Source organism: Equus przewalskii, chromosome X (genome assembly GCF_037783145.1).
Source record: "Equus przewalskii isolate Varuska chromosome X, EquPr2, whole genome shotgun sequence".
In the NCBI taxonomy this organism is placed as follows: Eukaryota; Metazoa; Chordata; class Mammalia; order Perissodactyla; family Equidae; genus Equus; species Equus przewalskii.
Window position 1 is genome coordinate 3,302,530 of NC_091863.1, and position 576,716 is coordinate 3,879,245.

The 576,716-nt window shown below is 38.3% G+C and overlaps 1 protein-coding gene across 12 annotated transcripts; it reads right to left on the reverse strand.

The window, feature by feature from the left end:
- Nucleotides 1–93,967: 93,967 nt before the first annotated feature.
- Nucleotides 93,968–390,281, reverse strand: NLGN4X (neuroligin 4 X-linked). Of its 12 annotated transcripts, none has more exons than XM_070605421.1 (9): nucleotides 389,896–390,264; nucleotides 358,809–358,976; nucleotides 355,643–355,732; nucleotides 316,386–317,188; nucleotides 212,889–212,948; nucleotides 209,124–209,276; nucleotides 110,244–110,429; nucleotides 105,220–106,009; nucleotides 93,968–97,577 (listed from the first exon to the last, which is right to left on the reverse strand). In XM_070605421.1, exons 4-9 carry the CDS (start codon nucleotides 316,855–316,857, stop codon nucleotides 96,728–96,730), a joined length of 2,511 nt encoding a protein of 836 aa, XP_070461522.1. In that variant the 5' UTR covers nucleotides 316,858–317,188; nucleotides 355,643–355,732; nucleotides 358,809–358,976; nucleotides 389,896–390,264; the 3' UTR covers nucleotides 93,968–96,727. The 12 variants fall into 12 exon arrangements, with proteins under 12 accessions (XP_070461522.1, XP_070461523.1, XP_070461524.1 ...); XM_070605422.1 differs by lacking the exon at nucleotides 389,896–390,264 and adding an exon at nucleotides 389,367–389,657; XM_070605423.1 differs by lacking the exon at nucleotides 389,896–390,264 and adding an exon at nucleotides 389,028–389,175.
- Between the last annotated feature and the right edge of the window lie 186,435 nt (nucleotides 390,282–576,716).

Sequence of the window (576,716 nt, forward strand, 5' to 3'; positions counted from 1 at the left end):
CCCCAATGATAACAGCTCTGGAAACTCACATACAATATTTTACAAATTTCTGCATAAAAGGCTTAACAAAATGAGTTTCTTGCTAATTCCAGGTTCAGAAAATTACACATTTGTGTAGTGGGGACAAAAAAACATTTTTCACTAGTCATCTTTACATCTTATGACTGTATATCAGAGAATATTTCATGCCAACTTCCCCTTGAAACTGATGTTCCCTTTCTATTTTCTCCATACATATGTATTCAGAAAATTTTGTCTTATCTGAATCAGAGTTGCTATGCCTTCATGTAAGGATGCTGAGTATTTTAAGATCCACTGAATATAATATGTGTGCAGTATTTCAGAATAATGGGCACTTTCCTAAACTTAATGTTCAGATAATGTATCATATAGGGATCAGAAAATGCTACAAATTTTTATGAATTAACCTGTATGTCTTACGCATGAACTTTTGCTTTCAAAATGTGCAATGCATACAATTTGAACTTTTGTGAAAACATGTAATGATCACTATCTATTGAATTAAAGTATGCTATGCTATGGCAGGCATGCAAGATGCCTTGATAATATCCAAATAGAATAAACAAAGACCGAAGCAATGGAAGAAAGCAATAAGAGGCTATACTGCTGCTCTCCTTTGATTGAGGTTAGAGAAAGGTCGGCAACACCATATGTACTGCATTTCAGAGATGCTGAACATGTTCACTCCCCAAAGTGCATAAAGGTATCATTTTATTATAGGTAGGTCACAGAGGCCAGGATTAGGAAAAGTCCCTAGGGACACGGGAGAGGAAAGATATCACATGGACTCCATAGTTTTTCCAAAGGATTCAGCCAAATACCCTCCAAGTCTTATCATTCCCCCATCCCTGCAAAGTGAAGCTGTTGATGACTCCTTTCAGATTGGGTGGGAACTACCTTACTAAAGAAAACTGTAATAATGACCTTAGTTTCCTTGGCAACTAGGAGTAGAACAGAAGAGAAGATAGAATTGACAGATCATAACTACATCTTCATGAGCCTAAGGTCAACACCCACATAGCTTTATGGAACAAGGAGCTGCCCATTCCAAATGCGGCTTTGGTCAAATGGAGAAATGTCACAGCCAAACAGTGACTTCCCAGGAAAACTCTGGCATCATTTCCTAGGAAAATTTGGGTCTCCTAGGCAAGAATCCTTGCATTAATGCAATAGCCAAATGCAAAGGAATGTGTACAGATATGTCAACTATCCCTGAACCCACACCTCTCAGCCACCCCTTGCTCTACACAGATAGAACACACTGCTTTGGGGAGGCAACTCCGGATGGAAATTTTCTCTCAAGCCCTGGTTTGGAGACAAATTGGGAAATGAAATTGCACAGTTGTTTAGCCTCACTGAATCTCAGATTTCTCACCTGTTTAATCAGGAGGAATTGGCATTGATCTATGAATTAAATGGTATGTCTCATGAGTGCAACTTTGTCCTTTTTGTTGATTTCTGCTCAAAAATCACCTAACCTTTGGGTGTCATTTTCTATAGCACAGATTCACTTCTTTGCTTGGGTCAAACTTGAAACCTTATATTCTGTAAATAAATAGAAGTCTCTTATTTACAATCTTCATGAGAATCTTTGCTTCCTCTTGTCCCAGGGAAGGCATATATTTGGAATATTTCAAACATTCATTATTTGTGCATGCCCCTTAAAATAATTTGTTATCAATGCACTCTATCAGAATTCAATTTCATGTTTATCTTTAATTCTTATCAATACATTATGTGGATTTGTTTGTACTGAAGACCCAATTGTGCCATAAAATTAAAATTCAATGACAGGATTGAAATTATCTTTTATAAAACTGCATGACTAAAACATCTCACTTTAATAAACGTGGGATTTTAATCATTACTTTCATAACAGGTGTAAATGTTGATATCAAAAATTCAAACATACTCAAATATATTTTGAGCACAAGAAGGCACATTTTGGCTGATTTTTTTTCCACAAAGGGTTTTAAAACACCTAGTCCTAACCACTCTTCTACTTTTAACACATTAAAAAGCACACGGTGACCTTCAAAGAAGCTATTTGTGGTAGCATCAGAAGCGCAATATGGAGTACAAAATTAAAATGTGAGATGTGAAAATATTGAGCAATTTGTCTCCCATAGTCCATCACTCCGAGGCATCCAGCTTCTTAATCACAGTTCTAAATTACTATCTTTATGTAAGCAAGTCTGCCCATGAGGAAGGGGTAAATTAGTAACATATAAGAAATTCATTACTTCTCTCAGATAGCTTAAACTCATTTATTAATTACGTCTCGTTCTGGACATTCAGTAGCTTCACGGTAGTGTGGAAAGGCAATGAAAGTAAAAAGAGTGAAAACTGTTTACTTATGTCTCCTTGAGGGGAATGCCTGATGGATTCCAAATCGAGGTACTTACCTATGAAGATCAGACTCAGGTTCATGACCAAAAGCCAAATCAGGTGAAAATAAACCTGGACTCTAAATGCTTCAGCCTCATGAGCTACTTCCATTCAAGACAAAAGACATGCAGGATTCATCACCCTAGTCATCAAATCTAACATAAATTCAGCTGAGTTCAGTAAGCCTTCATGGGGCATCCACAGTTACAAAGGCAGCATGTCTCAAACTCTATTGTGCATATGAATACTAGGGTATCTCCTTATAAAACAAATGCTGATTCACAAGATCTTGGATGGTGGGGCATAAGAACAACGTAAAATCATATTCAGTGCCATATTCTACCCAGGACACAGAATATCAAATATCTTCTGGGAAAAGAGGAAAGTAAAAAGACACAGATGTACTTATTGAGTCATCCTGGAGGAGTCGTTTCCTCTTCACAAATTAAGTCCCTATACTTGACACTTTTCTTTAGTTTTCTGCTTGACTGTATCTACGGTGACATACCTAGTTGTAGGTGATTTTTGGGTTGTTTATTTTTACATTTAATGTAAATCTGAGCAACTGCTTTCCATTCAGGTTATCCTACGCAATTGTAGAGAATGGGTTTGCTCTGCGCGGCTCAATTTAAACTCCCTTCAACACAGGACGTTTGCAGAATGGTGTTTCTCACTAAGATGGTTCTACAGACCTAAACTGGATCCTTATCCAAACAAATCAAGTATAAAAAAGTTGTTTTTGGACAAAATCAGGGAACTTTGGAAGTAAGTCTGAGATGACATTAAGAAACTAATGTGATTGTTTTGTTAGATGTTGTATTAGTTTCCTGGAGAATGCTGTACCAGTACCCACAAACTGAGTGACTCAGAAGGACAGAAATGCATTCACTTACTGTTCTGGAGTCCAGAAGTTTGAAACCAAGGTGACAGTAGGGTGGGCTCCCTCTACAGGCTCTGAAGGAGAATCTGTTCCATGTCTCTCTCCAAGCTTCGGTGTCGGCTGAAAATCTCAGCTTTCCTGGGCTTGTGGCAGCGTCACTCCAATCTCTGCCTCTGTTTTCTTGTCACCTTCCTTGTGTATCTTTCTTCTCTTTCTCTGTCTCTTATAAGGACACTTGTCATTGGGTCGAGGGCCCACTAGTTAATCCAGGATGATCATCTCAAGATCCTTAACTTAATCATCTCTGCAAAGACCCTTTTCCCAAATAAAATCACGTTCATGGGTTCCAGATGGACCTATTTTGGGGAACACTGTTCAAACAAGTTCTGATGTGATGGTAGCATCATCTTTATTCATAAACTTCATATCTGTCAGAGATGAGAGCTGAAGGGATGACAGGTAGAAGCATCTGTTGTCTGGAACCAGGTATAACAGTCTTTCAACAAAGACACACAAATGAAACAGAAGTAGGAGGTTAAGGGAAAAAAAGGTTGGAAAATATTTATTGTGGGACATCCATGACAGGTCTGTGAGAGTCTCTCTTTTTTTCTTTTTGCATGTGTTTGGGAGTTTCCATAATAAAAAAGTTATTATGGAAGTATTAAAGACAAGAATGGCATTAATTGTTTTCAAGATCAGCCATGTGGAGTTAAAACAAGGTAAGTGGAATGACTTGCTTTTATTTCTTTGTGACAAGATAATATCACATGCATACACATGCATGCATACACTCATGCAAGCCAGTGGCTGGGGAAGGCATAATGAGGAGTGACTGCTTAAGGGATGTGGGGTCTCATTTTAGGGTGATGAAAATGTTTTGGAACTAGATAGTGGTGATAGTTGCATGACATTATGAATGTACTAAATGCTTCTGAATTGTACATTCTAAAATAGTTAATGTTTATGTTATCTGAATTTTACCTCACTTTAACAAAACACTATATTTCAGCAAGTAAAACATAGCATATTTAATTTTCCCTACTAGCCTACCCCAGACTTGTCTAGATTTATTCAACTTCTATTTCTGTTAGGGATAGAATGCGAGAAGCTCTTTAAATTTTCAGATTTACTCACACATACTAGCTTTTCCAACTGAGCTACATTAAAAGAATAGTATAATCAATATTTCATTGAAACTGCAACTAATGTAGTTCTTTCACACCTCCCCGTAGCGACCTGCTGCTGATGTTTCCAACTTCCAAGCGCAAATAGATAGAGGAATGGAAAATGGTGATGGAGAAAGGCAGATATAATTGCCAACTGGGTCTTCTTACCAGGATCAGAGCTGCGGTCTGCAGCCGCTATCCCAGTGTGACTTAACTGTTTCTCCCTCTCCATTCCCTTTTATCGTTTATAGCAAGGACATGATGGTGGCTGGCATTTGAGGTTTCAAGTGGAGTATGAACAAACTGGTCTCTACCTCTAATGATATGGAGGTGGATGGGAGACTGAAGCCAGAATGTTGCCCCAGATGAAGGATGAATGTGGAAGGGTGTAGAGGGTGCATAATGCTGGAAGTCCCATTCACACACACAGATACACTCACCTCCCTTCACCTTGCTGCCTGCCCCGAATGGAGGCGGACCTGTATGGATTCTATTAGTAGGGTCCCTGACTCTGGTTTCGCTTGGATTTGGCCAATGGGAAGCCCTGCCAAGACATCAGGGTGTGGGGAGAAAGGAACATGATTTGAGGGTGTTTAACCTCCTGCTTTCTCCCTGTGATGTTTCTTAGGGTGAGAGGGTCTCTCAGCAAAGGCAACTCATCGTGATCCTCCTTTCTCTATAGGACCCTCTCCTTTTGGTTCTGGTAATTTTCTTCCCCTTCTCCCTATGGGCTTCTGAACAGTCAGATCTCTGCTATTATGAATTCTTGCTGCTTCTTTGTGGCTCCCTTATAACCCAGCCACCTTTTCGTATGTAGTCCTGGTGTACAGTAGGCAGCAAAATGGACTCCCAAAGATATGACATTCTAACCCCAGAACCTCTGAATATGTTATGTTACGTAACAAAAGGGACTTTGGTGATGTGACTAAAGTTCTGGATCTTAAAGTAGGGAGATTTTAATCACAAAGCTCCTTATGAGAGGGAGGCAGGATGATCAGAATCAGAGAGGGGACACAAAGATGAAAGAAGGGGTGATGTGATTCCTGGTTCTGGAGCTGGAGGAAGGGGCCACAAGACGGGGGTGTGGGCAGTTACAGAAGCTTGAAGAGGAAAGGAGATGGATTCTCCTCCCCTAGAGCCTCCAGAAATAATGCAGCCCTGATGAAAACTCAATTTTAGTCCACTGAATTCCATTTCTGATTTGACCTCAAGAATGACCACTTCTGATTGTAAGATAATAAATTCGTGTGGTTTCAAGCTGCGAAGTTTTCAGTAATTTGTTATAGCTGCAATAAGAAACTAATAAGCCATGTAACTACCTCTTTTAAATTATCCTAATTTGGGCATCATCTGTTCTGAGTTGGGACTCTGAACTAAACGGTAACTAATTGATAAAAATAGATGAGATATAAAGACAGGGATTCATTTTTTGCACTGCTAGAATACTACAATATACACTGTTAATAAATTATGAAGACTCACCTCATTTAATGTTTGCTTTTTGTCCCTCAAATTCATAAACCTGTGAGATGATGCGTGCCTTTGTGACATCATGCATGACATAGTCATTGTTGCATGTTGAATTGTTACCAAGGAGATGCTGAGATGGAGGTTGGAGCAGGGTATTTGGGGAGTCAGGCAGAAGAAGCAGACTGAGAAGAAAGAAAAGGGAATTTAGGAGCTGGTTCAACAAAGTGTCAGTCAATCCAGGTGAGTTCTGGAGTGTCTAAGACCCTGTCGAGGGGCCTCCTTGGGGGAGGAAGACTGGGCTAGTCAGACTTTTATGCCCCCCAGCACAGAAGGAGTGTACCCTTTTGAGGTGACTCTATGCAGCTGAGCCAACCATGAAGTTGCTGACAGCTGCAGACTGTTGATAGTTTGGCAAGGTTCTCCCTGAAAGGACAACTAAGTGTTGACGATACCCTCTTAAAAAAGAAACGGCTCCTCTGGAGTGAAAAATACAATCACTACTTAATAATGGTGATAATCAAAAGGGCAACAGCTCATATAGCTCTTACTATATTTCAGGCAATTGTTCCAACTCTAGGAGGTGGATATGGTCATTATCCCAAATTCTTACAGGTGAGGAAACTGAGGCCTGTAGATGTTGAATTATGAGTCCAAGATCACAGAGCTGGTGACAAACACAGGAAGCCTGGCTCCAGTCAATGGGCTTGGCCATCATGCTATATTGTCTCCAGGAAGGAGTTACCTTTGCTCCATTGACGAACCCAAAGGGAGATGTCTTCATTTCATCCCACTGGCTTTATTTCTTTACAATATTATTCCAAACAAGTAGTAGGCAAGATTATTTATTTGGGATTCTGTCCTTGTCCCTCTTTTTTTCTTTTTTTCCCTCTAAATTCTCTCCTGAGATAATTACACTCATTCTTATGACTCCAAAGGAACCAATATCTCGATGACGCCCTCCAAAAGTATGTCTCTAAGCAGATAACTGGAACTGTAGATGTTCAAAAATGAAATTTGTACAACTTCTTCCAAGGTTGGTCCTCCTGAGTTGCCTTATCACGGGTGAATTGCCCCACTGTCCACACAGTTGCGCAGTGCCACTGTGGATCATGGTTGACTCTCCCTTCTCCATCTCCCTACATTCAGAGGGTCACCAAATGTCATTGAGTCAAGCTTTTGTTCCCCTATATTTTGAATATCTTGGCTCCTTTCCCTCTCTGCTGCTTCGATGCCTGTTCCCAACACTCCGCCCTCGATCCCTGGATAATCTTCCTAAATACAACTCCTTGTCCAGTTTTTATCCCATCAAGTCTTCCCCACTGCATCCACACAAACACAAAAGGCAATTCTGATCACAATACTTATATGTTGGAAAGTATTTCAGGGCCCTCCAGCCCAGAAAAAAAGTCTTTAGCAAGATGCTCTGTGACCCTGTGATCGTCAAGGTTTGGTCCCTCCCTTCCTCTTAATCTTGTCTTGTTGTTTCTGCCCCACATCTCTATCCTGACACCTCAGGAATTGCAATCACACTAAACTAGTTTCATATCTTAGGGCGGGACCTGTTCAGTCTTTCCTTATACCAGCGCTCCTCAAACATTACCATGCATACAAATCACCTGAAGGTCTTGATAAAATGCAGATTCTGACTCAGGAGGTCTGGCATGGAGTTGGGGTATCTGCATTTCTAACCATCTCCCAAATGATGCCGATGCTACCAGTAGTGGGCTGAATCATGTCCCCCAAAAGACATGTTGTAGTCCTAACCTCAGGTACCAGTGAATGCGACCTTATTTGGAAATAGGGTCTTCACACGTAATAATCAAGTTAAGATGAGCTCGTATTGGTTAGGGTGGGCTCCATATCCAATGACTAGTGTCCTTCTAAGAAGGGGGATTTGGATGCAGAACCACAGAGGGAAGAAGGCTATGTGAAGATGGAGGCAGAGATTGCAGTGAGGTGTCTCTAAGTCCAGGAAAGCCAAGGAGGGCTGGCAATCACTAGAAGCTAGAAGCAGCAAGTTAGGATTCTTCTTTAGAGCCTTCGAAGGAGCTTGGCCCCGCCAACACCTTCATTTCAGACTTCTGGTCTCCAGAACAGCAAGAGAATCAATTTCTGTCGTTTTAGGCCACCCCATTTGTAGAAGCTTGTTACGGCAGCCTTAGCAAACTAATGCACTGCTGTTCCCCTAGCCATACCGTGAGTACTGAGAATCTATACTTTTCTATCTAGAAGCTGGAATAAGCTTTTCCTCTAAACTCTCCACACCTGTGTCATGCTTCACACCACACCTAGTGCTGGTTCTAGGAAATGTTTGGCAGCTCATGTTGATGGCTCTCAGGACACTTTGCACACAGCTTAGCAACCGTCCAGTCACTTGTGTGTTTCCTGCACACTCTGAGCATCTTGAGGTAAGTGTCTCAGGTATTTGCATCTTTTCCTGTACTGTCCTTACACTTACTAGGTGCTCCCTGAGCCTTTCTGAATAAATGAAATGTGTCTAGAAGCTGAATAATAAGCACAGATGATTTCTACAACCATTTTGGAAATAGTGTAACTACTTTCTCTTTTGGCACTGAAACAGTTAAAAAATCAGGAACAATCTATTAATATACTTATGAAATCATTAGAAGTCATAGTTTTTTTTCAGCCTTCGAATTATGGGCTGTTAAATCTCATTCGAATGCTCTTCTTCTGCAATTGTGTTAAATTGGTCCTTCGAGTATGGTAGATACAGCTTTGTTATTTCTATAATTCATAAAGCAGTTAGGAAAATATTTATAAATATATTGCATCGCAGGACCCTTATTCTATACAATATGCAAGATATCATCCATTTTCCATGCCTGGAGAGCTGAATGATCATTTGTGAAAGCAATCGCCCTTTGAATATTGCTTCTAATAATCCTGTCCATCAATCATATATTTTTTATTAATTCATCCATACAGCATTTTAAATGCAAATAAAGATCACCTTCCCAATACCTATGAAAATTAAATCCCATCATGAATGAAAATTTACAGCCCTAGCTTATATTAGTTCATAGAGCTATATTCCCGATAGTCAAATATCTCCAACACAGTAAAAGTTAAGTGAGAAGTCTAATTTGGTGCTTGAGTTCAGCTTTGCGCTATTTACGGCTCTTATTCACTGTGTAAACTGAAAACCATCAAGGGCCCACCTTGGCTGCTTACATAACTTGGGCTCAGACCTGGGAATGGACTTGTGATGATGTGGAACTGAATTATCGGGCAAGGGAAAAACAAAAACAAAGCACAAAGCATGAGAGAGAGGAAAGACCATTGCATGGTTCTTTGTGGGCTTGAAGCCTCATACAAGGACATATCCCCTCTACTCTGTTGCACATAATTGATTGACAAGCATCTTCTCAAGACAGGGAGACTGGGGTTGATTTGTGCCTGTCTCCTGGGTAAAGCATTTACAGCAAGCAGCATGAACGCTGATATTCCTTCATTCTAACCCAAGCAGCATAATCACAGCTTGATGACCGGTCGCCCCACCTAATCCTTGGCCTGTGCCTCCGTGCACCCCAAGACAATTCAGTCCCTGGGCCACCCGCTCAGTTGTAATTGCAGCCTTGATGAAGATAAAGCATGACTGGATCTTTGCTATCAAGCAAGATATCATTATCCAACCGCAAGGGTATCACTCTCCCAGGAGCCAAGGGTCAGCGTACCTCGTGAGTGATGCATCTCTGTCCCTCCGGCTGCAGGCACTCTGCAAATATGAAATATCTATGAACCTCCTCGACTCCAATAGGTGGTTTCTAATCGCAGGGGAATTGTCTTTGAGATGTGTTTTCAGGGTAGAAACAGTAGCTGCACAGCAAAATAATTTATGGCAGGGGAAAATATTACTCAGAAATTATCTGGCTCCACAAAACATATTTTTAAAAATTACCAAAGATAAATTCTTATATTCACAATGTCCTCTATAGCATCCTTCACAAATATCTGTTCATAGAAAGGAAGCATTGCACTGAAGTTAAATGGCTTAACAATAAATCAGGGTTTTAAATGATACAACCAAATGTTCAGTAAACAATATCTTTTCTCCCTAAAAGAATAAACCATATAAAAATAACGCAGTTCAAAAACTATGAAGCATGTAAAATAAAGCAGACATCTTTTTTTTTAACTTTGTTTTTAAGTTACGCTTTTTTTTCTGGTGAGGAAGACTGGCCCTGAGCTAACACCTGTTGCCAATCTTCCTCTTTTTTTGTTCTCTCCCCAAAGCTCCAGTACATACTTGTATATGATAGTTGTAAGTCTTTCTAGTTCTTCTATATGGGACACTGCTTCAGCATGGCTTGATGAGTGGTATGTGTAGGTCCGTGCCCAGGAACCGAACTGGCAAATCCCAGGCAGCCAAAGCAGAGTGTGCAAACTTAGCCACTATGCCACCAGGCCAGCCCCAAAGCAGACATCTTTTTGGCAATTTTTTTTCTTAAAGAAAGAGAATTGGGAAGAGAAAATCTGATTTTAATTATGGAGTCAGCATGAAGTTGCTGCATGACCCTGGGTCTGTCAACTACTGCTAAAAATGCTAAATTCTGGTATTCTAATCTTTAAAACAATGGCCTTTCAGTTAATATTGGCAAGTTCTGCTATTTATGCAGAACTCAATATGACCCACACACTGGGCTGAGGAATATATATGTATTGTGTGAATGCATTATAATATACATATTTTTATAATGACTTTTATATATAATACACATATTTATTTACATATGTACAACACATGTATGCATATTTATATTATGTAATAGTATATTAATATAATACATAAAAATTACATTCATATGATATAGTATAATGTACAATATAACTTTATATTGCTTACAAATGTATACATATGTGTTCTTTAATTGATCTTTATGTCAATGCAAGGTGTTAGCATTAGTTTTTCCCATTTTACAGATGAGGAACTGAGGCCCACAGAGTTAGGTTAACTTTGCAATGAGATGTAATTGAGAAGGGTCAGAACTGGAACATAAATATGAGATGGTTCTAAGAGCAACATCCTATTCAATCAACCTGTCTCCGGCTCTCCTGGGTCCTCACTCGCGTACAGCTGTCTCACCCCAGACCTGCAGAATCAGGATCCTGGGCAGGGCTGGGATCTCCATTTTTGTTTTGTTTTGTTTTGTTTTCTTGGTTTTTTTTTTTGAGGAAGATTAGCCCTCAGCTAACTACTGCCAGTCCTCCTCTTTTTGCTGAGGAAGCCTGGCTTTGAGCTAACATCCATGCCCATCTTCCTCTAGTCCATACGTGGGACGCCTACCACAGCATGGCTGCCAAGCAGTGCCATGTCCGCACCCAGGATCCGAACCAGCGAACCCCGGGCCGCCGAGAAGCGGAACGTGCGAACTTAACCGCTGCGCCACCGGGCCGGCCCCTGGGATCTCCATTTTTAATGCATTTTACAAGTAATTTGTAAGTATCCAAAAATCTGACAATTGCTGTTTCCCAATTAAATTGGTCTCTAAGCCACTTTTTGGTTTTACATTTTAAGGACCTTATATGTTAAATGACAATTTTGCAAGGATATTCACAGATCTTTTGCCTACTTATATACTATAGTTTTCACAGATTTATAAACTGTGAATATTAATACTTTTAAAACCATCACTCGGAAGAATAATAAGAAACGCATCGCAGATTTGCCTTGTATTTTTAAAGTAAACTCAAAACAAGAGAAGACAATTTAAATTCTACATCAACTTGGATATACTGAAGAACTTCTATTTCTTCATCAGATGTGAAGTTACTCGTTATTATATAGACCTAATATGCCACCAATAACTGCACTAGTTTCCTAGGACTACTGTAACAAAGTACCACACACCAAGTGACAAAACAAACAAAATATTCTCTCACAGTTCTGGAGACCTCAAGTCAGATGAAGGTGTCACAGGGCCGTGCTCCCTCTGGAGGTTCCAGGGGAGAGTCCTTCCTGCCTCTTCCAGCTTCTGATGGTTCCTGGCAATTCTTGGCATCCCTTAGCTTGCACTGCATCACCCCAATCTCTGCCTCTACCCTCACATGGCTATCTTCCCTGTGTGTGCATCCAGATTCCCCTCTTTTCATAAGGACAGCAGTCACTAGATTAGGGCCCACTCTGACCCGGTGTGACCTCACTTAAATTGATGACATCTGAAAAGACCCTATTTCCAAATAAAGTCGCCTTCACAGGTTCTAGATGGACACCTTTGGGGAGATACTGTTCAACCTAGTAGGTTGACCTTCAAGATCAAAAATAATTACAGAATATTTACATAATTGTAAACAACTTTGAAAAAATGGATGACGGCACTTATTTTGTAGAGGAGACCATTTTCAAAAACAGATGTCCCCAGTTCTGCTGTACACTGCAGTGCCTATAGTTAACAACACTGCATTGTACACTGAAAAATTTGTTGAGTAGTTCTCAAGTTAAGCATTATAATCACAGAAAAAGGAAAGAGGGCAGGAGGAAACTTCCGAAGGTGATGATGGATATGGTTATTACCTTGATTGTGGTGACGGTTTCACGGCTCCACGCATATGTTCAAGTGTACCAAATTGTATATATTAAATATGTGAAGGTTTTTTGTATATCAATTACACATCAAGAAAGCTGTTTTAAAAAAAAAAACCAGGAGAAAATGCAAATCCCTGTAGGTCAGAGGTAAAACTTCATGACGGCATGAGTCAGGAGCAGAGGGGCAATGTGGGTCTGAGCACACTGGGTTCCCATGTGGGCAGATGGCACACATGGTTGGGTTCATTTTCCAGGGTACATTCATTTTCTGATACTACCTACAAAGTTTCCCTGGGTGTTCCATTGACCTTTCCACAAATCTGTTATTTTTCTCACATTCTTCTCCACAGACCCTTTTTTGTTCCAACGGTATTTGTAGAAGGAAGGCACAGAAATCTATTACAGCTTCCTTACTGTAGCCTTTTACTTAAGGGAGTTTTTTTCTTTTCTGCAGTGTGATGGCATCCTTTCTCTAAGTGGAAACCATGAAAGGGCTTCATGTCCAATTGACTTACGTGAATGTTTATTATATAACCAGTTCTATCAAAGTTTTGTAATCCTGCTAATCAACATAAATCCCTGAGGTAAGATTTGAAAATATAGCTAGATTTTCCTGTTGATTGAATATTTCATATCGCATGTATTTGGTCCTTCTATCTAAACATATTTGCTTTAACTTGTTTTATCACGGTAACTAGTTTGTTTTTCAGGACACTAGGTGCACAGTGCCCTTACCTTCTACCTCACAAATTGATTTTCTAGGTGTGAAATTATATCGTCACATGAACGAATCTGGTTTTTTTTAAAGATTGGCACCTGAGCTAACATCTGTTGCTAATCTTATTTTTATTTTATTTTTTCCTTCTTCTCCCCAAAGCCCCCCCAGTACATAGTTGTATATTCTAGTTGTAGGTCCTTCTGGTTGTGCTATGTGGGACGCCGCCTCAGCACGGCTTGATGAGCAGTGCTAGGTCTGTGCCCAGGATCTGAACCAGTGAAACCCTGGGCTGCTGAAGCAGAGCACGCAAACTTAACCACTGGGCCACGGGGCTGGCCCCATGAAGGAACTTTAAACAACAGCTTACCACACCTTCTGATGGATGCTATACTCCCACTACTAAATCCAGCTTCTTCTGCTATATTGAGAATAAAATCATTAATGAGTAATTTCTGAATATGGCTTATAACATCATTCTATATTTCCTAGGAGAAAATTAATTCTACACGTAGTAAAGTAAGCTTATCTGTCATATGTTAAAGTGCTATTTAATTCTGAACCAGAATTTTGTTCAAAATTGCAGTCGTTTTAGATCATGGTTTCTCCCCTGGGAGGAAGGGACCATTGTAAGTGTTTAATGGACGATCCATAGGTCCGCGGAAAGGTGACAAGGAGAAAGGTCTATAACACGGGACATTCTACATCTTTATCTGGCCTCATGTCCATACACAACCCTGAGCTCAACTCCACAGGGATGAATAGCCTGCAAATGAGAACTGGGTCAAAGGTGATAGCCCATTGCAGGTCTATTAGCGTTATATTTGCTCCAGAGACTTAACCCTGGTCAGCTCTTTTACAAATGGATGCTCTTGCTCATAAAGAGAATTGGGCAAAGGAGAACGGATAGCTCAATGCCTGAAACCCCATTATCACCATTGAAAATTATTTGCATCAACATTTGCAGACAGCTGTGGGGACCCCATTTGAAGCACATATCTATTTCTACAGTAAGAAGGTGGCATCGTGGAAAGATCATGGAATTCTGATGGTTTATTTCACCCAGGGGCAGCCAGTTTCTTGGCCAGGAAACGATTATAGAACAATTTTGACTTCCTGCATCTACATCTTGTACAATCATATCTATATCAAAAGAAATAAATGGGCATCAAATGCACCATCTTAGGTAGTTAAATTACTATGTAGTTATTTAAGAGCAAAGGAAATAGAATATCATCAACTTGTTTCCCATTTCAACTCCTCCATTGACTCCTCATGAGACTTTGGACCATTGTCCATGTGACCTTGCACCATTTATTTAAAATTTTTGTGACTCTATTTCCTCAGCTGTGAAATGAGGAGGATAATTGGACTTTTCTCATGGTGTCACAAATAAATGATACTGAATGTTTAGAATCACGTCTGCTGTATTTTAAATACACACATATTTTATTTATTATTTGTACAGAGGAAACCCTAATTGTGATAGCTTCCCTCATTTGTCAGTTTTCTCAGGGACAAAATAAATTTTGGATGGAAAGAGTAAATTTCTGCAGTGGTGTCTCAGAGGATACCAGTGAGCCTCTTATTGGCAGATAAAAGAGACACATGTCATCAATGGTTGTACTTGGAGGATGGAAGAGGAGTCCTTGTTATCATCAAAAAGTGGAAATGGTTTTTGGCATTAATTTTTTATTATGAATACACTTCTCCCAAAAGGAAAAAATATCATTAGAGAAGAAAGTATCTATTGTTTAGTTATAAAATAAAAATGTAAATACATAACTTGGCAATAAGCTTACAGCAGTTGTTAAAAATTAACATTAAAAGAAAAAATTGCTGTTTCCAAATAATGATTATTGCCAAAGTACAGATTTTTGGTTTTGGGGTTTTTTTCTTAATAATTGTCCTTTTGAGAGAGTGATTAAATTGAATTATGTTCAATACTGTATAATGTTTTAATAAGCAAATAGAATCTCCCCAAATGGTATTCGTGAGACTAAATTGTTCATAATATGCTCTTAAACCATTTTTACAAAGGAAAACTAAATCCTGTTTAAGTTCCTATTTAAACGATTCCTGAATTTCTTATGAAAATCACATTATACTGAATTTTTTTTTTTTTTGAGGAAGATTAGCCCTGAGCTAACATCTGCTGCCAATCCTCCTCATTTTGTTGAGGAAGACTGGCCTTGAGCTAACATCCGTGCCCATCTTCCTCTACTTTATTTGTGGGATACTTGCCACAGCATGGCTTGACAAGTGGTGCGTAGATCCACTGCCGGGATCAAGGATCTGAACTGGCAGAGCCGGGCTGCTGAAGCACCCGGCAGGCCTGCGTTATACTGCATTTTTATTCTGGTATTCAGAGTTTTACATACACACACAGTATGCATGCCCACACAAGTACTGTCCATTAAGTTAATTTTTAAACTGTGTTTTCTTTTATTTTAAATATCCTTTCACTATCAGCTGTGAAATCTCTTCAATGCCCCCGTCTCTTATCTCCACATTGAGCAATCATGCCACTTAAAATATCAAAGATCTACTGAGGGGGAAAGAGACAAGGCATCAAAATGTTAAGTTGTGTAATTAACATTAGCTATTTTAAGAACTGCAGGATAATGCTGATTTTTTTTCTTTGTACATTTTCTGCATTTTAAAAGTGTTCCCCCTTTCACTTACATCACTTAGAAAATAAAAGATTCATGTTTTTCCCCTACAAATTCTTTGTCTTCATCTGGTAGATACAGGATTTTTGTCGTATTGTGATCATTTGGAATTGATGTATTTTTTCCCTTGAATTCTTTACCATTGTAACCTGTACTTCAACAAAATTCGAGGACAATTTTGGGGCTAACTATAGGGTAACCTGTATCAGTTAATACACTTGTATTTTACACGTAGCCCAACAACCTGTGCATTTTTTACATAAACTCTCCTTTGTCATTAGTTCCGTTACATTTTGCAAAATGCCATCTCTCTTGCCTTTTCAGGAATGTGCCTGGGAATATCTAACGTTAAAAACAAACCCTCTCACCGTGAAATGGCAAATATTAATTGAAAGAAAATGTTCTAACACATGTACCCTATTTTGAGGATATAGCTCTCTTGACAGGCATAACGAAGACTTTGTCTTTTCAAACTTTATATTGTGAAGGTACTAGAGAGAAAGAGGGAGAGAGGGGGTCAATAACATTTGCAAACATGACAGAGAAACTGACGCCTACATATCTGGGAAGAATTCAGAATATGAACCAAAACAAATTGTTTTGTAGGAAAGAAAAGAAAAAAAAACAAAGAAAGGAGAAAATCCACCCAGATTTTTGCTCATAACAAACCCCAGCTTCATTTTACAACATAGAAAAAGTATCGGCATATTTTTCTACAACGGGACTGATAATATTTTTGGCTTTGCGAGCCAGGTGGTCAACTCTGAATAGGGGTGGCTGAGTACCAATAAAACTACGAAACGGGTCCTAAAGCCAACTACCACTTTGTAGTGTAGGGGAGGAAAACATTTCCTCTTCCCAAATGTGGGTTCGTCTGGCTGGAGAATGAATTAAATTCACATGAGACAGAATAGCAAGAGAAAATTAAACAAAGCTTTATGAGGAACCATGGCCCAGGGTCCTTTCTTCCCACCGAAGAAGTGGGGTGCACAGAGTGGTTATATACCCCCAAACAGGGTGTTTCACATGTGATTGAAATGTCCCTTTTACAACAGTCATGAGGCTGTTCTGTCAGCACAGATCTTGATGGAAACGGCAGATAGGTCTGCTGTCTCAGTGAACACCGCGGGGTGGCAGGTGTGCTACCTTGGGCTGGGGGGTCACAGATGAGTGCTGCAATTGGTTCCTCGCCTAAGGAAAGATGCTTAATCCTTAAAGAAACGCCAACGTTGGGAGGGGGAGGGAAGTTAGTTACAGGAGGTTACCAGACAAGCACAATAAAATGCAGATTTAAGTCGTTGCCTTTGGTATTGATTAAGAGTTTCTAGAGAGAAGGTCATCTCCTTTCTTCTTCCAGGTACAGAGAGGGAGGCACCTTTTACAGATAGAGATTTACCTTACAAATGTAAATGTGTCCTAACGAAGGGCAAGTTCCATTCCTCAGAGCCTCCTTCCCTGTCCCAGTTTATCAAAAGCAATCAGCCTCAAATAATCCTGATGCCAAAGAGACATATCTTGGGATGGCCAATTTCGGGTCCCTACAGTAGTTACCAGCCTCTGTTGTTGAGTCCACCTAAGAAGGGTGCGAATGTGCTTCTCACCATTTATGCAATGCCGAGGCTTAAATTAAAGTCAAAAAACAAAGAAACCAAAAACGAATAAACTGCAGAAATTCTCCAACCCTCCAGAGCAGAACGCTGGGTGAGCGTCTCCCATTTGTTTCCACGTTTCTGCTTCTGTTTCCTCCATGCAGAGAGAGGGTGCAGATCCTGGATGCACCAGGCGCAAGGGTGCAGAATGTTAGCGGCAGAGCACGTCCTGGGAGCGAATTTTACTCTAAATAGAATGCTGTATGTTACTAAGGGCGGAGAAAAAGAACCCCAGTAGCCATGCATGCTCTGAATCTGGGAGTAACTTTTAAAAAATTTGTTTAAGTTCAGCTCAGAAAAGTAGGGAAACAGACTGAGGGAGTAGGAGGACAAAGAAACAGCCGGAAAACGTTGGACAAGTGCTGCTTGGAACAGAGGGGACTTGAGACTGTCCATGTCAGGCTGCCACCACATTCCAGATGGGAGCAACTGTGAGACAATGAGGTTCAGACACTCTCCTCCACCAGCCTGTTGACAAGCTATCACCTTATTCAAGATGAGTAAGGGAAACCCACACACACACAAATACAGAATTAAAGAGCGGGAACTATACCCACGGCATGAGAACAAAGAACTTAAATCTAAGTAGCCCAATGCAGCAGAATAGCAAACAACAACAACAACAACAACAACAACAAAAACTGCATTCGAATCAGGATTCCATACATCTAAATTAAATCTAAAATGTAGAGAATAAAACTTGACATTTCATTATGTTATTCAATAACTCTTTGGCAGCATCCATGGTGCGGTTTTATGACAAGGCTGTTCATGAGGGGCAGGGCAGCTACAATTGCAAATGAGATATCACACCACTCCTTGGGGGACATCCCGCCTAGTGGGGAAAACAAATGGTTTGTAAAGGAGCAGCCAGGCAAGGGAGATGAAAGGAGACTTCCTGGAGGAGATAAGTCTCTGCTGAGACCTAATGAATAACATCAGACAAAGACAGTCCCTGGGTGACTAGAGAATTTCTCATTTCAGGGGTTCCAATCATGGGAAATGTGACATGGATCCAGTGACCAGACTTGACTGACAAAATGGAGACTACAACTAAGAAAGGAAGAATCCATACCATCATCAGATTTCGAGGTCCATGAAGGATATTGTAACCTGATGGTGAAAACCAGGGTTGAAACTGCAGCATCTTCAATTGCTAGTCCAGATAAGGGTCAATGGTCACCAGAAGTGAGGAAGATAAATTGTAAGGACTGAAATCTGAGTGGAATCTGATAAAGAAATTCATTGGTATGTCTTGGGAAATGTTCATTGGACATACAGTGGACACATTTAAAAAATTTTGCTCTCTCAAGAAATTGTGTGAGTTGCAATTCTTACCCACACAAATAGTTTCATTTAAATATTGTTATTCAATAGAAATAGCTGTACAGTCATGTGCCGCATAACAACATTTCAGTCCACAACAGACCACATAGATGACTGTGGTCCCATAAGATTAGTACCATATGGCCTAGGTGTATAGTAGGCTGTACCATCCAGGTTTGTGTAAGTTCCCTCTATGATGTTCACACAATGATGAAATCACCTAATGATGCATTTCCCAGAACGTATCCTTTTCATTAAGTGATGCATGAATATACTTCCTAATTATCCAGACAGTAGCTCCCTTACTGCAGAACCCAGTCCGAAGTGTGTTATTCTAAGCCAGTGGGATGAACGAAATCACAGATACAGGTCAGGTTTTAAAAATTAAACTTTATTCTATGAGTTAAGGGAAGCTAAACCAGCAGAAAATGAAATCCTAGCAAAAAAGAATTGGAAAATGAAGTTTGAGCCTCAGGGGAAATATCAGAAAATGATTAATGAAATGAAAAAAACCATATCTCAAACTTAGAGTGTGAAAAAAAAGAAAAGGAATGGAAATCACTAATCAAAAATGTATGACATAGTGTTCAATAATAAATGATGTGTAAACACTAAACTAATGTGACCTGTGTACATTGTGGTTAAAAAGAAGAGGAAAAAATGAAGAATAAGAGAAAATAACTACTACAAGAGAAGGGAATGTATTTGTCAAGATAGATGATATTTTGGCTACAGAGCAGGACAAAGGTTTCTATTATGAGCAATGAAAGGGACAGGTGGCCCCATTGGGCTTCTGCCAGATGGATTCTGTTACTTATGATGAAGATGCTCTTTCACCTAAGACTACTGGTCTCAAGGAAGAACAAATAGATCTCCTGTCACTTAGAACTGCCTTGTTCTCCTGCCTGAGAACTGTCCAGGTATCTTGGAGGTTGGATAGCTGGAGGATGGTTTAGTAAGAGTAACATGAACTCAATCAAGTTATGGGTAGCTTTGGTCAAAGACTGATAGAGCTTCTTTTGTTTGGGTGATTTTCTTGGTGAATTTGTTGAGTGTTTTGTATTCTTCATTCAAGCAGATGGGAAACATTTGGAAAAACTCTTCCAATAGGTACAGCTAATCCTTCAAACAGCCCAGGGTGGGTTGGGAGAACCTGTGAGTTTTAGCCAAATGGATTGGGGAAACTATGTCAACATTAACAGCAATCCAGCAAGTGACCAGTCTCCAAATCCTGGTGGAGAGTAGTCAGGCCCTCAGATGGACAATTACCAGATGACCAGATTGCTTAGTGTTTAAGAGGCAACTCACTGTTCATTCTAAAGTTTTCCACAGCTGTGGATGAAACAATATACTATAGACAGTCAATGAATATATATGAAACACTATTGTTTCTCTTTGCTTCACTACCTTGGAAAGGATATTTTCTACTATTTCTGGAAGAACTGGGGCCAAGGGGTCAACATTACACATAATTTCCCTTTTGGCCTAAAGTAAAACATTTGTAAAAGGATTTAAGACTAACTGTGATAGTTAATTTTATGTGTCAACTTGACTAGCCATAGAGTGTAGAGTGTCCAGATATTTGGTCAAACATTATTCAGGGTTTGCCTGTAAGAATGTTTTCGGATGATCTGAATGTTTGAATGGGTAGACTGAATAAAGCAGATTGCCCTCCTAGACACGAGTGGGCCTCATCTGATCAGTTGAAGGTCTGAATAGAACATAAAGGCTGACCCTCCCACCAATAAGAGGGAATTACTCTGTCTGACTGCCTTGGATCTGGGACATAAATTTTCTCCTGCCTTCAGACTCAAACAAACACATCAATGCTTCCTGGGTCTCCAGCCTGCTGGCCTCAAGCCAGAACTGTACCATTGGTTCCTCAGGTTTCAAGTCTTTGTACTCAGAATACAGTTACACCATTGGCTCTCCACGTTGCCTCATGGGATTTTTTTCTTTATAAGAATACACAGGAAAAGGTCACTAGAAGTGAGAATAATAAATTGTAAACACTGAAATTCAGGTAACAAAATAATTTCCAACGACGTAATAGGATAATGACTATCAAAAAGGTGGAATAAATAGTATGTTTGAATTCAGAAGAGAGAGAAAGCACTGTATCGGGGTATATAATGACTCTACTGAAGAATACGCTGAGTTGAGCATTGAAAGAAATTTAATAGTTGCAGAAATGAAGACATATTGTAGAGATATGAGAGAAAGTCACTATGAGATAGAAAGCATTCTATTTCAGATCAATGGTGCTCCTTTCAACTCTCCTCAAAATTTTCCTTCAAACGTTACTGCATATTACGTCCAGGATTTTCCTTTCATAGATGAAAACACTTTTACTTTCTTCAAACATTACATCACTTTTAGAGCCTGAAAATCCTTAGTTCCTGCAGAATCCTATGCAGAAGCACAATACATAAAATAGATTACAGAAGAAATTACCTAGTTGAGGAAGGAGTAGGAAAGCCAACTGCTGTCCCTACACACATGCTATCAGGATCCCATGTATCCATTTTCTCATCATCTACACCCTAGGAAACCTATACATAATATCTATGGGTCTAGAAAACACCATTTGAAAACCACCAAGTCTGACTGTTTATTTGTAGTAGTGGGAAGGAAGGGGTTAAGTTACAGATCTGCAATGCATTCTTTCTCTTCTCTGGTAAAGAAAGAAGGAAGGTAAATGGGTCAAATCCTCTTGAAAGCATGCTCATGAGAAACCTCCTGGGAAGCACTCTATTGTTATCTCAGAGGGAAAATCTTTATCTATGGAATGCTTTTGGTAGGATGTACCTAGCCTGACTGGTGTTGCTTAAGGTAAGGAAACCTGGACTCCATCAATTTATAGGACATGACCTTAGGGAAAATTTTATGGAGGCTATGTAACTGTATGAGTAGAAATTGGAGAAATTTCATAACCAAAATGGCTCCCTTCTGTGTAAGTAATGTGACTGCATACATCGATGAGTGAACTCCTATATATCTAACCAGAGCTTATCCTGATATGGTAAGAAACACTTCTCGGACCATCCCTGTTTCAAGCTGTGCCTCATCTGCTATTTGCAGGTGGAGAACAACATGAACAGACCTGGAGGATATTACGCTAAGTGAAATAAGTTAGAGAGAGAAAGACAAACACTGTATGATCTCACTTATACGTAAAGTCTAAAATAAGGTCAAACTGACAGAAACAGAGAATAGAAAAGTAGTTACCAGGGACTGGGACCTGGGACATGGGGTAATGGGGAGATGTTGGTTAAAGGGTATAAGCTTCCAGTGATAAGATTAGTAAGTCCTGGAGATCTAATGTACAGCATGGAGCCTATGGTTAACTATAGTGTATTGTATACTTCAAAGTTGCTAAGTCAATAAATCTTAAATGTTCTCATCACAAAAAAATTGTAATTTTGTGAGGTAATGGAGGTGTTCACTAACCTTATCGTGGTAATCATTTCACAATATATACATCTATCAAGTTATCACATAGTACACCTCAAACTTACACAGTGTTATATGTCAATTGTATCTCAATAAAGCTGGAAAAAATTTAAAACGTTAAATGAAGAAACCCATAAGTTGTCCTCTGGGTTTTTGTTTTCTCTTCTCCTCTCTTCCTTCTTTCTTTCCTTCCAACTTCCATGGTAACTTTCGATTCACAAGTCCCAGTTCTTGATTAGTAATGAAGGGTTAATATGTCAAGTATCTTCCTGATTATCAATTTTTTTTTTTTTTGAGTAAGATTAGCCCTGAGCTAACATCTGCCGCTAATCCTCCTCTTTTTGCTGAGGGAGACTGGCCCTGAGCTCACATCTGTGCCCACCTTCCTCTACTTTCTTTTTTTAATTAGTTAATTTATTTATTTATTTTCAGAGGTACATCATAGTATATTTTGAATTCTGTGTAGATTACATCATGTTTACCACCCGAAAACTAATTATAGTCCATCCCCTCACATGTGAGCCTAATCACCCCTTTTGCCCTCCCTCCTCCCCCCTTTCCCTGTGGTAACCACCAATCCAATCTCCATTGCTATGTGTTTGTTTGTCGTTGTTTTTATCTTCTACATATGAGTGAGATCATATGGTATTTGACTTTCTCCCTCTGACTTATTTCACTCAGCATAATACCCTCAAGGTCCATCCATGTTGTCGCAAATGGCTGCATTTCATCATTTCTTATGGCTGAGTAGTATTCCATTGTGTATATATACCACATCTTCTTTATCCATTCGTCCCTTGATGGGCACCTAGGTTGCTTCCAAGTCTTGGCTATTGTGTATAATGCCGCAATGAACATAGGGGTGCAAGTATCTTTATGCCTTTGTGTTTTCAAGTTCTTTGGATAAATAGCCAGCAGTGGGATAGCTGGATCATATGGAAGATCTATCCTTAATTTTCTGAGGATACTCCATACTGCTTTCCACAGGGCTGCACCAGTTTGCACTCCCACCAGCAGTGAACAAGAGTTCCCTTCTCTCCACATCCTCTCCAACATTTGTTGTTTCCTGTCTTGTTAATTATAGCCATTCTGAAGGGAGTGAGGTGATACCTCATTGTAGTGTTGATTTGCATTTCCCTGATAGCTAATGATGTTGGGCATCTTTTCATATGCATGTTGGCCATCTGTATATCTTCTCTGGAGAAATCTCTGTTCAGATCTTTTGCCCATCTTTTAATTAGATTGTTGTTTTTTTTGTTGTTGAGCTGTATTAGTTCTTTGTATATTTTGGATATTAACCCCTTAAGTGATACACGGTTTGCAAATATCTTCTCCCAATTGTTAGGTTGTCTTTTTGTTTTGTTGATGGTTTCATTTCTGTGCAGAAGCTTTTCAGTTTGATGTAGTCCCATTTGTTCATTTTTCCTTTTGTTTCCCTTGCCCGGTCAGACATGGGACTTGAAAATATGCTGCTCAGACCAGTGTCAAAGAGTGTACTGCCTATGTTTTCTTCTAGAAGTTTCATGGTTTCAGGTCTTACATTCAAGTCTCTAATCCATTTTGAGTTGATTTTTGTGCATGGTGTAAGAGAATGGTCTACTTTCATTCTTTTGCATGTGGCTGTCTAGTTTTCCCAACACCATTTACTAAGGAGACTCTCCTTTCTCCATCGTATGCTCTTGGCTCCCTTGTCGAATATTAGCTGTCCATAAACGTGTGGGTTTACTTCTGGGATCTTGATTCTGTTCTATTGATCTGTGTGTCTGTTTTTGTGCCAGTACCATGCTGTTTTGGTTACTATGGCTTTGTAGTATGTTTTGAAATCAGAGAGTGTGATACACCCAGCTTTGTTCTTTTTTCTCAGGAATCCTTTGGCTATTCGGGGTCTTTTGTTGTTCCATACAAATTTTAGGATTCTTTGTTCTATTTCTGTGAAAAATGTTGTTGGAACTTTGATAGGGATTGCGTCGAATCTATAGATTGCTTTAGGAAGTATGGACAGTTTAACTATGTTAATTCTTCCAATCCAAGAGCACGGAATATCTTTCATTTCTTTGTGTCTTCTTCGATTTCTTTCAACAAAGTTTTATAGTTTTCGCTGTACAGATCTTTCACCTCTTTGGTTAAGTTTATTCCTAGGTATTTTATTCTTTTTGTTGCAATTGTAAATGGGACTGTATTCTTAATTTCTCTTTCTGCTACTTCGTTGTTAGTGTATAGAAACGCAACTGATTTTTGTACATTGATTTTGGATCCTGCAACTTGACTGTATTCCTTTATTGTTTCTAAGTTTTTTAGTGGAATCTTTAGGGTTCCTAGATATAAATCATGTCGTCTGCAAAGAGTGACCCTTTCACTTCTTCTTTTCCAATGTGGATCCCTTTTATTTCTTGTTCTTGCCTGATTGCTCTGGCTAGGACTTCCAATACTATGTTAAATAAGAGTGGTGACAGTGGGCATCCTTGTCTGGTTCCTGTTCTTAGAGGGATAGCTTTCAATTTTTCTCCATTGAGAATGATATTTGCTGTGGGTTTGTCATATATGGCCTTTATTATGTTGAGGTATTTTCCTTCTATACCCATTTTATTTAGATTTTTAATCATAACTGGATGCTGTATCTTGTCAAATGCTTTGTCTGCATCTATTGAGATGATCATGTGATTTTTATTCTTCATTTTGTTAATGTGGTGTATCACACTGATAGATTTGTGGATGTTGAACCATCCCTGCATCCCTGGAATGAAACCCACTTGATCATGATGTATGATGTTTTTAATGTATTGTTGTATTCGATTTGCTAGCATTTTGTTGAGGATTTTTGCATCGATGTTCATCAGTGATATTGGCCTGTAATTTTCTTTTTTTGTGTGGTCCTTGTCTGGTTTTGGTATCAGGATAATGTTGGCGTTGTAGAATGAGTTAGGAAGCCTCCCCTCTTCAATTTTTTGGAAGAGATTGAGAAGGATAGGTATTAAGCCTTCTTTGAATTTTTGGTAGAATTCACCAGGGAAGCCATCTGGTCCTGGACTTTTAGTTTTGGGGAGGTTTTTTTTTAAAGAAAGTTTTTTTATTTTTTTCCTTTTTCTCCCCAAAGCCCCCAAGTACATAGTTGTATATTCTTCGTTGTGGGTCCTTCTAGTTGTGGCATGTGGGATGCTGCCTCAGTGTGGTTTGATGAGCAGTGCCATGTCCACGCCCAGGATTCGAACGAACGAAACACTGGGCCGCCTGCAGCGGGGTGTGCGAACTTAACCACTCGGCCACGGGACCAGCCCCTTTTTGGGAGGTTTTTGATTGCTGTTTCGATCTCCTTACTGGTGATCAGTCTATTCAAATTTTCTACTTCTTCTTGGTCCAGTTTTGGAAGGTTGTATGTTTCTAAGAATTTATCCATTTCTTCTAGATTATCCAATTTGTTGGCGTATAGCTTTTCATAGTGTTCTCTTATTATCTTTTGTATTTCTGAGATGTCCATTGTAATCTCTCCTCTTTCATTTCTGATTTTATTTATTTGAGCCTTGTCTCTTTTTTTCTTGGTGAGTCTAGCTAAGGGATTGTCAGTTTTGTTTATCTTTTCAAAGAACCAGCTCTGGGTTTCATTAATTTTTCTATTGTTTTTTAGTCTCTATTTCATTTATTTCTGCTCTGATTTTTATTATTTCCTTCCTTCTGCTGATTTTGGGCTTTGTTTGTTGTTCTTTTTCCAGTACCTTTAGATGTGCTTTTAGATTGTCTATTTGGGATTTCTCTTCTTTGTTGAGGTAGGCCTGAATTGCTATAAACTTCCCTCGTAGAACTGCTTTTGCTGTATCCCACAGATTTTGGCATGTCGTGTTTTCATTTTCATTTGTCTCTAGGAATTTTTTGATTTCTTCTTTGATTTCTTCATTGACCCAATTGTTGTTCAGTAGCATTTTGTTTAATCTCCACATTTTTGTGGCTTTTCTGGTTTTATTCCTGTAGTTGATTTCTAGTTACATACCTTTGTGATCAGAAAAGATGCATGGTATTATTTTGATCTCATTACATTTATTGAGACCTGTTTTGTGGCCTAATATGTGATCAATCCTGGAGAATGTTCCATGGGCATTTGAAAAGAATGTGTATTCTGTGGTTTTGGGATGGAATGTTCTATATATATCTACTAAGTCCATCTGGTCTAATGTGTCCTTTAAGGCCAGTGTTTCCTTATTGATCTTCTGTTTGGATGATCTCTCCATTGGTGTAAGTGGGGTGTTAAAGTCCCCTACTATTATTGTGTTACTGCCTATTTCTCCTTTTATTCTGTTAATAATTACTTTATATATTTAGGTGCTCCCGTGTTGGGTGCATAGATATTTACAAGTGTTATATTTTCTTGTTGGATTGTTCCCTTTATCGTTATGTAGTGCCCATCTATGTCTCTTGTTACAGTTTTTGTTTTAAAGTCTATTTTGTCTGATATAAGTATTGCTACCCCTGCTTTCTTTTCTTTGCCATTTGCAAGGAATATCTTTTTCCATCCTTTCACTTTCAGTTTGTGAGTGTCTTTAGGACTGAAGTGTGTCTCTTGTATGCAGCATATACGTGGGTCTTGTTTTTGTATCCAATTGGCCACCCTATGGCATTTGATTGGAGCATTTAGTCCATTGACGTTTAAAGGAGCTATTGATAAATATATGTTTATTACCATTTTGTCCCTTTTTTTTTTCCTGGGTGTTTTAGTAGTTCTTCTCTGTTCCTTTCTTTTTCTCTTGCTATCTTCCCTTGTGGTTTGAGGGCTATCTTTAGTAACATATTTGATTTCTTTTGTCTTACTTTTTTTCTTGCTTGTTATAGGTTTCTGATTTGTGATTACCATGAGGATCTTATTTAATATTCTATGCATATAACAGTCTATATTGAGTTGATAGACTCTTTAGCTTGACCTCTTTCTAAAAGCTCTACTTTTTCACTCCCCTCGTCCCACATTTTATGTTTTTCAAATCATATATAGTTTCTTGTTTAGTGTGTGTCTATCCATTACCCCCTTATCATCGAAATAGGTGATTTTAGTACATTTGTCTTTTAACATTCATATTATCTTCACAGGTAGTCGATCTGCTACCTTTACTATACTTTTACCTTACAACTGACTTTATTGCCTGGTTTTTTGTTGTTGTTGTTTTGTTTTTTTTGATAATTTTTTTATCTCTATTTATGGTCATTGCTTTCCCACTTAAATAAGTCCCTTCAGCATTTCTTGCAGAACTGGTTTCTTGGTGATAAGCTCCTTTAATTTTTGCTTGTCTGGGAAGCTCTTTATCTCTCCTTCCATTCTGAATGACAACCTTGATAGATAGAGTATTCTTGGCTGTAGGTTTTTTCCTTTTAGCACTTTAAATACGTCATGCCATTCTCTTCTCACCTGTAGGGTCTCAACTGAGAAGTCCGCTGATAGCCTAATGGGCTTCCCTTTATATGTCACTTGTGGCCTTTCTCTTGCTGCTTTTAGGATTCTCTCTTTGTCTTTAATTTTGGACATTTTAATTATAATATGTCTTGGTGTGGGCCTCTTTGGGCTTATCTTGTTTGGAGCTCTCTGTGCTTCCTGTACTTTGATGTCTGTTTCCTTCCTTAGGTTGGGAAAATTTTAGGCTATTATTTCTTCAAATAAATTTTCTACTCTTTTGTCTCTCTCTTCTCCTTCTGGGACACCTATAATCTGAATGTTAGCATGCTTGATATTGTCCCAGAGTTCCCTTAGACTGTTCTCATTCTGTCTAATTATTTTTTCTTTTTTCTGTTTTGTTTTTGTGATTTCCTCTAGTCTTTCATCTAGCTCGCTGATCCATTCTTCTGCATCCTCTACTCTGCTATTGAGTCCCTCTAGTGAATGTTTCATTTCCAGTATTGTATTCTTCATTTCTGATTGGGTTTTTTAATAATATCTTCCACTTCTTTGCTGATGAGCTCACTATATTCATCCATTCTTCTCCCAATATTTGTGAGCATCCTCATGATATTTTGTTTGAACTCTTTGTCAAGTAGGTTGCTTGTTTCTGTTTCATTTAGTCCTTTTTCTGCTGTTTTGTCCTGTTCCCTTGTTTGGAAAGTATTCCTTTGTCTCCTCATCACGCCTCTTTCTCTATGCTTATTTCTATGTATTAGGTAAGTTGGCTATGTCTCTTGATCTTGGAGAAGTGGCCTTATGTATGAGATGCCTTATGATGCCCAGCAATGTGCTTCCCTCTCGTCCAGAAGATCCAGGAGTGACCCCTTTGTGGACTACTTGTGTGCTTCTGCTGTGGCAGGGTTGCTCCCACTGCAGGTATCCAGGGAGTCTAGTCTTTCCTTCCTTGGCCAGCTGTTTGTAAATCTGGTTTGGGGAGCCTCAGCACCATTGGTTACCAAGTCTATCAGCACACTCCTATTGCAGTTTTTCTCTTAATTGTGTTGGTACTCAGCGTAGCTGGTTGCTAGGCTCAGGGGCTTACAGTTGTGATAGGCCTCAGGCCTACAAGGCTGTTGTCAGTTCTGTTAGGAGTGCAGCTGAGTGGGGCTGGCCCTTAGCCCAGGGTCACTCAATTGTTTCAGGCTTTGGAAGGTGGGGCTGATCCTTTTTATGGCTATTTTTGAAGCATGACCAGCTGATTAGCCTCATCCCTCACAGGACCACACACACCTTCAACACAGTCTTGCTCTGTGCACACTTCTCAACCCCCTGGAGCGTACCCTGATGCCACACTGCAGAGGCCCCCACCTCTCCACCAATGCCCCCCACAGTTCACCTGGTCCTCACACAGGCCCTGCCCCACAGAGGCAGACGCCCTTGCCTGCCTGTAGAGGATCAAGGCACCCAGTCAATGCAGGCTGAAAAGTAGCCTGAGGGCTTGCTGTTAAGTGGGGCGATCCCTAGGGCAGGTTGCCTGCCCCAGCTGAACTGGGTTAAATCTGTGCTCTATTGGGCGTGGCAGACCCCTGGACTAACAGGCCTAGGGATGAACCTCAATGGCACCCACCGGGGTCCATGTCAGCACGCCTGGACCAGCTCAGAACAATGGCCCCCACCAATGTCTCAGTCTCCGGAGACGTCCCTCATCTCACCAAGATGCCCCCAGAGCCCACCAGGTGAGTCTCGTTTCACCTAATGACTGTCAGCCTTCTCTCTGGTGATTTTAGGTTGCTGCAAAGAGTGAGTTTGTGCTTGGGCCCTTTAAGAGCTGGGTCTTTTCTGCTTTCGGGCCGATAGCTTTTCTCGGGGTATCCTCGCTGCAGTTAATAGCCAGCAAAGTCAGACAGTAAGACCCCTGTCTCAGTTGGACTGAGTCTGAAGGATGCTTATAGCAGTATCTCCCCTGCTCCGGACCTCACTCATCCAGGGAGGGCTGCGTACCTTAGGGTGGCTCCTGCCTGGCCAGCTAAGAAGCTCCGCTGCTCCCAAAAGTGGCTCTTTTCCTCTCCAGCAGGAATTACTGCCTCTTCTGCCTTCGTCGTGACTGTCCCTTGTTGCTGGGGTTCTTTTTATCCAGTTTTCAGTTTTCGATCCAGGGTAATTTTTCCAAAAATAGTTGTAACCTGGTTGTGCTCGTGGGAGGAATCGAGCTCAACATCTGCTCATACTGCCATCTTGACGAGATCTTCCTCTACTTTATATGTGGGATGCCTACCACAGCATGGCTTGATGAGCGGTGCCTTGTCTGCACCCGGGATCCGAACCGGCGAACCCCGGACCACCGAAATGGAACGTGTGAACTTAACCACTGTGCCACCGTGCCAGCCCCCCTGATTATCAATTTTTTTATAGTAGTGGAAAATGCTCTTTTTCAAAATACACAAATATTACTTAAAATATTTCTTAACGAAATATCAGGTGCTTTTTCGGGAAAGAAACAACACAATACTTCCAGTATGCATTTATTCTCATTGTTTAGTCTGATTATAATTTTATATATATATGTGCATATATATATACATATATGTATATGTAATGTGCTATATATTATATATTATAATATACATACACAATGTAAATTCTAACTATCATTGACGTGAACTGAAAAATAAAGAAATAAAAATATAGAGATATATAGATTCTTTTTCCCTCACAGATATAGCAGATTTTCCATAAAACCCACCAAAGCCATTGCTGTACGATATGAAGTGGTTCCAGGACAGCAGGTGCTGTTCCTCCTTCTCTATATACATAATTTCATATTCCATGTCATCTCCTACTCATGGACAAACAGTCTAATTGTCACTAGATCATTTTCATACTTCAATATGTAAATATCTATGGCAGAGTTCAAAGGAGACGCTTCTTGTGCAGAAACGTGTTTTCGGGGTACTGTTTTTTCCAAATTTTGAGTATACTTTCCTTTTATTCATTATAAGATGCCCATGGGTTACAAGGGCAACAAATGGCATTTAAATATGTCAGTCAGGAAAAGGCCTGACAAAGAAGATTCGTGCGTTCTTTGCGTTCATTTATGATGTTTTAGGACAAAGCTCATCTAAACATGTGCGTGTGTGAAATTTTAAGATCTTCTTGTGTATACAATTGGGGGATGGACACAAATCGACTGAGTACCTAGATAAGGGCATTATCTGCCTAACCTAAACATTTATTTAGAAGATTTTTTTTTATATAATCAAAAAACTGGTAAATATAGTGCAGTTAAGAGAGATTTATAATACTGCACAAACTTCATTTTTAAGCCTCTGTCTGAGGGTCCAGATAGAATCAAATATGTTTGCGTTCTTTGAAGAATATAAATTGTTTCCATTGTGGGTCATTCTCTGGGACTTTGTTAGTCACTGTCCAAGGATCAGAGATAAGGACTGTGGTATGAAGCTGATATGAGAGGAATGTACACTGTTGATAAAAATCAGAGTGCCCTTATGATACTAATGGTGCTATCAAGCGGCTCACTGATACAAATAGCTTCACAGTCTCTTTGGAATCAAACAACTTCACTTTCTCAGAGAGAAGTAATTATCCTGTCTGACCTTCCTTCCAAGCTGTGGCCAGGCTTCCGAATATTATGCAGTTAGCTTCTCTCGGGCTTTTAGGAGCTTTCCTTCAACATGTCTCCTGGAAACCACAAAGATTTTTAGGATTCTGCTTTGGAAGCCTGACATTATTTACCACTCAGACCAGGGAGAATGAAAGGGAACTCTTGATCTCTCATGTATCTTTCTGCTGTAGTATTTGTGTAGACATGGGTTTCAGGAGGAAATTTATGGGTGTGGATTCCTTCTAAATAGTTTCCCTCACCAGTAACGTGTTCAAACTTGATTAGTAATGAGATGACCTATAAGAGTACATTCTTAATTGTGGCCCATTCTGGCTCAAAGTGCCCTTTGCTAATCAACCCAGACTGTTTTGGAAAATGTTGGTGAGTCCCTCCTAAAGGGGAATTTAGCAAGTTTCTTAACATTTGTCCTAGTTTTCGTAAGTCATATGTAAATATTTACTTTTGTTCTATATTTACTTTTCTGACCCGGCCAATATTATCATTCCTTTGCTTACAATGAATGATGCTAAGCTCTTGAGAATTTTGTAGCAACTTGAGAATAGACACAGATTTAGATATACATTTACAAATATTAGGTGACACACACACAGTTAGGGATTTGGCATAAATGCCAAATGTTGACCCACCTCTCTCCATCAACAGCCTCAACTCTCCTGTTCTCCCATCAACCCCACTCCATATTAACACGCACACATCACTTTCCTAAGTCAGTGCCACTCATTATTTGCTTTTCTTCTCAGGCTTGTCAACACATACGGCTCATGTGGAGCCAGGGGTCAACAGAAGTGACAGCTGGAATTTCTGAGCTCATGTAATTAGTCCTCACCCTTCAGAGGAGAGAAAAGGAAATTAGAATAATGTGTGCTGGGCCTGTAACTGAGCCCCATGGGTGAAGAGATGGTTAAACTAGAAAGAATTCTTGTTAAAAAAAAAAAGAGAGAGAGAGAAGAAGAAGAAAGAAAAAAGAAATTGTCTCTGCCCTAATGGCATTGAGGGAGACAGAAAGGAAGCAAGAAATTCAAATGTAGTTTAAGTTCTAGTGTTGGGGAAATACTGGCTTTGGACACTGCTAGCTACCCCTGTACTGCCTTAGTGGATCGTAGGAAAAGTTATAATCCATGCCAGCCTATATCCTCAAAATAGGCTAAAATTGGATAATGCATGTCCAAGTTGCTGCCTGGTATAAAATGGGTACCTCGTTAAAAGTAATTCCCATTTCTTTTCTTTTTTACTGATTGTACAAATTCAATAAACCATATAACCTGACCTCACCCAGCCCAATGCTCTAGTAACATAGAAATATTAGATCAGAGAGAAGGCAGACTTTCTTCAAAGATGTTGGCAACACCTGGAGGATAGTTTTTACAACTACTCCTCCATCTCCTGTATAATTGGGAGTATTTTCTATGATACTGGCAACATCCTTATATAAAAGTTGTAAACTCCTGAAGAGAGAGTTCAAGGGTGCCCATCATGTGGATGTCTGTCTCCTTCTAGGCGATAATCATATCCTGCTGGAATCCTATTTCCATGCTTGCTCATGCAGCGCATGGCTAACTAGCCCACTCAGGACGTCCACGCACATCAGCCATACTCTTGAAGTGTCCATACTATTATGCACCACAAAATAAGTTGGTAAAAATGAATGGAGAAAGACTTCCAGTTTCTGCTACGACATGTAATTAGCTTGAAAGTGTCCCAAACTGAAATTGAGAAAAGAGAATGATAAAAAGCAACAATAGAATGACCAAGAATTGCAGGACAAATCCAAAAGTTGTAGCTTACTCGTACTTGGAATACCAAAAAGAGAAGAAAGAAAGAATGGAGTGAAAAAAATATCGAAGTAATAATGACTGAGAACTTACCAAAAGCAATGACTGAGATTGACCACATAACACCAGGCAGGACAAATATCGAAAACTACATCTAGGCATTTCATATTCAAAGTTTAGAAAACCAAAAATAAAGAAAATCTTGAAATAAGCCAGAGAGTAGGGGAGAAACACTTTACTTGTATATAGACAAAGATAAGAATTAACAGTGGATTTGTCATCAGAAACCATGCAAGCAAGAAGAGAGTGGAGCAAAATATATACAGTGTTGAGAGAAAACAACCACAAATACAACATTTTATATCTGGTGAAATTACATTCCAAATGTGAAGGAGAAATAGACTTTCTCATAGAAACAAAAGCTGAAGGAATTCATCGACACAGACCTGCTCTGCAGGAAATGCTAAAAGAGGGTTTTCAGGTTGGAAGAAAGTGATATAGATCAGAACCTCAGATCTGATAAGGAAAAGAAAGCTTCAGATAAAGAATAAATGAATGTAGAATAAAATAGTTTAATATTATATGTGTAATTGAGCTAATAGACAACTTTTTACAGTAATTATAGTAATATATTGGGTGATTTTAACATGTAGATAAATGAAATAAATTATGCTATAATGCACAAGAGAGAGGAATTAGGAACACTTTGTTATAAGTTACTTTCACTCTACATGAAGTGATACAGTGATAATGACGGTGAATGTAAATTAGTTGTGAAGGTATATTTAAAATTCTAGAGAAATGGATACATTTTTAAAAAGAAGCATAATTGACGTGGTAAGAGGAAAGATAAATAGGAATTACATAAAATGCATAATTAAAACCAGAGAAAACAGGAAAATATGGAGAAAAGAAAGAACAAGTCACAAAAAGAAAACATTTACAAATGTGGTAAATAATCTTTCTATGTAAATAACTCCTTTAAATGGAGATGGTCTAAATATATCAATTAAATGACAGAAATTGTCAGAATGGATAAAAAGAAGACCCAAATATGTTGTTTTCAAGAAACTCGCTTTAAGTATAAAGACACAGAGAGGATGAAAGTTAAGGTAAGGAGAAAGATAGACTATGGGAACGATAATCAAAAGAAATCTAGAGTAGCGATAGTAATTTCATACAAAGCAGATTTCAGAGCAATGAAGATTGTCAAGGATAAGTATACGCATGTAATGACAAGGAGGCCAATTGTCTAAGAAGACATATGGTCCTTATTATGAATGTACTTAGCAACAGAACATCAAAACGCATAGGGCATACACTGATAGGACTGCCAGGAGAAAGAGTCAAGTCCCTTATAATAATTGGAGAACTTCAGCACCCCTCTAGTAACTGAGAGAGCAAACAGGCAGAAAGTCAGTAAGAATGTGGCTGACCTGAGCCGGACTGTCAATCAATTTGATCTAATTGACCATAAAACACACCCTGAAAGATTTAAAATCATAGAAATCACGCAAAGTATGTTCTCAGAAAACAACAGGATTAAACTTAAAATCTACAAAAGGAAGATAGCTGGAAAATCCACAATTCAGAAGAACACATTAGTCTAAAGAAAAGTTTCAGAAAAATTAGAAAAGATTTGGAAGTAAATCAGAATAAAAAAAAACTTGTCAAAATCTGTGAGATGCAGTGAAAGCACTGTTTAGAGGGAAATCTTTTACTAAATTCGTCTATTAGAAAAGAAGAAAGATCAGCAATCTGTAATCTAGGTTCCTAGCTTGGTGACCTAGAAAAAGAACACTAAATCTAAAGCCAGCAGAAGAAAAGAAATAACAAAAAATAAGCACAGAAATCAATGAACTTGAAAACAGGAAATCATTACAGAAAATCAATGAAAGTAAAAGCTGGCTATTTGGAAACATCAATTAAATTGACAAGCCTCTAGCCAGGCTAGAGGCCATAAATGTTGAGTCCATATTATGTGTATAATGTGTGTCTATATACATTGTATATATTTATAGACGTAAGTATAAATGTAGTTTTACATGACACATATTTTATATTTAATATGTATAAATATTTGTATATCATTTAGATACATAAATATATATTTATATGCAATACATTTGAATATACATACTCATATACATTGTACATAGTGTATATATACACATGATATACATATGTATACACTTGCATGTGCAACAACGAATCACACTTCATGTTTTTATGATACCACCCGGACTGCAGCCTTCTGAATTTTGTGAGGCAAATCCATTCTAACCATATATATTGAGCATTGACATCTGCCAAAACGTATCAGACAGAAAGACGAAAGGAACATTTGTGCTGATTCCAAGTCATCCACAATCCAGTGGACAGAAAGAGCCTTTTCTGTATTGTCAGGCTATGCACATAGATGGATTTCAGGTGTGGTAGAAAAAAGACTTATGAGATTAGGGACTAAGGGCAGGCCCCAAGTGCCAAGTTGAAATAAACCAATATTCAGGCCAGCCCTGTGGCTGAGTGGTTAAAGTTCTGCACACTCTGCTTTGGCGGCCCGGGTTCGCAGGTTCCACTCATCAGCCATGCTGGGAGGCATCCCACATGTAAAGTAGAGGGAGATTGGCAAAAATGTTAGCTCAGGACCAATCTTCCTCAAGCAAAAAAAACAAAGAGGATTGGCAATCCATGTTAGCTCAGGGTGAATCTTCTTAACAAAAAAAACCAAAAAATTTAAAAAAAACCCAATATTTATTGATTAAGGGCCAGTTATGTGCCAAGTGCTTTCTATGTTTTATCTCATTCTATAGTTTTTATAACTCTTGGAGATATCATTACCCCAGTTTTACTGGCAAGGAAACAACCACACAGACCACTGACATGAAGCCAGGAATCAAGGATTGCTTAGTCGGGCCATTATTTAAATCCAGCTGTGCTTGCCTATAACTGCCATGTTCTTCCCTACACCAGTAGGTTCCAACACATGTTCATGGGAGATATGATGTCCCAGCGAGGAGGGAGCCCCAGCGGCCAGAGCAGAATGAAGACAAGAACTAGCATATACCCTGATTTATCTGTTGCATGCATTTGGCTCAGCATAAAGTTCAGTTGAGAGACAATATTGCTCCTACATTTACATTTGGAATCCACCGCACGGCACAACATGAAGGTGAGAGAGACACTTCAGACATCCATCTTCACCTGGGTTTCCTTGTCCTTTTAGAATTATTCAGCCCCTGCTCTCTGCATAGTATGACATCATGCTGTTCATTTTAGGAGAATATTTTTAACCTTCAGTGTCCCCACTCAATGATTTATTGTCAGTTAATCAAAATACACTTTTCCTTTTTTATTGGTTATTATAGTCATGTTTCCAAGATCCCTGAGTTCCAAACCTACGCTGGAAATACTAATGACTGACGATCCTCATCAGAACTGTCTAAATGTGCACCATGGTGATCAAAATTGATTCTATGGATAATAGCATTTAAATTGTTGGCTAATTGCACTACTCTGATGGATTTTAGTTTTACAGGAAAAAAGTATGTACACGTTTCACTGGCTGCCCACTGCCTTACATGAGGTAGATTTTGGACTCTGCATTCAAAATCATTTAACCCTTATATGTTTATCCTCAGAAGAATTGTTCACATGCGATACAGTCCATTCCCACCATTGCCCCAGTGTGGAATTAAAGATGAACTCTATTAAAACAAAACAAAGAAAAATGCATTTTTTTCTTAAAGAATTGAACACTAATAATTCACTTTCACATTCTTCAGTGAATTCTCTCACCTAATCTAACCTAAATTGAATATGAAAAATGCGCCATTTACCTTGGCAGTTTATCAAATAATCTCATAGTTATTAGTTAACACAAAACATACACAAAATTATGTGGTTTAGGTAAAAGTTTCTTTTTCTCTAGGAGAGTGAAAAGAAGGAAGGAAAGAAAAAAAGATGAGAGGCAAGAGAAAAAAAGAAGAATCTCTGGAAAAATAATGAGAGAAGAAAAAACAGACACACCTGCATGTTTCTCTCCAGATGTCACATGATTTATCTGTCCTGGCTTTGTGAATGAGTTTTTGAGATGTGTTTAACTGAGGTCGTGATATCCTCCAATTGGGCTGCCGTTGACTCCACACTGCTAATTCCACCTGCCTATTGAAAAGTGATTTCTTCCGTGTCAGTATGTCTGAAAAAATACGTAAGGTATCTTTAAAAAATGCCTAAAATGTTTTTGCTGAATGAAAGGCAAGTTTACACCTACCCCAAATTATAATTCTTGGAATATCAGTTAATTTTATGGCTTTTTGATCTTTGATATTCCAAAATTATGATATAATGTATAATATATAAATTTAGGTAGAATATGATATTTAATTATAGATGTTTCATTATGATAAATAATTTATCTATCTAGGTACCTATCTATCTACCATCTATTTGCTATATGTCTACCAGCTATGTAAAGAAAATTCACTTTCTACTTGAAAGTGAATTCAGCATGCAGGTGTCCCCGGAAAGATTTTCACCCAATTTGGAGAGTGTTTGAGACATTCTGACCAAAACTACAGGAAATGTGTCACACCAGAAGCCATTTGAGGGGTTCTGAGGGGACCTTCAAGGGACATTCACTCAACTGCCTTTGCAACCGAGATGGACACAGAACAAGCAGTGTCCGCTCTGGTAGGGAGAAATGCGCCTGTTTTCAGAGAGCCTGGACGAAGAAACGAACCTGGAGGTTGTTATAGAAGCCCCATGTTGCAGGTCTCACCAGGGAGTGAGCTCTGATTTGCAGCTGCTCCTGACTGGGCTGGTTCCCTCTCTGTCCCCTCCCTCCACAGAGGCTGCCTTGGGGAAAGGAGCAACAGGATTTATTTATGAGGCAATGGCAAATGATTCTCCCAGGCAACGTTGCCATGGCCTGCTACTCAGTAAATAAAATGCAATCTTTTCAGTCTGCCGGTGTTGCCTTGCAGAACTAATATCTACCTGGAGGCTACAGACTTCTACGCAATTTTGACCAGGAGGCGATATATTCCAGATTGGATGATTTGGACACAGAATGCCATATTCATGAAATAATGGCCGGGGTTACAATGGTTTATGTTATAACTCTATCTCCCGTTGTTTAAAAAAAAAAGTCTTTCTCAAAATAAAGATATAGTAGTATCAGATCAAATGTGCCAGACAACAGACAGAAACACGCGGGTCCAGGAACAGTGACAAATGAGCACAAGAGATTGTTCAGAATTTAGAAATATAAAGAGCTTGCTTGCTGCAGATGTTCATGGATTTTAAAGCAGGAGATGAGCCTGGAAATAAACACATGAAAGCAGGGGACTTTAGCCTTCATTTGTTCTCTCCTTCAAGTGAGACACCTTCAGAATTGGTGAATTAAATTATGGGGTTGCAAACCCAAATGTAATGACATATTGTGCACCTCAAGACCTCTTGCATACAATCGAAGCAAACAAAAAGTTCAGCTCAGATTATGAAACTAGTTACCGGATGGCCCCTCTGCAAACAGCCACTCTTGAGTTTCTGAATGTGAAAAAATGGGCACCAAGTTGGATTTTAGATCTGTGGGAACTCATGTTTTCAGGTCTGACCACATGCTCTTTGCTGGGGTTTTCAATTCATCTTATGAGTACACACACAACACACACACACACGGTAATTCATATATAATATAATATGTGCTCCAGATATTTCTGCTTCTGTCCTAACAGATATTTGCCTTTAGAAATAGCCTTTGCATACTATTTGAATCTAAAGAGGAAGGAATAATAAAGACAGTTACGTATTTGTGGGAAATACTATGTGTAATTTATTTATTTTTATTTATTTTTTATAAGGAAAAGATATCTTTTTTTCTGCTTTTTCTCCCAAATCCCTCCAGTACATAATAGTATATTTTTAGTTGTGGGACCTTCTAGTTGTGGCATGTGGGATGCCACCTTAACATGGCCTGATGGGCAGTGCCATGTCCGTGCCCAGGATCTGAACCAGAGAAACCCCCGGCCATCGAAGCGGAGCATGTGAACTTAACCACTCGGCCACAGGGTCGGTCCCTAATTTATTTTTAACTAAATCTTCGCACCCTTGTCAGGTGGCAAAATTAATAAGTAGAGCACTTTAGAGTCTGGAAAGCTCTTTTGCAATGCTTATGTCCAGAATTATCTTTTCAAACGTGGGGATCTAATGCACCTCCTGTTTGTCATGACTCAGCCATAAGTCTGTAGGCAAGTTTCTTCACCCTTCTGGTGTTCCCTGTTCTTGTATATAAGGAGGTTAGGTGGATAAGAATTAACATGTGTAAAATATGGGATGTAATATCTGGTGCATAGCACCTATAAAGATGATGATGATGATAATGATGATGAAGAGCAAGAGGAAAAATATGAAGATATTGAAATATTTTGTTCTCTTGGGCTGAATTCCCTGGAATTAGCACAGCACCCGTGTGATTTATTGAGGGTGTGGTATAGTTCAAGAACAGCTTCTAAGGGACTAAGGGAAGCGAGAAGGGCAGGGCAAGATGTTAAGCAAAGTTGTAATTTCCGTTGGAGTCCAGCTTCACCTCACAGAGAGCTCTAGGGTGTGGAGAATATCTCAAGGTTGTCCTGCTTGGAGGTAAGGCTAGAGTTTGGCACCCTCTTATTAAGCAGTCACTGATTTTGGACTAACCCGGGGGAGGAGTGTATAACCTTTTAGACATTTCCAGGCAATGTAGCACTCCTCAGTCTAGGGCAGCATTTCTAAACCAGGGCTGCTTTTGCCTATCAGGGGACATTTGACAATATCTGAAGACACTTTTGGTTGTCGCCCATGAGGATCCTACTGGCATCTAGCAAGTAGAACCCAGGAATGGTACTGACATCTTACAATGCACAGAACGGCCCCCACAACCATGAATGATTCTGCCTCAAATGTCAATAGGCTCGAGGTTGGAGAACCCTGGAGGACATTTTTCTGGAGAAGAATGAAGTTCTGTGTGTTTAGCAGCCAACACACGTGGCAGCTGGTGAATATGTGCACTGACCCAATGAAGAGAACCTGGAGGGATGATAAAAGTATCCACTGGAGTCAGTTTGTATAGGGCAACTATTTCGGAAGAGGAACTCTGTTCTACAGTGGTTTCAAACAAATCTCAAGATAGCAATTCTTTCAAGGTAATGAACTTATTTTTTAGTCCATGAATGGTTTCAAACGATAGATAGCAAGCTGATGCTAACCCAAGGTAGGCAGAAACTGCATTTTGCCAAAGACATAGCACCAACTGCAAAATTAATGGAAGTGCTGCTGGGAAATTCTGAAGGAGCTGACGTGCCTTGAGGAAGTGGTGACAACTCACTGCTGTGATGAGGTCTCTTTGTAAAGTCCGGCTGTTTAATCCCCTACTGCTTTCATTAACATAATTGAAGGGAGGATTTATATATACTGTGCTGGTTAAGTGGAATTAAAGAGAGTAATTATATGCTGCCCTTCTTGGAACATTAATTTGGTCTTGGAGGGAGGGCATGCTTAAATATTATTCATAGTATACTTCTCTGGTTCTCTTGAGGAAAGGAATGATGGATTCAGTGCATTTGAATTACTAACGAATCCATAGTATTTTTCTGTGCATTTAAGTAGTGAGACTATTTCCTGTTTTTCTCCAAGATTAATAGATCACAAACAGGAAAAATAAAAGGAAGAATACTTCATGGGAGGTATATTGGCAGTGACTTGCCAGAATGATGTGATGGCTTAGTTTTTTTCTATGTGACCTGGAAAATACACAATAGAAAGTAGAATAATGCCTTGATTTTTATTATTAAATGATGTTCAGGTCAATTGCCCCAGATAATTTCTGATTTCACTTATTTCTATGCCAACATGTTAATTTAAAAATATGTATTAAATAGATAATGTAAAATATATTAAAATAAAGATATATATATATATGAAAACTAATTGTTCCCTGGTTCTTAAAGGGAAATGTTTTTGTAAAAATATATCAATTTCATTAAAGAACTAAAAATGGGAACTATTACTAATGACTCTAGTTCAAGAGTAAAAAGAAATAAGTCAGCAGGAGGTAGCACAGCAGGCAAGTGGGAGACTCTTCTTACAAAAGTATTGATGCAATCCAAGAAAAAAATTTGCTTCAAATTTTATCATTTTTTAAACTTATGAGACTCGAGTTACTTGTGTCTCTCTCCAAATGACCTGGCTGTTCTCAGAAATCTAGTTATAAAAGTTTGAATTATGGTGTGTCATTTGCTAGGATGTTCTACTCTAGACAAAATTCAAAATGGTAGGGTTGCACAAAAAGTGATGTCATGAGATCACAGAAAAAATAATAATTCAGAAGGACTGAGATGAGAAGGATCAGACATAAGTGAAGCTGAAAGACATATACTGGGTACAGGGAAAGGAAGGAGTCAAAAAAAATAAGCCTGGGGAATTGATTGCCAAACTATTAAAGTCATCTTCCAGGGAGAATTAACACTGATTTTTTAAAAATTATTTTATTGAGGTCATAATACTTTATAATATTGTGAAATTTCAGGTGTACATTATTATTTGTCAATCACCAGATAAATGTGCCGCTTTACCCCTTATGTCTACCTCCAAACCCCCTTTCCCTCTGGTAAACACTAATCTGTTCTCTTTGCCCATGTGTTTTTTTATCTTCCACATGTGAGTGAAATCATGCGTTGTCTACTTATTTCACTTAGCATAATACCCTCAAGGTCCATCCATGTTGTTGCAAATGGGACAATTTTGTCTTTTTTATGGCTGAGTAGTATTCCATTGTATATGTACACCACATCTTCTTTATCCATTCACCAGTCAATGGGCACTTGAGTTGCTTTCACATCTTGGCTATTGTGAATAACTTTGCAATGAACATAGGGGTACATAAGTCTCTTTGAATTATTGATTTTAAGTTTTTTGGGTAACTACCAGTAGTGGGATAGCTGGGTTGTATGGTATTTCTATTTTTAATTTTCTGAGGAATCTCCATGCTCTTTTCCATAGTGGCTGCACCAGTTTGCATTCCCACTAGCAGTGTATGAGGGTTCCCTTTTCTCCACATCCTCTCCAGCATTTGTTATTTTTTGTCTTGGTGATTATAGCCATTCTAACAGATGTAAGATGATATCTCACTGCAATTTTGATTTGCATTTCTCTAATGATTAGTGATGTTGAACATCTTTTCATGTGCCTATTGGCCATCTGTATATCTTCTTTGGAAAAATATCTGTTCATATCCCCTACCCATTTTTTGATTGGGCTGTTTGGTTTTTTGTGGTTGAACTGTATGAGTTCTTTATACATTTTGGAGATTAACCCCTTGTCAGATATATGATTCACAAATATTTTCCCTGGGAGAATTAACACTTCGATTTTAACAGGTGAATTATAACTACTTAGTAGCTTAAAATAATCTGTGTTCTTGACTCAAGTCTCAATATAATCAAGCTTCTTGATTGATGTTTGATCGTCTTGATATAGTTAAGAAGTGTTTGTGAGCATGGTTGGCATATCGGGTAGCATGTGAACATCATCCTATCTTGGTGATGGGTCTGGCTCCTGACTCCTAGGTGGCAGGTGTACAAAATTGACTTCATTCATTCACCTGTACTTCATCAGATAGCAAGGGGAGAGGCAGGGGGCTTTGGGACACAAACACTGTAATTAGATTTAGAGGAGACCCGCACATCCAATAGGATGTCCTTCAAATGAACTCTCCTGGTCTTCATAATCACTGGGAAGTTAAAATAGTAATGACATGTGTATTTGCGGAGAAAAAAAACGGGGGGCCAGCCCTGTGGCGTAGCAGTTAAGTTTGCGCACTATACTTCAGTGGCCGGGGATTCACGAGTTCGGATCCTGGACGCAGACCTACATACCACTTATCAAGCCATGCTGTGGCAGGCGTCCCACATTTAAAGTAGAGGAAGATGGGCATAGATGTTAGCTCAGGGCCAATCTTCCTCAGCAAAAAGAGGATTGGTGGCAGATGTTAGGCCAGGGCTAACCTTCCTAAAACAAACAAACAAACAAAAATCAAAATGAAAGGAGTCAGATGAGACTGACCACGAATAATTGGGGCTATGGAACATTTTAAGTGGACATCGCTCAATCTACAATCATTTGTGCTTTTTCAGAGCAGGCGCCCACGCTGATGTGATGGTTAGCTTTATGTGAAACAAAAGGCTGGCTTCCGAGAGGTCAGGACTTGTTTGCTTATGAGTTTCAAGTAAAGAAAGTTCCACTTGAAATAAGCACAAAGGTTTGTCCCATCATTCACAATTCTAAATAAAAGTCATAGAATTTACTGAAATAAAAGCTGAACACAACTCAATTTTGATGGGCCTTATATTTAAACTACTTTTTGATAATCGTAGTATACTCTTTTGTTATCATTTTTCAAATGGCCATAAACTTAGCAGCACCGCCCACAGGGAGCAGAGATTGATTTTTCATGAATTTATGGTTTCAATCTGAGTTTACCCACTGGATTACTGTTTACTGTCTGTTGTAATCCACAGGGAAAAAAGCTTTTATTGTTAATGATTCAGGTCACATATTTCTTGGTCAGCCGTGAAGTTTTATCTTGGGAATCATAACTTTTCATATAGTCTTTGAAAGTCACAAAATTCTGAAGGAAAGAATGATAAAGAAGGAAAATCAATAGACTCCACTAATCTTTTCAATATTTACTTAGCACCTATTGTGTGTCAAAAAACTAAGCAGTGGGGATGAGAAGAACCAGCTTCTAACGCTTAAGTTCTCATTCAACCAGAACCACTAATAGCACTCAGCATTACTAGATGGATCCTAAAAGGTATTCTAAGTTACTTTCTAGTTTTTATGAGTCCTGGCGCTCGTGTTGATATGCTAATTTGAACATGTTGGTTGATCAGTGGTTTTCTGTAGTCCACTGGGTGAATCTAGGCATGTTTTTACTTGGACCAAAGTCCTGGCTCTGGTGGGCTGCGCCACTGGATAATTTACACAGTAGTAACTGATTCGACGGCCTCTGATGCCTGATGGAGGTCCCAGGAGGAGACAGATTGCCAACTCTAGGGCAAAGGGGAACAGAAGGCATCTGAAATACATACCACAGAATTTTAATGGACTTCTCCCACTTGGAGATGTGTGAGTTCCTAATGTGTATGGTGTTGATTGAGTGGTTTGCTTGATTTTTTAATTTTCTAAAGGTAGAATTCCTCAAAGCAAAACATTATTTATAAATTGTATCTATATTAGGGAAGCTTGTATCATTTATATTTTTGAAATATCTGGTTATTGTTGAAGGGCTTCAATGTCTTGTTTAGGAGCATGGACGTCCAAGCCAAACCTCCCAAGTCCAAATCGTTGATACAACACACCCTTGCAGTGTGAGTTCAAGCCAGTTACTCCACCTCTTTGTTCCTCATTGTCCTCATCTGCAGAATCTGAATAGACCACTAACTGCCTCATAAAGGCTACTATAGAGATCAATCAGATGGCTAAATGTATGTAAAGTGCTTAGAAGAGTGACTGGCTCCTATTAAGTGCTATAAAGTGTTACCATAACCATTATTACCATCATCATCATTATCCTGTCGACACTAGGAGTAACGTCCTGCCTTGGTTCCGGGTTTAGTTCATTCATTCAACCCACAAATGTTTATTTCACTGACATTTGTGTCAGGTACCATGCAACTTAGAAATAAAATGAGGAGTTAGAACTTGCATGCTTGGAATGGCACTAGGAATGTGCTTCTAAAGAATAAAATATGAGAAAATATATGAGATATGACAACACTTCTGAGATTAAGTTATACTAGACTCTGTTTATTACTGACTATCTCTCATGGCACCCATCCTCGGCTACATACTCAGTACACATTCACCCATGGACATGTGCCATTTGAATCCTTACGTCCACCTCAATCTATCCTCTGGCTCATTTATTGCACTGTTGGCTGTTTTATCTTTCTCTCTGACTAGAATGTGATGTCATAAAATGCATGTGTCATGTATCTTTATGCTCAGCGAGTGGGCAGTGCTTAAAACTTGTTATATAAATGTGTGAATAAATAAATGAATGGTAAAAAGACAAAAGGTAGTGGAGGGCCCTCTGAAAAGCTATGTTCAGAGACGTATTTTCAAATCTTAGCCAGATCCATGCCTCGGCCACAGAGTAATAGCTGCACTTTATTGAATAGCTACCTTGTGCCAAGACTTTCAGCTTCATTAGCTCTAATTCTCACAATGGACACTCAAAATAGGTGGAGTTCAGTCAACTGGCCAAGAATACACAGCTAAGAAGTGCCAGCATTAGGCTTTGGATCCTGGACGATCTGGCTGTGAAACCTGAGGGATTATAATTCATACATGATTCTTTTAAGAGATAAGAAAATAATTCGTTTAAAAATATATTCCTATATACGCAAATCACCATCTCTAAATATAAGGCAATAGTAAGCCAACTGTAAGGAATCAATGGACCTTTTCTTTTCTTTCAATCTCAGCACCTGTTCTGACCAATATTTTTGTGACCTTATTAATCCGGGTTATACTTTGTGTGATAAAATGGCTATTGAAACGTATAGGTGTTCAAGGTCCAAGTCTCTTTTCTCACCAGCAAACATTAACACCTTACATGACAAAAGTAACAAGTAGGTTAATTAGCCAGTGTTTTAAAAATACTTTGTGCTGCTGCCTAATTCTAATTCTTTTCTTCAGTGTGTGGTGGAGAGCAGAAAAAATGATGAGTTCTGGGAACACTGCCTGGAATATTATCAAATTAGCCTTGTCCTGTTCAGTGATTTACAACCTGTGGGACTGCAAACTTTCAGACCATTTGTGTTCCAGGGATATTCCCAAATTTCCACCATTGTATCAATTTCCCTTTGATTTAAAATGTACATTGGTGTTAAAGTAAGATTTCTTTAATACACGGCACAAGCTAAAACCACCATTATGGCTCATTTTGTTTCTACGTAAATTTAGGGACTATGGCACTACCACATAATAAAGGAAGTTGGAAGTTAAAATCATGATATCTGAAATCATTCTATTTGTCTTTTAAGAGGGGTATTATAATTTATTGCATATTTATCTAATTTTCACAATTCATTTGATTCTTTCTCTCACCCTTATTTTGTTGGACTTAATTTATCTCGTATATTAGAGGCATTAGAATCATTAAGAAATAATTCACACCACAGGTAATAATGAGAAGTTAATATGCTCCAATAAATTATCTTTATTTCTTCTGAAATTATACTCAAAGATATATGCTATGTGCCACCAGTCAACAAAGTAAGAAAGATACTTTCCTCCAGGCGCACAAAACACAAACTCGACAAGCTATTGGAGTTTCATGGAAGTGAAAAATTAAAGAAGATGAGTATAAGTAAATTGTCACTATTTTTCAGCCCTTTATGAAGTAATGGATCTAGACAACGATTATCAAGGTCTTCTAACACCTCCAAAAGAGAGACAACCATGCACTATGTAGATCCTGATGGAAGAACTCAATGCCACTTATGAAGCAATCTTGCTAAAAATTAAGACTTAAATCTGATCAAAATCCTAGATCTTGCCTACAATTGCAACAGAGACTCTGTGTACCTGTTCGGGAGCTCTGAAGCTAGAATCAGAGTTCTCTCAATTGAAGTAAATGGCCAAATGCTTTTATCTTCACACCCATCCATCATTGGCCAAGATCCACCACTTGAGGGATGTGCAAACTTGAGGGTAGATAATGCTCTGAAATCCAGGACAATTTTCAGAAAGAGATGAAGCTGAGAGAAGTGAGAAGGTAAAATTTCCAGAAGATGAGAGATGAGTGTGTCACTCTGAAGATGGGATTAGTTAAGGTCACCACAGTCTCTACCACCAACCCATGATAACTCTTCCATGGGAAGCTCTCCCAAGCCTGAGATTTTCCTTAATAAACTCACGGCGACCATTCAAGGCCAATTTAAAGGGTATTCTGAAGGTTACATATACGGTATATAAGGTAAGAAGACCAAAGGAATATGAACGAAAGAAGAAGTTGGGAGAGTGTTGTTTTCGTGTTAATACGCTTTATAGTCTCGTCTAATAGTTATTTCTTCTCCATGATTTATTTCAAATTGGATATGACTTTGTTTATTCTTTGTTAGCTTTAATCAGAAAGGATTTCAACTATGTATCATCTTTTCCCCACCATCATCCTCCAGGCATTAATGATCTAGGAAGGCAAAGACGATTCTGAAAATACTAAAGAAAGAGTGGATAGTATTGTCACTATATATTAAATTTTAACACACCACCCGTATGTTTCTAGACCCACAATCCTGTGCCTATGCTCTCGAATTAAGCTGTTCAAAATAGCAGCAATGTACATTTTTAAATACTTATCTTCAACACCATTTCGCTATTTTATCTCATTATATGGACAAACATAGACATTGTCAAAAAATCTGCAAAGGACCAAAAAACCCAAAGAAAAACATAATCCTCTTCTACTCCTTAGAGATAACAATTTGTTTTATATATATATATATATATACCTCCATGCTTTCTCTATGGTTAGAAACACATATTATGTGATGTTTTACCATAATATTTATATGCTCTACACATTTTTTGAAATATTCCTTTTTTCAGTTGATAAATAATATAAGCAATCTCCTTTGCTATTAGATGTTTTTCTGTATTATCACAGTAATTGATGGAATGCACAGATATATATATAGATGGAATATGTATATATAATATATACAAATAATTTATACAACTCTCTATTGCTATATATTTGGAAAGATGAGGTATAATTGTGTGATAATAAATATCTTTGCTGAAATCCTTAATCCTTCTTCCATCATTTCCTGAGAAAAATCCCTAAAATGGACTGTATCACCTATTTTTTTTCCAAATGACAACTGTGTAGAAGTCTCTTCCAGAAAGGGCAAACCAAAAAAACACAATGCAGCAAATCTCACTAAACTTGAATTAGGATAGATAGCTCTTGTCTATGAGTCTCAGGAAAATAGATGTTTGGGCTTAAAAAATTGTGATGTGTTAACAAATGTACTGGATTTTGATTATTTTGAATGAGAGCAATATATATTATTTTATGTATTTTTAATTATTTCACGGAAGTTTGGAGAAAATTAATATGTAAAATAAATTTAAGGCATTTACACTCTACTTTTCCTGTGAACATTTAAAAGGTTAAAGACCACTTACTATGTATCAGTTTGTCTGTAACAGGAAATTAACTACACACGCAATTAAGGCCTCTGCTTGGAGTTCCCTCTGACTTTGAAGTGCTAATAAAACAAAATTACTTAAGTCCAGGAAATAAATTAAGAAACGTAAAATGTTAATTAAATTCAGAAACAGAACTAATAGGAAAACCAATGTGAAATGGAAATTAAACAAGGGGAAATAAATGTATGTATATTTCTGTTTAGATCGCAGGGAAAAAGAATCCAAATGAAGTACAGAATTAAAAATAGATCTTTAAAATTGCTTCAGGTGATTTTGCCTACTTTTAATAAATTCAATCATGGTTTCTGAGAAAGTAAATAAGCACCCAATTACAATGATTTTGTGGATGTTTCCTTCACAAAACTAAAGTCCCATAATCACATCTAATTAAAACGGAAAATCAGCCTGTTGTGAGAGGTGAGTGAAGTGCCTTTTTTGGATGAAATTTGGTGGTTAAGATCATTGAATAATCACTAAATTCTTTTCCAGAAATGAGAATCATAATTCTAATTAAACAGAAGCTATGTAAGTAAGGTCTACCATGTTATCCTCTCAAGGGGGTCAATCCATGATAACAGTTCCATAAACTTATTTACTTGCTTTATATATAAAATATATATTATATATAGCAATGAGATATATATTCCAATGAGATATCTATATCCTTATAGGAATTATACATATATATATCGGTATATATGCACACAGTCATGCACCACATAATGACATTTCAGTAACAGCAGACCACATATATGATGGTGGTACCATAAGATTAGTAACATATATATATATAGCTATGATATATATGTATGTGTACATATAAAGCAATAAGATATATTTATGTGTGTGTGTATAGAGAGAGCAGTGAGAAACAACGTGGCCACCTATTACATCATGACATCATGATGTGTTTCCTTAGGAAAGTATAAATATATAAGTATAATCAATTTTTTATTCTAAAATTGTATATATTCCTCTTCCTACTGAATCCATTTCCTTTCATATTAATTTTTTAGGGACGGTATTATTTTTGTGTGTGTGTGTGAAGAGGTTTTTCTCTGAGACAACATCTGTTGCCAATCTTCCTCTTTTTTCCCTTGAGGAAGATTAGCCCTAGGCTAAAATCTGTACCAGTCTTTCTCCACTTTATATGTAGGTCACCACCACAACATGGCTGCCAAGCAGTGTAGGTCCGTACCTGGATCTGAACCCATGAACCAAGTCACGGAAGCAGAGCATGCCAGACCTAACCACTTCACCATGGGGCCAGATCTGGGGATGGTAATATTTTAAAAATTAAGAATTAAGCATACCTGCACAAATTATATTCTAAAACAAGTGTATGTGTTCATAGTGAAATTTCTGAAGCCCTGTCAATTAGTTTAGAAATACCCTCCCTTCTTAAGGATAATATATACATCTGTCAGTCTGAGAAAATGGGTGTAGGCTGAAGGCATTTCCTGTTGATTCATCATGATGGACATTCTGGGACATATCCTGGAGGGGTAGAAATAATATTGGCTCATTGAAAACTGTCGCTCCTCATTGAGGGTTCTGATGGGGCAGGGGCATATGGAACATCAGTGCTTTCTACAGTGTGTTATTACTCAGAACATTCACTTAAGGGAATTCTCTGAGGGAAAACACTAGGGGTATGTTCTGGAGTCAAATAAGATTTGTGGATTTGCAATATACATTAGAATATTAAATCTCTGAAATATCTTGCAGGAAAGAATCTTGCTCTCCTTTGTCTTTCCCTGTATTTACACACTTATTTTTAAAATGGAGAATTTTCTCCTCATTAATAAGTATGAACATACCTTTTTGAGAAATATAGTAATAAAATGAAAAAATTGCTGAACTGAGAATAAAAATAAAATGAAATATTTGTCCTCAGCTTTCTCCTGTATATATTAAGTGGGTTGGCTAAAACACTTTGTAAGTTTCCTTTTACATTTGAAGAGTTGTATCTGATGATAGTAATTACCTGATTTGATGCTAATTATTTTTTTCTACAACATAGCACATAACCACATAGCCCTAACTTTGTTTATTTTGCATTAGGCAGATTCATTTCTGATAATAGGATATGTCATCTGAAAATGTGTTAATATTTTCTTTCTTCCACATGACCATACCTTTCTCCAATTTAGTAAGAACACAATGAAATGCGTCCTTTAGAGTATCTTCAGTTGAATTTTGAAATCTATCCATTAATACTAATTTTACCAGTTGAAATTTAAACATCATGAACACACATGCATATAGAGATCTTGAAAAGATCTAAGACTTTGAAATCTCCCATCCTTCTGGAAATTGCCAAAAGAACATTGTCTTTAGTTTCAAATCTGTTTCTCTTCTGGAAAAAGAAAACTGTGAGAAAATGAAACAGTCTAATTAACTCTCAGGTTTGTGGGAGACACATGTGAAGTTAAAAAAATGTGAGACGTGGCACATTTCTGTCTGCATATATAACACATCTTGTCATCCACATGCAAGGTTAGTTATTTCCAAATATCTCACCTGGAAATGTAAGTCAGCTCTCACAAAAGTATGCAATGATGCTCAATTTAAACGTTATTTTAAGTGAAGGAGTGGCTGAGGTTTTCTTACAAAAGTGCATAAAACAATTGGTTTTACCAAGTTTTTTATTCCACTGCACACAGCATTGATTTAGATTGGTAACAATGATAATTGATTAATATCTAACTTGACTCCAAAGCAGTCTAACAATTCCAGCGTTTCCAAAAGGTTTGGGAAAATATTTAAGGGAATGTATTAGAGGCAACTGTCCATTGTTGGAGACAATTACTGTCACAGATCTATAGGCAAGTGCTGTATCATCTGATCTAGCAAGGTTGATAATCTAATGCCAAGGTGTTAAGTAGGAGAGGTGATGAAATCAACATCTGAAAGAGGTATCTGCACCCCCATGTTCACTGCAGCATTATTCATAATAGTTAAGCTATGGAAACAGCCTAAGTGTCTGGATGAATGAATAGATAAAGAAAATGTGAGATAGATAGATAGATAGATACACACACAATGGAATATTATTGGGTCTTTAAAAAGAAGGAAATCTCGCCATTTGCGACAACATGGATAAACCTGGAGGCCATTATGCTAAGTGAAATAAGCCAGACATAGAAAGACAAATATTGCATGATCTCATTTATATGTGGAATTTAAAAAATATTGAACTCATAGAAGCAGAGAGTATAATGGTGGTTTCCAGGGACTGGGGGTGGGGTAAACGGAAAGATGTTGGTCAAGGGGTACAAAGTTTCAGTTACGCAAGGTGAATATGTTCTAGTAATCTAACTTACATCATGGTGACTATAGTTAATAATACTGTATTGTATATTTGAAATTTACTAAAAGAGTAGATCTTAAGCATTCTTTGCACACACAAAAAATGGTAACTATGTGAGGTGATAGATATGTTGATTGTGGTAATCATTTCACAATGGATACATATTTCAAATCATCATATTGTACACCTTATATAGATAAAGTTTTAATTTGTCAATTATATCTCAATAAAGCTGGAAAAAAGAATAGTACATTGCACCAGAGCATCTTAGCAGGATATATGTGTCACAGATTTATATCCAAATCAATATGGTAGGAGATTTATAATAAAACACTCACACTCTGTCATAAAGGTCATGGAAAGAAAAATCCCAACAAGCAGAACAAATGGTATTTCCAAGAATTATCAGGAATCCTGATATGATTATTTGCCCATTTTGGAAGCATTGGTTCCACATTTTTGATCTTCCATTGATTCATTAAGTGACTTCAGCAAATTCATTAAACTCTGAGGGTCTCTATATCATCACTGCAATTTGTCAGTTCTTCCATGAAGTTGTTAATCCTGCTTTAGGGTAGGTGAAGCCTACAAAGTCAAGTCACCCAGATTTACTATCCTCACAGAGAATACTGATTCTCAGAGGTATAATCTGATGAAGGTAGACCCAATATCCCAATGCTCGTCTTCTGACTCTGAATTCTATGCTCCTCCTGAGATCTCACTTTTCCTTCAAGCTTCCATATTTTGTGTAAATGTATGCCCTTTGCTTGTAGATATCCCATTTCCCTTTCACATCAATTCATGATTTCCTGTTTGGAGCCATGGAAGTATCAGGCCAGTGCCTCAGTCTTGGACATTTCCATATCCAATGCCTGACTCAAAACAGTTTATTCAATGAGTTAATGCTAATCATGTCTGATAGCCCCTTACTGATCAATCTCTCAGAGCTTAAGTGTATGTTTTATATTTGTTTATCAGTGAATATTTTATTGTCCAAATTACACAAGAAAGCACTTGAGGAAGGAAGATTCAGTAATCATCCCCAATTTTTCACTCTGCTGCCATGAATTATACATCCACAACCTTGCCATATATCTTCATCCCTTTGACTTTGGGTTGGACCATACGAGTTTCTTTGGTCAATGGAACATGAGTCTATATGATATGAAGAGAGGATGAGAAAGTGCCTGCACTGGTAGGCTTATGCTTGACTTCCAGTGATATGCCACTCTCTCCTCCTCCCTGGACTCCAGAATAAATAGAGATGAAACACACCTGACACAAACCACAGCCTTGACCCTAGATACAGGCTGGAGCAGCACATTCAGGCTAGCCATATCGACCACCACTTTCAGGGTTTGAAAGTAAGGTCATGTAGGAGACTTTTATAGCACAGGTGCCAAATAGAGTGCTTATAAATGCATTCTGAGGTCATAGACACACACTTTCAAGGAGTGGCTTTTTCTCTTCACACCTTGTATAGAATATCAACCTGTACTTTTGCCCTAATAAGTAGCCGCTTCAAAGCAGGAAAACGTATTGGTGACCAGGATCTACCACTGTGTTTCCAGGAGATCTGATGAGCTAGGTTAATGTATATGTAATCTATCTGAAGTCTTCTTAGCTCTTGAGCATGTGTTAACCATTTTAGCTTTGGCATTTATAAGTATCAGCCATAAGAGAAGGGAAGAGACTTATGCATTCTTTGAAGGCACAGGCAATGAGTGTACGTAAGTAGCTCACCTAAGTGAGATATTTTCATGACTTCAGAATTGTGGCCAGCACCGGATGTCATGTTAATGTCCCTTTCCCCTCAATTATGTGGCAGCCGCTGCCTTTAGGTTCTTAAAGAAAACATCAGTACAAAATTTAGTCTGAAACATTATCTGAGAAAGCAAGTACTAGGCTACAGCACCTCCTCCTCAATTTTCCCTGGACGTGATCTCCTTTTCCAAGCAACTGCTGATAAGACAAAGGCCAACTCCTCCCCACCATCCAAGTCCGTCTTCAATTGGGCAAAAACTTCCTGTCAATGAGGCAATCTTTTAATCTACTTTGGAAGGCAACATCTGTCAATATTAGAAACCAAAATGGGATTTCTCCAAACAAAAAAAGGAATCTCTAATTCAGCTCGTCATCTACTGAAATCAACCAAATCATGCATTTTTGAATGGCGTACACATCTCTTTTTCAAGAAAACATGAGCAAGTTCATTGGAAAATCTACAACAGAATGATTCACCTAATTATCCTAAGGACGTGCGGATAACCATTGCAGAATTTCACAAAATATTCTCCTCAGATAAGAAGAAGTCACCTGTCCCAGGACAAGCAAGAAATTAGTGGTGTATAATCTTCACTTGACCACCTGTTGGGTATATAATGCTTCAGCTGTCACTCTGTGAAAAAGGCCAAAATTGGCACTGAAATCAGCTTGATTTCTCTTCCACTCAAGTACTACCCAGAGTCCATTGAAAACTGGACTTCAGTGTCAACTTGCTGTTTGCTAACACTGAACAGGTAACTAAGGCATATGGCATAAGGCATAAGGCATAAGGGTCATTTTGAGGAACAACCTCCAGCCCTTAAATAAATTTAAACTAAGACACATAGAGAAAGCTGATGAGGCTACACCATCACACTTCAGCTTTATGTGATGTGGTTCCAGTAGTTTATGCAACAATTACGCCCTTAGTAAATACTCTTTAATCCACATGATCAACAAGAGAGGGAATGCTTTCAATAACAGAGCAGCGAGCTAACCAATCACTCCCTGGACAGAATTCAAAATGGAGTCTCATGCTTTTTAAGAGCAAGTCATGAAATTATCAACAGTTTTGGTTGTCCAACTGAGGCAATGTCATTCTCTCTTCTTGGTTATTAATAAAGACAGAGAGTATCAGAGTGACAGGGCCTATTTTTTTCTCTGCCATTTTGCAATGACAGAGGCCAGCTATAATCTCTTCCATTCAAAGCTCCATACTCTCTGTCTTTACCAATGATTTGGTTTCTCTTTTTGAAATTGTACTCAATGGGAATATCTTCTTCTTGGTACTCTTTGCCATCACAGAGTAAGTTCAACAGTGAGCAGCTTAAGAAACATGGAGATTTTGGCACTTGGAGTCCCAGGTTAAAATATGGATAATTAGAATATCCATGATTAATTAAAAAGTATGTGAATTTAGTGGCTTTCAAAGAACTAGGACAATAGAGTTCAGAGTTACAAAACCTGCATGGGCCAATAGATCCCTGAAACTTTCTAACAGAAAGATGTCAGGGGTGGGCCCATCTTTGTTTTCCCTTAGCCAGAACCAAAAGACTGGAATTATAGTCACCAGTCGTTAATAGTTTCAGAAGTTCTATGATTAAGTGATTTACATATCCCCCAACTATGTACCTCAGCAACGTCCAATAGAACTTTCTGTAAAGATGGAAATATTCTACCTCTATGTCACCCATTGTGGTAGGCATGAGGCACATGTGGGTCTGAGCACAAAGTGTGGCCAGTATGAATGGAGACCTGGATTTTTAATTTTTATTTAATTTCAATAGATTTCACTTTCAAAGTAAATAGCTACATGTTGGATGCACTGGACAATACAGATTTATACTTTTTCATACTTTTTTTAAATTGCAGGACTCCTTTTTTTCTAAGTAGAAATTTGATACTAGGAATGCTTAATGATGTATTTGGAGGAATGGAAATAATTTTACATAAAGGTAAGGAATAATTCAATACATTGAAAGTCCCTCATTTTATCAGTTCCTTTCCCCCAGGAAAATCTTTACTATTAAGCTTATGGGTCCCACATCAAGCCAGTATTATCCACTTGAATTATTTCATTCTAAATCGTATATTAACTACAAGGACATAATCACTGATTATACAATTGTCCTTGAAATGGAAACTTGCACACCATAAAATCCTATTTGGGACTAGTAGGGATATATAATTTATGCCAAGGAGAGGTTAGAATAAACAGGGCAATCCAGAATGAACCAGAGCATGCGACTGAGGTAGGGAGTGACAAAGTGGAAGGAAGGAGGTAGTCAAGAATATCAGCTAGACTGAAGGAGTATTCAGCTTGGTGGATTGATTGTAATCTTGGCCATGGTTTTCACTTTTCTTTATATCCATGCCCTTCCGATGTAAATTCCTTCTATAAAGATGTGCAATCTATTTCCCCATCTCTCTCTTGAATCTGTACTGTCCTTTGTCACTCCAGACAAATTGTCCCATCTGGGGCTATCCTAGACCAGGAATCCTTCAGTCAACTGCCAGCCAGCCTCCAGGAGGACAGCCAATTGGCTTGACATGTACTGGCCAAAGCCATGGAGCAGCCCAGCCCAGAAGAACCAGGCAGCTGAACCCACCCTAATGGATAACTCAAAGAATGGCAAACTAAATAATAACGGTTGCTGTTTGAACAGCAGCAGATGTGGAAGAAACAGACAAGACTGATGTTTAGCTAGGCAAATTTAGTCAAACAAGGAATGACATTAGGCAGTGTTTGTGTTAAAATAGAACTATAAAGCATCCATAATTCAGTTAGGAATGCCGAAAAGAGGGAAGTGTGTGGAAGAGAAGTGAATTCAACCTCTGGTCCTGGGGAAGATGTCTTTTTCACTTTTAGAGTGTCTGAGCTGGGAGGGTATGGTTTCCATCTACTCTTAAATAGAGAGGGTCATAGACACTATAATTCCCAAGAGATTCTCCTTCAACAGAAAATTCCTAATACCTTTTATCTTCATCCTACATGTGCATTCTCCAATTTATAAAGTGTTATATGCCACATTCCACTTTTGTAAAAATATAATTATTTGAACTTTTTAATATGTGGGGTTACAAAAGACTGAATGCATTCCTAAGATAGGAATTTTGAATAAAACCTATTAAAATAACTTTATGGAGACTTGAATAAGCAGGGATTACAAAATGGTCTGTGAATTGAAGCCTCTAATGTGGAAAGCTTTAAGTAGCCTCTTTCTTCTACATTGCTAGGTCATATAATACTGAATACCAATAAAAAAACTTCCATTATTGTCCTCAATGGTTAGACCTTACATTATGTCATAAATACAAAAGACTTCAGCAGGTTCACAGGTATGAATTTCTATATAAGTATACAAGCATATGTGTGTATATGTATAAGTAAGTATATACTGTATATAAGTATATACATTATAAGTATATAGATGTATATATGTAATATATATACACAAATATATATGTATACTTGTATATGTATAAATACTATATAGAGTATATACTATATAAATATATATGTGTGTGTGTATATATATATATATATCTCCATGTACTTATACCAAAAATTATACCAAAACATACCAAAAGAGAAACATAAGTTAAATATAAACTTATATTTCTATACAAGTATATAGACATATACATATAAAGTATGTATACTCACATACATTATATACTTGTATACATACACTTATAAATATGCTTATATAAAATATTCATATATATAAACCACAATTGGTTAAATGAATATCTTCCCTCATTTCCTTTTTGGTAAGCATTCAATTTAAATTTTATATTTGGTCTTCTGCTTCCATTGAGTATATAGAAAGTAACAAGAGAAAATCACTCTTACTCTATCAACCAAAACAAACTAGGTATGGTTCAAATCACATTTATTATAAACACATCTGAGATTTGAAGAAGCCAAGAAACCTACTTAAATTAAATTATAAAAGAGATGAGCTGTTTGTATGAGAGAAATGACCAATGGCTATTCTTATCCCTGATGGAATGAAAGAAGAAGTGGGAGAAGGCAGACAGCAAGAAGACAAAGGGAAAGACTCGTTCAAAAGTCAAAATTGCAACTAACTTTCTATAACCACGTAGGCTGGTGAGATGCATTAGAATTCTGAGGAGGGTCAGCCAAAAAGGGAATCTGCATTTCACACTAACTCTTAACACCAGGTCTCTGTTGAATGTACAAACAGCGTGCGCATGCCAGGGGGCAGGGGGAGACAGTTGGTATATGTCCCCTACAGGGTATTCAAACCTCTCTCAGGTATCACATAACCACACTCTGAAGGCTGGAGCATGGAACAAGAGCGTAGAGAGTTACTCCAAAGCATTCCTGATATTCAGAGATCGTAGGACAATGGTCCTCTAAAGGCTGGGGGAAAGGCATCAGTGCAAGGGAGCTCTCTCAAAAACACAAATGTAGAAGCAGGATTAGAGAACAAAGGGAAAATCCTTAGCAAATCTAAAAGCTGTAAATAAGAGAGACCACCCTGGAAAGAAGTCATGCAAGTGCTCAGCTGTAAAGTATGCTGAAAATAAAGCCTAGAGCATGCTCTTAAAACATTTGAAGCTGTTAGTAAATTAAATCAAACCAAAGCTGCAAAAAGCATAGATTTCTTTAAGCCAGAGGTCAGACTGACTCAGACTCACACTCTAGGGGCTTGATAGAAAAAATGGACACGTTTTTCCCTGTAGTAAAAGATTATATTTCACATTCTACTATTCTTTTATGCAGAATTGCTGGCATGCAAATCAAAGATCAAGAGAAATCCAAAGAACTAAAAATGTGTAACCCATTCTTAATAGAGAAGACAGTTAATAAAAGCAGACCCAGAGATGGTCCAGATATTCAAATTATAAGGCAAAGTATTTAAAATAACTAAGATAGATAGATAGACAGATAGATAGATAGATTATAGTAGATAATGTAGAAGATGAACAAAAGAATGAAGAGTGGATATTTTGATAGAGACACAAAAACTATAAAAAGTCACCACAAGGAAATACTGCAAATTAAAAACTATAGTATGAGAAATGACGTATTCACTAAATTTGTTCAACAGGAGACTGAAACAGCAAAAGAAAAAGTATATGTACTTTTGACACATCAATAGAGAAGTATTCAAACCAATAAACAAAAAATTTAAATAAAAAAATTAAAAAAACCAAAATGGAGCGTGTGACATCTGATGGACAATACTGAATGCTGTAATATATGTACATTCGAATTTCAGAAAGAGATGAGACATGGAACGGGGCAGAATAAATATTGGAAAAGAAAATGGCCAAAAAATTCTAAAGTTGATAAAATACATCACCCAAACAAGGCAAGAAGCTAGACAGTCCCCAAACAGGATAAATATAAAGGAAACTGCAGCCGCCACACCATTGTCAAACTGATGAAAACCAAAGTTAAAGATAAACTTTAAAGCTGTCAGAGAAAGAAGACACATTATATTCAGGGAAACAAAGAGGGATGAAATCTGACAATTCACCATATACAGGGGAACTCAGAAGATAATGAAATGAAAAGTGCAAATTGCTGAAAAAATTGTTCCCCAGCAGACTTGCAATGTAAGAGATGTTAATTACGAAGCATTAAAATGTAGGAAATAATGTAGTTCTAAAGGGAGAAATAGGAAAAATTCACTCACATTTAATAACAGATGGAACAAGCAAACAAATATTCAGTAAAAATATGGAAGATTTGAACTACATTATCAATGAAATTTACCAAATTGACATTATGTAACAGTATACCCAGTAACTTTAGAATATACATTGATTTTCAAGTGCACATGGAACATGCACTAAGAGTAAGTGCTGCACCTTAAAAAAAAGCTCAAAGTTCATTAAAGGATTGAAATCATACTGAGTATATTCACTGACTAAAAGGATATTAAATTATAAACTAATAGCAATTAAATTGGTGAAAAGTCTCCAAGGCACTTTAACAAAGCACGAGCAGTGTATGTGGGTGTGTGTGTTTTGTGAGAGAGAAAGAGACAGAGAGAAACAGAGAAAATCGATATATTTGGAAGCAAGAAAATATTTTTAAAAACCTGGAAGTTGAAGAAAACATCACAAGAAAAATTAGAAAATATTGACCTGTGTGACGACGTAAAGACCACAAATCAAATACGTTGGATGCAGATAAATAGTGCTTAGATTTAAGGAAAAGTATTAAACAAGCAAACTCAGATTCCACATTAGCAAGCCAAAAGAAGAAAAGCAAAAGAAAACTAAAGCAAGTTGATATTAAATGATAAAAATAAATACAGAAATTAATATTTTAGAAGACATGCAAAATCGAGGTATAAAGATTGTTAAATGCTTTTCTGAAAATTTAATAAAATTGATAAACATTTACAAAAAGTGATCAAGAAAAAGAAAGGAGACAAATTTTTAATGCCAGGAATGATAAAGGGATCACAGATGTTAAAATGATGATTAGGGCATACTTTGAATGGCTTTATGATAATAATGGAGGAAACAGATAAAAATAAGCATTTCCTTGAAAGACACAATTTGTCAAAACTAACACAAGGAGAAATAAAATTGAAACAGATATATAACTATTAAGTTAGTTTGATACATAATAATAAAAAATACCATAAAAAATCTCCAGGTCCAGTTAGATTTATTGGTAAATTCTCTAAAACATTTAAAGAAGAAAGGATACCGATACTGCATAAACACTCCTGAAAAATAAAAATAGAGAACAATTTCCACTTTGTTCTAAAAAATCTAGCATTACCTTGAAACCAAAATCTGATAAATACATTACAAGAAAGGAACATTATGGAACAATAACTTCATGAATATAGATGCAGGAATAGTTAACAAAATATTAGGCAATTGAATTCAGCAACATAGAGAAAGGTTGTTGCATCACTGCTTTGAAAATGAAGAACAAAAGGCGGATAGCAAGACCTACCATACTACTACTATCAATACAGTGTCATTGTGGCATAAAGATTGATAAGTAGACTACAGGAAGAAATAGAGTATCCAGAAATAGACCCAAGCATATTTAAATGCTTTCAATAAATGATGTTGGAACAACTGGTAAACTGTAAAAAATGTGAGCCTAGACTTCTACCTCACAGCATCTAATAATTAATTCTAGATAGGATATATACCTGAATTTAAAAGAAAGAATCTGGAAGAAAATATAGGAGAGTTTCACTTTGACCATGGGGTAGCAAGATTTCTTGGACAGGACACAATAACAACCAACTATAAAAGAACAAATGGAAAAATTATACTCAATCAAAATTAATGACTGCTTATCAAAGATACCATTGTAAAAATATTTAGGCTAACCATAGATGGACAAAATTACATATATATAACATATTTGTTAATATATTTATATTTGTTATATATACGTATATATAACAAAAGACTCATATCCAGAATATATAAACAACTCTTACAAATACACAATGAAAGATAAACAATGCAATAAAATGGCTAAAGACTTGAATAGGTAATTCACAATTCAATACATAAAAATTACCAACAAGCACCTGAAAATTTGCTCAACATTAAATTGAAACCATATCTATTAGAATGGTCTAAATTATAAAGACTGACAGTTCCAAATATTGGTGAAGACCTGGAGCAACTGGAATTTTCATACACGGTGAGGGAGTACAAAATTGGACAACCTTTTTGGAAAACTATATGGTAGTTTCTTATAAAGCTGAAAGTATAAAAACCGTATGACTCAACAAGTCCAAAATAACATGAAGAAATACTTCCATATGAAAGACATACACACAAATGTTTATAGAATCTATATTTGTAATAGCCAAAACCTGGAAACAACCCAAGTGTCCAACATCAGAAGAAAAATTACAGCGTCTATTGCCCAAGGCAGTACTAACATGCAATGAAAACGAGTGATTTATTGATACACACAACATTATGATGAATCTCAAAAATGTCATATTGACTTTAAACAAGACAAATATATGGTATTATCTAATTAATAAGAAATACAAGAACTGGGAAAACTTTTCCAGGGCAACAGAAGCTAGTCAATCGTTGCCTCTGATGGGGAGTGAACTGACAGGGCATGGGTGTGTGTGAGGACCTTCTATGGTAATGGACATGTTCCGTGCATACATTGGCTAATTGTCATATGAATGTATACAACTGACAAAAAGTATCAAACTGAGTCCTTAAAATCATGTGTTTTTTGTGTGCAAATAATACCTCCATAATTACGTATACTTTAATCCACATTCAACGCCTCTTTATAAAACCTGAAAGAAAATTACCTCTCTCAACACAAGGTGATGAAAGAAAAAAAGACAGAAACACAGAAGCAAATGACTTAATATCTAGCACAAATTCTATTTAAGAACCAAATGTAAACGAGTGTATCAACTGTGATACACTTGAGATTTTAGAATGAGAATTAGCTTGCAAATACAAAAAAAGAAAAAACCCAAACCTTCCAGTCTGAACCCTACCAATATCTCTGGGGAAGTTTCCATTCTTCGTTGGGTTATATTTTTCTACAAATGATATGTAAAACATATTATTTTATCTATTGGCATGTTCTGCTGTGTTTTAGGAGTAAGAAACAAAAAAAAGTGAGAATGATTGTGATCTCTTGTTCAGCCAGTAGCCAAAAGATGTATGGAATGAGTGGCGATTGGTGAGAGCAAGTTTACTTCCAGATTCAGATCCTATTAAATCATATCCCATTTTTATTCAGGCAATGTCAGCTTCATATATTTTAATGTACTCTAATTGAATGCTAAAACAAACCACAGAATTTAAATGGTTTCTTGTTCAATTTGTGATGACAAATGTGAAATCACTAATTATTTCTGAGTAAGCTGGGTGTTCAAGGCTCCAGGGAGAACATATCCCTGACCTCCTGCCAAGTGTGGGCTGTAGCTGATATAAATAACAGACCTGTTTACCAGTGACAGACAAAAATGGAACTGCGGTCCTAGTTACAAATGTCAGAGAACAATCTGTTGAGACAAGAGACAAGCAGCGATGCAAAGATCAAGTTAAAAGGGTCTGTCACAATCCTCATCACACATTACTTTGCTAAGAAAGTATAGGAAAGCATTTCAGCCTCATTTGGAAGCATCCAAGTTTTCAGATTTAGTATGTCTTGAGAGTTTAAGGGGAAAGATCCACTTTCATGAATTTTCATGAAATGAGTAGGCTTAAAAATGAACCACTACCGATTTAACGTGGAATATCACAGAATTCTCAAATCTAAAATGCACTCAGGAGATCCACAGCATTATATTGTTTTCAAAGAGCTGAAAGTTTCACATTTTTCTCCCAAAATAATTACAATTATTTAAGATGTCTACCAAATGGAAAGATAATTTTTCTAGGCTATCATGATTTTGTAGGTAAGATAATCAAATTAGATTAACAATTGAGTCCTTACGTCATGCATTTCAATATGTATGACATTATATATGACATTTCATCATGTCATACATTTCTAAGTGTGCACTTGTGTTCATCTAAAGAGTCATTAAATCATCTATTCATGTGCCAGAGAGTCTGATGCTCTCAATTAATTTTAAAAGAGAAAAATAAAGAAAAGATATTTTCATAGCATCATTAAGAAAATAAGCAACCGGATTTCTTCTTTATTACCAGTCTATTACACATGTCTTAAGTTAGTGGGTGAACAAAATAAACAAATTTTGTTTCATTTTTTGATTAGTTCTATTCACTGAAATTTAGTTTTTTGGAATGAGTTTGATGGTGCAAACAGTGAAATTCAAATCTTTACTTCTTCATCTATCTGCAGTAAGTGTCATTTATCTGGAATCATTAATCAATGAGCTCTTCCACTCAAGTCAGTTTTCCAAACTCTAAACATTTTGGAGGGAAACACTTCTGAAAAAGCAGGTTATAATTTAATGTCTTCTTTAAATACTCAGTGCTGCTTAAGCGCGTTTTTCAAATTGTGTTTTCAGATACAATAGTCCCATAGGGTATTATCTGATGTAGAAAATTTATTGCATAACATCTATTAAAACCCTGTCGAATTGCTGCTTCCATAAATACATTTTCGCAGATGCTAACTCAACTTATTATCTTAAAAATGGTATCTCAATAAGGTACGATACATGCACAATAGAATGCATACGTCTTAAGTACGTAACTTCATGAATGTGGACGAACAGATGTATCCTTGTGAGTATCACGCAGAACAAGATATAAAACATTTCCATCATCCCAGGAAGGTTCTTCATGCCCATTTCCAAAAGATTCACTATTTCAAGATAATCGTGGATTAGTTGTGCCTGATCTTGGACTTCCTATCGCTGGAATCACTCAGTAGATACTAGTGGTGTTGGGCTTCTTTCACTGAACAAATACTTTTGAGGTTCATCTACGCTATTGTCAAATCAATACTGTTTTTGTTGGTTTGTTTAATGCCTGAGAGGTACGCCATTCTATGAACATGACACTGTTTCTTTATCTTTTTAACGTTTTTTTTCCAGTTTAATTTCACTTATTCTTGTTAACTCAGGATCACAATCGTGAAGATCATTGATTGTATAGTGTGTTATCAAACATAAAAGAAACATTAATTTTGAACCATCATGCTAATCCATCTAATTGTAACTGAATTATCTACGTGTATTTGATTTTAATATTGTAAGAAATTACAATATGGAACAACTCAAGGAAGCAGACATGAAATCTAAATGGTCCAAAGTAAAGTGGAATCCCCTTAATATTACTTAAAATATGTATTTTTTCTATTGACTGAATATTCTTAGACAGAACTTGGTAAAGAATCTGAAGTCTCAAATCAGCAACAACAAAAGCCAACTCGCCACTGTGGTACCCACCGGGAACCGACTGAAGAACCCATTGGTGTTGGATACTACTTAGGACTTTTACCTAAGAAACATCCACCTTTGGAAACTTCTGTTTGAGCATTCAGAGCTGCATATTATTCTTATAACATCGACATGAACACTAAGGCCATGAAAAATCATTTTCTTTTATGTGCAGACATTTCAAGGAATACTGGTAACACATTTTCATTGTGAATCATTGCTGGTAGTTATTTCTTTAAGTTCGTCTTTCTCCCAAATTAAGAAAGGCAGCTTGTTCTTCCAAGGATATTTTATTTTCTGAAGGGAGCATTCTTAAGCAGTGATCCACATACAGGCTGAAAATCCCTGAAGTTGTCTTACATGCAATGGCACATATGTATATTTTTCTGATCAAGGTAAATAATTTTGGTCAGATACTCATCGGTATTTGTGACTCAAAAGATGTGAATAATTGCTGCTTAAATGATGATATCTTGTCTAACCTTGCTGATATCATGAGAAATGTCAAAAAAAATAATTTCTTATAATTTAGGAAACCCATATGTCAATTCCTAAAATAAAGACTAGTAATTACTGTTTTCAGATGGTAGCAAAGATTTCTGTAAAAGCAAAGATTTCACCTTCTGATAAATCCTTTCAAGGTTCAGAGTGTTCAAAAACTAAGTAGAAAATTTAAAGAAAACAAAAGCTTTCGCCAAGTTATTGAATCCATGCAATTGCACAACCTTGGTTTCAGACTGTCTAACCACAAAGATGTACAAAGTACATCCCTAATGTGATTTTATGTTGAGACAGAGCAGAAAAGTCATATTCATAAGCTTCTTTTCAGAAGGATATATAATAGTTTCATTAATATTATAATTTCATACTTAGAAGGGGGCATTAAAATATTTTTCAATCTAATTTTATTTCTAAGAGCTAGTTTACTCTGACAGTCCACTGATTTAGGATAAAGATGGTTAAATTTCAATCTGGTCTTTACAAAAATAACAAGTGAGAACATTTGGGATTACAAATCTTGTTTCAAGAGCCGCATCACTTGAAGCTGAAATTAAATATGTACATGTTAATGATTTATTTTACACAAATCAAACTCACATAAGTGATTTCATATTAACATATGTACAAGCAATTTGTTCTTATTGACCCTAATAGGTTTATCAACTCTCATAAATGTTGACTCACTTATAGGACACAGACACACACATTCTTTTAATCATGGAAATGTAAGAAGTCTCTGAATGAATTCAATCTGGGGTGAAAGAAATGACTATAATTTTAATACTAAAATTGCATTTTTTATTTCCTAGCAAGGAGAAAAAAGATGTGAAAACAGGTATTACCTTAGATCCTTTGGTTACACACTCCCCAGGGGAGAAATAATGGGTTGATTTTGCTAGAACAAATGATACTTATTTAGATGCTCCTGAAGCATCTCAAATGCTTAAGAAATTACATGAAACATTTACTTGTGAGCAGCCAAGTCTCCTTTGTAAACAAAAGTGAGGAAAAAAGAACAAGGTATCTCATTTAGGAATAACAAACTCCTTCTGATGTGGCCATACGTCTGTAGCCCTACTTAGCTCCCTTCCTGAAGAAGCGGCTTATGTCTCAGCCATGCCTAACGGCCTGTGGCAGCCAACTTCATTCTTGGAAAGAATGTCATATTCGTGGATCCCTTCTCCTCCTTAATTCATTGTCTTTCCTCCAAATTCACCTTAGGCTCACTTTCTCCAGAAACAGTGCCCTGATCCTCTTTTCTATCCCACTCCAAGCTTTGCTAGATGACAATCCTCTGAACTTCAGTTCACACACCAGGTATACTTAAATTACGATACTTTCTCCATTGTGTTTCAACTGTTTGTTGGTTCTTAACCTTTACATTGTAGACTGTTTGAAGGCAGCCCTGTATTTCTCATCCCTTACATACTTAGTCTCAGCACAATGTCTGGTCATTTGCTAAATACTGTTGGCCATGAGTTAAAAAAACAATGAAAAATAATTTCACTATCTTACCTTCATAGTTTAAGGACATTGAGAAGATTATTTAATTTCCTGGCAATTTATCTTGTTTTTTGAAAATCTATTCCTGTTCATCAAATCCATATTTATTTACTATGTTGAAATTTTGACATCTGCATTAATAATCCTTGAAAGAAAGCAACCCTCAGATGAATGATTTTTGTTACATTGACAATTTGAGTTGCAATAAAATCTGAAGTATAGATTAGTTTCTTAAAAAAATCTATCAAGTGCTTCAATTGCTTTAAAGAAAGACATAATTGGGACCATTTTTTTTAATTAGTATTCTTTTTCTTCCTTTCCTTGATCCTGCCCCAATCTGTCTTGTAGTTTTGTATTTTTCAGTGAATTTCTCCTATAGTTTTTTTTCTTTTTTTCTAAAGATTGGTACCTGAGCTAATAACTGTTGCCAATCATTTCTTTTTAATTTTTTTTAAAGATTGGCACCTGAGCTAACAACTGTTGCCAATCATTTTTTTTTTTCTTTCTGCTTTTTCTCTCCAAATCCCCCCAGCATATAGTTGTATATTTTAGTTGTGGGTCCTTCTAGTTGTAGTACATGGGATGCTGCCTCAACGTGGCCTGAAGAGTGGTACCATGTCTGCACCCAGGCTCTGAACCAGAGAAACCCTGGGCCGCCATAGCGGAGCATGCGAACTTAACCACTGGGCCATGGGGCTGGCCCCTCTCCTATAGTTTTACTTTCCATTTCATAGATTTCTATTCTGTTTCAGATTCTTGACACTTCACTTTTCAATTACTGCATAAATGCTTTTGCTCATCTCTCTATGCTGTATCTCACTCTTCACCTCACAATATGTATTCCTTTCTACATGACACTCCAATGTTTAATAACTTTAATTAGTCCTCATTATGAAATTCCTTCCATTCAAGCATTCCAACAACCTTGGCATCATAAAATGGTCTCAATTTACCACTCAGGTTACACATAATGCCTTTAATGAAACCTGTACAGATTGAAATGCCTTTGGCTGAAAGTAACAAAAATCCCCAGTTCAAAATGGCTTTAACTATGAGAATAATCGTATTATCCTACAAAGAATTAACTACCAAAGCATGAGGCTCCCATGTTGACAAATCCAGTGACTCAACAATACTTGCAAAGACTCATGCTCCTTCCGTCTTTCCACTCTGCCATCTTTCTCCTAAAGGTAGCTCCTTTCCTTTCCCAAGATGGCAGTTCCAGTCCTACACACCATACTATACATCATGGAACAATACAATAAATACACAGTACACACAATAACGTCTAGTGGTAGAAGAGAAGCTGTCTCCTCTTGCCTTCCCCAGAAGTCCCACAATATAAGCTATTTAAACTTTCTATTGGTTTTAGATTCTCACTCCTAAAGAATCTCAAGAAAGAGTGGTGAGATGTCTGAGAATGACTTACACCGAGAATAATCATCCTTGGATCAAAGAATAGGATCATGATTCTTTGAAACATGTTAGGATTGGGTTCATATCGAGAAATACCAAAATTATGAAAAATATCTTTTACTTGCCTCTTCAGACCCATTGTCTATTCTTCTCTCTCCCTTGTGGCTGAACCGTATGGATTACATCAGTGGGCTCCTCAGAGAGCTGGAAGCCTGGTTGGTAATTCCAACAGAAATCTCTGGCAGGAAAAAGGGAGTTCGTGTTTCTAAATCTGTGAAGTGGCCTTATCATGATTTTTCAGAAGGTCACATCACAGCTACCCCTACCCAAAGCTTCCTCTTTCGGGCATTGATAACCTCTCTCTTTCTTCATTTCTTTGGACCTAGTGACAGCTCTGCTGCTGCTAGCCCTGGGTTCCTACACTAACATTTGTGGTTTCACTATTCCCTTAAATGATTTGTAAAGAAATCCCCCTGCAGTGCCTCCTGCTACAAGAGTTCCTCCACAAAGAGAAAGAAGAGTTTGCTAGTTGGTAGGGAACCAACAGTGTACTATGCTTCTGTCTTTAATTACAGTTTCTTGATCTTGGATTTTGTGTCTTCCCTACTAAACTGTAAACTGGAAGTTCTCTATCTGAAGCCCATGAGTGTGCACATTTTTGTATGTATGTGCATTAGGGCATTTTTCTGAAAGTCCACCTACTTTTAGTCAAGGAATAATCATGGAGATATATGCCAAGTAAGCTCTTAGCCACAAGACGGAGTTCGTATATAGTTTCTTAAAGTTTAATACCCTTTATGATAAATATTTTAAAGTCATGTATATGTGTTATACCGACTTGGCAACTGAATGGGAGTCACTTTTACTTAGAAATATTTATTTAGAAATATTCTTCACTCATTACCTTTAAGCATAAATAAGTTTCCTGTTTCCATATTTCTGAATATAATTCAGTTTAATTACCAAATTACTTACTATTTAGAAGAGCTTTCTGAACTCCTTACACTATGGCCCATAACTTAGACATGGCATTTGTAGGGTATTATAAAAAAAAAAATTGCTATGCATTTACATGAAAAATGTTTAAAATAATTAAGAGATTCTAATCAATAGAATTAGCATTCAGAACACATTAGAACACAAAGCTTGGAGAAAATGTTACCAGAAATATATAAAGGGCAGTGATTATGCTAGGAAAACTTTCCAGTCAAATAAGTCAAGTTGCAAGGCTATACTTAGGGAATTAAAAATGCAGACAACCCTATTTTGTGAGTAAATTAAGATTAACTTTAGGGATTACTATAACAAAAAAGAGACCAAATGTGTAGACTGCAGAATTAAAGTTCATACAACAAAATCTAAACGCTACTGTCAAGGGAAATCATATAAAATGTAGCCAAATTACTGATTTTAAGGCTTAGAATAATGTAAACTAACATGTTCATATAACCAAAGCATGATTAGTTTTTGGGTCAAAAAGTTTTGAGAACCTTTACAGAATATAAGTTCTCACTAAGGAGGTGAGTGATAAATGATTTGGGAGGGTTTGGGAGGAAATTACTTTTTAATGACAAAGGCATGAGGAATGATTTGAAGGTTATTTCATGCTCTGTTCTCTATTTTGAAAATAGTTTGGAGAATAGCTTAATGGCAACACTCGACCTGATTGGACCCAGCTGTGGTTATAGATAAAGACAACACAGTAGAAAACAGCTGGAATTTATGTCAATGTGATAATTCTGAACTAGTTCCGGCGTCATTAAATGCTGTGTTAATCGAATGTGAAATGGGTCTTTGAGATGCTGTGCTGTGTTTAATTAAGACTTAACTCTTCTTTTTTCCAATGTCACTTCTGACATTCTGAGTTCAAAATATCACTCTATATAATAAATTAATCTATTAATCACAGGAACTGGTGTGGATATGTCCCAAGCCTTTATCCTTCACAGCAAAATTCTATTATACCAGAAATTACTACTGCTATTTTGGACAATCGCATTCACAAGCCCTGGTGTGGGGAAAATAATAGAACTGCCTTTTATCTAGATAGCAATTGGAATTCTTCTTTTAAGTGGTTAGATAGTAAATACATTTGGCTCTAGCTGCAAACTACTCGATTTTGCCATCATAGTGAGAAGGCTGTCATAGATAATACATAAACACATGGGTATAGCTGTGTTCCAATAAAACTTTATTTATAAAAACGGCGTGGGTTGCACTGGACACCTGGGCCTTAGGTTGCAGAGCCCTGATAGAGAAGATGCAAAAATCTACAATGCCAACATCATTTGTTTTTATGAGGTCTGGAGGTGGAATGAAGATTGCTTTGTTGATTAAAGAGAGTTGGAACTGTACCCTGTGGTCCATCAAAATGAGTGCAATACATTTCCAAAGGGGGCTTTAATCTCTTACATGATGTCCAGGTATTCTACGCTTACTCTCTAATTTCTGAAAATTCTTCAGTTCTCACTAAATTGCATTCTGAAATCATCAAATGTTAAGACTTACTTGGAAGTCCACTTGAAAACACTCCAGCGATGGGTGTACTTTGCTGAATTTTAACAATATGTTGTAACGACTGAATTGTCTTCTCAGTATATTAGCAACCACTGAAGACAGGACCAAAGCATAAGACAGTCAGTGCATTCTCGAAGACCAGATTCCCCCAGACATCATACTACTGCATTTTGAGTTTGCCAAAAGCTGTCACAAAGTTCCCATGACAGAGCAGGTAAAGCACTAAGGGATCTATTTTTGACACGGATGATCTGTCCTTTGTAAAACTTTTTTTCTTGAAAGGTGATAGCTTGTGAGCTTACATGTAGAAGGAAAACATAAAGCATTTTGCAATACCAACACTATTTTTTAATAAACCCCAATTAGGAACACATTCTTGATTTATTTTTTGTTCAAATGTCTACCATTCCAAAGTGTACTCCTTTAATATAAGGATATTATCAATATTTTGTTTAGCAAATAGTATGTGTGGAAACACAGACCCTTTGGTTTACTTTTATCCTTAAACTGTTACTGTGCACCATGACATATCGTGCGTGTGTGTGTTTATGAGTGTGTTGTGTGCGTGTGTGTTTTGTTCAACTCCCCACTTCTGTAACTCTTGAGAAAACTACTCTTAGGCTGCTGAGATCTCCATCCACAAGTGCAGAAACCCAGAGCTATCTTCGAGTTACTTCCCGTAGGGTGACCATTAGCGCATATGAAAGTCTATCCTCCTTGATTAAAACTAAGAACAATCTTGATTTACACTTCAGAGTTCCTGCAGATCATGCTGAGTCTGAAATGTTATGTTACTACCCTCCTTTCTGGTTCTCCCTGGGGCACTTCCTCAACATGACACAGGATTTCTCCTCTCTTGGCTCGCTTCTTTACTCCACCTATTATGGTTAAACCAATACTATAAATTCTCTAGTAGACAATTAAATACGAATCACCGGATTGGGTGAGGTTTAAAATTTTCAACCATGAGACATGTTGACATAATTATACTAAGCTAGAGGTTAGTTTTCTTAGATTAAAAATATGAAGAATCACAGTGCTAAAAATTACCAAATTATCATCCTCTTTTTCAACTTGATCTCTGGAATTTGGGAGATGAAGTAATCAAGTGCTCTTTCTGGGGCTGGAGTGTTGTGGTATTTTGAGGGAATAAAATGGACTCAGCTCTTTTATGCAAAGAACGCTCGTGCCTGGCTGGTTTGAAAGAACCATGTCAAAATGATTGTGTCAAATTTTAAATTTGTTCTCCTTTCATTGGTAAGACATATGGGAAACGGCCATGGTGATTTGCAGAATAAATCCACCTTTCAACTATGTCCATGTCCTAGCCTTCAGAATCTGTGAATACCTTAGGTTACATGGCAGAATGGTAGTGAGTTTGCCAATGGAATTAAAATTGATAGCTGACTTAAAGACAGGGAGATTATCCTGGATTATTTGAGCGGGCATCATGTAATCACTTCCTTAAATGTGGAAGAGGGAGGCAGAAGTTAGTATCACACAGATGATATTGTGAGAGAGATTCAAATGCTCATGGCTGACGTTGAAGGTGTAAGGGGCCATGAGCCCAGGAATGCAGGAAGCCTCCAGACTCTGGATAGGGCAAGGAAAGATATTCTCTTCTACAGACTCCAGGAATAAACATAGAACTGCCAACATCTTGATTTTAGCCTCACGAGGCATCCAGAATGCCAGAACAAGATATACACTTGCAGTGTTTAAGACACTAAGTCTGTGGTAATTTGTTACAGCAGCAACAGGAGATTAAAGCAGTCATCACTGAGCCTCGTGCAAGCCCTCACCTTCTCCCAGAGACAAGGGTTAATGATCGGACATGTGATGATGATGATGGAATGAGATGGGATGAGCTTCAGGGGTGAATGAAGAAGTTAAAGTTATTTTATACACTAGAGGACTTTCTTTCTTTTTTTCTTCCTGGAATCATCCATCCACCCTTTGGAATTATACTAGTTTCCATCTACTTACAATATTTAATTAGGAATCTTTTTTACCTTATCATCAAGGGTCGAGTGAATGATTCAGTTAGGTAAAGGTATCAATGTCTCCCATCTCACATCTATTAAATGGGTTATTCGTGGGAGCCGAGCATGGACTGAATGAAACCCACCAGAAACAAGCAAACTCTGAGACATCTGTGAGCACAGCGCCAGTGGTTCAGGGCTCCACCTGAAGGCTGCGTGGAGGAGCTTAAATTGACACCATCTGTGGAAAAAGGCTGCTACCAAGGTAAAGACACAGGAGAGATGATTCCAACTTTGACTGAAATTAATGAGTTCAGTTTTATGTGAACTTGAGGTAAAGGCAAAGCATTCACATAGAAATGTATTTTCAGCAGTAGAATGCACAGTACTGAAATCTGAGAGAATGCTGAGCACTTCAGATGGAATCTTAGGTGCCTGCTGTTTGGTGGTACTGTGAGTAGTACTGTGCTGGGTGTCAAGTTGGAGACATTCTTGGTGATATTGTTTCATGTGAGGTGGTAAATGCCTATGATAGAATTCAAAAGTTAAGCAAAAACAAAGAATACTCTAGAGTTGGTTCCTTTTTTTGAATAATAGACTTAAAATTATAGAGAACTACTATTTCCATTTTCCATGGAAAAATTACAGGTGCAACACATAATTTAAAGCAGGAATGAAAAGGTATATCTATTTTGGTCCTCGTTTTGCTGCTTTTTTTTCTTTAAATAATCTTAATCAAGGTTTATATGTTAGTCCAGGCACTCTGAGAAACAGACAAAACAGGATTAGATGTGCAAAATATTTATTAGGGGGATGCTTGTGACAGAACATGGGGAGGGGACCAGGAGGTACTGGGGGAGCCATTGGACCGTAATGAGTGTCTGACCCATGGAAGGAAGGAAGTGTAGTGGTGAGGAAATATCTTAGCTTGCAGCACAGTTGAAAGAGTTCCACAAATGTGTCAGAAGGTTCTCAAATCAGTCACAAATCACTGACAAAGGCATCCTGTGACACCCAGAAATAAGCTTGCCTTAATCTTCCTGCTACTTTCAAGCACTGAAAAGAAGCAGACCCTGCAAGGCTTACATTTGATTCAAATGCAGTGGTATGATAAATTCCAGAGCTCAGCAGCTGGAACCCTCAATCAATAGTGCTCTCAAAGATGTGCCCGATACATTTTTATGGCTGCCATAGCTGGCTGCCACTCACTTTTAACTTCTCATAGTTAGTCATGTCCTATGAAACTAATTTTTATATTTTGGAAACATGAATTTTAGTGTTGCTTTGGATTAAACTCAAAAGAGTTCATCTGGATGGGAGTCAAATTATAACCACCGATGGGAGTTCTTAGCTGAGTCTCACTAAACCAACTCTTTACATAGAGAGGGTGGTACGCAAGATGTTCTCAGCAGCTCACTGGGGAAAGCCTCTGTGTCTCATCTTGGTTCTGTAAGTAACGAAAGAAGAAGTGAAGGTGAAGGATACTTAGATTGTTCCCTATGGAACACCTGACTCTCCTAGATCAGGATGCTAGCCCTCCTGTATCGGGCCCTGAGTCTCCTACCTGCGGGTTCACAAACTGGGCTCGTCTGGATTCCACAACTATTTCTAAGCGAGATTTCTATAAAGAGTTTTCTCATCCTTTATGATATGACCTTTTGAATATAGTAGAAGAAAAACCTGGTTATGTCCCTTGAAGAATCTCAATTTCTTTGCATTCAGAGAACTGTTGAATTAATTGTTAACAAAAAAAGATTAGTATGATAATGGTGATGATAGTAATAATGGTGGTTATGGTGATGATGAAGTTAATGATGATGATGATGATGGTGATGATGATAATGGTGGTGACGATGATGATAATAATGATTCCGCAAGAGAATGGGAATGTATACATATTATATATTATATATGTATACATAATATATACTGCAATATATTATATATTATACATAATATACAATATATATTATACAATATATACTATATATAATATACAATATATATTATTTATATGTATCATACATATATAAAATGTATATATATAATGTGTGTGTGTGTGTGTGTATATATATGTATATATATATATAGGAGGAGATGAGATAAAATGAGTAGAAAGTAATAACCAAGAGAATTTAGAAAAAAGGAGTAGAATGAAGGAGTGAGGGTCCCACATTGTTAAATATTGCTTAGCACCTAGGAGAGAGCTGCCTAGGTCATAAGTGTCGTAAGTTGCCCTGTTAATGCACCTTTTCTTTTAGTGTTTGGACACCTAGTTTTTCTGAGTGTTATTTACATTCCCCAGATGGTGGCTCGTGAAAGTTGGTATTCCAACCACAAAACTTTTGTGTTGAGCACATTTACATGTGTTTTGAAGCAAACTGTTCATCTGAGTAGAGACTCTCACAACATTCCTTGAGTGAATTACTGAGAACTTGGAGAAATTCTCTCTCTCCCCACCATTTCTAATATCTTCAAAGTTTTTGTTAAGTTGTTCCTCTTTCAGTTGAAACTGTCATTGTAAAGTCTACTTGAGAACCTAAGAGAATATAACCTAGATCTGCAGTAAAAGATCTATATGATATACAAATTTGTGAGGTGAATAGGTTTAAAAAACTCCCACTGTCTTAGTCCATTTAGGATGCTGTCACAGAATACCATAGATGGATTGGCTTATAGACAACAGAAATTTATTTCTCACAGTTCTGGAGGCTGGGAAGTCCAAGATCAAAGTGCTGACAGGTTCAGTGTCTGTAAGAGCAGAGCTTGTTTCCTGGTTCACAGACAGTCATCTTCTAACTGGGTCCTCACAAGGAGAAAGGAGAGAACTCTCTGGGGTCTCTTTCATAAGGGCACTAATCCATCATGAGGGCTCCACCCTCATGACCTAATCACCTCCCAAAAGCCCCACCTCCAAATACCCTCACATTAGGGATTAGATTTCAACATATGAATTTTCTTGGAACACAAACATTCAATTCAGTCTCTAGCACCCACTGAGCAGCCTCATTCATTTTGTAGTAATTTTGTTACATATCAAATGTATACATAATATCCTCTTTGGCAAGAAGGAGTGACATTCTCATAGTACAAATTGTCAATAAGTCCAAAGAAATTGCTTCCTTCTCAGACAACAGTGATTTCCTCAGACTTCGAGCTCTTTATTTCATGCCTTTTATATTTTTCAGAATAAACAGCTGGTAGGACAGCAACATTCCCAATCATTGAAGCTTCATCATGCCTGGCTCAACACTATTTCTTCATCTAGCTAAAGAGAAATTTCTTGATTTGTCATTTAATCTTCTGTAATTTATAATCTACTGAAAATGGCATAACTCATAGTATCTGCTAACTGTGGATTTTGTGGTATGTATAGTTTCTGCTTCCTTCCTGTATATTATAAGTAGAATTCTGGAATCTTCTTAAAATCAGTCCTGCCTTAAGATTAGTTTTTGATATACAATATGCTAGTACTCTTAAAGTGAATCAACAGATCCAGCTTTTAGGTCCTAACACAGCCTTTGAGTATCTGTGGAAACTCTTAGGGCTCTGTTTCATCATTGGGAAACAAAAGAGGTTTACGTGGCTCCAAATCCTGATATTTGAATTAATATTCATTGTAGACTTGAATGCAATGTCTTCCATGTGACTCAAAATGTACTCATTCAATCATCCATCTTCTTTACACCTTGAAACGTGAAACAATACCTAAGTAACGAGGGAATGAATTACCATAGGAAAAAGAGCAATAATTTGGGGGCGCTACAGATGTGAATATCAACCTCAAACTGGCCATAGAAGAGCTCTGTAACTTTAGGACATACATCATCGCTCTGAATATCTATTACCTCAGATGTACGAAAAAGTTAATAATACCAACATGATAATATGATGAGTGCTAGATGATAAAGTGGAAGTAAAGTTTCAGGCAAGTAATCGGAGCCTATTAAGAAGCTTTTCTTCTTATTATTGAGAAGATGAAATAATGACCTCATCATGGCTCTCCAGTTTACTCTAATGGAAATGGGGAATTGAAAGGCAAATATTTAGCATTGTCTTAAACATCTTTTTAAATTGTGAAGGAATTTAAGGATTTTGGAAGTCATGCATGCCATCAATGATTCTTTGAGGCTGTTCACTAGAAATATAAGTGAAAATTGATCCCCTCATTGAGAACCATCAATAGATACTGATAATAATTCTCATATTTCCTCAACATGTTGAAGAAAGAGTGTCATATTCCCGATATTGTTGTCTCATTGCACATGGATTATGGCCATGTTAGATTATATCATTACACAATCAGAAAACCTTCATCCAACATGTAACAATAGTGGAAATTACATAATCATCAATGCTTATTTTTTCCCTTGCAGATGCTTCAGGTTAGTTCAACAGACAAAGAAGAGTCTACCATAAGCCAGGCTGGGCAAGGCTTTGAGACAAGACATTGTTCATGGAGCACCTGAGCTCTTAGAGGACCAAATCAAATATTCAGAATTGATTTGCAGCCCAGTAGACTTCTTTTATATTTCATTAAATATAGACATGAAAATAATCTACAGGAACAACACCACCATTCAGCTTTCTGTGGACAAACCTCAGCTTATGTGCTTCTGCACAAGAAGCCCCTTTTATGCTGATGAAGAATAGAAGAGGACACATATTGACTCATTATCCCCAGTGGATAAGCTCTCTTTATTATATGATTTAGTTTGATTATATGATTATATTGTTATATGATAAGAAGGGAGACCAGAGCTCTCTCCTTCTCCACACACACAAAGAAGAGATCATGCACATACACGAGGAAATGGTGGCCACCTGCATGTCAAGATAAGAAGACCAAGAATGAAACCCTAGTTTGCTGACACCTTGATCTTGAACTTACCAGTCTTCAGAACTGTAAGAAATAAATGTCTCTTGTTTAAGTCACCCAGTCTGAGGTATTTTGTATACACAAATTATATACAATTATATTGTATATTATATACAAATGTACCCTTCTAAATAAAAATTTTAAAACTTTGACATTTAAGTAGACTCCAACTAACTGTACGTGGCCAAGATGAAATTATGTTTGTGTTCATTGTGTAGGAACATACAAGTGGCACTGAGATGTTTGCATGGCCATAACCGACATGAAATTTACAATAATTAAAAGAGTAAATAATCATTATAATAAAATTTATAAGAAAATGTGCTATAGAATAACAATGGGACAAGAATTCTAGAGAAGGTGTCACTGTAACTTTATTTTTAACTTGAATTATCTCAGAATTGAGGTGTCTGATTATATACTGATAACAGACTTAAACTTCACTGTGAATTTTACAGAGAAGAATGAACGGTGTTTCTTTCAAATTAGACAGTGGGTAGGTATCATTTCTCATTTTTTTGTATCAATTTGTAAATGTTTTTCTTCCTGTATTACTGTGTGCATTATCCTCCAAATTTTTAGTCATTGTTACAAATTTGAAAACTTTGTTTTTATTGGTAGTATCAATAGTAAATTTCATAAGGTATTGTACATTTCAAAACAGTTGCTATCCTGCAGCTTTGGTTTCTGACAAATATATCATTTAAGATCACCCCTGAATCTTGACGCCGTTATGATTACTTTTGATGGTTGTTATTGATTTGTAAGCTCACAGGATTGATCCATTGAATTTCCATGTCATAAAGAAATGGTACTTCAGTTGGTTTCACAGTCAATGAAAATATTAGAAAGTTTTCCTTACTGTTGACAATTTTCAACCTCAAGTCTTAAAGCATATTTTATGAGATTCTTTTGAGCAATCTAAATTGAGTAAGATAACAGCAACAATAACAATAACAAAATTATTTTTGAAATCATGTGACCAAATATTTGTAAAATTTTAATCTTAAAATAAATTTAATCTCATGGAAAGTTGCAAAAATAATATCAAGAGTCCTTGCATACCCTTCACCTGCCTGTCCCTAATGTCAACATCTTGCGTTGCATTTAGTTTGTGTGTCTTCTTCCTCTCCTCCAAGCTCTGACAGTTCCTTAATTTTCACTTGTCTTATTTGACTTTAACACATTAGAAGAGTACGGATCAGTTATTTTGAGAATGTCCCTCACTTTGGATTGTTTGACATTTCCTCAACATGTTGAAGAACGAATGTTATATTTCTCACACCATTATCTCATTGCATGTGATCCATCGGGTATTAGTTTTGGTGGCTCCAAAAGGAGCAAAAGGAGTGAGTGAGTTTACCATCAGATTTTATCTGGAAAGGGCGAAGGGCAGGATCAATTAGTTACTATCTTTACAAGAAAAGATTTGGGGTTGCGGCAAAGAATATGGAAGAACCATTCCTTTCTGTAATCCTTGAAGCATTTTTATGGGGGTGTGGTTAACATTCTTCAGCTTCTAAATTCTATATGAGTAGTTTAGAGTCCATCATTTTTATATATCCTTTGATTATCTTTTGGCCTGTGGAGATACCATCAACAGAGGATGCCAGGCTGAGAGGCAGACATAAACTGGGGGCATCCTTTATCTCTGTTCACTTCTCAACCTCACCCAGATAGTATCAAGCTGAAGGGTTTGGTAAGCTCCCTGTGGAAGTCTGATTCTAAGATAAACCTTGATGAACCCCAGATCCTGGTGTTCACATCTTCGCATAATTCTGTCCCATTGAGTGCTGGCTGTCTCAGTGATTTCCTTCTAACCTGCACAAGAGGGCAGATGTGATAGGATGTCACTTTTGTGATTAGTTCAAAAAGACTCTGATTTCTGTCTTGCTAGCCCTCTCTCTATCACCTTCTCCACTTATAAGGTTTGATGAATTAAGCAGCCATGTTAGAGAGGTCCACACAACAGGGAAATTAGGGTAGCCTCTGGCCGATTGTAATGGACTGAATGCTTGTTTCCCACCCAAATTCATATGTTGAAGCCCTAAATCCCAATCTGATAGTATTTGAGGTGGAGTCCTTTGGAAATAATTAGGTTTAGATGAGGTTGGGGCCACCATGATGAGTCACTGCCCTTATAAGAAGAGAGACCAGAGCTCTCTCCTTCCCCATGCACACAAAGAAGAGATCACGCACATACACAGGGAAATGGTGGCCACCTGCATGTCAAGATAAGAAGACCAAGAATGAAACCCTAGTTTGCTGACACCTTGCTCTTGAACTTACCAGTCTTCAGAACTGTAAGAAATAAATGTCTCTTGTTTAACTCACCCAGTCTGTGGTATTTTGTTATGGCAGCCTGATCAGGATACAACACCAGTTGAGATCTTTAATCCAACAACACCCAAGGAACTGAGTTCTGCCAACAGCTTGATTGAGCTTGGCAGTGGATCCTTCCCTAATCAAGCCTTCAGATGAGACTTCAGTTATGGCCACACCTTGATGGCAGTTTTGTGAGAGACCCTGAGACAGATGACCCAGCTAAGCCATGCCTGGACTCCTAACCCACAGAAACTGTGAGATAATGTGTGTTGTCTTAAGCCACAAATTTGTTATAATTTGTGATGAAGCAATAGATGACAACTCATAAGGATGCAGGATGCAAGGAGCAGGTAGAATCATGAGTTTCAGTTGAGAGGATGATTGCTGGCCAATGTTTTGAAAAAATAAAGTCCAGCAGATAATTGTCCAAGGCAGTAAGTCAGAACTGGAGAATGTGTTACAAGGACCCAAAACATGTCTCATTATTTGCTCAAATATCTGAGTCTCTTCCATTTCCTATTTCATTTCTGTCTTATTTGACTCATCCCCAATACTGGCAGAAGCCAACCCCTGAGTTCAAAGTATCTTGTTTGCAAATGCAGCCCTCTGGAATTCTGGTAGTTACTTAGGTCTTTCCTGCCATTCTCTTGAATATTTGCTTTCAGTGCTCTTGCCAAAAGTTAGAAAATGAAAGAGGATAGTTTTGACGCTGGAACAAAATGATTGGTCCCTACCACTGGGTGTAGAAGATGGGTCTTATATAGGAAGGAGCTAGAGGGATCTGGATTGGAAAAACTGCTACTATTGCTAGGAAAGAACTGTTCTGGAGTGCAAATCAATAATTCACAATCTTCATCTGATAAAATTATTGTTAAGTAAGTCTTTCCAGTCAGGAAGAGGAGTCATTCATTCATGAGGCTATGAATAAAATCTGGAACAAATTTATGCAAATAGTGATTTTGCTCCTTTAATCAAACTTACTCTGGTAGGTGATAGCACTCAATAAAACATTAAATATCTCCCTTCCTTCCTTTGATGTTCTAAATCTCTTGTTCGTTATGGCTATAACACGCTCAATGCAACTAACTACATGAGAATCATATAGAACTAAATTATGATAAGAGGACTTAACTCACTTTAGCCCATTAAATAGCAAAGGAGACTGTTCTCATTTATATTTCAGTGGGCTATATCTGTGCAGAGCACAAATGTCATCACCGCATTTAGCAGGAGGCTAAGAAGAGATGTTAAGGAGGTAGAAGAGGGCAGTTTCTTTCAACCATCGCAAAAGGCAGAATGAGGAGAGTTGGTCTTAAATTCAGCACAAATGAGTTAAGCAAATTTCATTAAAACATTTGGCATGAGGAAGTGTGGCCAAGTTCTGGAAATCTTCACATGGCAGAAACGATAACCCTTTCATTTTCAACTGCACATCAATAAAAAGATGAAAGACATATCATTGCCATTACACACGAATGAAAAGGGATGCTGAATGATATTTAACTATTCCATCACAGTTTTGGATTATAAACTGTAAACCTAATAAAAGAGAAAGAAAAATTAACTTATATTTCAAAGATTTAGTCGGAGAGAAATCACAGAATATGTGAAGCCTTACCTGGCCCCTACTTCCTTACTCCATTTCAATAGATTTGCTAGAAAGATGATGATAAGTTCGAAAATAATTGAAGAAATTAATTCATATGAGAATATTTTTTCCAGTAATTTTGCAACTTAAAAGAGGCCCATTGAGAGGAGGCAGTTTCTCATAAAGGGATGACTTGTTATAATGTGATTTCAGACATCTGTGTCCTGTCAATCAGAGCAGGAGATGGGGGCAGGGGTTTCTTTGGTGCTATGCCCTAGTAGCAAACAATGTGACCAAAAATACTGTTCCAAAAGAGTGACTAAGTTAAAGGAATCAGCCCATGGCCATTATAAAGAATAAAAGCAGATCATAGTACATTATTTCCTTGAGAGCATGTGTTATTCTATGGTCAAACCACAGATTACACTGTTGGTATCTGTCCAATTCAAAACTGCATCAAAACATGACATATGTTAATAACTTTGCTTTCTCAGTCCAAAAGTCCATGATCAAAAAAGGCAGGCCAGTGTACACCTTTGAAACAAAAACATTTGATTTAGGAATGAATATCCTCACCAGGACAAGGGAGGGATATCTAGCTGTATTTTACAAACATCTTTTGGGTGTTCATCTTTAATCCCCATGCCCTTTGATTTATTTTTCTTCCATCTACTTAAATTTATTTCCCCCACTATAAGAAACTTTAAGGGTAGATTCACTCAGCAATAACAAGACAAATAGCCCCATTAAAAAACAATGAACTAAGGATTTGAATAGACTTTTTTCCAAAGAAGAAATATAAATGGCTATTAAATACATAAAAAGATGCTCAATATTGTTAGTCATTAGGGAAATGCAAATCAAAACCACGACCCCAGGGTGGCTGAAATTAAAAAAAAAAAAAGATGATAACATGTGTTGACAAGGATAAAGAGAAATTGGAACCCTGATACAGTGCTGGTGGGAATGGAAAATGGGGCAGTTGCTTTAGAAAGCAATTTGGCAGTTCCTCAAAATGTTAAATTCTGGATTCTCCACCTACACATACTACTTGAACAATGCGTTTCTTCAGAAATGACGTCTAGGCACTTCTAAATCTGGTGCAACCATCCGTTCTCTGGGTTTTAAATACCATGTACTGTTGAAGCTTGCTAATTTTACCTCTTCTCTGAGCTCTGGTGTCAGACACTTGACCTAGGCACTCAGATATCTCACAAGATTCCCCGTTTCTCGTGTTCAGAACAGATATTTTGATTTCTTCACTAGAGTTCTTTTTTCCCTTCCTAATGACAAGAATGCTTACTCGCTTCTGCTCATTGAGTAAACTTTTGGTTTATTCTCTTCCATACCTGCCCTTGCCCATCCAAAAGTAAGCCCCTGAGCTTCCACGCCCAGAACACGGATGGAAGCCATCTGTTTCTCTTCTTCTGTACCATTTCATGCAAGCCACCTCCTCCCCTCTTGGCACTGCTGCCTTGACTTTAAACTGATTACCTCGGGCCGGCTGGTGGTGCAGCGGTTAAGTGCCCATGCTCCGCTTCGGTGGCCCAGGGTTCACCGGTTCAGATCCCTGGTGCGGACATGGCACTGCTTGTCAAGCCTTGCTGTGGTAGGCGTCCCACATATAAAGTAGAGGAAGATGGGCATGGATGTTAGCTCAGGGCCAGTCTTCCTCAGCAAAAAGAGGAGGATTGGCAGCTGTTAGCTCAGGGCTAATCTTCCTCCAGGAAAACAACAACAAAAAACAACTGATCACCTCACTGACCATCTTGCCCTCCCCACTCATCCTCTGACCTCTGCATGCTTTCTTGACCTGTTGATGCATGCCTCATGTCACCATTCTGTTTAAACCAGTAGTTTCCCAGTGACTTTATAGGAATCTATCAATCTCTCACCAGGACTACAAGGTCATAGATTTGGCTCCTGCTCACATTTACAACCTCACCTTTTGACCTACCCATTCCCTCTGCATTCCAGTCCCCCAAGATTTCCTTCAGTTCTTATACAGGTCCTGACCTCCTCTAATGAGTGCTCTTCTGTTTAGACATTTCCTCCCTCCCTGCCTTTAAACATTTTCAAGATGGGCTCCTTCCCATCCTTCAGGATTCAGCTCTGCCAAACTGTCACTTTTCCTGGCCAGTTCCAGTCCAAGTATGCAGGCCACTCACCTATTTTATTCCATCACCAAATCCTGTACAATTAAGAACACCTCAGTTTGAAACTGCGATTCTTTATCCTAATTCCTACTGTATACCTTCTCAACTAAACTGTAAACTCTTCTTCTCTCTGAAACTTAGTGTGTCCCAGAAGCTAGCAGGAAATCAGGCACATAAAAATCACTAAATAAACATCGCTTAAATAGACTGATTTTAAGAAAGAGCTTTTGGTACAAATCATTTGGCACTTCAGGACATTAGTCTCCTCAGCTGTAAAAACAAGAACATCTCATAAAGGATCACGTGTCAATATATTCTAACAGTACGGAATTCTTTTAGTGGTGCCATGCAATAAATTTCATGGTAAAATAGAATTTCAAAGGAAATTTCCAATGAAAAATGTAATATAAACTAGGCATTAGAGCTTTTATGGAACACAATCTTTTGTATGATGCAAAATTCACGTGTCCCAATTGAGCATTCTACATCGCATAATTCACTTCTTTCAAGAGCCGTAGTTGAGAATGACGTAGTTCTGTATATTCCTCTTCCCATCATTTTGAAATAATTATCGTCTTTTCCTAGAACCGATTTTACAAGAACTAAATACAATAATTCTCCAATTTGTATTGAAAGCAGTAGAAATTTCCCCAGTTTGAGACGCTGTAAATTCCCAATATACTATTTTGGAGATTTTTTTTAACTTTCAGAGGATGTACCATGAATCCAAGGACATTAACAAAATAGACATGCATATACTCTTGTTAAAAGTTCCACTTCGCTGCTGATTGAGAGTAAAATCCAAGTTGGGTTGTTGCTTCTGTTTCTTCCGGGAAATTGAATGAAAGAAGTGTTCATTGAGCTGGAAAGGATTCTACAAAACCGTAGAATCTTCCTCTTTAAAATAAGTTCAACTGTCATATGGCTCTACATGCAGGATGGTGATAAGTGCCTTAATAGAGCTTTTGGAAAGATTGATGGAAAGTCTTGTCATCTGAGTTACATTTCCTACGTCAACACACTCCCTGTGTCACATCATCCACCATCCTTTTCTCTTCTTTTCCACCTCAAGCTTTCACTGTCTGCTGACATAGAGCAGACAGCACCACCTACTGGGTCACTTGCATGGCTTCACAGGACACATTGAATTTATTTGTACTTTTTCTCTGTTAAAATATTTTTTCTGATTGTAGTATTAATATACATGCAGTTAAAAATAGGGAAACCTAAATATGTTTACATTATTATTTACATTATTTATATGACATTATTTATGTTATAATCCTAAAAACACATGAGGGAAGAAATGAAGAATGTTAAGTAATTTATCCAATGTTAAGCAGCCAGTAAGTGTGGGAGCTGGAAATTGAAATCAGTCTGGTTTGACACCAAGTTCTCTCGCCTCGCACAAAATATTGTCTCCAGGTGAGAAAAGTGGAAGATGAGAGAATCATTGTCTAATGTTCTTATAATAACACTTTTTCCAAGGACCTCGATCAACTTCATAGAAAGAATTTTTAATGGCTTAGTAAAACATGTACATATGTAAAACATATATATGGTAAAATTTATATGTGTATATTCTTTATATTTATAAGTGTATAATATACATTTATTTATATATTTACATATATAAACACATACGATATATATTTACCATATACAGTATATGTTTTACACACACACACCCCCCCACACACACTTCCTTAGCCATACATAATATAGTCTCTGTGTGTGTGTACGTCCTTCAAGTAAAAATATTTTCTAAAACAGTGAGCGAAATTTAGCCTTTGATTTTCCTCCAAGAAACAATAAAGACGTAGATCCCAACTGGATTGAAGAAAATTGACCTCAGTTATAGCCTTTTTACATTTGCAAGTACTGTCTTTTATGTTGCTGGAACAAGGATGTGAAAAATGAGACATTTGCCACATTGGCTGTCAACAGAGCTCTAATCTGGTATTTGTTCTGCTTTGATGGAGGCATAATGCCATTATCTAGACCCCAAGTTTCAACAAGATGCTAATACTAAAAGACTAACTGCACACCCCAAGTATTTCCTTTTAAATATTTATGTAGGCTTAAGTTACTTTGATATACAGGATAAAGATTGTGCTTATCTAAAGATCATTCAAATAGCCCAAGGAAAGTAAATATTTATGTTCAAATACTGTCTATAGCATTTACAAGAGTAAATCAGAGCAAATATACAATTGTTATGTTTCAAAAGAATAGTTTATATGCTCTACAGACCTTTTTCTCCCCAACAATTAGTTACGAATGTGTATATATATATATATATATTTATACTGAATATGTGTGGGTGTGTGTGCAATATTTACTATATATTATATACTATATATGTGTCAGTATTTTTGTATAATATATAAATATACAGCCATCTTAGATAATAAAATTATATATAATTTAATTTTTATATATTATATATAATATGCATTACAGCCAGTATAACAATATATATATATACACATGTATAGTATACTTACTACTATATATGAATATATATGTATACACACATATGTAAAGACCTCTTACTGATCAAGAAATTTAAGGAAAAATTTCTAATCACTTTTTGTTCCATAAAAATCTTGCAAAATTGCCCAAATCATATTTCTCCACGTCATCACTTCTCTTTCTCCTTGCAGGCAGATTATTAGGATTTCAACATCCTCCTGTAGTGCCTGTGAGTGTGGATATGTGTGTGATAATCATAGGGATGAAGGGTTGGCAGTTGCTCCTTAACATTCACATCCCCTGCTTCCTTTAAGATCAGATGTACCATGTCTGGGCTGCCTCCCACCTACTCAATGCAACTTTCTCTCAATTTGTTTTATGGCCTCCTCTAAATATAGTTCAGTATTATATTCTAAACGTTCTCATATTCTCTTTTTCCTTACAGTGTGTCTGCACAGTCTCCCAAGAGGTGTCTTTCCTCCTAAGGTAGATAAACAAAGCATGCTCTTGTATTTGTGTATATCCTCACAGGACCTAGTTGAGTGCTAGATGTAAAGATGCCAAATGAATAGAGAGAAAATGAAAAACAAATGATGCCAGGCTGTTAGCAGAGTTCCCAGAAGTCGGCAGGATAGAGTGATGGTACCACTTTCTTCACATACTCCCTGGGAACAAACTTGAAAAGGAATCAGATTACCCAGGACCCTGTGAGATTTATATGAGTTTATAATAAATTCTCAAATCTGCCATTTTGTTTTATCTTTAAGTGGATTCTGGGGTGCAAGCAGCAGAAACACAGTCTCTCATTAGCTGATGAACACATGGAAATTAAGTAACTTGTTCAAGGTCACTTGACCTTCATTTGGCCAGAGGAGCAGAAAAATTCAGACCTGATTTTGGTCCACAGCTCCCGATGCTTCACTCTTATTCAGACACATGGCTTGTAGGTTAACTAACCAGCTTCCTTAGCACAATGATACACAGCTTTCCCTTGGGAGGTTGAATGTGGATTTATTCCCATCAGTGACAAAGGAAAACTGCTTTTATTTTACTTATTGATGTTTCTCTTGTGATTATTCATTGATAATAAAAAATACATGTCCTAAAATTGCTGGCCTTATTTACAATTCTGCAAGAAAGTGCCTTGTCATTTACTCTTCTGTACACACATCTTAAGAAATACCAATGAGACCACCGTTGGTATCAGCATCCACTCCTCCCAAGAAACACAGTATCTATGCTCCTTAGGCTGCAAAGTAGTTTCCACTAATAGCTCAGTCCTAAATAAGGGGTCAAGGGGAAGCTGGAGCAAGGTGCATTTCCCTGTTTCCCCTCATTGGCACACTTCAGATTATATGGCCTCTACCATCTATACAAAGCGAGGAGGCTAACAGCTAGTTTTAGATTGAAAATGTGCACAGTAAAAACAGACATTCTGCATAACCGTATTCTATATAGTACTATTATTTTAACAATTGACCCTTAGTACTATATGTTCTGTGCATTAGGCTAGCAACAACTACACTTTTTTTTTCCATTAAAAATCTATAAGGTGTTGTTCAGACCACAAACTGCATTACACTTTCTCTTCAACACACTTCTTTTCAGAGTGCTGTTGACACATGTCCGTTCCAACAAATTTACAGTCCTCTCCAATTTGATTCTTCTGGCTGGAGGAAGTGGCCTTCCAGTCCAAATTGGATTTGTTATTGGAAAGAACGGGCAGGTGGCGTACCTTGCTCTCTGTCATTTTGTCGCACTATTGGTCTTATGGAGCAATCATTAAAAATTTAGGATGAAATAGAATAGGATTCATGACAAATTTATGTGTATGCCTCATATGAAACTCCCTTCTGAGGTGATTTTGCTATTACAGTTCAAAAAAAAAAAGAAAAAGAAAGATGCTATTCCAAATAGGATGTGTTGTAGGATGAAGAAAAATGACGTGAAGTGCAGAGCATAGGAACATAGGTTTGGGTTTTGTGGAAGTAGAATATTCAGTGAGAAAAATCCCCATAAGATGTTCAAAGGAATGAGTACTGAGTTAATTGAAGGGACGAAGTACCACTGTCATCCACTTATTTCTAATTTCCTCTCTTATGTAGCCTTCATTGGAGTTCATGATATCCTTAATGAAGTGCCTCAATACCCTACAACAGGGCTAAAATCTAGGGGTAAGGGAGGAGTTGTGAAATCTATGGGCATCCAAATAGTGCTTGAGTCATGAAAAATCTTTGCATGTATAATGATGATTTGTCTTTGATTTTGGATGTTCTTGCAAGTTAAAGAGACCCACTAGGCAAGAGCTGTTACAAGGCTAAACTGCATCTGGAACAGGAAATTTCAATCAGGAATGTTCCTTCTCTGGCACTCTCTTTCTACTTCTTCCCTCCTTCTCCTCCCAGGGTTGTGTGCTTCCTCTCAATTCACATCATCTTGTCGTGTATTTGACTTGATCTTGCTACTGCAGGGGTCCTAAGCTAACCTCATGGAATCTCTCTGCCTTCACCTCTGCTTCAAACATGCCCATTTTGTGTTCCTTTTCTGTTTTTATTGTGAGAGACTCTCGTTCATCTGGATCGCCATTATTATTATTATTATCATCATTATTATTTTGTAATGGAGGCGTTGAGCTTTTCTTACTGAGCAGCCCACAGGCTATACTGATGGAGAAAAATTGGGGGAAAAGAATTAACATTTGAAAAAGTGATTAAATCTAAGAACCCCCCCCCCCCACACACACACACACACACACATTCACTGCATGATCTGCCTCTCTATCAAGACAGGAAATAAGAGAAATGACTTAAAATATGCATGAAATTGAACTATTGTCCCAAATTATATTGAGTTCAAGACAACTACTACAGCATACGACTGTGTGGACATGTAGCAGGGGGGGCTCCCATCTAAGATAAATAAAGGTGACATGGGCTCAGTCATACACTGTTTGCTAACGGGATTATGGTGGTATTTACTTATATTAATTGTATGGTGGGTTGATATAATGAAAGTCAAATTTCTGAGGATAATTCATAGAAATCTTGTATTATGTGGTTCCAATGTTTCTCTCAACGTAAGCAGGCAATAGAGTGTGATGTGGTCAATGAGAGAATTAAATATAAGGCACCTACAGCTTCTCGGTGTAAACACCAAGATGAGAATCCATGCATTCTAGGAAACGTGGCTCCAAAGTGGATGCTCTTTCTATTAAATTATTTTTCCAAGAGTTCCAATTTTTCCAAAGAGTCCATAAACCCAAGAGTTCAAACTCCTTCGAGGACAAAGGTAAAGGTAAGATTTAATTTTCATGGCCACAGCTGAAAGTCACATTTCGTCTGACTTTGTACACTAAAACACTTACAAAGATAGCATAATTTTGAAGTCACAGACCATTTCTTCAAAATCAGAGAAGACAAAATCATCCATTTCTCTCTTTAGCCCAAGGCTGGAAAAATATTTCCAGGGGCCATTTTAGACAATAACTGTCATCTGCTAATTTTTTTTATAAAGGGAATGTTAATTTGTTTTTCCAGCACACACAGATCACCAAACGCTCACATACTTTTGCATACTTTCTGAACACATGATATCAATTGTTATTTTCTCTGGTCATCCCAATAATTAGTTCAAAATACAAAATGTTAGTTGTCCACATGACATAATATCTTATATATGCCCCCAATGAACAGAGAGACACACCTTAAAATGTTAACTTGTGCCTTATTTCTGAGAGTGCATGGGATACACGTAAAAGTGATTGCAAAACGATTTGGAAGAACAAGGTTAAAACTTCTTAGGTGATGAGTAGCATTTAGGTCTGTAATAAAAATGTACCTAAAGGGAGTCAAAGGTGACCAGATGCCCCCTTAATTTCTCTTTCTGTTAGGACTATGCCAGCTCATAAATTAGAATGGCAGAGGTAGGGAGAGACAGGATGGAAAACACCACATATAAACATGTGATAGATATTAAAGAGGGGATTAGTTTTCCTAAATGACAACAATAAACAGTAGTAATTTTTTTTCCAGAAACTGGGATCTGGTCTCAGTCAGGGTCTGGTTGTTATTCCAATGCCATGAGGGCAGAAGAAGGAGCTTCTGAAACAGCCATGCGGGATTGGCCGCTGCAGTCAGATCAGATAATGAAGGTTCCTCATGCTGCCTAAGTCTGGGGAAATGGGGTTCCTGCTGCACTTGTATGGGGACAGCTCAGTGCATTGGGGCTCACTCGGTTCTTCTCACAGGCACATATTTCACAAAACCTGTGCTGAGGCCACGCCATTTAGGTAGCGAGTACAGGAAAATCTTTGGCTACGAACAGGTTTCTCTCTGCTTTCTCGTCATTCAAACGTCGCTTCTTTCAAAACCTGGTTTTATAACACGTTTGGCAAACATTCTGCAGAGGCACCCTTTTCTTTTCCTATGTGATAAATTATTTACAATGTGTCCTTGTGTGACTCTCTCTCCTTTTTACTCTCCAACCTTCATATGCCAAGTTCCTGTTCTATGTTCACCCATTCAGGTGAGATGCAGGGAGAGCAAGCGTTTGAAAATGTTATTTCAGCAAAAATGAGATCCCAATATTTAATGACACGAAATGGACCTAACATCGTAGGAAAAACAATAAGAAAAACAGATAAGTTACTTTTTTAAAATAAACTGACACTCCTCAAGATTCTATATGCATTCTGAACCTAATCTGTTTGTGTGCACCAGTGTGTGTGGGGGGGGGGTGGGGCGGTGTACATGAAAAGAGTTTTAAAAGTTAAAGCTATCAGTTTTCTCAAGGCATAGAGAGATGACAGTATTTTTTTATTTTCCAAAATCCCTCTAAGGGCCGTATGTTTCCTACGGACCAGGTACATCAGATGATAGCTGATAAGCACTCAAGAGCAAAACTGACTTTACCACTGAGACATAATAATGCTTCTAATATTGGAAATGGGGCACCATCTGATTTCCCGGTTATTATGGGACATGTTTAGGGGTGTATTTTCTGGTGCCAGTAATGTATCTTCCCATTTTCTTCCTACATCAACAGTAACACTCAAGTCCAAGGTCCTGCATTCAGGACCTGGCAGGAGGGGCTTAGAAGAATTTTTCTGCCAAGGCTTCTCCTAGCCCTAACCCCTGGCCATTTTTCTCAATTCCCAGCAGCCTGCGGTCAGTCCTCTTGGGAGCTAATGACTGCAGGAGCTAGTCTGAAGACTTCCCTTTAGGAGATTCCACCTGTTCCTTCGGACCAGGTTTTTCTCCTTTTTGGCCAATTGTGCACTAGAAGGCAGTGTCTCCCATTTTCCCTAAAGCTCTGGCCTCCAAAAAACACAATTATTTGTAGGTTTTCTAAGAATTTGTGCTGATAGTCACTTTTCAGAAACATAGGATTGTAAAAGACCTCTCTTTGTATATCCATTTCCATAAATATAATAATGAGAATCTGCAGAGAAAGTATCACTTTTACTTCCCTTGCAGAAGGTAGATTTTTTTCTTCCCAATCAGGCAGACCAAAATACGTGAAATAATGAGTACATTTCAAGGAAGCTCTGAGAAAGTAAAAACAGGTCTGGCATGTGTCAGCTAGTAACTAGCCTGATAATCAATGGCTAAGTCATGGAGGGGGTGGCCCGCACTACATCTAAAAATAATTCAAGACAACCTCACATGAAGGTCATCCACAACCATCAAGGGATAAGACAAAAACAGGGACAGTCTGTAACCACTAAAAGTGACCCAACATTGTCTTTTATTCCAAGATTTCTTTAGTGATAACTCTAGCCATCCTCTGTTCCTCTTACTTCCAGCTGAAAGTTATTGACATCCAATTATCCAGAAAACAACCAATCCAGAACAAATTCTTGCTCCATTTAGCCCTCCTAAAACCACACAGCATAAGCCCAAGCCCTTGTCTACCCATCTGAACTCCTCAGCCAGGTGGCTCACTGGTCTTGCGTGTGCCTTGCCTTTGCTGCAGCAAGTTACCAAACTTGACTCAAATGTGCTCAGGGTCATCTTTGATCATTGCATTTTATCACTTCTAGAATGTGCAGCTATAACTATGCAATGTTTGGTTTTTTTTTCACTTTTTGCTCACTCCTTATCCCTATTCCCACTACCTTTGAAAGGATGATAGTAATTCATTTCTCAAAGAGATTGCTCTAGCTGCCTACTTAACTCTTTCTCTGCACCCAGGACCCCCTGATTCAGACCATCCCCAAGCTGCTTCTAGAGTGAATGATCTCGAATCATGCTCCCCAAAACACTTGAGGATAGTTGGGAACCAGCAAGATCTGCATTGCTTTGAGGGCTTGTTAGAAATGTAACTGTCATCCACCCAACCCCTGTTGAATCAGAATCTGCACTGTAGCCCAATGTCCAGCACATTCTTGGAAGAGTAATCGTTGAAAAGTCCTGCTAACTATCACAAATATGCTCACACCACTTTTGTGCAATCTTTCATCGCCTCCTGCTTGAATTCAGGAGAATGTGCAAACTGTGTATCTTGTGATTTGAGGCATTTTATCAGCTGGACGATGTAAACGTCATTCCCTACACCTTTCCAAACAACACCTTCTATTTTTGAGCCCATGACAAAAAAGCCATGGTTCCCCAAATTTCCTGTCTTCACACTTCAAAGGCACAATTTATGTCTTCCAAGAGCACCCACCACCCTTGTTGCATGAGCATGGACTCCCACATATTTGGAGACACATGGCTTGGGGTAGCATCCTACAGAGCGCTCTCCATTCTTACCAGATGAAGTTAAGGGTCTGTGTCTAGACTTCCACTGGGTACCATCTCCAACACCCACTGCCACTCTCATTGCTGTACTTCCCTGTCTTCCACTTTGAGTTCTAGAATGGTAAAAGCTGTTTATTTCATTCTTAAGGCCAGCCCCAGCACAGGGCTGGGATGAAGGAGATGCTGGGTAAAGGTTTACTGAATGAATGAATGAGTGAGCGAAAGAGTGAGTGAATGAATGAATGAATTTATACATTTTTACCATTCCTCAAGTTATTCAGAATGGCCAAGAATGCATAAAATGGTGCAAAAAATAATGACTGCCTCTCTGCCTAAAATTTACTAAAGATTCAATTTTAAATCCATGACAATTTTCATTAAACATATATGTATACTATATATGCATATAAAACATTGCTTATATATTTATAAAATATTTATAGATATGATACATACTATGTATGAGATAATATACATATATTTACGTGTTGCATATATAATGATATATATACATAGAAGTAAAATATACATATTTACTATATGTAATATATAAAATATGTATATAAATAAATGTAGAAAATATATATTACATATTGTATAATATATATGGTATATATTATACGTGATTTTATATATAAATGTTTGTTTCATGTAAATATTTTATATTATTTCTATATTTATTTCTAATTATAAATATAATTATATTTTCTACATAAAATATATTCATATATTTGTATTATAATAAATTAAAATAATATGATATATTATTATTATTTAAATAGATTATATTTATTATTATTTACATATAATATATATCCTTTGTGCCTCACATACAGGAAATGACCTGAGTCCCACATCTAAAACAATTCAGAGTTCAAATATAGTAACAGTCACAGTATTTACTGTTTTTCTTTATCTGATAATTAGCTAGTATTACCATGACGTGCGTGAACTTGACTTAGCAATTTTTGCCATATCCCTTATTGGTGAAAAGTTTGGGCTCTGAAGACACACTATCTTGCTTTGAATCTAAGTTCTGCTTCCTCAAAGCTTAGTTTCCCGTTCTCAACTTCTTCAGTTGTCAAATAGGACTAACACAGGTGCCTGCTCCTTAGGGCCACTGTGAATTGCAAGTTAGAAAAGGAATGGTGACATGCACAGTAAGGGCTTGACAAATTAGCTCTCATTGACGGGATAGTAATTTTCTGCCTCTTGAATTTTATTTGGTAGAATTTTTTGCTGTAACTTGAAGATATACTCAGATAAGGCTCTCTGAAAGCTTTAACGCATTTTATGTCAAACACAACTCAAAACCCAGCAACATAAGAATCGACTGTGGTAGAAGTAATGAATCCAAGTGTTCCACTGCAGAAAACATCTTATCATGAGTTTCACCATCCAGGGCTTCCTTTTCCAGTGTCAGGCCAGTAGAAGTTCCCCAACAGTGGCATGAAAACTGTGCCAGGACAGACTGTAAGAAACCGATCTGTTACAAACTGAGTTTTCCATTTATAGTCTATGTCAGATGTACCACTTAGCTTTTAAAATTAAAAAGGCATTCAAAGAAGGAAGGAAGCAAATGAAATAGGCCACCTACAAAAAAGAACGGACGCATAATTATCTGCACAAAGCATTAGAAAATACTGTGATATTTTATTATTAAAAATGCTGCTGAAAAGTTTATACATATGTGTCCAGCCATATATATCTTCTATCATTACTTAAGGCAAAATCAAAAACAAAATCGCAAAATAATAACCCAAGAAACCATTAAACCCTGCGTGCCTTTGAAGGTCAAGAATAAAAGCCTAGGAAAGTGTTTTTTTTAACTTATTTTTTTCTCATTTTTTTCTATTTTTTCTCTTTTTTATAGATAGCAAGTATATTTTATTCTCATAGAACTCTATGAAGATTCTATAACTTCTTTCCATGTAGAAATAAGATATTATTTAAGGTGTATTAAATTGCTTTTGAACATAATCCTCTGTAAAAGCTAAAGTTATTCACTTAACAAGAACTCTTTTTTTTTTCCTTATCCAAATATCACAAGCCTGATACATTACTGTGCATATTGCTAGCAGAAGACAATTGGAAATACTAAACAAATACTGGAATTCACATTACAAACATACTGGACCAACATTGATGCCAAGCATCACTTCCTTTGTGGTTTCATGGAGAGCTTATTTGCCATAGCCCAGCTGGGGTAATACATAGCTTGCAGAAATGGCCTGACGATAGCTTTAGAAAATGATGAATGGGGGACAAAAATCTTATCCATGACACCTCTAGCTGCAAGAAAGGAGTGTTGCTTCACTGTGTGCAAAGTTGGGATTATATTTCACATATGTATATACAGAGAATCACTCTCAAATTCAAATCAAGATAAAGAACAGAATTTATTGTGTGACTTTTATATGCATTTCTAAGACCTGTCTTGTTCTAGAGGGCATTTTCAAACACTCTGATATCTATCGCTACAGTTTTAGTTTAGGGGTTCTGTATTCAAAGGTGTGTGATGGGGCAAGGAAGTTGGACTACCTTTGTGGAGAATGCCCAACTTAGCAATGACTTTCAAGACTGGGTTTCTAGAATAACCACAATCAAGCCCAGAGACATTATCTTCAAATATCTTTGGCTACTATTTCCTGGTGTTGCAATAATTTTTAAAAGGCAAATATAATCAGTTGTTATTTTTTCCTTCCATTTTATGACGTTCAAAACATTCCTTAAGGTAAATTGAAAGGACAGTGAGAAGATGACAAGTTGTCGGAGGGACAAATATGTGGTCACCAAGTTGTCAATTTAAAATAAGTGAATAATTTCCATATGTAATCCTGACAGTGAAGCTAACCTAACTTCCAGGAAAATCCATGCAAAGCACTTTAATGTTCTGTCTTTTTTGTTTTCTTTCTATAATATTCATTGATCGGTGACTGATACACAAACCCACAAAAAGCAGTATTTTTAGACAAGCATATGTTTTATCCCATAAATGATATAAAGAATTAAAAAAACCCTGCTTACTGATAAATAAGGGATTTACTGCTTCAAAAAAAAGGGAAAGACACATGGCCTCCTTCAATCTGATTAGCTAAGCTGAGCAGGTACTTCACCAGCCAAACTCTTCCGCAGCTGCTGGGGAACACAGAGCCGTATTTACTCGGCAGGGCATGGCCCCACCAAAGGCAAGCTTTCTTTCCTTTTTGGCAGGGTCCTGGGGTGGGAAGCAACTCTTCCTAAACATAGTCAGAGAACCAGGACTACAGAATGAGATTTGTATTTTGTTTTTCCTGCTGTCTCTCTGCATGTGCGTGTCTCTAATTCAGAAAGCTTTAAAGAGACTCCACGTTGGGGATCCATCTTTGTGTTGCAACTTCATGAAGGCTTAACACACAAAAATGAAAGTTTCCTAAAACAACAGTCTCCTAAAAATGCTGTCGCATGCACTTGTGCAACCAGAAAAGGGGAAAGAGCCCAGTCACACAGAGGGTCTGGGTCTGCTGTGTGACACCACATCTTCCTACAAATGAAATGTGTTAGAAAACCCCGTGTCTTCATTTACCACAAGTAATTAAGAAGAAAACCCTCCTTTGTCCTGGAGGAAACAGAGGTGATATGACTAATGTATATATATATATTTATATACATACAGACCACAATGGAAAGCACAATCTTGCTAAAAGCTCTTTCAAACTGAAAACACCAATAAAAGCTTTTTTGTTCATTTTTTGTTTGTTTTCTGTGTGTGTTTTTGTTTAAACTCACAGCTATATACATTTTTTTTTACAAAGTTTCTTAAATATAGTTCAGGCTGGCAAAACATCTCTTTGCACAGAACTATACGTATGTTACTGCATAGTCAGTTCTTTTATTTTAATAATAAAATTCTACTTTTCCTTCTCTCTAGATTACAGCTCCATATGCTGGGTAAAAGCCCATAAACTCTTTCTTCACTCAAGTAGAGCCATCCATCATATGGCACATAAAGAACTTTTTTTTTCCAATCATAATTTAAAAAAAAAATTTTGTCCCTGGCTGAGTTCCAGAAGTGTCAGCTTCTATTGTTATGTTGGAAACAGGAAACATCCAGGTCCTTGAAAAGGTGATGTCCTAGTCACACTAAACATTTGCTGGAGTGGTGGAGATCTTAAAGCAGTATTATAACAGCAATGTATACTTTTCACATTTCATAGGGTCAGAAGTTGATGTTGTCATACTGGGAAATGCCAATGGGATGGGTCTGCAGGGACACAATGATGACTCTTTAACTTTTTTGTCCTAAGTCAGTGGGATGGAGAACATTCCTTGTGTAAAGATGTTGCTTCTCTCTTCTTTCTCTCTTCAATGTTGCTGAGAGGAGGAGCAGAGGGAAGGAAGGGAAACGGCAAAGCTATACTCTAGTGGTTGAATGTCCGTGGGGTAAATTTGTACTGTTTTGTCCTCCACTGAAGGTATTGAAGGTGTGCAAAGGCTGCATCCCCGTCAGTGTGTTTGGAATCATGGTGATGGTGTTTGGTGTCATAAGTGGGATGTCATCTGGGGACCTGCGCAGCGTGAGAGTGTAGTCTGGTGGACAGGTGAGCCTCAGTGTGTCATGAGCTTGGAGGGATTCACACTCATGATCGTGCTCCAGCTGTTTCATCTGCAGTGACATGATCTCTTCATTCTGGATGTGAGCAATGTCATTCGTTGTATTTCTCTGAGGACTGGGGCGCCTGTGCGTCTCATGGCGTCTCTTGTCCTTCTTGTAGTACAGCGCAGCAAATGCCAAAATGTTCAGGAAGAGTAAGGAAGCCCCTACGGCGATGGTGACACTTAATTCAGTGGAATAATCCCGTTTGGTTTCAATGAGGACGGTTGTGTCCTCAGGCCCTGTTTTATGAGGGTCCTTGGAGTGTTTGGGATTGTTAGCAGGAGTGATTGCTGGGCGTTTGGTTGTTGGCCATATCTTGGCAGGAGATCGCCGGGTTCCATAGGGAAAGGAGGTCATGTCAGGAGGAGGGACCTTTGTGGTTGTTGAAACATACTGGAATATCTCATTCAAGTTGTGCAAGTGAGGGACAAGTTCCAACCAGAAAGCCACTTTTGTAGCTCGATAGTGATCCCTCACTCTGGGTTTCAGGCCAATATGCAGATATAGCTGGTCTTTGGGGTTATACTTGGACCAGGCCACTTCCTCAAAGCGATTGGGTTTTGTGTGAATGAACTTGGTATCCTGAGGAACTGGCTGATTAGGGTCACTGGGGACAGAAGGAAGAAAAAAGAGAAAGAAGGTCACATTCTTCCACATGTGACAAGTAAATCTCTTAATCAAATAAACCAGGAAATTATGATCAGTTAATCACACATGTTTATTGATGAGCACCAAGTACCCAAGTAGCAATAGATACATCCTGCTTTCATCCAAACGAGGCTACCATTTTGTCTTTTCCCTAAAATCCCCTCTAAACTTTATTTTAAAAATAATTTCTGATGGCAGTATTATGGCGTTTTCATAACATTTCTACTATTTTTAATTGTATCAAATTATCTTCAACAATGAAGAAGGAAAACAAAATGTGACTAAGAAAATTTTCAGTCTCTCAAGTTGAACTACTTTTGAGCCATAAATTCCAACCAGCGGTGACTAGCCCCACAAGGACATTTGGCAGTGTCTGGAGATGTTTTTGATTGTCATAAACGGAGAGGAGTGTTATGCATTCATATGCATTCCACCCATTTGTAGAGGCCAGGGGCACCACTGAACATTCTCCAATGCACAGGACAGCCCCTCACATGCGAAGAAGTATTGGGTCTCAAATGTCTATAGTATCGGAATTGAGATATCCTGATTAGAAGCTATTGTTCAAAAACTGGGGCATTCTCTTTCTTGCTTAAGAATTGCTTCCGAGGTCACTGAATAGACATTGCAGTTTTAACAACTAAAATATGTTAAAAATCCAATCAGAATAGGCTTTTGTAATTTAAAAATGCTAATAAATAGAACTATGCATTATTTGTTTGCTCTCTATTTGAAAGAGAAATACCTAAATACTTGAAAATCTTTTGAAGACTGAGTCATGTAAGGGTCAAACAACACTCCACTAATTCTAAGAATTTTGATAACATAGTACTTTTAGATGTGGTGACGTTAACATGTTTAGGAGAAGTAACACAGTGCAAGAAATTGAGGGTTTTTGTAGATGTTAAGTGCACTTGGCAATTACGAAGAACAAAGAATTGTCTTGTTATTTACAAAAGTGGGCACAGGCAGAAGGAGAATCATCAAAATTAAAAGACAATCCACAAAACATTGTGCTTTAAACATCTTTGCAACTAACTCTTTCAAGATAGCAAACAACTCCCCAAAGATATCGAATTCTCATTTCTTCCAATTTTTTAGGGTTGGTAAAGTGTAAAACAGATTTCATCTTAATGTTTATTTGTTTAAAACAATTTGGGATTACGCATGGAAAAAGTCCCCTAGTGGATAGCATTGAACATTCAGAACGAGTTGAATTTGCAGCACCTGAATCCGGTGCCCTGGGTGCTGTACCTTCTACCTTCCAGGTAACAACTTCTTGGCTGCACTTTTCCAAGGCTGCCTGCAGCCACTGCCTATTTGCTCACATGCCAGAAAGCTGGGGGACCAGAAGGTCCTACTTGAAGATTTCAAGTCTACAGATATTACCAGGCACTGTGCAGGCTGCAAACAATATACTTGACCAACAGGTGCAACATCTGCTGAAGGAAGGACTTTAGCCCTCCATCAGAGGCTGCCAAAATCTCTTGCATGTATTAACCTCTGCTGCTTTCCCTCTTTACAGCTGTGAAATCTTGAGCAAATTCTTTGGCTTCTCATAGCCTAATCTTCCTCATCTATGGAATAGATAAGAACATTGGCATTGGAAGTGATGAAGGTTAAATAGTAACTACAAAATTCCTGGCATAGAGTAAGAGCTTCATAAATATTATCCCTTTCTGCTAATATATAAATTAGAATACCCAAAAACTTCTTAGAAAGAGAAGACTATAAAGTGTACTAAAGTACACTATAAAGTATATAGCCAAGGTATATACAGTGTGCAATACACTGTATATAGTATATGCTGTATAAAAGTATACTGGATACCACTGTATGTACAGTATACTATATACAGTATATCATATATGCTGTATAAAAGTATGCTGTGTACCACAGCATGTATGGTATACAATATACCATATATGCCATATACTGTATAAAAATATACTGCATACAAGAGTGCATATGGTATACTATATGCTGGATACATATACAGAGATATATAGATATATGATATAAAATATGATTATATATGTGGTATACAAGAAAAATAAAATTTACCTCTTAACTGAGTATGCACTAACTGCTGTGCTTTTATTTTACTAAAAGGATGAAAAAACAAGATATAAAATTACAGGTCCTAATGCCATGAAGTTTCTTATTTCTGTGTTCTACTATAAACATTAATGTATTTAAAGTAATCTGCTTTTTATTTATTTTCTAAATTGTTGTATGTTTTTAAAATATGTTGGATTCAGTACAGCACCTCATGTTTCTTTGAGTCTTCTGAAATAAATTTTTTAAAAATTCCTATTTAATTGGAATCTGCCATGGAAACACGTGTCATCAATTTTTACTGCTCTAAAAGCAACGAAAGGTAGTAAGGATTCCAACTAGTTTTCCATTGATCTGATTTCACTGCAATGGGCCTATTAGATGTATTGACCTTTTATTAAGGAGCAGGCATTTGGGAAAGAGAGTGTTCTGTTCATGCAGATATTAGGCTATTTTTGATGGAATTCAGCATATATTTGAAAGGTAAAGAACCACATTTATTTTGTTCTCAAAGAATAGAGCAGAGGATTTTGAAAATCCAAGTAAGTAAGCTTTAGCCTGATACAGTCTATCTATTAAAGCTCTTGGAGATCCACAGTCAGAAGCCGTAAACCAAGATAAACTCACGGAGCTTATGAAATCCCATCATTTTCCCTTGTCAAACACTCCAAAAACTGTATGATCTCAAAGTGGGATATCAGCATCTTGTTTCTAGACTTTACTTCAGCATATAGTATGTTTTAATTCCCATGAGTAAAACTGATGATTATAACGAATAAGGATAGAAAGAAACAGACATGTCTTCTCTCCCTACTAAAAGCTTCCATGCGTATCTTCAGCCAGATTTCCCAATGCCTAACACATACGTTTTCACCTGTCATATTTCATTTGAGACACTATCTTGGCAGCGGATAGTTAAATGTGTTTCTAAGATTTTGTGGTTCATTTTATTTGCTAGAGATAGGTAATACAATCGATTTCTTTAAATGTATCAGTAAACCCTCTGACATGCTCCTTTCAGTGGTATAAGGTTCTCCTTACATGTGAAACAATGTCGTGGTTGACTCTTTGTTACTGACCTCTAACAAGAAAATGACTTTATGCACCAAGAATATGTGTTTGGTGACTCCTGTACAACAAGTGGAGATGTTCATTCATTCAGCTCAAAAGACTTTTTGGCAATAAAGGTCACTTTTAAAACCAGATTTATGCTGCAACTCTCTCTAAGCCATCCTCCCTAAGTGTCTCTTTCCTGCTTTTTGCAAAGATTTTTCAAAGGTTGAATATAAATTAATCATAGGATACCAGCAAATTCAAAAGTAGAGATGGCATCTCAAGCATATGTACACCAAAGTCCTGTGAACAAAGTCAAAAAATCAAAATATACGTTGGATTCAGTGACCATTACAGAACTATCCTTCCATCTCTGAATTCTAGTAGCATTTAAGGCCTTCACTATACAACGCATCCTTTGATTGCTTAAAGTGCTACTCGTGACCATACCTTCTATAGAGGCCAAGTTTCTCTCTTGTTCCCTTTTTATGCACTTCTTTCCACAAAGAACTCAAATTGCATTGGTGTTTGATTAATGAGCACCTTAATTCTGTGGACCAATTAGGTCTCATTACCCAAGAGATTTTATAAGACAGATTTTAATTCTTTGTATTCCTTTGCAAGCATTGAATTAGTTTTAATTTTTCCTTGACATTACTTCTCATTTATCAAACTCTCAAAGTCAGCCTCATTTCTATACCAGTACTTAATGTTTTGGCCTACATTGTTCTTTTCCAGCATCATTTTGTTTAGTCTTCTAAACTGGATTGTTGAAACAGCCTCCAAGCTACAAAGGAACTCTCCTCTGTCCTTCCTCCCTTCCTTCCTTCTCCTTCTCTCCCTCTCTCTCTCCTCTCTCTTCCTTCCTTTCTTCTTTTTTCTTCCTTTTCTTCATTCTTTCCATGCTTTCCACGTGCACATTCCCAACATTATTTTTCTGTGCTCCACAAAACACACAAAAAAGTTGGCGTAACAGATATATGTACATTTAAACCTAGAGACAAGGTCAGAACCGTTAGCTTTTGGATGTATGAAAAGAAGTATCAGTGTACACTTTGTCTTGCCAAATTTATGAACAATTAGGAACATCACGGTACTGTTTGTGAGGTGTAAAAGATTTGAAGTACCACCAAATGATAAGGCAAGTCCTGATGCAACGCAATCCTGTCTCCATAGCAATGTGTTGTGATAGCTGATAGCAAGATATTCTTATAATCAAACTCCTATTTCTCTAGTGCTTACAGGGAGCATTTGAAGTTACTGACGTGTTCCCTCATATTCTATGGGTCATGCCCTTAGTATGTGTTCTGGAGAACAGAGTTAAACATCTCACCTCACATAGAGAGATATGATCTATCCTATGCTGTTCCCTTACTGGAACCATTTTGGCTCATTCTCCTCATGTGGACTACATTGAAGCTGCCCCTTGGGGACAAGGATATCCTCCTCTGCACAGGGCTGATCATGCCACTACCCTATTTAAAATAAATAACTAGCAACTACCTTTCATCCTCTCTCATCCATTGACAAAGATCTAAATCACTAGACTCTGCCCATCAGCTCAATTCCCTGTTTTCTTACTAAACCAATTGTCATTGAAATGTTTCCCCCTATTTCCTTACATTTGCAATGCAGGTTAGAGAAAGTTCTGAGCATCTTTCTTTAAGGATGACTTGGGTCATTCCAACTACCTTCTCTGAATTAATGAAATTAAGAAAACTCACTGCACTGATATCCTTAAGTATGATTTCAGCTCTGCTCCACATGGACTGCAGGAACAAAAAGAGTTCCTGTTTGAATAAAGTCCAGATTCTTCAGACCGACACCCAAGGCCCTCCATTATCTATATCCTGTTGCCTCAGTGAGATCTCTATCTGAAGTTTTGGACGCTGGTGAGATCAGAACTATTCCTTCAAATTGAAGTCCTTTCTCCTTCCCCATCTGTTCTAGCTACTTTAACACCTTTATGAAAGCCAAATCACCCTAAACACATACCGCTAATGGCCACATGAATATGTTTAGCCAGTGACTAATCGCGGGCTATTTGACATCTCCATGTCTGTGTTCTCCATGTAAGGAGCACGAGCCGCAGGCACTAGGCAACGTGATTTTAGGAAATAGAGTTAGGGCATTAAAAAGCACTCAATAACTGAATATTGTGGTATTTTCAATCCTGGCTCAGCCTTTGATAGGTCCCGGTGAAAGTATCCACTTGGTGCTAGCAGTTCTTTACCATCTGATGACACTAATTAATTGCCTTCATCTTTTGCTTTCTTTTAACAATGAGAGAGCATCAGCCTCAGAGCCTTTGGCAGGCAAGAAGAGTTAAAAAGAATTTAATGGCTTTATTTGGATTTCACAATTTTTTTAATTGTTGAGTTAAATTGATGAATGATACCAACTTCCCATTTAAGAAAATCATATAAAGTTTATTTCCAACATATGTAAGGGGGAAAAAAGTATGTGTTAAAAAAGTTTTAACAAAAGTAAGTCATGACGGTGTGTTTAGATATTATGTAAAGAATGATATGTTTGGATGCCAATGTAGTGAGGAAAGAATGGGCGTCGCCATAGTTTGGGAAATGCCCATATGAGTCTTTTTGCTTCGAGAGAATGCCAAACTTTGCAAGAGTAGGCATCACTTATCTGAGTTCTATGACACAACTGGGCATGGTCTTGCCTCTAAAAGACGTTATGAGTTGAACTTTTCCCTCTCAAAGTAAGATATGCTGAAGTCCCACCCCTAGTACCTCAGAATATGACCTTATTGGAAATAGGGTCATTGCAAGATAAGATGAGGTCATACCGTAGTAGGATGCACTTCTAAACCAATATGACTGGCACCCTTCTAAGAAGACAACCATCTAAAGACAGACACACAGAGAGACTGCCATGTGATGACAGAGGCGGAGACTGGAGTGATGTAGCTACAAGTCAAGCAATGCCAAAGATTGCCAGTAAACCTCCAAAAGCTAAGAATTGTGAAAATATTCCCCTAAAGGTTCTAGCGTGAGCTCAGCCCTGCCGACAGCTTCATTTTGGACTTCTAGCATCAAGAAACGGAACAATAAATTCATGTTGTTTTAAGCCACAGTGTTTTTGATACTTTGTTACAGTAGTTTTAGGAGTGTTATAAACAAAAGTTACTTAAAATTACTTGTAAACTTGATTTTAATTATTTCCTTGTTGAAGAAAGAACCTACTGGTGACAGGCAAGCATCTCTCCCAAGTGGTTGTACCTTCTCCCTTCTCCATTGCCCTAAGAGCCTTTCTTTGACCAAATTTGCAAAATATGATGCTTCAAAGTAGGCATCAATACGATACATTTTCCACTCAATAAACATGCCATACTTTTGCTAAGACAAAAAAATATTCTGAAATCATTTCTCACCAAAGAATATTTGGAATCATTGTAAAGAAAGATATTGCTAAACCCCTGAGCATGGGAACCTTCAGCATCTCCCAATCCTCTTACTAGAGCTTCATAAGTTCCAGGCAATGCAGGGCTGCTGCAGTGGGGGAGCCTAACTCCGCCATCCAGCATTCCGCAGGGAGATTTACCACCCCTCAGAGCTATGGGCATCTTCATTTTTAATTCAGTACAAGAGGCTCAAGGTTAATGACAGAAGCACATGCAGGTAGAACAGAATGATACCTCATTAATTTCCACAATTATGCTATTAGACAAGAGAAAATGCAAAAATGCCATGATATTTGTAGCTATTTAAGATGTTGGGGAGCCTTTTCTGTCATTGTTTGCAGAGAATCTGCTCAGCAGAATATTGGTGGACCCTGTTGTATGTGTAGCTCTTGTATATTTTCTACTACATTTAATCAATGAGCTTTCCTTAGATGTATATAGATAGATATCTTGTATATATACATATACGAAATTTACATTTATTTATGAAATATGTATAAATGATTTATAAATGAATAAATATATTTGTAAATATATGTAGATATATGAAATAAATCTCATAATTATAGAGAAATACTATCTTGTACATGCATATAAATATATGTATACATATTATATATATACACACACACAGAGATTATTTCTCTATAGTTATTATGAGATTTATTTCATTCCTGTGGCTACACAATAAACACAATTAGTTATGTGGCCCGTGTATTTTGATAACCCTATTATTTACCAAATGAGCTAAAGTCCTATTTAGATTTGAAACTCTGGGATCAGCTTTCAACAGAATTGCCAAATATGTCTAAATCCTGCCCCAGCAAGTAGGAAACAGAATTTTCAATATGCAACTAGCACTCTGGTAAAAATCTGGTTTGACAAAAAAAATTTAGGAGTGAAAAAAACACAAGGGCCCCATAGATTTTGGGGGAAAGTGACTGTTCTTGTGTGTGCATGTGTGTGTGCGCCTGTATACTGTGGTGTATTCAGTCATGGAAACACACTTATATAGAGGAAGCAGACAAGCTAGAAGGAGGGAGATAACCTGATGTGGAAAACAACATACCCGGTTTTGGCGAAATTTGTCCAGTACGTCATGACCACTGCACTGAGCATAACATCATTCTTAGAGAAGTTACAGCTGAAAAGTTCAGTAGGGCCAATCATGGGGATCCCAAAGACATAGGGTACTTCGTCGCCATGGGCTGAGTCTGCCCAGCTGGGCTTCATTTCGCTTTGGCAGTGGTGGTAGAAGGCATAGAAATATGTTGGAGACCCATACTGAGCGTGCAGGTCAGCTGTGGCCACAGCGGGGGCCACCCACTGGTGATCAGTAAAGAGAGCTACCAGAGTTTTCCGTCGAGTTTCAGGGTTTTCCTTATCTGCCCAGTCTGTGTACATGAATTTGATGGTCTCCCGCAAGGTGTCTTTCCCCTCTGGATAGCCATAAAGGTTGTCCACAAAGTTGGACACAGAGAAGTCAAAGTCATTGGGCGTCACGCCATCTTCATTGTCTACAATGCCGTCAACAAACTTCAAGCCTTCCCCCTGGTTGACACCAAGCATGATGTCATAATTAAGGAATTCCCCCTGCTCCATCAGGATCTGAGGGTCGTCTGGGATGACATCCCCATCAATGACAGGGCCAAAGGAAATGTGGTATGTAGCTGGGGTGATGGTCTGCTGAATGAGCTCTTTATAGTTCTTATTCCGAAGGCATTCCACCATGTCTGTGGTATCCAGCATGTTGCAGCCGACTTTATCTGCCAATATCCGAGTGTACTTGGCAGGCTGGTAGTTCACTGCCCAGCTGGACAGGGCAGTCCCGCTCTGGATGATCGCCTTCTGGAATAGACCTGCAGGTGCAAAATTGTGGACATGCAAATGAAAACCCAAAAGATAGAAAAGCAGCTTTTACTTAGCAAAGAAGGCTCAGATTGTCTCTCAGGCATGTGAATTTCTGGATACAGTGGCATTCAGCTCTTTCAGGATCTCCTTCACTCATTTCCATCTCGTTTTCCCTACCCTCCCCCTCCTGCAGGACACTGGTTTTATGGGATGTTCTTACACACACACACACAAATGCTGTTTAAGAAAATGAAACTACATTTACACTTTCACTTCAGTAAAAGCATGCAATCTCTTTATCCTTCCACAATTTAGAGTAGTCTTTGCTTGCTCATCCCCAGATGCTATAAATAAAGCCTCTCAGAGCAGTCACATCCCCCATCCCCTAAAAATATGCTTTGTGGCAATAAGAGGTCAAAGGACATTTGTCTCACTGGCAAAACCATGTACCACTTCATTACGGGAAAAAACATATCCGCTGAAATAAATTTCAGGGTATAAATTCAGAGATGTATTTCTGTGTCCACCCTCGATATACTAGAGGTATTAACATTTTACAGTTAAAGTAAATTAAATTAGCTATTCCTAAAGAAATCCTCACTTGGATGCGCAACTGAAATGTATTTTTCAAAAAATCATTTATTTCAAAATTGATCCATCCAAAGCCTAGACTTTTGTATAATTTATTCTGCCACATATTAAAAACATATGCTTGGTGAGAAACTTGAAAAATCTTGAGCAATTTTGCAGGGGAAAATTTGAGGAGTAAAATTCTGTGTAGTTTAAAATTCTCCATCGGGTCAGTCTACCACATGAATGTCTCGAAGTAAAGAAACAAAACAAAACAAAACTCTATTTTTAACTACTATAGGACAAGAGACAATGGACTATAAAATCATGGCCTTCAGTTTTGTGTCTCTTCCTGCCCTTTCCTTGAATTCCAGCATGATCTAGCTCTGACGTCTCCTGAGTTGCTGGAAGAATAAAGCATTCAAGCTGGGAGTCCAGAAGTTCACGCCCTGTCGATTTTTAAGGTCATGCAAGCAGTCAAGTATGAGGAAAACATGATTGCAATCAGGAAGACGTGGTTCTAAAGATTGGAGGATTGCCCAAAGATGACACACAAGACTGAGACTTTAAATTGATCTGGCTTTGCCCAACACATCATCAAAGTCATTTGGGGGCCAGTTTCCCAGTGTTTATAGTTCTGTTCGAAATGTGCAAGTATTGACTTGTGTGTTTGGCTCTAAAGATTAATGTTTTAGAACACCTTAAAGAAACACTGTCAATATTTGATCTATTGAAGACACTTATAAATTAAAACAACCAGAATTAGGAAAATGTTGCTAGAGGTTACTTTTTTTTCCCCCTCTCACAACTATTGGCCATGATTGAGTTAGCAGTGTATATATATTTGTATGTTAGGGAAGTGATATAACCCAGGATGAAACTCTAAAACTTCGATAAAGAAAAAAAACTACCTATAATTCTTGCTAGAAAATGCAAGTTACCCTAGCATTTTAGTATAATTCTTTCTTGGCTATTCTCCCTCACCAGATTGGTCTGTTTTGTATAACTGTGTCCAACATATGCATAGCTTTTACATTGCATTTTCCAGGCTATTGTATACCTTAAGCACAATTCTTAAAACAATTATTGTTCCTTTGAATAAATGCACATGTTCTTTATAACTTTCCTCTGTTTTTAATCTTTTAGCTTTTCATTTTACTCTTTGCTATGAGAAGACGGTGGTGAATATCTTCATGAAAACAACTTTTCCTATGTGTGTATTGATTTGGTTATACTATATTGCTAGAAATGGAATTCCTAAGGCCAACTGCCTAGGTATTTTTGTAATTCTTGATTCTATTACCGGGTTGTTTTTGAAAAGTTGCTTTGCAGAAATGACCCATGCAAGGCATTGTCACAGAGTGTAATCATTTCCAATCTGCTGATTTAAGTAATTAATAGCCTTCTTCCAATTAATTTTGGCTCATATGTGTTTGGTTATTACTGAAGTTGGTCGAGACTGCTTTCTAAATCTAGAAGTGTGTATTGATTAAGAAATGAAAAAGTCTTTTCTAAAATGCTATAGTAATCAATATTATCAATGATTCAACTGATTATTCACTTTTTCCTTTTTTTTCTAAATAAAGGGTAATATAATTATAAGCCTTTAATTCCACCTCTCCTTAGCCATTATGAAATAATCTACAGCCTTGTCACCGTGATTTGGCTGATGGTTGCTTGTCTGTTTCCTGCATGGAGCATCCTATTGAAACATGAGTTGCGAATCTCATTACTAGGGTGAAAATGTACTTGTCAAATCGGTGCCTATGACTACCTAAAATTTCTACTCCAGCTGAACATTTTTACTTCCTCGGGCCTGCTAAATACCTTCAGAGGAAATGTGAAGCTCAACAATACAAGTTGAAAGTGAAAAGGCAGTTGGTAAGTAAAATATCAAATATGAGTGGCAATCAGGGATTTCCTAATAGTTTCTCTTCACAGATATTCATAAATTCATAAGTCAGTTTATTCCACCTAGAAGACCAAGACTACATCTATTCTTCCCCAATCTTTAATAGGTAAAGAATAATGGGAATAGGTTTGAATCCAGGTCTAGGAAGCCTGGTTTCTTCCCTGGCTCTATCACTTGCTGTGTGACCTCAGGCAGGTCATGCAACCTCTCTAAGCCTCAATTCCTTTATGACAGTTTTGGGGTAGGTGGGTTTCAAGGTTCCCCTCAGTGCTGCAGTTCTTTGATTTTATTTTATTAGAATTCTACACAATTTTATTTTTTAAATCTTTTATTTTACCTTTTGTTCCCTTTTCTAAGACTCTTTAAAGAAAAAATAATTCCTTAGAGTTTCAAGTGCTTTTGATGTAAATGGTTCAAATGGGTATGGTGTAATTCTTAAACCAACCAATGACACAGAAGGAAATATAACACAACCTTGACGATTTGGATTCTTATTATGAACATTCATTTGCACTTGCCAAGGTATTCCAGGGCTGGTTTTCCTGTTTCTTTCTTTGTGGGGAGAGCCGAGATGTTATTACGGTGTTTCCAGAACCGACTGCATCCAATCCCTATTGACTTCTCTTTTAAATCTCCCATCTGATATTTCTTGGAACTTCCATCACCAATGGACAAGAGGCGATCACCGTGAGTTACCCCTGGGTAAAAACCTCAGGCTCTACTGCAATATGTTGAATATTACTTCCAAGTGTACGCCCAGTTTGAGTTTTCATTATATTCATGTATTTTTGCTTTTCCCCCTCCTTCTGCTTTGCTATAAGCAGTTCTCCCAGGATATTAGCAAGGCCGTGGTGGGGGGAAGAGGGAGTATGGAACCTCTACAGGGATAGGAATAAGGAAGGGGACCTGGTGGTCACAACCAAGCTCTGCATACTGGCCCCACCAAGCAAGCCTCTCAGCTCCTTGTACATCTGGCTTCCAGTTGGGTCTCTTGCTGTAAATTATATTTCTCAGTAAAAGAGAGAGAGAAATGGAAACACTATTGTCTACTTCTACATGAATACAACATGTTCTTAACATTTCCAAAAGATTTGAACAATGAACATGAATCAGAGAAGTGACTTTTAAAATCACATGGCCACACACCTTGTTCATTATGAAATCTACAAATCTGCATCCATTATCCAAATACTGTGGATACTCCTTCAGATTACATTTACTAAGTTGAAATTAGAAATTAATAAATTTTAAAGTTAACTAAATAAAGTCAGAAAGGCGAGCAAGTGTTGGCCTTTCTAAAGAAGTTATTTTGCTCCAATTGTTGTAACCAACATCTAATTGTCATAAGTGTTAAAATAGTTAATAATATTGTACTGTATATGTGAAAGTGGCTAAGAGAGTAGATCTTAAAAGTTCTTATCACGAGACCAAAAGCTTCGTAACTATGTGTGGTGACGGATGTTAACTTACTGTGGTGATCATTTCTCAACATATACAAGTATTGAATCATTATGTTGTACATAATGAAATGAATATGTTACGGGTCAATTATACTTCAATTTAAAAAAAAATGGAAAGAAAGCTGAGTTACGAGAATGTGAATATATGTCATTTGCAAGATTTTCTGTGGCGGTTTCAAGAGAATTCTGGCAACCTCACCATGCGCTTTGGGTATGAACCATGCACCTTGGATGTGAACTGTGTGTGTTCATTCCTCAGTCCTGGTGGTCCCTGGCCCACCATGAGGCTGACTTTATTACCTTCTGAATAGTGGGACAAGGTCAAGAGACTGACACAAGAGGCTCCCGCGCCTGAGCCGAAGATGGTCACCCTCTTGGGATCCCCACCAAAGGCGCCAACGTTCTCCTCGATCCACCGTAGCGCTTGGATTTGATCCAGAAGCCCATAGTTTCCCTTAGCTGCCTGGTCACCGGTACTCAAAAACCCTACAAGAGAACACAGGATATTTTAGATTGTCAACCAGAAAAAGTACATAAACATCGTCACTGTTTGAAAAGATACCTCATGGTTGACGTTCATTCTTTTCTTCCTATAAATGAGAAGCAACATTGAAGAACAATTTCATGGCAGAAAGGATGTAAATAGGACGTAAATAATAGTTAAAATACTTATTGTTTTTGTTGACACTATGATAAAATGTCTCATCTGTGAGTATGTATGGGGCTAACATACAAGGCAAAGTCAATCTAAAATATTTAAACCACATGACAAGACCAGGGACTCTAAATTTTACTAGATTCAAGTTATCATTCCTTTGCATATGTTCATTTTCCTTGGAAAAATACAGAAGACTCCTAAAAGAAGTTTTTCAGGGAAAAAAAAGTATATGTGTGGGGCCAGCCCCATGGCCGAGTGGTTAAGTTCGCACACCCCACTTCGGCGGCCCAGGGTTTCGCCAGTTCCACTCCTGGGAGCTGGCATGGCACCGCTCATCAAGCCGTGCTGAGGTGGTGTCCCACATGCTACAATTAGAAGGACCCACAACTAAAAAATACACAACCATGTACCAGGGAGCTTTGGGAAAAAAAGGAAAAATAAAATCTTGAAAAAAAAAAAAAGTGTATGTGTGTGTATGGGGGTGAGGATTTGTGTGTTGGCATCTGTGTATAAGAATGTGTACATGTATACAAACGCAGGTTTTTCCCATTGAATTTATTATCAATATTTTAATTTAACTAATTTTAATGCTTAAGTTTCAAATTACAGATATAATAAGATCTCACTCTTAGTTTAGTATGCTGTATTTAGTATATTTTCCTATATAGAAAATAACTGCAGTTACATACAAAAACATAATTCTTTGATCTTACCCAAAAGCCAATGCATATTCAAATCTCCCCAATGTCCTCAAAATAGCATAAGCTGGTACACTGAATTTTAAAAAGGAGGATTCTGTAAATTGAGGGACTAGATTTCACTCAAGGCATCACATTTTAATTCTGCCTTAAAAGCTACGTTGGGCATGTATTGTAGCAAAGTGATCGTTTTAGATATCTTTCGCATTCCCTGTTCCTCTCACTTTTAGAAAGATCTCGACCTGGAAACACTGCTTTCCTCTGACAATTGAAGTCATTTTGCTGGAGAGACATACACTCTCCTAGTCACATTCAGAACTATAAATATTTTCTAAAGCATTCTCCAAGCTTAAATTATTGCACAAACTTTAATCCGACTTTATGTCCAAATCTGCTTGGATAAAGCCTTCTGAAAAATAAAGAGTCATAAAAAGTTTTTACCATTTCACATTCTTATTTGCCCCTACCCAAAATACCCAATTATGATCATTTCTCTTTCTGTACCATTTCTTTAGTCTCAGGGGTATGCCATTCACTCATTTAAATTAAGGCTTATTAAGGTCCTATGGCCACCTACCGAAGCGTGTATATGAAGATAGACTGATTCAGGCCCTGAAATAGCATGAATCAGATCCAATTCCTTCATACACATCCCTAAAGAAAGCTGATAGCATGCCAAGAAGCTCTTGAGTGCCAGCTTCTAAAATCTAAAACATAATCAGTAAAAGATGAAGGCATATGCCAACTGAGGGGGTGAGCCTTCCTTCCCTGAGCTTTCCTGGGGACCCGTGGAAAATGCTCTATGTGAGCCAAGAGGGGATCAGAAATGAATGGCCTGACAAGAACGAAAGCAGCAGGAAGGGGTTTTTTGCTCTGAAATTACAATAATCGAGACTCACAATCTCCTGAACCTACAAATACATGCAAGATGACAACTGCCAGGTTATACATTTACGGCACATCCCACAGATCCAGCCCTCTCTAAAATTCATATGGATTGAGGTGAGTAGCTATGATTAGTGGAAATATTCGGATGTTACCAACCCCTCCCTTATTTAATTAGTGATTACTAATTAGCGTTTCATGCCAGCGAATGTTCTGTAGCTCCAGTATTCATCACTAAACCTTTTACACAGTTTCTCATAAAATAAGTCATGCTTTGCTTGGGAGAAAAGCCCCTTTCATGCGGTTTTATGTCTGAAAGGGGCTGATAATGGCAGTTTGGGTGTCGTATAATAACTGCAAGAGAAGCCTCTCTTCCCCCATTAAGGAAAGAGGTGATTAATTCCTAAAGCCTTCAGTAATTTTCTGGCAAAACTGTTCTGTCTTTAACACATTCCTCCTCCATCCGCCTCTCTCCCTCTCTCAAGTCTCTCAGAATGACTGGTGTGAGGATTTGCAACATACGGTAAATCACTGGCCTTTATTAACGCAGAACCCCTCCCTCCCTAGCAAAACGTGACTGTTGTAACCTCTCAAATGGCAGGCTAATTAATCTTATGTACCCTGGCAAATCTTAGTTCTTCTAAGAGCATCCTATTGAAAGGTTTGATCTTTGTGATTCTGAATTCCTTCCAAAAGTCCCGAGGGAAACAGCTCTCCATGCATCTCTGAAGTTTAGAAAATGAACGTGGTTCTTTTGAAGCTGGTGTTTCCATAGTTTCTGCCATGGAATCTTCATTTATTGCAACATCTAGGAATTTTCTTTTTTAATCTAAGTGATTAAGAGAGCAGAGTTTCCACTGCAGGTACAGAATGAATGCAAGCAACTTTATTTTCTCTACACGAGCACATTTCTTTCCTATTCTGATTGTCAAAATACGGTGTTTGAAATAATCCAAACATATGATGTGTGTGTGGGTTTATGAGCATGGAATCCTATGAACAACAAAATGATAGCTGCTAATCAATTTGGAAGCAGCCACACACCCTACCAAAGATGAGTGCTAATAGAAACCTCTTTAGAAGTCTGTTCCCAGGGAAGGATGTAAATTTCCATACATGTTCTAGATGAATTAATCGAACCGGCCCCTTGACTAGATAAAACCAGAGATGTCAAATAAATGGCTCGTTTCATTGACAAGCATGCTCAGCTCCAAACCCTGTAAGCATTTCAGCTGATAAAACATTTGGTTTTTGAGATTTACTGTCTCTAAAATGAAGCTTGTAAATCGGCAACCTCTCTCTCCCAACAACTGAATGATGAAGAGAGATACAAAAGAAACCATTTGAATTCAGACATATTCGTGACTAGATTGATGTGCAGTTTCATTAAATGCACTGGAAGGGACAAATATATATACACACACACAAGAGCTAAGCTCAGTCGTTGTGTGGTTACTTTAAAATGCAGTTCATAGAAAAGATGCCTAGAAAACAGAAGTCACAGACTGGCCAGCTGTCACAGTGGTTTAAGTTCGCACGCTCCACTTTGGTGGCCTGGAGTTCACAATTTTGGATCCTAGGCGTGGACCTACACACTGTTCATCAAGCCATGCTGTGGCAGGGTCGCACATACAAAATGGAGGAAGACTGGCACAGATGTTAGCTCAAGGCCAAACTTCCTCACCAAAAAAACCCCCCAAAACCCACAGAAGTCACATTCCCCCCCTGCATGTTGAATGAAATGGGTATCAAGTAAAAGTGGGCACTGTATTTGGTCTTAAGATTGCTACTAGAATAGAAAGGATCAGGTGTTTTTGATAGGTAATCATAATCTAAAGGTTTCTTGTTCTTTTGAATTGCAGGTCATGTGGCTTTCTATGCACTGCAAATCAGTGCCAAGAAACCCACTGGGGTCAGGTGTGTTTGCCATTTTGTTCATTTCTAATGACTTTAAAGTCACAATCCCTTTTCTTTTAGGAGACAATTCATTACATAAGCACAGTAGGTATTTTCTGGGTGACCATTAACCAGGAGATAATTACAAAGTGAATATAGAAGGATGCTTTTATATTTTTAGTGTGTGTATTCACCTGTAATTGGTAGAATTAATTAATTCTTTGAGAAATGCAGTGGAGACTCTAAATTAATTATTATTAACTATACCTACACATATATGTATATGTAGGTTATATATGTATAAATATACATATTTGTATAATGCATATGTATAAATATACAGACACATATTTGTATACATATACCTATATGTATAATTAGGTCACTCTGTGAGAGTATACATTTATATATAAATACATGATACATATATATATATATATATATGTGTACAGAGTAGCATGAAAATTTGCAATATAGGGCAAATCACTAGCCTTTATTAAATCAGAACATCTCCCTCTTGTGTGTGCACTTACATATTTAATTGAATGGAGTAAAAGCAAAAAAGAAATGCTTAAATAAAAGTTCTTTAATAAGAACAGATAGAATTTACTTTAGAACATGTAAATGAGCCCGAAAAGAAATCTGTGTGATGAGAATTAGAGAAGAGGTATAAAAACAAACACCAGTTCAATAAATGCAAATCTACATTCTTTGGGGTTTATAGGAAATCCTTCACTGAGTGCATTCATTACAAGGAAAACTTAAATTTTCTTATTGGAATCATTTCAACAGATCATTCAACAAAAGTGCATATACTTATAAAGGATGGGTTGGAAGAAGAGAAAAGCTATATGTTCAAATTCTGTAGGTCTGAGAGGCAAAGCTGATTGAAATTTAATGTCTTACTTTTAGTTTTTATTTTTCTTTAAAATGACAGGACTAATAACTGACCCTCCTTCTAGTATGTCTAACTGTCACATCAATATTGCACAGGGTCAAATTCCATTTCCACTATCAGTAGGATAAATCTAAGACAAGTATGAAGGACACATGATTTCTACAGCACAAATTTCCAAAATTGGCGCCCATTAAATTATTAATGGGATTCCTTGCATTATTTCCATAAAGTGTATTATATCGCCACACAATTATTTCGAGTGAGGCTATGCAGGAATTTTAAAATACTTTAGTTGAAATTATATTGATTCACAAAAATAAAATCGATTATATTTTAGAAACAAAATATAAAATAATAAAGTTTATTACACAATATAGATCAAAATATGAAGATAATTGCTAAATAAGTTTTACAGTGATGAAAATTTGGGAATGGCCAGTCTGGAACCAAATGTCCTTTGAACCAACTTTAGATTTTTTTTCAAGGCAAAACCTCATACTTGAACATTTCTCCACATTTCTTGATGGTTTCCCTTCAGTTGGCTGTCAAATCCTTTTGGTTTTATTTCTCAAATAGGTCATACACCTTGTCACTCCTCTGTGTCCACATCCCTGTGCCTGAGATAAGAGCTTAAATTCACTCCCTCATCCTTGCTGCTTCCAATCCATTTCCACACCAACAATCTAATCATGGCACTCCCCAATGTATAAAAATTGACAAAATCCGTGAAAATGAAAACTTGAAGCCCTTTAACACAGAAGTTCTATTTCTATGACTGCTTTCTATGAAAACATCTTATTTGAATGTACAAAAATAACTACTCAGGGATCTACAATTTTTATTGACTGTAATTTTGAAAACAAGGGATAACACCTGTCTCAATGTCCACGGATAGCAGATTTGTTGCACGAATTCTGTTGGCTGAATCCATATAATGGGAGACTTTTATTTTGTATAAAATGATAAGGAGTAATTATATGTGGGGACATGGAAACACATTTAAGATCGTTCAAGAGAAAGCAGCGAGTTGCTGAATATCATGTCATATGATCCCACCTTTATTAGCATAATAAAATGAGTGTCTAAGATATAAACTCTGGAAAGAAATCAAAGAGTTAATAGTATTTCTTTCTAGGAGTGTGGTTATAGAGCATTTTCATACTTAATTTTAAATATCTGTTTGCATTCTGTTCACAATTTATAGCTCCTTCTTTAGGAATCACACATAGACACACACAACACAGCAAGTGTGTTTTAAAGTCAAATTCCCATTAGTGGGAATTCCAGGGCCATTCCTTGTGGTCCCAGCTCCACATCTCTGGCCATGCCCTACATATGTCTGTTAGTCAACAAATCTACCACATTACTTGTGAACGCCCCCCAGGATATGCCTTGCACTCTATGTCTCTTTGCCTTTTTATATGTAGTCTCCTATATCTAGGAGGCTCTTCACAGGGCTGTCATGAGCCTGTAAATTGCCTTGCATGCAGTGCCAAAATGTGCCTTCCTCCTGTAGATATGGCCTCACTCCAAGCTGCACCACTTGCCAATGGAGCACAGTGCCACCTGTAGACCAACCTCATCACCTCCCTGCTCCAAGGAACTGCCATTACATCTCTTTCCCTCCACCAATGCAGATCCCTTTTCAAAAATTTCCTGATTGTCTCAATTATCTCAACACAGTAAATGCTTTAAATGAATTTCTATTATAGAGCTTACCACTTTTTATGAAAGGTATCGGCTTGTAGGTCAATAGCAGAGTTATTGCTTGCACTGGATTCAGAGTCTATGGTGAAGCCTCAGGCATGTTACTTCGGATTTCAAAGCCCTAATCTTTTCAAACACGAAATTGAGAAGAGTAGCTATTCCATAGGAGTGCTAGGAACTCATTGGACGACACACATAGAAAAGCATTGCACCTGGTGTACAGTGTAGGCTCAAAAATGGTCACTGAATAAACTGACTTCCTTGATATCAGAAACACTGCCATTTAGTTCTGTTTCAGCTACACATGGCAAGTATGAAGAGGTGTCCTTTAAATAAATGAAATGGGTCCATAGAGAAAATTGATTACTAGTCTACGTAGACTCTGACATTAACATTATGCAGATGATAAAGAAAGCTATATGCTCTCTGACTGCAGATGCTGTTTGTGAATAATTTTGCATGAAGGTGATGCATATTTATTTTGCAAGGCAAAAAATACATCAGCTTTTACTCACGCTGTGAAAATTATGGAAATGCTTATTCAATCAACATTTATTTTGTACCAACAATGACCCAAGCAATGTGCTAAATACTGGGGAAAAATGAAACATTTGAGTGGATTTCTATGTATATCTTGAGAACTTACACAAAAATATTTTTACACTTGTAAGCTTCAATTCGTTAAATATTTTCAACAATATTTTAAGTATTAATATTTTAAACAATATTTAAAACATTAGAACTGAAAGTTATATGTTTTGCCATCAAAGTATATTTATAAAACACACATAAGATACATGTTTTGTACCTAAATGGTATTCAGGGCACTGTAAAGTGTGTATAAGAAACAAGATGACTTACACAACACTATGTTACAAATATGAAACATAATTTTCATAACTCCTTTTAAAGTGCACTAATTCAACATACATTGCTCTGTTTCCATATCCTCTTCTATCCTCAACTACAAAACAAGCATGGTGACAGTGACGGTGATTTTTCCTAGCACTTAGAGTTAGATGCTATCTGTGGACAGACAAGAATTAATTTGCTTGTTTTTATTTTTCCACAAAATAATCAGAATTGAATGAAATAAGGACAGTACATTCTTTTTCAACTCTATCAAAATCCAGTGTCATCCACCAGCTCACAGAATCTCTCTTGTACCCAGAAATATTCCCAAGCTTTCCAACATTGGTTTTCTCTGGCAAACTTGGAGCACAATTAAGAAGATTGTTTTAGTTAAGAAAAACAACAAGAAGATCTTAGATGAATAACACACACGAGTAATAAGTAAATGTGATGTATAAAAGAGCTAAAATCTCGATGGAACGATTAGTTTCAATAACAGAAAGGTTACTGAAGAAGATGATATTTTCCAGAAATGAGTGAGGGGAAAAAAAAAAAAGAGAGACTAGACTTTAAGCAACTCTAATTGTGCTGTTTCTCCACTTAAGAACTTTTATCTCACAAACTTTTATGGACTTCAACAAAGAAATTCTCCAGATTCAAAAACATCAACTCTTCTATGTACAGACAGCATTAGAGTCATGTTTGGTCCCTTGAATTTTGGCCATTACTCTTGGGTTCAACAAAATGTCATTAATCTTCCAATGGCCAAAAAACAGAAGCAGAACAAGTTGGAGTCAAACGTGGAAAAAGTACAGATTTTAAAATAATGAAAGTGTACTAGAGATAAAAAAATTAACAGGCATATGGGGTTAATTTCAACAGATCTTTATGGTTGCCTGTAATGTTCCAGACACTAATTGTGCTTGTGAAAACACAGGAATGAATGGGAAAAACTAGATCTTTAACTGCCTGAAACTCATACTCTAGCATGGGTAGATAGATAATAAACAAGTAAAAATTAAATCATGCAGTATTTTAGTTTACGATTGCTGTTTACAGTAACAAATTACCACAAACCTAGTGCCTTAATAACATATACTTCTTATCTTAACAGTTTTGGAATTCAGAAGTCTAAAATGCCTCTGGAGGGATGGGTCCTTCTGGCACCTCTCACAGAGAATCTGTTTGCTTTCCTTTTCCAGTTTCTAGAAGCCACCCACATTCCTTGCCTCATGGTTCCATCTTTCAAGCCAGTAGTATAGCATCTTGTCTCCTCTCGAACTCTGCTTCCAACTTCAGATATTCTCTGGTTCTGACCCTCCAGCCTCCCTCCTGTAAGGATCTTTTTGATTACATTGCACCCACCTGGGTACCTGAGGATGATCTCTTCATCTCAAGAGCCTTATCTTAATACATCTGCAAAATCACTCAGCACATAAGTTTACGATGTAATCCCTCTTACCCCACACTCTCAGGTTCTGGAGATTTGGATGTGGACGTAGGTGGTGGTGGGGGTGGGGGCTGTTATTCTGTCTCCCACAGCTTGTTTGTCTTATTCTGGCTGAGTGTGGTACATTATCAACAGTTCTATGACTATGGCAGGCAAGCTGAATCCAATCCAGCATTCTTCGAATGCCAAATGGCGGTCTTTTCCCATCCTGCCACTATCACAAAAGGAAAATGTTAGTAAAACGCCTTCAAACGATGACCTGGAATGAGAGGACGAATGTAAAAGCACTTCATTTGTTATAAAGCTCCATGTAAATGTGAGCTGCTATTCTGAACTTGCGCAGGAAAATACTTATTAAGGGCTTTGTAGTCATGATGATTACGAAAAAAGGGCCAATATCCCATTTTGTTTAATTTATCTTTAGCCAAAAGTACAATCCCTATTTTTAAAGCAGTAAGAGTTTATCCAAGTGCTTTTGTATATGAGGCATTTCAAACAAGACCATACATAATAAATGTAAAAGATATTTTAGTTAAAATAAAGAGATAGGCGTGTGGGTGTATCAAATGATTTCAAAGGACAAAGCACAGACTCATTTCATTACCATCACAACAGTTTCAAGGATGCCAAACTTGATAGACACGGGCACAAAGAGCTACAAGTAGGGACTCAGAGGGAAACGTGTTCGTTGCTTTTCCCTGGCGCTTCAGTCTGATGACTCCAAGCTGCATCTCAATATCTGACTCAGCTACAGTGAAAATGAACCAGAGAGAGAGGTGCCACTGAGAACCTCCAGGGGCAGGTGTGCCTTCGTCTCCTGAACTCATTTGTTAGGGGCAGCTCTGCAATCTGCATTGTGTTAGGTGGGTGAGCTGGGGCTATCCTCTCCCAGCCCTCATGGTGCTTAGAGTCAGGAGGGCTGGGCTATCTCAGAATGTGGGTCAAGTGTACGTCAGCATGACTCTGGGTTCTCAATAAAAATGGAAACACGTGGGCTCCATCCCAGACCACAGAATCAGAATCTCTGGTGGTACAACTGAGGAGTAGATGCTAAAAACCAAAATCGATTCCCAATTTGAGGAGCGCTGCTCTCTGCAATTGCAGTTGGCAGCTGTAGCTATCTGGGATTGATCTTTTAAGAATAAACTTAGCACAACCCAGGTAGTACTTTCCCAGGTTCAAGAGTGTAGGCAGTCATTACACATAATGGGCAGGGTCTGCCTTTAGGGAGGTTGTCTCAGATGTCAGTATATTATTCTTAATGTCATGGGTGAATCCGTCAGGCGCTGCAGAAGAAAAGGACACTGAGCCTTCCTTCACCGCCCCCTCTTTTATCACCGACCCCATAACTGCTCTTCATAAAGAGGCAGAAGGAAAAGGGAAAAGCTTTCTCCAGCCAGAAATATAAAAATCTCGAAACTAAATGTGTTTCTCTCTTTTTTATTTTGCTTTGTCTGCCAGAAGTTGTGAAGTCAAATTTATGCTCAACTCGGGTATCTGAAAGTCTCTGTTCCTTTTGTGTCTCTGTGATGGACTGTGGTCTGTATTATTTGGGGTAAAAAATGTGCGGGGTACTATACTCTTGGCTGTCTCAAACTGTCCTTAAATGGAGCAAAAGTTATATACATATACGGAGATATAGATATGATAAGGTATATACATGTATGTGTAGGCATATACTACACATTTTGTTTTAATCATTTCTAAGTGTACAATGCAATGGGATTAATTATATTCACAATGATGTGCAACCATCACCACTGCCTATTTCCAAAACTTTTTCATCACCCCAAACAGAAACTTGCTAGCTACGAAGCAACAAGACTTCCTTGGGAAATACTTTGAATCCTGGTGCCCATATGACGTGTTACCTACACACTGAGCTAAATCCACTTAATTAGGTATGACACCTGTATTTAATGACCAATGATTTAATGACACTCCCTACCATTTCTACTTGCATTGGACTGAATGTTTTTCTTCCTCCCAAAATTTATATGTTGAAATCTGAACCCTCAATGTGATAGTGTTAGAAGGTGGGGCCTTTAGGACGTGATTAGTCATGAGGGTGGAACCCTCATGAATGGTATGAGTGTTCTTATAAAAAAAGAACCCAGAAATAGCCATGTGAGGATAGAATAAGAAGTCAGCAGTCCTCGCTCTGGACCTGCAAAGTGTCCTCACCAGAACCCAAGCATGCTGGAACCCTGATGTTCCAGCCTCCAGAAGTGTAAAAAGTAAATGTCTTGTTCGTAAATCACCCAGTCTACAGTATTCTGTCATAACAGCCCAAACAGGCAAAGACAGCATGACTGCCCTTGCTGGCGAGGAGATCTGAACATACATTTCTCCAGGGAAGAGCAAGCGTCCTTTAACACGTATGCAATAGGGTTCCACTTGGAAGACCCCTTAAAATTATTTAGTTGTTACTGTTGTTGCTCTTTTGTAATCTACATTTACGTAAGTAAAGCAACTGTGAAGTGTGTTTACCTTAAGAGCAGAGAGAAAAGCGAATTATGGAAAACAGAATACTTTTGGTCTAATTATCCAAGATGGATTTGAATGATAAAAATCAAATAATATTCACCACCCTAGTGAGACCTCAGGTCAGCCAAGGTGTTTCTCTGTCCACAGCAATTTGCTGAATGTGGAATCATGGCTGACTTTCAACAGGATGCCTATGAAACAAGGCATAATGCTCAGTTTCCCAGAAAGGTCCTATTATATTGAACATATTTTTTTCATAGCTAAATTCTACACTCTTACACTTTTAAATATTTTCAAGGCAAGGAATAAAATGGAAAAGAAATTTTCTAATTGACCATCACATTTAAATAGAAACTTCAAATAACACCTAACCTCTTTATGCAAAACACTTTATAATGTACAAAGTCCATTTACATGTTATTTTATTTGTGCCACTGAAACTAAGGATCCTTTCAGTCACCAATATTTCTGGCTTTATAGGTTATGTTTGCGGCTGAATATATATATTATTTTAAAAGCATTGAGTAGCACCAAATAGTTGAATAATAGTGAGTTGTTTCACAAGTAAACAGCTGATTCTCAGCCAAGTTTTTTTTTATTACTTCTCCCCTGAGCGCAAATTACCTATCTGATAAACTGGGTTAAAAGATTTTTTTCTCTACCCTCCCCATCCACCCTAAACATTTGGAGATCTTTCAAGAAATACTCACACCTTAGCCCCAGGGGTAGAGATTCTGAATTAGTTCTTTCGGGATAGGGTGTAGGCACACATATTTTTTAAAAATTTCATAAGAAATTTTAATGAAAAACATAATATGGTCCACACATCTAAAGAGAAAAGAAATAAAAATAATGACACTGTCTTTTCTGTAATAAAATCTTCTTTCCATTTTTTTATGTCACTGATACTTTACAAAATTAGGTAAATATTCCTGTCTAGCAGCATTTCTCAAAGTTTAGCATAAAAATCACCTGGAGGGCTTGTGAAAACATCCGACCCTGAGCAGCCCCTACCCCAGCTTTCAGACTGAGGCGGTCAGGGATAGAAACCAGAAATGTACACTTCTAACAAGCTGCCAGTGTGATGTCACTGGTAGTCTGTGAACCACATTTTAGTTATCACTTCTACAGAATACCCAGAGTTGTAGAACACACTGGATGATTCCTACTCATGTCTTGTATTTCATCCCACTATATTTCCTATAAACTAGTCTTTAATTCACAGGTTTGATTAGATTCATATAGCCATTGTGGGCAAGAATGCTTCATAGAGAATGCTCTGTACTTCATATTGTATCCCATAAGAAATTATACGGCGCCCGATTGCCTTATTTTTAGTTATCGTAAGAGTGATTGATAATTGTATTCCGGTGGTGACTAATCCCACACTTTATTAGAAACACCTCCTAAGTGTTTCAACTGATGTTTTACAAACCACTGGTGATTATCAACTTGATCTATGACTTCATTTGGGGTTTCATAAAATGGTGATTGCATGATATTCCTTCTGCATTTATTATCTGGAATTCCACTTTCACGCCTCAATGTTTTTAGTTACGCTGAAATTCAGTATGGACAAGGAAAGTGAGAAAAAAGCATGATTCTTTTATTTTTCAGTATTTAGAGAAATGTGATTGTGTCCTAGTAATATGACCAATGAGTACTTTTTTAGAGCAGTTTTAGGTTCACAGCAAAATTGAGAGCAAGGTACAGAGATTTCCCCTATACCTCCTGCACCCATACATGCACATCCTCCCCCGCTGTCAACATCACTCACCAGAGTGGTATATTTATTACCAAGGATAAACCTACATCGACACATCAGAATCACCCAAAGGTCATAATTAACATTAGGGTTCACTCTTGGTGTTGTAAATTCCGTGGGTCTTGACAAATGTATAACGACATAGATCCACCATTATAGTACCATAGAGAGTATTTTGACTGCCCTAAAAATCCTCTGTGCTCCACCTATTCATCTCTCCCTACCCCCAACCTCTGGCAACCATAGATTTTTTTACTGTCTCCATAGTTTTGCCTTTTACAGAATGTCATAGAGTTGGAATGTAGCGTTTTCAGATTGGATTCTTTCATTTAGCAATATGCAGTTAAGTTTCCTCCAGTTCTTCAAATGGCTTGATAGCTCATTTCTTTTTAGCACTGAATAATATTCCATTGTCTGGATGGACCACAGTTTATTTATCAATTCACCTCCTGAAGGACATCTTGGTTGCTTCCAAGTTTTGGTAATTATGAATAAATCTGCTATAAATATCCAGGTGAAGGTTTTTGTGTGGAGAAAAGTTTTCAACTCCTTTGGGTAAGTACCGAGGAGGGCAGCTGCTGGGTCAGACGGTAAGCGTAGGGTTAGTTTTGTAAGAAACTGGTAAACTGTCTCCAAAAGTGGCTGTACCATTTTGCATTCCCACCAGCAATGAATAAGGGTTCGTGTTGCTCCACATCCTCACCAGCATTTGGTGTTGTCCGGGTTCTGGATTATAGCCATTCTAATAGGCATGTAGTAGTATCTCATGGCAGTTTTAATTTGCATTTTCCTGATATATAATGTCATATATTGATGACATGTATGATGACATATGACATCAGATGACATCTTTTCATATGCTTATTTGCCATCTGTATATCTTCTTTAGTGAGGTGTCTGTTGATGTCATTAGCCTCTAATTGTTTTCTTATTGTTGAGTTTTAAGAGTTCTTTGTAATTAGTGAGTTTTTATATTGAGTATCATGATGAATGCATGAGTTGTTATATATTTGTCTTGTTTCAATTCAGTATACGTATTCTTCTTAGGGACGTTGAAATTGTTCCATTATGGCCAATGAGGGCCCTTGCAGTTGACTTTTAGGGTCCTTGTGCTTCTATGGTTCCCCTGTTTTATATATGTACTTATACATATACATACAGATGTACATGTACATATACATATATACATTAACAATGGTTTTATTTTGCTGAAATAATTTTCTTTTTTATGCTCTTTGAAATTCTAAATTTGTGGCATTAATGATACATTGTTTCAGTAATCAATTAGAAAAATGTAAAATATTATACCTCAAGAAAGAAGATATCATCTGAAACAGAATTCAGACAGACAGTTCACACCTAAGGTATTTTACAGTCTTAGGATAGTTTCTAGAAGCAAGAAAAACGCACTGAAAGGATTGCTGTAGAGTTTCTGCAGCCAACTTTTGATCAACTGTACTTTCTATAGCAAACCTGGGAAACTACTGGGAGCAAATTATCTGTGGAGATGTAGCATGTGTCAACAAAGTTTAAGAAAAAGTCATTGTTTGGAACTTAGCCTAAAGCAAATATTTCTGTTTTATATGTTTTTCTAACAGATGGACAGTATTGGCAAATCAATATTATTCTTGCCCATCTCCTCAAAAATGTACCTAGGGGAGCATAAAGATAGGTAAAAGAGAATCTACATGAATTCTTGCAGCACTAAAGCAAATCCTTCAATAAGGGACTGCTCCTAACATGAGTCTGTGAACTCAACATGACACATCTCTGATGCTTCCACTACCAACGATCTGATACAATTCCCGTCTGTACCTTTAAGGTATCCCTTGAGCTCCTGTTTAAATTTCCCCAAGCATAGTGCAACTTCCCACTCAGATGTCCTACTTTCCCCAAAAGCTCAAAATTGAGCTAACCACCTTTATGTCCCTCAAACTGGTCTTCTTTCTTACGTCTTGGGTGCGTATCACAACCATGTTCCTAGCTCCTGGGTTGAAACATTCTAATTCATATTTTTGTCAGTTTCTCTTTTTAAAATCCCAATATTTGGTTAACATTTGGATGGCATTGATTTTTACCCTTAAAGCATTTGTCGCATCCATCCCTTTTTTCCCATTCCCAAGCCCATCTCCAACTCCAGAGCAAAGACCTTTATCTGCAGCTTCCTAGTTATTCACCGCCCCCTGCCCTATTCTAAACTTTCCTGAATGCCTTTGCTTTGTCCTCAGGCACTAAATCTTGCTGGCAGCTTCTTCTCCTCAGAATTCTTTAATAGTTGTGTTAAGCAAACAAGGTTAAGCTCCTGGTCTTGTCTTTCAAAGCCACACACACAAACTTGTTTTCTCAACTAATATTTGTTTACTATCGTCCCTCTGTTCAACCAAGTTAGTCCTATAAACTATATGTTCTTAAACTCGTATTATGTCCATTTTGTGCTCTCGTTAAATGAGTGTCAAATGAACAAATAAATGTCCTCTTAACAGGTGACAGGTGAACCCATCTCCCTTCTAAATAATCACTTTTCCAGTATCGGGGTGATTTGAGTGGAGGAAGGGGATAGAGGTTGATTAAGAGGATGGCAGAGGTGATTAAATTTATAAGGGCATACACAGGTGTTTGTTGTTCAATAGACAACGAATATATTTGAAATGTTATTCATTGATTGTCAACAACGTATTTGGCAAGAATGTGTGGCATAACACGTATGGCAGTGACTCCCAGCTGAAAATAATGTCTCTGAGCTCTACAGAAGCCCAAGTACCCTATCTTCCAAGCGATATGGATAGAGCTTGCGAACTGGAAACGTGAATCCCCTTTCAAAAATGTCACCTTAGCTTTGTCATAAAGTTGACAACTTTTCACCTTACGTGAGCTACTAATTAACCTGCTAGGTGGAAAATGCAATGCTTGTGATTCATCAAGATTTGTTTTAGAGACAGAAGCCTGTATTTTGAAACAAAATGTATACAAGATTTGTTAATAAACTACTGTATATTAACTTTTGTTTAATAGGTACATGTTATATATCATAATATCTTATTAGATATATAAACATATACTACAGTGATATTTTATATAATTTAACTTAAGCTAATATGTATAATCAGCAAATTGTTTAGAAAACTCATTAAGTAGGCTTTTCTTTGTAGTTATAGTCTGGAATAAATTAATTCTTTATAGCCTAATATAACATAGATATCGATTTTATGGACAGAGTGACTGGGGGGTTTACCAGCAATAAGAAGTAGAAATGACAATTCCCAATTCTTATGTTATCAGAGAGCTAAAGGCAGAACTACTATAAGAGGGTCCATGGATCCACAAAGGCCATATCGTGTGGGGACCAGTTAGATATGCAAATCCTCGGGTCACACCTCAGAGCTACTGAATCCAAATTTTGGAAGATAGGCTCAAGAATCTGCATTTCAACAAGCCCTTCAGGGGATTCTGATAAATGCTAAAGCATGAAAAGCATTCTGGTAGAATGTATTGATCATAGAAATAATTATAACCCCAAATGATCAATCTGGATAAATATATTAAGACACCTGACAAATCAATTAATTGAGTATAGTTCCGTGAACTAGAAAAAATATTTCAGCAAGAATGTCTTCAGACTTGTGAATAAATATGACTTATTATATTCTGTGCTGTTGGGGGAGGCAGGATGCTCCCTCTTCCATTTAATACCTGAAACTGATATTTGTATGAGGTCAGAGGGAATGAGCTGTGGGATAGCCATTTATCAATAAACATTTCTTAATCTGAAAAAGTTCATTTACCAATATCCTGCTCCAAATATTATACTTATGGTATAATATTAGAAGCTTTTCCTCTAAAGACAGAAAAAGTCAAAGACACACCGTCTCATTTCTAGCCAACATTGTATTCAGATGCCCTAGCCAGCTCTGTAAGAAAAACAAACAAAAGAGAGACAGGAAATGAGGATTGGAAATAGTAGCTATTGATACTGACAAATCATATTTTCTATTACAGATGAAACCCAACAGAATTGGAAAAATTATTAAAACTAATGACAACATTCAACAAGGTTTCTAGATACACCATGAACATATGAAATCCAATATTATTTCTAAATATCAGCAACAAAGTTTAGGAAAAAAAATTTTTTTAAAGATGTCATTTACCAAAGCAAGAAAATATAAAAACTGTATAGTTGTGCCAGAGAAAATATAAAACTACTTGTTAAAATTTTTCTTCAGAAAATTTTGTCAAAATATTGTCCAAAATTTTCCAAAGCTCATGGAATTGTGTACTTAAGTGGATTTTGTATGTAAATTGTATTTTTAAAAGGACATGGAAGTTTGCCGTCATCTGATTAAAAAACAAAAACAAAATTTAGACAATCCCTAGTCCAGTGAAAATAAAGAGCGATGGAAACTCACGTGCTATTCCTTGGAACATAAATGTGTCCAACCATTTAAAAAGTTTTGATGTTAGTATGTGCATCTAAACATACACATAAACTATAGTACAGTAAATCTCTTTATAGGTAAAGAGACTTGTGCACTTTTTCAACAAGGGACCCACACAAAATGTTCATGGCTGCAATGTTTACAAAAAGTCCAGTTGCAGGAAAAGAGGAAAATCCAGTGTGCTGTGACCATAGCATGGGGTTCTGTATAGCAGCAAGGCTAAGTGAACTGCGGTTTCAAATATCACCATAACTGAGTACCAAAAACAGAGTGTTCAGGGAAAATGCCAGTGAAGAAGAATATATGATGATTCAATTTCTAAAGGACCAAAAACGGACAAAACTTAATAAATTATTAGGATCATGCTGGTAGTGACAATTTTGCAGAGGTAAAACTTAGCAAAAGAAGGAAATGATGAATAAGATTCAGAAAGGTTATTATCCTTAGGGTGGGATGAAATGATATGTTTAGAAGGGAGAAGGGAGGGATCCAAAAATCTTCATTGTATTCTAATTGTACTTCAGGTTTGGTATCGGAAGATGTGCATTTAATTATTCATACCCATGTATGAAATATTCTCTAATAGTGAAAAAGAAAAAAAACATTAAAATTATCTTTAATAGCTGGAACCAGGACTGCATGCAGCAGCTAGAGATATAAAAAAGATACACCCATTTTGTACTTCAGGTCAAATCCAGCAATTCGACAACCAGCATAATCACCAACCTTAAATATTCTAATCCTAAGAAAGCAATGAGTTAAATTTGTGGTCTAGTTCCAGATAAAATAATTATTTATCTGGAATGAAGAAAATATGTATTCTAATTCTTTCATAGTCTTGTTCCAAATGCTATTTCTCATTAACTAGAACAAGGGAAGCTAAATAATGAAGTCTCGATTAGTATTTATAAAGGTATTTATTAAAATGGTTTTTAAAAGTAACGATCAACCATTCTCAGTTGCCAAGGCTGGAGAAATTATTACTTATTATAAATTTTACAAGTGGTTTCCAGACTTGGCTGAACAGCTGGGATGTATTTTGCAAGAAATTTCCCAGCTAAACCTCCTGGGGACTCTGACCTATTGACAGTGCTACTAGAACTGGTAGATGGTAATTATTCAAACTGTAAGCATAGCTAAGAGAAACCATACATCTTCTAAGGGGATTCTTCTGTGTATGCAGAACTATCTTAATAGAGGCACAAGTTTACTAGTGTTTGTAACAGAGGAGTAAAACTCATCTTAGGGAAAATACTGATTTTCATAGTATTCTTTCTTAAATCACAAGTGGCAGAGGGTGAATTCCAGAAGAAGAGCAGATTATAAATCTGCTTTAGCAGGTCAGCAAGTTTGATCAGTTGGAAGATGAAATATCCAGAAGAAAATCCCCAGTTTTAGGATGTCCAAAAGGTTGTTATCAAATAGGCTAGGAGATGTTCAATTTGGAAGATTTATCTTTCCATTAGTATGCTAAAATTCTCCCAGTTTCTTCTCAAGTTATAATTTAAACCTAATAAACACCACACACACACTCCTCTCCACACAGTTGAGTGGATTTCTGTATAAACTGAGAAGTAGCTGAGTTTCTCATGTTGGTACCCAAGGTGGAAAATACACCGTGCATAAATGGAAGTAGAGAAATTGGCTCCAGAAATAACCATGTTAACCAGAGTCCCCACCCATACTCTACAAGAAATTTGGAGAAATGTTTGGGGAGGAGTTAGGACTTCCACATGGAGTGAATCTTGGACTTGAGTCAGCACTCTCTCCATCCACTAAGGGAATGTCCATTCCACTGGGCCAGGTATCTGGGTCTCTTCTGCTTATGACTGTATCCAGGTGCCTGGCATGGTTCCTGGCACACCACCCGTAGTCCATAAATATTTGTTGAATGAATGGATTTTCAGGGACACAGAAGCACACAATTATCTCTTGATCACACAATTATGTAATTGGGAATACCACAGGTCAAGTCACATGTATTTCACCTCAGAATTTGTATAGAGGTCAACCATGAAACTTTAACACCTGGTTCTCTAGGAGCTCAGCCTTTTTCCAAAACTACATGTGAGAGTTTGTCCAAGTCTGTGCATCCGTAGGGCTGCAGGGCTGCAAATCCCACATCCACCTTCCAGGACCAAGACACTCATTTGCTCACGACAGAGTTAGGGACACGTTTTGGGTTCAGATTAGTGGCTAGGCAGGGTCAGAGATTGGGTTTGGATTATGATTCAAGTGAGAAAAAGGTCTTGAGTATGGATTTGGATTCCTTCCAGGTTCGTTCATTGTCCAGAATCAAGGGGTGAAAGGTAAAGGGTGGAAGATAAAGGGTCAAGGGTTAAGATAGGTTTAGAGTATGGATTCAGGTTCAAGTTAGGGTAAAGTTATATTTCTGATTGGATGTTGCCTTAGGGTCAAAGGTCAATGTTAAGATCAAGGGATCATATCCGTGTTAGGGACAGGGTCAAAGGTCAGGACTAGGACCAAAGGCCATGGGTCAGAGGCTCTCTTTGGGAGCTGGGTTTGGTGTTTGAGTCAGGGGTCAATAGTTAAGGATTATGGTCAAAGGTCAAGGGTAAGTTCAAAGGTTTATATTAAAGTTAGGGGTACATGTTTGGTTAACTTTTGAGTTTGGGTTCAGGTTTGAATTCATGTTCAAGTTGGGGTAGGATAAGGTATCATATGCAGCTTCCAGTTAGAATTTGAGATTGGGATTGAGTTCAGGTCCACATTCACTCGTTGGGTCAGCTCAATGGTCAAGAATCAAGGGGACAAAGTCCAGGGCTTAGTTTCAAGATTGCATCTTCTGGTTAGGGTTGGTGTTAAGTAGAGGTTTCAGATTTGGGTTCTCTGTTCAGATCAGAGGTCAAAGGTCAGGTTTCATATAGTGGAGGTTAGTGTCAAGAGTCAAAGGTCAGGTTTCATATAGTGGAGGTTAGTGTCAAGAGTCAAAGGTCAGAGGTAGGGTAAATAACTTGCATTTAGTTTAGGGATAGATTTCACGTTTGAGTCTGGGTTTTTGTAGATGCAAATTCAAACTTAACACATTTTTTTTCATTGTAGTAAAATATTCATAACATAAACTTTACCATTTTAACCATTTTAAACGTACAACTCAGTGGCATTAAATGCTTTCACAATGTGGTCCAACTATGACCCCTTTCTACTTCCAGAACTTTTCCATCATCCCAAACACAAACTCAATATAATTTACCTTTCTGTATGTCTATACAAGTATACACATGTGAATACACTCTATATAGATATATAAACAAAATGTGAGAATATATAAGTATATACGTATGCATACATATGTATACACATATGTATAGGCATGCATATATACACATACATGCACATACGCTTATTTATTCGTTCAATCATTCATTTTTGTACAGCATGTAATGATAACAAATGACCATTTCTTTAGACAAAGACATCATTCACGTGTGTCAAGTGTTCTGCTAATGTAAACTGGTCAAAGGTCAATGTAAAGAGAAAATTTATACATGCATCTCAAGTGTCCTGGTATCAGGATTTATCTGAAAACCCATAGAAAGGGGTTTATAAGTGCCTCTCAGTTCCGTTGCTAAAGATTGCCTCCTGCAGCACTGATTATTTCTAGCTGTTGGGATGTTTGCAAACCTCCAAAGTCCTCCCAGGAGAATTCTACTCCAGGATTACAAGTTTTTCACAACATAAATGTTAAAGCTTAGTTTTTGAGTTATTCAACACACCAATGTAGAGACACAAGTGGATGTGGGTGGATGCAGATAACAGATTTTGCCACCTCTGTAAACGGAAATGCATAGACTGCAGATGGGTCCCAGCAGATGTACTAGAACACACATATGGGGCAGAGAGAGGGGCATGAGAGTCAAGGTGCTTGGGGGATTTGCAGGAGTTGACAGGAAATTTGCAAAACACTGCGCACACAGGAAGGGAAGGTGCAGTGCTTCATATGAATACGTAAATATTTAAATTTGAGAGAGCCAAATTATTTACAATAAAGATATTATGAAAAATCTGATCACTCAGATGAGGCAAACACACCACACACACACACAGACACACATATGCGTGCACACACACATATACAATCTCTGTAGCTCCTATAGGGCTGGTCTAGGGTCAATTTTCTCTCTTAGCTACAAACAGGTCAAGACGTCCATATTCCATCAAGTAAATTGGCTAAATTACTCTATTTACAGAACGTCCATTTCCTGGTATCTTTTGTGCTCCAAAAACAAAATTCACTTTTTTAATAATCTTTCCCCTACCCTGCCTAATTATTGGATGGTTGATCTCTTTCCACTTTTCTGTTTATAGAAGTATGCAGAGGCTATTAAGCTTTTCTCTTTTCCATGCATTTTTTTCTAATTATGACTTTCAATCATAATGATGCAAGAGATAAGGATCCCGTGTGGTGTTCTCAGTTTCCAGTTATGTTCCAAAATTAAAATAACACAAGAAAAAAAAAATACCAGGAAGAATCACCTAAAATAATTTGGTTTACTCAGCAACACTGACTGTACAGGACGTGGTGCACCAGAAAGCTCCCCGTTTTTAAGTACCTGGGTGCTCTTTCTGCTTCGATGTTAATTTTTTTAGTCTTCCCTAGACACCTATGTTTCCTGCCCAGGTGCGTCAGCATTGAAATACAGGTGGAAGCCCAACGTCACTTGAGAATGGCCAAGTACATGCAGAAAAATCCAAAATGTCATCTCATCACTTTTCCTACCTCAGCTCAGCCATCTGGAAGGTGACGAGACCACACTGTTGCAACATTAAATACACTGAAATACACTGTTTCTCATACCATTTCTTCTATTAAAGGCTGCATTTCATTTAGAAAACAAACATTTCTAATACTCATTTATGGAAATAAAGTCATGCTTTTCAAGGATTAAATCAGCACCTATAACTTTATTTTAAATTTATTCTACTCTTTTATATCAATGATGGATTTAAATGTCATTTTCATATCCTATAACCACATTTTTATTACAATTTCTACTTTAGTCTAATTCTTAATTGAACTGAAATTTAAGAGAGAACTTTTGAGCGCTAAATAGATGAGGTCAAACCCTTCCTTAGAGTTTGTCTTTAATTTACTCTCTTATAAGAAGCTAATTTTGTTGCCTTTAGTAAAATGGCTTAATAGCTATTGTGCTGTTAACAAATGAGGGGAAAATGATAGAATCATATCCTTGGAAGATTTGGTGCTGCAAAGGATTTCTATTAATGTTCAATAGACTAAGAAGAATATATAACATGGGGACACTTTTTCGTTCTATTCTCTAGAAAAAAATATATTTTAGCTGAGTAAAATGGGATCTACAATTAGAAATTACTTTAAAATACTTTTCTTCCACTATTCTGTTATAATCTACCGTGGCACTGGAGAAGCTACTAAAACATGACGGACAAGAACACTAAATCAACAAAGCCCGGCTGTTGCTTGAGAAGTCTGCCTGAGATGGCACACGGTTATGGAAGTCTTACACTGAGAAACACAGATACAGTCATGTGTCGGTCAACAACACAACAGAGAGACATTCTGAGAAATGCGTCGTTAGGTTATGTCGTCACGTGCACATCGGAGAATGTACTTACACAACCCTGGATGGTGGCCTACTACATAATTAGGCTTACGGTGCTAATCTTATGGGGTCACCATTGTCTATATGGTCCATCATGGATAGAAACGTCAACGTGCGGTGAACGACTGGATGCTATGCTAACATTTTTTAAAACTATTGTTATGAGAGGCAGTTTAAAGACCATTTCATATTCAAAGCATTTCCTAAGAAATTAAAGTACCAGAGTGGCCTAAGCAAGAACTCACACCAGCAAATTAATACAAGGGAAAACAAATATCAGGAAAGTTCTATAGGTCAGATTGAGTTTTACAAATTCTCTGTCCTTACCTAGCTGTCTCAGGTTGCAAAGACACTTGAATACCATAGGTAAGGATCCATATAGAAGATAATGGGACACTAACTATGAATTTCAGTGAGGAAACACTGTAAATATCAACAGTGTGGACATCTGGGTCAGAGCATTAGAAAAAAGTCATTGTAACTTTCTTCCTAAGAACATAGGACTTCCGAAGAACAGGATGATCTCTCAAGGTCTCCCCGTGTTCTTTGATGTGATTGCAAGCTGATTAAAAATGCAAAGATTGCCAAATGGCTGATTTATGAAAGAAAATGCATCCACCTTTGCTTCACAGCTGGAAATTGATGAAGGGAAAAAAATTTAACTTGTGATTACCCAAAGGAATGGAAGAAACAAGATGGGAATTAAAGGGAGTGAAGTTATCAAGACCCTTTAAGGTGAGATAAAAATTGCACCCTAAATAGAAATATTAAAGTACCAACTGCCATATCACTAGAGTGGGGCAATTTCAGCGTAAAGAATTTTGAGAAAAAGGAAGTGCTTAACAGACAACAAAGTTAAGGGATAAAAGGATCTTGGTATTTTGAGTCTTTTAAATAAGAAAGCACAAGTAATTGGGGTGGTGGTCAGCCACATCAGAGATGAGTGGAGAATTTATTTGTCCTTGACTCTAGGTAGTGCCATCTGAGGATTATTGCTTAGACTGGGACAGGATGTGAAAATAATGGCAAAACCTTCCTCCACTGGGCTCTTCTTAGGAGAGTCTACTGGGTGAGTAGAGACCAGGTGGGTCTGGTGGCTACCTAAAGCCAGTTGTCAAAGGCATTTCAACCAACCTCAACAGTTGTTAATATAGGGGAATGTAGTAAGCAGAATTCTAAAGATCCCTCCCCAAGATTCTTGTTCCCCTGGTTACTCAATCAAACATGAATGTAGGTTGTGAAGGGACTTTGTAAATGTAATTAAAGATACTAAGCAGCTGACTTCAAGGTAAGTAGATTATTCTGGAATGTCCAAGTGAGTCCAATATAATCACATGACCCTTAAAAGCCAAAATGGAGACAGGACAATCAGTCAGAGAGATGCAATAGAAGATGGACAAGGAGAGAAGAGCCAGAAGGTAAGTCAGACTGATTCAAATCATGAGAAGCTGTCATTGTGGCTTTGAAGATAGAGGAAGGGGGGCCAAGAGACAAGGAGGGCTGACATCCTTTGGAAGATGAGAATGACCCTAGCCAAAAGCCACCAAGGAAACAGGAACCTTAACCACACGGAACTGAATTCAGCCAACAAACCAAACGTTCTTGGAAATGATTCATTCCTAGAGTCTCAAATAAGGAACATAGCCCAGCCCACACATTGATTTAGACTTTGTGAGGCTTGACATAGACAAACCATCCAAGTGACTCAGACTTCTGATCTACAGAACTGTAAGGTAATAAATTTGTGTTGTTTTAAGCCATTAAGTGCAGGGTTATTTGTTACAGCAGCCATAGGAAACTCATACAGGGAAGTGCAGGCAGTGCTAATCCCGTGGATGAACCTGAAGTTGCAAAGGATGGGATTTGGAGAAATAATTGTTAGAAATGCTCAGAAATATACTTCCATGGAGTCTGAGACTCTTAGTACCCACTAAGTGGTGAATTTTCCTTGTAAGTTAAAGAGATAATTTAAATACATAGAGTGACCAATTCTTACTAAGTCACTGTGCCTTCCCAATTAGATATCCACCCTGACAGAATGAATAACACGCGTACCAGCAGCTTGCAGTAACTGTTTGGGAACAAAACTATCCTGTTACTATATGCCTAACTGGTCATCCCTGGACAAGATCTCCAGGGACTAAAACAGGCCAGGGAGGTTTCAGAGGAAAATCCAACTGTGGGTATCATCTCTGACCATAAAGGTTACAAATTCATGATTCCATATCTTCTCTACATGATTGAGGTGACCCAGAATTTTAATGAAGAAGTCTACCTAGTTTGGGGGCACCCTGCCTGTAAGGTCAACCTTAAATCTTCACTGAAAAAGTGTGGCTCAGATCATCTGGCTTGTCCATGAAATTTCTATTTTGTTACAATGCAAAGAGTGGCTGTCAGTCTTACTCAAGGTGGAAGGCTTCCCTAACTTCTGCAGAACTCACAAAGAGTAGTGCTCTGAAACCCTTTGAGACAATTATGCATGCTTTGTTGTGGAGCAGTGAGCTGTTTTATGCTCTTGTTTTGTGCCTATCTTTTACAGGCTGCCCTCACCAGCACCACTGAGCAGCACCCTAAAGCTGCCCTTCATAATCAGTTTACATCAAAACAAATGAATAGAGCACACAAATCCACATTACTTAGGAAGACATCTGCATCAGTGGATCACCCCAATCTCAGAAGCTCTCTTGGTCTGAAAGAAGAAATCAGCCAAAGGAGAAATGCTACTGAAGCTCTTTTTAAGCTTTATTTTTAGTAGGATAATAGCAAATAGTATGGAAAGACCAATCAATTTGAAGCCAGAAGATAGAATTTAGATCCCAAGTTTTGTTGATTAGTGGCTGAGAATTCCTCGCAGGTTATGAAACCTTTTTTCATCATGTAAAATATGAGGGTAATAATAACATCTTCATCACAAAGTTGCTGTTGAGGACAAAATGAGGGAAAAAGCAGGAGAAAGCGTACTCAGTGCCATAAAGCCTTTGGAAATACTACCTATTAAAAGGAAATAAAAAGCAACACTGATAATAATAAAAAAGGATGAAAGTATATTAGAATATGTACTGGGCATCTCTCTTCACTGTCCAATATTCCAGACTCACAATAAGTAATGATAAACGCCAAATAGAGGGAAAAAGGGAAGCTCATAAACAAGCAGAGTAATGCTGTGAGAAGACAAGTATAGCAGTAAACAGTTTAGAGGATGCCTGGAGGCAGTGACAAGATTGATGGGTTATAGGTCAGCAAGCATCCTTATAAGAAACCACTGTGAGGAAGCACTGATAGTGAACTCGCTGGGAACAACAGTGAAACGGATGTAGAGCATGATTCAAACTCCCAGACTAGAATAAAATGGCATATGCTTCAGAAAGGAAAAGTGACATATGATTCATTTTGTGAAAGGTCCCAGCAGAAGAAAGTAGGCTGCCTGAATGCCTTGTTGGTCAGCCTGGAGCAATCAAATTTGGAAGTGAGTTTGACGAGGGTAAAAACATATTTGACATTAAAATGCAAGAGCATACACACAAATAGACCATTTCAGGGTCATGGTGCATGTGTTGAATCAGGAAGCAGGTGTCCCCAGGGAATGTAGTGGGCGCCATGTTGTCATTAACATGGGAGATTCTGGGGAGTAACTTGCCTGATATTCACCTCTCTGCTCCAATCAGAGGTTGCACAAACACACAGGAACACATCACTCATGAATTCTATACAACCAAGAGTTTATTTCTTCCCATGATCATTTTTAAATCAGGCATAAACCATGTAAGGAAAAAGCAGTCCCAAGCTGTACTTTGTGTTCATTAATATCGTCCTAGACCAGTAATCCTCAATGACACTAGTGATGTTTGAAGATGGATAATGCTTTGCTGTGGGGGGCTGTCCTGGGCATTACAGCAGCATTCCTGGCCTCTACCCTCCAGATGTCAGTAGTACCCCTCCTTCCATCTAGCTGGGGCAACCAAAAATGTCTCCAGATATTGACAGAATTCCCTGGTTAAGAACCACTGCCTAGAGAACTAGACATCTATTTAACTACTGTATTCCTGTAACCGACTTTCCAAAAATGTACCTATCCTTTATTGCAAGTGTTGAATACTATTAGACAACTAAAACTTTTTTTATAGTCTTGGCCCTAAAGAAAAAATAAGACAGCATGACACTATTGTATATGAAGAATCAAATTAGTAAGTAGTGCTTCTATGGTTTCTAAAGAATTCGATCAGCTAGGAAACTAGCAAAGCCGAAAGAAGTGGTGAGAGAGAGAAAGACTGATTGACTTATTATACGCACAAGTAATAAAAAAGAATTGAACATTAGGAGAGTGTCCTAAGGTGAAACTTAAAAAGAAAGTATGTAAATATAGTGGATAAAGATATATCATTTAGGATTAGGCAAGAATTCAGAAGCATAAGGGAAAATTTCCAAAGTGTTCCAGTCTGAGGTACAAAATGCATGCAAATTCATGAAAAGTTTGAAAAAGGAAATTTGAAATTTTTTAAAGAAACACAAGTAGCTTCGAGTGACTTTAGACCCTGGGGATGGTTTGATATTGGAGGCAGAAAATCTGTGTTCCATGCAGGGGAAGAAGGTATATTAGATGGATATAATGACATTTTGAAGGAGCAGGCATTTTTCAGAAGCTGATGGCATTTTGTATATATATATATATACATAATATATCACATATATCATACACAAACACGTGTGCATATGTGTTTGAGAGGGTCAAATGGGAAAATAACATACATTTATGAAAATAACATACATTCTACAAGAAGATATAGATGTCCTATCTTTATGTATGTCTTATCCTTAGAATGCAGATGTTTTCAGAATAACTTGAGCCTGAAAATGGAAATACGTGTCTATAAGTAGAAAATAAAATAAAGATGTAACTTAAATACCTGTTAGGCAGATGGAGATTGAAAAGAATTTGAAGGATATTTTCTAACCTTACAAAGCATTCAAGAATAGGTGGGGATGAACTGAACAAAAGAATAAATAGACAGACACATAGTAATAGAAATGAGAGAAAACTAGTTTAAAATTCAGTCTGAAAGGAAAGATATCAACAAACCGGGTTTCATAAATTGTTTTCTGTGGAAATATGTTTTTCAAAATTCATAATCTAAAGATAGATCTTTATGACTCAAACAATGGAAAAGGCATGGATTATAAGACAAAATAAAAATGGCATTCACGATTTACCTTTGACTAACAAACAGAAATCTATTATTATAATTTCATCCTTGACCTTTTGCTATACAATGGAGATTTACTATACTAAGATTACAAACAATATAAACCTTTGAAATTCATGTTAACTATCATGTTCTTTAGGAAGTTCTAATGACAAATATGTTCATTGGGATGCCATCTTTCTATTTTAAAAGACAAATACAAGTTTACACAAAATTGTACAATGCAAAAATCTATATTTTTTTCCTGTAAGAGTCTAGATAAATGACTCTTTCACTGGGTTCTCTTTATCCATCCCATTTTGCCAGCCTCCAATTTTCTTCCCTGTCCTTCAAGCTGGTGACCTCTCTGCATGGCCTTTCTAGCTTCCATCTACCATCTTGTCACAAAGCCAACACCATATAATTTAGGTTTTTGTTAGGACAGCACATCACTTCTGTTTCAATGTCTGTTCTGTTTAGCTAATGCTGTGTAACAAACCATCCCAAAATGTGAAGCTTAAAACAACAGTTTATGATCATTTCTCATGATTCTCTGGGTTGACTGGGCTCAACTAGGCAGTTCTCTATTGAGATCTCCTGGGTTCTTCTCATCAGCTAGAAGCTGGGGATGGAATCATTTGAGGGCTTAATGAGGTGAGATGCCCATGATGGCACACTCACATGGCTGGCAATTAATGCTGGCTGTTCACTGAGAGGGCAGCTGAAGTTATCCATGGGAGTATGACACATGGCCTTCCTATTTGGTTTGAACATCTTGCAATTTGGTGTCTGGATTCTAAGAGGAAGTGCCCCAAGAGGGAGCATTCCAAATGGCCTGAGTAGGAACTGCATGGCTTCTTATGACCCAGCCTCAGAATGCCCAGCACTTTACTTCCAGAACATCTTACTAGTGAAGAACACCACTGAGACCAGAACAAGATGCAAAGAGAGAGGGTTCAACTCCATTCCTAAGTTGGGAAAGCAGCTGAATATTTGTGTCAATTTCTATTTATCACATCCAGCATGTTAAATCTGTTTAATCATATGTGATGATTCTGATCGATGAGTAGCAGAACCTATAAGAAGAATTCACCTATTGACTCAGATAAACAGAATGCTGTGATCAATTAGTGATCTCTATCAGGTGCAAGGATGACTGGCCTATCAATTGAAGACCCTGATTTATTCTAAAGTCATCTCTTTATACTCAGGGAACTTGAGAGTGCAGATGAGTGACTGGCCCTCAAACTGTTCCAAATCATACATCATATGCGAAATTGTACACACATCGTTGATCAAGAATAGAACCCATGGGGTCAGCCTTGTTGCACAGTGGTTGAGTTTGTGCACTCTGCTTCGGTGGCCTGCAGTTCTTGGGTTGGATCCCAGGCACGGACCTATGTATTGCTGATCAAACCATGCTGTGGTGGCATCCCACATACAAAACAGAGGAAGATTGGCACAGATGTTAGCTCAGGGCCAATCTTCCTCACCAAAAAATAATCAGAAAGAAAAAGGAATAGAACCCAGGCCTCCATCAAGTAATCATGTGTGTTCAAACATACTACATTAACCATAAATTTCAACTGCAATACCGTTGAAATATTTTAGATTAATTTCCATAGTAGTAATAAGGATACAAATGGAATTTGACATTAGTTCATGACTTTTTTAAAACAAAAAAATAAATAACAACAGTATACACTGTCATCCATTACACTCGTGGATAAAATTTTTCATACTTCAACTCAATTAATGGAGTTTATCCCTGCTATGTTTTAGGCTCTGTTCTAGGCATGACAGTTGGATTGCCAGTGAAGAAGGGATGCATTATGCGTCATGGAGTTTACAACCCAGAACAGAAGCCAGATATACACTAGAGACCAAAGGCATGGGAAATGTGAAGTAGACATGCAAGGTGTTTGGAGGTTTAATCCAGAAAATCTAGAGTAATGGCACGGAAAGAGGCAGAATGGCTTGGCAAGGAATAGATCACTGTGAGTCTTGAATACCATGTATTGGAATGAGTACCCAATTATAAAGGGATTCAAAGACATAGATGAGTTTTGATCATCTATTGTTTAAAAGATCATCTGGTCATTCTAGAAGCCAATTAATTTGGTGGGACAGGAGTGTATGTCTAGAAACCAATCAAGAGGTCGTAGCTGAGGTGTAAGTGAGAAGGGATGGTCGAGAATGGTGGAAGTGTTCAGACTCTAATACCACGCTTTCCAATACGGTAGCCATAACTACATGTGTTTATTGAGCCCTTGAAATGCAGCTTGTCCAAATTCAGATGTGTTGTAAGTGTAAAATACACACTCAATATCAAACATTTGGTAAAAAATATGCAAAATATACAATTAATAATTTTGTCTCTATTACACATTACGTTAATAATATTTTGGAAATATTGGGATAAACTAAATGTATAATTAAAATTAATCCTACTGGTTTATTTGTACTCTCTTTACTGTTGCTACTAGAAAATTTAAAGTTATGTGGGTAGTTCACACAACATGCTATGGACATTGCTACTCTGGAGGAAATTTGTGGTTCTTAGATGTCTTGGTTTTCTACAGTTTGCAGAGGTTTCCATATATAAATAACTACATGTAACAGTTTAATGTATGTCACACAATGTTGGTCTATTTCCAGAGACTTTGGTGGCAATGATTCTTATTTTATTAAGGAGATGGAAGCATATAACAACGAAGGCTCCAAAGTTACCTACACAACTTGTTAACGGGAACCCCAAGCACTGAGCAAGCAGGCCACAAAGGTGCGCTGTGGAGGACGGGGGAGAAGTTCTGGAATTGATTATGCTCTTCGATCACTGTGACCTTGAAACTTCTGGTCATAGCAAGAACTATGGAAGTGACTGGGGTGTTTTCTGATCTGCCTTCACTCTGGCAAAATCTTTCCACTACTCTCAGGGGAGGATGGAGGAGGAATGCCCCCACCCAAGGTGAGTGGAAGAAGACTCAGATTGGCTGTGCTCTTTCTACTGCATTTTTCTAATGTTTCTGTCACTGCAAACCAGAACAAACTCTGAGAATTGTCATTCACTTTTAACAATTAGCATTCACCTATATCCAAAATAATATGTTTTTTTCTTTCTTGACGGTGAAATTTACAATGATTCACAGTGCTTTGAACTAATTATTCTTTTACAGAAGATGCTCATTCGCTTTGTATGAGTACTACCTGCCCCAAATTCTCAAGTACCAGGAATGTCATATTTATTTATGGCTCAATAAAACAAGAGCTTCCTCTTAGTCCAAGATTGCACCAGAGTCTGGCCCCTTGCGTTTCCTGTTTCTACTCCAGAATCCCAAAGAAGCCATTTGATTCATTTTTCTGACATTTGAGGAATTTGACAATTGATCAGATGGACCAAGAAAATTAGAAATATAAAAGCAGCTTGTTTGTCCTACCTGGTAGCCAGAGCATTGAGTTTAGACAAATGAAGCCCTGCTCTCCATAGTCCGTCTGTTGGGAGAATGAAGGTGCTGAACAGCACATGACTCAGTGTTTGTGGACGACTCCATCCCTTCCCAATATTTCCTGCTAACAAGTCCAACCTCTGCCAGAGCAAGCAGGATGAAGCCTGACAGTCAACTCCTGGATTTAGCGGCTGAGAGCCCAACCGTAAATTTGGCAAGAGGAGTTTAATGGAGTGGTGAGGGATACCTCCTGATTGGAGTAGATTCAAGGGAAGATAGGAGGAGAGTAACTGAGACCCAGGGAGAATTCTTCAAAGAGTAGGAGACTGATGCTGTAGGAACAAAGAAATTAGGCCACAGTGGGTAACCAAAGTGAGGCAAACTATAGTCATACAGCACATCATGATATTTCAGTCAAGAATGGACCCCTTATATGACAATGATACAACAACATTAGTACTATATAGCCTAATTGTGTGGTAGGGTATACCTTCTAGGTTTGTGCAAGTACAATCTATGATGTTCACACAATGATGAAATTGCCTAACAAGGCATTTATCAGAACATGTCTCCATCGCTAAGTGACACGACTGTATTTGCAAATGGGAAAAATAAGGGGATGCTTATGTGGTATTAGGTATGTCCAGTGGATATAAACAAATAGATGATGTGGGATTTGGGGGAGGATAGTGGCAGCAATGTTCTTGAGTAAATGCAAGAAGGATGGGCTTTCCTACTAAGATCATCCATGGTTGAGTGTCTTTTCCTGTATAAATTGCCTATTTTTATACTGGATTGCTGATAGATGTCTTTGTGAGTGGGTGTTTATATCTGTAACATATATGTCATACAACAGATTATATTTTAGTGTAAGTTATTCCAATTTCTCTGGAAACAGTAATATAGGAATCGCACCAAGGTGTATCAGTCAAAGTTCTCTGTTAATCTGTATTGGTTAAATTGATTAAAGCAATCTAGTTTAAGCAATTGGCTCCTATGATTGAGGGTGCTGGCAAGTCTGACATCTGTAGGACAGGCTGGGAGGCTGGAAACTCAGGCCGGAGTTGATACTGTAGACTTGAGGCAGAACTCTTTCTTCTTTGAAATACCTTGTTTTGCAATTAAGGCCTTGTCTGATTAGATGAGGCCCACCCACATTATGGAAGGTGATCTGCTTTAGTCGAAGTCAACTGATGTTGGATAGTAACCACATCTATAGGATACCTTCAGAACAACACCTAGATTAGTATTTCCTTAAATAACTGGGTACTAAAGTCTAACCAAGGTGTCACATACAATTGAGCATCACACTGGATAAAAATGAAAATTCCTTCACTATAAGTGAGCTGTCCAAACTTGCGTGCCTCTGGCAAATTACTAACCAATACTACATAAAGGAATGCCTGCTGGTTTTCACCTTGAAGTTTCCCACGACAGACCGTACATCCAAGTGCAAAGACCATGCCGCACCACACACCTAAAGTAAATTTGTATCTGGCCTGCACTCTATATTTAATTTTCATTGTTCCAAGATTAAGCTGCAAATCTGGTAAAAAATCACTGTGCCTATTTTTCTGCCAGTAGGTTAAGAGAACAACAGAGGTAACCTTGGTGTATTCATATAGATAATATAAGGTCACAAGCTCAGCTTAGCACTATTCTTTTTTGTTTTTTTGGAGGAAGATTAGCCCTGAGCTAACATCTGCTGCCAATCTTCCTCTTTTTTGATGAGGAAGACTGGCCCTGAGCTAACATCCATGCCCATCTTCCTCTACTTTATATGTAGGACGCCTGCCACAGCATGGCTTGCTGAGCAGTGCCGTGTCCACACCCGGGATCCAAACTGGTGAACCCCAGGCCGCCGAAGTGGAATGTGTGCACTTAACCACTGCACCATTGGGCCAGCCCCAGCTTAGTGCTATTCTGAGAGATCTTTTGAGTCACGAGTTCAGCTTAGTGCTATTCTGAGAGAAAGTTACCTCTTTCACTACCAAATATCTTTTAAAGCCCAGTAGTTGGGAGCCCCATCAAAAACCCAAGTCAAAGACACCATCGTGTTTATTTAAAAAGCAGCTTCTAGAATTAAAAGTTGAGAGGTTTCTTTTTCTTTTCTTTCTTTTTTTTTTTTTTTGCTCAGGAAGATTTGCCCTGAGCTAACATCTGTGCCAACCTTCCTCTGTTTTGTATGTGGGTCACCACCACAGCATGGCTGATAATCCAAATCCATGAACCTGGCCACCTAAGTGGAGAGCACCAACTTAACCACTACATGACTGGGCTGGCCTGGAGAGCTTTCTATTATAACTTAAATGTTCCAAATCCTGTTGACTAGGCTGGAATATTGCTCTTCTCTCTTCCTAGTTTGGAAATGCAATGAGTGATTTTTATACTGGGAGCAAAAGGGTGTTGGACCATTTGGTGTGTGTTTCACCATGCTGTCATCACCCATGATAGAAATGTCCTGAGGAAGCCTAAAGCAGACTATAGCCTGATGGCCTCACTCCCCTTTCATGGAATGTGAACTGGAATGAAACTGAAGACACTGTCTTTGCCAACAGACTGGGCCCTGGAGAGTCTCTGGTGGATAATGGCCATATGTGCTCAACCTAATAAAGTCGCAATTTATGCCCGCACCACAGAGCTTGGAGAAGAGGAAAGTGTTGGTGTTTTGCCAGGGATTCCAAGCAATGTGGACAGCTGTCATGAAAATTGAAATTCTGAATTCCATTTTCCCCTCAATTATCTGGGAATTCTAGAGAGAAAGCCAATTTTCCGGAGATTGTGAGGCATCTGGGGAAGAGAAAGGACTGAAGAATCAGCTCATAGTAACAGCAATTCCCAGTTAAATGTTTCCATGTTACTATTTCTTGGCTTCTCTCTCTCTCGCCTTATAATGTTCCTCAACTGATAGTTGAGTTTTAAAACAAATAGCAGCTATCTGTGCCTTGCTCAGAATCTAACACTTCAAAGGTCTTTGGGGATTATTCGTGCACTTCTTCCTCCTGCTTTTTAATATCTGTTTTTATTTTTTAATTGGATATACACAGGTAATTATCACAAGTAGAGATCCAGCTTCAAACAATACTACCATAAGTAATATCTTTAGATTCCCACTGGCAGATGACCACTCTATTATCAGATAACTTCCTAGTGATTTTTTTCAACCATTAAAATACAGGAATATAATTATGTCATAGGTGGTCTCAAAATTGATGAAAGTGTTGATTAATTCAATCAGGTATTTTCAATATAAGATTATTCAAAAACAAAATGTACAAACTTGCAAAGGTGCATTTTGACTTCATAGCATCTAAAGCAGACCCTACCATTATCAGCTTATCATATTTTTATAATATTTCCCAAATGAAAATACTTACCCTCTGGCAACACCTCAGAGTTTAGCTCAAAATGACCAGATTGTGCTATTACAATCCAATTAGCAGCAGAAGAAAGCCCTTTATTTCTTTATCAGTAATTGATATAGAAATCGTTCACCAATTTTAGCCACAGCTGATGTGTCAGGTAAGAAAAGAAAGGTATCCATCACCAATGAGAACTGCAAACTCCAGTCTTGTACAGACGGGTATTTAAAGCTTTACCATCGTCTAAAACATATCTAGTCATAAAAAGAAATATATTCTTTAAGAAGTAAAGTTTTCGCTGAACCAGTGGAAAAAAAAATCCAGTGATTTTTATCCTCATAGGGAAGAAAAAAAATTTAGGCTCAGGGTTAATATCTCAGAGGAAACAAGGCCAGTCAAATAAAAACCAGTTCCCTGTGCTAGAATCAAAAGAGGTTCTGAAATAAAAATACAATATAATATAAAATAATCATATAGTAAAAAAAATATTTAATCAGAACATTAACAAAATTTTCAAAGTACTGTTCTCTCAGAAATGCATGCTATAACGCTACCCTGGCAAAGAAAACTGCACTAAACTCTCGCTTCTGGTAAGACCGGTCTTAAAAATCTGAACTATTTCAATATTTATTAAATTAAAAAGAGAAATACAAGATCAAACAACAGACAAAAATCCTCTCTAGGGGCAAACCTACGCCACACTGCTCACAATGATTTTAAAAACAGTGGTTGTATAGTTACTTGTTTGAAAACCAATGCAAGATATTTGCAGACAGTCAGGACATTAAAAGCAGGCAGAGTCAAAGGAAATGAGCCAACTGTAACCACGTGCCTTCCAAATACTGTCACCATGTACCCTTTGCTGGATATCATGAATGAGGATTCCTGCCATGCTGGAAATCAAAGTGGAGAAAATAGAATGATTACTGGGCTTAATTTTTTTTTTTTTTTTTTTTTTGCCAGGGAGCAAAAGTTTTAAAGATAATAGCATAAAAGCTAAACGAGGATGAGCTGGTGTTTACACCAGCAAACATATTCTAAGACATACGCACATTAGGTATGGAACAATAAAACAAGTAACAGTTTATTGGTGGTGTTTTGGGGAGGTAATGGCCATAAATCATATGTTGGGTAGAAACTGAAAGGATGAGAAAAATTAGCAGCGTTGGAAGAGACTAAGAATCACCCAAACTCTCTCTCCCCTCTCCTGTTTCTCTGTCTCGTTGTCCTTCCACCACTTGAAACGTGCAGGGAATTAACAGATTAAGCAACAACTGGAAACCATGGAGGCAGGACACATAGTTTTCTGCAGGGAAGTAGGGGAAACCTTTGAAAAACTGATATAAAGTGAGAAAACAATCCACTATGTATTAGTTTTGGATGGCTGCAAATTTAAACATGACAAACTGTATCCTGATCTGTTTTAGTCTTGTTTATTTTTGTTTATTATTGTATCTAAAAGAGAGTTGAAGAGAAAGCCACTTTGGCTAGAAAAGAACTGCCAGTTTTGCCATCCTATTATCGGCATTTCTTGTTTGTACTGTGTGTTAACACATGAGAAAAGCCAGTGTGTGTGTAGAGGGAGAAGGAAGAGAGAGGCAAACGGATACAGAGAGGAAGCTAGAGAGAGACAGAGACAGAAAGAGACAGAGAAAAAAATAGTGACAGAAAGAGAGACAAAGAAGAGAGAGAAATCGTCATTTGTAAGGGACACCTCAAAACTGCCTTCTCATGCACCCACAAGCATCCTTCCCGAACCCTGGTTTTTAACAAAGGCAAGTTACTGACAAAAATCCAATACATTTTATAACCACTTGCATTTTAATGCACAAATAAATAAAATAAGATGTGCTTTATGACTCCCTCTATTTGGAATGGACCCTGCTTTCATGTGTTGCCATCTTTAGCACCAGAATTCCTGGGGGAAACTACAGGGAAGAAGAGGGCCCAGACCAGGATTTATAAGGTTTTCACACAAGTACGGTTTCACTAACTCTCACATTTAGCGTATATGGCATTAGGATATTGCCTTTGCATTGATACCATCAGTATCAAAGCTCCCACAGTTTTTGTTTGTTTTTTTTGTTTTTGCTTAGGAAGAAAATTTGTCACGATACAAAATATTCATTCAAACCTCCTTAATTCTACACCACAGCCCACGCCAGTACCTCCCACATGTACACCCAAGCAGCCATTGGTCAGTTCCACCCCATTTTCAGATCCTGTTAGTGGACCAAACAGAGAAAGTTATTGGTGAAGTAAAATTGCAGATGTTGCAAAGATGGCAGGATTTAGTGAAGTTAACAAGAGAGCTGAAATCACCTGCTGAACTACTGAAAAGTAGAGATGTGGGTGAGTCACAAGTCACATCCAAGAAGCAAACCATAGCAACAACAGGGACGCAACAGCACTGTCACTCTGGGTTGTCGAAGAATTTTCATAGTTTCATGTATAACTTGACCTTTCTTAAATATGAGATAAACAGAGTTAGAGTTTCATCTTTTCAAAAGCGTTTAAGACCAACGTTTTCCCCATGATGGAGGAGAAGAAAATGTTGGTTCTTTTTTTTATTTTTAGAGTGAGTTCCTTTTAAATGGACTTTTTCTGGTTTTTATTACTCTGGGGTAATGAAAACCACTTTTATACATTTAATATAACAATACTTTTTGTCTTCTCTCCCACGAAAAAGTTTCTATTTAACCAATCTTATATACATCTGAGGGACATGTGGAATGCAGTTAAGATAACTCCTGAGAAACTCCCTCAAACTCTGTGTCTGTTAATAGTGGAGGGTGTGGAGTAGTGAGGGAAAAAGTTGAACATTTCAACAAAAAGAGCATACAAGCATTTCACAAGAGTAATCATAATTCCATAACTTTTACAGACTTCTGGACAAAAAGGAAGATTATATTGTTAAATTTATCAGAGTGAGTTTAAACATATTATTTTCCCTAAAATCAGTGTTATTATTTATGTATCTATCCATCCATCTATTTATCTATGTATCTGTCTATATGTATATCCACCCATCCATGCATCTACCCATCCACCCATCCAGCCATCCATCCATCTTTCTTTCCACGTATCATTAAATGGAAGCAATGGAGATTGAGGAAGAACAGGGAGAATGACTAGCAATACAGAATGATTAATATCACACAATCCCAACCTCCCCGTTAAGTATCATTAAGTGTCATTAAGTGGATAAAAGCATATTGTTGCTACCTGAGGTTGGTGCAGCTATGCTAAGGCCATGGACTGTATGGCTTTTGTAGATCACACTGAATGCTTAACGTACTATTAGTATAACCGTAAACATAGTTTTCCAAAATCATTAGGCCTCCTAAATTTGTAATGGAACATGAATATTTGTACCATTTTAGCTCATATTCAACACTGCTATCTTATCCTTTCCCTGAATTTGATTTTCTTCCTGTTCTTACTTGGTCATAGTTTATTTAAGATTTGCCTACAGCAAATGTATGCAGCATTTCCCTATCCAGAAAGGATGTTGTAGAAAGCCAAGAGATACAGTATATTGCAATTTTATATAACTTGGATAAGTTTCATTAGATTTAGCCCCTGGGACAGCTGTGAGCCAAACTGTAAAGTCAACGTTGTGAAGCTGGCTGAGCCAATCTTCTTATGTAGAATTCTTAGGTTCATTTTGATAGGTAACAGAAACCCCAGAAGACAAATGACGCAAAACTTAGTTGTTCTTCCCCTCTGCCCATATTCCATCCTATAAATCTTAAATCCAAATCTGTCATACATAGAATTTAGACTCCCATTGCAGACACAAAACAGTTACGTGAATTAGTTGGTCTACAAACTTTCAAGAGGTCCAACCTCCATCTTTTAAATCCTCGAACTCCAAAATTTCTGAGGGTGGCATCAGTAGTGTTTTCCAAATATTATGGTAGACATCAAAAAATGAGAAATTTTCCTTAATCAATGGATTTGCATAGAACTAGTGGGGCTTCAAGCCATGGGTGATGGGGCCATGTCAATGATATGGGCAGCTCTGGATTTGTATACCTTGACCATGCAAAGTATGGAGATGGACTCTAAAATATTTTGGGCAATCCACATATCTTGAATATCTTTAATTTCACCAATGGAGTCCATCCTAATATTTGTCATGGCATGACAAGTAATTCATTTTGCATACAATGTATTTCTGACATGCTAATTACAAACAGTTCAGTTGATTGCACTGTGGATAGCTGAAGGACTAGGGTGTGAATTTTCTGATGTAGGGCTAGCTGACCACTCCTGGAGTGTGGACATGCCATTAAAATAATAGTGTCCTCCTTAAAAGAAGTAGCACATTCATAACATCATACTGTCTATGCTATTTTTTTTATCAACTTCCCTTTTAGCTTTGTATATACCCTGTGCTTCACATCATAAAAACTACAGGGCATGAGACAAGGGTGGGCAAAGAAAATTGTCAGATCATCCTTTAAAACCTAAATATGAAGTATTTTAGGAGGTTGGGATTCAAGACCCTCAAGGAGTGTTTAGTTCTTTGTTGGCGATACTTCCCTGTTTTACATGATTTACATTTCTACGTGAGAGCACTGACAACCCCGCATGAGAAAGATCAGTCTGCATTTATCAGTAACAAAAAGTTACTTATGGAGACCTGAGCTAATTGGCATTGTATGTCCAATCTATTCCAATGACATTATTACGTGTCGTTGAGATTACGAAAGGAAGCAGCTTCTGATTATTTATAGACTTTTCACAAAGTGCAAAAGTATAGAAAGAGGCTTTTCATTGCAACATTGTCCATAAATGCCCCTAAACAGGGAAGCTGTCAAATAAGTTATGGTACATCTATTAAGTTGATTACTATGCAATTCTTTAAAAATGATTAACGTCTATAAACTTCCCTACTAAGATACAGATTTTTATTGAATAAAACAAGCTGTAGAGTAGTATAATGTGATTGCAATTTTTTGAAGACACTGAAACCAATTGTGTATAAATGCATAAATGTGTGTCTGTGTGTGGTGTAGCTGTACAATGGCTGTATATGATTCAAGGAAAAAATATACAGAAAATACTGATGGAGGAACTTCACCATCTGTGTCATGCGTTTCTATATTGTTTGAACACGTTAAGGACTGAATATATTTTAAAGGGATATGTTAAAGGACTTAATCAAATAATGCTGTAATGGAAGTTAGAAGTAATGAGCTATGGGAATGCCAACGGATGCCCTATTTTGATTGAGAATGAAGAATAATTTATCTTTATTATGCTGTTGTCTCTTAAACATCAGTAAAATAATATAAACCATGTGTCAGAAGCTTAATTTAATATCTCTTCTATTTGCACATTAATTGGCAGCCTTCCAAAGACATGATTCTTTAAACCAAAATAATAGCAAAATTGAGGGGGAGTTCAGGTAAAATACCATCTTGGAAGGGGAGGTTTTTACAATGCAAGGGTATATTCATCTTTTAAAACATGGCATCATTTCTTATCATTCCTAGCCAGGTTGCCATCTGAACCTGGTCATATGGTCCAACAATTAGTTCATAATTAGTGTAAATGTTCTACTGTTTGAAAATTTCATACTTTACTGTGGCGTTTTCCATAACTTACAATGTCATTTCAAAACTATTTTATTCTGAAAATGCTTAAAATTTCCACATTAGTAATAAATTTCAGACTTTAGGAGGGAAATTTTATTGTATACAAATGTACACTAACACTGTAGAATCTTTCTTGTGAAAATAAGTTAAAATTTTGAATAATGATTTTTGTAACAAGAGGTTGGCTTTCAGAATCTAACAGATATTTTGGTAAACTTATAATAATGGAAATGAAAAGGTGTGAAGTTCTCAACAGAAACCTATTGTCACTTCATTAATAGAGTCTTTGACTTTTAAAGTAGTTCTTATTTAAGTAAACTATAATAATTCCTTCAGAATTTCAACTTCGTTTTCAACAGGGATAGATATGCTTTCAAAGACATGCTAAATTCTTGAATTTGGAATTCACATACGTAGAAAACTAGCATAGGCTGGATGGATATCAAATCTATATTTTAACACCATATCCCTTTAAGATCTAAAAATGAGAATGTTAACTTGTTTTATATTAGGTTCCATGACATTTTCTGGAATATTCAATTCCATGAAAGTCAGCATAGCCATTTACATAAGACACAGGAGTTTAAAAAGAAAAAGCTAATTCTGATTTACTAAAATGCCAATGTCAATTTGAAATCCTATTAAGGTTGGGAAAAAAGTCCTTTGCCATGGATACTGAAAAACATGAGTCATCTCAAACTTTAACCATGTTTTTACATTTTTTTGAACCTCTGAGGTATCTTGAGGATTTATCACCTGAAAGTCTTACAACACAAAAGTCTTAAGTTAAACTACTCAAAGGTAGTGTCCACGGACAGGCTCATTTCAACTATGGATGCACACGTAGGAACGCAGCGCCTCTCCAAGACATGTGATATGCCAGAGAAATTTGAAAGGTTTATTCTCATTTCACCCCATGCCATCTTATATCTGTTTTCTCTTCTGTTTTATATCAGGTTACTCTGTCTCCATGTTCATGTAAATGTGAATCAAATGTTCATTTTGTCTTGAGTTCTAGGGAGAGGAGTCCCCAAACAATAATATGAACAAAGAGTAGTTATCCATATTAGCCGATAAGATAATCCAATTATTTGCCATTAAGTATTTATATGTTTCCATAGAAAAGGAAAGCAGAGTCAAATGGATTATAATAATGCCTAATGCTGTGGTACCGGAACTCTCTGGTTGAAGTATATGTAAATCGGAAGGACCATTTATGCAGCATCTTATAAGGCAGATAGGACAGGAGTCATTGCAGCTGAAAAGTGGCAGAATATGTCCCCCCTAAATATGGTCTTGGGCATATAGATTATTTTGAGCTAATTCTTTTGAGAAATAGCAGACCAGAAGCTCTAAAAACACAGTATAAATTACTCTTTTGTAAAGAAAATATACATTTATAAGGGAAATCTCCATTTGTAAGGGTGTCTCCCTCCCTGTACCAGGAAGACAAGGCTGGCTCTAAATCACAAGAAACTCTCATCGATGGAGAAGGCACCAACTTAAATCTGCCAAACAAACCTCACTTTTCCTGGTCACCTCACATAACTGGCCTCCCCCACAAGCTCCTCCCCTTTGCCTTTAGCTGAGGATTGTATATAAGTCTCAATTCTAAGACACCTCTTGCTGAGTTACATATTTCCCTGGGTATCTCCCATGCATATATGAGGTATTTGTATCAATAAACTTCTGTTTCTCACCTGTTAATCTGTCTTTTGTATTGCAGTGGCCCCAGCCAAAAACTTAGAAGGATAAAGGGAAAAAAAAAAAAAGATTTTATGCTCCCCCACACACTCATTTTAAGACTCAAGAGACCAAGTTCTGAGTAACTTTCCCAAGATCACATAAAGTCGAGATGAGACTGTGGGGGATCAGAACTTGCCATCCCAAAATGTGTCTCTTTGGCTTGATTATTTTCAAGAACAAAAGACTCTGAAAGAAACTCTAACCTTCCCTCTTAACTGTCTAAAAGAATTTAAGATAGAAGGCCTGTTCTAGGAAGGAGCTAATACCATAGATTAACTATGGTATAATATGAACTAAGTGTCGTAGACAGGGAAGCACTAGCAAGGCCCATTTTTATCAAAGTTCTCTCTCTCCTCATTGTCTATAGATGGCCCAAGAAACGTTTGGTTTTCAAACATTTGCTTTTTCACCTCCATATAAATTGCTTTCCTCCACTTTGGAGTCCCAAACCACTACCCTAACATCCTCCTTTGTCTTTAGCTGAATATGGTATTTAAGGTGGTGGCTTTGGCCATCTTGGCCATTCAGTTTTCCTGGGTTTCTCCCAGGAAGACATATTATTAAACTTTGTTCGATTTTCTCCTGTTATTCTGTCTCATGTCAATTTAATTCTTAGACCAGCCAGAAGGACCTAGAGGAGAGAGGAATAGTTCTTCCTCCTATAGAGATGTACAGCAAATCCAAAGCCACACTTTTGCTAGTACATCATGAGAGAATTAAATATCACTATGTACATTTGTTTTCTGGATAAAAAATAACACAGATAAGTAATAGTTGAGAACTAAAAACACACTTGAGTGCATTTTCATCAAAACAGTAGAAGAGTTTATGAATTTCCATAGCTTCCCTCGAACATCTTCTTATCTCTATAACAAATGTCTTAAAAACAAAAGTAACAGGAATTTTATCTTAAGACCAATACACATAACTGCATTTAATAGAGTGTGAGGGGATATCCTGTACAGTGGCAGAGGAGGGCAGCACTCCCAGTCCTGGATAACTTGCTGGGTATGCAAAAATAAATGAGAGGAAATCCTGTCCCTGGAGGAATCTTCAACTTCAAGGGCTGGTAGCACATTTGGCTTATGGAAGTGTCGAACATAAATCATTAAAATACAATGCAAACTTACTAAAGTAATAGTCATTATACTGTATGCATGGAATGGTACAACTTATTCTAGTCCTAGATATCCTAAAAAAGATTACAACTAAAATAAGTGCTGGCTGCCACCTAAAGAATGACAGAAGAAAAAGTGAAGCAAGCTTGAACCGGCAAATTAATGCCTCCAAAGAAAAATGCAGTCCCACCATTGTTTTTCATTTTAGACGTGGGTTTTTTTCTACCAAAATGCAAGTAAGATGACATATATAGCTCTACTAATGCAATGCAACTTCAAAAAGAAGAGGGAATTTCTAGATAAGGCATTCAGTAGTAATAGTTAAAATTTAGAAAAATGTGAGAATATCCCCATTATCTACACAAAATTATCTGATACACATAGAACACTGAATAGGTCCAAATCAATTATATGCAGCTGTGTTACGTGGACCATGAGGGTAATGAATACATACAGTGAGTTAAAGGAAGACCTAGGCAGGGATTAGTTGAAATGTCTCTTATGAACATCCTATGTAATTGCTGTAGACTGAACGTTTTGTGTCCCTCCTAAAATTCATATATTCAAACCTATTTCTCTAAGGTGAGAATATTTGGAGGTAGGGCCATTGGGAGGTAATCAGCTCACAGAGATGGAGCCCTTATGAATGGGAGTAGTGTTCTTATAGAAGAGACCCCACAGAGCTCCCTCACCCCTTCTACCATGTGAGGACACAAGGAGAAGTCAACCATTTATGAAACAGGAAGTGGGATCTCATCAGACATTGAATCTGCCAGCACCTTGATCTTGGACTTCCACCTTCCAGAACTGTGGAAAATAAATTTGTGTTGTTCCTAAGCCAACCAGTCTATGGTATTCTGTAATAGCAGCCTGAACAGACTAAGACACTAATTGAATGGTTTATCAGCATGAGAAAGAACTATAACAGGACAGGTCATTTACACACAGTGAGTGCCTACAGCAGGGTTTGGTGCATTTGACAATTAGCAGTCAATATATGGAAAGCCCATGCAAGCATCACACATCAGGCTTCTAATCTCCACATCCAACTTGTCTTATTTTGGGGTTACCCTAAAAGCATATGAAAAAAGCACCGGGGTGCAGGTACTTTATTTGGATGGTACTTTATTTGGATGGGGGGGAAAGTCAATAAAAGAAGTACGCATGAGTGTGTTTCTAACATGGCCAACTCGAGCTCAGTTCCTCTGGAAAGTCTCTAAGGAACTCTGTAGAACACACCTCAGAATTGCCCCAGGGTTTAACAAGAAGCAGGCTAAGTGAGGCATTTCTCCACCTGCACTTTTGGTTGAGAGCCATTTCTTGACCCTGTGGTTTTATTTCCACTGCACTTCTGGGTTGTGCCTGCATGTGGTATGGTCAACAGCTTCAGAGGGAGCCCTGTAAAAACAGACCACTAGGGTACACATGTTTTGTGTGTGTGATGGGATGACAGTGAAATGCTGTGTTGGAACTGTCAGCTAGGAAGGTGCTGAAATCAGGGCAGAGAGGAGATGAGTGCTAGACCAGAAGGCTTGCCTGCCACATTCCTTCTCTGATAGGCATACCTGCAGTAGGTAAGTGATAAAATGAAAGCTGGGAGAAGGTAGTCACTGATCCAAATTCAAACTTTTAGTAAGTGAGGAAACCTCATTTCAAAGTAAATGTTCTACAACTCCATGTAAATAGTGACCCCCACTAGGTGACAGTGCATTAGATGTGTAGGTATTTTAAATGCTGTCACTCAGTTTAAATGGCTTTGAATGACACTGAAAAGTCTATTTGTGTTACCTAAATCCCACAAAAATCCAAGAAGCAGCTCTTGGTCCTTGTATCACCAGACTTCAGTTTTAATATCTTTTTCAGTTGATAAAATTTAATGCCTCATTGACTGCAAGGAGCCCTGGGGGGAATGCGGCAGAGTGTGAAGGAAAACAAGCCACATGCCAGGAGCCCTGCAAGTGTTATTGATCATTGATCAGTTTCTCCCCAAAAACTGAAAAGTTATGACGTTGAAATTTTCTTCATGGTAGTTGCAGAAAAAAGCATCCGGTAACATTTGTTCATTGGAACTCTCAAAAGGGGAAAATGTGGTATATACTTTATTTTTATTGTTTGTTTTAATATGTTCTCATAAAATAATACAGACAGTTGGGAAAGTAAAGAAACAGACTTTGAAGGTGAGTAAGATGCTGAGTAATGCATCAGCTTAACTTAAATATTAATACACACTTAGTAAATTAATCATTTTGACTTTCCACTCCCAAGACTTAACTTTTCAGAGCATACTCTGCAGCTCCTGTACAAAGCTGTTCTGTTCCTATGCTTCACAGCACATGAAAATTCAGAGAGAGAGTAGATTTATATTACAATATGTAAATATTATACTTACAGCATAAATGGAATAGCCAATGAGCACACTGCACCATAGAACACGGAAAAGTGGTAATTCACCTTTTACCAGATTGGCCTCTTATTATCAATAAACAAATATACTTAAAACCAAATAAATACAGACAAACATCTACATGCTATAATGTCACACTTAATTATACTCTTTAAAGATGATTTTGTGCCATGTCAAAGAGATAAAAGCATGGCAACTATATATAAAAGTTTAATTTTGAAATGCCCCCTTCAAGACAATTTCAACAGCTTAAGTAGAAGATATATCACTTAGTAAAATGTCAAGGTTCAACTGAATTTCCAGAAGGCAAACTAAAGTTCTTTGGGAAATTGGTCATGGCACAAACTGTATATTAGGAAAAGTTGTTGAGAAACTTGATTACTTAAAACTTGGAAGGAAAAGGCAGCCTTGTAATAAAACCTACATCTGAAAGTGGATGAAAAATCTGTGGGATCATTTCCATTTTTACTATTTCCATAAAACACAGTATCACTGCACATTTTTCATCATAACTGTAAATATGGCAAGCTGATGGCCACTAATGCCATAAAGATCTCTGTCAAACCAGAGATAAATTCAGTCAGTTCTCTGAGAAAAAGTTAGAAAGGACTTGGGCTGACAGAATGAGGCCATTTTATCAAAAGGGAAAGAGATGAGATACCACTCATGTAGGGTGAGTTTGATGCAGTTGAGGTCTCCCATTCAATCTTTTCTAGTACCTTGAGCCAGGACAAAAAACTAATTTTTACAGCAAAACATATTGAGGATTTATTTAAAAATATTACCAAAACTGGTGATTGTCAGCAGAACTTTCTTTAAATCTTCATTGTGCAGTTCATTTATTTTTTTATAAACCATCTAAGAGCTCTGACATGTTTCATCATAGAAGCTCCATATGGGGGTAGGATAGGAGAGAGGTGTTTCTTTTCCCTGTGCATCCTCGGCCCCCCATCTGGTTTGTTCTGGGTGTTTCTGTAGTAGCACATGAGAGCTCCCTGACAAACTCCCAAGACCAAAAGCTAAGGAAGCTGAAGGAATTGAGAAAAAAGCAGAATCATTCCACACCTTCTCCTTGTGGGCATGACACCTCCTTGTCACTCAGTCTTGCTCACAGGAGCCAAATGTCTGTAGTTCTAAGACAAGTTTGCGTCTTTATCTGCACCAGCAGTGCTATGCCCGGGTGACACACATGGGAGAGAAGCAGACACACAGACTGACTTCCTCTCCTTCATGCCTCAGAAACATGCCCAAAGAAAATCACTTGGAATTCACACAGAAAAAATAATTCCCTGTAAGCCTTTAAATGTTAGACATGAAGTATCATCAAGCCGCTCCTCACTTCTTACTATTCCCAGGTACTGAATGAGGTATGATTTGCTAAGGACTTGGACCCCCACCCCCCATCACACAACATCCCTAGACCCTCCCCCCTTTATCTAGTTAACTCCTGGAAGTCCTCAAATTTACAGCCCAGAAACCTGATTTCCATTCTTGGTTGGCTTGCCCTTCCCTCCAGATTGCAAAAATGTATTTATGGATATGCCTCCCCATCAGACTATGACCTGAGTCTTTGAGAGGAGGAGAAGCCACAAGCTAAGTGGCTGATCAATATTTTTTTTCAATAAAGGAATCAATGAATCATACTAAAAGGAAACTGGAAAATCCCTCATATGGTAATTTATTCTGACTCTGGGCTCACTTTGCCCTCCTGTTCTAGATGTTTCATTCTTTTCTGAATGGAATGGAAATAGGAATTGACGCTCTAAATGGACATTAGGATAGAAAATAAGCTTAGTGGGAAATTGACCTTTTTCCCCACTTCCTCCATCAAAGAGCATGATTTTAATGTGGCTTGGTGTATTTTCAATTTGCTTACATGTCCTAACACTCTGTTTGGCTTGTTTGTACCAGTTGGATCTGGTTGAGCTTTCTTTGATTATGATGGGGATCAGGACATACTCCTCCCAAAATATGGCACTGGCACATTGAACATTTTAAGCTGAAAGAGTTTGAGAAATTGGCAGAAGCAGGAAGGTCCCTCTGACCTGCCCCACCCTTCTCCTCTGAAACAGGTCATAAAACCCTCATGTGAGAATTGCCCTCTCTATCCCCAGAGGAGAGGCTCATCCTTATCGCTGAAGACAAAAGGATGCCAAGAAGAATCCCAACAAACATGTCTTGCTAAGTTTCCCCCAATTTACTACACTTACCTCTCACTCCTTAATGTGTCATATTCCTCCATGATTGCCCACTCTTCATGAAACCCAGCATAAAATACGCAGGCTCAACTGTTTCTCGAGGTCTTCATTTCCTTATGAAGGCTCCCATGTCGCATAAAACTTATACTAACTAAATCTGTATGCTTTTCTCCTGTTCATCTGTCTTTCTCAGTTTAATTTTCAGACCCAGACAGGCACCCTAAGAGGTTCGAGGAAAACTTTTTCCTCCCCTACAACTGTGAGTGTTTGTCTATGTATATATGGCTTATCTAAAATTGCAACACATTTGGAAAGAAAATGAACTCCTGTGAATGAAACCATGCATTGAGTGATCTAGTAGTCCCTGAGTTGCTTATGAAATCTAGGTTCCAAACACCCAGCAAAGAACAGATTGCCATTTTTTTAAAAAGGTGCATTTTTAAACGACTAAGTTGTTCTGGACCTTGTAAGGTCCAGCCCCCAAGATTTAGAGGCACTTAAAGGACATACAGGAAGTGCCATTCTTGATTTAGCGGAATCACTACCACGGAGCTGTGCCAGGAGGACGCTCATTCACTCAACCTCTGGAGCTGCCCAAACCTTTGTGCACTGGGCCTCTCAGTGTCTCCCTCAGCTCCATCCGCCTCTTCTCTCCACACCTAACTTGGCCATTGGTGGCAGCTCAATGCCGACATGGAGTAATTTCACATGATTGGAATGACTGAGAAAGAAAATAAACATCTGTTTTTAAGTCCTTTCCAGGTAACAATAACTAAATTGTGGGAGAAGCTTTAACTCCTACCAGTCTCAATAGGAGTTTCTTCCTCTCTCTTGGAATCAAAGTATTTTCCATCAGAATCTCCACCATTTTCACTCTCTAGCTTTCTAGGTGGTCTTTTACCTACAATTTATTATTTAGTATCATTCTAGGCTATCAATAAACATCTTATTTTGTTCCTGAAGCAATTTATAAAATCCTGACTCTTCTTTAAGATTTTTTTTCTTCTCTGGATCGAACAGGAAGACTCCTTCAGCTCTACCTCAAGGAAGGTGCTCTTCTTACCTTCCAACTTTAAGTAATATGAATGACATATTTACATCTAATAATGCATGTGTCTTACCTAAGTAGGAACCTCTGCTTTCAGCTGTAGCTTTTTTTTTTTTTTTTTAAAGATTTTATTTTTTCCTTTTTCTCCCCAAAGCCCCCCGGTACATAGTTGTGTATTCTTCGTTGTGGGTTCCTCTAGTTGTGGCATGTGGGACGCTGCCTCAGCGTGGTCCGACGAGCAGTGCCATGTCCGCGCCCAGGATTCGAACCAACGAAACACTGGGCCGCCTGCAGCGGAGCGCGCGAACTTAACCACTGGGCCACAGGGCCAGCCCCTCAGCTGTAGCTTTTAACCTTGAGAAGGCAGGGCCATACCTGAATTTAATTTTCAATCAATACAACTGGCAATAATTAGAGCAATGATGATGGTGGAGGTTTTGATATTAAAGCCTGGACTTAAAGAATCTTAGAATGGCAAAGAACCACAGACTCACTTCATTCTAACTCCTCGTCCAAAATGAGAATCCTCTGTGTACGATCTTGACTATTATCTGTCCCGCTGCTGTTTAAATACCCTCAGTGATAGAGAATTTGCTGTCCCCTGAGGAAGCGTATACCATGGCTAGAGAACTCAATTATAAGAAATAATTGATAGTCATTAGAAATAACTAATAAATATTAGAAACAATTATTAGAAATTAAATTTCTATTATTAGGAATAATTATGGGAGATCTCATAGACCAGACAGAATCTTAGTTTGGCTCTCCCAAATAATGGACCAATCATCATAATCCTGCCTCTCATTTAGTTCCAAAAATCACTGCTGACTAGACATTTGGACTGTTTGTCTCACTCACCGGATCTAACTGTCTCAGCAGATGAATGTCGCCCTTCTTTCAGGTTAATAATACCAAAGCTGACTGGGTATCTATCCTAAGAACCTGATAACAGATATCTCAAGAGTCCGTTGCACCCCTATGTTCATCGCAGCATTATTTACAATAGCCAAGACGTGGAACCAGCCTACATGCCCAGAAACTGATGACTGGATAAAGAAGATGTGGTATATATACACAATGGAATACTACTCAGCCATAAAAAAAGACGAAATTGGCCCATTCACAACAACGTGGATGGACCTCGAGGGCATTATGTTAAGCGAAATAAGTCAGTCAGAGAAAGACGATCTCTATATGACTCCACTCATAGGTGGAAATTAGTATATTGAGAAGGAGATCTGATCGGTGGGGGGAGGGTACGAAGGGGGAAGTGGTGTACCCACAACATGACTAACAAAAATGTACAACTGAAATCTCACAAGCTTGTAATCTATCATAACATTAATAAAAAAAAATATAAATAAAAAAATAAAAAAAATTAAAAAAAATAAAATGCAGCAGAAAGAAAAAAAAATAAAATAAAATAAAAAAAAATAATAATAATACCAAAGCTGGACAATGACATCTTCTTCATAGGCACCCTCCTTGGCCCAGCCTCATGAGATCTCCCCAACTCAGACCCCATCTGCGCCTTGCTCTGTGCATTGCTGACCAGCTGTTGAGCTTTGGGTCCATGTTTCTTAAGTCTGGAAAAATCATAGTGAAGCCTATCCACTAAGTCTTAAAAAACCATGAAGTTAGCAGTTGCAAGGATTTTCAACTGTTCCTTTTCACACCAGCTATAAGAAACCTGAAGTCATGTGTGTGAATCATTACCTCATCTCTGACTTTAAAACAGTGCCTAAGAGAAGGATCAAGTCACAGCGGATCCAAGGACAAGGCACTGTACTTTCACTTCCGAGAAACGCCCTCAGAAGGTAGATGCTAATTCAGCAAATGGGAAGGGCACAGATAGTGATGTCAACCCTGAGTCCTATCAGCCACAATTTCCTCAATGACACTTTCCTTTTTGCAAGAGGATGACACATTTCCTTAATCAATTTCATCTCAACTAGCCATAGCCTCATTTGGATATGATTTTCACAATAACAGACATAATAGGCTTGGGGGAAATTATATTAGACAGAATTGGTCTTTAAACATGGCCTTCCTGCTGTGTTTCCATTCAGCATGTTGCGTTCTGGGTCAGAGGGGTGAAAATATTAATTGAATCATGACATGTGTCCTGAAAGCAAAGATCATTCTTAGTAGGTGGAAAAGTGAAGTAGGACATTCCTTCAAGAGTAGAACTTTGATTTGTTTTAGAATGTTTTCCCCTCCGCCAGATGCAAGCTCATCCTTAAAGGAAATTAATTGATTTCTATTCTGAGAGCAATTTGAAACATCTTTTAGATAATGATAATCTAGAGCATCACATTGTCTCAATAAACACTAACAAATCATAAAATGGTTTAATATATAGAAGTAATGTAAAAGGTAACAACTCAAAGACACATTGGTATGTGTGTGTGTGCACGTGAGTATATGTGTGCATGTGTGTGTCCACATTGTCTTACCCTATTCACTTGATGCATTACAAGGTCTTCAGACTCAAGAGACAAAAAGGCAAACTACCAAACTAGGAATAAACAATTTGGAACATGTACCCCATTTATCATATTGATTTGACCCAAATCTAGTCACTGTGACTTCCCAACCCAATCTCCGTGTATTGTTTTGCATTTACTCACAGAAATTGGTGGGGTTTTTTTCTTTGCCTTAAGCTAACATCCATTCCAGTTCCAGACTTCCTCTATTTTGTTTGTGGGTCACTGCCACAGCATGGCCGATGAGTGGTGTAGGTCTGCGCCCAGGATCCAAACCTGCAAACCTGGGCTGCTGAAGTGGAGTGCACCAAACTTTCACCACTAGGCTGTGGGGTTGGTCCCTGGAAACTGGCATTTTGAGACTAATTCCTTAGTATTATCTCTCCTATACTAAGAAACAAAAGTCACCACAAGTCCAAAGAAAGAGCTCACCACATATCTAAACAACAATCCTTTACTAAACATATTAAAAGGAAAAAACTTGGCAAAATATTAAAAGTAATGTAAAATTAATAAAGTTAATATGGAATAGTCAACTGTATCTACTGCCTATTCTGGGAAAACTTGAATATATGATTCTTGTCAATTATGAAATATAGATACACATGTTTGGCGATATACCAAATTTAAATGGAAGCCCCTGAAAGGAATCCTCATTCTGTGTGGGTGGTAACATCCATGGTTGGCTGTGCCAGTGTAACAGTGAGAAACCTAAGAAATTCCATCTCTGTATGAGAGAGTACTGTATTATCTCTGTATTAGATAACCATGTCAACATGTGTTTCTAAGTTCCTGCCAGTATTTGTGTCAGCATTCATCTACCATCAATCCTCTGCCCCTCATTGTGACATCACAGAGCGGGGAAGGTAAGCAGAGGAAAAGAAAACTTTGACAGGAGCGAAAGGTTTTAAAGAGAACAGAACAGGATGGCTGGTGAGCAGGCTTTAGAAGAAGACACTTGGCTATTTGGGCAGGAATGTACCACCCTGAATGGAGTTAAGCTGTTAACTCCAGGAGAATTGGACTCATAACAAGAGGTATTATTTTAATCCCTATGGCAACCTGCAGTCACAGATGGGAGGCAGAAGAAGGAAGAGGACCTTACAAATAAAGTCCAAAACTGTGCTTATAACCTACAATCTTGCTCAGGCTACTAAATATTTCTGCATCTCAGTTTCCTCATCTGTGCAAGTAGAATATATCTCAGAGTAAGATTATAAGGATCACATACAACACTCTTGCTTAAAACTTGTTAGAAAACTCTAGAACTGAACACCAATATGAGGTGCAATTATTTTTAAGAGTAAGTGCCACAAACCAAAGGGACATAAATGATTTTTACTTAGTTCTACATAAAATCGGAATTTATGGGAAAGTTAGCTGAGATAAGAGATCATTAAATTTTCAGCATACATGAAAACGATCAGATTTCTAGTATATAAAGAGCTCCCACAAACCACTAAGAGAAATTTCAATTACATTATGAAAAATGAGCAAAGGATATGAGAATTAATGGAAAGTGATACCTAAATGGATTTTAAACACATGAACAGCTTCTCCACCTAATTCATACAAAAGAAACAAATTAAAAATTGTTATTTATCTACTAAATAAAAGAGGGGTCAGCAAACTATGGTCTATAAGCCAAATATGGCCTGCCACATGCTTTTGTAAATAAAGATTTATTGAAATAGAGCCATACCCATTCATACACAAATCATCCTATAGGGGCTATCACACTACAGTGCCAGATACGGGTAGTTGAGACAGAAACCATATGGTCCACAAGTCTAAAATATCTACTATCTGGCCCTTTACAGAAAGTTTGCTGACCTGGGATAGACACAAACTACATGTTTTATAATATCCTGTGTTCGCAACAATGCGGCCAAGATGCACTTTCACAAGTTGTGGTTAGAAGCTAAATTGGTTAAATCTCTTAAACTCAATATTCCAATATCTATGTAAATTTAAAATAGATATGAAATCCAACCCGTACACAAAGGTTCACGAAGTCTCTTTTTACTGTGCCATGGTTTACAGCAGCAAGTGTTTGGAAACAACCTAAATGTCCAACCATAGCAAGACAGTCAATGAATCGTGGTCTGTCCATACCTTGGACTGTCGTGGGACCTTTCTGTAAATGAGGTAGATTCATATGTGTCACAATTTTTTGTTATTAAGTGGAAAAGGCAAAATGTAAAGGATGGTGTATTACACTGACATTTAAATGTTATTTAGATGTGAATGTCTCCAGAAGGATCCTGCAGACAAAAGGAACAGTGGTGGTTTCTGAGAGAACTGAGTGAAAGGTGTGTTGGAGTGCAGGCAGATATTTCTCCATATGCCTTCTGTTATATTGGATTTTTAACCACGGGTACAATTAATTTTTCAGAAATAAGAACAAATACCTGGTCTGCTTAAACGATAAACAGTTTGGATCTGGACATCTGAAACACATTTGTGGATGCAGCGGAAGCAGCAGGCTTAACAAATAGTACATTTTTAAAAGAAAGACAGTGGTCAGGGCTGGCCGGTGGCGCAGCGGGTAAGAGTACACATTCTACTTTGGAGGCCCGGGGTTCGCCAGCTTGAATCCTGGATGAGGACATGGCACCACTTAGCAAGCCATGCTGTGGTAGGCGCCCCACATATAAAAGTGCACGGATGTTAGCTTAGGGCCAGTCTTCCTCAGCAAAAAAGAGGAGGATTGGCAGATGTTAGCTCAGGGCTAGTCTTCCTCAAAAATAAATAAATAAAGACAGTGGAGTTCAATCCAAAGTCATGAAATGAGTAAACGGAGGTGACATTATAGCTGAGGAGACTTAAAGGAAAGTAAGAAAAGAGGAAAGAGAAACCATGAATTTAAAGAGAAAATGAGCACAGGAGTTTGACTGACATAACGATAAATTTAAATTTCTTCTGCATGATAATGTGGATCAAGACTTAAAACAATTAAGCTGAGTGTATGGCAATTCAAATTCACCAGAGGAGAAAAGGTGTGTTCATGGGGAACAGACCGCAATGAATCAAAATCCCCTGAAATATTGCAAGGATGTTGCACAAAATGGATTAATTATAATTTAATAAAAGTTGTAGATGTGAATATCATTCTACGTGAGCCATCTTGGTAGAAGTAATGTTAACAATTGTTTAGGAAGGCTAAATATCATATAAATTGCTTGATAAATGATAAATATTATGTGTTAAAAGAAAAAGTCTGCTATTTTCTGTTTCTTAGATGAAACTTCATATTTTTTATTTTTATTTTTTATATTAGGTCAAGACTTTCATTGAAGCAACAAGGATGTCCTAGCCTCAGAGTCCCTCTCGCTTTTCTTTTCCCTCCTCCTAAGGCTCACACTACCCACCAACGAAGCCAACTCCAGCCACTCTTTATTGAGCCCACAACTGAACTGTCCCTTTGAAGAACATCTGTTGGCAAAAGAAAGAAGGGTATGCAATTAAAAACTCCAGCAAACACAAAGCAACATCTACGGATTACCATGTAATTTCAAACCAAGAACATCTTCTGGTAGCTATCTTCCCCGATGTTAATAATTACAATGTTTCCAAAAAATATAGTCTATGATTATGAAGCCACATTTTAAGTTGTAGACACATGAAACCGTCCTTTGGGTACGTGAAAACTGACTCTGTCTTGCCTAGTTACCAAAGGCCAGCATTTTGAGACTGAAAGATCCCAGCTGTGAAGACTGAGCTAGGGCTCCTCTAGTAAAATGAGTAAAAACAAGAAAAACGTAAAGGTTAGGGTTCTTCATGCTTGTCATTCTGTGAAAATATAAGGCAGAGAAAACTCATTTGGTAACTAATAGAACTCCTTATTACAAATATGTTTCTCTCCTACTGTGAAATCACTTAACTCATTTTTTGAAATGGAGTAATGTACACTGAAGATTCTTACCCTTTCATTAATGGGTTTTTCTGCTCTCTTATTGCTCTCAAAACAGAAAGTAAATGGCCCCTTTTATGGCTGATATGCTTATATTATAGCATTTGAAATTTGAACAGAACACCTCCAAGCTCAACACTCTTTACTTTAGACTTCACAAGTGGTTTTGCTTTTAAAGATCTGTGCATTAGCATGTTAAAGATACTTCATTCTAAGTCTGCATAGCCTTTTCAGAAAGGTAAAGAAAAATAGTAAAGTCCACGCTCCCTCACTCTCCTCTTACATAGAAACGGGTCCTATGGAAGGATGTGTGGTTCTGTGTTTTCCTTATAATGATAATAGAGAGATGAACAATTCCATAAAACTTCTGAATTTTTCCCACTTGCCCATGGATACTCAAATTTTTTAAATGTGTCCAATAGCATTGCCTCATGTCTTTCTCGTGAATATGATGAATATTAGTAAACACATTTTAAAAAGATCTACATTTTTTTTTCCTCAATAAGTGGTCTTTCATAGCGGAGCACTAAATTCACTCGAACAGAACTGAAGTAAAGAGAAAGGCCCAACATTCTCCCATAAATCCATTTCTGTTCCAGTGAAGTAAGATTGCCTTTTACAAGGTAAATGATTATGTCATTTAATTTATTTTCCATTTAATTACATAGATTATACAGAAGAGAATGTAACAAAAGTAAAATTGTTTCACTGTTCATTAGTTTGTAAATATACCAGACCTCACGGGGAGAGTGAGGGTTGGGAAGAAATACTGGCCAATTTTACACCTCAATAAAGGTGAAAAAAAAATACTGTTAGGAATACAAACATATATCCACACATATTGGGTAGAAAATTTTTACTCAAAAATTTAACCAATATTCCTAGATAAATAATTTTCAAATAAAGCAGATACTCTTGAATTTAAAAAAAAAACATATTCTGTAAGAGATTCCTGATAATCACCAACTTTGTGCTATATTTTTATCCTCCAAAGATTTCAAACTATTAAAACAAACTTCTGAACCCATCTCACCTAAAAAGTCTCCAATGAATAATTACGAGATTTCAAAACAAAGTTCAATAAACAAATCATATGATCAAACATACTATCAATAGTATGCTGTATACTATTTTTTGCATGATTTTTTTTAAAATGCTAACAAAATAGAAAATTTGATGAGAAAAATTCACCACATCTTTTTGAGTGCAAACTAGATTTAGTATTTAAGAATATTTATCTCTATTTAAAGAGACTCTCTTTATGTTGCTTTAATAGTTCACATTCCATAATTTTAGGCTAGAAATAAACACTCATTCAATGTAATTCTTGTCACATAAAAAAATAGTATAAATCCTTTCACTGAAGCTACACAGTTCCCCATCTGCCCCAAGGATATCTGACAGTGTCTGGAGAAATGTTTTATTTTACCAACTCAAAGAAGTAGTAGTGGGGTGGTGCTATTCATATCCAGTGGGTGGAGGCTAGGGATGCTGCTCATTATCCTACAAAGCACAAGACAGCTCCCACCACAAAGAATTATCCAGCCCCAAATATTAATAGTGCCAAGGTCAACAAACTACAGATTTATGTAGATGTGGTTCAAAAACTAGAACACTAGTCACAATCTTTTCAGGACTGTGCAAAGTAACTTGCTTTAAGTATCACTCTTTTCCTTGACTGCCCATGAAGGGGGAGTGTTGGACGCATCGAGGTCCATTGGGAGACCACCAGACACTACTTGTACCATGCACATTGTGGTGCTGGTTTAGCTTTCACCTCTGCTCCCTGATCATTTGTCCCAAGTGCCTTCTCCATGAAGAACAGTCCCTAGGCAAACACCTGGTGTCCAAGTCTGATCGGGCTGCTATAATAGAATACCATTTATTGGGGGGCTTATAAACAATTATCACTTATTTCTCACAGTTCTGGAAGATGCAAGTCCAAGATCAAGGTGCCAGCAGATTCAGTGTCTTGTGAGAGCTCTTCCTGGTTCATAGGTGGCTATCTCCTTGCTGTGTCCTCACATGGTGGAAGGGGTGAAGGAACTCACTCTGGGGTCTTTCATAAGGGCACCAATCCTATTTATGAGGGCTCCACCAGCATGGCCTAATCACCTTCCAAAGGCCCCACACCTCCTAATATCATCACTTTGGGGGTTAGGATTTCAACATAAGATTTAGAGGGAACACAAGCATTCAGTCTATAATACCTGGTGAGTTGCTCTTGCTTGAAGCAGATGCTCTCCAGATGTTTTCTGAAGGATGTATGCACAGATCATAAATAGGACTTCAGTAAATACTTGCCAGATTGGAAAAGAATCATTTTCAGAGACACACAGTGCTACTGAGAAAATTCAATGTAGTTGACTCTTCCATTTTTCCCCCAAGAATATTCTAGTTAATGGAAATTATATGATGCAAGTAACCCTGTTTTTAATCAAGTTGGAGAGTAAATACTTCTCTTACCTCATTTGATCAACTTTCTTTAAAAAAGGAATCCAAATCAAACCAGTACAAAATAAACAATGTGACATTGACGCAGGCATACTGAGTGCTCCTGTCTAATTTGTATGTCAGACATGTCTTAAGCCAGAATTAATTAATAGGCAAAACAGATGTTTCACAAAATTCTACCAAAATTGTTTTTGTCTGATAAAATGTTAGTTTCCTACTATTGTTAAGGACCAATGAAAATCTTAATAACCTTGAATCATCCCATGAGTGTTCCCATAAACAGGATGCATATACGTATGTCTCCCATTGGCGTAGGTCTTCGTTAGTGTTTCCCAGGGATAGAGCCCAAATTTCAATGCACAGACTTTACACATATTTTTGTCAGATTTATCACTACAAAGTTTATCTTTTTGTGAACCAAAAAACCTTTCTGTGATGAATTGGAAATGAAAGATAAAGAACCAAATCAAAAAGTCTAATTATCCATGACAGATAGTTGAAAAGTGTTGTTGTGCTATCAGATTTTCTTGAGAAATATGAACATTTTGAAATTTTCCCATTTCTAAAGTATTTGTTAACATTCTCATAACATCTTAGTTTGCTCTTCTTTTTAGTTTTCATTGAAAAATTGATAAAATTTCAACTCCTGCTCCGCTGAGCTAGTTTACAAGTTTCGTGTGTGTGTGTCTGTGTGTGTGTGTGTAGCGTGGATGTTTTCTTTCAATTGAATTGAAATTTACCACTATTAAAGCATACTTGATACTGAAAATTTAAAAAGTTGGTTTGCATTAAGAGTAAGGCAACTAAATTTTGAAAGGATATCAAGCAGAGTCAAATATTCAAAATGATCCATATAAAAGCCTAATTTACATTCAAAGAAAATCATATTATTTTTAATATCCCAAGAATTTTAACTTTGGCATAAAACATGCCATTATTCTTTTACGTTGTGCACAGATTCCAAACGTAAATTTACTGCTATGGGACTGATCAGTAGATCTATAATCACAAAGACTGTTATTTATTGATTAATTAATATGTACAAGGAAGCTTGCTACGTTCTTTACATGCATTGTCTCATTTATTTCTCACAGTAAATCTGCAAAGTAGCTATCAACATTGCCATATGATAGATTTAATTCAGACATACTCATGAACAGCTGGCAATAACTCTGTCATTAATCTTTAAGGTCACTGATCTTACATAACATTATGTAAATGTAAATGACAGCATTTTGACGGGAAAAATTTAAATATCTGAATTTTAAACGAAACACTGGCTTTAGTAATTTCTGTTTAAAATATTCATGAGTTTATTTCAAAATAAACTCATAAATAAAATGCTTTTAATAATGCATTTTAAAAGATCAAACACTCATAGCCAAACTCAGATTTCTCAGGAAATACTCAGATACTGATTTAAAAGTATAAAGAACCTTGTGAAAAACCAAGAGTATGACTCTGTTTCACAGATAGCAGTTAATAAAAATATCTTCTCATCCATTACTCTAGCAGTCGCATAAATCCTAATTAAAATCCAAGTTGCATGTGCTGTCTTGTTAAATGATGATTAACTGTCAGAAATTTCTTTGAAGTTTGAGTTGTTAGGAATAAGACTGCCTATTTAATGCCTGTAAAATAAAATAGTAATTCCCTGAATTCTGGACTACTCTTAAGAGAATATAACTCTAATAAAATATTTTACATTATTTTGTTAAATTTATATCTCCTACCTTCTCATTTGTGTTAAAATTAGAAGAAATCAGACATCTGGATCTTATAGTGGCAGATCAGGTAATTCAAACGAACACCCTTATTGAGAATAAATTACAATTTGCATGATTAAAAAAATCTTTAAAAAAATGTCAACGCTAGTCATTCTTAGAGATTACAGCCCCAAAATTGATGAGAAAGTGATGATCCACATAGGCAGACCAGTAGGACACCCAGCACACAAAGTAGCTTTGCCCTGAAGCATTTTCCATTCTGGAAGAAACTGCTGTGTAAGGGCCCAATGTCAAACCCTAGTCTCTGTTAATGGTATGCAATCTGATAAATTCTCCTTAACATTTTCCTCCCTCTATGCATTTCACCCTCAGGACGAGCATGAAACCCAAGTAAATTCAGAATGCAGGTGCTTGTAGCCCACCTCCACAACAACTAAATGATTCAGACAACAGCAAGTCATGATGGATGAATGAACCTTGACGTGTAGAATTGTAATGGCCATGGGTTGTCTGTCCTGGAAGAAGTTGTCATTAAGCCAAGTATGAATCTATTGCTATAAATATTTTCTTTTCAAATACAATGCCCAGTTCACAAAGATGACCAAGCACATAAAGAAAAACAACAAGAAGCCACTAGTAAGACTCAGCAGAAATAAGTTACCAGAAAGAGAACCCTTAAAAATGCAATGATCAGACACATATAATAAACCAACTTTTTTGAAGAATGTTCAAAGAAGAGAAAAAAAATGGAAAATTTTCACATGGAGTGAGAAACTATTTAAAAAGAGGGGAAAATACAGTATAAAATACCAAATAGAAATTCTAGATCAGAGGATCAGAGGAATGAAAAAGATTTAAGAACTAATGGGTCAGCTTAAGGGCAGATTAGATAAAGCCAAAGAGAAAATGAGTGCACTTGAAGAGAAGTGAGAAGAAAGTATTCAGAATATATCATGGACAGATAAAAAAGAGAAAGAACATAGAAAAGAAATTTAGAAATAGGGAGAGAAAAACGTCTTCATACTAGACATTCAGAAAGTGAAACACTCATAAGTGATTGAGATAATGGAAATACAAGATACAGACTTTAAAATAACTAGGAAGAATCTATTGAAGAAAATATAAAATTGAAAACTTCAAAAACATGGAAACCATAAAGAGGAATAAAAATTAATTCTAGAAGTGTAAAGAAAATACGTAAGAAAATTATGAATTGGATGTGTTGGCTTAACTGCACATTGGATAAAGCAGAAAAGAGAATTAGTGAAATAGAATATAAGTCTGGAGAAAAAATAATTCAGAATTAAGCTTGAAAATAAAATTAGATGAAAATACAAAAGAAAGGATAAAAATGGAGTCACAGGGATAAAGTCTAAGCTATCTGCAAGTAGACTACCAATAGGAGAGAAGAAAGAAAATATACCAGCAATATTTTCAGAGGTAATGGCAAAACATTCTCAGAATTTAAGAAAAACGCCATTGAAAAAGTTGAAGGTAACCACAATGAGCTATCACCTCAGACCTGTCAGAATAGCTATTGCCAAAAAGACACGAAATAATAAGTGTTGGTGAGGATGTGGAGAAAAGGATACCCTCGTGAATCATTGTTGGGAATGTAAATTGGTGCAATCACTATGGAGAACAGTATACAGGTTCTTCAAAAAATTGAAAATAGAACTACCATATGATCCAGTAATACCACTTCTAGGTATTTATCTGAAGAAAATTAAATTACTAGTTCAAAAGGATATATGTACTCCTATGTTCATTGCAGCATTATTTACAATAGCCAAGATACGGACGCGACCTAAGTGTTCATCAGTAGATGAATGGATGTGGTACAATATATATATATATATATACACACAATGGAATATACTCAGTGATAAAAAAGAATGAAATCATCCCATTTGTAACAATATGGGTGGATCTAGAGGGTATTATGCTAAGTGAAATTAGCCAAATAGAGAATGAATATTGTATGATTTCACTTATATATGGAATCTAAAAAAACCAAAACAAATGAACAAACAAAACAAAACAGAAACAGACTCATGGATACAGAGTACAGACTGGTAGTTGCCAGAGGGGAGAGAAGGGTGGGGAATGTCTAAATGGTTGAAGGGGATAAGAGGTACAAACTTCCTGTCATAAGATAAATAAGTTATGGGGATGTAATATACAGCATAGAGGATAGAGTCAGCAATATTGTAACAACTTTGTATGATGACAAATGGTTATTAGTAATATCAGGGTGATCATTTTGTAGTATAAATAAATGTCAAATCACTATGTTGTACACCTGAAACTAATATAATATTATTATGTCAATTATACTTATATAAAAAAAGTTGAAGGTAATTAGGGAATTCTAATCAGACAAATTAAAAGTATACAACACCTAGTTGTATCACAGCAAAACTGCAGAAATTCAAAAGGCAAAGAATTGTAAAAGCATCCATTGGATTGAGATGTAGAGAATGTACTATTTTCAAAGGAGGGACTCTTAAACTCATAGCTAAATTCTCTATAGCAGCAGTGTAATCCAGAGAATACAAGAATGATTTCTTTGAAGGCTGAAAGGAAATAATTGCAAATTAAATTTCAGTGAGGATATTCTTCAAGAGGAGGGTACCATAAAGACGTTTTCAGGCAAGTTAACAGAGGTTTTCAACAACTCACATGCTTTGAAAACACGTTTTAGATCATCATTAGATTTTTGTTAAGAGCAGGCTCACAGATAAAGTTAGAGGCACCAGCAAAGTGATGTAAGGATATCAAAATGAATTTTGACTAAATTAAATAAACACATATTTCCTATTAGATTCCTAAAAAACACACAAAAAGTCAAATGGCAGTAATAGTGGGTAAGTTAGATGGATGAAGACAGAGCTAAATTATACCAGTTATATAGTATTTTCAGAGAAGTGGCAATTGTGTTAATTAAAATTAGTGACTACGTTAAGGATCTGTGTTGTAATTTCTAGCATTCTCCATTAAAAGAAAACAGGCAAAAGGTTTTAATATCTAACGTAGTGGGAGAGGGTGAACAAGGTAATCGAATGATTAAAAAAAAACCAAGCAATTCACAGGAAAACAAGAAAGGAGAGGAAAACTAGAAGTGGGCTAATAAAAGCACAAAGTTAGGGTAGAAGAGTTAAACGCAAATACATCAAAAATTAAACGTAAATATAAGTGAATCTACAGTTCAAAAGCAAGGATTATCAGACCCCAATATATGCTAATACAATTAAAACATGAATTAGCACAAAGGCGGGAAGTAAAAATATCGAACTGACACACAATAGAATTACTACCAAAAACATTACAATATTAATATCAAGCAAAACAGACACTAAAACATAAAGCAGTAATAGAAATAAAAAGATTAATTTCATAATGGTAAGAAATTCAATTTCCCCCAAATTAATAAACATTCTAGATTTATACACCAAATCAATAAGCCCATAACACACACAACATAAAAGTTTAGAAAAATATAGAGAGAAATGAGAAAATCCATAACCATTCGGGGAAAATTTAATAGGCTTATTTTAGTAACTGATAGAACGTACACACTATCAATAAAATTATAGAATATATGGACAACATAATTCAACAACTTGAGTTATTAGACATACACAGGATATTGCAATCCACTTTTGCAGAATAAACACTTTCCTCACGGATGCAAAACACATTGAAAAGAAATAAACAAAATATAACTAGAAAAAAATTATATTTGCAAACTAAACAGTTCTCTCTGAAAAAATTTATGAGTCAAAGAAAAACTCATAATAGAGCTTACCAAGTATCTTATCTGAACAATAACAAAAGTACCACTTATCCAATTTGTGGAATGCAGCTAATGCATTCCTAGAGCAAAATTTACGGGTATATATTAATATATTAGAAACTAGGATATTTGCAAATTAATAAAATAGGCTTCTATTTCAAGAAGATAGTAAAACAACAGTAAAATTAAATAGAAGGAAATAATAAAGATACAAACAGTAATTAATAAAAAGTTAAATCAACATATAGTAGAGTGAAGAATAAACCCAAAAGTTGGTGGTGGAAAGTATATCCAAGGAGATAAACAAGTGAGTTCTACCCATAAAAAAGTGAAGACATATATTTTTGGAATGAAAACAAAGATCACCACTGTAAGCTTGCAGACATAGAAAGATAAAAGAGAATTATTAACTTCTGTAATTTGATAACTTTGAAATTTTAAAAGAAATGGAAATACTTCTAGAAGAATATAGCATAACAAAAGTGACTCAACACTAAATAGAAAACCTGAATGATCCTATAACCATTCAAGACTCATGCCACAAAGAAAACTCTATGCAGAAATGCCTGCACTTATTAGTTCTGGAAAACATGGAGGAAGAAATATTCTCAATCATAAACTCTTCAAGTGTGTATAAGAAAAAGATATAGTCTTCAGTTTTCTGTAGGATAGTGTAACATGCATCTCCAACCCACTAAGGAACTGGATTAAGAAGACGGTAAGCCAAGCCACTCATGAACAATGTTCAACAATATATAAAAAGCATAAGAATACACCACAACCAAGTTGGGTTTATTCCAAAATACAAAGTTGTCTTAACATTAGAATATATAAATATATTATATATATGTTCTATAGAGAGATACAGATATAGATCAAGTAAAATTAATACAGGATCAGAGTAACAAAAAAAATATGACCAACTCATTACATGAGAAAAAAAATGATAATAAAATGCAACATCCTTTTACAAAGATTTTAGCAAACAAGGAATAGAAGGGAACTTCTCCCTTCTGATAAAAATTCTCAAGTAAAAGCCTTTGGTCGATAGCATCCCAGTTGGTTAAGTGTTGGAAACACTGTCTTTAAAGCCAGAAGCAAAAAACAGGAAATACCCGAATCATTGTTTCTATTTGGCCTTGAACTGGAGGCCTTAGTTACTGTGGCAAGGCGAGAAAAAGAAACGTGCGTAAAGACTGAAAAGCAAATATCAAAATTGTTTTTACTCATAGATGATATGACTGTGCATGTAGAAAATCCCAAACAATGAGAACATTTAGTAAATTTGCTGCTTATAAAATGAATATTACACAAAAAATAGTGTATTTTATATTTCAGCAATAACAGACAGTAAAGATTTTAAAAAGATAAACATTATTATAGTTCTGAAAACTATCTGCTGTATGAACTTTTCTGTGTTATATTTCAAACAGAGTTGTTTTATTTTTAAATTAGTGTAAATCTAACTGCAACGTAAATGTTGACCAATTTACTTTTTACATCTATTGTCTAACTTCAAATGGCCTCTTTATTTGTACCTGCCCAGGGTACCTGTAAATTGTCCATCTTGCCATTGAAGAAAATACCGTTAGAAATGTGGCCACATCACTGGAGAGCTAGTCACACTAATGGAGAAATCGTGAAGTGGCAATTCTGTCCTCCACTTCCAGATAATCAGGAGACGTGTTGGGGAAGCCCCATGTCAACTCCCAGGCCCTTCAGGCATCCCTGGGTTTGCATACTTTCCTACAAGGCCAGCAGCTGATTGAGAGCCCTGAATCCCCTCATCCCCAGATGTCAAACTCCACTATAAATGGAGCTGTCTATTCATACATGCACACCCATACTCATGTCTATCGTGCTGTCTGAGTTGTATATGGTAGCTATTGCTTTTCATTACATGTCTGCATGTGCAATAATTGATTAGTACTCTCTAATGAAAGTCTGGACCAATTGTTACTGTATCTTTAGCGATTCATCTAGCCACATGAAATATTCAGAGTTATTTCTATGGAAATGATATTATAAACTTTTTAACTATTCAAAGCCACATTCAATAGAAAGCAGATTACCTAGGTTTTAACATTGAGCAGGTACCTTCATTGGTTATTGGCGACTGTGTAACCAGACAAAATTATTTTGTAGATGCATTGAACAGTCAGGAACCATTTCATGAAACAGCCTTTTAAAAGGTGAGGCTGCAAATGGGCCTTCTAAAAATAAGCATGGTAGGAATCGTAGCTCCATCTAATGCTGTCCCTTGGAATGGTCAATTTGGAAAGCGTGTGCGGTGCTGAGGTTGCTCAAAGTATTTTGATTTTCTCTTTTCAATGTTCCTTAAAAATTAGTTGAATCAAGCTTACATTTACTTATAGCTGTACTTAGTTTTTGAATTAAAATTGCATTATGCAATGTGGTCAACAGAACCTTGGCTGTTTCCAAATAGAAGTCCCTCCTTAAGGATTAAGAGCTACCTCATAGCAAGATAGTGAAAATAAATTACTATGGGCCCTGAAGCAATTTAAAGTGAGCAGAAATACAAAGTTTAAGCAATCTTTATTGCAATTAGTGTACTGTCTCCGAAGTGACTAATTTGTATATAATCATGCCCATTTAGAGTATATAACTTCTGATATACTTGCTAAATTATATCAGTCTAATTATGTAACAGTCGGCACTCATATCTTCAATATTTCACTATTATTAATTAAAATATTTCCCAACTAACATCATCTTTCAGTAGATGAATGGATAAATAAACTGTTGTACCTCAAGGCAATGGAATATGATTCAGTACTAGAAAGAAATGAGCTATCATACCATGGGAAGACACGGTAGAACCTTAAATGAATATTACTAAGTGAAAGAAGCCAATCTGAAAAGGCTACATACTGGAAGATTCCAACTATATGACATTCTGGAAAAGGCAAAACTATGGAGATAGTAAAATGATCAGTGGTTGCCAAGCATTAGTGGGGAGAGAGGCATGAACAGGCAAAGAGAATTTTTAGGGTAATGAAACTACACTGTATGATGTTATAATGATGGACACATGTCATTATACGTTAGTTCAAACCCACAGAATGTACAACACCAAGAGTGAAGCCTAACGTAAACTACGATTTTTGAGTGTTGGTGATGTGCCAATGCAGCTTCATCAATTGTAACAAATGTCCCACCCTGGTGGGTGATGTTGATAGTGGGGGAGGCCATACCTGTGCGTGGGCAAGGGGTCTGTGGGAAATCTCTGTACCTTCCTGTCAACCTTGTTGTAAACCCAAAACTGCTCTAAAAATTAAACCTTTAAAAAAGCAAACAACTGAACAGCAGACTTTGGAGAAAATGGAGATCTGAAAGAAAGAAAAGTAAATCTCAAATAATCCCTGAAAATACACTGAATATTAGGAGAATAAGAGAAAATGGTGCATCTATTATACAAACACTGAGGCGATGAAAAAAGATCCCCACAAAATGCTTAAAATTTTTTTTTAAATTCGAAATAAATTTTTACTTTAAAATAATAAAATAATTTAAATTAAATTATTAAAAATAAATTATTAAAAATTAAATGAAATTAAAAATAATAAAATAATTTTAAAAATAAACCAGAACATTTCCCAATACCACAGGAAATGAGTCTCTCAATGGAGAAGACCTGTCTGGCATCATAAATAAAAAGCTCACACCTAGGTACACCACACTGAAATTTCTGAAAGAAAGTTAAGCCAAAGATCATGAATGTTTCGAAAAAGAAAAACTACACGCAAACTAAAACAAGTTACGTATGAAGAAAGAGAACTAGAATGAGAATCATATATATAAATAAGACAAGACAATGGACATATTCCTTCTGACTTTCATGTCTTTGCTATGTCAACCATTCTTTTATTCAACAAACCTTTGCCGAAGACCTTGTAGGTTCCAAGGACTGATTTAGACACTGAGAATGAGGCAGAACACAAACAAGCATATTAACAAGCAAGTATATAGTGTGCTGCGTGTGATGGGTGCAGGGTAAGGGAGGAGAGGGCTTGGGGAGCCTTCAGCCAATAAAGTGCCTGCTGTTGGATGAGTAGAAACAGACACCCCTCTGGCCAGGTACTGCAGCCCCACAGGCACATGGGTTGCAGAGCATGTCTAGGGCTGAATATCAGGCTTGTTCCCTTAGTCTCCTGCCTTTCCACAGTGCACAAACTGCTCAGCCATGGGTGCCTGCAGGTGTGTGTGTGTATGTGAACACTTTTTGTTATTTGGAATTGCAAGAAGAGTGACTTTATTTGGGTTGCAGTATAGTTTGCCTACTACCAAAACAAGAAGTCTGAAATGGCTTGCAACAAAAACACACATGCTAGAGGCCAGCCCGGTGGCACAGCAGTTAAGTGCACACATTCCACTTCGGCGGCCCAGGGTTCACTGGCCTGGATCCTGGGTGTGGACATGGCACCGCTCAGCAAGCCATGCTGTGGCAGGTGTCCCACATATAAAGTAGAGAAAGATGGGCATGGATGTTAGCTCAGGGCCAGTCTTCCTCAGCAAAAAGAGGAGGATTGGCAGCAGACGTTAGCTCAGGGCTAATCTTCCTCAAAAAAAAAAAAAAAAACACACACATGCTAGGGGGCAGTTCTAGAATCAGAAGACATGGCCCAGAATTTGGGGGTGAAATATATACCATTTCCCTGTCAGATCGGCACCTATTTTAGGGTGGCATCCAGATTCTAAGGCAGGAAAAACTAAGAAGGAAGTAGAAATGGTCATTCATTTGTATATTTTGTAAGGAAACAAAATCAAGGACAAGACATTGTTCCTTTTAGGGACTGCCTCCCATCCGCTCCACTCATGGCATAATATAAACAAGGTGCAATCCTCCATCTCAGAGGGCAGAAAAGTGAGAGGAGACTGGAGAAGGTTCTGATTTCTAGCTCGTTCCTAAAAGGAGAGGCAGACCTGCAGCCCCACGGTACCTGCAGCCGACAGCTATGCTTGGAGTTTCCATGAGCTAGTATGTTCTCTGATGAGCAAGACGGAAATAGCTCAGGAGAGGGCTGACATCCCCTGGTCTAGAAACCCACTAGGAAATAAGGCATCTTCCTCAGGATGCAGTATTCAGAGGAAGACATGAAGATTATATCCCTCAGTGCTAATAACAGTAAACAAGTGTGAATGATGCCAGCCGTTGATTAAAATCCTGAGAAGACACGGAACATCTATTGTGGCTGGTAATGCCAATAAGTTATAATTGAAATTGACGATAAAGAAGCTAATCATTGCACGTCCAATGTGAAGACAGGCTTCTGACTGTTTTCTTATAGTACCTTCACTTTAATTTCCTTACTGTGTCACAATCTGATTGCACGTATTTAATTGGTCAAGGGGCAGGTAAAGAGAAATTTAATAAATTTCAACTAGTCAGGTTATTTGACAACAGATGGACTGCCTCCTGGGAGATGAAGTTTTGTGAGCCAAGGATCCTAATATGGACGTTTTCCTGCTATCTCAGTATCATCTGAGTCCCAAAGCTGACAACAGAGTGCTATTAACAGAAGTTCTTACTCTTGGCCAGACACTCCTATAAACTGCATTGTCATCTAATCTAAAGATTAGATTATCTAATCTAATTATCTTTAGTGCTGGACCTTATGAGGCATTGGGAAACAGACAAAAAGACAAAGGTTTTCCAGGCACAGAAAGATTAAGTAACTTGTCCAGGATCCAGACAGAGCTAGAAGTGCCCAAGCTAGGATTCAAATCCAGGGAGTATGGCTTCAAAATCTGTGCTCTTGGCTCCTGAATCTTCAAAGCTACTTCCTAGTAGCATCTTAATGCATATCAATAAGCATCCCTATGTCCAAACCAAGGTTTCTCAACTCAATCTCAACATTGGTGACGTTGCGGATCAGATGATTCTCTATTATTGAGGGCTGTTCTGTGAATGGAAAGATGTTTAGCAGGATCCTTGGTCTCTATCCTCTAGATGCCCTTCCTCAACTTCAAGTTGTGACAACCAAAAACGTCTCCACACATATCAAAATGTCCCCTTGGAGGCATACTTATCCCCAGTTGAGAGCTAATGGTCTAGAATAATCATTTAATAAGTGAATAAGACAATGCTTTGACTTAGAACATGTTGGCACAGTTCATTTCTGGAATCAGATAATTCTTTGTGAGGGGTTGTCCTGTGCACTGTAGGATGCTTCGCAGCAGGTGGATGCCAGTAGCCCTCTCCACTCTCATAAAGACAAGCAGAAATGTCTGCTGACATTGCCAACCTGTGGGAGGCACAATCCCCCACGGAGGAGAGCCATGGTTCTTAATCAAGGAGATAGTCCAAAGATGCAAGAACTGATAAGAAACTTGAGGATAGTTCTTCCATCATTCGCCCATCAGCCTCATTCAGGTTTTACCAGACAGAGAAAAGGATATGATAGAGGTCAAATACTATGGAGGGTTTCTGGAAAGAGCGTCCTGTGAGCTGTGATGGTGATGGAGCCAAAGATGAACCTCCTAGAAAGAAGTATTCTTTGGTCATCTAGAAACAGCCCCTGCTCAAGTGGAACACCTCTAAAGACCAGGTGAGTCCAACAGAATAGATCCGTCTGAACCCAGTCATCACGGGAGTCTTCAGTAGAAGAGACTTAACCCAAGTCAAATGAACTGCATTTGGTAAGACCCACCACAGGACCCTGGAATTCAGAAATGCCTCCAAAGTAAAATTCAGCTGTAGACATCTACTGCTCCCAGAATATAGCAGCATCAGATTTTAGCTCTACAGAGCATGTAAGTTTACCTTTTCCTCTCATTTGCACTCTGCTCTTGATGAAGGACAAAGCCAACACCACCCTCCTTTCATTGAATATTTGCCCCATCTTTGGCTGGTCCCAGAAAGGAGAGTGAAAAGAGCTTTACAGTGGAAGAGAAATTGCAGTAGAAATTGCAAATGTGAGGAAGAATTCTACAGCGTGCTTGAAATGTAAGCTATGGAAAGTGTAAATTTGGTTCCCACTTAGGCTATACTGAATAGCATTAGTTTGCACCTTAATGTAACTTGTTTATGGGTATCTACCCACAGGAGGTTGGATAACTACTGAACCACTAATGGGATATTTTATACCGGACACTTACCAAGCATTGAAGGCTGGAATAAGAAAATGCATGGAGTCCCTTGAATACCTTCATCTACTTTTAGCTGTCTTTTCAACATAATGATAATAAAGATTGTATATCCCTCAACCAAAACCAAATTGGTGGCTGTGTTCTGTCTTCTGCTATGGAAAACCTCACCATCAGACCCACCCATGAGACCTAGCAGTGCAAGGATAATTTCTTGTATCCTGTATCTCTTCTCTGAGATGCTTAGCAGATCCGGAGACCATGAGGTTGCCAGCTCAGTGGGAAGAGCCTCCAATATTCTGGTCAAGCTCTGTAGACTGCAGGGATTCCATCAAGACTTGTAAACAATTCAGACTTGTTTGCAACATGAGAATCACGATGCAGAAGCTAGGGATGGCTGGATGGCACATGGATGACACATTCACTATAATTTGGCAATCCTTGTGGGTTAAACATACTCATCAAGACCCTCAATGCTGAAGATGTTTGAAGATGTACGTATCATTACTTATAGGAAGTTAGTAAATCAGTAACACCAAAAATTATACCTTCTTAAACTTTGGTCATACCCAATACTTTTGATATTTTATAATACTTTTGATAATCCTTTTTGATATTACTTTTGCTTCTACAAGCTTTGTCACTGCTCCTCCAATGAAGGGGTAAACACTTTTAATAATCCCTCTCAATTTAGCTATATTTTAACAAGACTTTCTCCACTCTCATTTGGTAAACTGAAGCAAATCTCTTGGTTCAGTAAGTAAATCCTCTTTAACAGAAAGGAATGTCCCATGAAGGTAATGTCTTCTTCTTCCCTTGGGGACTCTTACATATGAAACTGCTTCTGAGTACAGAAGACAGTTCAGTACCACAAAAGGCTGCATCCCCAGGGGAGGGGGCACAGCAACAAATAGATGAGTCAGGGAGAAACTGGGGAGGTAGGAGATGTTGGTATCAAAGCTCTGGAAGAGCTTCACTCAGAGCATGCTGGTTATGTCTGACTTATTCCTCACCTACAATGCAAAAACAAAATGTAGCAGATTGCAAAATAACGCATTGTGCAAAGTGGAAACTGAGTTCTGTTGTGAATAACTGGAGACTTCTGACCTCATGCAGGCGAGATGTTAACCAAGAGCAAGACTTGGCAAGAGTTTTGGAATGAAGAGTAGACTAGGCTTTACCTAATGGTAACGTACAGGCTTGGGAACCAGCTGGTAAATGAACTGATGCTGAAGCCAAATGAAATAAATAAAGCTTATGTGATGTCTAAAGGTGTTCTGGAATCTCGGTTCTTCAGCCTGTGGTTCAGGGGAGCCCCTTCAAGATAAGAGTCTGATTTGGAGGCATGTGGTTGGAACCTCCCTTTTGTTCTTGCTTTTGAGGTGTTTTACTTTGCTGCCAAGTCCGATTTCCATTATTTTTCTCCCCACTCCAGTCACTTAAGTACTGGGGGATACCAGAAGGAGAAGGATCTACTTCCACAGAGTGCAGTCAGCATGGGTATAAATATATTCTATATAATATATAAAATATATACGCTTTGACATATTATATATAAATACATTATGTATGCATATATATAAATGTATAAAATATATAAAATATAAGATGTCATATATGAATTATATATCTAAAGATATATAAGAAGGCTAGGGAAAGTTTTATATATATTTATATATATTTTATATATATAGCTTGGAAAAATAGATGCATATATATACACTACATATTTGCATATATACACACTACACATTTACATATATACATATGTATACATGTATATTTAGTGCATATAGTATATATACATATATAGCATATATATTTACACACATACACACATATATATAGTATATACACTTATGTATATGTTTGTACAGTATATATAGTCTCTATTGCATAAAATTTTCCCAGTCTTCTGCCTGAGCAACTGTTTCTTCCAAGGTCTCCTGAGATCCCCTAACTTCTGCCTCCTACTCTTTATTTATTACCCAAAAGTACATCCCTGCACAAAACGATTATTTCCTTTTGCCTGCAGCCAGATCGGGAAAATTCTCATATGCAATGGGGAAGTTAGAAGTTAGAAGTTAGCATGCAGGGAACACAAGAGAAAGGTGGGGCTTGGAGTTGCAACCATGGAGGTCAAGCGTGCCTGCCGATGCATCACTCCAGTGGTCCTGTGGGGAAGAGGCACAAGAGGGATGTGCTTGGAGAATAAAAAGGACCCAGATAGGAGAATGTTGGCATTAGACTATGTGTGGGAAGATGGACAAGGGAAGAGGGCAGAGAGGGGCAGGCAGGGCAGGGAGGAGGGAAAGATTGGATGAACGCCCAGAAGCTAAAGTCAGCACTTTGGAGTTCTCTCCCAAAAGGTGCATGTGGGTTAAAAAAAAAGTTTATTGCATCTTTCTTGCTAAAGAGAATTCACAAAAAGGATAAAAGCAATATCTTTACTTTCACCCAGAGATATCATCTGTGAATACATGGATATACAGTATACCATCTTTTTAATACATATATATTATTTAAACTATGAAATTAAGATCGTATAATATACACTGTTGGTTATTTTTCTGCATTAATTGTTAAAAATTGTTTTATTGGGGTCATGTTGGTTTACAACATCGTGTAAATTTCAGGTGTACATCACTATATTATTTTGGCTTTTTAAAGCTTGGATGCATATTTTGAAAATTTTCTTTTGGTTTTCTGCCTTGATAGCCTTTCTCCAGTACAGGTCTATTAAAATTCCCTTTATCTCATGGGAAAAAATGAAATTAACAAAATTGAAGCAAGAAAAAATTAGAATACTTAAATAGTGCAATAACCAGAAACAATGTGGGATTGGGGGTAGGGAGAGTGGAATGAAAAAGTAATCAAAGAACTACCTAGAATGAATTCTCTTAGGTCTAGACCCGTTTTGACAGGTGACCCCTTTCAAAGTGTGGAACTAGAAATGATTTCCAGGCCGCACAAACTGCTGCAAAGCATTGAGAGGAAGAGGAGTTTCAACAATGCAAGAATTTCAGTTCCGTTTGTCAAGGACTAGCCAGGTATATGATTTTGGGCACATGACCATACTCTTCAAACCTTGGTTTAACCTCTGTAAAATGAGGATAATAATAATTCCTAACTTGTATTTAGCCTTTCCACATGGCAGGCGTTCTTACGAGCACTTTATGTGTAATAACTCTTGTGTTTCTCACAGAGAATTAAAGTTTTACTATCTCCATTTTACAGATGAGAAAATGAGACCCAGAGAGGTTAAGTCAATTGCTTGGCATCACATGGCTCATGAGGCCATAATACAATACTAATTTCACCAAAGGTAAAGGCATAAAGTTGGGGAAAGACACTTTCGAGCTGCCTGAATTTATCTTTGCTTGATGCTACATCTTGAAGCTCTTTGCATTTCTGCTGACAGTTTATGGCACACACTCTTGTTTAGGAATCTCAACATGTAAAATCTGATGTGCATCTTTTTATCACGTGCCCTATAGTGCCTTTTAAGAACGATTTTATTCAGACACATTTCTCAATACTAACACCACTTGTAAAGAACTCTTGGCTGACATTATTCCAAGATACGAAAAGGACTCTCTATCATGCTAAAATATGTTAAAATGTTTGGAGAATATGCCAAAAAATTATTTCCAGAGTTTCTGATGATTCAGACATACCATCAAAGCATAGTGGATTGTTTTCCCAGCAGCTAAAATGGAATAGCCCCAAGGCAGTTGCATTAAAAAAATACAACGCAATCCCTATCAAAGTTCCAACAACATTTTCCACAGAAATAGAACAAAGAATCCTAAAGTTTATATGAAACAACAAAATACCCCGAATAGCCAAAGGATTCCTGAGAAAGAAGAACAAAGCTGGAGGTACCACACTCCTTGATTTCAAAATATACGACAAAGCCATAGTAACCAAAACAGCATGGTACTGGCACAAAAACAGACACACAGATCAATGGAACAGAATTGAGAGCCCAGAAGTAAACCCACACATTTATGGGAAGTGATTATTCGACAAGGGAGAAAGGAGAGACTCTTCAATAAATGGTGTTGGGAAAACTGGACAGCCACATGCAAAAGAATGAAAGTAGACCATTCCCTTACACCATGCACAAAAGTCAACTCAAAATGGATTAAAGACTTGAATGTAAGACCCAAAAGCATTAAAAAATATATAGAAAACAAAAATCAAAAACCAGATCATTCTCTTGGCCTAATTACTTTTGAAAATATGAGATTCTTGACTAAAAATAAATAGACAAATTGACATAGGGTGCAGTTTTAAAAAAAATTTACCATAGATAAGATTTTAAACATTTTATATGGTGTATTTGGAATCTATGGTTTTAATTGTCACAGTTCCATTTTAACAAAATGCAAGTCCATATGTCTGTGTTAAGTGGATTCTATTGAAAAATCTGCACAATTTGCTTTCTCAGTGCTGTAGAAATTAGTGTTTCTCTGCCTTCTATTCATGAACACTCTCTTCCCCCTTGTTTAGAGAAGGCTTCCTAGAAACTCTTTCTAGCACTGAGCTTTAAAGCAAACAAAAACCCCAATAGGCGCCAAGGTGGTGTTGACTCAGCCCTGACTTCTCCCATCGATCTTTCCTGGTTAGTCAGGAGCAGTTGGTTCTGCAAGAGGAGAAATATGTACATATTTCTTTCTGCTTTTTGCCAACTAGTGCTATTTGCTCACGAGCCCCACTTGCAGTTTGAACACTCCTGTGCATGCATAAGCTCTGCCAGCTGTAGTTTACATGCAATAGGGATAATTATCAAGCTAAATAAACCTAGGTATAAAGTTATGTGTCTAAGAATCTTAAAGCTGTCAATTAGCTTGTTTCCTAACCTGGTCCTCTTAAAATCTATAAACATATTTTTGATGACCTAAGCCATACTATTTTTAAAAAATAAGTATGATATTACTGCCTTTATCACAACGTTGTCCAAAATGAGCAAGAGAACATAGGATTAATTTGTTGGATAAATAAAAGTTTACTTGTACGTGCTTCTGGCTCTCAAAAACTAGAATCATATACAACGGAAAACTAAGATTGAATGTATGAGAATCAGGTCTAATGACTGAAAATAAATGTCAAGATGTTTTTTGTAATTCTCTTTTGCATTTCATGTTGCTCTTTAAACTCAAGAAGAAGAAATGCACATCAACGTATCCTTTGGCTTTTCAAGTGCATGTATTATCTCTGCATATTGCAATATTCTTGCCAGCTCTTAGTGAATGTCAGACCCTTCTCCCGAATGTGCCTGACAAGTAACAGTTGCCATTGGAAGGAAACAAGAAGTAGGAGGAAGAGGGAGTCCTACGGAATTCAGCCAAGGCTCTGCAGTTAACATGATACTTTCATCCTAGGAGGATTTGACCATAATTATCAAAATCAGAGAACAAACTGTTCACTGTGGACAGGTCTTAATCAGCCATAGAAAATATGACAATAAAATGAAAAGTCAAAGACACTGGTATTGACCATCCCCATCCAAGCAAGGGCCATGAAAGAGGTTGTCTGGGCTGCACATGGAACTCTCATGTCCTCAAAATGCCCTCATCTCTATGATGGAGGTGGCACCTGCTGATGAGCTACAGAGGTGCCTCCCCACATGCAAGTTACACACCTCCTCTTTTTTTCAGCTTCCTTGAATTCTAAGGCAGAGTCTGATTAAAATTAGAACCTGCTGTAGTATGTAATGACAATATATGATGTCTCATTTCTGCAACAATAAAATGTTGGCATTCGGTTTCTTAGACGAAAGCTAGTGGGTAATAGTCTAGGCTCCACTCAAAAATCTCTTTTGAGACTTCAGCACTGCCTCCTGCCTCCAAGGGACTTGGGGTATGTTACTCAGTTTATTCCATTCTCAGTTACCCAAGAAGGAGAAAAGCAGCCCCTGACACCTGGCTGCTGGCCAGATGTTACCACCTAAGCATGGCTGGGAGCTGGCTTGGCCCATACAGCTAGGCTGTGGTGTTCTTCGGTGGAACATAAACCACTTCATGAGCAGCAACGTCAGGCAAAACCACTGAATGATACTCAATGGTTCTTTGCCAGTTACCGCATCAGCACCCATCCAATTTTTCCTCCATTTAGATAATCAGTCACAGCACCACTCCCACTTCCTCCACTCCAAAGCCATGTCCTTGGAACCTCCCTAAAATCACTTGATGCAAGCCCACAATTCTGTAAGTCCTTCCTACCCCCTCTTATTCAACACACCCGACAGTATGCATTCTCCCTTGTTGCAAATAATCGATAAGCCTAACTTCATTCAAGTAGAGGGGTGTCTTTAGTAGTATCTGTCTGAATATACCACCTGGGAAAATAAATATAATAATAATGTCCTCATAGGGTTTTTGTAAGAATGAAATATGATAACATATGCCACTGCTGGGGAAAGTTCTTGGAAGTTACACCGCGGAGGACAAGTAAGGCATTATCCTTATTATATCAGTCTGTGGAGAAATGTGTTAGCCAGTATTTGTGTCTCTAAGTGAAATCAACTGTGTGCTGGGGACAAGAAAACACTCCTCTGGCTGCAGAGTCAACAGGATCTCACAAACTGTTGTAAACTCACCAAAAATTATGCCACTTGGTGAAGTCCTCTCACTCAGCTTTTCTCTGACATCAAACTTTCTCTCAAATTTCGACACTTAAATTAATCAGAACACGTGATCTCCATAGTGCAAAGCATCAGCATCAACATTATAGGTGACACCATACTCTTGCTAACACTAACACACGCTGGACAGCTCCTACATCTTCCAGGAGGCTCTGTAGTATTAAGGCAAAGGGCTTAACTAATCAGAGAAGGAATACAAGAGCCCTAAGATTATAAAATAAGGTTTTTTAAACTTAAAACAAGTCCTGGCTGATATCAACTACTAAGGAAACAAGTCCTAGTGGTTCCCCATGTGGCTCTGGAGTTAAACCGCTTGGATTCCAAACACATCTCCAAAGATCACAGCCAGGTTGCCCCTGGCAATGTGCTCAACCCCTCCGAGCCGTGGAGTACTGTTTGGTAAAGGAAAGGAAACAGCATCTTCTCTTTATATTGTTTTTGTGGACTGAATGGAATATCACAAGCACAGATCCTTACCACAGGACTGGGTGAAAGAGTGGAAGCCATCACTATAATTATTACTCTTAGTGTTAATATAATTATGAAACACCTAAGGCTGTAGATTTTCCTGTTTAGACTTAACTATGTATCATAGCCTTCAAGAAGGCAGATATCATCAAAAATAAGAAGAGAAAGTCCTTTCTCCTAAATAATTTTACCACATAGAAAGCAAACAAGAGTCATCATAAAGATTGTGGTTAACTAGTTTGGCTGTTACAAGATATAAATTGTAATGTTCTAATGTATTGATTTGGAATATGCTTAAAATATTTAAGAAAGTCTTATTGTTAGCATAGCAAGGATGTTATCATATTCTTGATGAGTGGAAGGTTTCTGCCTTTTGTTGTTTTAACTTTTTGTATCTCACTGAAATCTTTCTCCCTAAAAAATATTATTTTGGACATGCTATCTTTTTCAGACTGTCAATTACTGCATAATTTTTAGTAAATCATGTTAATAGTATAGTTTTTTTCATTCTCACCTATGTAACCTGAAATCTCTATGACAACTGTTTGATTTGGGCCAACAAACCGTATAGTCAGCAAAATTTCTTCACTCTGATCTTTTTCTTCTCTTTAGGTCAGACAGACATCTCAATTTTAAGAACAAAGATCAATTCCACTCTGGAATACAGTTCGGGAACTTCAAGCCTATGCTATTCATGCCCCTTTGTAGGCATTCTACAAGTTTATGTGATGAGTCTGACATATGGATTGTGTCTGAGAGTGAACATTCAAACACTTGGCAGGCACTGGGAATTTAGGAAATATTGAATGCTGACTCAGATAATATTTAAGTACACCTAAAAGGATGTTTGATCCAGGGAAATCTCCTGCCACAGCAGGCCAGGATTCTTATCTATGAAATGACTTCCAGATGAATCCCCTTACTTCTGAGCAAGAAATTGTTCTAAACTTTGCTTTTTAACCCCAGAAAAATTTATGTGTGCAGTGCTATTGAGTGAAATCAGGACCATTTAGCTATGCAAAAGTGACCATGTGAACTGTATAAACCAAACCAAATGGAGTGAAAAGAAAATAGGGCTTATGGTTAATAAAGCTTCAGTGGAAACACGTGTGGTTCACTTTTCATACTTCACTAAGAAACAGCATAATTTAAAATGACTTTTCATTACGCTAAGAAAGGGACAGGCTATCTTCAGGAGGAAAGAGTCTCAAATTTCTTACAGCAAATTGCTGATTCATAGATCACGATTATAGACAGTAACGAGAAGATGTTCGCCTGCTGAACGAGGGCTCTGATGAAAGGAACATCTGCTGGTTTTAGATCCGAGAACATTGAAGTAAAAAGCCTTTCATTTGGAGGTAAAAAATCTCCACCCCTGATGTGGACCATCTCCGAAACAACTGGAAGAATGACCTGAGACCCTTGAAAGTTTTTTATGAGCCATGGTTTTTGAATATGAAAACCACTAAATCTATGTTGAGGTAAGCACCAAGTTGTACCAGAGTCTTTGGGAAGGCAAACTAGTTGCTAATTAAACTTAGTATAAGCCAAAACCCTATGAGAGAAATTAAGGACAAATGAAAAATGGAATACATTAAATTCTCTTTTCTTATAGTGGAAGTTGTAAGATTTTGCTTTTATTGTTATTTTAAGACAAAGGCGAATTTCACAAAATGGCTTACTTCTAAAGGATGTGGAATACATAAAATTAATTGGCTAAGGAATTTGTGAGGAACTAACAGGATGCGTGTTTGTTTGTTGCCTTGAGCCAGAAGCTCCCTGAAACCAGGGAGCACGTGCGATTAGTTGCCTGTTACAAACCAGTCTGGCACACGGTAGGAACTCAACAGGAATTTGTGTTAAATGCATGAAAGTAGACTTAAAAGAATTAAACATTTTTAAAAACCTCACACAAACTTTGTCTTGCACACGGAAAGTAAATACAAAACCACATTTATTGATAACAAATGCTGTCTTTCTTTGTGAACTTATGTTCGCTCACAATACAACTACATTTAAATTATAAAATTGAGAGGGATAATGAAGATAAAATGTGTTACAATGTGCTAGATGTTTCTCAAAATGGATACTATTCATTTAGATGAGAGCAAAAGTATCTTTAGTCACAAATAGAGGGCAGTATTTAAGGCACATCTTCTACTCATGGAAACAGTACAAGGTATCCTGAGAAAACGGAAGCAATAATGTTTCATTTGATGCCATGGTGGAAGAGGCGGTGCAAGAGGAAACGAGAGGAGCAGAGAGAGTGAGCAAACATGCGCTTTTCTTTCTCTATCACTTAACAGTAAGTGATGCCAATTTGCTCTTTCTGCCCAGGCCAGCATGAGATGGGCTTTAAAAGCAGAAAACTCTTGGGTCTAATGAAGTTCTCGTTCCTCATGTTTTCCGTTCCAAAAGATTTACAGAATAAAGCTCTTTATGGGTAAATGTAGACCACCAAGACGAGGGTCAAGATGAAGCATCAAGATTAAACTAGACGTTTCAGGAGGTAAATTAGATGTTGTCACATGTGTATATCAAGATGTACCCACCGTCAGGCCAGGACTGCAGTCTGGCAAAAACAAACGGCATCTGAATCAAGGGTTAGAAGTTTTACGAACCACTCAAGTTTACATATCCTGATATAATATTATAATTGCCTTTTTCAATTATATTTTACCTTCAGACTACTTGTAAATGTTTGAAAAGTTTTGTTTAAAAAGTAAATACTTCACATGAGTTATACTGAAAACTCCGACGAAGCTAGAATGGAGATCCTGTAATGATGCATATACCCTGGCTTCTCTCACTGTGTGATGTACTGCTCTGCTGCATTTGCAAAGGAAACTTGTTCTTCCAAAAAAATGGACAGAAGATTACATTTCTTGGGCATTTAAGGTCATGTCAACAAGTGGCTAAGGCCACAACACGTGTGTTGTGTGAGTGCCAAGTGTCCGAGGTACTATAAAGATATGTGAGATGATGCTGCATCTCGAAGTGGTGATCTGTGCCCTCCTATACAAGGTAGCATTTATGCTCTCACGTGGAGTCCTCAACATGCACGTCTTGGTGGTCTTCAGCACCCAATTGGCCCTGGCTAGCTCTTGTCAGGGAGGTCCTTGCAGTGTTCTCAAGCCCACAGGTTAATAATGATGAGAAAATTACTTGGGTCTAAGGGATAGAAATAAGGCCACCCTTTTGTCTTACTCTAGTGTGAGGAAGCAATTAAAAATATGAAAAAATCTAAGCATTAAATCCAAATGCCCAATAACAATTCTATTTTTTTTTTTTTAAAGATTGGCACCAGAGCTAACAACTGTTGCCAATCTTCTTTCTTTTTTTTTTTTCTGCTTTTTTCTCCCCAAATCCCCTAAGTACATAGCTGTATATTCCAGTTGTGGGTCCCTCTAGTTGTGGCATGTGGGACACTGCCTCAACGCTGCCTAATGAGCAGTGCCATGTCCGTGCCCTGGATCCGAATCGGTGAAACCCTGGGCCACCAAAGCAGAGCTTGCGAACCTAACCACTTGGCCATGGGGCCGGCCCCTAACAATTCTATTAATGAAAATCATCTATTCAGTCAAGAGTCCCAAATTTTATCATATCCCAAGTAAAGGTAAGTAGCAACTTTGGCATTTGGCTCAAAGACTGAATAATCTGAGGATTACAAAGAATACATGAAGAAAAGATAGAAAATCCAGATCAAAATTGGATCTCAAATGACATTATCATTCTGAAAAGAAGTTTACCTTCCCAAATAGATTTTATTTGAATCCCGTGCTGCTGAGAAAGATTGGCCCTGAGCTAACATCTGTTGCCAATCTTCCTCTTTTTGCTTGAGGAAGATTGCTGCTGAGCTAACATCTGTGCCAATCTTCCTCTATTTTGCATGTGGGACGCTGTCTCAGCACAGCTTGACAAGCAGTCGGCACCCAGCATCCGAACCTGCAAACCCTGGGACGCCTAAGCAGGGTGTGAGAGCTTACCCGGGCCGGCCCCAATCCTGTGCTGTTTACCCACCTCTCTTCAACATGGGGCGTAACTGTGGCTTTGTAACTAGAAATTATATGGCATTAATAAATGACTAGCAAATTTCATGTTCCTTTCTCTTTATTAAAAGTTATCATTTTAACTAACTACAGTAAAATGGAAAGGAATGATGTGTTGACTATTGAAAGATGAGGTAAAACTCTTTCCCTTAAAGAATAATTCCTATTTTAAAATAATTACTTAGGATACCACTGCATTTTTTTTTTCAGAAACAGCAACAACTATCCGATTGATATATATCAGTAAATATTTAAAATCACAACTTTAGCAAGGCTGATGGTCATTTATATGTGCAATTTAAGTTGACAATGAGTTTGTTTTGTTGATTCTCAAAAACTTAAAGTGGGGGTGAAAAATACCAAATCGAAATAATAATTTGTAAAAATCTTTTACAAACTCTGAATAGCTTACATTTAAATGTAAATTCAATAATTACATAAAGTAAAACAACACTTACTAACTAAATAGTGATGTACATGCAAAATAAAACATGCAGGTGGGAGCCGAGGGCCCCATAAATGGCATGCTTGCAACATGTAATTGCTGAATGAATGCCTGGTGGAATGGATAGGATTGACAAGTGGATGCATATAAAATTCTCTCTTTTCTGCAAGTTCACACTTTTAAGGAAACTTCTTAAAATTAAGTCTTTACCTGGTCAAAAGCATGGAAATTCAATTAGCAACTCAGGTTGTTCTGACAGCAAATTGAGACGTTGGAACGCTGAAAGGTCATGTTTGACGTCATGATAAAAATGCCTCCGAAGGTAGCACAAAGGAAATAAGAAATCCTTGGGGCCAGTTTTGTTTTGTTTTCTTGATTTCAGGATGTTGTGGCATGTCCGGACATGTTTTGCTTGTTTGTTATTTGGTTTATTTATATGTTCCTTTTAAGAACTGGCTTCAAATGGGCTCCTTTTACGTAATTTTGAAGAGGGGAGCTCAGTGAGGCATATGCCAGCTTCAGACTTTACTTTTCTTATATTGAAGTAAAATCCACATAACATAAAATTAACCATTTTAAAGTGCCCAATTCAGTGGCACACCAGAGGTCCCTATTTCCACCACATTCAACCCTGACCTGAGGCATCCTCATCTGCCCTCTATGAACAGAATAGACACCTCTGAATCATAACTCTCCATCTGTGGTTTTCTTCCATTATATCTCTTCTCACATTTTAAGTTCCATGGGGATTTGGACTTGAGACTCAATTCCAAATGGATCCATGGATCCCATGCCTAGTTATTCAAATGGGATAGAGAATCAAGAAGTGAAGCAAGTGTGATGTTGCTAAACACAGATAAGGAATTGTCATTTCCTGTTTTGGTTCTTGGTTCAGTAAGATGAATCCAAGACCACTGATGCCAGGTGGATGTACAGGTAGGTATAACCTTACCTGTGAAGTACAGGAAAGTGAGTGCAGAACTGACACTCACCTGGCAAGTCCCAGTGCCACTGTGCTGATGGCTAGCATCACAAAAGACTTCTTTGCTGGCTGATGAATGCTACTGTCAGGAGCCCTGAGGAGTGGTTCCTGCTTGCTGTCCCCTCAAATAAGACCCCCCCACCCACTACCCCCCCAGATTTCCTCCGTGAAACAGGAAGCCAAAATGTTAACTCCTGTCTCAGTAAACCTCCAGAACTCTAAAACACAGCCTACCATCTCATAGACTTGATGGATGAGTTGGTAGGTTGGTGCACCCACTGTCTTCTGCATTAAATATTTTGATCATACTTTTTGTACAATATGAGGATCATAGATCTGTTTTTCTACATCAATTTATTGATTACTCATTTTGAGTTGCTATAATCTCTATTTCCCAAAGAAGGACAGGAAGTTTCCCAAATTTGAACTTCAAACAGATGGTCTCACGATAAATTATAAAAGGCAAGTGCTACTAACTTTACACCACTGATATCTTTGAAAGTTAATATAAACAGAAATCCCACTGCAAATTCAAGAAATAGTAAATTCTAACTGTTAGTGATATATCACATTTGTATTGTTCCATTCCTATCTTAAATTGTTCAATAATCTCTAAATCTATACTTGTACCAAGACTATTATTTCTCAATGGGTAGATCTTAAAAGTTCTCATCAAAAGTAAAAAAATTGTAACTATATGAGGTGATGGACGTTAACTAAACTGATTGTAGTAATCATTTCACAACATATTTACATGTATCAAATCATCGTGTTGTACATCTAAACTAATACGATGTAATATCTCAGAGTAATGAGGCTATCTGTGTATATTAATAAAGGAAGAAAGAAGATTAATGAATGGGCTCTTAGTACCTACTGGCAATCTTAGCCCCAGTACTCCTTACACTGAAACCAATAATTTTGCCAATTCAGGGAAAAAGAAAGCATAATTGTTGGCCAGAAGGAAAGCAAGTTTATTTCCATTCAAATGAATCCCTACCAATAACCACCATCCTAAATTCAGGAATACATATCTGTATCTCTAAAGTAGGATTCTCTGGAGTTATTCTAGGAAATAAAAAAATTAAAGTCTAAAGAATCTCTCTATAATGGACTCTTATTTTCATTGCCAAACCTTCCGCTGGTGGAGCAATAAGATGATACCATCTTTCAGGAAAAAATCTCCCACGTGTGAGCAGTGGGCTAAGATTTTCATTAAAAGTCTATGAGTCACTTTAAAATTTGAGACATATTTGAATGGTTCCCTTTTTAAAAACCCACATTAATCATGTATGTTAATTTTTAGGAACCTCCATTTTGAGATGGCTTGAGGCCAACTCACAATTTCCAGATAGGGCATTAAGGAGCATTTGTAATTGGATTTTATAATAGAGGGAAAAGGTGGAAAGAATATAGCAAAGTGATAGTTTTTGCTTTATATTTATTGCTTTGTAATTGAAGAAGAAAATGTGAGATATAGTCTTATGTATTGCTGGAACAAAGGCATATGTTTTGTAGCCAATGGGAAAAAATGCTTTTGCTGCTTTTAAAACTATTGGGGAAGTTTTAAAGGTTCAGAAAATAAACTTCTTGGGGCTGGCCCCATGGCCAAGTGGTTAAGTTCATGCACTCTGCTTCAGCAGCCTGGAGTTCACTGGCTGGGATCCCGGGTGCAGACCTACTCACTGCTCATCAGACCATGCTGTGGTGGCATCCCACATAGAAGAACTAGAATGACCTACAAGTAAGATATACAACTATGTACTGGGACTTTGCGGAGGAAAAAAAGAAGGAAGATTGGCAACAGATTTTAGCTCAGGGCCAATCTTCCTCATCAAAAAAGCATAAAAAAATAAAAATAAAAAAAGTAAACTTCTTGATACTGCATGGCTACATTATTTGAAAGCAAAAGGGAGCAAGAAGGTGAAGTTGTAGAATGTCCTAGGATCTTCTATGAATAGGGACTGGAGAGTCTTGAGCCAGGTTTCATCCTGAGCCCAGGGACACAAGGAATGAAAACATTGGGTACCCCTGTATCCACACACATATATATCACAATAGTGAGCCATTTCAGAAAGTTAGGTATCATGGATTGAATAGTGTCCTCCAAAAATTCATGCCCATCTGGAACCTCAGAATGTCACCTTATTTGGAAAGGGGTCTTTGTAGATGAAATTAGTCAAGGATCTCTAGATGAAATCATACTGGAGTAGGGCAGGCCCTAAATCCAATGACTGGCTTCCTTATAAGAAGAGGAGAGACACAGACAGAGAGGAGAAGACACGTGAAGATGGAGGCAGAGATGGGAGGGAGGTGGCCACCGGCCAAGGGACACCTGGAGCCCCCAGCAGCTGGAAGAGGCAGGAAGGACCCTCCCCTGGAGCCTCCGGAGGGAGCGCAGCCCTGCAACCACTCTATCGCAGACTTCTGGGCTCCAGAACTGGGAGAGAATACATTTCTTTTGTTTAAGCTACCAAGTTTGTGGCAATTTGATACAGCAGCCCTAGAAAACTAATACACTGAGATTTTGAGATTATCAAAGAAACTTGCCAGCTATTTGTAAAACTTTAGGACAGCTCTTGGAGAAATCACAATTATTTTCTTGTTATCATAATTGTTTAAAATACACATGGAAAGAGCTAAAGAAAAAATCTGTTATAGAGCTCTACTGTTTAGGTTTGTTTTTATTACTATCAAAATCTGATAAAAATATAAGGATATGCAGATTTTTAAATTTTTTTTAAACCATAGGTTTCCATTCAAGATCACATGCATGCCACAGACATAAACTGTCTCCATTCAAGCTAGCCTACACATAATGAAGATAAACCCTGAACTGGGGACACTGGCATAAGTAGATGTTTCAAGGAAAGTAGAACCTTTACTATTCGTGAAAAAAGAACAGCTGCCAAATATAAGCAGTGGAAATAAATATGGTTTACATAAAATGAAGCATTCATGGCTTTTGAAAACCAGGAATTCACTAATACTGCAATAAAAAAAAATGTTCAAGTAAATATCTTCTCTCCTGTGTTAATTAGCTTGAATTTTGCAATTTGCAATCAAAGACACTACAACAGCTAATCATCCAGGAGGTGTTTACTATCTGGTAGCACTCAGAAGACAAAGTATTGTGAGCTACGGCCCCAGCCCTCAAGGAGGTTAGAAATCTGTTCCAGGAAGTAAACATTATCCACACGAAGAAACAAAGCCACACACAACTGAGTGTGATTTTTACGGTTCAAAATGAGTTCAGTGACAGAGATGTCATGCCTGTGTGACCCTCCATTCTGAGAAGAGAGAAACACAAAAGGCAGGTGGTTCTCAAGGGGGTTGATGCTTCCCTCTCTCTCCCCTTCCCCATTAGGGGACACTCAGCAGTGCCTTGAAATATTTTTGGTTGTCATGACTGGGCGTGGGAGGCATTACTGGCATCTGGTGTGTAGAGGCCAGGGACGCTGCTCCACATCCTACAATGCACAACACAGTTCCCCACAAAAAAGAAACGTCCAGTCCAAAATGTCAATATTGCCCAGGCTCAGAAACCATGAAATCGATAATATACTTAGCATAAGAGGTTAAGCCCTTCCATGCTAAATATTTATCCACGGCGCTCATCATATCATATCATACTATGCATTTTATGATATGTGTCTTTTTGATTTTTTTTTTCTCACTGGAATAAAATGTTCTATGCTCAGGGATTTTTGTCTTTTTTCTTCACTTCTTTATTCCCAATAGAAGGAATCATGTGGCAAACAGCAGGTCTTCAGTATATACGTCTTAAATGAATGAATGAATGAATGAATGAAATCCACTATTGTCCTTGGCAAAGCTCTCTGCAGGGTAAGAAAGTGTCTTAACATCATTTAAGTTATACACACATAGCTCTTTTTCTCTCTCTCTTATGTTTTTTTTCTTTTTAAATTCAGGGCTCCCTATAAAACCTTGTGAATTTTGCTTGTCAATTCACAGCTGAAAGATGCTTTATCTTTATTTTATTGACAGTTACAGGGAGTTAGTGTCTTATGGTCAATGAAGAAATTTGCATTGCAGTTTGGTCAACGCTGGTGTTCCCCTGATAGACAAACCAACTCTGCCAAGCTCACAAATTTAGATTCCCAAACCTGCAGTGGCAGAATCAAATCCCCAATCATGGTAAACTGGTTGAAATGAATCCATATTTGGAGATCCTTCAATGGCACTCTGTCCTACATACACTTCATCCATTCTTGCATCCATAAATCGGGTTGGTACAATGATTAGCCACTCCTTAAAGATGGAGACAGTAGTGGAGCTCAAGACTGGATGGACTGTCATGATAGCAGAGTTTGTGAGATACAATAAGTGGGCCAGCCTGTTTTGGCAACAAGAGTCATTATGCAAAGTTGTAGATAAGTGAGGCTGAGGACTAAGTTTTCAGATCCATAAATGGTAAGAAAAAGACAAAGGTGAGTTGCTGGTCTCCCTATTTGCACTCAGCTTGATGAGTAATATGGAGCCTTTTTGTTTCAAAGTGCGGGTTGAAATTTCAAGTGGAAATAGCCTCTGGATGAGTAGAACAATGGGAATGAATATTCAGTGAAAAGATTAGGGTGAGAGATGTGAATTGAAGTGATGTCATCTTTGATGCAAGCATTGGATACCTGACAGCAAATGAGCTCAAAAGAAGGATGACAAGATCTTCAGAGGACTGCAAGTGAAGAAAGTGAATTAGTAATGACAACATGTTCAGCAAGGAAAATCCCAAGCCAGGATGGCTTCACTGCTGAATCCTACCGATCGCTTAATGGCGAATTAACACCAATCCTTCACATACTCTTTAAAAAGACAGAAGAGGAGGGAACAATTCCCATTCATTCTGTGAGAAGAGTAGTATCCTGATACGTAAAGCTGACAAAGACATCACCAGAAAAGAGCTGTATAGATTCATCTTTCTATAAATATAGATGCAAAAATCCTCAAAAAAATACTAGTAAGCCAAATCCAGTAATACATCAAAAGGATTATCACCGTGACCAGGTGGGATTTATTCCAGGATGCAAGGCTAGTTTAATTTTTTACAAATCGATTAATGTAATATATCATATTAATAGAGAAAAGGACAAAAACCACATGATAATATGTTTTAAAAAATCAACTCAAAATGAATCAGATCTAAAATAAGATTTAACACTATATAATTCTGAGAAAAAAATATAGAAGTAAATCTGTGTGACCTTGGGTTAGGCAAAGGCTTACACACCAAAAAAAGAGGAAAAAAAGAAGAAAGAAAAAACGGATAAATTGAGCTTTATCAAAATTCAAAACATTTGTGCTTCAAAGGGTACCACCACAAAAGTGGGGGGAAAAAATGGGAGTAGAGGGGCCTGCCTGGTGTCATAGTGGTAAAGTTCGTGTGCTCTGCTTTGGTGGCCCAGGGTTTGCAGGTTTGGATCCCAGGTGTGGACCTGCATACCACTCATCAAGCCATGGTGTGGTGGCATCCCACATACAAAATGGAGGAAGATTGGCACAGATGTTAACTTAGCCACAATCATCTTCCTCAACCAAAAAGAATAAGATTGGCAACAGATGTTAGCTCAGGGCCAATGGTCCTCACCAAAAAAAAAAAAAAAAAAAAATCGGAGTAGATATTTGCAAATTCTATATCTGATAAGGAACATGTATCCATAACATGTTATCAAAAAAAAAAAAAACCCAAAACCTTGCAACTCAATACTAAAAAGATAAATACCCCAATAAAATGGACAAAGAATTGGAACAGACATTTCTACAAGGAAGATAGACAAATGGCCAGTAAGCACGTGATAACATGCTCAATATCAGTAGTCATCAAGGAAATGCACATCAAATATGGTGCTGTTTTATATCCACTAGGATGGCTAGCATCAAAAAGAGACAAGAACACATGTTGGTGAGGATGTGGAGAAATTAGAGCCCTTATGCTGATAGAAATGGAAAATAGTGCAGCCACTTCAGAAAAGAATTTGGAAGTTACTTAAATGGTTAACCAGAGTGACCATATGACCTAGAAATTCTACTCCTGGGTATATACTGAATGAAAACATATATCCACACAAAAACTTGTACATGAATCTTCACAGCACCATTATTCAAAATACAGTGATGCGTTCCTTAACGATGGGGATACATTCTGAGAAATGATAAAAATCACATTAGGTGATTTTGTCATTGTGCAAACACCATAGATGCACTTACACAAACCTAAATGGTATAGCCTACTCTACACCTAGCCTGTATGGTACTAATCTTATGGGACCACCATTGTATATGTGGTGCATTGTTGACTGAAGTGTCATTATGTGACACATGACTATATCCAAGAAGTGGAAACATCCAAATGCTCATCAAAAGATGAATGGACAAACAAACCAGGTTATATCCATACAATGGAAATATTATTTGGACATAAAAATAACAAAGTACTGATATATGCCACAATGTGGATGAATCTTGAAAATATGATGTTCAGTGAAAGAAATCAGACACAAAAGACCACATATCGTATGACTGCATTAGTGTGCAATGTCTAGAAAAAGCAAATCCATAGAGACAGAAAGCATATTAGTAGTTGCCTAAGTCTGGGGACTGGGGAGAATAGGTATTGAGTTTTTCTTTGGGGTGATGATAACGTTCAAAAATCAGATGGCATTGATGGTGGTGCCACTTCGTGAATATACCAAAGGCCGTTGAATTGTACACTTTAAATGCGTACATTGTATATACACTATTTTAAATAAAGCACTCAGACCATGAAAAAGTAGAAGTGGAAACAAACGCAATAGGTCATTTACATATTAAGTATCCCAAGAAGATTAAGTTAGATGAAGATGCAGTGAAGGCCGTTAAAATTATTTGGGAGAAAATGCTTATGACACATGAGTGGCCCTAGAGAGGACAGTTTTGATGAAATGTGATTAAAAGGGAGGAAGTTGGTTAACCAGGCATGAAAGGGGAAGAAATAGATAAGGTATAACTGAAAAATGAGCACCATGAAAAATACAGATGCAGAAGTGATGAGGCCATTTGCTCAAGATTCTTTTTTGTAAAGATGTGAAATCCTATGCATGGCTTTAACAAAGAACTACTAAGGGAAAGGATGAATGATATTTCTAAATGATATATTTAGGAGGGAGAAAGGGATAGCAATGAGGGGAAAAGATTCTTAGAGATTCAGAAATATATTGAAAGAGGCCCTTGGTGGGTTTTCCTCCATGTGTTCAAAAGGCATAGAATGGAGTAAAAAATATATATATATACGTGTGTGTGTGTGTGCGTGTGTGTGTATATATTTCTTTTTAGACAGTAATTTGTATATACATATGTATATGTATACCTATATATGTATATTGGCGAGATCTCTAAGAAAAAAGAACGATTGGGTCATCTAAACAGTTTTTGGGATATTTTAGTAGAGACAGGGGTCATGATAGAATGGTAGAATGATGGAATGATAGAAAACATTTCTCAGTCCAAACTGGAAACATTTCCCCATTCCAAAATTGTTTTCCCAACTCTGGTACAAATTCTAGTTTATTGGATAGAACTCACAGCATCTCTCTTCAAGATCATGTCATATGTATCTCTATACTGAAACGTCTATCTTTATAAGAACGCATTTATCCCACCTACCTGTTTATGACTGTACTCGTTTCACAGGACACAATTTTCTTTCCATAATATCTGAACGTATGATAAAAGCCATTGTGCTGAATGAAAGAGAAATCAGCACATGCCATCTCAAATAATTAACAGAATCAACAGAGCCCTGCAATTGATTTATCTACATAAAGACCCTAGCTCACCCTGTCATGGCTGTAACAGCAAAGGATTGTGACATTTAGTGTTCTAACATATTTCTGAATTTTTTATACCAGGAATTGCATACTTCATTCAAAAAAGCCATTTTTTTTTTAATCAAAGGAAAAACTACCCTACCCATTAGATCAGACTTACCCAATCAATATGTTACAATGTCATTTCATTTGAAAAATACATTATATTGCTAAATGAACAATGTATCTGCCTTATGTGGGTTACATTTTGCTCCCTAAAAAATTCACTTTGAACCCATACCTTGCATCTTCTAGAGCTCATTTTCATAAAGTCAATGACTTACTGACATGTGATTAGGCAAAACTAGGAGAGTTACACTAGATAAGAGAATGTGCCCTCATGGTATCACTCCTACAATGTATGTGAACACATGCACATTCATCTCAGGTTTCTTGTGAAGCAGGCTACTACAGCTTTACAGGTTAATGTCAGAAAAAAATAAAAGATCTGCAGGCCAGAATTTGTATAGTTGTGGAGTATTTCAGCCTCAGCAGTCTTTAAATTTCCTACTCTGATTGCCTTTCAGGGATTTCTCCATTATCTGACTTGAAAGAACTAATTTCCTTGACTATAACAAGGGACGGAAGAAAAGGTAGATAGGAAGCATGCAGAATACATAGATACAGATTGTATATATATATAAAATATAATCTTCCAGGGATTGTTTAAAAAATATTTCTGTGGGGGCCTTCCCAGTGGCGCAGAGGTTAAGTTCGCATGTTCCGCTACTCAGCGGCCCAGAGTTCGCCAGTTCGGATCCTGAGTGCAGACATGGCACCGCTTGGCACGTCATGCTGTGGTAGGCATCCCACATATAAAGTAGAGGAAGATGGGCACGATGTTAGCTCAGGGCCAGGCTTCCTCAGCAAAAAGAGGAGGACTGGCAGTAGTTAGCTCTGGGATAATCTTCCTCAAAAAAAAAAAAAAAAACAAATTTCTGTGACAGAATTATCACCAGAATCTTAATTTCCAGCTGACTCCAGTGAAGCTCATGTATCTTGGCTCTCAATTTCAATGCTTCCCCCTGGAACTTTCAAGCTTCTCCAAACACTCAAATCCCCAGTGAACTTCTTTTCATTTGCAATGATGCTCATGTCCCTTCTACTCATGAAGACAGAGGCCAACTTATCGTAATCAACTAAAAATGCTCAACCCTTCATACAGTACGTGAGAAGAAAAATGAAAAAAAATACAAAGGAGAGAAAGCGGTTTGAATCTTTTAGAATTAGTAATCTTAAGAGACTGTTTAGAATGCAAAAATTCTGGGAAAGAACATTTTTTAAGGTACATCCTCTGTGATAATTAAGTCAAGCTGACATGATACTCTGGAATCAACTAACTGGAAATTATGTATTTATTGAATAGATTCTCCTATCAAGTGTGTCTTAACATTGTTATTTCCAAAAATGGCTAGGCAGGTAACAAAAAAATTCCAACTTCTTTTAAGAAATTCTGAATCACCCATAAAGAGATCAAGGAGACTGTCCTTGCTAGTTAATAATTTAGTGCATTTGAGATTCAAAGAAAAAAGTCTTTTGTACATTCTCTCCACTCTTCTCCTAATTTTCTTCACCCAAAAAAATCCCTTCACATCTCTCTTCATTTCCATTTGATGCAGAGTTTACTTCCCCGTGGCCCTCCGCCACCTGAGAACAAGGGATCCTCTTGGCTCTGCTGTCCACACCAACCTTTATGCAAACAGCACCTTCCTCATCATAGTCTTTATCCCACTGCAGTGTTTCTATATCAGCTCCCATCTGCTTCTGAAGTCCCAAAGACAGAGCACGCATCCCATATGAACACTCTTCCTTATTTGTTGACCAAATAATTTTAATGCAGTGGGCATGGTTAGCCACCAGGAGGCAGAAGAGGAAAGTCCAAGAAAATGACTATGGGGAACAAAACATGACCATGAACTTGTCCACTCCCAGAGTTCCGGTTCATATCAACACCAGCTACAACAAAGAGCGGATTATAGTGTTTCCACATGAATATTAAATGCATAGAAACCTATTGATAAAGAAGACAATGAAAGAATTTTTTTTGAAAAATCTCTTGGTTTTTGTTTTTTGCATAGCTTTTGGACCAGAGAACGATGCCAACCCTCCCTTCCCCGATGCATGCATCCTATACCTGTGTTATCTAGAGTACATGCTCCCCCCCGCCCCCCAGCCTGTCTTTGAGAACCATATCTGCAAACGTTGCAACAATGAGACCCAGAGCCTGTTCCCAGGCTGGCTGATAACCTCAGCCACCCACCGAAAAGGGTCTTATACGAGGGTTCCCATCCGTTCCTCCCACCGTCTTTCATTTCCTGGTTTTGAGTGCTCCCACACAAGTCCTCTCCCCTCTGCATCCCATGCTCTCACACTTCTCCCATTTCTCTTACTTCTTGACTTTTGTTTGTTTTTCTCTAAGTGAAACACTCCACCTACCCTTTGTACCCGTATAACTTTTTATGCCAGCGTTTTTTTGTAGCTTAGTAATGCACGCTTTCTCTTTTAAGACGAAGAAAGGAAACTTTTCCAGTAAGAAATCCCATCGGGGAAATCTGAGAGGAGAGGGACTACGCTGGAGTTAAGAGGGCAGCATCGAGACATGGAGATCCTTGAAAGGGGAAATAATTTTTTATTTTTGTATACACATTTATGAACTTTTGACTTGATACACAAGATGTGCTCTATTTGAAATTTAAGACAAAATTCTTAACAAAACCTATAAAAACAAAGAAGGGGGGGGAAGATTCTTAGGGAAAAAAAAAGTGAAAGCACCCAATAGTGAGCACATTTAATTCCAAGATGACAGAGGAATGCACATGCCATCTATACAGCAGCTTGACATTTTGCAGAAGAGGTGTATATGGCATATTATAGTGACCTACTAACGTATCGTTGTTGCAAAATGCTTGTGCAGAAATGCACACACATGGGATTCACACTATAGCTCTTTTCAGGAACTTATCAATCCTCAACTCCAATGATTCCCAGACCCTTTTAGTGAATTAAATCTGACATGGAATACCAATATTTCAAAAGCACAACAGTGAAATTACTCTGGCTGATGTCAAAGGGCCTCCAGATGCCAGCCATCTTCCATTTCAGATGGAAACCGAGACCCAAAAAGGAGACCAGAACAGCAAAGGCAGCCACACCATTCTAGCATGCATATAGCTCAAGTCATGCAGATTTTAATTCAAATGCTCTTCTTGCTCTGCATATAGACTGCCTTTATTTCAAAACATTGCTGTCTTATATCCAAAGTTATGACATCAATTCACCTAACTGGGTTTATACAATGGGTGACCTTAAAGAGAAAGGGAACTTCAGAACACTGCTAGTTACACAACCTTCCCTGGGAGGAAAACTTTCAAGATAGCTACAACACCTGAAAAATGAGCAGGTGTTCCTGATACTCTTTTGAATCCTTGAAAAAGTCAGTATGTAAACCTATGGGCAACATTTCCTAAGACCACAAAATACCTGTCAGGTGAGAAATCCATTGAAGACATCATTTGGTTCAACGGTCTCAACTCTACTTGAGGGCAACAGACAGGAAGTAGGCAATGGAATGGGTACTAGCAGTTAGACACTCAACTCGATGATAAAGTGTTAGAGCCACGGTGCCCAAGAGATTTGATGTGACAAATGCCATTATTGGGGCAGATACCACCATCACCATGCACCATAGTAGACTACAAATAATAAATCAGTGGAAATGAATCAGCAACCAAGGACCCGCTTTGAGGAACATAAGAATACATTGTAAGCATCATGTCATAATTTTTTATCTAGATCAACAATAAGTGCCTTTGACATTTTTTGTGCAATTACAGAAGCTAAACCTGATGCTGAAGTGGTATTCAGTTTCCTAACTCATTTTGTAGTTTACTTGATTCCCTTCCAAGGGCATTTATGAGGATTAAGGGAAGTAACATCTACAGCAATCTATTGCTGGACACACTGCAGGCTCTCAATGAGTTGGTGCCAAAGTTTATAGAGAGGATTGTTTCAAAGCAAAAATTACATAAAGCAGGCATGAGACAGCAAACTGTAGGACAACCCAAAAGGTAATACCATGTGAGCTAAACTGAGATGAATATTTGATTGGAGGTAGAATCAGCCAACTGAAGCTGCAAAGACATGCAAATTGGAAACAATTAATGAGAGAAGTGGAGGTAAGAGCCACAAATAAGTAAATCCCAGGTATTTCCATCAGGAAGCATCAGGGAGGAGATCTCTCTTTTATACCAAACGGCTTTGGACAATTATCATGACAAAAAAATAAGAGGCAGATTTGATAGGACTCAAGTTTTGGCTATATATGCCTTCCTAATGACAAAGGTGTATAGCAGAACAAAGAGGAAATACGCTTATAAAAGAGCATCTCTCCTGAAAATAAGTGGAACAGCAGTTAAATCATCGGACCTTATGTGGGTGTAAATAATTACCTTATAGCCATAATGATACATCCCAGTTTCTCTGGGACAATTCCAGTTTATTAATAGCATATTAATAACTCTCAAAGTGTCCTGGATTCGACAATAAATTATACGGTCAATGGCTAGAAGATTGTGTCGCACAGTTTTGATTAAAGAAAACATTCATATTTCAAAAAGCAAGCATGAAGATCTTCTCATTTATTTCACATTACAAGAACCTTATAATTTTTTTTTTAATTAAGATGATTTGGTTCGGATGACAGTATTGGATAGATATTAGCCATTAGGTATTTGGCCAGTTTCAATTAATTCTGTGGGTCAACAGTGCTATTAATACAATGTCCAGTGACATTAATAGCAGTGCAAATTATAAGGTGACTGGGTGTACCGGTTGCCAGTAATGGTTGTGAAACTTCACATACATAAACCCACTGGACCTTTATACCATATGTATAATAACCTTGCAGGGGAGACAATGCTACCACTTTCCATAGAGACTCAGAAAAAATGAGCTGACTTCCTCAGTGTCACACCACAGACAAGGAATAGAGGGAAGATGCTAGTTCATTTCTCTCTCGTTCTGAAATCTATGCTTTTTCCACTCCAGCATCCTGCTTCCATTTTTACCTTTTTAACCCTCTCTTTGTGGTAGGAAAATAGCAGTTGTTACTCTGTAAAAAAATAATAATTATCTCAAACAATATTTTTCATTTCCTCAGACATAAAAGTATCATTTATGCATTTATTATTTTTTGAAGAAAAACTCAACCAATATTTCAATGTTTTGCTAAAAACATATGCATTTACATCAAAAGCACTAATTGGAATGATCATCACTGTGAATATTGTGCCATTTTACTTGGTCATCTTTTAAAATATCTGGATGCCAATAGTTTAGAAATATTTTTGAGGGGCCAGCCTGGTGGTGTGGTGATGAAGTTCACACTGCTTAGGCGGCCCAGGGTTTGCAGGTTCAGACCCCAGGCATGGAACTAGTGCTGCTCATCAAGCCACACTGTGGCAGCGTCCCACATGAAATAGGGGAAGATTGGCACAGATGTTAGCTCAGGGCCAATCTTCCTCACACAAAACAATTAAAATTAAAATATATATATTTTTGAGACCAACAACAGTGATTTCCTACAAGGAAAAAGTGAATGCTGCCCAGCAGTTTTCAAGAGGACAATAGCAAAGGCAAGACCCATGATGGAGATAAATGAAGTCACATTTTAAAAACTCTGTCACCATGTATAATCTGCAATGTTGGCACGTTTCACTCCATCCAATATGATGGGGTCTGTAGTGTTCTCGGCGGTTCCACAGTAGCTCATTTGCAGGACGTAAATAGACTGGCAGAGAGATGCCAAACTGCTTTTTTAATTTCTATGTCACCTCTCTCACAGCTCTCTGTTATCTTACCATGATTTTTCTTTTAACTTTCAGTAGCGAAAGGTAGACTTAAAATTTTTCAGTGAGAAAAATTCTAAAACTAAGAACATTTTTTTCTTTTTAAATTAACATGCATATAATTCCCATAGTACTTGTCCAGATCTGCACTTAACTCACGAACAGGCCAAACTGATAAGAGATTGCCGTGTAAAGCTGCTTAATACAGTTGGGCTTTAGAGGAGAAAAATCCATTTTTTTTTGAAATCTAACCTTGTAAGTAACATCTACACATTGTTATTCCACCAAAGGAAGAACTTGATCAATGCCTGGTGCTTCATTCAGAAAACAGTGCCCAGAGTGCCTCCTCGGTCTGATGATGCTACACAGGGTCCAGCACACTGCCCTCTTTGAAAGGGCTATGTGCAGCTCCCCCAGCCCCCGACACGTTGTCGCCTCTCCCCACCTCTTTGTTAGAATGGACCTTTTGTCAAAGATCAAGAAACACGATTTCCTGTTTCAAACACTAGTGGCCAAAGCATCTAGCCAGAAGCCTCTGAAAAATATTCGGAGAGGCATGTAATCATTACTCTGTCAAATTAACGAAAATTGCTCCACAAAGATCTGGCTCATAGAACCTACAAAATAAGAAAAAAATAAAATCATGAAATGAGAAGGCCCTTGACTTTAAGCTTTCCTGTTTACTTTAAAGTAAAAAACCAACAGAGAATTTTGAGTACTTTATTAATGCTCCAAAAGACATGCCTTTGCCAACATCTATGGATGATTTGCATTTCTCAATTAGAAATGAATTTCTACTACTCACCCTCCTCCTGGAGTCTTTTATAGGTGAATGTTTTCACATGTGAATGAAAAGACAAGTGCTTGAAATAAAATTAAAACATCAAGCTGAAAAGAAACTATTCCTGGTAATATATGCCTATTTGGAGAAAACATTTTCAGTCATATTTCTTGCTTGATAGATCTTCGTTAGTCCATTTTATTTTAGTTTTTATATTTTACCATAACCATCCTGTAACATACACATCTCACTCATAACCATTGTTAAAAACTCAATTTTCTGCATAATTTCGATGTATTTTTGCCTTGAAAACAAACATTTTTTGCATAAGAATATCATTCGTGAACAGTACGACAGCAGGGAAAAAAAAACACAGAAGGAGGCGAATCTCAAAATATTACGCTGAAATATCTATTTTTTCCACCTCCCAATTGGAAGACAATGAAGGAAACATCAAAGCAATGTCGAGCTACTCCTGAACTGCCACGCACTTAGCCAATACCCTTTAACTGTAAGTCACAAACGGTTACAAATTCAACAAGAGGTAAGTTCCATTGCACGCAAACGCAATGGCCACACGTCAACACACAACAATTCTTCAAGGCCCAACGCACACAGATAATCGGTAACAGAATTTGGTAAAATATTTTCCTACACACAGAAAACTAATTAACCTACCTACACAACCACAAAAGAAAGCAATATCTATCTCTTACCAAATTATCAATTCTTACCAAATTATCACCCATTGCCAAATATGCTACCATACACATCGCCTAGGTGTGTTCACTCCACAGAACTATATCAGCTAATGAAGTCGCCATTCTGCCCACAGAAAGAAAAGTGCTTTACAAAAATTTCATTTGAATTGACGACTTTGGAGTCTGCATTTGTTTGAGGAGGGATTGGAGTTCCATGAAATAAAATTCCTGGATTTAAAACTGCACACTAAAACAAACAAACAAACAAACAAACTGCACACTAAAAAAACAGACTGCACGTGCATGCAAGTATTAAGAGGAACAGACAAATCCTAACGTGTGAAGTGAGCACTGTGAAGTAGAATTTCCTAGGAACTGGAGGAACGTAATTCCAATCAGTGAGTCCCAACAAGATAAACATCAGAACTTCGTCCCTGCCTGTTGCACAGTCATTTGCGTGACGGAATCACTCACCTAAAATCCCCAGCCGGTAGTTAATTGTTATCACGATGACGTTCCCGTAGCTTGCCAGAATGCTGCCGTCGATCATATTGCCGGTACCCTCCATGTAAGATCCGCCGTGGATATAGACCATAACTGGCTTCTTACTGTTCTGATCATGGATGTCTGGAAAAAGAGCCAGATAAGGAAATACAATAAAGACTCATACTGATTAACTGATGCTAAACAAAGGGCAAAGGACACTGGTTACTTTTCCTAGCTTTGACTTGAATCAATCCCATGTCTATTTTTGAATTATTCACCTTGATAAGATTACCTAAGGAAAATGGTTAATGTTATTATATTTTCTACATATAGAAATTGTATTTTGAGAAGCATATACATATTTAAGTAGTACACATGCACATGTATGTTTCCATATATATCTAAAACACTAAAAATTAAAGAATTTAGATGAAATACTTTTGTTCCTAAATGGTGCTAAACCCTAAAAGGTGATTTAAATTGAAGAAGCACATGGCATCCATTACAAAATATATTTTCATTGTCTGAGTGTGAAACCAACTTCAAAATTATTGTTTATTTTTAGTATAAGTGCCATCTTTGGTCAAAGGTGAGTTATAAACTCATTTTCAACTTAATAAGGGGAACATAAGAGGAGGAGTGAAATTATAAATTCTCAATGCAGGATAGATGGTGACAAAAAACAAATCAAGGGTCAAAAATTATCAACAGAACAGAAATGTGTAAAAATGAAAACAAAACAAAAAAAGATGTCCAAGTAAGTGTTTTTTGCTCTAGCTAACTGGTTGTAATATCCCAACATATGTAAGTGACAAAAACGAAAGAGATGTAACAGAAACAGCACAAGACTGCAGTCTCAAGATCAAATTACTGAAATGCTACATATTTTCATAGGGAATATAAACTCCCATTGTGATTTGCAAACAGTGAGCACTCTTAGCAATTACTTTATTATTTTATTGAAAAATGACGTAAAAACAGTATTTTGCAATGGTCTGTGATAATAAAAATTCAGACACCATTTGTCCATTTGTGGAGCCTGCTTTCTGAAAAGTTATGATTAAATAACCTACCTAGTGTTAATCATCCCTTAGACTTACATTTAATGTTTAAGAAGACTGACTTCAGCTGTAGTTATTTATGGATATATATATATATGTATACATGTGTGTATGTGTGTGTGAATAATTTAAATATCTGTATGTTATCAAAAGAAAACACAATTTACCCATGTACATTAATTTTCACTGTTTTTTTAAGAAAGACTAGCCCTGAGCTAGCATTTGACATCAATCCTCCTCTTTTTGCTGAGGAAGATTGGCCCTGAGCTAACATCTGTGCCCATCTTCCTCTACTTTATATGTGGGATACGTGCCACAGCATGACTTGATAAGCAGTGTGTAGGTCCATGCCTGCGATCCAAACCTTCAAATCCTGGGCTGCCAAAGCAGAGCGCCCGAACTGGAGCGCTATGCCACTGGGCTGGCCCCAATTTTCACTTTTTTATTCAACGGAGTTTTTATTATCTTAATTCACCGAGACACTTTTGAAATATCAGAAAGGAATTTTAAGGAAATGAACCACCATCATATGGATTGTGGCTACTAATAAAATGAATAATGATCACGATTTCAAAATGTGGTCATTAGGTGTCACAATACAGTGTACAGAAGGCAGGAGAAACTCACTGGTCACAGTCAAGTACAGAAAAAGAGTGTCAAGCTGTCCATGTGTCTGCAGATAGTTAATCCACAGCAGAAGAACATCTCTTATTTTCTCATATAAAATTCAAATAGAAAGTAAAAATCCTTTGTTAATTAATTATTCACCATATGCTCTGTGGAATTTTTAAATAAAGCTGCTGTCTATAAGGTGTGGTGTTTGCATGTTCCACCCCTCTCTCTGGCCCCTGATTTGCTGCTTTTGCCCCTATTTATTTTGCCATTAGCTGCTGTTGGCAACTCCTTGTGGAAAGGGAATAAGTAAAGATTTTGAGGGCTGCTTTAAGGGGTTTCCTCAGAGAAAACATTAGGTTAACATCTCTTACCTTCCGAGACACATATAACAAGGTTCTCTTGAACTTGAAGAATAACCAGATGCCGTATTAAAGTTTAAAGAAAAATCACAAGTTACCGGTATTAAATGAAAACTAGATGGCATTTTAATGGTAATAAAGTTGCATTGAGAGCATTGCAAAAACAGATACTACTGATCGAAAGAAAATATACTAGAAGGAGAGCACAGAGCAAGGTGCAAATTACATCCTTAGATGGTTTACACCATCTCTTAAGAGAATAAGGAGAAGGGTTTTCTATAAATATACACATATATATTTGAATGCTGACAGAACACTACAGGTGCTGTGGGGCCCTCGCCAAAGGAGAGGCTAGCTGCTGAATCAGGTGCAGATGTGATCTTCTAACCCCATCTGAAGAGCTCTCTTGGAGAGCTACTAGAGGTAGGGACAGCCCTGTGAATGTAGGTAAAAAATAAAATAAGATAGAATAATGTTAAGAGAAGACCAGGCATGAAAGCAATGTCGGCAAAACTTCTTTTCTTGGAGAGCCATTGATTTATGAAAGACATCAAAGAGGGCAGGAAAAAGAGGCCATTGATAAAAAGGCACTTTTGGGGAGATTTTGGTGCCCTGCAAGGGTAGCTCGCTGCTCAATTCTCTGCTTTAAATAGCCTTTCAGGCTGAGAACCACAGGCTCATCAAGGGCCTCCATCCTCTAAGAGGGATAAACGAATATCATGCATTTTGCTATTCAAATGGGAGAAGTGTGCTTTCACCCAGCCTAGACAGCCTTCACAGCAAGGAAAGGTTTATTTTAGACTTTGTTTCTTTTCTTTTAAACCGTGTATTCTGGGGAGGGACTAGGATGCAGTGCGCTACTGGTCGCTTAGATGACGTGTATCTTCTACCTTTTAAAAAAGAATCAATTTACTTCTCATGTATAATCTGTCAAACAATTTGGGATCCTTCAAGAAGAAACTTTTCATAGCAACCAAACACTTTTTGGGCGAGAAATGTTTTCAGAATAGCCGTCGTGTGAACAGAAAGTTGCACAGAGCTAGCTTTTTGACCTTGTTCAGTTCTTTGCTATCCTTATTTATTTTTCTTTAAATGCTGCTAAAAGGCAGTCCCGAAAGAAACAACAACCTCTCATTAAAACACTTTTTCATGTATTTCACTGTGAGCCAGAGAAGATTCTTTGAAACCTATCTTGGAATCAGTATGTTTGAAAAAAACAAACAAAAACTGAAATGCCAGCTCCCAAAAAAGTCCTACCAAGGTGTCTCGCAGAGTTTTGCTTGCAGTTCATAGAAGGATCTAAGAAGATCGAAGCTCCAAAATACAATATTAACTTACAAAATAACATTTGGAAGGAAGAAAAGAAAGTATACATGCAAGTTTTAAAATTCCATTTGCTCTTCTGGTGACCAAGCCAAAAAAAAAAAGGAAAAAGGAAAAGAAAAAGGTGGGCTTCCTCGTAAGTAGCATTTTGTTACTCACTTCATATTTAGAAATGATGTTTATACATCTTCTCACAGGGAATTTGCAGTCATTGACATGGTCATTGAGATTAAAAATGCCAGTGGTTTCCAAAGAAGAAGAAAATAAAGAAGCACACCGAAGTGTACTCGTTTCAGAGAAGGGGAGGAAAAACAGACTGAAATGAAAAAAATAAAAATAGAGAGAGAGATATTAAATCATGCATCAGGGTCGAGCTTTGAAAAATCAAAAAATACCTTCATCTTCACCACGGTCATTACTGGTTATATCATCTGCGTTTTTCTTTGTGTTGGCTCCTGGGTCATATTGAGAAGGGAAAAAAGAGAATTCAAAAACAACAGGTTTGCAAAAAAAATCAGAAGAGAGAGAGCTACTACCCAGTAAAAGAAAAAAAAAAATAATGTCACACAAAAAGTTGAAATTTGTTACATTTGGATTTCAAAAAAACAAGGGTGATGCAAAATGCATATAAACATAAAGATGTCAACAAGAACCAATTCAAAATGTTACTTGCAAAAAATATTAGATATCCAGTGAAAATGCAGTTTGGGGATTAAAATGATACTACTGCCAAAAAAAAAAAGCTAATGTGAGTTTAAAAAAAATTATTAAAAAGGAGATTTCCCACATTCTTAAAAGAAATGCATATGAAGTATCCAATGTTCCTCTAATTTTAACATGCTATAATCTAGATAAATTTTTCAAATGTCACTGATATACTTTGTTTAGGAAATTCTATAATGTATGAAGAAACACATTGAAACAGTAAACATGAAAACTTTAATTAAAATATCTTAAAATTGACATTAGTTTCATGCATAAGAACTCAAAAACATACATTTCAAATAAAAACCAGAAATGTCACTAGTTAATTTAAATCACAAAGATTTACTGAACACCAGTGGTTAGAGAAGACTACCCATTATCTGCTCCTGTTGTCTACTATAAAAAAATCTACCACTTTCAATAAGTATTTCTTAAGTCAAGATAAAACATTAAAAATCATGTTCTCTGTTCCTGAAACACTTAGTAAATATTCTTTGAATGTTATTGCTACTTGAATTTGTAAAAAAAAAAAAAAAGAAAGAAAAACGAAGTCGCCTACCTTGATCACCTTAAACCTAAGCCTCACAGGACTTTCCACGTCGGCAAAATGCAGGGAGGGTCCCTTAAACCAGACCAAAAGACTCTCCTACGCTCTCTGTATGCAGGCTGCCACTTTCGTTTTTATATTTTTCTCTCTGTATGCAGGCTGCCACTTTCGTTTTTATATTTTTCAGATACAAGAGGCCAAAACATTTATTATCACTTGAATTCTTTAGTTAATTGGCTCAATTGTCTTCTTTTTATAGACAGGCACAGCCCAGGTGTGCATATCCCAGTTGCTATAAATGGAACTGTGTCAATCAATTAAACTGATCTTCGCCTTCCTACAGAGTGCCAGGATATGTGAACTAAGGGCGAGGAAAAAGAGGAACTGTCATCCACAACACTTGGGTCTGAAAAGGGTCCTTCAGTTCTGTATAAATCAAAGGAGCTTAAACATGTTTTGAAACCAAGATTTGAAGTTGCTGTTTTCACAGGTCAAATAAGAGTTGAATATTGTTAATTTCAGGCAGCGAGACTTAAGAAGCAGACTCGGGTGGGCGGGAAACCTGATACATTGTATTTCATTTTTGAGGTTTAAATATTCCCACTGTAAACAATTTCAAGCTAGTAACATAAGGTCATTTAAGACAGAGCTGGGAACAAGTGCCCAGGATCCCTTGAGACTCCAGCATACCACTAGTTTTACCCAAACTACGTAAAGGCAGAGTCTTGTAGGAAACAATCCTTTCTCCTTACAACCCATTCATTTCCAATCCCTTAGAAAGTATCAGGACACTGATGTGTTAATCTATTACAGTCATTAGCTTGATATTGAAATCTATTCATGCCCAAGAATTCTACCCCTTTAAATGTCTTAAAACAAACTTTTAAATAATTAATCTCCATCAATTTAACTTGAATGTCTTTTGGGTTGTTTTTGTCAGGATTTGTAAATATAAAACCTATTTCAAAGCTAACTCATGGACTGAATTTATGGCAAAACTGTGTAAAGAAGCCTAAAAGAGATGCCTTTCTTAGAGAAACAGGCTACAAGGATATACAACAAAGCTGTTTGTGTTAGAAAACAAGTCCTTCTCTTTTCTGAAAAAAATTTCAATTCATTCATGGAGGAAGATTTTAAGGTTCTATAGAAACATGTCACATCTTTCACTAAAATAGAAAAGCTATTCAAAAAATTAAACTTATACTTAAAAGACATGGAAGGGACTAGGGGAGATAATGTGTTCCCTGATTAAGCTGATTCCCTCCAAGAAAATGTGTTCCTTTAAAGTTTGACTATATCTCCTTATCACAGCCTTCCAGAAAAGATGCAGTCGCCATTGAGGAAGGTCTTTAATTAGGACTCCATACCTGGACTTTGCCTTTCCCGTGAGCCTGACCTTATATCCCTGCCTTCTTCTGAATTTTCTCCTCATAAATCTCTTTTCTCTTCCATGCTGCAGATGGAAGCACAGAAGGGTGAACACTGGCCCAAACAAAGGGCATTCTGTAAGGTCTGGGGTGAGTTAAATGCCAGAGCTCTTTCCCAAGACCCAGTTCTCAAGGTCTTCAGGCTCCCCAGCAGTGTACGACATTTGAGTACGTAATCTGAAATACTTCTGGGGGCAGGAGGAAAGGTAGTGCCCAGGCAAACTTCCCCAACAGAGCAAAATATTCTAAAGATTTGTGATGCTTTTACACTTTTTATAACATAGTTACATCACTGATTAACTAGCAATCCAGGTTAATCTACCCTCTCTTTGATTCTTTACCAAATTTCTTTGTTAACCCAAGTGTGGTTTTAAGACCTTTACTGAAGTATAATTTACATACCCTAAAATTAGCTTATCCAAGTGTAAAATTCAGTGATTTTTTTAGTCAGTTTATTGATTCGGGCAACCGTCAGCATAATCTGCTTTTAGAACATTTCTATCACCCCAAAAAGACTGTTGGTGTCCAATCGCACCTGCTCCACACTCCCATCCTCAGTCTCACTAATCTACTTTCTGTCTTTATAGATTTGCCATTCCTGAGCACTTCAAACAAATGATAAATGATAAATATAATATGTAGGCTATTGTGTCTTGTTTCTTTCACTTAGCATAATGTTTTCAAAGTCCATCCATGTTGTAGTATGCATCAGTACTTACTTCATTTACTTTAGAGTCATGCACCGCGTTAACGACATTTCAGTCCACCACGGACTGCATATATGACGGTGGTCTCATAAGAATAGTACCATAGAGCCTAGGTGTGCAGTAGGCTATTCCATCTAGGTTTGTGTAGTAGGCTATAAACTCTATGATGTTTGTACAACGATGAAATTGCCTTACTAAGCATTTCTCAGAACATATCCCCTTCGGTCATTAAGCGACATATGGCTAACATGGATGAAAAATATTCTACTGTATGGCTGTACCAACTTTTGTTTATCCATTCATCTGTTGATGGCCATTTATATTGTTTCCACTTGGTGGCTATGGTGAATAATGCTGCTACGAACATTTGTATACAATTTTTACAATTCTTTTTTGTATGGACATATATTTTCACTTCTCTTGGGTTGATATCTAAGAGTGGAGTTGCTATTTCATATGGAAAATTTATGTTTAATGTTTTAAGAAACTGCCAAAGTATTTTCCAAATCAGCTGCATCATTGTCCATTCCCATCAGCACTGTATATAGGTTCTAATTTCTCCACTTCCTAGCCAAGACCTGTATTAACTTTTTGATTATAGCCATCCTACTGGGGGTGAAATGGTATTTCACTGTGGTTTTACTTTGCATAAAGCTAATGACTTAAATATATCCAGTATCTTCTCAGGTACTATCTTCTATTCTCTAGATGTCTACTAAAATATTTTGCCCATTTTTAAAATTGGGGTCTTTGTTTCTTATTATTGAATTGTAAGATTGAATTGTAAGAGTTCTTAATGTTTTTTAGATACAAGTTGTTTATCAGAAATATCATTTGCAAATCTTTTCCCCCAGTCTGTGGTTTCTGTTTTGGTTTTCTCCGTGGTATCTTTTGAAGTGCTAAAGTTTTTACTTTTGATGTGGTCTAATTAATTGATTGTTTTCTTCTAAAGCTTGAGCTTTTGATACCCTATCTAAGAAATCCTTGCCTAGTCCAACACCCTGAAGATTTTCTCTTATGTTTTTTCCTAAATGTTTGAGAGTTTTAGTTCCTACATCTTTCATTTATTTTGAGTGTATTTTGATGTATGATATGAAGGGTTGAAATTCATCTTTTTGCATACGGATATCCAATTGTCCAGCACCATTTATTGAAAAGCTAACCTTTCCTCACTGAAGTGTTGCAACACTGTCGTAGACAGTCAGCTGACTATAAATGTGAGGATTTATTTCTAGACTCTTTAATTATATTCCATTCTCTGTTTCTAACCACATGAGTACCCTACTGTCCTGATGACTATATCTTTATAGTACGCTTTAAAATAGTGACGAAGTCCTCCAACTTTCTTTTGCTTTTTCAAGATGGTTTGATTGTCCTAGATCCTCTGTCAAGTGAAGCAAAAACACCTGCTGAGATTTCGATAGAAATTATTTGCCAAACCACAATTTAAATTAATTTTATACAGCAGAGCCTGACCCAGAAACATAGATATTGCCTTTAATGTTCTATGTATATTTAATCTTTCACCCTTTTGTTCTTTTTCAAAAAGCTGCTGCAATATTTGCCCTTGCAAATATAACTAATTAAATGACCTAAAAACAAACCTAGTTCTCCAGAGTGTCTAATTCAGTTACAATCATGGACTGTGTAAATACAGGTATTAGAGGACACAGGGAAAAAGATTCTGCTGGAATTTATTCCAGAGTAAACCCATCCCACGGCTTCCAAAACAGCCATTTCAAACTCCACACAAGCCGTTAGTCCTCCCCTCCCTCTCCAGGTCTGCACCGACCCCGAAATCCGGGATAATATTCCTTTACATCTAACAATTGGCATCTCCTTCAAACCTCGGTGGGGAAATGGCTTCAAATATTAAAGGGAATATTTAAATATCTTCAAACAAAAGAATAGCCATTCCATTATTAATATTTCAATATGATTTTATAAATAAAATATCTCAAAATCCCTGGTCCTGAACGATGTCCATTCTTTTTTATACCTGTTCTTCTCATGTTTCCCATTTAGTGCTTTATCTACATCACTTTCAAATGTCAAACTATTTAAAATAGTTTTTTGTATCCTAAATTAAATGCAATAGAAACACTTTGTAGAGAATTCAGGAAAGGGGGACCACAGTGAAGGAGAAAATAATGCCAATGTCCCAGTCATGGATGCTGCTCTTTACATTTTGAGGCAGGAAAGTAATTTTCTGTTTCTTCTTTTTAATATACACTAAGTTTGTTGCCTTTTATGTATGTAAATCATCAAATAACGTCATGAGACACTGTTATGTGATCACATTATCTATGCAAGAATATAAAGAAATGATAGAACCTAGAAAACTTTTAGAATTACTGCTCTTAACATGAGATCTCATATTAAAAATGTATCTACCAGTTCACATTTAATTTTTTGTTTTTGCCTCTTAAGAGGGCAAATTTCAAGTTCAACTTTGCCTTGTTATCCTAAATAGACAAAGGGCATGCCTAAGCTAAATACCTTATTTTCAATACAGAGGAAGTTGTGGAATGGTTTATGGGGAAAATAACCATTTTCTTGGCCATTACAGATATGCATGGGATTGGTTAGTTTGTCACTAGGCCACAGAGGAATATTTCTTTTTAATCTTCTAATCCAACACTGGGAGGAGACCAGTGAGCACTCCTAAACACATTCCTCCTCCAAATATGTACTGACACTGTAAATATGCTGGCCCTAGCTAGGAGAGGGGGCGGAAAAATGTATTAATTACTTAAATTAATTAAACACTTCACACATAAATTTGAATGTAAGTTCTAACCTCCACTAGAACGTTATTAACATACTGAATCTGAAAGATAACATGCAACATTTTATCTGGGGGCTTTACCCAATGCGTGTGCACCTTGAAAAATTGGCTCCCTACAAAAGAGTGCAATTTCTGCATTTGAAGGCATCAGCAAAGCTATCTATTGCTTCTTCTTTTTTCTGAATTCATAACATCTGAACAAGACCAAGTTTCACTCTTAACAAAAATATATGTAAGGCTGGGAAGCCTGTCTAATGCAGCCTTTAACAAAGAGGCTTCCCAGAAACCAGCATTGGGAAGGAACTCTCTTTTGTTCTCTCCCATGGAAATGCAGAATGGTAAGATTTGCCATAGGTAGTGAAGGTCATTCTTTTGTAATAAGGGAGGAAGGATTTTTGGTGACTAGAAAGCCTTAGGAAAAAGAACATCTAGAAGCTGAGAGTATGGAAATTGATTTCTCTCAGGTCATCCACAGAGTTATACTTGGAAAAAATTTCAGAAAGTCCTCACCAAGTTTCAAGACCTCTGCTCCAGGATATATAAAGAGATACAGAATTGCTGAGTCATAGGGTGTGGTCTTCAGGTCAACTATGATTCATCCCATAGATATTTATCCTGTGACTTACATGTGCTGGATATTTTGCTAGTACATGTAAATCACAGGATAAATATCTGTGGGAAGAATTATGGCTATTTGACCTCAAGACCACACCTACTTCAAGGCATAGTACCATCTATGTCATACCATCTATGAAGAAGGAGAAATACTGGTGAGAGAAACATAGACTCTTCTATGTAGTGTGTATAACTAATTCTCTCAAGTATGGAAATCAGATGTTGCATTCTCTTATTTGATTTTTAGAATTGATATTAGATTGTAATTTATCATCACTTATATCTCGGGTTGTCATTTCAGGAAAATTGAAGGCATATATTTGTGACTACAGTAAAAACAAGGTCTAATTCTTTCTAATTTTCTACTAGCTCAAAAATGCTTCAATGCAATAATGGAAATAATAGGGTTTTTTGTTCCTTTTCTCTGACTGGCTTTGGAGGATCGACTGAGAGAAATGTGAATAATAATTTTCCTTTCCTGTTTTGCTGGAATTAGGAAGAAGTGATTTCACACTTTCTTTGGTAGGAATCAAAATAAATCTAAAAGTTTATAGGTCTCTGATATATGTCTGTGCCTCTTATTAAAATCTCAGGCCATTGCATAGCCCTACGTAAGTATTTTTTGTTGTGAATTTTGTTATCAAAATGTTTCTGTTCTCAGGAATAAAAGACAAATCCTATTAGATTTACATGAGTCTCTCTCATTTTTATGGAACTTTCAGCTGATAGAATATATTACCTCCCTGAACAATCTCCATGAGCTTGAGATTAAATCACAATGTGTTTAAAATCTGAAACTAATTTAATATTGAATTATGCTAGATGTTTTTTATGCATCTTTATTTAGAAAATTCATATTGAAATTGAAATTGGCTTCTATTTGCCCTGAGACACCTCCTGAAATGTTATATTAAGAAAAGACACAAAACAATAACTCTATAGGTATATATATATTTTTTCCTTGTCAAGAGATTCTGGAAGATTTTCAGTTCGATTGCGTAGTATTAACTCTGATGAAAAGCTTCTTTCTGTAGTCAGAACATAGACTGCTGACTAACGGAAGGTATCTTTATGCCATATGACTTTTTGGTATGTTGGACAGGAATTATAGGGAGCTGGAACCTTGGCAGTGTCCCCCTTTTGCTGTCTATGCGAGGAATAAACTGTCCACACCTCAAAGTAGCTCTTCTATTTTTACCAATCAAATCGGTCAAGTTGCCTTTGGCTTTCCTCTTCTGTGGGCCTGACGTGGGGACCTAGTGTGCAATCATTCCTAAAAACAAAATTAGTCTAGATTAGACAAAATCATTTCAAACTTCAATTCCTGAGTCTGTCATTCCAGAAGATGCAAAATCAAATGACCACAAGGGCCCTAAAAATACTTTCTTAAAGAATCACAAGGTCACTCAAATCTTTGCAACGTAGGGTAATTCTTACTGCAGATAAGGATTTTGCCACTTTATCCACTCTTGAACTTAGCTGATTGGTCACAAGAGCTGTTCTTTGTTCTGTTCAGTTAGAAACTAAAGGATGTAGTGATATAAACAAGAGACATTTCAACGAAAAAACAAAGTTAAGGGAAATGGTTCTCATCCATCTTTCAGTGTGATTATGTTCACTTTCACTCGACACATTCTGTGCAAAGGGCTCTGTTACTGGTTCAAAATATCCCATGTACTTCCCTGGGGAAGCTTGATACCTTCCCCACCTGCTAACATCAGTCTTGGCCAACAAAATGTGAATGCAAGAGACATATGTCACTCCTGAGCTGGAATATTATGAGTCATCACATTTCTGCCATATTTTTTCCCTCCACCATCAGATCAATATGTCTGGGATGGGGTTACCTCTTCAAGCCTTGGTCTTGGAAAGAAGAGGATGTGGAGACTAACCAGTCAACCCAAAATTGACACAAACTTCACAGAAGAGAAATAAGTTTTTGTTGTTGTTGCAAGCTGCTAAGATTTTGGAGTATTTTGTTCCAGCAGCACAACTTAGCCTAAGTTGACTGTTAGAACTACTCGCTTCTCTCTGTGAGGTACTCATTCACACACACACACACACACACAAATAGACACACACACTCAGCCACATGCACACTCACATTGGCACATAGCCTCCAACATCCCAACATATACTTCTATTAAAGAGATCATTTTAGATGAATGTGATGACTTTCCCTTACAGCGCATGCCTCGTTTATCTATTAGCACCATAATTTTGCTTACCTGTTACAGAAAATTAATATTTTTGTACTTGGCACTAACTTCCATGTGACTATGGTGGAACAAAAAATGAGAATGCCAACATAGAGTATGAAGTACCTAAATATTTATGATAAGTAAGCAAAACACTATCATGATTGCACCCAAAAATAAAAGCTGGGAAAAATTAAACTATTTATTTCCTTGATCCAATCTTCAGGAACTTTCTTAAGTAAGAAGGAGCTTAGAAGAATCACATATGCAAAAATATCACGCACAACTATCCTTCAAATCCGTGGGTTCTCCAGGAACGTGTGACTATTGTCTTGCACATAGCAAGGGATTCATAAATTTTGGCTCATGTTATTGCTGGGAGTCGTATTGTTTTCCCCAAATACCCTGATTCCCCAAATATTTACTGTACTTTTCTGCCTCCCAGATTTTGCTCATGCAGCATTCCCCTACTAGCTTCTGAAACTATGACTGTTCTAAACTCCCTCTCCTCAAACGCACTCTCTAACTTTGAAAACCTTTCAACATCCAGTCCAAGTGCCAGCAACTCTATGGCATGTTCCTCAGGTTCCACTCCTCAGGAGGAAATCGTCTCTTCATTATGTGCTCCAGCAGCACTTTGTGGGTGTCCCTGAGTACTCTCTGACCTGCATGTCAATTACATGGGCATGTCAATTACATGCACCACACATTTCAAAGACTGCAGGTATATGTGGATTCTTTACTGTGCAACCAAAACCACTCATCAGACAAAGACCTTGATCAGAGATGTGCCAATGTGAATGCTTGCTCTGTTAGCATTTAGCTAATCATAATCACCCCTATTCCAGATGAGTCAACATTGATAACAATGAAGGCAAAATTTTTTTTAAAGCAAATGCCATTTGAATTTCAAATTCAAGAAACTCTCAGGGCATTTTCATGGATATTACACATCAGGAGCCTCAAAGTCTCTCTAGGATTGAGAGAAGGGAGGTATGATATCTGCACTTTTTTGGTTCTTTTTAACAAGCCTAAATTTTAGGACAGCTTTAGATTTAGAGAAAAATTGTGACAGTAACACAGAGAGTTGCCATATGCATCACACTCAATTTCTTCTATTATTAACATCTAACAGTCTGGCACATTTGTTACAATTAATGAGCTGATATTGAACTGTGATAATTAACTAAAGGCCATACTTTATTCAGATTTCCTTAGTTTCTACCTAATGTCGTTTTTTTTTCTGTCCTAGGATCTTACATTTCATTTTAGTCATCATGTCTTCTTAAGCTCTTCTTGGCTGTGACAGTTTCTCAGACTTTGTTTTCAATGACCTTGACAGTTTTGAAGGGTTCTCGCCAAGTATTTTGCGAAATATGCCACAATGGGGGTTTGTCTGATGTTTTACATGATTAGACTGGGGTTATGAAATTTGGGAAGGAATCCCACAGAGGTAAAGGGCCCTGCTCATCACGTAATATCCAGGGTGCATGTCATCAACACGGCTTATCACTGTTGATGTTGACCTTGATCACCTGCCTGAGGTGCGCTTGTCAGGTTTCTCCCCCGCAAAGTTACTCCATATCTCCTCCTTTCAATATTGCACTCTTTGGAAGGAAGTCAGCATGCACAGCCAAACCTAAGGAGTATTCATGCTCCATCACTCTAAGGGAGAGATCTACATAAATTACTTGGAATGCTCTCCATGAGAGACTTGTCTCATCTCCCCCATGGTAGGAAGAATAATGTTACCCCTTCCTCAAAAGATCCATGCCCTAATCCTCAGAACCTGTGAATATGATATGACACATGGCATGGGGGAATTAAACCTGTAGACTCAATTAAGGGTTATAATCAGCTGACCTTAAAATAAGGCAAATATCGTAGATTATCCAGGTGAGCCCACTGTAATTCACAAGAGTCCTTTAGAATGGAGAAGGAAGCATAAGAAGAGACTCAGTGTCAGAGAGAGACTGGAATACGCGATACTGCTGGTTTTGCAGCTCGAGAAGGGGGCCATGCGCTGAGGAATGCGGATTATCTCTATAAATTGGAAAAGGCAAGGAACAGATTTTCCCCTAGATCCTCCCAAAGCGACTCACTCCTATCAAATTGTTCTAGCCTTGGTTAGGGAGAATTGTTAGTTGGCTTCTGTGCCCCATCCTTGTGGTTTCTTTTTGTTTTCGTTTTTTTTTTTTTTTTTTTTCAGCACTTCCTTACTTTCTGCTTTCTGGCACTACAAGATACCCCAGGATCATCTTGTATATTTCCTTCCTCATTTCTTGAATCAGACATTTCTCTGAAGAGCCTGGTTCTTTTTATTTGACATCTGCATTTTACAGGTCAAGAAGCTGAAGCAGATCAAATGACGATGACTTGCCTGAATGATGCAAGAACTAATTGGTGACCCAGCTGATGTTTACATAAAAGGCTTTACAGTACATAACTGTGTCTATAATACTTGCTAGTCAATGATAGAGTGAAAATGATCACTCTCCTTTATCTCATCCTACTAGTCTTTGTTACTGCAAGTGATTTCATTATGACATTATTGTTAACTAAATTGCAATATTTGCTTAATACATGCAGGGCAGGGCACTGTTCCACATACTTTGTAACCATCTGAAAAATTATCAGGAATGTTTTGTGCCCCCACTGCACAGGTGAGATGACTGCAGTAAAGAAAAGGTTAAATAACTTGGTCCAGGAGATCAACCCGCCACAGCTTTGGATTTCAAACCTAGAATCCAAACATGTCATGGCATCATAATGTCACCTTTTTAGCAAGCAAGGAAAACTATTTTAGGCAAGGTGGTAGGTTAGTCTCTGGAAAGTTGATTTTGTTTTGTTCCCCCCAAAATAAATTATAAGACACAGAGATGAGTAAGCCATTGACTGCCTGCTAGGATCTTTGGTCTAGTAAAGGAAACAATAATTATATATCAAAACAACTAAGTAGATGGACAACTGATGTTCAGGGAAAGGCAGGAACTAGGCGTTAGAAACTGTAGTTCAGAAGAGCAATGCATTCTGGAAGAGGAGAACAAGAGTAAATGAAAGAGACCTGTTTGACTGCAGGTGGGTCTCTTAATCATCAGAGTATCATTTATGAAGTATAGCTCATTCTTTAGGTGGGATTGTGGCACTGAACTTGAAGAAAACACTTGTGTTTTGGATACAGTCTCCTTAGGCAATACTGCATTTGTAAAACACTACCCAGCTTTATTAAACACTTCCTGATAATCTCTAATTTACCTTGACTTTAATATTCTTAAATATTTTCATTAGCATTATATTGCTTCAGAAAATAATACCATATCATGTGCTGATTGTACGATGGGATTTTAACACAAATGCTTAATCCCATAGGCTAAATGACTCTAAGCCATCAATTCATTCTATTGTAAATCCATCAAGCATTTACTTCAGGCCAAGATGTAAGCTTAATATCTCTCTAGGTGTTTACAGATTTATGCTAAATGAATTCTATTTTTAAAAGCACGTTATTTTGAGATCCACAGAAAAAGTCATTGCTAGCTTAATGATTTCGTTTCTTTGATAATTATATGCATTTCAAGTATTTGTGAAAATCTCTCCAGGTTATAGATGTTGTTTTTTGTTATTATTATTACTTTCAGTTGAAGAAATAGGGAATGATTAAATCCAGCTCAAAATATTTAACAGCATAAAGAAGAGTTAATGAGAAAGTGGTAAGTAGTGTTAAAATACGTTCAAATGCCAGTCTTTCACCAGGAAGACCCATGTTCGTGCCCATGGCCACAGTGCTTGCTGGTCAATATCCCAACCAGCTTTCAAGATTTAGATAAAACCTCTTCTCTGTAGGGTTCTCTCAAGTGACTTCCCAATGTAGTAAGGATGTAGCATCCTCTGATGTGAATTTCCCAACTACGATACTCAGGAAAACAAAGAAAAATACGTGAACATCACAGCAAACCCAGAGCAGCAAAAATCCTAAGGCTATATCTGTTGGGTTTCTATTAACCCCATTAATGAAGATGAAGAGAATTCAATCTACTCAAGGATCTTCTTATGGCATTACCACATTGGGAATTGCTGTATAAACCTGATAGGAAATAAATTTGGGAATAATTGGGACGCCACTCCCCACACAAACACTCAGCCACCCATCACAGAGAATACGTATCCCCCTGTACAAACTAGAAAACCTGGGAGGTGTGTTCCTACCACACGGGGTTGCCTGGGCATTATTTCAGAAAACCTCCCGACTCCAACATCTCTATGTATACATGTGTATACATACCCGTTGGCCCCCCAAAGAAGACTTTCTATTGGGAAGCATTCAGTGATCCTTCATAGAAATTAAGCGCGTAACAATATCAATACATCTTCAAATTAATTTATTACTTTAAAATACGCAGATTTTCAGTAATTGAATAAATAATTATAATAATGATTCTGAAAAAAATGCAAATATGAATAATTTGGGCAGAAGAAGGTAAAGGAGGTTTTCTGCCCTCATTATATCACTTATTGCACTAGTAATAATTTGAGTATGAGTATAATAAGCCCTTATTTTTAAAAAGTACCATTAGCTAAACATTTGTAAAAAAGGAAAATATACCAACTTCATCTTAGAACAAAACAGATTTTGGATTAATTAAATATTTATGCTTGAAAAACAAAAGCACATTTGTGGGAATGTGTATAATGTTGTGGTTGATATTTTGGGTCTACGTATATTTATTAATAAAGAAATATAGCATTTATTAATTAAGATGATGCTTTATATATATATAATGCATATTGCTGATTATATAGTCAACTTTTACAATGACATTTTCTGAATGTGGCCACATATATACATATATATTTTTAATAAAGAATATCATCATTCAGGAAAATTGAGAAAGATGGAGAACTCCCTAACACATTCTATGAAGCCAACATCACTCTGATCCCCAAACCTGACAAGGACAACACAAAGAAGGAGAACTACAGGCCGATATCACTGATGAACATAGATGCAAAAATCCTCAACAAAATTTTGGCAAACCGATTACAGCAATACATCAAAAAGATTATACACCATGATCAAGTGGGATTTATACCAGGGACACAGGGATGGTTCAACATCCGCAAGTCAATCAACGTGATACACTACATCAACAAAATGAAAAACAAAAACCACATGATCATCTCAATAGATGCAGAGAAAGCATTCGACAAGATCCAACACCCATTTATGATAAAAACCCTCAGTAAAATGGGTATAGAAGGAAAGTACCTCAACATAATAAAGGCCATATATGACAGACCCACAGCCAACATCATACTCAATGGGCAAAAACTGAAAGCCATCCCTCTGAGGACAGGAACAAGACAAGGGTGCCCACTTTCACCAATCCTATTCAACATAGTACTGGAGGTGCTGGCCAGAGCAATTCGGCAGGAAAAAGAAATAAAAGGAATCCAAATAGGTAACGAAGAAGTAAAACTCTCGTTGTTTGCAGACGACATGATCTTATACATAGAAAACCCCAAAGAATCCACAGAAAAACTATTAGAAATAATCAACAACTACAGCAAAGTAGCAGGGTATAAAATTAACGTGCATAAATCAGTAGCATTTCTATACACTAACAATAAACTAACAGAAAAAGAACTCAAGAACTCTATCCCATTCACAATCGCAACGAAAAGAATAAAATACCTTGGGATAAACTTAACCAAGGAAGTGAAGGATCTATACAATGAAAACTACAAGACTTTCTTGAAAGAAATAGGCGATGACATAAAGAGATGGAAAAACATTCCTTGTACATGGATTGGAAGAATAAACATAGTTAAAATGTCCATACTACCTAAAGCAATATACAGATTCAATGCTATCCCAATCAGAATCCCAAGAACACTCTTCACAGAAATTGAACAAACAATCCTAAAATTCATATGGGGGAACAAAAGACCGCGAATTGCTAAAGCAATCCTGAGCAAGAAAAACAAAGCCGGCGGAATCACAATCCCCGATTTCAAAACATACTACAAAGCTACAGTGATCAAAACAGCATGGTACTGGTACAAAAACAGGTCCACAGATCAATGGAACAGAATTGAAAGCCCAGAGATAAAACCACACATCTATGGACAGCTAATCTTCGACAAAGGAGCAGAGGGCCTACAATGGAGAAAAGAAAGTCTCTTCAACAAATGGTGCTGGGAAAACTGGACAGCCACATGCAAAAGATTGAAAATTGACCATTCTTTTTCACCACACACCAAAATAAACTCAAAATGGATCAAAGACCTAAAGATTAGGCCTGAGACAATAAGTCTTTTGGAAGAGAATATAGGCAGTACACTCTTTGACATCAGTTTCAAAAGAATCTTTTCGGACACTGTAACTCCTCAGTTGAGGGAAACAATAGAAAGAATAAACAAATGGGACTTCATCAGACTAAAGAGCTTCTTCAAGGCAAGGGAAAACAGAATTGAAACAAAAAAACAGCTCACTAATTGGGAAAAAATATTTACAAGCCACTTATCCGACAAAGGGTTAATCTCCATAATATACAAAGAACTCACACTGCTTAACAACAAAAAAACAAACAACCCGATCAAAAAATGGGCAGAGGACATGAACAGACATTTCTCAAAAGAAGATATGAATATGGCCAATAGACACATGAAAAGACGTTCATCATCGCTAATCATCAGCGAAATGCAAATCAAAACTACACTAAGATATCACCTTACCCCCGTTAGATTGGCAAAAACATCCAAAACCAAGAACGACAAATGTTGGAGAGGTTGTGGAGAAAGAGGAACCCTCATACACTGTTGGTGGGAATGCAAACTGGTACAGCCACTATGGAAAACAGTATGGAGATTTCTCAAAAAGTTAAAAATAGAAATACCCTATGACCCAGCCATCCCATTACTGGGTATCTATCCTAAGAACCTGATAACAGATATCTCAAGAGTCCGTTGCACCCCTATGTTCATCGCAGCATTATTTACAACAGCCAAGACGTGGAACCAGCCTACATGCCCAGAAACTGATGATTGGATAAAGAAGATGTGGTATATATACACAATGGAATACTACTCAGCCATAAAAAAAAGACGAAATTGGCCCATTCACAACAACGTGGATGGACCTCGAGGGCATTATGTTAAGCGAAATAAGTCAGTCAGAGAAAGACGAACTCTATATGACTCCACTCATAGGTGGAAATTAGTATATTGATAAGGAGATCTGATCGGTGGTTACCAGGGAAAAGGGGGGGTGGGGGGAGGGTACGGAGGGGGAAGTGGTGTACCCACAACATGACTAACAAAAATGTACAACTGAAATCTCACAAGCTTGTAATCTATCATAACATTAATAAAAAAAAAAAAAAAGCAAAAACAAAATTTTTGAAGCAAAACAAACAAAAAAAAAGAATATCATCATTCAGGAAATATATATATTTGTGTATATATATTTATATATGTATATAAATATATATTTATGTATATATTTTACATATTTAGATATAATATATATGAATTATACGAATATATATTTATATAAAATAAATACATATATAAATGTATACATATAAATATATACAAATATGTAAAATATATGAATACATACATATATTACAAATCAGAAAAAGAAGCTCATCGAAGGGATTCTAAAGAAGAAATGACATTGTGACCATCAGTAGTGGTCTTAGTAAGTAAGGAAAAAGAAAAGAAGCAACTAGTAAAGATCATAAGAGGGGTGCTGAAGAAGGAAGACAGATGAAGACATCTGTGTGGAATCAGAAAAAGATTGAAGACAATATTTCTGAGTTTAACAGCCCTGTCATTCCCAGAAAAATACTTGAAAAGAGCTAGACTGGGAGACATATCCTGGCAACTTACCTTAAAATTAGTGAAGCAGAAAAACAAACAAAATGGCAGACATCCAAGTAGAAAACACAAATAATCTCTCTGCATAGCGGACATCTTTGGAGGCATCAGTCTAGATTGAATATCCACAAAATCCAAGATGACGTGGGTTGTATCAAAAGGTATGCTGACCCTCCCCATCCACTACTATCCTCCACACTCCTGTCTGTCATCTGAGGGCCAGGGACTCAGGTATGTAGAGATCTTGGAGACTCATTTTCTCAAAGAAGCTGAAGGAGCTAGCCAGCCAGAAAATGCTCAAAGAGGCATGTGGTCAAAAGATGAGAAGAGGAAGCATGAGACCCGGGAAGGGCAAAGGGCATTCTCCATGGTAATGTTCCATCCCTGGTTCTTAGTCTTGTGAAGCTCCTCATGTATCCCCTCCTGGTGCTCCAATGGGCTTCCATATTCACCAGAGAATCTGGGCTGCCTCTGTTGGTTTGTTGGTTTGCTCCCCAACACCTCTTTAGGACAATTACAAACATACAAAAATCTCTCTCCCCTTAGAATTCTCTGGAACACTAAATGGAGATGATAATGGTACAATCTCTATCAGGTTTTGGTAGAAAACCTTTGTCAATCTGTATTGTCAGAAATGAAAGGACTAAGAACCTACCCTCACGATGCATCTGGTAAAATTAATATGAATAAACGCTGCAATAATCTAACAAATGGAGGAGAATTAAACTCTATTCAGCTCAAGAATTCAAGAAGAATGAAGTCAGAATGAAGGTGAAGAATGGGGAAATTATGCTATAGAAGAACTGAAAATTACACACAGAATAATCATCGTTTAAAATAACTTATCAAATAACACACAAAGGTCAAATAAATATTATATGGCAAAATAATATTTTTAACTTAATAATGTAATAAGAAACCACAGATAAAAATCATGGCTGATATTAAAAAAGAAAACAGAAAATTTCAAGTGATTACAGAAGAAAGTGAAGATAAGTGAGAGGTCACAAATTATCTCATTGAGCTCAATTGGAGAAATTAATGCCAAATATTGGTTTTTTAATCTTAAAAAATGACCACTGGTAGAATTCTGGGTGTGTTATTGTCATTGTGTTGTATATCTAGTGCTATGACTGAGGGCAGTTTTGTCCTTGGGTTCAAATACCATAGTACTTGTTGCCTTCCTCAGAGATGGTATCTTAGTCTGTTCAGGCTGCTATAACAAAATGCCACAGACTGGGTGGCTTATAAACAATAGATACTTATATCTCACTGTTCTGGAGGCTGGAAGTCCAAGATTAAGGTACTGGTAGATTTAGGGTCTGATAGGAGCCCACTTACTATTTCACAGATGGTTGACTTCTTGTATTCTCACATGGTGGAAGGGCTGAGGGAGCTCTCTGAGGCCTCTTTTATAAGGACACTAATCCCATCATGAGGGCTCCACTCTCATGACATAATCACCTCCCAAAGATCCTACCTCCTAAACCATCAACTTGGGGGTTAGGATTTGAACATATGAAATTTGGGGAAATACATTCAGACCACACCAGGTGGTTAGAAAATATTTATGTGCATGAATTTAGTTCATATAATGATTGTTTCTCCTTTAACGAATGTGTAAAATCCCCATGTCAGAAACACAACACAGAGCCAGGATCTGTGGTTTTGGAGAGGTGCCAGAGGATCTTCATTTCTCTGGCAGCAGAGCCACAGAATGCTTTTTGTAGGAAGATGAATTGGGGTTTCCTACCATCCATTTATTCTAAAATGCTAGGGCTGGGGAGAGTGATCAGAAGTAGACTCAGCCTTTGCCCTCATGAAGCACACATTCTCCTGGAATATCTAACGATTAATTCAATAATCACACTGAATTTTAAAATTCCTGCTGTGAAAATGTTATGCATGGACATGTTACTATGTGATATATATATATTTATATATACATATATTTACTGGTGAACCTGTCTCCTCCAGTGGTCAGGAAAATTTCCCCTGAAGAAGAAAAGGCTCTATGAGTTGAACTGGGAGTTAAGGAGACAAAAAGAAGTGAAAAAGCATTTCAGAAATAGGGAAGGAAAGTCTGATGCAAGATGAGACCAGTGTCAGACCATGGGCAGAGCTTGGTGGACTGCCGTGGGCTGAATAGCATCCCCAAAACTCATATCCACTCAGAACTCAGAGTGTGACCTTATTTGGATATAGGGTCCTTGCAGATGTACTAGTTAAGGATCTGGAGACGACATCTTCCTGGATTTGCAATGGTCTCTAAATCCAGTAACTGGTGTCTTGTAAGAAAAGGAGAAGATAGAGGGAGACACAGAAAAGAAGGTGATATGAAGATGGAGGCAGATATTCAAGGGATGTGTCTACACGTCAAGGAACACCAAGGACTTCTGGCAGCCACCAGAAGCTAGGAGAGAAGCATGGACCAGATTCTCCTTCAGAACACCCAGAAGAAACCAACCCTGCAGACACCTTGATATTGGATTTCTTGCCTCCTGAGCTGAGAGAGAATCCACTTCTGTTATTTTAAGCCACCAAATTTACAGCACTGTGTTATGGAAGCCCCAGGAAACTAACATATTAGGCATTTAACAGTGGTGTGGTGAACACATCCTAAGGCAACACCTAATGAGTCATGCTTTCCTCTAAGCTCAGTTAAATGGATATCACCTAGACATGCAAAGATGACAGAAGAGTCATCCCCCTGATTACATTACATGGGAACTGCAATGGGATGCCAATCGCTTGATTAGGGCATGCTATATAAGATTCTTTCTCAGCCAACCTGAGTGAGAGATTTTCCTGTTGGCCTTGAAGATATAAGCTGCCCTGTGGTAAGGAGCTGCTGGCAGCCACCTTCACTGACAGCCAGCAAGAAAGTGGGACCTCAATCCTACAACCACAGAGAACTGAAATCTGCCAAACCTGAGTGAGCTTGGAAGAAGACCATGGGCTCCAGAAAGGAAGGCAGCCTAGCTGACACCTCGATTGTACCTTTGTGGGACCTTGAGCAGAGAATCCAGCTAAGATATCCCCAAATTCCTGACCCACAGAAACTGAGAGATAATAAAGGAGCTTTGTTTTAAGTCACTCAGTTTGGGGTAATCTGTTACACAGCCATAGAAAACTAACACACATGGGCAGCCACGGCAGTCTTTTAAAGAGGATGCATCCTTTGTCATCTATTCTCTCTCTGACTGCCCATCTCACGTTATGTAAGGAATTTGTTTAGCCAAGCCCATGAGTTCCCTCAAATTCCAGGTAACATGAATTCTGTTAAAGACCCATGAAGGAGTGCCAGCAAGCACCTGCAAGCCATCTGGAGTCCAGCAGTGTGCTTGGGCATTTGGCCTGCCTGTCAGCTGTCCTCCTGCAGTGTGGAGGCAGTACCAGAGAGAGCATTCCCGTCTGTTCAAAACACACCCCACGGGCCACCTCCATCTCTGCATGCCAAAGTGTGCATGTGCCTGTTTCTTTATTGGAGTTAAAGAACATTACATATTCCATCATATAACAATTGCTTCAAAATGCATAGCGGATAAGGGGCCTAGCCACCATCAAATTATTTCTGAGGATATGCATAAATTCCATATAAGGTGCTGACACATCCAATTACAATATTATTGAGAAATGAAAGCAGTGACCGGATTGTGTCCGAGTTATCCTTGGTGCTTTGAAAATCTTTCTGTGGTGTGCCTTGGTTCTTTTTCTTTGCCTCCCTCCCCTTTATATTCACTTCCCTCCACCTACATGGGTTCCAAGTGCTCCCCGTTGAGGTGCCGTGCTCACCAGGACGGACACCTTCCATATTACATGTGAGATGAATTACAAAGGGTGGAAAGACCAGGACTGAGGTCAATAAAGGAAAGAGATTTCCCACGGGACTGCATGCTGCCTTGTCTGCCACGCCTGACTATGCCCTTTTGGTCTGTAAAAACGGAAATCTAGACTAATGATGCTGCGATTATCTGCATCCTCAAATGGCGTGTACAAAGAGTAATAACTCGGTAAGGAGCAAGCATTCCCGCTTACAGCATGAATTCAGAGGGAACACAAATCATTCGCTTAGCAGCTTGTGAGCAATTTGGGAAAATGGTGTTTTTCCACTTGTTGTTCATGAAGCAGACTGGAACTCAACGAGCCTGCGGGCGCAGGGCATCACAGAACCGCGCGAGCATCCCCAGCCATGCACACATGGAGGCGGGCCAAGGGCTCCTTGTGGCTCAGATGGCACACAATCATCACATAAATGAGGAGAAAATGAGGGTTTTTTTAAAGGTCAAATCCCTGTACTTACAGGCGTACGACTCCATTTCCATCTAGAAAGATGGCATCCTCCCTGATTAAAGCGTAATTTCATCACTTGGAGATCATTTAGGAAACACCACCAAATTCTCTAACAGCATTCCATAAACATAATCCAAATTAATTCTGGCTCCTCAAAAAAGAATCTTTCAGTACCTGGCACCATGCTTTCCTTGTGAAGCTTTCAAAAAATGGCAAGCTAAATAAGCCATTCAAAGCAGAAATATTCTATTTCAGTTGGCTGCTTCCGTTGCTATTAAAAAGGAGCATCAGGAAATAATCGCTTCAGTCACCGCGTATTATCATATATGTTTTACGCTTCACCTGGAACCCTGCCCTTTCTTCTATCATTACTGTACAATAGGGCCACCTTTGTATTCCAATGCAATTTACAAAGAGAGAAGTGATCTATAACCACGGACACACAAAGCTGCTAAAAATCACTAGGTCCCATGTACTATTAGCATTGGTTAGGAAGTAATGATTATTTCCAAACAAAATCTTTTTGGCTGCCACTTAGTAACAAGTGAGTTAATCACACAATAATTTTTATTTTTGTCCCCAAATTAGAACCTTCTGTATTCTTTGGAGGAATAACAAGATTAGTTACATTTTAAATCTCATCACATCGAACCGTAGATCAAAAATTATGTGTTTTATTTGACCCTATTCTTTCAATAATAGTTTTAGAATTCCTGGGTGAGGATAAAGGCACAAATTTGAAAACAGCAGTGAGAGAGGAATTGAATTTTCACTGTGGATCTCTGTAGTGATTCTTTGCCAGATGAAACTGCTAGGGTTGCCTTTCTCTGCAGGCTTCTGTGGTTCTCTCACGGGATCAACAGAACAATCTTCAGTTTTCCAATGGCCATCAGCCCACATCATTCAGGATTGAGAAGGGTCAGCTACTTTGCTATCTGAAGCAGATACACGCAACAGTGATGGAAGGCTGGTGGTTAGCAGCTAAACTCCTCACTGAGCAGAAAAAACTCTCACTACCTAAAACTCTTGAGCGTCTGGCATTTGTCTTTTCTCCTCCCACCATCTTGAAAGTCCAAATCCAGCCAAATGAAAGTATCCATTTCCCCATTTTACTATTGTAGTCCTGTTTACTAAAGAATGGACCTTGTTGATGTAAATTGCCTGTTCACGATATTAAGCTTCTCAGATGCCAACACTATACTAACATGCATGATGGATGCAGTAATTTTCTTTCATAACCTATTCCTATTGAATTAAGCCAAAATGAAGAGTTTCAATGCCAATAAAAACCTATAATTTTAAGTGGACAATTTCATGTTGTGGAAAGATGGATAACTGGGATCATGTGATCAACTTTAGCCTAAAGGATTTAAAATAAAGCAAAGCTCAATGCCATCAATGTCATGCAAGTGACCACATTTTCATTTTGGTTTGTTTGGTCTAAAGGAAGAAGACTCAACATCCCTATCAGAATTGCCTGAAAATATGTGCTAATCGGACAGCTAAATGAGTATGTGTAACATGCACTATTGCTTTGAAACCAAACAATTAGGAAGAGATGACAGGAGATCAGCCAAGAATGCATTAGCATCTTTTAACCAGATATTATGAGTTGACAGGCTGAGTAAAATGGAGCAGATTGTGACCAGTCCACTGTGAAGATAAATTCTATTAATGAATCTAACATATAGAGCTTTGGATACAAAGTTACAAAATATCTTCTAAGTCACCAAGAAAAGGAGGCTATTGACAAAGACCAGCAGGAAGAGATGGATGGCCTCTACATCCAAGCAAATGTCAGCAGTAATTGTACCAGCCTACAGACCAACGAATTCCTTAGCTACAGGGGAGTGATTTCAGTGATGCGATGAATAATTTTTAATGATATAGATTTAATGAAGTGAAGCAGCACAGGAAAACAAAACAACAGTATAAGACACTTAGCATGGAATAGGTATGTTATCAATGATGCTGATTTAAAACATTATGGTTATTTGAATAAATAGATGGTATTGTCACAGGATCATATTTGAAAACAGGGAGTATGCCAAAAAGTAGCTTCGTCATGTTGAGTAACATGCATATGTAGTTAGTTTTTGCCAGCTTTGGGAAAACAGCTCCAGAAACCTGGTCATAGGGAAATGGATTTGGTTTCCTGTCTAGAGGTCACTTGATTCTGCACAATCAGGTTCAGAGAGTGCAAAGTGCATTGGGATTACAGGATTACAAACAACCCTCAAGCATGCCAAGGCTGAGATGACCAGACAGACACTCAGACGAAAAATACATTTGGGATTAAAACCATCAAGAGGCTCAAAATTATTTAGAATAAGTGACTATCATAGTAATAAGTTCATTAAGCAGATTAAATTACAAAGTACCTTTATATGTCCTTTTCATATTTAAAGATCCTTCAAATGCACATGTATATATGTAAGGATCACAGGTCTTAGGAACATTCTGTGACCATCACTGCAGACAATCAGGCTAATTCAACTTCAGGCATCCCCGTGTAGGCTCATAGTTCTTATTTTAATACAATCTACTTAACTTTTTATGATAATTATATGATGTGACCAAAGGGAAGATGTTACATAAAGTGACAGAACTATTACCCAAAAAAAAGAAGACTTTATTTCCAAATGAGTAGAATGAATAGTGGAAGTCAACAATAAAATGCCTCCAGATGATCCAAAAGCAATTTAGCAGTTAAAATGTAAGATTTTAGTTATAGACTATATCAAGTTCTTACCTAAAGAGTTCCCACTGTAACAGGTCTGATCAACTAACTCATCATCACAAGATGAAACCTGTCTATGTGGGGTAATGAACATTTCAAATTTTGAAATATCACAAAAGACGTTATAGGCACATTGAAAATGTCCAACAGGACACTGAATCTTAGGGTTTTTGGTAGAATTTTATTTGTCATAGTTATACTGAAGAGAAAAAGAGGTCTTTTAGTAAACTATTATGCTAAAATATATGTGTGTATACACACATATATGTAATAATTGAAGCATCGATAGCTTGGATATAGGATGAATTACAGCTTTCACCTCTAAGACAAATTACTTATTTATTTTTTTAGGAGGATTGGCCCTGGGCTGACATCCACGGCCAATTCTCCTCTTTTTTTGCTGAGAAAAATTGGCCCCAAGCTAACATCTGTACCCATCTCCCTCTATTTTATATGTGGGACGCCCACCACAGCATGGCTTGATAAGTAAGTGGCACACACGGCCATGCCCGGGATCCAAACCAGTGAACCCTGGGCCGCCCGAGCAGAGTGTGTGAATTTAACTGCTACACCACTGGGCCAGCCCCAAAGACAAATTTTTAATACTCACCATTTGATGTGGACAATTTTGATGTTGACAATGTGTTCAAGATATTCAACTGTGTGACTAAAAGAAAAATGAACATATGTTTCCCTAAATTTACTACAAATAGATCATTAAAAACTCCATGAAAATTAATTATCTGATAAAAACACAAAAGCAGTGGAATATGGAAGAAAATATTACTTTGTTTAAATCCTGTTGATCAAATCTCTACTTGCATATTTTGCAAGTTTATAAAAATGACCCGTTCATTGCTAGGGATTTTTATTTTTAGTATACAATAAGCAAAGGGAAAACAACAAATTAACAGTTATTTTAAAAATAAAGGACTAATACTGGGAAATTTGGTACATTAAAGTTTGTATCTATAATTAAAATCAGTAAACATGATGCTAAACTACAAGTTAAATTATGAGCACTGAACTTGTATATCGTATATTTTGTCTGTGTAGACAACCTGAAGTTCTATGCCAACTGCATAACCTGTTTAAAAATAATAAAGACTTATGTGAGAATATACAATTGAACTTGCTGTGGGGTTAATATGATGGATGTGTTTAGCTTCAGTAAAGGATGGATCATTAAAGATTTAGTCTAAGTGTAATCCCAACATACCTGACCTTTGGTTTATTGAGAGAGGAATCATGGAGATATTTTACAGTGAAGAAAAAACAAGGAATCCATATGAGATGATTTATCAAAGTAAAGTAGATTTTGAAATTAGCTCAAATATATGCATTGGATCACACAGCCACTATGGGAAACTGTATGGAGATTTCTCAGAAAATTAAAAATAGAAATACCATATAATCCAGCTATTTCACTTCTGGATATTTATACAAAGAACATGAAAACACTAATTTGAAAAGATGTTTACACCCCTGTATTCATTGCAGCATTATTCACAGTAGCCAAGACTTGGAAGCAACCCAAGTGCCCATCAATGGATGAATGGATAAAGAAGATGTGGTATATATATATATATACAGTGGAATACTACTCAGCCACAAAAAAGATAAAATCGTGCTGTTTGCTACAACATGGATGGACCTTGAGGGTACTATGCTAAGCAAAATTTAGTCAGACAAAGAGAGACAAATAACCTATGATTTCACCCATGTAGAAGATAAACAAACACATAAATAAGGCGGAGAGATTTATGGTTGCCAGAGAGGAAGGGAGTTGGGGGAGGGTGAAATGGGAAAAGGGGAACATACGTATGGTAACAGCTGGAAACCAGACTGTTGGTAGTGAACACGATGCAGTCTATACCGAAGCCAAAATATAATGATGTACACCTGAAATTTATACAATGTTATAAAGCAGTGTGACCTCAATAAAATAAATTTTACAAAAAAGAATGTGGGCTGGAGTCAATATTATGTATTTGGGCAAATTCGAGGAAGGCACAATGAAGGAATCAATGAATGTGATTCAATTTTGTTGGTAGCTCTACTTCACCTAGCAGTGAGATGGAAATTCACAGAATCTATGAGACAATCTCCCGATTTATGGGGTAAAGCAATTATCTGGTAAAAGAAGAGAAGCCAAAATAACCATTCCTGGGAATAATATCAAACTCAGCTAACACTGTTTACAGGGTAACCATACAAGAGAGGCACAAAGCACCCCCTGACAATTTCAGCCCACACTGATGACATTTCCTTCAATTTTCCATTATTGTGTAAAACCCACAATCAGCACCTTAAAACATCTGTGTTGCCTTAGTCTGTAATTGTCTACCCGACACAACCCGGCAGTTACTTATCCATTCTCTTATTCCTTAATCGTAGTCTTGTTGGTTTTCCCAACAAGACTTGAAGCTTCTCATGAACTGTATCAAAACCTGTGCTCCTTTTATAGCAACTGCCTTACCTGCACAGCACAATCTATTTTCAACAAATACTTTCTGCTCAAAGACAATCAAATGTCACAACACTCCATGGGTTGTGAAGAGGGCACCCCAAACTTTAGCTGAGACACCAAAATAAGATCTTGACCCAAAATGATGAGAACTTAAGCCAGCCACTTATTTACTGAGAAAATATGGTTCATGCTACTTTGTCTCAACAATATATGGTTTTGCTGTCATATCTTGTTTACCCTTTCATGACACTAAGTAAATTTTTTTCAGCATGGCACAAGGACTCTTTCCTGAGCCAAGAAATTTCAACAGAACATACAATAGTTTATCAGTCACCTAACATTATATAACTGCTTGATCTCACCACTCTCAGGCAGAAATTGAACAAATAATGAATTTGTTCCATTTGCATGTATAATTACTTGAAGCTCCAGGTTTTATTATGGAGAATACAAAACTATATCCTTACTTCTTTCTCTTATTCACTACTTTAGTTTCAAGAAGCTATATGGTTCCCATTTTAGGACAAACCTTGAAAGTTGTTCTAACTCACACATGGTGAATTATGTGGAAAACAGGCAACTCATTAATTCTTTTTTGAGCCCTAAACCCTAGACACACAAACAATCAGAATTCTGTGCAAACTGGCAAATATGTTTGTTTTGTTCTTTCGTCATTTCCAAAATGGGGATAGTGATGTCTGATCTTTGTTTCTTAGAGTTATAGAGTCACGATCTTGCATACACCCTCCATTCCTAGGTGTCACTCTTAATTCTTGATTCTTGCTTGGCAAAACCCTAATCCTGGTATAATACAACTTTCCATCCAGTGCACACCTGAACCTTTTCTGATGAGCACAGATGAAGGAAAACAGACCCATGATGACTGGTCTCACTTTAAATTCATGACCACATATCTGCAGTAGGTTCACCCTAGAGATCATACTAAATTTCCCTAATAAATTGCCTTTAAGGCTTCCCTAAATGACCAACACCTTCTCCTGCCTCCTCTAGTCCCAATCCTCCAGTCCCATCTTCACTGTTGGTGTATGATCTCACTTCCTACTGAAAAAATTGTAACAATTTGAAGAGAACATCCATAACCCCCCATCAACCAATTTGCCCTTATACCAATAACTACCCCACTTTCTGTGCTCCCCTCCTTTCATTATAGGTAAATAGTAGGAACACCATCTAAAGCTAAGTATCACACATCAAATCTCATCAACCCTTGCCAATCCAACATTAAAAGAACCCCCTCTTGCTACATTATAACTGTTTTCCTCTTGTGGTATATTGTGTTATTGTTCAAAGTACTTTCCACCCCTCTCTGTGGGAGACATATACACCAAACATGTTTGATGGCAGGCTTGGCCATAAGACTTGCAGTGTCTCCCTGGGAAGAGTTTGCCTGCCTCATCTGAATGACATCACGTATGTCTATCTGACTTGCTTTAGTCAACGGCGCACGAATGGAATTTGAGTGCCACTTCTAAGAAAAAACCCTGAGAACTCTGATGTGTTTCTACCATGTTTTCCTTCCCCTTTGCCATAAAATCAGAGATGTGTCTGTCCCATGAGACTGTGTCCTGGAATGAAGAAGATATAGAGAAGAGCCACAGCCAATCCCTGGAGAAAATGGGACATGAGAGAGAAATCAACCTTTGTGGTTGCATGTGGCTGACATTGTAGGGATATTTGTTAATGCAGTACAACTTAAACTAAACTGATACAACATGCCTCTAGATCATTCCTACAGCATACAGACATGTTGTGAGACTTTCCATCTTAAAAGAAATAGAATAATTTTCTCTTTGGTCTATATATCCCTCCGGTGATTGCCTATTTCTCTCTTCCTTTAAGAAAATCTCCTTAAAATTGCTGCCTGTACACACTGACTCCAATTCCACCACTCCTGTTCTCTATTAAACTTACTCTGACTGGGCTGCACCTAGCACTCCACCAAAATTACTAGTGCTCTACTGAAAGTTACCAATACCTCCAGGTTGCTATGATGGTGAGCTCCAGGCTCAGCTTTCTGTCATTTCTCTTCTCCATCTTCAGAACTCTCCTGGTGACCTCATTCTGTCTCCTGCCTTTAAATACCATCTTTGCTGGCCAGCCTAACATTTTTTCTTTAGCACTCACAAGTGGATTGGCAAAGAGAAGGAAGTTATCATTGCTTCTGATTTGAAACTAGCACATGTTCATTTTAGGAAATATAGAAAAGTAAGAAAAAAGACTACAGGTAATTGAACTGCACACGATGATCACTTTTACATTTTATCATCCAAGTTTCTTGGGAAGAGGGTGGAAGATTTTGGACTTAACTAACTGAATATTTGAATATGATGCCTACCACACAGCCAGGATTTTCTCTTTAAAGCTAAATCCAATATGTAATCTCTGGAAATTTTGCTTTCATGCAACAAGAAATAGAATCTTTTCTTTCTAAAAAGACCAAAATCTCCATCCGAAACATGTAAAATGGATCAGGAAAAATGGCCTCACTTATTTGGTATCTAAATTTTCCTTTTGTGTTTCTTGACACATTGAGATTTTTTGTTTTGTTTTTAAGAGTACTGTTAAAGTATTTAAATTTCTGATTCAAAAGCGTCAGCAAAAAAACACAACAGAATAAAATATGCCAAACATTTTTAACATTCACTTCAATTATATGCTCATCTAGGAAATAAACTAGATGGTTTAAACAAATGATAATAATCTGAAGATTGATAATTAAGTCTAATATTCATTTTTTTAAATGACAGTATTTATCTCAGGTTTAATAGTCAGTGTCCTGACACATCATAAGAGGTTTTAGCAAAATGTCTATGCCTTAACACTGTGTTAAATTATGATTGGTGTGTGCCATTGACACTCGGGATCGTTCTGCTAAGAGATGTAACACATTCCCTATGTTTTCTTCTTCTTCAGTGATAATCTTTGCTTATGAACATCCACTACTTTTTAGACATTCAGTGTCCTATTATTTTTATCCTTTGCAATTTTTCTCTTTTGTCCATGTGCTCAGCCCATCTTCGGGCCATACACTTTAATGTTGGCCTCACAGCCTCCCTGTTATCTCCTCTACTGTCTCGTGTGCATGCCCTCTTCAGATTCTCGCTGTTTTTTCCACATGGCTCTACCATTTTAACATTCCCTATCACTGTTTAAATACTGATCAAGACAATAAACAAGCAAATGCATACAATTTTGATTAAGTAAAATCTCAGAAGGCATGTCTTTTTAAGGGATCATTCACCAGCCCATCACTGCCATTATGGATTTATCCATAGAGGGACATAGCTTTCTGCTGAGTGATGGCTTCCTTTGTTGATGTGCACCACTTGGAGAGATCTCGTGGGCCTCCCATCCTTCAGAGATTCCCATTCTCCTTTCCATCACCCCTTTCTTCTCGGCTTTTTTCCCCCTTGCTTGGATTGTCTCTTCTCTTACATCTTACCTTCGCTCTATCATTTTCATATAATGGTGTTACCCTGGTACCTTGATCCAAGAGAGGACACACACACAAAGACAATTCCTACATTCCTTCACTCCAACATTGTAGTTGGGCTGAGCTCATTGGAGTAAAATTCCACTGCAATGTTGTGTGTTCTTTCACAATCCAGTTATACACCAGGTCAGGGCATATCTCCAAGGACTTGCCAGGGCAGGCTGGCTCTCCGTCATACAGTTGCCCCTTATCACAGACCTCTGTCTTCTCCTTTCACATTGGTATGATATGGAGGATTTGGGACGATCCGCATCTCATGTTATTTTTATCAGTTCCATAAATTTCTAACCATCATCGTGTTTGCAAAAAATTCAAACAGATGCATACAAATGGCATGCACTCCCATGCTGGAATTGCTCATTTAAATGAACACTGCAATGATAATCTTCGTCTCCTGTTTTATTGGATTCTGCTACTCTCCAAAGCTAAGGAGAGAAGAAACTGCCTTTGGCTCCATTTATTTTGATTAAAAATTAAATCAAAAGAAATGTTCTTTTTCAAAATTCCCAAATAATTAGTGGCTCACCAATAAAGCTTTATGGCATTTTGCCCTCTCTATGATCCATGTTTTGAAATCCAGTCTCTTTGCATTTATTGTACAATTTTATGTTAGCCTGTAAAATCTTATCTCTGATTAAAGTCCATAGTCTCAGTTAGGGAGTATTTGGCAGCATGGATTGAAAAGCCCAAACTGGGAATTTTAAAAAAGAAGAAAGAGACTTATTTTTAACCTGACAAAAAGGCCGCAAGAGATGTTTGTGGGTCAGCTGCTCAACAATGCCTACAGGAGCCCAGGCCATCTCTCTCTCATCACACACCATGCTTGGCTGGTGAGTTTTCATCCTGTCCTCATGCTTGTAGCTCCTGACGTAAGATAGCCATGTAGGTCACCTACATTCAGGTAATGGGAAGGGAGGTAGTGGGTTCAAGACGGTTGGGGCCCTTTTATCAGAAGAAAGGAAGTTTGCTCAGAAACAGTCCCCATAAGAGTCCACAGGTGTCTCCTTGGCCACATTCATCTCTGATGCTCCCCCCAGTACAGACAGGTTGGCAAAGTATTTTGGGCCAGCTGATCAAGGTGTGTCTAGCTCTAAGGACTGTTTTTCTCTAAATTGGAAACTCCATTTTAATGCCTGAATGTCTCTGAACTAAGATTCAATCATTTTTTTAATTCATCACATCCTTCCTCTGAAAGCAACAGTGTAGATGAACACTCCATCACAAAAGCATAAAGCCAAATCATACAGATTTAGCTAACATCCAGCAACGAAGGATATACTATTAAGCACTAAGGAAGACATAAAAGAATTAAAGACACAGATCTGGTGCAAAGGATGGAGGGGATAAAACTAATGAAAACAAAAAGTTGATAAAAATTAAGTAAAAATGAAGATCTAGACTAGAAAATATTATGAAGGAATTAATAACTGTCAAAAGTAATTGCACAGTCAATTGCTATTACAAAGAAAGGTGAAAGACCAATAATTAATATCAGTAATTTTTTTTCCTGTAGATTTCAAATCTTGGAGATTAATGTCACAGAAAATAAAACTGAAAATTTAAGCAATGCACCAACAGTTTAAAAAAAATCACCTAGAAATATATGATGATCTAGTAGCTCATTCAGAAATAGAATCTATAAACCATCTTTAATCATTTTAGAGATTACATCAGTTACACTGATGTTATTTGTGACTATAGCCAGACATGCCCTTTGGTAAGGCGAGACAATTCACTGTGAAAATTTAGAATAACTTTATTCATGCTGAAATGTAAAAAGAGGAGAACTTTCTGGATGCCTGATATAAGACATTCCTCGAGGTTATAAATCTATGAGATAATTGAATAACTGATGGAAAATAACGATGTAGGAACGAATGATGTATGACTCTAATATAACAAAAAGCCACTACAGTAATCAACTTAAGCTATATTCATTAAGCTTTTTTCACAGGTACCTGATAGCCCACTTCTTGCTAAAATAAGACAATGTCCCCATTCTTGAGATGCTTCCAGATTAGCAGTGTACGTAAATAGCAAAAACACCACCACTGTCAAGAAGCAAACAAAAATGTATATAACCCTAAAAGGAAGCATGGGAAAGATTTTAGAAACACAAGTTAGCTATTAAAATTGCTAAAAAGCTAAAGAACTCGTTCTGAAAATTCAGTTATTTCCAAAATGTTAATACAATATATTTTAATAGTATTATTCATTCCACTCAATAGGGATTTCCAATAAACTTGGGCAGAGAAGCTATAACTTTGACGGAAAACCTTGACATATCCATATGAAACAGTTTTTATCTCAGCCCATATGAAATCTTTGCATAAGAGGGTAAGAAAACATGTGGGAACCAAGGCATCATGTTTTCATGACAATTAAGAAGGTAATAATTGTAGCCAAGAGATGGTATCTGTGGTCTTTATGGATTATTTTCACGTTTTGGATCACTGTGGTGGTGGTAGGAGGGAAAAATATGTCCATTTGAGATTAACTTAAAAATAAAGCTTCCATAACAATAGTAAAATGTACATCTAGAACAAAGTCTAAAGGCAGTGAAAAAAAGGGTGTTAAAAGTGAGACTTGGTCTTACCATGAGGAAGGAATGAATTGAGATGCATATGGCGAAGTTGCATCTGTTTGCAGTTTTGTTCTGCTTCCCATTGTAGGGAGTGGTACAGGAGAGAAGCCGTAATCAGATGGACATTGCCATGATCTTGGACACAGCCAGGTTCTCTGCACCTTGTCATATACCATGACGTCTCTTAAATGCATTTTGTGTTCATTATGGCTGGAGAAATCTCCAAATGTCTATTGAAATCCTGCTCTCACTTTGTCATGAGCAAGATTTGAATTTTAACAGGGACAACAGGGCCCCTTGGCCAACATCATCAATGAGGATACTCGAGGAGTGCTTTATAAATGATAGCTTGGCTGCTTGAAAGCATAAAAGCAGCACCCGGGAGCCTTTCACGCAGTTCAGGGATTCAGCTTGTCCATGAGACGCCTCCATTATAAATTCAGTACCATGGAGAGCTGATGAATACTCAAGAGACTACAAAACCATCTACAGCAAACTCATGTTCTTTTCTTTTCTTTTTTTTTTTTTCATGACTTAAGATAAGCACTGGTCCAGTGATGTCATGGAGGGCATCTGTTTCCTTTCACTTTCAGGGACTGTGAGCGAAAGCTGGAGATGAAGTTCCCTGATGTTTGAGGGAGGTTTTGTATCTGAACATCTAGCTGTCAGGGATATTTATCTTCAGCTTGTCTTCCCCCTGCCATGTGAAATTAATGGAACTACTTAAGACCACAGATCCGGGGCTCTGGGTATGAGATTTTGAACTGAAACTAATAATCCTCAAACTGTTCTATTTCTAGAGAACTCTTCCATTTTTCTAGCCACCATGTTATCTTTACAATTTACTTTGAGTTATCTGCTAATACCAGACCCTGCTCCTAACTTGTGTGTGTGTGTTAGCCTGCCCTCAGTATCTGCTATTACCCCGTACACTCTCTTGCTGCTGTCACATTGAGTCCACCTTTGGGAGGTCCCTTGTGTTCATCCTCTCTCCCTTCCACTGTTGCCATATCCCTTATTAACTCTGTCTCATCCCTCACTGAACGTCTGCCCTAAACTCCTAAAGTGAAGTCTCCAACTCCTTCTCCTCCATCTTTGTCCATACTACTCAATGCTGACAGAATCATCTCTCTAGAAACTAGGGTCAGTCACACTTACAGATTAAGACCAAACTCTTTACTCTCATAATCACTGTACCCTGGGTCATCCCCAAACCTAGCCTCAGGTTCACTTTCTGCTCCATCCTGAAACATACTCTGCTTTAGATAATAAGGTCCCCTTCTTCTTCCCAAATTACGCCTCACACTTTCTTATTTTGACACTTTGCCTGTCATATTCCCTCATCCACCATGCTCAATGGCTCCTCTCCCACATCTCCATTAGGAACCAGTTAAAACAGCACCTCTTTTATGATTCATTTCCTAATGCTGCAATCTAAACAGCATTAAGCTGCCTCTGTATCCCCACTGCACAAGTCCAGATTCATCCCCTTGCTTTGTCTGGGAATTAGTTATATCCATATTTTATTTCTCTTACAGTAGAAATTGACTTTTTACATTTTTCCCAGTGGTACATATTGTAATGCTTTGTACAGATTTGGAACTCAATAAATATTTGCTGTTTGGATAAATTAATAAATCATATAGAATGACAACACTAGCACCAAGCTCATATATTTAAAATTGCGATAAATTAGAATTAGGCTTACAATTTATCATGGATTCTAGCATCGTCCCCGATGGTGAAATTTTGCCCAGAGGACACGTGCCACCCTTGACAAATTAGTTTCACCGTGTACAAACAAAATAAGTAGGATGCTCATGAAAGGGAATTTATTGTGAAAAAGGAAGATGAGTAAGGTATGGTCTCTATCCTCAAGGAGTACATGATATAGCAGAGGAGCAAAATGCACAAGGGTGAGATGACTGGGGGCAGTTATTAAATGATATGTAAGACTGCGTCATAAACTAGGAAAGAGAAAAACAAGACAGAGTGAAAAATTAAAGAGCGTGGAGTGAGAGAAGGTCAGGAAAGAAAATAGCAAGAGGTAAAGGTTGAGCTGGGTTTTAAAAGTGATTACCGAGGAAGAAATAGTTTCTCAAGCAGGGAAGAAGCATTGGAGAGGAAACTACTTGTCAAGTCAGTATTCTATGACAAGGACTCTGATCCGTGCTCTTTAATGCCCAGTGGGAATCTTCTTAGGTTCAAGTGAACATGTAAGATCACAAGACCCCTGAAGGTTACCATGGTGCCAGCCAACCCAGAAGGATATAGGACAGCAAACTGAGCTTCTCAGCAGAGCTGCTACAGGCATCTGGGAGCTCTGTTCAACAGCTGACAGCTCAGATGCAAAGAGGCAAGATCTCTACAAGGTCCACAGCCTTGGCGTCAGGTTCTGCTTGGTGTAGATGCCTCAGGCTTCACCAGAGCCAATATCTCCTATAATTACCCCATAAGCAGAGCTTCCAGAGTCCCCATAGGGAACACGGCAGTTATAAAAGGCATTGTCCCCAAGGAAGCCTAAAATTGTGGCATCCCCATTGGGTTCTTTTAGTTCTTTTTGGTTCTTCCCAGGCCAGATGCAATTTACGAAAAGGGTGATCATCTTTACGGTAAGCCAAGGGACCAAGATCATTGTTGCCAACACCTTTATCTGGTTGAAAGGTGAACAGAGCTAGACAAACAAAGGTCAGATTCTCATGCAGCATCTTACTACCATTAAATCCACAGACACTTTGCATGTTTGAGCCCATTCAATAATCACAGAAATGGTAGACAGCAGGAACAGCTATCAAAATTATACAGATGAACAAACTAAGAATCAGAGAGAGGAAGGTGATAGCCCTGGACTGTGCAGGAGAAAACAATGAAATCAGGAACCAAGAGTCAAACCTAGATCTATGCCCTCAGAGCTCATATTATTCCTATTGATTCAGGGAGAGCCAACGGTAAAGTTATAGAGGAAAGATACCCAGGAAAAAAGTGTGATGAAAGGACTGGGAGACCACAGCAAAGGGAGTGCTAGTAGCTAAACAATCATTTCTGGAGAGCTTGCTACATGCTGGGCACTAGACTGGCACATCACAGTCCATACTTGTATAGGCAAGACAGTCATGGAGGCAACTAGTACCACACAAATAAGAGCCTTAGGAAGGTAATGAGAAAGAGGCACTTGAGTTGACATGGCTACACCTGACCAGCATAGAGACAGAAAACTTCTAGAGAAGGTTGTATATTTTCAGAACCTTGAAGGGAAGGGTCTGAGGTCCATCAGGATGCTGACCTGGTCTTCATCAACTTGCTCACCAGAGATGGAGATTTAACTTGATGCTATAAAAAGCAGGGAACCACTAAAGTGTTTTGAGCGGGAAAGAAAGGCGACCACATCTGCATTTTCTAAAGATACTTCTAGGTGATTCACCAAAGATGGAGGTTCCAGAGAAGGAAACATGGCAATCATGCAGAATGAAGACAACGGGAACTTGAACTGAGGCAAGGAGAAGAATATGGGGAGGAGAGATGATAAATGAGGTACATTTATGAGTAATCCACAACTCCTGTGGTTTTCATTCCCTCAACAACTAGTAATTCCAGCCAGAAACATGAAGTCTTCCCAGACTTAGCCCCTTCTTTCACTTCCAACATCCATCATTAAAATCAGTCTCCAAGCTTGGCCAGTTCTACCTGCAAAATTTCTACATAACTCTAATTCCAATATGATGCCACGATATCTGCACTACAGGTTGAAATACTGGCTTAGTATTTGAGTGTCTGGGGGAAGATGGAATAAATATTGGTTACACTTTACAAAATATTGCAATGGGAATTCATGTTTTGCATTATAGACCTCTTAAAATGCAAATATAGAGCAACAAAAGCAGCTTAATAAATAGCCCCATAAACTGGCCCTACATCAATCCTGTCAAAATCAGCCACAACTATAACAATTGCAAACTCATACATGACCACACAATAAATCAAAAGGGCTTAACGCATTATCATTTTGGATTAAAGAGGTTTTGTATAAATCTGGCAATTTTTCTAGTTGTTTTGATGTATTGTTTTAGAGTACCATGGGAGCAAGCATCTTTCATATGTAGAATGGTCCAGGTCCGCCCATTTCTTAGCAGCTAAGCTCGGCTGATCCACAATGGAAGAAATGCTCTGGGACCAGAGTTGTGATCCTCTCTTCATCAACTCCCAGATGAATTCCAGGTGAAATTTTATCACCGAATACAGTTACCATGTGATTTGAAGAAAGTTCCAGATGAAGACACTGGGCGTGCTGAACCTCACTCATTATTTCACCACGGAAATAAAATACTAATTAATTAGACTAACCCTATGGGTCTTTCTTATTTCCTAGACACAGGCGAATGAGGAAATACAAAGTCCATTTGGCTAATGCTCTTGGGTTCCTTATACTATTGCTTCCTGATGTTTAGCATGTTTACTTTGAACCAGTGCCAATAAAACTTGAGGAACTATTTTCAGCATCATCTCTGATCTGATTCTAAAAGAACAAAGTCCTAAATAATGTTTTCATATTTCCAATACGTTCTTTCATTAAAATTCAAAATTTGACAATTTTTTTTACCTTTTTCCTTTCACTCCCACATACATTTTAAATATAAAAAATGATATACCACCTGCCATTCCTGACATTTGCACAGGTGTGTATTTGAAAACGTTTATGTTCAAGTTTTGGTAACTAACACATAGAGAGAAATTTATATCATGCTGTTCAAATACATTTTTATATAATCTTTTTTCATAATTCACTTTAGCATCAATGGTATCACATTCCAAAATTTTACAGTTTTATATACCAAAATTACCTAATTTCTCCTTAAAATGTTGCCTGATCAACCTTTTTTCCTAGCATTAAATAGGAATTGCCCTTTATTTTTTTCACTCATCTACTTCCCTCCTATTTCAGAAACATCTAGCTAATTATCCACCTACCCACAGACTCAACTAAAATGGAAATCACCATAGAATTTTGGCTTATGAAAAGACCAGGATTCATTGGAAGATACTTCTCCTTTCCAGGTTCTGTGCATTTTTCTTTGCTTGGTAAATGATGATAGACTGTTGGTTGTAGTCCATCACCAGCTTTGGAAACTGCAAATGGGATTTCTAGCAATGCATCCCTTCTAATTCCACCAGCCACAAATAAAGTTGGGTTCCCTGGAGTGTGACCATGAATTCCTACTGTTAATTTTATTAAATTTTAGCAAACTTGCAAGGCTCTTTCATAGCATGGTCTTTAGCATGGCAAAAAGACCAATGTTTAGGCCAAATTATCTGTCTTGGATGTATGTGTCTTGCTCTTTGAACTGCTGTTTTTTGTCCTTCCTCTACCACCTTAAATTCCTCATCCTCATAGACACCTGCCCTGGTCACACAATCTAAAGTATCTCCACCACCCACATCAGTTACTCTCACAGTTCCTATTTCCCTCACAGTTCTGATCAGAATCTGAGATTCTGTCCTTAATGGATTTGTTTACTTGTTTATCTTCTTCCTCCCCAACTAAGATGAGGAAAGGACATGTGTGCATCCTGTTTACTACTGTATCCTCAGAGTCGGAACAATGGTTCATCAATATCCAGTGAATGAATGAGTGAAGGAGTGAATGGATCAGTAAGTGGAAGGACCTCTAAAAGACTCATTTAACTCTCTCTCATGCATCTTTGTTGTTTCCACTGTAGGGGGCTCTTCTCCTGAACAGCTGGTCCTTCTCCATTAACTTCTGATCTCTTGTGACATCTACCACCTCATTACTGAATATGTCTGTCCATCCTTGCCAAGTTGGTTGTGGTGAGAGATGAAGGGACAGGGTTGTTTCTATGGCAACTAAGAACAACTCTAACGCTCACGGCAAGGTATCCACATTAAGGTCCAGCATGTTATCCAATGAGATGAGACTCACCATTTTCTAACTAACAAAACATTAAAAGTACAGTGTTGGGAATTTTTAAATGACATTGAAACCATTCATGGTGTTTTTCTGTTGCTCTCTTGGTAATGGTTTAAGGGTAACGGATTGAGGTAAATTAAATGGTGGACACGCCTTGGTAAAAAGAACTGAGGTGTATTCTGCCTTTTCATCATGGTATAACGAATGGCATGGTATATGATGGTATGATGTTAACAGAGGGTGACTGTAGCCCAAGAGTCTAACTTTTCAAAGGCTGTTAGCCCCAGTCTTTGATGACTGCTGAGTTATTCACCTGGCCTAATTCTCAAGTTTCCATGTCTATAAAATGGAGATAATAAATAACAGTATCACCTTCTGGCCCTACTGTGAAGACTGAAAGAAATAAGGTTTACTTTTATTGTCTACTCAAATGCCACCTAGCAGAGACACCTGTCCTGACCTCATTTAATCTAGTTCCTCCTCAATCCCTGCCAACTCCCATCCTGCTTTAATGATCATGAGTTGATTATCATCACTTGTCCCATTTATATTCCTGAGCCTGTCTTTTTGAACTCATTTCCCCAAGTTAGAACATGTACACCATGACTGCAGGGAGCTGTCTGTGCTAATTACAGTTCTGTCTTCAGTGTTGGTCAGATAGTAAGGACTAATTAGACACTTGTTTCATATGAGAATGAATATCCTAAAGCACATAGTTATATCTGGTACACAGTAAACACTCAATAGATATGAGCTGTTATTGATGTGCATAAAATACCAAGAAGACCATTGGCATCATCCTCTGTGTCATCTTTGTCACCCAAGGAGCAAGGAAACGTACATTTATTGTACAATGTACAACTTCTATGAATCCTTACCACAACCCTACGAGGTCTCATTATCCCTGTTTACCAGAAAGTTGCATTAACTCACTCTGGAGCACACAGATGAGATTTCAAAAGAGATGTGTCTGACTCAAAAGTAATCCTTCCTCAACGTGAAAAGGCTTTTTGTTCCTAGCCATCTTCTCTACAGAGTTTGGTGAGGACGTGAAGCAGATATATGCCCTGTCTCCGTGAGGACCTTTCTATTTAGGAGAAGAGATATGTGAATGTATGAAAAATATATGAAAATGACAATATTTCACAGTTTCAGGTCCAAGCAAATGGCAATCCCATATGGCTCAATCTCATATATACTAAGAAGAAATTCCTCTTACATTCTAAGTGAATGGTCATGACACTCAAAATCCAAATCAGGGATTCTTAATCTTTTCTGGGTCACAGACTTATTTGAAGAGACACTCCTCTCAATGGAAAATACATTTTTCATCTACTCAAAAAAGTGTTGCACAAGTTGGGGGGGTGGTTCTCAGACCCCTGGGCATCCGTGGCTCTTAGCTGAAGAACATCTAATTCCAAAGATGCAAAATTATCTTCAGCCTGACTTAAAAGTGATATAGGAAATGTTCATGGCCTCAGATTTTTAGGACTAAGTGGAAATTTGAAATATTAATGAAAGCAGCACATAGCTCTTTTCTGATCTAAATGTATCCTCAATGGATTGGCAGGTTTACTTATAGCCATTCAGGCAATATTGACCAAAAGCAAACTCTCTATTATTTGGGAGGAATATATTTAGCTTGGAAACTCTCCCTAGGAAAATAACAACGATAGTGACTTTCTTTAGAAAACAAATTGACCCAGTTGCTACAAGATTATAGCATTTAATGTAATAGTCAAGCCTTGATAAACAATTGTCTGGATGCCTCAAATCTCACAGACAGAAAAAGTGGCTGTGCAGTAGAGGGTATTCTCATAAGATCTTGGGCAAGGATTTCAGATTTCAGACCAGTGGCAGGTCCCTAATCCTTCCCTTCTCTGCTACCAATTACTCATTTATCCAAAGGAATGAGCTACATCATTAAGATGAGGTTTTTTTTTTTTTTAAGATTTTATTTTCTCCTTTTTCTCCCCAAAGTCCCCCGGTACATAGTTGTATATTCTTCGTTGTGGGTCCTTCTAGTTGCGGTATGTGGGATGCTGCCTCAGCATGGCTTGACGAGCAGTGCCATGTCCTCGCCCAGGATTCGAACCAACAAAACACTGGGCCGCCTGCAGCGGAGCGCGAGAACTTAACCACTCGGCCACGGGGCCAGCCCCTGAAGATGAGGTTTTGATTAAATGATCTCTAGGGGTGTCTGTAGATGAATAATCCACCATTGAGGATCCATAGATCTGCATCACCTTTAACATAGATTTCTAGAACTATTGGACAGACAGCTGCATGAGTCAATTCAGGTTACCAGTTTCCTCCTGTTGCCCAATAGAAAAGCACCCTCTCCTCCATCCTCTCATGGCTCTGTAATGACACCCTCACCTCTCCCTCCAATACATGTTACTATTACAATGAACCACTTGGATATGCAGGTGACCAGAGTGTGGATCCTGGGCAGGCCAGAAGGGAGCAGAGAATGCAGAACCCAAGAGGGTGATAAGAATTCCTTCATTCCTCAGACCTCCTTGTCCAAGGGGAAGGGAGTGGGAGGGCATGCATACAGATGTGTGGGTTTATTAATGTTTTTAATTACCCCAGACATACACACATATATGTGTGTTGATGGGTGTGTCTCCAGATACCTCACTTAATGGGCATTCTCTTTCAAAATCAATTCCTAAGAGTAAATGTAAGAATCAGCACTAAAGCAAAGTCATCTGATATGCTATGGAATAAGAAAAAGTTATAAATGTAGTTGTAATTCTCTCTATTCAATGCCCATATGCATACTTTAACAAGCAACATGTATGGTGTCTGAATTTCTTTTCCTTTTTTCTAGGTGATATTTGTTCTGATTGTATTTACTGAAATGCAATTTGAAGTCTGTTGAGTCTAACAAAAACGTTAAGCTTATAAAAAGAAAAAGCCACCTGATAAACTAAAATAAAAACTAATTGTCACCAAGTAATACAGCAGATGTACCTTGGGCTTACTCTCAGAACCAAACCTTTTAAACTTTTATTGTATGTACCATTCCACTCAACAGAGTGGTTATCGGGGTTTCATAACCCATTTCTTAACTAACAGAAAGAAAATACAAGGAGGGCAGAGTAGCAAACATGACCGCTGCTCTACCCCATGGTAGAGAGGTGGCTGATGCTCCCTCCAAAACCCAGGGACCACTTGATACTGTTGCCTGTAGTGGAAGGTTCTGGACTCACTCCCGGCTGGTAAAGTCCAAGCATCAGGGTGAGAAGATGTGTCTGAGCAGGACCTTCTTTACATTTGGCGGGTCCACTAGACAACGTGACCCTAGCAACAAGAGGAGAGAGTTTGCATCATCCTCAGGGATGGAAGCTGGGAGAGAGGCAACTATTCAAGGAAAAGTATTGCCCTTGTCAAGAACACAAAATGATACCGGATCTGGAAGGCATGCCATCATCTCACTAGAGCAAGGATGCTTACCTCCACCCCCTGCCCATGTTCTAAAAACCAGAAACCTAAACCCAGAACAGTAAACACAAGGGGAGTAAAATGCAAGGTGATGAAAGAGAAACAAAGGAGTACGTGACCTTATTTTCCAAGATTGGGATTATGTTGCCAATGTACAGTTGTGACCACAGGAATTTTTCTTACCAAAGATTGAGAAGAAATGCCAAGAGACTGCTTACATTTCTTCAGCTGTGCTATGATGCGTAAAGCCTTAGACCATTCATGTCTCATTCTGTTAAATTCTCAACACTTTGCACAAATGGGACAAATATAAATATTTTTAATAACACATTGAAGAATTTCAAAATATAAAATAATTCCCCCTTTTTAGGCCTGAATTCACCTGTGGTTCTAATATTCTGTAATTTAGCAAAGAATCATCTCCTTCATGCATTTGTCAATCCAAAAATCATTTGCTAAGTAGTATTGAGACAGAAATGAGCTAAGCATCAGAAACACAAAGATAAGTCAAGACATTCTTATATATATTTACCCTCCAAGAAAATGAAGGAGGGAAAAACATTTTCACTGGATCTAATAAATGACCAGGACCTTCCCAGATGGAGAGTGGGGAGGAAGACATCTGGGTACAGCTTGTCAGAAGGAAGACTCAGGGGCATATAGGAGAGCAGGGTGGGCTCAGGGAACTGCCAGCTGTTCATTTGAAAGGGTGCAAGCACAGGGTACATGGGAGAGAGTGGAGGGAGCTCATGCTGGAAAGGGAGACAGGGGCACATTTTAAAGATCCTTCTGTATTGACTCAAGGATCTTGGGTTCTCCCAAGTGGTAAACAGGGAGCCACTGGAGAGGTCTGATCATGATTTGTTTTTAATTAGGAAATAAAGTCATCAGATCTGAGAATCAGAAGATGCATATGATAATAACATGAAGGAAAGATTGGAAGTAGAAGAGTGATGATTTAAGTGGCCATCCAAACTGAGATAATGAAGGCAAGAATTACAGCAGGAACTGTGGGCATTGAGCAGAGGGCACATATTCAGGGATCTTTCGCAGGGCAGAAACGATGGGATCTAGAGGGCCATTTACATATGTGGTGAGGACGGAGAAGTAAAATACTACTGAGCTCTTATCTCAGAGACGCTAGCATACGGGGTACCTTTGACCAACCTGAGGGTGCAAAGAGAGGAGTAGGTTTCAGAGGAAAATATCTGTCAACATTTGCACGTGTTGAGCTTGGAATGTCGATGCAACATTCAAATAGAGCTTTCTAATAGGAGTTAAAAATAGAAACTCTGTAACTGATGTTAGTGGTCTGGACTGTAAATAAAGACAAGAATCATTCACATAGAGATGGTATCTGAAGCTATGTGGGCAGCTTGAATCAGTCAGAGATAAAATATAAAGAAGAGAATGGAGTCCAGAAGAAAATCTTGGAGAGGCCAATATTTAAGAATGAAAAAAGAAGTAAGTGGAGAAGGACCTCTCAGAGTTGTTGAATAGAAAGAGAACATGGTGATACAATGAAAACTAAGAAAACCAATGTTTTCTAATAAAAACCAAGGTAGGAAGATGTAAAACACCTGGATAGATGCCATGGGAAATGGAAATAAAAGCTGATGAGGAGGGAGTTTAAATAGATTGCAGGCAATCAGTAAGATCTCCACTGTTTCTGGAAACTACCTATTGATAGTGCAGTCAATCCATGCCACGATTCCAGTGCCTCCAGCAGTGCTATGGGACCAAACAAACTGATATCTGGGTGTACATAGAGCCAGAGTATGGCCAGGTGAGCTCAGCCCAAGGAGAGGAAGGAGTCAAGGGTGTCCATGAGAGTTAAAGTCAGATCCTGCTTTCTATGCTAGCCATTTGGTGGCTGAAAGGAGATGCAGTTCTCAGGGAGTTGCAAGGCTTGATGGGAGACCTATCAAAGCTGGAGGGAAGGAGCCATATCTGGAAGACCAGAAGCTTCAGCTTAGGTCCAGAATTTCAGAGTGTTAAGAATTCAGAGCGGAATACGGACTTCAGTGATTACTTTCTGTGTGACCAATGATGGCTCAGCTCCACTCTTGTGTAAGGTGTTAGGAACAGGAAAGGGGAAGTTTGAGGAATGATAAGATCCTAATGATGACCTGGAAGATGGCTGTTGGATGGAGCTGAAGTCTTCCAAATAGAGGAGACCAAGAAGCTTATGTGCTTCCATTCTTTCTGGGTCCTTTCAGTTAATGCTAGTTTCGTAGCTATACCACCAATGCTTCAACAGCCATATTAAAAGACAGATCCACAATCATCCTTCAGTTGTATGACAGAAGTGCCCTCGCCTCAAATATTTATGTTATAGGTAGGTTTTTGGCATTTATTGTTACTTGGGATTATGCTAACCAGAACTCACACTGCATTCCCAGGCGGGACAGAAATTTGGTTTACTCAGACTGTGTAATGTTTTCTGATGTGTTTTCAGTATCCTTTCTGAGGAATTCCTTAGCTCAGTGGACCACAGCAACACATTGCACCTGGCATAGAGCAGAAGCTGAAATAAGCGATGGCCGATGATATGAATCAAGCCAGTGTCTTCAGGAAACCATCTATGGCTGATTCTGGTGTCCTTCTCAGGGGGGTAATTGACAGCTCAACGTCATTTTTCTGTAAGGGGTTAGAGACAGGTAAAGGGCAAGTGTGAGGGACAGCCCACACATAGCAAGGTTAGTCTGGAATAGCGTGAGGGTGGCCCTTAGGGGTCTAGAGGAGTAGCATTCAGCTTGTGCATGCTCTGTCACTTCTTAGTTCCATCACCTTTAAATTACTGTCAGTTTCCTAGATACTGCATGGGTTTACACAGGGTATCTTGTGGCAGTGTTGTAAAAATCAAGCAAGAAAACTCACGTCAACACTAAAAAAATGCACTATTTTTATTGTTTTTATCATGATTGCTATTATTTGTTGGAGGGCAAATTATGATTCCTTAAAGCTCAGACGGAATCTGTCAAACCTACCGGTCGCTGACGGAATTATGATGAGCAAGCAGATGCTCGCTTTCAAAAAGACAAATTGATCTCAAAGTTAAAGGGTGGCTTGAGTGAGGCCAGGAAATAAGGTTTAGGGAAGAAAGAAAATGTTTTCATGTGCAATAGCTGCTTCCAGGATATGAAATATAATGCTTGAAAGGAAAGATGTTGTAAATGATATAGTGTATCACTCATTTCTATGAGAGGCTTCTCCCAAGCCAAAAAAGGCAATGAATAATAAGAAATGCAACAATAAAGAAGAAAAATCTGCAAGCCATATATCCCCGTGAGTCGATTCCCAATGACCCACAGGAAAGCTTCCAGAAACTTCTGAGGTCCCTTGCCGAAATATCAAAATTAGCCCGATGGGTATAATCACTTTGACAACTCATCAGTCATTCTCCCAAATATTAAGGGGTTGGTTGTATTTGATTAAATGTGTAGCTTTCTTCCATGCAAGGCAACTCTGGCCCAATGGATTTGGGCAAAAATTATCCCATCAGTTGAGTACAAATCCTAAACTGTTATTCTTCTCTAACCTATTGAAAACATCTGCTCTCTCCATGGCTTCTATGCACACATAGATCTGCATAGCCTTTGGGATGATTTTTTTTTAAAATACTCACGCTTATTGTGAAGAATTCAAAAAATGCATAAGTGTAGGAACAATTGTAGTTTTCATGTTCTCTGCCAATCCCTGCCTCTTTGATGCACTGTACCTTACTTCCCTTCTCAGAGGCAAACTGTTAATTTGTTTATTTCTGGACTTCTTTCTAGGCAATGACATACACATGTTTGTATATATGTAAGCACACATGAAACATTTTAAATACATATGTGTGCCCACATGCACATGTATGCAAACATATAAATACACATGTGCATATTCATGTACATGTGATATGCAAGTATCTATATGCATATATAGATTTAAGAGATTTATGTGAATATTATTTATCTTCGATTTTGCTTTGCTTCTTTCCTTTTTTTTTTTTTTTTTTTTAAAGATTTTATTTTTTCCTTTTTTCTCCCCAAAGCCCCCCGGTACATAGTTGTGTATTCTTCGTTGTGGGTTCTTCTAGTTGTGGCATGTGGGACGCTGCCTCAGCGTGGTCTGATGAGCAGTGCCATGTCCGCGCCCAGGATTCGAACTAACGAAACACTGGGCCGCCTGCAGCGGAGCGCGCGAACTTAACCACTCGGCCACGGGGCCAGCCCCTGCTTCTTTCCTTTTAAATGAAAAGTAGTTTTATATGATAAGTGTACACAATAATTCATTTACTCATTCCCTTGATGAAATTCAGTAGCAGTGGGCATCTGCTTGTGTACATGCATGCTATAGACTGAATGTGTGTGTCTCCTCAAAATTCATCTATTGAAATCCTAACCCCCAATGAGATGGTATTAAGACGTAAGACCTTTGGAAGGTGATTAGGTCATGAAGGTGGAGGCCTAATTAATGGGATTAGTGACCTTATAAAAGAGAACTCAGAGAGCTCCTCCCACTTCCTGTCATGTGAGGACACAGAGAGGACTGCCATCTATGAACCAGGAGTCAGGCCCTCAACAGACACTGAATCTGCTGGCCTCTTGATCTTGAACTTGCAGCCTTCTAAACTGTGAGAAATAAATTTCTGTTGTTTAAGCCCCCAAGTCTTGTTATTTTGGTTATAGCAGCTCAAATAGACAAAGACAATGCATCTTTGTGCATATGTAGGTAGGATAGATTCCTGAGAAAGAATTGCTGGAGAGAGAAGTGAGTCTCTTTTTAAATTTTAATATATAATATCCAATTTCTTTCAAAACTCTCCATCAACTCATCCTCCAAGTATCAAATTATGAGAGGGGTCATTTGACCATGCCCACAGGTAACTGAATTTAGTTTTGCCATTCAGCCAAGCAAAAGTATAATAAAATAGAATTGATTTTCCTTTCTTTACATATGAATGTGTTTGGGTATTTCTACTGATGAGTGTCAGACATTTTATTTCACCAACTGTAAGCTTCCTTAATAGTTTTGACAGAGTAATTTGCAAGTTATCTGACTATATATTTTTTTGGTGCTATTTAATTTCTCACTTTTATTCTCAATTTGCTGTTCTCATCTATACACAATTTCCATATCTTACACATAGCATTTCCCTGCCTATGATTCACAGTGGAGCAGGCATTTTGCACAAGCCAAAATTTGCAAATCCATGAGACGGGAAAGCTGAAAAATGGTACCCTTTGGAAATTGGCCAAAAATGCCAACTAAAGCAGTTTCATTTTCTATGTGACATTTGTCATGCTCCACGCATGGAACATTTTAAATTGTACATCTGACCTTTTTAACAATAGCAGGAAATGCCAAGAGAAAATGCAAAGCTCTTCATTTTCTCTCTCAAGCCCCTGTAGAAACCATTTTTCATGGTCCATGGCTAGGGTCTATGATAAGACTGTCAAGGTGCCTGAAACAAGCCATCAATATCTGAACAGTTCTCCATCCAAGGGAACATCAGACACACGCAAGGCACTGTTGGGTGGGTCCTGTTCTCCTCTGCTTTTATTCAGGAATGGTGCTGCCTAATATTACATGAGTCTATTTGTGATAATAAGAAAATCAACTCAATATGGTATTACGTGATAAAAATCAAGCAAATCCCCCCACTACCATTCTAAGAACAGAATTATTTCCACTACAGTATTAGGTTACTAAAGGATGAGAGGGTGGCATAAGTCTTTAATCAGTGATCCTTAGGGACTAAAACTGGAAAGGAAAAAATAAACTTGCACTTTCTCCATCAAAGCACCATATCTGCTATTTTCTATTAAGCTTTTTAACCAAAGTAACAATAGATGCTATTGAGTTTTGAACATGTTTAATGCTAATATAAAAAGAATATATAATGCCAAGTTCACATAGATAATTATTTTAAATTAATGAACTCATCTCTTCAACAAATTTAAGGGAGAAGAATTCACAGCATACAGCGAAGAAAATGAAGATGTACAATCATTTACATTTGGGTACACTTCCTAAGGAAAGTGAAATAATTTCACTTTAAAAATTGTTGAGATTTAAAAAGTAATGAATTAAAATGAAGTATTAAGAAGTACCTCTCTACTCTTTTTTTAAGGACAATAGATTTCTGCTTACATGTATTAGATATTTTTCAAAATCTTAAAAAATAAAACAGCATTATATGAGATCTAAAATGTGACTTTTCTTGGGAAAATAAGGAAAACAAATATCTTTAAAATTTTTTTAAGTTTTCTTCGGAAAACATATCTTGACAATCATTTTTTCAAAAGTGTTTATTCAATATTTCTTATTCTTTTATGTATTTAAACTTTCAGTTCATGAAGCTACAGTATCAGTGGAGGCATGAGTTCCTGATTTGTTATAAACTGACCATGAAATGCAACCGTCTTGAAAATTGCAACAATTATTGCAACAATAAGAATCCCAGGGATGGAAATTCTCAAAGATAATCGGTATTCAGCATAAAGAAATAAGTCAGTCTCTTGGTAATTGGCAGGATAGTGCCCTAAGATCTCTTCAAATCAAAGCTTTAAATTATTTTTTTCCATGAGAAATATACCAAAGAGATATCACCTTGCAAAATTGAAGCATGTTGCAACTAATAGCACAGCTCCTTCAAATAAACAGGAACCTTTGTTACCATACTAACTGATAAGCATTTGTAAGTCCACAAAACATGATTTTAAATGTAAAATACTTCCACAGCCTTCGTTCCCTCATTTCCCAGAGGAAGATGACCACATCCTTATGTAACATTAAAGGGTGTACACTATCTTGCCCACGTCTACTTTGCCCACTCAGGAGCCCAGCAATCTCTCCCATCCCCAAACACGGCACACCACCACTCACTGTGCACTACCCTGTTTTTGCTGTTGTCCAGCATGGTACCTGCCGCCCATTCTGTGCTTGCCCTCTGTTCTTTCCATGGAACTCTTTTTCCACTTCACCAAAACGTGAGTCAGCCACCAAATCTCAGATAGCATATGGTGCCTCTGGTCTGTCCCTATGTTTCTTATTACACAGATTCATCATACAATTTACAATGCAATATCCAGATTGCATCATAGGCTCTCAGCTACAGGACTGCCTTGACCTATTTCATGACCAAACTTCCTGCGTACTCAGTATCTGGTTCCAAGAAAGTGCTGCAAAATGTCTGTTGTGTTTGCTTTGCTTTCTGACAAGAATTAGTCATGATATTAATTGAAAATAAAGTTACTAAGCCATCCTTCGGTTGTGATCAAAATGCTTTGCTTATATAGGTAGAAAGTAAATAAGTGTTTCCTCCAAGAATAAAATTGAGGGAATTGCTCCTTCCTGAAATGTTCACTACATGACAACACTTATGTCACATGGCACTGGGGTCCATTTCATCAGGGACGGTGATGTAACTAATGGCAATGCCATGCGCCCATCACAGGGCATCTATGATGTACAGGGACGGCTGTTTGGCTTTATCATCTGGCCAATCTAGACGATCGCTCTCAACTCAATGAAAAATTTGTTTAGCTCCATCGTCCAATTGCCTATTTTACAATTTTAAAGCTTGCCTTCCTACCACGTTTTTGTTGTATCCTTAAAAATATGGCAGCATGCAAGTAACATTTAGACAACTAAAAACATGCAAATTTCTGTACCCAGTTTTAGAATCTTCTATTAACTAAAGTTACCTAGCAAAAATGTTACATTTAAAAATATTATTTATCATTCATATTATAATTTATTATATAACATTTATATATTATATAGTTGAGTTATTCTTATACACGCATTGCTTAACGTTATTATCATATTTAGATCACTATTTGAGCAATACTTTGAAATCAGAGGATGCTTACCATGAAGAAAATAGTATTCAACATCTTGGAATCACGAGAGGTTGCAAAGGCCCCTAAATCATTTCTCTAATTTTCTTTTCAAATACATATCATAATACTCACATTAACATTTAATATGTAAGATTTTTATATCAAATATTTATGTTGTTATTCATCATACCTACATCAACTATTGATGCTATCATAGTTAAGTCATTATTCCTTGAGTAATATTTTATACCAAGCATTGCCCTCAGAGGATGCCTGCCATGAAGGCAATAGCTTCCAAAATCACATATCATGAGGTTGCATGTAGTAAAAGACAATGCTCTTTATAATCTCAGTTTATATGGAAATACAGAAGACAAACAACTCTCTATGTGTACCTCCACTTGTGTCACTTGTAATCATTCAGTGTTTTATATCTTAAGTATTTCTCATGCAGGTAGGTGATCTAGACAGAAACATAGGGGAGATTCCACTTACTCCCCATTCCCTTTCACAAACTCGAAATAAATTGACAACATCTCTCTGATATTCTTCCCAAATATCTCTCAAATGGCTCCATCTACTTCTCTACATTTTGGCCATTCTGGTCCAGGCTACTAGCCTCTCTCTGCTAGACAATAGCGGCTTGCTGATTAGAGACCCACTCCCTTCTTCCCATCACTCCCCATCCAGAGAAATCTATTAAGAGCAAAAACACTACAAAAAGAATATAAATTTTCATATATGGACACAATATTTAGTTTCAAAGTGCCTTTTCCTTACAGAATATTAAGGAAATTCTGTTATTGGTTAAATGTCTGCTCCTAGAACTAGGCCATCATTCAAAATCAATACTGGGTGAGTTTCATTCACGGAAAAAAATGGCATAACCATTTTAATGCCATGTTTCTTTTCATCTTCCTATTTTAGACCAGTATTCATCATTACAACATGCAGCTGCATCCCTGCCAACTGTGTAATATTGTAAAATCCCTTTTCATGAAACCTATTTTCTCATGGCCCTGTATTACAGCGTAAGAGAGAGCCCAACTCTCTGAAAAAAAGATCAGCTCATAGAATAAGAACATAAGAGAACTGGCTTTCACAATTGTGTACGATGTTTCCCAGTCCTCTCCTTCCTCCCTTCCTTTCTACACTCCTTCTTTCCCTCCTTCCTTCCACCTTTTCCTCCCCTCCCTCTCTTCCTCTATCCTTCCTTTTTTCCTTCCCTTCTTCCTTCCTCCCTTCCTCTGTTCTTTCCTTCCTCCCTTCTTCCTTTCCTTCTTTCCTTCCTTTTTTTCTGCCCTTCCTTCCTTTGCTCTATCCCCCTCTCTCTTTCCTAATATGGTGACATCTTCTCAAAGGAAAAGCTTTCACTTACATCATCAGCAGATAAAACAACACTCTGAGCAACCATCCCTCTAAAGAACAATTACATCTTGATAAGACAGACTGTTGGTGAATTTCTGGGCTTACTCAGTAAGGAAAATATCCAAGGGTGACCTCCTCCACACTGCACTGCTCCAACAGTGTGAGCTAAAGAATGCTTGGGTATCCTATGTAATGAGAAAACTGGAAAAAGGGGTTTGCCCTTTGGGACCATGTCCATAGTTGCACTGACATCAGGCCATGGGAGCAGGCAGCTGTAGGATAGCCAAGTCAGTAAGAAAACGGGGGCACTCTAGCAAGGTGAAGAAGTTGGACCCCTAAATTGGCTCAAATCTCACAATCTAGCTCTTGTCAAAAGGATAAAAACTTCTCTAGGAAAAGAATCATCAACTTAGGCCTGAAAGATCCCACAGATTAAGATCAAACAAACATGAGCTCACAGTCAAAGATCACTAAGCACGTGAGCATTGAGATATTAAAAATGCTGTATAAAAATATAGGATAGATATGTAAGAAATGTTTAAAGAGATAAAGGATGGAATTGAAAAGGTAAGCAAGAACAGGAAATTACTGGGAAAGACAAACAAGAAATTAAACAAGTGGAAACTCTAATTGTTGAAATAAATACAAATCAATGGACTAGTCAAAGAGAAGATTAGACATGGTAGAAAAGAGAATAAATGGAAGATACCTGAGAAAGTTACACAAAACACAGTAGGGAGACAGAAGTTAACAATATCAAAGTGTATTTAGGGGACAAGGGCGTGAAAAGGAGAACATCTATCATATATCTAAATGAAATTCCAGAAGGAGAAAATAGAAAAAAAAAAGGAAAGTGGAAGTACTTGAGCAGGCATTTCCTAAGGATTTTCAAATATTGACTAAATACATGAATCCAAAGATTCAGGAACCACAGGAAGAATGGATAAAGCAAAAATCGATATTGACATGAAACTGATGAATACCAACAGTAAAGAGGAGCTATCAACTGCAGACTGTGCCAAAAGGCAGCCTGCAAGCAATTGCAGTTTGACTCAACACAAACATTGCAATAGACAGAAGATGGTAGGATAGTATTTTCAAAGTGCTGAGAGAAAACAATTGTCAACCCAGAACTGAGTACTTAGCAAAATTAACTTTTTGAAGAATGAGTATGGAATGAAGATATTTTCAATCCAACAACTGGAAGAGTTTATAACAGTTGTGACACAAATTTTTATGAAGGTACCAAAGGCGGGGGGGGCGGGGAGGGGGGATAAAAGATCCACTTAGGACTGGGATGTAAGGAGGAATAGTGAGTAAATAAAAGTGAAGCATAAATGTAAATCTTAATATCATCATTATCACCATCACTATCATCACCACCATCTTGTAGGATAAAGTAAATAGACAAAATTCAAATATTGAACAAAAATCGCCTGTAAGTGAGGAGGGAGGTTATGCCGATGCTGCAGTTTCTCATACTTCCTAAGGGTTAAGGTCTTGATTAATTTTAGACTTCATTTACTTAAATGTGAATTTTATAACTTAAATTTATCCATGAAAAATAGAGATCAAGTAAATGGTAAATTAAGGAGAAAACATAAAATAAAAAAGAATAAACTCAATTACTCAAAAGGCATCTAAGAAAAACATGAAATAAGGAAAATAGAAAGATATTAAGATATTAAAATATGTCAGAAAATATCCAATATCCTCAAATTCATACACAACCTAAACTATGTAGTTACTAGACTGAAATTCTCACCTTGGAAAAAAGAAATTGCAGATATATGCAACTGACGTGATACACCTGTAAATACCTGGAAGTACTAAAAGTGAAAATAGAAAATATTTTCCAGACAAAAGCTAATTAAAATTTTTTAAATGCCTATGATACCTCTTTTAACATTAGCTAAAATACATTTTAATACAGAATTTTTAGAGATAGCAAGAATAATTACATAATGATGAAATGTTTTATTTTTCAAGAGTACAATTTGTTATAAATTTTATGCAAGATATAGTCTCTAAAAAAACAAAAATTGGTACTGTAACAGGGATAATTTACAAATTCGCTATAAAACAGGGAGACACCAATAGACATTTTTCAATTTTAATAACTCATACAGAAACAAAAGAGATACTATAAACAAAACAGTTAACCCACGATTTGATAGACAATTAGAGAACTTCACAGCTCACCATTAGAGAATACACATAAAACATTTACAAAATTGGCTATGTATTGGGCCATAATGTGAATTTCATTTAACACAACATAGAAAAATGCTGAAAAACTATGTTTTAGAATTTATATGATGCAAGAAAAGCAGGAATAAAGAAAAATTTTTAACTATAAATATTTATATCAATAAGTAAAACAAGGGCAAAAAGTAATGAGCAAAGCATCCCTCTTGAGAAATTAGAAGGGAAAGATAGGAGAGGTAAAAAATTTAAAAATATATATACATATACCTTAATCTGTTTGGGGCTTCTCTAGCAAAATACCACAGGCTAGGTCACTTACAAACAAGAGACATTTTTTTCTCACAGTTCTGGAGGCTAGAAGTCCAAGATCAAAGCTCCTACAGATTCAGTGTCTGCTGAGAGCTTGCTTCCTGGTTCATATTTCCCAAAGTAAATACTTCATATTATTTACTTACACATACAAATCCTAGTACTAAATGGGATTTCCCCAAGGTGTTTTATAGTTCTTAAATAATGGAAATACCCTATTGAGAAAATAAAGCCAATAATGACAGAATAAAGTACTCTTATCACCATCCATGTTTTTCACTCTACTCATAAATAAATATCAAACACATTCCAATGTCCTTACTTGAATGTTACCAAAGTTTATAACTCCAGTTTTAATCAATATTCTCATAAAAAAGAACAGGCAATTGCATCAAATTTGCACTAGATAATTATTTTCAAGATTACATTTGCTCTATTAAAACATTCAAAATCACACCATGAATGGAGTTCCATGTATATATATGAGGTTTACTTGCTAAATGCTATTAAATAATGGCTAAGGCTTAAAGTCTGTGGCTGTGTGTGTAATTATGGCCATGTTGACAAATACATAAACATGTGCCATCAATTCCAGCTTTGAGCATATTGTACTCAGGTCGTACACTCTTCAGTGATGAGGTTCTACTCTGGAGAATACGTGTAATTTTATACTCTTGTTGACGCAGGGCTTTGGGTGAGAATAAAGATAGCAATGCCATTGAAAATAAATAGATTTAAAACAGCAATGCCTCACTGCTATGCATAAATCTGCATTTGTTAAATTCATAAATTGCACTTTACCTTCTAAGCAACTGCTACCTTGAAGAAGAACTAGCCTTTTCACAATACTCACTGATTAATATGAAAAGATTTTTGTGGTTTTATAATGAAGCATTATTTTCTGGGTTTTGGTAAAGAAGAGATTTCACTTTCTGTGATTGTATCATAAAATTGCAATGACTATAAATAATTATCCAAAATAATTCACATTCATGTAATACTTTAGGCAAAATCTGCCAATGTATGCTTAAAGGGGAAAAATATTGCCCTCTCCGCTGACACTTAGCAATGTCCGTAGATACTTTTGGTTGTCACAGCTTGGGGGTGGAGGGTTTGCTACCAGCATCTAGTGTGTAGAGGTCATGGATGCCGCTAAACATCATACAATGCACAGGACAGTCCCCACAAATGTCAACACTGCTAATATTGATAAACTCTGGATTTTGGAAAGAAATAAGTGGAAAAACCAAAATGGCCCCTGGCCTGACTACATGCATTCTGTGTATGTAACATCCATATCTGAACACAGAGTCCCCAGTGTCCAATGACTTGGAGTTTCAGATAGACATCTGAAAATATTCTTCATCATGAAGCTAACACATTATTAATTATACAAATGGAGGATAGTCGCCCATAAGATAGACTTGTCTGTACACACAACAGCTAGAATGGTTTTATGTCATCCACAGCAAGAAGAAGCTATGTTCCACGGTCAAATCCAAATTCCACCGAACAGGCTGGACTTACTTCAGGCACAAGGCTGCTACTGAAAGCTCATCCTAGCGACCCTCTGGAAAGCTGAGAGGACACCTAGCCACTAGTCTAAGACATTCAAAGCCTGTCAGAGGACAACTCCTTCAATCTACCTCACGCTCTTTCTTGCGTTGTCACAAAACACTGGCTCTTCCTGTCTTATCCAGCTCCAATTCCTGCATGTCTCTCTCAAGGATCAGAGACCAAGTTAGAGTTGGAAAATGAAAACAATAATTTCATTATTTGAAATTGCTAGCATCAAAAATCCACTCTGTATTGTGCCCTGATAAAATGTTAACCTTTAACATGTTATCCTCAGAATTAACCTTCAGAATATGCACCTTAAACAAAAATAATAATAATGATTTAATATCTTCCAGCACAATGATTGAATTTATGATGCAATTGGTATTCAGTTTTGGAAAGAAATGCTCATGTGTCCCTAGACTCTTCAAATGCCACTTAGAGAAGAGCAGACGGTTGTATGTCATTATGTGAGGAATTAAAGGTCAAAGATGTTAACTTGCTGAGAAGCCTCTGATTGTTTGATGTTAAAATCTTATTGACAGAATCAAGCACATGTGGATATGAGCATGTTTTCTTAGTGCGGAAGCCAAAAAGAAAACGTTTCAGGAGCATGTTTGGGTAGAACCAACCATTTCTGCCTCAGGAAAAGGATGTTCCCAAATCAAGTTATAAATAATACTAATCACTGAAATCATATATTCAACTAGCTATGTAAATGCCTCTCAAGGACTCATTATTTCCAGGAAGCTAGATTCCTATAACACATGGGAAGATTCTGTCTGAACACCAGGATCTGAGCTGTAAGTGCATTAACTAGACCTTGTATGTCTCACTCACCTCTCATACATGGTTTGCTCATCTATCAATGACAGATTAACGCTATCCATCTTATATGATGACAGTAATGCCATTGAAACATCTATGTAGCACTTTGGACATTGAAAAGTCCTACAAAAAATGTAAGCAAAGACAATATAACTGAATACATTTATAAAATGCTGATTTCGAAGGTATCTGTTCCCCTAGTCTATGAAGCTGCATAATAATGGGATCTTTCAAAATTATTTCAATTGGTTGAGGGGAAAAAAGATGCTAGTTACAATCACGGTAGACACTCGACAGAGACTCATGAACAACAAAAGCTACCATAGATTTTAAGATTTACTTTCTTCTTTCAAGAAAGGATGATTGTGTTGTCTGCAAAGAATTTTCCTTGCTCCTGAAGTTGTTGATAATAAGCTAAAGATATAGCGTAGTCTAAATAGAGGCAATGAGCAGACACCGCCCCTATACACACACTCTATAGAAAGAAAGAAAGGTGATATTTAAGAAACCAACAGATGGACATTCTCCTAGTCTCACGGGGAGATGTCAGTGTGCATTTTAACTCTGCTACATCCTATGTCTCTGTTTGCCCCATCATTACTACTTTATCGCCTTAAAAATTGTTTCTTTTGAAATTATTGGCCTAAATGTAGAAGGAAATGCAAAAGACTAAGGTTATCAGTGGTTAAGGAAGAGCTGGGTGGAGAGACAAAAAAAGTAGTTAATGAAAGCCATAGAGTGATCTACATTGTGTGATGCTGGGAAAGTAAAGAAATTGCTCAACATTATGAAAATAAAATATACGCAAACAGGGGAATGTTGAATTTGGCCATTTTGCTGTAAAAACCAAAATAAGATTTTTAAGACAGGATTAAATAAGAACTATTAAATAGTAAATAAATAAATGTTAATTGGGTGTTAACTTTTCAGAAGAGACAAATTCAGTAATATTAGCATACTAGTTTATCAATTTTATAATATTTTTTCCAGATATTATAAAATTTAAGATATACTATTAGTTTAATTTCATATAATCAACAGGAATATGACGAGGGCTTACATATGTCTCAGAACTGTAATCCTATTGTGTGGACACATTTTCATTTAGGAATAAACCTAACAAAAAATTGGCAAGATTTCTACACTTAAAATGACAAATATTGCTGAGAAAAAATTAAAGAAGTTTCAAATAAATGGAGAGCTAAATCGTGTTAAGGGATTGGAAGGCTCAATAGTCTTAAGTTGTCAGTTCTCCCCAAATTATTTATAGATTCAACACTATTTTAATATAAATCCTTAAATTCCATTCCTTTGTTAAATATGATACACATTCTGTAAATCTATATGGTCTCACATAACTTTTGCTAAACTTATTCCTAACATTTTATGCTTTGGGTGGCTATTGTTAATGGTGTATTCTAAAGTTTCTTTTCCAATGGTTTGTTGTTGAAAATAGAAATTAAAATTTGAAGGGTGTATACCTTGTATCCTGATCTTGCTAAAATCATTTATGAGTTTTAGTAGTTGTAAATGCCTTAGGAGTTTCCATATAAGTAATCTTGTCATCTGCACATAAAGACAGTTCTTCCTTTCCAAACCCGTCTACTTAACTCCATTTTTACCTTACTGCACTGGCAAAGACCTCCAATTCATTGTTGGATAAAGGTGGGAAGAGCAGACATCCTTGCCTTGTTCCAGATCTTAAGAGGAAAGCAATTAATAGTCTATGATTATCGTTTTGTTGGCTCTTCTTTTGAAAATGCTTACAGTAGGTCTAAAATGTAAGCAGTAGAACAAATAAAATCTAACAAGAAAGTCTCAATAGTATTGCTCTGGTTGTAGAAGGATGGGATTCGGAAGATTCCTTCACCCTAATTCTAGCCAGCTAGCCTCTCTATGTGACTCCAGAGCAAGTCTATAGAACCCCAGATCTGAGAGACATGGTTTAACAAGATGGGGAGAAGTAGGAAAAAAATGAAGAGAAACAGACAGAGTGAACTCTTAGCTCTTACTTAGCTCTTACACGAATGTGTACCATGACCTTTATGTATTGTAAAACAATGCCTTTATCACACGTACTTTCAACTGTAAAAAAGAATCTGTCATTCATTAGTTCAGAGATGTACACACAAAACAGCTTAGCAGTTACATACAGCTCAAATCAATTCCAACTCAAGCTTCAAAAAAATGACAGATGTCCTCAAATCAGAACTCTGCAGATACAACTTTAAGAATCAACATCTAGCATTTCAAATCTGTGAGTGACAATGTTCAGTTGTTTGCAAACTAACTTTGGAAAAGAAAAAAGGGAGAAGAAAAACCTCAGCAGTGAGCAATCAGTTCTGCTAACCTAAAATGTGGGGAAAAACAAGCCAACTCAAAAGTAGAAAAGTGCAAGATATTAAGCGGAAATTGACATGCATTTGAGAATCATTATTCTTCCCCAGCAAGTGTCTTCTGACTGAGAATATAGACTCCTTAGGGCAGAGACCATATTTTACTCATCTTTGCATCAGCAAGGTCTGTCAGTGGTTTAGATAGGAGTAGACAACAAAAAATGTTGACTCAAGGATTGAATGTTATTACAGAAAAATATCCAGAATGACAAAGGAAAGGAGTCCACTGAATCATATGTGTGCCCTACACTACTAATTGCTAGCACACTTCAAAGATCTGGCCCCTGCCTGCTTCTCCAATTTTTTCTCCTGACTATCTCTCCTTTGCCCTTTGCCTTTGAGCCACACCTGTACCCTCAGATCCTGGATTGTGCCAGGCCTCCCCTGACCCCAGGACCTTTGTATGTCCCAGTCTCTCTGCCCACCAAGACCTTCCTACCTATGGCTCATCCCTATCCTTCAGGCTTCTTCTTATTCTCATTATCAATGTGTATCCTGCTAACCAGATCAGAAGCCCATGAAATGAGCCCTGCCAGCATCAAAAACTTACTCCAGTTAGTAATTATCCTCGTGGGTGATTAGTTGGTTATTTTTCCTCTCCCACTAGACCAGAGTTTCTCAGCCTCGGCGCTACTGACATTTTGGGTTGGATAATTCTCGTGGGGCTGTCGAGTGTGTCAAAGGATGTTCAGCAGCATCCCTGGCTTCTACCCATCAGATGCCAGTAGTAAACCTCAATCATGACAACCCAAACTGTCTCCAGACATTGCCAAATGTCCCCTGGGGGCAAAATCCCCCCTAGTTGAGAACTACTGATCTAGAATATAAGCTACATCAAATATAAACTATGTCTGTTTTGCTCAATAGTCTATTCTCAGAGTGTAGTACCATAGAGAGTACATAGGAGGTGGTCATGACATTTTGATGGAAAAATTAATAAACCAGCAGTAACTGTGGGTTAATTTCAGATCTGGTTACAGCTGGTAAAATATTCTGGGATAGCCATTTCAGATCAAGTCTTATTTATCAACTTCTACCAAGCTTTAAGCCTAAAGGGGGTCTGAAGAATATACAATAACAAAAACAACAAAAGCCTTACTTCTTTCCTCCCATAACTTTTGTGGTCACAATTATTTTGTTCTTCCTTGCTCTCAAGTTGGCACCTGATCTCTCTCCTTGATGGCAGAACACATTTCTTCATTTTCTCAAGAGCTTTGTCCTATGTACCCATCACTAGGCATCAGCCTTTCAAAGTTGAATGGGATGAAAAATCTACTACCCATTGTTACATCATCAAGAACTACTTACATCATAATGCATTGTGCAGAGTAAGTGCCCACTGAGTATTTGTGAAGCTGGATTGAATTGTATAAATCAGCATTAATTAATACTTCAACATGAAGTGAAGGATGCTGGAAAAATTATCAAATAACAATGTGACGTGGTCGATTTGAAGTCAACAGACTTGTGTTTGCTTACTTGCTGGGCATATAATCCTGCATAATCAGTCTCTCTGAGCTTTATTTTTCTCAGCTATTAAGCAAGGTGAAAATGCCTTCCTCACCTACTTCATCAGTTGCTGTACAAAATGAGAGAATGTCTGTGAATGGCTATGTGGAAAACAAGTACTTTGGTTTTATGAAAAGCCAAGCCAGGATCTTTGCTTAATCAAGTCTTATCATCTGGTAGGGCTGTGTTAAAACATACAGTATAATATATAGATGCAGATAAAGTTCAATGGGAGTTCAGTGGAGGAAGATTTGTCTCTACCTAGGAGCAATTGGCAAAGGCATCTTACAGAAGGAGTCATCGGCAATCAGTCTTACCAGGTGGGAATTAGACAGATTTAGAAAGGAGGGAGAGGAATCAGCGTAGAGAAATACGAGCCATACCATAGTGTTGACAGTATTATGATCCATTTCTCCATTCATGCCCTCCACAAATATTTATTAAGCAATTCATATGTACTAGGCACCACAAGTAGAGTATTGAAGAAAACAAAGTCCCACACTCTTAGAGTCTATATTCTGGGGAGGAGTGGTTGACAGTAAAGCATACACAATAAATACATATGTCTCTCAGATAGCATCAGCTCTGTCCTCCTGACCCTTACCCTACATCATCACCAGGAATATCATCTTTATACTTGACACAAGCTGAAGATTGATCATGTTTCAGAAGACAGGGTACTTGTAGGAGCCCCAGGAGGCAGGCAAATTGTGTCATCCAAAAGAGGTATTTGGAAGGAATACGAACATTCTACTAAATAAGAAAAAAACAAAGAAAGGATAAAATTTTCAAACTGTAAGTATGATGCGCACCACAACATGACTAACAAAAATGTACAACTGAAATCTCACAAGGTTGTAATCTATCATAACATTAATAAAAAAAAAAAAAAAGTATGATGCGCTTGTAAGGGTACCCCGACATGAGGTCTGTTAGAAATGTAATCTTACTTTAAAACCCAATAAGACATTAGAAATAGTTAACAAAATATATCACACAATATTCAGGAATTGATAGATTGATAGATAAATATGATAGAATGTAGATGATAAATGATAAATAGGATAGATAGGATAGAGACAGATGATAGGTAATAGATAAATAGATGATAGACAGATGATAGATAAAGATAGGTAATAGATAAATAGATGATAGATAAAGATAGGTAATAGATAAATAGATGATAGAAAGATGATAAAGATAGGTAATAGATACATAGATGATAGACAGATGATAGAGATAGAGAGTTAGATGATAGATAGACGATAGATAGACACACCTGTATATGTGCATGTGATTTGTAGGTGATATAGATGGGCCTATATATAGAATTCTATGCATATACATATGGATACATATATACATATATTTTTATATATGTGTATATAGTCTTGCTCGTTACTTAACAAAGCCCTGTAATTCGTTTGCTCATCTAAATTAAATATATATTTTTAATATAATTATTAAAATACTTTATATATTTATAAAATATTAAAATATGTTTTTATATATATTTTTATATATATAAAGACTCGCTTCACCTATAGAGAGGCTACTTATTGCAGAGACAGAGCAAAGATATTTAGTCAATTCTGTAAGTCAGTACATCGATCATCCACATATGGCTCAGTTGACTGCATGCAAAGAGTCTGACTTGCAGCATGAGGGAGCTGCCTAGGAAGTTGTGGAGTTCCTATTTTTGGAAATTATTGAAGTTTGAAAAGAGGAGAGCATTTAATGAAAATATACAATGCTCTCCTCTAGGGTGTGTGTGGGGGGCGATCTGAATTCCCTTTCCTTTGGACATTTTCGGGTATTAAACATATACTGTATGAAAAGCAGAGAGCAGATATGCACTGAGTTGAATTTTATTTCTTTTGATGGCACACATAAAATACTCATCAATACAAGGAAAAGGAAAAGGAAAAGGAAATCAGATAGCAAAGCTCACGTGGTCGCCCGCTCCACCTGACCATGTGATTTGCCTGTTGTCTTTCTCTCCCTGGAGTATCGCTCTTGACTCTATTTCTCTCTCCCTCGGGAGTTGGTACAGATTCCAACTTTCCCTCATCCTCCTTAGAGGCTGAAAATCCAACTTAGAGTAACTGGTAGCCAACACTAAATGCTTCCAAACATGGGCAAGAGCAATGAGGTGAAAGTCAAAGTGGCTAAATCTCATTCTGGACTGCCTGGGACTCAGGAGGAAGGCAAAGTTAATGAGCCAAGTGTCACCACATACAACAGCTGCCGAATGTTCTTATGACTTGCTGAACCCTCCTCAATAAGTCTAGCACAGTGCTGGTGCAGCATGCCGGGCTGCCGTTCAGAGGGTCTAGCATCATGATACAGAGCTTTCTAGTGGCAGAGTTACAGCAGGACACCTGACTACTGTTTTTTCTCGCTATAGCTCAATGCCTGTGAAACCTGATTTCAAAACAGGAACACTTAATACATCGGGGTTTTATTTCAATATGTTATCAGATTTTATTTTAAAATCTTCATACTTCATAGTATTACACTTCATAGCACTACACAGAAATCCACACCATCTCTTAAGAATATGAACTGTTAAGGTGTTTCTAAACAAACCGTAATGTTAATATGTTACACTTGTTATGGAATTCTGTGCCCATCACCAGCATAGAATAGTTATGGAATATATCTGTGTGAGGGCTGTGTGTGTTGTGTGTGGTGTGACTGTGTGTGAATGATGCCTTTGTGTCTGAGTACAACGGGTGTGAACATGCATGCATGTGGGTGTGCTTGCATTTGTGCGTACATATTTGTAGGCATGAGTGGTGTGTGTATGTGTGTATATATACACATACAAAATATATCCACATTCCCACTCACTTTAAAATCTATTCAATGTTTTCAGATACTGCATAGATCTCCATTTTAGATCCTAAAATTGCTAATTTTTATCCTAAATTTCAACTCCTCCACAAACTCTTTTATAATTGAACATTTATTTTCTACTTAGTAATAACCAGCTTAAAGCATTCTTGGAATTAAATATATCTACAAACCTCTAGAAACACAGAAATGAAAACTTATGTTTCTAGATGAGTAAAAAGGACATATTGCAAAGCTGTTATAGCTATTTGCTTTCTTTATACTCTTCCTAAGTGAGGGCTTCCCACAGTGTTATATAGAGGGAAATATGTTATTAGCTGCCTTCACAGGTGGATAAAATCTAAATACGCACGTGTTTCTGTGTTAGCCTGGGAGGGTTATATCTCAGTGTATTCACCTGCCGTTTGTATGTCTCCTTCCCTACTGTCTCTCTCTCTATTGTATCTTAAAGGTTTCTCTCTCTCGCTTTCTCTCTCTCTCAGCTGAGACTGATATGGAAACCAAGATGCAAAAGAAACTATTCTGAACCAGGCTTCATTGGTCTAACGGAAACGGCAGACTGAGCAGAGGACCCCAAACACAGTGGTTATTCATCCAAATGGTCTGAATGGATAACCCCAACTTCACCAGGTTTTAAGAGCGCTGAACATTGAGGAATGGTAGCTGATGTTATTATGTTAATGTTATCATTATCATCCATTAATAAATTGTGTCACCACCCAGAAAACTGGATGTGGAATCAGAAGACCAGAGCTTACATTCCATCATATCTCATTTCCGTGCTGCTCCTGGGAAAGTTGATTTTCCTAAGACCATCTCCTCCTCAACTTCGTCAGATCTATGATTCAGCACTTCTTCGGGAGGTGGTGGCAAGGAAAGGGAGCAGAATATGCATTTTCTCTCCACTACTCAAAAGTTGGCTGGGTTTTCAGAGGATATTTGAAACACTTGACAGTCAAGCAGAAATTTCATTTCTCTTTATACAAGTTGGTAATTAGAGCAATTTGAAAGGGAGGAGTTTATCTAAGGCTGGGCTTGCTTGGCTATTATTTGCGGCCATAATCAAGTAAATCCTTCAAACTAAGGTTTTCTCACTTCTGTCAAAGGATCAGTTGAAATATCGCAAGCACTTTTGATCTAGATGTTGCCCAAAACATGGAGCTAGGAACCAGCAGCTACGGCAACTTTCCAGGACAAGACGTATGGCTTTCCTAAGCAGGAAGGTAAAATGATAAAACAAAGACTCGTCAATGCCTTTCAGGCAAAAATCTGCAGACACTTTTAAAAAACTTAAGAACTCTTGAAAGTCATTGTGGTTCAGGTAACCTAAATATTGATACGTGGACTTATTTTTTGTCCTTTCCTTACTAACATAGACATGGTCTCGCTGAGTTAAGGACAAATATATGAAGAGCTTAAATTCAACACAAGAAACTTTAAGACCCTGATGTACTTTGACCCAAGCTCAACCACAGCCACCAGGGCTCTGGTGTCCCTTAGTTGTATTCAATATCTCCTGGCCACATGGCTCATTCCAGCCACTCTTGTGGTGACCAGGGCTGCCAAGGCAGCAATCAGCTTTATGTACCTGTAATCTTGCCTCACGTCTGCCAACGGGCCTGTTGTTTCAAGCCCTGAGGTTTCTCTGATGCCTCATCGGGACAACTTGCGGAAACCTACTTAGCACTCCCAAGAAGCTTGGGGAGATTACCTGCAGTGGACTAATAGGAGATGAAAGCTGAGGAGTAAATGGTTATTCCACTTTTACCCCGGGAAGGAGGTCCTGAGACACACACCATAAAGATTTTCAGACAGCTCCACTGGCTCAAGCAGCAGCCAGTTAGTCAACGCAACCCCCAATTGCTTCCCACTCCTTCCCTGCTTCGTGTCACTGATCCCTCATCCCTATTCTTGGTATATTATTCACAATAAACATGTACAACAATTTTCTTTAGGTTTCTGCTTTTAGGAGAATGTGGGCTAAGAAAATACTTTGCAAGTCGGGATTTTCAGCATGTATTGCCCTCAAAATGAAGAAACAAAGTGGAGTGGATTTTGAATGTGACGACCATGTAGCCCTGTCAAACATCCAACTCTAATTTTGACTTCAACTTCCAGGTCAACCACGGCAGACTTCTCAGTGAAATTTACTTTCCAACAGAACTTAAGTTTACTTTTTACTGAACTTGCATGATATTGGGACTTATTTTTCTCATAAAATGATTATTAATTTGTGCATGCCAAATAAGAACAGAAGTAACGTAACGCTCAGTCGGAGAAATCAATTTTCCATACAATAAAAGGAACTGACTCCAGAATTCAGTGTGTAGGTTTTCAATGCCTAGCTAGCTCCTCCCTACTCATCTCTCATGTTTTGGCCAAAATTGTGCTTCCTTTAGGAAGCCCTCCAGGCTGTCTCCTAGATCAGTTCAGATATTACTACCAGCTGCTCCCAGGACTATCATTGTTTGAAACAGCATGAGACCAACCTCACTTTAAACTCATCCTTATTTATTGGCTCTTTTGCCTTCTACCAAGAACTCTAATACCCTATGTATCACACTCACAATGTTATAAACCTTCAAAAATCAAGTAACATCTGGCCATATACTCTAAGTGTGGAACAAACCACTGAATCACACAAACTACAAGGTTACATAAGGATGAGGTCAATAAAATGAGAGCAAGAACTTCATCAAGGATGGTACTAACCATGACATGATCCAATTTTTATTATGAGAGGCAGTACTGGCAGGTTTCCTGTATTAGTTGAATAGCTAATCCTAATGGACAAAAGAATATATGAATTGATTCATTGATTCATTCTTCTTTCAAATTTCCTGATCTCTACCTTTCTGGTCCACCAATTATAGACCCAGGAGCTGGCCCCGTGGTGTAACGGTTAAGTTCAGCACACTCTGCTTCAGCAGCCCGGGTCCACAGGTTCAGATCCTGGGTGTGGGCCTACATCACCCATCAGCAATGATGTTGCAGAGTCCCACGTAAAAAGTAAAAGAAGACTGGCAGAGATCGTAGCTCAGGGACTGTCTTTCTCAAGCAAAAAAACAGAGGAAGATTGGCAACAGATGGTAGCTCAGGGCTAATCTTCCTCATAAAAAGAAATTTTCTAATTATAAACCTAGACTTTCAAGAGTGGAAACATCAGACATGCATTGATCACATATAAATCTTGGGTTTATTTCTCTGAGCAGTCTGGATGAAAACATCAACAAGAACAAGCAAATAAAAAAGCAGAGTGGGTAAACACCGTAGCTGACTCTACTGCACATTTCTCCTTCAAAACTATTGCTCTATTTTGTGACAGTAAGCCTTTTCCAAGTCCCTCGGCACTAGGTCTCCTACTTAGAGCAGTACCATCCGCAAGGGAAGATTTAAAATATGGCAGGTTAGTGGGCGCAAATTCCAGCATTCCCTGATGGGTGAATGTGTCCTGGAACTGGCCAGTCAAGCAGCAGTAAAACACTGTTCTGATGCAGAAAAGGAAAACCACAGGGTTTCGCTTTGTCAGATGCAAGGCTGCAGATGCTGTACTCTTTCTTTCTTCCTTCTTCTGCTGAGCCACATGGAAAGGTAAAAGTGCAGACCCAAGGAAGAGACTAAAAGCCTTTGGGGAATTACAGTCATATGTCTGTTAGCAAACAGATGTGTTCCAGAGATGGATGGTGCTGTCGGAAGCTTTGCATACAGGTGCAGAGCAAATCTGGGGGGAGGGAGGTGGAAGGATGTAGTCTCAATGGCGGGTTCTCCCGGTCCCATGGCACTGTAGGGGATTCCCCAGGGCTCTCCCTTGCATTCTGAAGTTCCTCTGCCATCACAGCCCCTACCTATGCAAGAGACTCCTGCCCATAAACGGAAGCCTGACAAGGAAGGAAGCTGGTGATTCTCCCACTCATAGAGAGCTGAGCTGTCAGAGCCCTGGATGTCTGTGAGTTCCTCTCCACTGGGCTGGGATCCTACAGGCAGCAAGTACCCTGGCAGCTTGATGCTTCCTAATATGTTGTTCTAGCCAGAGGCATCCTTCATTCCAGGAAAATACCTAATTGTAGAATACTAAAGTAACAAAGGAGCTGTAGAGAGCGTCATCTTCAAAGCCCTTGTTCCGTACAGGCAGAAACTGTCAGAAGAACCAATCTCACTAGGAGCAGCACATCTGGACAGAAATCCTGGAAAGAAAGAAGTGCACTTGCCCTTGGAGGTGATTGTAATGTCCCTCCAGGAGAAATAGCGTCTGTGTACCTTTGGAAACCATGGTGCCCAAGTCTTCGAGTGTCTCCTGTTGGGTGTAATCTTGAATAAAAGGACTTTGGAGGGACTGGGAATGGAAATGAAAGGCAATGACAAAGAATGCTTAGATTTGAACCTTAATATCACCAATTCTTGAGTCTGTGCAGAGGGAGGACTCAGGGTATGAATCAGAAACACCACCATTGACAGCCAACACCTCAGGGGCCACGAGGGGAACATCCCTATTCCACCTAGCAAAGAAAACACATCACAAAAACCACAAGAGAGGTGAGTCCCTAAAAAGATAATGATGTAAGTCAATGGGCCATTTCCAATCATTATTATTTCAAGATTTATAATGTCACTGACTTCTTTATTCAGTTTTATTTCAGGAAAAGTAAAAACATGTGAAAGATCTTTTGTAGATTCACTCAAGTCCAAAACGCCCTTTACCTGCTGTATGCCATTAGATCTTAAATTCATCATATATAAAATATCACACCCATGGATTTTTAAAAATCTAATCATAGCTGTTATAGGAAAGATTGTTAAATATTTGTCTAAAAATTCAGAGTAACAATATAGCTCCTGGTTTTTAGGAGAGTAATTTTAACTAAGCAAGCTGGAGTATGAGTCAGTGCATGCATAAGCTGGTTTCTTGGAAATCAAGATAAATTAGAAAATACTGATGTGGTAAAATGTGACATATAATCTTGTTTTACTGGGCCATCTCCTAGATAAAATCATGGCACATTTAACGCTCAAAAATGAAAAACTTTCAGTTCCAGATTATTTCCCAAGACCTGCTGCAAATAACATAATATTAAATTATAACCCAACGTATAAAATATCTACGAGTCCATACTGATAGAAGTAAATAACTGAACGAATAAACAAATGGGAGAAAATAGACAAGTCACTCATGAAGAATAATTTCATATAATTTATGTAGATACTCTGCCCTCAAGGAGAGAGGGCATAAATCTCCATTCCTTAGGGGTGGGCCGCACATTAGTGACTTCTGTGCAAAGAGGACAACATGGAGTGGGGGGAAGGTCACTTCGTAATGGAGAACCTAAAGGACAAGACCTCAACCATGTGATCAAGGTCAACATAATTGGTGATAAGTCACGTTGATGGTAGCGTGATCATAAGGACACTTGACCTCTATAGTCTCCTCCCCAAAACTCATAACCCCAAACTGATCATGAGGAAAACCCTAATTGAGGGACATTCTACAAAATGCATGGGCAGTCCTCCTCAAAACTGTCAAGGTCACAAAAGACAAGTAATTACATTACTAAATGTAATGTGGGATCCTGGAACAAAACAACACAATAGGTAAAAACTGAGGAAAGCCAAATAATGTGTGGACTTTAGTCAATAATAATGGATAAATATTGGTTCATTAAATGCATCAAATGTACAATAGTAATAGATGTTAACAATAGGGGAATGCGAGGGCGAAGCACATGGAAACTCTGTACTACCTTCCCAACTTTTTGGTAAATCTAAATCTAAAATTCAAAGTTCATTTGGGAAACTACTGTAGATATTATTTTCTCAGCAGCGTAAGTCGTATATTATTTTCTCAGGAGAGTAATTTGTGTCTATATATATATATATCGAATTTAAAAGAAATATATTTAAATATGTATATTCCTTTAAATTTTCAACTCGAATAATTTAGTAAAAAAGAAATCTAAAAATGGAAAGTACTGAAAAAGTATTTCTAAAGGAAATTGGTAGTTCAAGTTTTTAAACTTACTACGTTACCAAAAGATAGAAAAAATACAAGAATTTACCAGTTTGCAATAAATCTCAAATCCTGAAACTTTAAAAATGGCCTAGATTTATAGCATCATCAGGGTCTTTTGGAATGTTCTGGCTTGGACTGGTTGCTAAGGGTTAATTCAGGTTGGGATATGGTTGTTTCTCAAAAATATATATATGATATGATTAACAGATGGGGTTGAAGAATCCCTCCATGTCTGAGTTATTGTAGATTTCTGCAGAATTAGAGTTCCTTCTATTAAACCAATGCATCTTAAAGTTTTTCTACATTTTCACATTCCCTGTGTTTCTTCTAGCCTATTGAATAATGATAGATTTAAAGCCTCAGAGACTTTAAATAACTTTTGGCCTGAAGCATGTAGGAAGGGATAGTCTTAGCAGGATATTAGTCACTTTTATTTACTTATTGACTATATATTTACTTATGGAATCTAGTGAGACAGATTCCAATGCCTGGCTCTTGTTTATACTCTGAGACAAAAGCCATACTGTTTCGAGACATTCCCAACTGGATCATTACAATGTGAGGTTGCCTTTTTAAGCCACGTCCTCTCATTTTCTCTCACATATGCAGTCTTGCAACTTAGTTAAAGTACTGATTTAATGGAAAGCTCTTGTCAAGAACTAGACTCCGTCAAATGTCTTCCCATCCAAGTAGCAAACACACACAGACACAAAATTCCAGCATTTGATAACTTAAACTATTGAAGTTTAATTTTCTCTTAATTATTTACTTTTCTCCTTTGTTATTGTAGTAATCAGAGTCAGGTAAACTAAGCATCAAATCATAGAAACTTTTTCTGAATGCATACAATAATTAAAATGAAGGTATGGCAGTACAGTTGTCAGTGGTGACTGAGAATGGATAACTTAACTGTGAATTATTTTCTCCTAGAGGACGTTCAGTAAACATTCTTGCCAGCTTTCTAAATTCTGCCCTCTCAGAAAGCATCACTGTCATCCCGCAAACCCTCCGAACCCTGCTGATAAGCTACCACACAGCAGGTTCTCTCTTTATTAAATCCAGAAAGGCAATCCCTAACGGAAATAAACACCAGTCACCATGTCTCCAATTGTTATCGTCTATAACCTATTTCAAAAAATCAACCCATTTTCTAAAGTGGGTCTTCATCTCTAAGTGGTTTCTGGGAAGAAAAATGAAACAGAAATAATGCCTGTGCGATAAAAGAAGGATGCTCTATTGTGAGCAATCGGCAGAGAGGACCGGTTAATAATTCAGCACCAAGTGTTCCAGGACACATTGATGCTTAGGAGGGGAGGTGGGACTGGGAGCAAAACAGATGAATTTTACATGATCACAGCAGTACACACAAAAACAAAGTCATGCTGTGTCTTGAAAATATAGGATGTGGCATGCGTCCTTTTGATAAAAAGCTGAAAAGGGAAACATGTTCAGTGTATGCATTTCTATAACAGATCTTGTGGAATACCTGTGCTATTTTAGTTGAAGTTGGGTGAAAATATAGCCCCGTTCTCAGGGATTTAGAGTCTTGTTGGGGAGAGAGACAAGTCAAATGAAGACCTAGCATCCCAATGATGGAGGAGAAGTTGGACCAGTAGAAGCTGGGAAGAAGCATTCTAGGAATAGGAACATGCAGAGACCCAAAAAAAGCACATAGATGGGTGGTCCTCATAGTGAGGGAAATGTTTTAGGAAGTGGGGAGGTGAAGAGGCCAAGGTAGGCATTTTGGAATTCTCCAGAATATCTCCAAGCAACATTCAGAATCGTCCCAGCAACAGGCACATTCTGATCGTGTGACCCCCCACCCCCCCCCCCCCGCCGCCCCAAGACACACTGCCTGTTTGAAATGTCCAGTAGCTTCATGTAAGCTGTTAGGATGCAGAATAGGGTCTCACCCTATAGAATAGAGGGAATAGAGTAGGGTGGTCTCACCCTTCACTATAGCTCTATCATGCACTCCATCTCTCTTTGCTCAAGGAGCTAGGTGTGAATCAGGAAATGCACTTGTTGAGTTAGGGTACATTTTACAAAATAATAAAGAGGGTAATGAAAACTCTGAAAGAGCAGATGTTGTATTTACACATCCACACTCAGTCAACAAATATTTATTGGCCCTTACTAAATGCCAAAAAGTTGTCCAGTTCCTGTGGATATGAGTTTTACAGTGAGTATATTTCATCCTTCTATTTGTGTGTGTGTGTGAGAGAGTTTAATTACTATTACTGTGGTCTAATGGACTAACGCATTTATTTCTGAATGCCAAGTAGTAGGTACTTTTTGGTTTGGGTTTTTCCACACAAGAAAACCACTGACTTTTCTTTGTTATTTTATGAGGGCATTTTCACGTAAACAATTGCACAAATGCCTCAGTTTAATAATAGCCATTCACCATAAGAAGCTCATCTTCATTTCCACATCCCTTTATCCTCCCTTAACTTCATCACATCTGCCCACTTCTAGATTAGATTTCATGATCCATCCTTCCAGTCAATGTCTTGGATTCCTCAATTCCTGCCTCTCAATTCTGCTTACTTATGCAGCATCACCTGTTGCTAGTTCAACCCAACTCCTGCCTCCACAGCACCTGGGCAGGAGGACATAGCTGGAGAAAAACCCCAACCTTGGAGCCTCATTTCAAGGCATGTCCCACAGCTTATCACATTGCACTCTATCCATCCATCTCCTAGACGACAAGTCCATACATTCTCCTCTCTTTCCAGCTCCTCCACAACTCACACTTGGCTGTAGACTCGAGTAAGTAGAAGCAGTCAGAACATTTCTCCAAACTCCCACCAGCCCAGCCTCCTGCATCTCAACCAAGATTCCCTGTCATCCCTCCTTCCGTGGGCATGGACAGAAAGGTCCACACTTCTCTCAAGCTCCTTACTCCACTGGAGAATCCATCCCATTAAAGTCAGTGACAAGGCCCTGAAGTGGTCTCTTTTATCCTGTATCTTAACTTCCTCTCTTTACTTGGTCTCACACAAAACATTAACCACACAGTAACATTTTGTAACTTTAAAAACCTCCCTATCAACCCACGTTCCCTGAAGCTACTGATTGTCCCACCTCTCTGCTCCCATTTACAGCACAATTCCTTGAAAGGATTGCCTCTATCTTCTGTTCGCCACTCTTTAGAGCCCCCTTTAAACAAGATTTGGCCCTGATATTCCAGTGAAATAGCTCCTGCCAGGTCACTGTGACCTTTGACTGACACCCTCAGTGCTCAGTTATTCATGATCCTCAGACCACTATACTCATCAGCAGCATTTAGTACAGTCAATCTTTTTTTCTTGAAACACTGTACACATAGCTGCCAGACCTACTCTGTTGCTCCCTCTTGATCTCCACCCATTACCATGCTCCTTGCATCACCTCCCCCTCCCTGGAGGAGAGGACATGGTCTGACCAATTAGATGTGAGTGGATGTGGGGCATCACACATCTGAGCTGAAGCTTAAAGAACTGTCACACATTTCCCATCTGCATAAGAGCCCAGCCTCCTCTGTTTGGGCGGTTGCCCTAGCTAGGATGCTGGAATGAGGAAGACATGGAACAGGAGCAGAGCTAACACCAATCCATCACTGGTGTGTAATACTCACCCAAAATGAGCTTTTCATGTTGACCATAATTGAGATGTTAGTTTTTGGTTAATGCAGTTTACCCCTACTGTCTATCTGTCTGTCTGTCTCTCCCTTTACCTCTCCTTCCTCTTCTTTTTCTCCTTCCCTTCCTCCTTTTTCTCTTCCTTCTCCTCCTCCTCGTCTTTCTTCTACCACACTCACTTCTCTACTGACATTCATTTCTCTTGGAAATCTGATCCAGTCCCATAACTTTACCTCCCATGTACTTTCTGATGTCTCCTGAATGTGTGTCTCCATCATAGACCTCTCTCTTCATGTCCACACTCCTATACCCAGATGTCAACCAGACGTCTCTTATTGGTTGTCCTTCACTTGTAAAGCAATCTCCTTATTCCTCACCCCAAACTGCTCCTCCCACAATCTTCCTGTCCTCAGGAAACTCCATCCTTCCAGTGACTCTGGCCGTTGCAAGTATAGTCAGCTTTGAGTTAACTCTTTCTCTTTCATTCCACATGCCATCTATCAGCAATCTGTTGATTCTTCCCTTGAAATATTCCCAGAATCTGAACACTTCTCACCTGTCAGCTCCCCACCGTCATCTCTTTATCGCATTGCTACAAATGTTACCTAGGTGGTTTCCCTAAATGTGCCCAAACCTCCTTATCATTCATTTTCCAACCAGAACTCAGAGTGATGCAGCAGAAACATAAGTCATAACTTGTCACTCTTCTGTTCAAAATTCTGTTGTGGCTTCCCATCTCCATCATTGAAAACCTGAAGTTCTTTCAATGGCCTACAAGGTCTTGCATGGTTTGATGCCCACCTCTCTACTCTCATCTCCACCACTCTGCCCTCATTCTGTCAGCTCCAGCCGCACTAGTGTCTTTGATATTCTTTGAACACATCAAGGTCTCTACTTCTTCAAGTTATTTGCGCATGTTGTTCCCTACTTCTAAAACACTCTTCCCCTATTTCCTTCAGACCCCTCAGCATGACCTCCATTGACCTTTGCACTTAAAATAACAAGTGTGCCAGCCCATTCCTGTCACTCCCTATCTACTTGAATCTGCATTATTTTTCTCCACAACAGGAATCACTCTCTAAAATACTAGATATTCGCTTATGTGTTCATTTAAATTCCTTAAGAATAAAGTAGCTCGAAGATATAAGCTTCTAAGAAGATAGGAATCTTTATCATATCCAGTATCTACTTGGATAATTAAACATATACATTATGTCTTGATCAGAACATCAACAGAAATGTTTTCTAAGTATTCAGTGAGATGAGCTGGTTGATATGAAAATTTTTGAGTCAATACTTGATGTTGAATTACTGATTTTAAAGACGTGCAAAACAACCACATGAGAAAAAGCATAAGTTCAGGGAAGCTTTCGGAAAAAAATACGAGTCACATAAGAACATAGGAGAAAAAAGAAGACAACATACATTCAACCTGAATGTTGGGGACACATGGGGGGGGTGGGGAGTGTGGCTATGAGGCAAAGTGAATGCCACGTCTGCAGGGAATAGCCACTCTTCATGCCTAGTTGCCTGTTGGCTCAGTGTGGCCAAATCTTACATATTTTCAAGAGCTGATGTAAATGTGGATTTTCGTGCAAAACTTCCAGCTTCTGAATATGGCCAGAAATTTTAATTTTGTACAACACTTTTAAGGGCTCGCAAAGTCATAGATATGTGACCTCCGTATTACACTATTAGGGCATCATTATATTTACATTACCATTGGCAGTGCCATCCTTTCTTATGATGATAATAACGCTCCAAAAATAGCGCTACATGAAGATTAGAGCAATTAATTAACCTCTAGGAAAAAAAATATATGCATCATATCTTGTTACTGATTCTAAAAGTTGCTATGTAACCTTTGCTATACAAAACAGAGGCAAGACTCAAGACCTACAGTAAAAATGGGTATTACTGAGCAGGATAAATTAAAGGCCAGTCCCCAAAATGATGATCATCTTGAATGCAAACACTGTTTGAGTTGTCATCATACTCTCTGCACCTAACACAACTTATTTGGCATTCAAGGAAAAAGAAAATGAAAAGAAGTCATTGAACGAAAGAGCAGTATTGAAAGTGAGTGAGTTCCTTAGTAGCTCAGTCAAGTCATTTGAAGCCTCATTATGGTTAATAAAATTAGTAACTACTAGCATTAATTAAAGGCCTCCCACGAGTCAGGCACTGGGCTAGGAATTCCCATAAATTATCTCATGAATCCTTACAACAGCTCCATGAGGTAGGTGCTATTATTACTTGCCACTCTACCCATCAGATAAATGAGGCTTCCAGAAAGTAAGTAACCTGTTGAATGCCATAGCTTAAAGAACAAGAGACTATTCAAAATTTGGCTCTCTCACTGTGTTGTCCCTGCACAGAAAACTCTACTGGCTTCTTCTATTTCAAGCGAGACTCTAGTGAGCTTAATAATCAGATTTTGTAGCATAGATCGCACTATGAAGAGTAAATTGAGGTAAGCACTTTTATGAAAGCAGAGCAGCAAGGGAGAAGAAAGAAAATATACACAAAACAGGAATGGGAACGAAAAATCCACGGTTGTTTGATTTTATTTAACACAGGTCCAAGAAAGTTTAGAGAATATAGTTGGCCCTGAGGGCATCTCCAACAGTAAATAATATCCACAATGACAAACCTTTCTCAACGAGTCAAGGTCCTATATCCTTTGTTACTTCTGTCTAAGGAAACATGAGTGTATTTTTAAATGATTTACAAAGAGCTTCACCCAAAATCTTACATTAGAGGGAAAATTCTGCTTAAGGGCTAAGGCCTCTAAAAGAATCTAATTGAAATAAAAACCCTATTATTCTAAGGCTTTCAGGTAGAGGAAATCTCATGGTATATCACAGCCTGGATTTGGACATATAATATTCTAGAATGTTTAATATTCTGTCTGTTGCGATAATCATATGACTAAACTCCACTGTGTTGTTATGTCTCAATAAAAAGACCTTCCCAAGTTAAAGTCAGGTTTTTGAGATTGTCATTATGTCATTAAATGAGAGACACATGGAAACCAGCAGGAAGTCAATGATGAAAATTCACCCTGACCTCAGGCAGACATGTCAGGTTCTGATGCAATGAAAACCATTGGCAATTGAAAAGCCCTGGACTGCTGTAGATTTGTTGGCCCAGAAGTTAACAATAACAGACGGAGATGCAGCAAGAGGTTGTGAGAGAATATTCTTGGAATCAGAAGTAATTCATTTTTTTTAAAAGACATCTGGAAATCGTTTCCTTTCGTTTACAGAAATAGCGATGCTTCAAAACCACTCCAGTCACAGAATTTTCCACTCCATTTTCTAAACAAGCTACCTAAATTCCTTTCTCTGTTTCTTTGATCAAACTATTTACTCTTTCTGAAATCACTACAAAAATTGAGAAACTGTTGGAGAGAGAAATAGGAGTTGTGTTTCTGTCTGGAAGGCACAGTAGGTCCTAGGATCTTAGCCACCCTGGTGCCTCTAACAGACGGGTGAGAACGAGCTTTCCGACTGTGTACCTTCTCTCCTCACTGTGAGTGAGTCGTTGCTTTTCCTGTCACCACAATTCTGAACCACGAATCAAGGAAGTTCATGGTGCAGACCGAGAAAGCAAAGGTCTAGAAGTTCTGGTAACTCAGTGGAGGTCTGGTTTCCCACCGGAGTGGGAACTGTATGGCAATGAAAAAGTCAGGCTGGAACATCCTTTAGCATTCTGTCTCCCTGTCCTACATCCTTAGGCTGAGTATTTACAACTGAACATCACAATTCTTAGGTAAGAGTTTGTTTGCAGATGGGGGAGATGGGAGGGGAGGAAAGAATACAAAGTTCTTGGTTCAGAAACTAGAACTAGAATTCCAGAGGCACTTCTTGGAGGGACTCCTTTCTCCCCTCAATATATCCAGAGGCATTAAATGGAGAGCAGGGCTTTTGGTAGGCCATTGAACATGAATTACCCGCCAAGACGCCTGCTGGCCCCAAGGAAATACAAGATAAACTCACAGAAAATGTGTGGGAGCCAGCCAGGATCACAAACGTTAAAAACAAATAGAATAATCTATTTATTAGAAAGATGAGTGACCCAAACAAATATAAGGGATTCAATATAAGTTTATTAAATATCCCCCACCGGATTGAGAGAGAATGATGGTAATAAGAAGCTGGGCCACACCATTACAAAGGAGGTCAAGAGAGATACTAGGGAGGAAAAAGAAAATTGTTGGATGGAAGAGCGCGAAGAACAGGCTAAAATGGAAGAATTCAGCCAAGGAACGCATGTGTGGGCTAAGAAATAGAAACATTTTACCAAAAAGTATCTGGGAGAGAGAAATGGGGACAAAACATCCCATAAATGCCAAAATATGGAGGACACAAGTGTCACCCTTGGTCTAAGAGGAGACTCATAAAGAGAGAACAGCAAAGATTAAAAGGCTGAGAAGAAGTATATTAGAAATAATGGCCAAGACTTTCCAAGGAGTAAAGAAAAATGTAAGGTTTACGATTGAAAACACTCACAAATTAAAAACACACTTATTTTAAAACATAAACAAACAAACAACTTCTGGAGCTATTGTCATGATTTTTAAGAAGATTGAAAGATACACACGAAATACGTTTGAGCCTTCCAGTGAGAAAAACCCAGATGACATGCAAAGGAAGGAGAATCAAGCTGAGATGGGCTTTTTCACACCAACGCAGGACAGGAAAAGCTACACAGGGACACGTTACTTTCAACAAGATAAAGGGAGAGGCAGCAATCCTAGAATTTTATATCCAGTGAAACTATCTTTTAAATAAAAAGGAGAACTAAGGATATGTTCAGGTATGAAGAGTATTACAAAATTTAGCATATTAATCCCTCTTTGAAACTCTTGAAATGATTTGTTTCCGCAAAAGAAGAAATAAATCCAGAATAACGCAATATAATAATATAAGTGCAGAATATAGCACATAGAGGAAAATTTGATGAATCTAAATTATAAGAAGGAAAAAAAACAAACAGAAGAAGGAATAATGTAACAATGAAGTTAGCAATAGAAACTTAAGTTTAGACAACGGAAGTTAGGAAAAGCAAAGGAAAAAAATTAAAATCCAGCAAGCATGGTAAACAGAAAATACAAAATAAAAATCACCTAAATGGCCCCTATAATAATGGTAATTGCAAAAATATAAGTGGGATAAATGGATAAAGTAGGATTATAAATAGGTTTACCAACACATTGTTGACAACACATATATTTAAAACAAAAGTCTGCATTAAATTGAAAATGAAGAGACTAAAAATGTAAAATATAGGATAAATATGATTAAAAAATATCTGGGATGCAATTTAGTATCAGACAAAATAATCACAAATGTCACAATTGGATATTAAATAGAGAGGAACAGAAGATTAAAAAGATTTAACTAATATATTTCTATAAGTCCCTAATAATAAAGCCTTGAAGTATGTAAAAAGTAAATAATACATCTGTGTATATGAAGTATATATTAAATAATAATATATTTATCATTTATTTATAAATATTTATAAATATTATATTATATTTCATATATAATTTTATATATCTTGTTTATAGTGTATGTAATATATGACATATTTTATACATAATCTATAAAACAGTTATGTTATGTATTTGTTTATAAATATTATTAGACTTAATATCATATATTATATTACATATTAATATATTGTATATCAAATATTTAAGATAAAAGAAATGTAAGAAAAAATAAAATGTTATAAGAAATTAAAATAGAATCTTCTTGGAACTGATAGACTTAGGAGACAAAGAAAATAAATCAAAGATATAGAAAACTTGAGTAACCCAATAAGTGTGAACTGACAGATATCTACAGAAATCTATGTCACCTAAAACACACACTCTCACACACATATATGTATTTTTAAATATGCATATGCATGCATATATGTATGTGTGTGTAAGCTTTCAAGCATATGCAGAATGTTTACAAAATGCACCATTCATAAATGGTACTTTGAAGAAGCAATATCATACAGCAATATATTCTTTCGTTCATAATTTAATAGAATTAGAAATCAATAGTTTAAAATATGCCATAAAAATATTAGAACACAAAATATATATATATGTATATATAATATATATATGTATGTGTGTGTATGTTTATGCATATATGTGTGTGTGTATGTATATATACCTTTAAGCTAGAGAAAAAACAGAAAATATTTGGAATCCAATGATAATTTAGATATTACATGTGAAAATTTGTCTGACAGGGGCTGGCCCCGTGGCCGAGTGGTTAAGTTCGCGCGCTCCGCTGCAGGCGGCCCGGTGTTTCGTTGGTTCGAATCCTGGGCATGGACATGGCACTGCTCATCAGGCCACGCTGAGGCGGCGTCCCACATGCCACAACTAGAAGGACCCACAGCGAAGAATATACAACTATGTACCGGGGGGCTTTGGGGAGAAAAAGGAAAAAATAAAATCTTTAAAAAAAAAAAAAAAAATTTGTCTGACAGGTCTAAAGAAATGTTTACAGAGATAATTAAAACTTCAAATATATTTACAAGATAGCAAGAAAGATTGGAAATAAATGAGCCATGAAGGCAAACCCAAAAGCAAAAATAATAGAAACAGAATAAATCCAAACAAATCAGAAAATAAGATATGATAAAGATAAGAGTAGAAATCTGTGAAATAAGGAACAAAGAAACAGCCAAGGTAATTACCAAAATGAAAACTATTTTATCGAAAAGCTTAATAATATAAATAAACTTCTGGCAAGACTGATCAAGCAAAATGGAGAAATAATAAAAATAATTGAAAAGAGAGGGAAATCACTTTAAATAATCCAAAATAAAATAAAAATATATTTTGGTGATATAATCACTGATGTTAATGAAAACTAAATTTAAATAAACACTAGAGAAAAAATAAACAAACACAAATAGATTTAAATAAATTAAAGACTATTAATAATATGAAATAGTCACAAAAAATCTCCCATATAAAAACTCACCAGCCAAAATAATTTTCAGGCAATTTCTAGTAATCTTTCTTACCGACATTCTGTTCAGAAAATATAAAATGAAATTGAGCACCCAAAATTGTTTTATAAGATTAGTTTGTCTTAGATATCAAAAGCAAAAAAAAAGACTGTACAACATCAGAAAACCAAATCTAGAAATCAAAACAAATTCAAATTCAAATCAAAATTATAAATCAAATTCACTTATGAATGTAGATGTAGAAATTCTAATGAAATACTAACAAATGGAATCTAATAGAGCACTGGAAATTTTTGAGAGTTCACATTATGGTCAAAATGGGGTTGTTTCCAAAATGCCCTAACAGAAAAAAGCTATTACATGATTAAACCAGATGAATAGCAAAAAAGACACAAATTATATGACCAGCTATAGATATGCCAAATATTTGACAATTTTCAATGCCTACTTATGATTTTTAAAAATTTCAAAACTTAGTAAAAACCTGGAAATTGAAGGTAATTTCTTTTACCAGATAATGGCCATTTGCCAAAAATCTCTAGCAAACATCGCATTTATTAAAGAGCATTAGACTCATTTCCTATGAAATCATGAACAGGATGTCAGTTTGCACCAAGAGAGTTCAATACAGCACAGGATGTCCTGCGTCAGTGCAATGACACAGGGAATAAAGGAAATGAAAAGTATAAATATTCAAAAGGAAGAGAGAAAATGGTCATTATTTGTAGATGGTGTGATCATTTTTTATGGAACCCACGTAATTTTACAGAATAGCTACTAGAAATAATAGACAATCCAAAAAAGATTGCTGAATATATGATCAATGCCCCCAAAATCAAGACAGTCTTTTATACCAGGAGTAGGAAATGACGTCAAAAATAAGATACTGCTTACAAAAAAGGAAAGAAATTAATTACCACATAATTTTAACAAAGCGAACATTAGATATCAATAAGTGGTGAACTACGCCAATTTATGGATGGGACAACATGAATTTGGAAAGACCTATGTTCTTCCTAAATTAATCTTTTAATTCAATACAGCTCCCATCAAAGATGGCAGTATTTTGCAGAATTTGATATGGTGATTATAAATTGTATATGAAAGAATAAATATCTACAAAAAGCAAAGAGAATGTTGAAGATGAAAAACGTAGGGTCGTTTGTTCTATCTGATTCACATTTTGCCCTACTGCAGAAACAGACTGATAAGTGAGGGAGACCAAATAGATAGCCTATATTGCCCTATGTATATGTGGTGGATGATAGAAGTTTGTACTGCATTATTTTTTGGCAGGCTCCTTTGAGATTTACTCTCTCTCAGCTCCACACTGCTTTCTGCCCTGAACCCACAGGGAATCACTCTTGCCTCCGTTTTCTGCTGGGTTTCAGCCAAGGGAGATATTGGCAGGCAGTCTGGAGGGCAGAAGGAGAGAGTATGCATGACCTCCAGTTCCCTTCCCTGGCAGGTGGTACAATCTCAGTGGGTATCCATAACTCCGCAGAAGGGCTCCCTAATATGGCTACCCCAGGGATACTCTACCATCTGTGTTTATTTCCCTATATCCTTAGAGCCCCCACTTTCAACATACTCCTTTTTTTGTTGTTGTTGAGGAAGATTGGCCCTGAGCTAACATCTGCTGCCAATCCTCCTCTTTTTGCTGAGGAAGACTGGCCCTGAGATCACACCCGTGCTCATCTTCCTCCACTTTATATGTGGGACGCCTGCCACAGCATGGCTTGCCAAGTGGTGCCATGTCCACACCCGGGATCCAAACTGGCAAACCCCAGGCTGCCAAAGTGGAACGTGTGAACTGAACCACTGTGCCACCGGGCCAGCCCAAACATACTCCTTTTTATGTCATCTTTTCCTATCAGGACTGTGGTTGACACCATAAAAGGATATATTGTTTACCTTACGTGTTGAAAACATGAGTTCACTATTTGGAGAAAAATATCTTTGGATCCCTATCTCACACCATATACAAAAATAAATTCTGCATAGAATTAAAAATGCATGTATGAACTCTAACACTCATAGAAAAATGTGCAGGATAACATTTCTGTGATCTCAGGATGGATCAGGATTTCTTGAATATGTCCCACTTAGGAAAAGACATAAGAAAAAAATGTTGAAGGATCTTTGCTAAATCAAAACTATTGATTTTTGATTCAACCAGGGGCATCAGAAACAGTGATAATGGATGGGGGACAGATGGGAGAAGACATTTGCAATGTGTAAAACTAAAGATGATTGACTGTTTAAACCAGAGCACCCTTGCCTGTGTGCCTGGCACTCTGTATGTCTTAAGTGGGTTAAGAGAATCGAGACATGGGGTCCTGGGAAGCTGGTGTAGCCTGGCAAGCTCCTCCTGCCCCTGGCAGCATCTTCTGTTTATACCACTGTAAATATTCTCAACATATAACATGCCAATCTGTCATCGTCTTCTATTCTTGTCGTAAAACGAAATAAAACTGCAAAACTCTGGAGTGAATTATCCAAGAGAACTTAAAAAGACTTCAAGTCCAATAGAAAATAATATGATTAAGATGCTTTTATCTAATAATACACTCTGAATATTTCTCCATGTCACTAAATATTATCCCATAATGCAATTTTAATGGCTGGTATTCCATGCTTGTATTGTATCTCTAATTACGAAACAAATTCTAGACTGTTAAAAATTGTTGTCTTTTTTTTTTTCTTTTTGCTATCATGAGCATTGCACAATGAAAATCCCTACACATGCATCCTTCTGCATGTGTCCAATTATCTCCTGAGGATAAAATTTCTTTAAGTGCAATGTATTCCTGGCAAATATTTCAGGCATCTGCTACTGAGTGCCATGTTTTCTCCCAGAAATATGAGGACCATTTGCAAACCCCGAAGCATTACCTGAGTGGGCATTTCAGCCCATCCAGAGCTAATGGTGTTTTAAATAATAGTGATTATATGAGATGGAAGAGGGAAGGATTCTCTAAAGTACAACAGCTGCAGAGAAAACTGAAGTCATCCTTCCAAAGAGAAAAAGAAACCACTGGTCTAATGTTTATGCTGTGATTCATGTATATTTAACAGATAAACATCGTCAGCTATACTTTGCATGTCCCTGTCCTTAGGAGCATGGAAGACTCATGGGACGTATGCAACATGTGCCTGTCCATAGAACACTACTTCTGGTGGCTCTAGAAGGTAAGCATGACACTTAATGAAAGAGGGAAGAATGAAGATCAATGTAAGGGACACTTGATCGGCAACAGAGACAGGAGGTGCATTTGAGGTCTGAGAGGCAGAGAAGGCATTTTGGAAACACGCTTAGTTGAACCCATTCATTGATGCTTAATTTTGCCCGCACACACTTACCAGCTAAATAGACAAACAGGGGTCCCTAATTATAGTCTTTCCTCCAAAGCACTCAATTCACAGATACCTGGCTGCTCTGTAGCAAGGTCTTCAGCTTGTCCTTATTTTTCGCCACATTTCTCTCTTTCCATTGAAAGACAACTGGTAACATGCATAGGAGTTGCACTTCTGTGCCAGAAAGAAAGCTGTGCTAACTTCACGGGTCTCCAGCAAGGGCAGGTGAAAAGCCAAGAAATCTAAGTTTACGGTGAGCACCTCTGAGCAAAAATATATGTCACACTTCCAAGATCCAGTGAGAGAGTATTTTAAAAAACACAAAGCAAATACAAAACAAAATCATGTACAAACACACAAGCCTGACAATTTTTTTGATATGTAAGTGCTAAAAAACTATTTTGCTATCAAATGCATGGTTTTCAGCTTCTATGCCAATTGTTAAAAAAAAGATAGCTAATCTTTAAAACATTCCCTATGCCCCGTTTCTTTCTAAAAATGCCACTCTTGATTGGAGTCTCCCTTAGTCCTTCATATAACAATGTTATTCTTTTTTACCATATTGAGATTCCACAAGAAACCTTCTGAAATGGAGAAAAGTCTGTCATGTGAACATAATATTTTTGTTGTTGTTACAAAAAAAAAAAAGAAAGAGACATCCACTGAGGCCAAAAGCTTGCCTCAAGTGAACCGCTTTTGACACTAAGCTTTCTCTTCATTTTTAAGATTTTGTGCTTTAGCTTTTTCCCATTAAACTCTGCTGCTGGTGGAATTAATTCTGTTTCATGTGCTCTTAATAAATCATTTTAGCTCCATTCTCCTGGCTTTTCTGTAATTCTGGTAACAATGATGTTAATTGTGCATGAAAAATATATTAAAACTATAAATCATCTCTATTTTCAAGCAGGAGGGGTAAAAGAAATCTAAAGTAACAAGCTGTTTTTTCTTTTGTCCGTATTTGGCTAGAGGTCATTATATTAAAAGCACAAAATTACAGCCCATTTTCATCAATTAGTCCTATTCTTTGGTTCATGAATCTAATCAAGAACATATAAAATGTATCACAAATCCCATGTTAATGACCACTGACTATTTTTGTTAATAGAAGTGAGAGGTTCTCTTTTTATGGTGCTTTCTTAAGGGTATTATGGTATGTAGACATTTTTGTACTGATTGTAGTAAAAGGGCCAAAAGGGTTTCTTTTTGATGTTTTCTTCTGGCTATAATCATGGCATAGAGGAAGAAGATCATAAGGAATTGTCTGTCATTTCCTAACAGCAATCACTAAATTCTGGTTTATATTCCATGCAGTAGTAAATAGATTATTTTTTCTACAAAGGATGAAGGATTGATCTTTTATGTTTACATGTACCTGTGGATACTCCCTTATTGTCTTGCTACACCACTCAACTTCAGACAAACAGATACAAATTTTTTACGACCTAACTTAGGAAGCAGAATGAACCCTGACTGCGTGTACCCATAGACATATTCAAACCAAAATTAAAAATAACAAGTAATGGAGACCAAGTTTTCTTATTTTGCTTGTATGTGCTACTCTCCCCTTATTTAAATGTTCCATTTCTTGATAAACTAGCTTGCCAAGCTAATCATCTGATAAACGAACCCATTGGTCAATTTGTTCAATATTCTAATCCATTCTTACTTCTTTGGTGGTTCTTGGAAATGAGATGCCACAACCTCAACAAATAAGTCTTTCATGGTCAGAAATTCAAGCAGCATGACAAGATAATGTAGGGCAGATCACCTCTCTGCAGAAAAAATCAAATTACACAATCTAGATGTTGATTTAGGCCAAACTGAGCAAGTTAACAAATAACCGGCAGTCTGAATAATTAATCTCCCAATGCAAATAAGAGTTTGTCATTTTATTGCTCAAAAGTGTTCCTTCATGGGACTCCAGCTATCAACAAGATAATTCCTAAACAGGACAAATAAGATAATACATGCAGATTGCCTTTTGTAGTGCCCAGCACTCTAGCAAGTGGACAAGAAATGTTGGATGCTCTTCCCCTCACTGTCCCGTTGGAGATTATTGCAATTTGGTTCCAGTCTGCTTCTGCAGGAATTTATCCCATTGGTCCACACTCTTCTGTACCTTCAGTCTTCCCTAAGCACTCCAGTGGATGGAGACCAGGGAGAATGTTGAACAACCTACATTGCATAGGACAGCCCCTCCAACAGATAATGTCAATAGTTCTGAGCTTGAGAAATGTCAACAGTGCTGAGGGTGAGAAAGAGGGATGGAAAAACAGATATCGCAAACACTTTGCCATCACTAAAATTTTAGGAAAGTATGCATTTATCCATGAGGAATACTGACTTGTTAAAAAATATTAGATCTAAATATATATTCTGCAATATCGTTTTTGTTTTTTTGATATGTAAAATTATATTAAGAATTCTTGCAAAGATGACTGATAAGACTGTGTTCCAGAAAGAGTGGAGTGAAGTGATGCTCATATTCCAGGTGAGCTACTCTCATATTATTTCACAGTCCCCTTGCAGAGGGTTGTGGATAAAATGCGATACACATATTTATACAATTAAGTCTCACTTGCACTGTATGTTGACCCAGGTACGAGGAATGTATACATCTTTAAAATGTGAAACAGAAGTGCCTCCTGATATCTTGTTATCCACAAAGCAACACATCAGCCCTGTAACATTCCAAAAGCCATGCTTTCATGTCAACTTCTGACATATCTTATTTAATCATTTAGAACTTAAGACTATACGACTGATGGAGCCATGGACTACACGTGTTTGAAGGGATCTTAGAGGTCATGTGACAATGAGGGAACAGGTCTACAATTGGTTCATAATGTGTCACAAGACATCCAGCCGCCAATGACTGAGGCAAGACCTGAACACAGATTTCACACTCCTCAGTTCCTTCACGGTCAAGGAATCCTAAGGAGATCCCTATGTCAACTGTCGGGAGCAGGTGTGCCTCCATCTCCCATTTTCCTCCTTCTATAGCTCCAGTCCATTACCTGCCAAGTTCTGGATTTGCTGGATCCTGTGCAGGCATCAGCTAATCATACTATGTCGCTGGGTGTAGAAGCCATAGAAAGACTTTGACTGGCTCCGGATAGACACACAATATAGAACCTGGATGCAGTAAGCCGTGGTCAGGAAGGAAGCAGAACTCAAGGCAGACTGGTTCAGTTCTCTGCCCTCAACTCTCTGGCTACGGTACACCTGCTCCTGTAGATTAGACGGTATTTGTAAGCATGCACTTACATGCAATCAATGAAAGGAGGCTGCACAGTACTTCATTCCATGAATGTATCAGAACTTACCACTCATCTGTTTTGATTTATCTATTCTTTCCCCTATCATAAATAATTTATCTCTAGGAGCATTTAAAAAATTATTTCACTAAAATGGATTGCTTGATGTAGAACTACTGGTTCAAAGGCTCCGGACATTTTTTTTGTCCATATAGTTAATATAGTTAAAATGTCCATGCTGCCTAAAGCAATCCACAGATTCAGCGCAGTCCCTATCAGAACCCCAATGGCATTCTGCACAGAAACAGAAGAGAGAATCCTAAAATTCACATGGGGCAACGAAAGACCCCGAAAAGCCAAAGGAATCCTGAGAAAGAAGAACAAAGCTGGAGGCATCACAATCCCTGACTTCAAAACATACTACAAAGCCACAGTAATCAAGACAGTGTGGTACCGGTACAAAAACAGATGCACAGATCAATGGAACAGAATTGAAAGCCCAGAAATAAAACCACGCATCTATGGACAGCTAATCTTTGACAAAGGAGCTGAGAACACACAATGGAGAAAGGAAAGTCTCTTCAATAAATGGTGTTGGGAAAACTGGACAGCCACATGCAAAAGAATGAAAGTAGACCATTATCCTTCGCCATATACAAAAATTAACCCAAAATGGATTAAAGACTTGAAGGTAAGATGTGAAACCATAAAACTCCAGGAGGAAAATATAGGCAGTACACTCTTTGACATTGGTCTTAAAAGGATCTTTTCAAATACCATGTCTACTTGGGCAAGGGAAACAAGAAAAATAAACACATGAGACTTCATCAGACTAAAGAGCTTCTGCAAGGCAAAGAAAATCAAGAACAAAACAAAGACAACCCACCAACTGGGAGAAAATATTTGCAAATCACATATCCAACACGGGGTTAATCTCCAAAATATATAAAGAACTCACACAACTTAACAAGTAAAAAACAAACAACTGGATCAAAAAATGGGCAGAAGATATTAACAGATATTTTTCCAAAGAAGATATACAGATGGCCAACAGGCACACGAAAAGATTTTCAACATCACTTATCATCATGGAAATGCAGATCAAAACTACATTGAGATATCTCCTCACACCCGATAGAATGACTGTAATCACCAGGACAAAGGACAACAAATGTTAGAGAGGATGTGGAGAAAAGGGAACCCTCCTACACTGTTGGTGGGAATGAAAACTGGTGCAGCCACTATGGAAAACAGTATGGAGATTTCTCAAAAATTAGAAATAGAAATACCATACAACCCAGCTATCCACTACTGGGTATTTATTCAAAGAACTTGAAATCTACAATTCAAAGAGACTTATGCACCCCTATGTTCATTGCAGCATTATTCACAACAGCCAAGAAGTGGAAGCAACGCAAGTGCCCATTGACAGAGGATTGGATAAAGAAGATGTGGTGTATACACACACACACACACACACACACACACACACACACACACAATGGAATACTACTCAGCCATAAAAAAGACAAAATTGTCCCATTTGCAACAACATGGATGCACCTTGAGGGTATGATGTTAAGCGAAATAAGCCAGATAGAGAAAGACAAACATCATATGATTTCACTCATGTGCAGAAGATAAACACTTGGACAAAGAGAAGAGATTAGTGGTTACCAGAGGGGAAGAGGGTTGGGGTTGGACATAATGGGTAAAGTTGCACATTTATATGATGACAGACAAATAATAATGTACAACAAAATTTCACAATCTTATAAACTATTATGACCTCAAAATTTTTTTCTTAAAAGTTATGGACATTTTTTAGTCTTCTCACAGATACTGCTATGTTGCTTTTCCAAAACACTATATACTAATTTACAAAAATGCCCACAAAATAAGCCATGCATGCACACTCTCTTCAGCATGGAATATTGTTTTATTATGTCTTTCTCAGTATTATAGGTGAAGTGGTGTTTCCTTTCATTAAGTTTCATTCAATTATGCTTAAGGAAATTACATAAGAGAGAGAAAGACTTAGATCCAAATCCTGGCTTTCCCTGAATAAACTGGGTAATTTAGGGTAAAGGATGAACCACTCCTGGCTTCACTTTCCCCATTTGTGACATTGCACTTTGGAGAACTGTTAGGTATGCTCATTGATAGAAGATGCACAAGTTTTAGCGCAAAGTGTTTGCTGTAAAAAGCTCACTAACTGAACACCAACTAACGTTATTTTCATTACCATCACCATTATCATAGCCATGCTACCTCTATCACCATCACTATTCATCATTGCAATCATCACACTCATCACCATCATCAGCACCACCACCACCATCATCGTCACCATCATTGTCACTACCATCATCTTGATTGCTATCATCATCACCATCATCACTACCATCAAAATGATCATCACTTATTATAATTATTACCATCCTCATCCTCATCAATATCTATATTTATTCATCTCTGAGTTGGTTGTGTCCTTTGGCCACTGGGCTGTTAGTGTTTTATTTAAATTGATTTGCTTTTAAAGATCTATAGCTAATAATCCCTTGTTGCATGTCTTTTAATTTAATTTCACAGAAACACTTCACAATTAGCAGATTTTGGTGGTCACTCCAGAAAGTGACCCTGGGTCTAGGCTATATGGACTACAGTTTCTTTAGTGGGTTTCATCATTTTTTCTCCTATGTTTTTTCTAATGGCAGAAGGGAGTATTTGTTTATATTTGGTTTAAGAATGATGATTTCATGTTCAATCTCCTGAGGTTTTGTTTATGACCGTTATTCTTATCGTTAGTCATATCATTAATCATATCATTCATATCAATAGTTCTATAAATATAACTATTATTATTATACATAAACACATATTATTATGACTATTATATAAAAAATCTTTGTCAGCATCAGCGTCATGGTCATTAAAATTCTGATTCTTGGGACTCAACCCCTGAGTTGATGAGTCAGTGGGGTCCTGGGTGGAATTTGGGAATCTGCATATGAAGAAGCTCCTGATAAGTTTGAGAACAACTGCTCTATGACCCGAAACTGCAGACTCTGCCATTCATGTCTATGTGTTAACTAGAAGATTCCCAAATGACTTTGTGAAGGTATGACCTTACATCAAAGGTCAGCAAACTTTTCTACAAAGGGCAAGATAATAAATATTTCAGACTTTGTGAGCCATAGGATCTCTTTTGCAGCTACTCAACTCTGCCATTGTAGTATGAAAGCAGCCACAGAAAATACGTAACTAAATTGGTGTGTTGGTGTTCCATTAACCATTTTTGCAAAAACAGGCAGCAGCCTGATGGATTCAGCTGATGAGTCATATTGTCCACTTCCGCTTCATGTCTCTAAAAGGAAATGAGGTCCTCCTTTTAGCTGAACACTTGTCCTTGTTGGGCTTCTCAATTTTCATAAGATCACATCTGTCATATTCTCTGTGGCTCAGCATGTTGCCATGCAATTAAGTGACCACAGACAGTGACTGCACTTTGGATGATTGAGCAAGGACTTCAAATTCACTCACTTGGTGTCATAAATGATACTCAGTAAAGAGAATCAATATTAACATCAGCCTGCAGGCTCCATTCTTGAACATGTTATTCCCTCCATCTGAAATCCCCCTCCCCCCAGCAATTCTGTCAGTTACTGTCCTTCAAATTACTCCTTAGCGTATTCCAACCCTCTGAGTCTGGGGCATATGGTCCTCCCAGATGTCCTCATATCTCCCCACCTTGCCCCACACAGCATTGATTATACTAAATGGTGACTCCAGTTAGTTGTCCAGCTTCCCCTATATGGTCTGCAAGAGAAGGGATGGACCACATTCAGCTAAGTGGCCTGAAAATTAGAACATGCTCAGTAAGCATTCACTGAATGAATGAATAAATTTATAAACCATGCTTTTGCCAGTATCAGGGGCTCACACAGAAGGAAATGTTCACAAACAAGCCAATGAAATTCAATGAAGTAAGGGTGCTGGTGATGCCTCCTGGGATTTACAGAGCTGCACGAGAAGTGAAGACAAGGTTTTATCATCCCCTGAGAGCCTGCCCACCTCAGACTTTCAGAAAGAAGCCGAGTGAGTGGAAGGAAGCAGCTGAGTATGACTTCCTGTGCTTCTTGCAGAATTCCCTGAGAGAGAACTGGATGCCACCTTGTCAGCCATTTGCCCAGTGCCCTACAGGGCAAGTCGTTCTTTTTTTTTTAAAGATTGGCACCTGGGCTAACAACTGTTGCCAGTCTTTTTCTTTTTTTCCTCCTTTTATCTCCCCCAACCCCCGCTGTACACAGTTATATATCTTAGTTGCACGTCCTTCTAGTTGTGGGATGTGGGACGCCGCGTCAACGTGGCCTGACGAGCAGTGGCATGTCCGCACCCAGGATCCAAACCCTGGGCAGCCGCAGCGGAGTGCGTGAACATAACCACTGGCCACGGAGCCGGCCCCGGGCAAGTCTTTCTAAGCCCTCCCCTTGCTGAAGGCTTAGGCTGAAATTTGTTCAAATTCAATTTTACTTCCCTCAGATCAACTCTCTAAATTGGCTGATCCTTCAGTAAACATAACCTTTTTGCTAGAACTCTTAAAAGAAATGGTGGTGGGGGCAGGGGGAGGGGGGTGTTGGCCAGGTGGCATAGTGGTTGAGTTTGCATGCTCTGCTTTGGTGGCTCAGGGCTTATGAGTTTGGATCCTGGTTGCGGACCTACACACTGCTCATCAAGCCATGCTGTGGCAGTATCCAGAATACAAAATAGAGGAAGATTGGCAACAGATGTTAGCTCAAGGCCAATCTTCCTCACCAAAAAAAGAAAGAAATGGGGGGCACAGTAGGGTATATCCTGTCCTAAACAGCCTCACTCATTTCAAGTGAATTTTTCAATGTGGAGTTACAGCTCGTGGTACCCCTGCTTTGCCATCAGAAGCCAGCTCCCAGACCCAGAAGTCTCTCTGTAGTGTGATACCCTACTAGGAGTGCCTCAATGATATCTGAGTATAAAATTCTTGATCTGCTAGATGTTCCTGTCACTTGATCGCTATATGTCCCTAGGAGGTCCAGATGCTTACAAACAACAGCAACAGTAACAACTCACAAGCAAAGTTTCTCATTTTCAAACCTCCACATTCTTCTTTTTATCTGAAAGGACAGAAATAGTCTCGGTAAGCTTTTGCCACCCATACTCATCTCTTATGCCATGAAGCCATACCAATCTTTCTTGTCTGCTTACTGTCCCTAATAGGAGCGATGACAATGGACATCACTGAGTTTTGCTTGCTTAGCGTTCAATTTTCCTTTGGGGAACTGCCTTTTCCACATCCACCTCAGGCTAGTTGTGTTGGACTCACCCATCCCTCTCTCTGTCCAGAAATGTGTATCTAACCCAGGCCACGCTAATCCAAGGGATGACTCTTTCCCCTCGATATCGAAATTGGTTCAGAGTTGGCTTGCAACCAAAATTGAGCCAATAAGCATCTCCCTAGGCCAATGAGCTTCTCAGAGGTCAAGCAAAGTATCACAGGAAAGTGACCATTTATTGCCACCACATGGAGACAGCCTTGCTGAGAAGAAAGCCAACACAGATGAAGAAAGATGGACCAAAAGTGCCAGGTTACTTACGACAATGATTCAGATCCGAGAACCTTATTTCTGAAGCTTCATCCACTACTAGAATCTTCAGTACATTGAGCCAATGAATCCCTTTTTTCCTAAGTGAATTCAACTTGAATTTTTTTCACTTGCCATCAAATCATTCCTAAGTAATAACTGCTCAATAAGTCTCAAAATATATATCCTTCCAACCAGAGACATGATATCTAAGTGGAACTTGATTTATAATTTGGCAACTCTTGAAATCCCTTCATTTTACATATTATGTTGCATTAATTATTGAATGCTGTCTAACAAATTACCACAAATCTAATGGCTTAAAACTACACATTTGTTATATGACAGTTTCTCTGTATCAGAAATCCAGGCACAGCTTAACTGGGTTCTCTGTTTCAGGGTCTCTCAAGAGGCTTCAATGAGGGTGTTGCTCGGAGCTGGGGTCTCATCTGAAATCTGAGTGACTGGGCAAGATCCCCTTCCAAGTTCACATGGTTGATGGCAGGATTCAATTCCTTGTGGCCTGCCGGACTGAATGCCTCAGTTCTTTGCTGGCTATCAGTCAGATGCAGCCCTTGGTTTCTTGCCATGGGGACCTTTCCAAAATGGCAGCTTGTTCCATCAAAGCATAAAAATCAAGAAGGCAATAGAAAGGGTTTACTTGTAAGAAACAAGTTGCAAGATTCTGAAATCTCATCATGGAAGTGATGTCCCAACACCTCTATCATATTCTAGTGGTTGAAAGCAAATTCTACGTCCTGCCCACATGCAAGTGCAGGGGGTTCCACAAGACCATGCATACCAGGAGGCAAGGAGAATGAAAGGCCATGCTAGAGTCAGTCCAGCACACACCTACACTAAGAGTAGTGGTGGTGACACCTAGAACATGCCAGGGAAAGATGTTGAGAATCTTTAGGGCCTGCCAGAGATGGATTAGATGTCTCAGAGGAAACAGTTGGGCCTGCTGGATAGCCTAAAGTTGATTCTCGAAGAAGGGAAGGAGGTGAGGGGTGGAGTTGTAGAATAATTTCTTTCTCAAGAGCAAGAGTTCAGTAAAAGAATATTAAACTGATTTTGTGGTTCATTAATGCATAGAATCTTTCTACTGGAAAATCGCTGCCTTGGGTGATTGGAAGCCAAGACCTTCTCTGGTGAGCCAGGAGACCCCCAAGGGTGTCAAGAAGGCTTCCCTGAGGAGAGAGCAGAGGGCACTGACAGAGGATTTTAGGAATTAGGAATGCAGACAATCCCTATTCTGGCTTCTTCTGGCGTAGACAGGATGTACAGGCAGTATATACATAATCCATGTTGTATGAGATCCCTAGGGCTATTGTAATAAATTACCACAAACCGAGTGTCTTACAACAACAAGAATTTGTTGTCTCACAGTTCTGCAGGAGAAACATCTGAAATTAAGGAACCAGCCCTGCTGACTCCTTCAGTGGGATCTGAGGGAGAATCTGTTCCATGTCTCTCTCTGTTCTTAGTTTCTGGTGCTTTCCACCAATCCTTGGTGTTGCCTAGCTTGTAGCTGCATCACTCCAATCTCTGCTTCCATCTTCACATGATGTTCTCCCCATGCAGCTCTGTCTGTCTTCCTACCCGTGTCTCTTCAGATAAGGACACCAGTCATAATGGATTTAGGGTCCTTCCTGATACAGTAAGACCTCATCTTACCTTGATCATATCTGTAAAAACCCTATTTCCAAATAAGGTGACATTCATAGGTATAGGATGTTAAGACTTCAACATATCTTTTTAGGAGATACAATTCAACCCATAACACAGGTCAACTCAAAACCCATAACAAGAGAAAAGTTTGAAGGATTAATAGCCATGACTTTGTCTGTAAAAGTTTTTGAAAGATTCCAACTGATATTCTAAAGTCTTAGAAAAACACTTTCAAATCTCATAAATTCCAAATTCTTCACAGGCTAGTACCTCATAATACTTCTTCACAGATAATCTATTTTAAATAATGATGATGGGGGCCGGCACAGTGGCGCAGCAGTTAAGTTCGCATGTTCCACTTCAGCACCCCAGGGCTCACTAGTTCGGATCCCGGGTGCAGACCTACGCACCACTTGTCAAGCCATGCCGTGGCAGGCGACCCACATAAAAAGTAGAGGAAGATGGGCACAGATGTTAGCTTAGGGTCAGCCTTCCTTGGCAAAAAGAGGAGGATTGGTAGCAGACGTTAACCCAGGGCTAATCTTCCTCAAAAAAAAAAAAGATGATGATGATGATAAGAAACAACTACAAATCCTTAAGTTGAATAAAATGCTGGAGGAAGCTCATTTTCCTCTAAGCCTAGAGAAAGCCTTCTAAGATGATGTGCTCAACTCTTTTCAAACCTGTGAACTTCAATTAATTTTTTGGAAATGATGCCACCTCCAAAAAATCAAATTATAGTTGATTGCATTTAAAAACAGGTAACCCATCGCTTTCTCAAAACTACCAACCAATTCGTTTGTTGGCTGTTCTCTCACAATTTTATGCTGCCTTCCCTTGTGACACCTCAGGGGCTTGGTATTTCAGGGAAACACGCAACAAACAGCCTTCGGCCTGGCTGCAGTTGGTAATTGTGGTGCAGTCCACGTCCTGTGGGGAAATCTGAGCCACAGCAGCATATTGCTTTGTCCTGGGGTATGCGGACAGTTGGTCATAGGAAACAGAGGGCTCATGTTATTTTCACTTTCTAAATCATATTGTAAAATACATTTCTTTTTTTAAAAAAATTATGAAGACATGTGGCTTCAGGCTCAATATAGACGAGCCAAGAGTCGAATGTATTTGCAAAACAAAAAAATCTAACATAAACTCTGGGTATATTCACAACAGATGTTGTGATGAAGGAGAACAAATGCATCCTTTTGGTGGACATCAGTAGTAATTGTTGGTAGCAAGACATCTGCATAGGAATAAGATAATCAATTTATAGCCCATCCACAGTAAACCGGGAAGGAGGATGAAAGTGTCTGAAAGTCACTTGCAGGAGGAAATTAAGCCTGCTGAGGATATTTCCAAAAGACTGTGTGGGACGAACATAACGTCTTGTCTTCAAAGATTGCCAAAGCAATAGAGTGGGAGAGAGAAAACATTCAAAATCGCTTCAGCTCTGTTGGTAGATATTTCACGCAGACAGATCGCCAACACTTTCGCACAATGAAGTGAACTCCCTTACAAAGCTGAAAGGTCTGTATTAGCTAGATTCCAAAAAGGCTGCAGTCCAGCCAAGATCCACTCATTCATTTGTTCCAAAATTCAAGCAGATGATTCGTTCATTTATTTCACAAATGTCTCCCTGCCTTCAAAGGGTTTACAGTCTACTAGGGGCTGTAGACGTGTAAAATAACGATTGGACTGAAACTTGGGAACATGGGAGAATATTTTCTCTCTGCTTAGGGTTTCTGAGTATTGAAGAACAGGGAAATACTGCATCGTGAGAATTTGGATGAAACGACTGCCAAAGCTTCCTCCACGTGGAAGATTGTATGATTCTGTAATTAAAGTCCTAGTCAACTCCATCACTTACTCCCAGGTAAACTTTGAGTATGATATTTAATATACCAAAATCCCCATCTTTAAAAAAAAAAGGTACGAAATGCAAACCATCTTGTAAAATGTGCTACGGTGGAATTTGACCTCAGTAGTATCTGATTTAGGCTCAAAAGGAAACATCTAGTCTAAGTTTACGTATTTTTAACATTTTAATTTTCTTAGAAAAGATGTAGTTTTACCTGTAAGGTTTTATGACTCTTTTTAAATCTAAACTATTTTTAAACATGCAGAATTAATATTATGGCTTGATTTCATATTAGATTTCTGGATGGGTACATTACAAAATATAGACTGATGAAAGTATTTCACTAGATAAAAAATTGGCGGGAGCCAGAAACATTTTAACAAGTTATTTTTTAAAAATTCCAGGTGAAAAAAGTACACTTGAATTTGGTAAGAATGGAAGCTCATGTTCTTTGATTTAAGCTTCCCGCACAGCCTGCTGAGAAGAAAAATATGCATTAGAATTCCTTTAGATAGAATTTCACTTATGAATCCTCCGGTGTCAAAAATGAACAATGCAAAAAATACCCAAGTGAGTACTTTGCATGGTAAATTATAGTATCAACGCACCTTTCTATAATTTTGCCATGGTTTTATCTCTCCCTCCGCCCCCATTTTGTACTTTTTATATCTTGGTCCATCTAGAGAAGCAATAAACAAGGAGCTTAGTTTTAAGGAACTCAGAAAGCATTTCCTCCTTGCACAACCAGATGTGTATCTGCCTTGTGTATTCTTTTTAAAGGTAGAAACCTTTCCCTCTCAGATCCTCAATGGAAAACATCAACTTTCAGACTCTCTTCTTTTTTATTTCTTCCTGAAACGCTAAAGTACTCCCTGAATTCTTTGCGCCCACTGATCCCTTTCTGAAACTTTAGTTTTCCTGGGGCTCATTGACTTTCCCAGCAAAGGGCTTACATTTCTTTACATCACCACTTGGACTCACCCGATGCCTTGCATATGCTAAGTGCAAACAGTGATTTGCCGATCAATAATTTTAATGGTTTGAATATTTATTAATATATTATTACATTAATTAATATATTATATAAATAAATATATTAATTTATTAATATATTATTACTTGAATTAATATTTAATTATTTGAATTATTGAATCAGCTAAAAGGGCTCTAAAGAGAATAAGAAATGGAAGAGAGAAGAAAATACATAAAGAATTGGAGTTGGGGTCAGGAGACCAATAGATTAACTGGCCTGAGTTGGGACTAAAGTCATAACAGGTAGATGGAATACTAAGTGAATATTGGATGTTTGCTCTTTTTTTGTGTGTGTGTGAGGAAGACTGTCCCTGAGCTAACATCTGTGCCAGTCTTCCTCCATTTTTTGCATGTGGGATGCCTGTCAAAGCATGGTTGATGAGCAGTGTGCAGGTCCGTGCCCAGGATCTGAATGCACGAACCCTGGGCCACCGAAGTATAGTGTCTGATCTCAACCACTACGCCACCGGGCGGCCCCAGGATGTTTGCTTCTTGATGGAATGACTGATTATGTCATGTCATAAAACTGATGGAGTAGTAGTAACTCAAAGCATCAATTTGAAGGAAGAAGGAGTGTTTATGAGTATACAATATTCAGGTCTTGTTGAAACACCACAAAAGCTCTTTTACTTACTTACTGACAAATCAGTACCTCCAGTGTTCCTCCCTTTCTGCTGGGAACCCACACTTTCCCTAGGGCAAACTTTAGTATTATACACAAAACCACATCCACAGCAGACAAGAGGGTGTCTCGATTAAGGGAGACTTCCGAGTGCTTGGGAATGCAGGGAGGAAGGGACAGTATAATCGTTTACATGTTCCGTTTGGCTTTTTCCAGAAAATCATAACACACTGGATCTTAAGTGAGTTGTGGATATTTCTCCCATGGACTTTCCTCCAACATCCTACACACACACAGACACACACACTCACGCTACAGACCATATACCAATGCCCACCTTGACCACCAAAAGTAATCGGATGTGTGACATCTAACAGGGAATTTTTCTCACCATTTTGTTTAATCTACTTCCACTGTCTATTTGTGGAAACATACTTCACTTAACCTAAATATAGAATATTCAATTGAATTAATAAGATGGAGACTACAGTGTCTGGTCTTCATTCTATCTTAACAAGTGGTTAGTACACGAATAGATAACTCTTTCTCAGATGCTCCCTCTGCTTCTGTTGTCTATAAGTTTACTCTGTGATTTGCAGTCTGATTTATTTATGTATGGCCACCGTTTTGCATCTCCAAACTCTCCATGGTCCTCAAGCTAAGGAAGGTAACGAGTTCTCTGCTTCCGTTCGCTTCCATTGCAGTTTGGATGTTACCGAACCAAGAAAAGAGACTCTTAAACATAAAGAGAGAATATGAAACTAATTCATGACAAAAACAGCCTACTTGGGGCCAGTCCAGTGGCACAGCAGTTAAGTTTGCATGCTCGCCTTTGGTGGCCCAGGGTTTGCCAGTTTGGATCCCGGGTGCGGACCTATGCACTGCTTGTCAAGTCATGCTATGGCAGGCATCCCACATATAAAGTAGAGGAAGATGGGCATGGATGTTAGCTCAGGGCCAGTCTTCCTCGGCAAAAAGAGGAAGATTGGCAGCAGATGTTAGCTCAGGGCTAATCTTCCTCAAAAAAGAAAACAACAACAACAAAAACCCAGCCTGCTTTAGGACAACCAAAAAACACTAGAAAGACACAGACTTACTCCCAACCATCACACCCGAAGAACTTAATCTTCCAATGAAAGATAATGTGAGATTAACATTAAACTAACATAAAATTAAAGTTATAAGAACATACTGATCTTTTCTATTTTATAATTATTTCTTATACAGGTGCTTACTCTAAAATCACTATAATCCTAAAAAATATTCAGAGGAGGTATAATACTACAATTATTACTATTAAAAGCTAAGGTCACAAAATATTAAAAAGGTTGAATGCCTTGGCCAAGACAATATGGACTACCAGTGTCATTTGGCAACAAACAGAGCTACCACATGTCCTGGAGGCAAGACTCTGCACAAGTAAATAATAAGCAAATTGTTGAAAACGCACAAATATTCCAGCAGACTACTTGCGCTTCATTTCTGTCTTGACCAGTAATATTGCTTATGATATGCACTGTCCAGCAAATTTGGTTTTTAACACATTCTAGGTTAATTTGCACTTGTTATAATTGTGAAAAAAAATTCTAAATTGTAAATAGAATTGAATCAAAATCCATAGTAATGGAAAATGACAAATGTAAGGGAAAATTCTCTTCTTTAGAGAACGGTTTTGCTAAATTATCCAAACAGGTATAATTCATAAAAACCAAATAGTACTATTCTAAACATACATATTTCCTAAACCCTCAATAAGATTATTATTCTAGCTTCAAATTGGTGAAATCTTTTAAGGTGGGAGAGAGATGTATGTTATCAGAAATCCACTCCGGTTTAACTATGTTCACAAAATGCTAAATTCTTTTCAATTAATCCTTGTAAGGAGATATTTATTTAATAATCTTTCATAATTACCTTCACTTACAAGCTATGTCTATACAATGTCAAACTTCCAGCTGACAGATGACAAAGGGAACCATTTTTACATGGTGATGCTCATTGGTTAAAATATCTGTCTCACTGTGTTAACTTGGTTAAGTTTTAGTTTTTCACCTAGATTTTGCCGCTATCTGCATACAATTGGACTGCTTGTGATTTGACGAGAAGAGAAAGGAAATTAATTTCTCCTTTATGTCACAAAAAAAAGACTAGTACTTTTGTCTTTGGATCCTCTAAGACACTCTTCCAAGAAATGAATTTTAATGTGTTCTTGATGATTAATTTCTGTAAGTCTCATAGGATGCTAAAAATCCATTTGACAATTTAGGCTGAAAAAGACAAAGTTTAGGAATAAAGCAGAACAGAATAATTCTCTGCTCTTTGAAAAAATGCTATTCCCTCTAAATTCCCTTTTGTTAAAGCCATACTCAGAACTATCAGAAATGATGGTGTCTTGCTCCCATTTCTTAAGCTGAACCGTCTACTACCGTAATAAATAATTATGTTATAAACAATATGCATTTATTATGTACTGGATTAATATACATATTAAACCCAATATGCACATGCAATTTGGCTGAAATGTTCTGGTTCTCTTTTCTACTATTAATTATGTTCCGCTAACATCAGACTACAGAGTAGTTATATGTGCAGAATACTAGACTAACCACCTCATATGGATTAATGCCTTCAACCTCCCAGCGCACCTCCATTTTACACACAAGGAAACTGAGGCATGTGCAAGCCGAGGAACTAGCCCAGAATCACTCAACTAGTAAGGGGACAAGCTGGCATTTGAAGCCAGGCAGGCAGGTTCTTGACCATTCCTCTAAGCTGAGCTTGAAGAGTAAACCAAATTTACATAAAAAAGGGTAGAGAAAAGATATCTGTGCCCTCAAGTTCACAGCAGCATTACTCACAACAGCCAGGACAAGGAAACTGCCTAAGTACCTGCTGATGGTGAATGGATAAAGAAGTTGTGGCATACATATACATTGGAATACTATTCAGCCTGCTATTGTGACAACATGGATGGACCTTGAGGGCATTATGCTAAGGGAAGTAAGTCAGACAGAGAAACACAAATACCGTATGATCTCACTTATCTGTGGAATCTAAAAAACACCACAGAAAAAAGATCAGATTTGTGGTTACCAGAGGAGGGGGGTGAGGAAATTGGATGAAAGTGGTCAAAGGTACAAACTTCCAGTTATAAGATTAACTAGTCCTGGGTATGTAATGTACAGCATAGTGAGTATAGTTAACACAGCTATATGATGTATAGAAAAGCTGTTAAGAGAGTAAATCCTAAGAGTTCTCATCACAAGGAAAATATTTTTTTCTTTTTTTGCTTTTCCTTTTTGTTGGATCTATATGAGATGATGGGTGCTAACTAATAAACTTTTTGTGGTAATCATTTCACAATATGTAAGTCAAACTATCATGCTGTACACCTTAAACATACACAATGATGTATGTCAACTATATCTCAATGAAACTGGGGAAAAAAAGAATTGATATTCTGTCAAGAAATAAATTCATCCAAAGAATTTTTTTAAAAGGGTAGAGAACCACTTTGTCCGGAACAGATCAGACCTTGATGTCCAGAGGGAAGGAATGGGGAGCCCAGAAGATTCTGCTAACACCAGCACAGGTAGGACAAGAAGACATTTAGAGGTATGGCTGCCACCATGAGTGAGATTTTGAGGAGACAGATGAGAAAAGAGGACAATTTGGACATTTTATGTCCTTGAATGACATCCAAGTTGGAGATCCCTGGGAAAATTTAAATGTTCCTTCATTCCTTTCCTGTGTAAAGTCAGTGTATCTTTTGAATATGATATTTAGTAGGATTTGCCATAAGGCTATATTAAGATGATGGACAAAAGGTTGGGTATCTACTCTATAGAGTTTAAGCCTCAAATCGGCAAAACGTCTGCCCAACGATTACAACCGATTTTGTCTCCTCAATATGCCTGAGGGACAGTAGCAAATTTTAGCTACTCAGTGTTAAGATGAGTGTTTTCTACCAGTAATTCTTGAGATAGAGAGGGAAGCAACTGAATTAGAATCTCAGCATGCGAAAGGGTTCAGAAAGCTCAAAACAACTCTTCAGCTATAACTTTGTTTTCAATTAGTGTATATCCTTTCCTATGAATTTCTAATAATGTTGAAGGGTGGCAAAACTCTGTGTTAGTTTTCTATTGCTGCTGTAAGAGATTGTCACAAACATTGTGGCTTTGAAGAGCATACATGTATTATCTTGCAGTTCTGAAGGTCGGAGCTCCACTGGGCTAAAATCACGGTGTCAGCAGGGCTGTGCTGCTGTCTGGAGGTTCAAGGGGAGAATCCAATTCCTCGTCTTTTCCAGCTTCTAGGGGCTGCCAGATTCCTTGACATCCTGGCTTCCTCTCCTCCTCAAAGTCAACAATGGCCAGTTGCCTTTCTTACATTGCTTCACTCTGGCTCTAATCTCCTCTTTTTCCTCTCTCTTCCACAACTAAGGGTCCTTGTTATTAAATATGGGGCCCACCCAGATGATCCAAGATGTATTCCTATTTTAAGGTCAATTGATAAGCAAATATAATTCCACCTGCAACTTTTATTCCCCTTTGCCACGTGAGGTAACATATTCACAGGTTCCAAGGATTAGATTTGTGCACCTTTGAAGAGTCATTATTCTGCCTACAACAAGTGTCTGACTCTCAAATTTAGGAATTCTTGTCTCTCTTGCAATCCCAACATCTAAAGCATAGCTGGCACATGATCAGGACTCAGAAGTATCTTTGGTAGTGAAGTGAATGTGTGCCTGCTCATGACCCTCACCTTCTAATCAATGCAGAAAAAAAGACAAATCTAAAAACTGGAGGATCAGGTGGAATTTGGAATTCCAAATATCCAATATTGTTCTCCACAGTTAATTAAATGCACTGAAATGATTAAGTGCACTGACAAGACAGTCCCTAAAGGAAGGTCTTTGGAGGAATCAGCAGGACAGTGCATTTCAATGTGTTATTACGGCAGTGGAGTTCATTCATTTAGTGAATAGGCAATAGTTAAATATCTAAACCTCCACATTTATTCTCAAACTGATGCAAATATCGAAAAAAAAAAGCACAAAACTCCCAACCCACTAGGCTGCGATTTGTTCTTATGCAAACATAAAGGCAGGTAGCTTCCCTCAGCAGCAAAATTCCAACATTTACATCTTCCAGGGAGAGAGGGTCTACCTCTTCAGCCCCTAGTGGATTTCTGATTTCTCTTGTCAAGATCATGTGAGATATTATATGCAAAAGTGCTCTAAAAAAACTAAAGAAGTAAACAAGCGGCACTGGGTTTATTCTTAAGTGTATATTGCTTTTCCATTACGTGGCATTTTCCACATTTTTATATTCCCCAATCCCTATTCAATACTGAACCACAATGAAATGGTCAAATTGTTTATGGTTTCAATTCACACAATTGCACATCTATGGTCCTGTCATCAAGGAAGCTATTGCTTTTTCTTCATAGGTGGTCTAATTTGGTCCAGCCTCTCATGGAGGGCGGCATCCTATTTCAAGTGCATTCACTGTTCATGAGGTTAGCTCCATAACGTCCCCAGCTGGTAGACATTAGCTCGTCAAATGTACTATGAAAGCAATTTTAAACCTTTATCCTGTTTTGTTTCTTTCCCCTCTCTTTCTGTCTTTCCTTCTTTATATTTTATATTTGAATAGCTCATTATGAGAAAGATCATGACCCAGGTGGCTTCTGAAATGAGAAGTCTAACTGGTTTTGGATGCGGTTATCCATCTTCTCGCATATGCACAAAGCAGCTACTCAGGGACTGTTCAGCACTGAGGCAGCTCAGCGCACTGCTGGCAAGTACAGTGGCCAAATGTCAGTTTAACTCCTTGAATCACATTCAGACCTACACTTTACAAGATAATTGTGTGATCTGTCGCCATAACGACAAGGGCCACATGCCAGAAGCTACAAATATAATGAAGCACGGTCTTTTAATTTCTTTCCCTGGGCATTCTTTGTGATTTCACTAACAGACAACCCCAGCTCGGTTTTCCATGACACTCTACTTAAACTACTTTCTAGCATTTATGTGGAGAAAGAACAATATGGCGGATGGGATACAATTTTGACGATCACTGAATAATGTGATCATGTATTTCAGACTTTCAGCCAGATCTCCCTGAAAAGGATTTTCTAAGGACTAAAGGGAAAAGAAAAAAAAAGAAAGAAAGAAATTTCTCCATGAGAGTTACAAAGGACACACTTTAGTTTCTATAGTAGGTGAAGTCTATGATTCCTGCAAATTACTCCTTAAATTCCAGTAAGATTTCATTCTATGCTTCTCTTTCTCCTTGTCTAAAAATAGCCTATAGAAATGGTAAATGAGAAATGTGATATCATTGCAGCATAGCTTTAATCTGGTTAGTCTTTATAAAAGTTTTAATTTGAAATCTACATAAACAAGGAGATACCCCAATTTTAACAGCATTGTATTAATTAGTATTAACATTATTGTTTCTACAGATTTTCGCTGTTGTGTTATCAAAAGGAAATAGGCTATCTTGTTAAAGCAAGCACGTTATTTTCTAATGGAGCTAGAATCATGTGAGGACATACATGTGCCATTTGACTGCAGTGAATATTGGAAGAAAACAAGGTCCACATTTATGTTAACAACATGGATTCTAAACAACAAAATCCAACCACTTTATGAAATATTCCTTGCTTGTGCATTTAAAACAATGGGGGTTCCTTTCAAGACTCAAAAAAAGAGACTGCCAAACTCTTAAGACATTAAAGCAAAAGGAAGCATTCCTTATAATTTTCAGTTTGCTAACTTGATCATGACTATGTTCTTAATTCTGTTATTTTTCTATAGATTCATTCCTTTAGAGATGATTCAGGTATAGCATATAACACTACATACTCGCACTGGGTATCATCTGCAAATAAACTCTATAACAATGCTAAAAAGCCAATATATGACAATAATTCAGTCCTTAATTATAGTATCGTCCATCTACTAGATGCTCAGTAAATTCAAGTGGAGCAAATGATAAGTTACGGCAATAACCATATTCAGAATATGAAAAAAATAAATGGGTTATGGAAAATATCATGCACAGGTTATTATGAAACCATCTTGGTAAATCCCCCAGAGACTGAGCGAGCAGGTGTTGTTTTCTGTTTAAATAAAGTACTTACCATCCTCTGTGGGCACATAGATGTTTAAGTAAAGGCAGTCTTCATTTTGATCTTGCACATATGTCATTAAAGTATCCAAATTAGCAGTAAACCATATGGGCAGCATGTCATGCAATAGAGACCTCTCATCCAGGTGTTGGGGGCACACGGCAGCAAACTGGGTGGCATTTCGAACCCCAGTCCACGAGGATGGGGGTTCTGGGGGCTGAAACCGTCTCTCTCCAGTGGGAGGCGAGGCATAAGGGACTCCCAAGTATTGCTCCACTGGACCCAAAATCTCATTGGGCAATGGTGTTCTTAGGCCCCGGATTTTGCCATAATTTGTGTTGACAACTGGATACTGTGCCTGGCTGTCAATGAGCGTGAACTTAATGGCAAGAGCAGTTATCCACAGCAGAACATTGGAGTTCAACATGACGCAGACCGGGGTGCAGAACAATGGAAGCCATAACAGTCTCTTGGGTCTCGACATTGTTCACTTCCACATTCGCAGGTGTCTATGGGACACAACTCCAAGCAAACAAAGCTGTGAAGAAAGCCCGTAAAGAGAGAGGGCTTTCAAGGGAGCAAAAGACCCAGGAGAGGCGATACACTTGCTAGGAAGCCTCTCAGATGGGTCAGAGACAGAGCCCAATGTTAAGAACAAACCTAGTGGTTTTCTTGGCAGCCCATTGCAAGAGTGCGGCCCTCCCTTAATCCTGGAACTGGATTCCAGCAAGAGCGAGGCTCCAGGAAGCAGAGACCATCCAACACCTCCCAAGGGAAACGATTCTTTATGCAAACTCCAAAGCAGAGCGGTCAGCCTAGTGGGAAAAGAAAGCAGACAAGGATAATGAAGCCAAGAGAACTGCCACCTAAGCCATTTGCTCTCTCTTCCACACAACCCTCATCATCACTCAATGAAATTCTTATTCACTGATGAATTTGTACAGCGGCTTCTCCATGTAGTAGAATCTAGCAAGAACATCACTTGTCTTAATTCTTGCTGTGTGCCCATCACCTGAAACAATGCCTGACATTTGGGAAACACTCAACAAGTCTGTGTTGAATGAACAAACAAATCCCCAAATGTTACACACCTTATCTCCCAATTTCACTATTATTTACAAGATTGGTCCATAGATAGATAGGTACTTCCAAATCACTGTTTCTCAGATGTTTAAGGAAATTGTCACTTTTTCCTAAAATGATATGCGTGAAGCTTGTTTTCTGGGACAGGGAAAATGGAAGCCTGTATTCAGGCCAATTGGCTTCATGACATGTGGATATTTATCATATAACACAAAAGGAACCTCACCTAATGGAAAGAGTGTAGACTATGGATACTAATCCTTCTTGAGCCACTCAATGGTACATATTTTTAGGCTGCATACATCATTGCCCTGAATCTCAGTTTCCTTGTAAAACACTGAACAAGATGGTGCATTTCAAGTACATGCTGTAGTGCTTGTCATATCAAGACATCATTCATAATTAAAAGTCTTGATACAGCTCTCCTGACTTTCACGTAAAGCATTTCATGCCTTCAAGGGTAAACCCTGCAGCCCATTTAAAAAGCTTATGGTACATTTGAGTCTGGGAGAATTCAACAGCTAAAGAGTCACCTCCTCAATTTGTCTTGACATAGATCCTACAACTCTTACTAGATAAATCGTTCCTCCCACGACAGTGAAGAATGTTGTGCATGAGTGAAAAGTATTGTAAATGATCCATTAGGGACAGAAAACATTTCAGTAGATACTGCAAGGAGCATACCTCTAAATACAGCATTTTTCAACTCGAAAATAGACAAGTGTGTTTGTAAGTACATTGCACATTATTCAGAGTATAACTGGATGAGAATATAATTATGCATTTCATTTTAGTGAACAGTTGAGCAGAATATGTCAAACAGCTAATTTTTTAAAAAATGAAGCATATCAGAGTCGGATCTACCATGGAGCTATACCAGCTTTGGGGGAAATTCTGTGGTCCGTGACATCTTGGGCCAAGTTAATCAGAGTTGAATGAAGATACACGAAAAATCTGGATTGTGACATTGAAAGTGAAAAAGAGCATCACGTCAAATGGCTGATTTGTGTATTTGCTTCTATCTTTGAATTCTACCATAGACAACATATGGATTTCTGCCACACTGTGATCCAAGTTCTGAATAATTAAGAGACAGACAAGAACAAGAAAGAGGTGATGACATATTTGGGAGCTTCTGTCTTCCTGACAGCCTTTCTTCTTTTGAACCAGTATTAGTTCTCCTTTCTTGAGCCTTCCTCAGTGATAATAGGTGACACGATTAATTTCTGATTCTGACAGACTTGGGTCCTCGAATGCTTACTCTGCGAGCTGAGGGAAGCAAGTCAATCTCCCTGGGCTTTAGGTAAATGGTGTGTCATAGCTTCTCTATAGGGCTGTGGCAAGCAGGAAGTGAGGCAATATGCAAAGGTGCAGGGCAGAGAAAATACCCACTCAATAAATACAAAACACTGGGATTTTGAACCTGCTCAAAAACTCCCAGGTACAGGGCCACAATGCACAGGCTCTGGAGTCAGCCCAGTGCTGGCATTGAGCAGGTCTAGAGGAAGTAATTTAAATTCTTTGAGCCTCCCTTTACTGATCTGTTTATCTGTGTGGGGATTAAATGAGATAGTCCACACAAAGCATTGCACAGTCCCTGGAATGCAGAGTTCAATAAAGTTAGAAGTCAGTTGGCGGATTTGTACCAGGGCTTACAGAGTCCACACTATGAGGAATTCTGGCCCACTCCATCAATGCTCCAACTCAATGGGGATGAGAGTATCTGCAAGTCACATACACATTAAGACTGCCCAAGCGGGGTCACACCTAGACTTCATGCTTGAGTTGCATGATCAAGTCTCTCCTTTGTCTAGACCCACCTCCCTGCAAGCTTCTGAGGGGCAGAGAGGGATTGTGAGCCAGCAGAACCTAAGAGGAAGGGTCTGGGGGCATCTGAGCACTTACTAGCTCTAGGCTAGGCATTTATAATACTCATAAGTTCAGAGTTATCTTATACATTTCCTTACTTTTTGAAATTTGGCTAATTTGCTCAAAAGTAATATAGTCTAAAGCCCATGATTTCTCAACCTTGGCACCATTGACATTTTGGACCACATCATTCTTTGTGGTGGGGCTGTCCTGTGCATTGTAGGATGTTTAGCAGCATCCCTGGCCTCCACCTATTAGATGCCAGGAGCACTCCTCTCCCAATTTTGTTTTGTTTTGGTGAGGAAGATTCGCTTTGAGCTAACATCTGTGCCAATCTTCCTCTATTTTGTATGCAGGAGGCCTCCATAGCATGCCTAATGGGTGGAGGAGGTCCGTGCCCAGGATCCGAACCTGTGAACCCAGGCTGCTGAAGTGGAGCGTGCAGAACTTTAACCATTCAGCCACGAGCCGGCTCCCTCTTCTCCCAGTTTTAACAATCAAAAATGTTTCCATAGGCCGGCCCGGTGGCCCACTGGTTAAGTTCACATGCTCTGCTTCGGCGGCCTGGGGTTCACCAGTTCGGATCCCAGGTACAGACCTACGCACCACTTGTCAAGCCATCCTGTGGCAGGCGTCCCACATATAAAGTAGAGGAAGATGGGCACGGATGTTAGCTCAGACCAGTCTTCCTCAGCAAAAAGAGGAGGATTGGCAACAGATGTTAGCTCAGGGCTAATCTTCTTTAAAAAAAAAAAAAAAAAATGCTTCCAGACATTGCTAAATGACCTCAGGGGGCAAACTGACCCTAGGGTGAGAACCACAGGTCTAAGTCAAATATGGAATTACAGTGGCCACAAAAATAATTAAAGCATCTGTGGGCACATTTAAACATTATAATCAGTGGCACTCTATATGTGTTGTGTGTGTATATATATGTATGTATGCATATGCGTGTTCACGTCACATTCAAATACTTGACAAGTTTTAGCATTACAAGTAATGAAGATTTTGAAAATAAACCTATTAAATATGCATCATTATCATTTTAAAAATCACTATAAATTTAACCAACCAATATACCTGGAGACCAAAAAATAATAAAAGACTTCCCATGTAAACTTCACATACTGAAAAAGATTTCACAAGGGGTGAAAGGTTGTTATATATACATATAGCATAGGTATATCTTTAATATATATTATATGTAATCTATGTATTTATACATTACATATATTTTATATAATATATATATTTAATTTTCCCAAAATACAAAGCAGATACTATAAAAATAACACTCTGAATGAAAAATTTTAAGGAGAAAAAGTCAAAACCATAACTTTATTCAATACATACAATTTGGGAGTTAAGAAGGACTTTATAGTATGTTTTCTGTGCAAAGTTTACATGAACAGTAATATCTCAGAGTGGCATTTCAACTTGATTTATGACTTGATTGGGTATTTTAGAATGGTTCTCCACAGGGCAGTCATTCTGTCTGAGGTTGTAATTAACACGAGGCTCAAACTACTCAGGCTTATCAGACTATAAACAAGTCAAAATAAAAATTGCAATAAATATCTCCCCTAAGTGCACATCACTCAAATTGAGATTGGTTTAATTTTAAAATATCTATTTAATTAAGGTGAGCCTGATGAAATTTATTTTGGTATTTTGGCCTCATAAGGAACAAAATCCCGTCTCCTGGGTGTTCACGGTCTTAGCTTTCTGTGGCTGAGAAACACATACATTGGAAGATAGAGAACTTTGTGGATGCATCTTAAAAAAAAAAAAAAGAGAGAGAGGATAAATGAGGTGGAACCACCCCTCCCCTAGTGTCGTTCTCAGCTACGTTGAAGGCCTGGGACTCACTGTGTATCTGCTGCCCAGGGATTGCTGACAACAAGAAGCACTCGGAAGATTCGCTTTCCTCTCACATTCTGAAGCATCGGGCAAACGGGAACAGCCCATCCTGGTCCACACCCAAATTAATGAGCTTGCACAACAATCCCCCTACACTGTTTACCAGGAAAGCCTATAATAGCTATTCCCCAAACTCTGTGCAACCTGGAGACATCTCCGGTTTTCCTTTTCTTTTGTTTCTGGTGAGAACACCAATATTTTATGGTACCTAAGTGGAGTGTGGTTCATCTTTTGTCCTAGAACCCAGAACTCCACCCTGAGGTGGCACTGTGCACCTGTTATCTACATGCACAACCTCTGCTCTGTGCATGGGTGTATGGGTTTCTCTCTCTCTCCCTCTCTCACACACAGCCCAGCCCCTCAGTTCCTACCCAAGATTCACTTGATGCCAGCAATCAGCAAATTAGTATATTTTCATATATATTTTAATATTCTGGTCTTGACATTATCACCTAGATGAGCAAGGTTACAATCTATTGTCTTCTCTCAAATCTTAAAATGCTTTGCATATTCATATATGTAGATTCTATTAGTTCTAAAAATTGGATCCAATAAAAATCCACTATTTTGAACCATGAAGCTTAGATGTAGATAAAATAATTGGAGAATAAAATAAAGATGTCAAATTTAGTATCTTCAAAGTGGTATTGTGCCCAGTGAGGGCTCAAGGCATGAACTTATTCACCTCCCTCACAATTTCTGTTCTGCCACTGAAGTTTACCAGGTCAGGAACACATCTGAGCCACAGTCGTAGGAACCGGAGTTTTCAAAAAGAGGCAGAACACCGAGTAAACCCAGGAGAAAGACTTAATGGCTTATATGTGGTCCCGTCAAGATTGCTTGGATATAAAGATACTGATATGATCAGGAATAAAGCATGGATTTTTCTAGAGCAAACTATGTGGATAACAGGACCCTACAGTGGCCACAGGAATAAGGCAACACCAAAACTTAGTCATGAGTGAGTAAGTATTTCATAAAGATCACTATTCTAGGTTATGGGAAGACAGTGAGAAGAAATTCCGAATTCTTGCCCACTAGGAGCTTACCTTCTCATGAAAGCATCCCTAACAACGGTGCTCCTTTCCTTATTCATCTTCTGCACAGCTCGAGTTAGCGCAAGGATTGGCACATTTTAAAAGCTCATTAAATGCTTGTCTTGGTGTGTCTAATTAAACTATTATCAAACACAATCTCCAAATCTAAATCAAATAACTTGCAAATATCTCCAGGGTTTGTGTGGACCTCTCACCAAACTCAGTTGTATTTCTTCAGGTCAAACTGTCACGTCTCCAAGAATATTGTCACTTACATTGTAGTGCTTCTAAAAACCTCATTTCTGAGCCCCTCAAACTGCCTCTATATTTTTGTTCCATATTTCAATAATTAGTACCATTATTTTTTTAGTTATTCAGGCTAAGCGCAAAGTCATCTTTGGTGGCTGTCCTTCCATGAGTTCATATACAGTAAGTCCTCAAATCTGCCAAGGGTTTTAACGTGGTACAAGAGGGTTGACCTCATTCACTTTGGTGAAATATAGAAGAGGTTGCAAGGGATTAGCAAAAATTCAAAAGACTAATGGTACCAAGTATTGAGCAAAGATGTGGAGTGACTAGAACACCCATGCAATGCTGTGGAAATTAGTGCTCATAGTAATTCAATTGGAAAGCAGTTTTGTGGAACACAGGAAAGTTGAGCATGCAGAAGACTTTGGTGCAGATACACACATACACTTGCACACACGTATATGTGTGCGTGTACATATATGTGCGTGTACATATATCGTTATATATATATATATACATACACACACACACACACACACACACACATACTATATAGTCTACATCTCTCCTATAGAGCTTCTTGAATATTTGTGTCAGGACATATGCACAGGAATTTCCATTTGTAGCCATAGTCAAAATAGCAAAAGAATTGAAATAACCCTGAAGTCCATTAATAGGAGAACAGATAAATAAATGTTGGCATATTAAAACAGAATACTACACAACAGTGAAAAGTGAATAAACTATAGATACACGTATCAAAATGGATAAATTTCAAAAATAAAAAGCAAGTCACGGAAGAACACATATGGTGTGATTTTATTAATATGTTATGTAAAACTAAACAGTCCATTGCTTGAGCTATACATGTGCTAAAATATAAAAGTATTTTAAAATATTTTTAAAAGCAAATTGTGGCATAATATCTGCCTCTGAGAGATGGGAGGGAAGCGACTCACATGGATACACAAAGATACTGGTAATGTTCTGTTTTGTAGTCTGGCAGTGGGTATGTTTGTTTAATTTTTGTTTTTAAGTATATATATATTTTGTGCACACTTATGAGTATCATTCTTTTACAGTGCAAATTTTAATCAAGAGATGCAAGTCTATATAGGTTTGACTCAATAACTTTATTTTCCCATGCACTATCAAAACATCTTAGATTTAAAAATTGAAGGAAAAATATAAACTGCTCTCTCCAAGGTTATGTTAGAAGCCCAAGAGAGGGGGTTATCCCCCCATATACTCCATCAAAAGCAGCAGGTTCCTGACAGCATCGCTAAAACAGACAGTCAGGTCATCTAAGACTGCTACTGCCTTGGTCACTAATCAGCCAGGTGACCTTTGGCACATCACTTAGTGCCCAGGGCTTCAGCTCCCTGGACTGCACCATGAGGGCTTGGACGAAGTGACCTCTTCAGTTGCCTTCAGCCTGAGGATTCCCTGAGACCTCAGACTGCAATCCTCGGAACAGAGTGTACGTTAAATATGGAAGCCAGTGGGAACAGAAAATTCTCCAGTGCGGCGGGTAACCATAACTTAAGTGAGATAATTGGTACTGAAGAACACGAGAAGGCTTATTGTGTCAGAAGCAGGTAGAGTTAGTCTTATAGCCACATTCTTAAAAAATATATTTTTCAATTCCATGCAACCTGTATTAGCAGGCTACAAAAATGTAACCAGATTTTCATTTACCTGAATTCTACATCAAGAATCAGAACAAATATTAATTGTCTATTTCCCAATATTCATTGATTCATTGTAGTAATTGCACTATACAAATAACTCACTCCCTTATTCTCATATCTAACTATATGGAATTATTTCACAAGTGTTTGCACTTGAATTTTATGTATATGTATATATACAATTGCACATATGTTTTTAAATACATATATGTCTACATTCAAACTAATAATATAATATGATGTATATATGTGTGTGCATATCTCCAAACTGACCCACCGAAATATTAAGCTCCTTAGGTTCAGGAAGTATGCCTTCTCCATTCTCTGTATATCCCCACAGTGCCATATTCAATGCCCTTTGTGCTGTAGATAATCAATGAAACATGTTAAACATGATGCTGATTATCCATTTTCAGATAGATGGCTCCAAACACGAGCAATCTGAAGAAAAATAAGCTCAAATACACACTGATAGGCACCAAAACATTTGCTCATCCATGCATTAAGTATCTGAGAGGCACTATGGGGTAATGGTTGGGAATATGTCCTCTGGACTTGTACTGCTTAGATTCAAACGTTGAGTCTAACTTTAACTCTATCAGCTACCACACAGAAGAGTGTAAACCATCAATGCCTCTATTTTCTTATCTATAAAATGGGCATAGTAACAGGATGTAACTCATGAATATTACTGCATGTGCTATTGTATGTGTGTGGGAATATACACGTGTGTGAATACATACACATATACTTACATTGTGTATATAGACACACATAGGCATATGTATGTGTATATAAGCATATATAAATTTAGAACAAGAAGTATCCACCAAATAAATGTTAGCTGATTATAATTACTTACTGAGGTTCCACTAAATGCTTCCACTCTGAAATCCACTATGGTAAATATAAAGATACGCCAACCAAATTCCCATCTAAATGTGGTCTACACTCTGGTTGATGAGGTAAAACCTGTATTTAAATTATCATAATTAGGCAAGCATGTGGTCCATTTTCTCCCATGCCCCTTCCTACTGTGGGACAGTGGGCTTGTGCAGGATGGGATTTGGGATGGAGTGTCTAAGAGATGTGTTTAAAATCTGAGATGTATAGAGAGATTCTACATATCTACAAAGGGGTTCTGTAAGATAGTAACCAAGGAGTTAAGCATTGAAATTCAGGAATGTGAATACAAGCTCACGAAGATTTATAGAGAGTGGGAAGGATGAGACCAGAAGGAAGACTCACATTATGTCACAATTACTTGCTAAATGTTTACATTCATTGCTAGACTATGAGCAATCTAAGGGCAAAGATCACGCGATGATTAATACTTGGAAAAGAGAAGGTCCTCAGCAAAGGTTATCAAACTGAAAGGGAAAGAAAAGATGCAGAAGGAAGTCAGAAGAAACTTGGATAGGTAAGACAGAAAAATTAGCAAGGCCATGTTTCATGACGTTCTCCTTAGCTCATCTCCTGTGGGCATCACGGTAAATCCCTACCTCCATCATCAGCTACATGCACATTCCCAACGTAAACTTCCTTTGGGCCCCATCTTACACCTTATGTTTTTGCCTATAAGAATTTCATCATGAAGAGAGACTCTTGGATTCCCTCTTTGACACAGCAGTAGAAGGTGTTAGAGTCTTTGGTGCTTCCAGTTTCAATGAAACCTAACTTAAAAGAAGGGTTCAGATCCAGATCTGAAGATATATTTGTCTGCATCTCTGAAAGCAAAGTAAAGAACCCCAGATACCAGGCCCTCTTAATACCATTAATCATAAAAGACTTTCTCACAGCTGTATAAGGTGGGCAGAAATAATCTTGATCACCGAATGGAATATTTAAGAGAGAGGGGAAGTTGAGCAAGTTCTCCTGCAAAGGAAAACTGCCAGTTTGAGTGAAAAAAAGAGTGGTCCATTTACAAACAGTACAGTTTGACGTAGAGTTAGTACCTTAGAGGTGGTGGGACGCCCTGCTTGATGGTGGGTCTGCAGATAGATGGTTGAACACTTGGACACTGTGAGGTCAGTAGTTTAGACGAGAAGAACTGTGTACTCCCAAGTGGGAGACAATGACAAGAACCATTTCGAACGATAACGGTAAGTCTCTGTGGGTCTTTTATAGGTAGTTTTGAAACTGCTGTTCAGTCTCTACTAATGAACTGTGCAATGTCCAAAATGGAGAACATCTTCAGAACAGTTCCCAAGACACTACCCATGACTCAAGGAGAAGTTCAGTCTTACATAGCCCCAGTGGGAGTGCCCCACTTCTTCTCTGAAGCCTGTATCTTATTTTCCCATAGGATACTTCATCTCACAGGGAAGCCTGTTTCATCTCATATGGAAGACCCCGTGTTTCGGAAATTACTAACCCAGTGTAACATTCACCTGACAGTTCACACTCTTCTGTCACATGTTTCTGATGGAGTAAGGTCACTGGAAATGACAAGGTGATGTGTAAGGTTCCGGGTTACTTAACAATTCTTTTTCCACACATTTTACCTCCTGAGCATGACCTCTGTACAAGCTCTCAGGAAAGGCGGGATTGGTCTTAGTCAGGAACCCCACCACTCCACCTATCCCCCAAAATGTTTTCTCTACATTCCCCCAAATGGGAATATTAATTCTTGAAAAACAGACTCTGCCCCAGTGATTGAGATACTTCAGAGAGCTTTCCTATCTTGGGATCAGAACCTAACTGAGTTGGACTTTCCATCTCTGGGAAATGACCGAGGCTTCTAAGATCTGGAAGAGAGGAAGGAGGCTCCTCTCGAAAGCCTTTGTGTGTCATATTAGCACGGGAACGGAGAAGAGGGGGGAGAGAAAGAGGTGCGAAAGGAAGAGTAAGGTTCAGGAAGGAAGGAAAGAAGGAGGAGTTTGAAGTCAAGAGACAGAATCTAGGTAAAGTCAGGAGTGTCTGCCAGGGTTCAAAGTCATCTCCTCATAGATCTACCCGCGAAGCCTTATGAACATTATAACAAGGCAAAATTCATTGAAATGAAAAATGTATTTTCCCAACAAAGGCAGTAAATAGCATTCAATGATAATTGCTCTTGAGACTTTAAAGTTTTTTAAATAAACATGATAGGAAGATTTAATCCTTGCCTTACTTACTAGGAATATTTCTTTCTTTTTTGACACAAAAAATTCTCATAGTCTGTCCTCTATATTGGGACCTAATTATTTTTACATACTGCACCTTGGGCAGAATTCCTACCTACACGTGCAGGTTTTAAAAATAAAATCTGAATAAAATAAATAAATAACTCTTTCTTCTACCTAGTTCCAAATTCAGAAGTTCTCTCCCCAGAGTCAAGGACCCCTACTCCCACCCAGATGTCCTTTAACAGAACCCATGGGTTCCATAAACTAGAATAGACAAGAAAGATTGCATCTTTGTTTTCACTAAACATGAACTGAAATTTAGTATCTGCTTCAATTATGAATGTAGGCATAACACACACACACACATATTCAGTAATATTAGAAATCTCTGCAACTTTTCCTCCAGTGGAAATCACATACATTTTTATATTCAATTAATGTGATTGCAGATACTTCAAATTACTGTTTATACTCATCACTACTTTGCAATTGTGACACTTATGAGCCTCCTAACTAGATCTGATTATTTAATACACAATAAAGAAACACCAATGTTACTATGGCACATTTAAAAAATATCTTGATAACTATTTCAACAAAACTAGTTTTCTTTTACACTTATCTTACTTTATTACTTACGCATATTCTTTTTTAGAAAGGGTATATATTTTCACCAAACTGACAAAGGGGTCTGACACACACGCACCAAGCATGCATGGCTAAGAACCCTTGACTAATTGCCAAACTGTTGATACCACCTGTATTTCCACCTATCATGACCTGGCGGGTAGAGCAAAAGTGGCAGGACAGCTTTCTGCCTGTGGGTAAGGAGGACGTGATGCTGGGTAAATGAAGACCACCTACTCAACTATCTTGCACAAGGCTTCTCTGGATCTTCTTCCCTCCCTTTGGAAGATCTGCCCTTTGCTTAAGTATTCCATGAGAACGAATGGCCCTTGCCTCCACCTGGAGGTCTTGCTTTGCTCTGGTCAGACCCTTGCAGGTCTGGGAAATCTTCCTGGGCATCACTTTCCAGAAACCTTTGGTGGCACCTGAGAGCACCCCAACTTGGCTTCCCTACAGGCCAAACCTGCGCCCACAACAAGTGACTCATAGGAACATTGGGGCTTCTCTTATACAGGAAATTAAATATCTGTCTATGCCACTTGCCTACAGAAGGGGTAGAGGGCTCATCTCCAAGACCAGGGCACCTCCAACCTCTGGAATGATTCCAGTAAAGACATGGTCTTTCTCTCTCTGAACCACGGCCACTTAAATTTCAAACCTAAAACTTGACAATAAACGAGTGTCAAATAGTAACATATCTTTCTAATCATAGATACACAGAAAACTATAGCTAATGTAAATTTCTATTTGAAATACCACAAATTAATGGAGGAAGGGAACATGACAGAAGAAGCAAAGTGAATTAATTTGCCATTGTATGCTGTGTATCCAGAGGGATTCTCTGCTCATTAAAGCTTGGAGAAGACTTTCAGGGATGAAGAGAATGTATGCAGGCATGCATCACCCCCTCCTTCTCCGTTCCCACCCTACCTATGCCCCACATTCCATTTGTAAGAGTTCAAATTACTCAAAACGCTCAAAGTTACATAATTTCTGGAGTATTTCATACCAAATTGCCAAATCCTGAAACTCTAAAAGGGTAGGTCTATGACTTGCCTCTCTTCTGACTTGTAACCTGTATCATATCCCTTCTGAATCTCAAAACTGCCTCTAGCTTTTTAAAAAATATACATGTGAGAAGATTTCTTTCTCCCAGTCATCTCTTTCTGTACAGGTAAGTATATAAAAAGGTGGATCTTTTTTTCCCTACAGTAATCCAATGTCACAGATTTTCTGCAATTAATGCTTTCCCTGGCTATTTTCAGACCTCCTATTAAGAGCTATTCTTTTACTCTGGCCTATTCCTCCTAAACCAATTACACCCAATTAAATCCTCTGCCACGATTGTTCTATTCCCCACATGTTTAATTATCCCTTAACAAGACTCTGTAACTGCAAGTTCTTTTCAATTGGCCCACCCCAGATGGTGTCACTGAGAGGATGTGATATACACATATATAAAATCTTGATGTTAAATTATCATCTGGCAAATTCCCCTGCATGGAAATCTACCAACAGGAAGGGTGCCATTTTAAGACTAAGTTCTTAATGCAACTTCAAATACTGGAGCACCATGGGCTGATTGCATCAAGGTTTTAAAACAACAAATACAAAACAATTTGCCTCTATGAAGTATGTCCTTCAAATTAATTAGGTCATTAAGAAAACATACAGAATTTATGGCAGCCCAGATATCTGGCTTCAGTATGTATTAGCAAATAAACTTCACTTGTTTGTGTTTGTGTGTATTGTGTGTGTGTGTGTGTGTACCTGTTTCTCCATGATGTTTACAGACTAGATTAAAATTACAAGCCCCCTTCTAATGAAGCCGTTTTGATGTTTAATTTTATTTCAAAAATTAACAGCTTGTAGAAATACACTAAAGAACATCAAAAGTTCATTAGCTTTAAGTATATTCTAAAAGAGTAAATTTAAGAAGCCCAAACTCATAATAGGCAAAGAAAAATCAAATGAGGCAGGATGGAGACATGGCTCTGCATCAGAGGAGCCCTTCACCTGGAAATTGGCTGGGTTTCCAGATGATGGCAAGGGACCTCAAGGCAGGACAGAGCACAGGCATCTTCAAGAGATATGGGAACAAATGAATAAGTTCTACTGACATCAATCATCAGAAAATAGATTCAAGGATAAGATCATGTCATATAGCCAGCTCTGAATGACAGCACTGCATGGATTTAATGAGTTTGCTTCTCCTAGGATAAAAGTGACTCCACAAAAACGAATGCCTTTGTAAGCCACTGGCTTCTCGTTGAATAACATAGGGACCTACACCCTCTCTGATGTTTCTTAGAAGGTGCATTGAAGAAAGATAGACTATGCTAGCCTCAAAAGATAAAGTGTTCTACTGATAATGACCCGTGTTTACTGATAGGAACTCAATCCTCCTCACTGCAGAAGCTTGGGGAAGGCCAGGTTATAATGAAAGAACATTTGGCTTCAATACAAGCATCCTTGACCACTGAACAAATCTCTAGAGCCAGTAAAGATCTCCCTGGCCTTTGAGTTAAAGGACCTCATGGAATTAGACCAGTGGGATGCATGGAGCTCCTCCAAGAACCACTTAGGATGAATGCCAGGGAAATGCAAACTGAGAAAAGTATATTTAATTCAACCTCATGTGCAGTTACAGAAACAGGAGAAAGTGGAACAATTAAATCGGAATGGCACCGTTGACCACACACAATGGACATCTCGTAGGAGAGACAAAGCACTCTGAAATGAGAACATTCTGTCACTTTGGTTAAAAGAAAAAAAGTAAAACAACCAGATAATGGAAAGCTTTTTGAGAGAAGTATTAGGTCATTTTTAAGTGATTATAGCCTTTCTATAAAAAACACATCAGATAATAAAAAAAACAAGTGAATGATGAAGTTTGCTCAGTCTTCATCCTTATTTATCCTTTAATGGAAAGCACTATATCTAGGTGAAGGGAACATCGGATGAGATTTTAAATCAAAGCAGTAATCTGTGCTACTGTACATCCGTGCTTTTCAAATTCTGCTGCATATTAGAATCCTTGGGGAGAACTGAAAAAGTCTCCCTGCCCAGGCTGCCCTGCAGACCAAGTCCAGCAGAATCTCTGGGGCAACAAGGCACAGGTCAACATTGGTGAAATTCTCCAGGGGATTCCAATGGGCAGCAAATTCGCAAACCGGTGCTTTAGAGGGAGGTACTCACCCACACACACTATGAAATTCGGGCTTTACCTTTTTCTTTCTTTTACAAAAATTTTGTTTCAACACAGAAAGACTAACATGAAATCTTAAAAGCCAAACTACAAGTATTATTTAAATAGTAACAATAACATCAAACAGCAAATTCCCGCCCCAAGACACACTCCCTCGCCCCATGACCATGCTTGCCTCCAGGGGCAAACACGTTTAGGTCTCTTAGCTTTTCCTCTCAAAATATGCTCCATTATGGTTCTAAACAATATTTTATGCTACTTTTCCTTGATACATTGTTTTTAGATATTATCTAGCAATTATCTGTAGGCCACCACTTCCATGTTGGCCTCTTCACTCCTCTTCCCAATAGAGTTACAACACTATTTTAGTTATATCACTGTTTGGTGTTAGCTTTACTGTAACCGTGCAATTAATGGTCACTCTTAAACCAAGCTTTGTACTCTAAGATGTAAAATCTCCTCACTTGAATAATCCATTTTATCTGGAGACAATAACAGCCTCAGATTTTCATTTTCATGCTTTCGCCATATCTATTGTTCAATTTTTCTTTCTTTCTTTTTTTTTTTAGTGAGGAAGATTCACCCTGAGCTAACATCCATTGCCAATCTTCCTCTTTTTGCTGGAAGAAGATTAGCCCTGAGTTAACATCTGTGCCAATCTTTCTCTATTTTGTATGTCAGCATGGCTGACAAGTAGTGTAGGTTTGGTGCCCAGGATCTGAACCCATGAAACCCTGGACACTGAAGGATCTCACTGAACTTAACCACCATGCCACGGGGATAGCTCCCTTCAATTTTTCTAAGAGCTCCAACAGAACTAAAACCCATCTCAAGTACTATTTCCAATGAGATCAAATGTCTCATTTCTTTTTCTTTTATTTTTTCTTTGACGTCTCTCTCACATCCTTTCTGCTTCAGTCTGTTGCTTCCAACACTCATCTGGGACCCAATTCCTCCAGCTATTTTCCATTAACTCCATTGTTTCTTGGAAACCATGTCTTTCCATTCATTATTCTTCTTCTATTTGAAGAAACACATAATCACACAGTTTTCTGAGAAAGGGTGTAAAAAAGTAAATGTTTGGAGACCCTGTATGAGTGGAAAGTTTTTTACTCTGACCTCACATTGATGGTTAGGTTCAGAATAGACTTCTATGTTGTCAATCAGCTTTCCTTAGAATTGTGAAAAGTTTTCTCTGTCTTCCAATCTGTGGTAAAGAATTTGAAGGCATTCAAACTCTTGATTATTTATGGGTTATTCTCTTTTTTTCTTTGCCCCTCCAACCACTCTGAGGAGCCTAAGCTTTTAGGACCTTCTCTATATAGCTGCTGTTCTGAAATTTCTTAACAGTGTGCTTGGGAGTGAGTTTCATTTTATTCAGGTGCTGAGCATCCAATGTGCGGCGTGAACCTGGAAACAGATCTTTCAATACTGGGGAAAAAATTATTTGTATGTCATTTCTGTCTCTTATTCTATGTCATCCTTTTTTGTAAGCACCACTTGGACAATTAATTCCTAGATTGAGCCTCAATTTTCTTTCTTCCCTTTTCTTTTTTCCATCTCTCTCTCATCAGGCTTTATCCATAGGAAATATCCTCATATTTATCTTTCAATATAATTTTTAAAAACATGGCTATGTTACTTTTTCATAGGATACCCATTTTTTAAAGGATTACTATTTTGGCCTATCTCCCACAAGTAATAGATTAGAGATTTCTTATTCATGTTTTCTAGTTGGTGTCATGTGTGTTTCCTCCAGATAACTGCTTCTCCATTGTTTGGATTTTTCAGACTTTATTATTGGCAGATTCCCTAGAATGTGTAGGATGTTAGGCTATCTTTTCTCATTTGAGAATAAGCTCTGTGTGGGTAGACAAGTGTCCTCAGCAGGTGGACTTTTGTATAGTGAAAAGCAATGTACTTACAAGCTTCAAATGCCATTTATGGAATACTTGTCACTGACAGTTCAGTTTCCCCATGAAAAGGAGCCTTCAAAACCTGTTTATATAAGTTCAATGGCTTTCAGCTTGGGAGGAGGAGGAGGAGAGGAGGAGCTGACATGTCGCTAGTAGACAAAATGTATGTAATACCCTAGTTTTTTAGTGTGGGCACTCAGTCCTCACTCCACTGATCCTCAAGTCCCTGGGTCGTTCTCTCCAGGGTGAAATTCTTCCAAAATAAACTTCTTCTGTTTCCTGGGGAGTAGGAGGAAGGACAGTACTTTCCCACATAAGACGGAAACCTGTCATCTAACAGAAGTTCGATTGAGCTTAGTTTTGAAAGAGGTAAAAAGATAAATGCATGTGTTCAATCCAACCTGGATAAAGAGGAACGTCAAATTCTCCACCATCCAGGAAATAATTTATTTTTCTTACTCTGAGAAAAATAGCACTACATGTAATACAAGGACCTGCATTAAAGGATAAGTTATGGAGAGAAATGGTAAGGTAGCATAAAATTATGTAGTATAATATCACCTTGAAGTGGAGAGAACACTCTCCATGAAATATAATTCATTATGTTGAATTAAATGCTTTCCAAAGTCATTTAATAAATAGCTAGATCTCATATTTTTCACGTACTATTTCATTCTTTCCTCTCACATTTCAAATCATAAAGCATTTATTTTCGGGTTTTTTTTTTTCATTTTTATCTGGCAAAGATGCATCTAATACAGTTGAATAAAAACAATTTTTAAATAAGTAAGAAATAGGACTAAAAGTGGAAACTTACACAAAAAAATAAGATGGAATCAGCAGTGAGGGCAAGTATGTGGAATGCAAGACAAAACATATTTGCCAACGTTAAGCACTAAACTTTCCTCAATTCACTTTCTCACTTTCGTCCATCTTTGTCATCCAATCTACTCAAGACCACAAGCTGTGTCTCTCCTGTCCATCAAATTTCTGAGGGGCTCATAACAGTCATTAGTGTTTCTACTCTGGCCAGGGGTCCCTAATCTAAAACTGAGTAGGAATCTCATTTCTATCTTTAGAGAGTAGAACATCCAATGGAACTGACTGTTTTCAGGTCTCCCAACAAGCTCTCGTAATTAAAGCCATTGAATATGTCAATACGCTACCTGGGTTGATAACTTAGAAGTATGCTGTCCCCAAAATTCAATGTAAGAAAAGAAAAGAATAAACATTGTTACCATAGTCATTGGCATTTTCCCACCTACAATCATCTTGTTGAGATGGTGACAAAACTGAAATTAAGCCTGGTTGGGAAACAGCACGTATGTTAAGTTGCCCTGCTTCTCTCTCTTAATTTCTATAGGGTGGGAGACACAAAGATGACTCTGAAAAGTCTAGAAGAAAAACTATTAAATATAGTTGCCTATCAAAGCAGAAGGATGCATTACAGCTATTTCGCAACAACACCAGACATTATATTTATTCAGAATTACACACATTCCCATGCCCTTTAGTCGTTGATGCAAAATATATCAGCAATATATGACAATTTCCGTATCCTCAACTTGCAAAGAAAAACTCAACAGCTTATCTAAAGAGTACTGTAGGATTAACTTTCTAATTTTAGGATTAGATATACAAAAAATTAAATCTCATATATTTTCCCCAGAAGAGACACTTACACAGGGAAAGGATGCAAAGATGAGGAGAACATTTACATTTAGAGAAAAGAAGAGAGGTGACAGGGGAGCAGATGTAATTTTCTGTAACATTGAAGAGATATTACATTTGTCTAGTTCTTTAAGCCTTTAAAGGTAGAGATGTGCTCCTCAGGCACGTGTGTTTCATGAATGTTGATGTCAATAAGTTTGTGTTGCCTCCCATACCGTCTGTACCCAAAGAACTGGGGTCAGTCGGCTGGTCTGCAGAGAACTGGGCACTTCCATATACCTCCTCCCCTTTGGTTGTTTTCTATGCTAGAAACGCTATCCTAAAAATAGGTCTGATTAATCCCTTTGGCAAACACGTTGCTACTGTCTTTGGAAGAATAATTTTGCTAAGTGTGTTCTCATTCCCAATGAATATAACTGTTTTAGGATTCAAGAAAAAAAGTAGCTCCTTCTCTTTTACAGGACGTGATAAATAAAGTATGCTCTCAGCAATTGCACTCCTTGATATTTATCCCAAAGAGTTGAAAACTTGTGTCCACACAAAAACCTGCACATGGATGTTTATAGCAGCTTTATTCATCATTGCCAAAACTCGGAAGCAACCAAAAGGCCCTTCAGTAGGTGAATGGATAAATAAACTGTGGCACATCCAGACAATAGAATATTATTCAGTGCTAAAAAGAAAAGAGCTATGAGCCATTAAGACATAGAGGAACCTCAAATGCATATGACTAAGTGAAAGAAACCAGTCTGAAAAGACTACATACTGTATGATTTCAACTCTATGACATTCTGCAAAGGGCAAAACCAGGAAGAAAGTAGAGAGATGGGTGGGTCCAGGAGTTGGGGGGGAGGAGGGATGAACAGGTAGAACACGGAGGAAATTTAGGGCAGTGAAAACACTCTGTATGATGCTATAATGATGGATACGTGTCATTATACATCCGTCCAAACCCATAAAAAGTACAACACTGAGAGTGAACCCTAACGTAAACTAGGGACTTTGTCAATGTAGATTCATCCTTGGTAAAAGATGTACCCTCTGGTGGGGATGTTGATAATGGGGGAGGCAGTGCACGCGTGGGGCAGGGGGTGTATGAGAACTCTGTACTTTCCCCCCAATTTTGCTGTGAACTTAAAACTGCTCTTAAAAAAAGGGTTAATTTAAAAAGAAACTATCATATAATTACAAAAAATATTTTTTAAATAAAAAAAAGCATTTATGTTCCCCAGAAATCAGCATTATTTTGGAGGCATTAATTACATGGCAACAGAGTTCCAAGCTGAACACATGGTTTTCTCCACAAAGCCATCGCATGAGAGCAACACCACTTTACTCATTTCGCAGAGAAGAAAATGGATAGTCCAAGAAGTTAAGACCTGTCCAAGGAGACAGTAGTCACACCATTTTATTTTTTCTAAATCCTGTGCTCTTAACCACTAGGATATACACTCTTTCCAGTATTATGGTATACTACATAGTGGAGCTGAAATGATTGAACAATATAATCCCTCAGTGTTAATTGAGCTTTAAATTTTCTGCTGCCTCTGAGCACTCTTTTCAGTTAAAGGATATTTGGCAGCATTAATATAAAGAGGTTGCTGACTTTAAACGAATCCCTCCATAATTTAACTGAGTTCTTAAAATACATCAGCAAAATTGAATATTTTAAATAAAAGTCACAATCTTCAAAACAAAAAGTATTACTGAGAAAGTTTCCATTTGCTTTGCGGAAATATTATATCCAAGTTTACGTAACCAATCAACTCATTTCTGATGCCAGGATCAAAGTGTTTGCAAAGCTGAAAAGAGGAGCTTCACGGTAAATCTTGAACATTCCATCCCCTGCACAGCCTGAGTCTGGATAATAATCAGAGGTCTTTTTGTTCTGATAATTCATGGGAAATTTCTACGTCACCTAGGGAAAAAAGAACATCCTCTAAATTCAGATTTGAGAGAAGTTGGTGCCTGTTCTTTCTGCACACAAAAAATCTATGACTCCAAAATTGTTCAAATTGGTTTCATATTTTGGTAATTGTTTCGCTGTTCATGTTAATTTCATATTGTTTTTCCCTCCTATTTCTAACCCCTTGCCTTGTACCTGTTCCTTCATATTGAAGGTCAATAAGGACCTTCTGATTTTGGGTTCACAAGGATCTGAAGTAAATATGTGCCCTCACCACTAGCCCAGCACAAAACCCCACAACACCGCACTCCTGGCTTCACTGTGTCAGCTCCAACTTTCGCATGGCTCCATCACTTAGCTGCCCTATGACCTTAAGTAAGTTATGTAAGATTCAGTGTTCGGTTTCCTCAGCTGTCAAGTGAAGATAGTAATTGTGTGGTAGATGGAATAATGATCCGCTGAAGATGCCTGAGTGTTAATCCCCAGAACCTGTGAATATGTTACTTTGCATGGAAAAGTGGAATAAAGGTTGCAGATGGAATTACAGATGCTAATCAGCTGACCTTGAGATGGGGCGATGATCCTAGATTATCCAAGTGGACCCAATAGAATCACATGGGTCCTTATAAGTGAAAGAGGGAGACAAAAGAGAAGCCAGAGAGATGGTAACATGAGGACACAAACCACTGGCTTTGAAATTAGAGGAAGGGGGCCATGAGCCAAGGAAAGCAGATAACCTCTACAAGTTTGAAGAGGCAAAGAAATGAATTCTCCCCTAGAATCTCAGCTGGAATGCAGAATTGCTGATGCATTGAATTTAGCCCATTGAGACTCATTTCAGACTTCTGAACACCAGAACTATAAGATAATAAATTTCTGTCGTCTTAAGCCACTGAGTTTGTTGTAACTTGATGCAACAGCCATAGGAAACTTAATACTAAGGGTAACTACTGGATGGAGTGGTTGAGATGATTGAATTAGTATATAAAAAGCACTTGGAACAGGTCCCAGCCCAGAGAAAAGCTATATAATTGTCAGCCTATGTTATGATTGATAACCCAAAGGCATAATGCTGAATGCATGAGGCAGAATGCTAGGGTGGCAAAGTGAAAAGGGAAATAATGGTATTTCTGGGCACACATCTCCCCTTATATTGTACATTTAAACAATATCCTATTCTGTCTATCCATTACACAAGCATTATAATATATCTAAACGTGTTTATTTTTTATATAGGATGGTCAAGATTTATTTATAATTCTAGCTAATTGTCAAATAACAGCAGACTACTCGCACAGAATCACGTCCTTTGAACACAAAAAATTGCTTATTGATAGGAGGAACTCTAGAACTTTCTAAAGAATATCAAGAAGCACCTCAAAGTTCATACATCCAGAAAGTGAAAAGCGGGAAGACGACTGGGGATGACAGAATTCAGATGATTTCATGGAGCTAGCAGGTATTAGCTTTCTCCCTATGTGTTTTCAAATATTACTATGACTTCCATGACTGCCTGACATAAAATGCAAATACCCATCTTTTGGTCACACAAATGTAGAGAACTGGTGACTCCAAAAAAAATGGCTTGGGTACAGACGAGGATATACAACCAGAATTCTATGCTGAAAAACATCATAAGAAGTTGGGGCTGGCCCAGTGGCACAGCAGTTAAGTTTACATGTTCCGCTGCAGCGGCCCAGGGTTCACTGGTTCGGATCCCGGGTGCGGACATGGCACTGCTTGGCAAGCCACACTATGGTAGGCATCCCACGGATAAAGTAGAGGAAGATGGGCACGGATGTTAGCTCAGGGCCAGTCTTCCTCAGCAAAAAGAGGAGGATTGGCAGCAGTTAGCTCAGGGCTAATCTTCCTCAAAAAAATAAATAAATAAATAAATAAATAATCATAAGAAGAGTGGTTAGCCCATATTGATTATATGGCATAATTTAGTACAATCAAATGCTATCATGTTTACCCTAAAGTTGTGATACTTGACTAAAAATCACCATGTGTTTTGCTGTGAATAGAAGTGGATTCATATCTGCATTAATATATTGATTTTGTCACCTGAACTCCTTATGGGAAGGCACCATCTCCTATGATCCTTTTGTATACAATGGACAAGACAATCATGGAACAAGAGCCCACAGTGATTTTTCCAGTAATCATTCCACTCCTTTACACCTCAGTTTCTACCCCTGGAAAATGGACAGGATATGTCTGCCTAACTTGTTGGCAGAATCAAATATTACCAGGAATATGAAGGGAAGTTTGAATTTTGTAAAGCAACAAGTGCATGTATAGTTATTCCAGTGGGCACTGACTACTTCATTTATCTAAAATACAGTATCGTAACATACTGATGAGCACTGTCAGGACCATGGTGCACATCATTCCACAACATGCACAGAGTTCAAAAGAGCATGAGAAGAAGACCTCCCTCACTGACTTATCCTAAAAATGAGAAAAAAATATAGAAATGCTAAGCTTGTATTGACCTTTTTAGTTGTGTATCTGTGTATGTGCTGAGCTAATTCACATAACTCCTGTAAAACAGAGGAAATCTAAATTCCATGGTACTGGCAAAGATACAACATCAACTCAATCCTTTGAAGTCCTGAGCTAAGAAAGACCTATACGCTAATACCTAAAACACACCAAACCACTGTTTATGGCATGACAAGGAAAAAAGGCATATTTCTTTTCACAAATGTTACAAAACATTAATAGAGCCAGGGGGAAAGAATACGGCTTCAGGTCACGTCATCTTATTAACATCGAGATTATTCCAGACACATAGGACTGGAGTATTCTAAATGTCAACCATCTCCTGTGAGTGTCAAGGACTTCGAGTAAGTCATTTACTAAAAAAATGATAGGCTAAAGTTTAGAATACTGCTACTTAGATCTTTTTATTTTTAGTATTCCTAAGAGGAGAGAAACCTAGATGTGAGAATTTCATGGTGTGCATGTGGACAGCTTGGTCTGATACCTGGATGGGCGTGTGCTGACTTTGATGTCCCAATGTGATCAGTGTTGGGTTCATACCAAACTGTAGAGCTGTCACTGATTTCAGTTTTCTCAGTATTGACCATTTGCCACCTGAAGTCCAACCTCTCAGGTCCATCAGTTGGAGCAAGAAAGTGCTTATCTCAACTAAAGGGCAATTCCAAATCACAGGGACATCACCAAAGTTCAGGTTGAAGTCACATGCAGAAACAAGATGGAGAAGGAGGTGGCTTATTCCTCACTTGCAAGGATGTGATGTGGGGTCTCTTATCCTCTCCTCCTGTCTAAGCACAATTCCTTATAACTCCTCCTGATCCAAGATTTATGATGCTGAAGACAAGGACAGCAATTATCTTTTTAGAGCATGGGAAGTGACTGATGAGTTAATGTCCTGTCACTAAGATCCCATTAAGTTTTCAGTAAATTTACCTCATTTCATCTTAGAAAAATGAATGTTTAGCTTTAGGAAATACATTCAGCTTAGAAGCCTTTAAAACAAGAAATCTTTGAGAGAACAAAAGCAGCAAGTGATTTCCACAGGAGAGAGCCCTAAACTAAGTCTTCCTTTATGAGACCGCACGAAAATGCAAAGACCAAAGTGTCCAAATGTACTGTTGGATGCGTCATTTTATTGTAGATAACGAACACTGAACACATTAGTCTATTGTTTATAAACATAGAAATTAGCAGCAAAACTGTGTTAAGAAAAAAAACGTGTTTGGCTATGCCATTCCTCAAAAAAGAAGAAAAAGTGAGATCAGAGTTGCTATAAGCTCCAGTTAAGTCATTCTCCCCATGACCTTGAGAAGGTCTAAATTGCTGACAACATTTTTTCTTAATGTTCACTTTCATCTTTTGGTGTTATTTTGAAAGCATTACTCTTTAGTATCTTCCCTGGAGCAGAGTCATGTCCACCACATAAGGTTATCAGTTCATTTCCACCACGCTGGGCTACAATTGTCTTTAAGTAAAGGGAAGGTAAAGCACTCTTGGGAGAAAACAATATTGCATTAGGAGGCATCAATATTTTGTTTTTCTCCCTCTAGGCAACAGCAATGATAACTCTCTGTGCTCAGGATGGAACTTAATTTTCACCCTTCTTTGGTGCATCAACTGCTCTCAGGAACATGAGGATGGGCTCCTGTAGAATGAGCATCATTCAGGTCATTTGGAACACTTGCCCTCTTTTAACAACTGTGTGTGGATGATAATACATTTTAGCAGATGGTACAAAGAACCCTCAAGCATTTCATGATTTCCTCTAAACAAAGAGATACACAGACTATGAAGCAAATACAAATAAATTTATAAGAAATTGACTACAAAATAGTGAAACCATCTCTAAGCACAGTCTTAATCACTACTATTTTATTATAATATGAATTCAATAAATAATTTTTGACTCTGTGGGGGTACTGCATCAGATGGAGTGGTGGTCACAGTAATACGCAATACTTCCCACATTCAAGGAATTTTTAGTCTTGGAGGGAAGTCAGACATTTAAATAAACAGGCCAGAGGATGGCTACAGTGGAGGTGCCCTCTTCAATAACTGATTATAGAGGAGGAGGAAGGCTTCCCTGAGAAGTGGCGTTCAGGGGGTGTGGAGTCATAAGGCTGAACTCAATTTTTTCAGGAAGTCTGCTCCAGGAAGGAAGTTCAGCTAAGGGGGGGTGGGGGTGCAGCATTGCAAGAGACATGGAGGTCTGAAACTGAACACTGCTGGTTCTGGAAGGTTCTGAATTGTTCAATATGCTCACGACAGAGCATATGTGGTGGGATGCCAGAAACGGTATAGAGCAGGGAGCCTGGGGCCAAATCACCAAAAGCTGTTCCAGTGGCCCCCAGTCTTTTGTTTACAAAAGGGAGGGTGTTCCAGACACACCCTCCATCAAGTAAAGGGGACAAGATTCCAAAGGGAGATGGAGCAAGGTAGAAGGAAGGGGTAAGGGGAAGAACGGAAGTGAAGAGGACTCTGGGAAACAGACTAGAGACTGAGAAGCAGCCACCAGGGAGGTAATGAAAAACAAGAGTGTTGTCAAGAGATGGAGGAGAGCATTCTAAGGAAGGGGATGGTAGTCGTAGAGGTCATTGAAGAGGACAGCTGAGATGCATCTCTGGTCTGCACAAACTCAAGATCACAGCATACTAAGTGTGGTATGCTGAATAATGGCCCCCAAAGTCATCCACTTCTGAATCCCCATATTCCCTGTGAATATATAACCTCCATGGCAAAGGGACTTTGCAGATGTGATTAAATTAGGGGTCTTGTGATGGGGAGATGATCCTGGATTATCTGGGTGAGCCCAGTGGAATTGGAATCCCAGTGGAATCCTTAAAAGAAGGAGGCAGGGGTGAGAGTCAGAAAAGGAGATGTGACAATGGAAGCAGAGAGAAAAGGTGATGTGATGTGGAATCACAAGCCAAGGAATGCCAGCAGCCTCTAGAAACTGGAAAAGGCAAGGAAAGAGATTCTCCCCTAGAGCTTCCAGAAGGAACCATCCCCACTGACACTTTGGTTTTCGCTCCGTAAGACTCATTTCAGACATCTCACCTCCAGAACTGTATTTATTAATGTGTGCTATTCAAACCATTAAGTTTGTGATCATTTGTGACAGCAGCAATAGGAAACTAATACACTGAGGAAAGAGGGGAAAGTGAGGAAAACGAATTGTGACTACTCCTTCCAGAAGACTGGCTAAGAAATAGAGGGCAGACATGGGCATCGAGCTGCAGAAGGGTGCCTTTCAGATGTGAAAGACTGAAATTGCATTTCCAAACAAAGGGGCCCTAAGAAAGAAATCGATTTGGAAGGTTCTCAACAAGCAGCTAGCGGAAAACATTTGTGAGAAAGCGTATGCTACTGCAGCTAGTTTGTTCTCTAAGCCCTGAAAACTCAAATCATTTTGAAATTTCTTCCCAAAGCAGTTTAGCCATTTCAATACCAAAGAGAAGTACTCCAATTTCTCCTTAAGACACATGATCAATTAATTGATCTTCAACTATGCAAAAACGAGATGGCATCACTGGTGAAAATGAATTCAAATGCTGGCTGTGCACTTTGAAAGGCAATGAGATTAAATTGACTTGATCCCTAAATCATTCCAATTCTGGTCAGATATTCTGGAATCTGAACTCATTTCGTGCTATTTTACTTCTTTTACAAAATTTTTAAAAATGTTTGGTGCCACATCATTTCAGAGACCAGTTCGAAGACTGAACCAGAGAAAGGGTCATCATCTTAAAATACTTGAGAAAGTTAAGTGGTACTAAAACATGTGATTACACTTTAAGTAAAATGTTCAAACTATAATCTGATGTTCCTAAGCATAAAATAATAAATGACAATTATTCAATTTTCAGCTCCAGTTCCCCTCATTAATTGATTTTTGAGCAAGTATTTGGTTTAAACGTATTTTTAAAATACAACTTATGATCTCTTAAATTAGTTGAAATTTTTAATTAACTAATGATTATAAAAGGCTAAATGCAAATACTAATAAGAAAAGAGACCAAAAACACACCTATTGTGAAATTCAAAATCTGTAGCTGACATATTTTCAATCTTAAAGTTTACCTTCATTATGAGGCTGCAACTTTCGTGAGGTGAGAAGTTAATGAGGACACGGATCCTGGATGTGGAGAGCGCTTCATTCATCTGACATCATTTGCTTATTACCTTGCCAGCTTTTATTTGTTAACCTTCTTCCCAGAACAGCATAATTTGAACAAGCCAATCAATTACCATTAAAAGGACAAATGAAAGACTAAGCATTCCCCAAGGAAGGCTTAAATTTTCTAAGTAAGTGAGAAGAAAATATGGCAGCTAAAATAGTAGTCCATTTAGAAGGCTTAATTACAGATAAGTCTATGCTAAATAATTTATATTCTTCTGTGCCTATATAAGACCAGAACAAATACTGGAAAAAAATCTCTAGAACGGTCATTCCATTGCTTCCAAGTTGCTATTACCTATAGAAAAATGCCATAAGACACTGCATTTATTTTCTTCTCCACTCAGTCACAAAATCCAAGGAAGAAAATAATATATATTCATCATTGGGTGAAAATAAAATGTTTGCTTCACTGAAACATAACTAACACGGACCAGAAGAACTTTATTCTTTCCACCTAATGTTAAAGCATCACTGAAGGATTTTCTGCACAACAGGAAAGAACCACATCCACTCAGAGGTTGGTCACCCTGGACCAATATGCAGGGAAGCTTCAGGTACAGAATGGTGTCTTCTCAGAGTTGGACAAAAGTGACAACTTCCAGGCTCAATCCCTTCACTTCTCAGCTGAAGGGACAGGAGGAGGTAAGAGGACTAGTCTAACCTCACTAACCTACTTGGGCTGCTCAGGCCGGACTAGACTTTATGGCCACTGGTTTCCAGGTGGTGCCTTTTTCACTTCCTGTCAAACTACCATGTGGTGCATGTTGACCTGCATTCACCCAACATTAATGGAGAATCTTCTACATGCCATGCACTGTGATCGATACTGGAAAGATGGAAATTTCTCTACTTAAATTTCCAACCACAAAGAATGATGTTGGGCCGGCCCGGTGGCACAGTGGTTAAGTTCGCACGCTCCGCTTCTCAGGGGCCCAGGGTTCGCTGGTTTGGATCCCGGGTGCAGACATGGCACTGCTTGGCAAAAGCCATGCTGTGGTAGGCGTCCCACATAGAAAGTAGAGGAAGATGCGCATGGATGTTAGCTCAGGGCCAGTCTTCCTCAGCAAAAAGAGGAGGATTGGCCGCTGCTAGCTCAGGGCTAATCTTCCTCAAAAAAAAAAAAAAAAGAATGATGTTGTGAAGGTTCACTGAGGGAACAATGAGCACCAACAGTTTTCATGTGGACTGCGTTACATTCTTCCTCACTGAAGTCCAAAGTGTCACATTCTCCATCACCCCCACGTCATGCTTAAATAAATTAATATTTAGGAACACAATTGCAAATCATATTTCAGCAGTCTCCACGGAAAGGAAAGGAAGTAGGGCATATTAAAGGAACATTTTTAGGCCAAAGAGCCTTAATCATCTACAACTGAATATATTTTGTTAATATTTACTACAGGTCCACAGCACACCAAGTATGACATCCAACAACCTGCCAGAGAAAGACAAAACAACTCCCTTCTCTATTGATGTTAATTACCCACTTCAAGGAAGCATGCCGAGTCAGAATTACCTTGTGCTCAAATTCTCATACACACACAAATGGAATCAATGAACTCCCTGGTTTTAACTGTGTAAAATACACTTCATTAAAAAGTTTAGTGAAGCGGAATAAAAATCACCATAATTGCTTGCACTTAATCAAGCGTTCCTTTCTTCTAGATCATGGAACAAATGGACTGGGGTTTGGCAAAACCAGCCAAGTTGGCTCTCCATGGTCAATCTGCTTAATTATGAACATTTGCCCTAACAATTGGAGAGCCGTCGGAATCCATCACTGGAAAAGGTAGAGGGCACCCATGCTAATGGATGTGCATCAGCTGCATCCCATTCATTTTATTGTTGATGGACAACGAATCTCTCCCTGGTGCATATACATTTCACATGTGAAATTCCAGGGTGTTCCCAGACCCTGTTGATGAATGTTACAAATACCAGGTTACAAACACACGCTCTCTGTTTAAGAGTTACAGAGGAAGCACTAATAGAATTCCTAATTTGAAAGCATATAACCATATTATTAACAATTTGTTACATGTTAATATTCATTACCAGTTTTTGGATCTAAGACGTTCATCATGAACTACCCTCCCACCCCCCAAAGAATCACACCATGCCCTACAGTATGGATTAGCAAATTCGTTGTAAAGGGTCAAACAATACGTATTTTAGGCTCTGCAACCTATGCAGTCTCTGGCACAACCTTTCAACTCTGGCACTGTAGTGGAAAAGAGCCACAGACAAAAATGTAAATAGAATGGTGTAGTTGTGTTCCAATAAAATTTTATATTAACGGGTGACCCACTCCCAGGCCACAGCTGGCTCACCTTACCCTAGGACATGTATCATGGTCATTTGCCCAAAGTTGAGTTTCTTTATGTCCTCCAGAGAGCAAACAAAAGCTTATGTTTATAGAACTCATAAACAGTGTAAGATGGGAGGGATCTCGTCAAGATGGCGATGTAAGCAGACTCTGAACTCATCTCCTCCCAGGAACACAACCAGGATCAACTATTTTTGGAAAAATTACCCTGGATTGAAAACTGAAAACTGGAGAAAAAGAACCCTAACAACAAGACTCAGTCCTAACTAAGGCGGAAGAAGCAGAAATTCCTGCTGGAGAGGAAAAAAGCCACCTTTGGGAGCAGCGGAGCTTCTTGGCTGGCCAGGCAGGAACCACCCTAAGGTACGCAGCCCTCCCTGGAGGAGTGAGGTCCGGAGGGGGGCCGATACTGCTATAAGCACCCTTCAGACTCAGCCCAACTGAGACGGGGGTCTTTCTGTCTGGCTTTGCTAGCTATTAACTGCTGCGAGGATACCCCCAGAAAAGCTATCAGCCGAAAGCCGAAAAGACCCAGGTCTTAAAGGGCTCACGCACAAATTCACTCAATGCACCAACCTAAAATCACCAGAGAGAAGGCATACAGTCGTTTGGTGAACCAAGACTCACCTGGTGGGCTCTGGGGGCATCTTGGTGAGAGGAGGGACCTCTCCGGAGACCGAGACATTCGTGGGGGCCATTGTTCTGAACTGGTCCAGGCATGCTGACACAGACCCCAGTGGGGTCATTGACGCTCATCCCTTGGCCTGTTAGCCCAGGGGTCTGCCACGCCCACTAGAGCACAGATTTAATCCAGTTCAGCCAGGGCAGGCAACCGCCCTAGGGATCGGCCCCACCTAACAGAAAGCCCTCAGGCTACTTTTCAGCCTGCATTGACTGGGCACATTGATCCTCTATAGGCAGGCAAGGGTGTCTGCCTCTGTGGGGCAGGGCCTGTGTGAGGACCAGCTGAACTGTGGGGGCATTAGTGGAGAGGTGGGGGCCTCTGCATTGCGGTGCCAGGGTACACTCTAGGGGGCTAAGAAATTTGCACAGACCAGGACTGTGTTGACGGTGTGTGTGGTCCAGTGGGGGGTGAGGCGCAGCAGCAGCAGCAGACCTGTGCTTCACAAATAGCCACAAAAAGGACCAGCTGCACCTTCCAAAGCCTGAATCAATTGAGTGCTCCTGTGCCTAGGGCCAGCCCCACTCAGTGCACTCCTAAGAGAACTGACAACAGCCTATAGGCCTGAGGCCTATCACAACTATAAGCCCCTGAGCCTAGCAACCAGCTACACTGCGTACCTACCCAATTAAGACAAAAACTGCAATGGGAGTGTGCTGATAGACTTTGTAGCCAACAGCGCTGAGGCTCCCCAAACCAGGTTTACAAACAGCTGGCCAGGGAAGGAAAGACTAAACTCCCTGGATACCTGCAGTGGGAGCAACCCTGCCACAGCAGAAGCACACAAGTAGCCCACATAGGGGTCAGCCCTGGATCTTCTGGACTGGTGACGAGAAGGAAGCACATTGCTGGGCCTCATAAGGCATCTCATACATAAGGCCACTTCTCCAAGATCAAAAGACATAGCCAACTCACCTAATACATAGAAATAAGCACAGAGGAAGAGGCGTAATGAGGAGACAAAGGAATACTTTCCAAACAAGGGAACAGGACAAAACCCCAGAAAAAGGACTAAATGAAACAGAAACAACCTACTTGACAAAGAGTTCAAACAAAATATTATGAGGATGCTCACAAATATTGGGAGAAGAATGGATGAACACAGTGAGCTCATCAGCAAAGAAGTGAAAGATATAAAAAACCCAACCAGAAATGAAGAATAAAATACTGGAAATGAAAAATTCACTAGAGGGACTCAATAGCAGGGTAGAGGATGCAGAAGAATGGATCAGTGAGCTAGGTGAAAGACTAGAGGAAATCACAAAAACAGAACAGAAAAAAGAAAAAATAATTAGAATGAGAACAGTCTAAGGGAACTCTGGGACAATATCAAGCATGCTGACATTTGGATTATAGGTGTCCCAGAAGGAGAAGAGAGAGACAAAGGGGCAGAAAATTTATTTGAAGAAATAATAGATGAATATTTTCCAACCTGAGGAAGGAAACAGACATCCAAGTTCAGGAAGCAGAGAGAGCTCCAAACAAGATAAGCCCAAAGGGGCCCACAGCAAGACATATTATAATTGTCCAAAATTAAAAATAAAGAGAGAATCCTAAAAGCAGCAAGAGAAAGGCCACAAGTGACATACAAAGGAAAGCCCATCAGGCTACCAGCGGACTTCTCAGCCAAGACCCTACAGGCAAGAAGAGAATGGCATGACATATTTAAAGTGCTAAAAGGAAAAAACCTACAGCCAAGAATACTCTATCCATCAAGGTTGTCATTCAGAATGGAAGGAGAGATAAAGAGCTTCCCAGACAAGCAAAAATTAAAGGAGTTTATCACCAAGAAACCAGTTCTGCAAGAAATGCTGAAGGGACTTATTTAAGTGAGAAAGCAATGACCACAAATAGAGATTAAAAAGAGAAATTATCAAATAAAACAACAACAACAAAAACAAGCAATAAAATCACATCTATAGGTAAAAATATAGTAAAGGTAGCAGATTAACTACCTGTGAAGATAATATGAAGGTTAAAAGATAAATGTACTAAAATCACCTATTTCAGTGATAAGAGGGTAATGGATAGACACACTCTAAACAAGAGACTATATATGATTTGAAAAACATAAAATGTGGGAGGAGGGGAGTGAAAAAGTAGAGCTTTTAGAAAGAGGTCAAGCTAAAGAGTCTATCAACTCGATATAGACTGTTATATGCATAGAATATTAAATGGTATCCTCATGGTAATCACAAATCAGAAACCTATAACAAGCAGGAAAAAAAGTAAGACAAAAGAAATCAAACATATTACTAAAGCTAGCCATCAAACCACAAGGGAAGAGAGCAAGAGAAAAGGAAAGGAACAGAGAAGAACTACTAAAACACCCAGAAAAAAAAGGGACAAAATGGCAATAAATACATATTTATCAATAGCTACTTTAAACATCAATGGACTAAATGCTCCAATCAAATGCCATAGGGTGGCCACTAGGATAAAAATACAAGACCCTCGTATATGCTGCATACAAGAGACACACTTCAGTACTAAAGACACTCACAAACTGAAAGTGAAAGGATGGAAAAAGATATCCCACGCAAATGGCAAAGAAAAGAAAGCGGGGGTAGCAATACTTATATCAGACAAAATAGACTTTTAAACAAAAACTGTAACAAGAGACAAAGACGGGCACTACATAATGATAAAGGGAACAATCTAACAAGAAAATATAACACTGGTAAATATCTGTGCATCCAACACAGGAGCATGTAATATATGAAGCAATTATTAACAGACTTAAAAGGAGAAAGAGACAGTAACACAATAATAGTAGGGACTTTAACACTCCACTTACACCAATGGAGAGATCATCTAAACAAAAGATCCATAAGGAAACACTGGCCTTAAAAGACACATTAGACCAGATGGACTTAGTAGATATATACAGAATATTCCACCCCAAAACCACAGCATACACATTATTTTCAAATGCCTATGGAACATTCTCCAGGATTGATCACATATTAGACCACAAAACAGGTCTCAATAAATTTAAGAAGAGCGAAATAATACCACACATCTTTTCTGACCACAAAGGTATGAAACTAGAAATCAACTACAGGAAGAAAACCAGAAAAGCCACAAGAATGTGGAGATTAAACAAAATGCTACTGAAGAACGATTGGGTCAATGAAGAAATCGAAAGAGAGATCAAAAAATTCCTGGAGACAAATGAAAATGAAAACATGACACGCCAAAATCTGTGGGATACAGCAAAAGCAGTTCTAAGAGGGAGGTTTATAGCAATTCAGGCCTACCTCAACAAAGAAGAAAAATCCCCAATAGACAATCTAAAAGCACATCTAAAGGTACTGGAAAAAGAACAACAAAGCCAAAAATCAGCAGAAGGAAGGAAATAATAAAAATCAGAACAGAAATAAACAATATAGAAACTAAAAAAAAAATAGAAAAAATTAATGAAACCAAGAGCTGGTTCTTTGAAGAGGTAAACAAAATTGACAAACCCTTAGCTAGACTCACCAAGAAAAAAAGAGGGAAGGCTCAGATAAATAAATCAGAAATGAAACCTCAACGGACACCTCAGAAATACAAAAGATAACAGAATACTATGAAAAGTTATATGCCAACAAATTGGATAATCTAGAAGAAACGGATAAATTCTTAGAAACATACAACCTTCCAAAACTGGACCAAGAAGAAGTAGAAAATTTGAATAGGCTGATCACCCGTAAGGAGATCAAAAGAGCAATCAAAAACCTCCCAAAAAATAAAAGTCCAGGACCAGATGGCTTCCCTGGTGAATTCCACCAAACATTCAAAGAAGACTTAAAACCTATCCTTCTCAAACTCTTCCAAAAAATTGAAGAAGTGGGGAGGCTTCCTAACTCATTCTATGAAGCCAACATTATCCAACTGAAACCAGACAAAGACAACACAAAAAAAGAAAATTACAGGCCAATATCACTGATGAACATCGATGCAAAAATCCTCAACAAAATATTAGCAAATTGAATACAACAATACATTAAAAAGATCATACATCATGATCAAGTGGGTTTCATTCCAGGGATGCAGGGATGGTTCAACATCCACAAATCTATCAATGTGATACACCACATTAACAAAACGAAGAATAAAAATCACATGATCATCTCAATAGATGCAGAGAAAGCATTTGACAAGACACAGCATCCATTTATGATAAAAGCTCTAAATAAAATGGGTATAGAAAGAAAATACCTCAACATAATACAGCCCATATATGACAAACCCACAGCAAATATCATTCTCAATGGAGAAAAAGTGAAAGCTATCCCTCCAAGAACAGGAACCAGACAAGGATGCCCACTGTCACCACTCTTATTTAACATAGTATTGGAAGTCCTAGCCAGAGCAATCAGGCAAGAAAAAGAAACAAAAGGATCCACATTGGAAAAGAAGAAGTGAAACTGTCACTCTTTGCAGATGACATGATTTTATATCTAGAAAAACCTAAAGAATCCGCTAACAAACTTTTAGAAACAATAAAGGAATACAGTCAAGTCGCGGGATATAAAATCAACGTACAAAAATCAGTTGCGTTTCTATACACTAACAACAAAGTAGCAGAAAGTGAAATTAAGAATACAATCCCATTTACAATTGCAACAAAAAGAATAAAATACCTAGGAATTAGCTTAACCAAAGTGGTGAAAGATCTGTACAGCGCAAACTATAAAACATTGTTGAAAGAAATCGAAGAAGACACAAAGATATGGAAACATATTCCGTGCTCTTGGATTGAAAGAATTCACGTCGTTAAACTGTCCATACTTCCTAAAGCAATCTATAGATTCAATGCAATCCCTATCAAAGTTCCAACAACATTTTTCACAGAAATAGAACAAAGAATCCTAAAATTTATATGGAACAACAAAAGACTCAGATAGCCAAAGGATTCCTGAGAAAAAAGAACAAAGCTGGAGGTATCACACTCCCCGACTTCAAAATATGCTACAAAGCCGTAGTAACCAAAACAGCATGGTACTGGCACAAAAACAGACACACAGATCAATGGAACAGAATCGAGAGCCCAGAAGTAAACCCACATGTTTATGGACAGCTAATATTCGACAAGGGAGCCAAGAGCATACGACGGAGAAAGGAGAGTCTCTTCAATAAATGGTGTTGGGAAAACTGGACAGCCACATGCAAAAGAATGAAAGTAGACCATTCCCTTACACCATGCACAAAAATCCACTCAAAATGGATTAAAGACTTGAATGTAAGACCCAAAACCATGAAACTTCTAGAAGAAAACATAGGCAGTACGCTCTTTGACATCAGTCTTAGCAGCATATTCTCAAGTCCTATGTCTGACCGGGCAAGGGAAACAAAAGGAAAAATGAACAAATGGGACTACATCAAACTAAAAACCATCTGCACAGCAAAGGAAACCATCAAAAAGACAAAAAGACAACCCAGCAATTGGGAGAAGATATTTGCAAACCATATATCAGACAAGGGGTTAACATCCAAAATACACAAAGAACACATACAGCTCAACAACAAAAAAAAACCAACGATCCAATTAAAAAATGGGCAAAGGATCAGAACAAAGATTTCTCCAAAGAAGATATACAGATGGCCAACAGGCATCTGCAAAGATGCTCAACATCATTAGCTATCAGAGAAAGGCAAATCAAAACTACAATGAGGTATCACCTCACTCCCTTCAGAATGGCTATAATTAACAAGACAGGAAACAATAAATGTTGGAGAGGATGTGGAGAGAAGGGAACCCTTGTACACTGCTGGTGGGAGTGCAAACTGGTGCAGCCAGTATGGAAAGCAGTATGGAGTATCCTCAGAAAATTAAGAATTGATCTACCATATGATCCAGCTATCCCACTGCTGGGTATTTATCCAAAGAACTTGAAAACGCAAAGGCATAAAGATGCTTGCACCCCTATGTTCATTACAGCATTATACACAATAGCCAAGACTTGGAAGCAACCTAGGTGCCCATCAAGGGACGAATGGATAAAGAAGATGTGGTACATTTACACGATGGAATACTACTCAGCCATAAGAAATGATGAATTCCAGCCATTTGTGACAACATGGATGGTCCTTGAGGGTATTATGCTGAGTGAAATAAGTCAGAGGGAGAAAGTCAAATACCGTATGATCTCACTCATAAGTAGAAGATGAAAACAATGTCAAACGAAGACATAGCAATGGAGATTGGATTGGTGGTTACCACAGGGAAAGGGGGGAGGAGGGAGGGCAAAAGGGGTGATTAGGCTCACATGTGGGGGGACGGACTATAATTATTTTCGGGTGGTGAACATGATGTAATCTACACAGAATTCGAAATATATTATGATGTACATCCAAAAGCTATATAATGTTATAATCCAATGTTACTGCAATTTAAAAAAAAAATAGCATAAGTTGATCTATTTAACTAGCTATACTTGTCCTTTTTTTCCACCGAAATATATCCTTTTGGCAGAAAAGAAGCACTAAACTAGGAAAATATAGTTTCTCAAACAATATGGATTTGAGAAACACTTGAAAGGAAAAGGATTAAGGAGGCCCATGATCAAATTATTTATATTGATGTATTATACTATATTATATATTATACTTATATTATTTATTATATTTATATTTTTATATTATTAGGCTTAAGTCTATATCCCAATTGCTGTACAAAATTGATTAATATATTTGTGTGTCCCTCTAAATCACAAGCTATTTAATGGAAGATTTATTTGGATAATATGTTCATAACTGTGTAGAGTATAAACAAACTATTTCAATGTTGAAATTTATTAGCCCCTAGGATAACCCTAATCATCATGACTGTCAACATACTAACAAATTCAGTTCCATATAATACTGAACTTCTTAATTTCCGGTTCACCCCTTGATCCTTTCACTTAGAAATGAAAATTGTGGTCTCAGGGGTGCCATGAAAGGAAGTTTTCTTGGTCATCAGTTTTGAATTGAACTAAGCCGTCTTTGGAATAAAACAAAGATATTTCTAACATCAGTTCATCAAGACCATCCCAGACAACTATGAAAATCTATTGCAAAGAATTTCCTTTAACAGGAGTTACAGAACCAGAAAGTGTTCAGTCAACATTGTATGGAAAATTTGATTAAACTGGCTTAAGTTGAAATTTCCAAGTATTAAACAGGCTTAAGGAATTATTTGTACTTCCTAAACAGCTGGTTTTCTTCATTTAGAATCACAGATTCTTCATAGTGAAAAGGGAATGAATGCATACCTCTCTAATTCTTTAAACACATCAGAAGCCTGATCATCAAAAACCAGCTACTTCACAGCAGACTAGATTGCAACTTAGATGCCCTAATTCACAGGTTCGTGTATTTTTCCACCAAACCCTGTAGCCCTCATAAATGACTATGACTCCAGTCAAAGAGTCACAATGCTTTTAGTTCTCACTTAGGGTCTTGAGAATGCTAGGCAAGGTAAATTCTTTTGTCAATGTTTTTTCACCCAGCCAAACCACCCTTGGGATACAATATAGGAAGTTGCAACATAGGATCACCACTCATCAAGGGCCACCCCACAGTGTCACTCCAAAGCATTCCCCTTATCGGAGGGGCAGCTAGACAGACTCTTGCAGAAACATGCTGATAATGCCCAGTGGTTTCAAATGTAGATTGAACCTCAGTGCACATGGTAAAACAGTAAGAAGTCTTTCTAGATTCAGAAGTTCTCATTTTCTTCCTCTGATTGTGCACTTTCTATAATGTTCCCTTTGGGTTTCACAATGCGAGCTGTCTTATTATGCGCTGTGACTCTACAGCTCTGAGGCTGATGCCAGCCCTATTACTACTGCTTCTCCTTGGAACTAGGACAGCCTGATTATATTAAAGTGAGTGCTCCTTGCACTGTGGCTTCTGAAATGATTACAACCCAAGCTGCATCAGGTTGCTGTTCTAAAGGCGGGTTGTGAGAGAACAAAGATGAATACATTTGAGACCTCAAGCCTCAGTTATATATTAACGCTCCTGCAGATTGAACAAGGAAAATGAAAATGAAAAAAAACAGCTGTTGCACAAGTCAGAAGGTGAAGGGATTTACATAATGTGTTGCTATTGATTATTTAGCTGTGTATCCTGATGAGCAATGTGCGTGTGCATTGAACATCTTTGATGAAATAGATAAATGTATAGTAGATAAAAATAGCAAACAATTGATCATTCATTTTCTCAACCATGATCATCTTTCAAGTTTGCATGTTAAAAGATGGATAGTATTAGTCTTTCTTTATTAATTACACATCATCTTTAGAAAAAAAACAACTGGCATTTTTTGTGGAAGGAAATATATAGAGAAGTTTGGAAATCAAGTTTGCTGGAAACGAGTTCAACAAAGGACACGACCTTGACAATCCTCTAGAATCCAGGAAAGCTACAGAAGTTTGATACAGAGTAAAGATATGGAAATTATGTCGTCAACTGTAAGGAGATGCTCAAAAGCTATTTGTGGTCTACATTTTGACAAATGTTGGGAGGCTACAGCACTCAAATTGATAAGAAAATCAGTAAATAACTCATATTTAAGTAATATAATCATAAATAATGCCTCAGCAGAGCTTGAATTGACAGCTGAGCCATGAAAACATGTAACCGTTTACTTGAAATGTATTAAAACACACCCTTTTTGAAATTTAAGTAGGGAAGGTAAGGGTCCAGTTGTGAATTATGAAGTGTCTTCATTAACATGTGCTTACAACCATAAATCATAAAATATTCTACCCATTTCCTGTTCCTTGGAATCTGCTCTATTATTGGTTTCCAGAGAAAGAGAAGGATCCCATGGCCTCAGTGGGCCCTCAGCCTGCACTAGAAGCACATGTGTGACATTTTGGATCCCACTCTATAGGGGCTACAAACAAAAAGGGTAAAATGTGATGCTGGAGCCATTTCAAATGTTCCAATAGCTTGAAATGCTTATTCTAGAATAGAGAGGGTCCAAGGTAAGTTTCAGAGGGGTTTACACAAGGTGAATCAGATAGCTGACCCTCTCATTTGTGTATGTCTAATTTATGAGACATAGTCTGCATTGTGGCTGTTTGGAGGAACAAATAACACAAAATCCTAAATTTCCAAGGCATGCCATTATGTGCACTCCAAATGAGCTGGAAATCACTCCTTTGTATTTCTGTCAATTTTAAATAAATTTTAAAAAAGAAAACTATTTTCACACCAAAGTAATCTGAAAGCACTTCTAAATTTGATTTAACCAGGCTGTAAATGTGTCAATAAAATAAGTCAGCCAAGGTCAATGATTATTCTTGATACTTACCATTACATTGTCCTTCTAAGAAGATGCCTTTAAAAATGCCTCCATGGAAATCTACTTGATTTCTTTTCCATCTCAGCACATTTTTCCCTACTGAAATAAAACAGAGAGAGAGACATATTGCTCCACTCGGTAAAAGAGATGGCACTATTGCTTCAAAACCAGTGTTACATTCCTTATAAGTTTTCTTTTGGGTGGTTACAAGAACCAACTGGTAGTGGCATAAAGTAATTCTTAACTAGTTCCCTAATAATTCAAGCAACTAATCAAGAGAAGACACACAGGCACAGCTAAATGTCGATTCTGTAACCAACCGTTTTAGTCCACGTGCAGTTTGAGAATTCAGAATAAACAAAGACAAGTTTGAGGTTACCAACGTATGTCTCAGCTGCATTCATCTGGGCACCGTTAAATTTTTGTTGAAGGCAACCATCAGCTTAGTGCATGTCTATGTAAGATCTAGCTTGTTTGAATTAAGAATTTAAAATCCTTGCAAAATTTAATTTGTGAAAAAAGCCAATCAACATTTTAGAAATCATTCATTTGCAAGAACTAATCCTCGGCCAACAGAAAGATTATTTTCCCCTACAGCGGTGGGTGAGAATGGACAAGATCCAGCCGTGCCCTGTTCTCTTGGGTCTACGACAACAAAACTAGTCTCTATAGGATCAGTAATCATCCCAGGACCATTTGGCACTTATCTTGTCATCTCACCATGGAATCTTCTCTTTAAAGGACGACTCTCATGCAACACTGCTCCCTCAACTTACAAGTGAGGACTGTAACAAGGCAAGTGCGTACTTGAGACATTTGACAGAACACCCATTTGTCTTTGACACTCAACATTTTACATCTCTAGGGAAGGTAGTAAGCAGAAAAAGAGGATAAATCATTTAATGCACTTCTCGAGTTACTTCAACACTTGAAGAATATTAGTACTAAGTACATAAAGTCTTTGGGTTTCATAGTTAATGAGCCAGCACATTATTAAATTATAGGCAGGTGGGGACATATTTTAATTACGTTTTTCATTATTCATGGTATCTAGCACATTTAGTAATTTGTATGTATTTCATATATATTGTTGATTAAAACATATTTGTGAAAATTAATTTATATGTACCAACAGTCATAATTGCATTCATTATTGCTGATCCTTTGATAGCCATGCAGGGTGGACATCATGACATCTATTTTCCATTTAGAAAAACTGATATTCAGATGTTAAGTCACACAGCTCATCAGCTCTAAGGCAGAGAATCAGATCTAAGTCAATCTTGACTCCAAGACCACACGCTTTTCACAATGTCAAGCTGCCTCCTCACCAAAACAAATAAAATAGTAACATTTATAATAGGTAACATGTACATAGGGGGTCGATATTTAACGTGCTGAGTGCTTTATATACTGACTCTTTTTGTCTTCTCAACAAGCATAAAAGGTAGGTAAGAACATTACCACCATTAGTGGAAAAAATTAAATCAGGGAGAGATTAGCTAACTCAAGATCACAGAGCTGTGAAGGGTGGAGGTGGGGCTCAAACCAGGTAGTCTGGCTTCCATCTACCATGCTACGTTGGCTCAGGTGGCGCCATTCAATCTTTTCTCTCCCACATCCTTAGTCCCCAGACTGGGACTCTACACCTAAAATGGTTTTCATCAGTGACAAAGAGGTTATTTGATATTAATAGCAAAGAGAGCCTCCTTGTAACGCATGAGTGCTTCACATAGTAGATGCTCAATGAAATCAGCTCTCCTAACATCGTATTATCACTATTACAACTTTGAAATTGGCTTTATTTCTATTTAACTTGATCAGAAGTAATATCTTGGCTCAAGTTTTAAATTCACAATTATAAATTTAACTGTATATGTGCGGTTCAGAAAAGTTCTAGAAAAATTAGTGTGATTTATGTCCAGCCATACTTTACATCTTGTGACAGGGTAAAGAAAAATGTTTTAAAATTATTATGGTAGGTTTGAGTTTTTGTTTGTTTCTTGGCTTGCTTGATTTTGCTTAGATTGTTTTTAGGTACACAAGCGAGAAGGAATTATTAATCGTATTTGCTTGTGTTTCTTTTATTTTCAAATCTGATATTACTAAAATCTGATGAAACGAAATGTTCTCATCCTATCATGTTAAACGTGTGGTCGTCCAGCTTTATTTAAACTCCCTGGAAAGAACTCTGTTCATCTATACTATTCCGTCTGGGAGGACTGTAATTAAAACTGGTGCATTCTGTGTCAGGACTGTTTTCACCCATCCTGCCTGCCTCCCTCACCATCTCCAGTTCTCTTACTGGGCCCTAGTCACTATCCTCAACACGAATGGTACTGTCTTTCCTGCTAGGCAAGGTGAAATACGCTCTACATATTTCTTATTTCTTCTTAAAGGATAACCCTTCATGTGTGAACGCACCACAGAACATTCTTCCAGACTTGTTTTTATGTCAGAAACTCCCAAACCCCAAAGAGTCAGAGAAAGGCAGAGGTTCTCCGCTACCCCGGTATCTGACGCCATTTTGGTGCTAAATGTTGATATCGGTGGAGAATCCACATCCTCAACACTTCTCCTTCAAGTAATCATTTCTTCAGCTGTTTCACTTATTGTCTGCTACATGGTTCACTGTGGGCATCATGTAGTAAGCTTTTCTTTTCATGTATTTAAAGTTAACTTTTAAGATATAGTCATGTGGCTAGTAAGACATTTCAAAAGTTAAAGAAAATTCTCTAGATTAAAATACTTTTTGATTTTACCATTAAATTTGGACTGGATGACCTATTATAGAAGGCCTTAAGACAGATAAATATGATTACAAATAGCTGATTATTTGAAAATTAATATGAAATTACATTTTATAATCTGTTTTCACATAAAAACTATAGCCTACCAATTACATATCATTTGTAAAGACTTATACCATATTTAATATGTATTGATTTACATGTAAAAGAATCTTTTAAAAACATACATGACCTGTGATGATAGATTTTACACAGTTGAGGTGGATTAAACAGGGGAACTTACTAATTAAACCAATATTTAGGAATTGCTAATATATTAGCGATATTATACTTCACTAATATATTAGTGAATGTTACAACAAATTATTATATCATTTCAATAGAATCTTAGCATATGTAGAATACGTTATTCAAAGCATACAAACCTTTTGAGGAATATCAGATGTGGAAACTAAGGATGATCTATTCCACACTATGACAACGTTTCAAGTAGGACACTCCATATAATTTCATCTCTACAACTGGAGGTTTTGAGGTTCATAGAGACATTCATAGCCACTCCAATGTGCCCTGGTCATGAGTCAAATGGATACCTAGAACACAAGGTACAAGGATATAAATATTTTCACAGAGGATGGCATTGATGCACCTCTGATTTTTCAGTATGGTACTAATATGATTTTATTCCTGTGTATCTAAATAATTTCCAATAAATATTGTCTAGCAATCCAAAGTTATTTCATTTCACAAGTGTTTGTTGAGCACAAGTCCATTAATGAGATATGAGGACAGAAAAGGGATTCCAAAGACAAATGTGACACAATCTCTGCCCTCAGAGCAGCTTGTGGTCTTGAGGGGCAGAGCCTCATCAAAGCAAGGGCTTATATATAACTACACAAGATCCTGTATGGTGATAAGGAATAGAGTGCTATGTCTTAGGAGATGGCATTGAAGATGACCTTGAAGGAGGTGGGAGAGAAGGGCCACATTTGTCAGAGTACAGCCTATGGAAAGCACAAGCTAGAAGCTATGCCAGACCCTCCAGCATCTTCAAGAAGTCTGGGCCATGATTATAGCCAAGAGTTCCCAAGACTTTGATATCACTCATTCCTAATGTCTGCGTGTAGACTTGCACAAATATACACAAAAACAGGACAATAAAGACCTATTTTTAAAACCTAAAGATATTTCAGAGGTATTTTTTTAAAAACCCTGGGCTGGCCTGGTGGTGTAGTGGTTAAGTTTGTGCACTCCCCGGCGGTGGCCTGGGGTTCACAGGTTTGGATCCCAGGTGTGTAGACCTAGCACCACTCGTCAAGTCATGCTGTGGCCGCATCCCACATACAACAGGAAGATTGGCACAGATGTCAGCTCAGTGACAATCTTCCTCAAGCAAAAAGAGGAAGATTGGCAACAGATGTTAGCTCAGGGCCAATCTTCCCCCCCCCCCCCCACACACACAATCCCTAGCATCATTCATCATGTATTTAGTTTTCTTTCTCTTTTTTTTAAAGACTGGAACCTGAGCTAACAACTGGTGCCGATCTTTTTTTGTTTCTGCTTTTTCTCCCCAAATCCCCCTAGTACATAGTTGTGTATTTTAGCTGTGGATCCTTCTGGTTGTGGTATGTGGGACGCCGTCTCAGCATGGCCTAATGAGTAGTGCCACGTCCACGCCCAGGATTCAAACCTGTGAAACCCTAGGCCACCAAAGCAGAGCGAGAACTTAACCACTCAGCCACAGGGCCGGCTACTTAGTTTTCTTTTGTGTCACAGTGACCCATTAAATTTCTAAAAGAAAAATGAGAGGAACAAGTTTAATTTTGGTAGATTTTCTTGTGTAGCTAAAAGAAAAAAAATTCACGCTCAGGTGAGAAAAGAACTTATCTCTAGGTTTCAGCGGGGTCATCCCAGATATTTCTAGATGTGTATGTAAATGTTAAAATTAACATAAATGATCTTAATTTGCACACTAATTTATCTAACCCAAATTTTGTCTTCCACCTCTCAGATAGAATGATCTTCTAGACTATATCCACTTTGTATAGGATGCATATTTAATAAAACATTTGTTTCTGTCTTGGATTTGCTCCGTATTTTTTTATGCAATGTTAAAATGGCTTAATTTTTAGCATTATAAAAGTCAAGGAAAAAAACAACAAAGAAAAATTTCAGTTTAGAATTTAAAAAGAGTAACTTAAAATATATATAATCAATTTTACACAATACTATTCCTCCTGAATCATCCCATAATTCTGATAAACTCCCAAGAAATTCATTTCTTGTCTACATTGCTAATTTTGACACAAATCTTTACAACAAAATTAAAAAGTACATCGAATCATCCATCCAGCTAACAGTGAAAATAAACAGTGCTGCACAGCAGATCTATAACTTTAATGTAAGACTTTAAAAGATTAAGCTCCAAAATTCTTAGCCTTCCTAAAATTTATCACTCTCAATTTTCTAGGCATGGACTAGAATGGGAAGTTTGACAAAGCTTTTCTATGATGTTTAAAAAAAATACAGAAAAAAAATTATAAAAGCTCTAGGCACATGAATACTCACAAAGAAGATTTTAGAAAATAAATAGGCATTTAGAAATAAATCACGTAAGTATATTGAATGATCCATACATTTTCAGTAAATCATGCTAGTTTATAAATACCAAACTAAACAATCAAGGAAGGCTCATTTTCCCTTAAGTTAAAGACAAATTTCATTCTACAAGAAATTGGTTAAATGATCAAAGATGTGCTTCTCTCAGAGCCTCTCTGGTTTGTCTACATGTCTAAGAAAACTGTGATGGCTGGGTTGTTAACACTTGTCCTTAACATGCAACATTTGACTTTCTCATTCATTCAATGAATATGCACAGAGTGTCTTATAACTACAGTGATGTGTCACATAACGACAGGGATATATTCTGAGAAATGCATTATTAGGCGATGTCATAGTTGTGCAAACATCACAGAGTATACTTACACAAACCTAGATGGTATAGCCCACTACATACGTAAGCTATATGGTACTGATCTTAGGGGACCACTATCGTACATGCAGTCCATCATTGACCAAAATGTCGTGATGTGGCGCATGACTGTCCTCATTTCTTCAACAAATACCCAATGAGCACCTCATCTGTGCCAGACTCATGAAACATACATTTTCAGGGAAGGCAGGAAAACATTAAAAACACACACACACAAGTAAACAAAAAATAAAAATGCTTTCCGATGTAGGTGAGCACTGAGAAGGAGGTAAACAGTGGATTAAATATGAAAACAATAGAATGTGAAACCCATTTTAAGTGGGAAGAGGGCAGGATGTGCAGGCTGGGGAGGTGGCATACGCAAATGTCCCAATTTGGTACATGCTTAAAGTACAAAACCGGAAGACAACTGGTATACCAGCAGTGCAGTAATGAGCGAATGCTGTGGAATGGAGTTGGGGAGGTGAGCAGGAGGCTCATTGTTTAAAGCAAAATAGGCCAGTAAAAGGAATTTGGAGTTTATCTAAGTGTAATATGAAGCCACCCTTTGTAAAACATTTTAGACTCAGAAAAAGGAACATAAGGTCAAACACAAATAATATGAAGAGCCTGCCTTCAATACCTAAGATGAGCCCATATTTTAAGGCACTTTACATGCATAATTAACTTGTTTATTTTGCAAACATCACTAGAGGTAGGTACTCTCTTCAAAACTCTCTTACAGATGAGAAAAGTGAAACATGAAAAATCAGCTATTGAAATCCACACAGGTAGGAAGTTTTAGTGGCCTGGCTCCTCTGGTGGAAATTGATGAGTGGCAAAGAGGAGTGTGGATAATGCATGTTGAAGTGAGGAAGGCAGTGAGTGGAACAGAATCTTAGCCCTACGTGATGGATAAGGTATGGATATGTGTGAAATGATAGAAAATGTATACATTGGTCTCTGCCTGGAGTTCCTGGCTAGAGCTCCCAAAACCCTTGTAATTTCGTAAGTGATAAAGGCACTAGGAGCATCTTCTGTTCTAATGTTTGGTCTTTGATCCTGGTTCCTGACACCCAGCTCCTAAATCCCTTGGAATTTCCTGGGTGATAATAGTGTCTTTTGTTCTAATGAGATGACTCTTTGGGAGGTGCTCGTGGATAGCTTCAGAATGGGGGCTGGTAACCAGAAAGACTAAGCCATGGGGAGAAGTTTGGAAATTTCAGGCCCACCTCCTATGCTCTGGAAAGAGGAGAGAGGCTGGAGACTGAGTTAATGATTGGTCATGCCTGCGGGATGAAGCCTCCATAAAAATCCCAAAAGTACAGGGTTCAGGGAGCTTCCAGATTGGCAAACACATCCACATCCTGAGAGGGTGGCACACTCCAATTCTATGAGGACAGAAGCTTCTGCTTTCAGGACCTTCCCAGACGTCGCCCTCTGTATCTCTTCTTCTGGCTGTTCATCTGTATCCTTTCTCATATCCTTTCTTATAAAATAAACTGGAAAACATTAAGTAACATTTCCCTGAGTTCCATGAGTTGCTCTAGCAAATGATGAAATCCAAGGAGCAGGTGGTGGAGATCTCCGATTTGTAACCAAGTCTGAGAGAAGTTGTGGGTAACCAGGGGACCTACTACTTGCAATTGGCTTCTGAAGTGGGGGGGCAGTCTTGTGGGACTGACTCCTTAACCTGTGGGGTCTGTGCTAATGCCAGTTAATGTCAAATTGAATTGAACCATAGAATACCCAGCTGGTGTCACAAAGAATGGCTTGGTGTGGGGAAAACACTCACACATCTGGTGTCAGGAGGTATTGCTGACCGTGTGAGTAAAGGAGAAACACAGGAGTGTTTTCCCCAAACGATATGGTAGAGGGAAATACAATAGTGGGGTTGAAGGAGAGCCTGAGAAGAATGAGCGAACAAGAAACTAAGGAACAAGAGCAGTGAATCCCAGTAATGCTCAGTTTGGATGGAACATGAAGTAGCCAGAGAGTAAAAGCGATGATTAAAATCGTGAAGATGTGAGTGGGGCAAGGGATGGAGGACTGTGGATGCCTGTTGATGGTTTTGGGATGGGATAGTCATCTTATGCAATCTATTATTTAGGAAGACGGAGCAGGAATAGTTTTAAAAATAGATTGGAGAGTGTGAAAGGCCATAAACAGGATATCATTAAAATAGTAAAGATAAAGCATAAGGTGAGAAGATGCCAAGGAAAGCGGAAATGCATCACAATCAAAGAAATAACAAGACATGGAAATCGACTTACACTGGGGGCACTGAAGAGGGGATTTAAAGTGTAAGATGTACAACCGAATGGAGAAGATGCTGGACATAGGAAAAAAGAATGCACAGAATAGAGCAAGCTTGGGAAGAGAAAGGATGGGCCAGTTTGGGACACACTGAAATGGAGTTTTTGGCAGAGCACTAGGGTGAAGTTGTCTAAAAGGCAACTGTAAGGGCAGGATGGAACTTGAGAGAGAAGTCAGAGCAGGAAGCAGAGACGTGTGGGTCTCCTGGGTGGAAGTGGTGGTTAAACCACAGGTAGATGCAGAACTATATGGGATAGTATGGAAGCATGAGAAGTGGCCTGAGGCTGGAATTTAGGAAGCAACAGTAACAGAAGAAGCAGGACGAGCAGAGAGTCAGAAAAGCAAAAGGAATCAAAGGCAGTAGAGGAGAACTAGAGAGCAGAGCGTTTTGAAATTCAAGGAAGGAAAAAGGCCCTCCCTCAAAGGAAGGGCAATGAGCATGTTAGAGTCTATGGAGAAACTGAAAAGAGAATGTGGGCTCTGTTGAAGGGTCAGCCCCTCCAGTGGTCAGCTGGGCAACCAATGAGATCCAGGGGTACTGTCAGAAAAGAAGGCAGAAGCGATATGTGAGTAAATAAAGAAATCTTTCTTATTAAGGGTTCCTTCTCTTAAAGTACTACGTGTCGGGATATAAACAGGTTTTTAGAAAAATAATTAGAATCATTGAGAAGGTCTTAATAATGAATATGTCAGACTAGATTCAGAAAGAAAAACCCTATAACAAGATAATCCGGGATTGAAAAATAATAATCTTTTTAAAGACCATCAATTTCCTTATAACCACCAAAAAATAACATGTTCCCTGTCAGTCTCCTAGATCTCTGAAGCATATGGCAATAATGACCTGCCCACCCAACTTCTGAACCCTCTCTCTTGCCCTAATTAAACTACCTAAAATATAACCCCAACTTCTGGTAGCTACTTCATTGTTTTGTTCTCTATTCAGTAGGTTGCCAGGTCCCATCAATACCATCTTTCCAAGGCATCTCAGGAATATCATGCCTTCTCCATTTCCTGTCTCCACCATCACTAGATCTCAATTTACGCTATTAGCCTCATGCCTTCGATCTCTACCTCCACTGCTACCTGCCTCCATCATATTCACTGCCAGAAAACTGACATTCCGTAAATGATTCAGTTCTGGCAAAAAAAAAAAAAAAAAGTCTCCTCCGGCACCTACAGAATAACATCTATCAGCTTTACCCTTGGGTTCCACCACCTAAAATGCTCTAATTTCAATTTAATCATCCACACTCAAAAACCTGCACTTGAAATAGCGCTCAACCCATCAATTCACTCCACACTTGATGCACCCACATATTTACTCATTCTCCCTTCTGCCCTTCTGACAAAACCCTATCCATCCTCTAAGACATAGATCACAAGCCACCTCCTTTGGAAAAGCTGCTGTGATGGTCTACCATCCAAGATGGCCCCTAATGGTCCCTACCTTCCTGTATTAACATCCTCCTGCCATCCCCTTCCAAATTGTGCCAGGTTTTGACTGTGTGACAAATGGCATGCAGCAGAAGTGAAGACGTCACCTTCAGGATCAAAGTATAAAAGACTGTGGTTTTTGTCTTGGAATCTCTCTCATCCTGTCTCTCTTTCTCTCCTCACTCACTCTTGGGAAAGCCAGCTGCCAATATTGTGTAACTGGCCCTAGGGAGAGGCCCATGTGGCAAAGAACTGACGCCCCCTGCTATTGTCCACATAAGTGACATTCTCTGACACCTTTGTAAAACTGCAACCCCAGTCTATAAGTGGACTGCAGCATTGTGAGAGACTCCAAGCCAGAACCACCAAGCTAGACAACTCTTGAATTCCTGACTTCTAGAAAATCTATGAGCTTAAAGCTATGTTTTAGGGCAATTTTTTACACAGTAATAGACAACAAACTGGCCCAAAGGACACGTGTAGAAACTAAGATGCTATATTCCCAGATCTGTGTTTTTACCCTCCTTAAGGAAGGTATGACGGGCATGTCTTATAGTACAGATATTTCATTGATCATTTTGTCTTCTCTACTGGGACTGTGATCTCACTGGGATCAGGGGTTGAATCTTATCTGTGTTTCTATGTCTTGAGGTATCTAGCCTGGTGACCTTCTCAAAATAAGATGTGAATACATGGTTATCAAGTGAATGAATGATGCTCTATTCATAGTTTCTCAGTCTCTGAAGGAGGAATAGCTCCCTGCAGCCTGGAAGTACAGACCTTTGTCTGAGACAGAATGTGCCCTTAGAGCCCTGGAATGGGAAGCAATCTGCTGCCTTCACGTTACTCTAGTGTTTTGAATTATGAGCCAAGCATTTAGAGGCCACGGAGGAATAAATAATGTCTAACATATCTATGAGTTTTTATGGAGGTTATTATTAATCTTTACATCCCTCACAGTCCATAGCACATACTAGATGCCCAATAAATATGCGTTGGCTTGAACTGACCAGGAACCTGAAAACAGAGATAACTTATAAATCAGTCAAGCAAGACTGAATACCAAAAGCAAGCAACGTGACCCAGAAGTACTAAAGCCACCTTCTAAACAGGAAAGATCAAAATAGGATGTGGAATACAAAAATCAAACAGGCTGTTTGTGGAAACAGAACCTGAAAAGACTGAAATGCAGTGGTTCTCAGAGTGTGACCCCTAGCCCAGTAGCAGCAAGTTCAGGTGGGTTCCATCTGGAATCCACTGACCTAGAAACCTGAATGGGTGGGGCCTTGTGTTGAACAAGCCCGCAGGGGATTCTGATGCTCAAGTTTGAGAAACACTGCACTAGACGCTCTGCTTCAAAAACAATAAATACTTAGGATGTAATGTCTCCTTCCAGTAACAATCTTCCTGATAGTATTATTTGGAGAAGGTCTTTAATAAAGTGGATGGGAATTTAGCCCCAATCCACAGATCCACGGACAAAGCAATGAGGCAAATAAAGAGACCAGAAGTCAACTCTTCCATTAATTCACATCACTTAGGTTTTGCAGCACCAGCTCTGAACTCCACACTTTTTAGTCGTCATTCCTTTCTCTCCCCCATCATTTCTTTAGGTTGTTTCAACCTCTTCCCAATTTGCAGGTCTCACTTCCTTTGGAAGACCTCCCATGAACCCGACTCTAAGGCACCATCCCCTATTAGGAATCCTCACAACCTCTCAGCCCCATACACACTGACAGCGCCACCCTTATTAAAATAATGATGTCACATGCATTTATGTCATCATATGAGTAGTGCCTCCACCTTCCACCAGACCACACACTCCATGTGGGGGCTGTATCTCTTCCTTATCTATGCCCCAGAGGAAGTCCAGTGGCTACCAGGACAGGGACTCATTGCTCAAAGTGTTAAACATATGATTGTGTTTCCAAAGGTTCTGCCATTCACACCAACAGTGAGATTAAAGAAGATTCCATTAATCCACTTTATAAAGGTCGATAAATATCTCCTCAGGGAAAAGAAAGATGAGGGCATGAATAACTGGACTGCATGTCCCCTGGCCCATATAAGCAGAGGAAAGACAAAAGGTTTGCTCTTTTGCTTAATTGTTTACAGTCCAAGAGTCAGCAGTTGAAAATACAGTGGAGAAAACCATTGTTGCAGTTCATATTTCCTGAGTCAGACACAGTAGGAAGAATGAGGCAGAGATAAAACACAAAGAATCGTACCCCTCTTCCAAGTTTAATTTTAGTGCAGTTTATATTTTCCACCATAAATGCCACACTGTGTTTTATGATCCAGCCAGACTTTTGACAGTCCAAATGCCCTTCGGTATGTCAATACCTCTGAATTTGTTTTAAATTACACACTGTTGAGTTGCAAACTCCCTCTTCCGTATTTGTATCAGATGTTTAATCGGGTCATGATGAAATTTATTCAGAAAATACATGGAGCATGTTGTATCACTAATCATGGTTTCAAATGAGCAGTATTCAAGTCAAGAGTCTTAATTACAATGATCATGGCTCTCAAATCATGCAGAATTAGAGCTGGGAAGGACCTGGAGATTGGTCCAACCTACTCATTTTACAGTTGAGGGGTGTGAAATCCTGCTGTTTCCCTTAGAAGGACTGCAATTAAAAGGGGACCCCCCACCCCTACTCCAGAATGTGTGGATGCTGTGATATGGTGCCCTGGCATCTATAAAAATTGGATGTAACAGAGATGATCATGGAAGACAAGTGTCCTCCCACTGCTGGAATGTATTGGAGAAACAGAGAGAAGCTGAGGAGCAAGCATCGGGGTCTGCACTTCACCCCAGTTCTACCCGAACCTGGCTGCTTCACATTGGATAAGTCCCATAGAGAGCTCTGCATCTTGGTATATGGGATTCCTAAGGCTGCTGTAACAAAGTACCACAAGCTTGATGGTTTAAAACAACAGGAATTTAGTCTCTCACGGTTCTGGAGGCCAGAAGTCCTAAATCAAGGTGTCAGTAGGGCTGCGCTCCCTCTGAAGGCTCCAGGGAAGGATCCTGTTCTCTTCTAGATTCAAGTGGCTGCTGGCCATCCTTGGTTTTCTTTGGCTTGAGCTGTATCACTCCACTATCTCTGCCTCCAGGGTCACACAGCTATCTTCTCGCCATGTGTCTCCATCTTCGCTTTGCCTTCCCACTCCGTGTGTATGAATCTTCACATGGCATCTTCCCCTCTTAACAGGACACCAGTTACATCTTATCACATCTGCAAAGACCCTATTTCCAAATAAGGTCACATTCTAAGGTACTGGGGGTTAGGACTTCATGACGTGTTTTTGGAGAACACAATTCAACCCCCAACACTTAATTTATTTGTAAAATGAGATGGTTGGACTCGTGGTGTTTTTGCCTTAGTTTCTAGTGTTAAACCTAGAGAGAAATAGAATGAGTAAATTGCACTAGATCTCTTTCTTTCTCTCTCTCTCTCACACACACACACACAAGCACACACAGTATTTGGAATTGTGGAAGTAGAACTTTTGGATGACAGGTTGGATGTGTTTACTTTCAACCAGGTATTTTATCATCATACAAAAACCACCTTGCCACTTCTACATGTTTGCATCATGTTGATGAATGAGGCCAGAATGTGTGCTATCAGCATAATTCCCATTCACGAACGCATCCACCATAGACATGAGGACAATTGCAACTGAATTGCGTTTTGGAGAAATTTACATATATGTATCAAAACACTGTTTGTAATAATTGCATAATTAATGGACTTTTCCTTTTCAATTATATTTTGCTGGAGCCTAGCTTATTTACCTGTTACCTTGTGGAGCAAAAGTTTATTTTACATCTGTTCCATTAATTAGAATATTTTAGCCATGGCATCAACATTTCAAAAATATAACCGAAGTTTTAAAAATGCAGACAAGAAAAAGTAAAACACTTATATTTATGAACCAGGAAATGAATACAATGAAATGATATTTAATATAGCAAACATAAATCCTGAAGAAATGTGCATAGAAAAAGAACCGCATGCACGTCCACAATCCAATTTTACAGAATTAAACTCTTAGTAATTACTCGGTTCGTATCATTCAGACTTTTAGAAACTGTACGGAGTTGAGGTCAGCACTTTAAATGAAGTAGGGCAATGTATTGCTATTTTATTACCATCTGAATAAAAGTAACTGGTTTTGCATTTCCCTTTATCATAAAAAATGTAAAAGGTGTCCATTTATTATAGAAATTAAAAACAAGAGCACAAAATAACCTATTATGAAGTCATTTATGACAAATCATACATTGCATTTTGTAGGGTTAGTGATATTAATTCTGAATCTATGAGGCTAATAATACATCTCTTAAAAACACATTTGTTCCATATAAATCCGTCTTGTATTCTCTCACAGAATATTAAGAATTCTTGTTTTGTTGGAGAATCTAATTTTAATCAATCAATGTAACAGTTCAGAAAATATAACACCATTTTCATTGAGTCTTAAATTTAATTTTCTGTGCAGCACATTTCTAGTGTTTCCATTGACGTTAATAACTTCTAAATAACTGACAGCTCTCACCAATTTGTGCACATCTGTAGAATTGTAAATCAGATTCTGTGCATCAAATGTTCAAATGCTGTCTTCCCATCTACCGCACTTTCATTTGCAACGCAATTTTGCCCAATTTTAGATAAGCTGGCTGCATTTCGTTCTGCACTTTGTTCTGAAAGATACTTATCAAGGATTTTCTTTTCTTTTCTCACTTTTTATTTTCTCTAAAGCTCTCACTTAACATAAATCCATTCCATCTTCCTTTTCTATAAAGTGCATTATAATGACTATCTCCAAACGTTGACCTAATTCTCATTACAACTGATACAATTCATAAAGTCGACTGTTGCTATGAAAAAGTGCTTCTGAAATAATGTGGTTACTATGTCTCGTTGCACGGTTTGCCCAGTTTCTCCGGTCATGCCCAGCATACATAACGGACTAATAGAGTCCCAAAGACTATGAAATTCCCCGTGTAAAGTCTGAGATAGGTACACCTCACTGTATAAGAGAGGTTCCTAAAGAGGTGGGATGGATTTTATCCCCAGGGGACATGTGGCAATTTCTGACACATTTTTGGTTGTCACAACGGGGGATGCCTGTGGTACCGGCATCTGGAGGCTTCAGGCCAGGCTTACTGCTAAGCATCCAACAATGCACAGGACAGCCAACTACAAAAAAGAATTATCCATCCCCAATATCAATAGTGCCAAGGTTAGTAAATCTTGTTTTGTAAGAAAGATGTATTTCTGAAAAATATCTCAGTGAATCAAATCACATTTTAAATATTACACCACACTTACTTGTTTGCAAAATTCTCTAATGCATCATTCTGTAATAGATTCCAATGATCTCTTACTAATTATTGCTTAATATTCCTAATCTGTAGTATAGACATTTGGATTTATCAAGTACACACACACACACACACACACAGAGTCACACATGCAAACATGTGGGGCATACCTGCTATTTATAGCAAGATCATTTTTTTGAGAGGTTGATAAGTCACTTCTCTCATTTTGCTTTGCAAGTTAAATATCTAATATGTATCACTTTTCTCAAAAATGAAGCTATTTATCCAAAGGTTCTATGTTATTGTGCTGCAGGATGAAATAAACTTAAAAACAGAGAGTAGAGTGGTGGTTATCAGGGGCTGTGGGGTGAGGGGTTGGGAGAGATGGGGAGATGGTCAAAGAATGCCAACTTCCAGTTAGAAGATGAATAAGTTCTGGGGCTCTAACGTACAACGTGGTGATTATAGTTAACAGTAATGTATTATACACTTGAAAATTGTGGAGAGTAGATCTTAAATGTTCTTACCACAAGAAAGAAATGATAACTATGTAACATGATGTTAGCTAACGCTGTGATGGCAATCATTCTGCAATATATAAGTGTATCAAATCAACACTTTGTACACCTTCTACTTACACAATGTTATATGTCAATTATGTTTCAATAAAGCTGTTGGGAGAAAGGGATAAAATAAATCAAGAGTGATGAGAAACCATCTTCCTTAGCCATCTGTTTGTCCCTAAGCTGTCTTAAAAGGGACATACTTACGGGGCTGGCCCCGTGGCCGAGTGGTTAAGTTTGCGCGCTCCGCTGCAGGCGGCCCAGTGTTTCGTTGGTTCGAATCCTGGGCGCGGACATGGCACTGCTCATCAGACCACGCTGAGGCAGCGTCCCACATGCCACAACTAGAAGAACCCACAACGAAGAATACACAACTATGTACCGGGGGGCTTTGGGGAGAAAAAAGGAAAAAATAAAATCTTTAAAAAAAAAAAAAAAAAAAAAAAAAAAGGGACATACTTACATTAGCATAAGGAAAATGGCCAACAATATGGTGGGATTGTAAATTGGTGCAGCCACTATGGAAGACGGTGTGGAGGTTCCTCAAAAAATTGAAAAGAGAGCTACCATATGATCCAGCAATTCCACTTCTGGGTATTTATCCAAAGGAAATGAAAACACTATCTTGTGAGGTATCTGCACTGGCATGTTCACAGCAGCATTGTTTACGGTAGCCAAGATATGGAATTAGCCTAAGTGTTTATCAACAGATGAATGGATAAGAGAGATGCGGAATAGATATACAATGGAATATTATTCAGCCATAAAAAAGTAGGAAATCCCACCATTTGTGACAATATAGATGAACCTTGAAGGCATTATGCTAAGTAGGATATCAGACAGAGAAAGACAAATACTGTATGATCTCACTTATATGTAGAATCTTAAACAAAAACACCAAACTCATAGTAAAAGAGATCAGGGGCCGGCCCAGTGGCGCAGCAGCTAAGTGCACACGTTCCGCTTCGGCAGCCATGGGTTCTCCTGTTCAGATCCTGGGTGCAGACATGGCACCGCTTGGCAAGCCATGCTGTGTTAGGCATCCCACATATAAAGTAGAGGAAGATGGGCACGGATGTTAGCTCAGGACCAGTCTTCCTCAGCAAAAGAGGAGGATTGGCAGCAGTTAGCTAAGGGCTGATCTTCCTCAAAAAAAAGAAAAGAGATCAGATTTGTGGTTAACGGAGGCAGGAGTAGGCAGAGGAGGGATTGGAGGAAAGTGGCCAAAGGTACAAACTTCCAGTTATAAGATAAATAAGTACTAGGGATGTAAGGTACAGCATGATGACTAGAGTCAACACTGCTGTATGGTGTATAAGAAAGTTGTTTAGAGAGTAGATCTAAAGAGTTCTCATTACAAGGAAAAAAACTTTTTCTTTTTATTGTATCTATGTGAGATGATGGATATTAACTAAACCTACTGTGGTAATCATTTCACAATATATGTAAATCAAACCATCATGCTATACGCATTAAACTTATGCAGTGATGTTTGTCAATTATTGCTCAATAAAACTGGAGAAAAATAAAATAAAATGGAGCACACTTACCTTAGCAATAAGAACAATGGCTAACTGTAAGTGTATAGATTAGGTTGCTATTCTTTAGTCTTTATCTTTCTAAATATAATACGCAGCATAGACTTCAACCAAACTGACATAATTTAGTTAACTGTGAGTTGGCAAAGAGGAAAAGCTGGCAGTTGTGTGTGTTTGTGTTTAATGACGGAACAATGGCTACCTTCCTGCTGTCTTTTTCTTTGCCTCTCATCAGTACTGTGTATCTGTTAGGTACCAAATAGAATGAGATTGGGTGAGCCCAAAGAGCCCTCACACACACACCTGGCTTTCCTTTTGCAGAGAGCACTGCAGGTTTCCTCCCTATGGAGGTGGTAATCTAAGACTGACTACTACGGAAAACACTCCCGTTCCTTTAAAAGTAACTTGAGTACTACATTTTGCTGATTCCATAACCTGCGTGCATATAGAATAAAAAGAAATAGCAGTTTTTTCAGCAAGAATTTGCATGAAAAGAAAAGGATCGAGAGGGAGATAGATGGAGGAAAAGAAATTCAAAAGACAAATCAAACTTTGCAATGCATAGACATTGGGTGAGAGAGCAAACTATTAAAAAATCATTTTTGACTTTGATGACTTGATGATTGATGATACTGAGGAACTGTTGACAATTTTAGGTGTGGTAGAGATATGATGGCTACATAAAAAAATAGTTCTTATATTTTAGAGCAATATACTGGCGTATCCTTAGATGAATGACATGGTGCCATGAGAATGAGAGGAATGGTTGAGGTTAAATACTAGAGATTCAGCTATGCATTCATAATTGCTGAAGCTGATGGATGGGTACATGGGATTCATTATTCCATTTTCTTCCTCTTTTTGCATGCACTTGAAATTTTCAATAGTAAACATTCCATAAGATTGCAAGTATACATAAAAGTATTTTTTTTTAAAAAAGGACACAAAAGAACAAAGTTTACAAATCGAAACGGTACACAAAAATATACAAAAAAACCCAAGTTATGCCCTTTGACAAAGTATGTGGGATTTACATGGAAGAATTTGAAAATAAGTTACAGGATCAAAACTGTAAAATATCCTAAGTGAAAAAAATAAAAATGATAGTTAAGTCATAACCTTCTGAGAGAATTAATCATGAAAAATAATGCTTATAGAAATTTGTAATAATCTTAAAGATTTGTGGGAAATATAAAGTTCAAAATGGCATAGATATAGATATTTACAGAGAAAGAGATATAGACATCAAGAAAGGTATGGATGTAGAGATATATATGTGGATATAATTCAAATATAGACAGAGATAGGTACAATATGCTATAGGTATAGTCACAGATATGGTAGAGTTATGATATTAATAGCTATAGATACTGGTATTGGTATAGATATACAGATATAGATGTGCTATATATGCAGATATATACATATATACACTTATGATATAGGTACAGATAAAAATGTAGATACAGATAGATAAATATCTATGTTTAAAATATTCAGAGAATTGTTGGCAGAAGCTATATAAATTCTTTAACCACTGGCTTAAAGAATGATGATTGATTTTTACATTTTTTCAAAATTTCCGTATTTCCTGTAATACTCCTCCTCCCTTCTCTGTGAGGAAAAACACATTGTCTTTAAAAAGCTCCTTTAAAAAGCTAGAGTTTGTTTGTATGACTTTTCATAAAATGGATCCAGTTTCCAGAATTCAAAAAAGAATGCTTCTTAAGATATACTTAAGTGATAACCACTTATATGCATATTAAATTTTTACATCAAAACATACATCACAACGTTAAAAGAATGAGATCATTTTTTAAAATACCAATCATGGTGAACAGATGCACAGGGCCATGCATACGGCCATTCTGAAATCTAACCTTCTCAATGGAATGTCACTGGAAGTCTCCGGTCAATAATACGTTCCTTCAACTTCCTACCTATTTATTGAAAAATACAAGGATGAGTTGTGGGAAGGAATGATCCCCATACCACTCTGAAGCTGTAGCGTGGGCATTTTGCTTGCTGCATAAAAAGGCTGCAAATTAATGCAATGAAGCACTGTCAAAGACACTGAACTTTGCCAGTCTGCTGAGGTTACCTGATGGAAGGTAGTAGTTTGTATGCTGGACACCCCTGGACCAGCTGGGTGAGCAGAGTTGACCAATGCAAGCCAGACTCTGAGTGAAACATCAAAGTCACATCTAGGGTCCCACACCTTTCAAGAATAGAATCTTCTAGGGCTGGCCCCGTGGCTGAGTGGTGAAGTTCGCACACTCCGCTTCGGCGGCCCAGGGTTTCACCGGTTTGAATCTTGGGTGCAGACATGGCACTGCTCATCAAGCCATGCTGAGGCGGCATCCCACATGCCACAACTAGAAGGACTCACAACTAAAAATACACAACTATGTACCAGGGGGCTTTGGGAGAAAAAGGAAAAAAAAGAAAAAAAAGAATAGAATCCTCCTTCCAAATCCAAACCCTGGATGGGATTTTTCCTCCAGTGGTTCTTTAATGTAGAAGCTTCTCATTTACCACCTAGCAAAATGAAAAGACTTCTTGGTGTCCAAACCATGGCAACATACTTAAATATGTAACAAAATAAGTAACAGTAATATAATATTGGAAGTATACACTGAATATCCATGCATCTATAATTATAGAAATGAATGATTGAATAAATAAATAAATGAATGTGGGAGAAGGGACAAATAAATCCTTCTTACAGAGGAATTCTAAATAACTGATGTCAGTACTCCACCATCCAAGTCGTGGAGCTGAATTCTCCCTCCTCCTCACCTTGACTGCACTTTAAGTGACTCGCTTCCAAAGAATAAACTATTGAAAGGGGAGAGGGCATGTAACATTACAGTGGAGAAACCTGGCAAACACTAATACCTCAGCCAAGTGACCAAGGTCAAAGTCAAGAGTGAAGGTCATATGGATAGTACGTGCCCTTGATATGATGATGAGAAGGACAAAACACATACCCAAAACACATACCCTAGTCTAAAACGTCAAGCAAACTCCAACTGAGGGACAGTCTACATAATACCACAAAAGCATTAAAGTCAGGGAAAACAAGGTCATGAAACTCACAGAACAGAGGAGACTAAGGAAATATGAGAACTACTTGCAATGTGGTATCCTGGATGGGATCCTGGAACAGAAAGGGGGCATTTCGTAAAAACTGGTGAAATCCAAATAAAGTCTTGGGTTTAGTTAATAGTAATGTGTCGGTGTTGGTTTGAATGTCCCATGGTAATATACGACATTAACTGGGTGGGGGATAAATGGGCACTCTGTACTATCTTTACATTTTCTTTGTAAAACTAAACCTATTTTAAATTGAAGTTTATTTTTAAAAATGAAAACAGTATTCTAAAAATGTCCTAAAGAATAAAAACACAGTTTTATATTTTGTAAAATTAGCCAACATGTAAGAATCAAGGAGTCAGCATTACTATCCCAGTGAGGCGGGTCTGTTAGCTTCTTACCCTGAAACTTTCCACCCAACGGAACCATCAGCTCCTGGTTTTAATCCTGTGACTCAAAGCTCTGATGCATAAAAGTAATAACAAAAAGGCTAAAACTTTAAGATTCCATTCACTGGAAAAAGAAAGGATCCATTTTAAGTGTACTTATATTAAGGCATCATGGAAAACTAGCATCAGACATGGAGAGAGACCTTTACTGACAGCTCCATGTGCACGCTTTTAGACAGGTAATAGAAAAAAGCATAAAAGACCCATGACAAAGCAGCAGAGCTGTTTGCCAAACAATAACTAATTCTCAGGTACACAGAAAGCATCTCAATAAAAGCTGTGACACTGTAATACTCCAGGTTTCTCAGGTCCACATTACAACAAACCCCTGTCCAAAACCATGGGGGTCAGGAGTGGGCTTTGTTGATGCACGAGATGGATATTACGCTCTGAGTAAGCCAGCAATTCCTTACCCTGCTTTCTGTTACAATTACAAAACTGTAATAAAAATACTGATTTTACCAAGTCGCCTCCTTATTGGACAAATCATCGTAAAAATGCATAAGAATCGTCATCAAAAATACCGATTTCACCAAGTCACTCAAGTCACCTCCCTCTGGAGAATCGACAGATGATATGCAAAGCCCAAAATGTGACGAGGCACTCATAGACCAGCCCTTATGCTTGAATTTCATGTTCTGCCTTCTCTCACTCCACGTAGCTAAAGTCCTCAACATTCACCTGAAAATGTGGCTCCTGGATCTTTTTGCCTCTAGGAACCTTTTGTTTGTCTTTAAATTTAGGTGACAGATGTTTCTTTCCTTTTGATTACATCTCACAGTACTAGAGATAGACAGAGAAGTAGAATCCACTAGTGTTTACAGAGATGAAAGACATAAAATGCCCATCTTGGACAAAACTCTGTGGGGAGAGAGAACGCACTCCTGAAAAGGTTTCCTCCTCTCCTAAGAATGTCTGAAATGCGGCAAGGTATAATAAATAAATGCCATTAATTTACATTTCAAAAATGAAAAGATACTGGCTTCTTATAGAGAATAATGAAGAATGAAGAAATAAAAAAGAGATCTGAACCAGCTAAGCTGCTTTCCTAGTAACTCAGGAAAATAATGGGGCTCCAACTTAAGTTCTGCTTTCAATTTTGGAGATTTTTTTTCTGCTTCCTCCTCTAGTTCCTTTCATCAAAATGACTTATCTTTTAAAATCTCTGCTGCACAATCAAGAAAAGTAGGTTTTGAAAATGAAATCATGTGCCTGTTTTATCAGCCTGTTTGGTGATTCCACTAATTTTGTATGCTTCTCATAAACTGGCAAAAACAGATATATCAAACCCTGAAATTGCAAGCGTTCACTCTTCATTTCGCAAATAGTGTTTAAAAGTACTGACCAGCTGTGCAATCTGAGACAAATCACTGAAGCTCTCTGTGACTCAGTTTCCTCCTATGTAATTGAGGGAATACAAATGATTGTTCCGTTACTTTCAATACCTAACAACCTGTGATTCTAAATTATTTTCCATTTTTATCATGAATATTCCAACCAACTATACTTCATAATTAGTATATGCAATTTAATAAGCATTTAAGCACATTTTTATATTCCCGGAATTAAAAGTGGATAAAGATGTATAATTTCCTGGAATCATTGCGTGCTGCTCTCCCACCCCATAAACTGAAATAGCCAAAAAATTTATATGGCATATAATGTTCACAATTTGAAGACAGGATTTGTCTTTCCTGTCAAGTAGATTTGGAAGGATATCAGACCAGAGGAGGAGGAGTGAAGGAGGAAGCAGCGGCAGCAGCTGCTTCTGTTCTGACCTGCTCTGGTGAGAATCCCAGCACCAGCAAGACCAAGAGGGAGCCAGCTGCGCTATCCATCCCAGCCAGCTTTCAACATCATAAGAAACAAGTGGTAAAGGAGAAATTCCTTCTGGTGAGAGGCCACCAACTGGCACGTTCAAGAAAACCAGAAGAAGCAATGACCATTGCACGGGAATAGACAGCTGCTTCAACACCAGCAAAACCAGGGATGCCGACCAAAGGTAACAAATGCCCCTGGGCTCAGCACCACGCTCCAGGGATGCCCTGAGACCCCGTAGATGCTGTTAATTTTCAGATTGTACTGTGGTTTCTTTAAATTAAACAGAATATTGGGAGGAGGGGTATAGTTTACGTTTAAATATAATATTGCAATCTCCTTCCCTTTTTAGTTTTCTCTTCCTTGAGCTATGTTTAAAGTAAAGAGAGAAAAGATCAACACGTATCTTGGAACAATTTATCAATAGAATTGTAATGATCAAATTTTGTCAATAGAAATAACACATTTGAATTTTTTACTGATTCTGTTATGGTATTGCACGATGCAGAGGAACTATTGTCTTTTAAACATCTTCAGGGAGATATGTTTCCCAATAAAAAGTAAATTATTTATACATATGTAAATACATATGTATGTGTTTATATAATTTATAGATGTAAATTATATAGACATATATAAATTATATAGACACACACACTTAATCTGGTCACATCCAAATTAACAAGAAATCGTTCAGCTCTACGAAAGCCCAACGTGTATCCTGACATTTTACATAAACTTGTACAACTGAACAATTTCCTGTTAATTCGGTGGTGACCAGATTAAATACCCCAAAATTTGTGAAATTAATACATGTGATTATTTATGTAATTTTCATGCAATTTTGATAAATTGTAATGCCTTATTCTTGTTATTCATCAAAGGGAGACTTTTTAACCAATATAATTATCACACAAATTCATGGACATTACTTTGTGAAATTGTCGTAGCCGACTGAATCATCATAAAACACCTTGGCACAAATGTTAAGCGAAGTGATGTGTGAACTACTGTCTTATTCACATAACTCGCTACTGTGTGACTTCCACTACGAACCTAAATTATCAGAGAATTTTTGCTGAGATGATATTTTTCCCATGTTATGAATTACGACTCTCCTGCATCTTTATTTTTTTATAACAGCTTTATTGGGCTATTTTGCATTCTCCACAATTCACCCGCCTATCACGCTTTCGCTGAGATTGGTTGGTTTGTTTTATGCTGTAACAAATTCAGATTTCTCCCCCTTTCTGCCATGCCATTCTAGTCTCTCTGCTTTATACTTCCTTTCTCTGCACATTTAACTATTATTTAACTTGAGTGTAACTGTTAACATTTTCTTCCCACTTCTGTTTCACTGGTGTCCTGAGCAAGAAGTATTTTCCCCCGCCTCACCTGCTGGGTTACATTTCAGCTCCTCACCCTGATGTCTCTGTGCTAATAGGCAAAGATAAATCCAAAAGTAAGCTTTTTGCCTTTTTCCTTTTTATATTTGTTTTTCATTTTCAAAATGTCTTGTCTGCTTTTCAATGATTCTGTATCTCCAACGACATCAATTTCAAGTAATTCTCCATACTGTCATCTAAACTATTCCAGTTTTTTGCATTACATAAGCTTGGCATGTGGTAAATTTATCATCCACAGACGCATGTCGATGCTTCTGCAGAAGACAGATGCAGCCTGCTCACTTAGGCCTGGGACACAGGTGCCGTCCGAGCATCCCCTACGACAGGCATCCTTTCCACCTAGGTTCCTGGTCACCTCCCCATTCCTTATCAAATGTCTTCATCTCCTTCTCATCAATCCTAGTAGCCTGTCCTGTTGAAGAAGCTAAAATTTAACAGTGTTGCATCTCCATCTGAAAATTACAAAGTGAACCTAACTCCATATTGAGCTATATGGCCCTGGTGATCTTGCCTTTAACTATTTAAAAAAGCTGTATGAACTGTTGATTGGGCTGTTATTTTCCTTAGCTTTAGACATAGGACATGAGAGATTAAACACAAACACACAAACGGAAAGGAGATTCTGATATAAAACTTCTTTGTCCCTAATTACAAGAGTCTGGCTCATGCTTTGTTGTGCCCACCCCCCCCCCCCACCGACACACACACATACACATACTTATTTTTTTTTTACTGCTACGAAAGAGGTGCAAAATGACCTTGTCATATGGATAATACAGGAAAAATAAACAACTTATATATAATATAAACAACTTCATATCACCACTTCTTAGCCCTCAACAAATGTTGAATAAATGAAGAAAGAAAAAACACCCAACAAGTCCATTTCTCCAGATTACCTTGGCAATTTAAACACTTTCAAGTAACCTTAGATTCTATTAGCTCTTCTTTCTGCTCTGTGTCAGTAAAATATAACAGATGTATTCTTAACATAGTTTTATGATTATAGTTATGTAATTTAGGTAACACTCATTACAAAGAATCTCAAATTATCTGTCGTGTCTCCTGAATCCACTAGTGTGGAGCTTCTCAGGTCCTTAAAGCATCTGTTTTCAGTGTAAAATTCAAGAGAAGGGTGTGACACATGAGGTTCTCCAAAATTATTTGATCGGGGAGCCTCTTTAAGAGAGAATCCCTGATTTGGGAGTTCTTCCCATCAATTGCTATCATGTTTTCATATTTTTTTGAAGAATCGCCATGATGAATTTTCCTCTGAGACAATGCAATCTGTACTCCATATTTAAGCAATCCTAGCTTGCCTGTATGAGTAACATTATCTATTTTCATGATTGTTTCATTAAGTTAAAAAACCTAAATGGTTGAAAAATAAATTATATGAGGAATGGTGGAGTTTGAGACAATTATATGTGATTTTACAATCTTTGAGACTCAGAGACATTAGAATTTAAAATATTATTCATGCTTTCAAAAAAAAAAAAGCCACAGTTATATATTTCTCAAAGATTGGCAAAAGATGTTAGCTCAGGGCCAATCTTCCTCAAAAAAAAAAAAAAAGCCACAGTTAGATATTTCATCATTTTGGTGAGGAAGATTGCCCCTGAGCTAACTCCTGTGCCAATCTTCCTCCATGTTGTATGTGGGATGCCGCCACAGCATGGCTTGATGAGCAGTGTATAGGTCTGTGCCTGGGATCCAAACCTGTGAACGCTGTTAATTTTTGATATGTTTATATCAATTTATTATATGTTATATATTTATTATACAAATATATAACATATAATTATACATTTGTAATATGGTAGTCCCCCCTTATCCTTATTAAGTCAAGAACTTTTACCTTTTCACTTAAAGGAAGTACTTCACAGCTTCTCTTTGGCATATCTGAGTCATCAGCACCACTACTCTTGCGCTTTTCAGCCATTATTAAGTAAAATAAGGGTGACTTGAACACAAGCATTGCAATATATCGGCAGTCGATCTGATAACCCAGAAGGCTACAAAGTGACTAATGGGTCGAGGGTGGCATCTAAACTGTGGATCTGCTGGACAAAGGGGTGATTCACATCCTGGGAGGGACTAGGCGAGATTTCATCATTCCACTCAGAATGGCACGAAATTTAAAATTTATGAATTGTTTATTTCTGGAATTTTCCATTTAATATTTTTGGGACAGGGTTGAGCTCAGTTAAGTGAAACTGCGGAAAGTGAAACTATGGGTAAGGGGGGACTACTGTACATTATGCATCTAAATGAACTTTATTCATTATATATGAAAGCTTTCCAATGAATTTTGAAATATAACAAGTTTAGAGGATGAAAGCTTTCTTCATCAATTGTACATAAATGCAATTATATAAATGTATATTATATAAATATAATTATATAAATGTATAAAAGTGCAATAATATAGTAGTAATTATATTTATATATTTAAGTGAAATTTAGCTAGTTTAGATGATGAAGCCTTTCTAGATATAATTTGCCAATAAAACTATTTTATGCAAGAAACAGCTTTTAGTTGTGTTGTAGCTGTCCTGAGACGACTTGCGTCTACATACCAGCATACTGATGCGTCAGAGATCTAAGTCTTTCTGCAGACTTATGATGTGTAATCCCATTTCTAAAGAACCTTTGCATGGGGTGAAGTGACAACCCAGGATAGCAAATCCTCTTGCACTAATTCACCTCTGCTGTGGCCATCAGCCGGGATTTTCCAGTGCTTCCTGGTGGGGGCAGTATGAATGAGTAGTCCAGGGTGAATCTGAATGCAAAGGAACTCTGCAGGAAGAAGGGACCCAAGACCATAGAGAGATTATTATGAGTTTCTCAAGTTTTGTGACTCCAAGGTTCTTGACTCTGCTGATACAACGCTCCTGTGACAGTGCCAGGTTTCAATGAAACAGTCTCTCAGCAGAGCTCGTATGGCACCAAGCAAAAGAAAGGCATGCATGCCCTACAACGCAGGTAAAAGGGTTATGAGTTTTAGCCTTTTAAAAAGAGTGCCCAGGGGTCAGCCTGGGGGCGTGGTGGTTAAGTTTGCGCTCTCTGCTTCGGCTGCCTGGGGCTTGCAGTTTCGGATCCCGGATGTGGACCTACCACCACTTGTCAAGCCACACTGTGGCAGCATCCCACATGAAATGGAGGAAGACCAGCACAGATGCTCCCTCAGCAACAGTTTTCCTCAAGCAAAAAGAGGAAGATTGGCAACAGATTTTAGCTCAGGGCCAATCTTCCTCACACACAAAAAAAAGAGTGCCCAGTTTGATCCCTGTAAAAATTGTCAATTTCTCCATCCCTGTATGCAACATGGCACAATAGTGACGTACACGAAAGGGTAGTATTTTATCACATCTATCATATAGATTATTTCACTGTAAACATGGGTGATGATATCTTGTTAGAAAAATATTACTCAAATTAGAAGAGAACGCTTCAAGGAAACTTAGAGAAAATGGGTGCCTGCCCCTAAACCTATACTCTCTATTGATTTAGGTCCCGTTGCTAATGAATGTCTTCCCCCTCACATGTGGAGTGCTCTCAGGTCAATCACAGGTAACTTACATTATGAATTTTAAAAAATCAGACTCGCTGGGTGAACGCAAAGGAAAAGGACTAAGGCTAAAATCACATTTTTCATTCTGGTATTTTGTTTTTTGCTTTAATGGAATGTGTTGCAATGGCTGAGAAAAACATTTTAAGCAAGAAATAGCTCTTGGCTATGCTTGTGCATATGGGCACATCTACGTACATAAACAGACACAGACACACACATACACATTTCAATTCTTACCACATGCCTTGAGGCCAGGAGGGCATATCTGGCTGACTTAGAAAAGCAGTTAAAAATGAAACAGTTTATTTGTAAAAAACAATGCATTTATTTTTACGTTTTCCCACCTAGCTCATTCATAGAGTTACGCTTATCTTAAGTAGGAAAAATATGAAAACAATACAAGCACTTGATCTCAATGGATTCTGGTCTCCACCCCCCAACCCTCCACCTTTCTGAGACCACAGTTCCACTCTGCAGGCTGAGCAGCCGAAGCTGGCTGACCATCAAGGTAATGTAATATGTGTCCCTCTCACTGTTCTGAACCAAACTTTGGTGACATTGAAATATGAAACGTGGAAAATGATACCTCGTGCAAAACCTATCACAGCTGTAAGAACAGAGCAAAATGCGAAAACAAACATCAACTCGCTGTGGGGTTTCTTACTGGTATCAATCCCAGGTAACCCTGGTTCTTTTTTAAAGGATCCAAAACCTTATCAGGTAATGCAACTTTAACCAAGTTTCTTTTCTTTCTCATGTAGAAAAATAGCAGGTGAAGTTCCACTCTTTAAAGAAGTACACTTTGCAAAATATGTATCTTCCCATCTCACCCACCAAAAAAACCCCCAATGAAACAAACAAACAAAAAAAAGGAAAATGAGCCTGGATGAGGGGTCGATGCTTGCAGATATCTAAAACAGTTAAATCCATAGACTCAAAGAGTGAAATGTTGGTTGCCAGAGGCTGTGGGAGGGGGAAATGGGAATTATGAACCAATGGGCATAAAGTTTCAGTTAAGCAAGATAAATAAGTTCTAGAGATCTGCTGTACAACATCGTTCCTAGAGTCAACAATACTGAGTTGTACACTTAAAATTTTGTTAAGAGGGTACACCACATGTTACATGTTCTTACCACGATGAACTAAAATAAAGACATACACCTGGGATGATGACTTCAGGATCCAAGGTCTCATCATCTGATTAGATATTTGCATCTTGAAACCAAAATGATCACCAATATCAACACACAGAGTCATGAGGGTCCAGCTGTCACCTAAAAATAGCACTCTGGGGGACAGCCCAGTGGCGCAGCGGTTAAGTGCACCCGTTCTGCCTGGGTGGCCCAGGATTCGCCAGTTCGGATCCCGGGTGCGGACATGACACCGCTTGGCATGCCATGCTGTGGTAGGCGTCCCACATAGAAAGTAGAGGAAGATGGGGACGAATGTTAGCTCAGGGCCAGGCTTCCTCAGCAAAAAGAGGAGGATTGGCAGATGTTAGCTAAGGGCTAACCTTCCTCAAAATAAATAAATAAATAAATAAACAAATAAAAATAGCACTCTGTTACTGTGGCAAAGCACTATTTATACAACAAACATTTTAAATAAAATCACCCAAAGTTCTGGGTTATTTCCCCACCTTCCCAAAGAGCTGTGGAAGCACATGCCATTCATTAACACTATCCTGAGACAAAGATTTGTCTCCTTGAGATTTATTCCAATGTAGCCTTTAGGGTTCATTTTTCCTCATTTCTATACTCAATTATACAAGGACCACTCTTTTCTCCTGTGGAATCAAGTCAATAAAACCTCATCTTACTACATATTTTTTATTTGTTGGAGTTTGTTTGTTTTCTTTCAGGTACCACTTCTGGGAGGAAGGATGGTGGCGTGGGCCAGAGAAGAGGATCATGCTGGAAACTTATTGGCCAACTTCCACAGGCAAGTGGGGCTCGGGCGTTCTGCTGGCACCCGGGACAGGTGAACTCAACACTGAGCATCTGAAGTTTGGAATCAGAGCCCTAGGTTATTCTCCACTACCAACCTTCCATTCATGTGCTGATTCTATGAGCTTTTTATTTAATTTGTGTTTAGTAAAACCACCACAGAGAGAAATCTTTATATATATATATATACATTTATTCAAAGCCCATAAATGGCAAAATGGCAAACTTCTCGGTGGGACCATTTTTTTTTCCTTGTTCATTTGTGCTACTTTGCTCCTCCCCAAGAAAAATGAGGAAGGGTTTCCCATTCTGCCATTCATTCAGTAAAGAACAGTGGAGGCTTTGAACGGCCAAATGAAGGTTGTTTAGAGAAAAATGACAAAACTGGAAAATATTCATTGAGTGAATGGTCCATGAACGGTCACAGCGCACAAGAGATGACCTAATTGCCTAGAACCACAGGGGCTTCAATCTCCAAATCCTGACTTCCTCTCCTTGGCGAGGCAAAAACTGTCTGATTGGGAACTGGTAGCTGAGAAGTTTAAGAAATCATTTGTTGCTACATACGAAGGCATACTCTGTCATAGAATTTTTTAATATAACTAAGTAGAAGATGTCTCTCTTCTAAAAAGATACAGTATCCAGAAAGAACAAAAAACATGGGCAACTGATTTAAATGAAACCCTGAACATATTTTTCTCATTTGGGAATAAAATGTACATTGTTAAGAGTAGAAATTATTATGGAAAGAATGCAGGCTGCTTTATATACTAAAAATCTGTTCCTTACATGTGACTTTCAGATACTAAAATCAACTCTCACCAAGTTTGGAATCTAAGTATGTTTTAATGCGACAATCCTATCTTCAGAGTGAGGGTGTTAAAGGACTTAAAATATTTTTATATCATCACTTCATTTGAATAAAATAATTCTATCAACAAGTTGCATTATTGACAATACTCAACAATGTAATAAAGGTTTAAAACATGGAGTACCAATTAAAATGGAAAAATGTTAAACAGAGGCCAGACCCCATGCACTTGAACGTTTACTTTTATTTGAACGGTCTCTAGGTTTTTGTTGTGATCCAGGCATAAGAGCACTACATATAAAGAGTTCTTAAAGAGACCCTTGCACAGTCTGAAAACAACGGAACGTGCCTGGTTAGTAAGCACTCTCATCTTTGTGCAGAAACCAGAACCTTTCCACAAATTACTACAAAGAAAAAAAAATAAAAAGGCCAAGTTCAGAAATTAAAAAAAAAAAAAACCCTATATACTTATCATTAGTCTGTGTCCCAGGCCCAAACAATGAACTTTCAAATACCCTCAAGTCTATTCACCTGTAAATTTAATAGCATCCCTATACCTTCTCTATCCACCTTAGGCAGCAATCGATTACTTATCAAGTATCTTTTATATTCTTAGATTTGGGTAAAAATTAACTGGACCGATAGTTTTAGGGCCAAATGTACATTCAGCATTATTTTCTTTTAAAAAATTACAAAGGAAAACAACAATTCCTCCACCCAGGAAAAATATGTGAAAACACCTTAAAAACAGCATCAAAGCACAGTCATTATTAGGAAAATGTAATTATCATTAAATCTCTGCTCGAAATCATTCTGGTTTCCAAAAAATCAAACGTCTCATTTGAATCCAGTGATTAAAACTGATGAAGTAATTTTCCACTTGTTACAATTGGCTTGATTGTTTTCTTACATGTCAAGGAAGATACTTTTTTAAATTGCCATATATATATATATATTCAACTACATTTCCTAGGGTAATAGAACACTGAACTTCTAATCTGGAAAAACATATATTTGCAGACGCCTCTGAGAAATTTTTATGTTTTTAATTTGGGGACAAATTTTAAAAATCTAGATTTTTTTTCTGGAAATAAGGGATGGATGCAACCATGTGCCATTATCCCCCTCCCAACCACCTTCTGTCCATCTACATATGGATGTTTATCCTGAGGATTTTCAGGATTGCTGTTAACCTCTTCCCACAGCCAACCAAGGCATGAAATAATTCTTCACTCCCCTAATCTGGCCCTACAGAAATGCAGGTTTCTGTGCAATCTGATCATTTCTCCCGGCTTTGCTATCCTCTAGGAAAACGCTAAGCATCTCCATTCAAAGCAGGCAGCTCTCTTAGCAGCTGAGGTTGCTTTGTTCTGCTGGAAAGTCAGGTCTTTACATGCTTACCTAATCTAGCTGAAGAAAGTACCTAACGTACTTCTACGTGGCCTGCAGAACGCCTGCACAAACTGGAAATTCTTCTTCAGGATAACTAGGTCTCCCCAAACTTTTTCTTTTTTTCCCTCTGCATCCTTCAAATCATAGTAAGTGCTAACTCTGAGGAGGGAGCTAGCTCGTGCCACCTCCCAATAGAAAACAGTTAAATGCAGTGCGCTCTGGATGTGGAAGCCCTGGCAGCACTGAATCCCTTCAGAAAGCATAGGCTAGGAGCACAGACACCCGTTCCCCCCAACTGACCAAACAGAAAAAATCAAATCAAAAGAAGAATCCATACCACCACCTTGTGGATTCTGCTCGCAAGAACAGCACCTGCTTACTTCGATAACCCCCACCCATCAACCCTCACCCCAAATTTCTTAAGTTGGATCCAAATGACAGATTGGGATCCGCCGGCCTCGTTCACCCTAGACTCGCCCTGGCGCTGGGTTTAATTCATTACCCGCACACCCAGCGGTGGCGCAAGCTGCGAGCCACCGCCACCCCCTGGACCCCCAACGTTGCCTCTCGCACCCCGACCCCGCCAGCTCTGAAATAGCAACCCAGTGGCTCTGAAAATAAATAAAAAGAGGCCCACACTTGCCAGTCGGTTCAGAGGAAGGAGTCAGAGAAAAGGAAACCTGCAACCAGAAAAAAAAAAAAAAAAAAATCCGTTGGGATGGAGCGGGAGGGATGCAGAGAACGCTCTCCAGGCGCCCCTGGCCCTCCAAGCGGGAAATCTGTTCCCAGGGTGGTCCCAGCCAGGCCCCGGAGGTGCAGGGGTTGGAGTGACCCTCGGCTCCGGCCCCCGCCGCGCCGGGAAGAAAGGGGGCTGTGTCTGGCGGCGAGCAGGCGGCGGAAGGGTGCGCCGGGCCCAGGACTGCGCCGGGCACGGCGATCCGCGGGCCCAAAGGCCAGGGTGCTGACAGGAGACCATCTCCCACCCCCCCCCCCCCACTCCCGCCGAGGAAACCGAGCCTACCACTTCTCTCAGGGGCAAAAGAGCAGAAGCAGGCTGGGGGGCAGGAGGGGAAAAAGGGGGCGTCCAGGAGACTGAAGGATGCCAGCACGCCCGAGAGAGGCGGCTTCTCCTGGAAGCCGGAGCAGGAGAGAACGACCGTGGGGTGGGGGGGCGGAGGCGGGGACCTCGGCCTCTCCTCCCACCACAAGCCCTCGACCCCCGCATCATCTGCAGTAGAGCGAGACATCCCCCCCAACCACCCGCGCCCGCGCGTCCGCAGGTCAGGCCCCGCGAATGCGGGCGCAGGCCAGGGGCGCCTCGACCGCGGCCTTGGGGAGGGGGCGGGACTCAAGTTCACTTGTTTTTTCCATGATGTCACAGCCCCTCGCCCACCCCCCTTCCCCCATTGCTCCCCCGACCCCAGGCTGCGGGCTTGGCGGACCTTCGCTATCATTTCTGCCCATTGGAGTGTGAGCGGGCCAGGCCGAGCCACGCGGGAATGGAGGTGGAGGGAGGTGTCGAGATGAAATCGGCCGGGTAAAGCATTGGGGTTCCGGGGGGTGGGATTTGAAGCGCGGGACGGCAGAGAGCTTTGGGATCGAGGGGATTGTTTGTTAGGCTGCCCAAGGCTATGGGGGTGGTCCGCATATAGGAACTGACTCCCCAGACCCCCGCCCCCGCCTCGCTCAAGGGGACTGGTTGGCCGTACGCCCTACGGGCTCTGCTCCCGGGAACGAGGGTTCTCTGTGGGCACCAGCTGGGGCTTCGCAGCCCCTGAGACCCGGGCTAGGGCGCCCGGCACCCGTCGCCGCAGCCACCAACTTTTGTGGTCCTCTGGAAAAGCGGGCAGCTCGGGGATGGTTCAGGCGGCAGCCGCGTGCCACTCGGAAATGTCCAGGCCAGACCCAAAGGCTCCTGAAGAAGCAAAACCACCAGCCCCCAACCCCCGCCGCCTTCCGCCGCTTGCCTCCCCTCTAACCCACACGCACGGGAAAAGAGGGGCAGGTAGCCCGCTCCCCAGCTTTGCAGAAACAGCGCTAAACTACCGTCATTTCGTCTTCGCCCGGGGTCTCTGGCTCGCCCGGGTTGCTCTCCTGCAAACCCAGCCAGGTCCTAATCAATCACGTGCGTTATTTCGTGCATCACACAAGCCGTCATCTTATCCGAAGCCAGCAGAGGAAGGAGGAGAAAAAAACCGCTTAATGCAACCCCAGCCAAGCCTGTTTTCCTTTTTTCTCTCTGGTTAACCCAAAAAAAGCACCCCAGGAGGTGGTAGCTGACAGTTTCCTTAAAGCAGAAGCAGGGAAAAAAAGCCCCTGGTTGCTCACAGTTTGCAGAAGTCGTCCTGCCTTCTCCATCGCCAGTCCCGGTTTGCAGAGAACTGGCGCTTTGCTCCTTCTCTCCCTGTACTGCAGATATATTTTTTTTCCTCCTCTCCCCGCCACACTCTTCTGTTTATTTGTATGTAAGACAGCGCTACTTTGTAAACATATCACACACGGCCCCAGAGCCGTTCAAATAGCTGATTGCAGCAAAACGCTTCGAAACCACGGTGGTCCCGATTTTTTAAGTCCAAAAAAATATCAAATGGTGTCTGTCGAGACGTGCATGAAGCTTGCACAGGACACACCGTACACACATGTCCACACTCCCACCCACACCTAAAAAATGGAGCGACAGATGGGAGAAAGTCCCATCCAAATTTTTAAAATAAAAGAAGAGAAAATGTCAGATTAAGTGAAGCTCAAACGTTTGCAGCCAGGCTTATCACCTCTAGCTGGGGAGCACAGACAAGTCAAAATGTTTAAAAGGCTTAAAAATAAATAACCCAGAGGCACATCTTAAAACAGCACCTACCTCAGCTGTGGAAAAGCTGCATCGGCTGCAAATGTTCCTTTTACACATCCAGCTTTTTCTAGGGAACCCAGATGGAGGGTATGATTCAGGAGGATGTATTTAGTCCAGGCACCTTTGCTTTCTCGAATCCCAACTAGAATTGCTCCTCCAAAGGAATGTGAGGACCACCGACAGCGACCCCGCCGTTTGGAGGAAACTCGTTGTTTCTGTCGTAAATAGTCTTCTGGTCAGGAAGAAAAAGGAACACAGTCGGAGCAGGAAGGGCAGAGCTAGGTCTGAATAAGAGCTCTGTACTGAGAGACAGAGACGGGTTTGGGAGGAAGAGAGACTGGAGAGAGAGGTCCTGATGTCTCCCTGCTCCCCTCTGCTATTGGACCAAACTGAATGAAATTTACAAAGCCAGCAGCCAATAGATCTCCGCAGTCGGCTTCATCACTACAGAAACCACATCCACAGCTACAAGCGAATGGAAAGAGCCGCTAATCCCAGTGCAAACCAGCTGTAACAGAGAGATTCCTCGTGCCAGGATGGGGAACAGGTGAGCGTGGCACACAGGTTCACCATGCCAGAAGCACACAGGGGAGCTTCTGCTCTGGCTTCTCTGCACCTTTTCAATACCCTCGACACCAAACAGGCTACAGTATTTGCAAACATCTTTAACTCTGTGAGGTCGTGCTCTGAGTGCCAGCAATATAGAGCTATTCCCCAGCGGTCAGGCTGACAAATGTGTTACTCTTTCTGGGTGTTACTGAGGTTATATTGGAAAGCGATGTGCGTACATATACACATATATATATTTTGGCAGCAAAATTAGAATGAAGATCTGTAAAGAACAGGAACCTCTCTTAAGCCCAGTTGTAGGGTTGATGTCTTTGTTTCTTTTCTTATACAGTAGTGGTTTTGATGAATACAATATTGCAGATGTTGCTAGGATTGGCCGGTTATTTTTAGATACCCCTCTTCACTTTTGGGGTCCAGGAGTTTATCTTTCCTGGTCAACTTTAAGTTTGTAACATGACCCGGTACTGATCATTGGGTTGGAGGGAGTTGGCTTTAAATGGGCAGTGTCTGAAGTCCCTAACTGATAAATCAGGGAACGGTGTATAGTGTTGTGGCAATATGAACATAGATTCTAAAAGTAGCTCGCTTGGGTTCAAGTTGCATATGACCTTAGGTGTGTATTTAAAAGCTTTGTGTCCATTTCTGCATCTGTAAATTGGGCAAGATGAAAGTAATGACCTCATAATATTATTGTGATATGGGCTGAGGTAATACAGCACTCAAAATGCAAGAAGTTCTAAATAAATATTTGCTTTTTTAAGAAATTATTTCACAGGGCTATGAATTTATTTATTGAAGGAGAAGGATAATGCCGCCTACCCATAGCACATTCTCACAATTGCTTCTCATTAAGGCAGCAAACAGGCCTCCAACGTGCTGCAATTATTTGTTGTGATGGTACAATTAGAGATTTTTCACATGTTTTAAGAGACAGATTCCTGGGGGACATGACCAATAATGAGGGATGTGATGAACACTGGAGCAGGGGACCTAGTTTCATGTCAAGTGTCTACTCTTGCTAACTTTGGCTTGTTGGAAAAGCTGTAGCGTTCTGTCCATCTTAAGCAATAGATCTTTTAAACAGTGGTTAAAATAGCTCTCTTGTGGGTTCCTTGGGATGATTAAATGAGATAACATGTATGAAAACACCCGTTACCAAAAAGAGATATATATAAACTCATATATATACATGTAGATGTGTATATATTCATCAAAACCATTACATATACATATGATAGAGAGAGCTACCTTTTTTTGTTTTGAGGAAGATTAGCCCTGAGCTAACATCCACCACCAATCCTCCTCATTTTGCTGAGGAAGATTGGCCCTGAGGTAGCATCCATGCCTATCTTCCTCTACTTTATATGTGCGTTGCTTGCCACAACATGGCTTGATTAGTGGTGTGTAGGTCCGCACCAGGGATCTGTACCAGTGAACCTTGGGCTGCTGAAGTGGAGTGTGGGAACCCAAGCACTACGCCACCAGGCCAGCCCCTAGAGAGGGCTACTTTTAATCACTCTTTACATATGTATAATATATACACAAAATAGATACATATATCAATAATAAAAGAAACATATATGTTTCTTGTCCCTGGATATTTAAAATCCACTAACATAATAGTATTGTTGATAAACAGCTTTTCCCCCAAATCACTGACTTACGTAGATATAGATGCAAAAATATAGATATAGATATAGATATTTACCAAAGTAGAGTTTAGAAGCAGAGCCTTAACTTGAACACAATAATTTATAGCAGGCCAGAAAGTCATAGGCTTTGCCAAGAATGAATTAATTGACTGATTTATAAATTCATCAAGCAGTTTTTGAGCACAGACATAGTCCTAAGCACTGAAAATGCATTTGAGAGTAAGATACATCCATTTATTTTTGAAGAGCCATATAGTCTCATGCATAAGGTAGCCAAGAGCATAAGAAGAAAAATGCAATTAAAGAAGGTGTGAAAAAGTCCTGTAGTATGAATTCCTAGGGATCCACGGAGGTGGAACTGATGAAGCAAGCATCTTCAGAGGAAGTGTTCTCAGCAGAGAAAGAATGGTAAATAGATATTGATCAGATGCAGAAGTTGAGAAAAAAGCCATGGCAACAGTCTGGATAAAGGCATAGAAGCAACAATCTGTATGTGGGGATTTGAAATACAGAGGGTTTGGTATGAGCAGGGCATAGAGTGTGAAAAGACAAGAAATTACACAAGATGGGGAAGAAGTGTTCTGAGACCTGTCTGTGAGGACCCTGAATGCCATGTGGAAAGGTGGAATTTATCCAGGAGGCAGTGGGGAGCCAATCATTTCTTTTAAGCAGGTGATAGGGAGGAATAATCAGATTTATTTCAGGACAATCACTCTGGTGGCAATATGGAGAATGAGTTGGAGGGGAGAAGATTGAAAGTGAAGGAAATATTTTCTGAGACTGTTGCAAGGATGGACGTCCCAGGGAAATGACATCATGAATAAAAGAGAGAAAGAGAAGAAGAAAAGGACATGGCAATTGGTATGGGTAAGAGAGGTCATTTCTAAATACATTAAGGCAGCATAAAAAAGTGAACTTGGGTAGGGAAAGTTTAGGTTCACGGGCAAAACCTTCATGTTTGTCTTAGTATATGGGTGGTTTGGTCGAGTAGCAGATCTCTACCGTGAGATACGCTACCTGGGAGGGGGGGCAGGCAAACACATTTTCATTTCTGTCTGAATGATCTTATTGAGATTTTTAAAAAAATACTCAAGCAGACAAAGGAATTATTTTAAGAAAAAGTGAATGTATAATTTTAGGGGTTTATAATTTTCTCTAATCCTAATTATACGAGACCAGGATTGGAAGAAGGAGAACCAAACACATCATTTCATAACTATTGGGAGAACAGGTTGTAATACAGTGAATGGAGTTATAAAGTTTTAAATCCGGGAATCTTGGAAGAGATAGGGGACAATTCTTCATGCTTCCATTTGAAATCTAATTATGGAGCATGGCGAGATGGAGAAACATGTCATGAAAAGATAGAAAACAAGAGAGTGCGGAGAAGGACCCATTGATATATGAACTGGGTTTGGTATAAGAGAACTGGAAGGCATCTGAGAAATACTCTGTACTGTACTACTGCTCTCTCTGATGAGTCCATCTTCTTATCTCCATCGACCGCATTCTGATATAATGTCCGTGTTCCTGTGAGGATGACACGATTAACCCTAATTGCAATATTGGTTAAGCCAGGGAGGCTTTGGGGTAATACTAACTCGTATTGGCTCTTTTGATACAATGGTTAAAACAAAACAGAAATACGATTAAGTAGAATAATCCTTATTAGTACAATAGTAATATATACTATTTTATTAATCACCACACACTCTTGGAGATATAAATATGTTTGACATCCAAGGTGCTTAAAATTTAATAAGGTGATAAATCAAGTTCTTCAGTTACTAAAATTCAAGGTACTATAAAGTATATGCCATCTTAGAAGCATACGAGAGGCATAGTGTGTTTCCTATAGAGATGATGAGAAAATCCGTCAGAGATAAGGTTTCAGAGCAGAGATGGAAATCATTCCAAGTAAACAAATTCTGGAAAAAAAATAAATGAACATTGAGTAAGGTAAGAAAGTTCCATGTGCCTAAAGTTCAGCCAGGTAGCTTGCTAAAACAAAAAAATCTATGCTCTTGGAACTCAATAGGAGGACTCAGATTTAGCAGGCCTTGTGTTCTGGGAATCTGCATTTGTAGGGACACCGTGCTAAGTGAGTCTTTTGTAGGTAGTCCTTAAACGCTGAAAGTGCTAATGGTGATGAGTTGATGGTAGGTTCATAGTATAATGAAATCCTCGTGGGCTGGAGTCTGCTCCTGGTCTCTTGAAGCCTTTGTCCTTCCGACTCTGTTATTTCAAACCCATCAAACACCATTAATTATGTAACAGGCATACACTGTACAGAGAGATGCTCTGTGCTGACTCTCTATCTGATTATTGTAAATTCTTTCCCTAGTTATTATTTCATCACTGGGCATGATTAGTCTAAATGACTTTTAAATGGCCCTGATTTTTAAAAAGTATTCAAGATCCTGAACTTCACTACATTCATTGAGGATGAGAAACCCATTAACTATTGCTTTTGTGTGAAAACCAAGGATATTGAATCCCAAATAAATGGCCTCAAAGAGGTAGAGTTCCTTTTTAAATGACATTTTGAAGCAACTGGTCCACTGGTATTGCCTAAGACTTTTTATGAAAATCTTTCACAATGTCTATGTCCCTTTGACAAATAACTACACATAGTACACTTCAAAATTATGAAAACTAAAATTTCCTCTCTCCATGTTACTTAGAAAAAAATATATATATATAAATATACACACGTAGTACACAATATTGAAATATATATTTATATATAAAATAGAGAGGAATTACATATAATATATATTATATATAATGTTACATATAATGCTGTATATTATATATAATACATAGATATATATTATATATAAATATTATGTTATATATTTTTATATAACCCCTGTATATTTTATGTATAAATGCTGGTTGATTCATACCTGATTCTGCCCCTATATCTTTGTCCTATGTATGAACACTACTTCACTTCCTACTTTCATACTTTACACTTCAGGTAGACTGTATTTAAAGAGAAGGAAGTTTTGGGCCAGCCCAGTGGTGTAGTGGTTAAGTTTGTGTGCTCCTCTTCGGCGGCCCGGGGCTCGCAGGTTTGGATCCCGGGCGCGGACCTACATATCACTCATCAGGCCATGCTGTGGTAGTGTCCCGCATACAAAGTAGAGGAAGACTGGCATGGATGTCAGCTCAGGGACCATCTTCCTCAAGCAAAAGGAGGGAAGATTGGCAACAGATGTTAGCTCAGGGCCAACCTTCCTCACAAAAAAAAAAAAAAAAAAAGGAAGCTGAATATTGGGAGAGGGCAAAATAATAAGTAGCATAGATGAGCTTTGTTTACTGACTCTCGAGCAAACAACCCTCTCTCTTGTTAGTGACCTGTGCCAGCTGTCCCGGTAGGGAAAGAGAACATCTCTGGTGAATGAAACATGGTTTATAATTTTAGTGTAAATAAAATGAGGCTGACAAAAAATTATTAGGACAATTGCTCTCTTTTCTCCTTTCAAACGCTAGGTTGATTTTGGAATCTATTTTTTAAAATAAGCATTTCAGTTTTTTATTATCATTCATTGAGAAGAGAGGGAAAGTATTGCAAATAGTGCTTTGCTTGTGACATGTACGCATATATGTAGGAAAAGCAGTAGGAAGATATGTATTAATACCAATGGATTTGTTTTGAAAGGGGATTAACTTCTGCTATAAAGCATTGTTATATTAGTAAGAGGGGAATATTGTCCTGGAATAGTCATGACCAAAATTATGAGGGGAACAGATGAACCTGTGCAATATCTTCATGTCAAAAAACTTTTGATAGTGCCTTTTGGCCAGCAGCCGGTGAGGAACTGAAGTCCGTAGTCCCACAGCCTTTGAGAAACTGAATTCCACCAACAACCGTGTGATCTTGGAAATGGATTCTTCCCCACTCAAGTTTTCCAGAGACCCCAGCCCTGGCCAATACCTGCATCGCAGTCTGTGAACATCCTAGAGCAGAGGACTCAGCTGAGCTATGCTCCAGCTCCTGATCCACAGAACCTGTGAGATAGTCAGTGTGTGTTTCAGCCTCTAAATCTGTGGTAATTTGTCATGCTGCAGCAGATACCTAATATATGTAAGTACATGTGTATGCATGTATGAATGCATGGATGGATACGGATATGGATATGGATGGCAGTAAGCAAGTTGTAGCAAGCTGTTTTATAGAAACATAAAAGAACGTTGACCAAGTCAAACCAATATGCTAAATATTTTATAAGTTGCAGAAGGGTTGCTACAGCTCTTTCAGACACACCATAGATGAATGAACCAGACTAAGAAGTACATCATCGGCTCGTAAAGCCTGCCAAAAGGTATCAAATTAGGGGAGAGGCGGAACTTGACAACCAAATCTGTAATTCCTGCATCAAGCAAAATAGATTTTCTTCACTCTGGCTGAGAATTGTATAGCTCTCATCAACAGCCTTGATCTTTTTACAATTCATCACATCAAGGAATGATTAGCGAATCTACCTTCTCTCTGGTCAGCCCTGTGCTAACCAGGGTGTGATAGTCTTGGAAATATTATTTAATTCCAAAGGACTTATAATTTCCTGGTGTAACCATCCACTCCCCCCACAGCCTCCCTCAGAAAAATTTGTCATTTTACCTCCTGTGCTCTCCAAGCACCTTGACCTCTGACAGTACTTAATCCACCTACTTCCAGTGGCACATAGGGGGTGTGTGTGTGTGTGTATGCACACATCTTGTCCACTGGACTGTAGGCTCCATTTGTATGTCTCTCTGTAATGCCTCACTTTTCAAATGTTTATTATTTTTAATGTAACAGAAGTTGAATTTTGTTTCATTATCTTCAGTTAACCTTCTTCTCATAAGTTGGGCAGATTACTCCAAAAACATCAATGGAAATTTACCAGAAAGAATGGATGTTACTTGGTCTTCCTACTTATATCAGCTCATTCCTGAGGGTTGAGATTTCTACCTTGGGCAGACCATGATGAAGTCATCTGCAAATGTGATCTACTCCAATCTTAAAGTCATGAGCCTTCTGGTATAAAATGAAGTAACACGGGTTTTTATTAATAAAGTGAGAGGGTTGAAGTTACAGATAAACACAATCCTCAAGCCCATTGCATTGTCATTCTCAAGTCACCCTCGCTCATTACTAGCATAATTGAGCTATCTGTCCATAAGTCCCTGACAGCGGTTGTAGACAAGACCTCTTTGATAGCAATTGAGGACCAATACACACACACACACACACACACACATACATACACATACCCATATACAGATTTTGTTTTCCCTGCACAGGACTGGGCAGCAGGAAGCAGGGACCACATACTTCAGCAAGTTCTGCTTCTCACAGGGACCTCACAGGCCTTTGTGGGCTTCAAGATGCACCCCGCTTTCTTCTTGAGAAGCCCTGAATGGACTGAGACCTCAGACTCTCTCAGACCCATCCATACCTGGATGGGCACTTGGGGCTGCCCCTTCCAGAAGAGCTTCCCCTGGCTGGTCTCCAGGCCCCTGAAGCCACCATCCCAGCCTATAAGGGAAGGGAAAGGATGACAGTCAGAAGGTTAAGAGATCATGTGTCCAGGGGCTTCAACCTGAGAAATTTTTGGCCTTAAATAATCACTGTTATTTTCATTTTTTTTTCATGTGCTGGAAGCATCAAAAGCATCAATTATTTCAATGTATATAATCTTTATGTTAAACGATTATATCATTTATGTTAAAAGATTCCATGATTTCGTAACTTTTTTTTGTACATCTTCGTTTATTTTTACGTACAACTGAAGCCTCAAAAATGTGAACATTCTGAGCCTCTGATGCTTCCTGGTCATCCCCACCTGGCTGGTTCCCCGGCGCTTTGGGGGAGCAATTCTAACATTGCAGAATGATTGCCATGGAGGAATTTCTCCTTTAATTTCTCTACTCCATATGAACAGAAAGGCTGCACAAAAACTAGGCAGCCATTTGCAACCCATGAGATTTTTGCTAATCCCTGGGTTGGCACTTCAAATCAGAGGGGTAAAAACATGATCACTTCATGCAATCTTCACTGAGCTGTGGAAACTTGGTCCTCCTGGGGTTCCTAGGTCTGTACCATGCCTGCCTTATCAGAGTAGCAGAGCTGTCTTCCCTCCAATGGCTCATTCCTCAAGCATCTGACTTCTTTCAAGCCACCTTTTCTTAATTAATGAAAATACACTTTCATTTCTCATTGAAGTCAAAGACTCAACATTGGCTTAGAAGCTAAATAAGACTGAGAATTCCTAGAGAAACAAGTTTCCTCCCTGCATTTCATGAAGTTGCCAGTTATTCACCATGCTTTCCCTTTTACCTTATTTCCAATTTCAGGTTTTTTGTCATTATGGTAGTCTGGGTATTTTAAATCTACTTACTGTTGTTGTTATAGGAAAGAAAGAAAAAGAAGGAGAGAGGAGAGAAAAGAAGAAAGGAAGGGAGGAAGAGAGGAAGAGAGAGAAAGATTTCCCTTGGGGAAAATGATTCTTTTCCAATGAAAATGTGGAAAATTGTTTTTGACATCCTGGTCTAGTTGGTCTCGTGCCAGCTGATAGCAATACCTTAAATACCATTTATTAACTCAGTCTTATATTGATCCCATGAAAATATTTAACCTTGCATCAATATCTTAAATTTCAACATGAAATTAATAATATCTAATTACTTGAATATAGCAGAGTCTTAAAGAAGGTAGTTAATCTGCATGATATGACTATTTTGTGTCTAATTTCTGATCTCTCTCCCTAAGAAGAGGTCAACGCCTTTTCATTTGGACTAGTGAATAAGAAGAACCATGACTCCCACTCTTATACCTATTTTGGAAAAATATGAACCAGGATGAATCAAACTATTTCTTGTCTTTGCTTTTTCTATCCCTCCTAATCTGGCTCCATGCATTTGTAGCACTTGGAAGCTCAACAAGTGCCTACATCTTCCATTTCAGTATAAACACTCAGTGCTAAAGCAGTTGCTGGAATTGGCAAAAAAATTTGACAGGATAGGCAATAGGGAGACCATGATTAGTTCTTTCCTAAATTTAGCTCCTGCTCAGGATGCTCATCAAGAGCTGGGATCACTGATGGCTCTAACAAAGTGGAAGGCATATTGATTTTCTTGACATATCTTCTGCTTTGCAAAATTCATAGTGCTTTGGGTTCATCATAAACCTAATGGGTCCTTAGCTGATGTATGTTGTGGGACACTCTCCATAGGTCTCTTTTGTCCTGTATGACTTTAGGGAGGCCTAGCTTTCATCTGTTGTGCACTCTTTTTTCAAGAACATTTGCACAGTCAATAGCCTTGGAAGATAGAATAGGGTCTCTATTCAGAGCAAAAGGCAGATTTGCTTGCTGCCCATTATACAATATTTGACTTTCATAAGCCCAGGATGCATGTGGAGCATCAACCTGGGCCTCTGAGTGACACCCCTTTGGAACTCAGAAGGCAGAGGAAACTGATGGCAACAGACTGAGTATGTTGCTTCCTGTGCTGTGAATAATAATGTTCTGTCTCTGACCCAGGGGTTTTTTGTCTTCTGCCAGCATCCATGAAACTGTGGCAGGCTCTCTTTTTAGCTTCCATATTGACTAAAGTCTCAGATGCTTCCTAGTTCCTGAAAATGCACCCAGCAGTACCAAGAAGTAAAACCCACCACTGAGTTTGGCTCAGTGGGCAGCACCATGTACTGTGGTGTGCTAGATGATAGAGAGGTGACCTAATCAGGAAGGCCATTGTTTACTTTAGGAAAGCTGATATTTTCTTATAAATTTGTCATCAAGTTCCAGGAAAAACACAGCATAATAATATAGTGACTCTGACTTCGTGTCTTCCAGAATCATCTTCCATTTCTTTTAAAGTCTCATCAGCATCACCCAGTCCTAGAACATAAACATGCTAGCAATGCTCAAAGGCTGCTCGTCAGAATGCAACTCAGTTGATGTTTATGCATAGTGGCATGCTGGAAGTGGAGGGAAGGCTTGTCAGAGAATGGGATAGAGTATTTCACATACATTATCTTACTGAATATTTTCTAAAGTGGAAGAAGATGGTGTTTAATCTCTCCATAACACAGATGAGGAAGGTGAGGCTTAGAGAGTCTAGGAAGCATGCTTTTGATTCATATAGTTAACAATTCTGGTCACTAATTCCAATGTGTGAGTTTTTCCCCACACCACAAAGCAATTCTGGGACACTAGCAGGGTGTCCCAGAATTTAACTCAATTCTGAAACTGTCTATTCAGAGATAGCATCAGATTTCACATCTTAAGGGCTCAGTCCTACAAGACTGCCCTCCATTTCAAATGCCAATTGAAAGTTCAGGTTGTCACCTGTGCTTCTGATCAACTAGCTGTAGATCAGAGCTTCCCATGACCCCCTCCTTGAATTTGAGTAATTTGCTAGAGTGGCTCACAGAACTCAGGAAACTAGTGTACTCACTAGATTACTAGTTTATTACAAAGGATATTAAAGGATATGAATCAACAGCCAGATAAAGAGATACATAGGGTGAGGTCCTGAACTAAGGATCTTCTGTCCTCTTGGAGCTTGTGGTTGGGCACGGAGGCACAAGGAAGTGTTCTGGTTCACCAACCCAGAAGTTCTTTGAACCCCATCCTTTTGGGTTTTTATGGAGGCTTTATTAAACAGGCATGATTGATTAAATCATTGGCCGTTGGTTGTTGATTCAACGTCCAGCCCTTCTCCCCTCCCTGGAAATCAGTGGGTGGGACTGAAAGTTCCAACCCTCTAATCAGGGTTGGTTCCTCTGGCAACCAGCCCCCATCCTTAGGGGTTTTCCAAAAGTCACCTCATTAACATAAACCCAGTTGTGGTGGAAAGGGGCTTGTTATGAATAACAAGACACCCATTTCACCTTTACAGCTCTGAAGTGGTTTCAGGAACTGAGGACAAGGGACCGAATATTATAACAAAAGACCTCCCATTCCTCTTATTCTCAGGAAATTCCAAGGGTTTCGAGAGCTGTAAGCCAGGAACTGTGGATGAAGACCAAATATATATTTCTTATAAATCACAACATTGCAGCAGCTAATAAAGCTATGGGCAGGACTTCAAAGAGCATTGTTTTTCTTACACAGAAGCAAAGACAGTAAAAGACATAAGTAGAATACTGAAGAATTTCATGTAATATGGCTTAGCTAACAAGGAATGGGAAATGACAGTGACAAATAGTAATGTTAAACTATAAGACTTGTATTCTCAACAGAGGTGATACCACCCTCCAAGGAGTAAAAACTGGTCCTTGAAGGACAAAATAATCTTAGTCTTTTTAGGTATAAGATGTATGCATACAATACGTAAGCAAATGCAGAGTACATCAGTGGTATTAAAATGAGGAGGGGAACTTAGGAAAACATGTGTGAAAAGTCTCTGTGGGGACCTGGAATTGGCCACCCCAAGGTATGTCTCTTTGGCATCAGGATTATTTGAGGCTGATTGCTTTTGATAAACTCGGACAGGGAAGGAGGCTCTGAGGAGTGGAACTTGCCCTTTGTTAGGACACATTTACATTTGTAAGGTAAATCTCTATCTGTAAAGGTGCCTCCCTCTCTGTACCAGGAAGAAGAAAGGAGATGACCTTCTCTCTAAAAACTCTTAATCAATGCTAAAGGTAAGGACTTAAAATCTGCATTTTATTGTGCTAGTCTGGTAACCTCCGGTAACTAACTTCCCTCCCCCTCCCAAAACTGGCATTTCTTTAAGGATTAAGCATCTTTCTTTAGGCTAGGAACTGATTGCTGAGCTCACCTGTGACCGCCCAGCTCCAGACAATCGACTTGCCTCCGGCTATGCCCTCGGAGACAGCAGACCACTACCTGCTGTGTCCATGAAGCACTGTGCCGATGGGGCAATCTTGTGACTATTGTGGGAGGGACATTTCAATCACATGTGAAACACCCCTTTTGGGGGTATATAACCACTGTGTGCACCCCACTTCTTCGGTGCCCTTTCTTCCTTCGGGAAGAAAGGCCCCGGGCCATGGTTCCTCATAAAGCTTTGTTTAATTTTCTCTTGCTATTCTGTCTCATGTGAATTTAATTCGTTCTCCGGCCAGACGAACCCCCATTTGGGGAGAGGAAATGTCCTCCTCCCCTACATCTCCCTGGGGGTGGGGTGGGAGGATAATGAGCAATAAGTTAGTAAATATAGCTATTAGGAACTGAATTGAGGAGTTAAGGAACAAATTAAAAAACATTACTATTTCTTCCAATAGCATCAATATCCACTCACCAAAAGTAAGTAAATAAGAATTTATTAGTGTCTATGGGTTCAGAATAGTGCAGGGCACTTTAATGAGAGAAATACATGGCATTAAGGCATGGTCCTCAAGAAATATGTATTTATGGCATGGGAAAAATATACATGAAGCATCATGTCATGCTGAAAATATTCAACAATCCAGTCTCTGGTTCAGGGGAAACCCTGAGTTGGAACATTTTCTGATTTCCATGGTGAAATAGTTGGATCCTGGCCAACATCCTAGACCTGGAACGGGATTCTGGACCTAGATTCTGGAACGGGAAGTTCCAGAACATGGAAACTGGAAAACATGTGGGGGTGTATGATGATGTATGATGTCCACCATAAAGATACCATAGCCTTAACCTCAAGAGCGTAGATAATAGCAAAATGAAGTAAAGTAATTAGTCAGTGATGAGTTTCAAGCATTTATTAGCTTTTTAAATAATGTGTTTAATTTTAAGATTATATAATTAAATTGTTAATGGGGCCTATGTTTAACAACTGCATTTCAAAATTCCTGGAAAGTGAGCCATCAGAGATCAGGAGCCAGCGTGAGCTGGGTCCGGAGTAGCAATGCAGAGACTAGAGAGAATCAAGGATGTGGTGTGTGAATAAGCCTTTGATTATGTAGGATGCCCTTCAAGAATTCACAAATTAATTGATGCATCAACTGTTCCAATTAATACAAATGTTAAACATCGTCTCTCTTCACTTTTCTTTTGTCCTATGTGTGACTACCTGTTAGTTGACTTTAACTTTTCCATCTCTGAGTTTCTTTGGGTCTTGATGGCTTTTCACAAACTCACTTTGTTCAGGTAGGTTTATTATTCTGTGTAGAATATTCAAGTTATTGTGACTAGTCTAACGTAAGTCTTTTTAATATGATCCCTGTGTCCTTTCAGTATGGATCCAGAACTTTTTAAAGCAACCATGCCTTCTGGTAAGTGATTTTTTGTATTTAAAAAGTTAATGTCTCTTCAAAATGAAACTCTATCAAACATACCATGTGAAAATGCAAATTTAGATTTAAATAAAAATGAAAATTTGGTTACACTGCAATTGGTGATTGGTTACTGTCCTGTACTGAGATTCTGCTTCTCTGAAGGAGATGAGGTCAAGTTCTCGTGATTTGGGGTGGGAGTGAGGACGGTATGGGCAAAAGAGAAGCTGAGGCGTGGGATTTTATTAATAGGGTTGTGCAGACAGGTATTAAAATTGGTTGCATTGATACTTCACCACATTAGATAATATTTTCCTAAAATTTATAGATTGTATTTGTTCTTTTTACTGATAATGTTTGAAGAAATTATGAGAACTTGAGAATTTTATATTTGGACAAATTGACAATGAACAAAACGCAAGCAGTAATCGTTCTCGGCACACAAAGCTCCCTGGGTATTAAAGATTCCAGCAACAGCCATTTACCCCAGTGACCCAGCAGAAGACTCAGAGAAAGCTGACCTGCCTTTCTTAGATCGGGGATGAATCCGGCACAATTCCAGTAGATATTCTGACTCGACTGGAGTCGTCGAAAGATTATTCTACATCTGTCAATCTATAGCAAGGATTGGCAAACTTGGATTTTTTAATCATAAGCCAATGACACATTAAGCTATAATTAAAGGATATAAAATTAAAAGCACTTTTTTTTCTGTGAGGTTATGGAGGTTTGTTTTGTCGAGGGAGAGGAATGTAAACATTTTTCTCACCTTAAAAGGGGTTAATAATGGTGACACAAAATTCCAGCTGGTTTTAGTAAAACCTTTTATAAGATTTAGTTCTTATAACATCTCCTGCTTTCACTTATAGAAGTTGACATTTCAGTAAAAGTAATATGGTGATTGAATTTGAACATTTTTGATGGATGAATATTTTATTTTATGAGGGAAAAAAAGACAAGCAGGAAACAATTTGTGAACTGAACTATAGGAATGTGCTAAATTTGATTTCTTACATTCGGTTATGGGGAGGTTAAAATGCAGGAAGCTTTCCCGGGGAATACTAAGGCTGTTATGCAGATTGAAATGCATTACTCCTGCAAGGTCATTCATATTTACTTTCACAGAGTGCCGGTCGAAATGTTTTGTTGGTCAAGTCTGATGTTTAAAAACACTTATGAAAATGATGTTACATTTTTTAAAAAGCTCTGCAAAGCTCTTGGTTTTTCAACTGGGGATATTTCTGGGAAAGCAAATAACTGATATCAAAGATCTTTCTGCTGGTTTTAATGGCAAGCTTATTGTCTCTTTAAATGTGTTCTCATTTAACTGTGATTCACAGGGTATGGCTAACAATTACTGGGGATGAAAATCAGAGCTACAGTTAAGATACTCTGTGAAAAAAAATGGACTAAAGGATACTTTGGCTATGTTTCCACAACAGTGCAGAAGCACAGTGAATTATATGTTTGGATTGTAACAAAGTCAATGAGTTTCTGGTGTCAAATTGCTTACGTTAAGAATAGATTGCTAATATTCAGTGTATGTGTTTATTTCAGAGTGTGGGTAATTTTTATGGATCAGCTTTTTTCCATCAAAAGAATCCAACATGGTATATTTCCCCTGCTTCCCAAACACTGGGACCTGGAACCACCCTGAAATAATGAGCTCCTTATTAGTGTAAAATCAGCTCCCTCTTTGCAGATTGCATTTGTAATAGAGCTTAGGTTTGAGAGGTTCCCTCGAATGTATGTATAAGGTAAATTTTAATTATTAACAAATGGATTTTCCTAATCTGCCTTGGTTGCTACCATTTGGGCGAAGTTAGCTACATCTGCCCTGAGAATTTAACTGTCTGAATTCTACCTATTTTAAGGGTGTGCAAATACAAGGACCCAGAGGGAAATTAACTAAGGAAAATGGTGTCATGAAGCCTGAATAGCCTCCAGGAACCCAGCTTCATTTTAATGCTTGCAAATCCAACTGGAGTTGGCCACATTGCTTTTTGAATTTGCATGGGACCTTTTTCTGTCTAAATTAAAAATATGTAACTTAATATAACCATTTGGAAGAGTATCTTCCCTTGAGATCTTTTCATTTGGAAACTGAGAAGGAAAGGACAAATTATTACTTATATTCCGATCTCATGCTTAAAGAGTCTTCTTGCTAAACCATGTGTTGAAAAACTCAAGTGTTCATCTCCAAACAAATTCATATGCAGCCAAAAGAAACAATCCTGTGAAAGACTCTGTGGATTTTTCTAAGAAAACCTGAAACCATAGACAGTTGATTCTGTTTCTGGGTAAGTCAGAGGGAACACAAAGTTGAAATTAAGAGGTTTTATTTAGAAGTGGACTGGCTGTCCTAATGGTTCTGCAGTCATCTGAATGGAAAACACACTCAATTTGTTTTGGTAGAACTTGAAATTGAACAACCAATTTGGTCTGGCCATTACGTCAGTCTTGATTTGGTCTGGGCATTAAGACAAGCTTCAACCAGTTTGAATGATTTTTTTTTTTTTTTTTTTTTTTTTTTACTTTTAACACTGGCATCATTTAGGCAAAAAAGTTTTGGTTTCAAGACTACAGAAAGAATAAAGAAAACATATTACAGCTTTTCCACTGGAAACTAAAATATAAAGACTGTGTGAAGAATTCAGTTTAAGAATGTTGATCTCCACTTTGATACAATGGGATTTTTCCACCCCATATTTATGCATTTCTTCCTCCCATTTCATTCTTAAATAAATCTAGAGACAAGAATAGAAGAAGCCTCTTCCATAGTTACATTGGGCTTTAAACAATGACGTCATTTATTTAAACTAGGATTATTTTTGTTAAGCACGACAGGATTACTGTATGGGTAGTTGCTGCATTTATTATTTATTATCATATCCTGTACTAAACACAATCCTGCACTGTCTATCTTAGTTTCATTCTGCAGACAAAACATTAAGAGTGAGAAATTGAACACTCTCATACTTCTTCAATGGCCATTGAGCATTGCATTTAACATAATTAACATGCATTTCCTGGAAGGATGGCTTTGCTTAGTGCCATAAATTCCAATATAAAGGGTCTAGATTAGCATAGTTATTTGGAGCAGTACAGTTAAAGATGTGCATGCCTAAAATACCTAGGAAAGTTGATTGTGGGATCGGGCATATGTATTTTTTTCTGTCAAAAGGTAAAAGAGTAATGAAAAAATTTTTAAGTTAATAAAAAACATTAAAATACTTTGAAACAAAAATAGCATAAAGAGAGACTGGGCATCACAAACTTTGAAAGTCAACAGATTCACTAGAATCATACTCAAACTACCTGCCTGTTGACCGTTAGCAGGGGGATGCTGGCCAACGGGAATTGCTTTGGAAGCCAAGGATGGAGCAAGTAGGAGAAAATTGTGAGGCAAATCCACTTCCTTCAAGTAGTTCTTTGGCCAGAGCACTACAGAATGACTTTCACCTTGGAGGTAATCCCATCATGGTGACTACATTGTGGAATGTGACTTAATTGATACCGTATCTATTAATTACTTATAAAAAGGCAGAACGAAGAAGAGCAAATATGGTCAAACTCTATTTCTTTTTCTGAGTGTGATTCTCGCCATGCTTGCAAGTAATTCGTTTCCTCATTCGAGGACCAAAGAATCAAATCCTAGCCACATAAATTCTCTTCCATATGATCTGCATTTGTGGGAAAGAGTACACAGTACAGAGAGTGTCTCTCTTTATGTTTCTTTATGTTTGCTGCTCAAAAATCCACAGAATTGGGCAAGAGAGGAATTACTATTCGCATATCATCGTGCACAGGTGTTGTTTCTTGAAGTTGCACAATAAATGTGAGTGAGTTAGGTCTCAAATTCAGGTATTCTGATTCCTTCCTCTTGATGTTATAAAAATTTTTTTAATGTTATTTAAAAAATCAGCCTGCTGCAATTTTCACATACTAAGTAAGTGTCAAGAATCATAGCAACAGGAGAATCTCATCCTGAATAGCAGGGTTTAGAAAACTATAGTCTCTGGGCCAAGTCCAGCCACCAACTGTATCTGTACAGCTTGCAAGCTATGAAATAAATGTATATTTTAAATGTTAAAAAATAAGCAAAAGAAGAATCTTTATTGACACGTGAAAATTATATGAAATTTAAATTCCAGCATCCTTCGATAACATTTTATTGACACACAGCTACACCCATGCCCTTCTGTACTGTCTGTGTATGCCTTCACGCTTCATGTTGCACCAGAAGGGTTGAGTAGTTGCGACAGAAACTGTCTGCCCTGCAAAGCTTAAGTTATTTACTATCTGTGCCTTCATGGAAAATGTTCACCAAATCTTGCTTTAGGGAAATTCCTTGAAATGTCTCTTTAAGATTTATATACCCCTATGTTCATTGCAGTATTATTCACAATAGCCAAAACGTGGAAGCAACCCATGTGCCCATCAATTGATGAATGGATAAAGAAGATGTGTGTGTGTGTGTGTGTGTGTGTATATATATAATGGAATACTACTCGGCCATAAAAAAAGAAAAAATTGTCCCATTTGCAACAACATGGATGGACCTTGAGGGTATGATGTTAAGCAAAATAAGCCAGACAAACACCTTATGATTTCATTCATATGTGGAAGATAAACAAACACATGGATAAAGAGAACAGATTAGTGGTTACCAGAGGGGAAGAGGGAGCAGTGGGCAAAAGGGGTAAAGGGGCACAGATATTGGGTGACTGACAAATAATAATGTGCCCATGAAATTTCACAATGTTATAAACCATTATGACCTCAATAAGATAATTGGGGAAAAAAATGTCTCTTTAGGTGTGAAGGGTGATATCTCTGAGCCTGACCTGGCAAGAGATGCTAAAAGAAAGAGAAAGACCAACTGTTCTGCATCATTGAGGAATTTGGGGTTTCAAAGGACAAGTCTGGTGAGAGGGTGAGAGCTGGGAAAAGCTATGTCAGAGATAAGAATGAAAGTGGAGGAAGAATGTGGGAACTTGCTGAACTAGAGTGAACACTCCAGTGTAGAAGAGGGGGGCATCTTAGCAGTTCACGGTCAGCAGCAAATTCCCCGTGTCACCAGGGCACCACCAAGGATTGTTAAGATCAGAACTTCCAATACTTATTTTAAAAGAATTGCTCCTGTTGTCATCTCCATAATCCTTTCTCAACACCCTACACTTTCCATGGTCTTGTAAGAGTGTCCATTGAGGTCTGAAGCCATTGGGGTGGGGGTCGGTCAAGGAGACCCAGAAGGCAGTGTGAGGGATCAGAATTTGCCACCTGAAAATGTGTCTCTTTGCCTTGATTATTTTCAAGAATGAAGGACTCTGAAAGAAACTGACCTTCCCCCTAACTGCCTAAAAGAATTTAAGATAGAAGACCTGTTCCAGGAAGGAACTAATACCATATGATAACTATAGTATAACGTAAACTAGGTGTGGTAGACACAGAGGAAAATAACAAGGCTTTTTAATCAAAGTCCTCTCCATCTCTCATTGTCTTTGCAAGGCATGGTCAACATTTATTTATCAAACATGTGCTTTTCCATCTCCATGTGAATTCCCTTCCTCCCCTTTGAAGTCCCAAACCACTACCCCCAACATCCTCCTTTGTCCTTAGCTGAAGATGGTATTTAAGGTGGTGGCTTCTGCCATTTGGGCGAGTTACTCAGTTTTCCTGGGTTTCTGCCATGTATACATGTTATAATTTGTTTGATTTTTCTCCTGCTGTTCTGTCTCATGTCAGTTCAGTTCCTAGACCAGGCAGAAGGACCTAGAGGGTAGAGGAATGGCCCTTCCTCCCCTTCACCAGCATGACACTTGTAGTAGGAAGAAACCATGGAAGGTAAAGCCCCAGCCCAAAATGCAGACTGACCAGAGTTTTCAAGCCCTCTGGTCCCCACAGGAATGGTGATAGGCCACCAAAGCAGAATATGGGATGAGCCCTTGATCTTTTAACAGGTGCCTATTACAAGAGGGCATCAAAAGACAGGATTTAGGGGCATGCTTGTGGCTGACACTTGGGTTCGGTTCTGTAGTTACAAAGTGGAAAATGCTTAGGTGCGCGATCTACATGATTGCAGTTATCACCCGACATCATTCCAATCATTAACTGTAATTTGACCTATTCTCTTAGCTATTAAATGTTCGAATATCTATGCCTGAATCACCCTCCAAATATATTTTTGGGAACAGGAAGTAGGTAAGAAAATAATAATGTCTTCAAAAAGTGCCAAACGCATTCTGAAGATAGTCTTATTTCAGAGAAAATAATTAAATGAATGTTGTTTTCTCTTTAATTGCTTCACACTTAAAATCAAAGTGCTCGGGTTAATACTTTTCTACATATAATTGAATTTTCGTCGTTCCTTTTATTGCAAGACTAGGTTATATGGAAAGGTGATGACTTTAATGTGATTATTACATTGTTATACAAAATTATACCATCAAAGAAGATGCAGCAACAGTACATTTTTTTCTTCTTCTTGTGGAATTTCACTCAGTATAGCAATGACCTCAGATGTGAGCTGGTGTACTCACCCAGGACAGTAGTCAATTTCTATTTTTAAGTTATAAACAAGTCTTCAAAGAGTTAAATTGTAGCTACAATGTTAGCAAAAAGTTAGAAATTTATCTTATCTATTTAACTATTAACTTATTCAAGGTGTGGTTTTAAAATGAAAGACGTTTCCAGCACATTTATGTATAACGTTACATCTTTTTATTGACTTCATTAACCATAGTTTTGTTTGATGAATTGCACTTTTTTCTCCTGGATGTTTAATGAGATCCACTGTTCTAACAAAGGCACTTTAAATCCATTGCCACGTTAGAATGGTTTTTAAAAACCTGCACCTGAAATTTCAACATCAACATAAAAAAATCATAATTCCTGATCTCACCCTATTTTTACCTTTTGTGTAATATTTTTTCATCCTTCATCTCCTGCCTGGATGCTTTAGGGAAATTGTAAATCAATATATTTTTCAGGTACCATATGGTTTCTATCTACTATTAGGCAATATTGGAGTGGCACAAGAGATGTTTCTAAGACTAATGCTTGTTTTGAAATGGAAAGTTCTAAATTTACACGTATTACAAACAGTAATGAAGAGCAAGTGCTCCTATAGTAGAAGAAAATGAATAAACAATCTAAGCAGCAACCCTAGTCCCAATTATGATTTCAATATTCAGGGCCCAGGGAAAGAAATAAAAGAGGCTGACCATGCTATGCCATGCTCGGTATAGACAGTCACATTCCAAAAACAATGATCCGACCCCTGGAAAATCAGAATTTCTGAAATAACTTGAATAATTTTAGGGTCTGTATGAACAATAATAGTAGGTAGTCGCTATAATTAGGCTGAGAAATCAGTGGGCTTAACAATTCCGGAAGGCTTGTCCTTAAGCCAAGGATTTCAAGTCATTCTTCCATGTTTTCCAAGAATGGTTAAAATTTTTTTTCTCAGTTCCATCTTCCATCTAACGAGTCTTGTGTGTTTTGATATATAGCAGTTGCACTATCGTATATCTAGATTCCACAGATATTTTATACTTTAGATTCCACATATATTTTATCTAATATAATTGCACAATGGACAGCAATGTCTTGATGATATTGATTCTTTGGAAAAATTTTTTGAGATTTCCTTTGCAACACAGGTTAAAGTTTGTAAATGATTTGGATGCCCTGCAAAAATAATGCATAGTGTCTTTTTGGTTATATATATTTCACTATCTTTTTAGGACGTATCAATTAGATCAAGCTTGTTAATTAGGATTTTCTAGGTTTTATTCTTGTTTTGTTTGTTTCCTTTTGCAATCTTGACAGAGGTTCACTCAATTCTCCCACTACATATGTGATTTTAAAATATCTTTGGGTAATTCTGTCATTTTAGGCTGTATATATGCCAAGACCCAGTTGTTAGCATTAGAATACAAGTTCGAGGTTATCATGGATTTTTAGTGGAATGTTTTTCTGGTGATGAAATATTCCTAACTTCTATTTATCGGTTTTGTCTTCAATTCAATTCCATGTCAGCTTCACTGTAGTTATTGTTTTCCTGGTGTGCAATTTTCATTTCTGTTATTTTCAAAGTCTTTTCATCATTTTGTTATATACAGATGGGTCCCTGGTAAATAGTGTAGGGCTGCGTTATTATTTTATTTAGTTGGTTTTAATCCACCCTGAGTGTCTGTGCCTTTTAATAGGGGAGATAAGCCTTTTATGTCTACTGTAATTACTGATATAATTGGCTATATTCCTACATCTCCAACTATATTTCCAGTTCTCATCCTGCCCTTTATCTGGCTTCTTTTTTTCTTTTTTTTTTTCTGACCTCTGGTGATTTTATTCATTGTTGGATCAGTTTTCTTACTTTCCTCCACTTGCTCTTTTAAGTATTTGTATTTTCAATTTCCTAATGAATTTTAAAGGTCTTAAGTATCTTTATCCTCTTTCTGCACAAGACAATGGTGCTAATGTACCCAAACTGATCAAATACCTTCCCCACCCCCCCGTTCCTTATTCATGTTGTTTGGCATTTCTATTGCAGCTTACTTTTCAGCAAAAATTTTAATTTTGCATTAAAATTATTTTTGCAATTAATATGTATTTATAGATTTACCAAACTGGCTCATAGTGGCCTTTACTTATCTTGTATATTAAATCCTAGTACATCCTATTGGATTTAGTCTCTCTGTGCTAAAATATATTCTTTCATAGTATCTTTATACAGGGTCTTAGAGTAAGACATTTTTGGAATCATTTATGCCTGAAAAATATCTTTGTTTCTTTTATTCACTGAGGCATCATAGATGGCTGTGATTGGAATTCTATATTCTCAGATATTGTGCAGAAACACTTCAAATATACTGTGACAGACAATATATTTCTAAGGTGAGCCAAATGATCCCCACTTCCTGGTGTTCACATCTTTGTGTAATTCCCTCCCATAAAATGTAGGTGGGACATGTGACTTGTTTCTAGACATAAACCATGGAAAATTTTAAGGGAGATTACACAAATAATTTACGGTTCCAAATTTACTGATTTTGAGTTCATCTAAAGGAAGTTTATCTTGGGTGGGTTTGACTTAATCAGATGGAAGTCCTTAAAAGGGGGACCGAGATCTCCCTGAAGAAAGCTCTCCTTGTGGGTTGATGAAAAAGCAGCCATATTCGAGAAGCTGACTTGGCCTTCACCCGTGTTGGACAGATTTTAAGGTGACCCCAAATAAGCTCCATCTTCTGAAATAGCACCTTGTATATGCCCCTCTCCTTGCCTGTGCCCAGGATCATAGGATGTCACTTCCATATTTACTTATACAACATAAAACCCCATCTTGCTAGCAGACTTTCTTAGAGACTTTCTCTTGCTGACATTGAAGATGAAGGTAGTCATGTTGGAAGTCCTACCTGGCTAGCTGTTGAGGATGGCCCTGAGGATAAGAGAGTGGCCTCTGCCTAATAGCCAGAAATGGCCAGAGTGCTCAGTTCTACAGCCACAAGGAACTTAATTCTGCCAACAACCTGGATGAGTTTGGAAGAGGATTCTTCTCAGCCAGCCAATATCTTGATTGCACCCTTGTGAGACCCTGAGCACCAGACCTCCCTAAGCCAGGCCCAGATTCCTGACCTACAGAAACTGTGAGATAATAAATGTCTTAATTTAATAAATGTTTTAAGCTGTGATGTTTGGGGATAATTTGTTACATGGTAATAGATAACTAATACATGTTTGATTCCATTATGAAATCAGGGAAGCAGAGAATTTAAGACTTTGGTTCTGAATCCAAACAGACTTTGTTTCTCTCTGACTCATTTTATTCATCTATTAATTGGGCTAAATATTAGCCCTTCCAGCATAGAGTCATCATGTGGATAAAGTGGTGATTTTTTAGAGCCCTTTAGCAGACTGAGTGACTTAGAGTATATGTTTAATAATCCTGTCTTTATTATTGTTGTATTTCTTATTAATATTCAAAGAACTGATCATGCTGAGAAATTAATATTGCTTAGCTAGTATTTTTTCTAGTTCTTAGACCAAATATGGAATACTACTTGGACAGAAAGTACTTGCCTGAAGAACCCATGCTTTCAGAATATCTGACCCTCTCTTGGTTGTGTGACATGTTTAAAAATTAAGTCTCTCCTCTCCCAAGATCTCTGTAATTATCTGCTTTCTACACTCACCCCCAAACCTCAGCAATCTATTGGTTTTTGAAGTGAACACATTGATTTTTTCTCTCTTATATTACAATGCCAAAGGCTTTTAATCAATGAGCAGTAGCCTTTATGTGAACTAACAGAAGCCCCTCTGATGGAGCTGATATTAAGATATCATCCAGACATATAAGCAGAATCATTGATAAGGCTCCGGCAATGAAAGTCTTGGTCATGATATGCTGGTAGATGCTCAGATGGCAACCCCCAGCCAAAGTCTAAAATAGATCACTCTCCTCTGGTTATGTAGCTTTCAACATCATAATAGTCACAATTTTAAAGGTATTCTAATTTTTATGCATTATGGTTCTAATAAACATTACTAGCCTTTTGTTATATGACAATTTCTTATTGGCACCCAAGTTATTTGATTTTGTAAAAGGAAATATCAACTTTCCTCAAGATTGTTTAATCTGAATGGATCAAATAAGAAAACTGACACATAAAAGTGAAAGTTAGATTACTAATGCGTAAAAAGCATTATTTAGTTTCCATTCATCCTGTCTGATTTATTCTCTCTCCACAAATGCTTTACTTGAAAGAGAGTCTCTAAAAAGTTAATAAATGGTTCCACTGCTGTGAGGAAGTGATCAGTTATCAATAGGGTACATTTGGTGGAAATTTGGGAACAGATATTGTATTCATTTTCTAGTGTTGTTTAACAAATTACCTCAATTGTCGAGGCTTAAAACAACATATGTTTATTATCTCATAATTTCTGTGCCTCTGGAATCCAGGTATGGCTTAGCTGGATCCTTGCTCAGGATCTCAAAAGGCTACAGTCAAGGTGGTGGCCATGCTGTGTTCTCATCTGAAGGTTCAAGTGTGGAAGAATCGATTTGCAAACTCATTCAGATTGTTGGCCGAATCTATATCCTTGCAGCCATACGACTGAGGGCCCCCAGCTTTAGCTACCTCTTGGCTAGAGGCCACCTGCACGTTGTATAGGCTGTCCACAATTCCTAGAGGCCACCTACAGATCCCTGCCACTTGGGTTTTCCAACATGGACACGTCATCAGGCCTCTAAAGACAGTTTCTCAGCTTCAGTGAGGGCTCATCCATGTTAAGGGCTTCCATTTGACTAGATCAAGCCCACTTAGGAAAATCTCCCTCTTAGCAAGCTCAGAGTTGACTAATTTGGGACATTAATTACATTGGAAAAATTCCATCATTCTTGCCACATTTTTGGCTGGAAGCAAATCAGAAGGCCTGCCCATATTCAACTGAAGGGGATTGATTATTGAGGGGTGGGAACCACCTTAGTGTCTGGCCACCACAGACAGTTTGAATGGTAATCTCAAAGAAAGACATGCTAGAACACACTAGTAGTAAGGAAAAAATACATGAGAATTAAATGTAAACTCACACACAAGTAGAAGAGGTACCAACCTGGTGCTGAGAGTTGAATCTTATTCCTAGTTTTCTCATTTATTTTTGTGACTTAGACAAGCCTGTTAAACTCTGTAAGCCTTAGAATCATCACTGGTAAAATGCCTCTTTGGCCTAGAAAATATTTATGGTCCCATCTATCTCTAACCTCCTGTAATACCTAGATATCTATTACTTATTTATAGGTTATTGATTAGAGAAAAATATGATTAAGACGTTTGCTGTACAATATGATACCCACTAGCCATGTGTGAATGTGAGCACTTGAAATGTGGCCAATCTGAGATGAGCTAGAAGTACCAAATGCACATCAGATTTCAAAGACTTAGAACAACCACACACAAAAAAGACAAGAATATGAGATATGCTATTAACATTTTTATATTGATCACATGTTGGAATGATAATATTTTGTCTATATTGGGTCACATTAAATATATGATTAGAATTGATTTTACCTTTTTTGCTTTACTTCTATTACAGTAGTTTCCAGAAAATTTGAAGTTCCACAAATAGCAAGCCTTTTATTCCTACTGCACAGCCCCGATATAGAAGTTCTTTTCTATTTACATTCCCTTGCTGGATTTCTTGTTTTTGGAGGGGAAGGAGTGCAATTGAATGACTCTAAAGTTATATCTACATGAGTCCAAAGTTCCTAAATATGTATTTTGGCATTTCAACTGATTCATTTGGCAGTATATTGAAACTTCTCAACAGATTAATAGCAATTATCCATTTTAACATAATGAGTCACACAATACCATCTTATTCACATACCAAAATATAACACTTACATCAGATTGAAGGAAATATCACGTTACCATATTTAACCAAAAATTTTGTTATGAAGATTTAATGGAATAAGTTATAAATTACTTACCTTCTATTACATATTAAATTCTGCCTATTTTATTATTTTTAAATTGTTACATAGTTATTTAAAGCAATGAGGATCTTCAGAAATATTTTCTATACCATTCATGCATTTTTGTGGACAATTTTATATTAAAGATTTGATCATTTAGATTGCTAAAATTAACAAGTTAGTCAAACATGTGAAATGAACACCCATTTTACAAAAATATCCACCGCTCCACTGGTGCAATCTTACCATCCCTTCAGGGGCAGACAAACCAAGCTGATTATTTTTGGATCAGCAATTTGACCCAAAGGATTTGATGTTGCAGCCCAGACATGATCATAGACATAGAGGTCACGGGACTTACCTACTATCGGCACTGAATGAGTTGTGAGTTCAATTCCTGGGGGCCTTCTGCACCTCAGCTGTGGGTTTTAATCACTGGGCGTTGTTTTAAGAACCACTCTCAGCCAGTAAGAATCCCACCTGCTGCCACATGAACTGGGACGTCCGTGAATTGGATCTGAGCATTGACATTAAAAAAAAATGTTATCCAGGTCAATCCAGCATTGGTATCACTAAGTCACAGATTCTAATTTTTGGCCTAAATATGTGTATTTGGGACAACTTAGGAGTGAACCAAAAAAAAAGAAAGAAGAAAAAATATAAATCATGCTATATTATGTCTGCAGCTCTGACTTTCTCTTTAGCTCTTAGTCATTGCTAAATTCTACATCTCAGACTCTTTTTTTCTAAAATACTGATATTCGTGACCTCTGACGTACCTATCTTTTTCCCTTTTTGTCCTGAAGAGGATCCAAAAAGAGTTACATACATCCATTATACACAGGCAGACATCCCTTCTGACTGTGAAGATATAACAATACATTGGGTGGCTTATGCTTTCACTGAAACTGGACCCTAATAATATCTAAAACAGTCACGGCCCCAGAAGGGAGAAAAAAGAGCCGTTTGAAAGATACAGGCATTTTTTTCCCCTCTTCCTGAGTTGGTGGAGCCTTAACTTCTCATTTGATGAAAAACAGCTCCTACTTTGGAAAAACAGGCATGCCTTCTTGGATGGAAAAGCTTAAATAAAAGGATACCGGGTTCGTTTGGATTCCCTGATAAGGAGACTCCAAGATGGATCCTTGGAGAAGCAGACCAGATGTGATTAAATGGAAAAGGATTGCGTTAGGAGGAATACCTGTGTGAGGGAATATGGGGCAGGATCTGGGTGAGGCTAGGAGACCCACCTGAGCTGAAAGCAAGTCTGACTTTGAGTGAAAGAGAGAGGATGGGAATAGGAAGATTGGGAAAGGCAGTTTGGGAGTCTTCAAGCCAAAGGTGATCGTCAGCGAAGTCTTCTGTCTCCCAGGCATTCACCTTTCCTCGTATCACTGCCACACTCAAACATTGTCACTGTGGGGGATTAGTCTATGAGAAGTACAACCATGAGACAAATGAGGTGATGGATTTCAGAGCACGGCACCTTGGGCTCCTGGTAACCACATTCCCTGCAGTGAAGGGACTGGGAAGTACATTTTTATGGCTACTCCAGGGCCATGTTGTCCAGGGGTGTTTCTCCAGGACGCACAGCACCTGATTCCAGGCCCCGGCATTGCAGAGCAGACATACCTAGGAACCTGTGTCAAATCCTCTTTTTTTCTGCGTTGTCACTCTCAACTGCTTTACAGTCAAGTTTTGCATAGTGGCCCAGCTTGGAATTTGCTGAGCTGTGGGAGATGGAGGGTCCGGCATGTGCCCAGGTTTCACGTAGCGGCAGCCCAACGGATGCCAGCCCAGAGAGGGCAGAGTGAGGTGCCACTAGGTGAGTTCAGGGCTGACTACTCAGCCGTCATGCTGACAAGGGATGGGGAAGATGGAGGAAGATCTCCAAGGAGGGGTACCCACTCTTTGGCTGTGAGTAGAGATGCTTTGGCAGAAATGCAGGGAAACGCTGGGCTTCCTGCAGGCATAGAGCACGGAGGCTGGGACCTTCATCTGCCAGTCTCCTGGTCATATTTTGTTTTGTCCCCCCTTTTTTCCGGAAGGAGAAACTCACACATGTCAGCTGGAAACTTCACCTCATTCATGCTCTAAAATTGTGTCTACTAGAAGGAAGAAAATCTTACTGGGGACGCAAATTTAAATTCTGATCTCTGGCCATGGTTTTCTTCTAGGCACTGCTGTGCTACATTCCCAGCTTCCAGAGGGCTTGGTTATAGGGTCAATTTAAACCTTTCAAGTTTAAGTCTGATCTAATACAATTTTCCTAAGAAGGCTCAGCACATTTTACCTGAAATTTCTTGAGTTTAGTCTAGTCCTGCAGGTCAGATGTTCTGCCCATGACAAAACAAATCAATTTCTCTTTCCTCATTGCTGGTCGTAGAAGTTCTGGAATGACAGAAGAGTGCTGGCTGAAATTTCTTCTCTCACAGATACAGAGGATAGAAGTCGAAGATCAAGGCGTTGGCAGGGTTGGTTCCTTCTCAGGGCTGTGAGGGAGAGTCTTTTTCATGCCTTTCTCCTTCTGGTGGTTTGCTGGCAATCTTTGGCATTCCTTGGCTTGTAGAAGCACCACACTGATCTCTGCCTTCATCCTCACGTGGGCTTCCCCCTGTGTGTGTGTCTGTTACAAATCTGCCCCTTTTATCGGGCAACAGTCCTGTTGGATTCGGGCCCACCCTAATGACGTCACCTCAGTTAAACTACATCTTCATTGATCCTATCTCCAAATTAGTTCTCATTCTGAGGTACTGTGGTTGGGATCTTCAACATATGAATTTTGAGTGGACACAATTCAACTCACAACAAGAGTGAATCCCAGAAATGAATCTAGATTTCAGGATTCTAAGTTCAGTGCTCCTGGGACTGTGGGTGATGCTCAAAACTTGGCCAAAGAGTGACTCAATTCGAAGACAAAAGCTGGCTCAGCATTTCAAAGAAGCATCCCACTTCTGCCATGTCAAATTGTCATATTTCCCGAATTCTGCAGAAGAAGCTCCACTGTTAATTTGATATCTATACATTTTCTGAAGTCCAGCTGATCAAAGAAGCTTTGTTAAATGCTAAAGTAATGAGTTCAAATTTGTATCTCATTGTTGCACACACACTCTGTCTACTGATCACGTCTACTGATCATCAGAACGTCCAGTTTGGCAACTATTCTTTTTTTTCTTTTCTTGGTGAGGAAGAATGTCCCTGAGCTAACATCTGTTGCTAATCTTCCTCTACTTTATATATGGGATGCTGCCACAGCATGGCTTGATGAGTGGTGAGTAGGTCTGCACCCGGGATCCGACCCTGTGGACCCCAGGCCTCTGAAGCAGAGACCATGAACTTAACCACTACAGGACAGTCCCTGGTAACTGTTCATTTTTTAACATAGCACAATTAAATAAACGTCAAGTTCTTTCTTCTCCATGCGTTCCACACGTGTTCTTAACAATTACAGACTGTCTGCCCAGCAGCAGCATTGAAAATTGTTGGCCATAAAAAAAGACGAAATCATCCCATTTGCAACAACATGGATGGACCTTGAAGGTATAATGTTAAGCGAAATAAGCCAAATAGGGAAAGACAAACACCATATGATTTCATTCATATGTGGAAGATAAACAGACACATGGACAAAGAGAACAGATGAGTGGTTACCAGAGGGGAAAGGGGGTAAGAGTTGGGCAAAAGGGGTAAAGGGGCACGTACATATAGTGATGGATGAGAACTAGACTACTGGTGGTGAGCACGATGCAATCTATGCAGAAACTGATATGTAATAATGTACACCTGAAATTGCACAATGTTGTAAACCAATAGGCCCTCCATAAAATTTTAACAAAAAAAAATTATTGGCACTTGAGAATCTTTTAAGTTTGTCGTAATTCTTGGCAGAATTTTGAGAACCTGAATAGAAAACTGAAAATCTGAAATCTCAGGTTTCTCCCTTGGTAGCTATTTAACGCAAGTTTTATGGTGCATATTCTTATTACTACTAATGATTCCTTCTTTATTTATAAGCGCAAAGCACAGATTTAAAGATGTACTCAGTCATTAAATCAACCATTATAAGAACGTCTGCATGGACATGGCAAATTCTAACCCAACCTGCAGTATGTATGTTTCCTATGTAAAAGGTGGAAGTTATAATGGATGATCTTAAGACATGGCTGGTTTTTTTTTGTTTTTTTTTTTTATTTTATTTTTTTAAAGATTTTATTTTTTCCTTTTTCTCCCCAAAGCCCCCCGGTACATAGTTGTGTATTCTTCGTTGTGGGTTCTTCTAGTTGTGGCATGTGGGACGCTGCCTCAGCGTGGTCTGATGAGCAGTGCCATGTCCGCGCCCAGGATTCGAACCAACAAAACACTGGGCCGCCTGCAGCGGAGCGCGCGAACTTAACCACTCGGCCACGGGGCCAGCCCCAAGACATGGCTGTTTTAAAGATGTTTTGTGCCTTCAAAGAAAGGTTGACACTTTCTTTGTCCAGAAATGAACTCATTATTAATCCTCTTTTTACAAGGAGTTGCATGTGAAGCAGCATTTAACTTTAAAGCACTTCCTGGGACACTGACGTGAACGAGCAGAGTCCACCTACAGAATCCAGTGTCCCCAGGTCTCTTCTATAGAGTGCCAGTTGTTCATCCAAAGTCCATGATTATTTTATAAAAATGGGGCCCAGTCAAGCATTGTGTTAATGGAAACAAAGGAATTCAACAACATTTAATTGATGGTTTTAACAGAAAGTCAGAGCACATACGGAAAAATTAAAAATCCAAGAGTACACAAAGATACACAAGTAAGAATTAATTGTTCTTAGAGCAGATTCTGAGCCACTGTTACAAATTTCTGCTCTAACCTTCTGGAAATAGTCTAGGTTAGTACAGGAGTACACATACACACAGTCTTTTTCATGGCTGCCTAATATTCCATTTATGAATTACTGTCATTTAACCAACCTCTATCAATGGTCTTTTTAGTGTTTTTGTCCTATTTCTGTGCTATTACAAAACAATTATGCAGGATACATAGCCTAAAACATAGATCTCTCTGCGAGGAAGAAGTGTGTATCTCAGGGTGCATTCCTAAAAGTGTTTAGTAAATGCTGGGTCAAGGCCATGTGCATTTTAAGTGTGGGTCTGCTTTGCCATGTTTCCCTCTCAAGAGGTCACCTGATTCACATGATCGCTATCAAACCACTTGCCATGTGTTGTCAATGTTTTACATCTCTGTCAATCTGAAAGTTAAAAATCTAAGTTCCAATCACTGTTTTGATTGGCATTTCTTTTTTCTTTTTTTCTTTTTTTTGGTGAGGAAGATTATCCTGAGCTAACATCTGTCACCAATCTTCCTCTTTTTGCATGAGGAAGATTTACCATGAGCTAATGTCTGTGCCAATCTTCCTCTATTTTGAATGTGGATTGCCACCACAGTATGGCTGCTGACGAGTGGCATAGATCTGCACCCAGGAACCAAACCCAGGCTGCTGAAGTGGAGCATGCCAAACTTAGGCCATGGGGCCAGCCCCTACATTTCATTACCTATGAGGCGAGAAAAAGAATTTTCATTTATTTAAATTTATATATATGTATTATTTTATTTATCCACATTTATTTATTTTATTATTTTATTGAGGTCACGTTGATTTAGAACATTGTGTAAATTTCAGGTGTACATCATTGTATTTCAGCTTCTATATATTTCCGTCCTTCTCAAACTCTCTGTTCAGTCTTTGCTGTTTGTGGTTAATGTTCTGGACGTCCTTTCAGCATAGTAGGCCGCGGTCTGTTCTATGTTGTAGTGGTTGGTCTTATGTGTGTGTTAGTTTGCTAGAACTGCCATAACAAAGGACCACAGGCTGGGGGGCTTACATAACGGACATTTATTTCGACCAGTCCTGGAGGTTGGAAGTCTGAGATCCAGGTGTGGGCAGGGTTGGCTTCTCCTGAGGCCTCTCCCCTTGGCATATAGACACCATCTTCTCCCTGCGTCCTCATGTGGTCGTCCCTCTGTGCCTGTCTGTGTCCTCATCTCTTCTTATAGAGACACCAGTCCTATTGGATTAGGGCCCACCCTAATGACCTCAGGGCACCTTATTTACTTCTTTAAAAGCCCTATCATCTCCAAATACAGCTACATTCTGAGATGCTGGGGGTTAGAGCTTTAACACATGGGTTTCAGAGGGACACGACTTAGCCCACAACATGTTCACTCTGCTAGGCTGTTGTGGCCAGTAGTTTAATCAAACACTAGTCTAAATGCTGCTGTGAGGGTATTTTGTAGATGTGGTTAACATCCATAACCACTAGACTTTAAGTAAAGCAGATTATGTTTGATAATGGAGTGGGCCTTGCCCAATCAACTGAAAGGCCTTAAAACCAAGATCTGGATTTCCTGCAGAAGGAGAAATTCTATCTCAGGACTGGAACTTCGGCTCCTGCCTAATTTGCCATTCTGCTAGTCTGCCCCACAGATTGTGAACGTGGCAGCCTCCACAATTGTGTGAGCCAATTCCTTGAAATAAATCTCTTTATATAGAATATAATACATATATAACATACAAAAATATATTTGTATATGTTTATAACATAAATATGTGACATATATTTAAATCTTTGTGTGTGTGTATTTATATATAGCCTACCAATGGATAAATCATATATTTTATATCTATAGATCAAGGTGTCAACAGGGTTGGTTCCTTCTGAAGGAAGGATCTGTTCCAGGTGTCTCTCGGTGGCTTGTGGGTGGCTGTCTTCTCCCTGAGTCTCCTCATATGGGGTTCTCCCTGTGTATGAGTTTCCATATCCAAATATCACCTTTTTATGAAGACACCAGGCACATTGGATTAGAGCCCATCCTCCTGTCCTCATCGTAAGTCCATTACATCCTCACATAGGGTCACATTCTGAGGTGCTGGGGGTTAGGACTTCAACCTATAAATTTTTGGGGGGACATCATTCAGCCCATAGCAGAAGAGAGAGCAGTCTATTCCGTCATCAGTGAAAAAGCATAGCAAGAAAATGCCAGCTCTCTCACACGGAGTGTGAGCTTTTGTCCCCCCAGCTATAAGCAGGTCTTCATGAGGCACTTGACGAAATTGGGCGAGTTTCAACATTTTACTCTGCCAATTCCCATGAGGGGGAGTTCAGCCACAGTGAAATGCTTCCTCTTACAATTGACAGCTGGAAGCCAGTGACAGCCCAGAGGAAGAAGTTCGCAGAAATTTTCCTGACACTAAAGATTGCCTCATGTGCCATTTTCTGTATGTCTAAAATCTGAAAAATGTAACCGTGGCTCACAGAGACCCCTTCTACCACCAGTTCTTAGCTGCTCCCGATGCTTAGAAATGATGACATCTTTTAAATAATCTGCAAAGAGTTTTAAAATTCCAAAGGTCTGCTCTGAAGACCACGAAGGAGAGCACACACTGTTAAAATGAAGTGGAGAAATGGGAGAATTATGAATGGGCCATGAGAGAGGAGATAATTCAGGACAAGGCTCATAGACCTATTTCAGGAAGAGATATTAACGTTGGTGGCACACCTTCACCCAGGACCCAGTGCTAGCACCTGATTTAGAAAAGAGGAAAATGACAGAGAAGGCATAGAGCAAGGAACTGGATTTGGCCACCAAATCCTTGTCACCTGGGCCATCACAGGTATTTTGAAAAGACTTTCTGAAATCCTTGTGGTATGCACCTGGACTTTTTATACAATTCAGGGTGCTGGCATGGGTGACTCATTTTATTGATATGCTGCTCAAAATGCCTTTCATACAAAAGTTCTCCTACTCACATCCATGATAAATGGACAAGTTTTTTGTAGATTTGCAGCAGGACAGTTTTTTTTTTAAAAAAAAATCATTGTATTGAGATGTGATTATTTAATGTACACAACTTAATGAGCTTGGAGATGGGAAAACACCTATGAAACGATCAGATCACCACAATCTATGCCATAAGCATATCTGTCACCTTCAAAATTTTCTCCTGCCCTGTTCATTTGTTATTACTATTTTTTGTGTGCAATCATGTTTAACATAAGATCGACCCTTTTGGCACATTTTTAAGTATAAGATACTGTGTTGTTAACTATAGGCTCTATGCTGTACAGTAGATCTCTATAACTTAACTAATTGTGTACGACCAAAACTTTGCACCCTTTGACCAACACCTGTCTCTTTCCCCTTCTCCCCCAGCTCCTGGCAACCTTCATTCTTCTCTCTGCTTCTATGAGTTTGACTATCTTAGATTCCACATATAAGCAAGATTACAGTATTTGTCTTTTTGTGTCTGGCTTATTTTGCTGAGCATAATATCATCCAGGTCCATCCATGTTGTCACAAATGGCAGGATTTCCTACTTTTTAAGGTTGACTAAACCCCTGTTGTATGGATACACCACAATTTCTTTACCCATTCATCCATCGATGGACATTTGGGTTGTTTCCACATTTTAGCTATTGTGAATAATGCTATAATGAACGTGTGGGGTACAGATATCTCTTCGAGACCCTGATTTCATTTCCTTTGGATATAACCCAGAAGTGGGAGTGAGCAGCAGAGTTTTAAAGTCACTCAGCATTCATTGAGCCCCCCTGGTGCAGACCTCTGCAGCTAATACAGAGCTTCTTCCTTTCAGGACATATAAACCCAAAAGTCTGCACTCCCAGAGAAAGAAGAAAGTAGGTCTGGCATCCCTAGTCCCCAGACCTCCTGAGCAAATTCGCTTTGGTCTGTGGAATCAGAGAAGGGAATCATGCACCATAAAAGTCCTCTGGAGTCTCCCCACGTCATCAAGACACACCCACTTCTTTTGTAATGTGCTCATCTCCATCCTCAGCGGTGGAGTTAACGTTCCTGGAATTTTTATGAAACATTAAGGATGGTGGTTATGGTTGTGTCTTTTTTGGTGACATTCTAAAAGGCACGGTGGCCGTGGAATAGCTATGTTGATTGGCTCATGACTCCTGGCTCAGAAAGAAATCAGGCTTTTGTCAAAAGAAAGCAGGCTCTGGGGAAAAATTACCTTGAGGACAAAGTGAAATGTGAAACTGTGCTGGTATTTAGAGATTCTCTACCTTATCTTGAGAGCAGTGAGAAGAGTGAATGAAAGACAGGTAGAGAAACTGTTGAAAGCAGAGCAACATTGGTTTGGTATGTATGCAAGAAAAGACAGATTCTGAGGACTCCTAACCGGTGAAGAGAAACCCTTCTGGCAATTATTGGCAACCTGAATCAGCCCCTCCCTCTTTTTTGCAGTGAATTCCAAGCTCGAAAATAAGAGATGAAAACAGCACCATATTTGCCATGCGTTGTCAGACGTGAAATGTTGGAGCAAGGATAGTCTTCTGTAAGATTTTTCTCATAGATACAGGGCAAGCACACCCCACTGCTCAGAAAGCTCAGTGTGTTACTAGGAAGCTAGACACACATTATTAATGTAATTCTTTCCTCAGTTATTTTTTACACCATGGAAATGATTCTAAAAATAACCTACAGAATTATGTAACTCCCTTTGCTATTATACTTTTCTTTCTTTTTTTTTCAAGAACTTCTAAGGGATCTGCCATGAGCTGTTTCAGCTGGAAGCAATATAAGAGATATATATCTCAGTGGACCCTTCTCCTTCATTAAGTTCTAGACCAGTGATGCCCGTGGGAGTTATGATTTAATCTCTGCAATCTTGGCAGTGCAATTTAAGCAGTGGCTTAAGTTGTAAAATAAGTGTTTCAACATCTAGTGCTCCAACAGTGAGATGTAAATGTTTTTACTGCATTTCTACATCCCAGATTCTCTAAGACAGTAATAAAAAAAAAAAGAGAGACAATGAGCTTATAGTTTTGGAGATGGGCTAGACCAATCTAGGTTCACAGGATAAGACAGATTGCTGCAGAAAAGCCCCCAAGCTAAGGAGTTGGAGAACTTTGGATGGACTGAAATTCTTTGAGTCTAGTCTTTGATACCAATTAGTATTAGTTACAGAATTTGGGGGCCCTGTACAGCTTGGAAGTCAAGATTAACATCCACCTCCCCTCATCATTGTTCATTTTGTTTCCAAAAGGTTTCCTTTTTTTCCATTTTAAGGAAAGGAAAATAGTTAACGGCATCTTATTACAACAATGAAATCTCAAACTGCCATTCAAATATATTCAAAAGTACATTGTGCTGTGGACTTAAGTCATTAATGGAACAAGAATGTTCTGGTAAAACAACAACGAGAAGACCCAGGGGTGCCTCGAGAACTCCAAACAAGATAATTTACCTTTTCTATTTTTCAGTGATGGAGAATGTGAATAAATGTGAATTTCTTTTAAGCTGTACATGAAATGCTCTCGTGAACATGCGATTTCGGTTAGTAGAGAGCTGATTTATGATTTCTGTGTTTGCTCAGTTTTACTTATCATTGGAATTAAATAGCTCGATGGAAACTATTTCATTTGGTGAGAAACAAAAACAGATGGAGATAAGAACATGCTCAGTGTTGGAAATCTATCTTTTCTAATGATTTAGAGTTACAGAGTCCCTAAATATATCTTGTCAAGTGATTTTTGAAAAATTCCCATCTATATTTAATGTTTGTTTTTAATGTAAATTCCTTGAGGGCAGGACTCTGCTATTTTTCAGCCATAATAAATGAATTATTCTCATTCTCCATCTTGAGTGAACCATGATATCCATCGAATTAAGTTGATCCATTTACACATAATTCATCAAAAGTTCAGTGTAAGGAGTTAGATGAAAGTGGACATGTTGTACTAATCTTTTGGAAGTATCATCTTTAAGAGCACATATTCCAAAGTAAAGTTAATGGGAAAAGTCATTGAATATCCATGAGAAATTTGGCCAAAATGATTCAGAGCAAAAACTGGGAAAATATGCAAACCATCTGTTTTCAATTCTTCCTACAGGTATAGAAAGATAGGGTTTAATCTACTACAGTATTGTTCATCTTATACTTGAGAATGATGCCTAGGTTCAGATTACAGTAGCATGCTGGCCAGCTGTGGTCTGACCTTTATCAAATATGCTGCAGAATTTTGTTGCTGATACAACTAGAGGAAATCAAAGTGGAACCTTAAGTCTTGGAATAACGGAAAGCTCTTTGAAGAATTGTAGTCTTTTTTCTATTTGTTTAATCCTCAGAGTCTGTTATGGTGTTGGGCATAAATGATGTTCTCAGTATATATCTATTGGATGGATGACTGAATGAATGAGTCTAACCCATGTACAAAATACTGTGTCTTGCAATTTGGAAGACCATCAGCCATAGAGAGAGAGAGATCTCTCCATCTACTGAAACCCTCCTCGTATCAGGGAGCTCACCATCTGTTGCCTTTCTCCATGACAGTCGTAAAAATGATAGTAAGAAAAACAATAGGATTCATGGAATAGAATGCACCAGATTCGTTTTGTTTTCAGGACAACCATAATTAAGTGCTGGCTGATTAATAATGTTCCTTAATACTTTTTGGAAAAAACAAAGGGAGTCAGATCCCATTGATCAAGTGCCTTGGATATGGAGAACAGCTTTAAGTGCTTTCAGAGGTGTCTTTCCATTGCATACTTTGGTTAATCAATTCCCTGTGAGGTATTATTATCTGCACCATTCAAATAAGGAAGTGAGACTGAGCGAGGCTCAATGTGCTGGCAGCTTCAAGCAGTTGATAAATGGAAGAACTGGGCTTCTAAACCTTATCTTCCAAGTGCAGGTTCAGGGCTCTTCCATCTGTACTGATATCTGTTGAGTCAACATGAATTAGTTCATGCTACAATTGTTGTAGTTTAAGAGATCGCTCGAGCATCAGAAAACATTCAGCAAGACAAGACTAAGTCCTTCCCAGAATGCAAAGCCGTTAGTTTCCAATCCATAACTTTTCCTTTCTTTCCTCATTAAAGCCATTCTTGCAGTCATTCATTGAAGACATCATCATTAATATCCCCTGTGTTCAGTGCCATACAGTGAACTGAGCGGGTAGCAGTGAGCAAATCAAATGCTCTCCCTGTCCTGATACAGATTGTGATTTACCACACGCTTAAAACAATGCCCATTTATGATCTCACAGTTTCTGTGAGTGAGAGGTTCAAGCACAACTGAATCCTCTTCTTTGAGGCTATTAAGGCTTCCAGCAAGGTGTTGTCCGGGCTGAGTTCTCATCTGGAGGGTCGGCCCAGGAAGAATCCACTCCCAAGCTCAGGCAGGTTGTAAGATTTCATTTCCTTGTGGCTGTGGGACTGAGAGCCCAGCTTCTTGCTGGCAGTCATCTAGAGGCCATCCTCAGCTATCAAGGCCCACCATCAGCTCGACATGACCTCTGACTTCTTCAAAGTCAGCAACAGAGAAAGTCTCTTGAGAGAGTCTGTTAGCAAGATGGAGTTTTATCTCACTTAGAGTAAACACAGAAGTGACATCCCAGGATTCTGAGCACACTCAATATGAGGGGGTAGACATGGATATGAATACCAGAAGTCAGGGATCTTTAGGGGGATCACTTTAATGTTGCTTCGTTTGTTCAGCACAGGAGGCGGGCTAAAAAAGTGAGGGACTACGTGTTGTTACACATCTGTCCAAACCCATAGAATGTACAACATGGAGAGGGAATCCGTTAGGATCCATAAACTAAGGACTTTGGTTGATTATGCTGATTGTGCCATGTCAATGTAGATTCATTGATTATAATGAATGTCCCACTCCGGTGGGGGATGTGGAGGTGGGGATATTGATAGTGGGGGCAGCTCTGCATGCTTGGGGGCAGTGGATACATGGGGAATCTCTATTTTCTCCTTAGTTTTTCTATGAACCTAAAACTGTTCTAAAAACATAAAGTCTTAATTAAAAAGTTATCAGATAATATGTAATTAGAAACCATGGTTAGTGCTTTCGATTGTTGTATCATTAAGCATGGGCCAAATGATATTTGCTTATCCTCATAAACTAGACAGATCTTATTCTATACATAGTTAACAATCGAGTCTCTACTTCATAAAGTGTCCTCTTGCTTCAAGGATTAATGCTGTATTCTACACATTTGTCGTGACTCTTATTTGTTCTTCCTACTTTTGTGGCATCTGCCATTTTCCCTCTTTTCTTGCATTTAACTTTTGAAAAAAATAATTTTTCCTTATCTTTCCATTAGATTTTGTTTCTGATAAGTACAACTGCAATTTCTTTCTTTTTTTTTAATTAAGATTATGATAGATTACAGCCTTGTGAGATTTCAGTTGTACATTATTGTTAGTAATGTTGTGGTTATACACTTCACCCTTTGTGCCCTCACCCCACCCCCCCTTTTCCCTGGTAACCACCGATCCGTTCTCCATGTCTATATGTTAACTTCTACCTATAAGTGGGGTCATATAGAGTTTGTCTTTCTCTGTCTGGCTTATTTCGCTTAACATAATACCCTCAAGGTCCATCCATGTTGATGCGAATGGAACAATTTGGTCCTTTTTTATGGCTGACTAGTATTCCATTGTGTATATATACCATATCTTCTTTATCCAGTGGTCAGTTTCTGGGCATTTAGGTTGGTTCCACGTCTTGGCTATTGTAAATAATACTGCGATGAACATAGGGGTGCATGGGATTTTTGGGATTGCTGATTTCAGGTTCTTAGGATAGATACCCAGTATTCCAGTATTGGGATAGCTGGGTCATAGGGTATTTCTATTTTTAACTTTTTGAGAAATCTCCATACTGTTTTCCATAGTGGCTGCACTAGTTTGCATTCCCACCAACAGTGTATGAGGGTTCCTTTTTCTCCACAACCTCTCCAACATTTGTCACTTTTGGTTTTGGATATTTTTGCCAATCTAAAGGGTGTAAGGTGATATCTTAGTGTAGTTTTGATTTGCATTTCCCTGATGATTAGTGATGATGAACATCTTTTCCTGTGTCTATTGGCCATACTTATATCTTCTTTGGAGAAATGTCTGTTCACGTCCTCTGCCCATTTTTTGATTGGGTTGTTTGTTTTTTTTGTTGTTAAGCTGTGTGAGTTCTTTGTATATTATGGATATTAATCCTTTGTCGGATAAGTAGCTTGTAAATATTTTTTCCCAATTAGTGGGCTGTTTTTTTTGTTTCAATCCTGTTTTCCCTTGCCTTGAAGAAACTCTTTAGTCTGATGAAGTCCCATTTGTTTATTCTTTCTATTGTTTCCCTCATCTGAGGAGTTACAGTGTCCAAAAAGATTCTTTTGAAACTGATGTCAAAGAGTGTACTACCTATATTCTCTTCTAGAAGACTTATTGTTTCAGGCCTAATCTTTAGGTCTTTGATTCATTTTGAGTTTATTTTTGTGAATGGTGAAAAAGAATGGTCAATTTTCATTCTTTTACATGTGGCTGTCCAGTTTTCCCAGCACCATTTGTTGAAGAGACTTTCTTTTCTCCATTGTAGGCCCTCAGCTCCTTTGTCGAAGATTAGCTGTCCATAGATGTGTGGTTTTATCTCTGGGCTTTCAATTCTGTTCTATTGATCTGTGCACCTGTTTTTGTACCAGTACCATGCTGTTTTGATCACTGTAGCTTTGTAGTATGTTTTGAAATCGGGGATTGTGATGCCTCTGGCTTTGTTTTTCTTACTCAGGATTGCTTTAGCAATTCGCGGTCTTTTGCTGCCCCATATGAATTCTGTGATTCTTTGTTCAATTTCTGTAAAGAATGTCCTTGGGATTCTGATTGGGATAGTGTTGAATCTGTAGATTGCTTTAGGTAGTATGGACATTTTAACTATGTTTATTCTTCCAATCCATGTGCATGGAATGTCTTTCCATCTCTTTATGTCATCGTCAATTTCTTTCAAGAAAGTCTTGTAGTTTTCATTGTATAAATCTTTCACTTCCTTGGTTAAATTTACCCCAAGGTATTTTATTCTTTTCATTGCGATTGTGAATGGGATTGAGTCTTGAGTTCTTTTTCTGTTGGTTCATTGTTAGTGTATAGAAATGCTACTGACTTATGTATGTTGATTTTATACCCTGCAACTTTGCTGTAGCTGTTGATTGTTTCTAATAGTTTTCCTATGGATTCTTTGGGGTTTTCTATATATAAGATCATGTCGTCTGCAAACAGTGAGAGTTTTACTTCTTCATTGCCTATTTGGATTCCTTTTATTTCTTTTTCCTGCCGAATTGCTCTGGCCAACACCTCCAGTACTATGTTGAATAGGATTGGTGAAAGTGGGCATCCTTGTCTTGTTCCTGTCCTCAGAGGGATGGCTTTCAGTTTTTGTCTGAGTATGATGTTGGCTGTGGGTTTGTCATATATGGCCTTTATTATCTTGAGGTACTTTCCTTCTATACCCATTTTATTGAGTGTTTTTTATCATAAATGGGTGTTGGATCTTGTCGAATGCTTTCTCTGCATCTATTGAGATGATCATGTGGTTTTTGTTTCTCATTTTGTTAATGTAGTGTATCATGTTGATCGACTTGTGGATGTTGGACCATCCCTGTGTCCCTGGTATAAATCCCACTTGATCATGGTGTATAATCTTTTTGATGTATTGCTGTATTCGGTTTGCCAGAATTTTGTTGAGGATTTTTGCATCTATGTTCATCAGTGATATTGGATTGTAGTTCTCCTTCTTTGTGTTGTCCTTGTCAGGTTTGGGGATCAGAGTGATGTTGGCTTCATAGAATGTGTTAGGGAGTACTCCATCTTCCTCAATTTTCTGGAATAGTTTGAGAAGAATAGGTATTAAGTCTTCTTTGAATGTTTGGTAGAATTCTCCAGAGAAGCCGTCTGGTCCTGGAGTCTTATTTTTGGGGAAGTTTTTGATTACTGTTTCTATTTCTTTACTTGTGATTGGCCTATTCAGATTCTCCATTTCTTCCTGGTTCAGTTTGGGGAGGTTGTAAGAGTCCAGGAATTTGTCCATTTCTTCTAGGTTGTTCAATTTGTTGGCATATAGTTTTTCATAGTATTCTCTTATGACCCCTTGTATTTCTTTGGTATCTGTTGTGATTTCTCCTCTCTCATTCCTAATTTTATTTATTTGAGATTTCTCTCTTCTTTTCTTGATGAGTCTGGCCAAGGGTTTGTCAATTTTGTTAATTTTTTCGAAGAACCAACTCTTTGTTTCATTGATCCTTTCTACTGTCTTTTTAGTTTCAATATCTGCTCTTATTTTTATTATTTCCCTCCTTCTACTGACTCTGGGCTTTGTTTGTTCTTCTTTTTCTAATTCCGTTAGGTGTTGTTTGAGGTTGCTTATGTAAGCTTTTTCTTGTTTTGTGAGGTGAGCCTGTATTGTGATGAATTTCCCTCTTAGGACTGCTTTTGCTGCATCCCAAATGATTTGGTATGACGTGTTCTCATTTTCATTTGTCTCCAGATAATATTTGATTTCTTCTTTAATTTCTTCAATAATCCATTGTTTCTTCAGTAGCGTGTGGTTTAGTCTCCACATTTTTGCACCTTTCTCTGCTTTATTCTTGTAGTTGATTTCCAGTTTCATAGCATTGTGATCAGAAAAGATGCTTGATATTATTTCAACTCTCTTGTATTTATTGATGCTTGCTTTGTTTCCCAAAATATGGTCTATTCTTGAGAATGTTCCATGCGCACTTGAGAAGAATGTGTAGCCTGCTGTTTTTGGATGAAGTGTTCTATATACATCTTTTAAGTCCATCTGGTCTAATTTTTCATTTAATTCTATAATTTCCTTGTTGATTTTCTGTCTGGATGTTCTATCCATTGGTGTTAATGGGGTGTTGAGGTCCCCTACTATTATTGTATTGTTGTTGATGTCTTCTTTTAGTTCTGTTAAGAGTTGCTTTACAAATTTTGGTGCTCCTGTGTTGGGTGCGTATATATTTACAAGTGTTATGTCTTCTTGGTGGAGAGTCCCTTTTATCATTATATACTGTCCCTCTTTGTCTTTCTTTACCTGTTTTGCTTTGAAGTCTACTTTGTCTGATATTAGTATAGCGACACCTGCTTTCTTTTGTTCATTATTAGCTTGGAGTATTGTCTTCCATCCCTTCCCTCTGAGTCTGTGTTTGTCTTTGGGGCTGAGGTGTGTTTCCTGGAGGCAGCATATTGTTGGGTCTTGTTCTTTGATCCATCCTGCCACTGTGTGTCTTTTGATTGGAGAGTTCAATACATTTACATTTAGAGTGATTATTGAAATGTGGGGGCCTACCGCTGCCATTTTATGTCTTGTTTTCCAGTTCTCTTCAATTTCCTTTGTTCCTCGTCCCATGGTTTAGTCTGTTCTGCTGGAGAGCTGCTACTCTCTGTTGTTGTCCTTCTACTTATCTCCTTTGCTCTTGGTTTTGTAGTCCCTTCCCTTTTTTTGATTTTTCAGGAATGAGGGTTTTCCTGAGCATTTCTTGAAGAGGAGGTTTGGTGGCAATGAACTCCCTTAATTTTTGTTTATCTGGGAAAGTTTTTATTTCTCCATCATATTTGAAGGATATTTTTGCTGGGTAGAGAATTCTCGGCTGCAGGTTTTTGTCCTTCAGATTTTTGAATATATCATTCCACTCTGTTCTAGCCTGTAAAGTTTCTGCTGAGAAATCTGATGAAAGCCTGCTGGGGGTTCCTTTGTAGGTTAATTTCTTCTGCCTGGCTGCCCTTAGTATTCTCTCCTTGTCATTGACTTTTGCTAGCTTCACTACTATATGTCTTGGGGTTGGTCTTCTTGCATTGATAAAGTTTGGAGATCTATTGGCTTCTGTCACATGAAGTTCCATCTCTCTCCCCAGGTTTGGGAAGTTCTCAGCCATTATTTCTTTGAATAGGCTTTCTGCCCCCTTCTCCCTCTCTTCTCCCTCTGGTATACCTATAATCCTTAGGTTGCATCTCCTAATTGCGTCAGATAATTCTCGGAGAGTTTCTTCATTTCTTTTTAGTCTTAGCTCTCTCTCCTCCTCCGCCTGCAGCATGTCTATATTCCTATCTTCCAAATTGCTAATTCTTTCCTCCATATTATTGGCCCTACTGTTCAGTGCGTCTAGATTTTTCTTAATCTCCTCTATTGTGTTCTTCATTTCCAGTATTTCTGTTTGGTTCTTCTTTATAGTATCGAACTCTTTTGTGACATAGCTCCTGAACTCGTTGAGTTGTCTATCTGAATTCTCTTTTAACTCATTGAGTTTTTTAATGATGGCTGTTTTGAAGTCATCATCATTTAGGTTGTATATTTCATTTTCTTTGGGATTGTTTTTGGTGTGTTTGTCATTTTCCTTCTGTTCTGGAGATTTAATATATTTTTTCATATTGCTTGATGGTGTAGATTTGTGCCTCCGCATAGAGATAGAGTTTAGTTACTGCTTCCACTTGTTTCTACTGGTGTGGTGGGGGGACAGCTGTTTATACTGCTCCAACCAGGAACCCTATCAGCTGTTGCTAACTGGGCCTGGGCCCCTCCTCGCAGTCACAGTGATCCTGTGGGTTCCCTCTTCAGCTGTGGAGGCCATCACAGGGGGGCTTCTGACTGCTGGTGCCTACTGTTGCAGACCACCTAGACGTGCTCCCTCCTTAGGGTCTGCAGTGGTGTTATGGGCTTTCCCAGCGGCCAGGGGCAGGATCACTTATATTTGCAGCTCTGTCACTGTCGGCACCCACAAAATCTCGCTTGTCCACTATGGGTCACAGCAGAGCTATGGGCATTTTCTACAGTCTGTGGTTAGCTCACCTAGCTATGCTACTTTTGTCCCAGGGTCTTCCAGCCTTGTGGTTGCCGGGTGGGTGCTCTCTACTAGTGCTGTGCAGAGGCTATCGCTGACGCTTCTGTGAGACTGTAGAGTTTCCCCCTGGGCCACAGAGCCAGGTCGTTGGAACTCCACCCAGCCCCAGTCCTCTCCCCTAGGATCTTGGGGAGCCCATTGCACTGTCTGGGGGATAGCCAGATACCTTGAGTTCAGTGGCAGCTGGTAGGCTGCTGCCCTGCCTGGGATTCTCCTCTTTGGGACCCTCCCAGCGTTGTGGATGCTGGGAGGGGCCTCTCCAATAATGGCCGGTAAAGACTCTGCCTGCTGCCGGGACAGAACTCTAGAGTTTCTCCCCCAGGCCGCATAGCCAGCTGCTGGAGCTCCACCCAGCCCCGGTTCTCTCCTAGGAGATCTCTGTTAGTCCCGAGCCCCTCCCGGGCGAAAGCCCAGTCAGTGGAGCCGGTGGCAGCAGCTGGCGGGCCGGTGTGCCATTTGGGATTCTCTCCAGGAGCCCCCAGGCATTGTGGGTGCTGGGCGGGGCCTCTCCGCTAATGGCAGGCAAAGACCCTGCCTGCTGCCCAGACGGGACTTCAGAGTTTCTCCCCCAGGCCGTGTAGCCAGCCGCTGGAGCTCCACCCAGCCCCGGACCCCTCCCAGGAGATCTCCAGTAGTGCCGAGCCCCTCCTGGGTGAAAGCCTGGTCAGAGGAGCTGGCGGCAGCAGCTGGCGGGCTGGCGTGCCATTTGGGATTCTCTCTGGGAGCCCCCAGGCGTTGTGGATGCTGGGCGGGACCTCTCAGCTAATGGCGGGTGGGGGTTTTCCCCACCGCCTCCAGTGTGTAACTCTAGAGCTTCCCTCTGGGCTCAGGTGTAATTGCGGGGGGCTTAGGTAGGGCTCTGTTCACCTGTTTCCACCATCGCTCCTCTGGTGTGCACTCCCTCCTGCCCTTGGCATGCGGCAATGTTCTGGGGGCGTCCGCTGGAAGAAAGCCGCCCGCAGGCTCTAGGCTGTTCGGGGGTCGGAGTCGGAGAGTTTTCACCTGTCTCCACCTCCTCCCGGAGGGAAGTCCATCCGCCTTCCGATGTATAGCAGTGTGGGTCTCTCTGACGTCCTGAGATGCTATATAGATATCCTTTGTCAAGCGATGAATGTCCAATTAGTTGTAGATTTGAAGGGAGAGAGACAAAGAAGTCTGCTCATGCCGCCATCTTGGATCAACTGCAATTTCTTTTAAGTATGGAAGTCACGCCTCTGAGTTTGTGTGCATATTGGCTTACAAATCTCTCTGGGTATGTTTCCCAAGGGATGGAGATTGAGAATAGAAGTTAGGTGGGTGTGGATAAGAGAACAATGCCTGTCTTGGGCTGGTAAGGGAATATCTATCCTGGACTGCAGATGGTGAAAAAAAAGTAAACATGGTCACGTGTATTAGAAGTTATATTTGGTATGATCTGCCTTAAAATAGACCAGATACCAAGAGATGTCTAGTTGGTCATGTAGATCATTTCTTTGAGAGAATCCAAGTTGTTCTGCCATCTGACCCAACAGTATCATAATAAAGTGATTTTTTGTGGGGGTATCTTGTAATCACCCCCAAAAGAGACAAGGTAATCAGAGACTGAGCTAATCCCAGCTGAGTCACAGTTGATTTCGAAGCTGTGGCTTTCCTCACGCAGCAGGGTTATAGTTTCTGCAGTACGACTTGTAAAGACAATGACTCGCATGCGGTGAATCTCCCAAGCTCAGTTTTCAGTTCTTCTATCATCTGGCCTTGATCCACATTTCCAAGCTCTCATTGTGGCTGAGACACTTCTTTCCTGCACACGTCGTGTATTACTCACCTCTTGCTTCTGATCTTTTGTTCATGGGGTTCTTTAATCTTCAATGCCCTTTGCCTTCTTCCAACCAACAGCTGCAGGTTGAATTCAGAAGACATTTTAATTTCTTTCAAATCAGAATTTATATGCCTTTCAAAAAATTTTTTCTGACTCATCCTGAGGGTCAAAGCATCCTCTCAATTACTTAGAAGAATCAAAGAGTGATGTAGCCAACGTGACCCCTCGACCACCTACGTGGTCTGATAGAACTCTCCACTCTTGACCTGAGCAGGACAGAGGGTCCATTGTATAGGTTATGTGGTGTAAGGGACAAAATTCTACATGTCAAGTTGGTGGGTTTGCTTCCTTGTCCTGTCTCTGTCACTAATTGGTTATGTCTGGTGGATACCTGTTTGGGTTCCATTCACTTCATTTACTCTCCTCCAACTGTTTCTCTTTGGGGGACCAATGGGTTCTTCACTTTCAGTTCAACGTGGGTCCAACTCAGACTCCACAGTGGAACTCACAATCTAGATTTTAGTCAAGCAGGAGATTACACTTCCTGACCACAGAGATTGCTTCAGTGTTGTCACATGACCCAAAGTCAAAAAGACCCAATGAACATTTGACTGGATATGCTGAGATATAGATCCTAATTCAAGTATGAAAGGATATAGCCCTTAATGCGGCTGGTATCCAGAATATTAATAATTTGCTGTTAAATCTGAAAACACTTTTCAAAATATATATTTATATATAACATAGAATATATTAATTATATATGTTTAAATACCCACACATGTATCCATATGTGTTTATTTATATGTGATATCTATATTTTTACATGCATTATATAGATATCACATAACTAAATTATTTATATATTTATAAATATATATAAACATTTATGCATGTTTCCCTGTATCATCTGTCAATTGGGAGCCATGAGCTCCTATGGAGCAGAATTCTCTATCAGTCAGTGATTGTTTTTTTTGTTTTTTTTTTTTTTAAAGATTTTATTTTTTCCTTTTTCTCCCCAAAGCCCCCCGGTACATAGTTGTGTATTCTTTGTTGTGGGTCCTTCTAGTTGTGGCATGTGGGACGCTGCCTCAGCGTGGTCTGATGAGCAGTGCCATGTCTGCGCCCAGGATTCGAACCAACGAAACACTGGGCCGCCTGCAGCGGAGCGCGCGAACTTAACCACTCGGCCACGGGGCCAGCCCAGTCAGTGATTGTTTTTTAACAGACGTCATCTTTGTACAATGATGCTGATATGGTTATTTGAATATCTGTCTGATTTTTCTCTCATTATTTTATTTTTAAAAGGGTAGAAAGTGGAACAATGAATGTATTATAATATGAAACACATGTTTCAAAAGTTAATGAGATTGATGGGGCTGGCCCCGTGGCCGAGTGGTTAAGTTCGCGCGCTCCGCAGCAGGCGGCCCAGTGTTTCGTTGGTTCGAATCCTGGGCGCGGACATGGCACTGCTCATCAGACCACGCTGAGGCAGCGTCCCACATGCCACAACTAGAAGAACCCACAACGAAGAATACACAACTATGTACCGGGGGGCTTTGGGGAGAAAAAGGAAAAAATAAAATCTTTAAAAAAAATAAAAATAAAAAAAGTTAATGAGATTGAATACAAACGTGAAAATCATTCAGTGAGGTGAAAAACAACGAATCTTTAGCTTCTTGGGTTTAAGATTGCCAAATGCATGTGCCATTCTGAAGGAAAAAAAATAACAAAAAAAAAGACCAAGTAAGAAATGCTGGACTAGTGTCATCAATGATTTTGTCTAAAAGAAATATTTTAGGTTCATTTTTAAGAATCTAAAATTCTCCTTTTAGCATGAAAGTTATTTGTTTTTCTCGTATTCCACTATAGTATTAATTTTTAGGAACATGTCGCGTACAGAAGGAAAGCCTGCCTACGTTGGCTAGAAATGCACTCCTGCCTACTCTACTCACGCACTAGACCATTCCTAGGATTTTAAGAGAATACGTTTTACAATGTCCATGCCCTACGGAAAAAAAATCCTGGTAGGGGCCGGCCCCGTGGCCGAGTGGTTAGGTTCGCGCGCTCCGCTGCAAGCGGCCCAGTGTTTCGTTGGTTCGAATCCTGGGCACGGACATGGCACTGCTCGTCAGGCCACGCTGAGGCAGCGTCCCACATGCCACAGCTAGAAGGACCCACAACGAAGAATATACAACTATGTATTGGGGGGCTTTGGGGAGAAAAAGGAAAAAATAAAATCTTAAAAAAAAAAAAAAAATCCTGGTAAAGAATGGAACCTAAAGTTTTTCTACATTGGGCCATTTTCCTGTGGATTTTTTTTTTTTTTTTTAAAAACGGCATTGCTTCTCATTTTCTTCCTGTTCCTATTTATTTTTCTTCACAGGAGACTGAGTGATCTGAGCTGTCTTTAATTCTTTGTCCCAACAAGGGTTGCTTCCTTTTGGCTTTGTCAGCCTGAAGTATTATCAAGAAATAAAGCTCCTCCTGAGGGTACGGATCGGCTGGTAGCTGGGATGCAAGTTTCTTTCTAATGCTTGCCACATTACAAAACTCGGTCTGGGTTGGATACAGTTCGTCCCTGAATTTTTCTCCATTTAAAGTAAGTTCAATCTGCTCTTCACCTCCTTAAGGAGTGTATTCTTCTTAAATGATTTAGCCACTTGCCTTTTTATAAAAGTTCCCTAAAACGCCTCCCTTTTCACCAACATTGCCATCCTCAGACTCCTTGGGTAAAGAAACCTCTTTTACTGGAGGAGAAAATGAGTCTGCTGTAGTGCAACAGACTTTTCAATTAAATTTCTCTATATGTCACAGCATGTGGAAGCCATATTTTACCTTTTTAAAGCCACTAGATTGTCTGCCATGTGGCTGAGTTCCTAAACACCACAGGCTTCGCTCACAGACGCCGCCTTCATGGGATATGAAGTTTGATGCCAAGTTTAGTGGATACCGAAGGATCCCATACCACACGATTTCTCATCACATTTGATTTACAACAGGTTTCATAATAACCTCATATAGATGCAGAAATAGTGTACTCTGTCCCGCCATTGTTGGCCATATGGTTTCCATGTTACAGTAAATATGTCAAGGAGCTATGGAGATCCTTGAGGGTGTCAGCAACTTAGGAACCAGTCACTTACCAGAAGTGTGTGTGTGTGTTGTATGTATGTCCATATAGCCTTCAAAGCAGTAGTCAGAAATAGGCAGCACATACTATACAGTTTAACATCCCTCCCTCAAGCTCAACTTTGGATTTTCTGACTGGAAATTTTGTAAAAGTGTAAGAGTTGTAAAGCTTGGAAAATTGCCTGGTTAGAAATCCTTCAACTTTATCCACGTATTATCTTTGCAGTATTTCTTTAAGGAATAAGAAAATAAGAAAACTAGCCAAGGATATAGTAATTGCATAACAGCAGACAACAAAGTAGATAAAATTTTAATCAAATCTTTTGGTGCTCAGATAAGAAAATAAAATGTAAATCATTCAAAGCTTTATTTTAAAAAATTTAGATGTAAACTGCTCTCTTTAGAGACCATCCACATTTAATTTTTATGTTTTATAAAATAGAACCATGTTTTTCATCAGTCATACAAACACGGATTAAAACAATTTTCTCGTGTGGCCATTCAAATTCCTTTGGCTTGTTTATTTTGCATAACAGACACCTAAAATCCCAGTTCTTGGCACTGAGACAAAACCTGGACTCTTTTAAAGGAAATTTTCTGGACGTATTGAACGCTGTGGAAAATTTTGTGAACTTTGACTGAATTCCTATGAGGCAGGTCTTACAGTTTTAAGTATAGCAGTATTTTATTCTATTTTCCTTAGCTACCAACATGAAAATACAGAAGGTTTCACAACTTGGACAAAATGTCCTTTCAAAGCTAAATGCACCTAACACACCTAAGCTGAAAAAAAGACCACAAATAAAAATTAATATGCAAGCATCTACGTAAGGCATGAGCTGGCTAGGTTCCCGCTTTCTCCTTCTGGGAGCACAGCAAGACCCCGCATAGCAGAGACCCGCACAGCTGTATTCATAGCCTTGATACTCAAATCCTGGTCCACAGCCTGCAACATCAGCATCATCTGGGAGCTTGTTAAAAAATGCAGAATCTCAACCTTACCCTAGACTTGCTCAGTCAGTCTTCATTGTGACAAGACCCTCCCTATGATATGCATGCACATGACAATGCAAGAAGTCCTGTTGTAGAGACAAGCCACGCAGAGCCAGTTGACCAGGGACATCTTTGCATAAAGGAGAAGTAAAGGTTTATTGGGTTGAGTCACTGAGAGGTGGAGTTGTCTGATACAACAACTAGTACTGATCATACTCACTAATGTTTGGTCAAAGTAATATTGTTAAATGGATTAGCAACTCTATACCCATAATTATCTTACTATTATATATGTGTGTGCAGAAAAATACACATTTATGCACACATGAAATCCTATCCCCTTTCGCTTGGTATGTACACATTTCAGTTCACCTAGTGCTTTCTCTTGATGTATTATTATCATCCTTACCCACTTTTCTTGAGAACACAGAAGAGAAACAGTTAACTATTCTGAAAGCTCTATAGCGTGCGATTTGTGTCTCTGAGATTTAGAAATGATGGAATATCCACAGCAAAGAAGGGCAGTGGACTTCCTCAAGGTCATGCCAGGGTTCATCTACAGATTCTCCAGTCAACACAAATCAGCTCACTGAGAAAGTGTTTAACCTTTCTCAAATTTTTATTTTAGGGGACAGGCAGGAGGCAATATGCTCTACCTCAGCAGTCTTCAAAACTTTTTGTCTATGGACCACTTTGCCTTCTTAAAAATGATTCAAGACCTCAAAGAACATTTTTAATGTGGATTATACTTATACTTATCAAAGTAGAAATGAAAACTTAGAAGCATTTAAAATATTTACCTATTACTCTATTTAATTTATAAATAATATAACAAATGCTTTGCATGCTAATATAAATAAGTTTTTTTATTAAAGTGACTATATTTAAAAAAAATAGTGATCAAGATCTCATTGTTTTGCATCTGTTCAAGTCTGCTTAGTGAGCTTGACAGCTGGATTCTCATATCTGTTTCTGCATTCAATCTGTTATAATATCACATGTCATGCAGCCTCTGGAAAACTTTACTGTGAGTTCATGAGGGAATGAGAGGGGAAAAAAACAACAACATCTGAGAGTTATTATGAAGAGAGTTTTGGGCCTATGGACCCCTCAAAAAGGTTTTGCAGACAGTCTATGTTTCTTAAACCACAGTACAGAAACCTGTGCTCTAATTGGTTGAATGCTGGCTCTCCTGTGTAGAATAATAGAGATCAGGATCATTTCCACCATTTTCAGGGACTGGTGCAAAATGAAAATGCAAGGCCCATTGATGAAAACTTATCATGAATTTCAAGATGGCAACAGCAGAGCATGAAACCAAGTGGGGGGCCTTCTATGAGTGGGATGCGTGGAAATGAAGCTTGACCTGGTAAAGACTGATATAAATTGTATTTTCCCCTGTGATGTCGGGGTTCAACAGAGCTGGGTTTGGGTTAACTTCAGGACATAACAAGCTTCAAATTTGTCCAGTGGTGGGGGACGTTTACTATGTGCTTTGGGTGGAGTCTGAAAGGCTGGATGGTTTTCTCATGGTTTGTGGTCTCCCCTCAGCTTTCGACGTTCCCTACCCTCCTTCCTTCCACAGCAGGTGGTCTCCATGCTCTTTCATCTTCCAGAGCAGTGCACTGATGTTGCTGGTTAATTGACAGGAGGCTCATGGCAGGGATGGGCAGGGCGTGGGGGAAGTGACGCTGTGTTCTGTCTTCCTAATCTGATGTCAGATTTAAGCTGGTCTCATATTCCCAGAGTTAGGTGGTGGGACTTTCTCAGCATCCCTGGCTTCCTTCCCATGGCAGCCAAATATGGCCTGGCATTGATGTTTGGTTGTGCGTAGGAGGGAGTTTATGCCCTCTTCTAGGAGAGAGCAGAGTTCTGCTTTTTATCAGCATAGGATCTTAGAGCCAGAAGAATTTTCTGCTCCTCTGCTAGGAGTAGAGGGTTTGTCTGCTACTCTTGACCTAGCTGCAAAAGTTCTTTGCCTGGGCCCTGGAAGTGGTAACATTTGCTGCACCTCTTGTCAGTGGTTGAAGGATTTTGTTCCTTTGAGAGAAGGATTCACGGAAGCCTGTGGGTCTTTCTGTGTTTCCCTTGATGGCTGTTGGTCATTTCCTTCATGCCTGCCCCACTGAGGTGGGCCGCTTCTCATCTCCCACCACGCCTCCAATCTTTCTCTTGAAGACACAATGAGACCAGTTGAGAGTTCCTAAATAAATGTGAACGTCCCTTGTGTCTGGGGTCCTAAGGACATATGAAAAGTTAAAAGGTAAATCCATGACTCTAATTAAGATATAAAATGTGGGCCAGCTCTGATGGCCTAGGGCTTAAAGATTGGCGGTCTTACCACTTCAGCAGCTGAATTCGTTCCCGGTCGCAAAATCACACCACTCGTCTGTCAGCTGCCATACTGTGGTGGGAGCTCACATAGAGGACCTAGAAGGACTTAGAACTATGATATACAACTATGCACTGGGGCTTTGGGGAGGGAAAACAAAAAAGAGATAAAACAAGCATGAGCAAATATTTTATTTAACTTATTAATTGATGAGGGAAAGAGTAAGATATTGTTGGGGTAGGGGAAAATCTCCTTTCTTCTTTTCTTGTGTCCTTATGGCTGAACTAATAGTAAAACTGACACAAGACCAGATTAACAGGAGAAAAACCCAGTTTAATACATATAGTTGGAGACCATAGAGAAATGATGTTCGGAGAGTGAACAAAGCAGGCAGTATATATATCCTTACACAAAGAAACAATAAATTTGTGAAGAATTGACAAGATGAAGAGATTCAGGTTTGGGGTACGTAATTAGAGAGGAATTTCAGCAGCCTCTAGGTTGGAGGTAGTAAATTACAAGGTTTGTTTACACAGCTTCTGGGTCCGGAATCCCCAGCTCTGGCGATGAGGATGCAGGGAGAGTGCCTTTCACAGGGGAGATTGATTTCCTGCTTTCAGGGGAACAGAGACAGAGGGTCAGAAAGCCCTTTCTGCTTTTTAAGTAACTTTAATTCAAAATAATCAATATGCTATTGTGTGTTATTTTTGGGTGGTCTGCCCTGGGCCCCAACAATATACAATCAGTTTGCACTTTTACAGTCCAATAAGGAATGTTTAAATGAATTTACAAACAGGTGTAAAATTGACCAACTGCTTATATTCGTTCCCATAGTGTTGCCTAGCCAAGTTGACACATCAAAAAGACATCACACTGGCAAAGTCTAATTGGGGAAAAGCTGTTGCATTCCACTGCACATAGTTTGCATTGCTTTGGACAGGAATTATTTTCATTGTTATCAATTTGTTATAACTTAGAGAGTTCTAAATAGCCTAGCCAAAGGCCAGCAAAGGAAGAAATTACCCGTATGGATGAGCTAGCTAGGATACCCATTATATTTCAGTCTTTCAAAAACTGTCCTTAAAGGAACATGAAGTTATTCCAGACTGACACAGTAACCTAAAGTTGACCTACAAAAATTGATTCAAATTTCAGCAGAGTTTGTCTTTCTTGTGAGGGGAACAGAATACAAAACCCCAAAATATGCCTTTTTGGTATAAAGATTATTTCAAGCTGATTAGTTTTGAGAAGCTGCTAGACACAGGAGAAGCTCTGAAAACTGAATAGAAGTTGCTGTTTTGTAAGGGATATTTACATTTATAAGGGAAATCTCCATTTATAAGGATGTCTCCTTCTCTGCACCAGGAAGAGGAGGACGACTGTAACTCTCTAGAAACTATTATCAATGGAAAAGGCACCAACTTACATCTGCATAATAAGCACACCCTTGTCCTATTAATCTATCTTTTATTACAGGGGGTCTCAGCCAAGAACCTAGAAAGGTAGAGGGAAAGTTACTTTTCCTCTTCTGCAATTGCTAGGGTGAAGGATGGCTCTTCTCCTCATTTTGATACAGGTGAGAGAGCTCCCATATCTCATCTCTCTTTGGAGGGTCTCGCCCATTTTGGAAGGCTCAAGGCAAGTTCAGATTTTTGTAAGTTATCCATCTCTTTCTCTCTGTAAAGACAGGAGTGACATTTGCTATCTTTTTCGACAACTTCCACAGATGTGGAGGAAAAAGAAGTTGTTAAATATTTTGACTGTCAGGTTACATGGATCAGCATTGTTATGGAGGTGTGTAGAGCAAAGGAGAGTGGGATGTGTTCACACGTGGGTTGATCTGGTTGGTAAAGAAAGTGGTAGTATAAAAACCCCTCAAGGAGACAGCCATAGTCAGTGAGATGGAAGCTGGCACCAGGGGTGAGAAGCACCCTGAAACCCCTTTGCTTTAATTGGAACTCCCTAATTATATGCATCTCTCCCTCTCTTTGGTGGAACTTATTATTCACCTCTTTAGACAGGTCCTTTCTTTTTTAAAAAAATTTTTTAGTAATTGCTAATGGTTTGGGGCAAGTGTTAATTGAGCTTGAATATTCTCACTGTATGCTTTCAGGACAAAAATAATAAAATCAGTTGTATTTTAAAGAATGAAGTAAATAAAAACAGTCTGAGTGAAGTGGAATGACAATAGCACCCATAGTTGTGTGGCACTTTACAGTATTCTAGGGACTTGCACCAAGAAGATTACTTTCCACAATAAATAGCTAAGTTAGAGGTGTGGGGGATCAGAATTGGCCACCCAAAAATGTATCTCTTTGGCTTGATTATTTTTAAGGACAAAAGACTCTGAAAGAAACTTTGACCTGCCCCCTAACTGCCTAAAAGAATTTAAGATGGAAGGCCTGTCCCCAGGACAGGCCATCACCCTAGACAACTCTGGGTACAATAGAGTGGCAGGATCCTTGCTAAGTTCATTCTTATCAAAATCCTCTCTGGGGTCATGTTGTCTATAGATGGCCCAGAAACATTTGTTTATCAGACACTCACTTTTCCATCTCCATGTAAATTGCCTTCCTCCCCTTTGAAGTGCCAAACCACTACCCCCAACATCCTCCTTTGTCTTCAACTAAGGATGGTATTTAAGGTGGTCACTTCCACCATTTTGGCAAGTTACTCAGTTTTTTCTGGGTTTCTCCCATGTATACATGCTATTAAACTTTGTTTGACTTTCTCCTGTTATTCTGTCTCATGACAATTTAATTTTTAGACCAGCCAGAAGGACCGAGAGGGAGGAGGAATAATTCTTCCTTCCCTACAGATGCAAAAACACTAGAACAATAAAAAAGGCATGGAATGTACGGCATAGCCACGCAGCTTCCCTCCTTCTACCATGACATGGTTATGCTTTGATTTACTAACTATAGCTAGTTTTACATTTTATTTACTAGTATAGGCAAACTTAAATCTGATTTTTTAAAGACTCTGTTTTTGTAGAGCAATTTTAGGTTCACAGCAAAATTGAGAGAAGGGTACAGTGATTTCCCATACATCCTTTTCCCCCAACACATGCACAGCCTTCCCTACTATCAACATCCTTCCCCAAAGTGGTACATTTGTTTCAATTGATGAACCTACATGGACACATCATCATCACTTAGAGTCCATGGTTTCCATTAGGGTTCGCTCTTGGTGCTGTACATTCTATGAGTTTGGACAAATGTATAATGGCATGTATTCATCATTATAGTGTCATACAGAGTAGTTTCATTGCCCTAAAATCCTCTGTGCTCTGCCTTTCATCCCTCCCTCCCCCAACCCCTGGAAACCACTGATCTTTTTATTGTCTCTATAGTTTTGCCTTTTCAGAATGTCGTATAGTTGGGATCATATAGTATGTAGCCTTTTCAGACTGGCTCCTTTCACTCAGTAATGTTTTTCGGCTTCCTCCATATCTTTTCATGACTCCATAGCTCATTTCTTTTTAGTGCTGAATAATATTCCATTTTCTGGATAGACCACAATTTATCCATTCACCTACTGAAGGACATCTTGGTTGCTTCTAAGTTTGGGTAATTATGAATAAAGCTACTATAAACATCCATGTGCAGGTTTTTGTGTGGGCATAAGTTTTCAACTCCTTTGGGTAAAACCTGAGAAGTGTGATTCCCGGATTGTATGGTAAATGTATGTTTATTTTTTGTAAGAAACTGCCAACATGTTTTTCAAAGGAGCTGTGCCATTTTGCATTCTCACCAGCAGTGAATGAGAATTCCTATTGCTCCACACCCTCACTGGCACTTAATGTTGTCAGCATTCTGGATTATGGCCATTCTAACAGGTGTATAGTACTATCTCACTGTTATTTTACTTTGCATTTCCCTGATGACACATGATGTGGAGCATCTTTCCATTTAATCATTTTTTTTGTTTTATTGCAAATGAACAGGTTAGCAGTACCAAAAAGCGTTATTCTTTGGTTACAGTTACAGAGAAAATTGGACTCAGATTGCTTATTAAGCTCTCTCAAGGTTTCACTTTTGCAAACGGTAGACAAGGTATTAGAACTCAAAATATTTCTCATCCTCCTGCTCTTTTTAATTCCAGAACCTTCACTTTCTCATAAAGAAAACAATTTACAATAGATCTAGGTTGCTGAAAGAAGAAAATTTCACATCTGTATGAATGTTTTATTTTCTTTAATTCGAGATAAAACATGCCACATTCAAAACATGAAGTGGCTAGTTCTGGTGAACGTGTTAGTGTTTCATCTGAATTATTGGATAATTGTCTCCAATTCTGTACAGTTTATGCACCCACAGAGTTTAATCGCAAATGGTTAGCCTTATCCTCTGTACTTGGGAAACTCAATCCTATTCCATTTAGCTTATTTCTGCTAATGTTTGTTCAGGTTGTTAATTGACATTTTCTTCAATGGATGATATGGACCTGAAGTAGTACGTTGTCCTTGCTTCGAGTTATTGCTTTTGCTTTATCATGGCATTCTCAGGCATGTGTCGCTATGAAGGGAATTTGGAAGAGTGAAGATAAAATGATGAGAGCCAGCCCCATGTACTTACAATACACTCTCCCTTTTTATGAGCATCAACGAGGGCACATAAAGATATGGAGAGGAATTTACGTCCATCTTGATGTGTATGGCTAATTACTATTCTGCCTATGTCTGTAACTCACATTTAGGTTCTGTCATCTCTCAGTCTCTGCAGTGGATCCAAATCATACAATATTTTTTTCTAGGAAAGTCATTAGCAAATTCATTTCCTATTATCAGGAGCGCATGGAAAATTGAGGAAATCTAATTTGTGCCTGTCTCTGATATTAACGTGTATGTGTTTTGTGCTATAATGTATTCTGATGGCAAAGGCATGGAGGGACCGTGCTTTGGAAGTTAACCAAGCCTGAGTTCTAGCCGTGACTCAGTCATGATGATAATACTACTAGCCTTCTAAGACTGTTACAGTAATTAAATGAGTGACAAGCACATGGCACATTACTCAATAAAGAGTATTATTATAGCTATTTTCAGCAATTCATGAATCTAAAAAACATATGCTTTTAAACAACATCCAGTGGCTTCAAGGGAAAACAAGATGGGAGAAGAGAAGTAGATGGGATTTGAAGCAAGGATTAATTTTCGTCCTCTGCAGTGTGATGCCTTCAGCAGTGACAGGATGATTCATGTTGAGTGCTGGCAATTAACTAAATGTCTATTATTAAAATGGTCAATGGTTTTATCTATTGATTTTCAACCACAGTGACTGCTGTGCTCTCTGCCCTGTCCACACCTCCTTGTGAAGGAATTGATATGGAGAGTCTTATTTTCATGTTCTGAATACTGTTGGTTGGACCAATAGAGGGAACCCAACCCAAGAGAAGGAGAGAGGCTGGACATCTCAGATGTGGTCTGCTGTGTAGGGATGACACAGGCTAGTAACAGGCTCCTTTCAGAAATCTCAACTAAAGAACACTTAGAAAATGAGGTCTGAGAGAATGAGAGCTGAGTCTGAAAAAATGCAGAAGCAGAATGAGAAAGGAGAAAGAGAACCCACATGAATCATGGCACTCAGCACTGTGAGGAAGCCCAGACTTATGTTAGCAGCAGGAGTTATGAGCTGGAGAGGAGGGGGAAAGATAAGAAGAAAACTTGAGCTGGTAAGCAGAGAAGAAAGAATCAGACACAAGATAGAAGAGTAGAGGCTGGCAGAGTAAGAATGAAGGAAGGAGTAAGCAGGCATCCATGGAGTCAGCCTGGGGGCAACCTGACATCCAGGTCTGGTTTCCCTTCCAGTCCATGAACACCTTGAAGGTAAATGATCTTTATTTTTAAGATTATTTGAGTAAATACCTGTTAACTGCTGATGAATAAAACATAAATCAATTATTAAAGTTTGGTTTTCCTGTATTAAATTAACGCAGGCTAAATATAGAAAGCTTTACATTTAAGATAATTAAGAGGAAATTAAAAAAACATCATAAGTCTTCCTAAAAACAATTGCTATGAATATGTGTCTGTATTTCATCACACAGACTTTTCAAGTATATTTTGACGTATTGTGATCATATTTATATCCAATTTAATTTATTTGTTAATACTTAATAGAGTATATTACGTTTTCTAAATTTGCATATGCTTTTCATAATCTTTATTTTTTATATAATAGTCCATTGATTTGATGTGATCTGATTTATTCAAACATTTGCCAACAGTAGATACTTAAATTATTGACCCTTTATGATTACTGACTTTGTGTTATTTTCACAGATGAACGGAAACTACAAATAACATCCCCAAACCATCTTCCTTAAAGGCTCTGCATTATTTTTAAATCATCTTATATGGCATTTGTTGTGGAACACCCCCTGAGGATAATCTATGTTTTTCCTTCCATTTTTCAGGTCACTTATATTTCTTGCTTGAATGCATAAATATGATTCTTTCATTTTCCATGAAATTCTTGGTCAGCCCTCTTAGTCATCAAACTCAATTATTCTCTTGGCTTAGGAAAATATTTTCTATGATGTTTTCAGTATTTTCCTCTCCTCCATTGGACTTTACTTCTCTAAATTCCAACTATTAACTGGAGTTTAAAGTAAGGTTCTAGAGGAGCCCTTAGCCTCAAGAAATTTAATAAATTCTCTCATTAAAAAAAAATTGTATCCCTTTTCTGTGCATTCGTGTCCACCGTCTCAAGTTGTCTTCCATGTTATTGAGTTGATTTCCATAAGTTTCGCCTCCTTTGTACAGATTACAAAGCAGATCTTCATCTTGGTCTAGCATTTCTGAACTCCACAAAACATTTCTCTACCTCACCCCGTCATTCATCCATCTCATCTTGTAACCACAGGCCATCCAAGACCGGTCAACTCACCCTATCTTATCAACAGGGTAATTAAGAAATTGTCTTTCAGGAAATTTGCAAAGTCACATAACCAGAGCACGCACAGAAGAAGAAATCTTGGCCTGAAAAGACTGAGGAACCAAGGATTCTCCTTCTCACGGAACCAAAGGACTTGGACCTGACTAAAACTTAAAAGCTGTACTCTTATCAGAAAGGAAGGGTCCCTCATTCAGGAAGATTTGGCATTAAAGTTCCTTCCCCACATCCTCATAAGTGTTTAGAACCACACCACAATTGTTTAGAACCTTACCATAAATGCTTGAAGTCCATCAATCAAAACCTGTCCCTCCAGCATTTCCTTGTGCCAGCCTGTTCTCCCTAACCTTTTAAATTTTCCCCCAAATACTGAACTGGGGAGACAGATCTGAAGGCACATGCCCCCTGTCTCCCTGCAGATTGATCTCAAAGAATAAACCTTAACTCTTTTCCCAAAAGCTGATGCCGTAATTAATTGGCTTGTTTATGCACATTGGGTAGGAGAACCCCATTTTTGTGCAGTAATAACCTCAGCCTACTGCTTTCTTGCCTGTTTTTTTTTCCACATGAGCAATGTAACTCTATATTTAATAACTCAAAGCTGTAATTTTCCAGTGGTTTCTCTTTTTGTCATTCAAATCCATTCATGATGAATGCTTTCCTGCATCCCTCTGAGAATTGCAACCCTTCCTTAATACTCAGGAATTTCATCCTAATGCCTGAGTTATTCTCCAATCCCAGCCATTGACTCATTCACCTTTGTATCTCTCCAGCTTCACCTCCTATGGCCCTTTATCTCCCACTCCACACTTCAGACATTCTTAGCTACAGGACTTACAGTTGGAAAAGATACCACACACAGCATAGTGACTACAGCTAACAATACTGTATTGTATATCTGGAAGTTGCTTGGAGAGTAGATCTTAAAAGTTCTCATCAGAAGAAAAAAAATTGCAACTGTGTGTGGTGATGAATGTTAACTAGACTTACTGTGGTGATCATTTCACAGTATTTTCATGTATCAAATCATTATGTTGTACACCTGAAATGAATACAATGTTATATGTCAATTATATCTCAATTAAGAAAAAAAGAAGCCAAAACTTTTCAGACCTTCATCTTGGACATTTGGCTTCCAGATTTACAAAAAAATAAATATCTATTATTTAAGCAAAAAAAAAAAAAAAAAAAAGAAGAAGAAGAAAAGAAAAGAAAAAGAAAAAAGTAATTTGGAGCCAAAAAAAAAAGTACACCAGGGTTCCTTCTACCTAGACTTTGGCACACTTTTGCTGCCTACGTCACCCTTCCCTCTCCCCACATCCCACACATCCCTCCTTATCCTTTCTTTTCAACTGATACATCATCTGTCACAAGAAGCCTTTCCCATTGTCCTAGGAAATGGGATGTTCCCAGCCCTCTGGGTTATGTGTTCCTGAGTACTCTCTGCTTGTCTTAACAAACCTACTTTAAGCCATATAAAGGCAGGGAAAATATGTTTTCTCCACCAGTTTGTTTTCATTGCAGAGTGCATTATCTCAGTGCCTTCTAAACAATGATGATTCAAGATATCTTTTGCATCCATTAATTATTTAAGAATGTCTCCTTTGAATAAGTGAAGATCTTGACTCAAGTAAAAGCAATAAAAGCCTGATGTTTGCAGAAAGTGTGTAGAGTCAGAGCCTCGTCATTGGAAGAATTGGTTTCAAAATCCAATTAGTATTATAAAATTATGACATGTCACTTCTAACAATAGGCTTGAAGCAAGTCAGCACTTTTGAACCAAGTTTCAGGATGCTGGGACATGAGGCACCTCTACTTCCTGAGCCATTGATGTATATCGGAAGCTTTTCAAATATTGTCCACTTCAATTGTCACAAATAATTTGTAAACTAGATATGAGTAGCCTCATGTTGAAAATAAGAAAACTGAAAAATGGGAGCGGTCACTCAGCTACAGGTAAGTTGCACCAGAATTTGACTCCAAGTGGTTCTGAGTCTGAGTCTGTCGGTGTTGTCTTGTTTAAATTTGAAAACCAAGATTTTGCACGTCCATGGAAAGCTCTGGCTGCACATTTTTGAAGAGCTTTCCTTAATTTTGAGAACTGTGCCTCCCTTACTTTCTCTTCCCTCAACTCTATATCCTTCCAGGTTACTACTGGTCTGAGGGCATATACTTAATTTTGGCTCCAGTATCATGTAACATGGAAGGTGAAGCTCATGGAAGGTAGAAGAAATTTCACTCTCCCTCTCTTCCTTGATTACTGACAATATTCCTTCCAAGGGCTTGTTCTTCTCCATGGAATGGTGTCCTCTTTGCTTCCAATAACCCCACCCCCTCTAAGAATTATGCTGTGCAAAGTTAGAAGTATTCTACTTTGCCATGAATTTCTTAGTTAAATTCACATGGAATAGATTATCATCTTTCCAGTGAGTGACTATTATGCCACAAAAAGCAAAAACATAGCTTTTTTCAATATTCCTTAAATTTTACACTATAGTCTCATCTTTATAATTACTACATAGAGCCATGGAAAACATCTATTGTGAAATTAAAATAGTTTTCTTCTTGAACTTGCTGTTCATAAGCAATTCTAGGAACAAAACTTGCAATGACTTTGGTCACATATTGGCATGTATCTGAGGAATAATAAAGTGCTCATAATCAACCAGAATGAAAACAAATGTAAGACTACTGTAGTTGTGGAGGTGATGTCCAGGACTCTCCATTGCTCATGGTAGAAATGCTATCCACTATTCTTCCTCCTTCCTCATTTCATCTTGACTTCGACCAGACCTTCTCACTACTCCTTCAGTGTTGAATTATCAACTAGAAAAGTCTGGTTATCTGAGTTTCAAGTTCAGTTTAAAACCTACTGAAGGTTTCGCCACTCTAGTTCCTTCCTGATAACCTAGAAAGATCTAACAGATATGACAAAACTGATCTGATAGATATGATTCCTTTAACCTAAGGAAAAGGAAATAGTCACCAAGAGACACCGAAGGACTAAAGGACAAAGAAAGCTTCAGCATGATGTCCATTAATCCTTTCTTCTAGGATAGTGTAACTCCCAGTATATTTTAAGTATTCAGTAAGTATAGTTACCGTCATGACTTACTTTTTTTTTCTCTTTAAAGTTTACACATTTGACACTATCTAGATTATGTTGGTTTCTAAAGCACATTCATTGGAACGGCATTGGCAAGAAAATAGACAAGGTCATATGAGTTATCTTTCTTATCATTCAACTCTGAGATTCATTCCAATAAACAAGTGGGTGTGAGCTACCAGAAATTTGCCTTTACCAGGAATCTACACTTTTGATAGTACTATTTTTAGTGAGTCTTTGAGTTAATGCAAAATGAATTTGTTTATACATTTTTGTCAAGGAGCACTTATTGAAGTTTCTGACTTTGGTTGAGTAAAAACATGTATACTACACTCTCCTTCCCCAAAATTCACCATAAACAAGTGAAATAATGAAAACTAGAGGGAAAAAATAACCTCTCTCTTTAATAATATATGAAAATTTCCACAGACCCAATCACAATGAGTCATGCCTACTGACTGAACATGAAATCTGAATTTAAAAAGAAAATGATGGTCCCCTGGTTCTTGGAGAAGGAAACAGAGAAAAGCTAAGTACCTGCTCCAAGGGAATATTGCTGGCAAGATTATTCATCAGGTAGCTTGATGTCAGGAAGAAGCTGGGGAGAAGGGAATGAGAAAATAAAACACCAGAGATGAAAGCCACCTTAGAAGAAAAATAGAATAAATGTGACTGATATGACTGAATACAGGCAAGGTAATGGGGAACGGGCTTGAAGAATTGCAGGCACATGAACACACACCTTGATACTATAAGAGCAAGGTTGGTCCCTTGATAATAGTGTATCATAAATTTTTCATCATTTAGTGCCCATACGGCAATCTCCATTTGAATTGTGGTATACTCTGCCTGGCAGAGACTGGTTAACTGTTTCCAAGTCTCTTTCCTTGTTTCTTGGACACGTCAACAGCATGTGTCCAACTTGTGTTGTAGTGAGGCCCTGAGTTATGGGATATGAGCAGAATTCATGGAGGCCACTTTCAATCCCACTACATAAAAACCTCCTGATGATAGACTTCATTCTCTTTCCTTTCTCAGCTGGCTGGGATGGAGACAGGCATGGTATCCTGAGAATTTGGCTATGAAAAATTATGACAACAAACGATGGACAGGAACTGGTGCCTGCACCATTCCTTAGAGGGGAGTCATTTGTTAGTCAAGATAACCTGTTTTAGACACTATGCAAGAGAAGCTTTTCCAATGTTTGAGCTACTATACAGTTTTGGGCTTATTTAATCAGCCAGGGTTACCTTATCTAGTACAGTCCATGATTATTCCTTTGCTGTGGAAAATAGAGTCAAATATTTTCTTCACAGGTAAGACCAGCCTTAGGTTGGAGTTAAAATATTCCGCGAATTCTCTCATGTCCTCGTCTTCTTCCTCCTTTCTTGATCAATTCAGTCCTAAATCCATAGAGTGGGGTTGAGAAAGACTGGTGTCCACACCAGGGTGGAGAGAGAGCCCAGTGCTCCTGAGTAAAATGTCAGAGGTAGTGCAAGGAGTGACCAGATAGGAAGGCTGCCTGGTGGAATGTTAAAGTCCAAACAAAGGGACAAGGGATGTGGGTCACTGTGGGGGTGAGCAGCTATGAGTGATCGGCTACATATAGAAAGGATGAACAAATAAGCACATATATTAGGAAAAATGGGAGCCAAATTTCTCATGGTCAGATAAGGGAATTAAAATTAAAGATAGAGAAAGCTAGAATGAAGACTGTGGTGTGGAAATAAAATTAGAGGCATCAGTGCTAACTCGTGCTTTTTGATGCAGTCAGAGACATAAACGAATGTAGCTATAAATGTGTGCACATATTCCCTAGTTCTGTTGACTACGAGGGTCTGGGAACATGGATCATCCAATGGTAATGAGCACGTCAAGGACCCGGATTTTGGCTTCTACATACTCTTCTTCATTCAAGAGATACCATAGTTCCTTGGAAAAATGGCAGAGTCCAGCACTGGGTCAGGACAATTACAAGATGAGACAGGAATATCTTGTGTCAGAGAGTGTCCAAATCATGAGGTCATGTCAAATGACACCAAAGCCAATTTGAAGGAGCTTTCACTGGTCAGATTGGGGACAGTTTGAGTATCAAAACAACCAACAATACTAATGGATTATAAGCCATTGAATGAAATGAGAAACCATGAATCCATATTGATATAAATAAATGAATAGAAAGTTTGATGAAGAATAGGCTACGTTCATAGTTTGAAAGAACTGCCCAATGGATACTTAATTACAAAGGGCAAATGAGCGATTTTAGAGTGGATCATGACAGAGGTCACTTTAACTGAATGATCAAGGTGACCATCATCAATAATGGCACTATTAAATATTGTTCACCATATGATTGCATCAAAAGAGAATACCTCGTTACTTCCGGGATAGTCCTGCCAAAGATACATAACTTGAGTAGAATCATACAGAGAATCAGACAAGTCCAATTTGAGGGCCATTCTACAAAATAACTGGCCCAGGAACTTCAAAATTATTAAGTTTGTAGGGGTCAAAAAGAGACCTGAGGGACTGCTCCAGACTGAAGGAGACTGGAAAGATACCATAACCTAAATCATTGTGTGAGTGTGGAATGTATTCTTTGACTCCAAAGGACATGATTGGTATAATTGGCAAACTTGAATAAGGTCTGATGATTAGATGGTAGTAATGGATCCAGGTTAACTTTCTTACTTTGGTACAAGAGAGTTTCCCTGTTTGTAGAAAATAGGTAGTAAATTTTCAGCACTAATGATGCATCGTTTCCATTTTACTTAAAATATTTCAGGAAAATAAAAATAGTTCTTTATGCTGTACTTAGAACTTTCTGTATGTTTGAGGTTTTTAAAAATATATCAGGAAAATGAATGATCAGCTTCTTTGAGACTTCTGAAAAGGATCTGGACCTGTTTTCCCCCATGAAGCTCACAACCTAAATGAGGAGTGGGGGTCTCATGTAGGTGAGACAGTTCAGGGAGGAGCAGACAAAACCATAGTCATGGAAGATATCTGTGAACCATTATCTCCATTACTGGAGTTGAGCCTGATGCCCTCCACTGAGGAATGAGGGGAGGTGCCCTCCCAAAGCTACATCTCAGCAATTTTCTTCCAGGGCTAGTTAATACCACCACAGAGGCCACCTAGACCCCTGGGGCAATGTAAGTGCAGTTGTGCAGGTGCAGCTCCCTGGGGGACTGTCAAGAGTTGGCTCATTTCAGGCTGGTGGGACTCCTGTAAAATCCCCAAAGAGCCATGGAGGGTCAGAGTTCTTTCTTGTGCAGAAACACTGATCCTCGTTCTTTTGTTTCTTCCTGGAACTTCACCAGTTTGCCTGTTTTTTTCATCTAATTCTATCTTTTCTGTCTTGAGCCTTCAAGAGAACACATTTTCTTTATTTGCTTTCAAGATTTCCCAGAATATCAATGCTTTATATTATTCTAGAATTACTATCTAATGCAATACATAGGAGAAAGAAATAAATTATATACCTATTATAAAAGATAAGGTGGACTTATTATGTTTCAGGAGGGTTAGCTTTATAACTAAAACCTAAGAGAATCAACCAGAAAATAAAAATGAAGACATTAAGGGGCTGGCCCCGTGGCCGAGTGGTTAAGTTCGCACGCTCTGCTGCAGGCAGCCCAGTGTTTTGTTGGTTCGAATCCTGGGTGCGGACATGGCACTGCTTATGAAACCACGCTGAGGCAGCGTCCCACATACCACAACTAGAAGGACCCACAACGAAGAATATACAACTATGTACCAGGGTGCTTTGGGGAGAAAAAGGAAAATAAAAAATTAAAAAAAAAATGAAGACATTAAAACATTAAAGTAACATGATTGTTTATGAAATTCACACATAAATTCAATAATTTCCCCACATATGAATAACAATACGTTAGAGAATAAACTGACAGGAAGATAACTCACCTTACCAAGTAATCAAAAAATAAAGTGTCTCAAAATGAATTTAGCAAGCCACGTACAATATAGAGAGAAAATATTGAAACGTTGACAGATATTAAATAAGAATTAAATAAGTGGAAAAATGTGGGTTTTTTTCTTGGTGAGGAAGACTTAGTCTTGTAAAGATGTCAATCTCCTTAAATTAATTTGTAAATTGAAGACAATCTCAACATAAATGCCAACAGGATTTCTTTGAGTACTAGAAAAACTGATTTTCAGAGTAATGAGGAAGGACCAGCCCCTCTAGATATTGAGATATATTATAAAGCTGCAGTTTTTAGAGCTACTTGGCATTGGCACAGGAATACACACAGAGAGCAGGACAAAGAGTACACAAATAGTTTGATTTACAGTGAAGAATTTAGTATATGACAAAAAGAACATCCCAAATCAGTGAACAAGACATAGTACACTTAACAAATAGTTCTGGGAAGGTAATATGGTCATTGGAGGGAAAAATATTTAGGTGCATACGTACACACATATATATGTGTATATATGCATATATGTATATATAACGACATATGTTACTGTATATAGTAACTATATACTATATGCATTACAGAATATATACTAAATAATATCTATGTGTATATAGAGAGACAGAAAGAGATAGATGATAGAAACAGACGATAGATAGAAAGATAGATAGCTTAGATAGATAGATGATAGATAGACAATAGATGGATAGTAGATATTACTATTTATCTACTTATGGCTTATTTTATTCCTTATATAAATTTAAATATGAGTGTAGAAAGTCTAGAAGAGAATAGGAATCATTTTACAAGTAGAGTGCTAAGTGGAGATGACTTTCAAAGCAAGACAGAAACCTGAGTGCCATATAGATTTATTGATTTGGCTACATGTAAATTTATAATTTCTGCCTTCAAAAATACATTATAGGGACTGGTCCAGTGGCGTAGTGGTTAAGTTCACATGCTCTGCTTTGGGTTCATAGGTTTGGATCCCAGGTGCGGACCTACACGCCACTCATCAAGCCACACTGTGGTGATGACTCAGATCCAGAGATAGAGGAAGATTGGCACAGGTGTTAGCTCAGGAACAATCTTCCTCACACACATACACAAAATTATATATATATATACTATAAATGATATTAACAGACAATTTTTTAGGAAATCTATCTCTTGGCCTAGGTCATACTGGATTTGAGGACAGAGATGCTTCCACTTGCTCACTTATTTAGTATCATCAAAAGTCCAGCATTAACAATTACTCTAGACACATTAGATTGATTATCAGTTGCTTGTGTTAATCAGAACTCCATACTTTCAAATATGAAATTTTTCTCCAAATCCACACAAGAAGGAATTAATTCACTTATCCTAAGGAAGTAAAATAAGCCGAAGTTCCCAGAGTTTGCCTTCTGTCTCAGCTCAATATAGACTGTGGGATACAGGAGGAAAAGTACATTAACACCCTGAGAATTAACTCAGTTATAAAAAGTGGTGCAAGCTACGGAACTCAGGTTTCCAGAGGCTTTTGTTTTTCTGTAACTGGTTTATTGAGAGCTAATTCACACCTAATTCACATACCACACAATTTGCCCATTTAATGTGCACGATGGTTTCTATTATATTCACAGAATTATATAATGATCACAATAAATTTTAGAGTATTTTCATCATCTCAAAAGGAAAACCTGTACATTTTAGATGCAATTCCTTAGGACCCCTTCCCCTGTCCCAGGCAACACTAATACGCTTACTGCGTCAACAGATGTGCCTGTTCTAGACATTTCATACAAATGCACTCACAAAATACGTGGTCTTTTGTGATTGGTTTCTTCACTTAGCATTCTGTTTTCAAGAATCATCCACGTCGTAGCATGTATCAGTACTTCATTTCATGGTTGAAAACTATTTAACTTTTCCATTTCTGAAACAGGCCATTAGCATTTTGATGGGGATTGCAATGAATATGTAGATGACATTGGTGAATATTGCTATCTTAGCAATATTGTATCTTCGAAATCGTGAACATAAGATGTCTTTCCACTTATTAAAGTCTTTTTTATTTTCCTTCGGCATTGTTTTGTAGTTTTCAGAGTATAAGTTGCACTTTTTTCAAATAATTTATTCCTAAGCATTTTATTATTTTCACTGCTATTGTAAATGGAACTGTCTTCTTAATTTTATTTTTGGATTAGTGCTTGCATGTACAGAAATTTGATTGAGTTTTTTTAAAGATTTTATTTTTTTCCTTTTTCTCCCCAAAGCCTCCCGGTACATAGTTGTATATTCTTCGTTGTGGGTCCTTCTAGTTGTGGCATGTGGGACGCCACCTCAGTGTGGTTTGATGAGCAGTGCCATGTCCACACCCAGGATTCGAAGTGACGAAACACTGGGCCGCCTGCAGCGGAGTGCACGAACTTAACCACTCGGCCACGGGGCCAGCCCCTGATTGATTTTTCATATTGATCTTATATCCTTAGAATTTCGTATACACAAGATCATTACACCTGAAAATAAAAATCATCTTCTTCTTTTCCTATTTGCAAGCTTTGTATTTCATTTTCTTCCCTAATTGCCCTGGCTAGAATGTCCAGTATAATGTTGAATAGAAGTGTCAAGAGCAGAAATCCTTGTCATGTTCCTGATCCTAGGGGGAAAGCATCCAGCATTTCACCATTGAGTATAATGTTAGCTCTTGGTTTCTTGTTGATGTCCTGCAGAGGTTTTTCTTGGTCTTCTATACATGTAGGAAGAGTACTAAAACTAAGTTAACAGTCTGTGTTCAAATTTTGACATATATACTTTCATTCATTGTTTACAAAATATGGCCAGTGTGAGATGTGCTACTATTTAATAAATGATCTTAAACTTGCATTAATAAGAAAGTGTTAATTCCCAAATAGCACTGGCAGAATTTAATATTAACGAAAATTTGAAATCAATTTTAACATTTCCCCCAAATAAAAAACAACAACAACAAAAAAATAGATGTCAGATTTACCCCATGACATACAAATTTTTATAACAATATAGAAATGCTAACAAAGTTCTGGGTAATAATCTTAGAAAGTATTGAAACTATGTAAAGAAAAATGTACTTTTAAATTATACTGAGCAGTTTACTTAACTTAGTTTTAGGTTAAACACAATAATGCTGTCTTACAACCAGAAAGCACTTTGTGGATTACGAAGTACTTTCATAACCGTTATCTCATTTTAATCCGTTAATTTTGAGACATATAAAATGTATATTCATTCGAGGAATGAGGAAACTATGTTTCAGAGGCATCTACTGGTTTACGTAAAGCACAGCTGTTTAGCAGTGAAGCTTGTCCTAAAAGTTAAATTTCGTCATCCACTTTCCATCATTCTCATCTCCACTCAGTGCTCTCTCTATATGACGTGACTCTTGCAGAATTGGTTGTCAATCTTACCCCCACCTGTAGCTTTCAGCAGAGGGCAAAAGTGGGAAAAGCTGAATCAACTAAAAAAAAAATGAGAGCACAGGAACTCAAAAGAGCATTCAAATGTCACATGACATTGGAAAATAAAAGCTATATTTAAAAATATGATTATGGGCTGTTGGCATTAATTAATGTTAATTTACTTTTGCTATTCAAGTGCTTAACTTGGGTGAGTTAAGTGATGTGTGATGCCAATTCAAAACTTTTCTAAATATATATTTTAAGGTAAAAATGCTCCAATTTCCAGGACGGGATTTTATTTTCTCAAGTTTGAAATCAACAATCCATAATTAAATCAATTTAAAAATATTTAAAGAGATAGCAATCATCTCTCCTCTAGTTCAGCTAGAATTCAACATACTGCCCTGTGCATTTAGCTTCAAGAGATCTGTAACACTCAAGAATTCTAAGATAGTAAAAAGAGAGATGTTTTTCTGAGAATTTTCCTTGTAAAGATGGGATTTCATGAGCTACAAAGTGAAAATGATCCATCCAGTCAATAAAAAAGGGCTTAAAAGATGAATTGTAATTCATCCATGATGGAGGGATTTTCAGACTGAAGTCTAGGAGGCATTTTTCAAAGTTACACTGCATGGAGTGGGAATGTAAGAACATGAGTCTGTTTAGTGGAAAGGCAGATAACGGCCCTGCAAACACCTTGACAGTTCTTTTTCTTTTTGGCTGAGAAAGATTCACCCTGAGCTCACATCTGCAGCCAATCTTCCTCTTTTTGTATGTGAGCCACCAGCACAGCAAGGCCACTGACAAACAAGTGGTATAGGTCTGCGGCTGGGAGCCGAAATTGGGCTGCTGAAGTGAAGCGTGCCAAACTTAACCACTAGGGCACCGGGGCTGGCTCCAAATTGTTTCCCTTATTTATTTATTTATTGACAATCTTTTAACTGTGATCTGTAACAACATGCCCCTAAACACGTTCGCTTATGCCTCTGGCATTATAACAGCAGAACGTCTTCCCACTACTTAGCCATGCACACAGGGCAAATTCTTCCTTCATGCACAATTAAAATGGCCAGAGAACTTATGTAGCACCTGGGGAAATTGTAATGCAATTTTAAGAAGCTTCAGTGACAGTCAATGAGCTCCTTGTTTCCACTGAAATTGTCTACACAACTTGCAGTCTACACATGCCCCATCACACCTTCATTAATCGCCTGATGCATCTCTGACTTGCTCTCAATGCCTGGTTTTACTTGGAAAATATCGTCAGAACAGGTGAAGAGTCATGCCTGGACTGTGCTTTGGCCTTTCCGTCTGTGATCTGAGCCGGTCTGAGAAAATAAATGGTGAAGTTGGCTAATGTTCTAGTTCATTGTTCTGCAGGTCTTGCCTGAAGTTTATTCCTTGGCGTACTTATGTCATGCTAGGGTTAGGTTAAAAAAAGCTTTCAGGATGTTTCGGTCAGGATGCTCCAGAGAAACAGAACCAATAGTATATATATAATGTGTGTATATACAAATTCTCTATATTTATACAATATATGCATCTGATAATATATATACTATATTAACATCAAATATTGGTGGCATCCATGGGAAATAAGCATACTTAAGGGCTTCCGATGGGAGGTTATTTGTTACAAACTTTCCAGAAGGAAATATGGCAAAATATAGAAAAGGCTTTAAACAAATGAATATCCTTTGACCTAGCAATTCCATTCCTAGAAATACAGCTTAAGCAAACAATCATTGATGTGTGCAAAGATTTAATTGTATGCTCTTCCAAGTTCTGTTTATTAACAGTGAAGAGATGGCCAGAAGCTAAATGCCCCAAATGGAGAACTGTTCAAATAAAAAGGAGTTGACTTTCAGTGCAGCTATTTAGTGATGGTGTTCCAGGATAGCTAATCATAGGGACAAAAGGTGCAATATATGAATTAACAAAGCAAGTTAAACTATTGGATACATATAAATATAGCTATAGATATATACAGATGCAGACATATAGATATAACTAAAAGAATAAATATAATTCAATGTAATTGTACAATGATATGTTTACAGCTAATTTAAGTTTTCTTCTTTGCACGTTTTTGTATGTATCAAATTATTATTAAAAAAAAAGTGGGTTTACAATGGGGAAATCTAACAAATACTACCTTGGTCAGGGGACCAAGTTCAACACCAACTGTGGTGTCATGCTGATAGAATGTTCCCTTGCTAGGATGTGATGAAAATGGTACTTTGTCTCTGTCTCTCTTCCAAAAACTTGTAACCTCATGTTTATAACCTAAACATGAGAAAAGCATCAGACACATCCCAATTGAGTGACATTCTCCAAAACACCTGAGCAATCGTCCTCCAAACTTTCCAGATCATCAAAAACAAGGAAAGTCTGAGAAATTGTCACAGCCAAGAGGAGCCTCAGATGACAAGAGGACTGGAAGTAACGTAGCATCCTGGATGACATCCTCAAACAGAATAGGGTTGTTAGGTAAAAAGTAAGGGAATATGAATAAAGTATGGACTTAAGTTAATGATAAGGGATCAATATCAGACCATTAATTGTGACCGGTGTACCATACATTTGTGTATGGAGATGAATTTTATGAGGGAAAGGGACTTCACCTAAATGAGTCTGGTTTCTATGGTAAAGAGTTTTCAAATTCTAATCTTTTCATCCACGTCTTCTCACCTTTGGCCCACTGCCAAGACAGACGAACAAGGGGAAGGTCTCATTTGAAGTTAAGACCCTTCTCGGTCCAGAATAAGCATCTTTAAGAGAATCGAGTCTGGAATGTGTCGTCTTGGAACCGACCTCCATCCCTAAATAGTTTCTTTCTAGTAAGCTTCCTCCATTTCTGTGCCCCCACAATCTCTACCACTAGCCATGGGACAGAAAGAGTGGGAGAGACTGCTTGCATCTTACAATGATATTTTTCTATAATATATCCTAGTACAAACCAGGTGGCGACTGTCCTTAACCTTCCTCTGGCTGGACAGGACAGAGGCTCGCATGTATCTCTCGCTTCTCAACTAGTTCAAGACCCAGCCCACGATGACGTCACAGTGTTGTGACTCCGCCTGTTTGTGACGTCGAGAGTTTCTAGGAGATGGGCCGTGATGTTCCCTGTTCTGAGGGTAGGCACCTTGATTCATCTAGAATGTTGGTTGTGAACAGTTTCACAGTTTTTGAAGCATATCGCTGAAATGCTTTCCCAAAGAATGGTGCCAGTTTCTACTCTAATCAGTAATAGAGGTAAGGGTATTTTATTTTTCTTAAAGTGCATTTTTTAAACTGTCTTTTAGTATATTTTGATCATTTGTTTTTTGGTTGGAAGGTATGAGAGCTGCATTTTCCTGGAGAGGCTTTTTCTGGTTTACTTAGTACGGTGGGGTTGGGGTTTGGCCGACATAGTAGTTACGGGCTCCTCGCAGCACGTGTAGGAGTGTACAGGAGTAGATGAGAGAGGGAAGGCTTTAGAAACGGGAGCTGAGAGGGCTCTCAGCTGTGGAGTATTAGAAAGAACATGGGAGAATGTTCTGGGAATGGACTTCAGTCCTTGCACTATCTGCACCTTAATGATATCTTCAGACCGGAAACTGTGGGGCTCAGCTTTGCCTCCCTGCAATGTGGTGCCTGGACTGGATCTCTCAAAAGTCACTTCTGGTTCTAATATTTTGTGGCTACAACTTTACGACAAAATTCACAAAGCTGCCTGAGATTGGCCCTGCCAAAGGGAGAGTTAGATGATTATTAAGTACAAAAGGCTGTTAAAGGCATTATCATGGGATTTGGATTATCTACTTATTATCTGTACCTTAAGTGCCTGATTATATGAGAGATGACTGGATCTGAAATTGTGACAATAAAGTAAAAAAGTCATGAAAGATAGTGGGATGAGTTAGACAATCATGACCTGCCGGGGTCCCGCCCCGGCGGAGTCCAGGTTCCTGAGGGATGGACGGCGTCGGCGCGATGAGGGAGGGGGAAAATAAAGGGGACGTGAGACTTGGGTTGGTGTTAGCAAGTCCGACTTTACTGTGCACAAGTGTCGTTTATATATTTTTCAGGATTAGTACAGAAATAGTTTTACAAATATTCTCAGAGAGATAAGGAAGTAAGAAACGAGCACAAGAATATTTATTAGCATTCCATACTATAGAGCATAAGGTTAATGATCGTCTTCTCTGCAATTAACTAGTGTTTGTTGTCTCTAAGCTAAAGGAGATAGGTACCTAGGCGTCTGTTGTAATTCATGGTAAAGTTAAATCAAAGAGAGAAGGTCCAGGCCTCCGGACAGGACAGCAGCCCGTCTGGTTACATCCTGGTGGAGCCATCCCTGCCTCCCTCAATCATTTACGCCATTAGTGTAGATGGTTAATGGGAACAAAAGGCGACTCCAGGGTGTCTTATCCCCAGGGCTATCTGCATTCTCAGCGGGCAGTTAAACATCTTTACTTTTTCGCTCCCTTTAGGGGGTGGAAGCATTCCTTTGTCTTTTAGATTGTAGAGCTAACGGTCCCTTAAGTACACTGCCGGAGAAAGTATCATATTGTTAGTAAAGTAAAGGGCTGAAAAGCTAAACTAAACTATATATCTTCAAGAATAAAAAAGAGAAATAAGTATACACATAACCTTGATAGAAAGCATGCATATAATTCAGAAAATATCGGGGGTGTTGGCCGGCCATCCTTCACCGAGGGGCATTCTTGCACCCCTCGGCCCTTCTACTCACCAATTATTTATTATTTATTGCTTTTAGGAGAAAACCTCTATAACATTTTAACAGAAAGCAGAAGGTCAAGAATAATATATAGATACTTCTTGATCATCCAATTAACCAGCAAACTTAGAAGGACGATGCATATGTATATTTAGACAAAGAACTGGAGGGAGAAGGAAACATTAACCAGATGGAGGCCATAAACCTAATTCGACATCTTATCTGGGCAGGATTCCTTTCTGATTGTCTCAAATGGGACTGTGTGCTCCTCCATTAATTAACTGAAAAATATCTTGAAAGTTACCTGCAGGTGGTCACATTCTCTTACTATATCTAATTTTCCCGGGAGGTAGTGCCTCCCAAGCAGCCACCCAAAGGAGTGAAAACTGGAGGTTAAGATAGGAAGAGGAATGAAGGGCAATTAGAAGCAGCACAGGTTTCAGAACTATGTGAGGGGCTGGCCGGTTATTCTTCACCAAGGGGCGGCCCTGCACCCCTCGGCGTTAATCGGCTGGACCCTGTCAAACAGCCGATCAAATGATGTAGCCACGGCTCCCAGCAATGACCGATTTGTTCATTCAACAAAAGCAGATCAAGAGCCCACGCTGCAGCAGTTCCTGTGTTAGGAGTTGAGGTTCCATTGAAGGAATGGGAGAGAGAGAGGGAAGTGAAAAAAAGAGAAGACAGGAAATCGAAGCACAGTGTGGAAGTGATATAGGAGAAATAAAAGGGCATGATCAAGTCTGGAAGAAAGTAGAAAGTGATTTGCTCTGATTCAGGGGGCAAAAGAAGAATTCATACAGGATGGAACAATGGAGGTGAATCTTGATGAAGAGGGGTCGCTCAAGTGGAAGGGTGGGAAAAATGTTTTGTGGTCCATTAGAAGAATTATAAATGTGCCCATAAGTTTGAGAGTAGGATTCATGTAGAGGTTGTCAAGCTTGAAGGTCAACCTGCAGGTCAGGTCAGATCAGAAAAGATAAGGCATATCATACTGAAGAATTTAAATTTGTTTTACAGGAAATGGAGAATTTAAGTGTATTACCCAGGATCAGTAGAATTCTGTTAAGGTTTCTGAGAGATGTGGAGGATAAAAAGAAGTGGGGCTGGAGCGAAGCTGCATATTAAAACTATCAATAGACCAAAATCAACAATGTGAACAGTTTATTTTCAACTTACAGATGCGGGGGATGTGCTCAGAGGCAAATAATACAGCTTCAGATTGGTTTATTACTAAAAATAAATGAATACGAACAATTTAGCATTTACTTAAGAACTTTAAAGATAGACCAGAACAAATGAAAAAGATTTAATAAATAATAATGAAATTAGAGAAGAAAATGCATTTTTATAAAAGCATACTAGATGTGATTTTCTAGAGAGCAAACATCAAAATGTAATGTCAGATGTATAACTATGAGAGAAATTTTTAAAACTTACAGCTATCCAAAGTGAAGGAAGAAAATTATGTATAGTCAAATATAGAGAAATTAAAACACTTATCAAAGATATATATATATTTCACACACATGTAACATTTGAAAATGAGAATGGAGTATTATTTTTGCGAAAACATAAAGTATCAAAATTTACTCAAAAAGAGGTAAAAACTTTAGACCGATGATTCCAAAAGACATTGAGGAAGTTGTCAAAGAATTATGCCATAAAATGCAATGAGTTGTTTTAAATTATGAAGAAGCATAAGATTCCTGTGTATTTATAATTTTCCAAGAATAGAGAGAGAAATCAAGATATTAAAAGAACACTATGTCATTACCAAATATGATTTATTTCAGGAATGCAAGACAGGTCAGGATTATAAACTCCAAATATATAACTCGTATTAATGGCACATGGCAGAAAGAGTAAGCAATTTTGTTCATAAATAGCATTGACGAATTTGCTAAAATTCAACATCCACACCCAATACTGATTCTTAATAAAATAGCAAGAGAAGAAAATTTCCTAACATGAGAAAAAAAATACTTCCAAAGTATAGTCATGCTAAAGGTGAAACACTAGACATTTTCCATTAATGTCAATCAATGATATAACAAGAATTCTCTCTCCATTTTCGTTTAAAATTTTTCTTCAGAAAAAGATAATGACATAGATTTGATAGAAGGAGGCAAAATTATTGATATTTGAAGATGGTCTGATAGTTGACCAAAAGACTTAGCTTAAAATAAATAATACTACAAATTATATAAGTTCATTATGAAACTTAAGGATAAAACAGTTAATTTAAAAAAAAACTGTTGCAAAATAGAAAATCAATTTGTGTTTTATGTTCAAGTCATAACCAGTTAGGAAACATAATGTTATAATGTTTGCACAATAGCTATAAACTTAGGGAGGACCAAAATTAATAAGAAAATTTCTGGATCTGTATGAAGAAAAATGGATTTACTAAACTTAGTGAGAGGACATTAAAAAAAAATAGACCTGATTTAATCAAAAGTGACTAAGTAGGGAGGCATAACTCGTGCGGGTCTACACAGACAATATTATGAAGACGAATTCCACTTGATGCAATCTAATGCAAATTCATTCAAAATATCGACGTTTTAACTTGAAGAAATGGTTTCAAAATGCATTTGGGTGAGTCAATTTTGTAGAAAATTTTTGAAAAATAATGCAATGAGACGTTTAAGATATTAAGATATTTTGTAAAGTTAAAATAATATGTATAAAACTACTTGTGTGTCAAAGAGGAGGGGATATTTATTTCCTATGTAACCTACACAAATATATAATAGAATACTGTGCACCCATTCCAGTGCCAATGGAGATCTAAATTGAAGAGGAAATCAGAAGATATTAAGTGAAGAAAACAGAAGCACAATATGTACAGTGTTGTCCAATTTTGATTAAAAATCCATCTATGCACAAGACCATGTTTACACAGGAGTAACTAAAAGGCTCGAAGTTTATACATGAAAATGTTAACAATGGTTATATCAGAGTAAGGTCAAAGAACTTAAATTTTAATTGATTTTTATTTATCTGTATTTCTTATATTTTCTTGTATAATTATGGCAGCAGCTTAAAAAAAATCTTAAAAATAAGAGTGAAGAGAATTTTGTGCAGTCTCTTCTCAAAAGCATCCAAAATGGAAAGAAGTCAAATAAGGTAAAAAGTTAGATGTGACCTCTCATTTTGCCTACTAGTTCTTTAATGGATTTATGGAGCACCATTTATGAGGTGGCAAGGCAGACAAAAATAAATTGATGAGATAATGTGGGGCTTACAAATCCATTTAGCATTTTCAAAATCCTGCCAGAGCCTACTAGAATCTGTTGGAAAAGGGATGAGATTGAAGACACTGGATTATTTCCTTCTTTGAGAGAAATTTCTTTCTGGAGACTGGCTGGTCATGTTTTAGTTCTTGGTGGTCAGGAAAATGAGCACCCTAAAGATATCCATATCCTAATCCTGAGAACATGCAAATATGTTACCTTAAATGGCAAAAGAGACTTTGCAAATGTGGTTAAGGATCTTGAGATGAGACGGACAGATTTTCCTGGATCATCCAGGTGTTCTCAGTGTAATCACAATGGTCCTTATAAATGAAAGAGGGAGACAATGTGAGAAGGAATCAGCCCGATGTTGCTGGCTGTGAAGGTTAAGGAAGGAGCCCAAGAGCCAAGGAATGAGGGCAGCCTCTCGAAGCTGGAAAATGCAAGAGAATAAATTCTCCCTGAGGGCCTCCAAAAGGAATTCAATCCTGCCAACACCATGATTTTTAGCCTGGTAAGACCCAGTCAGAATTTTGACCTCCAGAAATGTAAGAAAGTAAATCGGTGTTGTTTTAAATCGATAAGTTCATGGTGATTGGTTACAGGAACTATAGGAAATGAATAGAGTGTAATTTTCTGATAAACTATTTCTGTCTACCTATTAGAACACTCCTATTTCTGTAAAGGAGCAAAACTCTAGCAAATCAGTCTTGATAAGGACTGATAAAGCAGATAGATGGCACTGGGCGTGTCCTGACCAGTGTTGCTCTGCAGGGCAAGTGCTTGGATACGAACCCTGCTTGGGCTTCTCTGGGGCCAAGGGGCCTCTGGCATCGGAATTTGCTGGCCCTGATGGTGCCTTGAATCACACCACATTTCTTCATTGAGAATGAAATATTTTAATATCAAAAGTTGTATGATGTCTTGTAATCTACCCAGAAATCAACATATAATGATGTACACCCGAAATTTATATAATGTTATAAACCAATGTTACCACAATAAAAAAAAATTAATAAAAAAATAAAATGAAATCTAAGAAAAAGAAATGTATATGCCATTTGAAATAATAATTGCACTGTTAGAAATTTGTTTTATACGTGCACACATTTCAAAACTGATTTTTGTACTTGAGTACGTATTGCACCAATATTTGTAATAGCTAAAGAGTTAAATAAACTAAAGTTCATAAATTAAAAAGAAAGTGGTATGTTAGAAGTGGTATCATTGGTGCGCTTTAGAATGTAATAGAATCTTGAGCATTTTTTTCTTAAGTGACTACAAATCCGCAAAGTTTTTCTACGTTCTCTTTCTTTGACAGACAGACTTGGCTACAAATTTATGTAGTATTTCTAAAGGTTTTTCTTTATAATGAAGTTTTTTCTTTTTCTTTTTCCTTATGTACATATGCGTTTTATATGTGTTTATAATTTGTATTATACAAGAGTAAGAAGAGGAAAATTGAGAACTTGTAATTGGTAACTAATTCCTACACACACAAGGAAAGGGAACTGTAAATAACGAGTTGGAGACACCATGATATAAAATAGTAGTTCTCAAACTGTGGACTTTAGACCAGGAAGATGAGAATGTCCTGGCAACTTAGTGAAAAAGCAAATTCTCACATCTCATCCCAGACTTACTGAGCAGAAGTCACTGAATTAAGAGATAAACAGAACCTTGGCTGTTATGCAGAATGGTGTGATTGCCTGAAAGATGAGGGGCAAACACATCCTCTGTGGTTTGGGTGGGGTCAGACTAGTAAAGTGATCTTTAGTACCAGGTCTTTGATTTGTAAATCTTCCACCCACATCCCCAAAATGGCTGCCATACTGGAATCTCTTTTTCTTTGTCCTTTAAAAAGAAAAAAAATATATATATATATATTTTATTTATACAGCACAGGTTCTTTGCTCTTTCTGATCCTTTATGAAAGGTAAAAGAGAATTAATTAATAACATCTTCAATTCAATTATTATTTTACAGACTTGAATATTGTTCCCGTTTTTTTCTTTTAGAATTTTTTTTTCTATTTTGTGTCTCCTGCTAGCAGCTTGCAAAATATCACAGAAAATATAGGCCTCCCATAAGTATTATATTTTCAAAAAAAAAAAATGACAGGGAACATCCATATTTGCAAAGGAAATTTGAAATTCACTAGGTTTTTATTTTTAAATGTAAATCACCAACAGATTATGGAAGCAGTCTGCACTTGATCCATTTTTATTCTTAATCTGTTATCTTGTTTCTAAATGTCGTTATTGTTTTTGAATTGTTTTGTCTCATATCCTTTATAAACAACTTTCGTTTTCTTCCTCTTTGCTTTTCCATGGCCAATCTGTTGCTTTTCTTTTTTATGCTTCAGCTGTTAGTTTGTTTAGTGTCAAAATAGCCCTACCACACAGTTCAGGACTCATCCCGCCTTTGAATTAGAAGGATAATTGCTAAATTTCCATTTCACTTTGTGGTGTCAGGATGTAACTAAATCAAGTGTTTAGTTTCAAAATCAAACATGTTTTGTGGCCGTTCCTTTTGTGGGGACCTGAAATTGGCCACCCCAAGATATGTCTCTTTGGCATCAGGATTATTTGAGGCTGATTGTTTTTGATAAACTGGGACAGGGAAGGAGGCTCTGAGGAATGGAACTTGCCCTTTGTTAGGACACATTTACATTTGTAAGGTAAATCTCTATCTGTAAAAGGTGCCTCCCTCTCTGTACCAGGAAGAAGAAAGGAGATGACCTTCTCTCTAGAAACTCTTAATCAATACCAAAGGCAAAGACTTAAATCTGCATTTGTTTATTCTGCTTCTCTGGTAACCTCCTGTAACTGACTTCCTTCCCCCTCCCAACGTTGGCATTTCGTTCAGGATTAAGCATCTTTCCTTAGGCTAGGAACTGATTGCTGGGCTCACCTGTGACCACCCAGCTCAAGACAATAGACTTGCCTCCTGCTACGCCCTCCGAGATAGCAGACCGCTACCTGCTGTGTGCATCAAGCGTTGTGCCGACAGGGCAATTTTGTGACTATTGTGGGAGGGACATTTCAATCATATGTGAAATATCCTGTTTGGGGGTGTAGGGGAGGAGGACATGTCCTCTCCCCAAATGGGGGTTCGTCTGGCTGGAGAACGAATTAAATTCACATGAGACAGAATAACAAGAGAAAATTAAACAAAGCTTTATGAGGAACCATGGCCCGGGGCCTTTCTTCCCGAAGGAAGAAAGGGCACCGAAGAAGTGGGGTGCACACAGTGGTTATATACCCCCAAACAGGTCGTTTCACATGTGATTGAAATGTCCCTCCCACAATAGTCACAAGATTGCCCTGTCAGCACAGTGCTTGATGGACACAGCAGGTAGCGGTCTGCTATCTCGGAGGGCGTAGCAGGAGGCAAGTCAATTGTCTGGAGCTGGGCGGTCACAGGTGAGCCCAGCAATCAGTTCCTAGCCTAAGGAAAGATGCTTAATCCTTAAAGAAATGCCAAAGTTGGGAGGGGGAGGGAAGTCAGTTACAGGAGGTTACCAGACAAGCACAATAAAATGCAGATTTTAAGTCTTTGCCTTTGGCATTGATTAAGAGCTTCCAGAGAGAAGGTCATCCCCTTTCTTCTTCCTGGTACAGAGAGGGAGGCACCTTTACAGATAGAGATTTACCTTACAAATGTAAATGTGTCCTAACAAAGGGCAAATTCCATTCCTCAGAGCCTTCTTCCCTGTCCCAGTTTATCAAAAGCAATCAGCCTCAAATAATCCTGATGCCAAAGAGACATATCTTGGGGTGGCCAATTTCAGGTCCCCACAGGGGTATATAACCACGGTGTGCACCCCACTTCTTCTGTGCCCTTTCTTCCTTCGGGAAGAAAGGCCCCGGGCCATGGTTCCTCATAAAGCTTTGTTTAATTTTCTCCTGCTATTCTGTCTCATGTGAATTTAATTCGTTCTCCGGCCAGACGAACCCACGTTAGATAGAGGAAAAGTCCTCCTCCCCTACACTTTTAAACCTTGGTCCTGAATATTCTGCATGTGATGGGTTGGTAAACTGGCTCTTTAATTGAAGAATACGTTTTACCATCACCTACGTATGAAGCTTCACAATGCACGTCTAAGTCAGTATGTGGAAGAAGTAAACAATGTCCAGGCTATTCATCAAAATCACACACCTCGTATTGTGGAGTCAGTGAGAAAAACTGGAAAACCTTCACAAAGGCAGTGACACCTCACATTGGCGGATAAATATGTCCTGATGATACTCCGGTCTTTATAATATAATTGAGTCACTGTGCCTCTCACTTAAAAAGAAGTACATTGGAGGAATTTGGAAATCCATGGTCTTTAAGGCCTTTTGATTGGGACTGTGATTCTTGGACCACTAACATCCTCTTTGCCTGAGAGCTTGTAGGAAATGGAGGATTTTAGAACCCAACCCACTCCCAGAATGGAATTTGCATTTGAAGAAGTTTCCTAGATGACTCTTACACCCATTAAAATTTGAGAAGCATCACTTTAAGAGAAACTACTCCTTGCAACATTGAAGATTTGGGCATCCCATTCTTCAACATCCTACTAGTTAGGCTGCTAACGAAGCAACTGTCCTGCATATTCAAACTTACTCCATTTTTGGTGTTAGGACACGTGGGTAGTGTGTCGGGATGGAGGAGGAACTTTGGTCACAGAATGGCAACAACAAAAAGAGAAAGGCATTGCCTTTCTGAATCCCAGACAGGAGACTCCCCCTGTTGGAAATGCTGTGTGGGCTCTGGTAAGAAGGCTGCATAGTCATCTTCTATCCTTGCCTACTTCTTGATCAAAAGGTATGTGCATCTCTGTTTATTTTTATTTTATTTTTAAGAAATACAAAAAGAGAAAAATCTTTAAAGACAGTCATTCTCATTGTCTGATCTCTGGCTCCTTTAAACAAATCTATAATTCATTATTTCATTAGTTTTATTATATATTTACTTTTAAAGGAGTAGAAAGAAAATCCTATTTTTTACCATTTCATATCTAGAGAATATGATGTAAAGTTAAAAAAAATTATTCTTCAGACGCTTAAAACCATTACTCCTTACATTAGTTATTAAACTAAAGCATACCAGTTGATATCTCCACTGATGATCATTTCTTTTTCCAAATTATAGATGAATAAACTCACTCTGGTGAACACGTTTATTCAGTGTGTGGAGTTTACAAAAGGCTCAAGTCCCATCACGATGAAAGGAGGGTATTTATTCTCACCATTTTGTCATCAGGCTCATTTATACATTTTCTGGGCCTTCTACTTTTTTCCTATTCCTCATATCAATCAGGGTGTTTTCATAGATGCACAACCCCTAGAAGATGTATATATCTTTGTTACAGGGATGTGACTTTACACATTTGTGGAGCTGGCTGAGCAGGCTCCCTAAGACTGTTGTCTTTGCGTCTGATGCTGGAGCTGGAAGTCCACAGGGTGAGTGGTTGGGAAGGGAAGGGGAACATTAAGTGGGAGGGCTGGGGAGCTAGCTGGAACGCACAAGCATGATCGAAGGATGGACTGAAAGTTGTATCTATTATTGTTGCCTCTAACCTTGGTGATGAGAGCATCCTGCAGAATCCAGGGGCCTTCCTCATGGAGCTAATAGACACCCATATCTAGCCTGCCAGTTGGAGAAGGTGAAGAAGGAATGGGGAAAGTGGAGCACTTGCAGACCCAGCCACTGCTTCATGCCAACAAAGTGAGTCAACAGATCAGAGACATTGTCTGTGATCTGCAAAATGGCAGCTGTTTCTCTCTCACCCTCCTAATCCCCCAAGGATTTCCTCTGTGGAGATTCATATGGGGGAGGGAAATATATAGGAAAAGCATTTCAGGGAATGTAATTCAGCAAAGTGGAGGTGACACAGTACAAAGGCACACCTGTCTTCTCTCCTCCCTGACTTCTCTGAATTCGTGCAGCATTTAATGAGCAGGATCTCACCACTTGAGACTGGTGAATTGGAACTTAATTAAACCCAAACTTCCTGGCTCCAAGTCAAGTGACATTTCAGAATACAAACAATATGAAATGCCCAAATAAATGTCTATTCACAAGCTTCCTAACTCGTGTACCCAGTTCTGATTATCTAATATAAGGTTCTAAAACTCATGTCTCCTCCAAATTCATAAACATTCTACATGTTGATGATTTTGTCTTATTACTGTTGAGTTGGAATTATAAAGAAGTGATGGAGGTGTGGCAGAATAAAGCTTTATATGCAAAAATGTCCCACGTAGAAAGTGATTGGGTAATCAGAATGTTACCCTTGGTCCTGCCCACATTTGGATTGAACCATCACAGTTGGGAACCCTGGTCAATCTGTCCTGCTCTCCTGAAATATACATCACATGTGTATATATGTGTGTGTGTGTGTGTGTGTGTGTGTGTGTGTGTGTATGTATGAGTATATATACAGTTTTAAACAGCAGATCTCAGGAAATGTGCTCCCCTGAATCCACCAGACCTTTGAGTTTCTGGGCACTGACCTAATTTCTTCCATCAGATCATTTAACATTTCCCTTTTAAGCACATATTTATCCTTTTCTTCTAAAAAAAGAACCTTTTTTACTTTTGTTAGTGAGTAGCTGGAGGGCGGATAATTACTCTGTATGTATTAGTAGCAAGTATCATTAAAATTCTGAATTAAAAATAAGATTAATGATTTAATTTCAATCGTGTCAGGATGACCCATTTAAAAAAATACGGATGTGATATAATGCTATAAAAGATTTAAGCATAATTTATTGATAAAACCATTACAACTGGAATGAGAGAGCTATTTGTCTACATAATGGTTCCTGAAATCACAGATAGTACTTTCCCATTATTTCACTGCAACATTTATAATTCCTTTTTGGATTTACCATTTTTTTTTTTAACAACCACATATGGTGCTTCTTATGCCAGCCACTGTTCCAAAGGTCTTATAAATACTAGCTCATTTAGTCCTCACAATGACCTTACAAGGCATACTATAATCTCTACATTATCCATAACAAAGTGAAGGCATGGAAAGTTTTGGAAACTTCTCCAATGGAACATAGCATATGAGTCTGGGAGCCACAATACAAACCCATAGATTCCAGCTCCTAAGTGCAGCCTCTTAACCACTGCTCCGCATTGTGTCTCCATTATAGAAAAAGCAATGAGAACCTGGGCTGAGACAGTAGCAAATGCACCCTTGCATTTGGGAAAGTAGCCGGGTGGCAAAATCATGGGTGTGAAACAATGCTCTCAAATGTAGAAGGTCAGTATTTCTCATAGCCAGATCAAATATTATAGAGATTTTCTCATAACAAGGAATTACATAACTTTAGATGTAAAAAGTTAAAATTTCCACTTCTGGCAAAGAAAGAGCAATAGGGAATTACCTTCCCAATAGAAAAAAAAAGCAAACAATGGTTTTTAAGACATTGGATATCAATTAACAGATAACAGTGATTCCAGAAGGATGGGTAACGTGGGGGACTGGCATTGGCCACCCCAAGATATGTCTCTTTGGCATGAGGATTATTTGGGGCTGGTTACTTTTAATAAACTGGGACAGGGAAGGAGGCTCTGAGGAGTGGAACTTGCTTGTCCTTTGTTAGGAGACATTTACATTGTAAAGGAAATCTCCATATGTAAAGGTATCTCCCTCTCTGTACCAGGAAGAAGGGGGGGGGATGACCTTATCTCTAGAAACTCTTAATCAATGGGAAAGGCAAGGACTTAAATCTGCATTTGTTTATTGTGCTTGTCTGGTAACCTCCTGTAACTGACTCCCCTCCACCCCCAACATCCTCCTTTGTCCTTAGCTGAATATGATATTTAAGGTGGTGGCTTCAGCCATTTTGGCGAGTTGCTCAGCTTGCCTGAGCCTCTCCCACGTATACATATTATAAAGCTTTGTTTAATTTTCTCCTGCTATTCTGTCTCATGTGAATTTAATTCGTTCTCCAGCCAGAAGAACCCAGAGAGGGTAGAGGAAATGTCTTCCTCCCCTACAGTAACAAACGAGGTGAGTACTAGGATTACACAGCTGCTGTACTGAGGGAGATTCTAGGCAATGGTGCAAGAGGGGGACCCAGGTGGAACCCAGCAGACTCTGATTTGAGGTGAAGGATCTGAGAATTTAGAGAGAACAAGGCAGTTAGGGTTTTCAGGACAGAGTTTTCAGGAGAAGAGAAGGCTGCACAGAGAACCCCAAAGAACTGCAGGGTGTCCTCTTGGCGCATTTAAGAGATTACTAATCTGGGCATGCTTATGACTAATACAGTGCATTTGTATGACCCACGGTTTGGGATGTGGGCATCCAAAAGGATTAGACAAAACACTGCTCATTGCTCAGAGAGGGCTATAAATAGTACCTGTTCCATCAGTCAGAAAGAAAAAAATCTCATAATACATAAGACATTGCATGGAGTATTGAGGCAGTTCCCACCTTAGTAAGGAGGAAATCGTTCAGCATAGCCTGAGTATGCTTGGGTCTTGCCTACCAAACCTTATAAGCAACACTAGAAGAGATCAGTCTCCTTCCATATAGCCTAACTAAAGCCCAGAAGAAAGCCTAGGAGTTTTTATAGGAATAATAATTACTCAACCCTAAAGTGGTAAAATTCACAATATTCTACATTTAAATATTAGAGAATTTGAAGCATAGCAACAGAAACTATCCAAAAATTAAATATATAGTGAAAAAAATAAAAAGAGGATAAATGAACTGTGGTACATCAAGTGTCCTAATATGTGGGTAGTTGGAATACCCAGAGGAGAGGAAAGAGAAGAGGACAGAAAAAAAATTGAGTATATAATGGCCAGAAATTTTCTAATCTTAAAAAAAGCTATAAGCCTATAGATCCAAGAATCTCAACAAACTCCAAGCACAGGAAACATGAGAAAAGTTTTACCAAGTCACATGGTGATCAAATTGCTCAAAACCAATCATAAAGATAAAATCTTAACAAGCATCTAAAGGAAAAAAAGAATATTTTGTATAGACAGACAAAGATAAGAATAACTTTAGATTTCTTGCCAGTAACAATGTAAGCAACATGATGAAGAAACATATTTAAGGTACTAAAAAGAAATCACCTAGAGTTCTATACCCAGCAAAAATATCTTTAAATCAAACAAAGGTGAAGAAAAGACATTTTCAGACATATGAAACCTGAAAGAATTCATGACCAACATATCTGCACTACAACGAATGTCCAAAGAATTCTTTCAGGCAGAAGGAAAATACTATATGGACATCTGGATTTACAAAAGAGTGAAGAAGAGAAGCAGTGATAGCTCCTTGATAAAAATATATTTTTTTCTTATTTAAATATCTTTAAAAGATAACTGATAGTTTAAACAAAAATAATAGGAATGTATTGGGAAGTTTATAATATAGGTAAAACTAAAATGTGTGACAATCATAGTATATGCTGAGGGGGAAAAGTAGAAGTACACTGTTATATAAAACTGGATGACATGGGCATGAGAACAGGAAACTACAGACCAATATTCCTTATAAACATAGAGTCAAAATTCTAAATGAGGGGGCCAGCCCCATAGCCAAGTGGTTAAAGTTCCACCCCCTTGGCTTCAGTGATCCAGGTATGAAGGTTTGGATCCTGTGTGCGGACATAGTCCACTTATCAGCCGTGCAGGTGTCCCACATACAAAGAGGAAGATGGGCACCAATGTTAGCTCAGGGCTAGACTTCCTCAAGCAAAAAAAGAGGAAAATTGGCAACAGATGTTAGTTCAGGGCGAATCTTCCTCACCAAAAAATAAATAAATAAATAAATAAAACCCTAAATGTTTATGTGTTTAGAAAATTGTATCAAAACTAATTAAAAACGATAATACATTGTGACCAAGGGGAATCATTCTAAAAACGTAAGGTTGTCTTAACATTCAAAATCAATGCCATAGTAACCAATTTAAAAAGAAAACATGATCATTTCAATATTTGCAGAAAAAATTTATTGGAATTCAACGTGTATTCCTGAATTAAAAAGAAAATATGCTCAGCAAAATAAGAAAAGAAAGGTATTTCCTCCATCTGATAAAGGACATCTACATAAAAATACACAACTAATAGCATTCTTAATGGTAAATTCTTCCTCCCTAAAATCAGAAGCAAGACAAATGTCTGCTCTCAGCTCTTCTAAGAGCCATTGTACTAGATTCTAGCCAGTGAAATGACGAGAATTTTTTAAAAATATCCAGATTGGAAAGAAAGAATCAAAACTGTATTTTCAGATGACATGATCGTTCATGTAGAAAATCCAGTGGAATATATAAAACAACTACTAAAACTGTTAAGTGCATTTAGCAAGATAAAAGATCAATATACAAAAATAAATTGTACTTCTATATACTAGCAACAAATATTCGAAAATTGAAATTGAGAAAACACCATCAATAACAATAACGTCAAATGTACCAAGTATTTTGGGATAATCCTGACAAAAGATGTGCAAGACCTTTGCACTGAAAATTACAAAAAAATGACTGAGAAAATTTGAAGACCTAAATAAATAGAGAGGTATGCTTTGCTTATGGATTGGAAGACTAAGTATTGCCAAGATGTCAGTGCTCCCAAATCAATCCAAAGATTCAACACAATGCCAGTCACAATCTCAACTGGGTTTTTGGCAAAATTGATAAAATTATTCTAAAATTCATATGTAAATTTAAAGAATATAGACTAGGAAAAAAAACTTTGAAAAGAACAAATTTGGGAGTCTCACACTACCTGATTTCAAGACATACAAGCTGTAGTAATCAAGACAGCATAATGTTGGTATTAAGAGAAACAGAACAACAGAACAGCATAGGGACTTGAGAATAGATTCACACATATGTGACAAACTTCACTTCTACACACACATACGCACACAGTTAACATTTAAAGATCATTGGGAGCACGTATTTGGGACACATGCCACTAGACCATCTTTCAGCTTCCATGGAGACTAAGTGATCGATACTATTCCCAGCTAAGCCTTCATTCCTTCTCAACAAAGAATACAGTGTAGCTGTTTTTAGCTGATGACCAATCCAATCTGCCGTTTTGGATATTGACCAACTCACATCTCACTTTACAAGTGAGAAAACCAGGCATTGGCATTTGGGGTAATTAGAGGCTGATCAGAACGAGCAACCTGTTGCCTAATTCTGATGCAGTCCTCTATATGACAGGCCACAGGAAGGAATAAATGAGTTGAAAAAGGTGTGGGTCAGGTGTAGAATATGTGCAACTAAAAATAAAAAGCTAAATTGTCTAAAATTAGACTTGTGCCGTAGGATACTTTTATTTGATCTGCCTTAAATCTGTTGACTTAAGATATTTATGACCTAATAGCAGATTTAATAGGAGTTAAACTAGGAATTTTAGTCATATTTTATCTGAAAAGGTACATAATTGAAAATATGCTTACTTTTAGATTCTTATTGGTTTATTATGCCATCTAAATGATTTTCCACTTCTGTAAGACACATGCTTAAGATTAACTTGTTTTTATAAATATATTTTTACTGATTAGACTACATGTCACTAATATACTTTTTTTTGTAAAGATTGGCACCTGAGCTAACAACTGTTGCCAATTTTCCTTTTTTTTTTCTTCTTCTCCCCAAAGCCCCCAAGTACATAGTTATATATTCTAGCTGTGAGTGCCTCTGGTTATGGCATGTGGGATGCCGCCTCATTGTGGCCTGATGAGCAGTGCCAGGTCTGCGCCCAGGATCCGAACTGGCGAAACCCTGGGCCACCCAAGCGGAGCGTGCGAACTTAACCACTCAGCCACGGGGCTGGTCCCAACATGTCACTAATATATTTTAAAACAATGTATGTAGATCAAATACACTTAATTTCATTTTAGAAAAGAAATTAAGATATATTTATTGAGAGAATATATGACAATTCTGTATGTACTGACAATTCATTACCAATTTATATCCATTTGTGGTGTTTTCAGAATAAAATTCAGTTTCAATTATTTATTATAGTAAAAAATTGAGAAGACTGAGAAGGACAAAATATGCATTCTGTTTTTTTTAGGGTCTGATTTTACATTATTTTATTGAAATCATAAAGGTTTATAGCATATAATTTCGAGTGTACATTATCATTTATCAATTTCTGTATAGACTGCATTGTACTCACCACCAATAGTCTAATTTTTATCCCCGTCACCATACATATGTGCCCCTTCACACCTTTTGCCCACCCACTAGCCCCCTTCCTCTCTGGTAACCACTAATCTCTTCTCTTTATCTGTGTGTTTGTCTATCCTCCACATATGAGAGAAATCATATTGGGTCATTCTGACAGGTGTAAGGTGATGTCTCATAGTAGTTTCAATTTGCATTTCCCTAATGATTAGTGATGTTAAACATCTTTTCATGCACCTCTTGGCCATTTGTATATCTTTGGAAAAATGTCTATTCATACCCTCTGCCATTTTTGGATCAGTTTGTTTGTTTTTTTGTTGTTGAAATGTATGAGTTCTTTATATATTTTGGATCTGATTTTTTTAAACCAGAAAGATTTCCCTCTTCCTCGTAAAACTCTTTAAAAAGAAAATATTTCAGAGTTTGATCAGTGGCATTTCTGTAGTTAGAATTTTGCTATATTTATGTATTACTAACCATTGTCAACAGAAAGTGTATCAGAAAGCTTTTTATAAAGCATTGATTAGGACAATTAAAAATGAGAATTAAAACACCTTAATTGCAAGGAGATTTTCAAAATGATTTACTAACAATTCATTATCAATTATACCTATGGTAATAAACTGATGAGAGTTTTTAAGAGAGTATATTTTACATTGAGAACCATATTCTCTCTCTTACACATTTAAAAATTCTTACGAAATATCTGGATTAGACATATGGGCTACTTGGAGGCAGAATGTTTGGCTAAAAAGGCACTTTATTACAGTTCAGATCAGGTTATTGCTTGATACAACAATACATATAAATTGGTATCAGGGGACTATGTGAGACAGCTTGTCCCTCCTCTGGAGATTAATTGAACATTAAATTACCTTTGTTTGAGAGCGAAATATAATATCAAGCCTTCATTCTCTATTGAGTCTTCGTTTGTAAAAGACAATACTAAAGCATTTCCATTTAAAACCCTAATGCTCATTATGTTCAATTACAGAGGAGATAATTTAACAACCTATGTCATCAGTAATGAAAAATCAAGATAGCCATGTTCATTTTTGCAATGCAAATTTAGAACATGCATATCTGTGTGTTCTCATCAATGTGCAAAAAAACGTATTCATTCAATGGATTGAAGACTGCTTGGATAGACTGACACCTCTGAAAGATTTTAAAAATGCTCCTCAGGTCAACAGTGGTATTGGATGGAAAAGGTTCTACCAATTCTGATGGTTTTCATCAAAAAAGCATGTTATATACTGAAAAGGATGATCTATGAGGGGAGTATGGTCACACTGGCAAAGTCTTTAATGAAAACTATGTTGAACTGGCATTAGAATGAAGAAAATAATACAATAGAATAGAAAATGGAGAAATAGACTCAAGAATGTATAGAATGTAGCATAAAGTTAGACCTCACATCCTTTGGGAAGCAGTGGATGTTTTAATAAATGGCATTATGACAGATGTATGCAGCCGTTTGAGAGAAGCTGAAATTAGATCCATTCCTTTATACTGTACCCAAGAATGAATCCCCAATGGACCGGGGACCTAAAGGTCAAATAAATGAAACTACAAAAGTACTAGGAGAAAAACTGGGCAAAAATCTTCTATTACCTCGGTGTAGGAAAGTGGCTTCCTAATGATGCCACACAACCCAGATTTAATAAAAGAGGAGATGGATAAATTTGTATACGTTAAAAAAAAACCTCCATGTCATAACATTCCATCAATAACATCAAAAAAAAGATAAATGATACATAGTACAAATGATAAATACTGTAGTATTTATCGCAGATGACGGGCTAATATCCCTAATATTTAAAGACTTAAAAAATGAGGGGAGAAGCTACAGAGTTTTTAAAAATAGGCAAAAGGCATAAACTCTGATGACTCTCATACACAAAAGATTTTTTTAAATGACCCTTCTGTGAAAAGATTTCACATCACTCTGAACGAGAGAGATGCAAGCTAAAACAACATTGGGGTAGCTTTCCTCTCTCACTGGCAAATATTAACATCTTGGCAATACAATCTATTGGCCAGGCTGTTGGGAAATAATGCCCGTGGCTACCAAATGTACAATAGCTACAGGGGAAAGGTGACAATATGTAACAGGACAGCACATGCCTTCACGATGCAACCCAACAATCCCATTTCTAGAAAGGTACCCTTGTGAGGGATACTCCTCTGACAACATGAAATCCATCTGTACAAGTTTATTTGTAAGGCATGTTTGCCCTGGGAAATATCAGAAGCTACCTAATGTCCAGAAGGAGGCAGCTGGTTGAACTAATTATGGCACACAGGAGTGGAATACTATAGACCTATGAAAAATGAGGACAATCTTTGTGATCTGATACGAAGTGATTTTCAGGATATAGTTATTAAAAAATCAAAATGCGAATTCTCATATATATATGTCATGTTACTATATAACAAAAAAGTAACAAAATGTGTATATAACTGCTATCACCAGGGGGGAGAAAACGCCACCTCAGTACAGTAAAGAATTAAAACTCATTAAGAATCAGTGAATCTGGACCAACAGTAAATAAATAAGTAATCAAATGGGGAAGAAAAGACAGAGCTTGTTTCCAGTAGAATGTGGAATGGAAGCGTGGAAGGAGTGCTGGCGGTGGAAGTCATCATTTTGCTATCATCCTGGCAAAGATTACGTTGAGCAGGAATCATCAATGAATGTTACAGCTGTGGTGGAGGAGATTACATGAGGAGCAGGGTATATAGATGGTCTGAAAGGATTTCCCCACATATTGACTATGTGTGGCAAAGGTGAAAGCAGAAACCGTATAGTGGAGAAATTGGACAATTCGTGACCAGGAAATCAAAATTAGCATTCCCAGGCACAGATGGATATCATGTCATTTTGAATAGACCCTGCAAAGGACACAGCATCATTTAGGAAATATTCCATGTAGAATCCGTAATGAGGACTGAAACATGGGGAACACCAGACAAACTCAATATGAGAAACATTTTATTAAAAAGGGTGCTGAATTCAGCAAAATGTCAGTGTTACCAAAGACAAAGAGAAGGACAGCCTCTTCCAGATAAAAGGGCTAAAGAGAGACTTGGTGACAACTGCAGTTCCTGATCCTAGAGTGGATCCTTAGCTAGAGGGAAAACGCTAAAAAGACATTATTTGATTGAATAAAAAACTGGAAATCAGATGGTACAATTGATAATATTAATTGTTGAATATACTGAAGTTGAAAACTGTTATGTGGTTATGGAAGGAATAGTCTTTTTATTAGAAAATACACGTTGAAATACAAATAGATAAAGGGCATGATACCTACTTATTTTTTTCTTTGAGGAAGACTAGCTCTGTGCTAACATTTGCCACCAAACCTCCTCTTTTTGCTGAGGAAGACTGGCCCTGAGCTAACATCCTTGCCCATCTTCCTCTACTTTATATGTGGGACGCCTGTGACAGCATGGCTTGACAAGTGGTGTGTAGGTCCCCCCGGGATCTGAACTGGTGAACCCCAGGCCACCGAAGTGGAACGTGCAAACTTAACCCCTGCTCCACCAGGCAGGCCCTGATACTTACTTTTAAATAGTTCATCAAAATTGTCTATCATCTATCTATCTATGTATCTATCTATGTATCTATCAACTATTAATTAGTCATCTATCTATCATCTATCTACCTACCTATCTGTCTACTGAGCAAAAGATATTGAAAGAGCAAAAATAAAACAAATGGGGCAAAATATTTTCACTAGATAAATCTGGATAAAAGGTATGCTGCTTGTAGTATTGCAATATTTCTATGAGTTTGAAATTACTTTCATATAAAAAGTTACTTTTAAAACACCTTAAGCGACATAAAAGAAAGCCTTTTTTTAAAATTACAGTTTCCTTAGGATTAGCACAGAGTAGATACTCAATAAATGTTTCTTAAATTAATTAGTATTGTAAAACTAATAAAATTTATATAAAATTTAAATTTACATTAAATTTATATAAAATTGATTTGAAGTATGCATGTCATAAAATAAACTAGTCTTCCATAATAAGTTACCATTTAAATTTTTTTAAAGCGTGCATTTGTAAAGGAGCCTCTATTTGCATGTTATCATACCGATAAGAATCAAAGCCATGAGCATTCTTATTCTCCTCAAGTTAGCCTTTCAATGTCTGTAGCTGTCTTCAGAATTCTGTGATGTTCTGACAACTGGATGTCCTGAGGTTTGAATTCCTCTAGGACGTGAAGGTCCAGCAATTTTAGGAACCCCCTTGACTGCAAGCTACTTTCCCAAATTTTGTATCAGACCTCACAGTTGGGGTGAAGTCGGAAGTGCTTCAGCGTCACTTACAGGAACACACACGACTCCAGCTTACGGAAATGCTCTCTCACAGCAGACCGTCACCATTATTGGCGAATGTCCTATTTTACATCCTTAAATGGTAATCATCTGAGGCTTTGCATATCACTGCAGCCTGCCTTCAACTGGATTCTCTTTCCCTTTTGCCAGCATCCCTTAGTAAAATACGATATAGTGACATCATGATTAAACGTTACGCAGACAGCCTGTACCTTCTAAATGCTTAGTAGACCTGGAGGTGAATGGTGAAAGAATCGGACTGTCAGTGGGTAGTGCTGAGCCTTTCTCAATTGAGGGAGGCAGAGAGGAAGAGAGGAGAAGGAAGAGAAAGGGGGGGGGGGGACTGAAATTAGCCACGTGGAAAAAGTTCTATAATTATCCGTCAGATATCATGCAAAGTCCATTTGGAGATTCATAGTGAATGAAATAACTTTATTGTCTTCCTGGCTCATTTCTTAAACTCTCTCTTATCAAATATTATTTCGGAAATACCTAGCTTCTCCTTTTCATGACTTCTGCAGCTATAACATTCCTTCTGTGATAATATCAGAGGAAGGAGCAAGATTGCCTGTTGCCTGGTTTTATACTTTTTAGCTAAAATCACAGGAGACACTTTGAGTTTTACCTATTTGGATTCTCTCCTCAAATACTGGACATGATTTGTGTTTAGAGAAGCACCGTCTTTCAAAAAAGGAGAGATTTGAAAGGTCAGCCAATGAAACTGCGAACACCTGGAATTCTGGCTTCAGCAGGTACGTCTTTGCTGTTAGATGCTGTTCTCAAGAAACCAGAAAAGTGGGACTCTGCAGCAGTGTTTGCCAGAGATGCTGTAGGGCAATTGCCACATTGGGGTTTTGTAGAAATATTGTTGTCCTGGTGTTTCAGAGGGGGTGGAGGAGCTGGAGAGTTTTGCTACTTTGGTTTTTCTACATGGAGTCAGAATATTCATCCGTTGCTCTGTGTTTAGTTTTCTTTCGACGGTAGCTTTGAGTGTTTACATTTTTTTTCTTCCCATTTCTTGGCATTTTGTGAACACAGCTTCTAGTTCAAGACTTTCTTCGGTTGCTAGTAAAGTTGAGACTAGTAAGTGTGGTCTTTTTTTCTTTTTTGTCTTTTAAAGTGTGGTCTTTTTAATGGATGATTTTGCTGGTGTTGGTGTGGGTTGGGGAGCTGAATCTTAATTTTCGCTCCTTGTTTTCTTCTTTCCCTACACGGCCATGTCTCTAAGGGGACGTGATTCTGATTGTTTCCCCAAAGCAATGCTATCCCAGCTGCTACCAGCTGTCCTCCTCACTTTAAAGTCTGTTCCCTCCATCGGGTTTTGTGAGCCACCAACACTCGTGCTCAGTATTTTGGTGCTAATAATTTTTATAATTTATATGATGTTTATCTAAAATCTTTATAATGCGTATAATGTTCATATAAAATGTAATTTTTATAAGTGATATGTTAATGTTCACAAGCACGTTGTGGGTTTCGATCTATATCATAACGGTGAAGAAATTTAGCAGGAGTAGAACTAACACACTCTCAAATACCAAATTCTTTGATAGCAAAGTTGTACAACCTTTTTTTTTCCTCTAAGAGTCAACAATAAAATCTCTCATTTTAATGAAAACTGAACCTGGTAGATTACAATGCTTGGATCAATAAAATCCATTTTTGATTCAAGATTGAAATAAAAAAATCAGTGAATTCGATTGGTGTGAGATTATTAGTGTGTTTATGGGTTTAGCCAGGAATGGGGAGAAATACATTAAGGAATGACATCAGAGTGATTTATTATAACCCATTCTTTGGGAAAGATGTGGAAGAAAGAAACTCATTTAAAATAGTGAATTTGAAGTGACTTCGAAGGAAGAGCAACTAATTCCACAGCTATGAGAGTGAAATAAAGTACACAGCATAATATGAGAAGTACAGAGTTAGTCTTTTCCGAGTGAAACATTCCAGTAATATTGTGTTCCAATATTTTGACAACTGCCAGCCTATAAAACTAGAAGAAGTGTTGTCATAATACAGTGCTGAAGTTCTGTATTTTTTCACAAATTAGAAATACGTTGGTATTTTCTGAACGGACAGCCAAATATTCGTCAACCGTACAGTTCACCCTACGAAGAACAAAGTCACAGCTATGCTGCAGAGAGTATTGATCTTGAAGATGGCAACCTCAACCAATGAGGCTCTTTGCTTCAAAGTCTCTGGCTCATCAAATGAATAATACATTAATCAATGATCCTGCCTTATCACGTCCACTTCATAAGCCTCACGTACTGATTATTCCTGTCCTCATCCACCTTCCCTGCTCACACTGGATTCCAGTGTATCTGAATTCCAAAACCTAGTCCTAGTTCACATACCCAAGACGTTCCATAATAAAATCAGTAACCCTTGGCTGCACCTACATGCATAATAAATATCATCCCCAGCACAGCCAATCAGTAGCCCCTTATAAATAACAAGGACTGGCTTAGTAGTCAAGGAAAAAAAGATATTTCTATCATTGCATCTCTTTCTTGACCTTTTATAGATCTCTTCAGCTATAAAATATGACTGAATGGATGCATCCTTAACCAATCCTTTAGCTGCTATTTTGTACAGATCCCTGCATTGCTGCAGGAGGCCAAATTCATCTACCTGTGGTTGTGTCAGTTAACTCCCTCAGGAGACTATTCAGGGATTTTAGGAAAAGAAATATGGCAGACACAGACATCAGAGAAACGACCAACATTTACTTTAAGCTACAATGGCTCTTATTTTGCAAGAGGTAGTTCATGAAAGATCCGTGTAACCTTTTGGTATTTCTAGAAATTATTCTTTGCTGATGCAACACTCTCAGTCAGAGGCTAGAGAAGTTTTCTTCCATACTACCTTCCTCCGTGCACATCCACCACCACCTCACCAAAATAATTTCTATCAGGCACATAAAATATTTTCTTAGCTTCAGTGAATTAGAGCTCATTATATTTTAAGATGATTTCAATAATTTGTAAGGTCCCTTGAGTTAATTGGCCATGGCCAGCTATGTTATAGAAATGGGGGTGAATAACTGATTTGGGGGAAAATAGTGTTGCCATGTGAACCAATGATTTGAAATAATGTCAAGTTTAGTGTTCCTGAGAGAGAGAAGAAGCTATTTTCATCCAAGTTGTAATTACTCCAAACTAGCCTTCAGATGAAGGGGAGATAGGTATTTAATTCAGTGATTCTCTTTGCTCAGAGTAGGAAAGGTGTGGGGGTCACTAGAACCCTGAATATGTGGAAGAAACTGATGTTATGAGGATGAGAGGGTAGTGCCACTAAACACATGGTCCTTCTATCCCATTTTCCAGATAAGCCGAATCATTTAATCTCTCCACAGTCTTCCTCCCTTCTTCATTATTTCTTCTCCAACATTCCCACCTCTATCCAACTCCCTCTTCATCCCTTTTCCCATCAATTTCCTCTGGAATTCAGTTTTAAAACTCCTGTGAAATATCACGTCTTTGTTGAAACATTATTAACCTGCTCCAGGGATGGCTAGTTGCTTCTTTTGATCCATGTGCTTTGTTTTTGTTTTGTTGTGTCCACTGCATTTCCTTTCCTTTCCTTTTATTTTATTTTGGTGAGGAAGATTGGCCCTCAGCTAACATCTGTTGCCAATCTTCCTCTTTTTGCTTGAGGAAGATTATTCCTGAGCTAAAATCTGTGCCAATCTTTCTCTATTTTGTGTGGGGGATGCTGCCACAGCATGGCTTGATGAGTGATGTGTAAGTCCATGCCAAGGATCCACACCTGTGAACTCTGGGCTGCTGAAGCAGAGTGCGTGAACTTAACCACTATGCCACAGGCTGGCCCCTGCATTTCCTTTTATTTTACTTTCCAATATCAGTCATTCTAGGGGTGTGTGTGTATTAGAAATACATATTTATGCATGAAGACTAGATGCAAGGGAAAACAAGAAAATGACGAATATATGATTTAGGATAACAGCTTCCCTGGATAGAAGATTGCAAGGAGATGAGGCAGGGGAACAAGATAGCAATACCTAGGTTATTTCTAAGTTCCTGTTTTTGTGTGGGTGGCCATGAGAGGATTATAAACACACAGAGAAATACATGCACTGTTCTCGGACTAATGATGAGGGTATGTCATGAGTCAAGACTCATATTTTTGGAACTGAGGCTCAAACAAATAAGGTGTTACATTTCATCCTCATCTTTATATGTTCTCTACTTTCCCATTGATCAAGACTCTTCAAAGGTGTATGACACTAATTCTATGATGTCTTCAACATTCTCTCGATGTCTCAGGTGGTAATTGTTGGGGTAAAAGTTTTGAGCACAGTCAGAATGCTTCAGGTCCTCTTTTGTTAGTGTTTTACCCCGTGTGGACTGGGTCTATTAGAATAACATCCAACTGTGACTCTCGGAGCGCCTGACTCAGTGGTGGTTTGGGGATGCAGTGTAGCCTTGTGGAGAAGCCTGTGACCTCCAGAGCAGAAGCCCTGCACTATGAATCCTCACTCTGCCTCTTAGTGCCTGTGTTAATGTGGACTAACACTGCATTTCCTCTTCTGTAAACAGGCATCATCATGGTGTTACTTCATAAGGATGTTGTCAGGATTAAATATGCTAGCACAAGGGACAGTTCTAAAGAAGAACCTGACACACAGTGGATGCTGAAGAAATGTTAGCTCTTGTTAATGTGATTATTAAATGAATTCTGTTTCTGTTGTCATTTAACAAGAATTCTGGAGGGAGACAAGCATCTACTTTGGCTCTGGGGTTCAGGAGTGTCAAGCTACATTTGGTACTATTCTCTTGGGCTCTCTTTCCTTGATGGTCACAAATGGCAACTGTAGCTCTCCCTATCATGTCTCCATCCCATACAGGAAGAATGAAAAAGGAGAGAATAAAAGGGACAAGCAAGCCAAATCCGTTTCATATCAAGGAACCCCTGTGAAAGCTGATGAGGATTATTTTAGGCTGGTTACTTTTAAAAACTGCAGATGGGAAGGAGGCTCTGAGGAGTAGAATTTACTTACCCTTTGTTAAGAGACATTTACATTGTAAAGGAAATCTCCATCTGTAAAGGTGTCTCCCTCTCTGTACCAGGAAGAAGGGGGGATGAGCTTATCTCTAGAAACCCTTAATCAATGCCAAACGCAAGGACTTAAGTCTGCATATTCTTTACTGTACTTGTGTGGTAATCTCCCATGATCGATGCCCTCCACCCCCAACATCCTCCTTTGTCTTTAGCTAAAAAATAATATTTAAGGTGGTGGCTTCAGTCATTTACTTAATCCAGTTTGATTCTTACATAAAAATTATAGGACCACTCAATAACCAGACCCCACCTGCACTGATACCATTTTAACAACTTGTTTTTACATATTCTTTCCTTTGTCTTGTAAAGAGATAACTCACATACCTATGCCTTAAATTTAGTCCTAGTCTCAACCCATGTTTTAAGCAGCAGCTCTTACTTCCCATGGGTCTTCTCCCCATGGCAGCAGCTCTTCCTGCCCATGGGTCCTGTCCCCATGCTATTCCACACTATTCTCTGAATAAAGAGCACTACTGCCAGACCTTGAGAGTCCAAGAAATCTTTCTTTTGACTCCTTGGCTCGCCGACCCCGCATCAGAAGCCAAGGCATTGATTTCCACTTAAATTCTGTTGCCTACACCCTTGTCATATGACATCACCCAGCTTCAAGGGAGGATGGACCATGGAGTCCTCTTCTAGTGGGATACATTGCCAGTCAGAACAAAGCAAGAGGACCATTCAGTTTGAAAGAAAGGACAATGAACTTTGGGAAGGCAACCTTCAAGATCTCCCAAAGCTCCATTCCAATCTAACCATGCTGTTGTATTCTGTCCAGCCTAACAATCAGTCCCATTGAAGGGAAGTAGAGGGTCAGTTGAGTTTTTTTTTTTTTTCTCTTTAGCAGCAATGAAAAGCACGTCTTCTGTGGCAAGCAATAGGTTGTGTCACTCTGGTCAACTAAAAAATTATAAACGTTTTCTGTTTTACTTAGCATTTTTTTAAGTGCCAACTTATTGTGAAACAACTTTCTTGACATTCGTCTTACAGTCTGTGCCTCTTTTTTGTATTTTCACTTGAGGGCTTGTCAGATTATCTGGATGTATTCTTCTAATGTTCTAAAGTCAGAAACCTCCCATTGTTTGCCTAAAATGAAGTGGGCACATCCAAAGGGCCCCCTTTTATGAATAGAAGGGACTCCTCAAAGAGTGAATTGTGTCTACCTCCAAAATGTTACTGTTTCAGTCAATTCTTTCATAGTTGGTCAGAATTATGTCCTGAGTAGTGAATTTCTACTAGAAATCCAGTAGTTAATAATTTAATTTATATCTTTTTTTATCACTTTTACATACCACTTTTTAAATTTTAAATTTCACATAATATTAAAAGGAGTAAGACGTTTAGAGAATTCAAAACTCAAAAATGACATAACAGGTATGCATTGTGACATTTTATGGTCACATTTCATCTTTTTTTTCAGATAAACATTTATTAGATTTTTGTGTATCCTTCTAGTGTTTTCTTTATGCAAATAAAAAAGAAATATATAATGCTTGTAACACCTGTCTAACACAAAAGTAACCTTTCTATATACATTACTTTTGTGCCATCTTTTTCCATCTAATATATCATAAAGTATCTTTATATATTTAGCATAATTCTTTTTGATAGTTTTCAATCTATTTTATCATTCCAGTCCTACTCTGCTAAAAATCATTTACCCATTTTTCAACTTCCATGGCATTCCCTCTCTTGGGAATTTACTTTGCATTTCTTTCACCTAGAACAGGTTCCAATACCTTTAAAAAAGTGACAAAACTAGGCTATACATTGCCTCTTACTACCTTCAGCAAGTTCTGCAAGAGATAAACTTCACAAAACTCCATAAGTGCTTAAAGAGCCATCTTAAAAATCATCTGATAGTATTCTCAAATCGAAAATGTATGTCAAACATCAAAACGTATATGATTTCAAGGTTCTCTGTATATTAACGAATCGCAAGCCAAAGTTTATGTCTGCAGCATTCAAGATCTGAAATCAACAACCTCAAGATGTCCAAATGCCTTTGCATCAGTTTCTCCCTGGGAAGGATGATAGAGTAACTGAAGATTGATTTTCTTTTACTGATTCAGTATAAAATCAAAAAAGCAAAGATCATGAGGGAATGCTAGGTAAGTATGGCTTGTTCTGGAAAGTTTAAGGAAACAAGAAGTCATGACTGACATTTACAAAATCATCACGTTGTAGACACATATTTTCTTGTTCATGTATTCCAGAGCACCAGAACCAGGACACATTCCTGGAATGTTCTGGAAGTCAGAGGTGATAGTTTTATGACAAATAAAAGCATTCACTCCTTACATACCAGGTGGGAAGGTTGTAGAAGTCATTTCTGGAAGGTCTGTATTAGTTGGAGGGTGTAAATAGGTACAAAAAGATGACTATAAAATCTGAGATGATGAATCACAAAGGAAATAGAAAAAATTACTGATGATTTATAGTTGTATGATTTATATTCCTATTAATAGACATGACGTTTTGTAGGGCGTTTGCTTCACTTAAGCAAGAGTCTTTACACAACTGTCAAAGATGGAGCATCAGATGTGTTTTATAGTGCTCTGAACTGGTACTTGGTGGGCTAGGTTCTCATCCTAGGTGCATATCTCCCTTTAAGGCTCTGGAGGCCTCTCTGGCCCAATCATTGAACTAGGGTTGTGGCTTTGCTGGGCTTCTTTAGGAGTAGCTAGATAAACAGCTCATCTCAGGATGTGTCCCACCTTGGTGTTCAAAGTAAGAAGGGCTGGACCAAGGTAGTGAGGTGATGAATGGAATGAAGTTGTAGGAGGGAATGTGGTCCCAGCAGGTATAGCTGCCTCAGTCATGGAGTCATCCCTGGGGAAAAATAGTTTATTCGGGATGGGATGATAGAGGATAGTGTAAATAATTTATTGGGGATAAGATGATGGAAATTGTTGTAAATAGTTTATGGGAATAAGATAATGGAAGAAATTGATATAGATAGTTTATTGGGGACAGGATGATGGAAGTTGGTGTCAATACTTTATTGGTGAAAGGATGAAGGAAGTCAGTATAGAGTTTATTAGGAAGAGCACAAATGGAAGTTAGTGTAAATATTTCTTAGGTACAGGGTGAAGGAAGTTACTATAACTTGTATAAAGTGTAAACATTTTATTGGAAATAGCATGAAGGAAGTTGATATAGTTTATTGGGGATAGGATGATGGATGTGTAAATATTTATTCCTTAAAGACCTAACCTGCTGTTTGCTTCTATAGCTAACTCTTGTTCTTGGCGACTTGTTGCGTTGTGTGTTTTGTAATTTGGGTTCGTGCATTTGTGTTAACATGTGTTTTATCTGTGAGAATAGTTCTGCTCATTTTGAGGGTGCCTTGCTCCAAGGAAGGACCATCTTCCAGGTGCCAGGCACACTGTGTGCTAACAACACTACGTCATTTTTTTTTTTTTTTTTAAAGATTTTTATTTTTTCCTTTTACTCCCCAAAGCCCCACGGTACATAGTTGTGTATTCTTCGTTGCGGGTTCCTCTAGTTGTGGCATGTGGGACGCTGCCTCAGCGTGGTCTGACGAGCAGTGCCATGTCCGCGCCCAGGATTCGAACCGACGAAACACTGGGCCGCCTGCAGCGGAGCGCGCGAACTTAACCACTCGGCCACGGGGCCAGCCCCAACACTACGTCATTTTAAGGTAGTCATTTATTGTCCTGGGTTTTCTTAAATCATGCAGCTAATGTGAGGTCTAACCCCCAAATCTCTGCAACAACAGTTCTACAGTTACGAATTCTTAGAGGAGACATTTTTCCAAACTGGATTTCAGATCAAAAGGGTACATTTCCTAGTATTAGCAGCTTTTTTTTTCTACTGCAACTTTTGACTGGCAGAGGAGCCTTTTGAGTTCTTGGCTGTGGGAAGGGGTCTCAGTTTTAACTTCATCCTCAGTATACGACCATGGTCTTGTGTACTCTCTGTCCTGGAAATGACTAATCCCTTCAGAGGAGTATGGAGCCCTCTGAACATTCTTTTTTCCTGTCCTATTACATTTATATCCCTAGCAGCTAATTACTTCCACTTCCTTATAATCAGCTATGTAGTTAAAAGAATGTTAGCTACACTATCTAGAATTTCTATATATTTTCTAGTAGGAATGTTGCTTTGGCACAACTAGCTTGCCATACTGGTGGAAACAAAAATTTTACACGTCTTCCTTTCCATTCCTCCTGCCTTTGCGTCTCCCACTCACCTTCTGAACTGCACAATGCCAGCAGCCTACCAGAGAACTGCAGACTCTTACTGACTGGAGACTCTCTCCTATTTCTGTCTACTGGCAATGACTTCTATGAGTTTAATGTTATTTAATTGTTTTACTTATCCCAATTCTCTGCTCCAAACCTTAGTCTGCTCTTCCATTGTTCAACTATAGATCTAAATTTGTGGATTTCTAGGCCTCTTCTAGTTTTTCTCTCTCTACTTATAGAAACTTGTGTTGACTATCCCCATTGAGCAAACTCTACTTTCATCAGTCTGATTTAAGCACGGTCTCTCAAAACACTCCCTGCTAACTATCAGTGCATTTCCTCATTTACCCTTTTCTCTTATGGAATGCCTTCTCTTCCTCCTTATTTTGCGGGTAAATCCTAATCATTCTGCAAATCCCACCTTGCTAATGAAGCTTTTTAGTCATGAAGGTACCTCTGACCCTAATAAAACCCTGAAGCATTGGTTGTAATTGCTTCGAAGTAACAGGTAAATACACTCAGACTTTTATTGTTCATTGTTTCATGGGCATTTGCTTTGTCTTCCCAATTAGTTTTAATTGTAACAAAGATTTTTAAAAATGATCCATTAATCTCAAAGTGCCTAGCATAATGTTCATTGTACTTAATAGAATAATCACATAAAAATGCTTTGAGAATGGTCTATTTAAAGCCAACATAAACTGATGTTCATTTAATTATCTTTTCTTCTAAGAATGGAGAAAACATGGCATCATTCCTTCAATTAATTAGGATATGGCCTGCTAGGACTGGAGACCACTGAGTTCGTAGCAGATCCAGTGTGGAGGGGGTAAAGCGTACTCCGTGCTCCCAGTTCTATGTCTGTACTTCTCTCCAAGACCAAGAGCTCATCCAGCAGATGCACCATGTCTCATTTCTCTGTTTCCCTGGTACTCAGCATTGTCTGTAGCCTTACTTAGAACTTGATAAATCTTCATTGAGTGTATGACTGGGATCTTTACAGCTAGAACTCCCAACATACAATCAGAATCCATCGTGATGTTGCTCTTTCTGCCCCTTTGAACACATTCAGTGAGAGAGTCTGTCCCTTTAACTGATTTTGGCCACGCCATCCACTCTCAATTCAGTAGTTTAAGTATCAAGTTAGAGACAAAAAAAATTTAAAAAACAAAAAACACTCGACTTAAATTTAAAACTTCTCTTTTTCCCCAGCTGGGCCTTGCTGAAGACTGCCCAGTTAAGGAGTATATAGCCAGTATCTGGAGGTGATGGTAGCTAATTTATTTGTTTGTTTTACATGGAGGTCTTCAGTGAGGGAGGAGGGCTAAGGGTCTCAGGATGTTTTTATTTGGCACATACTATTATACTCTGTTTTTTTGCTTTCTGGAATTAGCTGGTTTCAGGCTTACATTTTCTCTTGTGGACATATTTGTGGGTTCTTTGCTAGTTCCTTTCACTTGTGACAAGAGCAAGTATGTGTTTCTCTTTAGGATGGAAACTCTGAAATCTCCTCAGCTTCTGCTTCTGAAAGTATGGGTTGGGGAGGGAGGCTGGCTCTGCACGTTGCTGTCTCGGGCACCAATGGCTTTAAAATGATCTCAAGCCAATGTGGATGTGTGGGACTCACATTGGTCCTCACATGTGGAGCCACATGGCTTTGCCCTGATGTTGCAAAAAAGTGAGATAAATCCCTAGACCTCAGTCCTGTGCTTTGCACCACAGGGCATTTTAACCTTCTCAGGAGAGAGTCCGGCCCTCCCATCTTCAGGGCATGCACAGCAAGCATCAAGAAAAATACTACAGAGGAGATTGTAGGAGGGTGCTGAGAAAATAAAAATGTTAAATTAACGATGATATTTCTTACACTTATAGCACATATGCTCAAATGTAAAAACACATATGAATAAAAATCAGAATAATAGAAAAAACATAATAGAGTCCATAAAGTTAATAAAATTGAAGAACACTTGACTTTCCATTAAAAAAAGTCTATTAATTCGTTAAGAGAAGCAAAGATTGTTCTGGAACGTGAAGCGTCATTTGTTTTTAAGAGGGGTTTTAATATGGTAATGTTAAAAGATGGACTGGTCAACATTTCCCATGCCATCTTTGCAGTCACTGAAATGGCAGGCTGTAAGGATGCTTTTGTGCTGTATCCTCAACACAGGCAGGTGAGACAGCATCCAAGCTAAACTCGACTGCCATTTGGTGCTGTCCGTGAAAATGTCCAAATCAACAGATGTCACAAATTCCTGATGTCTCTGGAATCTGGAAAGTAGACGGGCTGTTTCTCCTTCAATTAATCCTCATTAAGTTAATTCTTCAGACTGGGTTTGATGAGAACTTGGGTAGGAGGTAATGTGGAATTAGTTTTTTCTGGTAAGTAATTGCAGTTTGCTCTTCCCTGATATTGAAAGACAGTGGATCTGCACACTTTAAGGATCATGAAAAACAGAGCAGTATCCACATCCTATTCTACAAGTTATGGATGCCAAAGAAGTCTAATTTTGTGGGTGGATGAAGGGCAAATAGGCATTCCTTAAGCTGGGGAAAACCAGAGAATGAGAAAAAAATGTAAGCAATCTCTATTTCTTCAGGAAGGTGAATATACGTACCTAGTATGCTTCTCTGGTTCTGCTCCCTAAAACAGAGCCAAGAAAATAATACGTGATATGACTTATTACAGGAAGGTATTAAACCCATGCCATTTCTCAGAATCTCTTTGGTCTGACGGCTGCCAAGTTTTACTAGCAGAAATCAAACATCATATTTGCTTCTCACAAGACACCCTCAGCAATAGCAAGATGCAATATCACCATCTTGGTGGAGTTCAATGCATTGGGGCCTCTAGGGAGCAGAGAGGGAAAAAACGGTTGATTATAAGCAGTTGTTGACGGGTGAGGTTGCAATCACAGTGCGGTGTGAGGTCAGCAGATGTGATAACCAGAGACTTCATGAAGAGCCACATGAAGGAAAATGGCGTGGCCATTGTTTGCAGTGGGACTCCATGAAGTTGCTTTTGTTGGAGTGAAAATGTTATTCAATATTGGAGGCAAAAGACATCTCTGCAAATGACAATCCTTTCAATTCTTGAATGTGAAGGAAATGGACTCCATGGAGTGAGTGAAATAAAGGAAGAATGATCAATTTATCTACAGTTGTAAGTATGATTAGGATTTCTTTTATAGGTTGGGGGAGCATTTCAATGATGTCAAGAACAGGGCAAATTTCAGGAAAGAGGAGTAAAACATGCCCATTTTTTAAAACATAGAGCTTAATATTAAATCTCTCGCTTGAAGGCAAGTTTCCTAAAACCTCTCAACCTGGGCTTACGTAAATTTCTAGAACAGTTGTTCTAAACTGTAAGAGGCACAAATTTCCCACTTATCTAAGAATACTTTATATATGCTTATATATTATACAACACATATTTAAAATACACCCCTTGTTCTCACACATGTATGTTAATTAATGATGATGATAATGATAGCTAACTTTATATAGTGTTTACAAGGTGTCAGGCACAAATGCTTTACACACAAAATCATAACTTAATTCTCAGGAGCTCTATGAAGCAAGCCATTTTTATCACTATTTTACAGATGACACAACCGAGGCTCAGAGAAGTAAATAACTTTGCCCAAGACTGCAAATCTGATAAATGATGAAATATGAATCCAGCAATCTTACCCATTATGCTATAACTTACTTACATATGCAATTTAATAATAATAATAATAACAAATTCCCGAACTGCAATACAAAGAAGAAAGAAATGGAGAGCAAAATGCAATAATATAATTTGTATTTTTACTACGTGACGTAATGAAGTGATCCCAAGATTTGGGAGTGAGTTGCTTGTGCCAGTGACTCCAATGCATAAGCAGTGTTGGAATTTTTCTGAAATTGTTAACAACTCTTGGTAAGTTTCCAAACAAATAAACTATAATTTTCCCTCTAATTACTTGGCAGCTGTGTTCCTAGAAACTTCGTTGCCTGTTGAAAAAAATAGGCGTGTGAAAAAAAATACTCCTTGTGTGTAGATATTAAATGGAGTTAGGTCTGGATTCAGATAATTATTGAGAGCTTTCTTTTTATGAAAATGAATACCAGGTGAGGCATTTCAAAGTTGTGTGGAAAATGGTACAATTCTTTTTTGTTGGTTTTATTTTGTTTCTTTGAAACGATGTTATGCACGTTGCTGAACTTTTTATCATTCCTGACTCCTGCCCACTAAACGACAGTAGTGACACTAAATTGTTATAGTAACTTTAACAATAACTAAATCCTGTAATCACCATTGAAGAGTTACAGTTCTAGGGAATCTGTGGATAGAATTCGGGATCGCCTTGAACTCTGAACTTCTAGCCAAAATGTCGAGTATAGCTGCATTCTCCTGGGGAGGCTGTCAATAACTTTCAGCAAATTCTCAAGTCGCGATTATCATCAATTTCTGCAAAGGTTAAGAACCATTGTTCTTGGGTTCTCCATGACATTCTAGACTATTTTTATTCAATTCTTTTTTTTGTTTGGTAAACACGCTTTCTGGTTTGCATGGAACACTAATTGCATGTTCAAAATTTGCATGATTTTGCCTGTCACGTCAGCATCCTTTTCAATTTGGCATTCATCGTGGATTTTTTATTTTTCGTTAACTGTGTCATTGCTCAGAGTTGCATTAAAATAAACCAAGACAGGTTGGGTAGATCTCCACTCTGAAGTCCCACATTCCTGCTGTGTTTTTCTCTGGTAGTATGTGCACAGTGGAGGTGGTCTGGAGAGTTATCGCTTAAACATGTAGTTACGTGTGAAATGCAAGCAGCATAACCTTTTGTCCCAACCGTTTCCAGGTGCAAAGTAGTTAACGCTGTCCTTCAAGTGTGCAGGGTGCTCACTGAAAGTGCCGATTGTGTTGGAGCGGAGGAAGCTGGGTACTGCTGACTCTTTCTGGTCTCTGGTGATGTTGGCCAGTGGTCCTGGCCTTTTGGTGTGTCAGTCAGTTGAGCCATAGCTGGGGCCACTACGCAAAATATATACCAAGCCATCAGGGCAGGGTTCAGTGTGACAATAGAACACTATTGGTTAGTTGTATGGCAAATATGTGCTGAACAAGAAGACTCAGTGGTGTTGCCTTATAAATAGTTGTCTGATTGTCTTGTCATAGTAGCTTCGTTGTCATTGTCACAGTATAAATCTACAATTATTTCTTTATGTTTGTGTTGGATCGAACCTGAAAAATTTTGCAATACTCTTTGACAAGAATGAGCTCAAAAAAGATAACTAATGAAATTAAATGAGTTAAATTTTCATTTCTCAGGAATTTAATGTTGAAGTTGTAACCTGCCTGGAAAGTTTGTAAGCTTTGTAATTCATGAATGCTGTTGTGATATCACAACCCACAGGAAAATCAGGACACCAATCTGCAGGAGAAGTAGCACCATTTATTTAAAAATTTAGTGGTTACTTTGTAAGCCTGCTACTACAGACACACAAATGGAACTGCAGAAAGTGAATTTGCACACCATTTGGGGAAGCATGACCTTTCATTTAGATCAAATGATTATTTGAAATTATCCTTTTTGATTGCAAGTTTTCTTGTGCATATATTAAAGGTGAAGTGAAGGCTGTAGCATGTTGTCTCTCATTAGCAGAAAATCTTTACCTTCCCAAGCAGATGAGTGATGTCAGTTTTATATTTGCAACATCAGATGATTGAAACCGGATGTAAATTAAGCTAATTCTAACAATGGTGCAGTTTTTCAACCAATTCATGGAATAAAGTAGAGCTTTTACAAGTTCATCCTGTTTTAGTTGAAACACCTGGATGATTGTGAATGCAGTGTTCAACACGGAAGATGGAATTCTTCGTTTTGCAGTCATAATGTGGATACAAATTTTAGTGAAGCACACATCTCAGTAAAAATGATGTTCTTAGTAAATTGAGAAGCCAATGGGCAGACATGTACTTGAGAGCAATGGTGGTCCACAAATCGTTCATAATTGCAACAAGATAAGCTGTTCTATCAAATTGTATTAAAATCAAACTGCAATTGTCCACAATTACAGTGTATATGCTAGGCTAGAGTAGCAGTTGTCAAAGTGTGATTTTCAGACCTTTGGGGTCCCCATGAGCCAAGAGGGAGTTCAAACCAGAGATCAAAACAATTTTCGTAACATAATCATGTTATGTGCCTTTTTCTCAGTGTTGACACTTAAGGTGCAAAGTAATGGTGAATCAAACTACTAGTGCCTTAGAACAAGTTAAAGAAGTGTTAACAAAATACACTAGTAGTCATCATGGTATTCAGCTCTGTGCATCCTCAAAAACAAAGGGGAAAAAGGCAACTTCACTTAAGAATGACCTTTATGACACAATAAAAACTATTGATTTTACTAAATCTCAACCCCTCAGTATATGTCTGGTTAATAATCTGCAGGGTGCAATGGGAAGGCAGCATGGGGCACTTCTGCATACTGAAGTACGACTGCCGTCTTGCAGAAAAGCAATTCTGCACTTGCTTGAGTTCCAAAGTAGTAAAGGCTGTTTTCATGGAAGAAGACTTGAGCTCAAAAGAATGCCTGATGGACCCACTGTGGTAATTAAAAAATGAACAAGTGAGCCTTTCACTTCTAGGAAAAACCTAATTTTTATCTGCTACTGAGAGCTTCCTATACCTAAAATATTTTCAGACTGGATCAGTGATGTGATTGACAAGTGTGGTTTTGGAAATTATGAATAAAGCTGCTATAAACATCTGTGTGGACATAAGTTTTCATCATCTTTGGGTGAATACCAAGAAGCTGGATTTCTGGATCCCATGGTAGGAGTATGTTTAATTTCGTAAGAATAAAGAATTGTCTTCCAAAGTGGCCATACTATTTTACATTCTTATCAGCAAAGTATGAGAGTTCCTGTTACTCCACATCCTTGCCAGTATTTGGTGTGGTCAGTGTTTTGGGTTTGGGGCATTCTAATAGGTGCATGGTGTCCGTTTCATTTTTAGGGCCCTCAAATAGCTGCTCCTGCGTCCTGTCCAGGTTTTGTAGCTGCTTTCAGTGGGAGAGTTAGGGTACAACATAGTGTCCTCATTTGTTATAGACTGAATTGTATCCCCTCAAAATTCATGTGTTGGAGCCTACCTTGCAATATCACTGTATTTAGAGATCGTGCCTTTGAAGAGGTAATTAAGGTTAAATGAGGTCATACAGGTGGGGCCCTCATCTAACGTGACTGATGTCCTTATAAGAAAAGAAGATTCTTAGGACACGGACATACAAAGAGGGAAGACCAAGCGAGGACACAGGGAGAAGACAGTGTCTACAGGTCAAGGAGAGAGGCCTCAGGAGAAACCAACGCGGCCTGCACCTTGATCTCAGATTTCCAGGCTCCGGGATGGTGAGAAATAAATGTCTATTTTTAAGCTGCCCAGTCTGTGGCATTTTGTTATGGCAACCCAAGCAAACCAATCCGCCATCTGATCCACAACCAGAATGCAAGAAATATTTTTTTAATAATGTGTATGTGTAGAAATGTTTCTTGACAGAACTAATGCATAGCTCTGCCAATTCAACATGATTTATTTTTCAGTCAATAATTAAAAAAATTAATTATATAGCATAAAATTATAAATTTTTGTGTCCCCATTTCTCTTTAGTTCTGGTTGAATGATGCAATTATATCGTCATGGTATTCAACATCCTCCTAACCGAGTCACTCCCAGCTTGCGATTCCTCTCCTTATTTCGTCTTTTTAAATGGTTAGTTAGTCATTTGTATAAAAATATTGAACATCTTTTCTCTGACAGTTCTCTTGCATGCAGCTTCACATTAGGGCATTAATCATTGATTAAAATTTTAAAACCTTACTTTAATGTTTAATAATATTAACAAAGTATTTAATCCCTTTTTGAAAATTAAACCCATATTTCTTTTTTACAGCTGTATGACAGCTGTTGAACCAGCTCCCCAGTTTCAAGGCTAACGGAATTCCTCAATGGGCATAACTGTTGGTCCATGTCAGCCATAATAAATGAGTCCTGGCCAATGTCCTCTGGTAACTGACAGTGCATATGATGCTGAGAGAAAAGTTGCATAACAACTTTGAGTGGTTTGTGTTGACAGTGAGTTGTTTAAATGTTGCCCCTCCCATGATGATGGAGGAAGGTATAAAGGAAAGAAATTTCAGAGTTTTAACCTTAAGTATGATTCTTTGTGTATGGAGACTTTGAAGAGAGAGATCGAAGTGGCCACGGAGAGAGTCTTTCTCGTGATCTCCAGACTGTCTCAGTGGCGTTGGGTAATAAATTGAGTGCCTGAGCCCTGATTTCATCAACTTACTTGAAAATAGAATTATATGTACCCTGCCTATTTCCTAGTGTCAGAATAAAATAAAGAAGTAGGCATAAAAGTGTTAAGTCAATTATAAAACATTATACAATTATAAAGTTGAATGATTACCATGTAATAATAATTACTAAATGGTGCCTTTTGAAGAATGGAAGCTGAGTTAGTTTAAATTCTGCCTTATCCTTTACTTATGGGATTCAATGTTATTACTGTGCGTTTTTCATTTATTCTCATGGTGATAGCATTAGTTGTCCTCTGTAACTGTTAATATGCAGGCAGGCTTCCAAACCCCTCCAAATGCGTGCATTTAGCATACCCGTAAATCGACAGATATTTACTGAAATAATGAGTTTTAATTATGAATATGAAATGGAGTAAAAGACATGAAGTATTTACTCAACAATTGACCAGATTGGCAAAAGAAAAAAAAAAAATAGGACTTTATGGATACTTATTCTCATGATTTATTGCAAGGATACATAAATCTGTGCTTTTAGGAGTTTAAACTATATATTTTGCACTTGATTTATAAAACCTGCTAATAAATCCAGTTCAGCTTCTCATTGAGAAATCATTATTCTAAGTGTCAGCTCTAGCAAAGTATGAGGATTTATAAGTCAGGAAAATATGTGTACGAAACAAACCAAAGATTTTGAAATCATACCAATAAATCTTGTAAACAAACAAAAAAACCCCAACCTTTTATTTACAAATCCTTACCTTACACTTTGGGTGTAAGTGAAAGATCTAGAAACCATGACCTTAAATACGTACCATTATGGCCCGCATAATAAGCTATTATCTAATCCGAATTTGACAGGTTAAAATTTCCGAGTGGCACCTAATAGGAATGAAAGAGTGAAGGGGAGTATTATTTTAAATGGATGCTTGAAGACTTTTCTACTTGCAGGAGTTACTAGGTGTGGTAGATGCTGTTTGGGACTTTGCAGATCCTCTTTATAGGGCCAATGCAATCTTTCAGCCGCAGGAATTGGGCGCTAATAACAGCTCACAGCTGGCCTCCTCTCTAGACAATTGGCCTTCTTGACAATGAGTTGCCCGGCCTGGAAATTTACCCCCTACCCCTCCACCCCTAGGACTCCACAGCCAAAGACCTCTTGACACGTGGGCAACAAAGGGTGGCTCTCCTTGCTTCAAAGCTTTGTGATGGTTTGTGCTCCAGTGGCCTCTCCACATGGTATCAGACCAAAGCAAAATTCTTACTAGAAGCTGCTTCTTTCTTTTTTCTCCCCACCCTTACAGCCTGCTCCACACCTTCCTTGCTGGTTTCGCCTTCAGTGAATCAATTCCACTCAAATCCCTGCCTCAAGTTCTGCTTCTAGGGAACTCAACACAAGACTCTATTTCTAACAATTCTTGATTTGGACTACAAACTCCAATTTAAGATAAGCAGGATCTCCTTTAAAGTTACAACTAATTATATCTTTTACAGTGAAGCTCCTATGTCAGAGTCTCAATGTCTGGATGCATCGGCAATATCTTATTTTTCCATTTTGTGTTGGCTCATACAAAAATCAGAGGGGAATTTGCGAGATAATTTTAAAAAGGATATTGATATTTCATTTGGTTTCAATGACTGAAGTGAAGTCTTGGTAATTTAAGTTGTACATATCGATGTCTCTTGTAAGATGGGCAGGGATGTCTCCACTTGGAGAAGAAGCTGCAAGGAGATCCTGGCGTTCTGACTTCCAAATCCCCTGTTCCCCATCACTACTTGGAACCATCATTAAGAAATGCATTAAGAGCACAGGACGTTCTGAAACGAGCACACAGCACTTTGGGAGTTAGCAAAACATTTTCCATTACTTGCCGATGATGATGAATGTTGTTGTAGATGATGATGATAATAATGGGGCTTAAAATATTCAATACCTAAAGAATGTTCCATACAGGAGTTACTTAAATAGATCCAAGGCTGTTAGTGACTCTTTTTGGTGTTAACTTAGATGCATCCAAACTTTTCCTTTGCAATATCTGTATCCCCAGCAAGAGAACACAATCTACAGAGAATCCTTCATCTCCCTCTTTTGGCCCGGAGGTGCAAATGCAGCTATTATAGGAGGAGATTTGGTTCAGTACATATAAAAGCAAGAATGGATGTTGAATTCATCTGGTGATGATTAATCTTGAAGCTATGATACTAAATTCAATATGACAGATTTCTGTGGCTATTCATTTCTTCTTGAGGTGCCATCTTGCCCTTGGGGAAAGGTGGAAACCAATGGCAACTTCCAACAGGGCATGCTGCTTGGGAAAGGATCTCTGGACCATATAACCTACAATCGAATCGCTGCTTGAACTCAACACTTCTTGCTTGTTATGGCACCTCAGGTAACTTGCCTTTTGGGGCATCAGTACTCTGTGTAAAATGGGTATTAGAATACCATCTAGCCCATGGCTGTGGTGAAGATTAATTTGTGAAGTTAACAAATGAAGCACATGTAGAAAGCTCCCTGACATAAAACACTAAAAAATTGTGTGCTAAGATATTATTAATATAACACAAATTAAAATTAATAAAATATATAATAATATAAAATATAATTATATATTATAATATAGTAAATAATTGTGTGTATGTATAGAAAGAGAGATAGAGAAGGAGAGATATATATAGGTGTATATATAGACATATTAGACATATGTGTGTATGAGTGTGTGTGTTGTATGTGTATAAATGAGGCATTTAGTTTAAAACATTGACAACAAGTCTCTAACCTTCTTCCTTTTCAAGCAGTAATGACCTGACACGGGCCCATCCCAGCTGGCACCATTTCTCTGCTCGTGCACACGAGAGGCCTTGAGCTGTCTTCCCACACTTGCTCCCCAAAACATCAAATTTTATACGACCTTATACTGTACGAAACATTGGAGATTTTAATTACCCCACTTTCAAGATTACCTCACTCAGAGAAAAGAACAGAAAGTCCAGACTAGAAATTCTGATCATGGGAAAGAAAGAGACTTAGCAAGAATAGAAAGAGACCATGAACAGGGATACAGGTTTCTCAAATTCAGGGAAAATTGACACTTAATTCTTGCAGCTGATGCTAGGAATGAAAGAAGTGCAACCTAATTGCCATGGCTGAATCTCTTTATCTAAGTATATGAGCGTATGCCCATGTGTTTTAACATATGATTCCCAGGGGCCTTATTTAAAAGAAAAAAATTTGTATTTTTCAAATGAGAAGATCTCTACTATTTGCTGCTGGGTACAGAGTTTGCTAATATATAAAAAATCACATTTAAACAGAAAAATAAAACATGGAAGGAATGAAAAAGGAAGATAAAGAAATCATTCATTAATTGGATTTTTCTCATTATACCTTAAACTTATGAACAACCGTTTCACATCAGGAAAATAATGTGTGAGATTTTCTTCATGTCCTAAAAATATATTTTTGAAGAGATAATGTTAGCGGTTTGATGTTGTGGAATGCAGCCTTGCAGCTGGGGGAAGGGGTTTGTAAGAGGCGGGGCTGGTGGAGGAGGGAGAGAAAAAGAGTGGTGTGAACAGCTTCGCCATGTCTCTTTCATGCCTTCTTTATGTTGGTTTTTAAAACATAGTAACATATTAAGGAAATGTTTTGAAATCCTCTATGTATCTGCCCTCAATTTCTTTTCCCTCCCTCCCTTCCCAGCAGATTCTACTCATATTCTTATATGTATGAACGTATTATAATACATTCTTATATTCTTGATATTAATCATAAACATTTGGGGTAAACTGTGTTCCTACAATCTTCACACATCCTTGGCTTTTCTCTTTGTTGATGGTGTCTTTTACTTTTAGAAATATTAATTATATGTGTATTCAAATTAATTTGCGTTGTTTTAAAATAATTGTGTTTTTTTGTGTCTTACATCCGAGATGGGCGGCACTTTAGAGATAGTCTAACCTGGTGTTCTCCAGACTACACTGTGAGGACCCCCAAGGGTGGAGACGAGCCCACCAGGAGTGGAGAGGGGAAGTTATGAGTGGCATTAGTGCTTTTGAGTTGTTTTATGGATTGCTCACTTTCTGCTTTTTGTTGTTGTTTTTTTAAAAAAACTGCGGTTTCAGCTACAACTTCATTTTAAGATTATGATTTACCCACGTGGCTCATTTCACAATATGCAGAAAAGCCACACCTCTCATCCAAAGTTGTGGAATTGGTGAAGGAGCTCTAACTAAAATACTGGTGTCATGATTTGTTACACATCAGTCCCCTTGACACTGCTGCATGGGTTTACCCCACTGTGTGAAGGCAAAACAAACACATTATTCCTCCAGGTGACTAACCTTAGGACACATTCTCCTTAGCAAATAACACTTTCCTGATACCCCAAGTGTGACACTCATTGCCCCTTAAAATCAATAATCAAGGGCCGGCCTGGTGGCGCAGCGGTGAAGTTCGTACGTTCCGCTTCTTGGCGGCCCTGGGTTTGCCAGTTCGGATCCCGGGTGCGGACATGGCACCGCTTGGCAAGCCATGCTGTGGTAGGCGTCCTACATATAAAGTAGAGGAAGATGGGCACGGATGTTAGCTCAGGGCCAGTCTTCCTCAGCAAAAAGAGGAGGATTGGCAGCAGATGTTAGCTTAGGGCTAATCTTCCTCAAAAAAAAGAAAAAAAAAATCAATAATCAGAGAAGAAGCCATGAAACAAGAAGAGGTAAAAACACACAGGAAAGAATATTCTTTCGGAATGCCACTAAACTCTAGCTGTTTCATTTCTTTCTTAAATAGCGTGCCTAATGAGGCTTTCCGTATTACATAATGACAAAAACGGGATGACCATTTAAGAAGATAACCAATATTAAAAACACGTTACATTGTTGTTCTAGATTGAGCACATTTGGCTATTATTGGAAACAATCACCCCATAAACACCGAAATCCCTATTATGACTTTGCACAAATATATCAGGGTATGTTTCCAAAGGACTTTTAAATCATTTTCATTCGCTATTACCCTGTGTCCTAGTTTTTTAATTAGAAGACATTTTCTCTCAGTCGCACTAAGTTTCTAATTAAATCCCCAGACTGAACTATGAAGCCTGCCCCCATCTTTTTATAGGAAGTGGACACCATTTGAAGGAGGAATACATGCATTTTAATTATGCTGTTCATCTTTGCATAAGTAGGAAGCAGTCACTGGATTCGAGAAAAATAAATTCTCCCCAAGCTTGTTCTAAAGGTTCCTAAATTGGGGTTATTGTATTCTAAATTCTATGTCTTGTGAAACAAGCTTTAAAAAACTCCCTTTGCTGGGCCTGAGGACATTATGCTAAGTGGAATGAGCCAGTCACAAAAGAACACATTTATATGATTCCATTTATATGAGGTCCCTAGAGTAGTCGAAATCATAGAGATAGAAAGTAGAATGGTGGTTGCCAGGGGCTGGGGGGAAGAGAAGAATGTGGGGCTAGTGTTTAATGTATATGGAGTTGCACTTTAGCAAGATGAGTTCTGGAGATGGATGGTGGTGATGGTTGCTCAACAATGCGAATGTACTTACACCACTGAACTGCACACTGAAAAATAGTTAAAATAGTAAATTTTATGTTATGTGTTATTTTACCACATTTAAAAGAAAACTAAACTCCCTTTACTTAAAAACTAATAAATACATCTTCGTCATTCAGAAATAGTGCAGGTAAGCAGAGAAGGATGTGATGTTGCTTGGAGTAGTGATTTCCACCGGCCATTATGGCGCCCTTGTGATTTGTGCTGCTCCAGGTTTATATGAGCCACAGGAGAAAACATGGCCATTGTCAAGATATTTCCTATGAGTATTTTTTTAATTGAAATGCATTTGACATATAGCATTGTGTAAACTTAAGGTGCACAATGTTGTTTTGATACATTTATATAGTGCGATATGATTGCCATTGTACCAATAGTTAGCATCTCTATCAGATCATATAATTACCATTTATTTTCAAGATATTTTTTGTGCAGTAGTTATAATGGTGGTATTCCAAGAAACACGGGCCAAGTCATAAGAATCAAGTAGTTTTTGAGCTCATTCTAAAAGTGAGGGTTGGAAAAAAGATAGGTGTCGTAGAAACGTTTATAGCTGACCAGCATCTTAGAGCTCTTCCCATTCAATTTCAAACTCTTGTGTGTGGAGCAGAGGGTTAAACAGGTTAATAACTACAGGATGATTGTTGGTCAGTGAAGAAGCTGGAAAGCTGGACCTTCTGACCTCGGGGGTTGAACTTACTCCACTGCATTGTCAAGAAGCGAGTCACGCATCTTCCACCGTGATATTTACTGATTTCCTGCCTTCTGGTACTTTGTGGAGGTGACGTTGGGCATCCTGTCCGTTATTTTTCTCTGTAACATCTCTTATGAGGTTGAGCAGGACCGGCAGTCCCAAGTCGACTACGTATTTTTTTCTTTGACACTTGATACTTAATTGGACCATGTCTGTCATCTCATACCTAGGGATGATTTTTGCAAGATGAATTTGGGCTTGCTTTTGTTTGGGCTTCCACAAAGTGGATGGTAGTTTCTCTGATGGAAATTGCATGTGCTCAGCAATAGTTAAAACAAGCTACTCAGTAGAGGACCATAGATGCAAGCAGGTAAAAGTCCAAAGATCATACTGGAAACTTGGCCACACGTCTTTTATCCTCGAAAATCCTTGTGAGGATTGAGTGGTATTGTGCATTGCCTATTGCTTTTCTCTAAATCTTGTCTTGTTGAGGGCGATGTCAATAAAACAGTGCACAGAGCTGCTTGGCCATCGTTCATGCGCCAGCTGATTCCACAAATCATGTCCCTTTTATGAACATCTCAGACAAAAGGTGATTCTGTCATTGAATTAAATCAAACTGGTTCCCTCCTCAAAAGTCCCAGGGAAATAGAACTTGGAATGATATCTGGCAAGCAGGAATTCAGATAAATCAAACAAGACAATGATGTGAAATGATTCCACAAGTTTTAACATATACTTTTCAGTGATTGTGACTGTTACTATTATTACTATTAAAATCACTACTAGTAAGATAATTTAGACCATTTTTGACGCTTTAGAACAGAAGTTGGCAAACTATGGCCTATGGGCCAAATCTGACTAGCTGCCTATTTTAGTTTGTTTTTTTAATAACTGGTGAGTTAAAAAACGCTTGTATGTTTTTAATTAGTCAAATTTTGAACAGTTTATTTACCTACATAATCTCAAGTTTGCTTCTTGGTTCATAAAATCAAAAGTCTACAATATTTACTATCTGGCCTTTTTTTTTTAACTTTTCATCAAGATTATGATAGTTTACAACCTTGTGAAATTTCAGTTGTACATTATTGTTAGTCATGTTGTAGGTGCACCACTTCACCCTTTGTGCCCTCCCCCCACCCCCCCCCCTTTCCCCTGGTAACCACCAATCAGTTCTCTTTGTCTATATGTTAACTTCCACCTATGAGTGGAGTCATACAGAGTTCGTCTTTCTCTATCTGGCTTGTTTCACTTAACATAATACCCTCAAGGTCCATCCATGTTGTTGTAAATGGGACTATTTTATCCTTTTTTATGGCTGAGTAGTATTCCATTGTATATATATATATATACCACATCTTCTTTATCCAATCATCAGTTGATGGGCACTTAGGTTGCTTCCACGTCTTGGCTATTGTAAATAATGCTGCAATGAACATAGGGATGCATGGGACTTTTGAAATTGCTGACTTCAAGCTCTTTGGATAGATACCCAGTAGTGGGATGGCTGGGTCATAGGGTATTTCTATTTTTAATTTTTTGAGAACTCTCCATGCTGTTTTCCATAGTGGCTGCACCAGTTTGCATTCCCACCAACAGTGTATGAGGGTTCCTTTTTCTCCACAACCTCTCCAATATTTGTCACTTTTTGTTTTGTTTATTTTTGCCATTCTAACAGGTGTAAGGTGATATCTTAGTGTAGTTTTGATTTGCATTTCCCTGATGATTAGTGATGATGAGCATCTTTTCATGTGTCTGTTGGCCATCCATATATCTTCTTTGGGGAATTGTCTGTTCATGTCCCCTGCCCATTTTTTGATTGGGTTGTTTGATTTTTTGTTGTTGAGCTGTGTGAGTTCTTTATATATTATGGAGATTAACCCTTTGTCAGATAAATAACTTGTAAATATTTTTTCCCAACTAGTGGGTTGTTTTTGTGTTTCAATCCTATTTTCCCTTGCCTTGAAGAAGCTCTTTAGTGTGATGAAGTTCCATTTGTTTATTCTTTCTATTGTGTCCCTCATCTAAGGAGTTATGGTGTCCAAAAAGATCCTTTAGATACTGATGTCAAAGAGTGTACTGCCTATATTCTCTTCTAGAAGACTTATTGTTTCAGGTCTAATCTTTAGGTCTTTGATCCATTTTGAGTTTATTTTTGTGAATGGTGAAAACGACTATCTGGCCTTTTAAGAAGAAGTTTGCAGAACCCCACCTTACAATTTTGGTTTTATACATACATATTTAATTCACAATGGGCCTCAAAGGATTTTCTAAAGAACTCCCAAGAGTAGGGTGGATATTGCACCCAGGTCAAAGATCATTTTAAAATGAATTTGAACATTTGGACAGTAGGGCCAATGCCACTGAATGGTTACAAAGGAAATCCCCAAGTATATAAATGTGCTTTTTTTTCTGGAGTCTATAAAAAGCATGTTGTAACTTAAAGAATTTCACTTTTGTTCTGCACTGGTGATAATTTCCCTCTTAAAAAATTACTAGTAAAGCACCTTAGTTACACAGGAGTTAGTCTTCTGCAGGAAACAATTTAAGTCTTTCTCCTAGTGCTATTTACATAGTTCTGATTAAGGTATCAGCTTAATAACTTTCTAAAGAGGGTGGTGGGTAATGGGAGGACGATTTCTAATTACTCAGGAGCATTTTGGCTCCTGTGTGCATAAAAGCCTAGGGATGCGTTACTTAAGTGGTTGTGGAGAAATTTCCCTAGGTTCCAGGGGATCCAATTTTCAAATATTCTCATATGTCTGTTGATAAACGTCTTCTCTCACTGCACACTTTTACCCCCAGAAGAAGTGTGCACACACACTCACAAAAGGATTTAAGCAAGAAATCCGTTTCTAGAAAAAGCAAATGTCTGGCAATTTGCATCGATAGCTTCTAGATACTGCATTTGACCAGTCGAAATGAAATCTATATGAATGTGCATAGCCTAAATGAAGGTCAATAATCCATGAAATTCTCTTTTACTCATTTTTGTGCAACTACTCTTTTACTAAATGTCCATAGCATTTTGATCTGAGCTGTTAATTGCTACTATCGCAACGGTGTAGTCAGGGTGTGCTATGTCTTAGCGCTGTGCCATAAATGCAGACACATGATGTTAAGGCTCCGAGGAACCCTGTGACAGGATGAGTGAGATGCAGTAGGAAGTTGATAAGGGGTCAGCATGAGAAGACTGACTACGTTCTGCTTTTGTCCCTTACCATCTCTGCTCCTGGATGAATTTTCTCATGTATAAAGGAGAGAACAAGAAAGAAATGATGGTGTTGATAAAAATATCACCTAGTTTAAGCTTAGACACATATTGTAAGAATAAAATGCAATGATGTATATGAAAGCTTTGAAGCCAGACTAAACTAATAGAAAGTGAACAGAGGGCGTGTCGGGATATGTAGTCCCAGCTTCTCTTGGACAGTACAGTACAAACCCACCCATACAGGGCTTGGACTCTGATGGTTAATTTGATCTATCAACTTGATGGGACCAAAGGGTGCCCAGATAGCTGGTTAAATATGATTTCTGGATGTGTCTGTGAAGATGTTTCTGGAAGAGATTAGCATCTGAATTAGTGGACTGAGTGAGATGGTCCTCCCTAATGTAGGTGGGCAATATCCAATCTGTTTAGGGCCTGAACAGAACAAAAAGGTGGAGGAAGGTTGAATGTACTCTCTGCCTGGCTGTATGAGTCGTGGTATCCATCTCCTGCCCTTGCCCTGATGGACTTAAACCATCAGCATTCCTGGTTCTCAAGCCTTTGGACTCACACATCTCTGACTTCTGTCTAATCGCCTCACTGTCAATTCCCCAAAGATGCCCCGGGCTTCATCACCTCCGGCTCCATCATCCCACTTTTCATCCCTCCATCACCTTCCCTATATCTTATCACTCAACTTTTGAAATCTCAAGGCTCTCCCTTCCTACAAAGGAAGGGTTCCCATTCTGAAATGAAAGCAGAAGAGGTCTGTCATCTATCAAAGTCTTCATAAATGCTGTTAAGAATAATAGCTCGGGGCTTTTTATCTGCAATACCCAATATAGGATTTGGACTTTCACATCCATTGTCCTTGAGCTTTTTTGTATGTGTTCATCTCATCCCCGTATCCTCACGTGAAGTTCCTACATGGCAGGGTCTGTCAGTTCTGCGTTCTCATATCCCCTGCTTTCTGCACCTTCCATAACCAAAAGTTACACTGTATGTGCTTGTTGATTAGACTTGATTCATGGAGTAGTGGACTAGATCCACTGCCTGGTAATAATTTAAGGGCACTGAATCTTTCCTTTTTTAGAGGGCCCTTCAAGAATAATAACCAATCAGTGGAACCCATGAATCACTCCTGGTATAAATATTTCTCTACATGGCATTTTTGTGTCACATGGCATGCTTCCTAAGGCAGAGCCACCCAAAACTCAAGGACACAGGCCACAAAAGGCAGAGTGTGAGCCATGAGTCTTAATTTTATTTCATTGGCATATTTTTCGATAGAGTCTGCACTCTTGGGTCTTGTTACCCTTCCTACAGGGTCTGAGAAATATCTACCTAGGGCGGGATCATGATTCCTATTTTAGGGATGGTGAATTGAAGGGCAGGCAAGGTGATTGCCCGAATTCATGATCTCATAAGAATTACAGACTGGTTGTGATTCAGTGCCTTCCATGTAAGCAATACTAATCTACTTCGACTTCTACAAATGCGTCTTTCTCTCTCTTTCTATCCTGCTTTTGTTCCTGCGTCTCCATCTGTTTGGACTGTCCTTCACTCAGCTCTTCTCAGCCTTGCATCCTGCCCATCAGGGTTGAACTCAGATGCACCTGCTCTGTGGATCCTTCCCTGCTGCCCCTGAGACAGAGCAGGGGTTTCCCATAGCACCTGTCACATATCCCTGTCACCCTGTTCAACACTGAACCATACCAGTTGTTCCACTCAGGATAACAGTTGAAATTTTATGACTTTGGTGTCTTACCATGTTGTCATTTTTTCTCTTACACTCTTGCAGCGTGCGTCTCCTAGGAATAAGGACTTTCTCCTACTTCATTTTCACACTTATGAAAAATAATGATAATTCAATAACATCGTCTGCTATATGGTGCTCTTTTAAATATCCCCATTTGTCCTTAAAATAATGCCTTATATAACCCTCCTCCTCCTCTTCCTTCTTCCTTTTCCTTCTTCTTCTTCCTCCTTCCCTTCTCTTCCTCCTCCCCCTTTCCAGGATCCCGTCAGGATTCACATATTGCATTTTGTCATCTCTCTTTTGACCTCTTCATTTTGCTATTTTTCCCAGTTTTTGTTGTTGCTGTAGTTGCTTTTTTTTTAATAACTTATTTTTTTGAAGAGACCACATATATGTATTGGGTGCTACACATGGCAACGTGCATCCTAGTTTTATTTATATCCACCATTCCTAATTCTGGTACCCTCTTAACAACCTGCTTAATCATTAAACAGTATGCAATAGTCTCTATATATTTATCTACTTGTTTTATTTTTAACGATTCCAATTTTTGACGATGTCTGATTAGCCTTTTAAGATAATGGTAGGTGTGAGAAAGGAAAAGAACTTAATGGTTTGTAATTGAACATAAAGGCTAGAATATTTCCTTCTTAGTTTCCACCCCGCGCACCCGACAGGCATATTCTGGGTAGAGCAGTTATTCTTTAAGATTTCCTTTATATTCCATCTTCCAAAGAAATGCCGATTGAAAGCAGAAATGGTGCCTGAGCAGAAACATCTGAAACAGAATTTTGGCATCTCACCTAACACCCAGAGATTGGGTCCCATCTAAGATAAACTCGGCTGTAGTGTTTCTTTCTGTCCTTTTGAGATCCTATTGTTCTGTCATCTCAAAGCTATTCTCACAAATAACAAAAGGACCATTCTTTTTGGTGCCACTTTTCGAATTGCTTGAATCACTCCTTTCTTCACTTAATGTTTGAGAAATCGTGCAGTGGTGGACAAGAGCTACGATATGGAAAGTGTAGTGTTTGCTCACCCCTCCTTGCCACAGTGATTTTTCTTATCTAATCTTTTTCTGGGCACCAGTTAGCAGAACAGGCTCTCTTCACTTAATTACTCCAGGCTTTCTGGAAAAACTGCCTTGCCATGATCAAACTTCACTTGCTCACAGGCTGCGGAGACAGCACAGGCGGTCTGGTCTTCATGCATTCTGTGCAGGGCTCTTGTGATGCACAGTGTGTGCAAGGACCCTCCAAAGGGGGGTGCCCTAAACTTTAAAATAGGGAGTTCAGGAAAATGAACTGGTCACTTGACATTTAAGAAATGATCTCGTGAAGATATTGATCGGTCAACTGATCTTGTTGAGAGGCAGTTATTGATCTGGCAGCTGTTTATTGATTTTACACCCATCTTGCTCTAAAATAAAACACTCTTCAAATAACTAACTTTATCTCATATGCTAATAAAACCGATGTAAAAAATGGCAAAAGCAAAAAGCTTCCTGTGACTCAAATTCTTCACTTTTGTTCTATTGTTGCTTTCCTTTATATTTTTAAAGGCAAGCTGATTTGCTTAGGAGAAGGCTGTGTATTGAGAGTAGCAGCTTCCCTCTCCTGTAGGTTGGGATATTTGTGACATGCAGTCACGTAAAATGTATGAGAATGGAACCGTGTACTGTCAAACTGCATCACGTCCACGGCTCTCTCCTGGATATCTCTTCTTACCTTTCTCCAATATCCACAGAACACATTGGGGTGGGTTCCCTACACACAATACCAGTCTCAGTGGACTAGACGAGGTGCTTTCTAGAAGGAAGTGGCAGTCTTTTCCAGAGGCACTTTGGAGTTTTCAGATATTGGTGGAGTTTCAAGTTTGAAGGATCCAGCTTCAGTGAGTAGAGATACTGATATCAAACCAATGGCTTCCCGTAGTCACCTGTTCTCAGAATGTGGCTGCTGTTGCTCCTGGAAACCCTGTTGGTGTCCAGACATCACAATGGGGTGCTCTGCCCACTCTAGGGATCCTGTCCTGTTGGCTGGAGAGGAATTGGCTAGTGGGAAGGTTAAGGTTTTTAACTCTCTCCACCAAGAACTCAAATTGCTGATTTGTCCATGTAAATCAGAATGTGTTCGTCTAGACTGGAGTGCAAGATGCCTTGATGGAGTTCAAGAGACTTCAGAATGAATTAGGGGTGATGGGGGACTGCAGAGGCTGGGAGTGCTAAGCCGTAATCAGAGATGTGAATGTTGCCAATCTCATTTAAATGCACTAAGCATTCAGGGATTAAAGGGGTGACAGAAGCAAAGTCAACAAGCAGTATTTGGGGTGCCAGACATTTTCATCCAGCTCTAGGGCAGGGAGAAGTGGGGAGGGCACCCAACTCCATTGCCTTTTACAAAATCTAACAGACCTCCGTGGTGCCTAGGGGATGAAGGGCTTTGGCATCATCCCCAATCTTCTTCCAAGAGAAGGATTGATGATCACACAGCTCAGTATCTCTAAAAGAGAAAGCACTTCCACATCCCAGATGTAAATCAAAATCCTTTTAACCCCATTCCCTGACTGTATATGCAAATGACCCTAGCTCCAGAAGCATTTTTGTATCACCTTAGCATGGAGCAGACAATCAGTGCATAATTGTTGCTTACTGTGTTGGTGTAGTTTATGGAGCGCTTGGGTATACTCTCTAATTGCAGAGCATCTTCGATCGATGAGCAGACACAGAAGGGTGTTCTCCGGAGCTGAGTAGCCTTGACTTCAAAGATCCCATTTGGCACAGTGATTTGTTGTGCTGTCTGGTGTTTGAAGGGTCCTGGATGGCTTTGTTTTATGGGGGAGGAGAGAGAGGAGCTTAATAGGCCTCCCTATTAAGCAGGAGAATCTTCAGCATTTAGGTCTCTTACCTCCTTGCTTTTCCAGGAAAAGGAATGCCCTGGAATCCTTTGAACACTCTGCCAGTTTCAGAGCGCCCTGCTTTTCATCGCTCCACTTCAATGAGCTCATTCACGGAGGCATTCCCACAGCTCAGAATGCGATTCAGGCGGGCCTGCTTGGGTTTTAGTCACCTCTGTGCCGGAAAGGGAAGCGGCACGCAGCTCTGTTTGGCTGCTGGCAGCATTCCTGGGCCTGTGCGTCACGGGGTTGAGAAAGTGCTTCAGAGGCTCATGGTTAAAGCATTCCACCCAAAACACAGAGGCCCGAGAACCACCTTTGAAATAAATCTCTGAAAATCCTACAGGATGGGGAAAACAATCATTTCTGAGAGTTAACACTGTTTTTCAAAATGTTGTTTATATTTGGAGCAGCTTGTATATACTTTATTTCCGCTGCAATTTTACTTCCCAAATATTGATGGAGTGGGTAGGGATTTTCTTGCATAACCCGGGCCACCTAGTAGAAAAATTTAATACCCCTACATTTTCCAAATTATCTCTGTGTTCATAAACTAGTGGGAAACGGGGAGCCTAGCATTTAAAGCTTAGAGTCACCATTATTAGGAAAACAGCTTATTCGTTCTTTCTTTCACTCATACAAACGTAAGGTGTCTCGCTGTGCTTAGCTGCTAAGGGGGGAACCAGCAGCAATTGGGCCCCCAGGAGTTTTTGACAACATCTGGAGACATTTTTCATTGTTCTGATTCTGAAGGTTGCTTCTGGTTTCTAATGGGCACAGACCAGTGATGCTGCTAAACATCCTACAGTGCACAGGACACCCACAGCAAGGAAGCATCGGACCCCAGATATGGGTAGTGCCGAGATGGAGATGCCCTGGGCAGACCAAGGATGACATTGTAATACGGAAACTCAGTTTTCATCTCTGTTGAGAACTGTGTGAGCCATGCAAAAGAAGGATGCTCTAAATATCCCTTATATTTAGCAGTAGGAGATGCAAGAGGTAGGTTTGAAGCAGCTAAAACATGGCCTAATATGCAAGGTTAGGGACATTACTTTTTCCTCTCAAATCTTCTCTGGACCACCCCCCAGGGCAGTGCTAGCTGAATCACAGGAGTTTCGTCTCATCACTTTTTATAACATTTGCATGTATTTTTTCTCGTTATAATGGCGCTTCCATGAGGAGAAAGGCCCTAAGACTAACGCATGGTTCATCTTTGTTATTCTGTTGTCAGCATTCAGCCAAACTTCCTCTAAGACAGAGGAAGATGAACCTATCAAGTTCTTATTGTTTCTGGGGCACAAATATTCCGTTTGTTCTCTTGGTGCCTTTTTATGTAATGTCTTTCTGAACCTCTGCAAATTCAGCTGATACATGTATGCATTAAGCATTGCAATTCTGCTAATTGCTAACACCCTCCCCTATTCCAAAAGTACTCCTTCACCTTTTAGATACATTTCTAAATTTCTTGTCTCTGTCTGTATAAGGAATCCCATCTTTTTTCTGTATACTTTTCTCCTGGATAGTATGGCTGCCTTCAAGCTAACAGACAATTTAAAAATGGCATAGTAAATGACATCTCCATATTGTCCTCCCTTCTCCATACTACACGAGTGAATTTTAATTGCGCTATAAATGGCATGACTTCCTTGCTATTCCTACTTATCAAGAAGTAACCTGTTGACATGTCATTCAAGGCCACGTGAAATCTTTCTAATACATTTGTGTCCTCCTTTATGGCTTTTACCTCTCAATGAACGCCCTCCATTGAACCGAGACTGTCTTATGGTCTCACAAATAAATAATTCTTCCTTATCTCTTTGCTAATATTCTCACCTACAGAATGACCTCCCCACTTCCCTCTGTCCCTCTACATCCTAGATAGAGCTTTGAGGGCCAAGTAAGACCTACTGACTCTGAAAATCATCTTTAACTGGGCCAGCCCTCGTTGTTTCCTTCTCTTCTGAGCTCTCACTATAATTATATGCCTTGTGTGGCCTTTGATTATCACAGAATTTTAGAGTTGGGAGGGATCTCACAAGTGGTCTGCCTCCATTCTTTCATTGTATGGGTGAAACAAACTGAATTAAGAGAACTTTATAACATTGTCAGATACAAGGTTTTAGTATTAATAGCTTTTGTCTCAAGTTTATTTTTTTCTGCTCTACTAGATGACAAGGGTGGGGTCATACCCATCTACATTGGAAGCTACATCTTGCTGTGCTGAGCACATGATACAGTGCTGGTCATCAGACGCAGCGACTCTTTTTTAACATATATTTTATTCTTTCACGCATGCTTCTGCATTATGAGATTTGCTTTACAAACCTCATATTTGGCAGCTCTTGAAGGATTTGGAAATAAACAGAAAATTTAGCCATCAAACATCAAGTTTAAGATGAGGATGCAAAAGAGTCCTCTTTCAAACTATTGCTGTTTTGTCTCAGCAGACACCTTCATTTCTCCTGCTGTGGAAAGTACCTTCATTTGCGTTGATTCTTATTACTTTCCACAGCTAAACAGCCAGAGGCCACTGTCACCCTGAGATAGACTTGCCTGAAAGCATGCATCCATTTTACAACCTCCTTCACAATTCTTTTTTTTCTAAACCCAGCTATTTGCAACTTCTTCCATTCTCCAACACTAATTGCTTAATTCTGTAAACACATTCAGTTATCAATTATGTCCTTGTGTCTACAGAGTTGGCCTTCTCTTGTCCAAGAGTCTTTCTCTTAAATAATGAGTTTTGACTCATTATTTTGTTTTCTCAAAGAGAATATAGGGTTCGTGACTCAGATAGGGTCATTCTGGTATAATAAAATCAATATCTCATTTTCTAGGTCTTATGTCTTTCTGATATTCAGTGCTGCTACAAGCACACTTGAGAACTGGTTTATGGGTGTAAGTATTATTCCATCCAGAAATTTAAAAAAATATTTTTTTATCATCTTTAGGGGCCATGGCTTCCAGTTTCTGCACAGCTCCATCCCCGGCCATCTTGAATCCCTACCTCAGATGCTACAGACTTGCTCTTTCTTGAGGAATCACAGAAGAGAGAGACAGGAGTTTTCTCTTTCCTCTCATTCTGGATAGCTCAATCTCAGTGGTGCTCCTCCCAAAGTCTCAAGGCAGAACCACGCTTTCAATAGCCACCCTCATTGGGGAGATAGATTTCCCTCTGTGCACGTTCATTCTCTTAAAAACCTGCCTTGACATGCCCTTCAGCAGAAGGGACACCATTTGAAGCATTAATATTTGTAGCAAAACCTCCGCTTTGAAGGAGTGGCCCACAAAGATGCAATAATCCTCAGCAGCTAAGTTTTATTTTGATCTGTCCTCCAAGCCTCTCACATAGTAGGTCAAAATCCATGACACATCACTTTCCTGTAAACATTTCAATCCTGGGATAGGCTGCTACTGATGTTCTCCTTAAACTGTTAAAGCTAAAAAGGCCTAAGTGGCTCATTTATAAAAACACCAGCAAATGCAATTAAAACAGAATCTATCAGAAATCCATGTGTCCCTCCTTCACCATACTTTACAGAAAATGGCATCTTTCTCTAGTTTTTACCCTTTTGTCCACTGACACTCACTTCATCTAACACATCAACCATCTAGTATAAATGCTTTCTACCATTTTATTGTGTGTGTGTTTTACATCTAAGCAAATATAATTTCCAGGTAAAGTATCAGACCATGTGAAATGATGAAGAAAAAGAACATGGCATGCTTGCTACCAATCTTGCTAACTTAGGCCCAAATTTAAAATGCTACTACTAATAATACTTAAAAACTATACTTTCATAATTAAGCTTCATCTGTACTTTAGCATGGGCTCTACATTTTTTCATTAGGTGTAAAGTCAAGTTTGCCAGTCTATTAGTAGGGAGCCTCTCAACTCTTTTTCAATACAAGAGAAACTATTCCCCTTGTCGGAATTATACTTCTGAGTATTCCACATATGGACTGGATTCAGGAAGCTCAATAAGTATTGAAAACCACACAGACGTGCAGTAGTCTGCAATTACAAAGAAATAATGCAAGATATACAGGGCTTGTACTAGTCAAAGAAATAGTGACATAGTTGTGGTCTTATCTGTTCTTTGTCCTGAAAAAAAGACAGAAAGCCAGTGGTGATAACAACCTAGGTCCTTAATATCATTCAGGCCACCCCACTAAAAAGGCTCTGGTGACAGGGCCAATGCACATTCTTTCAAGAAAACTCACAATTGGACTCCCAAAATTGTACAAACACCATCACTGTGGAATGAGATATGCCCAAGCTTGATTTTAAACTGTGATGCAGAATGGAGTAAAATCTGGATACGTAGATCCAAATATACCCAAATATATCTACCCTGAGGTGAAATAAACTAACCAACGTAGTTACTGAAAACTACAGTTAATAAAGTCCCTTTGAAAATATATGGGGAACAGAAGTGCATAAATAAGTACATATGACATTTTATACTGAGATTAATTTCCTTTCAAAATTTTCTCTGTATATGTTTTTATATTAAATCAACTTAAGATATTTTATAGGAGGAACATAGTAAGTAATTAATAAATTTGGTATTGACTGAAAAATTAATAAGCATATGTAATAAAGTTGATTATTTTGGAAAATATGATCATTCATTTTTCTCAAAAATTCACAAAGTGATCATATAAATTCCAGTAATGGGATTTTCGTATGATTACTAGATTTTCTATTATTATAAATTTGATATGTACTTAGTGTTAAAAAACAACCCCAGGGAAGTCATACATGTTCTTTCTAGAAATAAATAATTATTAAAACATAGTGAGTAAGTTCCCTCAAGCCAGATATAAAATGGGACAAAGTAAAAGGTTAAAATCCAGTTTTCTATAACCAACAAAAAAAATTAATGGATCAAAATAAAAAGCATGGGCCCTCTTACATAATAAGAAGAGTTGAGTCCTAAAGTAAAGTAGAAAAAATAAAATAAGTGGAAGTAATTAAGGATGTGGGGTTACATCTTTCTCGTATCTTCATGAAGAGCAAATGAAATGGCATTATCATTGTATAATATCAGTCAATTAATTAAAGATCCAGAATCCAAATAACTTAACAAAAGCTTAGGAAGATTGATTACTACTATTGTCTATTTATAATTACTCTGGAGCATTTTTAAATTATTATTTAAAGTAGCTAAACTTCTTGTAATTCCATTGGGTGATCTAAAGACAGATTAATTTTTCAATTACAAATATAAACATCTGTGTTAGAAAAAAACACATCGTAGTTTATGCTTTTCTTCTTTATATAGGGTTGATTATTTGCCTATTTCTATTTTGAGAATATTAACGCTTTTTTAAACACGACCAATTGAATTAAATCTTACATGTGCTAAGATTATCTGTCAACAGCAATAAGGCATGATGTCTTTAAACTGCAAGTTCAAAGAGCCTCGGCATTTTGCCAAATTGAGTATTGAAAGGAACATGCTTTATGCCATTAACAACACTGTGCGAAACCTCAAGAGAGGTTAAATTTGGTAGGATGGAGATTAATGAGTGTAGTCTGACCTTACCGTCTGATGGATAGATAGGACAGCAAACATCCTCCAGCACCAACACCCATATAACAGAAATTATTAGTAACAGCAAAGGTTGAATGAGGAGAAATCTGTGTATGTGCCTTACAGAAAGAACCTCTCTGTGGCACCAGAAAATTTCATGCCCACAGAAGCCTCCCTGACAGATAGCACAGAAGGCTGAACACAGGTAAGATGGACAGTTCCATACTAATATGGCTACTAATATAGAAAAAAGACGGAAACAGAATAAGAAAGAGTCAAGAGTGTGTAAATGTGATGCAGCAGAGTTCTGCTGACTCCAGGTGCTGGGCACGGGTTCCTGCAGCATTAGGAACTGAAACAGCCATCCTGAGCTGTTCATGCAGGCTACGCTCAGGAAGGGTCTTCTTAAGTTGTTGGTTGTCCGTCTGTGATTCATAAATCCACAGGGACCAAGGGGAATTTAAGCTTGCGCCTCCCACAGTCATCTCCACCAGAAAAGAGCGTGAGCCAATCCGTGCGCATGCATTAAAACCAGGCACCCACGCCCTACTTGCTGACAAATGTTTTTGTCTTAGCCAATACTCAAACCATGCCAATTTCATCAATATTCGCTTCCCACTGAGGCAGGTGAGTGCTCCTCCTTACTGATTCCTTTGAGAAAATTACGTGGAGTTGTTCTCAATATTTGTGGCATCAGATTGGCTGATGGCACCCTCTTTTTGTTATTGGATAGGTTTGAAGAGCCCTCAATTCTTGGACAACCTGTGGCACCAACAGAACACAGAGCAATGAACGCTCATCCTGCTCTTAAACAGACATGGACTCAGTCATCTGAGGCTAACACAGATCTGCTCTTATACGAAAACGAATCTAAAAATCTTCAATGATTTTCCTTCAGTCTTTCTGATTTTTGTCAATTGCACAAGATCAGCACTTTTTACTTGCTGTACAATTCTCTCTTCATCCCTAAGGATTATTCCTATATTTCTATGTATTGTATAAGCTGTGATACATTCATCATTTTCTTGAACTTTTGATTTCATTACCTACTTTTACTTCCATCATGACCATAAGCCTCTTCCAACTTGCATTTTCAACTGTCTTGACATTGTGTTCTACTTCACAAACATATAACCAAGTTAGTTTTGTTCTGAAATATCTCAGAGTAACCCTGAGCCAGGAGTCTCAAACTTAACTGCCGCTGGGGTCCAAAGGGGAAAGTGGATGTGAAAAACAAAATGGATGTGAAAAATTCGATGGAACAAGCCCAGAGAAGAGCAGCCCCAGAACTGTGGCAGGAAAAGAACAGGAGTGGTGAGCCTCAAGTGCATGACCCCTCTCTCTGCATGAGATTAGCCATGGCATAGACATGAGATTACTTCTGGTTGAAAATCTTACAAATCTCCATGTCTCTTTGATTTGCAATCACATAGAACCAGAGCCTGTTTGCCATGTAAAAATATAGGTCCCGTGTTGCCAGATCTTCCAATTTTTAAGGGAAACAGAAAATCAAATTCTAAAATCAAAATATAACCAATTTTAAGTGCTCAATATATCACATTTAAAAAGATAGCAGTTACCATTAGAAGAAAATGGGTGAAAAGTACACAAAATGGCTCTCTACTCTTTAAGGCAACTGCATGTGAATTTATGATTGTTTCAAAATAAAAAGTTTAAGTAAAAAAACAACAAAACGCTATGCAGACCAACTCAACACGGTGAGCTGGGCATTCTGCAGCCTCTGTCTTAGACTGCTGTATGAAATGATGGCTGGGGCTGAATGGCTGGGATATGGTTGTTTTCTTGTTTGTGGCTACTACTGACATACATTTGCTCTGGAAAATGACTTGACCTCATGAAAAGTCTTGTATGTAAATTTGGCAAGGAGAAGCATGTTTGTAATGTATGCCTGTGCTTCACTGAATGATAAGGTGTGTGAGTCGTGAAAGTTCCCTACTGGTTTCTAAGGTGGCATATCCTTTGACATGCTGTAACAATCTCTTTAACAAAAACGTGGATACTGAGCATGAAACGGAACTCAGGCTGTGTAGGTGGAAACCAGAAGAAACTCTTATCAAAGATCCAAAAATGCATACCCAAAGTTAACTGTAAAACAAAACAAAAACAAATTTAGAAGAGAAACTGTATTCGAATTACAGACTTTAAGGGTCATAAAGCAGAATTTGGGATTCTACTTTACCATGCCAACTATAAACTCTGCTTTCTGTTGTGTTTAGGTAATTTTCATGAAGACACATATAATACATTTTGCTGATCTTTCTGAGAAACGTCTGGGCATTACTATTTGTTGAGATAAGTTTTTGAAGTCCCAAGTTTGTTCGTAAATATGTGGGGGTTCCACGGTTTTGATGATTTGGATTCAGATGGTACATATCTTTATTTGTAGGATAGAAATAGCAGTTTTATCAGTTTATTTAGCTATGATTAACCTCTGGGCAATCAGGTGCTATTAGCTAGTCTCAAAAATGTGATTGATATCCCGAGCAGAGCACAGGAGATGGGCTATCAGGAGACGGCACTCGGCAGCTAGCTGTACCACTCTGTCTTGGGTTAAGGTAACCTGGATAAAGACAATATTTAACGCTTACTGAGTAAATACTCTACTGGGCTCCTTGTTACTTCCTTTTATCAGCTCATTTTATTCTGTTCAATCCTGAGAGGAAAAACTGTATCCTGAACTTTCTCTCACTGAGTGGATGAAGACATTAAGATTCAGATGGATTATCTGACTTTCCTAGACATTCTGTGTGGCTGGAATTGGCTCCAAAGGTATGCTCTTTAATGCTCCAATAAGCTGCCTAAAATTTGTTTGTTCCTTGAGCTCCTTCTTTATCAAAAAATAAAAAACAAAAAGAAAGAAAAAATTCTGCTGTCTTTCATAGAATTTTTGGGATCAAGGAATATTTATTAAACAAGGTGAACTTCAAACCACTATAACATGAGGTGTTACATTTATTATTTTAAACTTACAGGCAAATTGTTTCATTTATATTGGAAGATGTGTTTTGTAAAAGAACCAGGACTGGACCTCTTTCGGAGCACTCTTCCTGGTTGGGAATTCCACCCAGAAAACCAAAATAAGATGCTGGGAAAATTTGATATGCAAACAGAGGTATTTGGGGGTAAATGGATATTTCTATTAATTAAAGCACATTGGTGTGGGGTGATGTTTCCAAAAGGATATTCTTTAGAACAAAAGTTTCTCAAAATTATTTGAGGTAAAAGGATCTATGGCCAAAGAAGTTTGGAAAACATTGCATATAATAATTGTTTCTTAGAGATTCACAGCACACAATGCTGTGCAAAGTATTAATGTGGAAAACGTGTGTTTAACTATGTTTTACTTGGTCTTCCAAACCTTCCCTGGCAATAGGGGTTATTTTTTATATAATATTTTATTAGTTCACTAGGGCTGCCATAACAAAGCACTGCAGGATGAGGGCTTCAACAACACATATTTATTTCTCGTAGTTCTGGAGGCTGGAAGTCCAAGATCAAGGCGTGGGCAGAGTTAGTTTCTCCTGAGGCCTCTCTCCTTGGGGTGTAGATGGGCGTCCTCTCCCCGTGTCCTCACATGGTCTTCCCTCTGTGTGTGTCTGTGTCATCATCTCCTCTTCTTATGAGGACATCAGTCCTATTGGATTAGGGCCCACACTACTGACCTCATTTTACCTTAATCCCCTCTTTAAAGACCTTATCTCCAAATACAGCCACATTCTGAGGTACTAGGGGCTTGGGCCTCAACATATGAATTTTTGGGGGATGCAATTGAGCTCATCCATCACAAATACCCACCAATACTCTGTAGGAATAGCAGTCCTGAGAACACACTGGAAATACTGATCTTGAAGACAGTCAAGACTTCCCATAGTTTCTCTGAGAAGGATATTCAAGAATTTGAATTGAGTACAGTGGCTTCCTCCACTATGCAAAGTCATCAGTTCCTCTTGGAGGTAATTTCCAAGAACATTAATGGGCTCCAATAGCATTCCCTAATCCAGTTGGTGTACTTGTTCTTAAAAATTTATTCTTTAGGAAATGGACCTTTCAAACCCATCTTAAATTTCATTTAAAATTAGAATCTACCATCCAAATATTCACAGCCATGCCGACACTTTCCTTGTGAACTCATGATCACAAAAGTCTCCAGCATATCCTTTGCCCATTGAGTCAGCCCTTGTGATTATAATGGTCTTTACGTCCTGAGTTCCATGGAGCTATCAAAGGGAGAGAGATGTTTGAAGATGTGCTCTGAATCCTGCACTGCTATTAAACCAATTATTGGATCAACTGTAAATCCATCTCGATAAACTCTGAAAGAGAAAATCCTTTTAACTTCCCTTTGCGTATAATGAGTCCACATGTCTTTCTTCCTTGAGCTCATATTTACCTGACAGAATAATGCTGAGAGCTGGCCAAGCTTGAAATTATTGAATGGAAACATCTCATTCTGAAAATCCACAAGACTGATTCTCAACAAAAGCCTTCTGTGTGAAATCACAGTCCATCATTCAGACATTATGGGTGAAAATAAAAGCTGTCCATGTGACTTAACCAGGCTACTTACTGGTGGGCTAGTGTGGTGTGTGGATGGGTGGGTGGTGGCATAGGGCGGAGGGAGAGGAGAGCACTTTCAGTAAACTGTAGGAATTTTTTTTTTTTTTTTTTGCTGAGGAACATTCGCCCTGAGCTAACATCTGTTGCCAATCTCCCTCTTTTTGCTTGAGGAAGATTGTCCCTGAGCTAACATCTGTGCCAATCTTCCTCTATTTTGTGTGTGGGACACCACCATAGTGTGGCTTGATGAGCAGTGTGTAGGTGCACACCCAGGATCTGAACCTGAGAACCACAGGCTGCCGAAGTGGAGCACTCAAACTTAATCACTATGCCACTGGGCTGGCCCCACCGTAGGAAATTTTTGACAAGAGGAATCCCTTTCTATGTGTAGGGGCTATGAAAGCAAGTTAAGGAATGTCAACTTGTTTCTGCATTCATAAGGAACAAAATAGAAAGTCTGAAATGATTGTGTGGTCCAGCAGGGGACCGGCAACAAGCGCTCGTGTCTGCTCATCTTGGGCAGCCTGCAGCAGGAGGTGAGCGCTGCTGCCTGTTTCAAGTGGTGCGTTAAGAACCCTGCGGAACACCAGAATCGCACGCCTTCTTAACTGCCCCAGCGTATTCCCCTTTCCTGGAGAACCCGGATCTTTAAACTGTTTTCCTTTTGTTTCTCAAAGAACAGGCTCACTCTATTAGTAGTTAAGTGGAGAATCGAGAGTGCTTTTCTTTTCTTTTTTTAATACTTTTTACCGAAATGTTGATACAAGAAGCTGAAATCTACTATTTATTCGTGATTTTCTCTATAAGTTTAAAGCCTCAGAGGCTTCCAATATCGGGAAAACGAACTTATTTTGTATAAAATGATCATGTATCATGGAAAATGCCTGGAATTTCACATTCTGTTTTCTGAAGAACATCAGATTGCACAGTACCACTGAAATTGTTGAATGTAACAATTCTCAAATCATTCAATAAGCCTCTACTGTTTCACCATTTATTTGAATCCATTGAATATTCATATCATTTGTTTAGCATATCTGAATAAACACGTAGGATTTAGTATGTGGAAAAATAAAGTTAAAGCAAATAGTTTCTTGTTCATTCTTTTTTGTTTTTTAAGATTTTATTTTTTCCTTTTTCTCCCCAAAGCCCCCTGTACATAGTTGTATATTCTTCGTTGTGGGTGCTTCTAGTTGTGGCATGTGGGACGCTGCCTCAGCGTGGTTTGATGAGCAGTGCCATGTCGGCGCCCAGGATTCGAACCAACGAAACACTGGGCCGCCTGCAGCGGAGCGCGCGAACTTAACCACTCGGCCACGGGGCCAGCCCCTTGTTCATTCTTGAAAGAATATTTTCTTGCATGTAAGTCATTTGAAGCAGTGCACAATAAAGGAAAAATATACGTTGCCTTAAGTGTTATAAAACTGGGGGCACACCAACTGCAACAAGTACTCGTTGTTTAAATCAAAGGTGGTACATTTGGTGTTAAGTACCATGCAATGTTAAGTATAGTTATGTGCCGCATAGCAACTTTTTGGTCAAAAATGGATAGCATAGATGATGGTAGTCCCATAAGATTAGTCCCATATAACCTAGGTGTATAGTAGGCTAGACCATCTAGGTTTGTGTAACTGCACTCTATGATGTTCACATAAGGAAGGAATTGCCCAACAACACATTTCTCATAACGTGTCCCCGTCGTTAAGTGATGTATGGCTGTGTTAGAGATAGTAGTAACATCACTAGGCTCTTCGCAATCTTCTATTCTCCAATTTACTCTTCTTGCCTGTGCCATGACAGCAAGAGTTAGGATAATTTACCCTCTACCTTCTCTAATCAGTAGCTCTTCTTTTCATTTTCAAATCTCTCTCTCCTTTTCTGTCTCTTTCTGTCTCTGTCTCTCTCAGACACACCCTTGGTTATTGTTATTCTCATTCATTCACATATCTATCCAGTCTTCCATCTGTCCTGCTTCCTATCATCCATCTGTTTACCTGGCATTTATTAAGCAATGTCTTTGGGCTAGGCATTTTATTAAGTCCTGGATAGATAGAGATGAACTCATTCATTCAACAACAGCGCCGATGTTTTAAGCACTGGAAATGAAATGGTAAAAAGTAAAACAAACAACAAAAAAAGTTCTTGCACCCATGGAGTTAACATTTCAGTTTGATGACCATGCTGACATTTTCTTCCTGAGTTCAAAATCCATTTGGGTTTCCCTTGCTCAGCTCAGAACTGAGCATAAAGAGTCCAGCTATTCACTCCTCTCTCTTCTCCCCTCCCTTTTTCCCCTAGTGGGTCTTAGTCTCACGGTTCTCAATTGTTGAGCATCTACCACCTGCCAGTCATAGACCAGAGTATACATTCCAACTATGTATTAAACAAAACTGCACATTGTCCAATACAGTATTGTTATCTGTAGGCACTATGTCACACAGCAGATCCCTAGAACTTATTCATCTTGCATAACTGAAACTTCATACCCTTTGAACAGCAACTCCCCATTTCCCCCGCCCCTGAGTCCCTGGCAACCACCACCCTGCTCTCTGCTTCTATGAGTTTGACTGCTTTATATACCTCATATAAGTGGAACCAGGCAGCATTTGTCCTTCTGTGACTGGCTTATTTCACTTAGCATTATATTCTCCAGGTTCATCCATGTTGTCACAAATGGCAGGATTTCCTTTTTTAAGGCTGAATAATATTCTTTGTATGTATACACCACATTTTCTTTATACATTCATCCATCAGTGGACATTTTTGTTGTTTCCAAATCTTGGCAACTGTGAGTAATACTGCTATGAACATGAGAGTGCAGATATCTCTTCAAGATCCTAATTTCAATTCTTTTGGATATATACCCAGAAGTGGGATTGCTGGATCCTATGCTGATTCTATTTTTAATTTTTTGAGGAACCTCCATACTATTTTCCATAGTGGCTGCACCATTTTACATTCCCACCAAGAGTGCACGTGTTCCCTTTTCTCCACATCCTTGTTACCAAGACTTTTTACCTTTTGGGTTTTTGATAATAGCCATCCTGACAGATGTGAGGTGACAGCAAAGGTAGATCTCATGTTAGGTGTTCTTATCTCTCTCACACACAACAAAGAAACACAAGGAAACTTTTGGAGGTGTTGGATATGTCTATTACCTTGACTGTGGTGATGGTATCATGAGTGTTTGCGTGTATCCAAACTCATCAAATTGTACACATTAAATATGTGCAGCTTTTTGTGTGTCGATTACACCTCCATAAAGCTGTTAAAAAACACGTGTTATAGTCTTAAAAATGTTCTTCATCTATAAGAGCCCTTTTAAGGGCTTATTTGTATCAGGAATTAGCTATATCAGCATAAAGTTTCTACTAACATATGACAATTACTTTTCAGTTTCTACATGACAATATAATTTCCACACTGCAGCAGAGGGACTGAGAGTCCAAACAAGTATTTTGGTGTCCGTTTATTCAGAAGATATTTCAGTAAACATTTTGCCTTGATAAAGTACAGTGCTATTACAAGCACATACCATAAAATATTTCAAAATTTGAGGGAAATGTTGCATATTTTTGTACTTTATCCCTTGGTCATTTACAATTTGCGTGGGCAAACCCCTTTTATTCTCCTCTATTAAAAGGTTTAGGAATTTTTGTTAAAATTTTAACAGGAGTTTATTACGTTATCTGTCTTAATTCATAGGTCTCAACTTAGAAGCTTTTTTGTTAGCCCTTTTAAAAACCACTTGAGTATTTAAGATTTCACTTCATAGAGTCACTTGAAGAAAGTTGATTCATTTGTGTTATTGCTCAAAAGAGGGAAAAATACACATCTGAATCTAACAGACTCAGCTCCCTGCAATGGATTTATTTAATGTCTATATCCCTCCATTGCCATCCCACTGATCATGGAATGGTTCCTAAGATTAATGACGCGTACTTTAATAACTTACATACTACTGAGTTGTACTGGGATTTTTAAAATCCTATTGAATTCAGTAGAGTTTGTTGGTAAAGGCACTTTTTTCCTTTTTTTTCTCAGCATCCTTGGCTATACTTTCCAGATCAGTAATCATGCAGTTTTCTAAGAGCATATTTATGACTGCTTTCCTCATTAGACGGGAGATCCTTAAGGACAAGGCCCAAACCTTTGTATTGACTCACCTGTATGTTTTGAGCACAGTAGTTGTTGAATAAATATCTGTTAGATGAATAAATGAATGAGTTGCTGAGACTATCTTCAAAAGCATATTTTCTAGGGAGAGGCAAAGAGCAGGACATCCTTTCTAGCGGTTGAGTTTAGAAAGTTTTCTTGGCATAAATTGGCTTGAGACTAAACGATGGCTTTCATATACCTTTAGAAGGTCAATGAAGCAGAGTGATGGTGAAATGGGGGCAGTTTCTGCACCACGAAGAGACCTTACCTTCCAACAAAGCTTCTCCTATCAGAGGACAGGACACTATTCTCTGAGTCGTGAAGACAGATGCTTCTGTGAGTGCTCTGTATGGGATGAAACACGCACCAGGAAGTAGAAAAAATAGGGGCAAATGCAGCTCACCCAGAAGGCAATAATAGCTGTTTCAAGAGTAGAAAAGATAATTTCTACTTTTTGAGTTATTAGACTAGCTGAGAACCTCGGCTTAGGTAAATGACTGAGTAAATACTAGCACCGTGAACTTGGATAAGGTGTGTGACCTTTCTGACCCTCCGTTTTCTCATCTGTAAAGTGAGAAGAACCATGTCTAGGGTTACTGGGAAGATAAAATAAGACAGCACATAAATTGTAAGCTGTGATGATTCTGCACCAAAAATCTTAGCATGGGGGCATTCAGTCCAGGCACGAGGTTTGAATTAATACTTCGACAGACTTAATCTGCTGGGACGAACTGTTTGCCATTCTTTTACATTTGAGTATATGAAAGGCATAACATGTTTTGTTTATCTCAACTCTTTGAGGATTGACTGTGACTTTTCATGCAGTCTCATCGTTTCAGAATTCCTTCAAGCAGTTCCAGTAACAACAGACATTTAAAATCACTTACCCTTTTCTCAGTTTCTCAAGGTTTGACATTCGCATTAATCATAATAGAACACAACATGGTTTCCATGGAGACTGAAATGTTCTTTTCATGTTTCCATACAATTAACCATCACCTATGGAATAAAGCAGGATTATTTAGCTCTTTCTTGCCACAATTCCCAATTCTCCTTTTAAGCTCTTTGTAGGAAAGTAATATCTGTTCGTTACAAAGTAGTATCAAGTTATCTTCACCTTCCATTTTACTAGATGCTCAATAAAATAGATGAAGTGCTAGCTGAGACCTGAAGTTAGACCACAATCCAAAAACTGACTGCTTTTATTTAAACAATTTTAAATAGAGACTTGTTACTGAAAATTCAAATAATTTCAATAATTCTAAATTGAAAAAATTTAATAATTCTAAATCAAAAACCCTTGAGGGTGGCTGTCAGAGACGAGGGGTAGACTTTTGTTTCTGGTAATAAAACTAGACTTGGATTTACAAGAACTAGGTCCCACCTCTGTCTGTCATGATCTATATTTGTGACTTTCGGCGAATCACTTTAATTCTCTCAGTCTACATTTCTCACCTTTCAAAGGACTAAACCTGTCTGTGAGCTATTCCTCCTCTGGGACTTTTTAGGCCTATATTTCGGACCCTATTAATTCAGAAAGAGTTTGCTAAATAAAATTGAAGAGATGAAATTGAGCTAAATTTATAGTACAAATTGTATTGAATTCATGGTGTTAGATTGTTTTTTGATAATTCACTTTAAAATGCCTTATTATAAACGGAGTGATAGTACATATGTATGAAAATCATCTGTGTTTGCAGCTTAGTGTGGAAAGTTAGCATTTTAAGTCCCTAATCAGAAATCCAGCAGTATCCAAAAGAGAATATATTTCAAATATCCTTTTGGAATCTATAACAGAAGTTCCTTATTTATCATAAGGTACACTATAAATAGTTCTTCTCTGGTGACATGGGTGGAGACAAGACGTGGGACTGTATAGTGTGGTAGGCAGAAGAACGCCACACCCCAAAGATGCTCATATACTAATTCCCTGCACCTGCGAATGTTCCCCTCCCCGACACAGGATAATTAAGGTTGCTAATCAGCTGACCTTAAAACAGGGAGAGTATCCCGGATTATCCAGGTGGTATCAGTGGAATCATAAGGCTCTTTAGAAGTGTGGGGGGCGGAGCAGAAGAGGTCAGAGTGGTGTGACATGAGGACTCCAACTGTTATTGCCAGTTTAGAAGGTGAAGGAAGGGGCCACAAACCAAGGAGTGGGGCAGCCTCTAGATGCTGGAAAAGGCAAGGAAACAGATTCTTCCCTAGAGCCCCCAGCAGGAACCGAGCACTGCTGACACCTCGATACCAGCCCATTGAGACTCATGCGGAACCTCCTCGAACCTACAGAGCTTTAAGGTAACCAATTTGTGTTGTTTTAAGCCCCCAAGTGTGCGGCAATATCTAAAGAACTGATACCCGGAGGAAGCTTGTATGGGTCTGGGAAACTGGCCAGCTCAGCACCCAGTACTTTCAGGACAATGTTCTTGGTCTACGATCCCATTAGTTTTGTGTCACCTTGCCCCCCACATACACACACACACTTCAAAAGGGAGACTTCTGTCCAATCCAACCTAACGCTTCTCTAATCCTACCTTCAGGATATTGTTTTGTCTTGATGCGTCTCTTTTGTGAAATGGGCTTTGTTTCTGAAGGCATAGAGACTTCTTGAGTTCATCAAAATGTGTGCGCTGGGTAATAAATATTCATACTATTGGCTGAGTCGGCCTTCATTCTAACTCAACCACCTGACAGCCAAGTTGTTGGCTTGATATTAGTTCCAGAGACTCCTGATATTTACCAGAAGTACCTGGGAATTGCTAAGCAGCTAAATTAGCCTAAGTCAGGTGAGGAAAAAAAAAGACAGGCAATATATTTGACCATACTTAATTTAATAATGACACAAAAGCATGCTTCGTTCATTATCGTCAGCCCTATGGACAAATTTTGCAAGCACGTAATTTGTAAATGAGCATTCTAGAAATTCCCTGTTTTAACTAATTTAGACTGACCTTCTCCATCAGTTAGCCCTAAGTCATTAATATTATATTGTCACTAATTTGCTACAATACTAATCAGCCTAGAGTCAATTATAAACATCAGGGAACTCACATGGACATTCTACTCATTATGGGGACCCAAGTGCACATTTATTGAATGATAAATTGTGACAACGTGCACAGTAATTGGGATAAGCTACAGTGAGATGAAAGGGGGGCATATCCCATAATTTATTTATGAAGTGATGGTCTATCCTATTTTCTTCTAGATGTAAACTCCTTGATTGCAGGGACTATATTTTGCTTGCCTTGGTGTCTTTCAAAATGCCTGCTACAGTGCCTTGGTTAGCCATGAAAATATTTAAATTGAATTAATCAAAAGCACATGTGGTCCTTTCCGAGTTGGAATAGAGTGGGAAACACATGAAAATAATTTTGAAAGGTAATTTCTGATGGGAGGAGGCAGAGGCAGAGAAGGGAGTTTGGGTATATATGCTAATGATTAGAATGAATAATAAAGATGTATCCTAGATCTAATTTAAATTGCATTCAGCGTAATGAAAATGAAAGCTACAAGTTTTGCCCACTAAGGAGGTTACAGTCCTCTGGTACACGTGTGCCTGAGATGCGTTTGTCCAACAAGAAACTGAAGAAGTCCCTATATGCTCAGTGATGAGGTGAATAATCCTCGTGGCTTCCAAATTTGATTCATATCTAATGTTAGGACCCCTTCTAGATTAAGGTGGCTAAAATTACTAACTTAATTTTAATATATTCAAAAGTAATGGCTTTGGTTCTGAGAAGAAATATGTAGGCAATGGAGATTTTTAAAAATATATAAAAGAGTTGAAATCTCAATTATCAAATTATATTCTATCTAATGAGAATTTTAGATACTATGTATTTAATTACGTGAAAATGAATGTATAAATGAGAAAATTGAAATAAACCAAAAAATATTTGTCCTTTATTTCCAAAAATCCAGGAGTTGTGGGTGACTACGTTTCTGCCTTTTTCTCTTTTCAATATATTTCTGTAGGTAACTTGTATTGTTTGACAAAGAAAAAAATAATAAAAATTAAAAAAAAAATTTATTCTAGAAGTGTGAACATGTATTTTAAACAATCCAGGTCATTATATGAAGGAATAGTACAACCTATATTATTTGCTTAGCCTTAATAAATTTTGCACAACTTTTCAGAACACATAAAAAAACCTCTGATATTGACTTAAATATCCATATTTAATTTGATAAATACATTTTTTCTTCCAAATATCTGTGGTTTGCAGTTTCACCAACTAGCAAACTAATTTGGTTTTCCAGGAAACCGTATAGAACCTATTTTGTGCTCACAAAGACTGGTTGTAAGAGAAAAAGTGAAATGCACGTAATCACACATATTGAAAATAAATACTTTGCAAGTGCTTGGATTAACTGAATTCAATTTAAAAAGAAGATGAGCACTTTGAATGAAAACATATAATTGTAAGTATTTCAATCATTATACACTAATTCGGGTTAAAAGAAGATAACCTAAGGTCAAATTCAGTATGAATACCAAGGCGCAGTATAACAATTCATTGTCTCCAAGTGTTTTCTCAGGTCTTTCCTTTCTTTCTTTCTCTGCGAACACACTGGCAATGAGCTGAGAAATCTTACGTGCATGAGCACCCATCAAACACACCAGAAAGACTAACAAAAGGAATCAAGAAGTTTTCACATTATCATGTGTTCTCTCGAAAAGTTAGAACTTTTCCATATAACTATGGAAACTAGATCCACATGACTAGATCGAGCAATTTTTCCAATGATAAACATTATTGTTTTTCAGACATTTAAGATCCAGATATGTTTCTTTGTAGAATGGCTTGCTCTGGAGTCTGTCACTGATAATTCTAATATTCTCCAGAGATGATGTAAAATGGAGAGAATGGATGCTAAACTTGGTTCTTCCACTTACTCACTGTGTGACCTTTAGTCTCTTGAGCTATTTCTTTCTCTATAAACAAAATGGTGGACGACTCATAAAGATGATTTTACTTACTAATCAGACACATATTATGCACTTACTACTATATACCACATATTGTATCATGCTCAGCAACTATAAAGATGAGTAGGGCTCCTTTGCTGTGTTCATGGGGCTCACTGTTTGGAAGGGAACCTAAATATGTAAATAAACTCTGCATTGAATTTGTGTAAGAGACAGAGGCACTACAACATAAGACTTGACTGCCTCTTGGTGGTGTGCATCTCTTGCTAGAATATCGGCTTCTCTACAGGCATTTTTCTGTTTTGTTTTCTGCCATATCCATAACTAGAGCAGTGCTTAGAATATAGTTCAAGAAAAATATACTGAATGGACAAAACCAGTTCTGTCCAATAGAACTTCCCCCAGAACCTGGAATATGTTTCCTTACATAGCGCAAGGGACTTTGCAGATGTGATGAAGTCTCTGATTTAGGGATGAAGGGAGTATCCTGGAATATGCAAGTGGGTCCTTATAAGAGGGATTCATGGGTATCAGAATCAGAGAAGGAGGGGTAATGGAAAAAGAAGTTGGAGTGATTCAGAGCCACGAGCTAAGGATTTCAGGCAGTCTCCACAAGCTGGAGATGACATGGAGCTAATTGCCCCATAGAGTCTCCAGAAGGAACCAGCCTTGTTGACAGCTTAGTTTTAGGACACTGACCTCCTATACTATAAGGGAATAAATTTGTGTTATTTTAAACCACAGAGTTTGTAGTGATTTTCACAGCAGCAGTGGAAAACTAATGTGCCCTTCCTCACCTAAAACCTTTATCTCTTTGCTTTCTCTTATCTGGTAGGCTCTCACCTTTTCTTCTTTTCCCGTTTGTGCAAGGACGATTAGGTCAAGGTAGTATGTGCTAGAGGCAGCTCTTGGAGGCTGATCATACCCATCTCTTTCCATCTCCACATTCAATGGTTTCATTTGGTAACTTAGAATCAACCATGGTGGGAATATTTACACCACGGAAATTGGCAAATGCTACAATTTAGTACCTTGAAACACTATACTATGACACTTTTCAATTGTCTTGGAGGTCCACAATCATCACGACTGGCTTGGACAATGGATTTGGAAACATCAGGAAATTTGAACTTTGATGACCTTGCTGGGCACCCAACCGTTTTCCGTTATAATGTCAATACAGCTGGTTGGACATAAGGTCAGAGTAGAGGGCCTCAACTGACATTCATCCATCTAACACAGCTCCATCAACCACCCAAAGGTCTCATGCTGTGGCAATCTGATTTTCCCTTGGGCATCTCCAGCTTGCCATTTCACTTCCTTTATGTCACAACTCTTCCAAAAGTCAGCCATACACTGATAGCACTTTTCACATCTGCTGCCACTTTTCAGATGGAGTAGCTATGGGTGGGAAAATGCCACCTGTGCAAACATTCAATTCAGTTCCTAATATAATTAGCCACTCAGACGCAAGATGACTGAATACCTTTGTCTGGATTTTTCCTGGCATCTAGTCCCTTGAGAAGATGTATGACATCTCTTGACACTCTTATTCTAGGCTATTATCTGACTAAATTGTAGGAAACAGCCAAATTGTCGGTATAACACCACCTTTTAGTACTTATGGTTTACATCGCAAATGAAGAGAGCTTATCATCCATTCACTTCTTTCCAGAACATGTTTACAAACATCAGGTTGTCTTACTTTTGGAACAAAACTCTGCATCTTCAAATTTGCATCCTCAACTGGTGTCTCCTGACTGCAATGTAATACCCTTTTGTCTGAATGCCTGAGGCAGAATTTGGTTAAAGGTCTATGCCCCAAATTCCATTTACCTACAAGTACAATTCCATGTGGAGGGAGAGAGAGTTGATTTACTTTGTATAACACATAAAATATACCTAATAGTAAGAGGTGTATGTAACATATTTTAAAGCAAAGGAATAAACTAGAAATAGAATCCTCATTATAGGTAGACTAGGTGGGAAGAACAGAACAGAAAATAGACCTTAAGAAATAAGGGAGAATTATATGTAGAAAACTTGACAGTCTATATGAACAGAATGAGAAGAGCAAATAGAGGCACGATGTTGTTTAAAGGAATTCAGAAAGAGGAATGAGTACTGGATAATAGCAGGTCTGATGGTGTCCCCATAAGTACTTCGATATTCACTAAATATAAGCATAATACATACAAACTACATAATGCACTGTTAGTATAATTCAAAATAACTGATTGTTCATGCATGAAAGAGAGAGGGCACTGCTTCCACAAGTCTGCGCAGACTGCAGGAAATGTGGGAGCATTGACGGATGCCTCAGCACCAGATCAGGTGAGAGGTACATTTTGGCCCTGAGGGCTTCCTTTGAGTGCTGCCTCTTGAATCTCTGTGTCTTTCATCTGTGGCGATGTGCCCTTTGGGGGCACTCAGGGGAATTCTTGAACTTTTACATCTTACCATTTCATAAATCAGCACTGAGGATTTCAGCTGCATGTCTTAGTCAGAACCCCAGTCCTCTTGTACTCCCATGCAAGGCTATATTTGCTTTTGGCTTTATTTTTATTTATTCTCGATGTGTCAGAGATGTAGACCGTAGAAGACTAGCAAATGCTTAATAAGTGACTCTCCAAAGGGGGCAGAGGAGAGCTCTGATTTGTAGTGTTTGTCCATTTCTATGGTGTAAATACTCCCACTGTGGCTGATTTCAAGCTACCAATGTGATGTCACTCAGTGGGGAGAAGGGAAGAGATGAACCCAGTTGAGCTTTTGGGGACCAGCAACAGTGCACTACTGAAAGCAATACCAGGCATCATTGACTGAAATCAAATAATGCAGCGCTTGTCAGTAAGGTGAGTTCTAAAGGATGTGGAAATCTGGGAAGCCTCCGTAATCTCTATTACAAGTCCAATAAAGTTATAACTGTGAGGTTCTACAGTGTGTGTGTCAGTATATAATTTGGACACCAAAAAATGAAGCTCACACAGCATAGTCTCGTACTAGTAGGTTTCAAATCTGCTCCTGTACACCCACTAGCACTGATTTGCATGAGATTTACAGCTTTTTTGATGCCAAGAAGGAGATGGCACTTGCGATAGTACAAATGAAGAGAATGAAAGGATTGTGGAAAATACCGAAAGCTGTATAGCAGTCTACTAAATTCAGAGCTACAAGAGGCAAAAGATAATTCATGCGTTAGAGTAAATTCAACTAGGGTTTCACTGCACAGATAAGAGCATCCATGAAATACATAGGCTCGAAACACCTCCAGCTTTTATCCTCTAGGGAAAAATTCAGCGTCAAGATAAGCATTGGTGTTTGTTGTGCAAAAGGAGAAAAGTCATGTTTCTATTACTTCAAACGTGTTTTCAGGTGACTTTAAAAAACCCTTAAGAAAGACATCAATGAGTTGGATTATTCCTCCATTTTGTTTCTTTCATTAAAATAGTTGCTTGGATAGATAAGTTTCTATTTGAGGATATTAAAACAAACAAACATACATCAATAACAAAAACACAGCATGGTGGAATTGAGGTGGGAGCAGTGACAAGGGTAGTTTTAAGAAGTTATCATTTGGAGTTGGCAGCAATGGGTTCTGATGGTTGATTGCATTGTGACTTGAATATGGTAGCTAGACACATGAATTTTTTTAATGATAGAAATGTTTTCTTTCCCTCCCACTCATGTAACGTTCTTTGTACTCTGTACAGAAGATCAAGAACTAAACATTTTACTTTTATGTCCTTCCCATGGGGTACTTTTTAAGTTAGTCTCCAGCTATTGTATTTATTTTAATCTTCTGAGTTTATTTTTCCCAACCATAAAGCCTACAGTTTACCAAAGTACTGTAACACGATGTTGAATAATCAGAAGACAGAGCCATTATCATACTCAGCAAATGAATTTTCTCATGCCTAAGACAAGTGGTTAGATCTGTAAGCTTTTACAGCAACTTGTTAGACTTTTCTTAGGAAATCTTAGGGATTGTTTTTCTTGTTCATTTTCAAATAATATGAAATGATGGAAATTAAAAATCAGACAAAATTTTAGACCTAGTGTCTCCTAAAATTAGGTACTTAAGACCAAGATCCAAAGAGATTTTTTTAAATGTATATAACCAGTGTCTTAGGTCAGGTTTTATGGAAGAAAAACTTGTGAGAAACATTCTTGTACATGTGAATATTTTTTGGTGGGAGGGGCTCTCAGGAGAGGGGCAGGAAAACAAGATAGGGTTGGAGTGGGAGTCTCTGGGGTCCCAGATGAATGTGTACTTCATCCCAATTCCACAGGGAGGTCTGGCGCATGACCTGCACCTCACAGTACCTTTCACTTAGTCCATCCAGGCTGCTATAACAGAATAACATAGCCTGGGTGGCTTATAAACAATAAACGTTTATTTCTCACAGTTCTGGAGGCTAGAAGTCTGATATCAAGGTACTGGCTGATACGGTGTCTGTTGCGATCTCTCTTTCTGGTTCATAGATGGCTGTTTTCTTTTGTGTCTTCACATGGCAGAAGGGCCTAGGGAACTCTCTAGGGTCTCTTGTAAGGGCACTAATCTCGTTCGTGAGGGCTTCACCCTCATGACCTAATGATGTCCCAAAGGTCCCACCTCCTAATATCATCCCATTGGGGCTTAGGTTTCAGCATATGAATTTTGGTGGGACACAAACATTTATATAGCACCCACGTTGAAGCAAAAGGCTCAGGCTTCTGTACTCCAGGTTCAGCCTGGAGTCATTGGCTGCAGGCAGCAGATGTTGGTTGACTGTGCAAACCTCCACACTGAGATGATGTTCATGAAGGATTTCAATGAAGAGGAAAAATGGTTGTGATGCCTGTTAAGTAAACCAGAGTATATACAAGAATCTACCAACAGTACAATCTTAATCATGCACAAAAATGTGCTGAGCCGAGGCAAGAGAGAAATACAACAAAGTGTTATTATTGATTGTCTCTGGAAGATGGATGAGAGTTGTTTTCTATAATTTTCTATAAATTTCTAGTGTTTTCACAGTGGACCTTGTGTAGTGAGTAAGAACTCGTGAATAAGTGAATACTCAGGATGTGTTCAAAATCTTGCTCAGCAACACAACTAAGGTATGACTGAACAACTTACCATCCTTTAGCAAAGGAGTTGGCAAACTATGATCCATGGACCAAATCTGGCCCACTACTTGGTTTTGTCAATAAAGTTTTATCAGAACACAGACACATCCATTCATTTAGTATTTTCTATGGTTGCTTTAGAACAGCAGTAGAGTTGAGTAGTCTCAATAAAGACCAACTGGCCCCAGTGACTCCTGCTTTAGAGCTACATTTCTCATCTGTAAAGCTGAGTAACAATTCTAACCTCATAGAATTTCTGAAAAGTTTAAAACAGTAAATGTAAGTCAAGAGCTAACTCAACTTTCACTATGTGGTAGTCACGTCTACAACTGCCTTTATCTTCTGTCAGAAGCACAACTAGTCCTAGCAGCCTCTTGTTACAAAAAAGAAAATGAGACCCAGAGAATGAAAGTGAATCACTTAAGTCCCCATAACTGTCTTGAAGCTTATGGAACCAGACACACATCTGATTCTCAGTAGTGCATTTTCAGTCGATTCATGGCTCCCATGCACTAAGTGGGTTATCTCTCCCAGGCTTCCAGAGTGGAACCAGGGAGCATGAAAAGTTGCATATATAGGTTTGTTAAATTTTAGTATCATTATGTCTTTCATGCAGGATTGATTTGCTAAAGCATTTTTTTTTAAAATCATTGTGGGCAATGTGGTTTTTAAGGTAAATCCTACAAAGTGATTATGCTAACTCAATGTTTGAATGCATTTCTTCTGTATATTGTAAATAGATATATCTTATGTGTGGCATGTTTGTGTGGGAATTTTCTGCTAGATGTAAGACTGTAAAGCACACCAGAATCCATTACTTGTATTCCTCAAGATGTACAGTATCATGCTTTTGGATTCTCTTGCATAGTGCTGTGCTGCGGAGGAAAGGCAATCTGTAACAGACGTTTTATTTCAGCTGTTCTTACTATAATCACTGTAGTCTTATAGATGTAGGCTGGAGAAAAAATCAACGTAGCTGAATGAAGTGTATTTTCTATGTCCTTATTTTTCATGTAAAAAATTCATCTGGGGAATCCTTAAGAATGAAAAGCGGATAGTTCTAAAACTATGTGAAAAGCTACCTCCCAATATTGTTTCTATTTCTGTTCCTCCAAACAACTGTTATCTTCTCAAATAACTGAGCATCTCAGGAATGGTAAATTATAATAGCTTAGGCTGCACGAAAAGAAAGATGTACCAGAATTATGATTCATTCTGACATGGACAGCAGGTAATATTTAGAAATAGGCTGCCCATTTATAAGCAGTTAATGAATGCCTCCTATATGGAAGCCACCCTCTAATAAATGTGAAAATAAAACAGTCCCGGTATTAAATGAGGTTAATAATTTTGTAGAAGGGATAAATGTTTTAGGTAAATAGCTAAGGTACACATAATAGGTGATACGTGTGTTCAACAAACACTCCTTCAGTGTGTCCAATGAACAGGATTGGGTATTATCCATTTGTCAGGTCTTTTACTAGGAAGAGCAGCAGAACACCGCCTTCACTCTCCTCTGCTTGATATTACAAATTGCCTGCCTTAAAAGAGTTCAAAACTAGAAAAATTAATCAATAAATAACTGAAGAATTTCTCTCCAGGGTGATGGGGAGAGAAGCTGAGCTTTGAATCAACCACCCAGATGCCAGTATGATTTTGGATGTTGCTTTGTCCTCTGGCTTCTCAAGTTAGAGGTGACGAGAAAACTGAACACCTCAAGCCACATCATTGGCTAGGTGAATTCTCTACAGCAAGCTGTCGTCCACACTTTCAGAATATCTTGAAAGATTCTATTGAGATCTCAGCCTTCTACTGCGTAAGCGATGGAACCTGGATGCTAGGTTAATAGTGAAAGGGATATGTAGGCAGGAGAAACTCTTATTCCTGAGATAATTCTATCTTTGGGTGATACTCATGAATTGGCTACGACAGTGGGGAGTCCCTCCTTCACGTTTTCCATTTCACCCCTACAGTTTTGCTTTGGACACTTGGTCTAACTGTGTCAATGTCATTTAGAGAGAACAGTATCTGAGGGAGCCATACTACTTGGACTGAAGTCTCCCAATAACTTCTGCACCAGGGCTTAGAGTTAAAATAGATGAAGACGGTCAAGGTGAGCAAAAAGCTAAGTAGCCTAGGCTGACCTAAATCACACTGGAGTAGGAAAACCTAAATCCCCAGAAGCCCCAGTCTTAGTTCATAAAATTCAGAACCTGGTTTGGAAGAAAGACTCTTCCTCAGACCTCAGACCATCTTCTCAAAAAGAAATACTAGGGCATTGTGATTGGCTGAACCTTATGCTCTAAGAATTAGAGACTACCATTGCGCTCATTCTTGTAGTCTGGTTACTCCATGTTGAAACAAAAATATCTCAACAATAAAAAGAAGACAACCTTATTTTCGCAAGTTTAATGGTCAAACAGGGGAAGACAAACAAATCACCAAGTGCTTTATAGAAGCTTGGAGAAAGGTATTCTGTATTCTGGCTGTAGAGAATGGGAAAGTCTGTTGGGATGAGAAGGCATTTGATCTGGTTTCCAACGAGAGCTGTGAGCTCACTATGGGTTGGGAGAAGACAAGGTTTCCACGAGAAGGTCATGTAAAAGGTCAAAGACATTAAATATTTTGAAGCTTATTCTCCAAACCCTGTGTTTGTTTGAAACACAGAAGATGTGAGAAAAAGTAAAGGAATGTGAGTTAGATAGGGTAACCAGATGGCAGAGGGTTGTGAGAGCTCTGCTCAGGAGTGTAGATTTTGAAGAGTCAGAAACCATGCTGGTTAACCAATCTGCCCCTCAATGAGGTCAAGGGAAAACAAAAAGGAGAAAAATTCCAACTTAGTTCTTAGAGGTGACCTCTAAAATATACATTATTAAGATTATTGAATATTTTGGAGATTATCCATAATTGTATTTAGTAAGAGAAAAGAGTACAGTGGTTCTAAACATTTTTGGTGGCATGGACCCCTTTCATGTATTTAGTGAATGATTTCATGTTCTTCCAGGGGAAAAACTCATATACACACAGACCCAACATGGAGACTCCGATTATAATATGCTTGTGGACCCAGGTCAAAAATATAATTTTATTTTTGAAGATGAGAAAAGTCGTTTCTGCTGGGGCAGAGAATTGCCCTGTTCACCATAGTGAAACAGGAGAATGTTGAAAAGGAAGCAAGGAAAGAATACATGTTCCTTAAAAGTGGGTCTCTTCAGTTGCAGGATGTCCAGAAATGACTGCATTCTGTGCACAGTGAGGCCAGCACAGGCCAGTGTCCTCCATGACACTCAGGTGCCAAGCCCTGTGCTGTGCTTTTTCCTGTGAGCCATCTCGTTTGAATCCCAACACACCAACCTGAGGTAGTTTCCAACACACTCATCGTAGAGACAAAGATACCGCTCTTGAGTGAACTGCCAGAAGATCACAGAGCTGGCAGATGATGACTCTGGAATTCAAACCTTAGTGTTTGACAAACAAGATCTTCTTCACTGTACTGCTATAATTCATGTTCTCCTCTTCCAAAATTTAAGAAAGACGTGATGAAATTGCTCACATAAGTCTACTTAAAAATCCCAACAGTCAGTGTTGCTCAGAGAATGGGCCAGGGTAAACTAAAGCTGTGAGGGCCCCCAAGTACCAAGCGTTCCTTGTAAACAAAGGAAGCGCGGGGAGCTGTTTCTGACATAGTCATGAAATATAAGGCAAAATACATTCAGATGGAATTATTCAACACAGAGTTTGAGTTGCCTGACATAGGATACAAGAGAATGATGTTCTTCAGATGATTATCCGACAAGAAAAGTGCGTTCTGATGCTTGCATTACAAATTGTGTACCAAAGTTGAAAATACCAATTTTTGATGACTGCTAGATGAGTCTCCAGTGGGGTTTCTCAGCGCCTAAACTCTTGGCTTCCCAGTCAACCTATGATTCCTCCTATACCAGGTAAGTAAAGCATACATTTTGAGGAGAGTGGTGGTCTCTGCCTGTCTACATTTTGGACATAACACTCTAAACAAGATTGTGTGTCATCTTATCTCCCAGAGTCTTTGACCATGGTAAGCATTTCTACCAAATTCAATTCAACAAATAATTATTGCACAGCTACCATGTGCCAAGTTGTGTGTTAGACACTGTGGAATATACAAACATGGTGAGATACTGATTATGTCCTTAAAATGCTTGTGTGGGGGGAAACCAGGATTATAAGATCCTTATAGGGAGGAAAACCAGAAAATGCATCCAAATGACTATCTTAAAAGTAAGGTGGTGATAAGAACCTGAAATCAGCAATTCCAAAAGTCCCACGCACCCCTATGTTCATCGCAGCATTATTCACAATAGCCAAGTCATGGAACCAACCTAAGTGCCCAGCAACTGATGATTGGATAAAGAAGATATGGTATATATATACAATGGAATACTACTCAGCCATAAAAAAGGACAAAGTTGTCCCATTCACAACAACATGGATAGACCTTGAGGGTATTATGTTGAGTGAAATAAGCCAGACAGAGAAAGACGAACTCTGTATGACTCCACTCATAGGTGGTAGTTAACATATGGACAAAGAGAACTGATCGGTGGTTACCAGGAGAAAGGGGGGTGGGGGGAGGGCACTAGGGGTGAAGTGGTGCACCTACAACACGACTAATAATGATGTACAACGGTAATTTCACAAGGTTGTTAACTATCATAATCTTAATAAAAAAAAATGAAAAAAAAAAAAAAGTAAGGTGGTGAATTGTCAGGAAGCAGCCAGTAACAGTGTGTACCAGAGAGGGAATTGAACATGGGAGATCTGCAATGCAAGTGATCTTGAGGGATGATGGGGAAACTCAGAGGCTAGTAACAGCAGAAAGCCACTCCCACCCTGAGGCTGGAGGGCCAGAGGCAGAGAGTGATGTTAGTAATCCCAGTGGAGGCTGCAACCATGGAGGGGGCAGGATTTTGATCCATGGAGGAGATACCTCAGGAGAAGGGTGAGAAATACTCTGGGGTCCCCATTGCTCCCATCAGCTAGTCTCCTGTTGGTGTGATCTCGTAGGAAGGCTGGTGATGTGGATCCTGGAAAACACTGCCTGCAGGGTTCAGCCTCCCTGCAATGGCCAAGAAAGCAAGGAAATGGAGAGGAGGGGGTCTGGGGCAAAGAACCCCAAGGCAGGCAAAGATGCTCAGAGACAAACTAATACAGCATGATGGAGATTCATAGTTAGAGAAGTCAGACAAAACGAGAAAAAGACTCCAGGATCCCAGATTGTGGAGAGCTTGGGGTACTTTATGACATTGACTTAGAAATATTCCCTATATTGCAAGGAAATTTTACTTTATTTGAATCTCCCTCCAGGAACCAGGAAAGCAAGCATCTTGCACACGTGTCTTAAGGACAGTTTTCAATCAGAGATAAATTTACCATCTAAAATGTTTAGTATTTGCCTCCTTTGCTCTTCTCCTTAGCCTTAGGTCATGTCAAATGTCATTCATCCTGATACAGGAAAAAATGGTACAAAGATAAACCAGATAAACGAGCACCCCGGTTGGTTTCATCTACCATTTAGTTGAGTCTTCTCTTTCAGTATGTCCAGTTACTTAGTTCTAGGCTGAACCTACACTGTGGCGTTTTCCTCCGTATAACTTGTCCAGCTGGAGGAGATCTATTTTAGTTTATGTAACGATCATAATCATTTGGCTTGGTTTTATGCTGTCTGTTTTCCTTATCTGAGTGACTCAGAGTGTTCTATATTATTCCCATCAAGAAGGAAACATCTTGAGAAGAAAATCTTGTCGACATTCCAGATCAGGGGTTGGCAAGATTTTTCTGGAAAGGGCTAGATAGTAAATATTTTTGTCTTTGCAGGACATAGATTCTCTATCGGAATTACTTAACTGTGCCATTCCGATGTGAAAGCAGCCATCGATGACACATAGAGGAATGAATGTGGCTGTGTTCCAATACAATTTTATTTGCAAAACCAGGCTAAGTTCTACACTTTGATAATCACGGCTCTACATGTTATTCATTAACTGCATGTACATACATAGGTGTATCTGTGGCAAATATCCACGATCGAGCCTTACTCTAACAAAAAGGAGGGTAAATTTGTCCCTGTTGGCTTTTCATAAAACCAATAGTGTTAAAAGAAGCCATCTTCTGTGGACTTTCATGGCCTCTGGTTAGATTAAAACTCAAATGGGACATTCTTTAATTGATGCTGCTGCATTATGGTGTTTATTCTTTACTTGAAACACATACATTTCACAATGATACTAGTCAGTAATAACAATGGGTGTCATTGTGCTCATGTTACATGTTGGAAACTAAGGCTCAAAGAGAAGTGACTAATTTGAAAACTCATTAAAGAGTAAAATTGGAATTTGGACTCAGAACCATGGACAGAAAGTTTCTATGCCTACTACTATAAAAATACTAGTAAGGCTACATTTGCTGGTAAACCATAGTAAGCATTTTCTAAGAAACAATTTAAGATCCCCTCAATTTATAATAATAATAAACGAATAGATGGAAACAGACATAATTCTGTTTACAAGTGTCCTTAAAATGGACAGCAGGCGCCAAATGCTGGGATGGATGCATAGGAAATTCATCACTCAGTCGGTTTCCACTTTGAGGAAAATTAAGTAGATACCTGAACTCTGGCAGTTTGGATTTGATACCCCATTGACGCCAACTCAATTACCTGCCTTCTCTGTTCAAGAATTATGTGTTCAGAAAAGCTGGTAGGTCGAGCTGTGTTTCACCACTTAGCAAGATCCAATACTCAATTCAATGAGCTGAAATTAACTGCCTCTCCCCAGCTGGTAAAAAAACAAGCCTCCCAGACCGTTTCTACAACAGTAAAGTGGATTAATTTATTTGCACACACTCTGGAGAATCTGACAGTCTCTCTACCAGCCCAGGGTTTCCTTGGCACAGGGACCAGATTCTCTCTCCTCAGTTGACTAGTTTTTACTTAAAGGAACAATGTAGCTTAAGGACAAATGAGGAATGGTTTATCTAGAAAAGAAACTGAAACCAGGGTTATCTTCAACATTGTCAGAATTATTGAGTAACTCAAGGTCTGGATATGGGAGAAGAGAAATGATACATTACTTGGCTTGCAATTATTTAAGAACTTTTTAAAGAAAATCATCAAGAGGTATTATGGGGCTGGCCTGGTGGTGCAGTGGTTAAGTTTGCTCGCTCTGCTTCAGCGGCCCGGGGTTCGTTGGCTTGGATCCCGGGAGCGGACCTATGCACTGTTTGTCAAGCCATGCTCTGGCAGGTGTCCCACATATAAAGTAGAGGAAGATGGGCACAGATGTTAGCTCAGGGCTAATCTTCCTCAAAAAAAAAAAGATATTATGAATGCTGTAATCTGTTCTGCCACAAGAACTTGGGTCTTACAATTGATAAAGGAGATGACAGATTTAGGTTTCTTTTTATGCAGTTTGAAAAATTGATAAGACATAATTTACTGGGTTGGTGTTTAATCAGTTTAAAAAATCAATTGATGCAACAACATATAATTATCATGTTCCCTCTGTCTTTATAGCATTCTGCAAAATGTAAAGGTAGGTGCAATTTAGTCTTCTAAGGAGGAGGACCAGGAACAATGTTTTGTACATGGGAATTTCTTTACATATATTATTTGATTTATATACCAACTCAGTGGTTGAGCTATGATTCAGAGTCTGACTTGCTTGACTCAAGAGCATGTGCTCCTTGAGTGACATCACATGGCTTCAAGGTGGAGAGGAAAATGCATGTGTGTGCTGGTGTGAGGATACACATGCAATGTACATATACAGTGTGCACACATGCACACATGCACAAATACCAAGCATAAGGGACAGACTGTCAGTTGGGTGTGCTATGGCAATACTCCTATCTCAGCTGGCTCTCGTGAGTGGATGGAGAGGGATGAGTACAGGAACCAGTGTGCCTCAGTTATAAGGAGTGGAACAGTAGGATTTAGAGGCAGTAATGCATGGGGCAGGAAAATTGAAACTTTGTGAAATTGACCAGTTTAATTGGAGCCAGGATCTGTCTTGAGATATAATCAGAGGTAAGTCTGGAAGAGGAGAGGGATTTGAATCTTAAGCAAAAAGGAGATTGGGCTTTAGATAATGAGAATGTTGGGAGGAATTATCAAAATCACACCCTTTAACATCTCCTTAAGATCTTTAAAGGGTATATTTCAGCTCACAGAAAATCTTACTTTTGTGCAATACTATTCCTTAATGATGGTATGAGCATAGAAAGATCCATTCTGTAAAGTCTAAATCTTTGAATCCACAAATGAAAATGTCTTATTTCAGAGAGTGCAAGGGCCTTTATATTATTTGACGGAAAAGTCTTAGTTAGACCCTTACGGAGCCTGAAATGAAGAAAAATTCCAGTCTAAATATACTGAAACATTTCCAATGTGGGAACTAATTGTGGGAATTGAAAGTCTTATAGAAAGTAAGAGAATTTGTTTCCTCAAGAGCAAAAGCGGTAAAAGAGCTTTTGCGTTAGGAAAAGATTTCATCCTGGAAAGGTAGCCCCATCCTCCATTATCAACCTGCTAGGGATGCTGTAGGATGAAGACCCATGGCTTAGAGATCAAAAGCTAATTCTTACGACTGAAAAAATAGTATTCTTCACAAAAATATGAAGATACTGAAAACTACTTCATCTATTTAATTCTTGAATAAAGTTGACCTTCAACACAGAATGCAAAACTCCACTACACAAGTGCTACTGGAAAATCAAATAATACACAAAAATGAATCATAGGTGCTATTGCCTGAAGAAGGTATGTGATTTAGCAAGAACTGTGGAGCCCATTGTGGACAGCCATTCCACATTTTCACTGGGAGGAAATCATAAAGGAAAAGAAGACTGAAAATTATGACATGCTGAAGGCTGTGACACAAGAAATGAGCTTTAGAAAGAATGCATTTTCTCTTTCCCAATCTCTTTAATAATTCAACCACTGCTATCTTCAGTCTGGAAGGTGTTTTAATGTGCGACTTAAATGAATGCTCAATAATCTCTCTGAGTCAAAATTGGTTGTGAAAATAAATGCATGACGATAAGTGTTTAGGAGGAATATATCATATCACACAAATTTTTGTAAGTTTAGACTTGCAGGAATTTCTGCACTTTTATTATGTATTTATGGGCAAGTCTAGACAGAATGCAATGTGAAATACTTCTATTTTTATTTTTAAAAATGGAAACAGAGAAGTTATACTTGCATTTGAATTTAACCTATTTGTGTTAGTAAGAAAGCTACAATGTAGATTGTGGGCAAAAAAGACTTTGTTTAACTGCTTAAGAGTTAAATTTTCTAATGTTGTCTTTCTTTGTTATGTGAATATTGTGAGTGAATCCCCAGATTTTTCTTGCCCAACATTTTTGACAGACATGTTGATACATTATTAAATGTGTTAATATATCATCTTTCATACAAGGATAATAGGTTTCAAACTTTTGTGCTTGATTAGAAAAACCAAACATGTTTCTTTTCTCTTTTTCACTTTGACTCCTTTTGACATAACTTGCATACTCTCTGTGAATGCTACAGATTGTAAAATGCCCAAGAATAGATGCTTCAAGCATGTGAAAAGGGATAGGCATGTAGGATTGAGTCCAGGTTTTCAGCCATCTACTGGGCTAGGCTCTTGATGTCCATTGATTTATTCTTAAATCTTTATAGCTATCTGTAAGGTAGGTCAAGTCAGCAACCTTCAAAGAAACGTCAGATTTCAGGTTGGTCTATAAGAAAAGTCCTATTTTGCTCTGTTTTGTGTGTTTTGGAAAATTCTTAGGAGTGTGGTCAAGTGTCACTTAAGTCTCACAGAAAATTTTAGCAATTTAGGGCAATTAGAGTCACCTAGAGACTTGAGGTTTCTAATGCGGAGCTACATGTTGAGTGGATCTGCATGTCATTGCTAAGTTGATACTCTAGTGCTTTTTAGATTTTGATTAGAATATGTTGGAACTTGTTCCAGAGTTAGTAATTAACCTAAACTGCACCAATGTGTTATTTAATTAAAATACCTGGTATATATTTTCTTTTCCTTTCTTTATACTTTTGGAAGACAAAGTGATAAGACCAAATAACTGCATTGGAGCCTAATTCCCACATCTCTTTCTCCAGTTGAGTGGATACATACCTTAGATCAAAGAGAATCCTTTAGAACAACTGTGGAAACTGACATTATCTGACTCCCGATAGGATTTGCTCAAAATTACATAAGTAATATCTTGCCAAAAAGCTTAACCTGCGACTAATCATGAAAAGGAAGCAATAAACAAATCCAGATTGAGGAGCAGTCTATGAAACAAGCAGCATGGACTCTTCAAAAATGTCAATTTTTTTAAACCAACAAACCAAAAAGGTGAAGGGGCAATTAGATTTATAGTTGTAAAAAAAAAAAATGACTACCAAATGCCAATCATGATTATTTATTAACTGAAGACTGGGTTTACATATAATATGTATTTATACATAAAGATTTTGTGACAGTTGGAAAATTTTAATATGGGATGGTACATTATATGATGTATCAATTTTAAATATCTTGGATGTGATAATTGAATTACAGTTATGTAGTAGAATGTCTGTATTCTTAGGAGATGCATACTGAAGTATTTATCAGTAAAATGTCATTACTTTCAAATGATCCAGAAGAGTGTGAATATATATATTTGAAAGTATGTATATATACACACACACATATATATACACACACACACACACACATATATTCTGAGGGGCCAGCCCGGTGGCATAGTGGTTAAGTGTGCACACTCCACTTTGGTGGCCCAGGGTTCGCAGGTTTGATCCCAGGCACAAATCTACACACCACTCATCAAGCCATGCTGTGGCGGCATCCCACATACAAAATAAAGTAAGATTGGTACAGGTGTTAGATCAGCAACAATCATCCTCAAGCAAAACGAGCAAGATTGGCAGCAGATCTTAGCTTGGGGCCAATCTTCCTCACCAAAAAAAACAAAAAACCCAAAAAACAAAAAAAACAACTATTTTGGGTACATAATATGTTATCTTTTTAAAACAATTTCAAAAATAGTGGGGGAATGACAACAACGCTGACAAATAACACTTGGATTCATAGGTTGGGTCCATTATTTTAAAAGAGGTACATTAAGTGATCCATCATGCATTTATGTAGAATTACATTTGTAGGTACATATGCACTTATGTTTACAGGACTAAAAGCTTCAGTGATTTCCTAGAAGTCGCGAAGAAGTGGGATCTCCATGAAGTGAAGTGAGGTGAAATTAAATAAGAGCAAATACTGATTCAATATTCTATGAAATAAAAATGCAATTTTCAGTGGATAGATTTGGGCAGTGGATGAGATCTTAAACAGAAAATTAGTACATGCAAACTATTTAAGGATTTGGCAGGTCATACAACTAAGAACTGCAGAAAAATCACCTTTCGAGTGATAATAACAATTTTCATCTTCACTAACAAATTGCTTGTCTAAAGGTAATCTTCTCCATAATCATCAATAATACCTCTATCCTTGAGTCACAAGAACCTTATGAATTAACTTTTCTTTTTTTTTTCCTTGAGGAAGATTAGCCCTGAGCTAACATCTGCCACCAATCCTCCTCTTTTTGCTGAAGAAGACTGGCCCTGAGCTAACATGTGTGCCCATCTTCCTCTACTTTCTATGTAGGACGCCTACCACAGCATGGCTTGCCAAGTGGTGCCGTGTCCGCACCAGGGATCCGAACTGGCGAACCCCAGGCCTCTAAAGCAGAACGTGCGAACTTAACCGCTGCACCACAGGGCCAGCCCCTGAATTAACTTTTAGTTTCCTGATAGGAATAGAAGTGCACAACTTAGCCACATTCTTTCCAGCTTCTAGTTCACATTGTTATTTTCAAAATCATCCTCCCATCTTCACCCTCACACCCCTAAATACGTATGTAACAGAAGCAGTATATTTTAACTTTCCCCTTCTGTCATATTTTCGTTTCATCCAATCTCCGACTCTTGTGTGCAACACTCTCCAAGTTCTGCGCTCAGGGTCTGATTCTGTTTTAACCACCCACATCGAGAGAACTCCCTTCTTCCCATGGCTGTGCTGTTGCCCTCCTTGAGGGAGAGCACACGGACCATATGAGGAGCTCATGCATGGCGAGCTGACCTGGAGCTCTCTGTAGCTTTCCAGTCCTCCACCCTCAAGACCGTGTGCATTTTTCTGAAGACTGACGGGACACCATAGCAGTAAAAGCAGGCATGGTGACTCATGTCAGCAGGGAGAGATTTCTACTAAATTAAAAAACCATTGTTAAAGGGAGATGTTCATCAACTGATGCATGGATAAACAATATGGTGCATCCATACAATGGAATATTATTTGGCCATAAAAGGAATGAAGTACTAATAGATGCTACAACATGGGTGGACTTGAAAACATGCTCAGTGAAGGAAGTCAGTCATAAAACGATGGTATTGTCTGATTCCATTTACATGAAAGGTCTATAATAGGCAAATCCACACAGACACAGAAGGTAGATGAGTAGTTGCCTAGGGTTGGGGATGCATGAGAAAGGTTAGAGCAGATGACTAAGGGAGGCAGAGCTTTTTAGGAGTGATGAAAATGTTCTAAAATTGATTATAATGGTGGTTACACAAGTCTGTATTCTGAAACTATTAGATTGTACACGTGGAATGGATGAATTGTATGATTTGTGAATTGTATTTCAATAAAGCTGTTACCCCAAAAATATTGAAAACAGGCTTTGAGAAAATATAAACGGAACACTGGAAGTAGGAATTGGTGATGTTCTTCAGTCCTGATTTTTTTTTTTGTGGCAGCCAATGACTTGGTGTGCTAACACCTGCAATTTATACACCTGCAAAGCTTATAAAAGGTGTTTATGGCATGGGATAAATGCCCACTGCTCTGCAGGGACTCAGGGTAATCCACACCCTGCTATTCCAAGCAGAGCTGAACATTCCAGTTTACTGTCTTGGATGACTCTGCACAGGCACTGGGAGCAGTGGTGCCTGGGAAAGCTGCGTAGCTCTGGCGGTGTGTGTCTTCAGGTGCTGCAAAATGAACCCATTTGCATATGCTCAATATGTAAAATAGTAAATACAGTATTTTGTCCATGCATTTTTTTTTTTAGTTTAAATTTATAAATGGTGGCTTAATAAAATCGGTCAATGAAAAGTGGTATGGTTTTTTTGACATATATGGAAATTAGAAGTTTGAACAATGGGTGACAGGTGAACTCTTATTTCAACGTTAGTTTTCACAAATTTGCATCAAATGCTTTCAGGACACCTGAAATACCTTCCTAAAACAAGAGTTCTTGGGAGCAAGTTGGAAGAACACTGTTCTAATTGGCTCGTTCACCATTTAACTTTTGAGTAGCTCAATTTCAGTTTCCTTGTCTTTAAAATCTGCTTCTAGTGTGCTGACCTGATTTTTAAACTCCAGTTATATATATGTAAACCATACATACGTGTGTGTACATTTTATTTCATCTCCCAGGAATGTACCCTTTGACCATGGAGCATACGATAACAGGAAATCTCGTAGAACACGATATTGTGCTATCGGTAATTGTACTGTTCTTCATTTACACCTAGAACTTTGCTATAGAAAATTGGATTTACTCACCCAGAATTAAAATGAATCCACTAACCGTGCTGAATTTAACCACCATGAATTACCCAGCCTCTCGACCTCTCTCTGCACACACTTGCCACATGTATGCGTAACTTTTCTTGTTGGTCAGAATTTTTCAAAATCTCTGAATGTTGCCTTCTTCATGCAGATAACTTGAAATAAAGCAAGCCACTAGCTGATTCAAAGCCAAGCACATTCAAGTTTTCTCACGTCTGAGTTGTCCTCTCCCTTCTGCTGTCACTCTCATCACTGGGGTAGTCTCCCTTTCCCTTTGATTTCTCGGGTAATACAACAGACTCCTCGATCTTCTGCTTATTTTCCATCCTGCCTGATACAGTCCATCCTGCATTCCACAACCACACAAAGCAACTCTTCTGAAATACATATTTCGGTGAATCACTTGGTAGCCGAAAGACTTTCTTTAGTTTCTCATTCTTTTTCTCTAGGGACCTCCCCAATCCTGCTCCAGTTACAGTTCCAGCCCTCTGATCCCCACTGGCCTTCTCACAATATCTTCATTTATCTTGAGCTTTTCCTCTAGTTCCAAGCTATTGTCCCTGCTGGTAGTGGTGTTTTCACTCTTGATTGGGAGTAGAAATCCCACCTAAATGTGAGCCTTGACTTTTATCTGTCTCAGGAAGACTTTTCCATCATCCCCCCATTTCCCTCTAGAGACAACTCCAGTCCTGAATGGCCACAATGCCCATTAGCTATTTGCTGTGTGCTGTTTTACAGTTAGCTGTCTTTCCAACTGACCTTTTGTAAAGACAAATTTACGTCCCGTTATATGTGAAAGATCCATGACCAGTGATGATTTGCTTATGTTAACTGCATCCCTTCTATTTGTGCACAGAGTACGCACCCATCCACATCTGTCAATGTGACCGTGGTAAACATGGAGTTATCCCCAAGCCGAGTAAGGGGAAATGTTCACATGATGTTGGTGTCATTGCAGTGGAAGAATAAGGCATGTTTAGGCACAAGTCTATGTCACATTCAGGGAAGTCTACTCCTCTGAAATCTCTCATGTTACAAAAGGTGGCAAAGTGGCAAATTATTGGGTCCACATCACATTTTCTTTTTCTCAGTGTTGTGCTGTTATGTGAAACCACTTTCGTCCAACGTAACCAGGGATCTCCATGAGATGGAGTATTCCTTTTCTTTGCTTCTGTGACAAATTCATACAAAGTTAGCACCTTAAAATGATGCCTATTTATTAGCTTGTGGTTTCTGTGGATGAGATTTCCTGGCACATAGTCGCTCAGCTGGTTCTCTTCTTTGAGTTTCACAATAGTAAAATCAAAGTAGGCAGGGCTGTGTTCCCTTCTGGAAGCTCATGGGGAGAATCTATTTCCAGACTCGTTCAGACAGTTGGAAGAATACAGTTGTAGGATGGAAGTTCCTGTTTCCTTGAAGCCTTCTCAGCTTTGACGGGTTGTTCCTATTCCTTGTCCTGTGGCCCTCTTCAATGCCGGTTATGGCATATCGAGTCGTTATGATTTGACTCTCTCTGTCTCGTCCTTCCTCTGCCTCCCTCACCCACACATCTCCTTGAGTACCTCTTCCATTTTTAAGAGCATGTATTATTTCATTGGGCTCACCTTCATAAACCAAGATATTCTATTTTAAGGTCAGCTGATTAAATCTTACTTCCATCTGTAAGATCCCTTCACAGCAGTGCCTAGATTAGTGTTTGAATAAACAGGAGATACAACTCTTGGGGAGACATCTTTTGAAGTGCGCAAAGATGGAGAAGAGTAAGCCATGTCCAGAGACTCGCTAAAGCCAAAATTAAACCATCCATGGAATACTAGCAGAAGCCAGAACCAAGATGGGGTACGTCAGTAATAAGGGTTAAGCCACAGGATCCTCAGAGTGAGAAGAAATGCAGATCCACAGCCTTCTCGTCTGAGCTAGAGGGGAAAATACAGAAAGTATCTTGAGACAGTGGTTGCACTGACCTTCCTCACTGATCAACTCTTTTCCAGCCGTATGGAACTTCAAGCCGTGTTGTGTGTTCTTATATCTCCCAGTATTTTGCTTTGCTGTTCTGTCCACCTGGGCTGTTCTTTCTCCTGGGATGATCCTGGGCATCTCCAACTCACTCTTCAAGACCAAGCAAGCTAGGTCCTCTTCCAGGACACCTTTTCTGTTCTTCCTGGGGCAGAGTCTGCTGCATCCTCTGCAATGCCGCCCGGCCAGGGGCTGCCCACCTCGTTTCCATATAGCATGCATTGCCCCCTTGTGCATGCCTCTCTCCTCTACTGGACTGTAGCTCTTCCCTCTTTATTTTCCATACAGCCTTTCAAAGGTGACTGAGATAAGGGAGGCACTAAGTCAATACTTGTAGGATGAGCGTTATTATTATAAATTAAATAGCAGGTTGGTGACAAATCGTGCTGCTGAACGTTGGGCGAGAAGAGGGCAGATAATTATTATGTTGTAGCTTTAGTGATTTTATAGCGAACTGAGAGTTTCACTCATTTCTTTAGGGATAAACGATTTGGTTAATAACAATGGCAGAAAAATACAATTAAATTTAAATATTTACGATATGTTAATGTGCTAAGCCTAAGCAGTCAGAAGAGGAACGCCTGAGAAAGCCACAAGTCCACCCCAGGGGGAAATAAAAATCAGCCCTTGCTTTGTAGAGTTGCAGCTAATTTGCTGTAACTAATACAATGACTTACATTGACAACGCCAAGAACAAAGGATATTGCCAAGAACAAAGGATATTGGAGTCTTAGACCTTTGAGGGTTGAAGAGATTTACAACACACTCTACCACGAAGGCTGTGTGGGTAAATCAGCTTTTGGAAACTCTCCCTGTAGGCACCCTAGGTCATTTTGAGTCGGGTCCTTGACAAAAGTAATATTTTACCCAGAAGAGGTGCTGACAACTGCACAAAACCATTTTAAGTACCTTTGCATCTGCTTTGTCTGTTGGCCTTTGGTCTCCTTTCTATCTCTTTAAGTACAAGGAGGAAACATCAATGATTTCAGCACTAAACGAGGAGAATCTCATTTCCCTCAAGAATTTGCCTACTAACTAGTTTGAGGGCTCCATAAACTGTGGGTACCAGGTATTATTATTATTGAATGATAAAGATGATACAGGTGCGTGTTTATTTTCTACTGATGATGTAACAAATGGCCACAAACTTGGTTTAATTCAAATCCCATTTCTTATCTCACAGTTCTGTAGATAAGAAGTCCAGGGGGTTCAACTAGGTTTTCTGCTCTGGGTCTGGCAATACTGGAATCAAGGTGTTGGCTGTGTTGGCCTCTTATCTGGAGGTTCTGAGGGGATGGAGGGGAATTTGTTTTCAAGCTCAGCCAGGTTGTTGGCAAAATACATGTCCTTGTGTAGAACTGAGGTCCCCCTTCCTTACTGGCTGTCAGCTGAAGGTTGTTCTCAGATTCTGGAAGCCACCCACATTCCTTGGCTCATAACCCACTTCCTCCATCTCCAAAGCCAGCCACAGGTGACTTAGTCTTTCTCATGCTTCAAGTCTCTCCTGCCTCTTCTTTGGCCACATTTCTCTGAACACAGCCAGGAATGGTTCTCTGCTTTTATGGGTTCATGTAATTAGACTGAGCACACTCAGATAATCCAAGATAATCTCTCCATCTCAAGGCCTATGGCCTTAATTTAATCTACAAAGTCCCTTTTGCCATGGCATTAGTTTCCCAGAGCTTCCATAACAAAGTACCACAGAGTGGGGGGCTTAAATAGCAGATACTCATTCTATCACAGTTCTGGAGGCTGGAAGTCTGAGATCAATTTGTGAGCACGGCTGATTTCTCCTAAGGCCTCTCTCCTTGGCTTGTAAACAGCTGTCTTCTCCCTGTGCCCTCACATGTCTGTCCCTCTGTACATGTCTGTGTCCTAATCTCTTCTTCTTATAAGCAGACCGTCTCATTGGATTAGGGCCCTTATGATCTCATTTAACCTTAATTACCTCTTTAAAGACCCCATCTCCCCATACAGTCACATTCTGAGATACTAGGGGTTAGGACATCAACACAGGGATTTTGGTGGGGACACAGTTCAGCCCGTATCAGCCATGTAACATAACATATCCAAAGGGTCCATGGATTAATACTTGTACATTGGGGTGGGGGAACTATTTAGCCTACCTCAAAGTTGTACTCTTGAAAACCAGCAAATAATTAGGTATATAGTGAGAGGTAAAGCCCAAGAATTCCTGTCCTTATTTTGAAGCAATGATAAAAGTTTTTCATGGGCAGCTTCATGATACATGAGGCAATCTTGCATCTTGAACCTCCTAACAGAAGGGCATCCCCATATTTATGTGGGTTAATGTGCAAATTTAGCTGTGGCTCATAATGTAACCATCGCTGAGCTCAGATATGTTCATGTACATAAAAAATCATGCCAATGTTATTATTTTTAGTTTTAATTAACAATTTTCACCTCATTATTCAGGCTAATACCATCTGGTAAAGATATCCAGGTGTCCAATACAGCAGCATGAGCTATATGTGACAACGTAAGCTAAAATTGGGATTAAGTACAATTAAAACTTAAAATGAAGTGTTCCTCAGACATACTAGCCACTTTTCAAGAGCTCCATAGCCACGTGTGCCTGGTGACTTTGATGCAAGGCAGAAGAGATAGAGAACACTTCTATCATCAGAAAGTCTTGTTGGACAGCAGTAGTCTAGACAGTAATCTTATGATGATCTTTTTATGATGTGATTCCCTCAAGATTATGTAACGTGATTAAGGGTATTTAATCTGGATGTTGATTTCTTATTATGGCAATATTTATGATGATTAATTTATATAAAGGAGTAATTATCTATTAAATACAAGACTAAAGAGACTAAGACTGCCATTTATATTGAGCATGTCAACCAACAAGGAAATGCAATTGCCAGAAGATATATCTGTCTGCCTCATGCATTTGGTTCAATGTCCTGACAGATTTCCAGAAACGTAATGCTGGCTTTCCTCATTAATGATGGATTACACCCAGGAGACTCCCAAACTCTTGGTTTCCAGATGATTGTTTTCAGACCTGATCTTTCTTTAAAACAAAGTTCAAGTAAGAGTTGAGAACCTGTGAACATTACCTCCTGATATAGACACAGTTATCACTGTCAATAAAGAGAAAAAACTTGCATCCAGAGTTCATTAGTACAGGCTCCAACTTTGTGTATTTACTAGATGGCCAAGAGCTGTGAACTGCCGTAAATGTCCTTCATTTTCATTTCATATGGACCCACTATATGCTTAAGTACACTTTGTTTGAATTCACATACCCAACAGAAGTTTTAGAACAATTTTTAAAGTTGGACAGCTCTTTGAAACCAACGACATTTTTGTGTAAGTCCTGGTGATAATTTAGGGTGACAATATGTAGATTCACCATGCATATCTAGAAATGAGAATTACTTGAATAGAAACAGAAGATGAGAGCTCTGGAGAACAGCCTGTTTGTATTGATCTGTGTAACATTGGCAGCTCATGGCCAGATAAATATCTGTGTACCTGTATGTTCGGTTAATGCACTGTTGGTATTTATAAAGTAGGGGTACCGACAAAATGTACAAGCACATTTCAAGTGAGCAGCAGATATGCAGACAGGCCTGTACCTATTTCCCTGCATGCATTACCATACGTGAATAGAACTGGTGTATAGGTATCTTCTGCTCCATTTACACGGGAAGTCCTTGTTTATCATTATTCTGCCACGTCTCCATTTCTTAGACAGCTATAGCATTGATGCCCCTTACCACCTCCAACTTCTCTCAAGCCCTGAAATCCATCTAACACCAGAGGATCCCTGATTCTGCAAACTCAAGTCCAAGCAAGATGTCCTTCTGTTCTCAGAGGTATAGAAGAAAGCTTCAAAATTAGAATTCCAGGACCTCAAATTGTAACACAACTGACTCTCTGCTGTTTGGTGTTTGGAAAATCATTTAACTATTCTGAGCGTCTGCTAAAAACTACAAATACCTATCGAGCAGGTTTTTCAGAAGCACTAAAGATACTATGTATAAGGCACAAATGCTGCGTGCTCAGAACATAGGATTACTTATAATAAGGGTCGGTGGACATTCCCCGTAAAACACCAGATTGTAAATATTTTATGTTTTGTGGGCCATTGGATTTCTGTTGACTACTTAACTTTGCTATTGCCATGTGAAAGCAGCGATAGACCATATGTAAACAAATGGCAGGTCTGTGTTTACCTTCTGTGGGGACCAAATCAAAGTTCTGTGACCATCAATTTGAATCAAGACTAAATCCTGGAATGTGTTTGCCTCCACCGATAATGCACATTCATTGTACACACCACAGAAAAAAATGACTCCATGATAAGTATAGTTAGGATGATTTTTATTAATATCCTCCAAATGGTGATGATGATGACAATCATGATAATGCTTATTATGCTCTTAATACTCGCCAAATGTTAATCTCACCAACAACATTATGAAGTAGATACTATGACTGTCTTCATTTTACATGTGCATAAAATGAGACATAGAGAGCTTCAGCCTCCCTCTCGAGTGGAGACAGGCAATCCGTGGAAATGATGAGTTGGTGAGTCAAGAGCCCAAATGCAGAAGCCGTTACACAACTCTGCTGGTTCGTTAACATTAGCTAATAGTGAAAACTGCACATTTTTGGTGCAAATATAAGAAGCATCAGTGTTGTCAATCTCTCATCTGATGTATTTCCTGATCCTTTATGTGCTGCTGTCTGAGCTTGGGCGAGGACCTAACCATCCTCTCTGTTTCTCTGTCTGGAGGATGGGAATGAGTAACAGTATGTACTGCCTGGGACTGCTGTGAACTGGTTAGTTTTATTTATTTTTTTTATTGAGTTAATGATAGGTTACAATCTTGTGAAATTTCAGTTGTACATTAATGTTTGTCATTCGTGTTGTAGGTGCACCACTTCACCCTTTGTGCCCACCCCCCCACCCCACCTTTCCCCTGGTATCCACTAAACTGTTCTTAGTCCATAATTTTAAATTCCTCATATGAGTGGAGTCATACACAGATTATCCTTCTCTAGCTGGCTTATTTCACTTAACATAATTCCCTCAAGGTCCATCCCTTTTATTGCAAATGGGATGATTTTGTTCTGTTTTGCAGCTGAGTAGTGTTCCATTGTATATATGTACCACATCTTCTTTATCCATTCATCTGTTGCTGGGCACTTAGGTTGCTTCCACGTCTTGGCTATTGTAAACAGTGCTGCAATGAACATTGGGGTGCATGGGACTTTTGGGATTGCTGACTTCAAGCTCTTTGGATAAATACCCAGTAGTGGGATGGCTGGATCGTATGGTAGTTCTATTTTTAATTTTTTGAGGAATCTCCATACTGTTTTCCATAGTGGCTGCACCAGTTTGCATTCCCACCAGCAGTGTATGAGGGTTCCTTTTTCTCCACAACCTCTCCAACATTTGTTACTATTAGTTTTAGATATTTTTGTCATTCTAATGGGTGTAAGGTGATATCTTAGTGTAGTTTTGATTTGCATTTCCCTGATGATCAGCGATGATGAGCATCTTTTCATGTGCCTATTGGCCATCCGTATGTCTTCTTTGGAGAAATGTCTGTTCATGTCCTCTGCCCATTTTTTGATCGGGTTGTTTGATTTTTCGTTGTTGAGTTGTGAGAGTTCTTTATATATTATGGATGTTAAGCCTTTGTCAGATATATGACTTGCAAATATTTTTTCCCATGAACTGGTTAGTTTTAAAAGATGCCTATAAAAACCACTGCACATGGTCAGTGCTTATAAGTATTAACTATTAGAAAGCAATCCGATCCATGTGTCTGCAGCTTGGTGAGAGAAACACACTAGAGATATAAATTTGGATATCAGCACAGATGGATGCTGTTAAAAGCCGTTAGCCTGGGTGACAATTCCTCAGGCAAAGGTGTAAATAGTTTCTCCATTAGTGAAAAATAGGAAGACTAGCATATGATTGGGAAAAAAAGAGAAACCTGAGGCTTAAATTGTATTGCCCAGCATCACAAAATCATGCCTTTTCCAAATGAATGTATCGTCTGGGAATAAAATGGTGAGTGTTTCTCCAGAGCTACCGCATTCAATGTCTGTGAACCATGGTCCTTTTCCCAAGTGTATTAGTTTCTTAGGACTGCTGTTACAAATTACCACAAAATCAAGGTGTTGGCAGAGTTGGTAACTTCTGAGAGCTGTGAGGGAGAGTCTGTTCCAGGCCTCTCTCCCGGCTTCCGGTGGTTACTGTCAATCTTTCACATTCCTTGGCTTGTAGATGCATCACTCTGATCTCTGTCTCCATCTTCACATGGTGGCCTCCTCTCTGTGTCTCTGTATCCAAATATCCCTCTAATTTCTCTTATGAAGACACCAGTCATTGATCTAAAGACACGCTCTAATCCAGTGTGATTTCACCTTAATTACATTGGCAAAGACCTAACTTCCTAAAAGGACATATTCAGGGGTGCCAGAGGTTAGGGCTTGAACATTTAGGGGACACAATTCAACCTATTACACCTAGAAATCACCAGTTGAGATAATGTTTTGAGAAAACATGAACAAGTGGTATAAACATGAACCCAAATCCATAACCTCAAGCCTCACTTTATCACCAGAACATCACCACACCTGGGGACTGGATGGTCTAGTTCTTGGCAGTTAACCAAGGAGTAGAGGCGAGAGCTAAGGCATGGAGTTAGACTCTCCCCATACTGGACGGCCAGACAGGTACAGACCCAGCTGCCTTGCTGGGAGGAGATGGAGGGCCTGAAACAGAGTAGGGTTCATTAATATCAACAGGCTTTGAAGAACGTGGTTTTTGGAAGATGGGAGGGATGCTATCTTGGGGACGCTGTAACAGCTGCACTTCACAAGCCCAAAAGAACAGTAATGTGTGCTGGGAGTTAGCAGGGCCATATGCAGTGGGCCACGTCCAAGGACCAAACTCAATTGTTGTGAATGAAATGGAAAGATCAAGGCAAGACCTCTGTCCTGACAGGACTTGGATACCATGCAAAGAAGCAGACAGGGCTTGAGCAAAGGTAGTGTTCTCCAGGCTTGGAGCATAGCTGGGGGCAGGGTCTTGAGCCAGAAGCCAGTTGTCAGAACAAGAACAAAGGTCAGATAGGGTGACAAGGCTGAGTTAGCATCTTGGTGAGTCTTTTAAATCCTTCTATCTAAAGTGGAAATAGAGGAAGGAGGCAATGGGGAGAAGCAAGTGAAAGTTTGTGCAAGTCAAGAGCAGGCAAATGGCAGGGCTGAGGAGTTGGAGACTTTGGGGACAGATACGGCTTGACATGTCTTCATTTGATCACCAAAAGTCCCTGGAAAAGGCTTCTTTGGGGCTCTCCTGACATCCTGTGAGAAAGTCAGAAGACCATGACCCCTCACTTGGCTTGGGCCCTTAGAGACCAAGATCTGGATGTCAATCTGCAAATCAGCATGGGGGATAAAGGCATTGAATAAATTCTTGAGCAATGCTCTAAAAATAAAATGAAATAGAAGCTCATGTTTTAAACATCGATGACTCCGGCACTACCGCAGTCCTTTGATATAGATGTTTTGCTGTAGGCTGAATTAATTAATTAATTTGCATCAGGCCTCCGAACCCAATGTGCTTCTTTCTAAACTAATATGCATTTGCACAAACACGTCTGTAAAACAGAAGACAAAGTAGGACAGCAAGTTCCATCTTGTTTTGAATCCATCCGATGGCTTCTGTTCAACAATCCTTACTAAATCTTCCGACGCAGCCGATATTTTTAATGCCTCATTGAGATACGTTTCAGAAAATTTATTTATCACTGTGAGAGGTCTAAAATTCAATATTGAATATCCCCTTAAGCTATTTACATTGCATTGTGGTACATTTGGCTTATGGTGGTGCAGAAATTTCTTTTCAACTTTGTTGTAGGAGAAATTTGTGGGCATTCAAGGTCATTTGGGACTAGTTATCACTGATGAGAATGCGGATTTTTATTCCAAGTTTTCTTCTTTCTGCTAATAATTATGCCTGGCACTATGCTAAATGTTCAGGATAGGAAGATGAATCTGAGCCAACTCTTACCCTCAAGAGGCTTAAAGACGGGGAAGGGAAACACACCCAAACAAGTATTTACACCATGTGGTCTAGACCAGGGATCCGCAAACTATGGCCCTGGAGCTGAATTCAGCCTGCTGCTTATTTTGTACTGCCTGTGAAGTTGGATTTTGTTTTTAATATTTTTACTATTTGGAAAAAATCAAAAGAAGAATAGTATTTGTGACATACAAAAATTATATGAAACTTTACTCTTAATATACAACCCCACAACCATAATCCCTGGTATTTACTCAAATGAATTGAAAACTTATGTTCATACAAAAACCTGCACACAGATGTTTATAACAGCTTTGTTCATCACTGCCAAAACTTGGAAGCAACCTAGATGTTCCTCAGTAGGTGAATGGATAATAAACTGTGGTTCGTCCGGACAATGGAATGTTATTCAGTGCTAAAAAGAAGTGAGCTATCAAGCCGTGAAAAGACATGGAGGAAACTGAGATGCATATGACTAAGTGAAAGAAGCCAATCTGAAAAGGCAACATGTTGTACGATTCCAGCTCTATGAGTGGAATAGGCACTATGAGTGGAAAAGGCAAAATGGTGGAGACAGTAAGAAAATCAGTGATTGCCAGGGATTGGGGGGAGAGACAGATGAATAGGCACAGCACAGAGGATTTTTAGGGCAGTGAAAATACTCTATATGATATTATAATGGTGGATACATGTCATTATACATTTGTCCAGACCCATAGAATGTACAACACCAAGAGTGAGCCCTAATGTAAAATGTGGACTCTGGGTGATGATGATGTGTCAATGTAGGTTCATCCGTTGTAACAAATGTACCATCTCGTGGGGGATGCTGATAGTGGGGGAGGTTGTGCGTGTGTAGGGGCAGGAGGTATATTCTCATATCTCTATACCTTCTGTTCTATTCTTATGTGAACCTGAAAAGGCTCTAAACAGTAGTCTATTGAAAACTATATGAAACTCAAATATTAGTGTCTGTAAATTAAGTTTAATTAGCGTAAAGTCACAGTGATTCGTTACATGTCTTTCACTGTTTTTGTGCTATGGTGGCAGAGTTGAGTGTTTGGAACAGAGATCATGTGACCTGCAAAGGTGGAATTAAGAGTAGTTGGTCCTTTGTAGGCAAATTGTGGCCACCCTTGCTCTGGACTATACTATATTTATAGATAAGTTGCCATTATGTCAAAGGCAGGAGTAATGAGCTCTGCTTTCCTGAGATATTGAGGGAAGTGTTTGAGCTGGATCTTGAAGAATGAGGTGGCATTAATGTTTCAAGGACCTTCCTCTTGTCTTCCCACATTTGCCTTGCATTCATAGCATTAATGGGACTGGCATGCATTCCTGGGGGCAGCAGAAGCTGCCATCACAGAGAATCGACATAAGACCATCATTTCTCATGTTGATATTGGAAAGAGAACCTCACCTGCATGGCTGAGTTTTTGACATTTTTAAATTTTTTTGTTTAAATTAGCAAGTCTAGTTTAGAATTTTCATCCTTGTGCTACATAAAGGCATATGTATATGAAGTCAATCTTACAAAGAAAGGGACAGATTTTGAAGATATTACCTATCAAATTGTTCATAGACAGAGACTATTTCAGTCATGTGATTCTATAATGTGTTGACCAGGCTAGACCAAATTACTTTTCCCAGAATTCCCCAACCTGTGCACGTCCAGCCATCGTTTGTGATAGCCCTGCTGGTAATGACATCAAGGGCAGAAGTGAAGCAGCAGCCATATCACTTTTATCAGTCAAGAAAGGGGCACCAAGAGGTGTGGTGGCTCAAGCACGTTGTCCCTTACCTGTGGCCTCACCTGCTTGGCAGGGAGCAGCTGTGGGACCTAAAGCTGCTCTATATTTCCCTGATCCTCCTTCAAGTATGGTATCAGATCCTAGAAAAAAGGCCCCAGCTTGTCCTGCCTCAAAGTCAAAATTTCCTGACCTCTGTTGTCCCTTTGATCGCTGACTTTGGTGTTCTCCTGCAAACAAAATATGGTGGACCTGCAGATGTCTCTGTGTCAGCTCACGTGCATCAGAGCACTAATTGTCCCTGTAGTAGAGCTGCCTATTAGAGAAGGTTCACTGGAGAGACTTAAAAAAATTGAGCAAGTTCCGCATGCCAAATGGTAGTGAAAATGTTTAAAGGAGGCTAAAAGGCACACCTACCTTCTCCTCTTTGTCTGTGGCATCAGTAGTTAAAGGGTTTCCAACAGAGATGTCAAGCACTGCAGAACCTACTTATCCACAAAATGTGACGAAGACTTACAACCAAGTTGCAGAGAAACACCTTGGGTTTCTACCTGGTCTGATGTAGAAAGAATATATTGAACCACAAATATGGATTAATGGATTCTCTATGGTGCTCCACGAGATGACTAATGACAGTTTGATTCTGCAGAGGGAGTTACTTATGGATGCCAGCTAATCAGGGCCTGAGGATGTGGCCCTCACTGCCTTTTTCTTGTGTGTGCTCAGAGGTGGCCAAATTTCTTTCTAGATGATGAATGGGCCGTGCCAAGGAGCATACAATGTACAGGTTTGAAATGCTCTTGTGCTGTGCTGGCTCTTTTGGAGGAAAGCCTCAGGCTGCAAGGCTGAGCTCTCCATGTGTCCTTTCTTTGGGCGCAGATGCTGATGTAACTCTGTGGTAAGGGGCTAGCAGGTGCAAATAAAGGTGAGGCATTTCTTTCTGGGACTTTGACAAAAGAGAAATGACTTTAATCTGATATTCATAAACCATAGCCACTGGCTACTAAGGAAAATGATTTAGTAATGGAAGTCAACTTGGTCAACAGAGGTCAACGAAATGGAACACACTGAGATGGACATGTTATGGAGGCAGGGGTAATGCTGGTTCCCCTGAAATATGCGCCTATCATTACTTCCACGGTGAAGGTGTCTCCAAAACAGAGGCATCTCTTAGAACACAATGTTGACAGGTGTCATTGCAGTTGGCTGGGAGGGATAGGCAAGAAACATTGTGGAAGCAAATGCTTTCTACCTAAAAAAAAAAAAAAAAAGATTCTGGCCCTTCCCAAATCCCCTTGTCGCATTATTAAGTCCAGATGAAATTTGCATTTTAATGATGTGGTTGATCGCCCAAATGGGATGAGGTTGTTATCTATAAGTTACAAAAGCTCTGTGTTTCCCTTCCTGAACGGGCCAAGCAAAAGTGAAAATTTGATTTTGGCTAACGTATTATTTTTAATGACAAAGGAAAAAGGCGGGAAATGAGTGTCTTAATGATAGAGGAGCCTCCTGTGGACATCCTGCCACGTGGAAATGGATATGACTGCAGAGGTGTGATCGTCATGTGGCCCATCCTCTGTTTGCCCCCCTCAACCAACTCTTCCTGCTATGCCATCCATCTCTCTCTCCTCTTCTTACTTCTGTGCTTCTATCCCTGCTGTGTTCCTGCTGCTCCTCCTAGGTGCACACATTCATTTATTTATTCAGCAGGCACACAAACGGTGTACCCTGAGTTAGCGGGTAAAGCAATTATATTCCTAATCAAATAAAGATGAATGAACTCAGGAAATAGACTAGATAATTTCTTGTTAAGAGCAAGCATTCCTTCGAAAAAGACCATAACATGTCTCCAATTTTGTATGCCAAATGGCTTTTTGAGTGAGTCTAACCCATTCAGCTATTTTCTGAAAATGACAAGCACTGCTTCTCCAAATAATTCAATTTATTGGGGGAAAAAAAGAACTTTAAATCATCTGAACGAGTGTGTCAAGCATATTCCTTGAAATCTGTTGAAATGTTCAATTCCAAGGTATATTTTTGTTTTCTTGGAAAGAAACTTAAGTTACTCTTTCAGTTAATTTTAGCATTGTTCACTTGCAATGTTGAAATCAATTTTTCATCCTTTATACGAGTTGGACTAACTTTCTCCTTCAGATATCAAATATTTTTCAAGAAGCCTTTTACAATGAAATAATGATGGCTATAAATCCTCTTCTCTAAGAACATATTGGGATTTTGCATCCTCTTCAATTTAAGATTTGTGGGCTATCTCCATTAGAGATGAGTTATTCTAAATAGGATCCAGGCAGGTAATCAGTTGCTATTAAACTGGAGTAAATTGTACTGTGCTGGGTTGTAATAGTGCAGATTTTTATACTGAAAAATCAACCCTGCTAGATCTCTACTCTGTAGACCATTGATGTGGTGTCCGTTAATCAGCGCACAGAGCCACTTCTTACATTTTCAATACGATATTCAGAAGTAAAAGGTTTTCATTAACAGTGCCTTGGAATATTTTAGTCTGAATACCACATAGAGGGGGTTAGAATTCTATGAAAAGATCCACTTTTGAAGGCACACACAAGCAGAAGGTAATATTTCATTCCTATAGTGAACATTCTGATGGCTTTCTTTGGAATTTATGTTTTATTTGCTGGCGAGGAAATGCCTCTCTAACTATATTTAAATGGAGGTTGCATGAATATTTAAAGTGATGCTTCCAACCACAGGAAAATTTTCCTTATAGAATAAACAGCAGAAAAATATTCCACTCAACTTTCTCCATAGGGTTGCAGAGCTGTAAACCCATTCTCTTGAAACATTGATATTCACCACTTTAGCGACTGAAATAAATAGATTTGGAATAAATAGCCTAATGCTGGTCTTTTATACTACTGCATTAAAAAGAACATTACATAGACCCTCACATATGTAAACTATCACCTAAAGACTGAAAATGAATTTCGTATAATGACTATGATGATAACTAGCCCTTGCTTAGAACTTTATATGCACTGCATCCTCACAAAAACCCTGCAAATGGGTGGGGGCAATTACCTCTGCTTTGCAAATAAGGAAACTGAGGCTTAGAGAGGTTAAATAATTGCCTGCAATACAAATGTAAGTAAGGCAAAGAGATAGATGATGTACCCAGGTGTGTCTACGAGTGTGGGTCATAACCACACACCCAAATTTAGAGGTTTCTCCCTTCCTCAGGGAAGGAGACTACTTACAAATCCGCAGGACAATATCAGGAAATCTAATTGTAGCAAACATTTAATAAGCATGTGCTGTGTACAAAAGCACAGAGTACTATGATAAGTAAATTGGACAGAGGTGGACATCACATAACCCTTTGAAAAGCTTATGATGCATGGGAAAGAGAAACAAATAATTGTAGAATAAAATCTTGGTTAATAAGAAAAAGTAAGTAATTTTACCAGGCTATTATATTCTCTAAGGATTACCTTTAACTATTTTTTGTTTGTTTGTTTTCAATGAGAACCTAATAACCCTGTCACTTCAATATCGATTACGTTTTATACTTCTATTCCATCGAATATAAAGTTTAATTTTAAAGGGCTCATTGAATTTATAGTTGACAAGTCTTTCTTATCCCAATTTACAATTCCTGTCTCTTGTATTAAGAACTGGGTTGTTTTTTACAAATCAAAGGGATTAATGCCATTACATAAAACTCTCCAGAACTGGCCAATGTCTCTCTTGGGTGTTTTTCTGAAATTTATCATAACTTCCAGTCAGCTCTACTGACGGATATTTTAACATCTAAAAGAACACTGGACTAAGGGTCAGGAGATAGGGGAAAATATTTAAAATATTAGAAATATTACTTGACCCCAGTTTTATCAATCTTCAAATGGAAATTATAATATCATCACTTAGTTCATAAGATGCATACAATCATAGGTAGGGTTTGTGAAAGTAATTTGCTAGTTGTAGACAATCAAGTTGACACATAAAACTAACCATCACCTTGAGGAAGAAGCTCTTAATTCGCAAACATTTTCATCCCCTCACATCTAGTATACAACCTGGAATAAAACAAGTGGTCAATAAATATTTGCTGAAGCCGTGAATACACATCAGTGTCCTACTTCTCCAAGAAGTTTACTTCTGATGTCTTGAGATTTTTCTCCAATGCTGAAGCACTGTGTCTAACCTTTCCTGAATCTTAATCTATTGCAGTTACTCAATCACTTAACTCCTGTTCATGGCTTGTTTGTCAGTTTCAACTTGTCCATCAGTTTTACTGACAGCTTCTTGAAAACAGAAATTAGACCCATAACATTCACATCAAGTAAGAGAACAAATGAAAATGCTTAGTAAACAGTGAAGACTACACGAATGATGATGACCACCACCAAGCTGACATTCTACATTCAGAATAAAAGCTGAGCTCACAGGCTGGCTGACTTCTTTACCAGAGGCTGGGTCACATTTCAAGGTCTATGACTATGCATGGTGGAGGAAAGTCATCATGGTCAATTCTAGTTTCCAGAATTTCTGAAACAACGATAGCTGTATTGTTTGATCACCATCAGATGTTATCCTAGTTGGAGCTTGGGTGTCACATAGACAAAGAAACCTAAGCATTTCCATCTATAGTCACGTGCCACTTAACGAAGGGGACACATTCTAAGAAATGAATTGTTAGGCGATTTTGTCATTGTGTGAACATCATAGAGTGTGCCTACACAAATCTAGATGGCGTAGCCTACTACACACCTAGACTCTGTGGTACTAATCTTATGGGACCACTGTCGTATATGTGGCCTGTCATTGAATAAAGCTGTCATGCACTGCGTGACTATACATCTCAAACTAGTGTGTAAAAAGAGATTCTAGTTTGAAAAAGTCTCATTTTGGTGGACTCCATGGTATAAAATATTTATAAATAATATTTTTATTAACCCAGCTCTTTCATCATTAGTCAGGAAGTGGGTTAGGTAGAGGTAGGTGCTCCTGCAATGTTCGTATTAAAGTATGGATATTGTAATTTAAACTGACTCTTTGCTCCTAATATGTCACTAAATCTTATAGCTATATATTTAACCATTATTTAGTTTACAGAGGTTCAAAGATTATACAATGACAAACCTCTATCCCCACTGCTCCTGATTTTTTTAAACACAGAATTAAAGGGAGAAATCTTTGGGGTAGATATCCATTGAAGGCTGTAACCATCGGTCAAAACCAGAATAATTTGAATGTCATTAGGAGCAAGTGTTGGTAGATTGAAAATCTTTAACAATGGTGGAATAATTTTAGGAAAAAAACGTACAGTGTTATCTTCTCACTTTGAGGTTAACTTAAAGATATGAATTGGCATGTGTAGGGATATATGACCACTATAACTAGCAATATTGCAGATTTGCAGGATGTAACAATTTATTTAAAAAATTGCAAGGTTAAGTATGAATTATGGGAACGATATAATTATTCGCTCTTCTGTCAAATGTACTATTTCTTCAAATAAAATATCATATTATTTGTGTTCTATTTTTAGCACTCCTATATCTGCTTTTGTGATGTGATAATCATTATTTCTCTATCATTGAAAGCTTGCATGATTTATCTCTCTCACCCCCAATTTCTCCTGACCTACTTTTTCCTCTTCCTTCACTTTCTTTCTTGCCTCATTGCACCTGAAACATGACTCTCTGGGGTTAAAACATTGGAACGCGCAAGTGCCCATCACACGAGTAAGGCTGCAGCCTCTAAACACAGAGGGAGGGAGGCCCCAGAGTGGTACCTGGGATTTCTTCACTTAGAAAACAAACCTTTTCTTAAAGGAAGTGAGCGGTTTTCTAGAAAATCCCATGGATAAAGTAATGCCTGAAGACTCTTAGTGAAAAACTAAAAGAAGAAATTTCAGAAACTACACAATTGATGTATTTGTAATGTGCTGTGAGATTCACTCAGGTATAACACCATGTTCTGCATTTAACAGCAGACCAGTTCTGCATTGGTCAGGCATTGCAATCTGAAGGCAAATTCTTGGTATTCATAACACCAGTGAATTTTTAAAAGTTGAATTTGTAAACTTTTGAAATATGTGAGATTTGAGCTTAATTTGGCAAAATCTTGATTATTATCTAGTATCTAAGATGATCTGTAAAGTAATGATGTTTCTTAGGATACATTGATAGATAAACCATGCTGAAGTCATGCTGCTGAGGAAAGAAAGTGTGTTGCCTAATAGCAAAGACACAGTTGATCTGATGGCATTGCTCCTTGGCTCTTCAGTGAAAAACTCTTCTCATATGGATTGTTCTTAGGATGAACGTTCCAAGAAAGATTAAGTGTTTTTTTGTTGCCATTAAATTTCTAGTTCTATATGAGAAAATTACTCTGTAGTATAAACATTAATTTTGGAATCTTTCACCTAAGAGACACTCAGAAACTAAAGATATTAATAAATATAACCCATAAAAGATGGCCTGTTGGCAATGAATGTACTCACAAAACAAATAAAACTGGTCTTTAGAATAAGATAGATTGTCTCACTGTGGGCACAGTTCTCTATAACAGGACGCTCTGCGAAAGTACATCTTGGCATGGAGATTTCTTTCATTACGACATTTTAAAAATACTATGACTTTGTCAACCAGATGGAGATAACTAGAAGCAAAATTCATTCTTTAAAACAGCTCATGCACGTACATTTACTAGAGAACTAACCACTATCTGAAATGTGCCCTGTTTCACCCGATGATGATGATCACTGCAAACTTCCAGCCAAACACCAGAGACATTATCTGCATCGATGCAATGCATGTTATCTCATAAAGTGTACAGACACATTTTACTCTCCTTGTTTAGGATAATAATCCGACAGCAATGTGCTCCTGAATCCAGGCAGTAGACATACAGAAGCTGGAGGTAAGTGATGCAATCTAGTCATCAGATACCACACTTCCTTCAAACCACTCATGGCCGACCCAGGATATATTATGATGTATTTTTCTTCAAGACAAAAATCAATCAGTCCTCATGTAACAAGTTATGAATCTATGGCTAGTATGTCAGCTAGTATTTCTTCTAACATAGATTTCCAAGGAGATCGTATGTGCACTAAAATTTGGAAAATACTGACTAGAATTGCAATACGAGTTTAGTTCCTAACTTTTTTTTACTATATTTGTGGCATTCCTAAAGATATCACCCACTCAGAATGGATGGCTTATTTTATTAAACCATTCCCTACATGAGAAAAGTGGAGTAGTGGATCCGATGTAACATACTACATCATTTTTCACTCCCAAATCACATTAAAAAAGACCTTAAGTGGTTTAAATATATACACACGCCAAAATGGCTTGTGCTGAGAATCTCTGCAGTATCTGCAGATGCCGTTCACTGAGAATTTCACAAACGACAGACAGAAAGAAAAACATCTCGAAATGGACTTGTTAGAGGTGATCACAATGATCTTTGGGAGGAGGGAAGTAGATTGCTCTGAAATTAATCAGCTTTTATCAAAATTTGTTCCCCTACAAGCTTGACAGACTGCGTCAGTTTAATTTGTTTGTGTATTCATTTGACAATTATTGAGAATCAGTATTGTGCCATAGAGAGCACTAAGCTTGTGAGATAAGAAAAAGTTCCTGGGTTCAGGGATCTTGGACCTAAAAAGAAAGACAGATAAATGAATGAAGGAATGGTGTGCTGCAATGGCGCCAGGTGGAAGAGTTTGCTATGACAAAGCTGGCATGAAAACTTAAGGATGTTGAAATGGGTGCTAGTGTCACTCCATATCCTCTGAGGAGCAAATGCCAAGAAAAGAATAGATGTGCAAACATTTTGTTAAGTGAAATGCCTGTGTGAAAAAAAATGGGAACAGAGCTATTTTTCTATTCTGCCCGTTTCGTGTAATGGGACTCATACAATTGATGGCAATTTGTGACTGACTTTTTCATTTTGCATAATGTTTTCATCCTTCATCCATGATGTATCATGTAGGAGTACATCTTTCCTTTTCATTGCCAAATAATAGTCCATGGTGTAGATGTGCCACACACTATTTATCCATTGATCAGTTGATGACCTTTCACTCCACGTTATTAGTGCAACTCAATATACAATCTCACGTTTGTTAAAGAAAAGATCTATTCCATTGCACTTTTCTTTCTCAGTCCTCATGGCCCCCTCCCTCTGAAGTAATTCTGGGTTTGTCCTCCACGACCATGACAGGTGACTGTGCAGATTAACCTTCACCTCATTTTGCCTTGCATTTTCAGACATAAGATCAAACCCTACCCAGCCATTCACATCTGGCTTCTTAAGAGCATGATCTAATTCAGTTCTTAACATCTGACTTCCCAACTCCATGAAACCAAAGCAGACCACCATATTTCTTTCATTGGTCATGGAGCACACTCTCACTGGCCCCAGCATCTCTGATAGACATGTTTCTCTGGCGTGTAACGCATCCCCTTCTGCTTCTCTTTTACCTAAGTGTCAAATTCCTTAGAAGTCAAGCTGAAGAATTTCACTTCTGTGGGGCCAGTTAAGACTCTACTACACCAACAAATGTCCAGATAACAGGAATAGACTCAAAACAATATACACCAATAGACTACTTGAGGTTAGAAGAGAGTAAATATAAGCAGGCTGATTCTGGAGAAGAGTTGACACTTGGAATAAGTGAACCACAAGTTTGAGTTTTCCATCCTTATACATGTTAGCCTAAGAGTACGTCACAATTAGTACTTCAGCTAAAACTTTAATAGAGATTCCGCGGTTATTCTGGTCAGAAGAAACAGGAGAATAGATTATTGAGGTGAGGGGAGTTAGCTCAAAGTCTACTTTTTATTTGAAGCCTTCCTTCAAAATTCTGCTTGCTTCCCTAAAACTCTGTCATTTCCTTTCATGCCACTGCCCACAACTTTGCCCCTCTTTGGCACACTGCATTTGCTAATCTGTTGTATGCATCCTTCTAAGTGTGTCTTCTGCTCTCTTAAAGTGGTAGTAAATCAATCTAAGAAGGAAAACAAAATATTTTGGTTCACTCTTTTTCTAGTACCTAGCATTCTATATCCCCCAGGCTCTCTACAAGTGTGCATTGATATTAACAATGGGTTTACCTTACTCTAGAACAGGACAATTATTACAATTACCAATTCATAACTTAAGTAGAGAATACATAATTCATTTAAAAATATCATTACAATTTCTATAAAACTTTACAGTTGCAGGTAAGTTTAAATGTTTTTTAAAGACATAAATTTAAAAAAAATTAATAATCCCAGTATTTGAGACCAAAAGTAAATTTTGTTGGATAGGAAATCGTGATGCATCGTGAATATACAAGCCAGTTTCCTCTGAACTCTCTGTGGCCCCTGAAACTTTGGGAAGACTAGAGATAGCACAAATTGGAACTTCTCCTTTGGGTTACCATTAAATTGAGTCATCTCACTAAAATTCAGAAGCTTTCTACTTTTCCATAATGTGAGAACCAAGTTGTATTTTTCCATGAGAAGCTTATCCTGACTCACTGAGATCATTGCCAATTGAATGGTCCTCTGTGGTCATATAAAACCAAATGACCCCACAGAAAGAGGGAGTGACACACATCTTGTCCCAGGCAGAACTAAGAATCATGATTTATAATTTTACTGGCAAACACAAAGGCCAGGAGGATATTTACAAAGGCCAATACTCTGTAAGGAGTTCTAAGTTCAGTTTCTTGCTTTTGATTTATTTATTTTTCCTGTAAATAGCACACACAGATGTATACTTTTGTATTCATTCAGTATAGCCCTGTACTAGAACATTTTTCCTAAGGCTTTATTTATTTCTCTTTCATTTGTTTCTCAGTGATCTTAAACAACATTGGAAACACTATGCCTTTGAGTTTAATATTAAAAACCCCGAGAAAGTGTTTTTCTTTTTTACATTATGTTACTTTCTATTGTGGATTATATTTGTGAGCCTTGATCTTTGAATGTTCTCAAAGACACAAGATCCTGTTTTGCAATTTTATATTTCAAGACTTTTTTTCCCCAAATGACTGGTATAGTTGAAGCATCAACCAGCTCACCAATTGAAATATTTCTTTGTCAAATGTCAAATAATGATCTCCTTTAAACATTACTTACGTTTTTAATGGAGGACTGCTGATATCGTAGATCATATCCTAGGGAAATTTTAGTATGTCCGTAATTTACAAAGGAAGAAAAAAAAAAGAAAATCCACTGCCCACAATTAAAAACAAAAAATGCCTTTCCATGAAAAGTTGAAAGCATAATGTTTTCCGAGTTGCCTTTTGTATCCTTCCTTGACTGTCACATGATTGTGACGAGTCTTAGAAGTGAATAAATCCCTATGTTATACTACTGTTTTATTTTAGGGATGGACAGTGCATCTTCAAGCTAATTAACTTTCTTGGACTTTGATTATCTGCCACCATATGCAAGGAGCTCTGCATATGGTCACCATCAGACCCTCATCTTTCCACGGAAGATCCAGTACTCAAACATGAATGACAGCTGTATTGCATTTGTGCATGGAGTCCTGTCTGCTCTCTCTGTACAATGAAACAAGGACC

Excerpts from the sequence above, each read along its gene's own strand:
- NLGN4X (XM_070605421.1), bottom strand. The coding sequence starts at position 316,857 with ATGTCGAGACCCAAGAGACTGTTATGGCTTCCATTGTTCTGCACCCCG. Across the intron at positions 110,430-209,123 it reads CTACCGGCTGGGGATTTTAG|GGTTTTTGAGTACCGGTGAC; the intron begins GTGAGTGATTCC and ends GTTCTCTTGTAG. Across the intron at positions 97,578-105,219 it reads ACAAATTTCGCCAAAACCGG|TGACCCTAATCAGCCAGTTC; the intron begins GTATGTTGTTTT and ends TTCTGTCCCCAG.